This window comes from Rousettus aegyptiacus, unplaced genomic scaffold (genome assembly GCF_014176215.1).
Source record: "Rousettus aegyptiacus isolate mRouAeg1 unplaced genomic scaffold, mRouAeg1.p scaffold_m13_p_3, whole genome shotgun sequence".
NCBI classification, from domain to species: Eukaryota; Metazoa; Chordata; class Mammalia; order Chiroptera; family Pteropodidae; genus Rousettus; species Rousettus aegyptiacus.
In genome coordinates, this window is record NW_023416306.1 from 110,509,959 (window position 1) to 111,052,697 (window position 542,739).

At 34.2% G+C, this 542,739-nt stretch overlaps 1 protein-coding gene, 1 non-coding gene and 1 pseudogene across 4 annotated transcripts; 2 read left to right on the forward strand and 1 right to left on the reverse strand.

Annotated features, from left to right (window-relative positions):
• Nucleotides 1-37,055: 37,055 nt before the first annotated feature.
• On the reverse strand, nt 37,056-275,326 carry DPH6 (diphthamine biosynthesis 6). Of its 3 annotated transcripts, none has more exons than XM_016139599.2 (10): nt 275,255-275,326; nt 271,804-271,898; nt 267,187-267,380; nt 198,320-198,393; nt 194,567-194,685; nt 165,961-166,022; nt 149,322-149,416; nt 143,701-143,788; nt 125,176-125,324; nt 37,056-38,618 (listed from the first exon to the last, which is right to left on the reverse strand). In XM_016139599.2, the coding sequence occupies exons 1-10, from the start codon at nt 275,275-275,277 to the stop codon at nt 38,564-38,566; spliced, it is 954 nt and encodes a 317-aa protein (XP_015995085.2). In that variant the 5' UTR covers nt 275,278-275,326; the 3' UTR covers nt 37,056-38,563. The 3 variants fall into 3 exon arrangements, with proteins under 3 accessions (XP_015995085.2, XP_036094782.1, XP_015995087.2); XM_036238889.1 differs by lacking the exons at nt 37,056-38,618; nt 125,176-125,324 and adding exons at nt 141,279-141,396; nt 142,580-142,601; XM_016139601.2 differs by lacking the exons at nt 37,056-38,618; nt 125,176-125,324 and adding an exon at nt 141,279-142,523.
• LOC118601339 lies at nt 106,405-106,523 on the forward strand. Its single transcript, XR_004950284.1, has one exon. It is a non-coding gene; the product is annotated as a 5S ribosomal RNA (ribosomal RNA).
• LOC118600514 lies at nt 182,951-183,069 on the forward strand (annotated as a pseudogene).
• Nucleotides 275,327-542,739: the final 267,413 nt, after the last annotated feature.

Sequence of the window (542,739 nt, forward strand, 5' to 3'; positions counted from 1 at the left end):
GCTTCAAGCCCTCCCACACTCCTGTACCTGTATACTCATCTTTGCTTGAATGATTGATAGATATGTTAGTATCTGCAGTAAAGAAAAGCAGAAAATGGCCAATATATCCCTGTTTTGGACTGGATGTTTGTGTCCTTCTTCCCCCCACCATTAATGTACTCAAGGCCTAAATCTCAACGTGATGGTATTTGGCATGGAATTTTTGGAGGTATTGAGGGATAGATGAGGTCATAAGGGTGGAGCCCTGCTCTGACAGGCTTAATAAACTTGAAGAGACACAAGAGAGCTTGCTCTTCCTCTCTCTCCACTGTGTGGGGATACAGCGAGAAGGCAGTCATTTAGTCATCAGGAAAAAGGCCATCCCCAGAAGCCAAATCAGCTGGCACAGTGATCCTAGAATTCCCTGCTCCTAGAACCATGAGAAATACATTTTTGTTGTTTAAGCCCAGTCTATAGTATTTTGTTATGGCAGCTAGAGTTGACTAATACACTCCCCTTTGCCTTCCAATCTGTTTCTTCCCAGGACACCCCATTTTGATAAGTGTATGTATCCACTTGCTCAGAGAGTCAAGAGGCATCCTTGACTCCACATCTCTCATTCAAATTCACCAAAAATTCTATCATATCTTCCTTCAATATCTATCCTGAATCTGGACCTTTTCTTGCCACCTCAGCTGCTAATGTAGTCTAAGACACTTACATCTTTAGCATAACTTTTGCAAAGTTTTCTAATGAGTCTTCCTGCTTCTGCATCCCCATCCCCAATAACAATCCAATATTCTTTACTCAGAAGCCAGAGTTATCTTTAGAAAGGTAATTCAGAAAATTTTGCTTCCTCTGCCCCAAAACGTTTATGATACCCTAGGACGTTCAGAATAAAACCCAACTACCTGAGTGCGACCTCTAAGGTCTTCTATAATCCAGCTACTATTTGTATCTGCATTCTTATTTCCTTCCAATTTTTTGTTTATTTGCTTTGTTCTGATCACATTTGCTTTTTTGAAGTATGTCAATCTTGTTCATTCCTTGGACTTTTGTGGAAGCTCTGTATTCCTTCTGACATACTCTTCTCCCAGAGCCTTGCAGTGCTCACATCCTCACTTTTCGTAGGTCTCTGTTCAAATGGCATCTCTTCATAAAGCCTTCTCTTGAGCATTGTACCTAAAATAACCATTATATTGTCTTTCTTTCTCCCTTCCCCTGCTCTATTTATTTCCATCGAACTTATAATAATTTATTTCTCTATCAATTTTCTCTTTCACCAGAATGTAAGCTCCATAAGGGCACAATCTTTGAATTGTTTACCACTGAATCCCCAATGCCTAGAAGGGTCCCCACTATAGAGCAGATACTCAATAGACACATGTCAAATAAATGAATGAAGTTGTCAAGTGTTTTTCCAAAGGTATAGAAATTGCTACTTATAATCTTCAAGTTTGAAATCTGTTTTCAACATGAGTTTTCCTTTGAATGAGAAGAAAAAAGGCAAACAAACAAATGGTACATCAGCCAGGCTAATTCTTTGTAAACCAAGAAGATTTCAAAGTGACAAAGGTAGAGATATCAGCAGAGCTTGCAACCATGCCTATGACAACGGTGAGAAAGTAAAGTAACTGGAGAAACCAAAATTACATGTGCTTTTTGGATCCTTGAGTGGGCAGCAGAGAGAAAAGAGGTTGGTTCTATTTTGACAACTATAGTCTCCTCATCCCCATGTCTTTCAAACCAGCATTATCACAACTCATTTCGGCTTTACTGAAGACTGTGTTGAGGGTGCTAAGAACTCCAGCATAGAAGACCAGTTTGCTTTCTTTCCTCTTGGCTTTTAGCTTTCCATAGAGCCCCAGACTTACTGCCATTGATCTTCCTCCATCCTAAATTCCAATCTGATATTATCGCCTCTCTTTACGACCATGGCCCCATCCTCAAAATGTAACGTCATACTCATTACCTGGCTTGTGCATTCTAAAATGAATATAATACCATTCCTGAAATAAATCAGTATGATATGTTTAAAACATTAATTTGAAGAAACAATCAGGACTTTTTACTCAGGCACGAAAATGTACTAATTTAACTAGAATAAACTAAAGCACAGTTGATTTAATACGCAATGGATCTAAAAGTTTTGCTAAGTGTTTTAACCAATCGCAGTCTTAAAAAAGTCTTTGGGTACTGACTGGATAGAATTAGGAATGAGAACAAAGAGCAAACACTGAAAAATTAAATTTAAATTAGTCAGCCATTCAAATAAGCAAATCCTTTGTGGACTGTACAGGTCATGGAACTGTACATCACCATCCTCCAATGACACACTAGGACAAATGTTCAAAACAACTAATTTTTTTCCATGGTTGCTGGGTCGGCCTTGAGCAGCAAAAGGCAACTGGATTTATTTTGTTCTGGCAGCAGCTCAGTGGGAACATAAACTAGCAATGCTAGGGAACAGAAGGTCTACACAGAAAAGGAAGCTCCACTCATATACTATACTAAACCCTCAGATGCCAACTACTCTTAAACCAGAAGCAATGCAAGTGGTAAACACTAACATTTTCAAAGAACTGTCTAATATTCATGGCAGAATCTATAAAAGGTGACTTTGAATAATCCCTTCCCAGCAAACCTGTAAAAGTTTTATAAAATATGCTGCAAAAATGACTCACAGTAGATGTAATTACTGTGCAACCTTGGAAACTGATATAAAAAATTCAGCTGCCAGCATGTTAACAGCCACCTAATATATGGGTTGTTTGATTGGACTCTTTGGGCAAAACTGCAAAATTCCTAACCCATTGCTGCTATATATTTTATCAGGGCCAAATTTAGCTACTTTCATTTTTTAAAATGCCATTTTAGACATCACAGTGAATCAAGTCAGTGTTGCTTAATTGCATGCATATATTACAATCTAATCCATTTCCCCAAACACTAATTTAACTAGTTATTATTTATTTTTACTTTTTGGAACAGCAGCAGAGTTCTGATGCCTGAACTACGAAACTTGGCAAAATCATTGCTTTCTTAACAAAAAACTGTAAGAATCAGCAGTGAGATTTCCTCCTCTATGCAGTCAGCAACTGTTTCTCAGTTTTTTCTTTTAAACGTATTCATTTTAAATTAACAGTTTGGTATAAAAACGATTCATTGCCCATATTCTGTTTTCAATTATAATGTAGTATTTTTGTGGGTGGGGAGAAAAGCCAAATTTTAGAAGGGTCACATGCCATGTCACCCTGTGCCTTATATCCATCTTTTTTCCTAGACTGAGGTAATCAGGTATATTGTCAGTTTAACAGCTAATAATGGCAACCTAATATGTCAGCTTTTGAAAGATATCCTCTCATTATGAAATGTTCACTCCGTAATCATCACCATTTTAGGCTTTGGTCTTATAGGCTGTCAACTTTGGGAAACTATTGAATTTTTGCAAAATCGATTCTATGTTAATGTCACTACAAGCATTTGCAATTTAAATGACTTTAAGAATGAATATTTTAGGAAAAAACTGGGTGCCCTCTCTTTTATAATGGAGTAAGTCTACCCCTTTCCCACAAGTTTACATGTTTAGTAAGTTGACATATATAACATTTTCTCTTAGTTGATGCCTATCTCAACTGTGTTTAATATGGTGGGTAATAAAGAAATGTTCTGTAGGCCTTCTGTGAGACTAATATTTAGGACTTACCCATTAAGGTCACCCAAATATAGTAGCCACACAAACTGAATTAAGTCCTCAATCTAACACCCCTTTGTTACATACCCCTTTTTTATTCTAAGACTTTTATTGCAAGGAAGCAGGAATTTTATCTTATTAATCTCTGTATCCCAATAAATATTTGTATTGAATTCTCAGTTTTGTGCAGTTGAAACAATAATTTATCTTATTATATGGTTCACTCTGGCAGAAGCACTCTTTGATTTACTTAAAGAAAATGAAAATTAATTTTGAAAAGAGGAATTTTTTGAAAACCATATAAAAATTTTCAAGGAGGAGAGAATTGATGGAGAACTCGCATACATCAATAACAATAAAAGCTCTCTGTTTTTTCGAGTTCCAAGTTTCATAACTACAAGAATTGAAACTCAAATTGTTCTACATAATTAATTTCAGTTATATATAAATATCTTGTAAATTCTGTATGAAACTGAATTTGCCAGCACTCAACTTAATCTGTTTTGAGGATTAGAATCTTTTGCTCCTAGTATCGTGAAATAGAGCAAATGCTGAGCCCAGAAGTTATTTTAACTGCAAACATTGCTGAAACCTTTAATTAGCTTGAGTATATTTAGTTAAGTCATTGCAATCAGTAATTAGAAGACTTGGCCAGCTAATCTTAGTCTATAATTCTGAACAACCTAAATTTCAGAGCTGTGACTTCACTTGCAAAGTTTATAAAGTACACAAGATTTACAAAGTTTTGAATTATCTAGGAACTCCCAGAGATCAGTAAAATTCTATGTCTACAAAGTGTAACTATTATACATCTCATCTCAAATAATTTTGGGTCTTATAGTAACAAAAGCAATCAAATTACTATCAGAACATCATTAAGAGAACTTCTATGTACTGGATTTCTTAATATACTTGCTAAAATCGATGACAATGCAGAACATTATTTCATTTTTGAAACCAATAAATAAGAACGATTTTTCTAGCTCAAAACAATTAATCTCAGAAATATAACATACCACTTAGGCTTCCATTAACACTTCAGAGTTAAAAAGATGATAATGGTTCATTCCTGAATTTTGGCACTAAAACAACCAACCAACCAAAGACAACAGACAAAACAACACAAAACAGAACAACAACAAAAAAGATGATAATGATGCTACAGTGAAACAAAGGATACAAAAAAGACACCCTATCTATATTTTACTCAAAGTTCTTTAAAAATGAAGAATGCTTAGGTTCTGATGCTAAGACACAACAAAAAGAATATTGGAAAACATCAAATTGCAGAACTCGTTTTCCTAAGGGGACGCCATCCACTACGACCCTGCTACCTGGGTGAGGCACTGGTCAGTCTGCTCTGGTAAGAGAGGCCCAGCATGCTGGAGGTTGAAAATCCTGTCACTGTCAACCAGTGGGAAAGAGGAGCTGAAAGGAAATAAGCATTTGCAAAAGGCAATAGAAGGAAAAGTTCTGATCAAGGTAGGAAATATTTTCCGTTTTTTAGAAGTACTAAAGAGCAAAATGAGTTAAAAGTGACTATGGAAGTGAATTCTCTTCAATGACCTCTATTTCAGTATATGCCTAAATTGGGGAAATCTATTTATAAAGATCAACAATAAAACTAGACATACCTTTAAACTGTGCTGTTAAATTTGGGAGCAAACTAAAGCCTACTTGTTAAAGAATGTGATAGAGAGTGAAACTTCAGCGGTACCCTTTTTAAAGCCACTAAGAATCTGAAAAGGATAGCAGCGAACTTGCAAATGCCAACAACTTGCATTAGTACAATTAACGTTGGACAAAAACGTTAATTGATCACCACTGGCACCCTAAATGAGGATAAGGCTAGTCTTTTCCATTTTACAGAAAATAACATTGAGGCTTTGAAGAAGTTTCTAATTGTTCTCAAAAAAGATATCTGTCACTCTTGATAAAAATACTTTTGACATAAAAAAGAACCACATTAATCGAGATTAAAAACTTCTCAAACTTGATCACTAGGACTGAACTCCCCATACTTTCAGATGCCACACTAATTTCAGCCCCACATGGAATTGGGTCCTACAAATCTAGTTCTAATTCTGTTGCTGGAAATTACACAGAGATGTAAAGATTCATTGTGCATGCTGAATGACAACGGAATATTTAAAATACCTCTGAGACAGAAGGGACATAATGAGGTTTTGTTCAAAACGCTGTCACTGATTTTTTGTCACCCACTCATTGGACAGTGTTTATTTAATATATGCAAGGAACTGTAGTAGGTAGAGGGAATGCTTGAAGTAAAGTTTAGATACTGATAATTATTAAAATTTTATTTTTAAGTAAGAACCTTCTTATGACTGGTACCTTGGACTTCCAATATTTAACACGTTAGCATAGGAACTCGCCTGCATTTTTTCCTGAGCTAAATGATATTGCTTTGTAAAGAGGAAGAGAACATTTTAATCACAAACCTTAAAAAGACGACTGTCTGACTGGTGCTATATGAACTCTCAGTATATTGTGTACAGGACCATGCGTGTAGTATATTTCAAGTCCTCTTTACTGATAATTTAATGCTGCCTCTAAAAGGCCTATTGCCTTTTCACCAGAAAGCAGTTTTTACTGATGATAATGATGATGGTCATTAGGGCCTCGGAGACTTTTAAAAGGATCTAAGGATGAATGAATAAATAAAAACCATGATGACTCATTCTGCACCCAATGCCATTAGTATAACGCACAGCTCAGCACAGTTCTTCTCCCCGAAAGAACCACACTATTTAAATATATGTTAAATTTCTTTCCAAACAAAATGAGTATAATTTATTCAAAGAATATTATGAGATTGTGGAATGTCAGCAATCAAGCAGGCATGCTGCAAAATGGAAGTGGTAACATTTAACCAAGTTGATTTTTGTTCTCTCTAAAACTAGTCCTCACAGAACAACAACCAGATTCTGTCAAGCTCTGTGTTTATTCCCTGCTTCCCGAATAAGAGGAATGTGTTCTTCGCTACATTTTCATTGCTTTCTTTATTTTATGTTTTGAATATATTGAAGGATGTAAAGTTGAATTTCCCTCTCACATGGCTTCAGGATAAGTAGGAAAAACTAGGATACTGGGATCTGAGAGTACCGTCTTTTATATTATTCAATTAATATAGATCTATATTTTATATTTATATTATATTTTATATTTATATTAAATAATGTGAATGTAGAGAGTCTGCCAACTATACAGGTATAAAGCAATATATATTTTTATAAAGACATATGTACTAAGTATTTCCCCAAAACTAAAGTTGTCCCAGGGTGAATGTTAGGGCCATTACAGTACATTTTATTTTACAAAGGATTAAACTATGGAAAACCCCAAGGCTGCAAAAAAGAGTTAGTTATGCTCATTAGGCACTGAGTTTATTAGTATGGTCTCTGTTTTTCCCTTTACGAGCCAATTTCAAAGCCCTTGATAGGATTTCTAATGACATGGGGAAGTAGCCACTTCTCTATTTTTCCATAAACCTATTTTCCTTTTCTTCCTGCAGCAGACAGTGGGGCAGTGCAAAGGAAGCTGAACCAGAACTCAGATAATGAGGATTCTTTCTACACCTAACTCACCACTAAGGAGCCAAGTGACTGATCAAGGGATGGTGACCAGAACCACTTGTGATTTTCCGTCTTTCCCCTAATGTAAAGATAATAACACCACAGGGCCAGTGTGACATAACTGTTACCATTCTGTTTAGTCTGCAAAGAAACAATCGCCAAAAAGCTAAAGAAAATTTAGCTTCAGAAAGGTTCTTGCTTTTGACAGAGTCATTGCCTTGAAATCTGTATTTAAATTAAACCAAAGATAAATGAGCAGGTTGTTATTCACTTCACTTTAGAAACATCTGATATAGGAAATAATGCATTTTAAAAACTAACTTCCAGAAAATGTTCTAAGTACAATTCAATTTATAAATATTGAATTCATATATACTTATAGCAAGGCCTGGGGTACAACTACATTTTAAAACCCACGGAGGAGCTTTGCATGCAATTTAGGCTAATTTGATAAAGGAAAAGTACATCAAATTGGGACTTACTGTTCTGAATCAAATTCAATCAATCATGAAGCTGGTCCAGTGAAAACCAAAACTTTCATTGGCCTGGAGAGAGTAAGAACTTCCCATTGTATTTAAATTGGAAATTAACCAGTTGGTAGGCTAAAAGTTCTGACTCTTTGAGCATAACCATCTTGATGAAATGAAATGTGCCTTTTGGTTTAGAACTCTTGCTTTGGTAGCCAGCCACACAGTGAAATACGCCAAGTGCACATTGGCATGTTTCTGTCTCTTAGAAGGATGGGTCAAAACCTTTTCATAAAACACTTTTGGAATATGAATAATGGAGCTCCTGTTGAGTCAGAGCTGGTTTTGGGGAAGAGATTTTGGCTTTCATTTCTGTGTGTGTACCATGCATGGAATCAGATTTACGTTGGGCTAATCTAAATCCTGTAAGTTATCTCTAAAGTATAATATTCATGTGTGAATACAAATCTATTCATAAAAATGTATGAATAAAATCAGTATCAAAGACAAAAACATTAGATGGTCTCTAAAACAGAAAAATAAGTGTTTGAGCAACACTATTAAATGTACACTTTCCATGAGCCTGACATTACTCGGAGAAAAAAAGTTTTTCTTGAAAACCTAAAATAGCCACACTAGATTCTTAAGCTCTTCTTCAGAATAAGAAATAAAAATCTAAAAAACTAGGAAAGGTTTTTGTTGTTTTGAAGCCTCTGATTTTCTTTTTCTCCAGGGAAAAGAAGGACCACAACAGTATTTTGCTTTTGATACGAATACATCAAATAAACTTGAAAATTCAGCAGCTAATTACTTCTAAGATGATCTTTGGCAGAAAAAAAATTTAAGCTGACTTTTAGAGTTGGGGTGTCTAACATTCAGTATTCAGTTTCCATAATTTCTTTGGAAAAACAATAAAATTAAAAACTAATAGGTGGTTTTAAAAAATGGTCACTAAAATGTATATTTTTTACTTGCCATCTAAACATATGCACCTTTATTTAAACAGGTTTATATTTTCTACCTATGAGGTGATTTACACTTACATATCTATGCTATTCTTTTTTAAAGCACTGTTGGTTGCTTCATTTTTGTAGAGCTCGCGAGTCCTCTTGGTATTAGTGACTTATACTTTCCTCTGCTTTGTGAGTATGGGTAATAGCCTTTTTGTATACCAATTTGCTTACACTGCAGTCTATGCTGGTAATACTGTACACTCCCTGACCTCTGAATGGAAAAATAATAACAAGTTAAAACAGTCATTTTACCTGAAGTCGATAAGGCCATAACACTCACCCTGCTTTCAATTCACATGCTCAATTTTCATCCACTCACTCTCGACTTTGAGAGGAAGGAATAATGACAGGTTACAGGCACTTTATTTCAAAATTCACTCACAAAGTTATTGACAAGCATTTTTCATAGAAACAGCTCTTCTCTCTGACCCTCGTGAGCTGTTTACATGAAAAAAGGCTCTTCCTTGTAGATTAATGAGAGTGGAACCTAATTCCATAGCAAACATGTAGCAATTGCTTTAGCATCTCTGTTTTTGATACAGGAACAAAAATAGGGATAATTTGCCTCAAATTGCAGTCACTTCAGTCATAATAAAATCTCAGAGAGTACTGTTTGCTTTCAACTTTCATTAGGTAAGCTGGGGCTGTTATTAAGGTACCAACACATAAATGTTATATTAGCACTTAACAGAAGCATAGCATTCTCCTCTTGGAGATAAATTCTACCCTTGTCAATATAATTCCTCACTGACTGCAGTAAAAGAATTTGAAAAGATGAAATTCTGAAGCTTTGCACTAGAGGAGAAGAAATACTTTGTTCATTCAAGCTTAAAGGCCATTTTGCTGGCCCAAGGTGCTAGGGTACTGTTTAGAAAATAGGTCTCAGAGAAATTCTCTTAGTTTGAGACAAACTTTCAGACATGTTCTTCTTTGTCTGAGGTTGTTAAATCAGTTACTCTAAATTTCTGAATGCCTAGTGAGGCCTACCTTTGCCATTGTCCATCTTCTTCCCTAGCCTGTCAGAGTTATTATCATACTTTCATTCAATAATTTTAAGATTTTTTTAAAAAGTCTATTATCAGGTGTGGTTCCATAGTGTAATGGCATTAGCACGTCTGCTTGACACGTAGAAAGTCCTGGGTTCACATGCCGGTGGAGCCATAGTCTGTGGCCTATGATCATGCCACCCTGAACAAGCCCAATGTCTGATTTTGGAACCTAAGCAGGGTCAGGCCTGGTTAGTACTTGGATGGGAGACCACCTAGGAGAGCCAGGTGCTGTAGGTGTAAAAACAAAACAAAACAAAACAAAAAAAGTCTATTGTCATTTAGATTATTTAACATCTTAATTGCAAATTCAGACCATAACATTTTTCAGGTGACATGTGAAAATGTTGAAGTGACTACTTTTCCTCTGCATTTGTAAGACACACATATAATACACGATTCTGCCTAAAAATTTCAGCGATGGGGATTTTCTGGTTTAAAGTTCTATTCATGGAGTTAAATGTATTTGTATTTACCAATTTCCTTTACCTTCCTACTAATCTTGGAAATCACTGTCATTCAGCCTTTCGCAGGTTAACACATTCCTGCCCACTCTTCCTCATATCCCTTGCATTCTAGTAATCCCGAAAATGGCCCGTAAATGTTTACTGTGGCCAGACTTAAGGAGAAAAGAAGTGTTAAGTACATTTCTGCTGAAACTTCAAAGTCGTAGGTTTAGCAGATGTTATTTGTAACCAAGTTTTAAAATGCTAGTTTTGATATATAACATTTATAAGAACAAAACAGCAGTTTACTCTTCGAGACCAAATTAAAATAACTTTCTATCTATAAATTTCAAGTAATTACCTTTTTCTTTATAAAAAAAAACACATAATTTTGGAGGTAAAATGAAAACTCCTTTATATACCTGCAGTTTTATATGCTGGCAAATATTGTACATGAAAGTTTTTAGCTGGCTTCAAAAATTAGACAGATTTTTTTTGTGACATATGTGTATATATATATATGCAGTGTATATATATATATTTAAACAATAAATTTAGGGTCAGAGCCAGCAGTTTCTCAATCGTATCGAGTATAAATTTAAATAGACTTTTAACAGGAAGTAGCAGGGGCTTAGCAGTTCTCCAAGAACAGAGACATCATCCTACCTATTTTTGAATCCTCAGCAGCTAGTATGGTGCGTGGTACTCAACAAGTGCTCGCTAAATGTTTTATGCCAATACTTTTCTGGAGGGTAATTTATATCGAATTTCTAAATGCTCATTCAATTGGACCCTGAAATTCCAAGTTTAGAAATTTATTTTAAGAAAATAGAGATGTTCACAAAGAAAATAATTGGAGATATATAGGATGTTTATCACAGTGTTACATATAATAGCGGAAATTGCTAACAACCAAAATATTCAACAATAAAGTACTAGTCAAATATGTTAATACATATCATACCATTAGATATTATATGACTATGAAAGCCATGTTTTCAAATAACATTTAATTGTAGGAAAATAAAATGTATTATGTGGGGAAGAAAGCAGTTCGAAGACTTGCAGGTACAATTTTTAAAAATGTACATATATGTATATACGTATATACACACATATTTATGTGTACACACCTAAATGAGACAGAAAAAATGATCTATTATAAGGAAAAAAATGCATGTTTCTTGTAATCTCCTGCTGGCCTGTAAAGACCGAGGATGCTTAGATGGGTCCTTCGTTTACTGAGTAGACAGATCCATGTGAGAATGCCGAGAGAAGACAGGCTGGAGCCAAGGACAGGACCGGCTCTGTGCGGCAGGACTAATGATAGGCAAGTAATAGAGGTAGTTAGATATTAATAGGATTTAGGGGCATTGCAAAGACCCCAGATGTCTAATGGAGATTTTCCATTAAGTTTTTCTGTGCAGTATGTATTGTATCCTTTTCCTTCGCCTCCTAAAAACTTCAGCACAATTTTCATTTTTCCCTTATACTTTGTAAAGGTAGATTTGCTTTGAGTCAAGTTTCCTAACCTATTTAATAAATTGGGATTATGACTGAAATTATATTCAGTGGAGTAATATACCAATTTGTCTTACACTAACAGGAGAAGAACTTAGGTGGACTTAATACATAAGTAATGCCCTTGTGCCAAGTACAGGACAAGTGCTATCATGACATTCTGTTCATAAGAAGGTTTCACAATGGTTCACACAGAGAAAAATAATGGGAGACATGCGTCGTTACATGTCCTATTGCAGTATAACTATATAGTCAGAAAAGAAGTCACACCGTAGGAGTCAGCACTTGCTTGGTTAAGAGATATATCACCTACTTATTAAGTATTAATTTGCAGCAGCTCATTAGCAGTGTGTATAAATAAATATATAATAAGAGATTTTTGTTTTATGATTTCTTTATTAATCAGTATTAGGGTTAAAATGATTGTCCTAAATAAAGATGTATATATTTATCACTAAAATTAATTACAGCATATGTCACAATAAAGTGATGCTTTTAATTATAGTTATATTAGTTTTGTAGGTTTATTTTTATTTACCCTTTATATTTGTTTTAGTTGTATAGTTGATAAAAGTTTTAGGTAAAGAATTCATAGCTAGTTTTATAGTTTTACATGTACGAGTAATATGATAAAAATAATGCAGGCCAAAACTGAACATCTGTAAAAATTTTTTTGTACTTTCAAGAGTAAAAATTGTGAGAAATGCTATAGTAGAATAATCTGCTTTTCTTTGAAGAATGTTTCAAACCATATCATTATTAAAAGTAATGTATCATTTTGTTTGAAAATTTAATACCTTTGGCTTCTATTCAAGAAGTAGGATAGCTTTGTAGATTTAATAATAAAAAAAGACAATGATGAGAATGGTAAAGATGATTCGCAAATCTTAGAATGATCATCTTACTCCCATCAATAAGATGTGCACTGATTTATACTGGCCCATTGACAATTTTCTTCTAGTTATAATAAATGAAATGTATTTGCAAGTTTCCATTTTTACATCAATACCTATATGATTGTCTGAGAAAGTTAAGGTGAGGAACAAAGGAATGTATAAAAGCTTTTTAAATAGCAAGTCTATAGCTATACAAATGACAATACTATTATTTCGTTAAGAATAACCTTGGGGCCTATTTACTCTTTGAGGTTTTGTTGTTTCTGTTTAGGTTTTCAGGTATAGGTTATAATAGTTGGGTATAGAGTGTTCGTTAGTTCTTGCCTATAATAAAAAACTGTTGCTGAAACCTGAATGTTTTCGGAAGCTGCACATCACTAAAACTTTGGCACATTTTAGAGGAGCAAGGAAGCTTTCAAAGAAAAATCACTATTACATATATATGTGTGTAATATACATACATACATGCATGCATGCATACATATGTATGTATGTACATTAGTGCAGAGCACAATGCAAAGCAAAGATGATGCCTCCTGAAGTGGCAGCCCACATTACAGAAAGAACTGAAACTGAGAAACAACTCCAGCTTTACCACCTGAGCTGCTGCCCCTGAATTGATATTAAGTAACCATATCACTCATTATAGCCTTTAATCTCCCTTGCTGATACCTTTTAATTTTTAAACAGCTCTACTTTACAAATCATATTCTCTTTCATGTGTTCTCCCAGCAAAGAATTAATTTTGCAAGCAAAATATCTAAACAGTAAGCATAATAAGAATGAAACAGGTTAAAGCTCATTAGCAGCAGGGAGCAGATGTAGTAAAACTCTGCCAGTTCCCCGACATTTCCTTCTCAGCAGGGTCTGGGCATCAAGCTGTGAGTTAGTTCTATAGCACGATGCGTGGCTGCTGTTTCAGCAATTGCACCTCTATTGCTTCAAGTATAATACTAAGAATTCACTTTGATTTTTGATTTTTCTTTGCAATAATAATGTCTAAAAGGACCCTGCAGAGCTAAAATGTAAAGTTAAGCACCAAGTGCCAACTAATCAGGAGACTATAAAATGTATTTTATATGAAAATAATTATAAATTATAAAGTCATTTTACTTTTTAAAAATGTTAACTTCTTTATAGAGGCCTCAGAGTCTGGATGAAATCAGTACTTGCTCAAGTTAAATTTCCTTAAAATATCATGCAATATCTAACATTCGGCATAGTGATTGCTGATGCAACTGATAAAAGATAACTGTGTAAAGACCAACACAATACACTGATTATAATGTAAACTAAAAGCAAATAAATTCTGTTAGAAAAAACACAATCTAAATTATTAAGCTAGGATTTCTTTCTTCATGTGCAATATTCAAATAGAGCCATCTTTTGGGAAACATAGCAATATCAACCAAATTAAAGTGCCTATATTAATAAAGGTGAGTATTAGCAAGGGTTTATTTAAAAGAAAATCTCTCCTAGAAACTAGAACTCTTTTCTAGGCCAAAAGTAGTTCTTCGATGTGCCAAAACACTTTGGAGATATAAATCATCTATATAAGTTCACCTGCTAGATTCTAGATGTCCAGGATAGATTGTTAGGACACAATTTGTTTAGAAAAATAAAGATAGACAATTCATGCAATTTCCATTAAATCAAATTGAAACAGATGTAAATGTAACAATGAATAAAGATATGTGCATATTCCTAAGCTCTATAAATTACTCCAAAAGCTGATGATCTATGATTGTTTGCTGTGTTTATGTAGATACAGTTTTTGCAATGGATTTATTCAGCCAAGTCTGATAGGAGACTTCTTTTTTTTTTTTTTTTTTTTTTTTAAATTACATTAATGGTGTTTCAGGAAAACTACTCAAAATTTTTCAAAGAAAGAAAAAGAAACTTAGAAGTGCAATTACTGGGCGAGAGGGAACCCATACTCTGAGTCTTCTAGGTTACTAAAATAAACTCATAATCCTTCCAACAAAAAGTAATAGGATTGGCATTAAAGCCTGGAGCAGATCTAAAACTACAAGCAAAGGTTCAAGTTCCCCATTTCATAAAAATTCAAACAGCAAGTTCAAGAGGATCTTATATGTACTCTGAAGAAGTAGATCTAAAAAAAGCCACCTATATGTTAAGGTCAATTGATCGCTCTGAATTGCTTGACCCATTTTCTATTGGTAAAGAAGGAAAACTGGGTTTACTGACGTGTCTTCTTTAACACAAACATTTTTAAATTTAACAATACATTTTGTGTATCTTTAGATGCAACTAGGTCTCAGGAGTTTATATCGATTAGATCATGCCTTTGGAAACCTGGGTTAATTATTCAAACTCAATAGGTTGTAGGCAGCACTTGAACTCATCATAATGGTCACTTAGGACTGTGTGTCCTTAAAGTGTACACAGACATTGGGTCACGTTCTGATATCAGTATTTCAGTGTTCAGTTTTAATAGCTCTTAAAACAACTGAGCTCTTTTAGCTTCTCCAGCATGGATCCTAAGGGCAATTCAAGGTTCTCCACCAGAAGTGTGGAACTGAAAACTTCCAGTGAATTTTGCTTTTATGTGTTATAGAAATTGACTAAGAAAAACAGAACTGAATTAAAAGATGAGATACATATGTAGGAAAATTGACAGAAAAAGGTTTAATGTGGCAGAAAAACTTAATCCATAAAAAATGACCCAAAGAGGTGGTGCTTTCTAATATTCAGCAGGTATATAAAACGTTATATAAAACATGGACAACTGCTGACATCATTACCTTTTGGAATAATTTCTTCTGGGCTACCTGTCATCGCAACCGAAAATCAAATGCCAAGAAAAGAGCAATGACAATACAAAGTCCTTGCAAGCTGCCAGACCACCAGGACTGAAGAGATGCTTATCAAAGCACAATTCTGCTGCATGTACGGGAAAGACAGCAGCAGGACACTCCATGAATGAGAGTATAGTGTTCTGAAGTGTGATATTTCCAAACAAGGAGGCCAGAGAAATGCTTTAAATTACTACTGAAGTGGAGCCTTGAGCAGTCTGGAGTGAACTGTGGATGACTAGGACATCAGGCAGCCTACAAGGAATAGAGTTGTACTTCGGTAAAAAAAATCTTCAGGCTGATTACTGCCTAGAAGGTAGAATTGTAAATAGTGATGAACTGATCAGGTGGTAGCTGCTACCACACAAATGACATTTTTCACATGAAAATTTTTGAGTGCAGGAAGTTTTAAAAATCATAGAATTATAAAGTTGTAGGCTTGGACAAAGCCATAGTTGTCATCTGCTCCTCTCATTTTACAAAAAGAAACAGAGTTCCAGAAAGTTCTTCTTGCTCGTCTGTCAAAAGCAAACTTAGCACTTAAATCTACATCTCTGGATGCCAGATCTAGCCATAAACCCTACTCATGATGTACTTGAGAAGCGTCAGCTTTAAAATAGAGGAGCAAGCTTATAAACTAGAAAAAAAAAAAACCTGTATCAATTGCTTTATATCTTCAAAGAAAATCTGGGGAGGATGTGAAATCTGTACTTTCAATAAAAACCTTCAAGGGATTTTTAAATATATGACCCTGATGATGGCTTTGAATTTCTAATACAATTCTATGATTTTTTTTTAGTCCACTACAAAGGTTTATTTTGATCTTGAAGGGATCTCAGAGACCATCTCATCCAATCTTTTCATTTCAAGGAACAGGTGCTCTCTTAACTCATTTCCATTTCAGTAGCCCTTTCCACTCTTTATAAACTCATTCACTGATACTCATGGCAGGAGGAATAATTTAGGCTGCTAGCTCTTCTCCAGAATTCCCAAACTCTGATCCTACTAGTTGAGTTGTGCATTTACAAATTGTCAGATGCCTTTATTCTGAATGTGAATATACTAGTTCCAATTGCTATTGGTATTACGTACTGTTAAGTATTACCTATTCTTATATAATGTGAAACAAAATAGAGCTGTTTCTATAAAATTTAAGTTGAATATTTTGGATTGTCCTAACAAAAGTGAGTTGTTATTAAAAACACGCTGTCAGTGTTAGTGGAAATGTAAAATGGTGCAGCTACCATAAAGAGGCCTCAAAAATTAAAAATGGAAATACCATGTGATCCAGAAATTCCATTTCAAGGTACTTATCCAGAACTAAAATCAGGATATCTAAGAGATACTTACGTTTTCATGTTCATTGCACCATTGTTCACAATAGCTAAGAGTGGGGAACAACCTGTCCATCGGGATTAATGGATGGAGAAAATGTGGTCTATACATGTAATGGAATATTATTCGGCAATAGAAAAGAAGGAAATTCTGTCATATGCTACATGGATGAACCCTGAAGACATCATGCAAAGGAAAATAAGCCAGTCGCCGAAGGGAAAATACTGTATAATTACACTTATATGAGGTACCTAAAGTAGTCGAGCTTATCAAATCAGAAAGTGGAATGGTGGTTGCCAGCGGCTGGGGGGAGTAGGAAGTAATGAGCCGCTGCGGGTATTAAACTTCAGTATCATGCAAGATGAAAAAGTCCTAGAGATCTGATGTACAGCATTTGGCTTATATTTAACAATAGGGTACTATACACTCAAACATTTGTTATGAGAGTAGATCTCATGTTGTGTTTTTTGCCACACACACACACAAAATGCTGTCAACTGAAGTGTAAAAGATTTGAAAAACTGATAAATCTAGAAATATTCTGCATTCAGATTATTTCACAGATGTCTTTATGTTCTTGCTCTATTTTACAAAAAAAAAATAGAAATTGTAGATAATGCATTATGAGTAAGACTTATGCAAGAAAGATGATATCCTACTCAGACAGGATATGCCAAGATAAGGCTTAAGTCTTACGCCAAAAGATCAGTGAATTAATGTGCACTTATCCATTTGAATTAAAATGTTTCAGGCCATGTGTAGTTCATTTCTTAGTGATTTCCTGATTTAAACAGCTTTTTCAATCACTAGCTTAACTGTAGGTCTTGTGCCTAATTTATTAGTTGAAATATCAGAGATTTTCACTTATAATGCATAAAAGGTGTTTTTTGGCCTAAAAAGTAAAGAATGGGTTTGATGATTTTGTTACTTTCATTATAATCCAGCTATTCATTCAGTTCAGTAAGTATTTCTTCTTTTTTAAATAATTTTTTATTTTTCAATTACAGTTGACAAAATATTGTATTGGTTTCAAGTGTACAACATAGTGATTAGACATTCATATAACTTATCATCCCAATAAATCTAGACTCCATTTCACACCAAATTACAATATTATTAGCTGTATTTTATATTTTATATTCTCATCACTATTTTGTTAAGTACCAATGTGTACTTCTTAACCCCTTCCTCATTTCATGCATCCCCCCTTCATCTGGCAACCAACAGTTTGTTCTCTGTATCTGAGTTTGTTTCTGTTTTGTTTATTTTGTTTTGTTTTCAGATTCCACATATAAGTGAAATCATAGGGTATTTGTCTCTCTCTGTCTGACTTATTTCACTTAGCACAATACCCTCTAGGTCTATCCATGTTGTCGCAAATGATAAAATAGTCCTAATTTTTTTATGGTTGAGTAACAATCCATCGTATGTATGTATCACTTCTTCTCTATCCATTTATTTACTGATGGACACTTAGGTTGCTTCCATATCTTGGCTATTGTAAATAATGCTGCAATGACAATATGGATGTATATGTCTTTTCGAATTAGTGTTTTGGGTTTCTTTGGATACATTCCCAGAAGTGGAATTGCTGGGTCTTTCTTTGTCTCCTGCTATAGCCTTTGTTTTAAAGTCTCTTTTGTCTGGTATAAGTATTGTTATCCCAGCTTTCTTTTCATTTCCATTTTTATGAACTATCTTTTCCATCCCTTTGATTTCCACCTGTGTAAATCTTTCAATCTGAAGTGAGTCTCTCGTAGGCACCATATGTAAGGGTCTTGTCTTTCAGCCACCCTATGTTTCTGTGCTTTCTGGGCTTGAACGTCTGTTTCTTTTACCAGGTTAGGGAAATTTTCTGTCACTATTTCTTCAAATAGGTTTTCAATTCCTTGCTCTCTCTCTTATCCTTCTGGTACCCCTATGATGCCAACATTGGTATGCTTGACGTCTCAGAGACCCCTTAAGCTATCCCAATTTTTTGGATTCTTTTTCTTTTTGCTGTCCTGATTGAGTGTTTCCTACTACCTTGTTTTCCAAATCACTGATTCAATTCTCTGCTTCATCTAATCTACTGTTGATTCCCTCTAATGTATTCTTTTTTGCATGTCAGTAGGAGTAATCGATCCTCAGGTTGATTGGTTGTGAGGAATGGCTGTGACTATAGTGGAGGAGCTATGTGCAGAGCTGACCCTGAGAAACAGGATCACTTTAGCAGGACTCTTGTGCCTCCCCAGTCTACCCTTTGGGTGTATCATCTACAGAGGTGGACAGGTGCTACTCCAGCTCCTCTGCAGCCAACCACTGCACTTGTGGGCCCAGAGGCCTCCTGGGAGGGATACAACAGCAGGCCAGGTTCAGCCACAGCCTCTGCCCTGCCCAGGGCCACCTGGCATGAGCCATAAAGCAATTTGCAGATGGCTGCAACCCCATGCTGGGCTCAGAGGTGCTTGGGAGAGGCCAAGCCTGGAACTGAGGCCAGCTGCTGTCAATGCTGGATGTAGGGCTGCTCAGCAAGAGGTATAGGGCATACCAAGGCCAGATGCTGCATGTTTGGGGTTTGTGAACCTTTGTGAAATTTTTAGGAAAGTCCACAGCATGAGATTGGACAGACTGTTTTTATGAAAAACCACTGGAAGCAGCTTGGGTGGGCTTGCAAGTTGGGTGGGGCAGAGTCTCCTCATCAATCACTTTTTAATGAAGCAAATAATAAGCAAAAATATAAATTCAATGTAATAGGCCATATTTCATTATATGTCAAAAGCATTTTACATCAAATTGACCCATACCTTGAGGTATATCTGCTTGTCATAAAATCAAATAAGCCTTCCCTGGAGACAGTCCTTTCCTCTTTCTGTTCTGCTCTAATGACCAAGTCTTTTAAGTAGCATCCCCAGGAAAAAGGATGAAGCACCATTGTACATAACTGGTGATTTAAGCAGCCACCATTTTTGAAGGCCTTCTCTGCTCCAGACATTGTACTTATCATTTGGAAATTCTATGAACATTTGCAATATATTATATAATTAAAGATCACACGGTTAAGTAGCTTATACAAGATCTCTAAGAGGTAGAGGCATATAGATCAAAGTTTATCTCAAGTTAATGTGTGTGCTCTTCCACTATGAAGACTCTCCCTGACACTCATTCTCTCCACCGCTGAGATGGATATAACTTCTGATAAAGCTGGTTGAAATAATTTGTATAACTGATTTATGCCCTGCATTATTCTATCAAGGATTTAAGACAGAGAGAAATACAATCACAGTCTCTGGTATGATGTAAAAAAAAGGGGTTTGGGATTATACAACCCCATTGAAATCCAGGACTGCTACTTGATAGCTGTGAGAAATCTCTTTCCTCATTCATAAAAGGGAATCATACTGCTTAACTCCTGGTGCTGTTGTGAGAACTATAATAAGCAACATGTAAGGTTCCTGGCACAGTACAAAGTAGAGATCATAAATACCAGTTTGGTCTTCATTCTACCTATTCTTTGACCATGACTTGCCTCTCTTTAGATGGCAGTCCCATTTTAAAGCAGAATAGCTCTATTTTCCCCCCGCTGCAAATTACTATCAAGTTTAACCTTTTTATATTCACATGTGTGAACAACTGTAAGACCTATTCCAAGCTTTAAGGAAGGTCTTCAGCGACCACACAATTCTTGCTATGTAGGATGGAGCCCTATAACCTGTTTGGGATTAAGCTTGAGTACTGATTTTTATAGGATTCTTGGTTGCTTCTTGATGTATACTAAGATGCAGATAACTAATTGACACTATTTTCTATTAAGACTATTGCATCTGAACATTTATAGCTACTCTACACAATTCATATGCATCTGTAACATTAATATCATTCATTCTTTTATTTATAGAGCATTTATTGAGCACCCACTCTTTCTAGGCACCATGCCAAGACCCTGTGTGATGATAAAGAGTGAACATAAGATAAGCAGTGTTGTTGCTTTCCAGAAACTACCAATCTTGAAGGGGGGCAGAGAAGAAACAGAGAGATAAGTCACTGTTGCAACTCAAAATGATAGATGCTATATTGAATTGTATTAAAAGTTCTCATAGATCAAAGAGAATGCTTCACATATTTTTAACACTAAATTCTTATTTTTTATCTCAAAATTAATATAACAAGGGCAAATAGAATGTATGTATTGATACAATAAACTTATAATATCTATAATTAATATCTGAATAGTAAAATATTTAGATGAAATAGCATCACTAAAATTAAGAGTTTTACAGACCTCTCCCCTTTCTAAGAACAGAGAAATTGGGACATTCATTAAGTCAGGCTTTGCTAACTGATCCCAACTTTACAAAAAAGAACAGGGAATTTTCATTTAACAAAGAAAACAAACAGGCAAACTTAAGATGAATTAAAATATTTGGGTATAATTTAATTTCTGCAATTATTGTTTAATAATTTCTCATATATATAGGTTTAGCTTCACATTTTTCTCTCCTTTTTATTTTTGGCTTTTACTTATTAATCTAGATTGCCATGGTAGTTGTTCAGTGGCAGTAATGAAGATAAGTTGCATGGCAAGAACAGGAGAAAAGTATTTTAAATAACATCCTTTTTAAAAGAAGGACCATGATCATATACATATGTTTCAGACTATGAAATTTTAGAGTTAGAATAATGCAAACAGTTTTGGTTTAGAAATCACAACTAGAGAATTAGTTGGCGTTTTCAAAACGCATCTGAGGAATTTTTCTCAAATCGTGGTTGATGAAGAAAACATCAAGAAAGGTTAAGTAATTAGTCAATGCTAAACCAATGTGTGACTGGGACAATGACACCCACTTGTGAACAGGACTTTCAAGAAAGGAAGTCAACACAGAAAATGCATATTGTAAAAATGATGAAATACCAAGCGGGAGCAGGAAGCAAATAGGTATGGTTCAAAGAAGCTTTCAGCAATGGTGTGCCACAGTGCTTCCTTCAAACTCTTAGTTTGATGTTTTTTTTCATCAGGTAGATAGAATATAATTGACTTTTGCTCAGAGCACCTAATATGGCACAGTTCAAATGAAGACTCATGCCAGTCAAAGAGAATGACAAGAAAACCTTGTTAAAAATACTCATTTACTTGTTAACAGAGTTTTTCTATACATATTTTTTATGCTGCCCTCTAGGATTCATTTTTATTTATTTCCTCCTAAGGTTCTATATCTTTTATGACAATTTTCTCATTCATGTTGCCCTCAAATGAAAGAGCCTGGGGTTTCCTGACATAGGTGCTTTTAAGATATGCTCTATTCCCTGGTTTTGAGCAAAAGTCAAAGGAAAAGATAATATATGAGTACAGAAAGACCTGAAGCTTGACAAAGGATCTCCCTCTTTCTAGAGAGACAGAATACCTCTTCCTCATTAGGAATAAAAGCCCAGAAGCCACAAGCTGACATCTGCCCCTGCAACCCTAGACTTTTTCAAGTTGTAAGTACACAATGGCCCTATAGTATCTGAAAGCTGAAAACATCTCATACCCAATAATAACCTATTTTTCTGGTCATTTTTTGTTCCAACACAATGTACAGCATGTGTTCATGTAGTGAAATGTACCAGTTGGCTATGCACTTGCATATAAGATTATAAAATCTGTTAATTGTGGATCATGTGAAAAATAGATGTTGGCTAGCACTACCTATATTCCAGATATTGTACTAAGGGTTTCTCTTGCATTGTTTTATTTAAGCCTCACAGTAATAATATGTTAAAACACTATTAATATAACCATTTTATAAGAAAAGAAACAGACTTAGAAGGAAAAAGTCAAAAGTTTGGGTACAGATATCAAGAAGTCTTGCAGGCATTGAACCACATTCAGAGAAGAAGGTCTGATTCAACTATGAAAGATAAAGAAACATTTAGATAAAAGGCTAAAAGGCCCATTTATTCCCACTGTCTTAAATCTATAGATCCAGTTTCTTATGATGGATTGTGAGCAGGTCTGATACTAAGCCAGTATTTATAGGTAAGGCTCCACTGCTATTAAAATATTTTAAAACTCCCCTACAGGTTGGTAAAAGTGCCCTGGCCATTGTGGCTTCTCACCCTGGTTGGCCATAGTATAACAACTAAAGGGTTAATGCTCAGGTTTCCAAAAACTCCCTCTAACTCTAACTTGTTGAAGGCTAAGCCAGTCAGTTTCTGAAAACCTCCCCTCCTGACCACTGCCATTGGCTCCTACAGGGATCTCAACAGCCTTGCTATTTTTGTGCATCTGTACCTGTGGAAACTTCAGTCTCTATGAGAATTTAGGTCTGGGGGAGCTAGGGCTGAGAACAAAAGAACCTGAAAGTCTGGGCTGGCTGGTGGGTAAGGGTGGATGCTATAGTAGATGTTAACTATAATAAATGTCATCTCTGATTGCAAGTATTGAAAAATGGAGTGTTTCTCATTTAATAGAATAGAGTTCTCAATCATATTTATAATGGGATTCATGGGAAAAAGAAAAACTGGTCTCAAATCCATAAAATTTAATTCTCAAAGTATTAACAAGAATAATATGCTAAGCTAAATAGATCACAAAATAAAATTATGACAAGTGAAAATAGATTATGGTGCCAGAAACTCTGCCACTTCTACTGAAAAGATAAAAATTCGTACGGCTTTGTCAATTTGTCATTTTTTTGGATCAATATCAACCATTCCTTAAGTGATAGGGGACTCCTCAGTAGAAATTCTAAGCTTAATAAAAAGGGTAAAGTTCTTAAATCCATTAGCTGTAACAATACCTGAAACAGTTTTATACTTGCCCTGTCCGTTTTGGAGAGAGGAGATTGGTAATGAGGTACCTAACTCTGCAAGAAGAAATGACTAGTGATTGAGAGTAATATATTATCATAAACCTCCCAAATTCTGGGTAGTTGATCTATAAGATATGCTTGTAATAATTTATGCATTCTTTGACTCTGAAATTCAAGGATGGCTTTCTGCCATGTTTGAGCTTGCTTTATATGGCACTTGACAATGTGTTGAAAAGAAGTTTGCCAAGTTATTTGTGTCCTTCCCTTTTTTTCCACACCACCAGCAAGTAAATTCTCAAGGGTGGAGATCCATTGGCACTAAGTATCAATTGGATGGAATTGAATTTGTAGCATTGCTTCTAAGAAAACTGCATTTTGAGCTCAGCAATTAAATTATAAGCAAAATTCTGGGGAACTATATTCAAGTAAAGTGGTTATTAACTTGAAAGTGTTACCATTTTCAACTGAGTACCTCCTTTAAATCAAACATCTCTTTGGGATTCATGAATGAATTATCCATTGTTTTTGTACTTAAAAATTTTTTGAAATTATCCAGGGAACTCATAACCTATTCACTACTGAGGATTAAACTGCATTGGACTTTTCAAAGGCCCAAATAAAGATTCTTTAGATTCGGTAATAATAATTCTTGTGAACACAGATCTTCTAAAAGACAAGGAATGTTAATACTATAATTCACAGTAGAGCTCTGCAATCTTTAATGTAATAAAATGCAACCAAAAACTCATATGACTAGAAGAATATTGCTGTCTAGTGTTGAAATGGATCATTTAAAAAATTGGAACTAAGTGGTGAACAGGGAAATCCACAATAAAAATGACAGCAGTAAAGGGAAGAAGCAGCTTTCATAAAGAATGTCAACATTTCCTTTCATATGGATGCTTCTGCTAAAATATGTTAATCTGATCTTTTTGATTTAGTGGTTTCGCTTAATATTTACAAAAGGCCAAGCATGTAGAATTTTACATTTTATACTAGACATTCTATGGATTTTTAGTTTAATCTTTACCCCTCATAACCCCCACAAAAGAAAAAAAAAAAACTAATGGTCGTGGCCAGGGATATGAGTGCTATAAAAATGAGACAAGATGGTAACACACTCCTTTTGAAAAGTGCAACTAGAGCTTCAAAAAGTGGCAGTGAATCTCATGCCTGACATATATGAAATCGATTTACCTCTGCTTTAGAATTTCCAGGTATTTCCAAATATTTTTTGAATTAAGTCACGGTATCAGGTACTTGTGGTGTTTCAGTTTTCCTGAACTACTGTTGGTTATTGATTTGAGAAACAGCCACATGAAGTTCTCTGCTGTTTGCTATAAAAATGGTAAAGAGCCAAGGGACCTCCTAAAATTGCAAATGGGAGAAATTTTTCTCAGATTTCATCACCATTCATTCATTCTGGAAATAGTCATTAAATCCCTAGAAACAGCTGGGCTTCTCTTGAGCATACAATTTATTATCTGATTGACATTCCAGATTCTTTTCCTGATTGCATTTCCCTTTTTGCATAGACTGCTAGAAAGCTCAGAGGCAATTCTGACAAGGACATAAGATCCAATGGCACATATTTTATAAAAAACAAAACAAAACTAATTTTAACTCCCGCTGGTTTTATTTTATTGTAAGTTAACAAACATTTAGTGAGTATGCAATATGAATCAGGTACTCTACTTGGGTTTTCTTTTTCTTTTTGAAATTTCTATATTTAACTAGACTACACTTTAATATTTTATGTGCTTTTCTAAACTACTGAATATAGAATACTAGACTCCTAATTTTCAAGGGTACAGACTGTAGCCATAAGACCACACTTCTCCAAACTAGAGAATTAACTCGTCTCAATTCCTGGCAAGAAAGATGATTTTCTATAAATTCCAATCACATCATATGGTTTGGTGCAAAATGAACTATCTATATGCATGAAGCTAATTGCTTAATAGCCGTACTAACATATGCTTTCTGAAAAAAATGTACACACATAGACATACAACAAATGTAATTGGTAGAATCCTTTGCTTAAAGGTCTCTAGATCTTAGAAGAAAGTTGTAAGCAAACCAAGAAACTTGCATACAAAATTATGCATTTATTCTACACTCTGAGTCAAGTGCAAGTCAGAAAGCACTATTCATTTTGAAAAGCTATCTGACTATTCTTTCTTTTAAAAGCAATTTCCCCAGGTGAACAAATATGAAATGTGTTAAGTTTCTCTTGAGTAATATCAAGGGTGCACTTTTCTATATTTTGAAAGTAATAGAAAGCATAAAAAGATCAGAAGTATTTATCTAAAAAGCTCTCATGGAAGAAAGTTGCCTGCTCAAAAGTAATTCTTAAAAGTTGCATATAGAGGCAGTTCAAGATGGTGGCATAAGATGAACTTGAACTCAGCTCTTCCCACAGACACAACAAATCTACAGCTGCATATAGATCAATTCCATCTGAAAGAGACTTGAAAACTAGCTAAACAGCCCCCCACAAGGAAGGATAAAAGGATTATATCAAGACAGGTAGATGAGGCAGAGACCTAGTCTCATCAAAACTACACCCAATGCATGGTGACCCACAATTAGTAGAGATATCACAAATAGAGAGTTTCCGCCTGAGGAGTGAAGAGTGATATATCCCACATTGGGCACTTCACCTCTTGGAAGTGGCGCCAAAGAGATGAGTGCCCAAAACATGTGGCTTTGAAAACCAATGGGGCTTATGTCCTGGAGAAACTCAGGGTGGTAGGGAATGATGATTGCATTCTTAAAGGGCTTGTGTGCAGACTCAGTCACCCTGGGACCCGGCACAAAAGCAGCAGTATGAAAAATGCCTAGACCACAGGTGAAGGAAAACTACTTGCTAATCTTAAAGCGTCTGCTGGAGGGGCAGGAGCCTGTTGTGATTCTCGCTGGAGAAGAAGGAGCTGGTGGGGGAGCATTTTTGTTTTCTCCTTCTAAACCTGCTAGCATCAGTGAGCATGCTCCACTCCTCAATACCACTAACGTGCCCCACAGCAATGCTCCCTCTTCATGCCGCTCCCATAGTCCCTGCCAAAGCCAGGAGGTATGCAGAGGACACAGAGGGAACACAGTCCTTGAGTACCTGGCTCTGGTAAGATTGTGTTTCTGGGTCCCATGAGTTTGAAATATTTGGACAGAGAGTTCTTGGCAGGCTACTATCCCCAGGTAGCAGATTGAAACACACTCCTAGTCATCCTGTGAAAAACCCTTTTTACTCATCCTAGAACTTCAGCCTGAGGGCAGGCTGCAGATTTACCATGAGTCTAGAGGCTCCACAAGTGCTCTCAATGAATATAGATTGGGGCTGCCATCTTTGTGCTCTCCTTTGGTCTCACTACAGTTTGCTGGTGCCAACCAGAAAGAAGCTATAATCTTTGAAACTGTTGCTAAGGGGAGAGCTCCAGATTGCTTGGTCTGGAGGCCAGCAGGGTCTATGAATGTGGTCCCACAGGACTGTATATATCTGTATACCTTAAAAGATGCTGACTGAGGGTCTAGTTTCTATTCAGCTGAAACTAAGTGCTGACTGAGATCCCTCCCTCAAGAGCACTCACAGGTCTTGGCATACTCTCTACAACTGGGACCTCACAAGAAAAAAAAATCAGGATACATAGACAATCACAAAAATTTGAGAGACAACCAGAGGCTAGGGCAAGGTAACTGATAAGGTTCATCTCCTACACAAGATCATTCCTTCAAGACTAGTAGAGATAGCTATTTTACCTAATACATAGAAACAAACACAGAGAGTCAAGCAAAATGAGGAGACAAAGGAATATGTTTGAAAGAAAGAACAAGATAAAATCCCAAGAAAGAACCTGAATTTACCTGATAAAAAGTTCAAAGTAATGGTCATAAGGATGCTTACCGAACTTGGGAGAACAATGGATGAACACAGACAGTTTCAACAAAGAGACAGAAAATGTAAGAAACTATCAATCAGAAGTTATAGAGCTGAAGAGTACAATCTCTGAACTGAAAAATACAATAGACAGGTTCAACTTCAGACTAGATGAAGCAGAAGAAAAAACAGTGATCTGGAAGATAGGGCAGTGGAACTCATCCGAACAGAGCAGCAAAAAGAAAAAAACAATCAGAAAAAAATGAAAACAGTGTAAGAGATCTATAGAACAACATTAAGAAAAATATCACATTATAGAGTTCCCAGAGGAGAAGAAAGGGAAAAAGGAATAGAAAACTTATCTGAAGAAAAAATAGCTGAAAACTAAAATTTCCAATCAAAAGTGATAGAGTAACCTAATGCATAAATGCACAAGACCCATCTATATGCTGCCCATAAGAGACTCACTTCAACCATGGACCGCAAATGAAGGGATAAAAAAAAAATGTTTCATGCAAATGGAAACCAAAGAAAGCCGGGGTAGCTCTAGTTATATCAGACAATATAAACTTTAAAACAAAGAATGTAATAAAAGACAAATATGGGCATTACATAATGATAAAGGGGTCGATTCTACAAGAAGATATACCAACTGTAAAAATTTATGCATCTAAAACAAGAGCACCTAAATATATAAAACAAATATTAATACATCTAAAGAGAGAAAATGACACCAATAAAATAATAGGAGGAGACTTTAGTACCCCACTTATATGAATTAATAGATCATCTAGATAGAAAATCAATAAACATAAACCTTAAATGACACATTAGAACAGACAGACTTTATAAACACATAGAGAGTTTCCTCCCAAAAGCAGCAAAACACACATTTTTCTAAAGTCCACATGGACTATTCACCAGGAGAGAACATATGAGGCTACAAAACAAGTTTCAACAAATTTAAGGAGACCGAAATCACATCAAGCATCTTTTCTGACCACAATGGTATAAATCTAAAAACCAATTACGAGATATCTGGGAAAATCACAAATATGTGGAAACGAAACAATATGCTACTGAACAACCAATGGGTAAACAAAGAAATTAAAGGGAAAAAATCTTGATACAAAAGAATGGAAATGCAAGACACTGAAGTTTATGAGATTCAGCAAACATAGTTCTAGGAGGGAAGTTTATAGTGATATAGGCATATCTCAAGAAACAAGACAAGTCTCAAATAAACAATGTAAGTCTACACCTAACGGAAGTAGAAAAAGAACAAATGGAGCCCAAAGTTAGTATAAGGAAGGAAATAATAAAGATCAGAGCAGAAATAAATAAAATACTAAAAAGACAATAGAAAAGGTCAAAAAATTAAGAGCTTGTTCTTTGAAAAAGAAAGTAAAATTAGCAAATATTTAGCTAGACTCACTAATAAAAAGAGAGAACTCAAGTAAATAAAATCAGAAGAAATACAAATTATTTTAAGAGACTACTATGAACAATTATACACCAACAAACTGGACAATCTAGAAGAAATGAATAAATTTCCAGAAACATACAATCTCCCAAGACCGAATTATGAAGAAACAGAAAATCTGAACAGATAGATTACTAGTAAGAGATTGAATCAGTGAAAAACAAACAAACAAACAAACAAACAAACTCCCAACAAACGAATGTCCAGGACCAGATGGCGTCACTGATGAATTATACCAAACATTCGAAAAAGATTTAATACCTATCTTCCTCAAATTTTTTCAAAGAATTTAAGAGAACAGAATTCTTCTAAACTAATTTTACTAGGCCAGCATTGCCTTGATATGAAAATCAGACAAAAACAACACACAAAAAAGGCATCTGAATCAAATAATTATACATTTGAAACATATAAGATACTATTAACAATCTTCACCTATTTTAACATTAATAGATAATATTTCTCATTAATATTTTGATTGTCCTTTACTATCCTGAATCCTTACTTTTTTTAGAATAACTTCTTTATGTTCCTAAAATAATCTCACTAGAATTTTGATGAATGCGCTAAAGTACATTAATTGCCATCTCTACAATATTCCCATTCAGAAGCATAATACTCAATATTTATTTTTCTTGTATATTGCTCAAGAAAGTTTCCTAATTCCTTCCAGACAGAGGTCTTGTGCAATTCTTATTAAGGATATGATCAGCTATTTTATAATTGTAATTATTGCCATGAATTTATTTTCTCTCTTCTCCATCTCCAAATCAAGATATTATTGATAGATGAAAAATTTAAAAATATATTACTTATTTTGTATCTTGCCATTTTAATTAATTCTCTTTTTAGTTTAAGTAGTTTTCCAGTTGATTTAATTGGGTTTCTCCACATTAGAATGTACTCAACATAAACATACATTTACTTGAGGTAGGATTCTGAAAATATATTAGATAAATTCATATTATTTGTCAGCCCATTTCCATCATTCCAGTTTATTATATTCTTCTAAAATAGGATGAATAATCCGTGGGCAATATTTGGTATATTTGATCTAAAAAATATTGTATGTGATTTTACACTTCATGAAAATTAAAATTTGTTCTTTTTTCTAATAAATTTCATATCAATTCATTGTTTTACTAAACTGTCTAGAACTTCTAGAATAATCTTAAATTATAGTGCTATTGCTAGGCATCTTTAACTTGTTCCAGATATTTATGTAGACTGTCTCTGCTATCTACAATATAGTAGCTGTTTTCTAGGCACATTTGAAAGGCCTTCATCAAGCATAAACAACGAATAGTAACGGCAATAATATATTTATTACTAATGGTATTGGGGAGACCAAAGATGGTGGCCATCTCGCAGAACTTCCATGTTACTCAAGGAGTTTGTCAGTTAGAAGCCCTTCTCTCTTTAATAATTCTTGGGTGAAAAACACTTCTTTGTTTCCCGAAGTAATGGCTGGATTTATCGGAAAGTTCAAATAAGTTTCCATGATAGAATGTGCTGAACATAAATACATTTCCGTTTAGGTCAAAAGCCTATAACTCTCTAAGAAAATGTTGTATTATTTTAGCCTGTTTCATTGAACCAACTTATCATATTCTTCTGGGACAGTGTGATTTAGCCGTAAGCAAGTAGTGGGTATGTTTTAGCACTAAAACAATTTCTGAATATCACGCAGAACTCAATACATTTTTATTGACATTTGCATTTTTTTATAACGCAAATTTCTCTAAAATCATGTGATACTATCCAATCTAATATAATTTTAACATGGTTTTCAGTAGCTGGTAATTCAGTGACAGAGCAGTTTTCACTCACAGGCTGATCCAGTTTAGCCCTCGCTGACAACCAGCACAAAGAAATAGTTTATTTCCTCTTGGCTTTAACAAAGTCAGTGTCCTGAGAGGGAGAGAGGTGCTAATATATCTGAGCACTTCAGTGAGAAAGAGAGAAAATCACTTATGTTTCTCAAATAAAAAGACTGCTTCAGGGGAAAAAGGAGTCTGGAAAAATCTGTTTTGGGTACATAGCTCTCCTGAGTAATTCTTTCCCATTTCTATGGGCAAATAAATACAATTTCTTCCCATTTTCCATTATGGAAATAAAAGGAAACATTAAAAGTTTTTGAAATACACATATCCTTGATTTTCTGTAGATAAAGATTGTTAATAGTATCTTATATGTTTCAAATGTAAAATTATTTGATTCAGATGCCATTTCCTCCCCCTCCTTCCAAAAAATTCATTTGAGCAATCAGTGGTCTTCTCCGCCAAAGATTTCATTAGATTCACAAATAAAACAATACAACATCATTAAACAAAGCATGGTAATCTTTTTTAATCTCACTGTGGAACAATATATTAAAAATCAATTTTTTTCTAAGCACTTCCTGGGTGCCATGTTCTTTATTTTACCCGTGTTAAATATCCTCATTACAATTACTTCAGATTAATATCAAATCTCAATTTAATCCCAACCGTTGAGAATTAAAAAATACCGTTCTAAGATGAAAGGACAAATGCTACCTAGTTATTTGTATGCACTTTTTGTTTTTAACATGGATCATAAGTGAACTGTATTTTAATAACTTAAATCATTGCACATCAAAATAATATGTAGTTACCAAATAAACCCGCAAATGCAGAAGAAATAAACAGTAATTGCATATTTTTACTATTGATTTCATGTGAAGTCCCAAATGGTTCATGTCGATATTTTTCAGAACTCTTAGCTTTGTCTTAAAACATAACCAATTATATTAATTAATTGGTAGGAGATCATTGACAATGAAATCTAGGGCATAGCTTTTGATAATCTAACAGCACAATTTTTGTTAATGTCAGCCATCACTTTTTATCTTTTGAAGTCCTGCTTTTGCATTAATTGTCAAACTCTTGAGTAGTCTTTTGGTGGAGATTTTGCCTTACGTTTTCAAAAAGAAAGCTTGCTTTCAATTAACAGTTCCTTAACAAGGTTTGACAATGTTATATTGTACATCTAAATTTTTATTTATTTTCCTTTTCATTGTTGGCAATTTTCTAAGCTTGAAACCATTTTTCTTTTGGCAAACATCAATCTTTCCTGCACGTAAATACACCATAGTTGACAAACTGCTTTTGTTCAAGAACTTCAGCTTATATATTGCCTTAGTATGCCAAAATTTATTTCTTTATTCACTAGCATGATCCAGTTACTGTCATCCTGTCTTCAGAAATAGAGTAGGTGGCCTGGAAAAAAACTTTCTTTCTGATAAACTTGATTAAATCAAAGTCAGAATGACTCAGCACTGAATTTTAAAAATTTATTATTGAGCAGCTTCAAATTATTTCCTCTATAAGAGCATTACATCTTTAAAGAAGATTAGTTGGATAAATATTCCAGTACTCTTAAAATATAATAAATAAAATGTGATCCACACAGGCCTTGCTTAGTTAAAGCACAATTTTAATATCTTTTGTTTTTCTTTAAATAATCTGAGGCAATATGAAATTCTTGGAACTCATATTAAATTATGAAGTTTAGTCTTCATGTGTTATTTTTAGAAATGTATGACCTTTTAGGGGATGGGGTATGCGTCTTACTCTGAAATCTAGATAAAAATCTTCATGAAAAAAACCTCTAACAAAATATAGTGAAAAATGTCATTCTTCCATTAGAAATGTAATCAAACTGCTCAGTTATAGATATTTTCTTCTTGCCATCACTGGAAAGATATAACAAAATTTCTCCAAATGTAAAAAATTTAAATTAAAAAGGGAGGAATAAAATCTTCTTAAAATAGCAATTCCACAGAACAATAACCACATAACTACATTGCAGTTTTGCCTAAGAGGATGTTTTCCTGTTTGGAATCCAGAGCAATAGTTGATATGTCTGCTTTTAATTCTCAGTCTCTCAATGTATGAAAAGAGTACTGAGAAGGAAGGAGGGATGGAGAGAGATAAACACAGATAATGAGAAAATTGAAAAAAGGATTGGAGAGGGTTAAAGTCTGCAAAGGTAGATACTGTAGTCTTCCCTTTTCCACAGAAAATATGTTCCAAGACTCCCGTGGATGCTCAAAGCTGTGGATAGTACCAAACTCTATACATAATGTTTTTTCTTATAGATACACATCCATGATAAAGTTTAATATAAATTAATCACAATAAGAGGTTAACAACAATGACTAATAATAAAATAAAACAATTATAACAATGTGCAATTATAACAATGTGCTGCAATAAAGGTTATGTGAACATGGTCACTCATTTCAGGGGATCCCTTGCTGAAGACTCTGTATAGCTCAGTGCTTTCTGATGCAACATGTTGTAGTCAATCAGAACAAATATATTTGCTGTATATATCTACCATCCAGAGATTTAATGCCTTTGCCATCAATTCACTTATCACACACTGTGGCAGTAACTTTTGCAGTTTCATGTGCGACAACAGAAGTAGCGCAAATTTCTTTTTCCTTCTTCACATTTTAGGTATAGAAATTATTCTTACCATAGCTCTTTGCAACCCCAGCATATATATATATATTTTTTTCTCTATTAAGTCAATAACTTTTAACTCTTCACTTAAAGTAAGCAGTTTACAACTTCTCTTTGGCATATCTGAATTGCCAGCCTCACTGCTCTTGTGCTTTGGGGCCATTATTAAGTAAAATAAGGGTTACTTGAGCCCAAGTTCTGTGATATTGTGACAATCAATCTGATTACTGAGACGGCTACTAAGTGACTAATGTGTGGGTAGCGTATACAGTGTGGACACGTTGGACAAAGATGATTCATGTCTAGGCAGGATGGAGTGTGATTTTCATACTCAGACTGGTGTGCAACATAAAGCTTATGAATTGTTTATTTCTGAAATTTTCCATTTAATATTTTTGGACCACAGTTGGCTGCATGTAACTGAAACTGCAGAAAGCAAAACTACTGATAAGGAGGAACCACTGTACAGAATTCAGAGTAAAAGAATATTCCAAAATTTTACTGGAAAACACTCACATATATGATTCCATAAACAAAATAAAAGGCTTTAGTGACAGCAAACTATTCATGCCTCTTTATTTTAGATTTTGATTTTTAAATAGTAAACATAAATATATGTAGAATATTTCAAATTCCTATTACTTTAATTTGTGCTAGTCTAGTTCTTGGTTTATTATTGGTCCTGAGATTTCTATCAAAATACTATCTATGCCATTTTAACCCATGCTTCTGCAATTGTCCTAGAGTGTTGGAAAATCTGGACTCATCAGGGTGTATTTGGTCCACTTGCATTTGCCAGGGCAGTAGGAATGCAAATATGTTCTTTTGCTTTAAATCATACAGTAGAGAGTCTACCTGGAATGGAATGTCTCTAGATGGGTTGAAGTTATCTTGTCCTCCTGGCCCACTGAACCCTATTAGATATTTTTGACTAAATAAAGCTTGGTCAGCTTACTTTCCAATATAATTACATGGTCTATTTCTATAAGAACTTTTTTTTAAAGACTGATATTATCAAAATTCAGTACAAATTTTCTATTTGATTAGTGAGATCACATTATGGTTTTGAAAGTATATAACTAAACTCTTTCTATTTCCACTTGTTTTTGCGGATGTATACCATCTTACCCTATTTCTCAGTACTGCAATCAGCAAAAATTGAGTTCTTGATATATGCAAGGCAGTGAGTCAGATACTGGGAATTTAGTGGTGTCAGTCAGTAATGAAGGTGACTTAATATATTCATAAGTTAAATGGAGAAATGTTTAGTTTTTATACCTCTGCAATTTTTTCTCAGTAACAAAGACACAAATTAATCAAACAAAACAAAATGCTGTTGGACAATGTGTCCTGATTTTTAGTTTGAAAAAAATGTTCACTACTGGCAAAAGAATTTTAGTTTGGAAAACTAAAGATTTTTAGTTTTGAAAAAATTGTCACTACAATGGCAATAGAAGTTTAAGAATGACTCAAACTATCATTTTCTAACTGCAATTGCAAAAGAGAGGCAAGACTACACGCATTCAGTATGTATTTAAGCAATACCATAACATAAAATATAAAAGCAAAAATTGAAGTTCTCTTCCACTCTGGATTTCATTTATTTCTATTAGTGAGAAAGTGATTCTGGAATGATGTCAAACATTTGGGAAGATGGTGCAGCAATGATACTACACCAGCAATAATCCTTCCCTGAATAACTCAATTTCAAATTGAAAATAAAATATAACTAGAACCTGAAACACATCATTATATCCTTAAGTCCACAGTTATATTAGAACATAATTTTAGGAAATCTATTGAGGGTAGAAACTTATGCAAGAGCTAAATGTTAGAGTCTTCAAGACTATCCCTCCCTCTCTGCCTTCCACAGGACAAAGATGATATTAGGAGAGAACTGTTACGGAATCTCTACTTGGTTCACTTTTGGGATCCTATCTTTAACTTACTGGGAGCTCCAAATATTGTTTTCAGCTTTAAAACCTTCAAGACCAAACTGATAACTTGGTCAGAAATCAGATAAGTAAACACAAAGGTTTAGAAAGATAAATGCCTATCATATATTAACTGAAAGGTTATTAATGTTACCATTCACACATCGATATAATTAAATGCATGCATGGTAACTCAATAAATTACTTAAATTTTCCAGTTACTATAGAAATTAATGTATTAAAATTCAGAAATCAGCGTCCCCATGATATTATAATACAATAAATATTTGGAATATTTCCATCTATTAATAATGCCATCTGTCCTATCCAGTACAAATGGACTACAACCCATATGGCTCCTCTTCTCATTGATTACTCTGATGAATGAAACAGCAAAACTACTCATAAGTCCATCATATTGTATAATGCTGTCATTAAAAATACACGGAAAAGGAAAAACACGAGATATTACTTAATTTGAAACTGTCAAGTTAATTTAGCAAAGTTTTAAGAACCAATATTATGATCCTAAAAAGTACCAGCATGTTGAATAATATTGTCAGTCTGTACTCCACTAGCATCTTCAAAAAAACGTAAGAACCAAAAAATTTCTGGCAAGAGTATAATAGCTTATTATATGTTCAGATTACTAATTATTCCAATAAGAATATAGTCAAATACTTTTTCAGGAATGGGTAATTAAATTAAAATTGCTCTTCCTTCACTTTGTAGAAAATTATAAAATGATCATTTAACTTCTGATAGCGAGTCATTTTTAAAGCAAAAGTAGATACATTCTTTATACCTTTTAATACTAGCCATAAATTTCAACCCAGCAAAATGATCTTTCCCAAACTCATTTTCTTCTTAGCTATAAATGCACTCTCTTGTAACAGCAAAATAATGACATAAAATCATTCTTTAGCAAATTACTATAAACAGTACCTAAATTGACATTAACTAAGCAGAAAACTAAATACCACTAACTGCAATATTCAAGTTTTCTGTTTAATGTGGTAATTTGCATTACATTTTGTAAGACAGGTATGGTTGGAATGCAAGAAATTATCTTTATTTTTTAAGATCTGTAAAGATGACCAGTATTTATTTTGCCCCTTAGCCTCGCTGAAAATATTCTACAAGCTATCCTTGGTGAAATACTCTTTCCAAATTGGGACACACATCTGTGGATAATTGAGAAGAAATATATTAGCATAAATATGTTCCCTCTATAGCAAAACTTAAGTTTAGTTTAAATAATTAAAATTTTTATATTATCTTATTTTTAGCTTGCATTGAATACCAAATGAAGCGACTACAGGGGGCGGGGGTGGGATAGATCTGTGAATTAGCTCAAATTCAAATGTGTCGGCCACAGCAAAAGCAAATTAAAATAAAGAAAAAATTCAGGAAATATTTTTCCTATTAATTGAAGAATTCTGTAGACCCCAGAAGTCACAAGGAAAAGCTCTCAGATACGCAAGGCTTACACCTACTGGATTCAGAGAAACTGCAAATGTCATAACCAAAGTAAGAGATGGCTAGTGCTGACTCTGCCTTGTTAGCAGGTGCAGCAATAAGCAGGCTCATTGATGGAAAACCAGGCATCATGTGCCAGATCAGCAACAAACAGCATGACCCTATGTTCCTGTTGGATCTAAGGAAACACTCCCACCTTTACAAATGTGAAAACACATAATGTTAAGAGAAATTTCAAGGTCAAGCCACTGATTATTATCTGTTATTGTATCAATACCACATGATTTTAATTGTCTCTTTATATTTTAATGTCTGACAGTGGAAGCCTTTCTTATTCTTCCTCTTCTCCCCTATTCCCTTGTTTCTTCTCCAGTTTCTCCTTTTGGTAAAAGTATCCAGGCTATTTCTGCCTGCTTTATTCTTCCATATCTACTTTAGAATCATTGTGCTAAGTACCTTCCTTGTGAGACTTAATTCTAATAAAATTAAATTTATTTTTTAAATAAAATGATAAAAAACAGGTCTTTTAAAATCATTTCCATTAGAAACATGGTATATCTTTCCAATTTTTAAAAGTTTCATACTGCTATAAAAATCTATGGCTTTTTTTTTTTTTATAGAAGCCCTGAAACTTCTTATAGATTTTGATACAACTGTGCATATCGTCTTCTTCTCCCATTATCTGTTTTAATTGGTTACTGCTGATATTCAGAAAGTAAAAGATTTGGTAAACTCTTACTAAACTCTAAATTTACTAAAACTCTTAGTAGTTTTACCTGTTGTACACATGTCTCATGGGTTTACTAAGCAGATAGTAGTTATCACCTGAAATAATGATTGTATTGCCAATATAACTTGCAACATTAACAATGAAAAGATTCTTCTTAGTTCTTTCTAGAATAAATTCCATTCATCAGCTTAATCTATTATTCATTTTAAAAATCCATTACTTTCTGATGACTCAATAGTATAAATAATGATATGATCTAAATTCGATATATTTCAGAAATGGCTTTTAATGTCTGTAGAATAACTAGGAGTTACAACCCCAAACAGGGTACAGACCTCATGCTGAAAAATAGAATCCCTGTTAAATATTTTAGAAGAAAAGATAGATAAGGCCCTTTCTAAGTGTCCTTGGAGAAATAAGATAAAACTTACCCCTTGCGAACAAAATATCAGAAAGATAAACCCCCATTCCCCAAAAGTACAGTATGACATACTAGCAGAAATTTTTCTAAGCAGAGTATTTTTCAACATTTTCTGAGAGCTCTAAGGTGCTCTTAAAGAACTCTTACCTTATTGCTTTGGAGAATTAAGATAAAGTTAGTGATGACTATAACTTTCTATTAAGTAATTTTCTTCCTCAGTTTTGCACAGCCACTTACAAGGCAGAACATAACAGCTCAATCAAAACTTATTATACCAAATTTAGTTTAAACCGTTATGAAATGTACTGAAAAAGACTTGATATTGTCTGAAGAAAACCTTTTCATAAATTGTTCTTTTGTAGACTAGAAATAAAAAAAGTACTGCAGGTATCTTTTAATGTGTCCTTAAGTTCTTCTGCCAGGTATCCAGAGCAGTCATAATAAATTGTTGCTGTTATATAACAAGTTGTCATGAGAATGTGATGAAGTCCAGGAAGCCTCTATGTGTAGCCTCCAGAATTTTCAGGGTATGGTTTAAAGACATGGAAACTTGCATTTGTACTGTACCACTCACAAGTTTCATTGTGCAAAGTACCAGCGCAATTTTCCCAGCAAGGTACAGGACATCTCCAAACTAAAACAGAAAACAAAAATTAAGGTCAGAAATAAGAAAATATACTTCTGTCCTCATTCAAGCTATTTCCAAGTTCTCACTCAAATGGGAAAAAGGAGAAAATAATAATCATACCAATTTTGGTGGGTTATTCTAAGGATTAAAAGTACTGTATATAAAATATCTATTTTACAGTATTTAGGCTTAGGCTCAGAGCGGCAATCAATACATGATAGCCATTATTATCATTTCTGAATTAAGACTTTGAACCAAATTAAAGTTCAGCTTTGAATAATTAACCACTATATTTGTTTTACAGAGTAAGGTTAATATCAGGATGAACAGTTATACACATTGGGTATTAAAAGAAAAAATAAGCTCTGAGTATATGTGATTAACACTTCTATAATATCATGATATATGTCTTCATTCATTGGACACAGATATCACCAACATGTTATTTATTCTTGAGAAACATTTGACATAAGTTAGAAGAAAGACCTGTTTTAAGGCTGTGCATAACCTCAAAGGTGGCATTGTGTTTTAATGGGATGAGGGGCTGTGGTGCTTGGGTCCTGAAGAGGGCTTTCAACATGTGTCTATAAAACTGAAAATAGATCTGCACCTTACCATTTCAGACTCATCAAAAGACATAGGCTTTTTGGCTCCTAACAGTTGATGGATCACATATTTCTGCAAATCATTCTCTATAATTGGCCATGAATTATATGAGACCTTTTTACAAAGCATCTGTTTTCTTTTTCTGTCAAGACATCTACTAGATCTTGCTCCAAAAAAGCAAGGAGGATAATAAAGGCGCTCAACTCTCTGATTTTCATGAAAATTCTGGGAGTTTTTTTCACTATTGGAAAAAGTAAACATATGAACTGTTCATATATATATATATATATATATATATAGAGAGAGAGAGAGAGAGAGAGAGAGAGAGAGAGAGAGAGAGAGAGAGAGAGAGAGAGACCAAATATAGGGTGGTAGAGAGTAACAACATTTTTTTCTCCCCCATTCCTGGGGTATATAAATTCTTTAATAGAGACTTTGCTGAACTTTTATCACAACTAAAAATTCTTCAGTATTAAAGCTCAGTGAAAAGAAATCTCAGTGTCTGGAAGACAAGGCAATCAAACCATGTGACAGTCCCATATGCAACTCCAAATCTGTCCTCATAACTGTCTGTAGAGCTTACAAAAGAGTCACACATGTAGCTATTGGAAGAATATCTTACACAGTTTGGCACATAAGTTCTAAGATTAGCAGCTGAAGAGGGGGAGGAGGAAGAGATGAACATAATAGATTAACTGACGCCCATCTACTATCTTTCTAAATTGTTTGGAATGTTAAAAATATTGTTTTGATCAATCTATATATACAACCTAAAATTTGAAAGAGAAATGCAAAGCATGTTGTGGTTGAAAGAACAAATGGTTTTAAAAAAACACTATGAAATATATGTCACTGAACAAGGGAGTCCAGCCAGCTCCCAAGTGGCATGTTAACATGATGAAAAGCAAATTCGGGATGCTGTGAATCAAAGAGGCATGGGTCTATTTTTAAAGAGGTCTGTGTCTCCCCACCCTGTTTGCCAAGTATAGTTTTTCTGGAGAAGTCCAGTCTCCCAAATAGGTAAGCTTCTAAATGTTCCAGGAGGTACCTACCCAACACTTGAATACTTCCTCCTTTTATAAGGTCTGCGGCTCTACATACATCATCCGTGTTAATACTAGACAAACAGAAGAGCTGTTCAACTAGTTCACTTCTCCTATTCGTGAACAGATTGTTCGAGACATAATATGAATACTAATTAATGATAAAATATCTGTGAGTGTTTTGAAATATGGACGAAGATAGCACTTTTTGAAAGGCGCCCAGATAGGTCTTATGCAACAAGCCCCACTGGTTATATGAAGGGTCAGGGTACAACTTGGAGATATTAAGGCAAAATTGACAGAGTTTTTGGCTCCAATTTAGTGGATTACTGTGGATGACTTTTTTTTTTTTTTGAAGGGATGGAGGTTAACACTCTTTTTAAACCTTTTCTTCTGTTAAATTAAAAGAGTTTAAAATGGAAACTCTCTTCACAGACAAATAGACAGAAAAATGGTCAGAATTTTGTTAGAGGTCACCTTTTTGTTAGAGGAAGAGCGAGACTCCAACATGTTTGATTCAGAATTACAGGTCTATACTCTGCTACAAAAGGAATACAGCAGGTTGGGTCTGACCCAGTGCCGAGTGCCCAAGGCTGACTCAGGCACTCTGATTGCAAGTCTGGGGAAAGCCATTTAAAATAATACTATTCCTCTTCAATTCTCGTTTTACAAATGTTTCATTTAGTCTCAGAAAAGTGTCATAGCAATATCAGAAATATAATTTTCTGTTAAAGGGCAAAGCATAGTATTAGATTCAATTATGAAGACAATCTAAAATATTTTGTAGTAAGAGCCTAAGCCAGTATGAAATGTGTATCTCCGTTCCTTTCCTTCTAAAACTGAATATTGTACTTTCTCCTTAAAACCATTAGTACATGCCCCATCTGGTCTCAGAAACTGTATCTTATAACAGACTAGTCTCTGTTTCACCTCTAATCTTGATATCTAACATGAATGCTTAAATAGTTCTTTATAATCTTTGGACTTCGGTAATTGTAATTTGTTCTAATGCCAAAGAAAAGAGAAGAGGACTATCAAAACTTAAGCATAACAAAATAATTTACATCTGACCTTAGGGCTGTTTTTGAATTGAATGTTAACGATGGATTTATAAAGTATTAGAAAAATTCATTTGCCTCACTCAAAGAAATGAAAATGTTTCATAAAAATCATATTTGAGAAAGAATTTATGTTGGCCACAACCTGTAAACTGTATTTAACGTTCAGTATCTCCTTATCTGTCTGAGAAGTAGACCTGGGATTCCTGCACTTTTACAGAATTTGATGACTCTTTCCAAGACTGATTCAAGGTTTGTTCCAAACCTCCTTGAGGGCACAAGAAAGAATCAATTATTTGCATTTCAAAGTTTTTCTTTATATTCAACTAAATCCCCCCAAAAAAGGGACAATGTCAACAATTTTGCAATTATCAAATGAGATGTTGTTAATAGTAGTTGCTTAAAATGACAGTAAAAGTTAAATCCACACAATAAAAAAGAGAAGGAGCATATTAAAATAATTGTGGATATGAATTTTTGTGAGATCATGCATTTTTATACTTGTTTATATATATTCATATTTCTCATTATAGGATAATCTTTTCCCCACCTCTCCAGAATATCTGTTGTTAGTGTTTGAAGGCTACTGCAAGGCTTTTCTCAAATAGTCAGAAAAAAAGAGACAAAGAATGCTTTCTGACCTGGATCCAAACCCAGGCAGGGCTTGGATCTCTGCTTACCAAGATGGTAACACAGACGATGAGCTTAAAGAGGAGAAGAGCCGTGGCATCTAATACTTCTGTGTGTTTCAAATATCTTCATATTGAAGTTATGTTGTTTAGTAAATACAAGAGGTAGTGTTTTCCTCGGAAGTAACAGTACACCTAGGGCTACATAGGGCTACTCCGATTTACCAAGAGTTCTGTTAGGACTTTGGGGTTGATTGAGTTTCTACTTTCTAAGTATCAGAGGGTAAAATAGAATTTAAAATAGTTTTATAAACAGTTGACATATAGAATCATTAGCAGCAGAAGTGTGTAGGAAAGGATTTTCACCTTCTTACGTTCTTCTATTGCTCAGGCCCAAAACCTTGCAATCTTCCTTGAATCCTTTGTTTTACTCCTCACCTTTGGCCAGGAAATACACCTTCAAGATATATCCAGAATTCAACCACTCACCAAGTTTAATATTATCCTTCTGATCTAAGTCACTATCATTTTTCATCTGGAGTAGTGAGATAACTTCCTAACTGGTCCATCTGCTTCTACCCTTGGTAGAGTCTATGCTTAAGCCAGTGCCCAAATGACACTCTTAACATGTAAGTCACATCAGGTCAGTCGTCTGCTCAAAACCCTCTTGGCTTCCCACTGTACTCCCTCCCATGGCCTATAGAGCCTAGGACAGTCCCTGGTCCTCTCCTCTTACCTCTATGGCCTTGCCATCTATCATTCTCTTGTAAGGTCACTGTTTTAGCCACATTAGTCTCATGGCTCTTTCTCACAACCCTCAAACCTTGAACATTTCCATGTTATCACATTTCCACTGGTTGTTTCTTATGTCTGGATTGTCTTAAGTTAGTAATCTACTTGGCTGAATCCTTCACTTCTTGCTCAAATGACCCTTTCTCAATGAGCCAATCCATGACCACCTTATTTAATGTAACTTTCTCCTCCTCTCTCATCATTACCTCCTTTTGCAATCTCCCTTATCTGAAAATTTTTGTCTCCCTCATCAGCATATAAGTTCCATGAAGGCAGTAGCATAGAACCCAACACATAGGGCGTGTTTAATATCTGCTGAGAGAATCCATTTTGGAGGCAACAGAATGAATAATATGGGGGCGCTTTTTGTCAAGAACAAATACTGAAAATCATGGGAAACACTGAGAAAACAGAGCCAGTAAGACATGGGTTATGTGCCTTTGGATAAGGTACACTGTGAAACCAGTTTTCTTATCTGTAAAATGATAATTATAATATCTATATGACAGATAATGTATATGGGGTGCTCAGTACTTGTTAGACAATCTATAAATAGTAATGATTATTCTAATGTCGAATTACCAGAAAATCTTTTGATCCCACAAACAAAGCAAATGTTTTGTTAGTATATAGATTTGTTTTCAATTATTACTTGGTTGCTTAATTGCTCGAGAATTATGGTAGTAATTTTTTCCTTTGACTTGAACTCTCATGCTGTCTTCACATTTAATGCTGTTGGTTTAGCCACATGACTGAATTACAACTTATTGCTTCTTATAATAGTATGAGAAATGTTAATAATTTAATACTAGTGAAAATTTGATTTAACGAATTCTTAAATCATAACAAATTACTATTCTATCAAGGTTTATGTTTATATATAGCATAAAGCTAATTATGGTCATTCATTTATTTACTCAGTAAATTTTTACTGAATGCTTGTTATGTGTCAAGTACCAAATGTTTGCTGGGGATACAATATGAAAATATGTCACCCTACTCTGAAAGAGTCACAGTCTAGTGGGAAGACAGTTATGCCAACAGAGGGCCATTGAATCGTTTGGAAGACCAGCAAAAAATGTATTACAACAGTTTAATCAAGAGACAACAAGTTGCTGAACTGAGCTAGTGGCCGCGGGTTGAAGTGGAGGGTACCTCTATCTTTTGATGATATTCACCAGCTAGAAGAGACAGAATGTGATACTTGACAGAACACATATTTGGGGAAGGCAGATTGTAAAGGAAAAAATCTAGGCTGAGTTATTGATTTCTAGTTTGATCTACAGGCACAAGATGTAAAAATGATGTGCTAAGCAAAAATATTTTCTCTTTAAAATCGAACACATGGAATCATTTGTGTTATTTGAATCAATAAGAGAAAATGTAAGGGATAATGATGTTAAATTTAAGTAAAAGAGATAAAATAGAAAAAAAATAAAATGCCAACAAATGCAACTAATTACATTACCACCATATAAATAAATTAAGTGTAATGATTTATGATGATAAAATCACTGGGACATAAATTTTAAATTACTGGTTCATGAATAACCTTGAATTTTCATTTCTCTTTTGTTCTATAGCAAATATCCAATACCTTCTGTCAACAGCAATGTATTTAAAAGAGCATACCAATGTCCTCATTAAGGTGAGACTCAAATGTGGTTCTAACCTTTAACTTTGAGACAGATGCCCCAGAGGCATTTTAGCACTTGTGTGCCCACCTTTTTCCAGCTTGCTGCAATCATTTAGCAGCAGAAAAGTTTATATTGTAAAGGGATATAGTCCTTGGGTTGGTCTGCTCTTTAAAAAGCTATTCAGGATTTCAATTGCAAGTTGCTTGCTGCACAAAAATCCTCAAACACAACCACAGGATTTCAACCAGAACTCAAGCATTTCGCAAAGAAACGATACATCATTCGTTTAAAGAGAATGAAACACCTGTTTCTAACAGTGATTTTAGTCAATAAGTAATAAACTAAATCTTTGTTATGAATGCTTTCTGGTGTCTGTTGCCCTTTGGAGGGCAAAGTGCACAAAAGATTCAGTGACCTTGTGACTTGACAGTCAAATAACTACTATTATGTTCAGTCAATGTAAATGAGCATGGCTGACAATTGGCTAATTGGCTGCTTCTGGTCAGCCAAGTGTACTTTTGACCTTAATGAAAACCTAATCAATTAATACTTAAGGCAATAAAGACCTCTTGCCGATTAAGTTAGACAGAAATCATCTTTTTCTCACAAGATTATAGCTGTAAATTGGCACACTTTTAATTTAATATATGATAATCCTCTCTTATTAGGACCCTCTCATTTAGCTAACATGTAAATTGAAGTATAAAATATAAAATCTTTAATTCAAAATTATGTTTAAAAGGCTTTTTAAAAAACAAACTAATTCAAATACAAAAATGATAACGTCTGGTGTGCATTTGAATTATATGTTAATCAATTGAACATAGTCAAAGAGTTGAAAAAAATACATCTTTTCTTAAAACTGAATGAGTCCATATTAAAATTCTAGAGAAAATGTAAAATTTGATAAATTATATTTTTGATTTGAGTCTCTTTTCTGGGAGATACTAGGATGATAGTAGGTGGCATTTGAGAAGCATATTTTTCTTTTTATTAAAGAAATGCTACTCTTGGATTTCATCAAGAAACGTTCCTAAAAGAAAAAGTTCTTTATACATCAGAAATTGTTGTTTTAAGTCGTAAAGTGGAATCTTCTGTAACTTGATCAATATAAAGCAGCATTTCTTTATTGCTCTGTAGACTAGGTAAACAGTCTCTATGTTGAAATGATACCATGATTTGTAGGAGCATCCAGAATTATTCTTTGCTTACATGTATGTATCTAAACTGGCAAAAGAACAAGTTTATCATTTTAGGTTAAAATTTATCATTTGGACACAATAACTAAAACTTACAATTCTTCTCTTTTAATATTCTTCTCCTCTGGGAATAAGTTTTCCTTTTTAAAGCTTTGCAACTCCTTTGGCTCAGATGACACATTTGGAAATGTATGTAATTTATATATGAGTAGAGATACTATTCCTTTAAAAAAGAATACTTAAAAAGCAACAGCTGTGTATCTGCAATAACTGTTTCATGAGACTTTTAATAAAGATAAATACGCAAATATGTCATACTATTTTTAACACACCATTTTTACACAGTGTAGTGACTGAAAACAGAACACACATTCTGCATATTTAGATTCGTAATGAGAAATATGCACCATTCAGAACTGAAGTTATTGTCATATTGTAGCGAGTAATAAAAAATATGTTTTGGATGGTAAATAAAATGAGTGCTAAATCATAACGCCACTGACAAAGTCCAGGGTAGTTGTGTAGATGCCACTACCATGTCATCAATATTATTTAAAAAACTACAAAGCATCGCTCATATTCCTCTACTGATATCTAGTTGCATTTCTCAAATATTAACTAGTTGTATTTCTCAAACAATATTAGCTAGTTAATATCTAATAGTATTTCTCAAAAAATAAGTAAATTTAATCTAGACTCTGCGTTTTGAAGACAGGACATACTGGGTTTCAAAATTTAGATTAGCAATTCTGTTTATTAAATCAAGTTAAGTATTTTGTATAGAATCATATCAGAAATTCACAATGGAGTTAGAATTAAATCCCACAGGTTCATTTGACCTTACTATGGTAAGTGTTCTTTTACTATTACCCACAATGACTTTTTCCCCACATTTATTATGAAAAGTATAAAATAGAACAAAGTAAAAAAAGTCATATAATGAACATCTATATATACTACCACTATTAATATTTTACTACACTTGCTGTATTACATATCATTCCATCTACCACTATTTTTTTTTTCTTTTTGTATTTTGACTAATTTTTTTAAGTAGATTTTTTTTGGCAGGCAGTTTTAGATTTACAAAAAATATGTGCAGAAAGTGGAGAGAATTCTCACAAGCTCTCCTTCCTAGTTCCCTCTAATAATATTTTGGATTAATGTAGTACACTTGTTACAATTGATGAACCAATATTGATATATATTATTAACTAAAGTCTATCATTTATATTAGGGTTTACTCTTGGTGCTGTATAGTGTATGGGTTTTGACAAAAGTATAATGACATGTACTCGCCATTACAGTGTTTTATAAAACAGTTTTACAGACCTAAAAATCTGGATTCCACCTCTTCATCTCTACCTCTTTCCCTCCCCAGGAACTCCCAACAACAATTTATCTTTTTACCTTTTTTGTAGTTTTGCCTTTTTCAGAATATCATATAGTTGGAACCATACATTTTGTTGCCATGTCAGATTATCTTCATTCGCTTAGCAATATGCATTTAAGGTTCACCAATATCTTTTTCTTTCTTTTTTCTTTTTCTTTTTATACTTGACAGCTCTTTTTAAGTGTTACAAAATATTCCCTTGTCTGGATATATCAGAATTTATTTATCTATCCACCTACAGATCTTGGTAGTTTCTAATTTTTAGCAAACATAAATAAATATGCTATAAATATTCATGTGCAGGTTTTTGTATGCATGTTAGTTTTTGATTCATTTCGGTAGATACCAAGGATCACGATTGCTGAATTAAATGGTAAGAATATGTTTAGTATTACAAGAGACTACCAAGCTGCCTTCCAAAGTGGTTGTACCATTTTACACTGCTACTGTTAATAAGTGCGAGTTCCCGTTGCTCTATATCCTCAGTAGCATTTGGTGTTGTCAGTTTTTGGATTTAATTATTCTAATAGTTGTGTGGTGGATTTAATTTATTCTTAAAGACATTTTTCATTTTGGAATAATTTTAGACTTAACAGAAAGTTGCAAAGATAATACAGAGATTTCCTATATGTAACATGCCCACTCCTTTCCAATGATAACACCTTAAATTACCATGGGGCATTCATCAGAACGAAGATATCAACACTGATACCTGGCTAGTAACTAAACTCTGGACTTCACTCAGATTTTATCAGTCTTCCCACTAATACCACCCTTTTGTTTCAGGATTCCATCCAGGATAAAACATAGCATCGAATCATCATTATCTCCTTAATATAGAAGATTGAGTCTGTGGCAGTTTCTCAGTCTTTCCTAGTTTTCTGTAACCATGAAAATTTTGAGAAGCACTGGTTAGGCATTCTGTACAATGCCTTTTAATTTGGGTTTATCTTATGTTTACTCAGAATTAGGCTGAGGTTATGGTTTTTTGGAAGAATACCATAGAGGAACCATTGTACAGAATTCAGAGTAAAAAAATACAGAAATAATGTATTAAAAATGACTGAAATATCAGGAATAGTTGTAAATGCTCATGTATCTAGTCAGTTTTATGCAGTCTAGATCAGACATATTAGTGTACTGTGGTAATAGTGTTTTTTTTTGTTGTTTTTTTGTTTTTTTGGTTTTTTTTGTTTTTTTTTTTTGCTAAAATACTATGGTCTCTTGGTATATTTCTCTGTACTTCTCTTTCCCTTATACTTTGGAATAACTTTCTTCAGTCCTTATATACATAAAGTAAACAAAATGAACTCATCCAATAATTACCTGATATTTGGGAGTAGTGATGAAGGAAGGTTCCTACACACACTTTAAAAAGATAAAGAAAAAGCGTGGCACAATTGCAATTGTATGACCAGCCCTATCAGTCCCAGTTAAATGGCATATCATTAAGATGCTCTCAATGTTTAGTGGAAAGAAAACTGGCATGGGAATCAGGAATTGTGTACTATCCCATATGTATATGTATGTATTAAACATGCTTCTTAAGAAAAAAAAAATCAAACTCTGTAGAAATGAATAGTAAGAAGAGTCCAAATTCTCTGAAATCCCAATAGTCAGAGATGACCACTTTCGTTCTTTTAGAGCATTTCAATGTCTGTTTAGACCTATTTTTATTTATATACGCCCACATTGGGCAATCTACTAAGACAGCTTAAGTATAAATTTAAATGTATATGTAATTTTACATGAGTGATACCATGATATACGCTGTTCTGCTATCTTGCTTTATTCATTGATGAGAATGTAAACCAGTCCTTATCAAAAAATGTGAATATATACATATGCCAACTATTTTAATACTGTATAATATCTTAAGGTACTATCATGCTATGATTTATTTATTAACTTTCCTATTGATGGATATTTAAGTTGCATCCAAAGTATTGTTGTTATAAATTATACAGAGATCAACATCTTTGTTGTCAGATAATCACTTTAGGATAAATGCCTAAGGTAAAAGGATATGGATGTTTTAATCATGAATAAATATTGCTAAACTGTCCTTCGGAAAGGATGATCAGTGCATACTCTCATCAGCAGAATATTCTCTTATGATCTTCTTGTTACCTTTGTTTCTGAGTTTAAAACACTGCATGTGTAAGTGAAGATTTCTTATTTGTCCTATATAAGAAGTCTTTCCTCAGTTCTAGAACCTCGTCACTCATGATCTCTTTGAGTATTAATTTTACCCCATTCCTTCTATGCTCTTCTTGGAGAGCACAGTTGAACATAGAAAGAGATCCCTCTTTCTATCTTTCATGTTTTTTTTAACCTCTGTCTCATATTATCCATGACGTTTTCTTGCTGTGCTTCATTCTGAATAATTACTTCAGCTCTATATTCTAGTTTATTCATCCTCTCTTTCAGCTGTGTCCAATCTTCTACTTAATCCATTTCCCAAATTTTTAATAACTATAGTTTTTATTTTTAAATGTTTGATTTTTAAAAAATTTTTTCTACTTTTAGTAGTCTCCTATTTTTTCAGATACTTCATATTATGTATCCAATAATTCTAACATGAACAGTTCCTAGCGTTCTAATTCTGTTATTTTATTTTTTCTCTTTTGTATTTTTTTGTTTGTTCACTTATTGTCCTGATGACTCTATGACTCTTCTCTATAGTGGCTTGTTTCTTGATGTATTTTGTTACTTAAGATGAGGAGCTCTTATTTGGTATGGCTTTATCTGTGGAATTCCTGGAAGGCCTAGGTTCAGTGGGTGTTTCTTTGGAGGAATTTTTGTTTGATTCTGGCAGTAGTTCCATATTACCAATTTACTAACTTGAGATTACCTGAAATTAACATATTTGCCTAGGGTTTCCAGGACCACAGTGATCATGCAGTTTCAACTCTCAATTTGTTTGAGGAAAAACTTATGTGTTTGAATTTCCTGGGGAATGTATTTCATTTTCTACTTAGAGCCTAAGCCAAGACAGATAAGTTTCTTATTGTCTCCTTTTCGGGGTGAGCATATTTTCTTAGTCCATTCTTTCATCGAGATTATAACCCCTCATGAGTGTTGATTTATAGAAAGGCCTCGGATTCTACACTCCCCTTTATGTAACTCCAAAGTGCTGGTTTTTTCTGTCCCTAAATAGCCATTCGAACACAAACATTTTGGTCACCATAATTAGCAAGTAATTCCCATTGTTTCGACTTCTGCTTATCAATTTCCTTTCCATTTGTTCCCTAGAGATTTATTTACTTTCTAATGAGCTCAGTCACACAATATAAATGATATTTTCATTTGTCTTTTTTTTTTTTTAATTCAGCATTTGTAGTTGTATATTTTGGGATATTTTTCATACTACCTAGGGTTGTAAGAAATTCAGGATGCACAAGTAAGTGTTGATTTCAGATAAACAATACTCTTTTAGTGTAAACATATCCCAACTATTACATGGGCCATGCTTATACTAAAAGATTATTCATTGCTTATCTGAAATTTAAATTTGACTGGGCAGTCTGTATTTTTATTTGCAATATCTGGCAACCCTAGAATCTAAGTCATTATATTGAAAATGGAAGTCCGGAATATGTTTTAAGTATGGCTTTGAGAAATCAGACATGGGTAACACATTTACTGAGTCACTACGCATTTGTGAATTTTTTCTCAAATGTAGCAATTTGACTGATGTACATAATTTTAACTTGAAAATTCTATTGACAATGTGCCATTGTCTTCACAACTGTAATTTAAATAAATCTGCATCTCTAAGTCTTTCTCCCTCTTTTAAGTGTTCATCTTTCTAAATGTTTTCTTATTCCTTGCAGTGTAATTACTTAAACATATATTTTGATATTGGTCATTCTATATAATCATTTTCTAAAACAAATCGAACCGTTTTGATATATAGATTCAGGGATTTTTTTTTCATTCTTGGAGACTCTTTTTTCAACTTTTGTGGGTTTCATTTATTCTGTCTCTTGCCCCCTCAGCACAGAAATAACCATGTTAGCTTTCCATTTATCTTCACATCTACTTTGGTATTTTTAAGTGCTTGACTTCTTATGACTTCTTATTTTTGTGTGACTTTTCACAATCCTGTCCTCAATTCTGTGTGTGGATTTGTTACATTACTGAGTTTCTTCTTTGCTGTTTTTAATATATTTGTTTTTTCATGTGATGTTTCTTTCCTCTTGATTTCTTTCTTTTGTTCTACCAGCTTCTATTTCTCATCTTATCCCATATTTGAACTATTATTTCATAAAGTCCAAATTCTTTTCAATTTTCTCGAGTGTGCAAAGCAGTTGCAAACTTTTTATACTATTTTTGAAGTGCAAATTTCTTAAAAGTATCCTTTTTATCTAAATTTTATATGTTTTATTTCTTTGCTTTCTTTTTGGTGGGAGAACATATATTTAATAGCTTTCATTTCTGAATGCGGCTATTCTAACTAAGCATCACTCATTCCAAAATAGTGTGGGTATATTCCCTTTGCTTTTTCTTTCTTGAATGCCTGGCCACTCAGTAAATTCTCTGTTACAACATATGCAGTGGGCCTATGCCAATGTTCAGAATTATTTGTTTGGTGTCTCAGATATCATATCAGAAGTGATGAAAGAAAGAGTGAGGGAATCCTCACTCTTTGTTTTTGACAGCCCCTCCTTTATTCTCATGCATCAGCAGAGTTTGGAGGTGGGTAAGTACTCTGGGCTTCACTTTGTTTTCCTATGTTTGCATAACCCAGATATTTTCCTGTGTGGTCTATATGGTTGGACAACACGTTTTTCCCTGCCACCCGATTTTGTTAACTGATGCTTTTGATCAAGCCAATTACTGTATAAAGACTATTCTCCATTTCTCTCCTTCTCTCCTCCTGGACCCAGAAATGACTAAACTCAGTGGAACTTCAAGCCAGGGCTCCAAGTTATTATATTGAAATAATGAAAGACAGGTACTACTAAAGAGAACAGTCAATATATTTTTATTTGTCCTATTTTAGCCTAAGTTATATTCCTCCACATTTAGAATAAATTTGGGGGAATATCAGCAAAATTTTTAATAGCTTTATTTATATATTATCTCATTACTACTTTTTAGAAGAGGAATTCTGTGCAGATTCCCAACATTTCATTCCAGTTTTATTTAAATTGTTCTGTATTTAGATAATACATTTGACCCTTCTATAGTTATAACATTGGTCTTACTTTTTTTGCTTCTTTTGTTAATTTTGGTAAGTTCTACAGAAAGTTTTTTTGTGTGTCTATGAAACTACCCTTATGTTGCCTGCCATCTTTCCTCTAATTGCCCATTTAAAAAAAGATATATTCTTGGGAAAATGATTTTACTTCTTAGATCTCAACTTGTAAAATGAGGGGGTATCCAAATGACTTATGGTGTCCTGCCTGTTTCAATGATGACACGAATCATTAGAGTACGTTTGTTCACTATAATGTCAACATACACAAAAGATAAACAACAAATCTGGAATTCTCTACCTTGCCTAGTCCATATGTAAAGATTAATTTACTTCATAGTTAGTATTCCAATTTATGAATTCAAGTTCTCTTGCCTCAAAATTGGCTGGCCTTAGGTATGTGCACAAACAGTTCATCTACAGTAACAGGAGTAAGGCAGATGTAGATAGAATATTAAGTGTGGAGGGGGAGGATGTGGAAATTTTCCTTTGATTGCTTCCATTATCTCTGTGAATTAAGGTCATCATCTTTGAGTCAAGAGAAAGGAGGTATTGTTGGAGGTCTGGGATGAGAGGAGAAACTGCGAACTAATCATCAAGGGGTGTCAGAGAATGAATGGATTTGGGAATAGATAGTCAGATTGCCGGGTTAGCACAAAGTGCTCTGTTAGGGTAAATGCTCACAGATTTAAAGTAGACCAGTCAGAATGACCGTGGTTTTTCTCTAGCCATGTTTAGGTGCCCAGGTGCAGGTAAAGAATGGGAATTGGACTGGATTTAACCAGGGTTGGGGTTTTGTCAGGTGACTGTAATGGAGGGAGAAAGAAAATGACAAGGAAGATGAGAGCATAGAGCGATCATACTGGGCTACTACATCTACTCAGGAAACAAAGAAAGGAAGATAACAGGGCTGAGAAGGAAAGGCAAGAAGAGACTGAGAAGTAGTCAGAGATAGTAGGCTTAATGACCGTAGGTCCCAGTGGAATCAGAGTACCACAGGGAGTGAACTGGAAAGACAGATGGCAATTAAGAAGTGAGATGGTCAAATGAGAATGTAGAGGTCTCGTAGTTACTGGTAAAACGAAAGGGCTAAGTGTATGACCATGAGATTTAGTGTCTATGAATGAAAGACAGTATGTAAGTATTAGAAAGACTACCTTAGAAGAGTATTAAAAGCACCTGGAATTGACTTAGAACCTGGAGTTAAAATATCTAAGGAATGAGGGGGAATAATCTAACAGTGTGTAAATGACTAAAATGAGAACTTCTGAAACATTTTTCTTGTATCAGATTTGCAAAGATAAAAAACATCGATAGGTTCCAATATTGGCCAAGTGTGGGAAGAGTATATTTTCATAGTCCATCAGGAAATATTTATCTTAATTCTCATATATTCACTCAGCAATTTCGTTATAAGAATTTATCCTACATAAATAGTTGTACAAGAATGTAGATATTTGTAGAAGAATACAGAACTACAGAAATGTTTACAATTGCAAATAACTGTAAATAACCTAGATGGCCATCAATGGACAACTGATGAAATAAATTACCATTCGCTCATCAATAAAAAATGATGCGACTATGAAAAAGAATGAAGGGGGTTATACATGTACAGATATGAAAAAATATCCATAGTATTTCATTAAATGTGGGTAGAAGGAGATATAAAATGGTATGCACCAAAAAAGTTCTTTTTGTTGTTAAAAATAATGTTAAAATTCTTGAACTTTATAAGCATGTACAGGTCAAAAAATTTAAAAAAAGTTAAGATATTCTTATACAAAATCAATAAAAGGTAAAGACATTATTGTGCAGAATAAACCATTAAGACTTCATCAGCGTTTTACGGAACACTCCAGGGACTTGGGAACACAGTTGGACAATAAAGATGGTAGGAATTTGAAGTTCAACTCCAGCTGAAGACCATCTGCTCTTAGAGACAGACACAGAGGACTTGTGCATGAGTCTGGTCCTAGGGTCACACTATTGCATCCGTATCTCCCCTTATCACTCACCATGCTCCAGCCACTAGTTTGGACCCTCTGTTTCTAACATGCTAAATTGATACCTACTTCTTGCCTTTGTGCTTGCTATTTCCACTACCTTTAGCACTCTTAGAGATCTTTGCATGACTGGCTTCTTGTCAATCAAGTTTCAGCTCAAACATCATCTCTTCAGATAAATGCTCTGCTTACCTGACTTCAAGTTTATTCTTATTGATTTTCATAGTATTTATCGCTGTTTAAAGATATCTTGTTTGATTATTTGTTATTATCTGTAACCCTCTGCTGACAGCAGGAACCTGCTATGTTTTGTTCATGACTGTACTTTTAGTATTTGGAAGAGTACCTGATATACAGTAGGTGCTTAAAATTTATTGAGTGAGAGAATGAAGGAATGGTTAGGAGGTAGTCACAGCCTAAGTGACTAAGCCTCACTTTTCTGACTTGCCCCAGATTGGGCCTATAGGAAATTCCTGTTACATCCAATTAAAAACCTGGATTTAATGGCAACAATCTTCTGTTCCAGCTGAGGAACAGTGCTTTGTTTTTTTCTTTGCAGGATGGGGTGATGAGGTGATGATGGCGGTGGTGATAGCAGTGGTGGTACATCGCATGTCGCATGCTTCACATGCTACGGCCTAATTTGTGGAAATTCCTTGTCTCTCCTCCAACTCAGAAAAATTATGCTAATTTTCATTGAGTTCATGACTTGTCTGAAATGTTACCACATACGTAGCTTGAAATTAGGTTAAGAACACAGACAATTCAAAGTTACAGTAAGAATGGGAGATCTGTGGCTATTTACTAATTTCTTTCCTACCATGTACTTTCTTCCTTTCTAATATTATTCTGAAGGTCCAAACTATGACATTTGAATAACATTGATTCCTATGTCATAAGCCAGATATAGGAATAAGCATGTAATGGGCTTAAGTCAATGTACACACTGCATTTCTAGAACCTCATCAATTGAAATTGAATTGAGCATATGACTTACCCTGGATCAGGGCAAGTAATCCAATATTTTTACTGTGAAAATTGGGATATAAATTTCCTCACTTTTACTTGTGTATGGAGATGTAAAGTTTGGAACTCAGTGGCAATGAGGAACGAGATTAGACCTTATATGAGGTCATATCAGGATGGAGTAAACCCAGAAAAAGTAGAGCTAAGAGATGGAACATGATGATATTGTGTGACTGCCACCAGATCAGGCTGCATCTGAAGTAATCTCTAGTCAATTTCTATACCCTAAAATCAAAATATTCTAATTATGGGCCATGGAATCTGTTAAAGGAGTTTGCCTTGTTATAACTATATGTTAGAAAACCTTAAATGCTGTTGATATTCAAGTATCTACTATTTATATATATTACGCATGTATTATAATGGTAATCAATTGGGATTTTGATGTCTTTTCTGTAGACCATCACTACCTGTAAACCAGTGTAAATCGATGAGTTTAGATAAGTTATCAGTAGTAGGAATAGTTGCTTAATTAGGTAATATAATCTGGAAGTTATTTAGTTACTCAGTGTCCTCAAGATGTGAATTCTTACATACTGCTTTTTGTGACACACTTAATGTATTCTATTAATAAACAGTATTTGTAGTTCAGAGTGGACAAGTTGGTGGGTAGATAATAAGTGGTTCACCCAAATTACATCATCTGGCTAGTTGTTGAGGACATTGGACCTGAATTCTGAAACTAATAATTAAGTGATTAAGACAGTCTTACGGAGATTTAAATTAAATACTCCTTGTAAGTGGTATAAATGTTTTACTCACTATTGGATATTATTCTCACAATAACATACAATTAGAAAAGTTTTTAAGACCCATAATGTTGTAAACATAATATAAATAATAAGAAAAAACATAGGCCTTTAGAATTAGACCTGAGTTAAAATCCGGATTTTTTTTTTTCACATTCAAGCGGTGTGATCTTGGACCACTGAGTTAACATTCTTCTAAAGTCTTATAGGGTGATTGTGAGAACTTTCCGAGTTAATGTATGGAAAACACTAGATTTATAACTGGCTTTCAATAAGTGATAGCTATTATTGCTATTGTTAGTGGTAGAAAACTCATGAGATTAGAAAATTACTTATGGGTTGAACGCTACTCTTGATCCATAGTGATGCTAATCAAACTGGGGTGCTTGGTAAGGATTTATGGATCGTTCACATGGCCTTAGATTCAGTTGGCTTCTTTGTCATCATCCATAAAATTCAAATCAATAGATATTTTTCAGTGCCTCTTATATAAGTGTATGGTACTATTTTGGCATTAACAGTATTCAAGAGATTCTTGTCCCCAAATAATTCACAAGCAAATGGGGCAAGAGATGAGCCTATAGCAAACTATAATACAAGACAAAGTATGATGAGAGTTCAGGTCTTTAAAGAAATGATTTGTCTCTGTTTTAAAAGTGATAAAGGAGGAAAATGAAAGAAAGCCAGCAACTACTAGCTTCTATTATTGTGATGTTAACCCAGATGAGAAAGCTAAATCTTCGGTAATGCACCTAAGAAATGGCAGAGGCTGAATTCAAACCCTATCTATTCAAACCTCAAGCAGATGCTTTCAACTTCTATACTAAACACTGTACACTGTCTTAGGTGCTGTAGTTTTCATACTGTATATGACTGATACTGGTTTTCTTGGGTTGGAATGGATACTCTTAGCTATTGTTTGGCTGTTTGGATTTTTGTTTATAATTCCACTTTGAGAGTAATCCTTACATAGAATTTCTCTGTTTCTTAACTTGAAAAGCCAGCACTGAAATAGTGACCATAAGCAGTAAATGAAGTTACACTGTCAGAATGGTGTGACGGAGATTATTTTCTGATTACAAAATCACCTTATCGGCAATAGCTGCTTTTCTTTGCTACTGGGCAACATTTTATTAAGACATTTCATTATGTTTCTTGCTTTAATTAGCTACGCAAACGGTATACCACCTTCAGGAGCAAATACTCTACAGAGAACTGAGACACTTGGGGAGCAAATTCCTGAAACTACAACTCAGTAATGAGATTACCTTGCACAAACTTTTTCATATTTCTATGGCTCTCTTTAACTCTGTGGAAATTCTGGAATAAACAATGTTGCATATACAATTCTGTCACTCAATTACTTTCTATTTTGCATCATAATTATTTACAAACTAATTTTATTTGCCTTACCAATAAACGTATAAGATAGTTTAAGGCAGCAACTAAGTAGTATCTTGCACGTGACCAGCAATTATTGGATAAGAGATTTGTAAAACTGTGAATGTTTGTATTTTTAATGCTCAAGAAAAGCAGCAGTGTTGGATTATAATTCAGTACAGTAATGAAAGAGTAAACACTTTTTAGCGTTTAAGCTCCTTTGAAGGCAGTAGTTACATACAAATATCATTATTTGTATTTATGCTCAGATATACCAAATGTTTGATTAATGTTTTTGAATCAATATACTATGAGAATGATTCACAATGCAATCAGCATTCTTTAAAAATTCCAAACTATAGGCTTTTTACGGTATTTTGCCCCTTCCCACTTTTCTTCCCCTCTGGGAACTGGAAGAGTCCCTGGAATGACCTCTTTAAATGCTATGCTTTCTCTGTAGCACTTTAGTGTGAAATCTTTTTCTCCTTCTGAAAGCTAGAGGTAGCTTCCTGAATGATTGATTGGTGAGGTGTCCCCTGGACACTCTGGTGCAAACACCATGCAACCACTGATTGATGTGCTCGCTCTTTCACGAACACATTCATTTTCTCTTCTCTAACTCACACAATTTATTCATCCCATGATGCATTTATGCATCCATTATCGCTGTCTTTCAATTTTTAAGCAGCGAAAAGATGAAAACTCAACGCTTATAAGGTTATAAGGCTTACAAGGCAGGCTTATCTTAAGTAAAACATCTGATCTTCCCATATATCCAGAAGGCTATTTCCTCAAGGGTTGCTTTACCTCTGATTAACTACAAATTTAAAACAACTTTGGAACTGTGAAAGAAGATAGCATGGGATGAGGGAGAAAAGCTACAGACTTCTATTACATACTCGGGTTGAGTCAGCTGTTAACACCTGGGCTAACATGGGGATAAGGAAACCAAAATTCTAGTTAGAGTCCTGTTATTGCCTGCGAGCTTGAGAAGGGCAGTTAAACTTCTTGTACTTCAGCTTCCTTATCTATAAAACGTGAAGATTGAACTAGATAGCTTTGAAGGTTCCTTCTAGCTACAATGTCCTATGTTCTATAACTGCCACTGACAGGGAGAAACATCATGAAAAATCTGACACTCTTGAGAAATTTAGACCAAAGTCATTACACTTTTGGAGAGAGGTTCATCATGGTGCACATCAGTAATGTAATGTAAATATGAACGTGTTCACTCAAAAAAGCATGGACAATCTATAAAAAGAATCAATTATATAAGTCAAGATTCTATAAAATCAGAAAAAAAATTCTCCAATGCACATATAATTTAGGAGCAAACATTAATTTTACATATATTTCTAGACCATTGTTTACACTAGGGTACAGAATGGAAATTATGAGAGAAAGTAGAATTCAGTTTAAAAGTGGGTTAGCCTTTGGGTTTACAAAAGAGAAATCCTTATCTGATGGAAGGGAAGGTAGCTTTCATTTTCCAGGATGGCCAATTCTTTTTATATGGCTTATCTGGCTTCAGTGAAATGTAGAAAAGCATTTTCAAATTAACTAAGTCAATATATTTCAACTTTTCATAAAATGAAGCATTTTGAATCTAAAATCTGAATAGCCTCTCACAAAAAAATAATTTACAGTGCTATCTAAAAGAAAGTATGATCACAGAAGGTTTAAGGAATATGATCCAGGACATTCTGAAACACATACTAAAAGAGTCTGAGAGGTAAGTTTCATTAGCAGGTTAAAACATACTGGTGAACATTTATTTCTTTGTTTATTAATTCAGATAATACTTGTTGAGTGCTTAATTGTCAGGGACAATCTTTTGTTCAGACATATACCTTACTGGAGATGACCCATATTCGGATAAAAATTTGTGCATCATGATATCAGTTATCATATACCCCACTCATTTCCCTGTCAGTGTTTCCCTTTCGAATATTATTTTTCTTCAAAACTCTGCCTGCCTTTTACTGAGCAACGGGATTAGTGCCAGACTGCAGTAAGCAATTTGTTCATCCTTAGAGAGCACATTTGCAGTTCCCCATGACACAGGCATTTAAACGATTTTATTCGTTCACCTGTGTTGAACATTAAGGGGGTAAATTTTCAGTCCAGGGATTTGGCTTTAGAACTCCAATTGATGTTAATGAGAATTGGTAATGAGCCCCTTCTTCTTAATTAGCGGCACCATACCTGTGACTGTAGGAAGCAAGGCTCAGACGTGGGAACCTTAACGAGGTGATAACAAGGAGAAAATGTTTAAGCCTGGATTTTGGCCTGGTCCATACTTTACTATGCAAACATACTTTTGGAGCTGATGCTTTAAAGTAAATTTATTACCTGGCTTTTATGGCTGTGTAGACATTCCTTAAGAACAACCTGTTTTTTCTATAAAAATACTCTTGTTTCATAGAAAAAGAGTGATGTAGAAGAAGCTAAATTGAAAGAGCAAGAATATAATCAGATTTTCTCTCCTTGTTCATGTAGAGCAAATCGGATGATGAGACAAACTACCTCTTGCTGTTCTATTTGCCTCAGTTAAGGAATAACCACAGTTTATCAACCTCATTCCACACTAAGGGGCAAAGTTCCTTCCTTCAGGTAACCTGAACCTCAAACTATCATTCAGGATGTTACAGGGATGATTTAAGGAAATAAAAGTCTGACTTTTATAGCACCTTTCCTTGAATATTATATAAACATCATGGTATGTGGGTAAAAACATCACATTTGATCTTGCATATTCTGTCTACTTGAGCTACTTCTTATTCTTACAGCACGACCTAATCCAGGAAGAATAAAATGATCACAGAATGATAAAAATTTCACTGTGTCTAGCAAAGGACATAAAAGTTGGATTATTGATTTTGTTTGAACGATGTGCTACAATTTCCTACGCCAACAGAATGAAGCACAAATCCTGGCCTGCCAGCTTTCATTACTGGAACTCACTTTCTCAGTACCAAGTAACTTCTACCAAGTCACATAGTAAATCTAAATTTCTCAACTTACTGAAAATGAATCTCTTTAGCCCCAAGGAATTAATTGAAACTTCAGGATTATAGTAGATTTGCTTTGATTGGGAGAAGAGGGGAAATACCTGAATGCAGATCTGTTACTATTTCTCTAGTTTGCAATTACTCCCATGCCAAAGATAACATAACATGCATGAGACTTCTAAATTTTTACTGCATCTCTTTGCCCTGTTGTTTTTGATTCTTTCAACTGGTTTCATTGTGCAAGTTTAAAAACTAGTAATAATAAAAATTAAGAAACCCTGTACATCAAAACAGGAAATAAACACCAGGTAAAACATCAAAGTGCCCAGGTTTGATCACTGCACATACCATTTTGCTTCTGCTGTCACACATTTCATAGAGCAAAACCTGAAACCTGGATTAACTATCTAACAGTTAAATGTTACTGATTTTAAATGGGGGAATGTATGGATGATGGTATAAAATCAATGGTGAACAGTGTAAAGGGCACAACATATCAATTTGTCCATGACAGAATCCTTATGTACAAAAAAAAATCATTAGGAATCCATATGTAACTAAAGATATATGCAAGTGACAAACTTATTTGAATGGCAAGAGTTTTGTAACACAAACAATACATTCCAATAAAATTAGAATTTTATCCAATCTAGAGGAGCTGTGGATATAATTCCCGATAATGATTATATAATTAAAGGGCAAGTAATATTTAAAGTTTTATGCATTATAGTTTTTCTTCCTTGCTCTAATTATATCTCTAATGAAAACATGTCTAAAGAATCAGAATTAATCATGACAAAAAATGGAGAACTTACAGGACTGGTTAAAACTGTAGAATTATATTACAAAAGTCTGGACCTTTGGAATATTTTATAATTACTTGAGGAAGAAGTGGTCCATATGAAGACAAAAGTTAAGAGTGGCTGAACAAATTAGGAATGTGCTCCTTTCACTGAACAACAGGATGACTCATGTACTTTCAGGGATGACAGTCCCTGAACTTGTCCCTTGAGGGAGCAGCTTCTATGAAACATATTTATTCCTGTGGATGTAATTACTCCATGACCTGGAGAAAACCTGGCATATTACAGAGAATTAGGAAAGACTTGTGATTAGAGAAAAATAACCAGAGTGAAAAAGTTGGATATTTGGATTAAAACAGGTTTGGGAAGAAAAAATTTTTCATGGTTAGATTTCTTTTTCAAAATATAAATCCCCCCTTCCCTCCAAAAAAGAAATCTTAGACATACTTAAAGAGATACACGGTATAAATCTACATTCTTGGGGGTAACAGGCCATGGATAAATTATTTTACATAAAATTCCTTATGGTAGAATGAATAATTATTAAAACTTTGAAGACCTTCTATATTCTTTACCTTGGTTATTTTTCACTTCTTGTCTCTTTGTAGGACAGATTGTAACCCTGGTATTTCTTAAATTGAATAGAGAACAGAAAGTAATAAGATGTTCTAATCTAGGCATTAAGAACAACTTTAAAAATAGCATATTGGTCCTGAATTTAGAACAGATAATGTCTTTTTTGCTCTCACTTAAATTTGTGTGATGTGTTAGGTAATGGGGAGTACTGGCACATCAAATAAGTAGGTAATTATACTTATAAGCACAGCATGAGGTAATAAGAAGAGGAGTCAACCAACTTCTGAAAAATTTGTATAAGATATAATGTAATGGATTAACATTTCCAGAAGACTGGAGCTTTCTGTGTCTTCAAATGGCCATGCCAACAAGGATTCCCCAACAGGGAAGAGAGGTTTATTGTTAAAATAGATGACTTAAAATGTCCTCATTACAATGTGAGGTGCTGTATAAATCAGAGACACTGCCATTTAATAAACATCAAACTAAGGGTTTGGGCTTTTTTTTTTCCTACTAATATTCATGTAACATGGCAGCTCAAATTTATGTTATAGCCAATACAAGCTCAAGGTTTTGAAGGTACAAGAAAAACATGATGCAAATTTCTTATGATTCTTTATAACTAATATTACTGAATATTTTTTGAATTTTTATCTTTAGAATGAAATTAGAACAATGGTCTTTCAAGTGTCATATACCTAAACCATTCATTAAGTACCCATTATGTATCATTTGTGGATTAATCTGAAAGTACAAAGACAGACAAAATCCAGGATCCAGGAAACTCAGAATGAGAAAGAAGGGAATGGAAGAAAGTACTGAAATACTAAATTTAATAAAAATATTAAAAGTGCTTTAGCACAGCCATGTGTAAAACTTTGTGAGCATGCAGATTTCTCGCTATGATTTTAAACTTTGTATACGGCATTTTATATTTAAATTTTTAAATGTACATTTCCATATACTTCCAGCATGAAAATTAGTGAGTTTGTCACTTTTGATTTGTGTTTCCAGTAGTTTTCATGAATTATACCAAGCAACTTACACATATGTTCAATTAGTTCCCCTTGAGAAGGTCATTGTTATAAACTGATGGCAAGCTGTGGACAAATGGAAATTTCTCCTTGAAAAACAGTGTCTCTACTTATAAAACTAAATTGAATCATCATTTATACAACCTCCCAAACTAGATATACCAGTCTTATCCTTGATTTCTCCATTTTTCTATTCCCCCTCCTCCAAGTAATCCTTCAATGGATTTTTTGTCAATTCTACCTCAGAAATGCCTCTTTAAATTCCATATGTCCTCTCCATTCCTAATGCCACTGCCTCAGTCCATATTCCCACCATGTTTTCCTGACTCCTTTCTCTCTTGTCCTTCCAGCCCCAGCTATGAAAGTTTTCTTTCTAAGAAATGATTGATCATGCCATTTTTATGTATAATAAAAATTCCCTACCCTCTTTGTTGTCTGCAGTATAAAACTCAAACTTCTGAGCTTGGATACAAGGTCCTTTATACTTTAGCTCCAATCTACCTTGCCAGGGTGCCCCATGCCCTTGCCATATTCCAGATCCTACACTTATCTTCATCCCCCTAGGTATACCAGTCTTTTTCTCAGAAAGTAAATCTGTTCTCTCTCTCTGGAATTTCTCCACTTCCTCCTCTGGTAGTTTCCCAGATATCTAGTTGTTAGTCAGCTCCTAAGTAAAACTTTTGGGGTCTCCTAGAGTTGGCAATAAACTCTTTGCTATTAGCTCTCCCACAGTGCTTCAGATCTTACTTTTAAATGCTCTTATCATTTTGCTTAGTAATTTATCAGCTTACATGTCTGCTTCCCCTTATTTCTACCTTTTTCTATTGACTCATAAAGTCTCTAGCTTCAACCCAATGCCTCCTACATATGTACATCCAGTAATCCAAAGCAAATAAAATCATGGCACTCGTTTCACTCAATAATAACACTAACAATACTACTATTAATAAGTAATACCAATTGGAAATACTTATATAGTACAATGTAACAGATACTTTTCTAAGTACTTTACATATAGTAGCTCATTTGATCCTCAAGAGGAAACTGAACTATAGAGAAATAAAATAATTTGCCCAAGGCTACTCAAGCATCCTCCAAATTTCCATGAAAGATGTTCATTAGTTTTAAAAGAAACAAACATATTAACAAACGAACAAATAAAAGTTTTGTGTACAAATTATTTTGGAACTCCCGGGTTAAATAGAGATAAAAAAGTTCTTTATTAAAGGACTTTACAAAGTCTTTACTCTGCCAACAAGTACTGCGACAATTCGAAACTCCACTGGAGGTATATATGGCCAGATTCTCTAGACGCAGAACCTGGTGGCCAAGCATCTTGTGAAATTAGTGATCCACGAAACACACTTTGAAAAACACTGCTAGAGGGTTATTTAAGGTGACACAATAAAATCTGTTATCAGTTAATACTTGCATTTCTCTTTCTTTTTTCTCTCCTTCCCCAGTCCTGAGATAGGCCATAAGTTCTGTGGTCTGCCTGCTTAAGGGCAGAGGTAAACAAATACTGTCAAAGACAGTTAATTTCCTTTCTTCCTTCTCTCTTTCCTGAGTTATAGATACTTCAATTACCTATTAAGTAATACATACTCTTTATAATTTTTTTTACTGGTGTCGAGTATAGTCCCTAATCTTATAGTATTAAGGTTTTTATGTTATAGCTATAAAACTTCAGTAACTTTTGAAGTCTAGTTGAGATATGTGTATTTGTATTAACCTTCAGCTGAGTTTCAACGTGTTTCAAAGGGCAGCAGGCAGGAGGTGTACAAAGTTAGGAATATCGAGACCTGGGTCTGGACAAACTAGCTGTGAGGTCTTATTATGTGTCTCAGTTTCCTTATTTGAGTAGCAACCTCTCAAGTACCATCTAATTCTAAAATTCAAATACATACAAATTGCCCCTCCAAATTCACTGAAGCATAGAACAGAAAAATATTAACTAAATGTCTAAACTACATCGGTGGGAATCTTTCCCCATATTTTAAAGAAACTTCTGCCGATGAAATTAAATATAAATAGTAAATCGCAGAAAGCATGATCAAGAGAAGTAAAGAACAGGAGGTAAAAGGAATAAAATTTTTACTGCTTCCTTGGTAAAGACAATTTTTTAGGCTAGAGAAATGGCAGATTCTTATATTCTGGTGTACAGGAACTGTATGAATAAAACATGGCTGTGCAAATGAACTCGCAACCTTATTCCAAAGCACCATTCGGGAATAATACATTTAATGTCTCATCAACTTCCCCAGGAAAGTGAGAGTAAACCTGTGCATACAGACAAAACTACCATAACAAAAACCAAGGTAGAAATAAATCTGCTATGGGGAACAGATTTGATCGACATTTGAAGGTTTTCAAAACTCTAAGTAATATGCTAGTCACTTAAAAATATTCCCACATTTCTGCTTTCTCCCATCATTTCATGCCTTAAGATTCATCTGTCAACTTTGATGCATCTTTCTAAGTACCCCTCCAAGCCTAAATATCCAGACCACAGAAGAGCCCTTTTTGCTTTGAAACTATCTGATCAATCCATAGATCATTTACCTGCAAGGATTATTTGGTGAAGCTAAAGCGGCACATCAACCAGCAGCATCTGAGGGCTGAAGCGGCGGAACGTCAACAACAAATTGTCATTGGCATTCCATTTATGAACCTTCAAACGGCATCAGATCTTTTCCATGGGAAACCAGATCAGGTCAGACTAGAGCTGAATATTTCTTAACAAGCTAACCATCAAAAGAATTTACGTTTTGAATAAAAAGGCTATCATTTGTTGATTTGAATATCAAAGGGATCCACTGCAAACTCCCAGTCTAGAAAAACCTCCCTAAGCTACACTAGACAGGTGTTTAATAATCTATTATTAAGGCACTATTTTAGGTTACTCAGAATTATAAAAAATAGCTGTAACTGTGAAGCTGCAAATGGGACTGCACAAAGAAACGAATGCTATTAACATACTATTAACAATTCAAAAGAATGAGTTGACATACCAATCAAACTTGTTAATTGACTGTCAATGGCCTGTCCCTGAATATACAACATGACTGCATTATAGATTTCAAATGCTGACAGGAAGACAGTTCCATTTGCATTAACTTCATAAACTGATCAACAACCAAACTGCCACATACATTTATAATGGGAAGTTGAATCATTTCAATATTCATGGAGCTCTGTAATTGTAAATTAGGTACTGGCAAACAATACAATACTGTACATATTCGAAAATATCCTAAAATTCATTGACCTACTTTCATTTTAAAATACACAGAAAAAAGTTTCATCTTGAAGTGATCATTACTTTAATTTATGGTTTGTGCCGTAAGCAAAACGTGTTTGCAACTCAATTTGCAGCCATGGTTTACAGTTGCACTCTAGAAGTATCACTGGTCTAGAAAATATGAGGTATAAAAGGTGATGCAAAAATGTTCTTGCCTTACATGAGGTTTTTGAAAACAGAAATATGAAACAAGGAGGTATCACTTAGGTGACAGCTAAATGATCCATTAGGACAAGATATTTAATAAATGAATATTAACATAATAAAAAGGTTACATACTAGTCCTGTACTGAAGATGTCCAAATCTACTTTAATAGACCTGCTGTTCTGAAACCATACTTTAGAGTCTTCAATCATCCATCAGTTTGGGAATCAATAGAGTAAACATGAAGATAAACGAGGGCCAAAGATTATGCCTAACAGAAGGCTTCATGAGACATGATCTGAAATTTAATAGTTATCAGCATGGAAAGGTTCCTTTCAAATGCTTCTGTGACCTCTTTAAGAATTACCACAGGCTTAAAAAAAGCCTGTTTCCCCCAGAGGTAAAAGCTACTTTTGTTTCCAGTATTTTTCTATAATTACTGTCTAGGCATCACTTCTTCAGCCGCTAGAAGTTTCTAACACTTGGTGGAGCAGTCCTGGAGAATCTGAATTTGTCCTCACAGTTTTGGAGGTGCCGATTTACTCTCACTAGCGTCAGTAAAAATTGTATTAAAATATTTGTTGACTCTTCAAATCATTGCATATTGTTAAATAGTTATCCAAATTAGTTTATTAGTTGAGTGGCGGTACTCCTAGATAATTTAAGTGTTATCCTTAAAGGATTACTCATCCTGCCAGGATTTAAAAAAAATCCTTTGTCCAACTAAGCAATTATATATACACCCCACGAAAGTATTGATACACACACATGCACATGATTTATGTGTGTATTGTATACAAACTTACATATATAGGTTTTTATATATATTATATAAAATATAATGTATATGTACATTTTCTTATATTTACACATAAAATATAAATAATGTAAATATGTATGTGTTTATATACAGATTATATGTATTTAATAAATTTTTTATTTTAGAATAGTTTTAGATTTATAGAAAAGTTGAGTATAATACAGAGCGCTCTTATACAGTCTGCATCCAGTTTCCCTTATTGCTAACATCTTGCATTACCAAGGTATATTTGTCACAACTAGTGGACCAATATTAATATCTTGTTATCAAGCAAAGTCCACATTTTACTTTTATTTCCTTATTTTTTTTTACCTGATGCTCTTTTCTCGTTGCAGGATCTCATCTAGGATCCCACATATATTTAGTCATCATATCTTCTTAGGCTCCTCTGACTGTGACAGTTTCTCAGCTTTCCTTGTTTTTGATGACTGTGACAGTTTTTAGTAGTACTCGTCAGATATTTTATAAATTGTTCTTCGATTTTGGTTTGTCTGATGTTTTTTCTCATGGTTAGACTGGGGAAATGGATTTTCTGGAGGAAGATCACTTATGCCATTCTCATAAGTTACACATTTTTATTTTTGAAGTTCTCAGAATGTTTAATGTACTTAAAACATAATATTTGTTTATTTAGAAATAAAATGCAAATTATTTAAATAATCAGTTATAATATATAAAAGAGGCTGTGTGGATATAACAGGAAGGTGCTCCATTACTAATTAGCAATATAGTAGATATTAAGATTTGTGTTCACTGTAGGATTTAGCCATGTCTGGGTATGTCTTCAGGACTGGTAGTATGGGTCCAAGAGAAGGAGCCACCAGATGTCTAGAGATGGGTGTGGAGTAACACGTAATCTGACCTAAGGGAAAAAAGAGCCATTTAAAAGGTTGGTTTAGGGTCAAGGAGCAAGCTTGTCTGTATGAGTGTGTGCATGTATGTGTGCGTGTGAATGGATGGGGGGGGGCAAATAGGGGTAATAGTGATTTTAACTATATCATTTCTGAATTTTAGGGCAAATAATGTGTAGAGAGCGTAAAGAAAAATGAAAAGAATCTGTTGATAGACATTAGAGGCAGTGATGTCAGCCACTTCAGCATTGATAAAATGTCAGTGGTTTGGTAGTGATACAGGAGAGTGTTGGTGACTTGGGAAAAGATCGAGTACCATTACCATAAAATTGAGTGCCCTTTTTTAGTGTCAGTAATAACATGGGCAGGTATCAACTCCTAAAGATGACATCAGTATAGCAAACCAGGAAAGGAGGAGAAAAATGGTAGAAGCTCCATAAATAGTCAAAGTACTTGTTTTTTATGTTTATGTAAGCTATTTCTTAGGAACATATAACATCTTTGAGAAGAAAATGATAGGGCTGTATTTTTCTCAGAGGGTAAAAGATCAGTCAGAAATATACCAGATTAGATAGCTGTTTACCTATAGGCCTGAAAAACACAGGTTAAAGCCAAAAAACCCTGGATGGTTACTTACATTCTCCAAGTTTCCGTAACCATGAAATAGCGCTAAACCTACTTCAAAGGGTTGCTATGAGGCTTTATAGGCCTTGAGGCTTAGTATGAGATTTCTTAAGTAGGCTATTTGGGTTATATGTAACTCAGGCTGAAGAAATGCAGATTTATATAAAGACACAGGTAGCATTATAGGAAATAGAACTTCGGGAAATGTCTCATGAGTACTGAAACGAAATTCTTAGTCTGGATTGAAGTTGGTTATAATGCCTCAGCAACGGTTCAGGAATCTCCATTCTAGCATTCAAATAATGTAATAGTTATTTTCTTGGTCTCAGCTGTGTGTGTGTGTGTGTGTGTGTGTGTGTGTGTGTGTGTGTGTGTGTGTGCTTTCTTACTTTTCCTATAATTGCAGTGCATCTCCTGATTGCCTGGTGGTATTCCTAACAATTTAAATGTGTTACCCTTAGAACACAAATGCAAGCAATAAAGGGAACTCTATTAAATGACTACTTAATCCACCATTCCATAGAGCTCGTCTACCTATTAGGTTCTGGTTTCTCATGGACTTCAGTTATTTTACGAAACATCATGGTCCCTCCTATTTTATGACATCTTTCTATACATTTTTTTTTCACCTTAGTAGCCTGATACTAGCCTAGCCATGTTTTTTTTTTTTAAGCAGGATATTGTTTTTTAGTTTGTTCCAAGCCATTTGATAAGGCCATTGGATTACTGATGGAAGGATTGCCCTTGAGCCTCTTTTGGACAAAGAGCCACTGATGGTGTGAGAGGTGGGGGTGGGGTGAGGGTTATGCCCTGCATGAGGAACAACCTGGAACTATTTTTCTCTATAAAGCAGATGGGCAGGACAGCTTCTTTTGGAAGGGAATGAAGGACAAGACAGCTTCCAAAATAGTCAAAACTATTGTAAGAAATAAAAAAAAAAGATACTTTATGATATTTGTAGGCTGTACAAATCTATACCAATGTTCTAAAATTGCTTCTCAGAAAACTATAGAATTTTAGAATTGGAATATTAGAAATCATCTGGTCTAAATTCTTCTTTTCATAATTTTCAATGGTATCGATATATAATTAAGTATTTAATTATATAATATGTAAATTTTCATTTCATAATTTTTAGTGAGAAAACAAAAGTCTTGGTTAACTAAAAGTTAGGAGGCTCTTGAAAACAGAGTTAGATTTAGAGCTTAATATCGTTTCCTCTGCCCCGAGGTGTCTCAGGAAGCTTAGAGGTACGTTACTGTAGCAATGAATCTTTATCAAAACAGGAACTCAAGTTTTTTGAAACATCCTCATGTTTTTTATTGTTTGTTTGTTTGTTTGTTTGGCAATACTTGGATTTACCTTTTACATGGTTTTATAAAGACTCCCTTGTTTTTACTAATTGGTGATTATTACACTTATACTTCCTTTAGCTTCTAAATCATTTCTCCTTCCTTTATGTAGTTACTGCCCCTAGTACTCCATATTTTCCTTCTTCTTAAGATTCCTCCTATTTGATCATCCCTCCCTCACTTTATCCTCTTGAATTCTATTAGGTGTGTTCTAATTTCTACCATGTCTTTGTAGAGGCAAGCTTAAGCCAACATTTTTTGCTTCACTTCTCTCAAAACTTTATGGAAAATGGAAAGAAGAAAATTATTGGCTTAAATGTGGATTACTCAAAGTGAAAATTTTGCTACAAATATAACTATGACTATGCATGTATATTATACTTCCCATGAGGAGAAGCTGTCTTTGACACATAACCTATCATACAGAAAATAATATATTTTTTAATTAATGGCTATTTACAAGTAACATAAAATAGATAATAAGATTTCAGTTATGAAGCCCAGCTTCACAGAATTGGCTTCTGGAACGTGCTCTATAGATCTCTTTTATAATGGCAATTGTAAAGACACTGATAATTTCAAACAAGTTAGCTTATATACAGAAATAAATCATGTCACAATGTTTACCATCAAGCATACAGTCAAGAGCCTCGAAGTGAGTCCCTTCCCACTTTCTCTGAAATAAAGCCACTGAGCAGCCAATCTTGGTCCTAAAAGAGTCACATGCTTAAGCTCACACAACCTTAGTACAGTTTCTCAGATGTCTTCTCAAAACTCATTTTCCTTTAGTTATGGTTATACCAAGCTTCTTGTTTGGTTTTTCTGCCCACAATAAGTTAGATACAATAAATTAGAAAGAGACAGGGAGGGAGTCACTATACTAAAGGTCATGGATGATACCAAGAAGTGACAGCTGGTCAACTAGCAGCCAAGGAGAAGACATAAGTACTACATAAAGCAAGTACAGATACTCAGAAAACCAAGCGGGGATAAATAGTTCTATTAATCTCGAGCTTTTGGGAGAATTACTACTTTTGAGTAAAATAGTTAATGTTTGTAATGTGACCACAAATCTTTAAGAAGTAAAATCTTCTTCAGCATATTCTTTTAACATGCAGGGTAAAATGAAACATACTTTAGAAAGATTTTTTAATTCAAAATATTTAAATACATTAAGTAATTTGAACATTTCACTTATATAGAGTACTTTTTCCTCTGTGGAAAGTACATCATCCTTTAGGATAAATGACATAGTTTTGTACAATGGTTCCTCAACTCATTAGCTGTGATAGGAATTCAGATGCTAATTTTTATTTATTTTACCTAGTTCCTTTTTTTTTTTTTCTTCTTCTTCTTCTTCCTTATCTCAAGAGGAGAGTTCCTTTACAACAACTGTATTAACTTCTGGCTTTTATCTTTTAACCCCTGACCTCAGGCAATCCATTTCAGAAAGCCTCTCAATTCCTTCAGAGTATCCTTTTCTTTGTTTCCGGATGCAATGGGCCTAAGGACATCATTATGGTCTGTAGAGGATTCCAGCAAAATTGTTACTTAGTGATATTCATTAAATTTTCTGGAAGAACCCTAAGTCGTTTTTTTTCACTTTATTTATTTTCTATATGACACTTAACAACCACCCACCCTTATAGTTACTCATGTCTTGACTATTGATTTATGAAAAGAAATTCCCAGAAGTCAAAGCCCAAAATCTATTCATTATTTTCTCTTAAAAATCATTTCTGTATACCTCAGTCCTTCTTGTCCCATCTCCTGCTCAGATAACTTCTTTTTTTTTTCTTTAATGGGATGCCCCAAATACATTCCTCATGCAGTTTTACTTTTTTATAGAGATTTGATCCTTCTTGATGTATGGGAATGATGCCTTTGAGCACAGACCCATGGTCACACCACTCTCTTTGCTCTCATGCAGAACCAGAAACATTCAGCTAATCTGAAATCCGGTATTATCTGGAGGTCTTTACTGGCTTTAAGGGGTTTTATTTCTTCTCTTGAAGATTTTTTTTGCTCTGTCTTTTAGTTCAAGTTGAACTTAATTCTCTTCATGATGTTTATTTCTCATATTGACTATATTTTGACGATGCTACTGCATAATTTCTCTCTATTTAATAGTTCTACCCTGATCACTTACATAGTCACAAATATAGATTTAATTTCTCCAAATTATTAGACATAAACTTTACATGTATAATGGAAGTGCTTAGGTAAACTGACATTGCACTATGGAGTAGGAATATAAATCTGCAAAGTTAGTGAAAAAAAAAAAAAACCTTGTTCTTTGAATGACAGAAAAAATGAGAATTTTAAGTTAAAGTGACCCAAAACACAGATTAAAATAGTTTTAATTGAATTTAGAGTAGGGAAGAAGTGAATAGCATGTATATTTAAAAGGTGATATGAGGTGGAATCATACAAAAAAGGGTCTTAAAAACTACTATGTGGGACCTTGGCATTTTACTCTGTGTTCACTATTCTGAGAGTTCTGTGTAATACATCTAATGAATGTATTAGAAAGATTATAACTCATGATTCTATGATAGTCAATAATTTTATAGATATTTGTGCCATTTTTCCATTTTTTTTAAAAAATTTAAATTATATTTATTACTAGAGCTCCTTAAAACTTCCTGTTTGAAAAGTGATATCAAAATTTTTCATGTAATCTCCGAAGCGCTTCGAAGATAAAATGAACGCATTTCATAAAAACTTGTAATTCTAATAATGACTCAGAAAACATTTAATCCACATTTCATTTAGAAAATTAAAAAAAAAAATTTCTAAATGATTTTTTAGAACTCTTAATGCATAGCCTTTTATTCAAGATTTTTTTAAGTTCTAATGCAGAGTGATCTTTACCAAACTACCTTCTAGGAGTCTGCCAATAGATTAGTCTCATGTTTACATGTCTGAAAGTAGAAAATTAAAACGAGTGAACCATGCAAAAATTTGCCCTTACAAATAATTAGAAAATTAAAATTTTATCCTTGAATAAAGAATATGCCTTTAAAATAGCTGAGTCTAGGGGAATTTTACCCTGATGTAGATAAATAATTAAGTGCTAAAAGTAAGATTTCTATTTGACATAAGAAAAAAGACATGAAAACTTTCTAATGAAGAGAGACATCTCAATGGATTTGAACTTATTACTTTTTATAACTAAGGAAGATATTTTATTCACTAGTTTATCATACCAACTAATAATAATATTCTATCTACATATCACATTTCATCCAGAGGTTTCAGACATTTTATAAACATCACATTAATCTTCTCAAAACCCCAGTGAGACTATGATTCCTGGGAATATTACAGTATAAATTAACTCTAAAAATATCTTTCCATATTGTCTGTAAATTCATAAGAGAATAACACCAAGAAAATACTTTAAATGTAACATAACAATTTACATATTTTTTAAATTATCTTTTTTCTAGTCCATGCTGACTTTTTACTCATACGGCTCAAGTCTCATTTTTAAATTCAAGATAAAAGGAAGAACACAGATATTAAATAAGTTTTTTAAATGTCATAGGTTTTTTTTTTTTTCTTTTAGAGCAAGGAGCAAAATGTATATTAAGAATTTATGCAGTGTGTTTCTCAAATGCTTTATCAAAAGAAAGAATAAAGTTTTCTTGTTTTCTTCAGTACCATCTACTCATTAGAAATTAGATTCCATTTGGAATTTATTTCGCCCACATTTTTATTTTTTCTACTACAGGCAGTGCCATTCTTTCCACTAAATATTTCAAAGCTTTGCTTAAAATAGAATTTAAAGTTTTTTCTCTGACCTGACCCAACATTTTCATATCTCTTCTATATTATCCTGTGGCCATACATAAATCATAATAAACTTTCTTTGATTCTTAGACCTTTCTTCTGCAAGTGTTGTTTTAAAAACAAAAGGGCATACTATTTTTTTAATTTCAATTGTAGTTAATAAGAACATTCTTTAATGTGTTTCCCAATCATGTTGCTGCATAGGAACAGAGCAGCATCTATGTGGAACAGCCTTTAAATGAGGCCGATGCACAACACACATATTTGTTCTGGCATGCAATCATTCAACACATGTTTACTGAGCTAGGTACTGAGAACACAGAGATAAATACAGTATCGGCAAGACTGTACTGCAACCCCCAATACAATGTGGATACAGTGTGCAAGTTCAAGGAGCAGAAAGGGAACTACTTAACTTTGCTGGGGGTCAGGGAAGACTTCACTGGTTAAACACTTGGCCTCCATAGACTAACTATGTAATGTCAAGCAGGGTTTGGAGAATCCTCCTGGACATTCAGAAATGATTAATAAAGTATATTATATTCCAATGTTCCTACTTATTATTGAGAGAAGTAATTATGCACTTCTAGACTGGGCCATGCTATCCGTAGTCCACGCAGTGAGAAATAAACCATCATGGCTACTAGAAAAATAACCCAACATAAGCTACAGACTCTAGTGGTCAGAAAATACAAAATAACAGTATTGTTTTTTAATATAAACATCGAAAGATAACATTAAATTAAATCCAGAATGTAATGAAAATCAAGATATTTAATCCTCAAGTGCTTTGAAAAGTATAATACAAATGTAAGAAACCATTACAATGAAAAGGAGTAAACATTCAACCCAGTCATAGAAAGCCAAAAAACTTCCTTTTGATAATCCTTAAATTAAATGACATTTTTCAGAATATGTCTCTTTTTATTGAAGGCATCCACAATCTCCCACATGATGCCTAAGTGTAGCCAGACTGAAGTGACATTCTTTAGGCATTTCTTCAAAGGAAGGAATAAGATCTGACAGATTCCTTTGCACAGGGGGAAAGGCATAGAAGGGCAAGGTCTGGTGGGAATCTTAACATTACTCTCTCCATCTGCAAGATAGTCCTTTTCTGCTGCACTGTGATAATAGCTTCCGAAGGTGTTAGCACACAGCAAGACATCTTTCTGTCTTTCAAAAAAAGTTACATAGCTTTCACTTTTGGATTGAGACTAATCTATTATCTTTAACCCCATCTCCGCCCCCTGTCCTCCCCTCCCCCCGCACTTATCCCCATACTATGTTAGAGTTCAGTCTGGAAATACTAATTTTTACAACTTGACAGGTAAAATATGAAACCAATCCAAAAATAAACCAAAAAAAGAAAAAAGTAAATTGACAAATTAAAATAAAACATCTCTCTTTTCTATTCCAGTCATATGATAGTGTGGCATTATCAGTATCTTGTAGTAACATGGAAGTGTGACTAACTAGATGTAACAAAGCACCGACATTACTTTGTTAATATTGAAGAGTGTAGATGGAGACTTGTATAGTCAATTTTATTATAGCTTTAACTGGTTGACTCTGAACTCAAGTACTTCAGGACACATGTAAGGAATATTTTTAGTAAAAGTACGTGTAATATAAAAACATCTAGGCCCAAAGTAAGTTCTACATAGGAAGTGATCCAAAAGGACTTCATTAAATCATAAAGGCATAGGCTACTATTTAGTGGTGCTTTTGCTACTTCACCAAATATAGTCATGGGAGTAAGTAATGCTTATTATTATATACTGTGGATGGTGACATTTGAAATATTAAGTTATAGGTCCATAGGCGTTTGAAATAGTGTATGAAATAGGCAATCACACTATAGTATATACACATAGGAGAGCTATGAACAAATAGGGTAGCAGGAGGGGAAAAGAAAGCACAATTAGATTAAGTATTAAATTACCTTGATTGGCTTTTACAGGTAGACCTAATGAATCCAGTAAAGGTATATAAGATATAACGACAGACTGACTGTTAACCTTTGACAAAGCGAGGATTAAACTTTTCATTTATTTTAGTTCTGAAGTAGTTGGAGTTTGCACTTTTAATTGATTAATAAAAATTTGGTATTGTATCAATGAGAACCCATTCTGATTGGTCAGTGTCTGTTCAATAATGATTGCTAAATATTTTGATTATTATTCTTTGTTGGTATCAAATATCTAAAGGTGGTAGAGCAGGCTATACACTTTCGTTATAATTTTATTTAATAGTACCATATATATACATGTAATTTAAGAATCAAAAGGATATTTCATCAACTAATAATCCTGATACTTTTTCTCTATTGTCTTTTCTAGCTCTGTGTTTCTACAATGTAATAGGTACTATACTAGGAGCTTGGCTTGAAAGAAAGAAAGACAGTTCAAGCATTTGAGGAGCTCACTAAGATACATAAAATGATTAGAATACAGTTAAGTGCCAAACTTGGTAGAAACAATTATAAAAATCATAGCTATCTGGAGGAATTTATAAGCAATAGTAGATTTCAATAAGAGGCGTCATAAACTTGTCTTAAAAGAATGCAAAGATGTGAATGAGTAAAAGATGAGATAAAGTAAATGTTACAATCCAGGAAGTAGAAATGAGCATGAAAAGCATAAAGTACAGTGAAAAATAAAAAACTGAGAGCAGTGAAAAATAAAGTTGCCAGGATTTTTTGCTTCCAAAAAACCTGTAAACTGCAGTGAATGGGCAGGCAACACCAGCTAATCAGATTGGGTAAAATGTCTTAACCTGGATTGGGCCACTTTTAGTTATGTGGGCCAAAAGCTCACACACAGGGGTATCTACTTTTTCCTGCTTTTCTTCTACCCTGGAAGTGATTTGTGAAAGAATTAAGGCCTTCTTCTTGGGCCAGCTAGCTCTCTCTATCTCTGCTATTCTCTCACCAACCAGGCAGAAGGATAAGCTCTTCTCAAAGTAATACTTACTCGTACTTACTTATTGCCTGCCTCTCCGTCTGTCCGTCTCTGTCTTCCCCAATGCAAACAGCATTTAGCTTCCCAGGAGTTCTTATTATCTTAGGCATGGTGATTTGTTTATGGCAATATCTGGCCTTTGCAGGATGGAGAAGCTGTGTTTAGGGACAAATCTCCAGTTGCTCATCAGCTTTCTAGAATAATCTGAAGGTTTCAGACTCCTTGTTAATGTTACATATAATTCATATTCTCATTTTCCATTGCTCTTTGTGTGGATTTATCTCCTGTGGGAACCTCATGAGGACAGAAGGTGAATGCTAGGACAGGGTATGGGAACTCCTGGGTCTCTTAGCCCAATACTCTAATAGGATCCTAATGCTGCTAATATAATCTAATGAAAGCCAAACAAAATACCTTGAACTTGATGTAGTATATTGAAAAAAACTGAAGGAATTTGAACAGTAGAATAACAGTAATAGTGTTGTAGCCATATTTTCAGGAAGAATTAGGAAGGAGGGAGATGGAAATAGGTAGACTAGATAAAAGGCAATTGTGCTAGTCTAGATATAAGGTGTTAAGAATGGCAATTGTAGGAAAGATGATAAAAGGCAGACCTAAGTGGCTTGTCAAAGAAAAAAATGGCAGAACTTGATGACAATTTTGATACAGAGGTGATTATGAAATATTCGAAGGTGACAAGAACTCCTCTTTTGGAAGCCTGGAATATTACTGATTTTACAGAATGAAAGAGAACATTGGGGAAGGAGAGTTTTCCTTTCCTTTTCCCTCCCCTCCCCTCCCTTCCTCTCCCCTCCCCTCTCCTCCCCTCTCTCCTTTTCTTTCCTTCTTTTTTAGAGGTGATGAAAAACCGTGACAGTGGGGTAACTATAGGATATATTCAATACCATTCCTTTTTTTGAAACATAAGATTAGAAGACAGAAAATCATACATGAAGTCATCCTACAAAACTGCAAAAACAGATAGGCATGAATATCCCAAAGGCAATGAGATAACATTGGGTATAGATGTAATTTTGAACAAAGGAAAAGGGTCAAGGGAATCGTAGGGTTTCAAAGGAAGTAGGCAGTTTACAAATAGTTTCAGGAGAGCAGAACATACATGGCAGGTAAATTCTTGCTTCAGTGGGACACAGGGGTGGGGGGTGATCTAGTGACGAGGCACTTGCTTAGCACCTTCTTATCTACCATACTTAATTAAAATTAGGCTAAAATGAACATCCTAAGATTTCCTTTCTGGAGTAGGCCTTTTTATCTGAATCTCTCAGGTGAGAAAAGTTCTTTCTGAGTTTTTTGTTTCTTAATAACTAGCTTAAAATCAATATCCCAAAGGGCAAAACTTTGGTCCCCTTCAGAGTCTTACATTTGGCTGCCAGTGGTGTCATAGGCATGTTCCTACCTACCTTAGCTTTCACTCTTTCGCTCTATCTGATTAGACCAATAACTAAAGAACAAGGGATTTGTAGAAAGAAAATCTTGGCTTCAACTTCCACCCCTGCCATTTTTCTAGTGATGTGACCTTTGGCAAGTTACTGAACTTCTCTGAATTTGTTTCCTGAGCTATGAAATGGAAATGATCTTTAAAATCATAAAACCGCTATGAGAATTAAATGAAAATGTGTCAAAGCATTTTGTCTGTGTTAGAAACTCAGCAATATTGGCTCTGTTTATCAGTTTTTTAATTAAGAAAATATGACCATAACAAAAATATGTGGTGAGGTGGATCCTTCTAGGCAGTTGCCATTCCCTACATATACAAGAGCATTTTGAAGTATCATTCAGGATATCGGAGGGTATTAGAGAAATAACTTAAATCGCCTTAAAGAAATAAAATAGTTTCCACTATTATGGACTAAATGCACTAAGTCTAAAAACTGTATAGAAATAATTACTGAAAAATAGCCATAAACTATGTTATCAGGACAGTACGACTCAAGGTACAATTTGTGTAGCAGGGAATAAATCTGCAACATTCAGCCTTATATACTTCTGTTCAAGATTTGGGAACCAATACCTGGATGTTTCTGCTCACCACTGACATTATTTTACCTGAAACTTCCAATTCAAATGACAAAGATTAGCCGAACCGGATGCACTCTGTTTACAATATTGTTCCTCTAAAAATGACTTTCTACTTCAACATCACTCAGACTGAAGATTATACTAATGCTTTCATTTCCATTGTTTCTTTTTCTTTCATATTTTTTATTTTTCGAGGTGGTACCAACGAGTATCATTCTTTTGGTTGCTAACAGACGTAGTTCCAGGTCTATGGATTACAACTTTTATTGTAGTCAACATTTTTAAAAGTTTAGAAACACAGCCTTAAAAGGTGAAAAACAATACAGAAAATGAGGTCCTGAAATGACTTTATTCTTACTGACTAAAACCCCTAATCAGTCTAAACATCTCATTGTATTCAAAGATTTCAGGGGTTGCATATGTCCTCCCCACTTATGTAGATTTGGACAGACTCTATAATCAGATATTTTATAGATATCTGGGCATATCAATAGCTAATAAATTTGGGGATGTTCATAGGACAGGAGTGGAAAGATAAGAGTATAGCTCTCAAGGAATTAAAATAATATAACTTAGAAAAAAATGACTTCCAGGTCAATTAACAGTCTTCCAACATATGAAAGAATTTTATTTAGATGATCCTCACAATGTGCTTTCTGCTATTACAGGATACAGGGAATGAGTCTGAATAGCAGCAATGGACTTGGGGGCTGATATTGAGGAGTTATTTTAAATGATTCATCAATATAATTATTTGCTCAGGGGTTTATATAATGAAAAAGATTGATATCTAAATTGATATCTAAGGAGTCTTACCAACAAATGATATTGGAGTTGCAGTCAACAAAAGTCACTTGTAGCTCATGGCTAGGATGAAAGTATCATGGAAGATGTGGGATTTAAACTGGAACTTAAAATGGCTAGACTTTTAAAAGGTAGAGAGAAAGAAAATGCACTGATAACTGAGACCATAGCATAGAGTTGTGTGTGTTGTGTATGTCACAATAGTACATATCGGGCTCAGTGGCAACAACCCAAATGTGAAATTTGGGTTACTTTATATTGTTTTCATAGCTACAGGCAACTATTTACCAATGTATCTTAAACATATTAAATAAAAGTACGAATTTCCAATTAAAATCTCTAGATTTTTAATAAAACCTAAAGCATTTTTAAATAGATAAGGGAAAATTTTTTCTCTCATTTTCAGTGAGGATGCAATCTTATTAATTCTCTCAATTTTATTCATAATTCTCATAGCAAAGACTCAGTTTTTAAAAGTTCAATTTCTCTCAGACATTATAGCAATTTTTTTTAGCTCTTCTAGGTCTTCATTAGTCAGATAATAGTATGCTTTCGACTGATCTTTCTTCAAGTGTAATATCAAAATAGACAATTGCATACCTATCCTTTAGTACCATTTCATTTACAATTCTGAGTAAACCATCTTGTTAAAATCAAAAGAACATCTAAAGTCTGGATGCTTTAAGCAAACTCTTGTTTATAGGAGATCTCAAGGGTGAATTTCATCAGTACTTCCTTTTAAAACTTTGATAAAGCCATTCTAAAAGAAAATGATCAGGTGTATTCTTCTAAATAGCTCATAAAATCAAAGACCCAAGAAAGACATTGCCTGAAATCTGTTATTTAAATACTGTCATTTAAATATGTTTTGACACATTTTGACCCCAAATAATTTTTTAAATTCAGAAAAAACATGTGCTAATAATACATTTAAAAAGTGTCATTTAAAATGACCAAGAGGAGACTTGCCTTTTGACCTGAGCAGGCGGCTGGAAGGCAGGGAACTCGTATTCCTTTCTACGGCTTTTAACCAAGTCATGACCTCTCAATATCCATTCCTTTTTTCCAAAAAATTGGCCCACTGTTCAGGTGTCATCCCTTTTAGGAAGGCATTTATGAGTTCCCAGGCTGGGTAGAAAAAAATATTCATTCAGCTATTTATTTATTCCTAAAACATTTATTAACTATCTTATAAGTGTCAGGTAAAGATTCTTAGCAAAGAATCACATAGAGCCAACACAGGAAGGATCTGCCATAGAGACATCCATTGTAGATATCTCAGGTAAACTATGTCAGCCCTTTTGATGCCCTCTGGTCAAGATATTTTTACATGCAACAAATTTTTGTTTTAATTGTTTGCTTGTTTTCAATTCAATTCATTTCCTTTTATACTGTCTTTAATGAATAAAACAACAATTTTAGCATTATTCTCATGAAGATACTTCATGATTTCAACAAAACGATATTCAAGAGTATAATAATATTTAACTCATCTTATTAGTCTTTACTTCTCTAAGACAATCCTCAATTTTTCTGTTCTCTCTTCATAAAAAAACTAATATTACAGATCTTTACTTGCTTTTATAACTACTAAGGGATGATTCCGTTTCTGCATATAGATTTTAAAGAAGCTTAGTCTTTACTTTTTTAAATTGAGTTTCCTCCTTCTCAAATTTGAAAAATAATGTATGATCACAACATAGGTTTGAAGTCAGACAGAACTAAAATTCATATGCTTATTCTACCACTTACTAGCTATGTGCTTTTGGACAAGTTACAGGACCTCTCTGACACTCAATTTCCATACCTAAAAATGGAGATAATAATGTTTACCTAAAAGAATGGCTGTGAGGATTAAAAGATACATGCTTAGCTTAGCATGAGGAATATACTGAGTTGCTATGGCTTTGCCCCTGGCCCCTGGCCAGCTTCTTTATTAGGTCTGAACTCACTTGGCCATTAAGAACAGTGCTGCTGTATTCAGTAGAGGCAAGCATCTTCACTTACTGTTCTTATTTACATTCTAGGTGCTTTTTGATAGTAGTCATATGGCCTTGGAGAAAATGTCATTGTTCCCTGGCCTTTGACTCTATGGCGTTATCTCCTTTTACTGGCCAGAAGCAAGCCTTATGTGTCTGTCTTCCTGTTATCAGGTTTCCCCATTTCTCTTGGTGCTACTAAATGACTCATTACTCATATGATCCTTCCATCCCTTCCAACTACAGGGAAAGGTCCTATAGAATCCCATTATCAGCATCAAAGCATTTTCAACCTAAAAAAAACAGTGGTCACTATTTTTCACAAGAAAGGTGGTTTACTTTTATTCATTGGGCAGGTAGTGCACGTGCACATTTAGACACGGTCTTAGACAACTTCTGAATGCCTTGGAAGCTAGTTTTACAATCCTAATTTAAGATATATGCCACAGCAATATAAATTCATGATGGGAGAAGTGCTTTACTGGCGATTCTTTTGGCTCTCTGTATCTTTGCTGTAGTAATTTCAGATGTTTTATTCTTTTATCAAGCATTAACTTCAGAATCTATTAATTTTAATCGAGTTCTGAGGGGCCAACAGGACACAGGAACACCATGTCCTTTCTGGATACGATCCTGTCTGTCAACAGGGAAGTTTTCCATTTTTAGTGTGATCTGATTGACGTCCACAGTTAGAATAGTGGCTTTATTTTTTTTGTCACCTATTTTCATTCAAGAAATGTCATACATTTTCAGAAAGTTTGAGAGCCTGATATTATTCCAACCTAGTAAGTGTACAGTATGATTTTACCACATATTTACATACAATATGTTTCCCATATAATACACATAAAAAGAAATCCTCTGAATCATCTGTAAGAAATAAAATTACCATGTCTGTGGAAGACATGTAGGGATGCTTTTTTTCCCATCTAAGGTAAAATGGGTATTATTTGGTTCTATTCTTATGCTGAAATTCTCTAAGGAGCCTTTTCTACATCATGGTAAGACCCAAAGGCTTCCAGACTTTCCTGGGCAATAAAAATGGTGATTTAAAAATTAATGAAGAAAAAAAAAGTGAGAGAACTCATTTTATTTATTTATTATTTCAGAAATATTTTATAATATAAATTATAATGATAATGTATAGACTATTTTATAAAAGCCAGTGGACCCCTACTTGTTTGGGGCGGTGGGGATGGTGAAGCTGGAGAAGTAAGAATGGATGAGGGGAAGAAACACCTTATTTCCCCACAGTCCTAGAAAAGAACTTCAGGGCTTATATGGTAAGTTTGAGCCAAAAACAAGCACAATGACTTTTGTATTAAAAGAAGCAACCTCATAACAGATATAAAAGGAAAATTCATGGGTGAACTTCCAAAATTTATGTACATTGAGACATATTAGAAACATCTACCCTGGTGGGGAAAAAGAAAACTCTTTAAAACAAATATATGCTATTCCTTGCCTTGATTTCTTTTTAGTTATTTTTCATTACCAGAAACTTTTCAATTAACTTACAGTAACCAAATATTTTTCTGTAAAATAATAATTTAAATTAAAATTTCCAATAAATATTAAGTGATTACTTAATCTGCTTCCTTTATATTTACAAATAAGTATTTAGCATTAAAGTTTATGGATAGTGGTTTAGCTAACGTGCTCATTTATTCAAAGAAGTTACCTGTCTATTCTGAAATAGCTACAATAGATATCTTTATGTCATATTCTTAAGTTATACTGTTTCTATGGCATTCTTGGCTGACTCAATAATCATTTAATCTTTGATTTTCTTCCTAGAGATTACTTGCCTACAATAGAGAATCCTAAAAAACAACTCTACACTGATAGAATTTATAGAGGCAGCTATTGAAGCTAGGGCAAAATGGAAAAAGCATTCAAATACCATTAATAATCCTTGAGGCATTTAGTTTATTAAAGAAGACAGGTTAATGAAAGAGAATGAAAAACAAGTATTGTTTGCTTCTAAGACACCTGTACTAGGGAAAAATCACTTTATTCTCAAATAAATTGGGGTTGCATCCCAGAGTAGGTGGACAAAGAACCACAGATTAGATATCCTTTTATAACATGAAGAATACCAAGTACTTTGATAATGCAATGAATTTTCCAGGCAAATACCAAGAACTACATTCAGTACAGATGTGATGATAGCACGTTAATAAGCTAATTCTTTTAGCTACCTCTTCATTTTCTAAGGCTCATTCGCAGAGTGGCAATGTCATTAAGTCTGGATGAGGTGGCTTGCGCAATAAATACTTCTTGATTAAATTTGCTGATTGGGCCTTCTTTGCTCACTTCAATCTCTATCCCTATGGGAAATAAACTCTCACATAGTTTCCTTCATAGGACACAGAAATGGCACCATAAGGAGTAGGAGTATAGAATGATTGACTGAATAAATGACTAAATAAGCAGTTCATAAGACATCAAGAGCTAAGCTAGAATTGTTAGGTTAGTGGTCACTAGATAGGGTAACAGAACAATAAAGGTTAAAGACCCTGCAGAAATCGATCTATCAACTACATTACCCTGTTTATTCAATTTAGAAAACTTTGTACGAATTTATAATTTAAACTCTAATTTTATTAAAAATTTTGGGAGGTAGGTGGTGAGATGTATAATTGTTTGAAAAAGTTGTTTTTTCTTTCTAATTTATCATTCATCATAATTTTCTGCAAAGTGGTGGGTTGGTTTCTCCCCTGAAGATTATCTAATTGTACTATGGCTTTGCCATTCAGGAGAACACACCGAAAGGTTCTAACCAAGGCAAACTATCTGTCACTGCAAACACACTTCCTGTGAGGAAAGAAATTTCACAGCAGCAACAGGTGCCTGTTCCCCCCACTCCCCTACCCCCCATAGTAGTATTCATGGAAAAGAAGACAATGGAAAAAATTGTTAAAATATGGCGTAGACAATAAAAATGGAGTCTAGAGTCCCAACTCCTAATGCAACAAATATTGTACAGATTATCCACTAATAGCCACAATGCTGAAATTGGGCTGAAATGTTACAACCCAGCAAACAGAGTTCATTAAAAAAATCTTTTTACGACTCAAGAGATGATATATTAGGGAAATAATGTTTATAAAAAACCTAGTTTTGGACAATTGGCACCATAAAGCAGTTATTATCTCTGATTAGTAAAACAGTTTGTTTGAAAGCGATCAGTTTTGAAGAATACAGACAGGAGGGCAAGTTTAAAAACATATGAGGTTTATATGGAGGGCTATTATTTTACAAACAACAAATGATTTAAAATGGTCTGAACCAACAATTATTCGGAGTCACTTTCATGTTATAGAACTCAATAAATAATACTTTTTAAAAACTTCACACAGTTTTTCTTGATCTACTTGTAATTGTAGGGCATTATTAGTTTCATGTGTATCATGTTTCCAGATACTGGGTGTTGAAAGATTTATTCACATTGAGCTGTGCCCTAAGGTAATTTTAGTTTTCATAAAACCTAATTCTACAATTATAACCATCTGAGAAAATGAGTATTCTTCCTATCTAACACTGTAGTAAGAAGAAACATTTTTACTGTAAGCTTGATCCTCACAAATGATTATTTTTTTCATTTTCCTTAAACTACTTACTTAAATTTTTTTCTTATTAGACCCTCAACCCACAAATGTTCAACTGTCATAAAGGATCAGTGTTACTGAACTGCCAGCATTAATCTTTTGTTTGAAATGTATAAAGAAAGACAAATACAGGGGACATTGCATAATGTCTTTGTAAAGTAGAAGCAGATATTGAAATGATAAATAACATAACCTGCAAACATTAGTTATATGTTCTTGGGTAGAAGAAATTCCTAAATATCAAAGACAGTGGCATCACTGTCAGGTGTTCCATAAATAAACCATGGACAATTCCTGACATTGGACCTTTCATTCTTGCAATGCTATGCTAAATAAGCATGCTCTCCTTGCCTGTCTGAATTCTACATGCCCATTTCCAGAAATGCTGCTGCAGATAAGTAACACTGTCATGTTCATTTTGTCAACTATGTGCTGCTTATCTTTTCCTATCTCCAGTTTGGAAATATTATCAAGGTCACAAGCAATTTCTCAAAAAATCTTTTCTAATGTAGCTGTATTTGATAATTTCTGTAAGGGGCTCCCAGAACTAAACTTTGCAGAAACGCACACAAATTTTCCAAGATTTGAGTTTTAGACCATGGAAAAGAAAAGACTTACCAGTAAGGTTTTGAGGAATTAAAACAAAATTCGAAAGGAGAATTAAGTCTTTCATTTTACGTATTTTCATCTACTCACCGAAAATACGATACTGGAGGATGGCATATCCAATTCTTTGAGATGCTTCTGCAATGACCTTAGTTTCTCTACCTTCCTAACCTCTTCTCATTTATTTTATTTTATTTTGACAAATTGTTTATGAAGCATTTGCAACCGATTCACGTAGCACAAAATTATTTCTGCCAAGCTTCCTCTGTGACCTGCCCGTGGGACATGACATGCTCCAAGATGCGTCGCTCTATCAACCCGCATTTTTCCAGGACAATGCAAATTATGACAAATTCCATCATCCTGCATTATGTGCTTCATGCTAATCTCACTAATTCTAAAGAATCAGGAGGGCTTGCTGTTCTGCTGAGGGGCATGCTGTCTGATTGAATGATAGGAAAACAACATTTGCCATCCCCTTCTCACAATCCCAGCTGTGGCCACCACTGTCCCACTTCTGCCAAGCAACTGCTCTTGCTGTGTAACTTCTATACTAGAATTAACTTTACATCAACTGAACTATCTAACAAGAAACTACACATCACCAATCAACGTACTTCTCGAGTCCGGAAATAAACAGCACTTCGTAGGTGATGAAATGAAACAAGGAAATAGCATTGTTACTGACTGTTGGATACCCATGGTCGCTTTTAGCTATTTAAAAGGAAAAGTTAAGATCAAACTTATATTTTATGTAATCAAATCAGATAATTTCTAAACGTGAATGCTTCCAGTTATAAGTATTTTGCTGCTGGATCACTGCAAATGGCCACCTGAGAAGTCTTAAGAATAAGACAGCTAACCTTGAGGACAATCCCGCTGTGCTTCAGAAGGTGGCAGTGTTACTACGTGAAAGAAAGCTAAAGTCTACGTGATATTCCACGGCCACATTACTGAAATAAACATGTTTAATTCCCAAAGAAACATATATTTTATCTGGTGGCATAATTTACTTATAACATTAAAACTCAAACGTGGAGCAATTTGTAGCAATAATCATGATTATGCTGTTAGTGGCCCAAATGTCACTGTCTAGATTAGGCTAAATGATACCTAGCACCGAAGAGCTTCTATGATTTATTTTTTATGATCATGGGTAGAACGTGCATGCTAAAAAGGCTCACCAGAAAACTGCCTTCAATAAATAAAAAAGGATGAAAAGATTGAAAGAATCTCATAACATTGTTTGGAGACGTGATTGTAAAAACTTGTCATAGGAATGAGGTAAATTTTAACTCTCAGAGACACACCCCTCCACCCCCCAAAAAGAAGTAAATATCTTGAGCATTTCTTATGTTATGTTTCAGATTTTAAAACATTTTGCTGTAAGCTAATAACTCGCAGAATAATAAATGAAAATACATCTAAATTCTTTTATCCTTTATGAATATCTTCTGAAACTGTCAAAATACTTTTAAATACAGGTAATTCACTAAAATTGATTATTTTAACTACTTGTAGAAAATGAAGTAAATATAAATCTGTTGATAAGTGTTAGGAGTAAAAACTACTATTCAAACCTTCAATAATTTACTCTTGAGGAATTCTGGTCTAATGTGTACTTCTACCTGGAAACCACATAATATTATATAGGCCTTTTTTGTCCATTATCATACATCGAATTGAAATTGTTATGCATAATTAAGGAAAAAGGAATGTAAACCATACTATCTAAACTTGAAAAAGGATTTTACAATAAAAAGACATTTTACTAGTTACTAAAATAAGGGCAAATTTAAGTCAGCATTTATATCATCTGTGCTTTAACGGAATGTTGCATAAGTGGTTTAATGTTTCAGTGAGTCCTTACAAAAGCTTCATAAGTACACAGTACAAATAGACATTCGAGTATTTCTAAGAAGAGACAAGAAGATCTTTAGCTTTCTCCTTTTCTCCCGGTGAGACCCAAGCCCCTCAGAGGAATAGGACAATGTGAGCATGGCTTCAGCGAAGGCACTGGGCACACCCTGCGCGTGCTGTGGCTTGTTGACATGAACCAGGGCAGGCAGACACCAATAATACATGAAGTGCGGTTCAGAGGCAATTAGGATCAGTTGTCAAGGCCAGGCCATTAATGAAAGAACATGTCAGAGGAGCTGGAGACTTCAATGGTTGAGGGCGAGAAGGCGATTTAGTGTGACAGATCGAGTCCTTCCAATGTCCTCAGTGGTACATGCTAATACCAGCCTTAACAACCTTTTGTGGCAGTGCATAATGCGACTAACGTGGACTTTGATTCAGCAAAATGACTGCTGCCACCGTTAGTCTGTCTCATCCGAATAACAGTAAAAGCATTGCTACAAATAATTGTCCACTCCTGCCCCTCCTTCCTTTACTTAACGCACCCCCTTTGTGCATGCCATAGTGTTCCTTACTAGAAGGTTAGGTGTTTTTCACTTTCGGTTTATGTGATATCTTTTCTTTTTCTTTTTTTGGCGGCACATATAATCCCAGGTAATTAATTACAATGGACTTTAGAAGGCAAAATAAACAAACTCATCCCATTCTTACACAGCTAACATTAAAAGTTTCCCAAACAAGTCACATTTGTCTAAAAGAAACAATGTCCATCCACTATGTAAGTTACTCACAGGCAATTAGAGAGAGAAGTTGCTGACCTAGGCTCCAAAACCATTAGCAGGAAATTAACTTGACCCTCAAAGAAGTTGAAAGCAGGGCATTACAGAAAATCACCTCCTTGCCTTTTCTTCGTCTTTATAATCTGATAGTAATTTAAAATATAAAGCTACAATGCTATAGCCTGACAATCAACAATAAGTAGGAAAAATATGTTAAATAGTGGACAGCAATCCAGGTAAACAATTATTAGGTATTTTAACACAGTTCGACTAACAGATTTTTATGATATGATAAAAATTCCATAGTATCACACTCTTAAATTGTTTTAAAAGTATAAACCCTGCAATTCCTCAATATTTTGCTCCTATTCATATTTTTTGCTTATTTGGATAAGATAGTCTTTTGAAGGGGAAACTGACTTAATGGAGGGTAAACGGCCTAAATTTTCTTGTAATGTCTTAATGTTTGCACCCCCTCCCCATTTTCCAAAATTTATTTCTAGCTTCTCAGCTACAAAAGGTGATGCTGATACCTTGGGGCTTAAGGGAGATCATTCAGCCTTGTCTGCTTGTGAACGACCAGACGATAGGAAGAAAGGTGTTTGTGCAGAAAGTAATGGGAATCCATGTGTCAGGGTGCTAACTTCTTACAAAATACACATTTATTTTTCTAGATCTTCTTTTTCCTTCTCTTCTAAAACTATTTTTATTTCTTTATTTCCTATCTTATAAACCTCCGCTCGCTCTCTCTTTTTTTTTTTTGTATTTTGTTCAAGTCCCTTTGCTTATTTCTTTTTTTTTTCTGACATTAGCCATTGCCACTCTTTTCTCCTAATACTTGATTTATAATCCATTTTCTTGCTCCTCATATAAGCACTTTTCCCCCTTTTCTCAGGAGACTTTTCAGAACTGAGACCTAAAAGGAATACTAGTATTAAAAAAATTATCAGTATGAACATCTAAATGTTCATGCAATCCCCAAACGCGTTTTCACAAATAACTTGATAAAAAATGTATTTAGAAAAAAAGTTATGGTGCTAAAAAATGTATCCTTTATAGTTGTATCCAAAGTAAACATACTTTCCAAACACCTGACAGTGTCATTAAGGTATTATTACATTAAAATTATACTACAAATGTAAATTGTCTGCCTTGTCCTAACCTATAGTGAGCATATCCCCTTTTAGAGAGAAATTCAGTAGACCAATAGTCAACTCTTGTTCAGTCTGCAAGACATCTAGCTTAATTAAGATCGGCCCTCCAGGTCTGGGTCTCTGTTGTGAGACAAGATATTTCTGCATCTTGATATGAGAGTATTTGATAACTGTTTTTCCCCTTGAACTGTTAGGGCTAATATGATAATGGAACTGGTTCAGCTGGTGATGGGACGAGTTTTCATTAATTTTTTAAGGTTCCTACCCTCATGACACAGATATAGACCTACTGGGCTAAAAGTTAATAGCACATAGTTAGCAATGATACTACCAGTTGGTAGGACTTCAGAGTGTGCTGAAATAAAAATGATTTTATATTTATTCATTTGAATGATAAAAAAAATTTAAATCTATTCAAAAGAAAGTCTGGAGAACTTCCTGTTAAACAAAAAGTACAGTCTTTGAAGCGAGCCACTTTTTCGAGATCGCCTTTAATGCTGTTTCCAGTCTTTCTCCCTCTTCATTTGAAAACCCGGCATTTGTCATCTGTCATAATGTGTTTACTTTGAGTGTAACATTTTAAAGATATTATTTTGTCTTCTAAAAATTCCTAGAAGGTTTATTTTCCTTTACAAGCATTATTATAGCTGGTTCCTTCAATCAGTGTCTCATATTTTAATAATATGTTGCCATTTGGGTACAGCTATAACCATAATAATGAACACGGGGTTCAAAGATCACCAGATATATAGATGGCATGAACCATTAGCAAGAAATATTCTACACTACAGAGATAACACATTAAAAAAACTCTGAAATTCACTATAGAATTTGCTATTCTGACTAAGGCATATTTCTGTGTAATTAACATAAATCTCTTTACAAAACATGCTAGTTTTAATAACAAATAGGGACATATTACAGGAAAAATAGAGAATAGAATACAAATAAAATTATATTATGAATAATTTAGTTATTTCCTTCTCCTATGTCATAACAACATTGTAAAGCTATAATGGACCTAAACCAGAACTATTTCTCTTAAAAAATAGGCTTATCTCTCTTTCCTACAGCCATTGAAATTCACATCATCACTTTCACACCAAAACATTTAATTAATCCTAATTGTTCCCAACACTCCAAAGAGGAGAAATGGAATCCTGGTTTCTCTCTTTTATGTGTGTTAAGCCTTTTGGCCACAAGGGTACCATTTAGTAAATTATTTCCTCCAAAACTCTGGCCAGGGGGCCTCTTGGCCTGAAGGAGTTAATGCAGTCGCAAGAAGTGAGTCATTGAATTCCTTTGTGCCAGAAAGATGAAACTTGGTGATTGCTCAGAGGTGTCCTACTCTGCCATTGAATGATGATCCAGTAAAGAAAAAAAAAAAAAAAATCACTCCTCACATACAGGTCTCAACAAGACAAATGAGGAATATGCGCTGTAGATGCAACAGAGCGGGTGGGTGTGAAAGGAATGTAATGGTGCTCCTGACTGGTGCAAAATTAAAATGGAAACAGAATAAAATCTTCCCTAGCGGTGATTCTTCAACTTTGTTATGACTTTTGTCCAAGATGACCTAACTCTATGTTATTGTCTTGGGATATTTTTCTCGGGTGACTTTTGGTCGCATGAGGGAAGAGTACAGTTCCCATAAAATCTCGGGCATTTCAACCTCTAAACTCTAAATCCTGAGTTGGGAGAGAACACCATATCCCAGCTGGCTGTTTGCTTCAAATTTGACCAACTCTGCTTTTCCCAAATAACTGTTTTTAGCATATCCACAGTTCTCAAAGTGCCCCAGTTCCTGAATCTACTTTAAATGTGGCAAATTGCTTCCCTGCTTCAAATTGTTGCAATGCTACTTTCTATCCTCTTCTCCTCTCATCGTCCCCATCCCACCCAAAAGTATCTCTTCTCTCCTGCATCCATCCTGCTCCGTCAGACACAGAACTGTAACAGTTGTTATTATTTCCTTAGAACTAAAGTCTTGCTGGAGATGTCTTTGAAGTTGCCTCTAAGATTTTGTTGTCTCCTAAAATTTCCATCTCACACCCCTCTAGTGATTATTGTAGCAATTACTATAGTCTTTAAATAGTTTTTTGCTTTCAGATGCCAGGTTCACAGTATTGCCCCCTGAAGAACTGCTAAGCATGTCCATAAAAAGTGAGTGGTAGACTTTCAAAAGGAGCCCCACTAATCATAGAAAGCTGTCCTCCTTGCAAATTCGACTTTATCTCCTGTTGGTTCTTTTTAGTTCCCTTTGTACTGTGGTACCCCCTAACTCCTTTCTGCAGTCATCAAAGTTGTTAGCTCTAATTTCATTAATTCATTTAAGTTATCATTGCTGAGCATCTACAATATGCCATACACTGTGCTTGAGATACACGAGTGAACAAAAAAAGCAGGTATAGTTATCCCTTTTGTATGGAACTTAGTCTAGTAAAAGAGTCAAATTTGATAAAACAATCCCACAGATAGGTATAAAACTGCAACTGTGACATCTAGATAAACAGATTTAAAGGGGAAGCACAAAGTGCTGTAAGAGCCTAGTTAGATTTCCCTGAGAATGTGAGGCTCATGCAGAGATCTGAGAGAACAGTTAACTGGTTTCCAGGCATAGAGTGAGGTATGTGCCAAGGTCCTGTTGTGAGAAGGAGCATGGTGAGTTCAGCGAAACTCCCTCTTCTCATAGCCCCAATCTCCTCCTATTGCTACATCAGCTACCGCAGGATTGAAGGCAAGTCCTTTGAATTCCCATGTTCCCAGTGAGGTCACTCTTCTTCATCTGAAACACTACCATCTCACCTTTAGAAAGTAGCTAGGAAACCAACCCTGTGAAGAAAGTTCCTGTAGACTGACCACCCATCTTTTCTCTGTGTTACCATAAAGATCAATCAGATGCATGTTAATCTTAGTCTAAGCCTCCCAAGCCATTTACATTTGACCCCATCTCCCACTGATCTGTGACCTTCCAAAGTCTTTCACTGGGCCTATAGAAGGCCCAAACGTAAAACAATCCCACAGCCACAAAATTCTCCACATCCACAATCCCTTTGCTCAATGTTCTCTTTACCTTTTTGTTCACAGTGAAACCAGGCTGCATTCTAAGGCCACGCCTTCCCAAGAAACCCTCAAAATGGAGGCTCTTTTTTTTCTTCTCACCCCACATTCTAGGACCTGGAGCTGGTGTGTCTTCTCTAGTCTCTTAAAACCTACTGCCTCTTAGAAGCACAACATCCCTACCAGAATGTACCAACACTTCTATTTGACATCGTCGAGCACCTAACACCTTGGCACTACACTTATTCATGGACTAAATTAGCATCTATTTCACTGTCTTCCACCATGCTATCACTCCTGCCATCCTTGGTGGCCTCCACATCTAGATAGATAAACCACCTGACCTCGTGAACTCTCAGGTGTCTGAATTCTATATTTCCAACAACCTTTCCCCTTATCCCACCTCGGTTACCTATTCTCATAGTCATTAAAGATGTATTTTCAAAATGCAAGTTTTGGTTCTTTAGGAATCCTAAAACTCAATGAGTTTAAATTTGATTTAATGAGATATAACCAGGTTTTTTCTTTTTAGTAGATTTTAAAATAACATTTTTTATTACATTAAGTAAGGTAAACATGGTTTTATGAAAAATTCTTTTGGTTACATACCAGATGGGCGTAGTAAGTTGTGTCCAGTCTAAAAAGTGTGAGAAACACTGACTAACCTTGTCGTCACCAATAACCACACTACTTCCAAAATCTGGATTTTCACCATCTCATTTGCTAACTACCGCCTTCTAATTTTAGAGCCTAGTGTTCTAATCTTTTTCCTTTAAATTTTTTAAACCTCGTTTCGACTTCAGTTCATTGACTTCACCACTCTTTACTCTCCTCCCACCTCCCCCGACCTCTGCTTGATATCCTGGAGCCTCTATATGCTCACATCCTTCCTGACCTGGCTCAGGTTCCAGGCCCTATAACTTTAATCATACTTTTTAACTTCTTTGCCCCTTGTTACTATTTTATTTTCTTGTCAAAATCCCCAAAGCCACACCCAACTCTCCAACCACTTTGTGCCACCATCCAAGCTGCTGAGAGTTGCTGGAGAAAAACACATAATTTTGCAGACAGATATCTTAAATTTATGATCACAAATTTTAAGCAAGTCTTTAATGCTTCCCAAACCTACTACATTACCCTAGTATTTTAATTTTCTTATTCTCCTGACAGCCATTTTATACCTCATCTTCTCTAAGCCGATGACTTGGCTTCTTACGCCCATACAAAGACTTGGATTCTATTTCGATGTCCTATGTGTCCTATGTGTTCAGTTTTTTATCCTCTCATTTGGATTATATCCATTAACGTAAAAATATGCTGTAGCAACTTCCATCTTAAAAACAATAATCTCTTGATCCCAACTTGCAGCTTCTCTATCTCTGTCCCCCTATATAGCAAAACTCTTTGAAAGTGTAATCTGTACCCACTGTCTCTTCTCGCATGTGCACTTTAATCAATATCTATCGGGTTTTTATCTTCACTAGTCTGTTGAATTGTCTTGTCTCAAGTTCTCAACAACATCCATTTTGCCAAATTCAGAGGTCAGTTCTCTGTCCTTATCTTATTCTATTCAGAGCAGAGTTTGACCCACTACTTAATTCTTCTGTTTTTTCCCCTTTTATATTTTTCCCACTTGCTCATTCTTTCAGTATTTTCTCCACTTCTGAGATACTACACTTTCTTGGTTTTCTTTTTTATCTCTAACAGATAGAGTTTCACAAAACCGAAACTTGATCCTATAGGACTTGATCTTTCTCTTCTCTACCAGTTACTTTATTCAGTTCTTAGACTTTAATTCCTGTCCACGTGCTATGACTTTCAATTTTATATCTGCAGTCCTGGCCTCTCACTTGAATTCTAGTTTTACATAATCATCTACCTGCTAAACAGCCACTGGATGCCTACCACACACTGTAAATGTAACCTATGCCAGGCAAAATAAAAACTTGAATTTCCCCCAACCCAACCCCACCAAAGCTGCTCCTTCTCTACTCTTCCCCATTTCAACATATGGAACTACCATTCATTTGATGGTTGAGCCAAATAGCTAAACATCATATTTAATTTCTACTTTTATCCATCATTAGCAAATTCTGTTATTTCTACCTCCAGAATATGTGTCAAATCATCCTCTTTTCTTTATCTCCTATCACCCTCTCCTACCTCTCCAACTTTATCTCTAACTATTTTCTTTCTTACTACGCTCTTCCCACCCCAACTCCTTCCTGCCTCTTTCCCTCGATCTTCACGGGTTAATTTTTGGGGGAAAGACTTGTCTGACTCTCTGATTTAGAAGTTGATAACTCTTCTAATTATTTTCTATTTCTATGTCCTAATTTATTTTCCTCATAGCACTTAGATGAATCTTAAATTATTCTATTTTTGTTGTTGTTGTTTATTTAGTGTCTACTTTCCACTAAAATATAAATTCTAAAAGGCCAGGGTTATGTGTTCAGCTTCTAGAATGTAGGTGAATGAATGAATGGAAGCTGAAAGTATGGTAAGGTGGAAAGAGTAGTGATGAAGAAGGAATAAAGGAATCAATATGATCGAATATGGATTTTTAAGAAAATATTACTCTGGCTGGAGAGCCAACATTGATACCAAAATCAGTGAGGAAGCTGCTAGGCAGTATGGGTGAGTGATAATGGGAGCTTATAGTATGAGGACAGAAATAGTGAGAAGTGAATGGATTCCAGAGATATTTAGAAAGATCACTTGATGTCTTATCACATTTGGATATGAAAAATGAGGGCAAGGGAAAGAGAGATTTGATGTCACCAAATTTTCGTGTTTATGTCATTGACTTACTGATATTAGAAGAGGCTAAGGTTTAAGGGACAAATCATGAAATGTGATTTGGGCATGCTAAGTGTGATTTCTCTCAACACACTTATGACGCGATGACAAAATGGCAACTAGATATAAAAGTCAAGTGCTCTGAGGAATGATCTAGACTGAAGATATAAATTTGTGAGTCATTTGTGTATACCCAGCTGGCGACTGAGGTCATACGTATGGATAAGATTACCTAGGAAGGAAGGATAGCATGAAAAGAGGGCCTAGAGCTAAATTCACAGAAGGCGAAGAGGATAAGTCTGCAAAGGAGACAGGGAAGAAAGGTCCAGTGAGATGAAGGGACACTAACAAATGAGAGCTCAGTATGCCCAGCAGCCTGCATACCTGTTTCTGCTTTTATCCTCCTACCTGTACTTGATGACTCAACAGCTGACTCACCTTTGTGCTTGGCTGGTGCCAGTCCCCGCTTTTGCTCTGTCCATACTAAATAGTGGTTATTCCCCAATGCTGTTTCTAGTCTTTGTCCTCAAGTGTTTACCTGGTTTTATCTTATCTGTACCCATGTTGGCCTTCAAATCCCCAAAGGAGTCTCCCGACTACATGGCATGGTTCATGTTACTACACAGAAAACAGAGCAGCGGTAAAGAGCTAGAAAATCTACGTTCAAATTTTGGTTCTGCCACTTCTTACTATGTTATATACCCTTTCTGTGGTTTGGTTTTTATCATCTATGAAGAGAAAATAATAATAGCATCTATCTCACAGAGTTCTTGTGAGATGTAGAATTTATGTAGAACTCTGAGAATAGTCCTGGTACATACACAGTAAGTGCTCAATAAATGTTAGCTACTGTGATGATATTTACCAAGGTTACTGACAAAGCTAGCTACAGGTCATCGTCACTGGTTTAGAATTAGAGGGGTAATCCAGGAGCTGGGGTGAGGAATGAACTAAATAACATTTAAGAGGTTATTCAGGGGAGGCCTCATAAAAGATAATCTGATGATGAAGAGGAGACAGACATGCAGGGGCAACATCAAGGGAGAATGAGCCTGGCATTCCGGATGACCATAAATAAAAATAATATGGTTGGAGAAGGTAGAAAGGGAGCGAGTGGTAGGCGACGGGGGAGACAGAGGTTCTGTCAAGTAGTGCTCGTAGGCTACAATGAAGAGCTTAGATTTTATCCTAAATTTAATATAAACTACTAAATCATGTGAGTGGCTTTAAACTCTTTTTTAAAAAATTATTTATATTGTGTTGTAGTAAGACCACTTAACATGAGACCTAACCTTTCAACAGATTTTGAAGTGTACAATACAGTACTGTTATATATAGGCATAATGTTGTATAGTAGAGCTCTCAAATTTATTCCTTTTGCATAACTAAAACTGAATATATGTTGAATAGCAACACCATTTCTCCCTTTCCTCAGTCCTGGCAACCAACATTCTACTTTGTTTCCATGAGTTTGATTATTTTACACATCTCATATAAGTGGAATCATGTGATATTTGTCCTTCTGTGAGCGATTTATTTCACTTAATATGATATCCTTAAGGTTCATCCATGTTGTTGCATATTTCAGAATTCCCTTCCTTTTTAAGGTTGAATAATATTCCATCATATGTATATATCACATTTTCATTATCTATTCACCTGTTGATGGACATTTAGGTTGATTCTACATCTTGACTATTGTAAATAGTGCTGCAATGAATATGGGGGTATTCTCTTCAAGATCCTGATTTCTATTCTTTTGGCTAAATACCCAGAAGTGGGATTGCTAGATCATATGGTGGTTCTATTTCTAACTTTTTGAGAAACCTCTGTATTGTTTTCAACAGTGGCTGTACCATTTTGATTTCCACTAAACGTACAAGGCTTCCAATTTTTCCACATTCTTGCCAAGAAAAGTTGCTGTAGCTTTTCAGTTTGAGGAAGTCTTCCTTGTCTATTTTTGCAGGTTTATATTCTTGAAAGGCTACTTCGAGTACTATGTAGAGAATGAATTGTTGGGGAAGAGGCCAGAGAAGCAGGGAGATTAGATACATGGCTGTTGTAAAACTGCAGAAAAGAAGGAAGGGGGCTTGGGCTAGGATTGTAAGGGTGGGGATGAAAATAGCAGGCAGTTTCTTAGGAGAAGTGGCAGAATTTGTTGATGCATATAGTGGATGAAAGAAGTAACATGGCAAATCCCTAGGTTTAGAAGTTGAGCAACTGGGTGAATATTTATGTTTCTTGTGATGCGGAAGATTGAAGGAGAAATGAGTTTGTGAGATGGGTAGAATTTGGGTCAGGTTAGTAAACAGTTGCTTATTGTCTTTTACCCCACATGGCAAGTCTAGATATTACTCATCTCAATATAATTCTGGTGACTGTTTCCTTAGGTTAATACTGAGGACCAGGGCTCTCAAATATTTTTTGCAACTTTTGAGGACTAAAGAATCTCCTTGATCATGATCCCCTGTCATGTGCACATATAATATCATTATGCTGGGTCCTCTACATGATTCAATGACATTACCTGCTTCATAGAGTACTACTAGTTATACTTCAACAGCCTAATCTTTCACCATCCATCAGGGTATGAGAAAAATTATCCACCTTCCAAGTGTTAGAATTGAATGATCACAATGGAGTTATTCAAGATTAATTCTTGACCTGAGCAACAACAAAATGGTCTTGTTTCCAAGTAAAAAAAAAAAAAAAGTATAAGGACTTTTCTGAATTTAAAATGAAATCACACATTCTTTCAGATAGCATCACATAGGTTTAAAGAAATTTAAAATTAAATGTATTACTAAAACCTCCCTTCCACTATTCATTTGACTACATAGTTTAATAGATAACCATATACTTTATAATCGAAGCCAATACATTTTTGAGAGTGAAAAAAATTACTGATAATTACAGGTAAACCCTGGAACTGTCTAGGCATTTGGAGACCTATGGTCTCTCATTTTATAAGGCATGGTATCCAGAACAGTACCTGGTTTGCTTTAGCTAAATTAGGCGACAAATAAAATAAAAGGAAAAGTAAAAATTCTGCATTTACTTAATGTTTGTTTTTCTTTTTTGTTTTTCACTTGGTTGACTTAAATACATAATAACTAAGTTTTAAAAGTCAGTTATTTTACATATCTGTGAATAAAATTTGTGTTACAAATCCAGAGGATGATTCTCATTTCATTATATCAACCTAGATGATGTAGCAGTGCTTTGAAAATGTAAAAAGAATGCTACAGACTGATATCACCTAAACATTAAAATAAAAATTAAACTCATTTCAAAAACCAAAATAATAAAATTATAAAGATTAAAATGATAAATTCCAACGTCTATTGTAATTATTACAAAAAAACATATATTAAGAGGTTTGTTAAGTACATATATAGATAGATAATAAATAGATAGATGAAATATTGTTTGCATATAGAATGAGACTATCATGTCTGAGTTAAATCAAGCTGAATAGCAAATTTTTAGTAACCAAAGGGAAATAGTTCCCAATAATGTAAATATATACCTGGGGATGTTTATTTTCTCATTTCAGTTTAATTTAAAAAATATGCCGTATTTTCTGTGTAACCCATTTTTCATCTGCCCAATTACTTGCAATCTTTTTTCTACTATCAGAAATGATCATTTGTTTCTTTATTGTAGTAGATAAAACATCTTTTCATTGTTTCAGCTCACAAGCTGTGAGGATCCTACCCACTGTTCTTGCCTCCAGCACTTCACATTATTGGTGTATTATTTCATGCATGCCCTACTCTTTTATCAATTGCTTTTGAAGTAATGTTAATAGACTAGAAAATTGAGACATTTATGAAGTATAGGCAGTGTTTATGAAAAAATCCATAAAATATGACACAGGCAAGACAAGATAAAAGCAGCATTTTAATAGATTATGGCAAAGAGATCCTGTCAGAGTTGACAACTGACTCCTTCGAGATCACTAATTTTTATGGGATTAATTCTGTGGTCTAAAAAATGAAGTTAAATGTCCTAATTAATCTGTAAATAGCATACCCACAATTAGACCTTGTGGTCCATTCTTGGATTGGGGCTGCAATGATTTTTGAAAAGTAATTATCTCATATTCATAATGAAGAAGGTTTTTCTTTTTTCATTTTTGTTCTTTCATGGCATTTCAGCTAAAAATCTACCTGGATTCAAACTTGAATAGCAGTCTTCTGATATACAAGTCAGTTCACAGCTTGGTGTGGAGTCACATCCACCAGACTTGTGAGCTACTTACAAATGGTTTATATATTAAGAAAATAAAATTTGGAGAAATGCTACAGGAATGAGGCGTTGGAGCAAAACCTAGAGTTTCTCCACATTCGAGCAACTCTTCTTTGTTCCACAATTTACAGGACCCAGTGATATAGAGTTCCTTTCTCTTATGGTGGTGATAACACGGGGAGGCTCTCTCTTATAGGAGTCAAAAGTACATTATGTAGGAGTTAGAAAATAAGCTATTGTTTGGCTTTTTCTGATGCTGTGGCAGGGTGCTCAAGAAATGCTGGTTCCAATCCCCTTCCTACTTCTCATCTTTAATAAGACTTTCTCTAAGTTATGATGCTATCTGTATGTAGTCAGATGGAAAAATAAGATTTATGAAATATAAAATATTTAAAAATATTTTTGTAAATGTTAATAATGCTTCTAGTCTTTATGATTCACATTCATTATTTCATTTAATCCAAATAACAGTTCCAAAGATGAGTATTCCTGCTACCATCTTGTTAAAAATAAGGAAAATGAAGTTCAGGAATATTAAAGGTTTACCCTAATCATATCTATATAATAGGTGATAGAACAGATTCTTGAAGCAAGGTTACCTGATTGAAATCTTTTGCTTTTTTCATTATAACTATATTGTGAGGTTATGACCTTTCAATCAGAAATAATCTGTTGATATGGTAAAATATTCTATCAGCTTTAGTGAAAACTATTCAAATCAATGAGCTCATAAGTTAAATAAAAAAGGGTTTGATGAGTTCTTATGTTTCATTTGGATATTCTGCTTTTTTTTTGGAAGGATGAAATAATTATCTTCTTTAAAAAGGAGTCCCATGAGAAAGTAGGCTTTTTCTTCCTTGAATCCCATGAAGTAGTAAGACTATGAAAGGTAACTACCCCACCCCATCCCGCCACATTTATAGTCTATGGCCCTGGCAATAGGTAAGCTGTGGTTATACTCTGCAAGATAATACTGCAGCAAAATGGTAAACTATTACATATTTGAGAGGAAGATCTTTTAAATTGCCATTACATGGCAAATTAATATCAATATTAAGAAAGTGGATATAGACATTCTCAAAACATAAAAATGTTTTTAGATTGTTCTCAGTCATATTATAGTTTGAATGTTTTGGAAGAACTGATGGGTTGATGTGGTTAATATAATTAAATGACTTATTTATTTGATGTATTTTGCACTGGAGGAATTTTACAGGCTAGCCAAAATCGCTCACATTTCATGTAAGGAAACAGAATAGAAAGATACTAAACGATTTGCTCAAGATTATATACAAATTATGCTGCAGGTTTCTGACTAGAATTCATTACTTTTGATTCCAAGTCCAAGGTCCTCTTCCAATAAATTACCTTACCTGATTTTATCAGACTATTATTCAGTCAAAACCTTGGGTACACACAATTTAGGATTTTTGCAGATCCTCTGATGGAACATTCTTCAACAGGTAAAACATTTAAGAACAGAAAGTCCCGGTATTATAAACATGATTGCAAAGAGAAGTCCTAGGCTGACAGAAAGAGAAAATAATAAATGGCACCCTTTTCATCTCTAAACTCTCTAATACCAAGAAAACACCTTAAAGCCCTTGCCTTGGGTAAAAAATATTTGAAATGCCAAATCCAGTTATCAATTTATCTCTATGTGTGTCGGGAAGGGTTGCTACAGTTAAGTATATTCTAAGCCTGTTTATACCCAGCATTACTTCTAAAGTTCCAATAAGACTGCCTATTTTTGTTTTTTATTTTTGAAGTGAAGAAGAAAGAAAAAAAAGCATCTCCATGAAGAAAGAAAAAAAAGCATCTCCATGAAGCAATTTTGATGGTTTTTTTTAAAAAAGGAGAAGAAAGAAAAAAAAGCATCTCCATGAAGCAATTTTGATGGTTTTTTTTAAAAAAGGAAGCAAACTGCCACTAAATTAGATACTCACATTTTCTGAAAACAAATAACAAATGAACAAATGTACTAACAGAGTTTGTTAATCAAATGTGAAATTCTGCTCATTTATACAGTTACTACATCCTGGAATTGAAAATAGAGACAACTAGTCACAGAGGAGCACTTTTAATATTGTTTTCACATCTTCATATAAGAACAAACAGGGAAATCTTGTATGGCCAACCTATGTACTCAGTAGCACTGCAGAGATATGCATAAAGTTTTTTATTAAGTACTTAAAAATACTTGTTGAATAGATAAATTTGGGTTTATCTGAAGCAGATAGTATGCTGTTGATTTTACTATGTATAGTAGGTGCTTCATTTTAAATATCTTTAAAGGGTACACAGTGACTCTTTTCTTGGGTATGTAATGCCTCCAGGTAATTATCAGTAACATTCCTTATACACACCACTTAGGTTTTAAGTTTTAGATTACTCCTTTTTTACATTCAGTTACAACATTGGAAGGTTCATAATTAGCTTAAAATCTACCTTTTCTCTACTTACCACAAAACCACTGGTATTACAGTTTGAGGAATTTTAATGCAAACACAGAGGAAATTATAGATTCTTGGATTTTGTGCTTAAACCATTTCTAAAAACCTACTGAAGATCTCACATAACGGAATTCGTTACTTATTTCTAAGAAAGATCAATTGCATTTAATTTTTCAATTTTTTATAAAAAATTCTTTCTTAGAGTCATCAATCAGAAGATACAAAATAACTTTAAAATAGAAATAGAAAATTAGCATGATGAAAAAGAAGCACATATATAGTCAGACCTTAAGGGTCAACACGGTAAATCAAGCTTTGTAATTTTTTTTTAACGGTTATTCTGTTATTCTTGTGTTAGATAATTGTATTGTTGGAACAGTAAGCCTTTAACATCTGTGCACTTTGGATCACCTTAAGCCAGCTGGTTCCTCTCAAAACTGCTCATCTTTTGTTCTTACTATGTTCTGACCAGGGCCCCCAGTCTTAAGACAGTTATGTGCTTTCTGCAGCCAGGATATCCTCTTCAAGACTGTCAGACAATTTCAAATGATTGATGTACTAGTCTAGTGCTCTGGTATTTTTCCCTTTAGTAAGTCTCCTGTAAATCTATAGCTCATTCTATAAGAATGCTAATTTGATCTCCTCTTACTTAGCTTCATGTACATTTTTCTTATATCTTTGGAGGCTTGCTTGAAGTTTATAACACAGTATATTTCTAAAATAATTTTTTACAATATTACATATAAATAAAACACATTTCCTACTACGGGGAAAGACTCAAGCAGTAAACTCGGTTGACTCTTTCCTCCAGAAATGTGCCATGTATCTGTTCTGCAAAGTTGAAGCATTATTCTTAGGTCCACTAAAAATCAGACATCATCTACCCACTTACCTTTTACACCCTTTTTCCTGCTACTCTTTCCTATGCTTACTACGCTTCTTTACCCCTTTGGTCTTCATCAGAGGCAACTAGTATAGCAACTCCTGGACTCCCTTATGTCCGAAGGCTGTTTCAAGTTCTGCTCCAGAGGATCACTGATGGGAACTCTCATCTCACAGAAGCCATGCCCCTAACTGGGTCATGGTCTTCTATCAGTCACAGCCCAAGCAAGGCAGAGTCTGGCTCTTTTAGGCTGTCAAGCTTGTTCCTTGCTATAGAGATGTTTTCACATAAAGACAGACCTCCATCAACCTCAGGGCATTAATTCTAAACAATTTCTTGTCTTAACATAGATTGTACCATGTTTCCCAGCCAATCTCATGATTGATTGCCCTTTTGGAGGCTTAGAACTGAGTTTCTGGCTTCAACTTTTTGCTTTCATTCTTGACCATATTTGTACTTTTCTTCATTACTTCCTTCAATAAATTTCCGCGTCACTGTTTCCCAGAACCCTATAATTACCTCAACCCCCTGCAGGGAACATATCCAACGTGTCCAAAGGGACTCCAAAAATAAGACCTGGATATCCTATCAAGGATATTACTGGGTCAACTAATAAAACTGAAACACAAAAGCAAGATTTGAAAACTTAAACATTTACTTGTATGTAAGAGGATGTTCTTATTCTTAGAAAAAATACACACTGAAGTAGATAAGAGTAAAAGGCCATGCAACCCACTCTAAACAGGTACAGAAAAAAAAATGTGTGTACATGTGTATACACATACATTAATATATAATACATATATGTTATATATACACACGCACACACACTCACACACATATATGCAAAGAGAGAGGGAAAGAGAGAAGTAAGCACACTCATCTGATAAAGTAAATGGGGCAAAATGTTGATAACAGGTAAATCTGGATAAAAAATATATCAGTGTTCTATGTACTGTCCTTATCCTTGCAATGTTTCTGTTAAGTTTGAAATAACTGTAAAATAAAACCATATGGTTTCTACCATATCAGGAAACAGTCAGCTATGGTGAGGGGCTGGGGAAGACCTAATGCAGGCAGAAGTATTTGTGCAGTAGACATAAATCTCTTAAGTGCCTGGTGGTCAGAAAGAGAAGAAAATACTTAGATAATGCATAATGGGAAAGGCAATTCCTATAGAGATGAGAGTGCATACACAGGTCCAGAGGTTTCTTCATTCTGTATAGACAATAAACTTTTAGGAGTCGAAACATTTGTAGTTTATGGAGATGTGTAAAAAATGACTTTATATATTAATGTCTATGTTATTCATATTTCTATACACTAAATGTAATAAATGTAACTAGAATGTAACAATAAGAGGATTAACACTATGGGTAGAGTTAATATGTGTTTATCTGAAACTTAGCAGATAAAAAGATACTGCCAAAATAAACAAGCAGAAAGTGAGAATGGACATTCAAAGTACATTATTGTGTTACTGGAACATCTGGTACTAACACTGTCAAGTTTACATATGTTCTCAAATACTTATTTATGTAACAATCAAATGCTAAGCATTCCAGCTGCACTTGTAAACTTTTTATGAACTGAAGTCATATGCACAAGCTCAGCTAAATATACTTGACAGAGGGAGGAGCGTGAGGAAACTATTAACTCTCAAAACTGAAGTTTGATTGCAGTCAGCCTTCTGGCAGTCTTATAAACTGGTGTTCGGTATGAGAGCTGAGCTGCTGGCTCATGTGAGATTTATTTCATTCTACTAAGTAGAATCAGAAATATCTAATCAATGGGTCAAAAATCATGATTTGGCAGCTACCTTTTGGGGACATATACTCAGGAAAGAAAATCATATGTAGATTAGAAAAATAGAGCAAAGGACATGATGATGTAAAGTCTTTAAGAAAAGCGTATTTGCTACTAAAGTGAAAAAGTATTTTCCCCAACGTATCCTAGAGCTAGCACAGGTAGTCTGACTGTGGCAATGCTTAAATTAGAATAGAATGAATAGGATGTGCTTTAGTAAGATGATCATCTAATATGACTCCTAGTAAAAACTAGTTGCGTGAAACTTGCCTCCTTAGAGGACATTCCTGCAAGTGGTTGTGTAGTGTCATTTTTTTTAAAAAATAGAAAGCAGTTTTCTTACTCTTTTTTTCTATACAAACATATAATTCAGGATAACTACAAAATATTTTTTTTTTGTCTTCAAGATGTCAGAGGGATTTATGTAATGTAAAGATAGTCTTTTAATCATTACCAAATGGATGGCTTTCCTTGTGATTATTATCTAGGTTTAGCACTTTGTGTTCAATGCTTAGCACTCTGTGTTCATTGCTTAGCACTTTGTGTTCAATGCTTAGCACTTTGTGTTCAATGCTTCAGGACAGGAAAGCAAAAAAAAAAAAAAAAAGTTAAAATTAAAAAGATAGAAATGGCATTTAGATCTGCTTTAAGTACAGTTATCTGAAATGTTCTCTTGTTTTGACTTATTCCAGAAGGAAAACTTGAAACAATGAGTAAATGAGTATAAGTTACAAAGAGGCATATTTTAGCTCAACATAAGGATTTTTAAAATAGAGTTGTCCAACAGAATGGATTGTTTCAGGAAATGATGAGCTCCTTTGCTAAAGATATCCAAATTGAGACCGGATGAGCATATGCCAAGGATGCTGCAGGAAACATTTCTGCACTGTGTGGGAGGTTAGCCAACAGAAGATGATGTCTTAGGTTCCTTCCAACGCTAAATTTTATAATCTTATGACTATTCCAAACATGAATAACTGCTTTAATGATACAAACTTCGAGGCCTGGTTAAGAAAATAAAAAAGAAGAAAAACAAAGCAAGGCAAAACAAAACAAAACAACAAACTAACTTTACTTGGGTTCCAGGGAAAGCAGACTATAATATAAAGAAGTTGTTTTTTTTTAAATGCTGAGATAATAAAAGTTACAACATTCTAAAAGTATATGCTTTATGATGTATGCAATTATTTTATAAAATTTAGTACAAACAATACAGCATGCATTTCTAAAAGATAACTGAACTAAAGAATAAGAAATCATTTACTGAACTACTGAATTATACAAAACAGGAAGATAAGAAGCTAGGCAGAAAGCTAATGAAGGACTGAGCAAAGCTTTCATTGGTCTCACATTCCTTTGGAGATAAAAATTAGAGAGATCCTGATTAAAAGCTCCAGGATCTCAGTTAGGAACCCAGGAGTCCACATACTAGACAAGCAGACAAACAGGAGGTAGATTGAGCATTACTAAATCTGCAAGTGAGTCCCAGAATTAGAAGAAGGTAATCAGCCAACACTCTATTGGTCAACAAGATCTGTAGTTTAGCAAACATAATATTTGGCATTAATAATAATAAAAAAAACCAGACATGACAAAAAACAGGACAGAAAACAAAACCATATCAGTAGGTGATGCATTTATTGGAATTATCAGGTTGGATAAAAAGAGCTCTAATTAATAGGCTAAAAAATAAATAACATAAAAATTTTACAGCATCTATGGCCATGCCACCCTGAATGTGCCCGATCTCGTCTAATCTTGGAAGCTAAGCAGGGTCGGGCCTGGTTAGTACTTGGATGGGAGACCACCTAGGAATACCAGGTGCTGTAGGTGTTAAAAAAAAAAAAAGAATTTATAGATTCCAGAGAACTAGAATTTATATAAAAACAAGAATCAAATAGAAATTTCAAGACTAAAAAAAATTTAATAACTGATATTAAAAATATAATAGGTAGGTTAAATAGAATATTGGAAGCTGAAAAGAAGATAAACGATCTGGAAGAAATATCAGAAAGTATTTGGGCTAAAATTTGATCAATAAAATGAACGAGATACTAAAAAGTTTGTAGCTGTAACAGGAGACTGATAAAAAGTATACCTAATTAGTGACCTAGAAGATAGAGAAGAGAAAAAAAATAGGACGAAAAAAATTACAAAAATAAAGGCAAAGAATTTCCAAAGTAAAAAACATCAAGGCAGAGAATATCACACCAAGTCACATCATACATAGTAAAATAGCTGAAAACTAAAGACAAAGAAAAAAAAAACAACTCTTGAAAATAGCCAAAGGGAAAAAATATACCTTAGCCACACAGGTCCTGAAGTAAAAATGATAGCTGACTTCTTGATGAAAATAATGAAAGACAGATAACAGATAGACATTTTCAAGCTGCTGAAAGAAAATTGTCACTCCAGGATTTTATACTTACCAAAAATACCCTCCAAAAGTGAAGTTGAAATAAAAACATTGGCAGACAAACAAAAAGCAAGTGAAATTGTTGCCTGTACATCCTCCCTAAAATAAATACAAAAGTGATTTCTGCTGGCAAAATGAAAATGATTCCTAAAGAAAACAGAAACTCAACATGAAGAGTAAAAATGTGGGTAAATATAAATAAATACCCACTGTACAATAATTATATAATTATGAATATAACAGTAATTATAATATCTTCTAGTGGAATAAAACATATGTAGGACTAAAATGATAACAATAACAATAACAAATGGTAATATAGAGACTTAAAATATTCTAAGGTCCTAGCATTGTCCAAGAAATTTTAAACATATTTAATCATATCAGGTTGTATTAAGTCCAGGCTCTACAGTGTATTTTTTAGAATAGACTAACATATAGTAAAAGAATGTATTAACAAACCAATAATGGTGAGGTGTGTGTAGATTAATGAAAAAATTCTGATTAACCTTAGCTAATGTAAAAGAGGAAAAGAAGGAACATGAAATGTGAGAAAAGCAGAAAATCGATCTGTATAATCACAAATACATGAGTAATTACATTGAAAGTTATTGTTCCAATTAAAAGGCAAATATTTTCAAATTGGATTAAAAAATACAACCAGATGATACCTATTATTGATATTTTTTAAATATAAGGAGAGAAAAAGGTTAGAAGTAGAAGGATGAAAAAATATACACCGTGGAAACACTAACAAAAAAGATAGTGCAGTTATTCTAGTTTTAAAGTGGATGATGATAAAAGAAAATCCATCAGAAAGATACAGCAATTCTAACTTTGCTTTCACACACCATCAAATTTGAAAAAACTTAAGAGGACAAATCCATGCAGTGACCTCTCTCAGTTACTGGTAAAGAAAGGAAAGAAAAAAAAAATCACAAAGATACAGAAGATCTAAAGAATGATTTTAATAAAACTTCCTAAATTGGTGGATATATATATATATATATATATATATATATATATATATATATATGCAACACTGCACTCAACAATGATAGAATGGTCATTATTTAGAAGGGTACATACATCACTGACAAAATTGATCATGCCATAATACAAGTCTCAACAAATTGCAAGAAACTAAAATAACCTAAAGTACGTTCTTTGACTACCACATTGTTGCTCCCTACCCTACACTGACTACAAAAAATGTGAACCACCAGAAGTGTTCCACTGAAGAAACTGATCCAGAAATCATTTTTAAATGTTTAAAACTATACTATAAAATAAATGTATATTTATTTTTAGTGATCACTAAAAAATCTGCATAGTGCATGTTTTGATTAATGTTTTACACATGAAAAATATGTAAAATTGCCTTTCTTAAACGTTTTTGCCTATAAATCAAGTTCCTCGTTTTAGAGACATCACTATACATACCTAGGATTACTAATATAACAAAGATTATGGTTGAATTAAAAAGTTTGTTATTAAAAAAGAGCCAACTTGTCAACTTACTTAACATATTTAGTCAATTGCTACAAAACTAAGAACACCTTGAGCATGTCTCACTATACAGTCCGGTGTTAGCAGGTGCGCAATGGGAAATACTTTGAACACGCAAGATCTCTTTGGGGTGAGAGAGACCATCACTAATCTTTATGCTTCTCTGGTGGACAAGGCAATCTATCTGAGAAAAGTACTTTTTCCTGTAACATGGTTTCTACATCTATTGTGAAAAATAAGCCAAATTTAAAGGAACAAGATAAAAACTAAAACCCAAACCAAAAACCAAGGTAATCAATAGAAAAACTATCTGCTTTCATTGTTATGGTTAAAGGTAGCTGATAGGACCTAAACCCCGATTTCTTGTCCCTTGCCAAATTCTACTGGAGTGACAATAGAAATATAACTCTAAAAATACATCTGTAATCATGCTGCCAAGTTAGAGGGATGCTACCATCATACAAGAATGAGAAAGAATTTCTGAAAAGTATAAAGCAAAATTGGGAAAGAAAAACTGAGAAAGAATTGCAATAAAGTTGAGACTGGAAAACCCAAGAAGGAAAAGAAAGGACACTACGTGCAACGAATTTTTATACTTTTTAGCTCTTTGCCATTTTAAATGGGGTTATGTGAAAATCAGTCCACTCAACCTTCTAGTCCTCTAAACTTGTCTTTGGCCTGCTCTTTGTATAATTCAGTCTGAATGATTTTTTAAAAATCACTAATCATTTAATTGTCACAGCAACTTTTTAAAAAATAACCTATTAGCTGCCCAAATGTCACTAAAGATATTAAATAAATTTTAACTTTTCTATTTCCCAAAATAACTGAGTTTCCATAAAGGTTACATTGCTTTATTTGTGGGGTTTGATGCTTCTTTGGGCTTGTGTTGGGTATTCTTGAATGTTTGGTTCTTGGTTATCTATTTATATTTATAAGCAAGGATCTTGATTGCTAAGTATCGTTACCTGGAGTATATTTCCAGTGACAATGTTCACTTGTCTCTGGGAATGAAGATGATTTCATGGTGCTGGCCACAATGTCAGGCTGACTTGTGTACATGGCAGTCTTTTGGGCAGGCACAATTCCTTGTCTTTTGATGCTTATTAATCGGGGAGAACCCATCTCATCAAAATCTTTTTGGGGACTCTTCCATATCATATTTGGATTTCCAAATGCGTGGCTTTATCCTGTATATAGTAGATTCGGAACTTGGAGGGAAAGATGGAAAACAGGCTGGAAGTAATATGAAATGAAAGACAGTCAGTAGGGGAGCAAAGCAGGAATAACACTGGGTTGCAGGTCTGCATGGGATGTTGTAATCTTAGTGTTGCCTATAGAGTGGGATGGCTGGCAGATGTCGGATGCTTGAGTCCTGAAGTGTAAAGCACCAGATGAGATGAGCATTTCTGATTTCATCTGTCTAATGGGAAAAGAGCTTCTCATATCCTGAGTCACTGTCCTCCACTGGTTCTGGAGCAGATGGTGTAGACTATAGTTGGATGCTGCTCATGTGGCCATCTGGAATGCGCCTACGGCAAGGCAGAGATCCTGGAGAAATTACCATTTTCCCTTGTTAATGCTACAGTACTCTGACCATTCCATTATCTCACGCCTATCTCATTATCTCAAAGCATTCTCTTATTTTCTGCTATTTACTTGTGATGGGCCTGGGGTTGTTCTATAGAAGCATTATTTATTATCTCTAAGCTTATCAAGAAAAAAGACTTTTGCTTTATTTCTTTTTTTAAAAACTATATCTCCCTATTATATAATGTACCACATAAAAACTATATGAATATCTATTTCTAAAAAAACTTCCTGGGAAAATTAACATTTCTGTCCAAATACTAAAATGTTCTTTAAGCAAACAAAATCATTTTTCTTTTCTTCTTTCACTTTCTAATTTGAAGGTTATTTCAAAATAATTAGAAAATATAATTAAATATATAAGTAAGTTTTCTTGGTTTGTCTTGTGTAGACGAAACAACAAAACATCTCGTGTTTCGTTATTCAAGATCATGAGGGAAACCATTTATTTTAAACATAAGGAAAACAAGACCAAATTAAACCACTTGAAAATGACCCTAGCCCGGAGGTATGGAGGTGACGTGAGGGAGTAAGAGGAAAAGATGCTCAATGACACCAATCATCAGAGAAATGCAAATTAATCCCACAAGGAGATATTACTTCACATATCAGAATGACTATCATCAATAAGTCAACAAACAATGGTATTGGTGAGGATGTGAAAAAAAGGACTCCTTGTGCACTGTCAGTTAGAATGCAAATTGGTGCAGCTACTATGAAAAACAGTATGAAAATTCCTCAAAAAATTTAAACTAGAACTACTTTATGACCCAACAATTACACTTTTAGATAATTATCTGAAGAGATCTACAACACTAATTCGAAAAGATATATGCATCCTTATATTCATTGCAGGATTATTTACAATAGCCAAGATAAGTGTGCATCAATAGACAATTGAATAAAGAAGATGTGGTTTATATATACAATGGAATATCACTCAGACATAAAGAAGAATGAAATTTCACCATTTGCAATAACATAGATGGACCTAGAGGGTATTATGCTAAGTCAAATAAGTCAGACGGAGAAAGACAAATACCATATGATTTCACTCATGTAGACTCTAAAAAAGAAAATAAATGAACAGATAAAACAGAAACAGATTCATAGATACAGAGAACAAACAGCTGCTTAGAGTACTGGGTGAAAAAGGTGAAGGAATTAAGAAGTACAAATTGGTAGTTACAAAATAGTCATAGGGAATGTAAAGTACAACATAGAGAATATAGTCAATTATTTTGTAATAACCATGTGTGGTACCAGGTTGGTACTAGACTTATTGGGAAATTGTGACTTTAAACTTTACATTTTATAAAACAAAGCAACTGTAACTTATCAAGGTTTTTTTCTTAATAAACTTTATGTTAATAAGATTAAAACAATGGATACACTTTAAAATGTTACCTTATGAACAATTCATTGGTTTTATTTTAGAATTAATTCTTCTAATGAGTCATCACGATGATTTTAATACCTTACCTCATGGCAAATAATAGCCAGAGTAAGGAAAGAAACCATTATCTAATTTCAATTAAAACAAATTGATCTACTTTTTGACCTCTGATATACCTTATAATGTTTTCTACATTAGATCTGAGATTTGGACACTTCTCAGTTAGATCCACTTTAGGCAAACAATTGTAAATACTAAAAAATTAAGGTAAATATGGTTTTCTTAAAAAGTAGTGTTGTTTTCATATATCGTTATGCTTGACTCACCAAAGTTCTAGAAAATAAGGAGATAAATCTTCATGGAATCAAGAAATCAAGAGATTTAACATGATAAAGAAGTAAGAAGTCAGAACCACAGCTGAGGAGACTGAACTTTCCTAATAAAACAGAAAAGGGCAGTAAAATTCTTGGAATGAACTTCTCCTGGGATGATCACTGACTTTACAGGACTTAACTGTTAAAGAACTCAAGAGAAAGCATCTCTTTTTAAGGGTGTTCAATTTAAAACTGATTATTTCGGACAAAGAATGCTTAGAAGATAACTGAACAGCTAATAATAGATAAAGCAGATGAAATAAAGAAAATGTAATATATAGTACATATTCTGAATGAAGAAAATAGCTAGATAACAAGATAACTTAAAAGTATTCCATTTGAGGATCTTAAGTGACTTTTTAAAATTAATATTATTTTATTCTTATACACTGAAAAATTAAGTCAAATATAACAGCCATTCTTAGAATACCAGAGCCATTTCTTTTGGGGGCCACCAGATTCACTTATTCAACATTCATTGGTTATACTCTTTCCTAAAGTGCTAAGAAAATGAATTAAAATTATTCTGAAGTATTATAGCTTGACATGAAAGTCAATACCTAAAAGTAAACCAAAGATATAAGGTTAAGGGGAAATCCCTAAGCAAATATTAAAGCTTTAGTCTTAAAATTAAAAAAAAAAAAATCCATTTATAAAAAAACTTGATTCGAGAATTATGAAACATTTGACTATTGGAAAGATTTTAAATTTCATTCTTTGTGTATTTCAAAAAAAAATAGACTGCTATTTTTCTGAGTTCAAGTAAAATTCTACTAAAGAGTAGAAATCTGCCCAGATGAGCTCTTATGGTTCCTTTCTGTTTGGTGACCTTTGATAAAAATGACACCCAACAGCATTTACACAAGGGAAAAAGAGGATACCACCAAGATGCAAGAGATTTAAAGCTCCCATATAAAAATCCTTCTAACAACTTCTACCCTATTAGTAACAAAAAGAATTAGAAAATTTTCTCATTCACATCTGTGGTTTAAATAATGTCTGATAGCTGAAGAGAGATCTCGAATTGGAATTAAAGTATCATACAAAATGTGTCTACTCTTGTGACTTGGAGTTCTCAACCCAAAGGTCCCTGAAGAGAATGTGCAGGTTACAATGGTTTTCTGTCCCATTTGCTGGCAACATCTGGCTGGTCTGCTTGCCCACTAATAACACTTTGGATGGAGCTGCTTCCACTCCTGATTTTCTGGGGACACTGATGTCTTTGTACTATCGTGCTGGGAATAAGAGGTGTCTTGCTTACCTGCAGCTACCCCCAAACAGTGGTAGATAAGAGATAGGTTGAAAGGTCCACTATTATCCATAGCTTCCCAGAAATTGAAGGTAATTTCTTACTGTGACCAATTTCTTTTTTTCTGAGCAAGTCTATACTGGGTAAACATGCCAGGGATGCTGTTTGGGGAGCATCAATGTATACTCTATTGTTTTTTAATTCTTTGGAGATTTTCCTTCCCATTATTTCATTGGACTAGTTAGGTTCATGACACTTTAATGCCAAGAGTTTTAAACTAGGAGATTTCCACCTAAAAACATAATTTTCATCTAGAAATTAATAAGATAAATTGTATTTATTTATGCACATGTATATCTCTTATCCCCAAATGTTCGCAGACAACCACTTGCGAACATTTACCCTGCCAGTAACTTTGTTGTAAGCTGTTATCATGCTAACTTTGTAAACAAGGGATAATTGACCATGACTCTCAAACAGCTTGATCTCCTGAATTTAGAAGACTCTATTTCAACTAGCCTATACTTGAAGAGGAAAATCTGGGCTATAGATACTTGGGTGTGTTATTTATATATATACACATACATACATGTATATAACCATATACATGTATGTATTTATGTATAGTATTTTTGATCATTTTTGTGTGTCTTGACTATCTCATAAATTTCAATAACAATAAAAAGCTATACCTCATTTGTCATATTAAAAAAAAAGACAAGAATAGCCAGTTTGGGCAAATTTTGGCAAATATGTGAGGAAGCTGGAATGCTCATGCACATTTTAGTAGGCATAAATTAGTTCAAACTTTTTAGATAGTAATTTAACATAATGTTCATAGGCCATACTTAAAATGTGAAAGATAAAACGATACAGCTTTTGGAAGATAACATGGTCATCATGACCTTGAAACAAAAAAAAACTTTTCTTAAATGAGACACAGAAAGGATTAATCTTAAAAGACAAGAAAAGGAATAAATTGTTCATCAAAAGATACCATTAGTAGAGTAAAAAGGGAATTCATAGTATAAAAGGTTATATTGTAACACACATATTTGAAACAGGGCTCACATGTAAAATAGCAAAAGAATACTTACCAATTAATTAAAAACTATGACGGTCCTATAGGAGAATGCACAAGAGATAAACAGGCACTTTATAAAAGAGGATATCCAAATGATGAACATGATCAGAGAACTACAAATTAGAAATACAATAAGATACCACTGTATGCTTACTAGGATGGCACATATTAAAAAGACTGATAATACAAAGTGCTGGTGAGGTTTTGGAGCAAATGGAATTCTAATACACTGTTGGTGAGAGTGCAAATTGTTTTAACCACTTAAAAAAAAAAACAGCAATTGTACTCAATAAAAATGCATACATATTTGAATCAAAGTTCTGAACAAGAACATTCAGAGCATAATGAATTTGTAATAGCCATAAAACACCGAAATGCCCATTATAGAATGAAAAATAAATTGTAGGTTATCCACACAATGGAATACTATTCAGGAAAAATTAAAAAGAGAAGAAAACCCAAACTATTTATATGACAACATGAATTAATTTTATTACTTACTGTTGAGTGAAATAAAGTGAAAGAAGCCAGGCACAACACAATACATAAGAATAAGTACCACATAGTTTCATGTATAGACAGTTCAAAACCAAACATAACTAATTATTGGTGGTGTTAATTGGGAGAGTGGTGGAGTGGTGGTTACCTTTAAGAAAGGGAGAATGAATAATGACTGGGAAGGGCGCAAAGCTGAGGGAGGTCTTCTGAAGTTTTCATAATGTTTTATTTCTTGACCTGGATAGCAGTTATACAGGTGAGATCACTTTGTAAAAATTCATTAATTAGTATATTCTATTTGTGCCTTTTTCTGTGTGTTAATACGTCAATAAGAAGGTGAGAAAACTAGAAAGTATCCATGCCAGTTGTGTAGATTTCCTAAATGAGATCCTCCCAAAATCACTTCATTCGTGCAGAGGTGACTCTGAGTAGACAGACATATTTCTTCCCACTTCTCAATTTGCACTGCCACCACCTTCTAGTAAGTTTTGGTCATGTCACACCTCTACTATTTAACATTTTCTTTCACTACTATTTCCTCATTACTGCATTTCTCTTTTTCCTTGGGGTGTAGAATATATAACTCCAATAGCATCAAAGAAATGTTTTGGGTGGAAATTTCAATCTTAATAATTATATCTTTTTAAACTGAGGACAATTTTCTTCTATTTCCAAAAATTATCTCTCCTCCACCATCCATTTCTGTTCTGTTTATTTGGAAGAGGGACCTCACAGAGTTTTCTTCCACATCTCTCAATTGTTTCCTCATATTTGCCAAACTGTAATATATTCTGGGGCATAACGCTTGACTAGTAGGAAATTATCAAATTATTAACTCGCTCTCATGTTTTGAATTATATTATATGCTTCTAAACATCATGTTAATCTCAAGGTCCATATAACTGATTTCAGAAATACAAATAATTTTCTAAATGAATTTATCAATGTCTTTGGAAACATCTGGATTTTTATTGAATTTTAAAAATTTTCACTCAATATGTTACTTAAACATAGTGAAAGAATAAAGAAAAACAATGAAGGCAATGTTCCTGGATAAGTTTGAGACGAATTTTAAACTCTTCCTCTTCAGATCTTATATAGTGTAGACATAAAGGAATTAAATTGGATTTTTAAAAATTGAGGTCAAGTTCTGAATATGATATTTAAAAAATATTTTATTTAAGGATGGTGTTATTAAGGTATAGCATGCTTTAGACATGTCATCTTCCTATGAATATCTTTAAATCAGCTTTCTTACAGAGACTTTTGGTTTTATGTCTGGCTTTAAAACATTTTTTGGTTTTGTTTCAATGAACATTTTTGTGAGACAACAACAAAGACAATGTACCATTTGGGGAGGGAGGGAAAACATTTTGTTTCCTTTTATTTCTCTGGCATATTTTTGTTTACAGAATGAACATAGGTTGCCATTAAACTTCCAGATATTAACAGTAGAGGTGACTTTGTCAGCATCACTTTGTTCCTAATGTCAGAAGTTTTCCAAAACAGGTAAGTTGCCACTGACCTCTTTATTTACCTCTTTAGTGTTCATCTTAAGTAGTATCATTTCATTTTAATGTATTGTTTTCCCAAGGTGAATTTATTTATAAGTAAGGATTAATGGTGTAAAGTTATTCCACTATCAAATTGCTTAAATGACACTGAGAAGTTATTTTCACAGTCACTAATTAAAAACTAAATGCAGCACCTGAATCCACACAGTATTTGCTTTGCTGCTGCACTGCAAAACCATGCTATTAGAATTCCATTGGAAGTAATTTATTTTATAACATATGACAAATTTCTAAACTTAAATTTCTCATTTAAAATTTTAAGTAGCTTGAGAAAAGTATCTATATTTTTATATAATCATTTAATAACAGACTTATAGTACAGGTATATCACTGACCTGTGGAGAGGCCATGTAACAGACATTAAAACCAGAAGCATAACACCCATTGTGCTTATGTGTATTCCACCAATTTCCTACTTATGTCAACTTGGCCTAGTTAATTTCCAGGTACCTCAGATTCATCATCTGTGAAATGAGGATGACAACAGTATCTAACTCATAGGGATGTTGTGAGGATTAAATGAGTTAATACAGTGTCTGGCATACAGTAAATATTAAATAAAATGTAGCTAATTTCTTACTTAATAGTGAAGAGATAATAGAGATGTCTGAAGATGCTAAATGAGTAGAGATATAATTGTATCATATAAAATTATAAGTCACCTTCCGAAAGACCTATAAATAGAAATTGCTAACTATAGTAGTAAAGGGAATGAGAGAGAAAAACAGACCCCTATTTTTCCTTAAACCTAACACAAATAGAATGAAGAATACAATAAAGATAAGTGTATAAGTTACTTAAATATAGAACCACTCATTCCTCTCACTGTGCCTTCATCATTACTTGTTACTCTCAGTGCTTTCTAACAGTTCCCTTTATATGAATTCGAACATTTCCTATGTCTTATCTTCCAAAGACTGAACATATACATATAACATCATGAAGCTGAGGAAACTATAAACCACAAAAGGAGAAATAAAGGGCACCAAATGTAAACTTCTATACTTTTTCATTTTTGTAATTTTGCACTGGGTTATGCAAAAATTTCTCTGCTTAACTTTCAGCTCTCTAGGCTGATGTTTGAGCTGTTTTTTCTATTTATCCTTATACTAAGATTTTGTTTTATTTAACCTTATATTGATTCACTTTCATAGCAACCCTTCAGCTACATCTTCCCTAATTTATTGAATACTAATGATAATAATTAGTCTTCTTTTGCTTTTCATATTAACTCATATTCTCCAGAGGTTAAATTATTTTTATGTGTTTAATGTGATGCCTGCCTCCTGAGCCTGTGTTGGTTTTCCTGAAATTTTTGATGATTCTTGGTTTTCAGTTAATGTTTATGTATAAGCATCTAGATTCCTGATTATCGCTAGCTACAGTATATGTCCTCAGTGCAAGTGAGAATCTCTTCTTTCCTGGTTCTGAGTAGAGGCCCTGATTATATGATCTCTAGCCATGTTCCCAGGCCAGTTCATGTAGGTCTCTTTTGAATGAAATCACTCCTTCTCTTGTGAGGCCACCTTGGCCCATATCTCTGGTACTAAATCCCTCTCTGAGAATCTCTCCATCAGAGTTAGATTCAGATACTTGTGGCTTTGGCTTGGATTTAGATGGGAGATTTGGCTGCTTTGAGAACATGGCACTGATGGAATTTTTGTACCATTTATAATTAAATAACTGGTCAGCCAGATAGATTCCATTTTTCCCAGTTTACCAATGCCTCTAATCTTTGGTGTACAAATGTCATGCTATATGCTTTACATATTGCTGAAATCCCCAGATAAATTAAATAATCAAAAAAAAAAACCCTTAATGTGAGGTCTACACCTTGTTCATGAATTAGAAGTCTCAGTATTGCAGAAATCTCAATTCTCCAATAATTAGTTTATATATATAATTTTTTTTTTCCTGATCTAAATTCCAGGATTATTTTTGGCTGAAATTGACACACCGTTTCTAAAATTTTCATGGAAATGAAAAGGGCTAACAAGAGCTGAACCAATTTTGAAGAACAAAGCTAGAGGATTTATTCTACTGGATATCAAGAAATACTTAAAAGCTACTATAACTCAGATAATGTGGTACTAGAACAATGATAGACAAATCAACCAACAGAAAAGAACAAAGAATTTGGAAACAGGACACAGTTATATAAAACCTAATTTATGAGAAAGGTAATGCTGCAGAGCCCTGGGAAAAAATTGTCATTTCAACCAATGGGGATGGTTCAATTGTATATTATAAAAAACATAAAATCTAAACTTTACTCTGTACACAGAAATCAATTCTGGAGGGGATCATAGATCTAAATGTGAAAGGTAAACAATAAAGCTTCTAGAAGACAACATTTCTTAATGGCCTTGGGCTTGGAAATGTTCTGTTAAATAGGACATTAAAAGCATTAGTTATAAAGGAAAAAGTAATAAATCGTGCTACACTAAATTAATAAATTTTGTTCAAGAAAGATACCACTAAGAGAGTGAAAAGTCAAAGTACAGAATGGGAGAATATATTTCCAACAGACATATTTGAGAAAGATCTCGTATCTAGAATATTTAAAGAATCTTATGAATCAATAAAAAGGTTAGATAGCTTGATACAAAAATAGATAGGATCTATTTAGAGATGATCAAAATGGCCAATAAAAATATTAAAACGGGTATTTAATCTCATCCGTAATTAGAGAAATGAAAATTAAAACCACAATAAGATACTACAACATACTTGTTAGAATAGACTAATTAAAAAGACCAATAATATGAAGCGTTGGCAAGGTTGTGGAGCAAAAACAATACATTGCTGGTGAAGTGGTAACTAGCAGTACAGTTCAGACAACTGTCAGTATCTTCTAAGATTAAACATGTATAAATTTATACTCCTTCTCGTTCTTACATTTTTATTGTGTACTCTTCTGTAACAATTAATTTTTTTCATATCTATACAGAAAATATGATAAAACATTGTTTTATGCATTTAATTCAGATATTTAATAGCTTAAACATTTTATCCTTATTCTTGGAAACAGGCAAGAAAACTGATTCCTATTTGGCTGATACGAAATAGAACCACCTGTCAAAGCTAACAATAAAGCTTCTAAAATTATGTATATGGGAATACTGAACTTCATACATAATGTCTAAATAATGTTTTAACTGTTTTTTAATAAGCAAATGATCTTATAAGTGAAGAAATATCTGTTTTATGTAGTATTCGGTAAATTTTAAACACCTTCAGAGTGTCTGAATCTTAACTCCCTGCCACCACCACCAAGGACCTACATTCTAGCGGAGGAACTCAGAGAATAAAGCAAAGCAAAAGGAGTAAAATATATCTCATGTTAGATAGGGATGAGTTTTAATGAGACATTTAAGACAAGGAAGAAGCAGATGACGCATTATTAGAGTGGCTGTATGGCACTTATAGATGAGTGGCCAAGAAATGTCTCTCTGAGAAGGTGATACGCCCCCAGGGGTAGCAAGAAGTGAACAACGACAATAATTGGAAGAATGTTACAGGCAGGCTAAATTCCAAGTGCAAAGGCTCTATAAAATGTCCTAAATTTCCATATAAGGAAGCTAGTTTAATCACTCAAATCTTGTCTTTTGGTTACATGTTTGTTTTGCACTGCAATTCCAGATGTTGCAAGTTTTTGAAGCATTATACATTTTAGTTCTTGCTCAGTGCTTCTGACCTAGTTATTTTGTAAAAGCTTTTTAGAATTGACTTTCTGAAATCAGATATAATCTCACTACCCCAAAAGTCCTGATTAAAATTTCTGGAGAAGGTTCTGTAAACAATGTCGAGTGTCACTGAATTGAAAGTCAGGGGACCTAAGCTCTGGTCCCATCTATGCCGCTAACTTGCCGAGAGACCAAATGACTTTCATGTTCCCTCTCAGCTATAAGGGCATGATGCTGAAACTGTGCCTTATTTATTTAAACTCTTACAACTCAGGAAACTGCTCTCACTCTTCATCTTCACTGTAACATCAACAAAACTTCCACATACTGAGATGAAATTAGGGAATTATATATGAAAAATGATAATCAGCTCTTTATTTCCTCATTGTGAAAATACAAAGACTATCACACCAGGGCAGAAGCATATGTGTGGGACAGTTTGTAAGCAGATGCTTTTTATGCAGCTAAGGCAGGTAAGGTGGCTGGAAGAGGCTTCACGGAATAAAAGTACAATTCCTTGAGCAGTCTACAGAGCATATTTTTCTTGCAAAAAAAAAAAAAAAAAAAAAAAAAAAACCTCCATCTTAATCCTTCAGTACAAATTGAATGCACTGTTGCCAGTAACTCATATATAATCTTTTGAGGGTAGGAACTATTCCTTAGCTGTCTTCGTATCTCAGTGACATAGCAGAGTACCGCACATAATACACATGCAATATGTGCTTGCAGGTTGACTTACGTTAGTAATTTTTTTTGCCTCCCTTTTCTGCCATTATTTTCAAGTCTTCTGTAGCTTCACACTCACTGGCTCCTAGGCCTTTTATTTCTCTTTCTTTCTCCTATCTTTGCCTGGTATCCAAAGAAATCTAGGTTAGGTACATTCCTCTGTCTCTCATATCTATTTTACATAATTATGAGTATTTCCACTAGAATTTAAATCCTGTGAGTACAGAAAATAAATCTGTTTTATTCTCTGTGAGAAGAGGATAAGAGAAAATGAAGACAAAATTATTTATCAAGAAGGATAAATCAAAGTTAAGTCTTCAAAAATCATTTGAAACTAGTTACAAAGTGATTGCTTAAAAGTTAAGTAGAAGAATCATCATAGATCATACACCTTACTATTGAGATATTTTTCTATGAACTGCTGAAAATAGATAGGAGAAAAATACCATTTTTCCAAGCAAGGATATTTCTTTAGGGGTCAGTTAAGATATTAGAAAATATAAATTAATGGTTATCAAGGAGCATTTAAGCATGGCAAAGTATCAAATCAGATGATTATAATGTACAATATCTATATTTACATTCAGAGTGCATTGATTTCAAAGATTAAAACACACAAATACCATCTGGTAATATTTGTTATTCTATAAAATCTAGGGAAATAGAATTGTGAAGGATGAGAGGAGTGTCAAATTTCAAACACCTAATACAAGGCATATTCATTCTCCATAAACTATTTATATTAAGAAGCAATTCAGTATCAATTTTAATGTTATTTAAACTCAGTTCTGAAATTTTAAATTCTTAAATTAAGATTTCTAAATTCCTCTGGCAAACTTATCTTCTTTGGGGGTTATTAAATCAATTAACCTTGCGAAGGGAAGGTTAAAAGAACGTTTGTAGCCTACATTCTCACAGCATGAAAGAGAACAGGCAGAAGCCTGAGTGAACTGCTGGGAGGGTTCAAGGAAAGCCTTTGACTAGCAGATGATCAGCTCTGTTCTTGCTAAAATTTGGCAAAGAAATACACTGTGGTTTTTTCAGATGACAGCATCATAATTCATTGAGCTCTCCCCTACCTTTTCACAAAAAGGCCAAAACCCCACAGGAAATGTGAGCATTGACATTTTCTACCCAGGATCAAAAACTGACTATTTTGCCAGAAATTGAAAACAATATAGCTAAAACAGCAAATACACAGTAATGTGTTGAAAGAAATAGGCTGCTGGACTGGCCAGTGACATAATCCGTCATTTCTATTTTAACTTCTGATGGACAGAAAGGTAAAAAAGTGTGTGTGTGTGTGTGTGTATATACACATATAAATGTATGTATATATACATTTTTAAATATATTTGGATTGGGAAACTTCTATGCAAATAAAATTAAAATCAAATAATAAAGAATCCCTTTGCATTAATTTACAGATTATACCCCAAAGATTTACACTAAACACTGTGCCTTTTATGGCAAGTTTGATTAAACATTTCTAGCTGATTTCCAGGCAGTTAAAAGCTAGCTTAAGGGCCATCTAGAAGGCATGATTTCTTCTCTTTCTACAAAACGCTAAAGCGTCTTTATCATTCTGTATTCAGTCATGAACTCAGCTGCACAAGCCAAATGTAAAGATTTTATGGGGTAATCTATCATTTGAATTCGTGAACAAGAATACAAGCCTACTCATGCAGACACTAAGGGTGATTTCCATTTTTATGAATGAAAAAGAACCTTGCATAAACATTCTTTAGTTAAAGTTTTAAATGAAGAAAGATGCAAAACAAAATGGGAGCGTTTTGTTTTATATGTCAATCTCTTATAAGGGGGGCAAAGTAAGGAATCTGACTCACATGATTCCCAAGACAGCAGTATCTCCTTTGCACTAAGTACATAAATGAGATTTATGGCCACTGACCTAATCTTAGATGCCAAAATGTACAGCAGGAACAGCTTTCTGAAAAACTTAATTTAAAATTATGGTGTTAACAAAAGCACTTTAGGAAGCAGACACACACCCGGCACACATACACACATGCATCTATGAGACGTGACTATAAAAAGGAGCCATGATTATTTGCATAAAGCTCAGAATACATTTCCGAGGTAATTCCAATCTACAGGTTTTACTTTTTTCTCCCTACCACCTTGAAGTTTATGAATTTCTAAATACATATCATGAGACAGTTAATTTTCATCACTAAAAGTCATTTAAGACCAGGTATTCATACATTCAGGTTTTGGGGAGTCTTAGAATAAAGGAAAATAAATTAATTTGCTAATTCCTTTTATGAATTTTAAAGCAGTTTCCTTATTAAGTACTAACTAAGTTAGCACCTTGGAGAGAAGAAAAGCCTGGAGCAGCCTCACTTAGAATGCTTTCTTTACTCAATGAGAAAAAGGGGGCTGTCATTCTGCTGATTCACTGGTAACCTCTTAAAGATTTTCCTGAGCACACTGATTTTTGACCTTAAAAAGAAAGATATCCTCTCCTCCCCTCCAAAAAAAGGAAAGAAAAGAAAAAAAGAAAACAGTAAATGAAACCTATAATGACAGATGTCAAATCAACACTTTCCTTAAACAGTCCCATAAAACAGAATTCCTGGAAAAAATAACATCCTGCAGAATAAAATGTCAAGTTAAAGAAACATAATCTTTCTCCTGTTATTGAGTTTTAACAAGTGAACTATGTAGTTTGAAGAAGTAAATATATAGTAACAAATGTTTTTCAAATGATTTCAAAACTTTTACTTTTAAGTATAGATTTGAAGCACTAAAATGTACATTTCTGGTACATGCAAATATAACAACCTTGAAACAAATAAATCATGCTACTATATAACATGTACATAGGGCTAAAATATTGTTTTAAGTATTATTAAAATTTGAAATTAAAATGAGGGATTAAAAAGAATACTAGGTTCTGTACATTATCTAGACATTTAACTCTAAATTCCTGTCTTAGTTTAGGTTGTCCCAAAAGAGGATCTAGAATAAGAACTTGGATATAGGGAATTGATTTGGGAGGTGAGTCTGAGGATGCAGAGTGAGGCGGTGTGGGGAGTGAGACCGGGAAGAAAAAGCCAGTAATGCTGTCGAGTTGGTTAGTAATCTGGCCGACCTAGGAGCAGTTTCACTGGGGTTCTCTGAGGAGCTCTATAGAAGTTACCCCAGAATTGATCAGCTGACGGATGTCAGACTGCTGCATTTATTCACTATATCTTGTCTCCCATTAGTTGAGGATTGCTGCAGGTGGCAGTAACTCCCTCAGCCTTGCAGGCTTCCCTGGCACGAGGGCTGAATAAGCTCCTTTGGCTTCAGAGAAAACCCCGAGGCAGATGAATGGAGAAATGCACAGCGGAGTTTTTGAGAGAACACTGTCAGTGTGCCCAGAACTGTTTGTCACTGCTGTAGCTGAGATCAGAGGTGGGACAACAGAATGTGACGAGGGCACCAAATACCTGTGTCTCAGATGCCAGGTCACCTACAAAAAGTTATCACTACATTACTTTGCATGAGCTCACAGGATGGAAATTAGTAAGACTTCATAAATCTCAAGATTTTGTATTTTAAAATGTATTATTATTATCAAATTAAAGAACAATCTGATAACAACCTAGTTTATAAAAATAATTTATATGTTCCTATAACCAATCCAATGTTCTTTCCACTTAACATTATATTTGGTGAGTGTGTGTGTACACTTAGTAGAAATTAATGTTTAAATTAAGAAAAAGGATAAACTTTAAGTTTAAAGAAAAAGGGAAGGAGTCAGTGATTATAAGAGAAAGAAAGAGTATCTGTAGAATATACCTCAGAATTTAGTACAGGTATTTATGACATCTAATTCTCACATTGTGTCTGTCCTACAAAGTTATTTAAATAGAAAATAATGTAATTTGATCAGTTTTATTCCTTTTTTTAAAAAAAATTTCAATAAAGAACAATCTGTTTTAGATTAATTTCACATTTTTCAATTGGTTGTTTTGTCATGATGAAGAAACACATTGTCTTAATTGTATTTTTTAAAAGACTATATATCATAGTGGTTAAATTGCTCAGGTCTTGGGGTCACATGCCTGTGTTTGAATTTCTACTCTACAATTTACCAGCTGTGCAAAATGGTGAAAATGACAGTATTTTGTAAAATATTCAGTAATGGATACTTTAGGATTAAATTCTATAATACATATGAAACTCTTAGAAAAGTGTCCACTTCTTAATAACTTTCTAGTAATAGTAGCATTTATTATTGTTAATATTTTACAAATATTAGGAGGTAAAAAGTCATAACTGCAAGTTTATAATTATGTATGTATTTATATGCAATTATACTACAAAGCAATAAAGGAGAAAAAGAGTATGTAATTGAGTAAAGTATAAACTCACTGTTCTGTAGAAGGGGAGTCAATGATTTCCAGATGGGAGGCGGTTTCATTTCGATCTTCTTTCTCTGTTACAGCAAGAATGTTATCCTCATTACAGTTCACCTCACATGAGTCGTTACCCACAAACAGTTTGTCTGAGGATGACAAATGCTAAAAAAAAAAAAAAAAGCAGAATAAGAGATGATGAATCAGAAAGCTAAAAAAAAAAAAGCTGAATTTGGATTGTAAGGGCAATTTACATTTACTCAAGAGAAAACAAAAAGAAATGCAAGACATTTATCTGTGAGTAGAAAAATGCAATATCTGAGAATGGCAAACAAATTGATACTAGTGACTTAATGTGGGCAAAGACCAAAAATGTTATACTGCAATAACATAGAGTTAGGTTGTTAATCGCTCAAAAAAATGGGGAAAAAATATCATATAGCTATTAAAGGCAGAAGAGACAGAGTAAAAAAAGAAGTATAAATTAAAAAATTAAAAATTAAAAAATTCCAGTAGGAAAATATATTGGACATGAAGTGTCAGACCAGCATAGAAAGTCATATGTTAGCATCCTTTAATAACTTAATTAAATAAATTAATTGACTAATAAAATTGTCTCAAGCAGGACAAAATAACATAAATGAATAATCTTAAAGCACTAAATATTAAATGAATAATCTTAAAGCAGGACAAAATAATATAAATGAATAATCTTAGACAAACCTGTAAAAGACCAAATTTATGTTCAACATGGGTTAAATTTATTATTGCAAATTGGTACAATGGACCTTAATTACTGTGGGGATCTAATGGGCACCAAATAGGCAGTAAATGGCCATTTTCAATTCTTCAAACTTTTCTAATTTTGAATTTAAAAGTGGAATAGAGAAGAATATTTATTTGAGATTCTGTAATTTCAGCTCTAAAAGAAACATAATCTTTTAAAAGATAAATACTGTCCAAGATTACCTTAAGAATAACTTTCATCAATTAAGCCCAACAGACTATTATATTTCTAATAAAATTTGGTTTAAAATCAGTGGACACAAACAAAAAAATATATCTTGAGGGTAAATTTGTATACCACAATGGAAATAAAGTACATCTCTCTAACCCCAGTTTTTCACAGTGGTTTCCAAGTGTTTATTAAAACTGTTTTCTTATCAAAATATAGTGTTCTTATGACATAGGTTTTCATAATATGAACCTGAGAAAAAATGTTCCTATAAAATTAACCGATAAATTTTAGAAAAGTCAAATATGATTAATTCCTGCCCCTCGGGTCTGCTTTGTTCAATAATTTTAAATGGAGGTCCGATAACTCATGGGTTGTCTGATTTCCTTCCTTTGGGTAAGGTCAAATGAAAAGTAACTCAGTCTAGTACTCCTGTCACACACCTTCAACATTTATCACTCAAAGCTAATCTTTTCATTTATACTTTTACCCACTTCTCCTTATCCTCACCATGATTATGTTGAAGAAAATCCCAGATATAATAACATTTCATCTGTATATATCTCAGTATATATATATTATATATAATATATATAATATATATATTCTTAAAAAATATAACCACAATACAATGATCACAACTGAAAACAAATTCCTTGATATCAACTATCTTGTTAATATTCATATCAAAATTTGGTGAAATATAACAAAATGTAAGATATCTTAGCAAACAGTACAATAAACGGCCAAAGCGAAATCCACACCTAATCTATGTGCCTTAATTTTTAAAACACATTGGATAATTAATTGAATGTTGTTTTCATATGAGTCAATCATTCATTCTTTGTCAAATTAAGAGTTAGCTAATTCACTTTGACTTAATTCAACAAATATTTATTGAGTGCCCACTAAATGCTAGGCCCCATGATGCTATGGCACTGTGATGTTAACAATCAACAGGAGAGATTGATCTCTCTCTCATCAAGCTTATAATCTAGTCTAGAAGGAAAACTGTAAAAATATGCCAAAGCAACACCCATGTAATCTATTTCTAAAATTAGAAAATTTGATATTTAAAACAATCTCTAACATTTGTTTCACATGTGGAAAACATGATTTTACTAAGAAAAAAATGAGGAGATGCAGAAAGCTTTGCATGTAGAAGGTCATTCAATTTACAGCAATGGGATAAAACTGATTAACTTAAATTTTTTCCTGGATAAGATATTCATTACTTTTAATGCTTAATATGAGTTAGCTGTCTTTAAGGCAGGTTAGAGAACCTTTAATTAAACCTAAAGTAATTAGGATAAATTCAAAATATCAAGTCTATGTTTTATTATGAGATAGCTTTCTTTTTCAGATCAGCACTGATGACATAGAGAAGCAAGACTGGAAAGAAAAAGGACTGAAAGAACATACACCAAGTTCAAAGGGGAAATGTAAATTGCCAATCCTAAATCCATTTAAAAATTTTCTCTATCTTTAGAAAAATATTTGTTCCAAGCTGAAAGCCCCATTATATATGCAGCAGGACTGAACCTTAGCTTATAATTAAGGTTGGGTCAAAAGTCTAAACCAGGAATTCGAAATGTACATAAATACTTGACCTAAGTAAAGAAAGAAAGTCTCCATCCAGTTAAGTGAAAGCTATATGTTTGAAAGTTCTCAGGATACTAAATTACTATCTCATATTTTTTTAAGAAACATAATTCAGTAGGGCTTAAAGGAAATTAAAAAAAATGCTAGATTCCCAAAGGATATTATAGTCTCTCATTAGATATTGACTTATTTAGGCAAATAAATGATTAAGTGATATATATTAAATTGAATGAACAAAAGGAAGCAATTAAATTGTATATGATATAATTCACTGCTGTTTTCCTACACATGGACAATGATCTAAATTTTAAACAAAATAAAAAGTAGGTTACTGGACTCCGTAATTTTGTTCTGAACTTTATTCAGTTACAAAAAAAGATAGAAAATTCTTTATTTACATATTATGTTACAGTTAAAGAATGTACATAGCATAAGCAAATACCAGTTCCGATCTCATTACAAATTGAACTTAAACTACTTTTGGATCCAAATCAGAGGAATTACTATTAAAAGAACAAATAATCTTATTTTTAAAGTGACTTTGATTCTTTGCTTTTAGCAAAATATTAGGGAATAAAGCTGCTTTGAGAAGAAAATATTCTTTACATGTTTGCATTGGATCAACAATCCTTAAACTCACACACATATAAAATCAACAGACTGTCAAATATGTAGCTACAAAGTAGCATATTAGATAGCATTTGTTCAATAAGGATAGAGTTCTTGACGTAATACGGCCTCAAACATACTATTAATATTCATTGTGAAAATACTGTCACTCAAATGGCATAACAATTTAAACATTTTCTATGCTTATTGTAGCCATTTTCTAATTAATAGATATAAAATATTAATATTATTTAATAATATTAGTATTAAATATTAGCTAATTTCTAATATTTGAGGCTGACTTACTTTTTAGGAATTTTGCTTTAATCATTAATTCTCCTTGAGACATTTTTTTTCTAGTGTGTCCCAGAACTTCAATTCCTCATACAGCTTTTAACACATTGTGAATGCCAAATATAACAATAAAAGCATTGTACTAAAAAAAATTGTTTTCTTACAAAAATTCTATATTTTCAACAGACTGAGATGCTCCTTCCTACCTTTAAGATGTAAGTACAGATTATGTCCTTAGATTATAAACCATTAACATATTTTTAAAAAAGATTATTACCTAATATTAGCACAAGAGAAATTTAGAAGCAAAATCTAGAATTTCTTCCTAATAAATCATTTTCTATGTTTCTTCTTTTTTATATGCATAAATTTTATACATTTATAATCATACTATAGGCATGATTGTGCCATTATCATTTAAAGGTATGCAATACGCAATTATCAATGTTATATACCTTTTATAATAAGTATTTTCAACAGATTCCATTGAGTTGATGTGTTTTAAACTATTGTTATTAGAAATAAAAAGACAAGACTGTTCATATTTAAAATGCTTAGAAGAGTACCTAGCATACAGTAAGCTCTACATTAATTAGTGTTGGCTTTTATTATTATTATTATTACTGTTATCATTGCAATTATTATCATAATTTGTTCTTACAGTACTGGGAAAATGAAACTTGAAAAGAACAAAATTTGAAAGATAAATATTCAAATTGAATTTATATGTATACATTCTTGAGAAATCCAAGAGGATCCACTAAAAAGATACTAGAAATAATAACTTTTGTAAGCTACTTCTATAAATTTATTAAAAAATCATCTTTCTTTATATAAATAATAACTTGTTAAGAAACATAATGGAATAAAATCATAATTATAGTTAACATTTTTTGATGTTAAGTGTCAGGCACTGTTGTAAATATCTTAAATGTATTGTATTTCTCATTTAATCTTCAAAACTACCTTATGAAGTGCTATCATATTAATCAAACCTGAGACATCTACTGTAAGAAACATCATAATTTTAAAGATGATAAAATATGAAAAAAAGTCTCAGAATCAGCAAACCACACTATTTTCATCCCTATTTTACAGAAGAAATAGACAAGATTAGAAAATTTGCTCAAGGTTATTCAACATGAAAGTGGAAAGCAGGCTGGTATGCTATTTCTTGGTATACATAAACAATTTTTTTTCTAAATTAACCTTGCATCCAGAAACCTTACAAAACTCAGTATTAATTCTAAGAATATGTTTGTATATTTATTTTACATTTTCTATATAGTTATAATCTGTAAATAATGATAGTTTTATTTCTTCTTTTCCCTAATTTACACATTTATTTATTTTTCTTGTCTTCCCCACTGGTTGAACAAAAATAGTGATTTTAGGCATTCTTATTTGTCCTTAAGCTCAAAGGAAAAGATTACACTATTTCACATTAAGTATGATGTTTGCTGCACTTATTACAGATGATCATATATTTTTGTCTTTGTTATTCTGTTAATATGGTGAATTCACTGACTGATTTCAAATATTAAATCATCCTTGCATCCCTGGAATAACTAAACTTGGTCATAATGTAGCATTCATTTTATACATCCTAGGTTTAATCTGTTAATACTTTGTTTAGGATTTTTAAATCTATGTTTATGAATGAGATTGATTTATGATTTTCCTATTTTTTAATGTCATCAGATTTTATTATTTCCAAGTATATTTTTTAAAAATTAGAATTATGAACCTAATGCAAATATAGATTGACCATGTATCAAATATCATACAGATTTATTTAATCCATTGAGTAAAGCTGGTCCAAGAGAATATGATAGAAGGTACATATGTAATTAAACAACTCCGAAATAAGACAGGGATAGACTTCCAAAAACTGGTTAATATCTTACAGGGGAATAAAATTGTAACTGTTGGTGTTATCTTTTCTCCTTAACAGGAATAATTTACATCCCTACTGAGTAATATATATATGTAACTTTGTAGAGTCTAGGCCTTAATCAGTAACAGTAAGAGAAATAAAAATTCATCTCCTGGAGAATTAACTATATATACCTTGAGTGGGCGTGTTCAACAGCTCCAGAATAACATTAAAAGGACATGCAGTCAGCCTCTCCAAAATATTTTCTACAGAAATGTCAATTATACTTAATAGATTCTAGATTCTACTAACCTCATAAAATGCATCTTCTCTTTTGTTTCCATGTTTCTGCAAAAATTTAAGGGCAATTTTACCCTGAAATGTTTGGTAAAATTTACAAGCAAAGCCATGTAGTTTAGGAAGTGTGTTTTTTAGAAATAAATTTACCTTCTTTATATAAGACTACTCAGATTTGCCAAAGTTTTTAAGGAATTTTTCCATTTCATTGAGGTTTTCAAGTTTACTAGCATAGAGTGGGTGGCAATATCCTTTTTTATCTTTTTAATGTATGAAGGAACCATAATAATGTCTTCCTTTTTAGATTTTTGGTATTATTTTTGCCTTCCCTTTTTATCTCAGTGTTGCCAGGAATTGATCAATTTTAGTCATTTTCAAGAACCAACTGTTGGGTTCGGTGTCCTCTCTATTTTATGTTTATATTCTATTTAATTAATTTCTTTTTTAACTTTATTATTTATTTCTTTGTTATTCTTTATCTAATTTATAATGATTGCTGAATTCATTGATTTTTCAGCCATTCTCCTTATGTAATACTTATGTTTGAGGCTATAAATTTCATTAGAAATTCTGCTTTAACATTTTTTTCACAATTCAGATATATCAAAATTTCCATTAGCAACTTGTTCAAAAAATTATTAATTTCCCCTTGGAATTTTTCTTTGTGCAATGGATAACTGAGAAATTTATTGTTTAATTTCAATATATTTGAAGATTTTCTAGCTATCTTCTTTTTATTGTGGTAATAAAAACACACGTAACATAAAATTCACCATCTTAACCATTTAAAAATGTTAACCATATGAACCTTGTGTGCAACAGATCTCTAGAACGTTTTCATCTTGCAAAACTGAAACTCTCTACCCATTGAACAAAACTTTTTCCGCTACCTCCAGTCCCTGGAAACCAACACTATGTTTTGTTTCTAAGAGTTTGAGTACTATAGATACATCATATACGCAGAAAATTCAGTATTTGTGTCTTTCTGACTAGCTTATTTCACATAGCATAATGTCTTCAAATTTCATCCATATGACAGGATGCATATCCATATGCATATGACAGGATTTCCTTCTTTTGTAGGGCTAAATAATATTCCATTGCATATATATCCTACTTTTTGTTATCTATTCATCCACTGATGAACATTTAGGTTGTTCCCACTACTCAATTCTTGTGAATTATGCTACAATAAATGTAAGAATGCAAATTTCTCTTTAAGATCCTGATTTCAATTACTTTGGATAAAGTAGGATTGCTGGGTCATATGGTAGTTCCATTATTAATTTTTTGAGGAACTTCCATACTGATTTCTATCACAACTGCACCAATTTTATTTACATTCCCATCAGCAGTGCACAAGGGTTTCAATTTCTCTGCATCTTCATTAACGTTTTGCATTTTTTTTTTTGATAGAGGTCATCCTAATTCATATGAAGTGATATCTCACTGTGGTTTTAATTTCTATATCTTGAAGATTAGTGATGCTGAACATCTTTTCATATACCTATTGCATATTTGTAGATTTTCTTTGGAGAATGTCTATTCAAGATCTTCGTACATTTTTAAATTGAATTTTTTTATTGTTATTGAGTTGTAGGAGTTCTTTATATGTTCTCGATACTAATATAATTTGTGAATATTTTCTTCCTATTCCGTAGGTTGCTTTTTCATTCTGTTGATTGATTCCATTTTTATGCAGAGTTTTTTTAAAGTTTTTTTTTTTTAAGTTGTCTACTTTTGCTTTTGTTGCCTGTGCTTTAGGTGTCCTATCTAAGAAAGAAATCATTGCCAAATTCGATATCACGAAGTATTCCCCCTATGTTTTATTCTAGGAGTTTTATAGTTTCAAGTCCTATGTTTAGGTTTTTAATACATTTTGAGTTAATCTTTGTATATTGTGTAAAGTAAGGGTCCAAATTAATGTTTTTGTTTTGTTTTGTTTTTTTGTTTTGGTATGTGGATATCCAGTTTTCCTAGCACCATTTGTTGAAGATACCACGCTTTCCCCATTGTGTAGTCTGGGTACCTTTGACAAAGATCATTTGACCACGCACGTGAGGATTTATTTCTGATCTTTCTATTCTGTTACAAGTTCTATATGTCTGTCTTTATGCTAGTACCATACTGGTTTAATTACTGTAGCTTTGCAATGCATTTTAAAATCAGGACTTGTGAATCCTCCACCATTGTTTTTCTATTTCAAGACTGCTTTGGCTATTTGGAGTCTTTAGCGATTCCATATAAATTTTAGAATGGTATTTTCTATTTCTGCAAAACAAATGTCATTGAGATTTTGAAAGGAATAGCATTGAAACTGTGAATTGCTCTGGGTAGTGTAGATAATTTAACATTAAAATTTCCAACCTATGAACATGACCTGTCTTTTCACTTATATGCATCTTCAATTTTTTTCTGGCAATTTTTTTTGTAGTTCTCAGTGTATAAGTTTTTCATCTCCTTGGTTTAGTTTATTCTCAAGTATTTTATTCTTTTCGAGGTTATTATAAATGGGACTGTTTTCTTAATTTCCTTTTCAGATTGTTTGTGTTTAAGTGTTTAGAAATTCAACTGTTCTGTGTATGTTGATTTTGTATCTTGCAACTTTGCAGAATTTGTTCATTAGTTCTAACAAATTTTTGTGGAATTCTTAAATCCTTTTCTGCATATAAGATCATATCATCTGTCAATAATTTTTTTTTACTTCTTCCTTTCTGATTTAGATGTCTTATTTCTTCCTGTCTACTTGCTCTTGCTAAGACTTACAGTGCTATGTTGAGTAGAAGTGGTGAAATAGGGTATCCTTCAATTGTTCTTAATCTTAGGGAGAAAGCTTTCAGTTTTTTTGCCACTGAATTTAATGATAGCTACAGGCTTTCATCTATGGTTTTTATTATGTTGAGGTAATTTTCTCCTATTCTTAATTTGTTGAGTGTTGTCATCATGAAAACATGTTGAATTTTATCAAATGCATTTTCGACACCAATTGAGATAATCATGTGGTTTTTGTCCTTTATTCTGTTAATGTGGTATATTATAGTAATGTTCATATACTGGACCATCTTTGTATTTCATGAATTAATCTCACTTGGTCATGGCGTATAATTCTTTTAATGTTTCACTGAATTCTGTTTACCTGTATGTTGTTGAGGGTTTTTACATAAATGCTTACCAGGGATATTGAACTGTAGTTTTCTTTTCTTGTAGTATTTTTGACCGATTTGATATCAGGGTAATGTTGGCCTCGAAAAATAAGTTTCCATGTGTTCCCTCCTCCTCACTCTTATGAAAGAGTTTGAGAATTGGTATTAGTTCTTAAAATGTTTGTTAGAAATCTTCAGTGAAGCCATCTTGTCCTAGGCTCTCCTTCGTTTGGAAGTTTTTATTATTATTACTGATTCTACCTCCTTACTAATTATAGATAGGCTCGGATTTAAAATTTCTTCATAATTCAGTGTTTGCAGGTTGTATATTTCTAGATATTTATGCACTCCTTGTAAGTTATCCAATATTTTGGCATATAGATATTCATAGTAGTCTCTCACGGTCCTTTTTATTTCTGTGGTACCAGTTGCAATATTTTCTCCATTTGTTTTGATTTTTGTTATTTGAGTATTCTATTTTTTTTTTTTTTTAGTCTGGCTATCAATATTGTAGAGCTTTTCAAAAACCAACTCTTAGTTTCATGTTTTTCACCATTCTTTATTTTGCTTATTTCTGCTTTAGTTTTTATTATTTCCTTCCTTCTGTTAATTTTAGGTTTAGTGCATTCTTTTTTCTAGTTTCTTGAGATGTAAAGTTAGGTTGATTTGAGATCTTTCTTCTGTTTTTAATGTATATGTTTACTGCTATAAATTTCCCTCTTGGTACTGCTTTTGTTGCATCCCATGTTTTGGTATATTCTGTTTTCATTTTTATTTGTCTCGAGATATTTTCTAATTTCTCTTGTAATTTTTTTCTTTTACCGATTGGTTTTTCAAGAGTGTTGTTTAATTTCAACGTATTTGTGAGTTTTCCAGTTTTCTTTTTGCTACTGATTTATAGTTTCATTCCACTCCGGCGGGAAAAGATATTTGGTATGATTTCAATTTTCTTAAATTTGTTAATGTTTTGTGGATTATCAGGTGATCTATTTTGGAAAATGTTCTTTGTCTGCTTGAGAAGAATATGTGTTCTGCTGCTGTTAGGTACAGTGCGATTTTTATGTCGATTAGGACCAATTAATCTATAGTACTGTTCGAGTTCTGTTTTCTTATTAATCTTTGCTCTGGTTGATCTATACATTACTGAAATCTCAATCATTGTTGTTTTACTATCTATTTCTTACTTAAATTCTACCAGTGTTTGCTTCATGTATTTGGTTGCTCTGCTGTTAGGTGTACACATATTTATAGTTGTTTTATCTTCCCAGTGAATTGACTCTTTTATCATTATATAATGTCCTTCTATGTCTCTTGTGATAATTTTGATTTATGTAATTTGAGTCTATGTATTTGATAATTTTTGACATGTATTTTGAGTCTATGTATTTGATATAAGTATGAGCATCCCACTCTCTTTTGGTTACAATTTTCATGGGATATCTTTTTCCATCCTTTCATATTCAGCCTATGCATGTCTTTATATCTAAAGTGACTCTTGTAGACAGCATACAGTTGTATCTTATTTTTTAAATCCATTTGGTCACTTTATGTCTTTTGATTGAGGAGTTTAATCTATTTATATTTAAAGTAATTACTGGTAGAGAAGGACTTACTGTCATTTTGATAACTGTTTATGTCTTTTACCTATTTTGTCACTCCTCTCACAGCTGTCCTTTGTGTTTTGTTGATTTATTTGTAGTGACATGATTTGATTTCTTTCTCATTTTCTTTTGTGCATTTTTTATAGCCATTTCCTTTGTGGCAATGATTTTTGGATGTTCAATTCACTATTGGATCTCCATTGTATGAACAGTGCCAGGTACATAGATGTAAGTGATCAATAAATATGTTAAATGAATAAGTAGTGTGTCACTTCTCTTTTAGGAGAAATCACCAAAGTGAAACTTCATGAAAACGTACACCAGAAACTTTATTTTTTAAAACAGCAACAACAACAACAACTACAGGCTGATGGGAGAGCATAACAACTAAGTAAACTAAGAAAAGAAGAGTCAGAGTTTGAAAGCAGAAGAAATCCATTAATTGGATATTTTTATTATCATCCCCCAAACTGATGTCTACCAGAGATCCAGGGTTCAAGAACATTCTCCCACTGTCTAGTTTGATTTCTGACTTCCTGATACTGTGGTACATTGTTGCTACTACTGAAATCCCTGTATTGGGAACAGAAATTAGTCAAGCAGCTTTTTAAATTTGGGTGAATCTGATGCTTGATTTATTAATCTGCTCCAATAACCAATTGAAGCAGCAGTAACCCTTAAGTGGTACTTAAGGCCAAAAGCCATCTGAATCTCAAAATATATCAGTGAGATTTATGAAATTAGGTTTTAAAATCTGTTAAATGCTTTGCTCCCTCTTACCAAAACATTCTTTCTTCCCTCTTTATCCTGAGGGTGAAGATAAAGAGAGGGTGGAGTAGCATAGGAAAGTTGTGCTGAACCAATGTTGGTAAATAAAAGCCATCCTTTATCTTCTTTCCTTTGTCCCTTGTGTAAGAAAATATTTTTGAGCCGGCACGAAGACAGTGGCAGCATATCTCCATGGAAGAGATCTTCACATTGATACATGTTGCTATGAGCAGTGAGTGAGAACAAATTCCTGTGTACAACATACTCGAGACCTGTTATCCAAAGAATTTTAGCTATCACACACACACACACACACGCACGCACGCACGCACACACACACACACACACAATTTTCATATATTTGATCATTTTGTCTGTCTCATTCCATAAAACAAAAGTTCCATGAAGGTAATAATTTTTGGATGTTCAATTCACCATTGTATCCTCATTGTATGAACAGTATCAGGCACATAGATGTGAGAAATTATAAATATATACATATATACATAGAGAGAGAGAGAGAGAGAGAAAGAGAGAGAGAGAGAGAGAGAGAGAGAGAGAGAGAGAGAGAGAGAAAGAGAAAGAGAGAGAGAGAGAGAGAGAGAGCCCTAGTATTCTGTTTAAACTTTACTATAAGATCAACTAGATTGAAACCCACATTGTGAATACTGTTTTCACTTGAATTCTATGTAAAGTTTTAAAGAGCTCTAATATGTCTTTCAATTTAGATTACTTAAAATGTTGTAGAATAATATTTAAATATTTATTTAGCATAGGAACTCACTATACCACCCCTGTCACATTAGTTAATTTTCTTAATCAAATATTTTTAAATTTAAAAATATATGCTTATTGTAAGAAGTTATACATTATGTATAAAAAATGTAGCTTCCCTGTTTTCCCCCTTCATACTCCCTTCTTCCAAAGAAAACAATATTCAGTATGATTATTATATACCTATCTCTTACTCTCCTCTTTCAAATATAAATAAATATATAAGCTCTGTGTTTCCACCATTATTTTAGAGAAAAACAGGATCATATCTTACATATCACTCTTCACCTTGAATAAACATTGTAGCCATAACTTCAGAGTTGTCATTCTAGTGATAGCTGTCACTATAATCATAATGATGAGAATTATAATTACCTTTAATATCTTCAATTTAAAGTTATAATTAGAATTACACTATAATTTGGTTTAAGGTTATAATTTTTAAAAATTTGATATTTCTGAAATAAAACAAAATGAAAGAGCCAAGAATGTTATGAGATTATGATCTCTTTAAAAGAGGCAACTTCTAGAAATGTGAGCCTTTTATAATTATCTAAAATATATAATTGTCCCATGGGATTATTTCAACAAAAAACAAAATAAAGTGCTGTGATAATATGGTATATTAGTAAAATTGGGGCTAAATTTCTGTGAAACATGTCTCTTTATAAATGCAATGGCTTTGCCAGCAATTAATTTGAAATATTATTTCCCATAAAGCTGTTTGGAAAATCTAAAACTACTACATAAGGAAGAAAGAGTTTCTGAATAGTTAAGTAAAAGTCTTGATTCTTCTGTAAAGGTTATGCATTTTAATACGATCTTTTGGCTGATTTATGTAAAGCTTTGTATTTTTCATTTTCTCAATCCTGTCACTGTAGTGATGTATAGTACATTTTAGCATCAAGTTTGCCATAAGCAATAAAGTCAGGGCCCGAAAAGAAATTTTAATATATTTCCCCATTTTTAACCTGGAGGTTTCCAGTCTTCAGTTATTTTGTTTGGGATCCCATGTTTAGTTGATATGCTTTTTATGCTAACATAAATAATTTAAATTTTACTGTGAAGGTAAATTTTAAATAGATTAATTATTCAATAGGAAAGTTTAAGAGTCATCATATATAAAGTGAAAATCTTAGTGATAATGTAAATTTTACACTAACGACCTCTCTAAAGGTTGTATTTTACATTTTAGTGTGCTTGGGGGCATTTTTCTCTAACAACAAGATAAAAGAAATATAAAGAATAAAGTGACTTTCATTAAATGGCATGCAAGATAAAATGGAAGCACATGTCTATAAAATTATGTAAGAACAAAAAAATGAAGTAGGAAAATGACAAACAAGTTAAATTAAAAAATTCTCATGGTAGAATGAACAGTTGTTATAGAGGGTATGAAGATGAAAAAATAACAATTCCTCAAGAAATTCATAACCTAGTAGACATAATAAGATAAACCCTTAAATAACTATAACATAAAGATGATTAAGTTGTCACAAGAAGTAAGGAACAGTGTTAGGGCAGTTCAGCTGGTGTGGCTAACTGCATGAATATTTGAATGCAGTCTTACATCATGTGTAGGATGTAAACAGTTTTTAAAATATGAAAGAAACAAAGACAGATAAGCAAAGGAAAGGGAAGACAGAAGCAGAAGGTATAGTAGGAGGGTATCCAATGATTCCGTATTCCTGGAGCAAAGGATACATGTAGGGGAGTCCTGGGAGTGAGAGTGAAAAAGGATATTATAGTATCATGTCAGACTTTCCTCAATTCATGGCTAAACAACTTGTTTATTTAAAAAACAAGTCCTCATTCACTATCATGAATTTTTGTGTAGAGACACAAAAACTAGAAAGGAAAATAAATATGACACTGGAATAAAACATGGGAGAATAAAACCAAGGAGTATACTTAAAGTAGTTCCATCTTGTCTAAGGGTTTGATCAGGTACAATTTTAACTAAAACGATGGGCATAGAAATGGAATGATGCAACCATATATTAGAACTAACATATATAGGATTAGATAACCAATTGAATGTTTATGGTAAAGGAAAGATAGCTGTAAGAGATGTTGCCAGTATTCTGTGCCTGAGTTTCTAGGGGAAAAATAGTTGTGTTAAAAAAATAGTGAAAAAGTATAGTTGGAGTAGAGAAAGCGTTCAAAGTTTGTGCATAGTGAGTTTGATACATATTGGCAATCATGTCCAGTAGCTAGTCAGAAATAAGGATATACAGATAAGGAGGAAGAGTAGATATTAGTAGAAAGACCAGAAAAAGAGTGACTTGAGAATTATCTGCACAGAAGTGAAAAGTAAGCTTGTGGAAAAAGACAAAATCCCAGAAAGAGAAAACATTTTTTTTTTTTAAAAAATGGAGCCATCAAAAAAATTAAAAAAACAAATAAACTGAGGCATATATACATTTTGAAAGTAAGAAGCAGAGAAGCTATTTAAGGAGATAAAAGAAATCTTGAGAGAGAGGTAAAGTCAGAGTAGTGCAATGATATATATCATTATAGGGGAAATTTTCAAAGAGGTGGTGGCCAACAGTATTAAGGAAAAAAATTAAAGCTTATGAAGACTGAGAAGAGACCAATAGCAGTTCATCAAAGTAACTGAGATCAAGCTAGACAGCAAATGCATCATAGAGTGAATGGAAACTAAAGAAATTTAAGGAACAGATTTTCAGAGTGGTATTAAAGATCTCACTATTATTTGGGGTAGAGTGTTAAATTGTTAATATGAGTTTGAAATGACATGTGATTTTGATAAAAGATGTGGAATAGTATCTGTCCTTTTTGCCCTCTAGCATTTATCTATCTTTCTCTTGTTGATTATACTTTATTTTCCCTTTAGAAAATCTCTTTCTCTACTATCTGGGTGGGCTCAGGAATGAAGCTGGTAACTTGGCCAAAGCTTTACCCAAGCCAATATGATGTAATGGGAATTCTGGGATAAAAACTCTTACTATTTCTCTCCAGATCCACAGTAATCATGCTACCTTAAAGCCTGTATTTGCAAAAAAATATATAAGTACTAAAGGAGGAAACACTGAACATGTTAACTTGTAACAATAAAGATAAAAAAGATGTCTAAGCAAAACTCTGATGAAAGAAATCAAACACGAACCAAATAAACAGAGAGATATTCCATGATCATGGGTAGGAAGACTAAAGATGTCAGTTCTTTCCATCTTGATCTATACATTCAGTATGATCCTAATCAAAATCTCAGAAGAACAAAGTCAGAAGAATGACATTACCTGACTTTAAGACATATTACTAAGCTACAGAAATTAGGATATTGTGGTATTGGTGAAAAGATAGACAAATAGATCGATGGAACAAAATAAGAACCCTCAAATTGGTCCACACAAACATAGTCGCCCAATCTTTGATAAAGAAGGCAATATAATGAAAAAAAGAGTTTTCTTCAACAAATGATGCTAGAACAACTAGATATCCACATATGTTAAAAAAGAATCTGGATACAGACCTTATACCCCTTTACAAAAATAACTCAAAATGGATCATAGACATAAATGTAAATGCAAAACTATAATACTTAGGCGATACCATAGGAGAAAATCTAAATAATTTAGGGTTTGGCAATGATATTTTAGATACAACACCAAAGCCATGACCCATGAAAGAAATAACTGATAAACTAGACTTCATTAAAATTAAAAACTTCTCTGTGAAAGACACTGCCAAGAGAATGAGAAGATAAGCCAAAGACTGGCAGAAATATTTGCGAAAGACATAGCTAATAAAAAACTATTTTCTGAAATATACAAAGACCTGTTAAACACAATTGAAAAAGTTAAAAAAAAAACAGATTAATTAAAAAATTGGCAAGTGATCTCATCGGAGAAGATACAGAAATGGCAAATAAGCATATGAAAAGATGCTCCACATATGTCATCATAAAAATGCATATTAAAACAATAATGAGATACCATCGCATGTCTATTAGAAAGGTGAAACAAAACACTGACAATACTAAATGCTGACAAGGATGTGGAGCAACAGAAATTCTCATTCATTTCTGTGGGAATGCAAAATGGTACAGCAATTTTGGAAGATGGTGGTTTCTTGTAAACTTAAACACATTCTTACCATAAAATCCAGGAATTTTGTTCCTTGGTATTTACTCCCAAAAGTTAAAAACTTACATCCACACAAAAACTTACACATGAATGTTTTATAGCAGCTTTATTCATAATTGCAAAAACTTAGAAGCAACCAAGATGTCTTTTGGTAGGTGAATAGACAAATAAACTGTGTCCCATCCAGGAAATGTAATATTATTCAGCACCTAAAAGTTCATGAGAAGACATGGAAAAACCTTAAACTCACATTACTAAGTGAAATAAGCCAATCTAAAATGGCAACATAGGGTATTATCCCAACTATATGACATACTAGAAAAGGCAAAAGTATGGAGACAGTTAAAAAGACTCAGTGGTTGCCAGGGGTTGGGGGTGGGGGTGGGGTAAGCAATGAATAGGTGGGGCGTGGAAGATTTTTAGGGCAGTGAAAATATTCTGTGTAATACCATAATGATGGGTACATGCCATTATGCATTTGCCCGATGCACAGAAAACACCAAGAGTGAATTGTACTGTAAACTATGAACTTTGGGTGATTATGATGGGTCAGTATAGGGTCATCAATTGTAACAAATGTACCACTCTGGTGGGGGATGTTGATTATGGGGAGACTGTATGTGTAGGGGCAAAGGGTGTATGGGAATTCTCTGTACATTCTGCTCAATTTTGCTGTGAACATGAAACTGCTCTAAATAACCATCTACTTTATTGCTTTTTAAAAAATCAGTTATAAATGATATCCTTTCTGTCCAATAATGTTGAAACAATGAATATACTGAAAACAAAAGTGATACAGCACTTTGGTGACACCCAGTAGAATAAACTTGACTGGCTAAATATGAGTGCCTTTTCATCCTCAGTGTCAAATGCCTCTGCACCACGATATTTTTGGCAGAGATGAGAGCAGGGAAGAGAAAAAGATAAAAAGAAACCAGTGTAATTAAAGCAAAGAAATGTTACAAAAATTAGGGGTGCAGATAAAGCTAAGGAAAAAAAAGGCACATATCACAGAGGTCATACATAGGATGTATTAACAAAAGTCAGAGAAAGAGTGAATACTGAGTAAATCGACAATATTAATGAACAAGGCATTCACATTTCCCCAATTAATCAATAGTTCTATTAACTTTTTCTGAAAAAATGTGTGTATATATATATGTATATATATATGAATCAAAAAATGCAATGAGAAAAAGCTGGACATAATAATTAAGAAAATGGTATATAATTTTTTTAATATAAAAATGGCAGATTAGTAAACAATGTTCAAAAACACTTTTTAAGAATTATGTATGTAATTAGATGTTCTGTAGTTGTCAGGCACTGGGGACACCTGAAAAAAAAAGAAGGAAATGCACCACATTCATTTAGTGTGAGAGAATATCCTACCTTAAAGCAATAACATTCTTTTCTGCAAGAGAAAAAATGGGACTGTGAAGATCAATGACATACCAAAATGAGGTGAATAATAAGCTATTTAGGTACACCTGAACATATAATGGCCAATATATTTAAAAAGAATTCAGTGGCTTTGATTTTGTGTGTGTGCTCATGACAAAAAAGTAAAAGAAATTCAGAAGTAATGGGTTCCTTTCAGTGGATCTGAAGGTTGTTTGGATAGTATAGGTTAATTCTCTTACGGGTTACCAGCTTTTTAGTAAAAGGTCATCAATCTTCTAGCTAGCCCAATTCAATGAACTATTTTCAATCTTGTCTATCCTAATTTTTTTCTGGAGAAATGACACCTATAACTTTTCTTTTGGAAACTCATGCTGACATTTCTGGGGTTACCATTTTTTTCTTTCCTTTGCCAATCCTTATGAACACTTTTGAGTCTTCAGATTCCCTATGATATATACAACTGGGGGAGTGCCTCAAGACTCGGTAATAGAAGGCTGAAGATGCAGAATACTTTTTGAATCCTTTACATCACAAAGAGCAGAACTTCCATTCTAAGGGTCTAATCTAGATCTTTATTTAGTCTACAATATAGCTTTAAACTGACATTATGATGTATCTTGACAATCAATATATTTAAAATAAAACTATCACACTTTCACCTCACTTTCCATCTCTTATTTGGCTTCTGTTCTCTTGGATATTTTTGGAAAAGGTTTTGTTTCTCCTTCTTAAACTCTGTGTAATAAAAATCCAATTCATCATCAAACCTTCCCCCCCAATAATTATGCACAATTACCTAATTCTTCTTTTACTAGATAATTTAATGTTTGGTTACATATTGTCTGTAGTCTCCTTGATTAATACATATATGATTCCCTTTTCATCTGAACTACAAATGCTTGAGAAATATATCTTTTGATTCAAAAAGAGCTCTTGAACCTATAAATGTTTGCAAAATTCGTAGTTATTGACTGAGGATCTGAAAAAAAATCACTAACGATAAGTCATGGTTTTACCCTTTTGTCTGGTATAATAGTATTATACATACAGAGCCAACGCACATATCTCAGCTGTCTCTTGAAATTACTGTGAATCTTAGGTTTACTTGCCTTGTCCTCCAAGTGCAATTCTAAAAAGCGTAGGTAAGCCACAGGTGCAAATGCATCAGCTGAATGTATGACTACTTCTGATGAATCTCTGAAATACAAAAATTTTATAATGCATTTATTTACTACATAAGTGTGGGAAATCACTCCAGTTAGTGACTAGAAGAGACCAAAAAAATCTTTTTGTATTTATTTGCACTAGCATACAATATTTAGTGATTAACATCTGTTTTTAACAATCCAATACTCAACTGGGAAAAAGATCGAGGATACTAAACTTTCTAGAAAGTGTAAAAAAGCTTTTCATCTTTATGAGGACACACAGTTCAACTTTCAGGTTCACTCAAAGCTGTCTGAACAAATTAAGGCTTAAAACTCCTATTCAATTTCATGTTAAAAAATTTGCTTAGTATGGGCTAACCATTAAACAATAGTGCTTTATCTTCATTATTCTTTTCATTTTCAAGAGGTAATTCATTCAGTGTTTCACACAAAATCTCAATTATCCTTCACAAAAGCAGTACTGGTGATGGTTTTAAGCTCTAGATGAACTCTTCACACTGCAATATCATTGCTATTAAAATTGATTGTCTGACATAGTAATTACCACATTCAGGTAAAATGGTATGAACTGCTTGCTGGCACCATATGGATACATGTAAATTAACTCAACTTTTATCAAAGATATCCTGTAAAGCAAATATGAATAACCCAGATTATGTGTGAAGTTCTAATAACTAATTATTTTTTATTGTTGTTTATTAAGAAAGCAATAGTATTTTGCATTTCATCTGAAATTTAAAAATAGAAAGTTCACATTTCTTAAATTGTTCCGTTGTTTCTATTAACACGTTGTTAGCATTTTAACCATTGTAGTACAGCAAAACAAACTGTTACTTTATTTGACTCTTTGCCACTAATGTAAGATATCTTTTGAATCAACTTTTGTAATGAAAAGTTATTTAGTGGCAACAGAAGAAACCTCAAAATATTTGGCTCCAAAATACTAGATTTTCATGGGCAAAATCTGTTTACTTTTCTGTTGAAAGTTCAGAGATAGAGAAATAAATGTTTTATGGTAAAAAAGAAAAAAAAAAGGTCAACTACCATTCATGAATCTTTAGTGTCATATGCCTCTTGTTAGTGCTTAAGAAAATAACATTAAAAAGGGCTTCTATAACGTTAAAAGGAAATCAACTATAATAGAAATAGAATCATTAGAGAGTTAGGATCTTGATAGAAAGATATAACCTGCTTTCACAGGCTACATCAACCCAAAGTTGCCTCCAGATATGCTGAGCAGGAGGAGAAAGACAAAGTGAAGAGGAGGTCCTCTCGTTTTCTACCACCTGCCCTTCTGGCTTGACCCTTCCTGGTTTGTTAGCCTTAGTCTTGCTGCTTCTCCATTTACTCCAGGGTTACCTGTTCTGGTCCTATTTTTGGCGCATCAGTCAGATTTAAATTCCAATTCCTATGTATGATCTCACTCTTACATTAAATTTCGATCTCTCTGTTCCTGATCCCAGCCTTGGAAACTGACCCTGAGCCTTACTTATGTCTAATATAGGCAGCTTGGTTTTGATATCCTTGGAGCACACCAAAACTATAATTAACCCAAACCAATGCTATATCAGTAGAAAGGCTTTCAGGCCCTCCCTTCTCATGCCTGTTATCTCCACTAGAAACAGAAAGTTGATAGAAAATAGTTTACTTAATTGATGTAATTACTGCCTTCTGAATCAAGATTGTTATCCACAGAAAATATATAATATTCTGAGCACTAAATGAAGAGGAATATGACTTTTATGGATTCTATCAAATTCATAATCTCTAATTGACCAACATCATTCATTCACTTATACAAGCCCAGACTCAACTGGGAGAGACTAGATCTCAAATGAACAGTTTTTAGTTTCAAACAGAATGATGCCACTATTGCTCTTTTCTCTTTCATAAACGATCATCTGAAACTCAGCTTTCAAGGATCTCTGGTTTCTGTCTGCTTCATGGATTTCTCTGAAACTCAGAGCAAAATCTGCTGGAATATCTTCAGAGTAACACAGAAAGTTAATACCAATTATTCCCCAACGAAAATGTTTTTAAGCTGGCTACACTCCTCCCTTTTTCCTATTAATACACGTAACAAATGTGCTCAGTACCTCTTCTACAATGAGCTTTCTCTGCAGCCAAGAGCTGGCTAATGTTCTCTTTCACTACTGTGTTAAATGCCACAGTTCTATGGTCTGGGCTGAGTTATGACTATGGTTAGAAAAGAGGAGTAGGTGGGGAAAATGAGTACAGTGTTTTCATCATAAACTTTAGCTCTTCCTTCTTTCCTTCCTTTCTTTCTTCCTTCCTCCCTCTCTCCCTCCCTCCCTTCCTTCCCATTGTTTCATCCATCCACACCATGCATAGCAACCTTCTAGCAGTAGCAGAGCAATATTGATAATTCAAATGGAAATTATGTGGTTGTATCAAATACTGACATTAAAACAATGTGCTCATTAACAAAAAGAAGAAAATTTTTGTTTTTTATTAAAGCATTAGGATTTTAGTTCTTAAATTCTGATATGTAAGAAAGCAGGTTATTTTTTTGATGACCTACAACTGTCTAATTCTCTCAAAGGCTAGGCTGTAATTCTTTGCACTAAAGCTCCTAAGGAAAAAACTCATTTTCTGATCTAAAATTTTGTATCTATCTAGAGGTGAGTAGTCACATACTAATTGATATGAAAAGTGAATTGTAAAATGTTCTAGTTTTAATTTTTAAAAATTACTTCCAAAACCTCTTTTCTATTCTTTCCTAAAAGATTTTAAAAATCTTAATTGGAATTTAGTGCAAAACGTATCTCATAATAAACTGCTAGAACCACACTAATTTCTTTTTAATTTTTTATTATAAAAAGGTCAACCTGTGTTTTAAAAACATCTCTAATTATAATCAAATCATTTTTGCATGTAAAAGTTTGTTTTTTCTCCTCTGAGAAGTGGTCTTTTTATATAAAAAAAATTTGAATCAGACATTTGAAATGAGATTTTAAATAATTAACTAGTTATAGGTTAATTATATTATATCAAATATAACAGGAAAAACTGTTAAGTTTGTCCCAAAAATGAATTCTAAGTTACAAGATCCAATATTTTTAATGGTCAATTGTTAACAAATAGTTACAGGGACTAAACTTAAATTTTTTCACTGTAGCATATGTAGCATATTTTAAAACAATGTGCTCATTAACAAAAAGAAGAAAATTATCATTTTTATTAAAACAATAGGATTTTAGTTCTTAAGTTTTGATAGGCAATTATTTCTAATAAAAGTAACTTTCATTTACGTACAATTTTAAAATGTGCAGTGCACATTCACTCACACCATCACATTTAGTGCTCACCGGTAGGTATCATAAGGATACTTTCTATTTTAAATAGCAAACGTTTTGTAGTAACATTCTTCCCCCATAAACTAGGAGATTCCCCAACCCAAACCTGTAGCTATAACCTAAAAGAGGAACACATAAAAGTAAAATAGGATATGTAAAACCAAACAACGATAAATGACAAGTTAATTCAACAATATTTAATGTACATTTGTTGGGGCCAACTGTGTTATGCCAGTTCAGGTATGAGAACAAGCACTGAGGCAATGGCAACCAAAGCCTTTAAAAATGGAAGAATTTTGCAAAGTGGGGAGAAATGGAAAGGTGATTTAGAGAAAAGAAATCAAGTAAGAAAGTTATGAAGCTGAGGTAGGAAGAGCCTATGAAGAAAAAAAAGCAAAGAAAGTGCTTAAGCATTAGAGTTAGATAAGCGATTTACTGACGAATGAGTAAGAATGAAGACAGTGCTTCTTCTGGTGTTCTTAAAGTACACAGCCATATGCTAGAACTTATTACGTATTGTTGATTTGACTGACCGTTCTTACAGGAAGAACTCCTATCGAGTAGGGTGGCAGTTTGCAGACTCTCGCCCACATAATTTGTCTCAATAACATTTTGAACTGGAGGGTTAATGTTCAATAACATTAGAATTAGAAGGTTCTAACACATCTCCTCTGAAATCCCTATTTCTAATAGCATGACTGATACCCCTCATGACATTGTCTCAGTCAGGCTTAGGTTTCCTTTCATTATACACAAAATAATGAGATGGAAAAGATTCATTTTCAATCTAAAGTACAGTGATAAACTGACCTTCTGGTTAGCTCATATAAAAAAGTAAAAATCTTATAATTCTAGGTTATTCATAAAAACTTCTGGGTGTTCTAGGACTCAACTTGTTAAGTAAATGGGAAAAGCTTTCCTCTTGGGCATTTTTTCTCTTACAATGCTTTTAAAAAAATTTTGGTTAGTCCCATATTAATAAAATAAATATATTGCAAGTTTCCTATGATACTGTAATTTCACTCTAGCACACAAATTCTTTTCTTGAATAATGAAACAGTATTTATTTAATAGAAACAATACCTCACAAATAGTTCATTCATAAATGGTTTTGTGATCATCATAGCCAGAGAAATACCTCCCAATTATGAGCTTATTCTTATGTCTCTTATCCTTTACCATTTTGTATTGTAATACAATGTGTGCCCCCCGCCTTTGGAGGCAGAAATTATGTTTGAACATCAACGGTGTCCAGAAGAAAGCTTTGGACATAACTGGTACTTGATAAATATTTGCCAAATAAATTGATCATTAATGGAAAAGAAGTTAGGAGAACAAAAAAGAAGCAAGAATGGGTGAATATTTCACATGGTAATGAAAATGTCTTGGCCATGTTTCACAAGACCAATGGATATTTTAGAAAATTTACCTAAAGTTTCCGTAACTTTCTTAAATCGTTCCTTCCCTCATTATTAATATGTCCAAAGAAGTCATCTCTCAATGGTGAAAATATTGAAGCTCTCTATTCAATACAGAATTCTAATCTTTCATCAAATGAGGTGTATATTATTTTTGAAATCAAGAATAATTCTGATGATGTTTACCAAGAAGCAGATAAAAGTGCTTTCTTAGCATATGAGAAGAGTGACATAAGTTAGAGTATGGATAATAATGTAACAAACTGGAGAAAGTTCCTGTTTTTTGTTGCACTAATTTTAACAATTTATGGCAAAGAAATCACGCTAGTCACCATAAACTGAATTCACAAAGTTTATTTGTAAAAATAACACCAAATAATTGAAGAGAAATGTTTAGTGTTACCATCCTAAGTTGTTAAAGCCAAGAAAAAGGAAAAAGAGGATGGAGTTAATGGAACCCACAGGCTACTGATGTGGCAGTTTATCAAATGTAGCTGTAATGAAAGATAAATAATACAGGCAATTCACACTTCATGAAAGGATAAAAGTGTCAGTGTGTAGGTACCAGTTTTACTGCAGGCCATAATCAGCAAGTAAACGAAAGTGCAATGTCTAAAAAGTTTATAGCCTTCTATGAAGGCCTCGTCTTGTCAGGTATTGATTTAGGTATTCAGACGACTTCACTGGTATTAAACAAATTGAGTGTTTGTGAACTTAGAGGACATGTTCTATTTCTCCCAACAAAAGTTGCCTCGAGCTTAATGTAAAGTTGCTTCCATCACTTAAATTTAAAGAAAGGGAAGAAAATGCTGAAATGATATCTTACACAATTATTTTCTTCTTAAATAGAGGGCAATCCAAAGTGAATGTTTCATATTCTCCACCTTCTCCACAAACATGGACTCCATATTTCTTAGAAAGCTGAAAACAAAAATAAAAATAAAAAACAGTAAATTTAAAATTAACTAGCAAAAATGCTCATTTAACATATTATTTGCTCTAAAATATCCATGTATGAAGTTTCCATTCCAAAATAGATTGTAAGCCACAGGAAAATAATGTTATATTTCTGCTTAAAAGATGTATTTGAAGCCATTTGAAAAATGATATCATAAAGCATGAGATTTTTAATAATCCCAAAACCTTTACAGAAACGTGTAAACAAACAACCTTTTTGCATATAATGAAAAACTTAGAGGTTATTATAAATTTTAGGACTATATTAGTTTTAGATTGAAAGAGAGGCTAAGAAGAAAAGGTACTAAGTTATTATGTAGTAAATGAGAATACATACAGCCTAAGTGTGCTTCTCCTCTTTGACCAAATGTGGAAGGGGAAAAAATATGTTGTGTTTAGAGCGTTTCTTAGAGACACAGAGAGAGAAATCTAAGGCCCTTCCTTAGGCCTGTGAACAAAAGAAGCCACAAACACGGTTGTTAATGCTTAAGGTTACTATTATTAGTAAAGCTCCAAGGGTACTGAGAACTAGTGAAGTTCCAAAGTTGCAGACAAGCCTTAGGAAGGTCTAACTTCAAGAAAGGTTGGAATAGCTTATAATGTCATCTAATTAAACCTGAAATTAAAAAAAAAAACCCACAATAACAACTTGTGATTGGTATTAAATATAAATTATATTATTTAAATGATCCTGATATTGAGAGTAAAATAATCTCCTATTTGCCTGACACATGGCTGATACCAGTGATGCTAGTTGTGTCACTGAATCTTTTTGCTCCTGTGTTGGGGCTTTATCACTATGATTTCTTCTCCATTCTGAATTTCATAGTTTTCTCTGCCTACAGCCTCTCCTAGCCCTAAGTTCTCAGAGACCAAAGGAAGAGTGACTCCACTGATGCCTTCTGTTACTGTCAGTGCTGGGACTGTGCCCTAAGTCTTCAGTTTTACCTGCATACTTATGCATTTATTTATTTGGTTATTTTTGAAGTTGTGCTTCCATTCTGAATCCATTACATTTCAACTTTGACTATATGCCTTTAGGGATTTAAAGAATGGATCTATGAGAATTCTAAGGATCGGTAGTAACGTGGATGATACTGCAAAGCCAAACAGCAAGAAAAGTGAGGAAAGAAAACTGGGTGGCATTTTGTAAAAGAGCTCACAGGAACAAAGTAGATAAATTTTCATGAAGTAGAGAAGAAGCAAATTTATGGCAGTTGGTCCTTATGGGAACAGATAACAGAAATATTAGTTTTACCATGTAACTACTATTAAGATAAGCTTTTTAGGAAACATTTTGAAAAGATGTGAATGACTTGGGTCATTTCATGCTTATAAGAATGTCTTAGAGTCTGAGTTTTAAAAAGTGAATTCCTAGTAAATGAGAGACTATTACTTATATGATTTTATCTTTTTCTGACATACTTACTGATATTGATATTCATATTAGTAACTTCATCTGAATGATACTCATTGAACTGAAAGGTTAAGGGCATCATGAGTTCTCTGTTCAATTTTTTATCCCTTTCAAAGACTGTAATAACCATAACTATAAGAATATCTTATTAAATATTTTTTTTCTTCTTTTAAATCAGCCTCATTTATCTGTTATCTTTTATTTGAAAAAAAAAAAAAGCCAAATGAAATTGTACTTCACCTTCACTCAGCCTCTCACCACTTAGAGAAAACCATGAGGTTTATAAAACCCAGCCCAATTTCACTTAATAACATGTTTAACATACAAAATAATTTCATGCTGCATATATTCACTCATAGCACTTATTCAAACAGTATTTACTGAATATCTATGATAGATTTGCATTATTTTAAGTGCTGGAGATAACAATGGGAGCAGACATAAATTTTGCACGAAACAGCTTACTGCATAGAGGTACAGACAGAAAGTTAAACAAGCAATTACAGTAAAGGGTAGTGATAACTTTGGTGGATACATGAGATGCTGTGGAGTATAAAGCAGGAAATCTAACTAGAAGGAACTCAAAAGGCTTCTCAAAATAAGTAAAACTTAATATTAGATCTGAAGGATTGAGTAACCAGGAAAGGCTGGAGAGAGTGAGGCGGGGGGGGGGGGGGTGTGCGGAAGAGAAGACAGAAGGAAAAACTGTTCCAGAAGGAAGGGCATATGTTAAGTCCCGGAGCACATGATAGATACTAGAAATTGAAATAAGTTTGCCATAGCTGGAGCATAACTAGATGAGTAATGGTGGTAGGACAGATTTTACGGGACTTCAAGAACCATGCTAAGTCATTATCCTAAGGACAATAAAAACCCATGGATAGGTATTAAGCAGAAAACTGATATGATTGCATTTGTCTTTTAGAAACATTATGTCTGCACAATGGAGAATGGGCTGATGGGGAGTAAGTCAAAAGCAGAAAGAACTGAGAAGTCACTGGAGGAATCTAGGCAGGAGGTGAAGATTTCCTGAACTGTGGAAGTAGCAGTGAAGATGGAGAGGAGAACACAGATACTTTGAGAGAGGCTTTTAGGAGGCTGAAATAATGATTTGTTGAATAGAGGAGTAAGAAAAATTTAAAAAAAAAATAAGGAAAATTTCAAGCCTTGTGCATTGGGAAACTGGATGGATGGTGGTTCTGTCTACTGGTATCTCAGCATGAGCGGTAGTTTGCTGAGACAGCCCAATGACCTTATCCTTTTCAAATTTTATGTGGCATTTGACGTCTCAAATCTTTGAGATTATTTTCTTTAGGCTTCTATGTTATTGAATTTCCTAAGCTACTGTTATGCTTCTCTGACTCCTTTCCTTCCTGCTACTCCTAAATTATAAATATCCCTCATACTCTCTCTATAAGATGTTTTTCTCTACCAATTTATAGCCTTGGGTAGTTCCTGCACTGCATGGCTTCAAGCATCACCTTGAGCTATTCTGCTGCTGCTAATACTAACACTATCACAACTAATTAAAGACTATTTGCTTTATGCCTTAAAGTTAAGGAAATAATATAATTATTTAATCTTCGAAATGACTTTTAAGATTAAACAAGGACATAGACTCTGAAATCAGATTAATTTAAAGCATAAATTCCAGTTCTGCTACTTCTCAGCTCTGTGACTTTGGAAAAAAAGTAACTCATCCTCTAAGTAATTCCTCATCTATAAAATGTAAACATTAATTATAGCAACCACATAGGTGTGTTAGATAATAAAATAAAATAATGCATAAAAACACTTAGCATATAATATGGCACTTAATAAACACTTCATAAATACACAGCTTAACTGTAAGAGTAGGTAAGGCACATATTGTTGTGAGGCACAGAGAAATCATGGCATAACTGGTTAAAATCAGTAGCTTTGGAGACAAAGTCTTTGGTTTGAATCCTGACTCTGTCACTTCGTTATTGTGCAATCTAAGGTCATATGAGCTCTCTGAGCTTCAGACTGCTGATCTGTAAAATGGAGATGACATAGTATCTACCTTATAGGACAGCTGTTTTCAGGAATAAAACCATATGAAAGGAAAGCCTAATGTACTGTCCAGAATATAATATATACTCAATAAAATAGCTACTAATTTTATTTTTCCCTTTTCCAGAGGGGAGAACTAGATTGATTTGCAAAGGTTATGGAGCTTAAAACTAAACAAAATCAGAAGTTAAAGTAATGTCCTGACTCTTTAAAATGTGATGATAAATAACAAACTGTAGTCTGTAACAGGAACATCTCTCAATTGTACTCTCATCTTATAAAGACATATGCCTTTGGTTTATGATATCATTTGCAACTCAGTATGTTTAAGATCAAGCTTATCATGCTCTTTCTCTCCTCTGTGAAAATACATGCTTCTAATTTTTCCAATCACTGTGTAGACTAATCTTTGATTCTTTCTTTTCTAGTTTCTAGCAATTTAGTGCCAATTTATGTTTCATTCTTTCATCAAAATTTTTATTTCGTTTTGTTCTATCTCTCCGTTCCTACTGTCAGTAGATTTGTACTCCAAGCCTTCACACTGGTTTCCTATAACAGCATCTTATCTTTCATTTCCAATTTCTTCTACTTCCAAATCCATGAATACTGCTGCCAGACTAAATTTCCTGTTACCTTTTAATGATATAAATCCCTGCTGATGAACCTTCTATATCTTATTATTTCTTACCTCAAATCACTTGGTCCATCTCCAAAGGCCCTTTATGAGTGGGTCCGAAATTCCTACCTTACCAGTTTCTTATTCATCTACCCACACTAGTTCCTAATTTCATTTACAGTAAGTTTCTCATTGTCCCTGCATGTCTTTTTGTCAAAGAATCTTCATTCATATTGATTCGTGTTGTTGCCACCACCTGTGTAAATGTTACCCGATTCTTTAAATCAGTTTAAATGCTAATCCTTCCAGGTCATGTGGCCATCTTCCATCTTTTAGCTCCCAGTTACATTTATACTAAATACTAATTTGGCTTTATCTAATCCAAGTTATCAGCACCCTCTCCCAACTTTTTAGACTCTATAGTCCATGAAAAATTCCAAATTGTTGGGTTATTTTGTACTCTTTATAGCACTTAGCATAGAACTGGGCACACACATAAGAAGTCCTTACAAATACTTGTCATTCAATTCTATTGGTACCACATGACATGGCAATTAAGAGTTCATTTATGACACATACTAAGAAATGTATGGCACATGTGCTAGGTCATATTTTGGAACAGCTACTAACTATGGAGGACCTTCACCTCAGCTCTTTAAATACAATAATCAATGGACACTACTCCAGGTCAGATTCCTTAAAGTACACCTTTAAGAATTTTACTCCCTTCCTCTAAAATGTTCAGGTTCTCTTCACTGTCTGGGTAATTAAATCTTCACTTCAGTATTCAAAATCATTCACTATTTGGCTTCATCCTCTTTTTTCATCTTCCTTTGCCAGTACTTGAAATATACTATAAACAATCCATTTAGTTAAAAAATCTTATCCTTTTTTTTTAAGTGTAGTATGGCTGTCAATTTATCTCTGAAATTACTTAGAATTCTCTCAATAACATGTAATTTCTTTCTTTAAAATTCTATGGCACTTTTTTTTTGCATTTTATTTTTCTAAAATTTTTATTTATTTATCTTTAAAATTTTATTTATTTATTTTTTTATGGTGACATTGGTTAATGAAATCCAGTAAGTTTCATCTGTATACTTTAACAGTAAAATATATATATATATATATATATATTTACACTGTGTGTTCACCTCCCATAGCTAGATTTCTTATTTTTTACCTTCTTTGAGTATATTTTAATATACTTTGTAATTTATATGTCATTGGACATCTCAACCATAAATATCCTTCTGACGTGGTTATGTTTAAAATTTAAAATCTCCTGTCAAAGATGTTCTGCCTCTTCTTGACTTTTGAGGTCAGTTTAAGATGTTCTTTTCCATGAAATCAGCATTGCAGGGAACAAGGCTTAAAATTCTGTCTCCCTCACCCACAACATAAAATCAACTTTGGTAAAATTCTCTTTCTCTTTTGGTTTTTAAGTGATAGGTAGCTAGGAACTGAAACTGTGCTATTGTCAAACTCATAAAGAAGACAAGTTGACTCACATAGAACAGAGTTTGAAACAGAGCTTTAAGCTTGAAATCTGCATTAAATTTGGGTTAGCTCTTACAGCAAGACCCAGAAGAGTGGTATGCTCCTTAAATAGTCAATACACATCTGCTTACCTTTGACTCAAGCTAGAAGTCATATTTTCCAATTTATGTGAATAATCCTGGAAAAAGCAACCAAATCTACATACCCACAACTTATTTTTATATACTATGGTTTTACTCTTGCATCTAGCAGAGAACTTTTACTTAGAGGATCTTAAAAATCAAGTCTTGGTTAAAGAGTAACTGCTGCTGGTAAAGATGGTGGATTGAATCTATGCATCTACCCTCACTCCCTTTTAAAGCCTTACTGGTAGGTTTTTCATAACAAAGCATAAACTCATAAAGATGGAGGGCAGAAGAAAGAAAGTGATAGAATCAACCGATTTAGCAGGACCAAGAACATTGAGTCCTAGACCAACAGTGGAATGAGGACAAACCCAGTTGACACAGTAGAATAATGCCCTCCTCTAAAACAATAAAGAAATGGCAGTGCCAGGTATCTCTAGAGGTGAAGAGGAATAAAAAGGGAACCAAAATAAGAAGGATTGATTGGCAGATTGTTTAACAAGCAGTCAGATCCCTAGATCCCTTCCCTCTTGACTGGCAATTGACTCCCCTCTACCTGGCAGAACACTGGAGGTTTATTTGCAGAGGAACTGGCTTGAGAAAAATGAGCCACAGCTGAGGGTAGAGGTACTATAATAACAATAGAAGGATTCAGTTAATATATGCACACAAGATTCTGAGACCTCCAGAATCCGTTTTCCCTTATCAATTCCCAGGAAAAAAAAAAAAAAAAAAAAAAAGGTAGCATGCCTTCACTTTAAGATAGGGGACTGGAGAATCCTTTTCTTTGGGATCTAACCAGCTCAAATTACATGATCTAGTTTTACTTCCCTATAGCGAAACTCAAGGTTACAAAGCCCTATCCCACACATTTAGTGCTTAATATAAAAACTTTAGGCCCCTACTTTTAAATATGAACAGAGCACCAAAGATTAAAAGAAATGTCTCAAAATAAAAGTTAGAGATCAAAACAAACAATGTAGAAAACAGACTATGCAGGAGAGAAGAAACATAAAGCAAACAAAAAAAACTACAAAACAAAAAGGAGAGACAAAGAGTAAAAAGAGAAAGAATACATTATAATAAAAATAGAGTACTATAGACAAAAAAAGAACATTCAGATGATATAAAAACTCAATTGAAAGATTTAAAGGTAAAATTAAGAAATTTTCTCCCAGAAAGGGCAAAAACGAATTAGATAAAAATTAAGGGAGAAAATTTAGAAATTAAAGGACCATTTAATTAATAGAAATCCGAAAGCAAAAACAGATGGGTGGTAAATATCAGCGACTTAATTCAAGAAAATTTTCCAGAACTGAAATTTTCATACTGAAAATTCTACCTATCCCAGCACATGGATAAAAATACACACACCCAAGTCATAGCACATTGAATTTTATACTTCTAGAGGCAAAAGAAATATCTTAAATACTCTCAGAGAGGAGACAATGAGAGAAATAATTACAGTCACATATGAACAGTCAGGAATAAGAATGACTTTGAGTCCATACCAATCAGTAAGGAAATGAAGCAATACTAGACACAATCCAGAAATATATTCTAAAAATAGAATTCTATGAACCAATCAAAAGCGAGGAAAGAATAAAGATATTTATAGGTATTTGCCTTCTGTGAACCCTTATTAAATTTTTTTTCTAGAGAATGTACTTTACGAAAATGAGAATAAACAAAGAAAAAGGAAGACACTTGACTCAGGAAACAAGGGCTTCAACACAGAAGCAAAGTAAAGAGATCTCCAGAACTATGGGGAGAGGCTAGGATGACAGCCTTGTAACAGGCATAGAAGAAACCGATCCAGATTATACCAGGTCAGCAGGCCCTAGAAAAGACTTTTCCAGGGGGAAGAAACTGACAAAATACTTAATATGTCTGAACATCTAGATAAGAGATTACAAAACTGGCAATGAATATAGTGTTGAATTAGTGATAAGTACACAGAATACTAAATAAATGAAGAAAACAAGATCATTATTAGTTCAAAGGAAAAAAATAAAAAGTTGTAGAGGAAAGGTTTACTACCAGAGTTTATTAACCAACTCAGTTGTGATTGGATTTTTATAGATATTATAATGTAAGCACTGACTATTGATGCAACATAACCATACGGGTAGATGGAAGGAGGGGAAAGAGTCCACCTATGTGATGGAGACAAAGGTAGTAAAGATAGCTAAATCATATTTGAGAGTATGAACTTTGACAAACATTGTAAAATATCACAAAAATAGGAATACTCTTAATAAACACAAAGTACAGTTGTAAACCTTTAAAATTTGATGTAACTTTTGTATTAAAATTCACCTGTTTTTTTGAACAATGAGAAAATATTCTTTGGAGGCGGAAAGCCACAAAACGTAAAATAGAATCCATTGTTCACTTATCAGATTATAATTTTAGGAATTTGAGGAATCTGCAGAAGTTTAAGAAGTGATGGCTAAAATTATTTCACAGTTAATTTAGAGTAATAAATGTACAAGCTTTAAAGTTGCTTTATTTTTTGACATAGAAATTACATTCCTAGGAATTTATCTAAAGAAAATAATGTAATAAGAAATGTACATGAGGGTTTATTAGAAAGATGATAATCATATAATCACAATATTATTTATAATAATTTCAAAATAACATTATTTATGGTAACTTAGAAATAACAAATATTTCCAACAAGAGACAATTTGTCATGATACTTTCACATGTAGAATATGAATATGACGGAACCTATACAACCATAAATTAATGTATTTTCAAAGTAGATTTAGTTATGTGGGAAAATAAACATGGCATAATGTTAAGAAAAAAAGGGGACAAATTGTATGTATAGCTTAAGCCAATATGCAATTAAAATATGTACATATATTAAACTATGTGAAGTTAAAAAATTAAAAAAAAATTTTTTCAATTACAGTTGACATTCACTATTATATTAGTTTCAGGTGTACAGCATAGTAGTTAGATATTTATATAGCTTACAAAGTGATCTTCCCAGTAAGTCTTGCACCCACTTGCCACCATACATGGTCATAACAATATTATTAACTATATTTCCAAAGTGTACTTTACATCCTCGTGACTATTTTGTAATTGCTAATTTGTACTTCTTAATCCCTTCACCTTTTCATCCAGACTCCAACCACCCTCCCATCTGGTGACCATCAGTTTGTTCAATTTATCTATAAATTTGTTTCTGTTTTAACTACATGAACTTGAAGAATATGACAATCTCAGGAAATAAACCATTCTAAAACACATCAATATGTTAGCTGTGTACATGATGAGAAGTACTATGTTTTTTATTTGTTTCCCTACACTTAATTATATTTCAAATTTTCAGCAATAGACAAATAATTTTTGTTATTTTTAAAAACTGTGATTTATCACTATTTCTATTCTCAATTTTTACTTGTCAAAGGCAAGCATTTAAAAATATTTAATGTGTATCTTTTGTCTGTGCCCTTGCAAATGTATTATTATTTTGTGTGCCTATATTTTTAATTTATTTCAATGTTGGTTTTATTTATTTGGCACTTTGATGTTATGTGCACATTGAATATATTTTTCTAACTGCAGACTTGTTCTTCGTAATGTGCATCCACCACATTTTAACAATTGGCTCTCCCAGGAATGGACATCCATATTGCCTCCAACAACCCCAACACCATAAAAAAATCCTACAGACTATTCTCACTAATGTCTTCCTATGGACTGATAGGAGAATCACTACTTCAAGGAGGATAAGAATATTTAATCTACATATTGCCATATTGCCCTCCAGAATGGCAGTACCAATCTACATTCTTAGAGGGGGTTCTATAAAAATCCCCACCTGTCAACAATTGGCATTATCCAGCTTTCTCATTTGTGCCTAACTGGTACAAAGTTACATCTCGCTGTTGCTTTAATTTGTATTTCTCTGATTACTAAATCAGTTTGAGCATCTCCTCATATCAATATGAGGTTCTGAGATATTCTTTTTGTACCATGGTTTTCCATACCCTTCACCATTTTTTTGTTAGGATTACTATCTTAAATGTTGATACATGCCAGTTAACAATTCCTTTAGAGTTTTAAATATCACTACAATTATAGTGTCTACTCAGTTTTCTGTGTGTTTTTAAAGCAGGAAAATTTCAGAATTATTCTTTAGTAATGGTAAATTTTACTCATAACAGTAAACACTGCTAATATTTATTGAACACTTATAATGTGCCAGATACTGAGCTAAGCAACTTATATATTGTTTCAATGTTATTACTTCCATTTTACACATGGGAAACTAACTAGATCAATTCTCTAGGTAAGCAGTCGAGTCAGGATTCATACTTGTGCTCCTAGGTAAAGAGGTAATTTGAAGACTGCTGTCCCATACTGCCTCTTATCCCATGGGATCCGAACAAACTATGAAAAGGACCCTTGCCCAAAGGTATCATCTTCTCTCTACCACCCCTGCCACGAATCCCTCTGTAATTCTCAAAATTAAATATTCATTTCTGTAAGGGAAATCATTGTAATATGCAAAAATTTCCTTAACTAAAAATACTGACTCTTGGATACAGTAATATATTAAAGGGTTACTATATTAGCTAAATTGACTTCTTACATTAACAGGTCTCATATTACAGAAAGGGATTTGAGGCAGGTGAATAAAAAGGGTTCCTCTACCTATCCCCTTTCTCTCCCACTCTAACAAGTCCACAGGTTGTCTATTTTCTCTTCTTCTTTCAGAATCTTTGACTATTCAGAATTGTGTCAACAACTTGAAAAGTGAACATGTGGTTGATCTTTTATCTCACTTAATGAGATTAATTCCATTATTCATAAAGATAAGGAGATATGGCATTCCTTAAAATTGGATTTGTCTTAGGCAATGATGCAGAAGATAGAGTCCTAGATAATAAGTTAAAAAAAATACCATCTAATTGCAGAAAGAAGATGAGTTTGACTGATGATACATTCACTTTTATATTACGGTCACTGTTTTCTGGGTATATTGGGCAATTCATTGAGTCTCCTTTATGAGTATATGCAAAAATGAAAGGAAACAAGAAAATCTAGCAAAATTCAGACAAAAAACCTGGGTAGTATGAATTATAATCTGGGCTGTGTCAGATACCTGTTGTGAAAGAGGTAAGAAACAAATAGCTAACTGTGTAAAATTTTATGAAGTGCTCTCTTTATGGAGAGCTCACGGACACACAGATTAGACCGCAGAAATCGGAGAAAAAACATTCAGACTGCTTTGCATATTTTTCTATATGATTCGAAGTTAAATAGAAGTACTTGAGAGAACTGGACTATTTCTGGTTTTCCTTTATTCTTAAGGTATAGTTCATTCAAGAGCCCAACTGAAAACATAGGGGGTTAACCAGGTCCACTCCATTTAGGTTTGCCCTGAATTCCAGTTTTTGTCTCCACAGCCTTATTAAGCTGCTGAAAGCCCTACTCGGCTTCTCAGCTGAAGCTTTCTCTTCAACTTCTTGGCATTCCTGTATCATTTTTTAATTAGAAAATGCCTTGAGGGCAAAGGAAGCCATGCCAAGGGCTTCCATTCTCACTGGAATTCAAATCATCTCAGTTTTTGTAATTCTTTAATGCCTCATAATATTATTTTTGCTTTAATTTCAGACAACTTTTCTAGTTGTTTGCATTGTGAAAGTTGATCTGATGCAAGTTATTCATCATAGCTGAAAACGGATGTCTTCAATATCCATTAAGATTAAAATTATATATACCTTCTGACTCAGCATTTCCATTCCAGGATTTTATCCAACAGACAAATTCATACATGCTCCAAAATATATATACAATGATATTCATTCTAGCATTATTTGCAGTAGAAAAGGACATAAAAGAAATCAGTGAAGAATAAAATCCATCTATAAACAAAAGATTCAATATACTATCCATGTAATAGAAGATAATGATGCTCCAATTAAGGTAAAAATGGATAAACACATGCATATATATTTACATATGCAAAAATGTTTTTGAAGAGATACATTAGACTAGAAGAATGGTTGATCTGGGAAAGGACAGAAAAACTGGGGACTTGGAGTTAGATTTTGGAATTAGAAGATTTTTCATTATTTTATAGTGTTTGAATTCATTTTTTACATATTACATGCCTTAATTTTATAACAAACATTAAAAGAAAAATAAAACACAACATGAGAAGTGCTACATACTAGGAGACAAAGAAGAAAATGGCAGCTCAAAGGAGGCTTACTTAAACAAGAAAACCTCACAGTATTAAACTCTGAGTTTAGATTTTAAGTACAGAATAGATTTAGTTGAGTGAATGAGAGATAAAGCATGCAGAGAAGGGAAGTGGAACATGGCAGCAGGAGGAGATACTCGCTCTAGGAAAATCATCAATAGTTCTAAATTGATGAAGGATAGGGTGGATATAAGAGATTATCTATCTGTCAAGTCTCATTTTCCCCAGGGACAGACCATGCCAGGTTAAGGAGTTTAAATTTTATTTTGAGGCAACAGGGACCAACCCAAAAGTTTATAAAGAAAGTGTAATATGACCGGAATTTGTATTTGATATATATTATGATGGCAGTAATGTGGACAATGGATCGACAAGGGGTAAGTCAGGTTGGAGAAAGACTTGAGCGATAAGACTGCTGTAGTAACCTAGGGCATATTCTGACACAGTGACAGTGAGGATTAAAAGGGATGGATAATAAGATATTAAGAAAGTAGAATTAAAAGGACTCGGGGTCTTACTTATGAATAATGGAATATATAATATCATTTATTACAATTCGCTTTTTTGGCTTGGACAACTGAGTGGACAACAGAACTCTTCATTGTCAGTTAAGAAATGTTCAGTTCTGCACAGTCAAAGTTGAGGTACTTGAGGACATTTAAGAGTTGGCATCTGAATGTATATGTCTGGAGCATACAAATACAATAGAAGAATAGACTTAATTGTCATAAGAATAAAATTGGTAGCTGAAGTCATTGGAGTATTTAATATCATCATAGGAAGAAGGCTATGGATGAAACTACAACATCTAAGCGGTACAATATATATGGTAAGCCCCAAAAGGAAGCTAAGAAAGCACTCAGAAAGGTTTCATGAGTGAGCAGTATCACAGAAGCCAAGGGATGACAGTTATGAGAAGGCATACACTCTTTCAGAGAAAACCAGAAAGACAGGACCTCAAGTGTGTGGTTGGTATTGATGAACTAGAAGATGGTATTAAGGAACTAGAAGATGATATCCTTGATCACTGTGTTCGAATTGCCTGGTGCTTGTTTGAAGATTAAATTTCTGGTTCTTCTGAACTGAAATTTCTTGGGATGGGAAAAGAGCATATGCATTTTTAATGAAGTCCCCAGTAAACTACACCCTCAGGTAGATGGTAAACTCGTAAAGAACAATGATCTAGTTCGTTTAATTCATTATGTACACATAGTGCTCACCACAGCATCTGTTATATAACAGGTCCTCAAGAAATATTAAATAATTTAAAGATGAGAGCAATGAATGGATAGATGAACAAACAACTGAATGAAAGAACTAAGGAACTAAACTTTGCTAAAATCTTGGCAAGATTATCGGAGCTTTCATTTTAGTGGGGAGCGGGCAACACATAATAAATGTAAACAGATAAAACATACTTTGCAGAGACTGCATTACCTGGGGGAGTCAAGGAGAGCATTTCTAAGAAAGTGGCATTTGAGTTGTCACTTAAATTACAAAAAGCACTGACCATGAGATGGTCTGAGGAAAAAACATTTCAGGCAGAGGAAAGTCCTAAGAAGAAAAAGAATAATGAAGTATTTTTAAGTAATGAAGAAGCATATGTGGTTATGACTCAGTGAATGAGATAGAGACTGGTAGAAAGTGGTTCTGAAAAATTGATAGGATGCTCATTACATCGGGTCTCATTGGTTGTGATCTCGCAGGAGTTTAGATGTTTTTCTACTTGTAATGAAAAACCATTTAAATTTTAAACGAAGTAGTGGCGTGATTTCATTTACGCTTTAAAAAAATCATTCTGGCATCTGTATAAATAATGGCTCATAAAAGGGCAATAGTGTAAATAAGTAAGCAGAGTAATTAGGGGTTGACGAAGTATTCCCCACAAGAGATGATTATGGTCTGGTGGTAGCAGCAGAAAAAGTGAGAAGTGCATGGATTTTGAATATATTCTGGAGATAAGAGCAGAAAGATCATGTTAATGGGTTGGACACAGTAGGTAAGTGAAAGAGGAGTCTAAAGAATTTAGAATTTTAGCCTGTAGGCAGTGAAGACTCATTTAAAGTTTTGAAGTGTGTGAGTGACACAATTTCAGTGAATATATTAGAACAATTATCTTGCGGCAGCAAGCAAAAGTAATTCTTTGGGAAATAAAATAGAATGTAGAGGCAAATTTGAAGATGTCAGTAATACCTTAGGCCTGAAGTGACAGGCACCTGAATTAAGGTGATGACAAAGGGAATAGCAAAAAGTGATGGATACAAAGACCACAATCAAGTTTGTAGAGATTTAATTTATGGTGCCTCTGGGCACTGGAGCTTAGCAGAGAAATATGGATGAGAAAGATTTGGGAGCCATCAGAATAGAGACAGTAATTAAAGTGTGTGCGTGATTGAGATCACACAGAGAAAGTTTGTATAGTAAAAATGGAGCCTAGATTAGGAATTGGCAAAAGAGACTAAAAGTGACTAGATCAAAAACAGGAAAACTAGGAAAGTGTGGCATCATGAATGCCAAAAGAAGTATTTCAAAAAGGGTGTTAATAACTGTCAAATGAGGACTAAAAAGTACCTATTGGGTTTGATAAAATCCAATTAGAGGTGGAAGGAGAAGCCAGACGTCAGGAATATGAGGCATTTACAACATGAAGTACTGCCCATAAGTACAAAAAATACTTACAAAATTTTGGTTTTGAAGCAAGAAGAAGTGCCTAGAGAAGTAACTAGAATTGAGCAAGGAAATCTTTAGAATGAGAGAGGTGGTGGCATGTTTCAATACTGATGTGAAGGAGTAATAGAGAAAGTATGAAGATATTGAAGGGGGTGGGTTGATTGTAAAGTCTCTAAGAAGACAGGTGTAGATGGAGTTCAGAGCACAGGTAGGGGGTCAGCCATATACAGGAGGAGGAACACTTCTCCCCATTACAGGAAGCAAGGATATGTGTGGGCAAAGGTAAATTAGTAGAGGTAGTGCTTGGAGATGGAGGGATTTCTAGTATGATGGCTTCTGTTTTATCTGTGAAGAAATATGTCATCCATTCAAAGTGAGGGAAAAGGTAAAAAATTTTGAAATTTGAGATGAAAGAAGGCATAAAAAAGCCATTGTGAAGAATGGCTAGAGACTTTTTCTAGAGAAATGTAGGATTGCCAGACCATGTTGAGGAACTTGTTTAAGATGGGTACAATGATTTCTGCATTTTGTGTTTAAACATCCTATAATATTCACCTTAATTCATAATCAATATCTTGGCAATTCCAAAACCTTACTTGCCTTTTCTACAAAGAATCTCCACATAATTGAAATCTGAACTCATAACTTCAAATTTAAGAACTTGTTTACAGAAAGCTCCTTTGTCAAAACTGTAGTCTTTCAGTTCTGAAGTTCTCTTTCTTTTAAACCCCCAAATTTTACTTCATTATTTATGTGTGTTGTTTTGGCAGAAGCAAAATTAGTCTGACAGTAGTGAACAGATTTGAACATAGATATAATGCAGGTTTTAGAACAAACTGCCATCAGAAGATTCCTATCAGAAGGGCCTAAAAGCAAACATGTTCTTTAGATAGACTTAAATAAATGACATCAAATTATTTAGAAATCAAATATATTTATCGCAATTATATTATCATTTCATTTTTATTTTAATCTTTACTATTTGCCTGGCACTTAATAGGTACTTAACAGTGCTTAATAAGAGAAGGAATTAACTTTTTAGGGATTCCTAGGTATTTGGTACATATTGATCGAAAAATCATAAAATAATCAAATACAGATAACTGAGAGAATATGTGAAAACCATAAAGCTAGTGAACAGTGTAACTGCTGACAGTTCACTTTATAGACGGTGTTGATGAATTAAGAGCATAGGAGAGAAAAATGATAACTTATTAAAGGAGATCAGTTCTTTCATAGAAGTTGGGTTATTTTCTTTCTTCCATTATGATTATGGAATAAAAAACTCTAGTAATTACAGTATTCTAGTTCATGAAACACTACCATACTAATAACAATATTTGCCTAGAAACTCTATAAAATACAACATAGTTAACAAAAAAGAGTGAAATAACTAAATCTTTCTTTAATGTTTAGAACACATTTAGGATTTGACAATGATAAGGACTAAAAGACTATAACTTGAAATTTGGAGATAATTTCTTTACTATTTTGAAAATTAAATTTCTAATTAGTAAAAGAGGTTAGATTAGATAATCTCTAAAGATAGTTTCCGCTCACATTTTTATGAAAAAATCTAATTATGAAGACTATCAGATATTTTTGGAATGTAGGACTTTTTGTAAAGCATAGAATGTTCATTTTAAGAAAAGTAAACTTTCTAACAGAGCAATTTCTTTTATGTATAATTTGCTTACTCTTTTGTAGTTAACAAGCTAATAATGAGCTAATAATAATTTTCACAATTTTATTTTAGACATTTTCATACCCATAAGTTTTTTTATAAAAATACATCATGAATATATTGGAGTTTTTCTAGAATAAAATTGATTTTATAATTATCATAACATGGCACTTATTTTTTCCACCCTTTACATGCCTATATTCTGAGTAACATGTAGTAGAAATTCGTACCTCTAAGAGATAAGGCTCCATTTGATCCAGGGTTTTCCCAAGATGCTTATTTGGGTCTAAGCCTGCCGAGAAAGATTAAAAAAAAATGTTTAAATAAATATGTAATTGGAAATTTAAAGACACATTCCCTTCCCTTGGCCCCTCTTCACCTAGGAAACCAGTATGTGTGTGTTTTAAATTGCTTTGATCCTAAAACAAAATGTACTTTGCTATATCTACTTTCCTATTCCCCTAGGGTAACTGTTTTTCTTGCTCCTGAAAAATAAGTTTCCTTCCAATTCATTTAAATTGTACCATGTCAACTATCAGACGCATTGTTTCAATTCTTTTTTCCTGTTTGAGGAATTATAAGTAGGATAGAAAAAAAACAAGTATCATGTCAAAGATATGAAATTGAAATCCTTGGTATTTTAATTTTTTTTTTTAACTCATGGACAATAGTGAGAATTTTCTGATTTACACCTATTTTATCTAAATTTCAAACATCTTACTTAGAAAATAAGAGTAGAAAACAGAACAGTGGTAGACTGTTAGGCCTATATAGTTAATTCACTTAATAGTGGTATATACACACAGATAATTGTATTATCAAATTAAATATTTCATTTTGATGGCCAATTGTGTGACAATGTATTTTCCAAGTAAAGACAGAGACAATTCTGAAAAATCATTATGTACCAATAGCATGTGCGATAGTCTCTGATAAAGATGTTGAACCATATAATGATATATTAGAGTGTATATAGGTGATGGAGTATAGGTGAATAAGTATGGGCAATAAAAACTCTTCCCACAAATCAAAACTAACCTGCCAGGGGGAAAAAAAAAATCACATGCCACAAGTCGGCTATGAAAGAATTCATTTTAGGTATTTACATTCATAATACATGTATGTGTTGGCTTAGCTTCATTTAAATAGTTATTTTCATTTATTATTGGTTCAAGCCCTTTAGCTTATTAATTATACAAACTGATTAATAATCATTTGCTTCTAGTTAGATGTCTTTTTTATAATTATATATCAGAGAAATAAAAGGGGAGTCAGGTAAAGACTGACTCTTCTGCTGCTGAGTGATAAGTTATGGTAAAGCCAAAAAGCAAACAATTGAGGTTTGTGGCACTAGACAGATTATTTGAGTCAACTCCTTTCACATCAATCTCATTCTCATGGTGTATTCGCTAAAATTAAAATTCCGATTGGCTGAGTGAATACACAGATGAACCAATTGTTAACTTTGTCCAGTTATTCTATTCCCACTAACCATTTTGCAATTCAACATTTAAAATGAAAAAGTAAATGAAATACCTTGAAACAAACACCCATGCAACTACCACCTAGATTTAACAAGCATTATTTAACATCTTGACATCTTTCCTCCACAAAGTTTTCTTTAAGAAAAAAACACCACAAATATAGCAGAATTTCGCAGTATACCTACTCCTAATCAATCTATTTCCCCTACTCCTTTCTATATGAATAACCACTCTTCTAAAATTGGTGAATTATTTCCTAACGATGCTTTTATAATTTTACTAGGAATGTTTGTATCCAAAACAATATTTGGTATTGTTTATGCACATTAAATTGTCACATAAATTATATAATTTTTAACTTTTTTTTTCAATTCACAATGTTAATGAGATTTACTGATACTGATTACTGTGGGTCTGGTCCATCCATGTTAAGTTGTAGTATATTCCATCATATGGATATATCATTACTTATCCATTCTCCAGTGGGTGCTGGCTTGTTTCTAATTTCTATGTTGCCACTAGCACTTTCTATGCTGCAGCAAATATGCTTTTATGTGAGATAGAATGTATATAATCACCAAATCTATTAGATATTGCCAAATTGCTCTCCAAAGTAGTATTACCAGTTTGTACTTCTGCCATCATGGAAATAGAGTTCCCATTTCACATATGTAACAATTTAGTGTTGTCAGATTTTTAAATATTTTTATCTGAGATACACATATATGTGTTTGTATATACGTATATATTATGCATTATATATGTATATATAACATGTATATAATATACATATACATTATATATACACAGATATTTACACACATACATAAAATTGTTTTAGATGTTGATTTTAAATTTTCTGATTACTATTAAAAGTAAGCCCTTGTTCATATTTTATTGCCCATTCATTCAGGTTTCACTTCTGTGAAATGCTTATTAAGACCATTTAGCCATTTTTAATGTTGAGTTTTATGTTATAAATGCTCTATAAATATGAACTAACTGAATTCTCATAACAATCCAAAGGTAGGTACTATTATGGTCCTCATTTAACATATGAAAAAATCGAGATGCAGAGAAGTTCAATGACTCTCCAAGGTCACCCACTTCCAAGAGATAAAACCAGGATTCAAACCCAGACAGTCTGGCTGTGTGCGGTCCATACTGTTAACTACCATACTATGCTGTTTCTCTATGTTGGGTTAAGGATATTTCCATCTATACCTTATTTGTTACTATTGAGTTGTTGTTTTTATGATCATACTTGTTAAATCTGCTTATTAGAGAATGAATAAACACCAAATTTTATACTTTGTCCATACCTATTTAGTAGATGTTTCCCCAACATCTTCACCAATACTAGATATTATTACATTGAAAACTTTTGCCATTCTGATAGAAAAATTAGTATTTATCTCACTGGGAGTTTCATTTGCATGTCTTTATTTTTGTATGATTGAGGCTGAACATGTTTTTCAGAGATTTATGGCCAGATTTATCTTTTTTTTAACTATAAATTGATTGTTCATATTCTTTGACCATTTTTCTAATAGACCACTAATTCTTTTTTGAAATAATACTGAAACACTTGTTCTAAACCAAGGTTATTAGTCCTGTGCTTATTAAATATGTTTTTTCTAGGGTTTGCCATTTGTTTTATGAATTTGCTTAGTGTAGAGTACTTTTTTGGTGATCGGTCTTTTATTCTTGATAGATCTTGTCAGATATTTGGCAATCTGGGGAGTCTTATCAAAGTGCCGGCTTTTTGTTGTTGTTTTCAATGTTTCTTCTCCCTTTTCAATTTCATGAATTTTATTCTTACTTTTACCATTTCCTTCTCTCTGCATTTTTACATTTATTCAATGGCTTATGTATTTCTAGCTTCTGGATTTGAAAACTTGATTCACTTATATTTACACATTTTTTATTTTTTAAATAGAAGAATTGCTATTGAGCTCCTGCTCAAAAAGATTTGGAAAGTGACACTTTTATTGTCTTTCAGTTTTCAATATTTTGTCATTTTTATTGAATTATTTAGGGTTACTCATCTCAAAACATGTTTATTTTCACTATTTATTTTTGTTGTTTTCTAATTTGATTGCCTTATGGTCAAGACTGTTGTCCATATCGTTATTAATTCTTCGAAGTTCAGTAAAGTTCCTTTGTGACTCAGAACATGGTCAAATTTTATGCGTATTCCATTTGTGCTTGGAAAGCATGTTTTTTATCTGTTGAAAGCCAGATTCTGCAAACCAAACACACAAAATCATAATCACAATTGTTAATTCTGCTCTTCAAATCTTCAATGGGCTTTATTAATATTTGGTTTTCATAAACCATCAGCTTCCAATAAAGGGTGGTAAAATCTTCCATTATGATTTTGGTTTTAATAATTTCTTATAATTCTGTCAGTTTTGCTTTATATATTTGACAGCTATGTTATGATATGTATACAAATTCATAATTTCTAATATGTCTTGGTGGGATTATTCCTTTTATCAAGAAGTAGTGGCCTTTCAACTTCATATATGATTGTTATCTTATATTCTATTTATCGACATTTAACACCAACTTTCTTTTGTTAATTTCCCCCATTATTTATTCTCAAATTTTCCATGTGCATTTTAGATGCCTCTTTGTAAACTACATATAATTGAATTTTTTAAAAAATGTATACTATCTTATAAATATAATTCTAAAGACTTGAGATTAACCATTTTACATTTTTTACATTTTATATTATATATCTGGAGCTAGTTCTACAATCTTATTATGGATTGTCTGTTAAGTTTTATGTGTTTACTTTCTTTTGCTATTTTTTGCCTCACATTGGATGGAAAAGAATTTTTGTCATTTGTTTCCTCTGATGATTAGGAAGCTGTGACTGATTTTCTACTCTTTCATTAATTACTTGTATTTTTTAACATACATTCAAAACTACAGTATTTTAGTCTAAATGTATTATTTAAAAATTTATGAATCTTAGAATATAAATCTAATAATTTATGTTCAGCATCCCTTTGACTAAGAGAAATTAGCATGTTTTAACCAGACAATAAGCTCTACAATTCCTTATTACTGTGTTAAAGTTCAGTTACATCATTTTGCACAAGAAAAATTAAGCTTATCAATGTATTTTACGATGTCTATGCTTACCACTGTTTCTTATTCATTTCTCCTGAAATTCAATCTATTTCTATCTGAAGTCTAGTCTTTATTTTTTCACTGAAGAGTTGTGAGTGGTAAACTCTCTTAGTTGTCATGGTGTGACAATGTCCTATTTCACTCTCATCATTATATTAATAGTTTAGTTGTAAAATATTCTTTAGGCTTTAGTTTCTCCTAATGAGATTTATGCTGTCAATCTAATACTGCTTCCCATATAAAGAATCTTTATTTTCTCTGTGCTATATCAACTTTCAGTTTACCTGTGACATTCTGTAATTTTAATACAATATGTCTAAGTGTATATTTATTTTTACTCATACTGCAAATCATCTAATATGCGCTTTCAATGACAAAATTCCTATCTTTGAGTCTAGAAAATTTTCAACTATTATATATGTAAATACTGTTTTCCTGCAACTTCTATCCCCTTCCCTGTCTCCCCAAAAAACTAATATGCCGAAATGGCAATATTCCAATATCCTCCATATTTTTAAATTGCTCTTTAATTTTTTTCCCCCTCTATCTCTGTATGTTGACTTCTGGATGAATTAATTCTTTCTGCTTCACTCATTTTCTCTGACTTGGCTTATCCAGTGTTTAGTCTGCCCACTGAGGTTTTTTAAAGGACTGTATGCTTCATTTCCAAAATTTCTAATTGGTTATTTTTCACATTACACTGTTGTTGTTTCATTCTGGGTGATTTCTTTTTCTAACTGATTGCTTTTTCTTTAATGGGTGCTATGTTTTTCTTTATCTCTTTGAGGTTCTCCCATATATGGGGCACTTTCAGTCTCTGTTTCCCCACAGGACTGTGATCTCCCAACTACTTCTGTCTGCTTTCTAACTCTTTGTATTACAGCCCACAGCTTCAGTCATGCTTACTATTTTGTTTGTCATTTAATTTCTAGTTCACAGAGATGTTTATATTTTCCAGCACAGCTATGTCTTTTGTACTTTTCTTTCATGTATTCATCTATTACTGTCATGAATTTGGGGTGACAATTTGGAAAACCAAAAGCATGAATATACAAGGACAGCACAGCCAGATGTTAAGTTTTAGCCTCTCTTCCAATTTCTTGATTCATATATGTATATACATATATGTGTGTATGTGTGTGTGTGTGTATAAACATACATATACTTATATACATATATACCATTATATATATCATGCATAACATATATATCACACTCAGCATTCAGGCATGAGGTTACACATCATTAAAATCATTTTAAAAGTCTCTCATGACTGAATCTAAAACTTGATATTTCTCATTCTCTAGAAGAGTAAGGGAGTAAATAAATATCTGCCTAGAAAGCATGAAAGGGAATTTAAGAGCATACACTATATACAGGTGGGCACTGGGAGATCAAATTGATGATCTTTCCATTTTCCATGTAGCCTTTTGATTCATTATAGAATCATCAGACCCCAGTTCCGAACCATTAAAATATAGAAATAGCTCTTACGTCTCATTTCAGAGAAGTCTGTATTCCATGATGAAGTAATTTAGCTTGCTTTTAGATAAGAGTTAGTAAAACATGTAAACATAAGCCATATTGGGCACAGTTTTTCCACATAAATCTGTGATCATCATACAAGTACACCTTTGTAAAAATCAGTTAATTATTTCAAAGTTTTTCTGTATTCACATAAATACTTTCAATTTATTTATTCCTAAATTATGCACTGAAAATACTATGGAGCTAACACAGTGAAAATTTAAAACTTAAGGAAGATTTTCAAATATTTTCCTGGAATACATTATAGATCATTTCACTACAGTAGGGGAATATTATAAAATCATAAAATAGCTAAAATAAAAGAGCTACATTTCCTTTCTCTCAGAGTTAACGAAATAAGCTGTATATATCAGTCTTTGTAGTTTGGTAATGGTGTCTGTGCCATGTTTAGAGAGGTTGGTAGATGATGCTATGATTTATAGTCTGATGCTTAGACATTTCACACAATGCAGACCAATTGGTAACATCATTTCACATACAAAAAATAGATGATTTCAATAGATACATAAAAACAAGGGAATGGCAGAGATTGAGAAACAATTTGGACAGATTGCAAATCTATCAGAGGGTTTGTCTAGTGATTTTGGTAGGCTACTTTGCCATGAATAATGCTTTACAAGTTCTTATGATATTTTTCAAAAATTTCCAAGCTTTAAAAATAAAGCCGCTTGTCTAGATTCAATAAAATAGTTTCCATATTCTTCTAAATGAAGCTTTCTACTTTATATCAACACTGTACGAAATACATTTTTGTTTCAGGTTAACATCTTCCACTGTACTTGATAATAATGACTATTTGAGTCCTTTTATCCAGATGCCTTGCTGGTTTCTTTGTCCAAGTATAATCTAATTTTTGTTTTTCTTTTTCTGTTCATTAGAAAGTGACAAATCATTGGGGACCTCATGATCACTCCCCATATGACATGCATTTCAGATTATTTTCATAAAATATTTTCTTGAATAAGATCCTGAGATCCCTAGCAATTCAAGCTACTGTCCTTGAGAAATCAATGGCCTGAAGCAACCCTGATCTCTGAGATCTCTTTTAAATCAGTGCAGACTATTATATATGGGATGGTATTAGTAAGGGATATGGTAGGAAGATTATTCAACATACCCCAGATTATATTCAGATATGAAACTTTTCTCAAGAAATTCTTTACTTCTTAGAACACTGATGATTCCATAAATATTAAACTTCATGCAAATGAAAACTTTTTGTAACTTATTTTACAAATGAATGACTGAATATTTAATTTTCTTACACTTCCACATATTTTTTTCACAAGTTTCCTCATTTAGAAACATCTTAGCATTGTATGTACAGCCTTTATAATATTTACTTTCTCTAAATGGAACAAGACAATTATTAAAAAAATTTTAAAACATGAATCTGGAAAAAGGGATCATTTTAACATGAAATAATTGTTAGCTTATCTATAATTATGAAGCTCAAAAATGTTACTCTTTTATCATGCATTTTGGTTTTGGCATTTTCTAACTATTTGATATGCACAGAGAATTCTGACATTCAAGATTTTTCATAATTGAGAATGAAAAGTCAGATTAGCATCAATAAAATATATTTATCATTGGGATTTTTTTGATATTATGCTTTAAATGGTTTAGACAGAACCATTTTAAATAATAAAGTCAATATTTGAGTTAAAATTTAACACAAAGCTTAGACAACCTAACTTCTCAGTTTAATTTACTTGTTTTATCAACAAGAATCCACTTGTATTTCTAAGCACAACTAAAGAATGATGCTAATATACCAATATATTTGCTCTCAAATGATTCTATTACATAGAATCATCTTAAAGTATAAGAATATATAATAATACCATAGTAATTTTAAATCCATCTTATATATTCATTCAATTTTCAATTTTTAAGTAGTAGCCATTTAACTGGGAAATGTAGCTAGTCCAAAAAGTCATAATCTTCTCTTTCTTTAAATAAACCTTAGTATCTAGATCCAATAAAATTTCAGCATAATTTAAAAATATCTTTCCTAATCTTTGTAATGTCATCATTCCCATTTTATTTTATATAAAACTATATTTCTGGTAAAACCCCTTTGCAGGACTGTGAAAAACCTATGAAAAAGCCACAGTGGTTTGTGGTCTTTTTCAGTGCAATTCAACTTTATCTAAAAAGCTTCAATTTATCCTTGTCTTTGAAAAAGATGTTTCATTTTTAGAGTCATTCAAATTTAGGTGCCTCTTTTCTAGTGAAGCCTGGGTCATGAATGGACATAAACTGTGCTTCAACAAAACCCTAATAGTCTGTTTAATTTCCCTCCCAAATCAGTCAGCTGTGGAATGTGAGTCTCAATGTATCTATCTCCCCTATGAAAACCTTTATAATCATTGAGATGGTTATATTAATTAGTATTGATATAAATATCAATATCAAAAATATCAATATTAATAAATATGATTACAATCCATAAGACCTAGGATAATGTTTTATTTAGAGTATATTTTAACTCAAATACATAAATAAGTTACTTTAAGTTACTAACAAAATTTTCTACAAAGTACAGAAAAATTTTACTGTAAATCCTAATACCCAATCATTTAATCATATCTTACAGACATTCCTTGATGGAAGCTGGGTGGCTGAATAAACCCACAACAAGACCTAGGCACTGGATAACTCCATGCAGAATTAAGAAATTAATTAGGAGGAAGAACCATAATTTGTAGAGCTGACATCTATTTTACTTTACTTGCATGTATCAATGGGAAGCAATTACAATTCAATTAAAATATTCAATTTTATTACTTTACTGACTGACCTTGAAGTTAATGCCTGTTTTATTTAATTGCATCATCTATGAATAAATGTTAACCCTACAGTGTTATGCCCCATTATTTTCAATGCATTTTTCAACTTCTCAACTGAATTATATCAGTCAATTTATTATCTACTGTCATGAAAGCAAGTGGAGGTTTATTTCTTCAGGTCAGCCCAATATATGATTTGAGAGTAACATCACAAAATGTTTGATAATGCTATTTTTAATGGAGTCAAGTGAATGAATTACATTCTCATCTTGACTTTTGTAGCCCAGACTTTTACTGTAAAATCAGTAGGTGATATTAGAAAAAGTATAATCACTCTGAGAAGCAATTTCCAGGCTGCCTATAATTCCTGATAAATTCAATGCAGACAGGTATTAAACATCCCATGTATCTTCAAAAGTTAAAACACACACATACATATTTAATAATCTCTTTCTATTTCTATCATGCTCACTGGCCACCAGAACAAGTGGTTTCCATTTAAAAAGTTCTAATGGTTTTGTTGGTAAATATGACTTTTTTTTTTGTTCCCAGACTCCAGTTGAGCACACTATTATTTTATAACTGAATATTTAAGAAATAAAATGACTAAATTTCTGTTAAAAAGAACAGATGAGAAAGACTGATTATGTCATCTCTAAAGTAAAAATGAGCTCACAGTTTGAAAGCTGACTATTTGGGGAAAGATTTTATTTCAATTTCCAAATTTTCCATTTCTATAATTAGACCAATAAATGCTGACTTATCTTAGCATTTAACTGGTTTCTGAAATCTATGAACTGGCATTTTCCTTCAGTGTAATTAATAAAGGAAACAGGTACTTTATGAATTCACTTTTAAAATCCATGGCATCCATGAAATGACTGACCAATAAATCATATTAAGTATAATTATGTAGCTAATGATAATCAATACTTGCTGGTGATAGCCTTATTGGTACTTTTTTTTTTTAACTTTTAAAAATACCGTATAGTTTTAACATTTAAAAAATGAATAAAAAGTAAAAGGTATGTTTCAAAGAAATTTTTTAAAAGGGGAATTTAAAATATTTATTTTAGAAATATCTTCCTAATTTTTCATGTACGTTTTCGAGATGATGAATACTGAAAACTGAAAGAACCTTGATATCAGTAGGGAGTATCTGAAGGGGTGTAAGTTGAGCTTAAAAAAGCAGACAAAGTCAAATCCTAAAGAACTTTGTGTTTCATTTTCAAGAGTTTATACTTGAATGTAAGATCACAGAGAAGACAGAGAAATTCTAAGCAGAGGAATGACACAATCCAATTTGACTTTTAGAAAGATCACTCTAGCATCAGTCCAATTCCTTGGTAGGAAGCAAGACTGGAGGAAAGAAGGCAAATAAAGGGGCTGCTGCAAAAGTAGTAAGAGAGGGATGTACCAGACAAGGCAATAGGCATGGAAGGAAGGGAATATATTTAAGAGTGACATATAGTAGGTAGGATATATAGTACTTGCTGATGATCTGGGTATGGGGAATAGAGGAAAGAGAAAAAGCAAGGATGATTCTCAGGTTTCTGACTTTGATCAAATTAAAAGGTGGTGACACCAAACACCATTTACTTTGCATATAGATCAAGCAGAACAGAAGAAAGCTTAGGAAGAAAAATAAAGGGTAAATCCAGCTTTAGACATGTGTTTGAGCTGCTAGTGAATTACCCGAGAAGAGATATCTAATTGGCAAGTAAGTATATGAAGTTAGAGCCCAGTATAGAAGTTTGGGCTGGAAATACTAATAAAGAAATAGAAGCAACAAGATGAAATTACTCAAGAGACTATGTAACGTGAGAAGAGAAAATACAGGAAACAGCTCTGATGAATATCCAACTTTAATGGACACTGTAGTTAGAGAGCTGTCCAAAATGCAAATCTAATCTGGTCATTTTTATTTTAAAATTCTTCAATCATACTTCCAGGCAAGATGGTTATATGAGCACTGGCATCTAATTCTCTCTTTTTCTTCCTGTGATGGTTAATTTATGTGTCAACTTGAGTGGGCCATGAAGAACACTGATTCTTTGTGTGTCTGTTTAGGGTGTTTCGGGATGAGACTGGCATTTGAATTGGTGGTCTCAGTGAAGTAGATTGCCTTCTACAATGTGGGTGAGCATCATCCAATCCCATAAGGGCCTGAAGAGAACAAGGGGCAAAGGAAGAAGAAATTTGCCTCCTTCTTCCTGCTGCAGTGCTTGAACTGGGACACCTAACCTCATCTTCTCCTACCTTCAGACTGGGATTTACATCATTTGCTGTCCTCCTTTTCGAGCCTTCAAACTTGGACTGAATTATACCGCTGGCTTTCCTGGGTCTCTACGTTGCAAACAGCAGATGGTGAGACTCCTTAGCCTTCATAATAAGGCAAGCCAATTCCTCACAATACATTTCTTTTTTATATCCTATTGGCTCTCTTTCTCTAAGGAATCCTGACTAATACATTTGCCCTCTCCATTCCAAACTCCACTGAAATGATTGCTGAATAAAGGAAGAAGAAAATATCAGGACTGAAATTATCTAGAACTTGAACTAAATTCTGCTTGAGTGAAGATAAAATCAAATTCAGAAGAAAGGCTGTCTTAAGACCTTCCCAGTGAAAGACTAACTTTCTAGGAAAAGAAGGGAGATCCTGGAGAATTCTGATTAAAACCCAGATCATAAATCTTTGCACTGTGAGATGTAATACCTATCTTGGTTCTTAAGTTTATAGTGACTGTGACCTATACACACTTATATAAATTTGAGATATCAACCAATACAACAGTAACTATCCGAAAGATAATTCATTAGAGGACAAGCCCTACAAACTCTATCATACCTTTGCTCTAAGGAGTTTTAATACATAGATGTTAGCCCTCAGCTAGGATAGGATAGTCCTACCTTCTAACCACTGCAAATATGAAATTATATTGGTAGTAAGGCACTACACACAAATATTTGTTTGGACAATATAGTTATTCCGTAGTCTTACTACATAATAGACAGATAGCAAAAGGCTCATTGACTTACCTTTCTAGGAGCTTTCAGTTTTTATATGTTATTAGGAAAGTCGTTTTAGTGTAAGCTATCTGATACAGCCATACATGTTACTACAGATGGCTAACTTTTATAATATTATATGTTAAACAAGATCTTATTTATTTGTGAATTTTTATGTATTTTGCATATTTTGATTTTTAAAGAACAGAGGGAATTGGAGCTATTTAGTTGATAGGAAGGTAAAAGACAGGTTTTAGAATTATAGTACATATTTCTTGGAAGGCAATGTATATTTTATGTGCGCACATGCGCATGCACACACACACATAGAATTGTAATCTATTCAAAATTTCGAAGGCCATATTCATGCTAGCACCAAATAGTTATAGGCATAACTTATTTTTAGAACAGCCTGTCTTACCTAATAAAGGAAAAGAAATGTTAGCAATAAAATAAAAAAATAATCAGCATTTATTTCCTCTGCTGTTATAATCTGTTACTCTCCTTTATAGACTGAGTAAAAGGCACTCTACTTACAGATGGGTGGCTGTGGGACTACTAGTACTTGTATTATAACTTAAGAAAAGATTATATCACATATACTCAGAATTTTGTATTTACTCCTTGATTTCTGCCCTTTCAATTTAAGATAGATAATTTAGAACACATCCGGGAACTGTTAAAAGTACCCATATTTGATATTACAATATTTGAGCTATAAGTTTAAAAATTCTATGCTAAAGTACTTTGTATAATGGTAGAAATATATTTCTCATAGCAATTAACTATACATGAATGCATGTTAAGTAACCTTTTTTTTAAACAAAATAATTACTTGAACAAAGTTCAGGTGAAAAAAAAAATGTTAACATTAACCATAGAAGATAAAAGAATAATGCAAATTACTTTTAACCTTTAGTGTTCAGCATTCTTTTCTAGGAAGGCTATTGCAATGAAGAATTACTAATTATGTCCATTATTATCCAAATGAATGACAGAAGAGCACAGTGTGTAGAAGCAATTATTAATATTCCTTATCTTGGCTCATTTGGGCAGTTATAAAAGAGGAAACAGATTAATGCAACATATAGGAATTACTACAGGTGAGCATGTGTAGGAGTAGAATTCAGCAATTGGGGAGGCTGCATAATTAAAATTTGTGTTCTAATTAATATGGCCATCTCTTAATGTTAACCCAGAGGGTGAAACTTTTAAAAATTTATGTTAAAAATCTGAAAACAAAAATCATTAGCAGACCTCCAAGAGGCAAGTAGAGAGTTTAAAAACTATCCAGGCTACTTGGAAGGCAGATAAGGACATTGGCTATGAGAGATATATGTACTGTGCTATTATTTGAAAGGTCAAAAGAAAAATCTGTGGATAGTTTTTTTTTTTTAAACTGGAAACAATTAATATAGACATTTATGAACACACTGAAATCATTTAGAACAGTTTTAAACACAACATTTTTTTTCTGAATTAAATACTAAAAGTATATTGTCAAAAAAAGGATGAATCTGAAAAAATTTAAAGACAAATGGTAACATGAGAACTAACCAGCCAATACGAGTAGTTGGACTAACTGCTGAGTTTCTCCCCATCACTGAGGACTTGCAATGGGGACAGCAAGTTATAGCATGAGAAGCAGCAGAGAAGTTTAACTCAGTTTTAGTTGGCATTGCCCTTTGCTGTACAGGATACTGGGGAAACGACTATTCCAAGGGCACTTTCTGAGAAAATCAGTGGGGCAGCAGCAGACAGCAATCTCCTAGGAAGAAATAATAGAGCAACTTGAGAAGTTCCACAGCAATAAATCACCATGACCAGATGGTATTCAGCTGAGAGTTTCTGAAGGAAATAAAGTGTGAAATGGCTGAGTTACAGATGAGGATATGCAATGTATCCAGAAAACCATAAACTGTTTCCAAATATCGCAATTTTGCTAATGTTTTATCTTTTCTGAAGGAAAGAAAAACAATCAAATTAAGTTAACAGAATTACAGACCTGTGGCTCTCTTGGTGATAATGGAGAAACTGATAGAGTCTAATTAAGAATAGCTTCCTTCAACATCAGGATAAGGTTAACCTGCTAAGGTCAAATCACCCACTGAGTCTATAAAGAGAACACTGTTTCTCTCCATCCCATTAAACTTATCTGGAAATGTCAATAAAATACTAGATAGAAGTAAACCAGTAAATGAAGCTTTTAACAAGGTCGCATGAGACTATTGGGGAAAATAAACAGGCACAGTCTTTAGGAAGAGAAGCCACAAGAGAAACTTCTGTCATTAATTGTAAAACTTGCTAAGTAATGAAAGCGAAGTTTCAGGGACAATTTCTCGTTTCTTCCTCAACACTGGGTTACCCCTTCCAGAAGTATAGATCACTTTCAAGTTTAAAAAACAACCCCCCCCCCCGCCCCCCGCCACACACAAATTTCAACAGACAAGAAGCTGAGTAACATTAGGGAGGAAAGGTGTGCTCTCAAATCAAGAAGAAAATAAGACTGGCAGGCAATGGCGACATAAGCATGGAACAAAATTTTTACAAATCAAATTGCATCTGAAAGCCATAATTGAGTTTAAGTTTCTCATAATTGTCCTCTATGTATCTGATTTTAAAACAAAAGAAAAGTAATAAAGTAATGAGACTGATTTTTATGTGTTCAAATGAGGGCTGTTGCCTTTAAAGTGGTCACCTTTGGCCACTATGTACTCATTCCAATAGAAAGTATATATCTGCCATTTCTAAAATTCTCTCAATAGAACTGCCTGCAGAGCCAGTGGCATATTGTTCTGAAATTATTCAATAGTGGCAAAACTCCATTCTTCAAGAGTGGAGCCAGAAGCCATTAGGGGAAGATAGAATTTCCCTTCAAAAGCAACCATAGCTAACCCAGTTCTATAACCTTTGATTATCTCTTCTGTCTCCAAATGATGGAGCAGTATTATCTAGGAAAGAGCAAGGACTATGCAGAGATGCTTGAAGAAATTCACACAAGGGCCTGAAACATCCTCCTATGCCTCTATTTGAGAGCTCCAAACGTTAGAAAGTTCCACCATCAAACCAAGACCTGTTTTACTATATAATTTCTACTTGCCTTTAGAATTGTCCTCTGAAGCCAAAGAAAGTACCAGCAGACTTTCCAATGCTATGGACTGCTATAAAAATTCTTGTTCTCTTTGGCCCAGTTACCGGCTGCCTTTACTTCAGGCTAAACACATCATTCCTTTGAACAGTCCTCCTATAGCATGACTGCTTGTCCTTTCATTGTTCTGGTCACTCTGTACTCAGTGAATTATAGCTTTTTGTACCCTATTTTCATGCACTTGTTCCCTATGCTTAAAAGAGCAATTTCTATTCATTGTAGGAAATACAGAAAACATAAAAAAATTAAAATTTTTCACATTAACACTTTCTGGAGATATCGGCTGCTAATCCATTGTCATTTTTATTTTTAGGTTCTTTTTTTATGAATTCCATTTCTGTAGACTTTATCTTACGTTACATACACACACTCTTACATACACAAAATCTGTTGTTTTTACACAGGATACATGTCTTTGAAAAACTATAAGTAAATTAAATCACATTTTAAGTATCAACAGAATTCAATATGAAAAGAATATATGTAATGAACAATCTATCCCTAAAATGGACAATTGTTTGATAATATTATTTTATCTTAACTATATATTGATGTATGGTTTTTAAAGACTTAGGAGTGGTAAAATCAAAACGGTGACTGAAAGATCCCAGGAGATTGTGAACAGAAGAACTAAACTCGGTCTCTGGTGCGGGGGGAAGAGATAGATACATTTAGAGAAGATTAATTTGTTAATGTGGATCTGGGTCTAGGAATAACATCAACCTTGTTGATTTGTAAAGATTAAATGGAAAAAGGAATTATCGCAATATACTTGTTCAAATATACGTTGAACTTTTCCAGTGAAAGGAAATAGAATAAAAGTGAACAAAGGATGGAAGCAGTTTGAAGTCATGCTAATACTAATGAATTACATACACAGATATAATAATTGCATACCATCAGCTGCATTCACTTCTGACGGGAGTCTATTTGTTGAGGCATTCAGCACTGCTTGGTTTATAAAGTACATATAGCTATTTAACAAAAAGGTAAACATGTGTCCTGTACTTTAACTTTAACTTTTTGCCACTTGATATGTTAAACAATTTTTGCTTAAAAAAAAAAATGCAATTATTGAAGTGCAGCTGAATGGCCCCAGAGCACCCAGGCTCCATTAAATTTGCTTACATCTAATTACTGCTACCTGAGGCGGGTAAAAATTTATTCTTACATGATCTTTCTTTATCCAGTAGCCAAAAATAAATAAATAAATAAATAAATAAATAAATAAATAAATAAATAAATAAATAAAATGAAGTAAAATCGGTGATTTCCAATTTAATTACTATCAGAAACTATTTGTAATATTTGCTCTTTAAGCCCTTTTAAACCTGGATTTGTGCAATAACCATTATAATTATGTTTTTAACTGCTTAACATAAACGATTTCTCCTAGAAAAATTAGTGTAAGCCATTATCAATGTCAACTATGAATTAATTTCCTATATCTTTCAAATTGAACATTTTGGGGTCATTTAAAAACACTGCAATTTAGAAATTATGATACTGCTTCAGCTTCCCAAAATATAACTATATATGATCTGAAATATCTTTAAGGAAATAAAAATGTGAGATTAACAAGTACAGCACAGGGAGCCAAAAAGCTCCAAGATTTAACTACAGTTTAGACATCGACTTTTTTGAACCTGTCAAAAAAAAGAAAAATACATCTCCCAGCTCTAGTTCTATTGAAAACCACAAGCTTAATTGTCTTCCATCTGTTGCAGAGGAAACTTCCAGTGATTTTCGGAGGTGAAAACAAGAAAGAGAGGTGTATCGAATTTATGCTGCAGCACCGTTATACAACGCCAAAGTCGTTGTTGTTGTTTTGTTTTGTTTTTCTTTTTGCCAAACAGAAAAGTGAAACAGCAAATGAAATCTACGAGAAAAGCTTACCACTAAATTTACTTGTTCACATATATTACAGCATATTAAAAGTTGCTCATAATTATCCCTATACCTATCTAGCAGTAATAATAATGCATGTAATATGTTAAACTGTTCAAAAAACTTCCAGATACTGTTCCATTTTAGTAGTAATGTTTAATAGAAAACATACTAAAACATTATTTAAGAAAATCAAGGTTGTCAAGTCTGCTGCCATGCCACCCTGAACATGCCAGATCTCATCTGATCTTGGAAGCTAAGCAGGGTTGGGCCTGGTTGGTACTTGGATGAGAGACCACCTAGGAATACTAGGTTCTGTAGGCATTAGAAAAAAAAAAAAAAGAAAGAAAGAAAAAGAAAATGAAGTCTGTGAAAATGCTAGTTCCGGGGCTAGGTAAATTCTCTAGGTTATAAGACTATGAAGTGATAAAATCAGGCACTGAAATGACATCTTTTGATTTTGAGTAGTAGTCTTTCTTAAAGATCAAGTTAAACCATAATAAAATAAAAAAGTGCTCCTTAAACTAAGATGCATAAACAGCAATATGTCACAGGCTATAAAAGCCCGGATTAACATGGCACATCTTTGTAAAACAACACTTATGCTACAAGAATTATGGAAACAAATCTCCAAAAAAATGGAATAAAATAAAAATGAGCATTATGATGTGAGGCATTGTAATATAGTGGTTTATAACAAGAAATATATGATCTTTGTCCATTTCTGACAAAGAGCTTCTAAAACCCTTGGACTTTCTGACGTGATGAGAGCTATAAAGGTGTCCTTTGTTATGTTAATGAGGTGACTTTTGGACCCAGCCTAAGCATAGGGGTTGGTTTCTAAGAGAACCAACTTTGCAATGTTTATTTGTATCTTTTATCATATTCTTTTATAATAAACTGGTAAATGTAAGTAAACATTTCCCTGAATTCTGTGACTCATTCTCGGTAATTAATTGAATCCAAAGGGAAGTAGGGGGTGGGGTGGGGTCACGAGAACCTCTGATTTATAGCCAGTCAGTTAGAAGTACAGGTAACTGGCATCTGAAGTCTAAGGGGAGGGAAGAGTGAGGGAATGGTAGGAAGGGGAGAGTGTCCTTGGAATCTTGTCTATAACTGGTTGGTCAGAAGCACAACCAGGTGTTAAGCTGGGCTTATTATTGGCTTCTGAAGTAGAGGGTGGTTTTGTAGGACTGAGACCTTTACCTGAATTTAATGCTCTCTGCAGGCAGACAATGTCATAATGGAGTTGAATTATAGGACACCCAGCTTGTGTCATGAATTGTTTAGTGTTGGGAAAAACCTCTACACATCTGGTAACCAGATGTGAAATGTTTTGTATGAAGAGTAAAGAAGACACACAGGAAACAGAGTAGGAAAGTTTTCTTCCCTATTCAGAAAGACCAAACTGAGTTTTTCTAAAAGAGAAAGTATAAAGGAAGGAATAATAATGATAGCTGCAGAAATTAATGAAATAAAAAAAACCCCCAGCATATCATATAGAAAATCAGCAAAATCCAAAGATTAAAATCTATAAGACCATAGACAAAAAAAGGCAAGTAATAAAATAATCATCAACTAGAATGAAAAAGATGATGTTAGGTAGTCAGTCAGACATGAGCAACAGGGGGAACAAAGGAAGAGGGGCCCGGCCCAGAGACTGCCTAAAGAACACCCTATTGGTAGTTAGAGAATCCTTCCTGCGTCCCTAGAGACAAAGGACAGAAGGGTCATAGTCTTAGCTAGCCTAATCTGGCTATAGACACCTGCGCAGAAGGTACTACCTTAATTTGCCTATAATTTAAGCTTCATTATAATACTATGTTTATGCCTGGAACTTCATGAATCTAACTATAACGGATTATTCTGGGTAAACACATACGCACTAGGCAAAGAGTTATATAGCAGCCAGGTGTCAATCAAAATGACCTACCTCACTTGCCAATCACCTAGGAATGCCTTTGGAACCACCCATCATGGCCCAAATATAAGACAGACATTCCCACTTCTGGGTCTTCTTTTTGGGGCCTTCTTTATCTTTCTAAAATATACTTTTAATAAATCTTTTCTAAATCTCACTGACCTGTGATTCTTCACTATGTCAATGAGGAAGAACTGAGGAAAAATGCTAACTACACTTCTGCACCAAAGATATCGCTCTCCCTCCCCACCACCGTTGGGGTGACATCAAACTCCTATAGGCCTTAACAGTAACAATGACATCAGTACCAATTCTACAGATGATAAAAAGACAATAAGAAGACATTAGGAACTTCCTTATAGTATTCCAAATTTAGAAGAAATGGACAAATTCAGGACAATACATCATGGATTATCATATGGCAATAAAAAGAAATCAAATACTGACCCAAGTTATAATATAGATAGATGAACCTTAAAAACATTATTCCAAGCGAAAAATGCCAGTCACAGAAGACCACGCATTGTAGGATTCCATTCATATGAAACTTCCAGAACAGGAAAGTCCATAAAGATAAAAATATGCAAAGTAGTTTCGTGGGGCATAGGACTAGGGATGGGAGAAGACAATTGGGGGAAAATGGGGAATGACTGTTAATGGGTACAGGTTTCTTTATGGGGGTACGAAAATGTTCTAAAATTCAATTGTGATGATTGTACAACCCTGTGAATTTACAGTTTACATAGGTGAATTGCATGGTATGTTAATTATAATACAAAAAAAAATCCTTCAAAAATAGTATACAGTTCATAATAGTTACATACTCAGACAAAGCAGATATAGAGCTCTTAAAAATGGGAGGGGAAAATTTGAGAAAGCATATGTAAAAAATTATTTTTAACTGTTCTCAACAATTATATTGGTGTTAGTGGTGGTATTAACATTGTTCTTCTGAGGCTGTTTCATATATTTTTAAAATTTTAATATCTATATTTATTGATATGCTTAATGCCAACATAAGTTTCCTGGAGCAGAATACATTACTATTACTACTGGCTCTTCTCTGACCCAGCTCTTACCCCAAGAACTATAGGTAAGGAGTCCCAGAGAAATAAATCTGAATGTTTACTCAGGAAAAGAAAAGGCAGTTGTTCTCCCTCCCCTGAGTTTCTTTGGAAAAGTAAAGAACTTGTATCTTCACACTTTCAAATGTAAAAAAAATCTCTTCGAGGGGGAAAGAGAACTAGTGTCTCCAGCGTTAAAACCCAGGAGATGTCTCCGAGGTCGTGGCCTCATTGCCCCCTGGTCTCCAGAGAAGTACATTTCTCTGGAGTTCTCATTGTCTATCCAGTTATACATAAAATTCTAATGCTTGTATATTAGCCTACATCCTAAGTTTCTGTAAAATTTGCTCGGAAAGGCTTAACTGTGTAGAAGCAGACATATTTTCTCTACAATCCAACATATGTAATGTACAAAACAAATGAGAAATTGAATTAAACCAAAAGACTGGATTGTCAAAATATACTCACAAATCTGAGACCTTATCCACTATCAATCTTTACTGGTAATTTAAAGGACAGAAATAATCAAACTGCATAGCAAATCAGGGAGATATACAGGACCATCAGAACAGCTTTCTAGGTCCCTTCTTGTCACACTGGATATACTCTGGCTCAGGTTAGCATACAAGGTCAATTAGAATTATAGTACCACTCTTGATTTCTGGCCCAACAAAAACAACTTTTCTCATTGCACATTCACATTCATGGTGACTCAGGTAGTGATCAGAAATTGTTCAATAAATTCTGGATTCCATCTGGTTTGAGGACATAACTATATCTTAGATATCACAGTATAGGTTTTAACAGTCATTGCTTCCAGATGTCATTATGCAACATGTTCTCTTCAGGACAACATGGTGTTGTTCTTTTATCTGTCTAATCCCAACCAATGTACCATGAGAAAGACAAATCCCCTTTATATCTGTTACCTGGGCCATTAGGAAACAAATATAACGCTTCCCCGTCAAGTAATGTCCTACCATAATCTAGGCTAACTGTAGTATTCCCATAAATTGGCATCCTTAGCTTGGTTTCTGATACTCCTGGACATTGATCTTTAAAAGCAACAACTTTCATAGTTATTAAAATATTCAGTAGTATTTCCCGGGTAAAGATATAGGCTCTCTTCCTTCACTCATGACTGATATGATGTTCCATTAAATAAATATTCTATTAGTCCAGTCATTTAAAGCTCTGTTGTCCCTCCAGGGCCATTTCTAGATGCAGCCAGTCTACTGGAATAGAGCTCCCTCTAGTGTCTCGATTGGGACTAGACAGTCCTTTTCATCATCCTGAGCTTTTGGGAACATTTTGGTTTGATGTAGTACCCCAAAACCAGCATCTACGACTGGCACAGCAGAGGCAACAGTAATTAAGCTAGAACATGGTTATTACCATGGTACATTAGTGATATTAGTGTAATTTAGGAAAATGGTTTGCACACTAAAATAATGTAAGTCCCCTGAGAGTTTCAATTAGTATATTATACCAACTACAGCTCTGCCTATTGTCTTAAGTTTTCCATAAATGTACTTTGCATAATTCCAGACAGGAGTTATCAGTAATATCAATTTATTATATCTCTCCCATATCCATCTCTCTCAAGGGTGGTGTTACAATTTCCTTAAATCAATTCTGTTTACATTAACATTTCTGTATTTGAAGAACTAAATCAAGCTGTGGTAGGCAGTAGAAAACTGCTTTCCATTATACTTATACAGAATCGGAGCAACATACTGTTTGTTTTTAATATTTATTTATTTATATTTATTAAGGTAACATTAGTTATAACATTATATAAATTTCAGGTATACAACATTATAATTGGATATCTGTATGCTCTATTGTGTACTCTCTATCAAAATCTAGTTTCCATCTGGTAGCATATATTTGACCCTCTTCACTCGTTTTTCCCTTCCTCTCATCTCCCTTACTTTCTGGTAACCACCAGTCTGTTTTCTGTATCTATGAGTTTGTTTTTGTTTTGTTTTGCTTGTTACTTTTCTGTTTTATATTCCACATGCATAAAATCATAAAGTTTTTGTCATTTTCCTTTTGGCTTACTTCAATTAGCATAATCCCTTCTAGGTCCATCCATATTGTAACAAATGACAGTATTTCATCTTTTATATGGGACAATACTATTCTATTTTACACACACACACACACACACACACACACACTACTTTACCCAGTCATCCACTGATGAACAACACTTAGGATGTTTCCATATTTTGGCTATTGTAAATAATGTTGCTGGACATATATCTTTTTGAATTCCTTTTTTTGTATTCTTTTAAATAAATATCCAGAAGAGGAATTACTGGATCATAGGGTAGTTCTATCCTTAAATTTTTGAGAAACCTGCTTTTCACAGCAGCTGCACAAATTTACATTCCTGGCCTGGTTTTGGTATCAGGGTAATGTCTCCTCTTCAATTTTTTTTCAGAAGAGTTTGAGAAAGACAGGTATCAAATCTTCTTTTAATATTGAATAGAATTTATCAGGGAAGGCATCTGGACCTGGACATTTTTTTGGGAGGGTTGGGTGAGAGAGTGATTATTATTTCTATTTCCTTACTAGTGATTGGTCTTTTAGGTTTTCTATTTTTTCATGATTCGGTCTAGGAAGGTTGTATAATTGTAAAAGTTTGTGCATTTCTCCTAGGTTGTCCATTACATAGTATTCTTTTATGATCCTTTGTATTTCTCTGGTATTAGTCTTAACTTCTCTTGGATTTCTGATTTTGATTCTTCTTTTTTCTTTCCTTTGTGAGTTTGGTTAGGGGTTTGTCAACTTAATTGTGTATTCAAAGAATCAGCTTTGTTTTGTTAATATTCTCTATTGTCTTTTTCATCTCTATTTCACTTAAATCCACACTGATTTTTATTATTTCCTTCCTTCTACTGACACTGGAATTTGTTTATTCTTCTTCTAGTTTCTTAAGGTGTAATGTTAGATTGATTATTTGAGATTTTTCTTGCTTCTTGAGGTAGGGCTGTATTGTTATAAAATTCCCTCTCAGGACCGCTTTTGCTGCATTCCAAAATTTTGGCATGTAGTATTTTCATTTTAATTTGTCTCCATGTATCTTTTTAACTTCTTTTATTTTTTCAATGACCCAATAGCTGTTTGGTAGCATGTTGTTTAATCTCCACATAGTTGTGCTTTTTCTGGCTTTCTTCTTACAGTTAATTTCTAGTTTCATATCACTATGTTCAGAAAATATTTGACATGATTTAATCTTCCTAAATCTGAGGCTTCTTTTGTGTCCCAACATATGGTTTATCCTTGAGAATGTTCCATTTGCACTTAAGAAAAATATGTATTCTGTCACTTTGGAATGGGAACTTTTGAAAATATGTAAGTCCATGTAGTCTATTGTGTCATTTAAAGCTAATGTTTCCTTGATGAATTTCTATCTGAATGATCTATCCATTGTTCTCAGTGGGGTGAAGTCTTCTTTTGTTGTGTTGCTATTTCTTCCTTTATTGTTATTAATTCGTTACTATATTTTGGTGCTTCTAAGTTGGGTACACATATGTTAATAAATGAAATGTCTTCTTGATGGATTATCCTATTTATTATTATGTTTTTCTTTGTCTCTTGTTACCTTTTTGTCTTAAAGTCTACTTTTATGATATATATATAAGTATGGCTACACCCTTTTTATACCATCATCTTCCATCTCCTTACTTTGAATCTATGTTTGTCACTGGAGCTAAAATGGGTCTCCTGAAGGCAGCATATAGATGGATCTTGTTTTTAAATCCATCCCACTACTCTGTGCCTTTTGATTGGTGAATTCAGTCTGTTTACATTTAAGGTGATTGTTGATATATGAAGACTTACTACTGCCATTTGATCTTTCATTTTCTCATTGCTATAGATCTCCATTGTTTCTCTTCCCTTGTGTTCTGTCTGCTACTTTAGTTTGGTGGCTTCTATAATTTGATTTTTTTCTCTGTTTTCTCATTGTTGTTGTTTTTATTTGTTGTTTGTTTGTTTGTTTTATGTTCTGTATCTCAGTTCTAAATTTTTGTTTTGTGGTTACCATGAGGTTGTATAAGACGTATCATAGATAAAATAGTACTTTTTCTTGTGATAGCATCTTGTCTTCTTTTACCTATAGAAGTTCAGTTCCTTTCATCCTCTTCCTTTATGTTTTTGTTGTCACATATTATTCCTTTTTATGTTGTGTTCATTACCAAATTGAAGCTGTTAGAGTTATTTTTAAGCTTTTTACCTTTCAACCTTTATGTTATAATTAAATATTTAGCATTTCATTCTGGAACAGTTACAATTTTCTGCTTGTTTGTTTGTTACCTTATTCAAAGTTTTGTATACTTTTGTCTTTTTGTTTCAGAAGCGCACCTTTCAACATTTCTTATAATGCAGGTTTTGTGATGGTAAATTCTCTCAGCTTTTATTTGTCTGGGAAACCTATTCTTGACTGATGGTTACTATCTTTCAATATTTTGAATATGTCATTCCACTCTCCCCTGGCTTGCAGAATTTCTGCTAAATACAGTAACCTGACGGGGTTTTCTTTGTAGGTTACTGTCTTTTTCCTTGGCTGCCTTGAGAATTTTTTCATTATTATTAACTTTTGACAGCTATAATATAATGTGTCTTGTAGAAAGTCTTTTTGTGTTGAGGTAATCAGCTGTTTTGTTAGCCTCTTGTATGTCCAGTTCCTTCTCTAAGTTTGGAAAATTCTCATTAATTATTTTTTTAAATTGGTTCTGTTCCCTTCTTCTCTTCTTTTGAGATACCTATTATTCTTACGTTGCCCTTTCTAATGGAGACAGTAATTCTCACAGAGTTCTTTAATTTTTAAAAAATATTAGTTCTCTCTCCTCTTCTACCTGAATCATTTCTAGATTTCTATCTTCAGCTCAAGAAGTTTTTCTTCCATATGATCTGCTCTATTTCCAGTGATTTCCAATGCATTCTTCATCTCATTTATTCAGTTCTTTAGCGTCAGAATTTCTGTTTGGTTCTTTCTCATAGTTTCGATCTCTTTTGTAAAGTACTTCTTTTATTCATTAATTTTATTCCTGAGCTCATCAAACTACCTTTGAGTTTTCTTCTATCTCAATGAGTTCCTTCATGAGAGCTCTTTTGAATCCTCTATCATTTAGATCTGAATCTTCTATGACTTTGAGTTTGATTTCTGAAGATTTATCATTTTCTTTTTGTGGTACTATGCTACCATTGTTCATGGTGCTTAAATGGTGGTCGCTCTGCTGGCTCACTTGAAGTAGCAAATACCTTCTTATTTAGGTATCACTTGATCTTAATAATTTATCAGGTTGGTAATTAAAGACCTTTCATTTTCTAGTAGGTGACTCTGTAGTGCAAGTTTTTGGTTTCTCTGAGCTGTGCTGCTTGTGCCTCTGGGGGTGCTAATGCCTCACTGCTACCATTGTCCCTGCAGTGGTGGGTGTCACTATGGTCATGAGTGTCACCACCAGGGTCATTGAGATAATGGGTGACCCCGATGTGTCCAAGTCTTTTGAGTCTTGGGGGACCACTGCCATGGCGGGGCATGGGGTAGGTAGGGAAAGAGGTGGGTTCGTTAACCCGGCTGCTAGTGCTGCCTGTTTTTCTATAGCTGCAGGAACTGTGTGTCCAAGAAGTTGTAATCACTTGCACTATCTCTGCTGTTGCTCTGGGACTCTCTGCTGTGGGTATTGCTGCAGCCAGGGGAGGAAGCCAGAGTAGTGAGTGCTGATACCACTGTTGCTCTTCTTTTCCTTTGCTAGGGCTGTAGGGGGTCTGGAGTCACAGATACCTTCTCCTTCACTGCTACTACACTTGTTGGGGCTGTGTTCTTAGCCGTGACATTTTAGGAACCAAAGTCACAAGCACCATCCCTGTCATTCTGCTTTCCCTATACATTCCAATTTGCCTACCTTCAGATGTATGGATATGTGGATCTCTCAGGAATATTAGTGTGTTGAGCAGAGGAAACTTTGTTGGGTCATAAATGTTCCACTAGTTGTAGATTGAAAGGGAGAGACAAAGGGATCTTGTCATGTGGCATGATGTCACCCTGTCCTTAATTCTTAAGCTTAGTCCTACTTTGGTTTTCTTCACTAGAGCATCTCTATATACTACAAATATTACCTTTGAGCCTTTCAGTATACAACCCTTATTTTCAATAGGGATTGCTGTTCATTTAGCCCAATATCTAACAATTCTAAGAAGTTCTACATTCTACCTCCATGGGTGCATATGGCCTAAGATTCCTTTCTGGGAATCGGGCAAACAGATCTGACCTTTCAGTTTTCTTTTTTTTTTTTTTTTAAGACTCTATTGCTTAACTGAGAGAATAAATTCATCCCCCTGTTTAATTATTTTTCCATCTAAATGATAGTCCTCATAATTGGCCTGAACTATTCTAGATTAGGATATAGTGAATTTACCAAAGCATTTTAAAAGGTGGTGCCAGAATGCCTCTCCCATCTTCTCAAACATAATAGTGCTTTATTAAATCTTCAATGGAAATTCCAACAATTTCCTATGTTATTATCTCTTTTTAAGAAGCCGTCTAAATAAATTCACCCAGTTGAGCTAGTTATCTGTTCTATTTCCATCTTTTCATTTTTCTCCCTTGTGACACCTTACTTTTGGATGGTTTAGAATTTTTTCCACCATGCAGCTCTATGCATGGTAACTAAACCAGCAGACCCGTTACTGCCCCCTGAATATTCTTTTAGCTCCCAAAGAGCAAAAATTTTGTGACCTACTCCCATCATGTCATCATTTGTGCCCATGACATCAAATTATATGTCTTCCAGTGGTCATCATAAAGCCTATACAGAGTTACCTGCTCTCGGATCATTTCTGTTATTACTTCAAAAGAAATACTCCATTTGCAGTTTGGGAAAGGAGTGAAGCCTTTACTCCTTTTAGGGTAAGACTGTCAAATTCCAGTCTTAACCCACTCTAGCAGATTAGCGGTCATACTATTCAGAAGCACACAGAATAGACTCTTATATCATTCATCTGCTCAACCTAAATAACCCTTTACATTCAACAAAGTCTATAATAGTGATGCGGCTCCCTGATCATTAATTATAATAATCCGTGACAATAATTATTCTCTAGGCTTTTGCTGGTATTTTCTATAAAGAGCCCTAACTTGTAAACAGAATACTTAGCATTCAGTAGTCACCTGACCTTGGTCTCCCACTATCTGTCTGTATGGCGATTCCAGTAATTGATTTAGTTATTTTGTAAGCAAATATAACTTTCAAGAAGAAGAAGGGTTTCCTGAGATGGATAAATACCGTCTCCTATTTTTTTTTTCTCTAACAACCATCTCTCTCTCTCTCTCTCTCTTTCCTTCCTTCCTTCCTTCCTTCCTTCCTTCCTTCCTTCCTTCCTTCCTTCCTTCCTTCCTTCCTTTTCTCCCTCCCTCCCTCCCTCCCTCCCTCTTTCTTTCTTCCTTTCTTTCTTTCTTTCGTTATTTTATAAGGTTCTGTAATTATTACCAGGGCTGTGAACAATAGCCGAGTCGTCATGATGATTTTCTACTCTCTCTTCTTTCTTGCCTAAAAGTATCTTATACAGCTGTGGGTCTGGAAAAAAAATCCCATTGACTACTCATGTTTACAATAACGAAAGATTGGATCATCAAATCAGACTCGTACAAACTAGAGACACTTTACCTAGTATCAAACTTTACTAATAATTTTAAAGATATAGGCAATCAAAGACCCTGGTGAAGCAGGGAGGGGACCTGAACCATCTGTGTCACCCTCTAGGTGTTTTTTAGATATTAGATCAGCTCTGACCCAGGTTAACAAGTAAAGTCTCTAAGCAATGCATGTAGTTTATATCTCTTATACAGAAGATAAGATACCTCAGTTATAAAATATGTCTATTTCATATTCAGATAGTTACATATTGTACATGACAAGTTCTAGGGAGTCATGTCCCAAACCCAAAATTTCCAAGTTTGTTTACCAAATCAATCATAGCAAGCAGTTACATCCTGCTAAGGACAGTCAAAAGATAAGCACTCTTCTCAGATGGTAAATACCATTAGTAACTTCATTTGTTTGTGTATGACAAGAAGTTAATGTTTTATAAGATTATATGGGGGTTCTTCTTTCTTTCTTTTCAGAGAATTTATCCCAGTTACTGGAAAGAATGTATTGCAGATCTGCTACTTGGTCTTCTTGTTCCTAGTAATTATGAGATGTTTTAATAAATTACATACTATGTATCCTTGAGAATCAAGATTTTTCATTATGAAATAAAGCACAGATGGAATATGTAATTATTATAGTTCTTACATAGTCCTGAATCTGATTTCAAAATGTCATGAATTCATGAGGTATTAGGTACACATGCACGCACGCGCGCGCGCGCGCACACACACACACACACACACACTATTTCCCATTAAAAGAACTGTAGGCATCTTGAAGAAATGGGATCTAGGTCTGCAACAGAAAACGTACAAGATGACCCATATGTTCATATGTTCATAGCAACACTATTTATACAGTCATGTGCCACTTATTGACACAAACTTAAATTCTAAATCCCATAAAAAGAACTTAAATGACTGTAATACAATATCAATTTTAGAACCAGTTATATATTAAAAAAAAAAAAAAAGATGAAGCTCACTAATAATTACTTTCGTAAATGGTCATCAAAAGCCTATTTTAAAATTTCCCTTTACTCAATTTCTTCAGCTTGTGATTTCACATTTTTATATTCTAAGTCATTTTTCCTTTTTTGTTGTAACTGCTTATTAGTGAACTCAGATTATCTGTGTGGTAACAGACAGCTCCTTAAAGGTCTGGCTACATACCCAAAGCTGCTACTTTGATGATGATTGCTTGAATGTTAGATGATATCATCTCTCGGAGCAAGTCTTCTTGGTTTCTCTGCCAAAGGTAAGCTAAAGGCTGAAGATCAAGCCTTTTACACCTATATAATAAAAAGAAAAAAATCAGATCATATCTTAATGTTCTACACGTGGATCCATAGCAATTACTTTGATTTTAAACATAATGCTTCTCTCAAGGATTTTAGCATTTAAAATGCTTTTGAAAACTTGTTTTGCATAATGAAGTTTATATATACAACATAAACATATTTAATTTCCAGAGGCTATGCATAAACAGATAAAAATGAAATCTTCAGGCAGATTAGAAGTATTAATTTTAGTAAGACTCTTTAAGTTTAGAAATCTATGCAAAAACACCTCCAAATGCCAATGGATGATTATTCTTGTTTTTAGAACTTCTCTGGATATCAACATGGTAAAGCATATGCAAAATGGGCAAATAAATTTAGCCTAATAAAATCATATGTTGATTAAATTTATGCCTATTGTTACATGAACTATTCAAATCTATTAACCAAATTAAAAAAAAAATTGACTCAGTGAAAAGAAAGTAATAGAACAAAAAGTACAATGTATCGAGCACCTAATATGCTGCAGGCATTGTACTACGTATTTTATATTATGGTGCAATAGGAAAGAACATAATTTTTGGAGTAAAATAAATCTGGGTTTGAAACCTACTTCTTCACTCAATAGCCAGGTGACTTTGGCAAGTCAAAACTAAGCTCTTAATCTTGAGTTTCCTAGTTCATAAAGTGAGACAAATTTATTCCCTGTCAAAGTTCTAGAGAAGACTTAGAGATTAGAAAGTAAAGTCATCCTTAACTCTTCTTTTCTTCACATTCCTTATCTAATCTACCACAATGCAGAATATGATCATTCCTTACCAACGTCACTGCTAACAACCTGGTCTGAGCACCAATATCTCTCATGCCAGGAACTTCTTTCCCTATTTCCATGCTTGTCCTTTTAAAATCAGTTTTCAATACAGATGCCAGTGTGATCCTTTTAAAACACAAAACGAACCATGGGATTCCTCTGATCGAAATCCTGGCCCACCCACCCCGCTGCCCAAATCACTCCCAGCAAAAGTTCATATAATAGACGTATGTGGATCTTGCCCTGGCTGGCTCTCATACGTCATCTCCTACTACTCACGCTTCACTCAGCCACCACTCCTGTCCTGCTCACTCTTGACTAATACTAGCCATGCTCCCCACCTTCTCCACTTGCTTCATGCTTTTGTTTAAATATCACTTTCTCAAGAACTATAATTGGTTGATTAAAAGTAATATAGGTAAAGAGTGTAGTACAATTCCTATATAAAACAGGTATTCAATAACAGTCCTCAAAGCTGAGTGACTTGTTCACATCACACAGGAAGTGGCTGAGATAAGATTTCAAATAAGAAATATAGCTCTAAAACCCATCATCCCTAATGTCTGTAAGGTTACCTGGTTGACCACTCCAGCCCATACTGATCTCTCTCTCTCTCTCTCTCTCTCTCTCTCAGAAAACCCCAATACTTAGTAAATGTACCACATGTGTGGTCATTTACTCATCTATGGTTTTAAAAATATCATTATTTTTTCATGTACACATACTCTGACTTCTAAATAAATCAAAACATTCCTAACTGGGAAGACTGTTTTATATAATTTTCATTTGTAAAATGTCCCAGAGGGTCTAGAGTAATGATGAGGCAGTTAAAAGTTTTAAAATAATAAAATTGAAAGTACACATGTAACACATGCATTACAGTTCCTGTTCTCTCACCAATGTTTAATGCCTACTAATCAAACTAGTCTATCACTTTTAGCTAAGATTTTTTTTATTATTATTAAAAACAAAAACTATTTCTTTCTGTTCTTATCACAAAATTATTGGTCATTGCTTTGATATCCATGATCTCTTGACTATTTGTAGATTTCAGTCAAACTTTTTCAGTCAAACTTCTTCACCTATTCAAATTTTTTAACAGTTCAAAATATCATGCCTCAAATATGTTTCCTCTGCAAATCACTGTTGAATTTGAGATTGTGACATTTACTAAATGCTTTACATCTTGAAAATATAATGATGCAACACAAACTACAAATTGAAGGTAGGCTATTTCAAAACTGAGTTTATAGACCAATGGACTCCCATTAACACTGCTTTAAAATTTTCAAGGATAAAATTGTTATAGATATGTTTTTATGGTATAAAATCTAAGCATTTTAACCATGTGGTGAAATGTACCTGAAACTGGATTTTGAGAAACTCTTGCCTCTGTCCATTAGTATGTTATGGGCCCTTCTTCCATATAGCCTCCTAACCAAGGGCACATTTCAATTGGCTTTTCACATTTTATAAACAGATGTTAGTCCTATCTACAATTGGCTATCCATAAAATTATGTGGGTTTAAACTTTTTGAAAAACACAGATTTGTAAACTAAATATGTCGTAGAAAAGATGACCTAAAAATAATTGGGAATAATATTATTTCTAACATATGGCTTAAGGGACACGCAACCCATCTCCATCTGTAGATTAGTTGTTCTCAAAAGTAAGCAGGTAGAATGTAAGGAAAACTTTTCAAAATACATATTTGACATCTCCCATTTCCACCTCCACTTTCCAGAGACTCTAATGTACTCTCGAATATGAGATCATCAGATTCCACTTCACATAATTATGCTTTGCCTTGCAATCCCTTCATTCACTTGTAAAATTCTGTATTTTTAACTGCTTTAAATTCATTATAGAACTAGAGAAAATAAATACAAACTTAAATTTAAGTTTTCACATCCATTAACACGCATTTAATGAGATAGTCAATATGAATGTTTCTTTGTCAAGAATACAAAATCATTACATAAATATAGCCCTTGTCTCATTTGCATTTATCATTTTGAATGGCAAAATTACTTCTAGGTTAAGTTGTGCTCGACATTAATACTGGAATGCACATTTTATTTTTTGCGAATGTAACTACATATAAAATCTCCATACAATATTTTACTTATCCAAATAAATAAAAAATAAAAAATAAATTCACATGGTGTTTTGCCAAATCAATATTAAATAATCAATATTATCATTTGCCCTTATGGTTTCTTACTAGATCAATGGAATGGACTGTTTGGGTATCTGTAGATACAGACAATGTTTTACTAGTGCTACATCCCTTAGAGGGGAGGAAAGAATGGGAAGCAACAACTTAAAAATTCCTTGGAAGTTGAATGGCTCTATATAAGTCTTTTGAGCATGAAATTTTTGGCCAATAACTGAATTCTAAGGACCAAAGAAGGGGAGAATTCTTAATAAGCTTTTTTTTTTTCTTTGAAACGTTACTACATTCCTTATATTAGATCCTGATTTTTGTTACAAATGATGAGCTAAAAGAGATGAAAAGGGTGTACCAATTCGAACAAGGAAAAATTGAAAATAATACTTTTGACTGACTTTAAAAATCTTTGCCTCAACTTTTATTATAAGTAATTTAGTTTTCCTTATGTAAGTAAGCTAGGAGTTTTCTCCATGTATGGCATAAGGATAGAAAAAAAGGTTAAGTACAACTTTGGTTACTTAGGTAGATACATATAGTTAATTTCATGGAGCATGGAGAATATCATACCTACTTGTTATTTGGATACTATCATATTTTTTATTTATTCATATTCTTAAAATACATGTAATTTAAAAACATAAGAGAATTAATGTTCTCTTACACATTTTCTACTCGAACACGCTGATAATCAGAAAGTATAGCACCTACTGATATCCCCTCTACTTCTTCTTTTTCCTGAAAAACAAAGGAAAAAAAATATAACTTTAAAAATAAACATGTGACTTTGTATCACGCTCTAAAAAGTATAAATGAACTATATCTCATCTAGAAAACCACCTTGAAGTAGAATAATTTATTGAAAATGCAATCTACATTCAGGAAAAAGAATACATATATTTAAGTCATCCTCTGAGCTGTGGGGAAAATAATTATTCTTCTTACTTGAAATTCAAATAAGCAGAGACCATTTTCCACTGAAAAGGCAAAGACTTAGGCAGCATTTCCAAAATGTTTTCTCACACATATTTTTAAAGACTCACTGATGCTCAATGGAAATTTCTGAGAAATTTCTATTTAAGGACAATATTTTCCCAGGTTGAATAACCTTTTTTTTTTTTCTTTTAAATTATGCAATGACATAAGTAGGTAAGGGAACACAATGATTTTTATCTGTAGATTACGAAAAAGATAATTGATATAGGAGCACCCAGGAAGCAGAGGTGGTAGAGCTACTGCCTGGATAATAGTACAGTACAGAGGATAAAACAAATTCTGTGATGGAAAGGAAGCAATGAATTATTATCAACAGCATTACAACTGAGACCATCCAGCAGTATATCCAGCAGAGTCCCACAGGGAAGAGGACTAGTCTATCCAGCGTGCTCATTAATGACATGGAGTAGAATGTAAATTCCAATATAATCAAGTTTACAGATGACACAAACCTAGGATGGATTAAAAAGAAAAGAAAGGAAGATCAATCAAGTACATGGATAGTTATGGACAACTTGGGGATTTGGAAGGACAGGTCTAAGATGAGATTTAATGTAAAGAAGTATAAGATAATACACTCAGGGAAGAATAATACATAATACAGGTATAAACTAGGGAACTGTTATCTAGAAAACAGATATGAAGAAAGTGACTGGGGGGTAATTACTAATAACAAACTGAACAGATATTCTCTGACTAGGTGTAAAAGAAAATCCATTCTAGCATATGAAGTGCAGAAGAAACTACTTCAGAGAGATGACTTTGTTATTAATACTCTGGTCTTTCCAAACTTGGAAACCTACAAAGAAAAACAATAGTTGTTTCGTATAAAACAACTTTAATACATAGAGACACGCTGAAATAACTCAGTGTGTCCTAAAATGGTGCTATAATAAATAAACAAAAATGCACAATAGGAATCGTTCTTTTTTTTTTGGAGATAAAGCCAATTTAAAATTTCCCCTCCAAAATGATAGGGAAATATCTGCCCAACCTCTCCAAAATAAAATGACTCTTTTTATTAGATAAAGTTTCCAGGAAAAGAGCTATTTCCTTTACTTTCCTATTTAAGCAACTTTGTGAGAACGTTTTCTTATAACCTTTCTCTAACCTTTGTAACCATTTTCTTTTCATAAAAGTCATTGTATTCATTAGAAAAAGACAAGGTACAGTTTTGCTCATTAAATGCAAATACGGCATAGATCAGAGTAGTGAACAGTGTTAGTGAAAGATCAAAATTTCAGTTCTGTCGTAAGAAAATATAAAGTACTAAACATTATATATGTGTGTGTGCGTGTGTGTGCATGTGTGTATGTATTTCTCTATAGATCATGGACACAGGATAAGTGATTTTCTTTCTTAACTAAGCCATTGTTTAAATAATACATGGCATTGATTATCCATTTAAAATGTGCTAACGTTCTATGATTTTCATTTAAGGCTCAGCACAACCCTAAAGTTATTATTATTTCTTCTTATGCTATATGCATTCTCTGAAATCCTCTCCTATTGCCATCTCTTTTATTTTCTATTTGATAATACCTAACAAATCAGCTCTAGAATTATATACTCAGCTGAATTCTGATTGTTCTTCAAAACGAGGCCTATATATAAAACATTAATTATTTTAATGTGAGAATCTTTGACAAATAAGGGCAGTATAAAAAAAAAATTTGACCCGAAAAGTAAAAAAACAAAAAAGCAACTAAAAATAAATGATTACAAATTATTATAGCAATAATACAAAAGAGGGGTAAAATTCTCAATAAAGAAAAACTAAAATGTGTCTAATTGTAGAAGAAAACTCTTCCCTTGCAAGAAATGGAGATAAAGCTAAAGACCCACTTTGGTTTTGCTCCTGAAAAATGTACAAAATTACTTTGAAAAACCAGTTGAGATCAAATGTCGTAAGCCCACTACTTGTACCTACCTACTCTTGATCTGAGGAAACTTGATAACCATAGTGCAAGGCAGAGCTAATGGTAGGTAGGACAACCAAGAGTTTACTCAGAAGTCCGTAATTAGGATATAGATCTAACTAATGATTTATTCGACGATCCTGATTACTGCTACCCATCAGAAATCTATTCCTCCCACTGACTAGTTCTATGATTTGAAACAAGTTATGTAATCTCTCTGTTCCAGTTTCCTTATCCATAAAGTGAGGATAATAATAGTTCTTGTTTTATAGGGTTATTATAAAGATTAAGTAAAATAATTCAGATAAATAACAATGTGCAGCACCTAGTAAGTATTCAGTAAATATTTTCTTCTATCATTTTCATAATCTTCTTCATTGTTACTACTACTTCTATAACTACTATTGTTACTACCTCTACTATTACTACTACTGACCACCACCCCTACCACCACTGCCACCACAATTAGCACTATTACTACTATGGATTAAAGGCCTAACTTGGCAGACACAGTTCTTCATTCCTGAGTGTTAACTTCCTGCTCTTTATCACTTCTCAACACTAGCCTACTGAACCTATGATGGTTAATTTTATGTATCAACTTGATTGGGCTACAGGATCCCCACATATATGGGAAAATGTTATTTCTGTGAGGATGTTTCTGGAAAATATTAGGATTTGAATTGGTAAGCTGAGTAAGAAAGATAGTCCTAATTAACGTTGATGAGCATCGTCCAATTGGTTGAGTGATTGAACAGAGTTAAAAGGCAGAAGGGCAAATTTGCTCTCTGCTTGAGCTGGGACATCCATCTTTTCCAGCCCTCAAACACTGGCACTCCTGATTATTGGGCCTTTAGACTTGGACTAGGATTTTGGTTCCCCTGTTTCTCAGGCCTTTGGGTTTGCGTTACACCACCAGATTTCTGGGGCCTTCAGCTCAGTTTGCAAATGGCACATCATAGGACATAGTCTCCATAATTAAATGAACCAATCCCTCATAATAAATCTGTATTTTCTTTCTATATCCTGTAAGTTCTGTTTCTCTGGAGAATCTAACTTATGCAATTCAGATAGAGGAAAGAATAGGAGCCAAAGCAAAAATATAAGGGGCTTGGCGTATAAGGAATGGTCAGCGATGTGAGGGTGGCTGCCGTTGACAGCACACCAAGAAGTGGAAAAGGCAGAAATAAGCTGGGATCAGACTATTCAGAAACATGGCCTGCATCCTGAAAGCAACTGAGAACCCCTCCTTGTAGGACTTCTTTTTTTTTTTTTTTTAAATCAACTCTCCTAAGGTATAATTTACATACAATAAACTGCAGGCATTTAAAAAACACAATTCAATGAGTTTTGACAAATGTATACACCAGTGAAATTGCCAGGATAATCAAGATACAAACTATTTCAATTACACCCAAAATAAACCTTGCTCCTCTTTGCAGCCCAACCCTCCTGTCCTGGCTTCAGGCAACTATTAATCTGCTTTATGTTATTATAAGTTAGTTTGCATTTTCTAAAATGTTATATAAATAGCATCATATTATATGCATCCTTTTGTTTCTAGCTTCTTTCATTCAGTATAATGATTTTGAGATTGATACATCTTGTGGACATCCATAGTTCTTTCCTTTACATTCCGTTTTAATCCATTATATGGATATACCACATTTGTTGATCTCTTCCTTTGTTGATGGATATTTGGGGTTCCTCCAGTTTGGGGTTCTTATGAATAAAGCAGCTAAGAATTTCTTTATTTCTTTTCACTTCTTTTGGGTCACTAACAATTTTAAGAAGATATGATCATATTTAGAAGAAAGATAAGTCTGGCAACAGTGTGACAGATTGGCTAGAGAGTACAGAAAGAGAAGAAGGTGTCTAGTCCAAAAGAACTGAAGAATAGAGATAAAGGCCAAATTCTAAAAACAATTTTAGAAAAAAAAATAGGACTCAAGAACCATTTTAACAAAGACAAAAAGCAAACACAAAGGATGGGACCAATGATTCTAGCTTAAGTGACTACTATGTCTTAAAAAAATACATAGTTGACCCTTGAACAACATGGCTTTGACCTGCGTGGGTCCACTTATACGTGGACTTTTTCCAATAAATATGTACAGTACTGTAAATGTATTTTCTCTTCCTTATGATTTTAATAACATTTTCTTTTCTCTAGCTTACTTTAGTGTAAGAATACAGTATATAATATTGTTAGTTATGATCACAGAGGGAAAAGTTGCAGTCATGTCTGATGCAAACAAGAGCAAAACATTTGACATATCACTGCCATTCTTCAAAGAATGAGTTTCAGATCCTCAGTAAAATGAACATGATTACTCAACCAATGAATATCTATTGCTAAATTCAACACAATTAATAGAATTTGGAGAGTTGAACACATTAAATTACATTCTTGTGATCAAGATGGCCAAAAGCTAATCAAATAGTTAAGACCAAAAGTGGAGGGAAAAAAAAAAAAAGTAATGTTAGTAATAGAGAAGTTAGAGATGAAGATTGGACCATAAATAGTCTGGCACATTGCTAAGCCACAGGGGCTCTCAAACACAAGTGGAAACTATTCGACTTAAGCCATTACCACTATCAATGATAGATGTATAAATTCAACTCAGGAAATAATAAAGTCAGCAATAATATCACTGAGTATTAGAAACAGCAGTGCATAATGTTATTAAGTGTTTATATTTATTACTGCTCTCAATAATGCTCTAAGGTAGATTTTCATTATTTTCTTTTTGTTTGTAAATTAAGGAATCCTGAGACTTTTACAAAGTCAGGCATGACCAGATTAGCCACGTAGACAGGAGCCCATTTGTTGCTTATCACTTTCCTCCGAATCTTTGTCAATGTGAAACTCACCTGCAAGACTGCTGAGAAGCTAGTTCAGGCAGCTGTCTGACCTATAAAGGCTAATCCTAACACTAGTGAAGACACTTGCGAAACCAAACACATACTAACAAACTGCTACAATCACGGCTTCGTTATTAGCACTACTTCTACACCTAGATGTATATAATAAAATGACACTTATACCAAGGATTAGTTCAGAAAGAGCCAATATATCCACACACTGTTTAAAAATCTAAGGGCTGAATACAAATGGTCAACCATGCTTCTCAGAATACATTTTTATTTTTATTTATTTATTTTAAAATTGTTTATTGGGGTAACATTGGTTAATACGATTATATAATTTTCAGGTGTACATTATCATTTGACATCTGTATATTCCATTCTGTGTTTACCAGCCAAAGTCCGGTTTCCTTCAGCTACCATACATTTGATCCCCTTTACTTACTTCCCCTCCCCATACCCTCCTATATATCAGAATACATTTTTAATTGTTAATGTGAAAGTAATCATATTACTCAGCAATCTATAAGTTTCTCCACTGAGGTTGGGATGCACTATGTAGAAAAAAGCAGATTATTCAAAACTGGTAATGTCAATACGCATGCACATGCTATACATGTATAAATAAAGCCTAGCCTTTTGCCTTTTAAAGAAAATTTAAAAAATTTAGTTGTGATAAGCTTTTTATTTTTATTTTTTCTTTTTAATCAGGGAATAACCAAACCTTCTTTCTGGAAGAATACACGGTACACTGCTAATAGTGATAACTTACCCTAGAAAGCAGGATTGAGTGAAGAATGAGAAATAGAAGAGACTTCCACTTTTTACTTTATATATCTTTGTTTTTCTTGATTTTTTTAACCAAGAATACGTAACAGAAACTTTCTAAAAATTTACATTAAAAAGGAAAAGGATTATATTCTTAAATAAATTATTCAGTTCTACATAGAATAAAGCTATGTTTCTCCTATAAGATTCCAGCATTTGAATATCCTGGTTTTTAAAACACTTTTGAATTCTGAGATAGGTTACAACAGAAAAATAAACATAAACCATACTTTAGTTAATATATTTCTGGAGAAGAGGTGAGGGAGTGAAAGGAGCTTTCAGACCTAGAAACTTGAGACTAGCCATGAAAAGTACTCATCTTTCCTTGCACTGAGAGACACAAAAACTACCTCTAGGAAATACAGATATCTATGTCCACAATTCTTCCTTTTTGTAAACCAAGTGAATGAGGGGGAGAAAAAGAATAAATTTTCACCTACAATGCCTTAGGGAAGAGCCTATACTACAAATTATAAAGAACAGTTGCCAAAACACAATACAGTTTGCAACAAATGGAAAGAAATGTTGAGAGTCAAACCATAATCCTCTGCCTTAAGAGCCCACTGTAGATTTGTAACATATAAAATACATAAAATTCTAAGAAGTTCATTAATATCTCCCAACTTGAAAAGATAAGAAATAGACATGCACTAACAGGTATTCTGACATATTCTGAAGATACCATAATTAAAACAGCATGATGCTGACCCAGAAATAGTCAAATCAATGAAACAGAACAGAATGTACACAGAAGATCTAAGTGTGCAGATGCAGTATACGATAAAGTTGGCAGTGAAAATTGGAGGGAAAGGATTCTCTCTATAAAAAAAAAAAATGACATTGAACAATTTGCTAACTACATAGAATATTAGAAATTTATATCTTTAGCCCTCATATTTAAATACAAAATAAATAAAAGCATAACCATCAGAATACACAGGTGAATTTTCCTCCTTTTGGGAAAACCATTTTAAACATTTAGAAAAGAAAATGGAAGCCTGAAATATTTCACTAACGATCATCTACTCTATCAACCAATCAACATCTGTATTCATAGATTTTGCCTCCTCCTATGAAAATAGGTGAACTGACCCTGCTTAAGTCTCTTTGCTCATGATCCCAATCCATCCGAACAGCTTAAGGACTAAACCATTTTTCATTATATGATGTTCTTCATCATATAATACTCTGTAATAAATGCTGAAAACTCATGCCCTCTTCCAGGTACCACTATTTCTCTTTATTGATGTAAAACTTTCCAAAAGATTTTACATATTTTTCTTCATTTCCTCATCACTCACTCTCTTTTAAGCCCACTTCAAGAAACCTTGGGCTCCGGTCAGTCTACCAAAACCTCTCTTATGTCAATCAGTGACCACTAAGTTTGCCAAATTCAATGGTCAGTTCTCTGTCCTTACCTTACTTGATTTCTTCCTCCTACCTCAATGGCTATTCCTCATTCTCCCTTATTGAGTCCTTTTCCACTTCATGACTTTTGTTTTGATCAAAAGTTACAGTGCCCAGAGCTTAGTTCTCGCCTCTCTTCCTTTCTCTAGCTACAATCATTCCCCAGCAGTTTCATCTGGTTGCATGGTTAAAAATATTTTTCTCTGTAACAATAATTCCTGCTTCTCCCCAAGATATATAATCCAAATGTCTGCTCTTGTGTCCATCTGAGTGTCAACTAATATCTCAAAGTTTCAAAGCAAAACCCTTGATGTAGGCATATATACAGACCCTATCTAGGGATCCTTCCATCTGGCTCCTCACCTTAGGAATTGGCACTGCACATATATTATTGTCCAGGCCGAAAACCTTATAGTGATCCATGATTCCCTTTCCCTTATGACTAACATTTAATCAAGCAGCAGTTCTATCAGTTTCCTCTTCTAAAAATATCCAGAATCCAATCACTTCTCATCTCCTTGACCGCTACCACTCTAGTTCTTAACCACGTTTCAATTAGACTACTACAATAGTTTTTTAACTGGCCTCCTAAGTCCACTCTTCCTCACTACAGTCTATCTCCACAGAGTAACCAGTGACCTTCCAAAATATAAACCAGAACATATACCTTTCTGATTGAAACTCTTCCAGTGGCTTCTCATATACTTTAGAGTAATATCCAAGATCCTCGTTGATAATATATTAGGTTCTGTATAATCCAGACCCTGCCAACTTCTCTGACATCACCCCCTACTACTATTCTCCCAGTTCACTCCAATTATCCACACTGAACTTCTTGTTGTTCTTCAAGTATTTAAGCTTGTTTCTATCTCAGGCTTTAAGAAAAAAATGTATATACTTTATCAGCTAACAAGTCTACACAGTCCTAATCGTCTACCTCCATTTGGTATCTGACTTGACTATGTGTTTGAATCTTCCATATTAAACAACCGATAAAAGCCTAATATACCATTAGTCCTATTCGAATCACCAAAAGAAGTATGAAATAGACCTGCCCATATGAATTTATAACCTAGTCCTAAAGTCTTTTTAATGACTACTCTTAAAATCAGTACCCTAAAGTACCAGGAATATAGACACACAAGGATAGAAATGGACTTCTACTAGAAAATGTACCCAAGGTATTGTTCTCATTCTTATGCAAAGCTCTACCGTATCACAGCTAAAAGGCTTCCAATACACAGATCGGGATGATGAAGGCGGTCAGGCATATGGTTAATAGTGATAACTGCAATTTAGAAGGAGGGTTTAAAGGTAGAAATCTAGACCCAAATTAGATTTGTTCACTCAACATTCATTTGTCTCCATATTGAGAAGTTGGTTCACGAAGCCAATAAGATAAATTGAAAACAAGCTGTCCTCTTATACAAATGAAATCTAAGCCTACTTATATTCTAAAGATGAGAAGATATGTAGCTTGCATTTATCAAGGATATTATTTTCTTTGAAAAATGTCTCAGTTACCAGTATTATTCTGTTAATGAGTTCTTGCCTGTTGAGGAAAAAAAAAAAAATGGTCTGCTGAATTTAAAGTGTTTTTCATCTGAAAGGCATTCTAACATTTTTAATATGAGCCATTCATTAAAGAAGCATACTTGCATTGTAGCTCTGAGTGGCAATATTTGGACTTCTGGCAACATGACATTATTAAGTAAGAAACATTTGTGAATGCCAACCATGCTGTAGGGCCTGGATAACTAAACAAGAAATTTACATGGCCAGTAAAGTGCTAGATGCTTTTTTCTTTTTTAAAAAAGGAGGAAATCCTGCCATCTGCAACAATATTGATGAAGTTGGAAGGTATTTTTCAATTTAGAAGAGTTATACAAGTCCAGGTTAATAAAAATAAAAGAAATGAATACTGTTTTATAAGAAATATCACTGAAAGTGACAGAATTTCCAAGTGATATATTCAGGCATCTGATTAAAACTAAAAGGGACTTAGGCTTTTGTTTTTCTTAGCATGATCAATATAAAACATTTTAAAATGGAAAATGATCACCATCTGTAGTTCCTCTGTTAAATAGTGAGCTCATGATAGAGCATTGGGTCACTTATTGTAGCATTATTATCTCTCTTAGTGAGCTCTCAAAGTTAAATGGGAAAAAACTTGTTAAGGCTGAAAATTAAATGACAAAGAAATTGCAGAAAATCAAAATAATTTGTTTCTTATTTCCATTTAAAACAATGTATTATTTTACTTTTGAGTTTCCATCTAAGTTGCCACAGTAAGACACCCCAGTTTTGAATAAATCACTTGTTTCTCACATACTGTGTCCCAAACTCAATGAAGAAACTGAGATTGCTGGTCACCCTAGAACAAATTCAATCTATATGTGAAACTGAGCAGAAATCTAAAATGACCATTGCTTTTTATCCTGAGTTTCCCAAGAATGTTCTTCTTGCTAAAAAGATAAGGTGATAGTTTGAGGACTTCTATAAAACTCTTTAATTAACAACAACACAAATAAATGAAGGATTAAATTGTTAGTCCTTGTTGGGAGAATAAAGCAACAATCAAGAAGTATTTATTTCGGTGGCAAGTGTTTAATTTGTTTAGAAGCTGCTTTTTAAACTCATTTTCTAAGCTCCTATGGAAACTTATTTTGATTAGCTTGAGATAACTTTTAAAATGTAATTTATATAAAAGGAATTTTAATACATTTAAAATACATTTTAAAATTATTCCAGCTACATTGAGATATAACTGATAAAACTGTAAGATATTTAAAACATGCGATATGATTTGATACACATATACATTGTAAAAGGGTCCTCACTATCAAGTTAACACATCCATCACCTCATATATTTATCTTTTTATGAGAACATTTAAATTCTACTCTCAAAGCAAATTTCAATACTACAATACAGTATAATCAACTACAGTCACCATATCATACATTAGATCCTCAGACCTTCTTCTTATAACAAAGTTTGTACTACTTTACCAATCTTTCCCTATCTCTTACATCTCACAGCACTTAACAAACCACTTTTCTACTGTTTCTTTAAGTTCAGCTTTTGAGTTTTTTTTTTTTTTTTTAAAGATTTTACATATAAGTGATACCATGTAGTATTTGTTTTTGTCTGTCTTAATTCACTTAGCATAATGCCTTCCAAGTTCACTAATGTGGTTGCAAATCACGGATTTTCCTTTAAAGTTGAATAATATTCCATTGTATAGATATACACACCACATTTTCTTTATTCATCTGTCAATGGACACTTAGGTTTATTACCATATTTTGTGAATAATGCTGTAATGTACATGAGAGTACAGATATATTTTTGAGACGATCATTTCACTTCCTTTGGATAAATACCCAGAAATGGGATTGCTGGATCACATGGTAGTTATATTTTTAATTTCTTGAGGAACCTTCATACTGTTTTCCACAGTGGCTGTACCAGTTTACATTCTGCACACTGTTGGAATGTAAACTGGTACAGCCACTGTGGAAAACAGTATAACAGTGTGCAAGGTTTCCCTTTTCTCTACATACTCACCAACATTTATTATCTCTTGACTTTTTGATAACAGACCTCCTAACAGGTGTGAAGTGATATCTCATTGTGGTTTTTGATTTGCATTTTCCTGATAGTGATTTTGAGCACCTTTTCATATATCCATTGGCCATTTGTATGTCTTCTTTGAAAAAATGTCTAAACAGATCCTTTGGCCATTTTTTAATTGGGTTATTTTATTTTGCTATTGAATTGTATGAGTTCCTTATAAATTTTGGATACTAATCCCTTACTATATATGTGGTTTGCAAATATTTTCTCCCATTCCATAGGATCGTTTTTCATTTGATGATGGTTCCCAAGGCTGTACTGAAGCCTTTTAGTTTGATATAGTCTCACTTACTCGTTTTTGCTTTTATTGTCTTTGCTTTTGGTGTCAAATCCAAAATATCACTGCCAAGACCAATATCAAGGAGTTTACCTCCTACATTTTCTTCTAGGAATATCTTACATTAAAGTCTTTAACCCATTTTGAGTTGATTTTTCTGTATGATGTATGCTAGAAGTCCAGTTTCATTCTTTTGCATGTGGCTAGTTTTCCCGACATGATTTATTGAGGATATTATACTTTCCTCATTGTATATTCTTGATTTTTTGTCAAAAATTAATTTATCACACATGCATGGTTTCATTTCTAGGCTCTCTATTCTGTTCTATTGATCTATGTGTCTATTTTTACCATGCTGTTTTGATTACTATAGCTTTGTCATATAGTTTGAAATCAAGAAGTATGACACCTCCAGCTTTGTTCTTCTTTCTCAAGACTGCTTTAGCTCTTTGGAGTCTTTTGCATTTCCACACATATTTAAAAATTTTTATTTCTATTTCTATGAAAATTACCACTGGAATTTTGATAGGATTGTCCTGAATATGTAAATCGCTTTGGGTAGTATGAACATTTTGACATTAATTCCTCCAATCGAAAAACATGGAATGTTAAATACATTTACATTGTTGAGCAACTGGACTTAATTTTTAAAAGATTAAATAGAAGTACTGAGCAGAAAGTATAAAGTTAGAAGTAGAACAACTACTTAGGGAACCCTGAAGAAATCTAAGTAAGAAATGATGATGGCCCACACTAAGGCAGTAATTATGACAATGACAAGAATACATTTGTGATATAAGAAACAATCAACAGATTTTGGTGGCATGTGGCTGAGACAGGAATCCAGAATGCTCTCAAGTTTTTGGCTCAGTCACTTGATAGAGAGCAATGGCACTGATTTTACAAGAAATACACAAATTTGAGGAGGAATATGATGAGTACTATTTTGGATATGGAGCCTTATGTGTCGTTGGGCATTCAACAAGAGCTGTTGAATAGAGAGTTGGGTATGGAGATCAAAAAAAAGGTATAACTGGGTGATATAAATGTGTACATGAGTTATAGCTGAAGCCATCATAAGAAATGAGATCAAATAGCAAAGAAGTGTAGACTGAAAGAAAAAGTAAAGACTAAAGTTATGAGGACCCCTAACATTTATAAAGTGGGCAGAGAAAGAAAGGTCTTGAAAGAAAACTAAGGACAAAGAAACAAATAGAAAACTAGGAGGGAGAGAAAACAGTTTCTTCATAAAATATAAATGATAATATTTAGTTCATAAGGTTCTATGAGGCAACGAGTATAACATATGGTGCTCAAATAACCATAAAGGGTAATAAAATGCTACTATTCCTCACTAACTTCCTTTATTTCCTCATTTCTCTATTTTTATCACTAACATCACCCAGTCTCAAAAGTTACAAGTGACATTAGTCTTTCCACTTTCTGCAGGTGCTCACCTAGAGCCAGAATCATGCTGAAATACAAAGACTCCCCATATCTAGTATGGCAAATTAGGCATTTCACTTATAGTACTCCCACTGCAGATTCTCTTAGCTCTTCCTAGAATAATCTCAATTGGGTCACCACTGCTCTATCTACCTCTAATTTCTTCTCCCTCCTACTGATCCGACTAACAAATTTATCTTCCTAAAGTCAATCCCTTTATACTTCTCCATCTGCCAAATAAATTTATCTCTCTAATCTACATATATTTTTATAAATAATTTACATAACTATCTAGTATTTAGGATTAATATACTAATTACCATCTCCATACCTTTGTTCTTACTCTTCTTTCCATTTGCAATTTTCTACCCATCTTCTGGTCTCAATCTTCACCAAGTGCAATCCTACTTATTCTTTACAACCCATGCAGTCATACCTGATCCCTCTGATCAGAAGTGATCTTTCTCTCCTTTCAAATCCTTTATACCTCTTACTCTGTACACTTCTTTAAGTACTTTACATGTTATTTAATATAACATATAGATTATATATATAAAGTTTTATTAGATTCTGTAAGCATCCACATAGCACCCAGTATAGTATCCTATAGTCAATTATAAAAAAATGCATGAGAATTCAGTCATTTATATGGATCCTATAATAATAAATATAAAGAGAAGTCTATTTAATTATTTAGTGATATTAAAGTTATACTTTATAAAATTAGGACTCCAATGACTTTATCAGTCAAAATCCAACCAGAAAAGCAGAAACCACTCTAAGAAGAATTTAAAGTACGGAGAATTAATTATATGGTGATAGAACTGAGAAGTCAAATAGAGCACAGAGAGGTATCCTGGGGACCGACAATAGCAGAAAGCAGTTACTACCCTTAGGATGCAGGGACAAAAGAACCCGGGAACTAAGTACCCTGGCAGAAGCTGAAACCTCAGTGGACCTATCCAGTAAGAGCTGTAGCCAACAGGAGAGCCAGCCACAGCGGAGACTCCACCCAGACAGGGAAAAAGGAAAGAACCACTGTTTCTCCCTTCTTTCTGACCTTCAGTCTCCCTAGGGGCTCCCACTGACCAAATCCAAGGGAAAGCTAGCTAATGGAAGTGAGAGAATCTAAGTCTGCTAAGCCCCCATGGGATACCAACCAGTGCCTGAAAGGGACAAGAAATGGATATGAAGGCAAAGAGGCCCAAGACCAATACAATGATCTTAACAGTATGTAATAACTTAAGAATACGTAAAAAAAAAAAAAAAAAAAAAAAAAAAGGAAAACAGGAAAAAGAAAATAACAGGGAAAACAAACAACACTTACTACACCAAAAAAATATAACACCATCTGGGTGTCCTACGATTTAACTTAATTCTGACACTATCGTCCTGGACATAGCATCAGATTCCACAGGTTAATAATGGCTCAGTCCCACAAGACTGCTGATGACAAGTAGTAGGTCTGCAGAATACCCCAACTTCTGTCCAACTTTGGCTACAAATTGGAGATCCCCATGAACATTTTGAACATTTTACATTCTGAACCTGGTGAATGCATTGCCTAGTCAATAAATAAATAAAATTAACAGGAGCATTAACAGCAAAATTCTCTAAATCTTTGCCCTTGGCAAATTTGGCAAGAAACTGATTTATAAACTAAGTTAATCTTTTCCCCTCTCTAAGAGAGAATAATTCAAGGGGAAAATTGCAATTAGCCCTGATCTACATCTTATTGCCTGAAGTGCTGTTAACAACTATAGTCACTAGGTTTAAAACTCTAGCAAAATGTTGCCACAGAAACATATGGAACTCCAGAAAGGAGAAACAAATACTGAGGACCAGTTATATTCTTAGCTCTTCTTTGCTCTTGATAAACTCAACAAAACAAAATAAAACAAAACAAAAACAAACCCAGAGCTGTAACCATCAAAGTTTCAAGGCAGAGACTATACTTTTCACAATTCTTTTAAGGTTAATCTGCTGATGGCTGCACATGGTCAGGCTTATTAAGTCAAAACAGATCTATTTGCCATTTTTTCCTGCAAAGATCACCTTTTAGTTATTCGTTTTAGCATTCCTGAGGAATAAAAGAATGCTTCCCACCTAATAGTGTTCCTTTCAAATCATACTGGATACTATATAAATGCATAGAATTAAATAATTTTTTTAATGTGTATTATTCATCATCAATAAGCCTGCATTATATAATTAATAAACATCGGTTCCATAATTGTACTGAAAGCAGTAAATGCATGAAATATCTCCATTCAGAAAATCTCTGATATCAAAAGTTGTGATATAAAGGCCCAGTCCTATGAAGACGGGAGCAGTTAGAATACTGCTATTCATGCTACCTGCAAACTATGACACTTGGGAGAATTGAAAAAAAGCTTAAACGGCTACTACCATTCTTGATTTTATATTTCCTTCCAGCTTTACCCCTGTATCTGGACAATGAAGTACCACAACAGGCAGACACTAAGTGCACAGTTATCCTGGGTTCAGCTGCTGATATTAAACATTGTATAGAAGAGAGGATGAAGAGTGAGAGTTAAACAAAACATAGAGATGGTCCTTTTTAGGTCTTCTTTCCATACATTAAACTGTGCATACATCCAATGCTGGCGTGATTTCCTTTCAAGGTCTTATATCAGCTCTTGGGCAGCTCTAGAAATTAACCTGAAACCATCAGTAATGGTTTCATAAGCTACAGACATCAATGTTTAGTTTCTCTGAACTCTCTCTAAAGCTGAAGACCTTCAGAAATCATAAAACTGGAGAACCTAATCGGAGCTAGCATTCCAAACTTGCTGAGGTCTTTCCAGATCAAGCACTGACTAAGAAAAAAGCCAGTTACAGTTAAAGAGACAGCATTGCTATCAGGGACACATTGATTAAAATGAATTATTTATTGCTTAGGTTGAGTCATTGATATTCAGTGGTCAATTACAGAAAGGCAAACTTTTCTGATGCAGTTGCTAAAAAACAGAGCATTTTAATGTTGCTTTGAAGCATTTTGTATTTTGCCAGCTGTAATTTGCTTACATGTTAATATCGCTAATTACTAGATATAAAGTAACAGAGAAATCTGAAATCAATGTAAAAGAGGCTGGATAAAAAAGAGAGTCAAGAAGGGGGTAAAAGTAGCAGAGCGAAAATAATAATAATAGTAATAACAAACCAAAAGGAAAAAAATGGGAAGAACATTAAAAAAGTGATATAAGCCATAGTCTCTGCCCTCGAGAAGCTTACATGTACCTGGAAAAAAAAAAAAGAGATATGAATAGAGAATGAATGATACAAAACAGTAAATAAAAAGAACAAACTAAATTTTTATAAAATAAAAAAAGGTAGCTATAAGTGGCTATAAAGGGTACAGAAGAAATGAAAAGAAAAGATTTGGGACAAGAGAAGTCTTATTAACTTTTTAAAAAGTGTTAAAATATATAGCCATTTTAAATTATAAAAACCGTTAGATGACTTATAAAAGTAATAAATATTCCTAACTGATTGAGCTCCCTCCCATATCTATTCCTGATAATCACTATGAGTCTTTTAGCCAAGATTTCTAATTTCTCTGGATCTCAGTTTCCTTATTGGTAAATAAGAGGTTTAGACTTCTTCACATGTCTATTATTCTAATACTGAGCTGTTCAGACTAACAAATATGGTCATGTCTGAAGTAAGGATGATGCATTAACAGATGATCTGAGAAGATACACTGTGATTCGGTGTATGGGTTAAGTAAAATAAATGAAACACAGCTTCACTCTTTCTAAAGCAAGTTATCAAAGAAATTAGTATAAATGATGCTAGAAATGATCTTTAATTTTTAAATAACAAAATTAGAATACTATCATTTAAAAACAATCTAAAATTTTTAATTTTTCTAAAAGTCTGCACATAAGCACAAAGATTCCGCTTTTCTACTTGATGATTTTAGTTTATTGCTACTATACTATATTCAATGTACATAAGAAAAAAGAAATTATACTAAAACTTTGCAATTACAAAGTCTTCGAAATCTATTCTATGGTATTCTTAGAGGTGAAATTCTTTAAAACAAGGTCCTGTGATTAATCAGGTACAAGAGAGACTGACTTTAGATTGAATTACACTTACCAGTAACAATATGTATTATAGAGAAATCCCAGTGCATTTACTTAGTCTTCACAACATTCACACTACAGAAGAGTTACGGAACACTAAGTGTTAAGAAATATAATCTGTGAAATATAGGTTGTAAAAGACTATTCAGATTTCCATTAATTAAAGCTTTTCACCTTTTATAATATTTCCTTTCCATGGAAATGACTAAACTCTGTTCTAAGAATGAACACAACATGAGACTATCAAAAACCTAACCAAACCAAACAAAACAAAAACAAATACACTGTGAATTGTGATAAAAGACATTTAGAGGTGGCATAATACTTTATTATAACTACAAACATAAGACTTCTTAATTATAGGTTTTATTTTTCATATAAGCGGAAATGATTATATTATTTTAGTTTTTATTATACCCTACGCATATCATTAATGAAAGTGGGAAAAAACCCTAGGCTTACTGCTAGATTAAAATATACAATTATACAATAACTATATATCAGAGTATAACATTTATCGTCTGAATTACATAAAAGTTTAAGTAAATCTTTTTAAAGATTTTTTGTTTGTTTTGTTAAAGGATCTTTGGGGGTAGGTTTTCTCTTAAATATTATCATGGAGTTACTGTGCTTTGTTACATAGCATGAAATATTTTTCCAAAGGAAATAATGAATCATATTATGAAGTGTTAAGAGATATATAACAAACAAAGGTACTGCAAAGGCCTCCTAGCATCAGTGTACTCCATCAATCCAGCATATTCATTCATTAGAGTGGTGCCATCATAACACATGGATGGTAGTGATGCATTGGTTCCTGGTAGACATATTACTTTTACAGGTCAGAGCAGTGTAATATTTTACAAACTTATAGTACCTAGTGATTTCATTCATTTAGAAATTTCATTTCCTTGTCAAAGCCTAAAATGAGTTTTTCTGAACATGCATAGTAGTTTCATTTTCTATCTCTGAAATGCTTTAACCAGCCAACTAACCAGTTGTTTAAATTAGTGTGACTACATGGGTTTTCTTCAATTTCATATTCTCACTTCTTATCGAGCCATCTTAGGGTTCAGCAAAAAGAAAATTAGTGATAATGCTTTCAATTTAATTAGTATATTACATGCACTGTAATTATTAGCGGGAAATGTTATATTAATGAATGTAAAAGTTAGCAGTAAATTACCTTGTAGCTATTATCAATTTCCCAAGCTACTGCTCCTTAAGATAACCCTCTCCCTATGGTCCTTCCGGTAATTTTTCTTTGCCTGATAAACATGATGATTAAATAGCACACAGAGCAAACCTTTGATACTTTTTAAATTAAATCCATGCCCAGCCTAAGGGCTGTGTCTGATTTCAACTAAATGTGTCAGTTAATCAGATAAAAAATTATCAGTAACTCAAAGAAACAGCAGCCTTAGGCTTCATCAGTGCCAGGGAAAGCTGAACAAAATAAGACATTCAGACAATATCACATTATGTGTAAAGGTTACTGATAAGCCTATAACTAAACAGAACTGCTTACCACTGTAACAATGTCTGTCTGGAAAGAAATGGTATAGTAAACATTCAAATTACCTTAAAATTTTAAAGAAAAATATGTTATTTAGAAAAAAAGTCTAGGGATATTTTATTCATATACTCATAGAAACACACACATGCATGTACACATATATAAACAAACCTACATAAAGAAAGTAACAATATTCAGAGGATTAGGGAAGTGGTATCCATAAAACTAGATACTCAGATTATATTGAAAAAAAACTTATCACAATACTGCTTCTAAGATATTTCAAAAAATTATACCAAATAAACCAAATATTTAATGGTTTGTTAAGGGAAGGTGAATATGAATTCAAGATCATTTGTCCATAGTTTTACTTATTGCCTAATATGATACAATTTCAGCAATTTTTAAAAAGTCTAAAATTATAGCAAGATCCTAAATTAAGTAAGAAAGCAGATCACTTTTAAACAACAACAATGTGTACCAACAGTCATTTGTAATATTGCCAATTAAAATAATCATATTATCAGGGGCCTGATTATTTTAATAAGAGGATTTAAAAGCTCCTACCATGATTAGATAGAGAGGCTGGTAAACTCTTAAACTTTCTGAGCATATTATGATTTTCAAAGCATTCTCAGATTCCTGATTAAGATTGCTTTAACTATAGAAGGCTAGTTTATAAACTGATGTATCAGTAACAACTATAAAAAAAGAAACTAAATCTGCAAAGAACAGAAAATTATCTTTGAAAGACATAATGGGCAGTAGCTATGAAAAATCCATTTATAAAGCAGAACAGGAGTCTCAAACCCTGTGACAAAGAAAATTTCAAATTAATACCCTATCATCTTTATTCTTCTCTTCTACTATGATCAGATAATGTATTCAACTGAGACAAGATTCTCATTGCTCTCTATCAATTGCAACTTTTCAGTGAGTACAATTGTGACAGGAGACTACACAAATACAAGCTGCTAAATATCAGAGACTCACACAAATTAGTTTCCAAGAGAATTTCAAACTCACGTAAGGATTTAAGATCATTGTACCTTAAAATTTTATTCTCACTATATTGAAAAGATTAATACAGACTCTCTGAAGTCATTGCTTTATTCAAGAATTATTTGAAGCTCAGATCAAGTTTTGCTTCCCTAACTGCTACAAGCAGCAATGTAGACCTTTCACGAAATGCTTTAAAAATGGGAGTCCATCAAGGACTAACACTGGTTAAAATGCAGTGTTAACTCTGAGGTTAACACCTCTTCAAGACTTCTACATGTTTCAGAGTTCAACAAAGAGCAGCTGAAAAATTATTTTAGGGTTACAAGATAAAATTCAAACTGATCACCAAGAGGTGACTTAATTTAGCTGCTTCTAGCAATTCTGAGGGCTTTCTGGTTTCTCTTCTCTCTCTTTCCCCCTCCCTCTCTCCTTCCCTCTCTCCTCTCACCTTCTCCCCCTCCCCCACTCTCTTCTCCTCTCTCTCTGTTCCTCCCTCCCTCTGTCCCTTTCTTCTTCTCTCAGTCCCCGCCTCATACCACAGGGTTCCTTAATGCATGCTCCCTTTGACCTCTGCATGTCTCACATTAATGGTCACAACACTGTCCCTCTGAATGACGCACAACTTCAAATCTACGCAAGAGTGTTAACAGTTTAAATAAAAGGTACAATGATAATAAGTATTAAAATTCTAATTGAAAAGGAAATTATTGGTTTAGTTGAGACTTTATAATTACAATACTAGGTCCTTCCTCTAAAAGTAACTAAAAGGCAAATAAGAATAATGCTACTTATTGAAATAATGTATTTATTATTGGATTGTAAATGCAACTGACTATATTTTAAAATGTGTTTCCCTGAATAGTGAAAATGTTACTATTTTAAAAAGTTACTTTGAATAACAAAATTTATTTTGGTATGCAACAACTTTTGTAAATCATATTAAACTTTGAAGAAAACGAAAGTTAATCTTTTATTTATTTATTTAAAAACATTTTTATGGTGATATTGGTTAATGAAAAAAGTTAATCTTGAATAATTTGATGATTTCATAATAATAATCAAATTTTGCTCCTGGGGTGAGTTCCAGCCAACAAGAAGACTTCATAACAACATTAGCTAAAAAGTCTAATATCAGATAGATGGTTATTTGCAGCCAAATATGTATTTTTTTGTGGTTTCTCACTTTAAAAGCTCAACTATTTATAAAGCATTTGCCTACACGATTCTTTCAGGAAATCCTATGTAAGGATGATCATCAGAGACCTGATGATGACTTATATTTAAAACTGAATTTGGCATAAAGAAGCTTCTCAAGATTTAATAAACTAAAATTCAGCAATAATGAGGTGTCAACAAACAATCAACAAACAACAACTAAATCTAAAGGTTATACAGGTTTCTATCCAATAACAGCTACATAAATAGTAAATATATTTGTGGGATTTTACACAAGATGTATATGACTCAGCAATTCCATTCCTGGTATTTATGCATGAGAAATAAAAACACATGTAAACACAACTTACATGTGAATGTTAATAGCAACATTATATATATTAGCCCAAAACTGAAAACAAATCAATTTTCCATTAATTGTTGAATGGGAAGTAAAACGTGACCTATCTATATGATAGAATATTCAGCAATAAAAATGAATGAATTACTGATATGTGTATAAAACAGATAGCTTTAAAAAAATATTATACTAAGTGGGAAAAAAAACAGATACAGAAGACTACATATTAGATGATTTCATTTATATGAAAAGTTCAGAAGAGGCAAATCCACAGAGACAGAGAGTAGATTGATTAATGGTTGCCTAGGGATGAGGTATGGGAGCGAGGAATGACAAAATTTCAGAATTTTCTACAAGGTAGCAATATAATGAAAATGTCATTAAATGAAAAAAAAAAAAAAAAAAACCATGAAAGGATTAACATCTATTGATCACTTACCGGGTACCAAATACTCCTTTAAACATTAACATGTATTAATATAATTTAATTTTCACAATGATCCTCTGAGGTAGGTTTAATATTATCTCAATTTAAAAGATGAGAAAAACAGGCACAGAAAGGTTAAATAACTTGTTCAATTTACACAGTTAGTAAGCAGTAGGGCCAAAAATTTCCCTGGGTGGCAGGGAGGGGGAATGAGGACTGAAGGGCACATGGGGAAAACATTAAATTTTAGAATTAGAAATTCTTGGTGAAAGAGGTTGAGATTTTTTTGTGTTGTCATGTGCTATCTTGTTAATGTTTAAATCATTACTATATGATTCATGTGTTGAGATATGTTATTATGTCAAAATAACTAAATGGTCTTAATCTCTTTTATTGACCTCATTATAAGATAGGGTCATTACAAAGACAAGTTTATTCTCTGGGTTACCCTCTGATCAAAACATCAGCATGGGTTATCTTTGGATATAAGCTATCTTTAACAGCTCAAATAGTTTTTCATGTATACATATCATAAATGTGATCAGTTTTTCTTTTTAACTATATTTTGTTCTTGCACAAAATCACATGGACTTCATCAGTCTCTGATCAGTTGAGAAGGCAAGACTTCCTTTTCCCTTGCTTTATTCTCTGTGTGAAAGTCAAATGTCTAATCATAACTTGTTTAAATAAAACACATAAATTTTGAAATTATCTTACTTGATCCTTCTTACAATGAGCCAATGATAAACTCGACAGTTTACTACAGTAGTACTATCTATAGATTATAATGATATGATGAGTGGGTAGTGAATTCAAAACTTACACCCAGACTCCTGGTCTTTTAGTCCAGGACCCTGCCAAGTACCAACTGTCTTCTAAATTGTTTTAGAGTTTAGGAGACCACAAATCCCTAGCTAGTTTAAGTGATTAAATGTCAGTTCGAAAATAAAAAAAAAAAAAAGAATTACACACTATGTAAAATAAAGTTCTATAGGGCTATAAAAGAGATAAAATTACAGGAAAAGAAATTACAATCAAGAGAGTAGAATTAAGAAAACTTGTTGAGGGCCACAGACTCTGTAATAACAAAACTTTTTCAGATTTTACTAAATTTCCTAAAAGTACAAGATTGATACCATGAACTCTGTATAGCGAGCTATGTAATCACATAGAAGCTTATAATTTCAGTCAATGAATGTAGTAAATATATACTTAGTTGTCTGTCCAGTGTCTCTTTTCTGCAAAATGCCCACTCATCATCTATGTGGTAAACGCAGCTGTTTTTTATAGGATTATTCGGTCCCCATGGCAATAACCGATTGGTTCAACAGTGGGCACTGGAAGCTGGGCAAAAATTGTTTGTTTCTTAGAAATTTGAAATTGGAACTAAAAAAATCCAGTATCTCATGTTAAGATGGACTGTTAGAAAAAGAGTTATAAACTTGGAAACTATGAGCAGCCATGTTTTCTACCACATGATCTGGGGATCTGAGAAAATCATTCTACTCAGAGAAAATAGAGTAGATAAGTAAAGAGAAGCAGAAACAAAAAATAAGAGTTTCCAAAGTACTCTGATCCCTAGCACTACTTTCATGGGATTCCCTTCTGTCCTTAAAACAGTTTTTTTTTTTTCTATCTTAAACTACCTTAATTTGGTCCAGTCATCTGTAACCAGGGATCCATCTAATACATAACCTAAAAAGGATATTATGCACATCTATAAATATTAACTAGAATTACAACCAAAATTTATTCTTTAAACTCTTACAGAAAAGAATCTAAATCCTTCTCATGTTTGAATTTCTCTGAATAGTCATCAAAAATATCTACTCAAAAGTAAATATTTAGAAAGATCTCTTTAACTTATTAAGTAGGGAGGGGGGAAACCGTGAGCTATAGATCAGAGTACATAGAATATACTATTTTTTTACATAATAAAAAATTAAATATAGAAACTTTTTTTTTTCTGGTACAATATGTAAAAACTAATAAATGTTTTGCTTTCAAAGGATGGAAAAGAAATTCTACACCTTCATTTGCCTATTAAAGTACATCTTTTTGCATCTCAACAAGAACATATGGAATTTGGGTTATGGGATTATGAGGACTATAAAATGTTTCAAAATATTTTTTCTGAATAAAAAACCTAATAACAATTACTTTTAAAAAGTAGCAAAAGGAAACAGACTACTTTTGGCATATAAATAATAAGACAAAGCTGGTGAAAATGAATAAGCTCAGAAGGAATAGCTTAAGCAGAAAGAGCACCCAAACTTAGAGAAAGATTCAAAGCTAAAAGAAGACTGCATTTATCTCCCAACATGACTAAATCTATTATTGGCTCACTAGTCCTTTTTCAACTACACTTCAGTTATTGGGTAAATTTGGATTTTGCTTAACAGCAAAGCCTGAAATTTGTGTGGTTCCACCTTTGCTCTCTTAAAGAAAAATAAAAATGAAGACGTGAACTGCCAGTTATAAAGAGATTTGTAGTAGATCAAATGAGTGTGGAATATAGCTAATAAATGAAATATGTTTCATCACCATGACAACAAAATATCTTCAGTCTATTTGACCAAAAAAGAAAAAAAATTAAGAATTACTATGTATGTGTGAGGCTACATAGAGCCACATAATGATAGCAATCTGTTGTGCTAACATTTCATTTTCTTAGGTCCAGTATTGTATAAAAGAATATTTTCTCATAATAAATTATTGTGTACCTCTTCATTCATGCTATTTTATTTAGAATTTCTCTTTTCTCAGATAGCCTCCTGGGACATTTGTCTCATGTTCATGAGGGTCCCTGAGAGATTTGAGCATATAGTTTTTACTTCAGTACACTGTTAACAACATATTGCAGAACATTTCATCTAAAATAATAATAAAAAATATTGAACCATCTTTCCATTTGGAAAAATATATCCAGAAGAATGTGATACTAATGAAATCCACATTGCTTGAACACATTGTGCCATTTCGGTTTGTTTTGGAAATTTAAAGATATATATATATATATATATTTTTTTTTTTTAAAGAATGGAAGAACGAAGACAGATAAAAGGCTGCACAAGATTAAAGAAGAGAACATTAATGGGTATCTACCTATAGGGTCTGGCACAGAGTGAACAAGAACACTATAAAGTTAGCGGTCTACTTGGTTTGGCCAAAAGTGAAATGACTGAATTTGCAGACAAAGAAAAATTTTCTGCAAAGTAGACTGCTACTGAAATTAGTGTTCTAAACCAAATTTTTTCAAATTCTTCCTTGAACTGTGTACCTATCTACCAGAAAAGTGACGTATAGAGGAATTAAGTAACTTGCTCAAGAATATACAACTACTAGGGCCATATGGCACCAGGATCTGAACCACGGCAGGTTGGCTCCAGAGTCTTATAGCTAGTAGACTAAAACAGCAGAGCAAAGGTATAGAAAGAAAATGAACAATAAATTCCATTATTTTGTTTATGAGACAAAAGACAGAACTTTACAAATAGAGATTCAAATGCGCAAGCTACTTTAATCTGATTTTTAGTACTATCTTTAACATTAAAAAAAAAAAAAAAGCTCTATTTCCTATTGTAATAAGGCCACTAACTTTAAGTTCTTTATCTAAGAGTAGTGGATTCATGCAGACTCACCAATATTCTCTCATCTCTAATAAAAATAAAACATACCTGAGATGGTTCTCCTTGGTTAGAAATTGAATCTATCTATATTCACAGATAAAACAAAGCTAATTGACTCATTTATTATTTCTAAATAAATGAATTAAACTTCCACAAATATAAAATGTGTGTATGTTGTGTGAAGCGTGTATGCAAATTTCAACCCATAAAGGAATTATGCTTCACAAATTTTAAGTGATGGTTAGAATTCCAGGCTAACTTACTGAATTAATAATACATCCATAGATATGCTTGTAATAAAAAAAAGAGTAGAAAGCAGTAGTAAAAATTTTAGTGATGAAACAACAACAAAAAGGATTTAAAACAACAAAAAAGCTTTTACCTCATTATATAATGCTTGAAAAAAAAAACAGGTTTAATGGGAGAAAGAATAGGAAGTAGGATGAGACATTTTGGGGATACCTGAAGAGCCATTACAGGCATTTTTAAGAGGCTTAAAGGTTAGATGCAGCCATTCCAGAATTTTAAAGATTAAAAAATTCAACTCTGTTTTATTCATATGGAAACTGAGGACCATGACTCTTCATTGTATCCAATTTCACTTTAGGACAGCTTTGTCACTATCAAGAGCATGTTAAGTGGTTTGGTGTAGGAAGGGAAGTGTTGGGGCCAGGATTAGACTAAGTAGTTTAAGAATGATAGGAGGGAGAGGAACTATGTGCCTAGCACATGTACAAGGGCGAACAATAAAGTCATAATGTAGACAATTCCTATATTTCATGTGGGAGTACTTCAATAACAATTTAATTTCTCCTGCTGTATTTTTTGAGTCTGCCATTAAAATGTACTGTTATGCAACAATTTTTAGATTCTATTAAAATTAAAGATTTCTAACCCAGCATAACATAACATAGTCTTCTAGAGAAAGTCCTGGAACCAACTGCTTGGGTTTAAATCATGATTCTACCATTTATTTACTGTATGAGACATGGATCAAATTACTTATTTTTCTGTTCCTGAGTATCCTTATCTGCAAAAAGGAAGAATAAAATAGTATTATGAGAGTTACTGTAACAACTGTGTTAATACATGTATATCACTTAGAGCAGTTTCTCAAAAGCAGGCAATTTTTAATTGCTTAAAAAATATTACCTTTAGTTATTACTTACTGCTATTATTAGTACTACCATTATGACTATTGTTTGTCATATGAATGACCCAAAGTAAAGTGTGTGATAGACTTTTTAATGATTTTTGGATAGCTCCAAATGATAACAGTTGGTACAATGCAGTTTAATCTTTTCACATACTCATTATTTTGGAGTACCAAACTCCAAAACACCAATGCAAAGAAATCAGAGTAGTTATTTCTATTATCAATTGACAATAAATTCAGTAACAATATTGAATACTTATTTAGCAAAAGCTAAAGAAATAAAAATTGTGTTAAAATGCTCAAGTGCAGATGATTATAAATATCTGGAGTTTTATAAATATTAGGTAGCCGAATTTTTAACTTTTTCAATGAAACTCACACTTCAAACTAATTGTTCCATTTTCCTCCAAATCATTCCTTTCACATATCACAGAAACTAGAAGACATCACAAAGCTTCAATTTCCAGTGAACAAAAAAATTCCATTTTTCCACTATTCTTCAGACGTAAATTATCCATCAGTAAATCCTATCAAGTTTTCTCCATTAGAGCAACAATTAACATTTAAATAGTGTTTGAACTTCAAAGTTAGTTCATGATTAAAAAAAAAAACTTTCAACAAATGAGCAATAGGAAGAGAGAGACCTTAATATGATAAAAAGTATCTACAAAAAGCCTGCAGCAGGTATTTTACTTAACAGTGAAATATTGAACGCTTTTATTCTGAGATCAGTCATTATTCATAGGTGATATGATTGTGCATGTAGATAATCCTACACAATCAACAGAAGCATTATTGGAAATAATAAGTAAATCTAGCAAGGTCACTATATATAAGGTCAATATTCAAATTTAAAATTGTATTTCTATATGTCATCAACAAATGATTTGACATCACTGTGCTATGGGCTGAATTGTGGCTCTTCAGAATTCTTATGATGAAGTCTTAACCCCAATACCTCAGAATGTGACTGTATTCGGAGATAGGGTCTTTAAAGAGGTAATTAAAGTAAAATGAGGTCTAATCCAATATGGGTGAGCCTGAAACCAATATGACTGGTATCCTTATAAGAAAAGGAGATTAGGATACAGACATACTTGCAAACACAGAAGGAAGACCATATAAAGACACAGGTTGAATAGGGTCATCTATAATATGTCAAGGAGAAAGGCCTCAGACTGAAACCAACTCTACTGACAACTTGATCTTGAACTTCTAGCCTCCAGGCTGTGAGAAAATATATTTCTGTTGTTTAAGCGACTCACTCTGTGGTATTTTGATATGGTAGCTCTAGTAAACTCATATATATTGGTACTAGCATCAAAAAACACCCAGACAAAAATCTAAGTAAATATGTGCATGATTTCTACACAGAGAACTTGAAAACATCACTGAGAGAAATTAAAGAAGACCCAAACAAATAGGGGGATGTACTACATTCATGGATTAAAAACTCAATATTGTAATGATGTCAATTCTCCTCAAGTTAGTCTATAGTTTCAGGGTAATCTCAATTGAAATCTCAGTAGATTTTTTTTTTGTAGAAACTGGCAACTTGATTCTAAAATAGCTGAACATAGCCATGGTGCTCTTAAAGAATGAAGTTGGAGAAATTACACTACAAGATAGCAAGGCTCCTTATAAAGCTACAATAATTTAAAAAGTGTTCTAATGAACTAATAGAAGAAACTAGAGAATTCAGATACAGATCCACATATATATGGCCACTTAATCTATGACAAAGATGACCATGTAGTACAGTGAGACACTTTCAATATATGGTATTGAAACAAATGGACAATCCCTTGGAAAAAAATGAATTTTCACCCCTAGTTCACACCATACACAAATCAATTTAAAGCGTATATCTAAATGTATAAGTAAACAATAGCTTCTAAAGAATACTGCAAGAGGATATCTTCATGACTTTGGATAGGGTAAGATTGTATAAATGTATTATCTAACTAATCATAAAGAAAAATTATCCAAATCATTTTTAATCAAGAGTAGAAGGTATTTTCTACCACAGAAGATATTTGCAATATATCTGACAAAGGACTTGTATCAAAAATATAAAGAACTTCTAAATCAGTATGAGAGACAGAGAATCAAATAGAAACATGGACAACAGGCTTGACTAGGTACCAGCCCCCCCAAAATAATGTCAAAATGGCCCCCAAAATATGAAAAACTTTCAATCTCAGACAAATGCAAATTAAAACCATAGTGCAAAACATTATACCCTACCAGAATGACTTACATTAATTAAAAAAAAAAAACTGTCAATACTCAGTACTGGCAAGGATATGGAGCAACTGGAACTCTCATACATTGTTGGTGGGAGTCTAAACCAGTATAACCATTTAGGAAAACAATATGGTGGTACCTATTAACGCTGAACATATATGTACATCCTATAACCTAGCAATTTGACTCCTATATACATTCCTAACAGAAATGGGTACATATGTACTAAAATATTCACAGCAGCACTTTCTGTAATAGCCCCAAACTAGAAATAACCCAAATAGTAAATGAGGAAATAAAACATGGTATTGTCATACACTGGAATACTATGCTTCAATAAAAATATACAAATTATTGCTACATGCAAGTACAGAAGTATCTCATGGACATAAAATGGATCAAAAAAAAGCCAGACATAAACTCATAAACATTATAATTCCAATTATATTAAAGAACAGATAAAAATAACCCATGGCGATTCAAGCCAGGATAGTGGTTGCCTTTGATAATGGGAGAGTTGTGACTGAGAGTGGATATAAGAGAACTCCTAAAGTGCTCTTCTGCAAAAAAAATTTTCAGTCTTAAACTATTCATTGAAATGCACTAAAAAATTTTTAAGTAAACTTTTTTATTGAAGTATAATATTTAGAAAGTATATCAAAGGGGATAGCTTGATGAACATATAAAAATAAAACCTATGTAACTGCTATCCAAATCTACCTAGTTCTCCAGCCTCCTCACATATCACTCTTGACTCTCGTTCTGGGCACTGCAGCCACACTGGCTTTCTCTCAGCCTAATACTCACCAGGCTGCTCTCTTGCCTGCTAGGGGCCTTTTCCCATGCCCATCTACAGGGTTAAAACATTCTTCCTTTCCAGCACTTATTCAGATAGTGTCCGATGGAAGAAACCTCTTACACTGAAGCCTCACTTCAAGAAGCATTTCCTAATCTTTAACCAGTTCCAATTCCTTCTCATGGTCTCCTGTACTTTTCTTTGTAGCATCTGTCATAGCTGCAATTTTATGTTTTAGATGGTTTATTTGATTAATGTCTATAGACACTAATAACTAATTATGTAATTAATTAGTAATTAACATAGACATTAATTACTAGACTCTAAGCAGATGCTAACCATTATATACTCCTGGCTGAGAGCATAGAGCCTGTCACAAAATAAGTTCTCAACTGATTTTTGTTAACTAAATGAAATTAAAAAAATATAATGAAATCAAACTATAAATTATATCATGGCAACAAGAAATGGATATTAGTGAGTTTTCCTTTACACTGAATTTTAATTTTTGCTGCTGTTCATGAGTGAATTTCCAACTAGTTACACATTTTGGAAACCATCTTTGACATCAAGATACAAAGTTATCTAGCAGAGTTGGAAATGATGAATCTCGAAAATGTTTTCCTTTTTCATACAGCAAGTTTCCTTGTCCTATAGAAAGTACTCTAAGTTTTTTATAACTATATCCATAGTCAGAAGTTGCGAAAGCAGAGCTCTATAACAAGGTTAACTAGTTAAACAAAAACAGAAACAATCAACCAAGAAAACCTCTTTTGATCAATCTCTATGTTCTAGAGAAGGAAAGGAAAAGAAAAAGACTAGTAATCCTGTCAATATATCAAAATTTTAACCGATCCTCCTTGGAGAGAAAAGGAAGATTTGAAATCATAGTTAAAAGTAATAAAATCAAAGGACAAAACTGATCTAATTAAACTTACTTAGTTATTTAACATTACCAATGTCATTCCAAAACCATTTAATGAAAGTACTAGATATTTAAAAAACAAATGCTATTCTACTACCATTGCTCAGGAGTATAAAAATGAGCACAAAGTTTAGAAACACCAAATACCACATAATTTGAAGACAATAGACCAAAAGCATTCCATCTGTTAAAATGGTTTACTGACTGTTAGGGAGCTTGCTATTTTTTTGTTGTTGTTGTTCAATACTAGAAGAAAGTCTATGCAATATTATATTATCTCTCTGCAAACCATCTCTTCACTTTCTATAGGTTGAGCAGACACAAGACTATTAAGCCCAATGTTACACAAGATTACATTTTAATAGCACCTCTGTCTTTTGGGCTTAGAAACATCCCTCTGTTCAGAAGTTAAAAAACTCATGCCCTAAATACTATCTCAAATGTCTAACCATGTTCCTGAATGTTCGTAAACAACAAGAGGGAGGTGTCCCATATAAATCTAGAAGGATAACATGTTTAAAAACAAACAAAAAAACCTCTCGGTCTTCGGTCCCTCATTTTTAAGTCATGGGCATACATAGGTAACAGCTTCTCTCTTCCCTGTCATTCACCCTTTCCTTCCCACTACTTTAAGAAACAGATTTTTGCACAGGTTATCAAAGCCTAAGGTTAAAGTTATCAAGAAATCTTCAACCCATTCCCCTGATCCTACCCTACAGGTCCACATATCTCAGGAAGTCAAGAAATGGTCACCAGTGGGAAATATAGGCTTCTTTGTGGATGGCAATGGGCCATTCTACAATGGGATTAGTCACAATATGACCCTTATTGATTCCTATATAATTCCAAACAACAGACACTTCCTAATGTGTTGTAATTTTTTTTTACAACACCAAATGTAGCATTACAATTTAACATTCCAAGTAATGCAGCCTGAATTCATTTATGTTATAGTCTTTTTTGGGCTCTATTCATACCATTCATCTATTTTTTTACATAGATGTTGTCAAAATATATGTGTAATTTTGTATCTTGTTATATGCTTTTATGTGTTAATATATGGGCTTGAGCACTTACTTTAAAGCTGCACAAAATATCTTACATGTTACACCTCTTAAAGTAGTGAGTTCCAGTAGTTTGCTGTTCCTTGAAAAAGTCACTTTATATAATTCTATTTTCCTAAGTTTGTCTCTTGCCAGTTCTAGAATATCAAATATAGAATGAACTTTTTCATCTTTCTCATATTCTTTCCAATTTCCTTTGCTTTTCACAAAGTTTCACTTGAGATGCTATGGCTATAATTAAATAAAAGTCTTCCCTCCCTCCCTCCCTTCCCTTTCTCTCCTCAAGTTCTTTTTCTAATGGTTACAGGACTTAATTTACCTTTTTGGTTACAAATGCATATTAGGCTGATGTTTGTACCTCCTCTGTTTCAACCTACCAAATTTGGGCCAAGTGCAAATTTTATTAATGGCACAGAATACAGAAATATCTCTGTCCTCTACCCATCCGCTGTGGAAACCTGGTAAAAGGTTTAGGTATAAAATGAGAATATTTCTACTGTGTGTTTGAGAATAAGAGGGAAGAATAAAGAGAGACAGTCTCCTGCTTGTTGCTATAGAGATAAAGGTTCTAGGTCCCTGATGTCAACAGCATGGTTGTCAAGGTCAAAATCATTGGCATACGAATAAAAACTTGTTTGAATATTAAGGGAAATAATAGTCACAGCAGTGGAATCACAGGTTCATGGGTGTAGCAGATGCTTGCTTTATCACTTTCTAGCCACTGTGCTTGACAGGTGTGCCTGGTAGACATAGGTGTAGAGGTGTCATGTTGGAGTGCTTCCCTTTAACTCAGGAAGTTCCTTGCTAATAGCTGGCAGCAGCAGTGTCAACAGAAGCAGGAATGAGATTCCTGGCAATAACATGCCCATATGAAACAGCTTGCTAAAGGAACCATTTAGTCTTCTGGGTATCAACAAGGTCACAGACTGTAATGATGCAGCTTGCTTTCCACAGTGCAAAAAGGTCGAGAAGTTGATAAGAGGTGAAAATAATAATTTTAAGGAAGTTGTCATATTTTTCTGGGTTCAGTTCTATCATAAGTATGAGGAACATTTTGGTCCTATCCTTTAAGTAAACTTATTTTTTCAGGATAATAAATGTATCAGTGTACATCACAACATAATCAGCGCCATAACCACTCCATAGGATGACAATGTATCTTACCCTGGAGGACGGTGATGGGTTTTCCTTTTTCAGAAGCTTCCTATTCTCAGCCAAACTTTATACTTTCCATAAGTCAAATTATGTCGTTATGGTCAATGAACAGTTTACTGATGCTTATGTTCTCCATCTTGCAAATGTTTTGAGCGTCCTAACAAGGAGCTCAATATGATCCAAATCAATTTTATTAGATATTCACTACCTTTTCTCAAACTGCACCTGCTGGCAATGACATCTAGTGATCAAGGAGAGTGAGAGTGCTAGGGTTATTTTTATGAATAAGTATATATTCACTTGGGGATCCCGCTCATGATTTAAATGATAGCCTATTGTTCTACAAGCAGCATTGGTTATTTTACCACATACTTGTTTACATGAAGGCTAAACGCCCACTGCTTGTTCACTGGCATGCATCTATCTATCTATCTATCTATCTATCTATCTATCTATCTATCTATCTATCATCTATCTACCTACCTATTACCTACCTACCTACCTACCTACCTATCAACAGATAACTGAGGGACCCAATATGAGCAAGGCACCATGCCCACTCAAATCTGATATCTATCTTTTAGCATTTTGTTTCTATTAGAACTAAACTGCAAGCCAGCATGTACTCTTTTCGTGATAACTGATTTTTAACTTTAAATAAAATGGGGCTTAATTTGATTTACATTATATAAATTTCTCCATTCAGAACACTGTCTACTTATTTCTTCTTTTTTAATCCCTGTCTCATTGCCCATTCTCTTTCCAAAAGATATTTCCTTTAATTCCATAATGACAGTCAATAATGATAATAACCTAAGACATGGCAAAACATAGAAGCTTCCTTTCACATTTGTCACATTCTGTTGAAAACCATGCCTCTTATTAATATATTATTAATTTTTTAGCATAGTCATGCTCATGAATGCCAGAACAACCTTCCTGTTAGCTTAGTCAAAAACTCAATTAGTACTGTAAACCAGTGGTCCCCAAACTTTTCAGCACCAGAGACCAGTGCTCCTATGAGAATCAAATGCCTTATGATCTGACGTGGAGCTGAGGTGGTGATGCTAGAGTGGGGAGGACTGCAAATACAGATGACACTTTGCTCGCTTGCCTGCTGCTCACCTCCTACTGTGTGGCCCAGTTCCTGAAAGGCCACAGACCAGTACTGGTCCATGGCCCTGGGGGTTGGGGACCCTTGTTCTCAATTGCTGACATGAGTCAATTTCTGACAAGTGTAACTCTTCATGTTTCATATAAAGGATGAAAAGTTAGTTGCATATTATAACTTTTCTTCAGCTTCCTAGTGAAAAACAAAAGCATAGTCTCTGTTACACAGAGAAAAAATTTTAGGAACTAATGAGTTGATTTGAGTACTGGAAAGTTGATGCACTTGTTTGTTTCTTCATACATTTTTTTAAAATAAATAAATATGTTCCTGAAAGGTTAACCACAAAATAGAATTCTGATCATTTTTTTTTTCCTTTATAAAGAAACTTCAGAAACTCAAGGTACTATATTTCTCTTCTGAAGAAAAAGCAGAAAGTAATTCTTCTCTTAATTTTATTCATATACTTTTAAGGGTGGTTGTGTTTTAAAACAGTTCTCAGAGTTTCCCTAGCCAGGATAAGAAGGACTATTCAATGGGCCAAAGACACTCTCAAGCCAGACCCTAACTCACCCAATTTAAGTTAGTATTCCCAATATAAGTTATGTCCTTATAAGTAAATATCCTTATCACCTACGTGGTAGCTATTCTTCACTTGACTTTAATCTATCATTTGATAAATAGCCTAGAATTATGACGCTTTAATTTTCTAACTGGAAAAAATAAAAACAACGGCTTTAAAATGCTCATTTATATTGTTTTCATTGTACTAAAGTTGTAGATAATGAAGTATTTGAGTAGCAAAGCTAAGAGAGAAAGATGCTTTATAGAATACTGCTTACAAAATTCTTCTTGTAAAAGGGCAGCTGCTCAACACTGCTGATGCCTATTAAAAAGCCAAATTAGCCTATTAAAAAAAATGTTCATTTAGAGTATGGGGGGAAAAACTTCTTCAAAGTCTGTTTATGTAAACTGATACTTAATTTTAAATGCTATTCTGGACTTTTCTATATTTATAATTAAGATATAGCTAATTACAATAAAACATCACAAGAATCTATATACTTTAGATGAAATATTCCATGAGCTAAAATTATTAAAGTTGAGGAATAGCTAGCTATAGGGGATTTATAATGTTATTCTCTGTACTTTTATACATGTTTGAAACTTCCGTAAATCAGGTTAAAAAAGACAAATTAAGCATTAAATTAGACTCTAGGTAGTTATCAGAGAGGAAGTAAGACATTACATTACTATTTCTAACCACTGTTCCCTTGACAAATAATCTCCCATTTAGTTTTGTTTTCTATTGATGAATCCAAACTTATAAACACTGTATTTCTCAACAGTTGAAGAACACTAAGCAGTTGACATTGAGGTATTTATTAATCATGTATAGTATAAATTAATGTAAATTTAGTGATAGTAGTTTAAAGGTTATTCTCAATTCTAAAAATAAAAAAAAACTACTTTATAAAATATAAGATATATATTTAAAACGGAATATCTGAAAAATAAAAAAGCTAATTGGAATAACTCGAAATAATTTTCAAAATAAAGAAAAATTGCAACACTATGTTGTGTAGACGCTTATGTATGGATATCTCATTTTGTTCATTCGTTTAAGTAGGCAGTGTAGGTACCTATTTCTACTTGGTGTCATCACTAATACTAGAGGGGGAGGACTATTTGATTCTCTGAATTGTTTTCTGGCATGTGATTCTTTCCTCACTGATACAGTAAGTGACCATCATGAAGTGCCTGCATAATCTGTTATTTGTTGCCTAGAAAATGTAGGCTTTGAGCAGCTATATTCATGTAAATTCATATAAATGTTGTACTCTCTCCTCTGAAGTTCAGAAGGTTATTCTCATAGAAATCTTATTTAGCAATTATTATCTGCATTTTCTAGAATGCTTTATTCGTATATTCCATAATAAAATATATTTATTACTTATCTTTGATATAAGTAGGTAAATTCCTAAAAAGTGATCTGACTACTACACATTCCTAATTTTCTTTTCAGTTTAACTAAAGTTAAATTTAAAAGACTATTTCCTTTTCAATTTTATGATTTCCAACCACACATGGGCTTTGGGTAGTTTGGCAATTGTCAATCCCCTTTTGCTTTCTTCTAAGAGATCATTCCAAATATTTAAAATTGTCCTCAAATCCTTTAATTACTTCCATCATCTCCACCCATTTGAGCTAGATGGTCTTGCCTCTAAGACCACAAAGAAAAATAGCAGCTGTTGGGTGGACAGTCCTTTATCCTTGTTTCTCCTTTGTAAACATATCTATATTCTTCTGTCCAGAGCTAACCCAGCAGCCTGTGCTCTTTGCACCATCACTTCCTTAATTTCTTGGATATTATTCAATTACTTGTACATTCAATAACTTCTTTTCTATTGGCTACTTTTTCTTAATTTATAAACACATCCCAATCTCTCTCATTTACACAACTCTTTCCTTCTATTAATTAGCTATTTCTTCCTCCTAATCAAAACACTTCATGGGAAAAAACTCTACTCTTAAATAATAGCATATTACTACTCATACTACAAATAATAAACACTATATTAACTCATTCAGTCCTTAGAGCACATCTATAAGGTAGGCAGTTTTTATCTCCACGTTATGAAAGAGGGAACTAAGGCAACAGAGAGTTAAAGTAACTTGCCCAAAGTCACACAGCTAGTAAGTGGCAGTTGGAAAGGTAGGTACCAGGGCCCGCGTTCTTTCCCACTGTGCACTACTTCATCCCTTGGGTGAGCATATTTACAGACGATACTTTGATTATTAATTATATGCTGATAATTATCCAGTCTTGATTTTCCCTAACTTAGTTTCTCTATTTCCTATTTTGAGATACCTTAATCTTAATATATTAGAAAGACCTAACTTCCATTTTTTCTCTCCCTATGTTTCCTCTAGACTACAAAATACAAATCTATCCATTTTACTTCTTAACTTATAAACCTTCAATGACTCTCCATTACCTACAGAATGGAGTCTCCAAATGCTTCAGCGAGGCACACAAGGCTCTTCACATCCTGCTTCCAAATTACGTTCTCACTCTTACTCCTGGCATTACATACTTTGACATATTCTTTAATCAACAAACTTTGAGAAGTATGTACTATAGTTCGTCACATTCCATGTTCCACATAGAACATTCTTTCAGTTTGTGAAGTCATTCTTTATCTTTTCCTCTTGATGAATCATTACTAATTTGTATTTTCTCAACTGCCCATCCTGCCCCTTCCCCAGATAAACACAAAATCTATCTCTCCTACTCCTATATCCCCACAATATGTTTTTAAAAATAAAATAACTATCATCACAATATAATACTGTACAGTCATTAGTAATCTAGGTTATGACCTCTTAGAGAGCTGGGACATTCTTTATTGATGTTTGTATCCAGTATCCAGAAAAGAGCAGGTACTCAGAACACAGCTGATGAATGAATACAAGTAGTTCTTTTTTAATATTCAAAATCAATGTAACCTGGACATGGGAAGATAAATTAATAATGATAGGAGACATCATAATCTTAATCATTATTTGCCTATGAAATGCTGAAAAACTTAGCAACATATACAGAGGATATAGACTCTCTTTCTTAAGCGCCAGTGAACAAAGAACTATACCATCCATACAAGCAATCTTAGAGAAAAAAAAAAATATATGAAGACAAAAAGAAGTCATAAATGTTAGGCCTGTACCCAAGCCACAAGACTTGATCATGAATAGTTATCAAATTATAACTATTATAAACTATCCCCATGAAATAAATACTTAAGTATTAGTTTCAATAGTTTTCTCCACCACACTAATTCCTAGAAGTATAAAATATTTTGGCATTAGCATGACACAGCCATAGAATTTACTAAATGGTTTATTAAATTACAATTATAAATCACAAAGGCATCAATTTAAATGTGCAACTGAATACAAACATAAGGTATACTGAAGCTGTCTCACTGAGCCACAAGTGTGGGAAATGCATTGCTCAGTTGCTTATAATAGAAAAGGTAAACTGCATTAAGTAGATCTTCAAAGAAAAATTCAACCATAAAGCAATGTGATTTCCGGTATGTTTTTAATGGTTGTTTCCTCTGCAGTCATTTCCTCTAAATTCGACTGAGAAAATAAAAATGTAAAGGTTATAAAATAAGGTGATGAGAGGAATGCAAGTAGCACAAGCAGAACAATGACAGAATACTCAAGAGGCTTGGTTACAAGCTACAATGAAGTCAATTAAATGTGTTTTATGTCTTTAAAAACTGTTGAGAGTTTTTTTTTTTCTAATTTATGTAAATTCTAATATCCACTTTCTTTGACTGCATTTAATAATGTGAGTGGTCTTGAGTAATTCTGATACTGAAGTTACTGTCTTGCTTATACGCTAAGGTTCACACATGGGCTGGTCTAAAGTTCAGAGTTCAAAATAATTCAACTTTTAATACATGTAATGAAAAATTACACCTAAGTCACTCACCAGAACACAAAAGCAACATTAATTATCGCTGTTGTAGACTAAACAAAAGCAGGAGTCATCAGTCTTTAAAACTTTCACTGTTTTTCTGGCCTCAAACAGGAAAAGCATTTTGGAAATATAGGTCTCATTAAAGAAGCCCTTTAAACTACTGTTCGAATTTAGGATTTTGCCTCAAAGGTGGAACTCTATGCAGAGATTTAATGACCATTCTTATTTACATTTGTCAGTCTTTTAAAATTTTATACTCTATAGAAAACAGCTGGTGTTTGACATCACAAAGTTCATCATTAAAACTACATGTAAAGTCCGAAACACAAAAAGAGAAATAAAACTTTCATTTGTTAAGGAAAACTTTATCATGAATAATTTACTTCCTGTATCACCATTTACATTTTTAGCTTACTTAGGACCTATGGCTTAAAAAATAAATCAATTAATAATAATTAAAATAATCCAATGCAAGTATTAAATCACCAAAATACTAGAATAAAAACAAATCTCTAGGAATGCTTAAACAAAAATTCTGCAGCATGAAAAAGAGCTATGTACATGCTTTCCTGCATTATCAAAAAGGCAGATAATAATAATGGCTTGTATGACAATATTGTCTTTGTTAGTTTAGCCCCAACAGAACTAAAGATTTCCTGATTACAACTTTGTAATCTAAGTCAACTGAAAAGATTTCTGGGGAAGGGAAACAAAGGAGAGTCTGAGTGCTAGCATTTAAGTGGAATATATTACCTAAGTTTACTCTTCAGTATGGGACACTGTAAATAAGAGGGGTTCCTACTTTGACGGCTCATGCTAGGTCGTGACCTGAACTCACTGTACTAATGTAAAAGAGAAAGCTGTGCTGGAGTCTCAGATTTACATGCTTCTCAGCTTCACCTTCAGGATCCTGTAATCACATAGGGTCTTACAATGAAGTGTTCACTCTGTACTGTATCTCATTGTCAAGATTTTTAAACAGTTGCTTTTTTATTGTAATGAGCCAATTATGAGCCAGTCACTCAAGCAGTCATTAACAATAGATTTTTTAATTGCATTTTTAATGAATTTTATTTTGGATAAAAGCCCTTAAAAGTACCTATGGCAAAGGGTATTCAGACATTGAATTAACAGCAAAATCTGTTTAATAATGACTTGTCTTTTATTTACTACAACAAAATAAATTCCAGTGAGAACGCTAAAAAATTGACAGTGTCAGGGAAAAAAGGTTTGGCGGTGGGGGAGGAAGTTGTATTCTATACTGCTAAAAAAATTAAAATGAAAACAAGCTTCCTTTTGCATTTAGCTATCTCCTTGTTCTTTCCTAATTTTAAAGCACAAATAAAACATTATCAACATAGACTTTGTTCTATATTTGGAAATTATCATTTATTAATAGCTTATAAACAATATAATTATAAAATAAGCTAAAAAGAAAAAACAAACTTCATGTACTCATTTATAAAGATGCTATTTTTTTAAAACTGTTGTTAAAAAAAACACTATAGTGTAAAAATCTTTATTCATCTCAAAATACTTTCTATATATGTATGAAAAGAAATGGCCTTGCTGAAGATAAAAAATGATCTTAATGAAAATTTGAATGCGCATAGTTTGTGATCAATCAGATACATAAATGTGTTTTTTAAATTTGATTCTGTTGAAACCTCAGAAGTCTTAATCATAATTAAGAGCTTGGTACCAATGTGATTTAATAAATCATTAATTAAGAAGTTTTAAGGATGTACATAGACATTTAAAAAATCCTCTTTGGGGGCTATACATGTCATACTCATTGAATTTTAAAGATTTAATCCATTAAAATCACTTCCTCATGCAAAGATAAATATATATATATGTGTGTGTGTGTATATATATTTCTACATGTACACAAAACTTCCCAGAAAAAGTGTCACTATACACTTTGATTTCGTTAAGGAAAAGAAAAAAACTTTTCTTGAATGTTCAAGGTTTTAAAAACCTTGTATTTTCTGCCTCAAGAATGGGCTGACTGAAAGCACGAGGCTCTGCAGCCTCTGGCTAATTAATCTGTCGGCTGAATGACAGCGCGCCTAGGGGCATGGCGCTGGCATCCCACACAGGGTCTCAACATGCTTTAAGCCTTGGATAGCTACATTCTGCACGCCAAGACTTTGCCCAACAAATAGCAGAGAGGGCTTCAGAGTCTTTTTTCTTCTCTCTCAGACATTCCATTTAATTAATGTAATCCCTCTTTATCTTAAAGTTTTAATAAATTTAGAATGTGAGGCAAAATCAACACATCTATGCCACTGAATGCAGTGGCTAGTTGTTCTAACACTTTTCTTATATACCCAAAAAGCTTCTTTACAAGGCATAAAGAAAATGAATGCAAAAAATGTTATTATAACACATTCAGAAAATTTCCAACATGCTACTTAATCTATTAAAATATTTGTGTTTATGTTATAAAAATATAAATCGTAAACCCACCCTCGAACACTTTGAAAATTACTAATAACTAATCTTGAGCAAGGTAAGGCTATTTTTTTTAGAAACAGGATACAAAGGACATTCTCCTAATCCCTTTTACTGCCAGAACAAAACATCTTTCAAATCAAGATAAAATCGCTACATCATGAATGTTAATATCATTCTGAGAAAAATAATACCTTATGACTAGAAAAGACCATCCCTTTAGGGAGAAATGTTGTGTTAAAGTGGATTATTCTTTTAGTAATGTAATAGAATGGCTTCCACCTAGTCCCAGATGGAAAATCAAAATCTGCATTTAAATGGAAATATTTTAAAACACATAGGACAAAAGGCTAAAACCATGAGGAATATCTACCTTCTTCCTTACATTTTAAAAATCCAAAACACTTCATGACAACTTTTCTGGAAGGTATAGCTTTAACATTTTGTTTGTATGTTTGTATCATTTTTATGAAGAGCTTGCATCACAACATAATTTCACAGCTTTATGATTAACACATATTATTTGTTCCTATTATACCAAATTCGCAAATTGAATCGAAAAGTTGGGCTGCAAAATTTTCACTACTACAAGAAACAGATTTATGATTTAGGCTTATGCAAAGTTAAAATGAGTCCTCTGTTTTCTTCCTATTTTTTAACCATACTTTTCGATATGTAATTCTTACAAGGCAATAGCAGTTTATTGAAATCAAATAAAATTTGAGTTTCTTCAGCATTGATTCAAATCACCGACATGGTTAGAGTAAAAAGAAAGCAAAATGCTAGGCAATGTTATAACAACTGCTCTTTGCAACCTGAAAGATTATTTTCAGTTCTTCAATAGTTGGGGCAATTTTCTTAAATCCTGAAGGAGTCTGACAGCACTGCACATTTCTTAATGCTTGCATTTACTTTTACATTATAAAACAATAAAACAGCAGGATAATGTTCATGCAGTTTAGAGACTTGTAACATTACCACAAATAATTCTACTATATTATGGCAAAACATAAGCTATTTAAATGTACACTTACTAAAGAAAGGGCAATCTATATTCATTGAAAGTACATAGATAATAAGATTGAAAATATAACTTAAATGTGGTACCTAGTTATAAAATAATATTTGAAAAGGTTTAAAAAAGGAAAATCCATGCTGGATGAAATTTTCTTTGTCATAAATTAAAACACAATTAATGTTCAAGCACAGTGCTTATCGGCAAGGGAAAGGCTTCCCACCTTTCTTTCTTCGTGTTTAGTTAGTATAAAGTAGCTTCATAGTAAGTGGCTTCTGCCATCTTGGCAAGTGATCATAATAGGTAATTTTATCATTTCCCCAACAATATTGTAAACTAAGATACTTTACAATTGTCAGCTTTAAAGATGCAGGTGGTTTTGATGGTAGACATGTTTGACTACTAGAATGCAAATAACGGGCCAACCTGGATAACTTGGCCATGTCATCTCCTTTCTAAAACTGGCTCATCTTCTAACCACTCTGCTGTAGGTTCTGATACATCCTTATTGAAGAGATAGCTGTCTATTTGTGTACAGGAAACTGTGTGGATCTCTTTACTTAAAGTACATAAAAGACATTTTTTTTAAAAGCATAAACAGAAACAGCAACTCCTGCATATGTATTGGCTGATTTTCTCACTTTCAATCCAGTTGTCCATGATTTTCCTAGTGATAACCATAGGGGTAAGAAAGAGTAAAAACGTTTTTCTTATAACTTAATTCTCATTTACACTAACTTAATTCTCATTTACACTAGAGTTTCCACCCCCTGCTTTCAATCCTCAACCCTTGCCCTTACTCCCAAAACTCCCAGCAGAAAAGTTTCCCAACTATCAACTGGAGATGGCATATAATAAAATCTAATTATCAAAAATAAACCCTGATACATGTCATCATTAGTCTACACTAAGCAGCAAACTAGATTAGGGAAGCTATATATGGGATCATCACAGATCTAAGACTCATGGATCTTTTGAATCATAGTGCTTTACTTCTGCCTAAAATGGAGAACTGTAAAAACATGACAAATTGTTTTTTTTTAAAAAAAATGTAACCCCCGCCCATCCTTGTAGTTATTAGACTCATAGTTTAGCTAATACATGAAGAAAGTGATTTTTAAACTCACATATTCCTGTTCTAAACAACAAAAAAAATGATACTCTCAGCTAGCCTGCAACCTCACTGCTCAAAATATGGCTTCAGACCAGCAGCACTGGCATCCCCCTGGGGATATATTAAAAAAATTTCAGGCTCCACCCAGACCAACTGCATCAGTACTTGAATTTCTAATGAGATGCCCTGAAGCTTGAGAAGCTCTGGTCTAAGAGTTTTTCTAGTTCTACCATTTCTTCTTCATGGAGAGACATAAAACAGTGAAGGACAGAAAAGCTTGTGCTGACAAAAATACAAATATTACAGATGACCTCAATTTAAATAATAAAAGAAAAATGAAGAATATATGAGTAAAATCCAGTAATTAAATCTGGACCCTGCAATCATTGTTTGTAACACTTAAAAATTCATGTATATGTAATGTGCATGCACAGATGCATTTGAAAGATGAAAGAGGAAGAGTGAAAGTCAAAATGAGAATGAGAAAAAAGATTAAGCAGAGAATGGAATGATGACAGTGTAGAATAGTGTGTATTTATAGAGATGTCTTGGGAAGAGCAGCAATATACTCTCTCACGAGCACTCCCAACATTTTCTCTTACACACATGTGCCACAGCCAGTATGGTAGGAATGATTTTTGTATCACTAAGGAGAAACTACCAAAAACTAAGGATTAAAAAACAAAAAACAAAATATGTCATAGAAGCCAATATTCCCTAATTAGTTTTAAGAAAGTAAGGAAACCAACAGCAAAAGGTAGTTATAATACTAAAAAGGTGGTCTATTATTCTTTTAGTATAAATTTAGTAAAAATTACCATAAACATTATTTGTTTTATTCTTACAAATGTACTATTATTATAGTACTATTGTTGAAATTATTATACAAAGTCTACTAACTAAATTCAAAATAGCAACACTACAGTTTGTTTTTAATGACATAATACAAATAATCAACATTAATAATACAAGTTCATAAAAAAAAGATACACAAGATATTTTTTATGGGACATTTAGTGGACATAAAGTAATGGCTTAAACCTGCAGTAATTTATAGAGTGTAAAATATACCAAAAATATTACATTTGATATTAAAAATATATACCCCAAATGATCGATCTACTATAATCTTCATTTATTTGATGAGAGAAAATTAGAAATTATTTCCAAATACTGCGAAACTAATGACACCAATAGAAAATAACCTAGTTGATATCCAAGAGGAAAACAGTGTGGCTGGTCAGAAAATATAACCCACAGGAAAAAATGAGTTATATTTAATATATTTATATGTAATTAATATTACACATGTAACTGTTTAAAAATAACATATATGTATCTATAACTGTATCTGTGTTCATGCTCATGGCATATTATTAGTATACAGCATATTGAAATTCAGCACTCCTTGCAGCTGGTCATATATTGAATGTAGCCCCATTAAATCATTGGTAACTGACTTCTCACAATAATGGGGGGGAAAAATCACCCTGTGCCTTACATCACATGACTGAGCTGCCCTAACACATATTTCTTTGTTTTTTTGTTTTTTTGTTTTTTCCCCAAGCAGAAAATGCCGTCAAAGATGGGCAGAATGCTACTCCCAGCTTCGATTCACCAAATGCCAGGAACTGTAAAAATAGACTTTTAAGTTGTATGTTAAACAAAGACCTAGAATTTCAAAATATAAATAATACATGCATAAACAGGTATAGTGTTTATGGAAATCAACTAGGCAATATGTACCAATGGCCAGAGAAATATTCATATCCTTTGATCCACAAATTCTAAATCTGGAAATCTATCTTAAGGAATTAATTTTTTTTTAAATGTAGACAATAATTGATGCACTCACATCAAAGTGCTATTATTTATAGGAAAAATTAGATTCAAACTAATTTACAAAATTAAGGCATCATTAAGGAAATTATACAGCCACATGATGGAATATTAAGCAGCCATTAAATTATGTTCAAAAAGAGGTTTTAATGGCATGGAAAAATACTCCTGATATTTTAAGTTAAAAAGGCAATGTACAAAGTTATATACAAAAATGTTTACACACACATGCAAACATGTGAGTGTATGTCTATGTATGTGTTAAATATATGTGTATGGAAATATGTCAAAATGTTAATTCTGAATGATTGAATTTTAAGTTAAGATATTCATGTTTTTTATACTTTTATGTATTTTGTTTAATTAAAGAAACCATAATTATTATAAGTATCAAAGAAAATTAAGTAATGATTTAGATAAAAACAAGACGTGAAAAACAATGAAAATACTGTAAGGGTATGATGAAGCTATTCCATTAAATAAAGAAATTGTGTATGTCAGCAAGAGGAGTATAAAGAACCTAGTCTCAGAAGAAAGAAGGGCTACTTGAGAAGTAAGAGACAGATGAAAAAACAGATAGTTAAGCATAAAACAACAAAAAATGAGATAAAATAATGCAGAAAAGTCAGACCTATTAGAACCTAATAAATAGATAAAGTATCGAATAATTGCAGTAAATAAGTTAAGAAAATAAATTATAACAACACTTAGTTTTAGGAGTCTTACTCTAAGTGCTAGGTTGAATATAAAGAAAGAAACTAGTTACTATTAAATCATATCAAATCATAACAAAACAAAATTTATAGATCCTTATTTTGTTTTTGCCAAAGTCAATAGCTATAAACACTGATTTTTTTCTTTGCTTTTGCCAAACCCAGTTAAAGCACATCTTTAAACTGTCCAGATAATGAAAATTATTTACTCAAATACTCATATAATTCACAAGCTATGTCTCTTCTAAAACAATATTTTAGCTACCATGTTAATTAGTAACAGTAAGTTGTTTCTTACCATGTTTTCCCTTAACTTTGGTTGTAAATGCTTCATAAGCATTTCCATTTCAATTGATTCCAAGTAAATAAAAACATGGGGCAAAGAGCAGTCACATTAAATCTGTTCTATAAAATAGGGAATTCAGTGAATGTGGTGATTTTCCACACAGTAAGGAATTGGTAATTATCAATTAACCACGAAGCAGAAAGCATCACATTAAGTTTGGTATCTTATAAAGTATGTAAATTCTTCACAAATTAATTTAGTTTTACCTAGTATATAGCATTCTTTTGTCTAATATAAACACAAGTACAGTCTGAGAAGAAACTATATGTGTAATAGCATGAAAGAAATCAAGCTTCACTTTTTTCAAACACCTTATAGTAGTATTATGGTAGAAAAATTGAAAACTAAATTAATATGAAATTATCTGCTCTTTATTGGGGATGACCAGGGCAGGGAAGAAACCTAGAAACTCTAAGACTAAATTGGTTAAGAATAAACTGATAAATTATTTAAGGATATTAACCAAAATTATAAGCTAAAGCAACAATCATCAGTATAATTCCCAAGCAGGCAGATAGGACAATACTGAGCCTTAAAGACCACCAGATTCTTAGAAGAAACAGCGATAATGGCCAGACAAGGAAGAATGAACATTAAGTCATAGAACAAAGAGGTACACTAAAAGAAATATGAAATTTTAAAAGAGTGAAGAAATCATCACAATTTTGGTAAATATATAGCACTAACTTTCTTCCTTAAAACTCAAAATACTAAGTCCTTGAGACAGGCATTGTGCCTTAATTATTTACATCTCTAGCAACTTGAAAAAAAGCCTGAAACAAACCACAAGACAAACAAAACAAAACAAAACAAAACAAAACAAAACATGTTATTCTACAACTCATACAGCATGTGTAAGCATTATGAATAATGGTTATGTAGTGAGTTCTTATCTTTATACCTCTTGTTATTTATCATTTTATTGGAGTTCTGAAAAAAAGCATACAGAATAAAATTATATGAAGAAATTTCTCCTGCTATTGCTTTCTCATAAAAACTTTTCAAATCTTAATAATGTGTCTGTCCATTTTCTCACTACAAAGCTTTCCTAGTTAAGAAGTTTTTAGTAAGTGGGCACCTGAAAGACCCTTTAGAAAAACTGAACCCTGGAAAATATTCAACTCTGGTATCAAGCTAAAGCAAAGTCTAAAATAGACATTGAAATTCACAAACTTTGATATCATATTCACCAATGACAAAGAAAATGATATGTGAAGTACTATGAGAAAATATACTTGAAGACAAAATAAGGAGCAGTAGGATATCTACCATACTATATCTGAAGACACAGAGGACATGGTTAACTCCTCTACGAACAAGATCAACAGATAAACCATGACAGATATCAATGATCTTATAAAGTTAGTTAAATTTGAATAATGTTCTATGGCTCCAATGCAAGAGAAATGTGTCAAGTGACTAATTAATAACAATAATGTAATAGCTAACATTTATTGTGGCTTCTTTTATGATATTTTACACGGATTATCCCATTAAGATCTCATGACAATCCTATGATGTAGGTAGCCTCACTTTACAAATGTGAAAACCAAGGTTTAGAGAAGTTAACTAAAACAAGGTTATACAGTCAGCATGTGGTAGAGCCTAAAACATAGACAGGTCTGTCTTCAGAGTCTCCACTTATCTTTTGGAGGTAAAACAAAAAAACTAAATGAAAACATCCACCAACATTTCTTATTATATATAATATTGGTTTTCTTAAATATATGTAATTATAAAGATATCATTAGTCATAATTAAATGGAAAAGATGAAAGTATACAGTGAAACAGGTGTTCCTCAACCTCTTTTTGGTCTCTAGATCCTGACACCAGCAACTTATCCCTCATCACAGCTCAGTGATGGAGTTGAGGAGGCAATATCACCTAGCTAACCCTGATATACCCAAAGCTGTCCGCCCCACCTTGAGAATTCCACAGTATACATACTTACACTTTTATTTGCAAGCAATACTTTGAGTTTCACCCAAATCTTGCTTGCGACTCCAAAGGATTTTTAAATAAAATGTATATTCAAAAATTTTGCCACATTTCTTTCATGCAAAACTCATGTAAAAAATACATTGTTACATATTTCAATACTAACTGATAATAAGAAAACTGAATTAATAAAAAGAATAAAATGCTATTTTTTCTCAGGTTTAATCTGCTTCATTCAGCAGAAGTAATGATCTCGTTTCATATTCTACTACCTTGTAGAAATTTAAAGAAGAATTTTTTTGAGAACTGCTATAAAATTATCATTGACATTTTAATTAAAAAAAGAAATGTATGTAGAATAAACAGGACATTTCCTCTAATAGTCTGCAGTGGCTGTTCCATTGCTTCTTTGTACTGTCTTGGTAAATTATGCAGGCTTTCAGTAGACAGAGCAGCTGTATTTCACTGTCCTCAGTAATGTAATCTACATTTATCATTATTTTAATTAAGCAGATTCTTAATTTGGTACTTTCATTACAAAGAAAAAATATATTATTCATTTTTTTTTTTTTTGGTAGACAGCATCTTGTCAGTCTTGTAAACCAAAGTTTAATTTTAAACATGTTTCTTACTGCAACTGGTCATTATTTTAAAAATAACCACCACATTTGGTTTATTAAGGACTTGCTCATTTTCATTCTATCAGCTTAAAACATTAGTTCCTTCTTTATAATGATAAAAAAAGGTACTTTCACAGCTCTCAATTTTAATCCAAGTGATATACCAAAAATATGTGGTTTCTTATTAACATTAAATTCAAGGTTATTCAAAGTCAGTATGAAGCACAAATAAGAAAGAACTTTGCAATAAAAACATTATTTCACTGAATGTAGAGAAAATTCAATTCAGAAGTTATTTGTGCAAGATTATTTTTATCATTAGGTCATTTGAAATGTCTGAATCTGTAGCTAAATCTATTATTGTATATTATAACAGCTTTTAATCATCTCGAAGATAAGTTCTGAATTTTTCTATTCATTTCTCATTATCTGTAGTTACAACAATCTGGTTGACTTTAAAGACTAAATTGATGAATTACACTGGACATGTGCTTGTTTTAAATTATTCACAGAGAAACAATTACTGTAATATTACATTGTCATATTAAACTACATTTTAATATATATGGTATCTCAAATCATATACATATATATATATATCAATAAGAGAAAGCCACATATATAAAAACCCATGATTTCAGCATATATTAATTGAGCATCTTTTATATGTCAGGTACAGAATTAGGTTTTTTGAATTAAACCAAAGAACAAAGCTGTTGCACAAAAGGAGAGAGAGAGAGAGAGAGAGAGAGAGAGAGAGAGAGAGAGAACACACACACACACACACACACACACATACATATATAGTGCATTATCAAGTGGTTTTTAAACTTTGTTCCTTCAAAGGGGAGGAACTTAAGGCCCCGATTTCCACTTCTGCAAGAAAAACTTCACTTTGATCTATTATTACACATCGCCCATTTTTTTTAGCTGGAGAAAACAAATGCACTTACCTAAAAAATATGCATAAGGGCTCTAGTCTACTACTAAGAACACAGCTAGGTGAAAAGTATCCTAAGTGTTCCCAGATACACTAAGGGAAAAAAATAAGAGACTCCTTTTTTTTTTTTTAGTTCCATTTTTATTATCATTTTTCACATGTTGCCAAATATTGGTTTGTGAATAAATGTCTACTCAAGTAAAGTTTATAAATATGGCCTATTTATGGAGTTTGGGGATGAGGTCTATAGGGAATCGAAAGTTAATGCGTATCTCACTTTGTCAGTCTACATTTCCAAGGAATGCCATACCAGCTTTCAGATTCACATAAATCATCAGAAGTTATGACAGAGAATTTTTTTAAAAATCCAAAGTGTATTAAATGTACTCTAGATTTATATTAAAACTTTCCCATAGAAAATTGCGCCATTTACCTTCTCATTGTGATTTTTGGAATAAAGTTACCATTTCAGCATCTATAATGACTTTGCCAATTAACTTAAGTTATCTCTAATCCCTTAAAAAAAAAAAAACACCTCACAAGATAAACCTTTTCGTTCCCATTTTGCAGATGAGAAAGCAAGCTTAGAGGTTAAGTGTGTTCAATATTATATAGTGAATACATGGAGAAGCTAGGATCCGGGCCCATGCTTTTCTGCTAAACACTTTTAGAAGAAAAATAAACTTACCTCATATAACTTTACTCTTCCAATCACAGTTAAATATAATGCCTGTTTTTATTATCATCTAATAACGTCACATAAAATTGTGTTTTACAATAAAAAATTTAGCTATCAACATATACAATCAAATAGGTAGCCAAAAAAGGGAGAAAGGGAAATCTGAAATTTAAATCAATGCTAATGAATGACAAATACGCTAGTCATTGTGTAACTCCCTTGGTTTGAATTTAAATGTCATGTAATAAAGACCGGGTTACACAATTCAGAAACAAGTAAAAGTTAGGTTCTAGGCAGTCCACTCAGGCTCTAATTAAATAGAAGAAACGAGTACAAAAGAACTAAATTATTTCTAAAAAATACTCCTATTGGAACTTGACTTCAAAAAGATATTTCATGAAGAGACAGTATAGCTAGTAAGATTCCTTCTATCTCAAATTACTCTGATGAATGTCTGATAAAACTTGAGATTTACCACCGGGTAACAAGAAGTAGCTAATAATTCTAAATGAAAACTCAGAATGGTCTTTTGTTCCCTTTGTTTAAAGTAAAGCCGCTAGTGAGAAACAAGAATGTCTGCTTAGGAAAAAGGAGTCTCTTGTCCAAGTAAAAATTAAATTTAAATATCCTGCTTCTTACCTGACTTTCGAATCATCTACTGCTCACTAAAAGACTATAGAGGGCACTGTTGCATCAGCTTTGAAGCTTTACAATAGAAGCCTAGAAAACCTGTCTATAATATGTAATTTCTTTAAAGGGTCAAATGCATGGAAATCTACTAAGCCTAATATAAGGATAAAAAACAAAATGTATGTTTTTCTAAAATAGGCTAGACTTCAATAGGGAAAAAAAAACTTAACAAAAACAACTGTCAAATTGAGAACACTGCACTGCACACATTTTGCATTTCCCTTTGTAGTGCTTTCATGAGAAAGGTAACTAATCATAGCACCTCCTTATCCAATGGAAACAGTACCCCATTGCAGAATCCTCTTCACAATCAATAACAAAATGAATGTGGCACCTCATGCAATCCTTCCATAATTCCATCAACAGAAAGAATGCAGCTGTTTGCATACTTTTGTCTAAAAGGCCAATTCCATTTGTCCCCAATTTGGGTAAAATGACAGCTACAGATCAATCACTCTCATATGAAAGTAAACATACTGCAAAACAAAACAAAACAAAACAAAACAAAAACAAGGATCAAAACTGAAATCCTCACGTTTTTCAAATGTAACTTTATTATACATAAAAACTCAAACTCAATGCAAAATAGAAAAAAAGCAAGTTTCCCTCATACTCATGCATTTTGTGTAATTCTGCAATAGCACTGGGATATAAAATTTTATACAACAATATTCACGAATCTCATAATTACATATGGAGAGCATTCAATTAAGCTTCCATATATTTTCCGTTCTCTCACATCGTTCCTGTTAAAAATTCTATGAACTAAATTCAATTAAGTACAGTGCCAAAGATTTTAGTACATTTGCAATGTATTATAAGACTAGCGTATGAAATATAAAGCTTACTATTAAACTACCACTTAATTTTTTATACTTATTCATTCAGCAAAATTCAAAATTTCTGACAAAATAATACAAAAAGTAAAAGTGAAATTAAATTATTTTATTTTGGTAATTTAAAAATAATGTCCTTAATTGCTGAACCTCTGTAGAAACACTAATAGCGATATGAGTTACATCATGACCCAGCAACTAGAGATAACATGTAAAATGAGAAAGAAGAATATTCCATCAATGCATCACAAATCACATGTTAGCTAAATCAACATAAAACTAACACATCTAATAAGGAATCCCAAATTCCCTAGGAAAACAGTATACAACTCATTTTGTCACTCTCAAACTTCCAGAGAGATTAGCACCTTCTCTGAAGTCAAAGTGCAGAACTGTGAAAGTGTTAAAAAATTCTTCAATAATACGTCAACCTACTCATAAATCAAAAAGAGAGGAAGGGGCTTCATACGTTATGTAGATTTCATTTTATTAAAAAAGCCCCAGTTTAACAAGTTATTTTCAGCCAATAAAAGTCAAAAAAGTAAAACATTGTTAAAGTGGCCAGCACTGACTCTGAGGCTTTAACTTATTAACTTAACCAAAATGCTACTTGAGTATCACTCCCTTAAATTATTAATTTATGAGTTTTGCTTAGCCTCCTCCTGAGGCAAGGCAGTCGTAGGTATGTTGAATGCATGTAAATAAACAGAAAGCTTTTAAAATAGTCTGATAATACCCTAAACATAATAAAACAACCCTTTTTAATGAACATCATATGCACAATCCTATGAACCAAATTTGTATACACGGGCTATATAATTTAAAGAAGCTGTAAGATCTTCTGGGAAGTAAATGCACAAATTCAGAAAAATTAAACATAAGCCTATTCCTTTTCACTGATCTGATAAAATGCATACAACAAAATCAAAGTGCTGCTGTTGCTACGAAGAGAACAACCCATGCAATTTCAAAGAAATCTAAGAGAAAATTTGAACTGAGAAAATTTATTCGCAGTATTGCCTTTCATCTACCATAATGATGATTGTCCAAAAAAAAAAATTCAGGTAATGTCTTTTTAATATTCAGGCTATTTAACTAGATATTTTAGCTTACTATCATAGAAAGAAACATAGCATATCAAAATCAATTTTAGTTAACTCTAATTTATGCAAAGCTTGATTGTGAGCAATAGCTGCTAAAAGGATGCAGCATTGTTGATTCATATACAAGCATTTTACTTAACTACATTGGATAATAGCAGTGCTCCTAAAGGAATATAAAAAGCAAAGTGATTACCAGTCATTACTGTTAATTAGTGCTCACATTACATTCCTTAGGATGAATCTCCTTTAAGTTGAATACATGGAAAGTTTATTTTTGAAAGACTGCCAAACCTTGCTTAGGTAGGTATTGGAATAAGCCGTCAACTACCAGTAAGCAGAATAAAAAACAGGGACAGATCAGCATCCAATTAGTATGTCGAAGTTTTTAAACAGGAAAAGGGTTGAGGGGAATGAGTAAAACTGGAAACTCATACTTCACATTCTGCAATCTCACTGATAAAAGGAGGAAATGTGTGTTTATCAAACTTGCTGTGAGTGCACAGTTCATTTGGAGTCCTGTAAACAATCGCCTGACTGCCCATTTCCAAATGTATGTGAAAATCTTGGGAGATTCAGAGCATCATATTCAGCAAGCGAGGTCACTCTAGCGATGCCCTGGAAATGGGAAATTAGGAAAACGTGGCAATCAGAGGTTTAGGGCTTACTAGAAAAAGCCCTGAGGCTGGCCTACCATCTTTCACCACCAGTCAGGCTGTCTCTGCTTATTCGGTATTAACACAACTGGGTTGCAAGTGAATGAAAAGAACTCCACACACCAAACTGGGACACTGGCTTTCTTGTTCAGAAAATGATAGGCATTTGTCACAGGAAAAAAAGAAAAAGAAGATGAAAATGAAGAAAAACTCAAAAATAGCTTTCAAGAACCAGCTCTGAAACAAAAACGAGCTCCTGGTGAACCTTCAGAAAAGGACCTGGGGAATGGTGACATTCTGTTGATTATAAGGTATCCTTTCCCTGTATGCCATTCTGTGCATTTTTAAAAGGAGGCCAAATCTCCAACAAAGAAGTTTCAAAAGCAATGCATGCTTTGTTGCATAAAAAAGGTAAATAAATAAAAATTCCAAAATGTGTAAAAATTAAACAAAAAATACTGTCCACATACAGACTTTATATCCTTCAGACCTTCTCATATGCATACAAATACATTTACAAAAATGTAATCATAGCATATAGCATTTCTGGTAATCTATTTCCTTCTCTTAGTAATTTATACACTTGTATTTCTGCACTTCGTTTTTGATGCTATATATACAATATGCCTTTGTATGGATACACCGTAATTCAGTTTGCCAGTCATTTCTAAATCTTCAAGTACATCTTTAGTTTTTTCCTTAGAATAGATTCCCCAAAGTGGAACGGCTTGGTAAAGAGATAGTGTATTTTTGTGTCTGACAGGTTCTGCCAAATCACTCTCAGAAAGGCTGAACCAATTTATAGAGCTGCTGGCAGCACATAAGGGTACCCATTTCTCCAAAACCAATATCATCACTAAATCCTGCCAAAGTGATAACTGCAATTTTGAGTTAGTGAAGTTGAACATTATTTGGCCATTTGAATTTCTTTCTCTTTGAAATGCCTGTTCATATCCTTATCCCATTTCTTTATTTGGAAGCCAGCTTTTAAATATATTTAAAAAAAAAAAAAAGAGCTAGGGATTACGTATCAAATGCTACCTTAGAGGCTCACCAAAAAGAGATTATTTTAAAGAGGAGTTAGTGATTGTATGGACACCGAAAGACCCTATTAAGGTTGGTGACTTTCCATGAGACTATTTTATAACATGTTATATTGTTGTAGGGGACTTTCCAACCCACTCAAAAAGAAAAATTAAAAACTAAACCAGTGTTACAAATATTATCTCACTGAAGCTACCTTTGCTTTTCATTGTCATCTTTTTACTTGTCTATTGTTGCAGGAAACAATTTGAATATACAAAAAAATCAAATTGCCTTATTAGCTATTTTGATAAGCCAAGGAAGGATATCGTAACTGTGGATGATGGACAAATTCCTCATGCTATTATCTGGAATCAAGGACTTAATTAAAATGTGTCATTCTTGAGAAAAGTTCCAAGTATAAGAAAAAAATGAAAAATGTTCCCCTACCCCAAAAAGTTCATTCAATTTAGGACCTCTTCTCACAGAACCAAGAACCTGGCATACTAGCCAAATATACTAATTCCTAATTCATCTTCAGAAACAGGTTTAAGTTAGAATGTAATTTCAAGCTGCAGGCCATATTTTTTCCTTTTTAGACAAACAATAGCTTAAACACTTGAAAAGCTGTTACCTAAAACAGTGCTTCTCAAACTGTGTTAAGAACCATTTTTTAAAATATCTCTAAACCTTTGAAGATCAAACTTCTGTAAAATACAATTAAAATAAATTACAAAAAAAATTAAATTTAAAAAAAGATACATAATACGGGCTAAATTTTTATTGTTAGATTCGACACATAAAATTACGCTCAAATGACTATAAAAGTTTCTCAGTGCTTATTTTCAATTTCTATAAATAGCTGACCTTGGACCAATAACAAACACTTCACGGACTAGCAGCAGCCCCTACACCCCACTTTGAGTAGCAACGATCTAAAATTATTCTGAGAGCTCTGAAATGACATGAGATCAAACACTGATAGATCACTTTGATCTTAATAACCTTAACCTCCCCTTAACAAACTACATGCCTGCCCCTCTGTCTCAATGTTAAGTCACACATGCCATACTGGTTTATATACATACTATATATGCACTGTTATACGGTAATAGCTGCATGAATTAATATAAATGCAATGTTCATAGGTAGCAGAATGCAGTCATTAAAAGTACATGTTCTACCACTCTGTAGCTGTGTAACCTTGGATAAGTTACTTAAACTTCTCTAGATCTCAGTTTACTTATCCGTAAAATAGGAATAATAAACCTGGTTTGATGTAAGGGTTAAGTAGAATATAATGCATAGAGCTTATAACAGTGCCTGGAAAGTAGTGCTACATAAACAATAGCAATTATTATTACAATAGACAAAAGTAATTGAAAAAAATCACATGGCTCTGGGCTTTCTAGCAATCAAAATAAAGAGGAAACTAAATGAGCTGCATAATTTACAGTGTTCATACAATAAAAACTGTCCAATACTTATAAAAAGGCAAACTATTATAAAGACTAAGTCCTGAGAGAAATTCTACCTTTGGATCATCATAAAGTTGAATGTATGATATGATAAAAATTCTCAACAGCTTGCTTAGAATAACATACAACTAAAAATTTTGAGTGCCTCATGTGGACAAGGCACCAGGACAGGTACCACTGAGTATCCATAGCTGAAAAACACATAGTTCCTGCTTTCAAGAGGTTATAAACTAACAAGGAAGCTATATTACACATGCAAATAATTAGGTAAAACAAGACATAATGTTATAACTACCCAAAAGAGTAACTAAACATAAGTGAAATTTTTAAAAAAAGAAAGCTATACTTGCAGAAATCAGGAACAATGCCTTTATATCCCTATCCTTCGCCTCTTCAACATGAACTCCAAAGGCCTATTAAGAACCAGCCAGAATACATATAGGATCCAACCCTATTGCCCCGTCTCTGGTCCCTGTCATTTCTTTCCTGAAATTTTAAGATGCCACTTTGTACTCTATTATCTTTGAGATTTTAATAACATTTTTGAGAGATGCATGGCCTCCTTGTCCACTCTCAGGTTCTACCTTCATGACACTCTCCTTTTCACTCACTAAAAACCGCAAAAGGCCCTCTGACCTCACAGTACATAGCACTGTATGTGTTATAGGCTCAGAAGACAAATTGATTCCTTACTTGAGTTATCATGAATATCCTCAGGTTACAAGGCTTCCTGCAATTGATGATTAAAACAGTAGTTCTTAAACTTTTGCAGAGAACAGACTACTGTGAGATTATGATAAAAATTTGGACCTCTCCCCAGAAAAATTTACATACACAAAAAATTTGAATAAAATTTCAGAGTTCAAAAACACCTCTCCCCTCTCGATTAAGAAATACTGTCTTAAAGTATCACATTATCCTGCATTGTCGTCCACTAGACTGACTCTTATCAGCCTTCTTTAATCAGGCCTGGGTTACATGGCAGCTCGAAATCAGTAGAACTTGGGTGAGAGTTAAGGAAATTACAAAAATGACTAAGAGACCAATAAATATTATTAAAGAAGCTAAATTGTGAAAAGCTCAAAAGAGAAGATCATGAATTATTTATCAAATGATGGCATTTCTTCTTCCCCTCTTTATCTTCCTGCAAAATTACTATGTAGAAAAGAATGCAAAAGAGAAGCAGTCTTAAAATAGATCATGGGCCATTTCAGTGACTCTAGAACCAATTCTACAGTAGGTAGCAAAGAATTCAGCATAAAAGAAATGAGTATCTAATAAATAGTTGCTGCCTCTTCTGATTTGTCAATTTATTTTTACATCTACAAGGATCTATATTATCAATAGAAATCTACAAGGATCAATATTAGCAGAATTTTGTCAAGGTTAGATCGGCTTAACTTTGTTCAGTAAGCTTAATTTAACAACAGCTCAGTGAATACCCGCTGTGTGCAAGTACACAAAGTACCCACAAGGCCCAGTACTGTAGATTCTATGAATAAGTGTGGTATAATTCTGATAGTGTTGAGAGGTTATTGTTCTTACATACAGGAGTGCACATAATAGCCCCATTCTACTACACCTGGACATTCAAAGAGCCATTTTTAAAACCTCGTAATTTTTCACATACTCTTTCAAAATCTAAATTCTCTATACTCGGTTCATGTAACTTTCAATGAAAGTCCCTGCTTGAGGCTTTTTACAACTGAGTTAAAACAAAATATACTGCTTTGATTTTAAAGATAAGCATAGAGTAAAATCCTAAAAGAACATGCCTAAATATTTTCTTATTGGAAAGAAAGCATCTATTAATAAGAATCTTTATTACCATTGGGTTCACCTCTTTATGTTCTTTTGAAACAACCAATGCCTCAGTTTACCCATGTAGGAAATTAGGTAGAAAACATTAATTTCATATCTCTTGGAAAGCTGAATTATCTGACTGAAAGGGTCTAAAAAACATGTCAGAGGGCCGAAAATTATAGGCAACAAATGCTGAAAGATAAATTCAATCCAATATAAATGTAAATCTGTCCCCATTAAAATCTCTTTCACAATTCGAACAATGACCTTTTTTTCTTTTCTTCTCTACCATAACATATTAAAAAAGTCAAGAGGACTTAGTCATCTCAGTGCCAACTGGCAGCTACTATTTAATAATACACTAATGTGATTTTGTATGCAATAAAAAAATTGACTTTATTCAGCTTTACTCAATTATTTTGGAAGCAAGGGACTAAAGGAAAAAGAAAACTGAGATTGATATGAAGTGGACAGACTAAGGGGAAAAAAAACCTAATTTATATAGCATCTTTCCTTGTAGAAATCTAAAGAGGCTCTCATATATTTTTCAAATTATTCTCAAAACGTACAGATAAGACAACAAGGAAGATACATCCACATTTTACAGATGTAATAAGTGAATTCCAGAGGAGAATATTTGAACATAATGCCTGTATAGAGTCCCATAAGAAATAAAAAAGAATGGAATACAATCCCTGCCCCTCAAGGTACTTATAATCTTTAAAGAAAAACCCACAATATAAAATAAAACAAAAACAAAAAGCCAGTAATTCTGTTTATCAAGATAGATAAGTACTATAAGAAAGATATAGTGTTTTATGAAGGTTCCAGAAGGAAAGTACTACATTCAGTGGGGGGATATCAAGGAAGAAATAAAAAAAGATGCCATAGGAATTGGAGAGGAAGGTTATTTCTGACTAAAATATAGCACTATGCAGGAAAGACATGGACTATGTGGGGAACAATAGTCTAGTTTAGAGTAGAACATACGTTCCATGTAACGAAATACTGGTTAGAAAAAGACAAAAGATAAGCTGAAGTCATATTATAGAACACCTAACAGATTCATAGTACACAACAAAAATTTATGATAGAGACAAATGTGATTGACTCTACACTTGAGAAAGATTTCCCTGTTAGGAGCATGCAGGATAAATTACAGAGAGTGAAAGACTAGAAAAAAACCCTAAGAAAAGTATGAGGGGTCAATTAATTTACAGTTCTGAAGCATGTTCACTCTGAAACGATACCCAAAAGCCTACAAAACCTATTAAGACATTATATATTATAAATAAGTGGGACTACATCAAACTAAACATTCCTACACATCAAAGGGTATCATTGGCAAAATGAAAAGGCAACCAACCAAATAAGAGAAAATATTTGCAAATCATATATCTTATAATAGGTTAATATCCAAAATATGTAAAGAACTAATACAACTCAATAGCAAAAAATCAAAAAAACAAAGTTAAAAATGGACAGAGAAACTGAACAGAAATTTTTCCAAAGAAAATATGCAAATAGTCAACAAGTATATGAAAAGGTGCTCAACATCCCTAATTATCAGGTAAATGCCAATCAAAACCACAATGAGATATCACCTCACACCTGTAAGAATGGTTATCATCAAAGACAACAGATAACAAGTGTTGAAGGTGTGGATAAAAGGAAGCACTCGTGCACTGTTGATGGGGATGTAAATTGGTACAGCTACTATGGAAAACAGCACAGAGGTTTGTCAAAAAACTAAAAATAGAACAAGCATACGAATCAGCAATCCCACTTCTAGGTATGTACCTAAGGGAAATGAAAACAGGATTTCAAAGAGTTATCTGCACCCCATGTTCATTGCAGCATTATTCACAATAGCCGAGATATGGAAATAACCTAATTCATAAATGAGTGAATAAATACAGATTACACACACACACACACACACACACACACACACACACACACACTGAAATATTAGCATTAAGCCATGAGAAAGAAGGAAATCCTAGTGTTTGTGACAACTTAAATGAAACTTGAGGGCATTATGCTAAGGAAACTAAGTCAAACAGAGAAAGACAAATACTGTATGATATCGCTTATATGTAGAATCTAAAAAAGTCGAACACACAGAAAAAGAGAGTAGACTGGTGGGGTGGAGGGCCTTAGGTGGGGGAAATGGGGAGATGTTAGTCAAAAGGTACAAACTTTCAGTTTTAAGATTAACAAGTTCTGGGGTTCTAATATATAGCATAGTGATCATGGTTAATAATACTGTATTACCATATACTTGAAAGTTGCTAAGAAAGAATATCTTAAATGTTTTCACCATAAAAAAGAAATGTTAAGTAAGTAGTGGGATGGAAGTGCTAATTAATACTATGGTGGTAATCATTTTTGTGATAGATAAGTATATCAAGTCTAACATTCCATGCCTTAAACTTACACAATGCTATATGTCAATTATATATCAATAAAGCTAAAAAAAAATCTTTATAATTTGTTTGATTACCAGTAATTTTCAATATAATTACTATGATAATTAGAATCCTACCTGCATGCATTATTATTATGTTAAATGTACTAATATACATTTTGTTTCCTTCTGTGAATCCACATAAGGTGTTTTATTTAGTCAAGAAATTGAATGACATATGTTAGTTGATGGGAACTACATATAACTATAAAGAAAATGTTAAATGTTCAATTAAAAAGACCAACAAAACTAACATTTATTGAGTTAATCTTGATTAAATGATAAGAAGCATCTTCTTTACTATCCTATACCAGATTAAAGAGATGATAAAACTAGGGTGCTATAAAACTTAGGATACAATACTTGTAATATATAGCTATTATAATTCACTCTGAATACTGCCCAGTGAAAACTAAATATATTACAAGGTACCTTACATAGACCGCCTGTCACTTTTTATTTAAATACCACCATCAAGCCCTATCAAGCTACCTCTTCAATGTCTTCTCTCAAGGACCTTTCTCACAGCTACTCCCCCAGTTCTGGTCCTCAGAATCTTTCAGTTAGCCTAGTCTCTCAGTTTTCAATTAGAATTCCTCAGGTCCCCTAATCCATTTCTTGCATTATAGTGGTCCAACCTAATAATCTTGAACTTTCCCCCAACTGTACAATTCTATGTCATTCCTTTTGAAAAATCCTTCAAGATAGTGACTTTCAAATTTGTTTGACCATCAAGAAATGTGTGTGTGTGTGTATATATATGTATGTATGTGTGTGTGTGTATATATATATATATATATATTCCAACAGCCTAGCATACTTATATACATATATAGCAACAGCCTAGCATACAAATAACATGTATATACATACATGTTTCACAAAATAATAATTAACCTTATTGTATTTTGATATTTTCTATTTTATTCAAATCTCTTTTATTTAAAAAAAAAAGTTGGTCATGACTCATTAAACTGAGTTTGGAAAATACTTCCTTTGAAATAATCCTTGGCCAAAAATTTAAGATACTTTCTTTTTTGGCTTCAATCAACCTTTCCAGACTTATTTCCCACTACTCTTTAAACTGTGAGCTCTAGCCAGACTGAACCACTCACTATTTCCTAATACATCTCATGATTTCCTGCTTCCATGATATTGGCTAAGCCGTGTTCTTAATTTGCAACATTCTCTTAGCTATTATCCCATACTTGTCTCCCTCAAAATCGAAATAACCTTCAAGGATATCGAATGTAATTTCTCCCATAATTCCTCTCCTGCTCTCCCAGTCCCCCGACATGGGAAACGTTTTTCTTCTCTGAATCCTACTTGCCCCTTAACTGTACACACTAATGGCAACTCAGCCTTGAGTCAGTTTCTTTGCTTATGTGTCTACCACCTCAGGGTCTGTGAAGGCAGAGACTGTCTCATATTTATCTTTTTACTCCATTGTATTGGTACATTAGAAGCATCCAGTTAATATTTGCAGAATGAAAGGCATAAGAAAAGTCTCTAAATGTTAGTAGTATTTATTAAAGTTAACAGTAAAAGTCTCAAGATTAACTAAACATCTTTTTGATTCACTCATTTTTTTCTCACTTCAGCATGTCACAGAACAAGTCCTTATTGAATCATCTCTTAATAATAATAATAATAATAATAATAATAATAAACTATAAATATTGATGGTATTTTTTATGTCTATTTTATGATTTAGGCACTATAAATTTATGTAATAAAGATATTCCAAATTTAAAAGGGAAAATCAGTATAAAAAGATCAAGATCTATCATATTGTTATGTGGCACCAAAAATGTTTTGTGCAACAATAAAATGTAAAGACAACAATAATGAAAAAGTAATTCATACTTATCAATCTTGGCAATGTGTTCTTGACAATTAATGTTATTTAAAAGAGAATATAACAAAGACAAAGTAAGCTACAGATCTAAAAATGAAGGAAAAGACTACAGGACAAAAATGTACATCTAGCATCTTAAGCAACACAAATCCAGAAGTAGACATCTATTAAAAGGTTTCTGAAAAATACTGGTAGCATAGCCAGGAAAAAAGAAAATAAAGTCAATAGGACACAGATGCCAAAGACTGAAAAAGCATAAAGAAAGAAATTTGAAACACAAGTCAAACATATCCAATACACTTTAAAATATATAGAGCAGATGACAAGATAGAAAGAAAACTATAGTTTGTAGAAGGACTACAAGGACATAAAAGTCAATTGGTGAATTTACAGAGGCACTGAATGAGACAAAAGATAAAGCAAAAGAGTATATATGTGCATATGTAATATACATGCAGAGTCATTGATGTCAAATGGAGAAAGTTCAAGGTTGAAAAGACAGAATGATAATTTTGCTAGAATGAGGGATTTTCTAGGCTTTAGGGGTAATCTACAGATGGACTCTAGACCTGTGATAAGTTTACAAACTGTAATAATTGACAAATGTGATCCAATATTTTATCTTCCATCATGTGCTTTCTCATGCATGCTTGACTTTATTATCTGCAAGGGCCAGAGATGGCAGAGCCTCAATACAGCCACACCTGAGAGTCGAAATGACACTGGTCTGTGTTAATTCCCACCCTTCCTGTTTGGAGCCCAGAATCAATACTAGAAAAGCATTTCTTATGCCAAGGGACCAGGTTTAATGTCCAAAATCTTTGGAAGTGACAGGGCTTGAAGCAAGCTGTGCAATGCTGAAGAGCCAGGAGCAATCTGTACAGGGCAATGTGCCTGTTTAATTAGCACTATGTCTGGGTCCTCTGAAAATCTTAAGGCCATCTTATATGTTCCTCCCTCTCCAAACCATTTGGATTTGTGTCAAGCCACCCAATGATCTAGGATTTGTTTCCCCTAGATCCAAAGTGAAAAGAGATCTACAAAGTAATTTTCCACCACCATAAGCAGGTTTTCTAACGTGCAGATACCAAAAATGATTTGAAAAAGTATCTGTTCGGCACTTTTTTATAAAATTTTCTGCAGCTAGAAATTATTCTTGGTATACTTAGTGGTTATAGTGCCAGATCTGATTGGATACTTTATTTTGAAAAGTTTCAGTATGATGTCCATTCCACTTAAGCTTCTAAACGGAAACACAAAAATAAAATGAATTTACCAATAGTTTTACATCATATTTTGTAATAGTGTTGTGACTCCTCTGCAATAGATGAATTATTATATGAAAAATAATTTGTTAAATTTTGGACTAATTTATTCAACAATCTTTTAAAAGCTAGCCATCTGCCAGTAACACTGCTGGACATCAGAGATACAAAAATAAAGAGTACTGACCATGTCTATGAGTACCTCGCAATCTAGCAAGAGACAGTCACATAAACAATCCTGCTAGAGTCCTTTGAAGGACAGTAGAGGTATAAACAAGATGCCACAGAAGAGACAAGAAGGTAAATTAGATCTGGTTTCATAGAAGGATACAAAGTAAGAAAGGGTTCTTCAAGAAAATGAAAGATAAGGATAGAGAAAAGCTTAGGCAAGGACTCAAATATGAAAGAGCAATACCCTAGAAATATTAGTTCATTATAACTTGAACCCAGAAGCTTGTGTAGGAATGTCAGGATCAGAGTGGTACAATAGCAAGGGCCTCTTCTTAAAGTGTCTTTTGTGTCAGGTTAATGTGTTTGGACTTTATCTTGATAGTGGGTTATTTAAGCATGTATACAGATTAACTGACAACAATATGGCAGAAGGAATGGATGGAGCATAGGGCAATATTGAGGGCAAACTAAATAGTTAGGAGACCCCTGCTCAGTAAAGATGAAAAACAAGTAACCATGAGAATGAAGTCAAAGGATCAGATTTCAGCAGTCACAGAAATATCAACATGGCCTAGAGATCTGATGGTGGTGGTTGGGGTGGGAGGGAACTGATGAAAAGTGTAAGTCTGGTAGCGAGACCCAAGATGGACTTAGGTGGTGAGATAAATGATGATGTTATTAACTAAGAGGGAAAAACAGGAAATGAAGCAAGTTTGTGCAGAAAAAATAATGAATACATTTTGAACTTGTTGACTTTACCATGCCTATATGATATTAGGGTGGAGAAATCATAAGCAACTGAATATAAAGGTCCTGGAGTATAAGCTTACTGTTGTGGCCCCAATGGTCAACTATTTTTGAAAGTAGGTAAGGAAGAAGAAGAGGGAGGGAAGAGGAAGATATTAGAAAATGAACCATTTAGGATGGTTCTCTAGTTTATAAACAGTTTAAAACCATTTATTTTCAGGAAACATATTGCTCTTTGCCCCTGTCTCACAGTTCACCCTTACACCAGCAACAGCCTGCTTTATAGTTGGAAATTTACCCTCCCCATAGTGAGTTCTTCTGTTGTTTCCACAAAACCAAGATACTCCATCTCCTGCTCCAGGAATGGTATATAACCTAGGTCTGCTCAATCAAATAAAATCATCTTCTCCCAAGAATGACTGGCTCATGGATGATACAAGCCAGGACACTGAGTAACAACAGACACTGAGTAACTAGATTTTCCTTTGACCTACTTAAGAAGATGGGAACTTTTCCTACTAGATTGAACTACAAGAATGTAACCAGCGGCCACCTTCTAACTACAATGTTCCTGATTGAGAATAGAATGAACAGAAAGTAGAAGCAAGAGACAGAAATAAGGAAATGCGGGTAGGCAGCTTTGATTATATAATTTGTGTCCTGTTTCTAGTCTACTTGAAGCCAAACTTATCTTTAGGTTATTGTCAAGAAATCCTCTTTTTATTTAAACCAGCTTGAATATGACTTTCTGCTCTTGGTAACCAAAAGATTTAATTCTAACCAATACAAAGAGTAAAGTGGCAATTGATGTTTACTAAAAATATTAAGTTAAAATCTGGTTTAAAAAGTCAGTCATTTATTTATAAGGAATTCATAGTTATCAACACCAAGATACCTAACGAAAAAAAGAATATGAGGGAAGAAAAGTACCAAATATTAGAAAAGGAAGACCGAAACTGAATATTCAACTTAAGGAAGAATATTAAATTAATTACATTAGAATAAAATTAACACAGATTTCTAGACTGAGTCCATTAAAATTAAAACAAATGTATATCCCCCCAAAAACAGAGAACAGAGTGGTGACAAAAATGGAAAGAGGATTTTAATTTCTTGAGTAAGAATGCAGATGAAGAGAGAATACAGCTGATAAACAACAGAGGAAGTTATAACCTACTATTTGCATGGAAAAGAAGAAAGCCAAGAAAGGATCCAAACTAGGTGATATTATCCTGAACTCTAGGAATAACAAGTTTAAGATATGAGGTTGGAAAATTTCTAAAGTCAAAAGTATTCACAGTCAACAATATATTCAAGAAAAGCCTACAACATGAAAGAGAATATAAACATTAGAAAAAAAGACCACAAAGAAAACATTAACATTTCAGAGAATGAAAGACAATGTTTAAAATCTCTAATCTTTATTTTAAGAAGGGCGTAGTGATGCTATACCACAGAAGGAGAAACAAGTTGTTATGATAAAGGACCAATCCATTAACAAGTAAGTTCTTGGCTATTAAAAATATGATTGCTAAATAAAATATGTGAGAAAAGAGAAGTGCCGTTTCATTCTAGGAGGTTTAACATCTGAACAGTAAGAGTTCCAGAAAAAGGGACTAGAGAAAGTTGAAGGGAGGAAATTATCAAACAAATAATGGGAGAGCATTTGCCAGAGCATCTTCCCACTGCAGTTCTATTGGCTCTGCCATTTTTTGGTCAGATTTGACATCAGATTTTCTTCCCACAAAAAAAAAAAAAGGTCATAGCAATTCTAGTCTTCCCATCTACACAATCCTCTTTAGAGGAGAAAGAGCTTATCTTCTGCCAATCAGCCAACCATCCATCATCTGCAGCTTCAGCTTCATTCTATTTGGTACAACATAGGTTAACAAAACCACCCCTGATCCAATCACAATGATCAAGAGAATGGCAAGTTGTGAGTGGTTTTCACTTGGATTAATGTCATCCCTGAACCAACACTAAGGGAAAGAGGACAGGAATATGCTGCAACTTAATTGGAAGATGCAGAAGGGATGCTAGGGTAGCAACTTCAACGTCCAATATATTGTTATGATATTTTAGTATACCAAGCATAATACAATCATACAAGTTAACAGAAAGGAAAAACAAATCAGCTAAAAAGGAACAAAGGTCACATCGACATCAAACTTTCTCATCAGAAAAATTCTAGAAGGCCATGAAGTAATATCGTCAATAATTTTGGGAAGAATGACTTTCGATCTAAAATTTTAAATTCAACCAATGTACCGATGTGAGGTACCAATGTACAAATGTGAGGGCGGAATAGGAACATTTTCAAAATGTAAGGATTTGAAAGTTCCTTCTCTAAAGAAGTTCTTAAAGATAGACTCCACTGAAATAAGAGAATAAATCAAGAAAGAGGAAAATATCATACCTAGTAAAAAGTGGCTCCAAGCCAGTGGAGAAAGAAAAAATATACTAATCCTTAAATATATTCTCTATAGAGATATGGTATTTATAGGTATTTACTACATTGTTTATGTGACTTAAAAACACACACAGAATTTGAAAATTACTATATTTTCAAGAATACAGGTTATCTATATGCTAAATTACTCCTGATGAGAACTGAAGTGACATTTTAATATTAAAAAAAAATTCTAATGAATAAAAAACTAGCTATATGGAAACCAAGTATTTTATAAACAGCTTGGGATATATGTATGTCATAATCACCTGATCTATGAAACATAAAGGCTTATTACAGTTTTATTAGTTTTCATAACTTCTATAAAAGTTAGTAAACTTTTAACTGTAAATTCTTCCAAATCTTTCTACTTCTTTTTTGTAATTAGCCAATTAAATTCTTTACGAAAAGGAACATCTTCTACTAAAAAATTAGCTCTAATATTTGGGGGAAAATAGAGCCTCAAAAACATAAGACTGACTTACATGTGAAAGCCACAAAATTGAAACATGTTATAAATAAATGTTTAAAACAAAAATGAATCTAAATGCTTTCAATGCTCTATTAATATTCAAAGGATGAAAAAAAGCAGTTCCATATTTTTCTTAGAACAAGTGACTAACCTGAAGAATTATAGCTTTACTAGACTCGTTTTTTTCCATAATTACTCAATTACTCATTAGAATTTGTAAGATCTCTATTGGAATCTTTTCACCACTGTATCACAAATGGATTTGACTATAAAAGCTTGGTTATACAATCTTTTCCATAAAAACAATATATTTCAGATATTTATGTCCTTAAAATATCCCAAAGTAAAATTAGTATTTCTACACAGGAAAAGAAGGAACTATTTACTCCTAGACAACTTGATAACATTTCTTTCAACTATAGTTATAATTATCATGTACAAACTTTCAAAGCAGAAGTTGTCAAGATTTAACATTAGCATTAGTTTATGTCATAACTGACGGTTATATAAAGATAATGGCAAGGCATCCATTTCTCCAAATACAGCATGATCGAAAGGGAAATTTCTTCTTAATTATTACTAATCTGATCATTTTTAATTAAACCGATTAGTAATTTATTATCTTTCCCTTTGTTGGAAGGCTGTTATCATATAGCTTCTCCAAAGTTATCAGTTACCAGCGATTTTTTAAAAATCCAATTACTACTAGTGTGAGTCCCATCATTTTGTAAAGCCGATTTATGCTAAAACTTAATAGTCTATTTCTTTATAATATGAAAAAGAAATTTTGAAAATCCAGAATTTGCACTTAGTACTTCCTATCTCAGACTGAATATAGTCAAGATCTTAATTGCCTATATGGAGAGAAGACTATTAAAAGTGGAACTCTTTTATGCCTTTCCCTTTGTTTGATAATCAAACAAGTTTTTCTTAGCATATTATCTTCCCAAGCGGGGGGCGGGGGGGAGGAAGAAAAAATAGGTCCTTGTGATTTCCTTTGAGAAGTACCTACTTCTTATGCTATCCAGAACTAACCAGTAAATTAAATTATGGAACTATTCTAAGTATTTCTTCTTTTAGTTTCTTTTTAAAAAGATAAATAAAAATGAAAATGTTCAGACATATAAAATAAGAAATATTTTAATCAAGCACACTTCAAAGGAATTTAAATGCTTCATATACTTTTTGAATCAAAATCCTTACTTGATATGAAGCTTTGATCAGCATCAAATTTAAATTATAGCATCGAAGTAGCTATTTGGGACTAGAAAATTTTTATGACACAGCTTCAAGATTAACTTCTGAAAAGCTGAACTTCTCTGAAGAATGAGAAAATGAAATGCAATGTCCCTTGGTAGAAGAAGGGACAGAAATCTTACTTTCTTTTGTGAAAAAAATGTTAAGACTTCCAGGAAATATTGGCTTAAATTCTTTATTTCATTCAATATCTCTTATATGAATTGACTATAGCGGACTAGATAAAATTCATACTTAAGAAGACTACTGAATTGTATTCAAACAGTTTGTTATCAGTGAGAATATAACTGCTTAATATAAAATAATCTCCATTAATTAACATGTACTGAGTACAGTACCTACTAGATAAAGGAGCCCCACATTTTTCTAAGTTTTCTGTCTGGAGAAATTAACAATGAATGTACAATGGCTGCCTCACTCTAATATATAGAGACTTAAGTATTTTATTCATACCGTTTCTACTAGATTTAAACAAGGTCCAGTTTCCCACTTTCTTTAGATCTATTTAAACTTCATCATATCAAAAAAGTCTTGCTTTACCATTTCTCATCATTACTCTAATAACCTTGACTCTGCTTCATTCTTCTTCATAGTACTCTTCACCAGAATAAATGTATCTATTTGTTTGTTTGTTTGTTTGTTTGTTTTTATTGTCTCTCTTTCCACTGTAAAGTGAGCTCCAGTGGAACAGGAACTTGCCGGACCCATTCATTGTCCTATTCCCTAGTTCCTGTAACTATATACCAATGTATTCAAAAAGTATTTGTTAAAAAAATGATTGAAAGGTTATCAGCTCCAAAATCCTAAGGAAAAAAACTTAGTTAAATATCATTTGACACACCTGGGTACCAAAGTATATCAAAAGTTATATACTCTTTAAAAAGTTAAATATTCCTTAATTAAAAGGCATAGTAACAATTTCTTTTCTATCTAAAATGATAAAATATCCTTACAAAAAAATAGTTGAGCTACTAACCATTGTAAATTATTTATTATTAAATAATTCAGTAAATATAATTTTCTAAATTACACATTAAATTCAGTGAATGTAATTGGTTACTCTGCATACCTTAACAAGTTTCAAAAGCTCATAGAGATCTTCAACTTCATCCCCTTCGCATTTGGTGTACACTCGTCCTGTATCCACACTCCTTCCTCTTATGGTGTGGCGATAGAGGGGAAGGGCCATGGCTTCTGCATACAAATCAATGGCATGATGACCCACTGTCTGATACATGTAGCTATCCAGTTCATCTGACCCCACTGCAACAATTAAAGTGGGAATAATCAGTAAAACAGAGTGGAAAAGAATGGATTTAAAAGTTTATCTAGGTTTTACTGCTTGGAGAGTAGTTAACACATAACTTAAAAACTATATTATCTTTCTCGGTATTTATGAAGTAAAATAAAATATTTATCCTTAGTTGCATCCAGTTAACATCAGCTCTAGTCATTTCTACTGTTAATTACAAATACAATTATATATAAAATTTTAAAACTATATACACTAGATATTTAAAGAGAATTCTCTCCAATGAATTTTAATTATTCTATTAGAGATTTTATGACGTAAATGTTTTTTCAAATAAATCAAGGTTATTCACGAAGTCATCTAGAGTTGTAGCAGAAAACCTTTCTTAATTAAATATTTACTTAGTTAATAAGTAACAAATGTTTTTTAGAAAAAAATTTAGATGCTATATTTTATTCAGTACTTCAACAAAACACATACACACATAAATTCAATAGTATTAAAGCACTTACACAAGTGTATAGAAATCTAACTTAAGCTAGTTAGCAACACAATCACTGGTGTCACAAGATTCCACAAATATCAATATGGGTAAAATATTCAAAACAGATGAATCGCATCAGACTTTTTGGTGATGCAAATGAACTTAGAAATATATTGGAATGGCCTTTGTGATATCGTAATTTTATTTTTTAGAAAAAATAATGAATATACATAAAGATTATTTGCAAAAATATCACAGCATTACTTGTAATAGATTAGAACTTATGGCATATTCTGAAATACTGTGCAACCATTAATATAATTTGAAGAGCATTTTTTTAAAGTATATTCTGCAGAATAGAAATCCCATGAGATATTCAAAGGTGGATGAAAAAAAGGATTCCGTGGTCAAATCAGTTTATAAAACGTTGAGGAATAAACCATGTTAAACATGTGTCTTTGCTGTAATTCTTCCTAGGCTAATGTGTTTAAGGTGCTCCAATAAGGAGGACAGTATGAACTCTCTCTCAAATTTATCTATCCACAGAACACTTACATTTTATGTGTTATTTTCATTCCAAAGAAGATATCTAGGAAATGCTATCGCAGAATAACATGACATGGAAGATGTTCATAACATATTAAGTTTAAAAAAAAGGTTACAAAACAATTTGTTTGACATATATGCAAATGTGTGTATATGTATGCACATGCGCCAAGCAGGTCCAGGCTTTCCTCTGAATGTCAAAGTATCTGTCAAAAGGCACAAAAAATGATATTGTAAGGAAAGCTCCTTAAATAATCAAAACCATCAACCACATGCCATCGCGTTTTGGCGCTCCAGTTTTCTGGACCTACACACTGGATTGGCTTCCATGTACTGACATTATTTCTAAAGCTCTATCTACTTCTGGTCCCAGTAGGAAGTAGAGATATAGTCAAAGTTATCTAAAAATGTTTCAGCTTACCTTCATCTCAAACTTAAACTGAACCTTTAAATGTATTAATTAAAAAAAAATACTGATACAATCAAATTACTGTATCTAAAGAACTTTGAGCTTCTTAGCAAGAAACATCCTGATGTTTGCATAATAATTAAAACATTTTACTGACTTTAGAAACCTAGAAGACAATTTTCTTTTAAGGTTCCATTTAGTCCTAACCACAATGTAACTTTTATTAAGGGAAGCTACATAGTAATAATGGTATGAGATCAAATAAAACCAAAAGGCTCCATGGTTGCCTGAAGCACCTCAATTAACATGCCACAAAATTTCCTACTACAAATTTAAAGAGATGGTTTTATAAATTTTATGACAACTTCACATTATCCCCATTGATGGGGATAAATTCCTTTCCAGACTACCTATTGAAAATGCAGTGCCATGAATTCACTCTAACCAACTTTACTCTGTACTGGAGTCATCTCTACCAGTCATTCCTCATTAAGGTTTCTTTTACAACGGAAAAGAAGTTAATCAACGAATCATTCAATAATCACCAATTTCCTGCAGACTTTATATCAACATTAGCTAAACCATCTCCATTTCCCAACCTACAGCCATCTATTCTCTTTTTCTACAATTACTATCATTTCAGGTGATTGTTTCCAGCTTTTATTTCAAAATATTCCAATTCTATTTACTATTAAAATTTTTTCTCACTAACAATACTCTAAATAAATGTCTCCATTTCATTGTGAGGTATAAAGATATACTTTATTTATCATAAACACCCTGTCATTATCACATGGAAGATTATACTGTAATGATTCGGTACAAGGTAAATATAATAATTCACATAGAAAAACTGAAGACAAGATAGAAACTCCATGGAGGGAAATTTTGATTATATTATATCAAGTATGTATTATATATTACATAAACATCTGCTTCTTAAATACCAAACCTCTCAAGATAGAAAGTTTAAAAAACCCACTTGCTTGACTGACCACAAGGGATAAAGGAATTTCTTTACTTTGGCCATAGAAAATAAGCCTGCAAAAAAATTCTGCTGCTTCTTCTACAATATAGAAGTTACAATATAGTTCCCACTCGCTCTTAGTCAGAGTTTTCTGGTTATTATTTAAAGTCCAGAAATAGGAGATTATTTTCAAAACAACTAAATTCTAAAAAGCTATTGTTATTCATCATCTGAACCCCAGTGCAAAATCCTAGAGTGTTTGTTTACCTGACCCTCTATTGAGCCTGTTCTTTTTCTTCCTATAAAATATTTCTAATCTCCATCTTCCCACTTTATTTTCAGCATTATTTGGATCTTAATTATAGAAGGAAAAAATTCAAATACTTGACTGAAATAACTGATGGCTATTCCAGGGCTAATTCTAGTTAGTTTATTATTCATCTGCCACCAATAAACTGAGTGAACGCCTATAAAATGCAGAGCTATCCCAAGTGCTGAAGAGCAATTAAAGGAAGATAGAAGATATGATCTCTTTTCTCAAGAAGTTTACGAGTAGTCTATTTGGAGATTAAAAGAAAAGACAAAATAAATAGAAAACGACTGTAAAATGATATAAAAATAACAAAGACTGGCAGCCTTGAGGGAGGGAGAAAAGAGGGAAGGAAAGGAGGAAAGTAGGGAGGGAGAAAGGAAGGGCAAGAAGGGAGTAATTGATTGATTGATTGATTGATTGATTGATTTAGAGCTAGCTTCAGATTCAACTACATTTACTGAATGCCTACTTCATGCCAGGAACTATGATTAGTGTTTTTACATACACTACTCTTTTCAATTTACCCCCAAATAACAGTAGAGCAAAAGCATGGAGTCTTGAAAGACTTTGAGTAAAAGGGATCCTAAAAAGATTTTACTAGAAGAGCCATGTGGTAACAAATTAACTTCCACAAGTGTTCTTCTCTCCTTACTACATTTTAACAGTTAGTATCTATAGTTACACGTGCGCACGCACACACACACACACACAACATATATAGTTATGTAAGAGTCTAAAAAGCAAATGGGTATATCTTTTTCTTTTTTTAAAATTTCTACTTGTAACTATGTGTGGTGATGATGGATATTGACTAGACTTGTGGTGATCATTTTACAATATATACATATACCAAATCAATACATTGTATACCTAAAACTAATATAATGGTATATTTCAATTACATCCCAATTTAAAAAAAAAGATACTGTTGAAGGTTTAAGGTATCCCTCCCAAATTCTTATTCTGAAGTTCTACTATCCAGTACCTCAAAATGTGACTTTATTTGGATATAGGGTCACTGCAGATGTAATTAGCTAAGATGAGGTCATCAAGGTGGACCCTTATTTAAGGAGGAAAATTAGACACAGATATGGAAAAAATTCAAATTGGGAAAATTTCACTAAGGAGAAATCTGAAAAAATTAGCTAAAATGAGGTCTGTGGATTATTTATGGATGTTGTTACTACCAAAGACAAATAAAAAGTGGAAATTACTTTATGCCTTTCTCAAGTCTCAAATTTAGCTTACATATAAGATGGCTTACCTGGTCCTTTTAATAATAAAATTCATATATTACCATTTACCAATGATAAATATATTATCAAATATCCATATACATCTTACCTCCTAAGCTCCTAGAGGCTATATCTTAATTACCTGTATATTGCCTCCAACACTTGGAAATGTGTTGGAGTGGAATGACAGTACACTCTGAAGTACAAGGGTTCAAGCCTCAGCTCTGCAAGTTTGTTGTAGCTATTTTAACTTAGACAAATTTATAAAACTCTGAGCTTCAGTATCCCTGTCTAATAAAATTCTATAGATGTTCTTATGAGGATATGTCATGGAAAATACTTACCATAGAACTTAGAATCTAACAGGTGCTAAAGATATAGTTCCTTTTTTTTGTTTTTGCATACTGTATATAATAGAATGTAATTATAAAGTTGGAGTTTCAGTCATTTACAGAACTTCCAGTAAAGGTATACACTTACCTTGGTTTTCAGCTGGTCTCAGATTTGCTAGAGCCACAATCTGATGCCCAGCAGCAATGCACTGCATCATATTATAACAGCTGTCCTTCCCACCACTAAAAAATAGTAGAGAAATAAATATCAGGTTACTTACTGACCATTAGTCAACATTGAATCACTAGATATCAAAATATAACACATTATGTATTCGCCTTTACAGAATATTTGAGGGACTACCTTACAATTAGAATGCAAATACGCCACAGGTAATTTTCACAGTATAAGCAAACTGAGCAAACTGATCTGAATGTCTAAGGTTGTTATTCATAAGAGCTTATGAAATTATGTTATTATAACAAAGACTGTTCTAAACAAAATATAACACTTTGATTTGTGATAGTAGCTTTACTTAATATATAAAGTGCTTTGTAGACTAAATGATTTGTTTATATTCCAGCCAGAAACTTATATATATTCCTTAAATGAAATTCTCCATGAAAAAAAAAAAAAAAGAACTATTTTGTTCCACTGTAAAAAATCTAACAACTGGCCTCCATCACCAATTAAAGGATCAAATTAAAGATCTGAGATCCAATCTAATAACAAAGTATGACATATTTGGTGGGTTCAAATTCTGTAGAGACAGAAAGCAACATGCTGAATTACACTGATAAAGTTAAACATCAGTGTTATCAGTACTTCATCTTTTAGTCACCACTGTATGATGGCAGGATAAGGCTTGAGCACAAATCTAATTAACAGATTGAAAAGAACTAAATTCTGATAGCAAATCTACCTAAGGTAGAGGCAAGTCCCTTAGTCAAGACAAGTGGTACTGCACCTATAACAATGTTGAATGGCGACCTCCATGCTATTTTGGTTTCATACTGTTTTTCACTACACGTTTCTTCCTTTCTTTCATTATTGCCTCTATTTACTTTCTTTCCCACCTGGTTTCATTTCCTTCCAATCTTTGCTTAAGATCTGCACATGTACACCCAGGCAATGCTTAGAACTATTCTTAGCCCAAGAAAATATGAGACTTTTTATCCTAGTGGCAGGCCTTTTTGCCTTCTTAGTTCCCAGCATTTGCCTGTCTCTACTACATTCTGATCAGTAACGACTATCATTCCAGAACTTCTCAAGGGGAGAGAGAAAGTGGGGAGCAAGGAGAAGTTATTCATCACAGTCTCTTTCCTCAGATTCTGATATTCTCATAAATATGATTCCACAACTTCCCCTATTGACCCTCACTGTTCTGTTTCCATAGGAGAAAGGGACAAAAAGATCTAAGTCTCTAGAATATTTAGAATTTTAAAAATCAAAGGGTATACCTGCACAATTCTAATTCTGTACAGTATTAAAGATTAAGGGGTCCATCCTCAATCAGAACTTACCTTTATAACTTAAAATATACTTTCAAATATGGCTTTAAAATAGTAGTTCCCAAATTGTGTCCTGTGAAACACTACTGTCTGGCAAATACTCTAAGAACAAAGGTTTTCGGGAAGAAATAAATTTGGGAAATACCAAGTGTCTTACCTCCAGGAATGTCACAAAGCACATTAGAATATGTTATGTGAGAAGTCCATAAGATCAGAATTTGTTTCCAATTCTGGATACTAAGCTAAATTACTCAATGTGCTTGTGTTTACAGCTTCATTATAAAATTAGAGCACGGCCTAGCTAATCCTCGAGGTGTGATTCAACTGTAAAATTCAATAAGTCAATCTTTTGTATATTAGAAAAATAATCTTTATGGTCTGAAGATATGTCAGAATCTTGGTTTTACTTATTCCCTAAAACACACACATATCCCATCTCCTATTTCAGTCTACACACACACCACTATACACACACACAGATTGCAAGTACAGTAGATTCACTGTATTTACTCCATACATATTCAAGTGTATACATACATAAATGCATGAGTAGTGTATGCATTCATATTCATATATATGTATTGTTATGTATTCATATCTACAGCATGTCCCCTAACATTTATAAAAATCTTAGTTTAGCAAGAATTTTCCAACAGTGCCTTAGATTATACAGTTTAGCAAAAAATTTCTGACATTGCTTTTTTGTAGTTTGCTTTATTATAAAAGTAATGTATGTACATTACAGAATATTTAAAGTAAAGGATTATAACAATCTTCTCTTCTTCCTTCCAACATTTCTGAGTCTTCAGTCGATGTATCTTTAATGGTTAAACTTTTGGCAAAATGCACATGGATCTGAATTACTCATTCCCTGGACTACTTTTTGTTATCTAGCTAGATCAAAGGAAGACCACGATGGTCAAAGGTTAATCATTCACTCTACAAAAGAAATTTACTGAGTAATGATACTTTTTGACATTACAGTCACCTAAGAATGGCACTGAACTAAAAGATACTAGAATATTCCAGTTGCTCCAGAAGTGGATTCAAATGTTATATCAAGAGTCCTTCATAGGTCACTACTGTCGGCCAGTGGCAATTACTTAGGGCACCCAACAATAACATGAAATCAATGGATTTACAAAAAAAAAAGTGCATGGCAGTGGTGTACCACAGATACTTTATAGAGATCTAAATCTCATCAAATATTCGACTAGTCTAAATTCCTTTTTTAATCTTGTTATTGTGTTCTCTTTTGCTTCAGTTTATAAAGACTGAGTAAAGAAGCGTTTAAAGTGGCCTGTCCTTGCTGTCATAGGGCTTTAGACACCTAAATATGATGGATTACTATAGATTTCAAACCCCTTTTGGAATATGGAATGTTACCATAAGGTCTAAAAAGCAATTAGTGAGTGTCTGAAGAAGCAGCAACTGGATCTAAGATAAAACTGGTACAATCCCATGTCTGTCCTTGAGCATCAAGGTAAAACATATCCATGTCATAAGCAACCCAGACACACGTGGGAGGCAGGGGAGGGACTGGTGGATCTTTGTGGGAAGGGGTGGGGCTGTAAAAAACCTAGTGTGGAAGGCAGGACCCGGAGGGCAGTCGGTAAGGCTGAGGGCAACTATAGGTGAGGATGAAGAAAGCCAGAAGGAAAGGGATAGGGTGGCTCAGTAGAGCCAAGCAGTGGTTCTCAAACTTCATTGCCCTTTACAGTTTTTAAGAATCCGATCCCCGGCAGCGTCATACTACTTAAAGCAACGCTCTTGGCTGTGAGACCCAGACACTAGTAGCTTTTGAAGTTCCCTATGTGAATCCAACATGAATCCAAATTTGAGGGCCCGAGGAGCGGAGGGGCGGCGACGAGCAGAGGAGGAGCGCGAACCCAAGACGACTAGACCGGCCAGGCAATAACCCCAAGGCCCCGCCTCTTCCTTTAGGCGGGAGCCGCCAAGGCCCGGAGACGCGCTCCAGCACATACACCCTCTTTTCGCCGCCAGCGGCAGCAGCACTTCCCGCTCATGAGCAGAAAGGGACTGGAGGCTGGCAGAGGAGAAGGAAGGTGGCACCAGCGCCGCGTTACCTGATCAGAGCTGCGACCCTCATGCTGGGCGCAGTGCGCGTGCGTGCGGCGGGCGCGGACAGGAGCCGTGACGTCACGCCGCCGCGCCCAGCCCGACGTGCCGCCGGGCCTCGCCCGGGTGTTCGCTCCGCCGCCTGTCCGCCCACCGACAGTGTGGTTTCTGCGGCTGCGTGTGGGACACCTGGCCGCGGAAGATACGCCACACTGGAGCCTTGTCCCTGTGGCAGGGACATCCCGGACCAGAAAAGAATGGTGTTTAGGCATGGCCTAACCACCTAAGTAAGGGCACTGAAGCTGCCAGGGAAAGGACAAGGTCTGCGTCGCTAAGCCCAAGCACCGTGGCACTGGATTTGTGTAGGTACCAGAATATTCAGTCACTTATGATGCGAGTTGAAACACCTGTGGACGTGCAAAGGGAGAGGAAATTGCCCTTACTTCCTTAGCCACCCCCAAGAAACTAAGTGTATCTTTTAGATTTTTTAGTTTACATCTAATTTGTCCTCCAAATCTAAATCTGGAGCTAGCTATCCCTGAGACTTCAAGGCTCCCTGTGGTTTTGGCCCTTTGTGTAATGTGGACGCTGAGAAGCCAGTTAAGGCTCATCACCAAAGAGCAGTGACCTCACACAAAGAAAATCTAGCTTACAGATTAAGTCACCAAGTATTTATTCAGTGCCTTAATGTATCAGACACTATTTTAGGCTCTTAGGTTACATCCATGAATAAAACAAGGATAACTCTCATGGAGTTTTTTTTTTGGGGGGGGGGCGGGGGCAGGGAGAGCACACATACAGCTAAAAATATATATAGTATTTTAAAAAGTTATAAGTGCTATGGAAAAATATTGAGATTGAGAGGGATCAGGAAGGAGGTGGAAGAGCAAGTTGCAGAATTAAACAGCATCAAGGTAGGACTTACTAAGAAGGGAGCCAGCGTAAAGAGGAGAGTTAGCTGTGTAAAGCTGCTCTACACAGAAGAAAATTAGAGCCAAGGCCCTAGGTGCTGTGGATGTGGGGAATAAACTTCCCTCCACCCTCCTCCATTTTTTTTCGAGGTCTAATATTAAATCTATGTGAGACATTAACAAGGGACAATAAATTTAATTACACACCTAAGTATGGAAACCCCACATACATGAATGGTTCAGAGACAGAAAGGAAAATAAGGTATATTTGACATTCTGAGCTAAGAATGAGAGGTAAGTCACTTTGGAGCTTCAGAAGGTCATTGTAGGGTATTAAGAACAGGAGTTCAGTAACTAGTAGTTTGCCCTTCCATACAGATAAGTCAAAAAAGGTTGTCTCTGATATTATTGATATTTAGGTTCTTCCATTTTGTGGGGGAGCACGGCGGGTCCTTCAATTTCTTCTAGGTAGTTAGGGGTGGGAGGTGAGCAGGGGTTTCTCTTGAGTTTCCTTTAGCTCGAAACAATCTGCATCCCACAGAGACACATCTACAGAAGACTCATTCTGAAACCCTACAGTGTATAATGTTTTTGTGGAAGAACAAGGCCCATCAATGTGACTAGAGCACAATGTGCAAGGCCAAAAGTAGTGGAAAATGAGGTTCCAGTGATGGAGGAAGAAGATCATATAGGGTTTTAAAAGTCATAAATTACTTTGTCTTTTTACTTTAAGTGAAGTAGGTGGCCATCACAGGCTTTGAATGGAAGTGTATGACTTAAAGGATTATACTGTGCTGTCTTGAGAATACAACTATTAGGAAGTTATTGGCAGTAATCCAGGAGAGAAATGATGGGTCCTGGAACAATAGTGGCTACTAGTGAAGTTGGTGAAAAGTGGGAGGATTCCAGCTCTATCTTGAAGGTAGAGCCAATAGAATTAGATGGATTAGATAGGGAACTTGAGAAAAAGAAAGCTATGAAGGGTGGTGCCAATGTCATGCCTTTTTATTAAGGATGTTAGAATCAAGTATAGCCTGTAGTAAGCATTCAATTTTCATTAGACTATAACATTCTCATTAACTACAGTACTCTTGGTATTGGGTGACTAGAGCAGTGACTTGACAGCTGGCATACCAATTTCAGCATCTAGGTGATGCAGTTTTAAAAATTTGTGATTGTGGATATGTACCAAATGCGTTAAGTATTTAAGGAGTTTGCAGTCTAGTTGGGAGGTAAGAAAAACATTTAACAAACATTTACAATACAAAAGGGCATATTTTAAAGGTAACAAGTTACCTCTGCATATGGCAAGAGCCCCATGAGGTGACTCCACAGGGTACTAGAATAAGGACAGCACTTAGAGTGGCAGAAGTGAATAGGAACAGGTGGACCCTACAATAAAGGCAACAGACAGGTGAAGGAATTCAGAGCATGTCATTTCAAAATATGCCGCTTTGGCATATTGTTTTAACTCAAAGTCACTTGAGAAACAGCAGATGCAAGAAGGACACTCTGACTCTCCTTTTTATTCCTGAATGCAGGAGATAAAATTCCCATGTAAAGGGTACCCTCCCTGTCTCTGGAGGAAAGAAGACATTCTTATCACCAGAGACAGGGAATCAGGAAATTGAGGTGGAAAGAAATCTGTACAAACAGAACTTGTTAAAATAATTCTAATCTTCCTTTAGCCTCTCCACATAGTTTAGTTACTTTTTCACAATTCTCTTTGTTCAACCTACTATAAAAGCATTTAGGTTCTTCCATTTTGTGGGGGGGGGGGCACGGCGGGTCCTTCATTTTCTTGTGAAGGCTCCCATGTACATGTAAGAAATTTTAATAAAATCTGCATTAACAGGCATTTTACCTGTTAATCTGTCTTATGTAAATTGAAGTTGGATATTCTAAGAGGGTAGAAGAGATTCACAATTCCACCTACACACACACACACAGTGAGAGAGAGAGAGAGGGAGGGAGAGAGAGAGAGAGAGAAAGAGAACGAAAGAGAGAAAGAAGCGTGGTGTGTTCAGCAGCAGGGGGGAGACCAGTCTGATGAATGGAGAGGGCATATTGGTGAGAGGAAAATAAATTGGATGGTAGGATGATGCCAGATCACCCATGGTCATAGCCAAAGTGAGGCATTGCAACATCAGGAAGTTACTTTGGCTATATTTACTATAATTTTTTTTTTCAGGAGATTGTATGATTTAGTGATAATTAACATAGTAAATTATTTTGATGAAACAGATCAAGAACATCCCCAAAGCCTCCTCTGCATTTTCCACCAGGGGATACCTTTTCCTTGCCACTTGCCAAAAGGGGGTAGGGAGAGGAAATATTAAGATTCTCTTCCTAAAACCACATCCTTAAGCTTTATTTTAAGACATTCTCAATAAATATATTACCGTGGGTATATACTGGAGTTAAACTGAATGTTAAGTATCTTGAGACCATTCTCCAAAGGCAACCAGACTTTGGCTTGATGGTGTTGCTCTCCTCTAGATTCATCCTAGTTCTTTTGTATTAAGCAAGTGCCTTTTTATTAAGCTTTTCTTCTCTAACTCCCTCCTTAAGAGAAAGTTTCTCTTGCCATCTGTTTCCTCCTTTTAAAAGCTTTCTACCTGAAATCTGTCACTTCATGAATTTTTCTGGTTGCCTAATGCAACACTATCATATAAGTTGTATCTTCTTAAACATTTTTATATTTCCTACATTAGTTCCTTCCTCTTAGAGTTACCAAGCAAAGGCTCTGTGTTAAATGTACAGTCAGGACTGAAATATGAGTGGTAGATTCAATCCATTCCAGCTCAATAGACATATGTATGGTTCTGAAATCAACATATATTAGATTGGTCTCAACTTAGACAAGAGTTGTTCTCAGGTTTACACATATTTTTTGGAGGAGTTTTAAAAATAGCTGACTGAACAAAATCAGAACAATTCTTGACCCCCAAAAGAGTTCTATTAGAAACTGAAGATTAAGTTATATTCTAACTTCTCATTGAGGATCTTTCTTAAGCCATTGTAATCACTTTATGTGGTTGTAGGTGTCATTTTCTTTTGCTAAAATACAGAACTCTGTGTCAGTTACAGAAGGGAACAACAAGATAGGGTTAGATGTACGAGAAATTGATTAGAGAAAATGCCATTAAAAAATAAAAAGAAAGGAAAAAAATAAAAGGAAAGGAAGGAAGGGAAGGTAGGGAGACTCAGATCAGAATACAAATTGGAACCTGGGAGGCAGACAGGGAAGGAAGAATGAGCAGGAAGGCTTCCAGGCTGCAGTGTACTTCTGAGAATCTCAACCAGAGCAACAGGGTGTCCTGAGCTACAGTTGTCCGTTAGAGCAGGGGTCTTCTACCCACAGGCCGCAGACTGCAGACTAGAACCAGTCCCTGGCCTGTTAGGAACCAGGCTGCACAGTAGAAGGTGAGTGGCAGAGAGCAAGTGAAGCTTGTATTTGAAGCCGCTCACCATCACTAGCATAAACTGCTTCAGCTCCATCTCAGATCATCAGGCATTAGTTTCTCATTGGAGCACTGGTCCCTGGTGCCAAAAAGTTTGAGGACCAGTGCATTAGAGGAATCGAAAATGAGTCAGAAACAGCCCAGTTTGCGTACTTCCACTGTGCTCAGCCATTGTCTGAGAGCAGTGTGGGAAAAGCTTGGCCCAGTGGTACACACTCAGGGCTGAATCCCAAACTGCTTCAGTTGGAAACAATCATTCAGTTCATAATAATGCTCCTCCATGATTCCTAAGAACCTCTCTTGCTAGGGGTAAATTGAGAAAGGAGATGAATGGGATAAACTGTAGTCCCTATCATTGGAGCTTGTTTTGGTCTATTCTGGTACTTCTTTTGTCCTCCACTATCTACTCATATACCCTTCTCTTTCAGCTATGGCCTCCACAGATCTTGTTGACTTACCTGGTCATGCCACCTAAACATTCATTCCTAATAGGTCATCATCTTTGTTCATCATACTCTTCTTAAACTGGGGTTTCTGTTCATTCAGTTACCATTAGGTAAGGAATTACCAGCAAGCACCCACGTGGATTATCTGGGTTCCACAATTATTCCTCCTTGTCTCTACTGTGTAAATGCAGCCCCACTATTCCTGCTAGTCAAAGTCAATTATACCTGCTTGCTGGCCCCTGGGAGCAAAGAGTTAAAAGTGCCCATACTACTGGTAGATAACTTATAGTTTAATGAATCACTGCCGTGCCCCTTGGCAAGAGAGAAAACCTTCAAAAGTAGGACCTTTAACCCTGCTCAGCCCAGAGTTAGGGGAGGCAGAGCACAAAGTTCCTGAATAGGTCATTGAGAGTGACTATAAATGAGGCCATTCTTTTTTTCACCCTATTAGTTCTCGAATCCATGTATCCTTCTTATTGGAGACACAGTGCCATATAGAGATCTCTGATTTAGTGCCTATACTGTATCCTGGGGGATGGTGTTCCATTCTCACAAATTATTGTCTGAACTGCTGATTTAGCTGTAACTTCATTAAACCTTTCCAGCTTATAAGGCCAGCTTTATGTAAATAGTACAGTGTATGATATGACAGATCCAATGGATATGGGCCCACTCCTCTACCTCTTCTGTGAAGTGGTTTTATTTATTGGATGTTCTGCTGGATGGGATTCTGTACCACTAGAGTTAGTGGTGCTAGCTGAAGCTATGCTGACAGGAAAGTCGAGGTTAGTACCCCGACCGCACTCAAAGACTGGGAATGGCCTAAGGGAGGCATGGCCTGCCAGGAACTCTATAGTGGGTGCGAAAGTGTGGCAGTTGAAAGCTATTAGACATCTCTGTTTCCTATAGCAGTTATGTTTGAAAGGAGATCTGAGTGGATCACTTCCACGGCTGCCACCCCAAAACAGAATGATTCACAAAATAACATAACAAAGAGAAGACACATTTACACTATTTGTTTAACATTGTGCACTACTGGAGTCAGAAATGTAGAATGAAGAGTTCATTCAAACTAATAGTATTTGAACAAGAGTCAATCTATATTCATGAAAGTCTGTTATAAACCATAGTATTTTATTAATTTACATCCAAACAAATATACTAATCCTAAACATAGTAACATACTAGTATTTAACCCTGGCAAAGTGTTTTTAACTCGTAAGTAAATAGGGAAAACTTACTTTTAACTAGTAATGTCCATTTGCCTATGAATAATTTGCCTAAATTTCAAGAAAACTTGGCTTAGCAAGACTGCTATATGCATAATATTCTGTATAGATTATGTAAAGGTGACTGTAGCCCAGTCAATGTCAGTAAGTTAATAGATTTCATATCAGTATAATCTAAAATAATTCCTTTTATACTATTTTGAAATGATTGCCCAGGGTTCACCTTTCAAAGACCTTTGTGAGCTCACTTCCTGAAGTTTCAAAATTTTAGATGTAAATGACTATGGATTAGTTTGTAGAGCCAACAAAATGGGTGAATAGAAAATCAGCCTCAAAAAAACAAAAACAAAAACACAAATCTCAATCCTTTGCCAGTTTACTTAAGGGAAACTCTCTGTAGCCAAACACTGTTGCTGGTAATAAAAAGTTGCAAACTATCACTGAATTCTGCCTCCTTAGCAGCACATCTCAATGATGTACTGATAAAGACTCAGATAATCAAATAAAAAATGCCACAGGTAGTTACTCCTCACAGACTCAAGTTAGTGAATCTCCCTGAAGGCATGGTGTATAGGAAGCCATCAGAAGATTGCCTGGTGAGGATTTAAGAAAAAAGGAATTAATTAATTATTTGGAGCATAAATTGAAGGGTATCATGATATGAGTGTCTAATACGTCTATGATAATAATAATGGCAGGTTATATGGGCCAAGCACCTATTGAATTATTTTATAGTGACTCATTTAAATATTGCTGCAAACCTGTAAAGTAGGATACATTGTTATTCCTAATTATAGATGAGGACACTGAGCACAAGGAAGTTAAATAACCTTACTGTCTTAGTCAGTTTGAGCTACTTTAACAAAGTGCAATAGTCTGGGTGGCCTAAACAACAGACAGTTATTTCTTACAATTTTGGAAGCTGAGAAATCTAAGAGCAGAATGCCAGCATGGTCAGGTTCTGATGAGAATTCTCTTCCTGGTTTGCAGGTAGATACCTTCTTGCTATATCCTCACATGGCGGAGAGAGTCTCTTATAAGTGCACTAATCTCATCCATGTGGGCACAACCTCCTGGACTAATTACTTCTTAAATGTCCCACCTTCAAATAGTGTCACACTGGAGATTAGAGCTTCAACATAAATTTTGAGGTAACACAAACCTTCACTCCGTAGCAAAGTCCTAGAGCTAAAAAGTGGCACAACCAGGATTCATATCCAAGCAGTCTAGCTCTAAAGTCTGTGATGCTCTTCACCACTACACTGTATCAACCACTGAAATGGCCAGATGGTTATTTTGGCTAAAATATCCTATTCCCAAGATATATCTGGAAGGACATTCCCATCATTTACTTCCTGAATCTCCCTTTTCTTTGCTTCCATGCAAACCAATCCTTTTTCTAAAAGACACAAATTATTCTATTATATTAATATATTGTATAAGGTCATTGTTAAACATTGTATGCTTGAGATTCATTCCATCTCTTTTAGGTATCTTTTTCTTTACTCTGTGGAGACCAGCAAATCAAAAGCTGTAGGAGCCAGGCAGGTAACGTAAATGAGTGAAGTGGTTTAGTATAAGACAGTTTGGAATGGCATACCACTACTCACTTATCACTTGGCTCCAGCTGCCCTGTGCACATGTGGACCCAGTGTTACTAAATCTGATCTTCCAAGAGATGATGTTTTAATTAACCCCTTTTTATGATGTTGAAAACTAATTTTTAAACTTGTAATCGTGGTGAACACCAAATAAAAGACACCTGCTTATTATTAATTTTATAATTTAACTTTAGAGAGCTATTTTTATTCCTTTCCTTAACTAATATTTTTTGATGGCCTGTTATATATGGTCATCAAAATTTTAAATACTTATACCCTTTCCTAGGGAAATATTTTCCATTCACATATGTGCAACAATGTACAAGAATGTCCACTGCGGCATTATTGGAAAAATAGAAATTTCATTAGGACATTAACTTTGTGTTATTCATTTCTAGAAGAGTCCTAGCACATAGTAGGTAATATATATTTATTGAGAAAAAAATATATATCTAATTAACCGAAATTTTATCAACAGAAACTGCTTAAATTTATTATGGTGCCTCTGCACAATGAAACTGTGTAACAGCTAAAGAAAAATAAAAAATTCTCTAAGATACATTTTTAAGTGTAAAAAGCAAGTTGTAGATGTTTCCATTTGTATCAAAGGGAGATTAAATACATTTTCATAAATATGTAAGTAGGTCTTAAAAGCTCTACAAAGTTATATACTAAACTGTTACAATGATACTTCTGATAAGAGGAATAGGATGTGGGACTTCTGCTTTTCACTGATTTACATCTATTGTTTGACTATTTTAGATGAATATATGTGCATAACTTATATGTTTAAAGAGACTAAATCTTTAGCCCAATTAATAAGTGAATTAAAATAACAATATGATATTATTGCTTAATTTTCAGGTTAACAAAGATTAAAAAACTAAAACCTGGTGAAGATAGAGACTAATATTGGCAAGAATATGGGGAAAGAAAATCTCATGTTGCCGGAGAAGTAGGTACAACTTTTCTGAATTGTAATTTGGGTCTACACATTAAATCTTTAATGTGCATATACTCTAAGCATTTCCATCCCTAGGAATTTATCTTAAGATAATTGAACATTAATACAGAGATATATATACTATAATGTTCCTTATGATGTGTTTTGTAATATTAAAACATAGAAAACGAGCTAACCATCAATAATTAGGAGACTGATTAAATAAATGGTATATCACATGGTATATTCAGACAGTAAATATACCACAGTAATCCATACAGTAAAAGATTTTACAGTCATTATAATGGGTGATATTTGTTAGCATGTAACTATAACTGTGAAATATGATTTAGTTGGATTAAGATACAAAGAACACACATACACACACACACACACACACACACTCATATACATAGGCATATATATGAGAGACAATACCAGTCATAGTTAAGTACTGGCTCTCTGGAGTCAGCATCCCTCAATTTGAATATCAGCACTGCCATTTACTAAACTTTGTAATCTGAGAGAATTTACTGAAACTTTTTTTAGTTTTGTTATCTATAAAATGGGATTAAAATATGCATAGAGGCTATAAGAATTAAATGGGCCACTAGAATAACATAGTTTATTGTTATTTTACATAAAGAATGGTTCAGAAGAAATTCATCAATGTGTCAGTGGTGGTTGTCTTTGGGTGGTAATTTGAATGGATTTTTTTTTTTTTGGCTTTTGTATTAATACCTTCTTATATTGTTTTAAATTTTAAAAATGAGCATATATATTTTAAACAGAGGTGGTGATAGTTGGATGAATGGATGATTGGTAGAATGGAAGGAAGGAAGCAAGAGAGGCAGGATACCTGACTGCTTTTGGCTAGATCTCACAGGTAGGCAATACTCTGATGAAGTTATAGAAATATATAGGATCTAGTCTTCAGCTCTATAGATTCAAAACATCAAGTTTACCATTCACCCAGTGTATATATGACTGAAGGAATTTATATGGAATCACAAAAGACCCCAACTAGCCAAAGAAATCCTGAGAAAAAAATAACAAGGCCAGAGGTATCACACTCTCTGACCTCAAATCATACTGCAAAGTGACAATAATCAAAATAGCATGATATTGGCAGAAAAACAGACACACAGACCAAATGGAACAGAATTGAAAACCCAAAAATAAGCTCACATATATATGAGCAAATAATTTTTGACGAAAGGGCCAAAAACATACAATGGAGACAAGATAGCCTCTTCAATAAATGGTGCTGGGAAAATTGGAAAGCCATGTGCAAAAGGATGAAATTAGACTGCTCTTTGTCACCATATACCAAAATTATCAAAAGGGATCAAAGACCTAAATATAAGGCCTGAAACTAAAATGCATAGAAGAAAACATTGGTACTAAACTTATAGACCTTACCCTTAGAGAAGATTTTATGAATTTGACCTCATAGGCAAGGAAAGTAAAAGCAAAAATAAATAAATGGGACTATGTCAAACTAAAAAGCTTCTGCACAGCAAAAGAAACCATCAACAAAACAAAGAGGCAATCAACCAAATGGAAGATATTTGCAAACGACACCTCTGATAAGAGCTAATATCCAAAATTAATAAAGAACTGATATAACTCAATCACAACAATCAAACGGTTCAATTAAAAAATGGGCAGAGAACCTGAACAGACAACTCCCAAGAAGGCATACAAATGGCAAACAGACATGTGAAAAGATGTTCAACTTCACCAGCTATTAAAGAAATGTAAATCAAAACCATAATGAGATACCACCTCATACCTGTTAGAATGGCTGTTGTCAGCAAAACAGATCATAAGAGTTGGAGAGGTTGTGGGGGAAAATGAACCCTCATACACTGCTGATGAGAAATGTAAATTGTACAGCCACTGTGGAAAACAGTAGTGAGGTTTCTCAAAAAATTAAGAATAAAATTACCATGTGGTCTAGCAATCCCTCTTCTGGGTATCTACCTGAAAAATTTGAAAACATTTATTCGTAAAGATCTATGTACACCTGTGATCATTGTAGCACTATTCACAGTGGCTAACATATAGAAACAACTGAAGTATCCTTTGATAGAGGATTGGATAAAGAAGATGTGGTATATATATATACAATGGAGTGTTACTCAGCTATAAGAAATGACGAAATATTGCCATTTGTGACAACGTGGATTGATCTTGAGAATATGATGCCAAGCAAAATAAGTCAGATGGACAAAGTAGAGAATCATATGATTTCACTTATATGTGGGATATAAAACTAAAAGCAACAAATGAACAAGAAAGGCAAATAAACAAAAACTCATAGATACAAACAACAGTATAGTGATTACCAGAGAGAAAGGGGAGAGGTAGAATAGCTTAAAGGGGGTCAAATATGTGGTGATGGAAGGAGATTTGATTTTAGGTGGTTAACACACAATGCATTATACAGATGATGTCTGATAGAATTATACACTTGAAACCTACATAATTAACAAACATCTCCTTAATAAATTTAATTTAAAAAGTAATTACTTAGTTTTACCTTAAATATTTTCTTTATAGACTTCTGACTATATTAAAGGTTGAAAATTTATTCCAATATTTTCCTAATATTACAAAGTAGGTTTTGGAGTGATGCAAACCTGAGACATTAATTTGTAATTTTAGCAAGGTAAAATAGATACCTCTGTAAAAAAAAGGGGTATCTATATTTGTGAAGTGAGGATTAAATTTATAGAAATGCACTAGCCATAGTGTTTTTCACAAATAAATCCTGAAGCAAACACTAAAAAAATTTCAGAACAAAGACAGCTAATAAGCCAAAAAGGTGTTAAAATGAAATCATATAAAAATGCTCAATTAGTTCAAAAGAAGGTGGAAAAAAAGGTAAAGGAGTAGAGAAAAATGAGACAGAATACAAATATCAAGATGGTAGATTTTAAATATCAATGTCTAACCTCCTAAAATATACGTTGAAAGACTGGACAAGAATGAGAGGCCAAACTATTTCCTATCTATAAGAAACTTACTTTAAATATGAAGATACAGACAGGTTAAAAGTAAAAGGATGGAAAAAATATACTATGCAAACACTATTCAAAAGAAAGCTGGAGTGGCTATTTATATATCAGACAATGTAAATTTCAGAGCAAGGAATAAAATTAGTCTCTCCCTCCTCAGACTTTAGTCCCCCAGATCCTTTCCTGTGAGACAATGCATTACCAATTTTTCTGTATCTTTCTCAAATGAGTTTATGACTATATAAGCATATATCATTTTTATTTTTCACCAAGGGGAGCATGCTATATTCACTATTGTATACTTTGTTTTTTCAAATATATCTAGGATATTATTACATATCACTACATATAGATTTATACTATTCTTTTTAACTACTGTATAATGGAAAGTTAAGTTTTTTAAGGTCTCCAATTATGAACACCAGGGGTTCTGAATTCTAGCTAGGTGAAGCCCCTCTAAAATATGATTGGAGTGTAATTAAAGAACACTGGACCTTTGGATTCTCCAGCATATTAAAAATAAAGGTTAACATCTTGACATGTCACACTACTAACATTACCTCAACTCTACTGCCAATTTATTGTTTTTAAGGACATTACCTCCACCTATTTAGTCTCCAGTGTAAGTCTTAACTTATCCTTTTTTCTTTTCCTTCCCCAATGAGTATCCAAGTCTTTTAGATTCTACTCTGAAGCTGTCTCAATAAGTTGGAGATGGATGGCAAAATTCTATTTGAAGTTCATTGTTACCTAGTTAATGATTTGGAAGTAAAACTAGTATTTTCACCCACTTCCAATCTCCATTGCCAGATGTTTGGTCTATAAAATTGCATCACAGAACTATAGAAGTTTTTAGAGTGATAAATTGATATTCCACTTCAAAAAGTTTATTTCCAGACCTTTTTCTTAACAATTTTTTTTTTTTACTGTTCTTATTTAGGAAGATGTTTCTGGTCTGGTGGAATATACAGTGTGGCATAGTTACAAAATGGATTTATGGATCATCTTTCTTTTGACAAGTACCTTAACAAGTTCTGATTCATATATCCTAATAATATTTCTGTGAAATAGATTGAAGAAAATATTTTCTTTTAATTTACAAACGAAAACAGAAACAGATATAGCAGGTAATTAGAGTTGGCTGCATAGTGTGTTAGTGACAGAACTGGGACGAGAACCCAGGTTTCATGACTTTCAAACTAGATTATAAGTTTCAGAATCATAAAACTGTTTATTCTGCAGTTTTGAAAAGTAAAGGCATATACTCTCACACATTCTGAGTTTCTACAGCTATAATAATAATAATCCATTAAAAAAAAGAAAAAGTTTTTTCAAGAATCTCCTTGGAAAAGAACATTTCTCAGGAAATGTAGAAAATGCGTATTCACTGATTCTCTTTATTGAAAATTTCTCCGTAAAATGAGCTTAGAATCTGATGACATCAGGTAGAATGTTATACCTATTTTTTTACTCTAAAATATTTTCCAAATGTATAAATGCCTCCAGATTCTAAATCAATCATTTGAAACTGGTCAGTTACAGCTTTGAAAATATTGGGAGCATCATAAACATCATGCCCATCTGTCATTTCTTTTTCATCATGGAGCATATATAGCCTGCAATTACTCATAGCATATCTCATGGCTCTGGTAAAAGCATGTGAAAAACCTCTGTCCAGCTATGTATTTCTCAGTAATTAGATGAATTAAAAAGTAGATTCTAAATAGTGACTCAATGGCAATAAGAATAGATGAGTAAACTAGTTTATTTAAATGGAAAATCTGTATTTCTATGAAGTAGAACAATTTGCAATAACTAAAAAAAAACAGGCTATGAAAAAAGAATTTAAACTTAAAAAGTTTTCATTGCGATTATATTAGAATTTGATTGAACAGCATTTTAATTATGGTCATTTTTCTTTGAGCTCTCATTTTATCAATAAAATTTCTGTATATTGATGCTCCTTTTGTAGAACCCAATAGACTAAAATTTAATTGTGTATAGCAGTATGTAGTCTGGACTATGTGCATATATAATTCTAATATTGTTTTCATTTCTTATCTATGTATCTGAACATGTGCACATGTACAGAGAGTTAGTGATATTTGAGAACTATTCAGCTTTGAGGAATGACAGAAATTAAAGGGGTAGGATTTTTAAGAAAGCAAAATTTACTATATAAGCATCGATGAAATCAAATAATGATGATAAATGATAGATAATGCTTAAAATTATTCACAGAGTTTTAATTTCAAAAATTAAACAAAAGTACATTCTTCTGTATTCCTTACAAATATCAATTTTAATTTTTCCACATTTAATTTTTATTAATACACACATAATTTTAACATAATTATTATTTTTAGTGAGTGCAATTTTGTATTCTGACTTGAAAAAATCAACACTTCTTACAGATATGTAATTATTTAGAAAATAGTAATGAATATTAATTTGATTTGATGTTTCAAAATATTGATAATAAAAATAATTAGGAATAATCATTCTCTAAAATCCTCTCAAAATATTTTTAAGATAAAAGGCAGAGATATAAATTAATAAATAACAGATAAATTAACCTACCAGATTTGTTTATAGGATTTTGTTTTTTTTGATCACTGGAAAAAGGACAAGTGAAATTTTTTCCTCTCAGGCAAAAGGAAATTTTTATGTCTTTAATTCTCCACTTTTGTGTAATGCACAATAATTATTGTCAATCAGCTGAAATACTCTAATATTATTAGTGTAGAAGACTAAAGTGCGGGTGATTGGGAACATTTGCCCATATCTGTTAGACCTAGTTAAAAACTCAATGTTAATTTTGTATCTCATAGAAAAGGCTTTTGATTTCTAAGAGTTATCAAGACTAAATGATTTTCCTCCATTGGCAGATGTAGTAGGAGTCCTTTATTGAGAGACCATCCATCTCTGCTGGGCGATCATATTATTTGTTTTGGCCAGTGAAATGAGCAAAGATGGCAGAGGTCACTTTCAGGAAGAAACTTGAAGAGCCAGCTCGGTTCTCTTTCCCTTCTGCCAAGAGACTGGCGATAATTTAACCATTGCTGTACCAGTGTAGGTCCTGAAATGGAGCCCCCAACTGCTATAACTTTGTTATTGCAAACCACTGAGATTTTAGAGGTCACTGAAGTTTGGAGGCCACTAAGTTATCTCAGGGAGAACCTAATCCTGTCAATTTGCATGGACAATGACCTGATAAGCATGTATAGGAATGACATCTAAGGATGTTAGGTAAAAGAGAATTAACTGAAATTAAGTTAGGCAAAATTTACCTTTATCTAACAGATACAGAAACAGTAAAATATTTTTCTTAAAGTCACCTTCCAAGATTCTTGAATAGTTTTAGTTCACAGACCTCTTTGATACAGAAACACAAAGGACTCTATTTGCTAAAGCATAAATACACATAATTGCCTCTACTCTTGGCTATATGATCTCACGAAACAAACCTTCCTGGATTTCACAAGCTAGGTAAGATATTCCTCTATGTGTTCCTATAACATCTGTGCTTTCTGCTCATAATATATCAAATGTTTATATTATCAGTCTCATGAAGGTAAAGAATGTCCTGTTCTATTGTACCAGTCAAGTTAATGGCAAGAAGCTGGGATTTGAAAGAAATAGAATGAAGAGACCTTTTAAGAGTTGTGGACAGATTAAGGAATCACCCAGGTATGTGAGACACCCAGGAACTAGCAACACCAGGAAGATACGGTGTCATTGGACCTTTGTAGAAGCTGAAGTGATTGAAGAGGGGTCACTCAATAGGAGCTATAGCAATAGAAGCATGCATTTGCTATTACAGTTGTACACCTAGAAAGGGAAATCAACAGGGGAAGAAATACCCTGATCTTGTCCAACCACCCTGCCATCATCTCCTGCCAGTGATTCCCACTTGCTGAATCTCACAGAAAGTCAGAGAGTAAGTAAGCCTATTGATACAGTTCACAGACATCAGTTTCTTGGGGCACAGAGAAAGTCAGAGAAGAATGAAGAATGGGTCTTGTGGGGGCCAGAAGAAACTACACCTCTCCTTATTGCTATATTTCCAGTTCTGGTTAGTTCATTTGCCTGGTGCATAGGAAGTTAAGATATTTGACAGGTGAAAGAAAGAATAACAGACTTTAAAAGCAAAGTTTTAATCTCGATGCTAAATTCAGGCTGTAATTCTTATGAGGAAATTATTTTATTTCCACAAGTTGTCTTGTCACTGAATATTGTCATGGGGGCCTTTTAGCTATTTATATTAAATACTTCTAAACCACATTTTGGACTCTTATGAAAAACACCAAGATAACAAAGTTAACGGGGGAAACACTTGTGAGAGAGATCATATTGATATGCAAAAAGTGAGGTGACTCAATTTGAAGAAGTTCATTGAGAAGATAATTAAGTGAAGAAGATGAATAATAAATTATAATTCATGGCACGCAGTCACAACACAATTACTCAGATTATCACTGATATTGATATTGGGTGGAGTGTCAGCTTGGGCAAGGCATTCGATTATACTGGCTGTGCATTTGATCACTATGGCAATAACGATGATTAAAAGATTATGCACTGGACTGTGTGTTGTAAAACGTATAAAAAGAAAAAGGTAGGCTAAGTGCTCGAACTCTTACATCAAAGTATGAAAGGAATATCAGAAAGTTTCTATGGATGTTTCTATAGCAAGATTTCCTAACTTAGGCTTCATATTTTGAACTCATGTTTCTTATATTAAGGTAGGGGCACTTGGGAAGAAGTGAAACACTAAGATTTGGGATGGGAACATTTGTGCAGGCATAGATGAAGCTGAGAACTTAGAACCACCAAATCCTCTTGAACTTACCTTGAAAGAGGAAGCAGCTCTCTCCCACTGTCCAAGGAAACCAGTCTTTCCTGGCAGAGAAACTTTTCAGTAACTTCACTTAGGATAGTTGCCTCTCAAGGCAACTATCTGCTTTCCTCGAGATACCCTATGCCATTCTTCACCACCACCCTTTATTGCTTCCAGAGCTATAATGAGAATTAAATCTCAACATAACCCTGAGAGAAAATTGCAAGTTCTGCTCCAGAAAGAAATCATCTTGCCAATTTGTATAAGTAAAAATTTGGCAGACATGAATTAGATTGAATTCTAAAAGATTAGGGCAAAGCAAATGAACTGTAGGATTGAATTAAACCAGTGGTTCTCAAAGTATGATTATTGGAGCAGCCAACATCAGTATGAGAACTTGTTATAAAGGCAAATTCCCAAGCCCCATCCTAAACCTAATGAATCAGAAACTCGAGGATGTGGGACCTAGAAGTTTGTTTTAACAAATCCTCCAGGTGATTCCAGTGCATGTTGAAGTTTGAGAACCACTGGTATATGCCTCTCCTAGGAATTGAGATTTAGTATTTTAGCTAAAATATTTGGGAGTGAGTCTAACAGCTGATTGGTTAATAGAAACCTAGACTCGACAGTTGCCCATGGTCAATGAGGTTGAGATCACAGAACTTTCCCAACATAATTTAGAAAAAGAAGCTGATGATTTAGAGAAATGGGAATGTTGGAGCATGTTTAAAATGTGCAGTTTGACCACCATCCCCTCACCTTTCTTACCTCAGAACATCCTGGAAGACAGTTTCTTCACAAAAGTATGTTAAAATGCATTGGTGAGGGGAGCAGCAGCATCCTTGAAAACCTCTGAAGGACATGGGAGATGTTGCCATGAAAATGGACTCCCTGATTTGAATAGAAAAAAATGAGATTCCAGAGTATTAGGGCCAAGTGCCAGAGAATAGGTGGACACAGTTATCCAGAGTGATAATCAGAGTATTTTTACCAGGATAGATAAGTGCCAATGACTAATTGATCATAGGAATATCAGGAGGGAGGGATCATTGAGAGCCACCTTAGAGGTTGTTTCTCATACCTACTATTTATTGTCTGCTCTATTCTGCCCTGATTTGGATCCCAGTTGGACCACATCATTCAGAATCTTGCTTTCTGGCTTTCGGTTGGGTTTTACCAGTGAGAGGCCAAGAGAATATAAAAGACAATTCAAAATATTTCTCTGCTTTCTTTCTGTCTTTATGCTGTGTTTCTGGCATTGGCTGAATTCTACCTCATAGTCCTGTTTCTCTAGCTCCAGTGCTACTAACACCATTTCTTCCTCTTCCCCCTTCAGCCTAGGAATGGTTAAGGCTTTCCACAATTACTAGTCCCTGGATACCTCAACATCACTTGCTAATACTTCAATTCCACACATACCTCTATAAATGGTCTTTTTATTACATTATTTTGTTTGTCTACTAGAATCTTGAATGATACCCTTCTCTTAAGAGAATATATATTATTATTATGTTTTCGTCCTAGTTCTTAATGTGGTAGGCACTTAATTGGTATTGGATGATCCAGTGGATGGGTGGATGGGTGAATGAATGAACCTAGTTTGAGTAACATGAAAGAAAGAAAAAAAATAAATTATATGAAAATTCTTCACTGACACAGAGACATTAGGCCTCTTATATTTTGTGTGAGACCTTAAGGAAGAAAAGAATTAAATCATTCTAAAGAAAAATGGCACTTTTAAAAAAGTATTTTTTTTTTTTCCTGATAGAGAAGGAAAAAAAGAAACTTAGTTACATAAAGCCACCAAGTCTCAGTAGTATAGGGGGAGTTTTCTAGAGTGTTACCAAGGTAAGGGAGGCAAAATAATACTGAATTGGCTTTATATGAAATAACCAAAACCAAAGGGCATGGTGGTTTTTATACCATTCCCAAACAATGAAAATGATTCCCACTATATGTATCATGAAAAAATTTTTACCAATGACTTTAAAATTTATGTTAATAGTCAAGGGCAATTAAATGGATATTTGAAAGTAAGAGTTCTAGATACAAAATGCTTTACAACAAACCATACTATGTTCTAAATATTAATATACATTAAGTAAGGATCTTTGACCTACTAAAGAAAGACAGCCTAAAGAATCTACTGTGCTAGGTGACTTCATTCTGTAAGATGTAATGTTGTGGAAGTCTGGCATTCTCACAATTTACTTTGTCAGGGCAAAATACCATATTCTTTGAGATGTTGGCTTATCCCTTTGCCACCATAGTGAAAAATACCCTTAGTGCTCTGGGTTATAACTATATCTATATCTATATCTATATCTATATCTATATCTATATCTATATCTATATCTATCTATATCTATCTATAGATCTATAGATCTATAGATCTATATCTATGTCATCTATATGACTATATATATAAAACCATATATAAATATATATAACTATATCTATATAACAATACAATGCAAATGCAAAAGACATTCTATTTTCATTATGTAAAGTGTATTGTATCAGGTTTGCAAATAATTTTCAAAAATTGACTTCTGTATTTTATCTACGTGCTCTCCCCTCAGGAGACATATACTTGAAGAGTAAATTCATAGTCTTTTTTACTCCTGAGGCCCACGTGCTTACTCGCAATGGGCAAGTGAGTAAGACAATATTTGCAAGATTGGTATAGAGACTATGAGGAAGAGAAAGATTTATAGGTAGAATCCAGTCGACTCAAAAGAATTTTATTAATAGAGAAATTGTTTTTTAAATGTATTTTATATAGCTTAGTTACCTAGTTAACTCATGTTTTAAAAATCTCCAGGAGTTCCTTTTCTTGTCTTAATTGGCAGTTTTATTGGCATTGTGTTGACAACAGCCCTCATTAATACAACATTCATTGCACTTAAAGAAACCTAAGATGGTGTGCTGCAGGGTGTGAAAATATCTCAAACAACTCTATACCTTTCCAACAATTGACATCAGTAAAATCAAAAAGTTGAGATAAATTAATAAAGTGACAGAAACTAATAATGTTCAAAAAGAAACTCTAACACTAAAAGCCTCAGCTTCTTAATTAGGTCCTTTCTTTCATTGCAAACACACACATGCACAGGCCTACATATATCTTGATATCAGCATATTAGAAGATATACTCATTTTTGCATACTTGAACTACCTTACAGATTCCAAAAGAGGCAAAGGTCTAGGAAATTGTTCAGTTAATAGAGAACCAAGGATTCTTTTGATTAAAAATATTTGTAATCAACCTTCCAAGTGGGTAATAAAATATGTGACCGAATGTGGAGCAAGCAAAAGAAAAAAAACACAAATCTATGTATTTCTCCAAAATCAAAACATTATATCGAGAAATCTGTTACTCATTCACCTGCCAAGTTCTAAGATTAGAATTCTTTGTTTTCACTACAACAGTTGATACTACTGAAAACTGCTAAGTCACGTGAAGAACCTGCTCCCTATTCTATTTCAGATATTTCTTCTTCAATAACTTTTTAATTAAAAAGCTTTACAGGTCACCTTACACTTAGAGAACAATGCTTTCAGGTGTTTTTCTCTCTCTTGTATGTGTATATGTGTCTGTATTCTCCAGATCTATCCTGCAGGCTGAAATAAAGCTACAGGTACAATGTCTGTCTCAGTTCTTTAATTAGCTCATGGATTTCTTCTAAACCTCATGACTCTGTTGACCCATATCTTAGTATCATCTGCTCTCAGTATTGTTCATGGTTAAAAAAAATTAAATCAACCTTTTCCTATAGGTTTCATTTTGAACATAACTTGACCAGTCACTAAGCCAATTAGTCACCATTTCATTAAGACACACTTTTTAAATGCATAATATTACCATGGTGTATTTATTTCTTTGTTCAGGATAGAGAAAAATGTAATAAACCACTAATAATACCATGGGTAATGAAGTGCTAAAAAGCCAGAATCTGCTGAATATCATTCTTCCTCCTACATGGTGGTGTATGCAGCTCTCACCATCAGGGCCATTCTATTTAAGTTGAAGGAGCTGGAACAATTATATAATCTGATATTGTTACAAGGGAAAAAATCTAATAACACAACAAATCGCACATGCTTAGAATAACTCAAAACCTATCTAAACAAAATAACCCATAATCCTTGCCAATGGGTTTAAGAACCAACAGCTTTTCATGAAGTCTTCAAAGTCTACAGCTTTTCTGTTATTTAAGGTATGTTCTTCAAAACTCCAGAAAGAAATTAAATTTTTTAAAAAAGAACCTTCTTTTTCTCCAAACACCATCATGTAGCTGAGGTTTAGAGAAGGCTCCAAAGATTAAAGAATGTGTATAAAATACTTTAAATGACAGAGCCGTTTTTGTTCAACCTCCCCTCACCTACTTCAAAGAAAAATAAGAACGTGGGTGACCTATAAGGATAAAGGAAGCAGATCTCCATCTGTAAACCTATAAGAGTCCATCGAAAGCAAAAGTATGAAAAAAAAATTGCAAAAGTTATAAGCAACACATTCAGAGAAGACTTTCAAAAGAAAACAAGCTATTAACAAGTTGGATAACAACAAAAATTGAGCATATGCCAAGACCTGCTATCTATCTCATGTTGCTTCGGTGAGAGAAATTGCTTTGTTTTACTATGTAACACTATTCTAAACTTGGTGACCTTTGGGAAAAGAAAGGTGCTCAGGAAATAGAGAATCCTAATTTTATTTATACATAGTAAAAATGGTCTCACTTATATTTATAACAAGATTGCAGTGCTCTTAAGTTCACATTGCCTTCAGTAGCAGGAATTCCAGTCCTTTTTCTAGAGGTTCTCCTTATCAAATATTTCTGAGAATATAAGTCTCCACTTACTGCCCAAGAATGGAGCAGCAGATCAGATAATGCCTCTGGCTGGACTTCAAAACTGCTGGCCCCTTAAAGATCTTGGCATCTACTGCTCTGAGAGGCCCTTGTGCTACCTCTGCTGCCTGCTCTACCTCTGAGAGAGGCTACAATCTGCTTTGGTGCCCTCTGAGCAGATCTATACTGAGTTTCCATTTAAAAAAAAAAAAAGACAAGAATGGGTTCTTGAGGTGAGTAGCCAGGCAAAGGATGAAAGATGTCTTTACTTCTGTTACACTTAGGTGTGTTCCCTAGCAGATAGCTGGGCCACAGATCAGCTTCATGAAGATACTATATTTCAGCTCTTCGGATTCTCCCACACATGATTGTTTTCCCCTGGGCATAATTTCTAGTACTGATTTTCAGGAATCCAGAAGGATAGTGGCGAGAAGAATTTAGAAAAACCTACAGTCAACAAATTCAAGGATTAGTTGAGAGATGTCAGCTCTGTTTAGGAGAGCTTTTCAGTTTCTTGTAGATGATATTAAGAAAGAACTGTGACCTTCTAAGAACTATCCCACAGTGTCACTGACTAAGACACAACGATTTGCCCAGGTTAAAAATTTAATCTCAGGCCCTGTGTTGCATAGAATAGATTTCATCAAATTTGTAGATGTTTTCCTTGGAACCTACCATATTGCAATTTCTTCAAAATTTGTGTGATCTTTATGACCTTGGAAGCTACAAGTCAGTAAATTACCTTAGAAAACATTTGGTTATCAGAAAAGCATGATTTATTTGGTCCTCCAAGAAAATTTTAAGTCTCACGATTTTCTCACTGAGTCTAAAATCTCACTGTAGACTAGACAGCTCATCATTTGACGATATATCATCATTTTTCTAAACCTATTATTTAAAATATATAATATTAGATTATATTTCTGTTAGGGATCAATCTGTGTTGCTTACTGATCAAATAGAAACCATACCTCAAGATTTAGGCAGTTCTTAACTTTTGGGATAACCTACTTCTCATTACAATGAATATATGCAAAATCCACAAAATGTGATATGTAATAAATAACAAAAGGCTTTTGTGGTCTATGGGTTCCAGGTTAAAACCTCCTGAGAAATGGACTTTCAGATATGAAGTAAAATTTTAGGACTACATATTTGTGACATCACAGAAATTAAGTGGTCGGGTTGGATTTTTGTCCTGTCATGAGATTGAGTTGCTAATAGTCATTTTTATTGTGTGTGAAACATTTGGGTCATAGAGTTGGTAAAATATTTTTTGTTTGATGTGTTTGATTTGGTGTCACAAATAGATTTTTAAAAATTCCTACTTATAATGATGGTATATTAGTGTGCTAGGGCTACCATAAGATAGTACTACAGACTGAATGTCTTAAGCAACCGAAGTTTATTTCCTTACAGTTCTAGAGGCTAGAAGTCCAAGATCAAGGTGTCGGCAGAGCTGGTTTCCTTGAGGTCTTTTTATTGGGTTTGCAGATGGTTGCCCTCATGTTGTCTCTTCATGTAGTTGTCCCTTTGTGGGTGTGCAACCTGGTTTGTGATGTCCAAGTTTTCTCTTCTTAGGACACCAAAGTGGATTATGATCCACCCATATGACCTAATTGAACCTTAATAACTTCTTTAACAGCCCCATTTCCACATGCGGTCACATTCTTAGGTACTAGGGGCCTAGGGCTTCAATGCTTGAATTTCAGGGGCACACAATCCAGGCCACAACACACAGTGTCTGTATTTAATTGCCTTTGTTTGCCTCTAAGGTATTATTTCATATGTCCAAATTTTCATAGTCGAATTATCCCTCATGTTAATTACATGGTATAGAAATTGCACCTCATTTTCTTAGGCTAACCTGATGTCAGTAAAACCAGCAATGGTTAATTTTTGGCTCAAAGCAAACGACCATAGACAAAAGGCTTTGTGAGGTAAACAGTAATAACTAGAGTTCAAAGAGCTTTTCTTGACTTTAAATGTCATCATGGAACAAGTAATGTAAATACTTAATATGTAGTTTTGAAAAGATTTATAATATTTGCTTAATTGTAGTGTTTGTTTTTTATGTAGGAGAACTACGTAGATTGTTCCAATATAAGGACCATACAAATGATGTTTTAATCCTCACCATGTTACTTATTTTGCTGTGTCATAAGCATATCAATAATATATTTGCAAATTTGCCATTTAAGGATGAAAATTGCAAGGGAAACAGAATTGGTGGGTTTGTATTACAATAGGCCAAAAGATCAAACATTAGACATTTATTTAGAAATAGTACGTTTATTGTTAACTTCCATTGTTAAACTAACCTTCTCAAATAAAACATTTTATATTGGTGTGCACACAGAAATGACAAAAGGTGAATACAAAGAGGGGAAACATTATACAGTTGAAGCATGGACACAAATCCAAAGCAAATAAAATTAATATTGGATATTAAAATGGTAAATATTTAGGTAGTAAATCTTAGAATATCAAGGTTATCAGGAGGTCGCCTTCCACATTTATAAAAAAGGTATCAAAAAGAGACTAGTGTAGTTAGTCCTTTTCCATCACCAAAAATCTTTTTACAAAGAGAAAATTAGTATTATTTTGTGAGAATTAGACATTTTTTTTTTTTATTTTTCAGTGTACAACCAGTTTTGAGCAATATTAAAGGAATTTAAACCCTGAAAATATGTAAAAATAACAAAATTTTAACCCTATTGCACAGTGTGTCAGATGAACAACAGAAATAATTGCTGTCAGTTTGTACTTTTTTGACCAATAATTCTCTGTATTTCCTGCAAGTAACTTGAGTGATGCAAATGACCTTATTTTTACAGCATGCTTTTATTAAATAGTTTATTATTTTGGCAGACTAATAAAGATTTTGGTATTTGCTTTTATTTGCAATAATATTACCACCACATAAAAAAGGATTTTATGTTCTTTTTGAGGAACAAGGAGGATAAAAGTGGTGATGGATAGCGCAACTGAGGCATCAGCAATGAGCTGGAAATGAGACACATAAATATGAAAGCAGAGCTAAGAAAATAGAACTGCACCCTTGGCCTTTCTTAAAAGAACATGCACACTTCATGGTTCATTCACACTGTTACAGAAACTCCTTTTGTTTCCAATGAACGAGGGAATGCATGTAAAGTCTGAAACACTATTCTTACTCTTAGCTAACTTCTTCTATTTAATTAGACTCATTTAAGGTAAATATTTCCAAGCTTTCTGAAGATGTTTTGATTTGAGGGGGGGGAAAAATCAATTGGCTGAAAAGTTGGTGGATGGAGAAGCTGAAGGGGAATCAAAACAGATTTAGTATTTTCACCATTATTTAGCACAGAGCACAGAAATAAAAGCATTCCATATTGTAGCATCTTTAGAGTCGATTGAGCAATTGTGTAGTATTTAAAGACATTCGATGTAGGTGGCTAGGCAATTGAATATGTCTTTAAAGACAAATAATATTATATATATATATAATATTGAACAGACCACATTAGATGGAAACTTTGTGGACTATAGCATTATTATCTTGCTAGAGATGGCATGTGTTTATTAAAAAATTATAATTGTGTGTTTTCTGATTTACTGTCAGTATGTAAATTTTGCATGTTGAATATTATATATTTCTTGTCAGTAGAGCTTGTTTAGCATTAATTTTATTTTCTTTTATTAATAACTTATGTCTGTACAGCAGTATTTAATTGTTACCACAAATGAAAGCAGACTGTGACGAGGAAACCAGAGGGAAGGTAAATCTCTTATTCAGGGCCAGAACCTGAATTGGCACACAGTAGCTCTTAGCTCAGTACTATTCAAATGTGGAACTATTTTTCTTTGCACATGAAAGTGCAGCCAGTAGATGAAAGTAGGAAGAAGTAGTATGTTGTGAACTGAGAAATCCACTACTTCATTATCGACACAATTCGGATCTTACAGAGAAAGAAATCTCTACCATTTGGACTCTTGTCGCAAAGGCTTACAATAGACATGATTCTGACAAGAGGTTCGTGGTAGCAGAACAGACTTAACAATTAATGGTATGCCAAGGCTGAGTTCAGAGAATTGCTTTACCCAATGCCAATCATTCATTCCTGGCAGTAGCACTTCACATCTTTCCTGGGATGCCATCCAACCACAGTGGCATCTAAAATATATCAAGCAGTGTTGTTACAGTTGGAGGTGAAATTGAAATTTGCGCCAAACAGAAGTGACAAATTCACATGGCTGAGTGTTGCCTAGCAATCAGGTCCAAGGGGGATGTGGTAATTCTGCCTTTTCCCGTGGGGGTGTAAGGGGGGAGAGAAACATTTACATTAGAGCTTGAGTGGCCTCATAAGTAGAGCCAGGTATGTGAGAAACTTTATTTCACTTCCAGGTGTAAAGAGATAGGTATTAGAGTGCATAGGGAAAGGAGGGCCGCAGCTGAAATTGGTAGAATAAGCAGCTTTCAAGGCAGAGGTTCTCAGCAATTAACCTGGGGGAGGGGGAGAGCAGTAAGATGCCAAGATGCCAGACTTGCTGCAGAAATCCATGGCAATTGGCCATCCTGCTGCCTTTTGACTGCAGGCCTCTGATGCACCTCTGTTCAGCTGACACTTGGCAGCTGGGTGGCCCCAGGGTAAAGTGAGCAAATGGTGGCTTTCTCTTCCCAGAAATCCACTTAGGAGCAAAGCTCCCAATGGGTAACCAGACTCAAGAGATTAGTGGAAAGAATGGAATGCTCAAGCGAAATTCTTGTCTTATGCCCTCATTTACTGTTCCTTTTTCAGGTTCCCTATTCCACTTAGTTTTGTCTTTTCTTTATCTTAGAGAATACTACCCAAAATCCCCTTACCATATCCTTTAAGGTGTGAAGTGACTATAAAATTAATGATTAACGTATGAAGCAGTAAGTGGATATATTAAAAAACAAAACAAACAAACAAAAACACACAGCTCTGGGAAAAGAGGCAGAGTGCTTGACCTATAAAATTTTCTCATTTACAACCTGAGAAATTTTGTACAAATAATTTTGTTTTCTACCACTCCTTATTTGGAAGAGCATAAAACTGGAAATTTGTAGAATGGATTTAACTGTTTGATGGAGAAACTCATGGAGGTATTATAGCCATGCCATAGATTGTTTATTCCTTTGCCTACAGTTTTTGTTGTTTTTCTTTTTCTTTTAAAACTGTTGGGGCCTCGTTAACTTGCTGAGTCTAGTCTTCACAGCTCTGTATGAGAGAAGAACCCAACCTAGACTGACATGGTGAATTATTCCCTGGTGTGGGGCTCCCTACTCTGCAGGTCCACTCTTAATGCCTCTCAGGCCTGAGTGTCCATTCTCAATGTTGCAAAACTTCAGTACCATGTCTATGGTGTTGGGCTGGATTTGCATGTAAGCTGGTGCTTTCTCAAGGGGACTATAAGTAAGTTCCAAGGGGCAGAAACCATTTCTTCTAAGTAGGATCAGATACGATAAATAAGAAAATGCAGAGTGCTATACAATCATAAGGTATTTTACTTATTCCTAGGTGTTTAATATGCTATTTATTTTCAAATACATGTTCAGTAAATGATGACGTATCAGTAGATGGACTGAATAAATGGATGGATTCATAATGACTAAAACACATAAAATTTAAGAGATTATATAGATGATAAAGCTGACTAATCATAATAATAACTAAATTTATGCACTGCTCATTTTGTGTCATCCTAAATTCTTTACATGTTCTTTACAATTCTCACAACCACTGTATGAGGTATGATGATTCTCATTAAAAATGAGCGGCTTGTTGTACAGAAAGGTTAATCAGTTTCCCAAATTGTTAGCGACTACTGACAAGTGAGAAATGCTTTCTAACTGGACTTCAGAAGTAATCTCTTAATGGTATTAATTAATAACCCATATGTATGAAAATGTAAAATATGAATTTTTCTATTTGAGTTCAGTAAGCATAAAGAGCTGAAAATGAATGAAGTCAGCACACTCTTGTGGTAGGCATAATATCGGCCCTCCAAAAATTACCATATCCCAATCCCTGGAATCCCTGAATATGTTAGGTTGCGTGGCAAAGGAGAATTAAGTTTGCAGATGGAATTATGGTTGTAATCCCTTGACCTTGATCTGGGGAGAGAGGATCATGATTATCCAGGTATGCCCCACGTAATCACAGGGATCCTTAATTGCGGAAGAGGGAGGCAGAAGAGTTGGTGTTAGAGAGATGCAATGTAAGAAAGACTTGACTGTCCATTACTGGCTTTGAAGATGAAAAGAGAACATGAGCCAAGAAATACATACAGTCTTTGGAAACTGGAAAAATTGTGTAAATGGATTTTCCTCTAGACCATGCTGACATCTTCATTTTATATTCTATGTGAGTTAATATAAAATATATATATATGGGTCTCTGCTCCAGTTCCTGGCACAAAGCTTTCAAAAACTCTTGTAATTTTCTAAGTTATAGGTACTGTAAAAGTATCTTCAGTTCTAATGAGGTGACTCTGAGTGGGCTCCTGGATGGGGATTGATCATCAGAAAGAAAGACCCAGAATTAGAAGCTTGAAATGTTCAGCTTCACCTCTCATCTTCTAGAGAGAGTAGAGGGGCTAGAAATGGAGTTAATAATTGATTGTACCTCTAAAGAATTCTCCATAAAATCCCCAGCATTTGGGGTTCAGAGGCCTAGTTGGCAAACACACTCACACCGAGGGGAGTAACATACCTCAGCTCCACAGAAACAAAAGCTCCTGTGCTCAGGACCCTCCCAGACTTCATCCTATGTATTTCTTCATCTGGCTGTTCATCTTTATCCGTTATCATATCTTTTAATAAGCTAGTAAATGTAAATAAGTGCTTCCCTGAGTTTTGCAATCCCTTCTAGCAGATTAATTGAACTCAAGGAGGGGATGTTGGAACCTCTCATCTATGGCTGGTTGGTCAGAAGCACAGGGTGATAACCTGGGCTTCTGACTGGCTTCAGAAGTAGGTGTGTATGTGGTGAGGGCAGTCTTGTGAGACTGAGCCCTTAACCTCTGGGATCTGACCCTATCTTCAGGCAGTGTCAGATTGAGTTGAATTGTATGACACCCAGTTGGTATTGCAGAGAATTGCTTGGAGTGGGGAAAAACCTCTACACATTTGGTGACCAGAAGTGTCAGAAGTGATGTGTTCTATGTAAATAGTAAAGGAGACACTCAGGTGAAAGAAAGACAGGAAGGAAAAATAGGGCGCTTCTTCCTTTACATCCAATGCGATCGGTGTCGGACTTTTGACCTTCAAAACTAGAATAATACATTTGTGTTGTTGAAGTCATTAAGTCTGTGGTAACTTGTTACAGCAGAAATCAGAAACTAATAAGCTTTCTTTCCAAAGTTATAGAATAAATTTTATTTCCAGCTAATCCACTACTGAGTTTAGTAATATAACTTCGAAGAGTTTAAAGTTGGAAGTCTTGGTCTGAATTTGTTCAAATAAAGATAAAAATAATGAATCAATGTAAGAAGAAAATCTCTCTGCATAACATTTGCTAATTCCTAAATGCTTTCTTTTCTCCAAAACAAGCAACGTCTATTTTTATTCTACTTTAAACATATTAAGATATTTAAAATCATAAACATAGTCACTAAAAATTACTCAGAAAAGTGAAGACACTGAGTCTGATGGTCATAGTTTGAACTTTTCGGCCCCGTTGCCTCACTTTGTCATTGCTTCTCCTTCCCCTTCATCTCCACTCGTTCTTTGTTTAACTCTCAAAACTTCTCAGGCCTGATACTTCTCTGGCTATGGATCCAGAAGAAATGTACCTTTAAAAAAAGTTTCAATATCCTAATATTTCTATTTTTTCTTTTCTCCTTTAATAATAATAGGTGACATTTATTAAGTACTTAATATTGTGCCAATATTATGATAACTGCTTTCCGTACAGTATATCATTCAATCCTCATAAAACTCCAGGAGGCAAGTACCATTATTATTGCTGTTTTTTAGGTAAGAAAAGTGAGACATGAAGAAGGTTAAGAACTTGCCCTAAGTCCCTTAGCTCAAAAGTGGAAAAGCTGGGATTCGAATCCAGAGACCAGTTCAGCTTTAGATTAGTGATCTTTTTATTATTATTATTATTAGTTTCTGGTATACAATACATTGGTCAGATATTTATATAGTTTATGAAATCCCTGCCCCCCCCTCCAATACTCTATCACCCGTTTGGCTCTGCACATAGCCATTACAATACTCTAGGTTAGTGATCCTAACCCTACACTCTGCTGCCTTCTTGTTTTTCCCTTGGGAGCAGCTGCTAGACCCCCTGCTAGGCAGAAAGTACCTGAATTGCGCACAGTGCTTTGGAAAAGAAAGCTAACAGTCTTTTAGGCTCTCTCTTGAGGAGAGACCTAGGTGGGTTTTTTTTGGAGTTTAATTGATCTGCTGACTGTATTAACAAGATACTGATTAGTTACATGTTGGGAAAAACCATATACAAAATACAGAAAAGTTAGTTTCATCCTCTCCCACTTTCCCCTTTACTCCCCCACCCCCACCCCTGCCATGCAAATAATCGTGATTTGGTCAGAACACAAGCTCAGAGCCAGTTTTCAGGGTGACCAAGGAGGGTGTGTGTGTGTGTGTGTGTGGAGAGGAGAGGAGAGGAGAGGAGAGGAGAGGAGAGGAGAGGAGAGGAGAGGAGAGGAGAGGAGAGGAGAGGAGAGGAGAGGAGAGGAGAGGAGAGGAGAGGAGAGGAGAGGAGAGGAGAGGAGAGGAGAGGAGAGGGCGCGTGCGCATTGGGCTCCTGGTTGTCACAATAATGTTGTGGTAGTGCTGTGGTTTCTTTCCGAGTTGCGAGCTTGATGACAATCAGCTGAGGGGAAAACTGCCTCTTCCTTCCTTCCCTTGTAGCCCCTACTGTCTTCCCTTGCTCTCAGATCCAAGCCCACTCCAAACTGGGCAAGGATGGGGATACTCTTGCTGAGTCTACTAATTGGCAAGAGGAAGACTGCACCAATTTCCCCCTCTCTAAAGGTAGTGGCAGGGAACAGAGACATATGACTACTGCCAGCAGAAGAAGAGTGGGAGAGCAGTAGAAAAGGCAATAGAAAAACAAGCAAACCTGAGGGAGGTGAGAAATCTAGGCGGGTGTTGTGTACTCAAAATCTAGGGTTATCCATATTAGAAAGATGACAAACACGAGCATATCTAGGAAGGGCCCCTGGTTTATGTACTCTTGTATTTCAAGCACTGAGTACCAAGCTCAGTGTATAGTGAGTGTTCAACCCATGATTCCAAATATGGACTTGTTTCCAAGAATGTGATAATATTGAGGCATCTGTGCAGTTTAGAGTCAGTATTCCAAAATGTCGAAAGAAATTACCTATCTACAATGATAAGGCTGCACAGACTGTTTAAAAAGATGCATTTTGTTTTTTAACTGTTGGCTAGAATTCTACCAGTTTAGGAAGATTATACACTGGTTACTTCATGATAACTGGAAGCTTTGATTACAGATGTGTATGTGTAATAAAATGGGAATCCAAATGTTGCTTAAAATGAATTTGTTAAATATTTTGTACATAGGGGTCATGGAGCATAATGGATTATAGAAGCTTTACTTAATGGAGAAAAAGTTGAGAACCACAATGTGTACTCAAGAGTTTGTTAAAGTTAAATGAATATGTACAAGTCTTGTTTCTCCAAATATCCCCAGAACCTAATGCTTCTGTTAACAGATTAATGAATTACCTCTTCCAGTCACCTTACTTTAGTGCTAATTAGTTTATCAAATCAACTTCTGTGACAGGTGATATGTAGCTGAGGTCAGGCCAAAGAAGGAATGTGAGTTTTAATCTGAGGGAAGTCTTATTTTCTAGAAACGGCTATAAAAGTTTATCTAGAAGGAAGTATTAAGGGGCTAGTTTCTTTTGGGCTGGGTGCGTAGGCATAGAAGAGGGGTAACGTAAAAAGAAATGAAAAGAGAGAGAAGACAGTAGAGCTAGAGATAAATGTTATCTATTGCACAATTTGCCTACTCCTGGCACTTTCAACCAAAACAAGAGCAGCTAATGATTTTTGAGCCTCCACTTTAAAGGAATGTGCTACACAAAATGTGGTTCTTGATCCTCATCTTTAAGGGAAGTAAGACTTAAGCACAGGACTGGCACTGTGGTGAGGAGAGTGAGGCACTTCATCTAAACATATAAAAAATGTAGATAGCGATAGAAAATCATAATTTCTTTTAATAATACAGTAGATATGATGAGGTATATCAAAAGAATTAACCACAAACAGGAAATGATGCAAAATTTGGGTGAGGGAGCCATAATTTTAAGTCCATCTTCTCCTAATAAATGGAAGAGAGTGACTGAAACTCAAGGGACCCCTTTTTCTTATGACTTCACCGAGATCTTCAACCTAGCTGGCTAGTGCTATAGCATTAATCAGAGTACTGGGCCCATGGATCTGCTCCATAAGTACCTGCTGTTTGTATGGTAAAGCATAACAAACACTTAACTTGAATAAGATTTCACCAAGTGGCCACTCCACCACTTCCTAGCAGTATGAGCTTGGGTTAGTTACATATTAATTTTGTCTTCTCTCTCTGTATAGTGGGACTGCTATCTTGCTAACAATAAAAAACTAACAACCACAAGCACAACTGAAGTAACATGTAAATATACCTGATACCCATTAGATACTCGAATGTTGACTGTAAATTTGAAAGGTACCATATAGCTATAGATGGATGGAAGCTGATACCTGTAGTTGAGATAAGTTATGTGGTCCCCACTGAGCCTTGATTTTCTTATTTACAAAACGAAGGCCTTGAACAAGTAGATTTGGAAAGTCATTGGATTTCTAATGGTTTGAGAAGCAAGATGTTGATGAACAATTCTAATCAGTCTTTCTAGGTCCGAACACACTGATATAATATTGAATATAGAAATAATAATGGAAAACTCACCACTAACTAAAAAGACAGCATCTTTCCCCTACTTGTGCATATTCTTATATCTTGGATATGTCCCAATTGGTACCAATCAGTGATGATATTTTGGGGCTGGCAAACACAAAAAGCACTAGCATTTTATTAAGACAAGTTTACTCAATTTAATAAGAAACTACATCTTACTCAGGGATTCTTTCTACTACTTCAGTAGCAATTTTTCTTTTCATGATACAAAGGTGATACAATATAGTAATTGTTTATTCAAATTACCTTGTGTGAGAAAATGAAAAGTGACAAAATGAAGTTAGAAACTTTATGTCAATTTCCCATTTTTTTAATTATTGATTAATTTTTAGGTTCATTTAACATGAAAATCTAGAAATCACTGACCTATAGCACCAATCGATAGTTTTTATTTTTATCATTAACATTGACATTATCACCAAGTATATTGAGAATAAATTTCTGAAAGGAATATCTTATTGTTTGTTGAAAAGTACCAAGTTTTTAAAGCATCACTTGCCTTTCTCAGCATCAAAGCCTGAAAAAAATCCTTTGCCTGCCACTGAAGAAGAAAAACTGTGTGAAGAAAGGAGGGACAAAAGTAAGGATTTTTTTTTTCTGTCCCCATGGGATCCTTCTGACTGAAATATTTACAAGTGTAGAAATGACACAGAGGAAGGCCACTTATTGCTGGAAAAGGAAGGTCAGAATCTGGCTTACAGCATCCTCAGTGAGCTGGCTCAAAAGGCATCTCTGCCCTGACCTAGCTCCAGGCAAGTAGCTTGCAGGCCAGTTTGGGGTAAGTGATACAAAGAGGATGAAACAACAACAGTTTTAATGTCAGAGCTGCTGCTTGACTTGCCACAGTGCCAGCAGAATAATATAGCCACATTTTGGAAGTTTTTCACGAGATGAAATTTTAATAGGTATATTAGAAAAACTGAAGGACGTAATTGTATAAAAACTTAAAGTTCATGCTTAGTGGTAGTCTTAAAATCCATAGTAAAGGCTTGATTTTGACCATCTCTTGAGGAACTTTTGAAGACAATTCTATTGCATATTAATAAACTTTTATAATGTGATATTTTCTGACAAATTAATCACGAAATTTTTAATCTATAAATAATTTGTCAAATGTAAGAAATTGGTATTGTTGCTACTATTTATTGAAATTACTACTAAATTATTACTAAAATTATTACTTTTGTTTAATTCTTATTCTCTTTAGGGAATTTGACTTGGAAAATATTTATTTCTACATGTCAGCCTTGAGTATTACAGTGAGTTATATCAGACCTGTTCAGGCATTTTAACATAAAAGAACTAAAGGGAACCTAGGAACTGACTCTGAGAGATCATCATATTAATCTGTTATCGGAACACATATTTAGGAATTTGGTTTGCTCGATAGTCCTAGCTACTTATCTAGTCTAAACATAGACTCATATATACAGGAACTTGCCAAACAAATTCATTTCAGTCAATGACAGGAACAGATGTAATAATATAAACAGAATCAACAACAACAATGGTAATATCATAGAAATGTACATTCCTTAGAGAAAGAACATGCTCTCCAACATGGTGGCATTATTTGTTCCTCAGTTAGGATTTGCTATTTTACCACTAAAGAGAGGATCCCATCCTTTGACCTCTTCTCTGAGTTGAGAATTGTTCATTGCTTATGTTGTGATTCTATTTATCTGTCAGAGAAGTTAGGAAGGAGTTTCACTTCTTTCCCATTCTTATGCATTATTTATGGACATCTTATATTAAAATGATTAATTTGCATCAGAATACCATGAATGCATGCTCCTGTCTTCTTCAGATTTATTCTGACAGGGTATGTGTTTGGTAGTGACAGAAGAGAAGGTAATAAGTACAGCCAGATATATTTTGACAAAGCACTTTAATGTCATAAAGTAAAACTTAGTGTTTTCTTTTTTAAGACAATAAAAATCCATACATTTAATCTATAACAAGCTGAACTAACTTGAGAAACATTTATTTTCTTTAACTGTTTTATTTTGTATTTTGAATTTGAAAATTATTCTTAAATTCTTCCCCCATGCTCATGTGCCTGTAATTTTTAAAGATACTTTTGCCAGTAGGAGTGGATTTCCAGGTACATGAGTGTGAAGGAAAAGGTGGCACAGGTAACCTTAATATCTGTTCCACTTTTAAACTCTGCAAAATCCCATAAAGGACATCATATTATTTTTTAATCACATCAACAAAATTTAGAAGTAGAATTCTTTCATAATTGTTTTAAAACTAGAATATTATGTTCTAAAGAGTATTTAGGACCTTGTGCTACCTTAAGAACAACAGGACAGGATCGTTATTCAAGTGTGGCTCCTTAACCAAGTCATGCATGATAGGGTTTTTACTTCTAGACTTTCAGGCAATAAGTTTTAGAGAATGAACATGTAGTTAACCTCTAAATTAATTTCCTTTGGAATCAATATCTGTTTCTCTGTGAAAGTAGAGGCACATGTAGACTTTACTAATATGCAGGATTTGAAAGGACCACTCTAAGAATAAGCTATATATTTATATGTAGGGATATGTGTGTACACATTTAATAATCTAATGTAAAAGAACCCATAGGCCTATATTCAAATGTAACTGTACATATTCATATTTTATGAATATGGTAAGTGCAATCCTGATATCACTGACACTTTGCATTGGAAAAAGACAAGCCGATGTCACCAAACAGGAAAATTAATTAAGTCAACCCTTAATATGCTCATGGAAGCCATACAATTCATTATAAGCATATTGCCAATACAAAGACAAACAGCATGTGTAGCCTGTTAGATCTGACTCATAGCAGGGAGTCAAGCTGGTGGAAAATACAGTGCATCCAGCCTTGAGCATTCTGAGTCATACTCATGAATGACTTACTATATGCCTGGGTTCCACTCTAGTTCCTTATAGTTTACACAGCGTTATTGTACGTATGCCTCTTCCCAAATTAGCTGTCTCTGTAAGAGGCTCATGCATTACAGAGCCAAGGGAGTACTTGGGACTAGTTCAATAATTCTGTGTCCGTGGGGGAAAAGACAAAGTAAAAATCATTCCTACCTAAATGCACAAAATATGCTGGTCCCTAAATATCAGACGCTCCTGAAATCCCACATATGAAAAGTCTAATGGGTGGGATTAGGAGTGTCTGATCAGCATTTTGGAATAGATAGTTTAAGCTGTCATATAGTTGGGGAGGCTGGCTGGTTCAGTCTTTTACAAGCTTGCTGCTTCTCCAAACACCCTTTATAATATCTAACAGAAACATGCTTTATTGCACACCAGGAAGAGCTGTCTTCCACCCATCCCACAACATTATTTAGTCAAATATAAGAGTTACGGCCAATAAAAGGGAGAAAAGTCTAAAAGTTTTTTGTTGGATGAGGTTTTGTTTTGTTTTGTTTTGTTTTGTTTTTTTTTAATATTGTAGCCCTCAATTATGGATTCCATGATTTTAAATTTAAATTTCAGCATGAGTTTAGTGATACTGTTCACTTTAGGAACTATATTTTTAAACCTATATAAAGTGATGATTTGAGTTTTATGTGATACCAGGCTAACCAGTTAAAAACAAATAATTTAGTTAATATCACTCCAATCAATAAGCATGTTTCAGAAAAAAAGATTTTTAAAAATGGAAACTAGATATAAGCTCTAATATAGACAGATTTTATATATTTTGTTCACTATTGTATTGCAAGTGACTAGACTGTGGTATGCATTCAATACATATTTGTTGAAAGCAGGAAAGAAATCAATGCTTTGTGACATATCAGAGAGAAAACACAGCTCTGAAGAGGTGATGTGTATCTTAGTGGAGTTTATTCCTCTATGTGTGCATGCTCAGAAATCCAGAGGAGAAAACTCAAAGCAAGTTTTAATAAAGGATATACTTATATCTGTTGTGATCTGATATTTGTGTATGGTTAGAACAGGTCAAAGGGGACCTATATTAGGCTGCACATAACAGAAAAGTGACAGAGTTGTTCTTACTGATAGTGCTTTGTCTCCTGCAGCAAGAAGTTTGAGAATAGGTAGTAATGGCTAGGTGTTGCAGCTCAAAATGCCTCCAGGAACCTAAATTCTTTCTGCCTTTTTGTTTTGCCAGGCATAGTTTGCAGGCATTTGGCATCGAGGGTAATATCTTATGATTGCAAGAAAGATACTTGCTGGCATGTCTTATGCTAATATTTCATTACACAAAACGGAAAGATAAAGGAGTGAAGAAGTAGTCAAGAATGGATGGTGACCACATCAGGAAAGCAACAGCTTTCCCATCAATTCCAGCAGATTTCAGTTTACATTTCATAGATCAGGGCTATGTCACATGGTTAAGATGCCACAAAGTCTGGAAAACAGATGTTTTTAGCTGGACAGTTTGCTGCACTTCCAAAATTTAGTCCTTTTGACAAAGTGGAAGTGAAGAAGGATACTGGGTAGGCAACTAACTAGCCATGTCTACCCCAGGGCTAAAATGAAGAAATTCGTTTAATTGTCAGAAAATAAAATCTGAGCAGGTCTCCTCTGATTTCACGCATAGAACTACTCTATTTCAGACTAGAGAAGTCCTTTGGGGCAACAAATTAAGTGAATTATTTTTATGATTGAGTTAATTCAGACATTGTAGTTTTCATTAATAGCTTAACTAATAGGTGAAGATTTCCTGATGGATTTTCATCCTGCATTTGTGACGTAGGGAAAAAAAAGTTGTTGCTTTTGTACTGCCCTGAATTTAGGATCTTCTTTTTTTCTGGATCAGCTTCTTTCTTATTTCTCCTTTCAAAACATTTTTTTTTTTCCTAAATAGCTCTCTGAGGAGTATTCTAAAGAAATTCACACCAAAATGTGAATGGTTGACAGCATCTTTCTATGTTGTCCTATTTGGGAGCTATTTAATGGGATAATTGCCTGAAGGTCAATCTCTAATTTCAGAAACCACTGAAAAAGTGTTCAAGAGAGATAGTTTTGAATAGGAGAATCTTGAGCTTAGTTATATAGTAACCCAAGATGAAAGTTATCTTTCTTATGTAAATATAGGACCTTGTTTTTATTTACCAAGAGTGGTACAAAAGTAGTAATAATCATCTTCTCTTTAATACTTAACAGTGTACCAACGGAATTCCTTTAGTAGATGACCTATGTGAATTATGTCATTCTATGGTTCTTTGTTCATAGAATTGTAAGCAATTAAATAGTAGTCAGGAGGTGGAGATGCCCTAATCCTTACTAAGATTCTGGTCCTTTCCTTGATTCATTATTTTTTCATTAGGACAAAACTTTTATTATTAATATAGGGAGATGTTTGGCAGATAAGTGTAAACTGATCCTTTGCAAATTTAGGAAAACCAGAAAGAGAAGATTTTTTTATTTATTTATGAATGATTTATTTATGAATAAATCATTCATAAATAAAACAATGGAGACTGTTATTTCCGGTGTTCATGGATGTTTTCTGTGCATCCAGAAAGTCTTTATAGTCTTAAAAACAATTTGCCTTCACCTACAAACCATACAGCTTTATCATGTATCTACTGCTCACCACCTCCCTTGCTCCTGAGTTTTTCCTTCTCTGCCTGCAGGCCTAACATTCTTGGCAAAGAAAAGGCTTATAGGAAATAATCGTTGACTTCTCATTGAAGCAGTGTTGTTTCTGCAGGGGAGCTAGGCTCAAGGAATGTAGCTATAGATTCCAGAACAACTTCCTTGATTTTATAAGGGTTCTAAGGGACGCTTATATCTCAATAATATGAGGAGAAACTCTCATTTGGTTTTACAGAAATGCACACAATCTTCCTTTTACTCATATTGCTGGAAGGCCTTGCCCTTAGAGAATAGGAACTTGGACTCTAGGTATATCTGCACAAGAGACATCTGAAGGGTCATCAGTCTCTACTGTTAGCTGCTCTAGGACACTGACCCATCCCTATCCTATTATCTCTCATGCAGACCTCCTTCTAAGGCTTCATAGGGTCTTTCTTTTTTCTGGACTATATAACATCCCCAGACTTTCTGCCTTAGGATAGGAGTAGGGGATGGAGATATTTTGAATAAATGTAAATAGATCTTTTTCAGTAGTGTTCAAGGGACGAGGAATGTTAAAGCAAGATATCTTTGCCCACACATAGAGCACATTGTTCCTGACTATCCAAAATAAGCCTTTCAGTCTCAGAGAATCCTGTCCCTCAGGAATGCCATAACAATAGCCCCAGTTAGCAGAATGTAATTACTTGAGTGGGAATCATATACTTAATGATGAACCTCTACTCCCAAATGGCATGAGCTCTTGAATAATTTAGAAGGCATGGACAATTACATATAAGCGGACCCTCCTTAGAGTTAGGGGATATTTGTGTCTGTGCTCATGCACATGCATACTATAAGGGAGTGTTAGAACTAGACAGGTTTAACTAGCTTTTAAGTGGAACACAGTTGATATTTTTAACCTATAAAAAGCTCATTTAAACACATAGAGTGACATCAAGATCCCAGATAGAATAATGGACAAAAGTTATGAAGAAGCTACTTGTCCAGGAAGAAGTAAAACCAGTAAAGGAAAATGTTCACCTTTAGGAAGAATCCAAGACATACAGAGTAAAACAGAAATAAAGGCCCATTTTATATCTATTAAAGTAAGTGAAACTTAAAATATGCTATTATGTAATTCTAGTGAGATTGTGGGGGAGCCAATATCTATATTTATTGCTGGCTACATTGTAAAACTCTTGGAAACAAATTTGATAATTTTATTATATTAAAAGCCTTGAGGAATGTTTATGACTAGTGATTCTAAGAAAATAACTCAATAAATTTGTAAAAACTACATGAACCAAGAGTGATTGCTGTATTTTCTAGAATAGCAAATATTAGAAACAGATATTTTAAAAACCATAATAGTTATGAATTATGTAAAATAACAATTCAATGGAATATAATGTATCTTTTATAATGAATGATTAAAATATGCTAGACTATTATACAAGAAACAAAATATACAAAATTTAGATTACAGTATGGATATATATGTATATATATATATCGCTATATAAAATATGTAACTGTATATATGGGCAAACACTAAAATGAAATTTATGAAATAGTACCAATGTGTGAGTGTAGAATGATTTCGGAGGACTTATCTTTATTCTAAAATTTATTTTAACATGATAAAAATATTTTAAAATTCGTAATGAGTTTATTAAAGAATGTTAACTTGTTAGGGATAAACACAAATTAGATTTATTTCTGATAATCCCATAGTATGCTAACCTCTCCAATTTTTGCTGAGGTACTACTTCCAGTTCCAGGACCTAGTCATCTTGGCTTTCAGTATAGTCTCTAGTCTTTTAGAATTCAGTGCTGTATGTTTTGCAACTTTAAAATCACTTTTAATTCAAAACTCTTTCATTCTCCCTCCAGTTCTAGTTAGATTTTTGATATGCTATAGACTTCATGTTTATGCTCTGCCAAAATGTATATGTTGAAACCCAAACCACCACTGTGATATCATTTGGAGATGAGGACTTTGAGAAGTAATTAGGTTTATATGAGATCACGAGGGTGGAATCTTCATGATGGGATTAGTGCCCTTATGAGAAGAGGTCAGAGAACTAGGTTTTTCTTTCTCTGTGGGAAGATACAGTGAAAAGGTGGCAATCTGTAAACCAGGAAAAGGGTACTCAGTAGAGCTCAACTATGCTTGTACTCTGAACTCAGATTTCTCAGCCTCCAGAACCATGATAAATAAATTTTTGTTGTCTAAGCCACCCAGTCTATTGTATTCTGTTATAGCAACCCAAACTAAGAGATGACTCATTTCCCTTCCTTCTATCCTGTACTTCTTCTCTGATGGACATGGCTCTCTCTCTCTCTCTCTCTCTCTCTCTCTCTCTCTCTCTCTCTCTCTCTCTCTCTCTCTCTCTCTATATATATATATATATATATATATATATGTTTCCCTTCAACATGGCTATTCTCCATCTAAGGTGAACTGGCCATCACCCTCCTTTTGTTTCTTGGAGAGCCCCAGGAATGCCCTCCACCTCCACAGTCACCTAGAATAGGAAATCCAGGTTAGCTTTAAGCTGTTCTCTCTAGCTTTCACCCTTTTCATAAGCCATCTACCTTACAGCTCCTTGCTCCTGGGGTCTTTGTAATTAGTAGATCACTTTCTTGGGGATAGGTTGATATCAGCAAGACTACTCAAACCCAGCTATCCTACTTAGGGTATACATAGGAAATCATGGATCATGGTCCACAACTAACAGTGGAATGCAGTTTATTTCATTGGGTTCTCTAGCATAACATCTATACTCAACATCAGGCATTCTACTGGCCTAGTAGCCTGTAAACTTTAAAATAATTTATCATCAGTTGCCAACTTAGTGAAGGACAGGATTATTTAGATAGTCATTATAGTAATTCTGGAGCCTTCCTTTATTTTGGCAAGAAGTTGTACATTATCTCTCTTTTTAGGGAAAATAATAGCCTTAATTTTCAACTTTATTACCTTTTCACTCTCCAAAAAAGTCCCCCATTTGCCATATCATGTGATGGTGGTGGTGGTAATGATGGTGGTCTTTATGGTTATGTCAAAAGCGTATCTTTCTGTAAGCCCGAGAAGGAAGACACTGGTTCTAGTTATAGTCATGTGTCACTTGACGATGGGGATACATCCTGCGAAATGCATCATTAGGTGATTTTGTCATGCAAACATCTTAGAGTGCACAAATCTAGGAAGTATACACCTAGGCTATATGGAATAGCTAATTTCTCCTAGGCTATAAACCTGTACATGTTACTGTAATAAATACTGTAAGCAATTGTAACACAGTTGTATATCTTTGTCATTTTAAACATATCTAAACATAGAAAAGGGACAGTAAAAATATGGTATAAAAGACAAAAAATAGTACACCTGTATAGGGAACTTTAACATGGTAAGGGTGTAGAACTGAGGACTCAATATTTGATTTTGGAAATTTATTTTTGGTTCTAATAACCCTATGTGGCAGAAAGAGCTCTTTCTGGCATTGAGCTAATGGAATAAATAAAACTTATTTATGCTTTGCCTCATTATAACTTGAAAATATTTTTAAAGTACAGGGACAGGCTGGCTCCATACTACCACAGAGAGCTTTTGCTAAAGTGAGTGCCACTTAACACTTGTGTCCTTAGATAAAGTCATCAATGAAGAATTTACAGCAATGTACTCTGAAGATCAAGATAGATTCGGGAAGGTTATAGCACTCTAAGTATGTAGCACTGGGCGGGGGGGTGGTGGGCAAGTTCCTTTCTGCTGAAAGAGGTCAGTAACTAACAGATTGGGATGTAATCTGTGCACTCAAAGTTGAGATATTGTGAGTGAGAGAGAATCTGTCACCAAGAACAACATATATTGTTCCTGTCTGAGAAAAATTTTTCTGAACCACCTTTTCCCATTTCTAATAAGAAATTCAACTCCATTTTAATTTTATGGGATGACCATTGCGTATGTACACCATCACTGACTGAAATGTCATTACACATAGCACGACTGTACAGGCATTTCTTCGAACTTAGATTATGGAGTATTTAGATGCCAATTCTGGCACTCAGCATCTAACATCATTTAAAAATAGAGAAGTATCATTAAATAAAATTTTGAATATAGTTAATTTATAGAATCAGAGGAATAAACAAGATTCTCTCAATAGTAAATATACTTGGTGCCATCAGTATTTGTTGTCTGAATGATCAATTGCTTTTTGAAGAAGATCAGGGAAATAATTCAAAATGTTTTAGAAAGTATCCCCCAAACATCCTAACCCAGTTACACAGATTTTTTACTATCAGAGCCACTACCACTAAATGCTATGTGATGAAAATCCTCTCTCTCTCGTCAAAGTTCTTGCCTTGTATACATCTTCTTCTACCTGGGTTAAAATTGTCACTGTTATGGGTAGAGAAGAGAGGTTGAGGTGAAGAGAATTGGAGTCATAGAGCCAATGGGGAGCTGGTACTTCCAAAGCTGACTTTACTCACTTTACATTTTGCCAGTTTACACCATCACTCACATGATAATTAGCAGGAATTTTCTGTTTTCTTTTCAAATCTATTCACCAGTCCTTATTAACTCAAAGGCAGTTAAAGGGCCTGAGGTCACGAAACCTCTGTCTCATCAGTAAAATGTCCAAATATTACCTAACACCAAATAATGTGAGTACTACTATTTTGAATCATTCCTTGTATTAGAAGACAGAGGTATACCTTCAAATCAATCAGTTTTTCACAGCTAAAAATGGAAATAGTAGTTAGAGTCTACATGTGGTGGGGGGAGAGAAGGGAGGGGCATGAGAGAGAGATTCTCTTTTATTGTTACTGTTTAGGAACTTTTAAAAGTTATAAAAATTTCATTTAAACCTAAGTCTTTGGGATGCTTTTCAATTTAACTCAAACATTATTCTAGTGAGATTATTTATCTAGATCCCAACAAACAATGTGCTTTTTTTTTTTTATGGATTTTGCTTGAGATGTGTTCTGTGGATATATTTTTAAATTGATCAATTTGACATAGTTTTCTAAAATACAACATATCCCCTAAGACCCAATGACTTTGAAAATGGGAAGCTTGAAGTCGAAATAGCTTAAGGCCGAGTTAGAAAAATGGCCTATATTAATATCAGTAAGCTTGTTTTGCTTTTGATCACATACAGACAGAAAATCGTGTCTCAGAGGTGAAATTGTTGTGTATTATCAACATGCCTCTCTATAGTTCTTACATTCTGTCATGAAAGCTGCTAATGATGATTCTTTATTTAGAACTGTTTGCTCAGTTTTACTAGACTATCTTTAAAATAATTTATAATTGGGTATATATAATAGTATAAAATAGACGCAGTAAAATGTAAGAGATTATATACTAGAAGAATCTATAATAGCTGCTATGGTAAATTGACTCTGGAAAGACAAGAGCTAAATGGTCTATTGACCATAATTTTGGTCTATACTATATGATGCCCACCTGCCAAGAAACAATAGCTAAACAGCATAAATAAACATAAGCTTCAACTGGGCCTAGTGAACAAACATTTGACCTTTCTGAAAATTAAGTATGCTTAGTCTCGTTTTATGTTTAACTTTGTATGTTTTATATTTAAAATTTTATCTATATTTATATTTATGTTTAAAATTAAAAATATAAATTTTTTCTATTTCTACCATGTAATCGGTTTGTATCATAGTAGGAAGATAAAGAATATGAAGACAAACCCCTAAACTATAATATCAATTTATCGTTGTGTTGTTCTGTTCATTTGTGTTGTACTTTGAATTTGGTACAGCCCTTGGATCCCTGACTTTTTCTTCCTACAAACTTGCAATATCTTGTTACAACTTTACTGAACTTCTGGTATTCAGACATGGCTTTTCTCCTAGTTTCAGTCTCACTGTGTTCTTTTGCTCACTCCATACCTTGGGGCAACGAGTAACAAATAGGTTATTGATTAGAGATAAATACTGACAGTCTTATTTACGCTTATTTTACTGGGAGTCAGTAGGCAGAAGGCTAGAAGTAGCTTGATTTTGTCAAAATGATTTGAGTTGATTCATGCTAAATGAAATTTGGTATTTTCCACTTCCTCCTTGGTTAGGAATTTTGATTTTCAGAAAGTATTGAATGTAAGTAGTAAGAACTAATGGAAGCCACATATATGACTCTGAGAACAATGATTAATTTTATAGTTTCTAAAAAAAATCCAGTTCCAATCTATGTTACTAAAGAAATCTGCTGAAATTAGATTTTGTTTTTCTACTTTGAGAAATCAGTCCAGAAATTCCAAACTTTTGTAAGTCATGGTCTTTGAAACCACATTTCCCATATGTTTTACATTGTCACTGCATGAATTCTCTGTTCCTTTGATGTTCTCAATAATTTATTACTTTTTGCATTTTTTTTTTTTGTGATACAGATGAGAGCTATAAGAAACTGACCATTTCATATGATTTGGGTTTAAAATATGATAAAAAAAAGTAAAAATAGTCATTGTATCCTAGTACATTACAAAAGGTGTTCTGTATAACAAAGCTTATTCCATTCAATGAGCCTCTCTATGAAACAATGATCTTATTATAACAAATTTTATGTGATGAACGCTTTTTCTGCGATAGAATTTTTCTGCTTGTCTCATAATCACTATCACTAAGCAACAAGACTTATTTGCTCTTTACAATAATGAGCTATAGATGAATTCATTACAATCGTTTCATCTCACCATTAAACACCAATTACACGTTAACTTTCCCAAAGTTTTCATTCTTTTATTACCAAAACCAGTTCAGCCAGAGAAAAGGACCCAAGTATCTACAGTTTGCTTTCATTATCACTGACTCCAAACAATTATAATTAAAGTCCAGTGCGGTGGATATTGCATAGCATCCTCCACTTTTCCTGACCATGGAACATTTTTTTTTTTTTCACAAGCTAATTCAGACTAGAAAAGTTATCAGATTTTTTTCATTTTTACCACCTGCAGATGGCAAATTTAATTTCAAGTCAGACACCATTATGAAACAATTGGAATGCCTCATATAGTTATAATGCTTTGCAGCTATAGCAACCTACTAATGTAGGTAAAAACCTATTATAATTGTGTGTGTGTGTGTGTGTGTGTGTGTGTGTGTGTGTGTGTGTAATTTTGCTGTCCATGGGGAGAACTGGGCAAAGACGCTGTGTTCTCTCCATGAGAAGTCAGAAATATAATGTCTCTGAAATCTCAAAAAAAATTCATACTTTCTGTGGATAGTTAAAATACAATCACTCCCCCGGACTAATAGAAAACATTTAAAAAGAATCTAATTTTTGAAACCAGATCAGACCTTATTAACTTCCAACACTTAGATAGGATGGAGGAAATATACCAGGGGACAAAAACATTGTATTTTATCAAAGCCAACTACAGCCACCTGCTAGGAGACAGGCAGAAATCTATCACACCTGAGCCTTTTCTCTCCCGATGTTTTCTAATACTGAAAGCCCAAGCAATGGAAGGCAACCTTGATAAGAGTCTTAGCATCTTACAACTACTCTTAAATATTCTCTCTCATTTGTTATGACATTTAAAATTTTTATTCTTGCCCTTTAACATAAATTATTAGTTACTGTTACTTCTCTGTGGCCTATGGTTATTTTTCATTACTAAAATTTTGTTGGTTTTGTTTTCACACATTTTATAGCATGTTTATTTGGGGTTCACTTTCCTTTCTGATGAAGTACAGCCCTTCCTAGTGTTTATGGTGAGGGTATGTGTGTGGCAAACTCTATATCTTTGTTGGTCTGATTATGTGTTTACTTTGCCCTGATTCTGAAATAATAGTTTAAGCAGATAAAAAAAAAATCTAAGCAGACATTTTTTTCTCAACGTTTTAAAGATTGTTCCATTGTTCTCTAGTTTCTATTGCTTTAGATATCTTTGTCAGTCAATTTTCATTCCTTTGTATGTAAAAGCTTTTCTATAGAAGATTTAAGATGACTTTTATTTTTGATATTTTACAGTATAATGTGGTTGGTGTGGGCTTATTTTTCTTTTCTTGTTACCTGAGATACACTCTCTATTTCATATTTGTTTGATTCTGGAAAATTCCTAATAAGTATTTCTTTAAATATTGCTTCCATATTTTATTCTTCTGGAATTTTTATTAGATGAATATGAGTCTCTCAATTGGTCTTACATTCTGAAAATTGCTGTGATCATTTAAAAAATCTCATTGTCTCTGGCATACTAGGTGGCTTTTTTACTCCTTTTCCTACTGTTACTAATTCTCTCTTTTTATCAAGTTTAGTTTAATCTCATTACATTTTTAATTTTGATGGCTATATTTCTAATGGGTTATTTTTATATAAATTATTATTTTTTGTAATTGATTTCTAAATAGAAGTTATTAACTCACTCATCTCTATGAGCATACAAGATCGCTCATTTTGAAGACTGTCAATCTTTTCTATAAAAATAATTTCCTATAAAGCAAATTTATGGATTTGATTGTTTTACAGTTTCTTATTATATATTTTTGTATGTTTGGAAACATTGGTGTTTAAGTTTATTTTTAATGAGAAGTTGTTTATTTTCTCTCTCACTCTCAGCTTATTTCCTTCTTCTCTAGAAAATGTGATGGCTCATTCACCTGGATCTTGCTAGCAAATATTCATGTACTCTCATACGTCTTCTAGCTTTCCTCAGAGTTATGTGACTAGTTCTGGCAAATGGGCTGTGAGTGCAAGTAAAATATATCACTTCTAGTCAAAAGACAGTTAAAGGCATATGGGGGTTAGCCACATTTTTTATCTTATAGATAGAAAGAACACTGAATTGGCAGAGATGCTAGATGGAATCATCCCAGATTCCCAAGTCACTATTAGAAGACAGCTGCTAGAGAGAATCACCTGACCCACATTGGACTGTGATATGAATATGGAATAAAACTTTGTTGTCTAAAGCTACTGGTATTTTGGGTTCACTTGTTACTTCAACGTAACTTATCCCTAACTGATATACCACATGCCACCCTACCTCCTGCTCCAGCCTCTAATCCAGAACCAGGTTGTAAAACAATAGTTCAAAGTTTCTACCCTATTATGATATTTGAGATATTGAAGATAAATTAATCAAGCCAGGAGGCAGATTTCAGTTCTTATTATCCCAATTTCCTAGGCCTAAGGCCATTTTTAATCCCAGGCAGCAATTAGCAGAAATTCTCGTAATCTGTGGCTACAGTCGTGATGCTGACTCTGGTTCTTCATCTGAATCACCTTATGTTTCTGATGCTGAACTACCTGCTGCCAGTCTGCTTCTGGACCCGATGCCCAGAAAGCCAAGAGCTTCAGCCTCACTTAACTACTGAGAATTCTGGTCCACAGAGATGCTTATCCTTTTTTTTTTTTTTTTTTTTTTTTTTTTTTTTAATATAGCTATATATACTTGCTATATGTTTGGAGTAGAGGAGTACGTCAAATCATAAATTTACCTTGCTAGCTCAACTAAGAAGACTTTTGAAGTGCAATTCTCAAATTTAGAGTTTAAAGATTGGCATTCATAAAAAGCCACAATGGTTCATGTAGGCCTTCCAGAGCCCTGTGGGGGTGGAGGAGGGGTTTGGGGTGGAGGGGTGGGAGAATATACATTTGTTTTCAGCCATGGTTTCTAGTGTCATTATGAACTTTATGAAGTTCTTAGCTTTTCATATGTATTCACTATCAATTGTCCATTTTACCCTCTGACAATTTTTATGATGCTTTTTAGAGATGTTTTGGAAGCTGTGCTGGAAGCAATAAGCTAGGTTAGTGATTCTCAAATTTGAATGATATATGGCTTCTTTTGAAGGAGAAGGAAGTTCAAGAACCACCTTAATGTTGATTGACATGAAAATTGTTTTTATTAATTTACTTATTTATTAATTTACTTATTTACTTACTTATTACTTATTTATTAATTTATCAAACATTGAGCTAGGTATGATTGGAGCTCAGATACAACTGTAAACAAAAACAAATTAATAAATTAAATACATAAAATTATAAAACTTATAAGATTCAGAGTAACACACTTATTTTAATGAGACAGATGATATTGCTTTCCTGAAACCAAATTGATGCTTGTAATATGAACATAGTAATGGCCATTGAGATTCATTGTATCAGATGGATCATGGCAGAAAATGAAACATATTTATTTCAGGAGTATTTGAAGAGGGCTTAATAAAGGAAATATATACAAAGGTGTAGACAGGCTTAGAAGAAACTAAAGAGGGGTGGGTATAGCAATAGTGAAGAGATGTAATTACCCATGAGACTGTAGAGGCAGATGAAGGACTTAATAGTCAGAGCCTGGAGAGTATGGCTGCAGTAATTGAAGAACAAAGAACGATTTAGAGGAGCTGTGCTCTTTGTTAGCGGGATACAATCAAGTTGTAGGAACCCAGCAGGGATGAAGCCATCACAATAAATATCCTGACCTTACTCTTCTCACTCTTCAACCTCCTGCTACCAACTCCCATTTGCTGAACCCAAACAGAAGCCAGAGGGCAAGGAAGCCTCTTGATGAAGGTTATGAGCACAGAGCAGAGTGGAGAAGAGTAGAAAGAGTAGTCGAGAGGCAAAGAAAAATATTCACTCAAATTCCTTAGAGTTCAATATGTACCACTAGGTACTTTGTGGTGACACAGTTTTCCCATAACTTTTTTTTTTTAATTCAACAAGTAAAAAACATTTGCCTTTCTCTTGATATAAATAAGAATTTACATTTAAAGTCCCTTTATTTTTTTTCTTATTAGTTCATGCATATTTAAATGGTAATTAGTGCCAACACAATTATACACAAAAGGAAAACACAAACACTGAAATTTATGGCAATATTCAGTTATAGTATGGTCATCTAGCTCATCCTGAATTGCATTTAAAATTATCATCAAAATGAATATACACTTTTTTAATTGAAAAAGAAAACAAGAAATAACAGCAACAATAACAAAATCCTCAAAGAGAACTTCAGATTATGCCAGGAGAACCACCTGACTTCATGAACCTCATTTGAGAATCATTGAGCTAAACCATTTCATGCTTTAATCTGGGTAATTTCTTTTTTCTCCAAAGCAATCTGCACATAGCTGCTGGAAAACTCTACCTGAAGCTCTTCTGTGATTCTATAATTTTCTTTATAAAGAACCTTCAGTGGGTCCTCATGTCTTACAGAATTAAATATAAGGTACTCATCTTGGAATTCAAAGCCCTCAACTTATTTTTCAAGCTTTATTATCCATGACAATTCCCTTTTGTATACGGTATACTCTATCAAAACTAGGATGTGTATTATGACCGGAACATTCTACTTTCTACTTTTTAATTATAATTTGCTACTTTTTTTCTTTTACTTTTTAACTTTTAACTTTCTAATTTTTATACTTTTTAAAAATCTCTGTACCTGTTTTTTCTCTGCAAGGAATGTGAGGTGCCTCACTTCTGCCTTGTAACAGCCTAAACACCTCTTAAAGCTCATTTCAAATTCTACCTCCACCATGAAGATTGAGCTAACACCTAGGATCAGAGCATCAAATCAGACTTACACTAATCAGAGATCTTAGCCAGTATCAAATTCTCCAAATAATTTCAAGAATACACACATGGAAAAGACACAGGTAGTGCAGAGAGAAGACTGGAAAATCCCACAAGACTTCCTGTCCTTGTTTTTGTGGACATGTGCCCTCCAGCTCAGAATAATAGATGAGATCTCTAATGAGGATTTCAGGTCACCTCACAGAGTGGGAAGCATTTAAGTTGGAAAACATCACTTCATGCTCCAGACAGTTGTATAGCTTATATCACATTATATCCATGGAACCATGCATTGCAAATACATAGATTGTAGGCTTGTTTACCTTAAGCAATTCTAAACCAGAGACATCCTGCATAATCAGTCTATTTGTCCAGAATTCCAGTTATCATATTTGTAAGAATATTATACAGAATCAATTCGTTCTTTCTTTTTCTGGAAGCATTTCCATGATAATTGAGAAAGAAATGGGTCACAGGCCAATTGCTTTAACTCTTCCCCTAACATTTTCCTGATTACACCAATCGTATAGACTATTTCCCTTCTGTCGCCTTGTACCTCTGTTGTAGCGTTATTTTTCTGCCTTGCATCATGCTTATTCAAATTATGTTCTCCTCTCTGCAACAAAGAGGAAGGGACATGATTTACTCATTTTGGGGTCACTAAAAGTACTTTGCAAAATACCTTGTATATAACAGTTATTTAATAAATATTGAAAGAAATTAGGAGAAAGAGAGAACTTTCTATTCTCATTATTTCCTTCAGATATCACTTTTGAATCTTGGACAGTAGAGCAGAATCAGACCAATTCAAGTGAGTCTAAATGTCTGATTGTGTATATAACTTAATGTCAACCCCACAGAATTTTGCAGCATTCTGCATTAGATAGAGTTGTTTTCATGGTCTTTCCTTCTCATTCCTGACCACTGTTTCCCTCTATCCTTAGGTGACTATATCTGGATTTCATTTGTAGGGACTAATGAGATGCTGGCTAAGAGTACCTCACTGTTTCCAGGACAAATCCTAGGGAATATTATCTAGAAATTTATCCTTGGAATATTAAAATCAATGGTAGGAAAGATAAGAGCAACAATGGAGCCATCCTTGGAGGTGGGGGAGTTGGAAAGTAGTCAATCAATGTGTCAACTAGAAGAATAAGGCAGAAACTTTAACCAGTGAAACACAGTGAGGGAAAAAGAGGACAGGAAATGCTCTGGCTGTTTAAGTGAGTGGTATGATATCCAGGTCTGAAAACCTGGAGCATTCTTGGGAGTGTTGCTTTTATGTAGGTCTTAGAAAGCTTGCTGGGTTAAAGGCAGAGGCTTAAGAAAATTGAGCTGGCCTGACCAAGAGGGTTCTCATGCTACTCTCCACTCATATAAAATTTTGTTCTCAATATGTAAAAATGAATGATAATAGTTTAAAATGTCTTCATTCTGAAGAACATATACATATACCTAAAACCCAAAGTCTTAGGCTAAAATGATGAAGGCCATATTTCTGTTATTGGATTGAGAAGAACAGGGGCCATCAGAATGGGTTCAATACTGCTTAAATTGCCTGGTCAGATGTTATGACATGACACTCTTCTTATTTAGCTCCCTAACATTGGGAACTTAGAGACATTTGTAAGCCTAGCCTCTCTAATTGGTAATAAAATAACAAGTTTCATGCTATTTCTTTTTCCTTGCAGAGAGAGGAAAAAAAGCCCACAGTTATACATACTTAATTTCATGGGTTTTTTTTTTTGTTTGTTTCTCTGTTTATCTAACTGCATGTTTTTCCTTATCAATTTAAAACTGTACTTCTTGAGGGTTGTATTATTTTTCTATTACTACATAACAAATTACCACAAACTTAATGGTTTAAAACAATATGTGTTTATTATCTCCTACAGTCTCTGTGGGGGGAAAGTCTGAACATAGTTTACCTGGGTCCTCCATTCAGGTTCTCAAGAGACTAAAATCTGGGTGTCGAATAGGGCTGGGTTTTTACCGAAGGCTCAACAGGGGAAGGGTCTATTTCCATGCTCCCTAGGTTGTTGGTGGATTAATTTCCTAGCAGCTTTAGGATTCGTGACAGCATATTTATTTAAAGGTAGCAAGAGACTCCAGCAAGTTGGGTTATACACTAGTATATAATCACATGTAAACTCACATATCAAGCACCTTTGCCATATTCCATTGGTTAAAAGGAAGTCACAGGGCCTGTTTAGACTCTAGGGGACATTACACAAAGATATAAATACCAAGAGGCAATGATCATTAGGGGACACCTTAGGGTCTATCGGCTATAGAGGTATAATGCCATTTATATAAATTCAAAGTGTAAATCAGTTTATACTCATGTAGATTTTCCTATGACTATAGTGACAATGACTGCAATGATGATGAGGATCATGGAGATGCAGGGCCAGACATCAAAGATTGTGTAAAGGCACTAAGGGAGAAAAATGCAGCTTGCGGTTTAAGACCTCCAGCAGCATTCAACTTGATGTGTGTGCCATGTATGCTGATGAAATATTTTCTACCTAGGAGCTCAGTTTCCATCCTATGCATTTCATAAGCTTGCAGATATTAAATTTTATATGCCTTTCACAATGTTTTGGGGGACTTAAGATGTCTATGTCCTCAGCTATGATTTAGATATATGAAGTAGATGGTTAAAATATCATGGCCTGTTTATATTCTGAAATAATCAAAAGGAAAATAACTACTCCGGTAACTTGTGGCTATTTTGGGTTTTGTAAGTAACAAAGCTACCATAGGGTGGGTCATGCTGTTTGTCAATGTTTAAGAATTTTGTACTCAACAAAGGACCTGTGTGGGAAGACAAACCCTTGTTTCTTCACTGCATTAAGAACTTTTCATGATTGTCTTATTTATCCTAAATCTACTCAAGATAAAAAAGCAATATGAGAGGAAGGGCATGGAAAGAACTTTCAGTTTAGCCCATTACTGTGGGAATTAATTCAATGATCTACATTTTCAGACCTGCCTCAAAGAATGCTGTCACTGTTTACTGCCAAGAGGAAATGTGCCCTGTTGGAAAAAAGAATAGCACCTGATTTTCTCAACTACATAGGACCCAATTTCTTTTCACTAACTTTCACCTATCCTATAACTACAAGCAGGGTTGTCAACTGCTACCTGAACATGATCTGTACTTCACTGCCCTTTGACCCTACGGAAAGTGTTCTCCCTGCTTCTACTGCTATTCTTCTCGTATCTATCTCTGCATTTCATATCAACTAGTCCTTAAGGTCCAGCTCAAATACCATCACCTTTGTTGGTGTTCTGATGACTCTGTTATTTGTGTCCTCATGGTGTTTGGCCACTTTCTTATGGCTCATGTAGCTTATCCTATTGTATTCCATAGGCTTTTGGTTCTTTTTAGGCAAAATTCACATAATATAAAATTGACCATTTTAACCATTTTCAGTACATAATTTAGTGACTTTTAGTACATTTACAATGTTGTGTAATCATCACCACTGTCAAATTCTAGACTATGATTTTCCCCCTTACAGAAAATAACCCTGTACTCATTAAGATTTCATTCCCCATCCTCCTATCCTCTGTTTCCCTAGCAACCACTAATATGCTTTCTGTCTCTTTGGATTTGCCTAGTGCAGATATTTCATATATACACAGAGTCATCATATGATATGTGGCCTTTTGTCTGGATTTTTTCACTTACCATAGTGTTTTTAAGGTTCATCCATGTTGTAGCATATATCAACACATTTTATGGCTGAATAATATTTTGTTATATGGATATACCACATTTTGTTTATCTCTTTATAAGTTGACGGATATTTGAGTTGTTTCCACTTTTGGGCTGTTATGAATAATGTTGCTATGAAAATTAACATACAAGTTTTCTTTAAATACCTGTTTTTAGTTCTCTTGGTTATATACTTAGAAGTGTATTTGCTAGGTCATACGGTAAGTCTATGTTTAGCATTTTGAGAGACTGTCAAATTGTTTCCCACAGCTGCTGTACCATTTATATTTCCACCAACAGTGTTTGAAGGCTCCAATTTCTCTACATTCTCACCAACACTTTTCTTTTTCTCTCTTTCTCTCTCTCTCTATTTTAATTTTAGTCTTCCTAATGAATGTGAAGTACTATCTCATTGTGGTTTTGATTGTATTTCCTGATTGACAAATGATGTTAAATATTTTTTCATGTACTTGTTGGCCATTCATATATCTTTTTTGGAGAAACTCTATAGATTTTTATGTTCATTTCTCTCCTCTGAAAGTACAAGTTTCTTGAGGACAGGAAGCATGTTATTAATCTTTTAATCTCTCAGGGGATCTACTAAATTGATTTGGCACACTAAGTGTTCAACACATGCTTATTGACCTGAATTTAAGAGTCATAATAAAATGTATTATCTGAGTCAGCCCTGAGGTGAAGTCCTCATATCATGTGTTTTTAGTGTGAAACTATTTTTATTCAGGACATCAGTAACTTCTTTGTTAATAAGTCCATTGAGTCTTTCAGTGGCACTTGAATTGTTGACTATATATTCCTTCCTTAAATATTTTGTTACCTTGACTTCTAGGACACCGCACTTCTCTGGTTTTATTTCCTGCTTCTCCATGAGAAGCAGTCTCCTTTGTGGACTCCTCTGATGAACACTTAAAGATGAGCATTGTCTGGGCATCTGACCTTGGTCTTCTCTTTTCCCTGATACGAGTGATTCCTAAATGCTGATCTCCAAATGATGTCATTTCATGATAAAGTTATTTTGTGATGAAGGACTTTAATATATTTCAATTGCTTAATTGGAAGGATTATTCTTCATTTTAAGATTATATCATCATACTTTTTAAAGTTGAAATATCTTTTGTATCTCCTATGAAATAATAGTGATAGTACATGGCTACTTATATATACTTTTAATGTCCTTTAAAAAATAAAGATTTAGCAACCACGTATGGACTCCCGTCCCCCATATATAAATATACAGGACACAGATATACTGTTCTTTGCTTATTCCCAGGGTGACTGCATTTATGAATATAACTTTAGTTGTCACTTATATAATGATGACCTCCAAGTTAAAAATGTCTCTATTAAGTTCAAATCTGTATTTCTAGCTTCTTACCAAATCAGTCTCCCTTGTTCACAAGATCTTCTGATTTAGCATATGTATTCTAGAACTCATTGACCACCCACTCACCTACTTCCCTTTTCCCCATGTTTCCTGTCTTATTGAATGAAATCATCTGGTCACCTAAATCAGAAACCAGAAAATCCCTCTAAGTTCCCCCTTCTTCAACACATTTTCGACGCAGTTACCAAATTCTTTCAGTTTTATCTTCATAATATTTCTATAGACCATCCGCTTACTCAATTCTCCATCTTCTTGCTGCCGTCTTATTTAAGACTACCACCAACTATCCATCTTCTTCTGTTCAATGTACGTTTGAGTCTATACTATGTACCAAGTACTAGGGGTTCAACATGAAAACAATATGAGAGCCTGTTTTGAGGGAGTAGTTTTTTAGGCATTACAGCCTAGTCTAGGTTGTAATGTAATATAAGTTGTGGGTGCCATTTATATTTTACAAATTTACATTGGAAAGTTTTTGGTTTGGGGAGATTTAAAATGAATTACTTATATTGAGCCAAGAAATTATTCTCTGAATCTAGATCATAGCTTAAGAAAATATCCTTACTCCCTATTTCAGTTCCCCATTTGAAAAATCAGATGGTTGTGTTTGAGGCTAAGGGAAGTTAGTTGTTTGCTATTACCCAAGAGCTCTATGGATAAAAATTTAATGTACAGATTTCTTATTTATTTATTTATTAAAGAAAGTTTTAGCTATGAGTTCCACGTCCTGAGTATAATGGATTATATTCATTAATGTATATTTAAGTGCATTCGAATGTTGCCAGTTATTCTCTTATCAATCAGAGGAAAATGGAAGCATAAGAGTAGGAGGGGTTGGTTAAAGGGGTTTGGCCCAGGTAGCATATCAGGAACATGAAACAAAGGGCAACAGAATCTCAATCTTTTACACTATGGTTCAGAACAAGGGCTATTAAATATGCTGCTTATATTAAGTAGGGTTTTCTAAAAATAAAAATAAAAAATAAGAAATAAAAGTCCTAGACTAGGGGAACGGTCAATGTCCTGAAGAAAAAGAAAAGGTTCTGGCTGGGTTCCAAGGAAGCAAGCAGAAAAGATGCAGGAGAACTGGCTACCTGACATGGATGATTATACCATTTGCTTTTGCATTCTTAACCTTGGGCAGTGTCCAATACTTGATGTTTCAGAAGAAAAATATCTTATCACCTTTTATATTTTTCATTTGGTAAATCATTACATTCTAGAAACTATCCTTTTACTACTTTTATTTTGGCATTTTTTCCCCTTTTATTCTTTGTTCTTTCAGATTTCTTAACTAGAGTAGAGCTTGAAACATATTAATAATAACATTTCTTTTAAAAGGCTAGGATGTATGAGTATTAAAAGCTTGCAGGTAATATAGCCGCTTTGCCAAATGCAGTATTATAGAGTGCTTAGAGTCTTTAGAAGAGTTCGCAGAAAGAGAGCGAACATGTCACATATTCTGATGGTCCTGAGATACACCACTAGGACTTATATGTTATTAGTGCCTTGATTTATGTTAGCTGTTTCAGTTATATTCTGAGTAAAGAAGTGGACAGGAGAAATCAAAAAGTATGATAAAATAAATACATGGAACAACTTCCTTTATAATCCTTAACTATAGGGGTGGGCTCAAGGGAGATTGCCATCATGATAAGTAGGATACTACAGATTCAGAAAGTTACTCTTAGTTTCAGTGTTTGTTTAGGGTCCCCAAGGGAATGTTTTACTTCTGAATTGATGGTCCGGGACAGTGAGTTGATGGTCCGAGACAATGTTCTCTAACCAGGAGCAAAAGAGCAGAATTCATCATCAATTTTTGTTAGAACATTTTCAGGTATCCTCCTCCATGACTTTTGGGTCATTTATAGAGACATGGAATTTTTGTACTGAAAGGAATTAAGACATCATAAAACCAACCTTCAATTTTGAGTCCAGCCTTTGGCTTCAGAAGTTTCAGTTCCATAACTCGTTCATGGCTGCTAAGTTGTTAATGGCACAGCTGTCTCTAGAACCAAGTCCCCACGCCTTCCTTGTTCAGTGTTTTTTCTTTTACATGATACCCAATGTTCTTCTTTCTTTACTGATAATTTTCTTCAAGACATCCTATGAGAAAACTGAACAAAACCAGTTTAGAATGGCTGTGTTCCAAGTATTTCCTCACGTGAACTTCATTTTTATTTTTTCACAACAGTAAGTTTCTCTGATGAAGAATCATAGAATGTTAGAACTGGAAAGGGTGTTTGTGAATTTTGGTCTCCTTATTTTACAAATATAGAAATGAAAGTTTAGAGAGTCAGCTTGTATAAGGCCACACTGGGATATGAACTCAGGATTCCAGGGAGTTTAGAGATTTTTAGAAAGTTTCACTACTTCGAAGAGTCATCTCTTTCTAAGTCATGTACATACTGTTTGAACACATTATAGGCATTAATTAAAATTAAAAAACAGGAAGATTTAGGGCTTTGGATTCCATGAGTCTTAGAGAATTAATGAAGAAAGAAAATAGAAAAAAATTAAAGAAACAAATTTTAAATAAAATCAATATTTAAAAGGGAACTTAAAATGAAATTCCAGAGATAATAAAGAACTGTTTGTGCTTTTAACAATTGTGGGTTAATTAATTAGCAGCTTTCCTGATGTTAAAGACTAGTGTCTAATATTTTTTTCTCCAGAAAATTTAAAGATACCAGCTTGTTCTAAGGCTCTAAGCCATTCCCTGTGGACTGTTCTCGGCCTCTGCTGTCACAGACTATAACTAGAAAAAGAAAACTGAAAGACAGAAAGGAAAACCCTTAACAGCTGGAGCTTTCATTTACCTACATGGGAAAAAAAATTCAGTTTCTGAGATTTCTCCTGGGTTGCTTGATTTGGAAGTAGAAAGAGAAGCCAGAGGAAAAATCACCAAAAAAAAAAAAAAAAAAAAAAAGCTTTTAAAAGAAACACTATGAAAAGAGCAAATACTGAGAATTGTATTTAATAACAGCAATGATGAATTTCCTGGCAGTCTGTACCGAGCAGTTTAAGACCAACCAGCATGTGAGGGAGGCTGAATTAGTTAGAATGGTCTAGAGCAGCCTATTAAAGAGTGCCAGAAGATTTATTCTCTCATATGTATGATTTTGAGATATGAATGATTCTATATTTATGAAATGTGTTATAACCATCAGATTAATTTTTACTTAGAGTTTCCAGTTTGACTCAAAGCAGGGTCTGAAAAATGGAAGAACAATGCTTTGAGCCACCAACTTAGTGCCCCACAGAATATTTTAAAATTATTTAACACACATCATCTCAGTGTCAACAACTCATCAAAGATAAACTATCTAATTAACAGAACCCTTCATAGTATTTGATAACTGAGTCTTGGCTCAGTTTTTATACCAGAAGGGCAATTCTTGATAAGCAGAAATTATAAAAGCAGATTTTAAAAGCATTAATTCAGAAATAAAATCAAATCAGTCTTAAATTAACCCCCTATTGGTATTTAAACTTATTCAAAACCACTTGGCTTAAAGATAACACTTGGAGAGGCTGCCTTTGACCAACGTCAGGCTTTGTCTGGACTGTCAGCCTCTGTATTATGATTCTCTTTGTTGTGCATCCGCCTCTCCATGCCCGCGGTAATTGATATGGGTCCTGTGCTAGAGACAGATGAGTTTATCCTGTCATTGAAGCCCTTCACAAGATGCCTTAATTATTAGAGCTAATTCGAGGATTTGTGCTCTGTCTTCTACTTAGGAAGCTTGATTGTTTTCTCTTTCCAATTCCATGTTGGCAACATTTCCAATGACAAATTCAATAATTAGTAATTTGGCTCCCTGTGGTCATAGAAAAAGGACAGCAAGAATGAGCAACAATAATAGTTCCTGTTTGTACAGTACTTTTTAAATACAAGAGTGTGGTTATTGCTACAGTTTAGGGACAAAGACTCATGAAAAAGTAGAGATATTAACTGAATAATTTCTGTAAGGATTGACAACTTTCTTTCATCTCTGCTGATAATATCAATTTTGCAACTAAATGGGAAATTATAGTTTCCAATGAAAAGAACTGAGGATAAAGCAAAAGTAAGATGCTTCCATTAAAAATGGTGTCTTCCTGTGTAGAATACAAGGTGACAAGCAAAAGGAGACACAGTTAAATTGTGGTTGTTGCAATTAGGTAAATCATGTTACCAAATGCTCAAAATAAAGATTTGGTAGAAGTGAATTCTTTTTGGCTAGGAATCTATTCTTATATTTCTTTGGGACCACGTGTTTAATTAAGGCTTGCTGAATCTCACCCTGCATAATAGCTGGAACAGCAGAAGCATCTGTAGATTAACAGGGGATATACTTCTCAGGACCCCAAACAATATGTACTGCTTGCTTCCATTTTGTTGCTATGGATTTGTCAGTGCATGGATGATTGATACCTAAATATTAATTGTATTTACCTGTGGGTGATAGAACTATCAATCATTTTTATTTTCTTTTTTGTGTTTAGCTCTATTTTCTGAAATGAGCATGCATTTTTTTTGTAATAATAAAATATTTTTAAGTGTCTGCTTTGTGGTATTCCTTCGGATACATACATCCTAATTTTTAACATTCAGTTGTGGGGAATCCGGATATACAATATAAAGAAACCCTCAGCTATTTTATTCTTGCCATTACACTGGTTTCTGCAATTGATTATTGCTTAGATTTTAGCCCATGTCTGAAACCTACTATTCAGACAGAGAAGACAGACATGGAATATACTCTTGGGAATTGGAGGGATCTTGTTTCTGATACACATAAATCCAAACAGTTTAAAAACTTTTCGTCATTCCTCTTCTTAGTCGCTGATCTTTACTTATAAGTAGACCAAGAGAGCGGAAACAATAGCCTTGTAGTTTTTCAATACTATAGTAACATAGCATAGCTTAGCAAGAGGACAGAAATATATAGATTGTATTTGGATAGGAATTTTTTTGACACCCAACTTGTGAATGGGCACTTTTTAGCAAAGGGACTTTGATGTCTCTTTTGTCAGCTTTACACAGTGATTCCCTTGAGTCTAATCCCCTAGGAGAATAATTTACCTTTCCTAGAGTTTCTCTTTGTGGTTTAGATCATTTTACCTACCGAATGATAACTTATCTTAATGAACAGTGAGAAGATTCCAGGACCTCGTTTGGAAGCTGACTATCAAGAATTAGTTTTTATTTTTAGTCTAAATTTCTCATATTTTACCCTTTCACTTTTTAAATTTCCAGCATCTGTGCTCTGTGTCTAGATCATTGCACACATGATCATCAATGCACTTGTAGGCCGATATTAATCAATCCCTTAACCTTCTTTTCTCGAGATCTAATTTCCTGATTATATATTCATAATTCAAAATGATATGTGGAACCCCATCCTTAGCAATACTGATTTTGTGGGTTTAGAGTAAGATGTAAGCTTGCTGTTAGATTTTTTAACACTATCCTTTGAAGAAAAAGGTTACATTTTAATAAAGTATGATTTATCAGTTTTTTAATATTCTGTAATTTGAATCTTATTTAGGAAATCTTGCCTGGCTTAGGGTGACTAAAATTGTTTTCTATGTTTTCTTCTAGAAGTATTATAGTTTTAGTTTTTAAATTTGGGTCTATGACCCATTAAAAGTTATTTTTTGCATATAGAGATAAAGGTCCAGAGTTGTAGGGTTTTTCTTTTTTCTTTTTGCATGTGAATATTTAATTTCCAATTGTCCTAGCACTTTTGAAATCAATATTCTATATTGAATTGCTTTGGTGCCTTTATCAAATATCAACAAATTGTACATATGTGAATATGTTTCTGGACTTCTGTTCCATAGATCTATATATTTTATAGCAATATCTTGATTATTGTAGTATTTATTTAAAGCATCTTTAATATTTTTAATAATGTTTTATAGTTTTTAGCATAAATGTCTCACATATTTTAAATTTATCTCTTTCATATTTCATATTTTAAATTCTATTGAAATTAAATTATTTTTCTATTTTTTTTCCAGTTATTTATTTTCGCACATTTCTTGGGGTATAATTGATGTATAACAAACTGCATATCAGTTTTGACTTACTTATACACTCATAAAACCATCGTTGTAGTCAAGACAAAGAACATTTTCATCACCCATCAAAATTTTCTCATGCCCTTTGCAGTAGATCCTCCACTCCTAGCCCATACAATCACACTGGCATTACAGATTAGTTTGTATGCTCTAGAATTTTATGTAAATTGAAACATCTACTGTAACTCTTTTGGCTTCTTCCACAAAACCTAATGACTTTAAGATTCATCCATGTTTTTGCATGTTCGAACAATTTATTTCATTTTATTGCTGAGTAGTAATCTATTGTATAGATACATGGGAATTCATTTCTCTCTTCACCCATTGATGGACATTGGGTTGTTTCTAGTTTACTGCAGTAACAAGTAAAACTGTGATGAACATTTGTGTATGAGTCACTGTGCAGACATGAGCCTTTGTTTCTTTTGGGTAAATACCTAGGAGTGGAATAGCTTAGTTGTATGGCATGTGAATGTTTAATTTTAAAAGAACTTCCTAATTGTAATTTTATTATTTCAGATTCTGATTGTTTAATGCTAATATATACAAATGCAATTGATCATTACAATGTGCTGGTATACAGAGATTTTGCTTTTGCTTTGTATACTATATAGCATTGCTACACTCACTTATTAGATCCAAAGCTATTTTGTAGATTTTGTAGGGTTTTCAATAAAGATAATCATGCTGTCTATAAATATAGAAAATTTTACTTTTTTTTCAATTTGTATGCCTTTTATTTATTTTTCTTTCCTGGTTGCCCTGGCTAGGATTTCCACTATAATACTGAATAAAAACGGTAAGCGTGGCCATCCTTATAATTTATTTTTTTGGTTTTTGTATCAAGGTAATAATGGTCTCATTGTTTGAATTGCAAGGAATTCTTTTTCTTCTACTTTTGGGAAGAGTTTCTATACAATTGGTTTTATTTCCTTATTAAATGTTAGAATTTACCATGAATCCGCTTGGGCCTGAAGTTTTCTTTGTAGGATATTTGAAAATTATAAATTCATTTTGTCAAATAGATATAGGACCATTCAGCTTATTTATTTGTACTTGAGTGGATTTTGGTAGTTCATGTCTCTTAAGGAAAATTGCTCATTTTATCTTAGTTATCAAATGTTTGGCCCGTGATTGTTTATATAATTACCTTATATTAGTCTTTTAATGTTTGTGGAATCAGTAGCAATTTCTACTTCTTACTCATGATTAGCAATTTGTGTCTTATCCTTTTTTACTGATCAGTATAACTAAAGGTTTATCAATTTTATTATTCTTGTCAAAGAAACAGCTTTTGATTTCCTTGATTTTCTCCAGAGTTTTCCTGTTTTAATTTTATTGTCTTCTGCTCTGATCTCTATTATATCCTTTCTTTTGCTTGTTTCAGTTTAATTTTCTCTTCTTTCTCTAATTTCTTAAGGTGGAAGCTCAGATCATAATTGGATATCTTCCCCTTTTATCCTCTGATATAAGAATTTAATGCTATAAACTTTTCTTTAAGCACTGCTTTATCTAAATTTCATAAATCATTTTAAATTTTATTTCTATTTTTATACAGTTAAAAATATTTTCGAATTAACTTTGTGATTTCTTCTGTGACCCTAAGAGTTACTTAGCTGTGTGTCATTTAACTTAAAATATTTGAGGATTTTCCAGATGTCATTTTTAAAATTATTTCTAATTTAAATTAGTATGATCAGAGGATATACTGTGTATGTTTTTAAATTTTTACATTTTTTTAAGTTGTGTTAAGGCACAAAATAGCCCATCTTCCTAAATGATTCAATTACACTTGAAAATAATATGCATTTTATTATTGCATGAAAGTATTCTATAAATATATACTTGGTTAAATTGGTTGATAGTGTTGTTCAAGTCGTATAGTTGTATTGTTATTTTCTTTAATTTGTTTATCAGTCGTTGAGAGTGAGTTATCGAAATCTCTACTATAATTATAGATGTCTAATTCTGCCTTTAGTTTTAACAGGTTTTGCTTCATGTACTTTGAATCTCTGAAATTAACTACAAACACATTTACAATAATTAATGCTTCTTGTAAAACTGACCCCATTATCTTTAGACATTTATCCACTCTATCCTGGTTATTATTTATTGTCCTTGAGGTCTACTTTATCTAATATTAGTATAGCCATTTCTACTTTCTTTTGACTACTGTTTCTATGCTATATCTTTTTTGTATCCTTTTACTTTTGACATATCTATACCTTTATGTGTCAAAGGGGTTTCTTTCATAGAGTATAGAGTTTGGCATTATTTATTTTCCATGTAATTTAACAGTGTATGTCTTTTACTTGGAATATTTGGAAATTTATAAGTACTTCATGTATTTAAGCCTGTTTTTAAACTGCATTATGCTTTTATCCTCTTCACTTATTTATTTTACAAATTTATTGAGATACAATTGGAGCACAATAAACTTTACATATTTAAATTATACAATTTGATCATTTTTTGACTTTTACATGTACCCATGAAACCATCACCATAGTCAAATAATGAACATTTCCATCACTGGACCTGTGTATTGTGTGAGTATTGATATGGTCAGATTTAAATATTCTGTCTTGCTACTTAGGCTTCATTTGTCTGTTCTTTGTTCATTTTTTTCTTTGTTACTTTTTCTTGTCAAATCAGTTCCTTTCAAAAATGAATTCTGTTTTATGTACATTAGTAGCATGTTAGCTATATTTATTTCATTTTCTATATAACTGGTGTAGAATTTACATTATATACTTTTAATTTATCATAGCCTTTCTTTAAATAACATAATATTTTGCATATGATGTAGGAAACTTAAAACCATGTATTTTCATTTTGCCCCCCCCATCCTTTGTGCTATTTTTGTAAACAAACAATAAAAAAGAGTGCCTTTTGTATTTTGTCATATACTCACCTTTCCTGTGATCTTCATTTCTTTGAGTAGATACACATTTCCATCAGGTTTATTTTCCTTCTGCCTGAAGAACTTCCTTTAGTCTTTTCTGTAGTTCTAGTCTGCAGGGAATGAATTATCTTTTATAAACCTGAATAAGACTTTATTTCATCCTCATTTTAAAAATATTTTTTGCTAGGTATAGAATTCTAGGTTGATGGCTCTTGTTTTATTGTACTTTCAAGCTGTTCTACTGTTTTCTGCCTTGCATGGTTTCTTATGACAAGTCTACTACATTCTTTGTTTTCCCTATGTACATGTGTCTTCCCCTACCCCCTAACTGCTTACATTAATTTTAGTATGAGATGCCTTTGCACATTTTTCATTTTGTTTTTGTCTGATTTCAGGATGTTTTGGTGAGCTTTTTGGATTTGTTGATTTTAATTTGCATCAAATTTAAAATATCTTCAGCTATTATTATTTCAAATGATTTTTTTTTGTTGCCCTCACTCCCACCCTATCCCCCTGCTTTCTGGGACTTCAATTATCCTTATATTAGGCTTGTTATTTTTCTCAAAATTCATTGGTGCTCTTTTTATTTTTATGTTATTCTTGTTTCCTCTACATGTTTTATTTTATATAGTTTATATGATTATGTTTTAAGTTCACTGACTTTTTCTTCTGCAAAGCTTATTCTGTTCTTAATGCCAGTTGTTATAACTTTTTATTTCATATACTTTAATTTTTATCCTTAGAAAGAGTTTTTTTCAACTTCTCAAAATGTTCACATTTTTCTATACTTCCTTTAACATATGGAGTATAGCTAACATCACTTTTTTAAAAATTAATTCTATTCTCTGCGAAATTTTCTCTTAATTGATATTTCTTCTGGTTTGGGGTCATATTTTCCTGCATCTTTGCATGTTTGGTAATTTTTTATTGTATACTAGCAATTTGAATTTTAGGTGCCTGTTTTTGATTTTTTCGGGGGAAGATAATGCTTTGAATATTTGTGAGCTTGGTTCTGGGATAAAGTTAAGCTACTTGGCTCCAATTTTACCCTTTGGGGTTTTCTTTCAAATTTGTTAGCAAGGGTCTAGATACCCTTTAGTCTAAGCTAATTTGCTGTCATTACAGAGATAATACACTGCTAAGGACTCCCATGTTTTGGAAGTCTTTATATTCTGCCTGGTGAGAATAGAACCTATTTCTGGACCAATTTCATCTTCAAGGATTGACCTGATTCTTTCTTTCTGGTGGTTCCTTTCTTGGCCTTACACTCATGTAAGATTAGTAAACAGACAAGAACTCAAGGAGACTCTTTCTGCAGCTCTCTTGAATTTTTTTCTCTTAATAGCAACCTCCTTTCCTCTTTGGTACTTTACTCTCAAAATTATAGACACTCTGGCCACCCAAAACTCTGAATTCTGTCTCTTAAACTTAGCAAGACTGAAGTCTCTTTTTGTGCTATGGCCTAGAAAATCTCTTCAAGCAATGAGATCAGGCATTTATAGGGATGAAATAATTTGTTTCTACTTTTTCAGAGATCACTGTCCAGTGTTTCCTATTGTACAGTGTCCATTTCACTCTGGTTTTTTTTTTTTTTTTTTTGGTCTGGTTTTACAGTAGTTTAAGAATTTAGAATAAATCTATTACCCACTTCTTCATCATGACTGGACATAATATGTTTAAAATGGCAAAAAAAAAAAAAAAAAGAATTTATTGTAAAGTTGAAAGGTCAAGAATGCAAACAATTTAGGAATAAAGAATTTATAAGCTTTAGCAATCCAAGCAATACTTTCTTTTCCTATCTGTCATTTCTCTTTCGATCTCTGTGGACTGGACTGGTTTTCTGTTTCTCTGGCCTATATGGTTAAATATGCCCACTTAACAGTTGTCAGATTTATATATTATTATTTCAGTCACTTGCAGAAACTTATTTTTGGAATATTTTCCTTTACAAAATGAAGTATTTGAAAAACAGTTGAGATTACTAGACAATATATTATTAAATTATCTATTTTAATTACATTATTTTACCTATTTTCAATAATATGTTTAATGTTATTAAATCTTGATGAACTTAGGTAGTGCTTGGTAGGAAAGAATACTAATTTGAATTCAATATTTAATATGGAAGTATAGTTAATGTCAACATATTATCCACATTATTTTTTAGCTTTGCACAATCTAAAGTCTTACTCACTTTAAAAATATATAGTTTTATCAATATACTCACAATGATGGCTCTATATGTTCTTGAGTTATACAGTTGATTTAGAGCCCATATGTGTCCACGAATAATTTAAAATTTCCTGCTGATATGCTTTATGATATGATTTGTACTCAATTTTATGTTTCATTCCATTGTCTGATTAACATTATTAAGCCCTTTCTGGAAGCTATTGTATCTTCTCAACTTTGCCTCAACTAAGTTGTTTGGTGCTGTCAATAATTTTTACATTTGGACTGTTCATTAAATATGTAGTCTATGAATTATCTTTCTAGTAAATCATTCTAATATTTGACACCTACTGCTAAACTTTTTCCACTGTAAAACAGATATCACGCCTTTATTTTTAATAAATTAAGAACTAATTTGAAACAAAACTTAAAGTTTATAACTTTATATTGTCTGTGGACTTGCGGTACAATGCAGAAGAAATACCACTGGTTTAAGAATCTGTGTAAACTCCATCTTTAAGGGTTTTTGAATGAAAGTGAATGAAAGGTATGGCAGGCATGTAGTATTTGTTCAATTTATTGGTTGAATAAGTAAATAAATAAATTAATTAAATGCAACATGAGTTATCTTCTTTCATAAGTTAACCATGAATCTTACTGGATTGGGAAGAAATAGATCATGTACAAATATTCTCTAGTAAAATACTTGATTATAGTCACTATTATAAAACTGGTTTGTCTTTTCTAAGTTCCCCTATTTTGTAAAGCTTACTGCTGTTTGATTTTAAAAATAATTTGTAGATGCTCTCTGAAAACACCTTCCTAGACTTCTCGAATTTTATTTTTACCATGTGCACATATTTTTTTCTAAGAAATAAAATTCTTATTAAAAATTCAAAATACAGAAGTCATAATAAAAATGGTCACTCAGACTTGACACCAAAGGTACAATCCATAAAAGGAAAAATTGATAAATTGGATCTTATAATTTAAAACTTCTACTCTCCACAAGATTCTGTTTAGAGGATGAAAAGACAAGCTATAGACTAGGAGAAAATATTTGCAAACCACATATTTGACCAAGAACTTGTATCTAGAATTTATAAAGAACTTTCAAAACTCAACTGTCATAAAGCAAATAATCCCATTAGAAAATAAGCAAAAGACATAAACAGACATATCACTGAGGAGGATAAACAGATGGGCAAATAACCATGTGAAGAAATGTTCAACATCATTAGCTATTACGGTAAGGGAAAATTAAAACTACTATGTGATATCATGCACTCCTATCAGAATGGCTAAATTAAAAATAATAATAATAATGCAAAATTCTAGGAGTGGTGTAGAGAAACTGGTTCACTCATACATTACTGGTACAAATTTAAAATGGAACAGCCACTCTGGTAAAGAGTGCGGCATTTTCTTACAAAGCTAAACATGTTCTTACCATATGACTCAGCAAAAGTACTTTTGGGCATTTATCGCAGAGATATGAAAATGTACATATAATAACCTATATGTAAATATTCAAAGCAGCTTTATCTTAATAACCAAAAAACTAGAACTAACCCAAATGTCCTACAATGGATGAGTGATTAAACACACTGTGTGGTACATGCTTCCTATGGAACACTACTCAGTAATAAAAAAGGGAGAACTATTAATACATCTCTTGGATGGACTTCAAGGGAATTATACTCAGTGAAAAAAAGCCACTCTCAAAAAGGTTATATGCTATATGACTTCATTTATTTAACAGTCTTGAAATGACAGAATTATAGAAGCGAAGAACAAATTAGTGGTTTCTGGAGCTAGGGAGGGGCATTAGAAGGGATGTTGCTATGGTTATAAAAAGAGTAGCACTAGAAATCTTTGTGATGGAACTGTTCTGTATCTTGTGGTCACACCTATCTACATGTGTGATAAACTTGTGTAGAATTACAAACACAGATATAAATGAGTGCGTGTAAAACTAGAGAAATCTTAATAAAATCAGTGGATTGTATCAATGTTAATTTCCTGGCTGTGATATTGTATTATAGTTGTGCATGATTTTAGTATTGGATGAAACTAGCTGAAGGGTGTTTGGTATATCTCTGTATTAATTTTGCAACTGCATGAGAATCTACCATTATCCTAAGTATCAAATGACTGATTGGACCAGGTCAGAAAGCACTGGGGACTCTCCGTAAAGGAGTGATTAGCTGTGAATTCTGAATCGGGATGCCAAGGAAAAAGGCTGGAGTGTCTGATTCAATTGGGGGATGTGATTGAGTGCTAGCATTTGTGCCATAGATCCAGGTTGGGCAGAAGGACACTGATAGAAGCTTGACTGTAGACTGGGTTTTCTGGAAGCAGATGATGAGATGAAATTTAGGGTGTTTATTGGGGATTAACACCTATGAAGGAAAGATGAAGGACTGAGCAAAATAGAGCTCTGGAGGGAGAACTGATTTTCAGAGTTGTTTGAGCAGTCCCCATGGCCTTGCTCAGTTATCAGATATAGACTACCCTCAGTGGGCATGACCTCAGGTGAAGTGGCTCTCTACAGCAGAGGCAGATCCTAAAACATGGAAACCTGTAGGCTATCTTCTGATTGCACTCCCCACAGCTGGGCAGCAAGTCCTTCCTGTAAGGGGATCTCAGCAGTATATCTTTGTGTCTATCACAGTTGGCATACATAGACTCAGGTCAGATGAAAAGTTAACACTGCACTCAAGCAATTAGTCAAAAAATGGAATTTGGAAAAAGAGACTGGGAACAAATATGGAAGTGTCCTTTACAACACAATTGCATTTAACTTCATCTGAGAAATGGAGTGAAGCTTGAAGGTTCTGGCTTCTCCCTGCCAAGTCGATAAGCATATAAGGATGTACAGTGAATGTGGCATAAGCTTTGGTCTTTTAGGCCTCGCCTCATTTTTTTTTTTTTAATATCTCATTCTAGATAGTGTTTGCCATTGTTGGATTATTAAGTAATACCAGTTGAAATAATGCAATAGCTTTTATTAAAATTGATGTTTTGGCTTTGCAGAAAAAAGTTTCAATCCACCCACCTCCTTATCTAAGGGGCAGACTGCTACCTATTAGTCAGTTGCCAAAAATGTTGACAACTCACTGAACTGATGATTTCACCCTCCATTTGAGCAATGTGATATTTTACAGATATGAGAAGCTGCTGTTTATATTCCACTTAGAACTCTCCCAATGCATTTATAAGGAGATGGTTAGAACTGGCATATAACACAGGAAAGCTCTTCAAAGGAGCCTTTTGGCATTTCCTTATTCCTGCTGAATGGAACCTGAAGAAAGCTATTGTTACATTTCTTATGGAGTTCCCCAGCGCCTCTTATAAATGAGCCATATTTAGTTTTAAACAAATTTCCTGAAGTAAACAGTATATTTCCCTGATTTTCATCTTTTTTGGTTAGTTTCCAAAAAACTTGGAAGTGAATTAGTGTGCAATTTGCATCCACATCTTAGCCAAGGGGATGTGGTTTATTATAATACATGGTCCTCCTAATTATTGAACAGCTCAAGAAAACTCGGCCCAGTGTGCATCTGTTCTTGCTTGACCACACTGCCAAACATAATTTGGCAAGCACAGAAATGTACGTTTAGCAGAAGTACAGTCTAATTTGCATTAGAGTTTGTGGTAATTATATGAAAGCTATAACTGAATGAGCTTGTCTTCTCTTTTTAGATCACTTCATTTCTAAAAAATAAACAAAAAGCAATCCCCCCCACCAAAATTTCTCTTTTTATGTGTCTTTGAGTTTTTTCAGTGTGATTTAATCATCGTCCAAGTGTTAGTTCTGCTTATATGTGAAGAGAAAATCTCTTTCCCACATAGTTTTTGCAGACTTTCTTCTATTTTCCTTGATGTCTGTGGATTGACTGTGCATGCTTCAATATATATTTAATATCATTGCTCAAGTGAATTAGGTAACTCCTCACCAGATGTCTGCATTCTTGTCAATTGGCATCCAAATATCAATAAATAGGTTCATCTTCTAATTGTCTTAAGAAGTAATAAGGCATCATAGAAAGAACTGTAAACTAGAACCCCAAAGTTCCTTTTGAATTATTATCTTTGTTGGGAAAATGTAAATAAATCACTAAGCTGCTCTGAGTCTCCATTTCCTAATCTATAAAATGGGGATATTGAGGCTTGCTTTATCTACTTTACATAGTTAATATGGGTACAAACTGGAAGAACAAAAGATTCAAAAGTGTTTTTGTATAAAAAGTATGAATGGCAGTATATGATTGCTTTCAGTATATTGCGTTAAATACAATCTATTATGAAATTGATTGTTTCTATTACTTTTTACTTTTTAAATGCAGCCAACAGAAAATTGGAAATTACATATGTGGCTCACTTTATATTTCGCTTAGACATTGCTACTCTAGGGCATGGAGCTATGGGATATCTGAATTATATCCAGGGCTAAAGCCAGAGTTGAGAACTAAATGGGCAATTGAAACACAAACGAGGTACAAAGCAATAGAGTAGTGACTGGGGACACCAAGCCACAACTAGTGGATTTGGAAGGGTGGGTACGAAATGGAGCTTAGAGATATTTTTTGGAATGTGTTTCAGAATTGCACTTACAGAAAGCCCTCAGCTTTGTTTGTGGGTCGAGAGGGAGCCGTTAAAGGCACCAGCCTTTTAAGACATACAGTATTATTCTTCAAAAACAATTATATTTAATAAAACCACAACAGTATAGAGCCTTCAGGGAATGCATAATTTCTGTGTATGTTTGAGTACTCTGGTTGTGTTTTGGTGTTTATCCTTTAAATAACTAAGCCAACTTAAAATTTGAAGCATTTCATATGGAAATGTTTCTTAAAATATACTAGAAACTTTTTGCCTCCTTATACTGAATATACTGAACATAATTTTTGAGACATACCACTTATATAAGGTAATTATCATGTGTGAAAATTTTAGTTTTCTGTAATATATTAATGATTCACACAATATTGTGGGATTTGAGTCTTGAGAGGCTGCTCGCTTCAAGATTAAATGGCCCCAGGTGAGAATATGGTTCAATTTAAGTCTGTTTTTATATTTCTCTACATTTCCTCTTTCTATCAGACTGCCAACTAGTACATTCTTATACTCTCAGTGTATTTGTAAATAGCAATCTTTACCCATTAATTTGTTGCATCTAATCTGCCATGGGATGTGGGACTGGAAATTGAAAAAAAAAATACAAACAGGCTCTTTTGAACTATAGAAAAAAACAAGTTTAATATGTTCTGAGGGAGGACCTGAGGATTCTGACCCTATGCATAAATTATGATGATGGATTTTATTTAATCACAAATATTTTTTGTTGCTTCAAAGTATGAGCTGTGTGAGATCTAAGTTTTGTTTGCCTATGCACTAAAGTTTCAAGTACTTGAGATTTAAATATTATAAATTTCACTGTGACACAGTCAGAAATAATAGACCTGTTCCGGCTTGCCAAACAGGATGAATCTCTTCCCACTGGGAAGGAGCATAATGCTTTCAGCTTGTTGAGAACCAGCACTAAACTATCTCTTTTAAAGCACCAAACTCATGGATCAATTTAGAACTCAGATGTCTTCTATTATTTCACTTGCTCTTTCTTAACATAGCATTCTGTGCAAAGTTATTCAGAAGGAGATGGGGGAAGGAATAATGGCAAATTAGCTTTGCCAAATGCTAAGTATTGTTACTTATAAACTTATTTAGCTGATAACACTGTTAAACATAATCATGTGACCTGCATGTAATACCCATATTAAACATGCATGAATGAATTTTAAAATAGTCAAATTTCTAGTTTGATCATTGGTCTTCAGTGAATATTTTTATCTATTTTATCATATTTTTGTCATTAATTGTATGTTTAAGGAGCATAAAGGCATTTCATCTAAATTTTATGATAACCAAAAACATGGGTTTGACTACTGTCAATCAGCTGAAACTTGTAAAAGAAAATGTTTCAGTGCCCTACTTTCTTATGTTTGTGAAGCTTGAACTTGTTGGAGCTGTACATGCCACAAATTATAATCATTAATTTTTGAATCTGAAAAAGCAAGCGGTTTGTTATTGCTAGGAGATGCCCATTTATAGTTTAGGCACTTAGAGCTGTGATCCCTGTGTAGTGAGGCAGTACAATACAGTCCCAGGATTCTTTTGCAATCAAGATTATGGGCATGAAAAACTGGAGTTAATCTTGTCTTGGCCATATAACAGCTGTATGATCCTTCCTCTCTGTTCTACACTCCTCCCTACTCATCTGTAACAGAGAGATGGAAATATCTATTCCTTGGCACCTAGTTAGTTATTATTGTTGTTGTATTTAGGCCCAGTGACAGTTTTTAAACAAAGTTGAGAAAAGAAACATGAATTTTTCTCTATAGTTTTTGCTTCTGAAACAGTCAGAGCAGCACACATGTTTGTTTGACATTGGGTTTTAGAATAATTCAACCTAGGATAAGGTGGCCAATTTTACAGAAAGACATCTATGGCCTGTGAGGAAAAACAGTGACAGCTTACATAATGAGAAACCCTACAAAGAGTTGATAAAATTTCACACCAGAAAGCAGAGTATTGATTTGGCCAGTATGGATAGCTGCATATTCTTGTGCCAACAAAAACACATGTAGGTAAAGAATATGATATATGTACAAGCAATCCAGCACTTTTAAAAGAAATATTATTGAATAAGTAGAAATGATTAGTAAACTTTCTGCCACTATTCTTTATCTTTCCTTAACTAATATTACCATCAACCCTAAAGAAATAGATGTTTCAAAATTGAAAACAAATATTTCACCACAAATCTAGTAAAACAATTATAAAATCATTTTAAATATGTTGTTGGAAGTATTCTTTAAATAAAAACTTACTGTTATTGTTAGCATTGTTAGCTTAATGTGCTGCGTGCCTTCTACAAGGGTTTATTCTTGTTTAATTTTCAGAGCACCTCCTTTGTTATTCCTACTTTACAGATGAAGAAATTGAGGCAGAAAAGGGCTAATTAAATTGCATTAGATTATCTAGCTAGTAGGAGGCACAGCCAATATTTGAACCCCGGCAGTTTGCTCTTAATTATCAAGAGAAGACAGAATGATTCTGGGACCTGTTTTAGCTTGAATAATCATCAGGGGTCAGTTTATATGAAAGAGACTCAGAAGTGATAATGTGTTAATTCTTCAGCTTTAGAGAACACATAGACTGATCAGTTTGACCCAAATTATCCTTAAAATGTTTCTCAAAGCCATCAAATACCTACATATAGAAGAATCCAAATCATTTTTGAATTGTTATTTGTATAAATTACATCCTAAATGTAAATTGGCACAAATCCTACCCAAAGAGCCAGGTTACTTCCTGAAGATCTTCATCTTTTGGATGCGCTCCATCATGATAAATCATGACGAATATTTTCTTAGGTCGATATCTTAGTCTGTTCAGGCTGCTGCAATAAACTGCCATAGACTGAGTGGCTTATAAAACAACGGACATTGATTTCTCACAGTTCTGGAGGCGGGAAGTCTGAGGTCAGGTGCCAGTATAGTTGAGTTCTGGTGAGGACCCTCTTCCAGGTTGCAGACTGCCAGCTTCTCATTTTATTTTGACATGGTGGGGAATGGAAAGGAGAAGCAAGCTCTCTGGTGACTCTTATGAGGACACTAATCTCATCATGACCTCATCTAAACTTAATTATATCCCAAAATGTACCACATCCTAATACTATCATATTGGGGAGTATGTAGGTTTCAACATAAAAATTTTGAGGGAATACAATGTTTAGTCCATGATAGTTGAGTGCAACTATAATTCATCCATCAGATCCAAACTCTAACATTCTATTGAATAACCAAATTCTTTGACATTTTCAGAGTAAATCACTTATGTGAAAGCATTTTGAAAACAACTACTATACAATTAGTTATAACATTATTTTGAACCCCTATTTTCCTTGGACACATAATCTATAGGCAAAAGTGGCTGAGTGTTGAGTGTTGAGTTGTCCATATCTGCTCCCTTAGACTCTCTTATATTATGAGTCCATCAAATCTCTAATAAAAAATGTTTATTTTTCTGTTCAGTGGAGCATACAGTATGCCACCAGACAGCATAAGCTCTGATGGTGGTATGAGGGCCTGAGGTCTGGACAGAGTAAGAGTACTTCTCCTTGCCTGCTACTCTGTAGATTATGGTAAACTTCTTCAGAGTAAGGACTAGGGTCTTATTTAATTATGTATCCTCAGCATCAAGTCATAGAAGGCACAATAAATGTTTGTAGAAGTTAATCTCTTGTGGTAAACCCATTGGTGTGGTGGTAACAGAGAGGAAGAGGAACTATCAAACACTGTGTCCCAGCCTGGCACTTTTCTAGCTTAAATTATTATATTCTGCATAGGGTAGAGATAAGGTAATCTGTTTTGGTTCAGAGTATGGTGTTTATGAGCCATAAATGTTCTATGAAAAGCCTTTAACCCACTATTTGAATGCAGGTAACTCAGGGGCAGGGAGCTTGGTAAACAATTTCAGTTGTTGTTCTTCATAAGTAATTCCTTAGGCCCCTCCTCCCCTGCCTCTACCATCTGCAATATGGGGCAAAGAAACATCAAGGCCCATCAAGTCCCAAGGGGTATCAAGTAAAGATCTGATAGCTGTACAAGATAAACATGAATAGTAAAATTCCATTTTGTGCTATAATTATTTCTATCAATAACAATACTTTCCATTTTTCTTTTTGGATTTATATTAAAGGTGTATATGTTTATTTTAATAGATGTTCTAGTTATTCATGATGTATTAATATGCTCCCTGTGACAACATTTTGATATTTACTACTTGTCTTGTGTACACGGTATTTTACAGTGTTATGAAACCTAGATTACTTAAGGTCAAATTTTATTCTTAGCCCTGTAAGTGTTTAGAAAATTGAGATGAAAGATGCTGAAATTTTCGATTTACTATCACTTGGGAATGCCCTGCAATGAAATCAGCTTTCCTTTGTGAAATCCAAAAGTAAACACTAATATCTGAACCTTATACTGAATCTAGTATCAAAGTAATGCTTAGACTAGGCTTGAGGCTGGAGGGGAGGGAAGAAGAGAAACTCTTTTTGTTACACAGATTGTAACACTCCAGCATGGCATACATTTCTAGGAACATTTATTTAATCCACCTTGTCATCTGCTGACGTTTAATAAACACCTCATTCCTCTGCAGCTATTTTTAACAGTGAGCTACAGAATAGTAAATCCCTGGCTGGTTAACAATATTGAAATGACCAAACAGCTTCTCTCTTGAAAAATAAGGTTAATGAAAGAATTTCTGTTTTAATATGATTTTCCTCATTCTGTCAACTGTATACATGTGCACACCTGCAATGTACATTGCTCGCTATGAGGGAACCTTTTTTATGATGGTCATGATGATTCTATAATATTATGCATATGGTTCCCTTTGAGTGACACATAATTCATTACTCTCTTTTATTGGTTAATATTTTTATGAGGATTTCTTTTCCCCAGACCAATGCAATATGCGCTTCGTGGTGTGTAGCACACATCCTCAAAGAACGCTAACACTTTACAAATTTTCTGGCTAATATGCAATCTGCAGAGACTATCCACCTCATCTGACAAACACCATCTCAGCTCAGGAAGCCCTGTTCAATCCGTCTATCAGATCTGACATTGGCGGTATCCACGCAGCCCTTCCCAGCACACACCCTGCCTTTAAAGGCCTTCCTATCCCTGTTATTGGTCTCACAGATGATAGAGTATGACACTCCATAAACAATGAGCTGGGCCTTTTGTAGGCTGCTTTGCTTTTCTTGGCTTCAAACTGCCACTGAATGTCAAATCAATTTGGCTTTCATTAGAACAGCTTTATATGTGCAAATGTATTTGGGTCTGGTTGCCACTTTTTTTCCATATTTTTTTTTCCCTTCCTTTCCATTCCTCTTCTTCTCTTTGAGATGATGTAATTTTTCTTTAATCCATGCCAACACCTGTTTCTTTAAAAGAGAGAGGAGAGAAAAAAAAATGAGAGAAGAGAAAGAAGAGTGAGAGAAAATGCTCAGTGTGCTGCTCTTTATCACAATCAGCATGAACACCAGGCTGGCACATTATGGCTCAAGTTTTCCCAGAACAAAGAGAAAAGGCCTTGTTGCCGTGATAGTGTACATCACAGGGCCGAGATAAAGTCAGGAGGCTATGCAAACCTTGGTTCCTGATGTCTGGAGAGACGGCTGTCGAGATAGAGCAAGGTGTGTAAGCCGGTTTTATTGATAAGTGATGAAGTCAGCAATAAATCTGATGCAGTGCTTAAGGAAGTCTGGCGAGAGCACGATGTCTGATGGAAGACTGTTTTCTTCTGGAGTTGGGAGAAATAGAGGGCTAACCTTAGAGAAGAGCATAGACTTAAAGAGGCAGCAGGAAGCTGAATGATGAATAGACTGCTGGAGAGAGACAGATGAAAACACAAACTAAATTCTGGCCAGTCTTTTTATGTTGACCCATATACACTTTTTAGTTTGTGTGAGAGTATTTTACCCCTGAAACATGGACTTTGATATCCCTGATTTAAATATGTAATTTTACTACTAAAAAGAAAATATACAATGTATCTGATTGCCTTTTAGAGAAATGTGTGCAACTGGATTTTTCACTTCATTGATGCATACTTTTGTTGGATGTATTGATGTGAAAAAATATGAACTAGGATGGACTGAATCTAAATTTATAAACTAGGTAATTGTTATAATTCTTAATATTGTGTGATACTCTTGAGACATTCAGGTGTTCAAGAGTTCACAAATGTGTATTCACATCCATACTTATTTACTGAGCACCTATTATATATTTCGTTTTTAGGTGCTTAGGATACATCCATGTACAAAATGGGGATTAAATGGAGAGTTTTGAGCAAAGGAATTATATGATGTATATGCCATACATTTCTTTCTACAAAAACATGTTTACTCAGATTATAAACAATTTGCAGTTTGTAGAATGTCTCAGGAAGCCTGATATATGAAGAGTTAGATCAGGACACTTTAGACCCTTTGCGGACTTCTAGGAAGGACTGCTGATAAGGATGAAAACCAAACCCTTATCAAAGAGCTCTCTTAGGATGCCAGAGCACAAATCTTGCTGGATAAGTTACTGGAGAAATAATTGAGGAATTAGAAATAATGACCTATTATGATCCTAAAAGTAGAAGCACAGGATTTGGGTAGACTCAAAACATAATTAGACTGACTTTATACCTCTGCTGTCACAATCTGTGTGGTATTACACTAGTTAATTCGTATATTTGAACCTTTGTTTCCTCATTATAAAATGGGAATAATAATAAAGCTCACTTGCACAATGGTTTTGAGTGTTAAGTATAGAATCTATGTGTGCTTAGCATAAAGCATATGCTGAACATATTCTAGTTTTCTTCCTCTGTGTCCTTCATGGAATTTGTACTCAACAAATATTTTCAAATTATTTGAGAGATATTAGTGACCGATTTGAGCAGTAAGGGTGAAAAGCATGATGAAATAGAGGGTATCTGATTAAATCGGGCTCCCACAACTGCCTGGGCAGGTGATACATGAAGATGCACTCATCTATACATTTCTAGGCACCCCAAATTATAAAAGTGAAAATGCAGATCAAACATATTAAAGATACATAAACAAATAGGGCTCACTTGGCGAACATCTATCTGGCCAGTTTAGAAACTGCTTCAAATTCAGCTTAGTAAATATTCATTTAAAAAGGCTCTATGGCACAGAGGTAGACTAGGCATTGTCTTCACTCTTCAGAAGCTTTAGTCTGGGGGAGGAGTTCCCAGTTGGACATGATTATCTGATTCTTTTTCCTGTAGAGTTTCAACTCATTAATTTTTTTTGTATTCTGAATAAAGCTGTTATCATCAACCTTCTAGAAATATTCCTTCTGTTCACTCCTTTGGCAAATAGTCACTGTTATGTAAATGAACAGGTATGAAGGGAAGGGGAGAAACATTTCTCTTGTTATATCAGTGCACAATTGCAGAATTCATTATTCTCCAGAAGGGTATTTTTTCAAGGTTAGGGTGGCTTTACTCAAGGTGTTGTTTGGGTGATGGGGGGCAAGGGTTAAGACGCTAGTTCCGTCACTGAGAATAAAGAGCAAAATAGTTTAATCCACCATTTTTCTGGCAGATATAAGCCAAAATCCTCCTCATATTACTTTAATACAACTGAAGAGGAAAAATGAAGTGAAACTTTCAAGCCCTGAAGATTCTTAAAAATAGTCTTTAAAGGAAAGAAAAAAAGAACAGAAAAATTCTTTAAGTTCCTGGGTCCCACAAATGAGATTTTAGTAGTGGCAAGTAAAACATATTGATTGGCACCAAAGTATAAGATCTTTGTCACCATCTGTTTCCTGATTGTGTCAGCAAGTATTTTTTCCCCACGAGAGTGTGAGAATACACCATAGCCTAAAAGTATCAAAGTGTCAATTATGCACCACATTTAAAATTTGGAAGCCCAGTTCATGAAAGTCAGTGACAAAAGTCCTGATTCCTGTTTCTTTTTGAAATGAAATCCTTACATTTTATTCATTTTGCAACCTACAAAAAGACCGATGGCTCCAGGGCTTGGCGGGGTGGGGAGCTATGGTAAAAGGAGAGGGGGAAAAGTCATGTTAAATGAATATTTATTGAAAGCCTCCCCCATGCAAGTCACTTTGCTAAGATATGAAGTTATTATGAATGCTATATGCAAATAATTTTTAACAAGTATAGGTTGACTGAGAGGAATAAAGAAATAAAAAGAAGAGGAGGAGAATGGATAAACATGCTAACATTTGGGAATTTGGACTAGAAAAATGAAGAAAAAAAAAGAGAGATGCTGATGGTACTAGTTTAAAAATGTGGCCACAAACAAGAAAGTTTGAAAAATGGAACCTTTCAGCATGATTCAAAGTCCAGCATTTTCAGGCTGAAATCCAGATTATTCTTACTTCTCTTTTATTTAGTAATTTTCCTGTTGTTTAAATTTGGCTTGTGATATCTTTTTTCTATTTTCCTCTCTATTATAATCACTGCTATTGTCAGTCACAGATAGTGGTTAACTGTGCTGATTTTCTTTGAGTTCCTGCACAAGTCGCTCTGTGTTCTAGGTTGAGAGAGAACCCCCGCCCCTTCCTCTATCTGCTGATTATTTTTTTGATGTATCTACAGCCGACAGTTGTTGGGGCTATCAGTTTCTACACATTCTCTTACGTACAAATTTTGCAGTAATGTGTTGAGACCATTCCTGCATGACTGAGAGAATGACCTATGCTTTGCTCAGGTTTTTACAGATACCATCTATCTACTCAAGAGTTTCTTTTGTAATAAATCCCGGGAAGTTGTTTCTCTGGGTTGGCACAAATCCTATATTTAGTATGGAGATGGGAGACTTTGGTTCCCATAACACACTCTATGCTGTTAAAAGATAAACTGAGGCATATAATTTTTTAAAGAGTTTATTTAAACAAAAATCGATTTGAATTGGGCCATGCCAAACCAGAGTAGTTAAGAGCACACTGCTGACAGGAGCAATGGGAAAGATTTATATATAGAAGGTGTAGAAGCAAAGAAAGGAAATTATTTGATTGGCTATAACTCAAAGCGTACTTGACTGATTGTGATTGGTTGTTCTTAAGGTTTTTCATTCATTTGGTTGTTTTTATAACCTCGAGACATTTCAGGCATAGAGTTTGATTTGCCTTTAAAGGCTGCAGTGGCATTAGAGTTACCTCAGTCTAATGGCCTTTTTGTGTAATTAGTTTAACAGTGCCTCATGTCAAAACTCAACAATAAAACACAAGGATTTGTTTTCTAAGGAGTGTGTAGACTTATGGAGACAGAGGCCTGGCTGGCACAACCAAAAGCTTGTTCCCAACAGAACTGAATCATGCCACTCTGCTTTCTTGTACTTACCCAGGTTAGCCTGTGGTGTGGCATGAACACCTTACCTGGTGGAAGGACCAGCTCTTCATTGTAACCAGCCATGCCCTAAACGAAAGTCTGAGGCATTAGCTGTACTAGGAGAGTAAACGGCCATATTCTCTGTTCAGGTTTGCTTAAACAGAGTATTAGAGCTTGCCAGATGGTTTTCTCGGCACATTCTCAAATCATATACGACCATAATTTAAGTCAAATTTGTTTGTGTGAATCTGGAAACCATGGGATATCTTAGGTGTTATGAGTCTGATGTGTTCATATGCACTGAGTGTGTGAGGAGAGGAGGAAGTGAAGAGCCCTTTTGTCAAAGAAATAGCAGATCGAATATCAGAGCCATCAGAAAACATGATCACTCATTTATTCATTTATTCAATAAAACTTAAACTGAGTACTTACTATCTGCAAGAGCCATAAAAAGTTGTTCAACCGGGAACTTACATTTCACTGAGAGAGAGAAAAAAATAAATACAGAAATTAATAAAAACAACATCATATTATAATAATGCTATGAAAGAAAAAAAATCAAAGAGCCTAGATAGTGTGAGGGATATAGACACTGGTATAAGGGGTAAAGGTAAGTGTAACCTGAAATGATTAACTGAGATATGGAAGATTAGATATAGGTATGTTAAAAAATATTTTCAGTGTCATTCCATTGCTATCTTAATAAACTAGTTAGGCTGAGAATCAAGGTAGTATCAAAGGTAATATCGTACCTTTCTATCTAATGATTACTTGTCCCTATTATGTATTACATTTGGAACAAATGGAACTACTTTAATATGTACCCTGCGCTTTCCCAACTCAGTGTCTTTATTCATCATTCCTTCTGCCTACCATGTACCTTTTCAGGACTTTGGATGCCCAAATCCTGTTTCATTTCAAGGTCCAGTTCCAATGTCACCTCCTTCAGTCCTTCTCTCCTGTACCTCTGAGCTCCTTCTTTCTGCCTTTTACATTCATAACTTTTCTATTACTCCTATTTTATACATTCTAATACAATTTTTTGAAACATTTGCAGCTCTTATTTCTTTTTCTAACCTAAGAATTCCATGGATGTAGTGTCCTCCATGATAATATGATTGCCTGTTGTCTTGTAGACATCCAATAAATATTCTTTCAATAAAAGTAAATCAAGTCTAATTGGCAGAAAACATGGAAGATTGAAATCACAGAAAAATTGTATCTGAGTCACAGATACTGTGTTAAATTGGGTTCTCCCCAAAGCAAATCCTGTGACAAGGATTGGGTATAAGTGGTTTTATTGGAAGGTTACATTAGGAAATGTCATGAGAGAGAGCTGGAAGAGAGGGACTCCAATAAAGAATATTATTAATGAGTTTTCCCTATGGACAGCTAGGGCTCAGTCTTACTGGAGATTCAGAGAGACTGTTTGAAATATGATTCTGGATTTTTCCAATAAAGATTGAAGAAGGGTGATGAACCATCCGTCATTGGGTATAGTTGCTTCTAGGATGTTCAGCATTAACTTTATCCTATTTTTTAAATCTATTTAACATCCTTTCTCTTCCATGACTGTTGTGCTCATTCTCCGACATCTGAGCTAGAGAAAGTGCTACCTGACAGTTTAGGAGTCTGTTTTACTATGAGTGAAACACTAGCAGAATTCCAAAGCAGTGCAAAAGCCCTTGTGCTCTTTGACTTAGTTTTTTTTGCTTTATGTTTCCAAAACAATTCTTTAAAAGAATTACATAGCCTGCGGCTGGTAACAGAGCCTGTTAAATTCCCTAAAGGGTGTGCCTGAAGGCAGTTAAGGAAACTTTCTTGAACTGACACCAAATTCTTTAAGAAAATGTTTTCAAGATAGTGCCCAGATGAATGTGACAGCAGCGCTTGAAGTAGAGGGAGAGAGGTAGTATTGGCAAGCTCGGCCTCCTCGGGCTCCTTGACATCCTGAGAGTCCAGCCCATAGCCCTGAGACAAGGCATTCTACAAGTGTTAGAGAGCTCTTCTGTATTGAACTCACTGTCTATAAAAGAGATTGTTCAAGTTCTGTTTTTCTTCCTGAAAAGGAAGCATTTGAACTTTGAATAGCATGTTCGAATAACATGCTTCAGGGGGGCAAGTGTCCATCACATAGTATCTGAGATGTCCCACAGAGAGCCTAGGGCTATCACAGTAGATATTATACAAACTCTTATGCTTGATCTAATCTTCCTGAAGAAGGAATGCTTCAAGGCCTCTGAAGAAATCATTGGGAGCATTGAGAAAACCAAGGCTATTATGGTGGTAGTTACATATCAATAAGAAAGTCTCCAGCTGTGAATGGCAATAAAAGAAATTGTTGTAGATAACCTTAGCAAAGGGGACTGCCTCTAGCTTTAAGATATATTGATTATACCTTGAATTCAAAGAGTTCTGCTTAACAAGAAGTTGTAGAAGTTCTAGCTGCCTGCAAAGAATCCCTGAGATGTAACTTTTGATTGATGATGATTGTAAGAGACAAGGAAAAGCCTTCCAAAGAGCGAGAGTTTCTGGTGAGGTTCACCCAGAGTCAGGCACTTGTCCATGAATGTAGCCTCAGACAGGAGTCATAGATGAAATATTTTCCTATACTCTCCACTGGATCCCTAATTTCAGGAGCAGAAAATTTATAACTCAAAAACTTGATAATGTTGTCAGAAGTATATGAAGTGGGCTGCATGTATTGTGAAGCACAGTCATTGCTGTATTCGATCTTTGGCTATGTGAAAATATGTTAATTGTTTCCATTAAGATAGGAAATAAAAACAGAGAAGCTATGGAATCTGGATGAAATTGTACTCTTCACTAGTTATAAATGACCTAGGGTTAAGAGAAAGAATTATGAAGCAGATGCCTCCTAAATTCTGTCACCCTCAGAGTTGATACTTTGTGCCTGTGTCTTAGCTCTTAGCTTTTCATTGTCACATTCACTTATTTTTTGGGATATTTTGGGAGGCCTAGTTTTGCCTTTTTGATACTTTGGATGAGTGGCATTTACTGTAAAACTCTAATTTACTTTATGCTTCTTCATATTTATGGTCAACACACATGTATCTGTGTCTTCATCATCGAGGCATGCAGAAGACAAATACGATTTTTAAAAGCTTTATCTTTTAAAAGCTCTACTTTTTTTTCATAGCCTCTATTCTAAAGCTCTCAAAATGAAAAAGAGATGAAACATTACACATATCCCTAAGTCTTTAAAATTTTTATCAAATGATCATATAGGAAAATTTACTTTTGTGGTTTAAAGTTCTATAAATTTTAACACGTGGATAGATTTATGTAACAACCCCTACGATCGGGATACAGAAGGGTTCCATCACTCCTAACAGCCCCTGTGCTATACCTTTATAGTCACATTTTCCCCCTACCTCTGCCACCATTATTCTGTTCTCTATAACTATAGCTTTGCCTTTTCAAAAGTTTCATATAAATGGAATCATATAGTATGTTATCTTTTGAGACTGATGATCTAGACAGACTACATAATAAAAGGCAGTGGAAGGTAATTTATAGATTATGTGATGTAGAAAAGTGGTAGAAAAACTTAAATAAATATTATTGTTAGACTAGGATTGGTTGGGACATGTTTCATAGAAGAGTTCAAATGCGAAGGCTGGGCCTTAGAGAAGTACAGAATTTTTATTAATGGCAAAACGGGATTGCATTTCAAAGAGCAGAGAGATAATAATGTGTGGTTAAGGAAATGAGACTGTGTGATTAGAAAGGAAGAATCCAGGCATCTTTGTTGGCTCTTAAAATGGAAAGCAACATGAACAAAGAGCCATGGTATTTGAAGATTAATTAGGCAGAGATGTACAAAATGTGTTACTTGGCGTATAATATTTGGTAGATAAAGATGGTGGTTGAAGCCTCAAGAGCTTTGTGAAGGAAAGCAGAAGGCAGTTAAGCATGGGGTCAAAGATTAAAATGAGAGACAGCTGGGGGCTGGAGGGAAGGAGGCATTGAGGAGATTTAAGCAAGGAACAGTGAAAGAGCAATTGTACAAGTTAGATGAGAACCAGTTCTGAAAAAGGAGGCAGGTGACCAAAACATTAAACGTCATACAGAATTTGAAAGAGTACAGTATAGAAGAAACCACTGGCGAGGCTGGATAAATTTGATTTCAGTGGAATTATGGGGGGAAAGGATAGCGATGGGGTTAATTGGTTACACTGAAAATGAAGATGAAAAATCAAGGCAGATTTGATTTTTGAATTGACTCCATACTTAGAAGGAATAGTTGGATCAGGTGAACGGTTTACAAATTGAGTAATAAGCATAGGCATTGAAAACAGAGAGGAGATACAGGGAATAAAAACAGCAGAGCTGAGAAATTTCCCCCAGGATCCAGAGCTTATGAGGAGCTACTTAAGTCAAATTACCTGTATGTATATTTTATCTGAGCAGATTCACGAGTCATGCTGACTTCTGTCTGCATCTCTCATCACCATCAAAAACATTGCTGTTACAATTATCTGTTACTTGTTTTTCAGTTGTCACAGAATTAACTCTCAGCTACCACAAACTCTAATTGATTTAAAAAGAGTACTCTTAATTCTGAGGTAATGAATTAATATTGACATACACTGATGGCAACTCTTTACAAATGTAAGTGCTTTAATTTATAAAGACTTTCATAAAGATTTTTATTTCACCTACTAGTTGTATGTAGGCTGATAAAAACTATGTCTACAGCATAGCACTGTGTGAAGTTTTTCCCAACCTCATTATAAAGACACCACAGTTCTCTCCTGGAACTCAACCACATCAATCACCCAGTAGTATCTAAAAGTGTTTGCCTCCAATTTTCTCGAATCAAAGAGTTTTTCATAGTTGCTAGTATCTAGCAAGCTGAAATTTTAAACAAGGTTTCACTTGCAACCAAAATTGATTTCTGTAATTCTCTCCAGCACGGATTTTCTGACAAGGCTATTTCTAGATTATCCAGTATTTGGGTTTAGCTCATGTTGCTTATGCAACTTTAATTCTTGCCTCTAAGCTGCAGCCAGGTCCCTCTGCCAATCACAGCTGGAAGCATTCTCCCATGTTATGGACCTTTTCATCAACTAGGCTCTTCCAATCACTATTATCGACCCTCTACTCCTCATAAAATAAAAACAGAGATTTTGAGGGCTCCTTGACATTTTGTTCTGGTTCCCTGAAGACCCATCCAGGACACCTCCATGGATCCTCTTTACTCTGTAAGGATGATCTATTTCGCAAAGACCTTACCGTAACTCAAAGTAATCTTTAAAATAAACCTTGCAGGACAGGCTAGGGCATATTGATTACTTCTCCTGTATACTCTTGTCTTGGATAGAAGCCAACCAGACTCCTGTAAATTCTGGAAACTTGTAACTTTCTATTAAAAAAGGATAGCAGTATGGTACAGCTAGCACCTGGGGTCCAACCAGAATTTAAAAGTTTTAATCCTAGACACCCTTCAGATGCCATTCTCTCTTAGGCAAATGGGCATGTAAATATGTATTAATGTTTGTAAGGAGCAAGGATTTCACAAAAACCCTATAAATCTTTTTTGTATTTTACCTGGAATTCACATCCTTGGTACTGTAGTATATCTTTTTAAATTCATTAAACAATGAAAATGTGGCAGAGTTATAAATAGAGGACTGTATTATTTAATTATAGTTGATTATTGTCCACATTCTAAAAAGCCAAGGTATATATGGTCAGTGTTATCAATGGGCTGTCTTTGCCTGACAGGAGATGTGAACTCCCTAGAAGATGAATATCTCTATACAGACAAAATGAAACGAATCCTTTTCCAAATTGGGCTGTGGTTCAAACCTATATGAAGATGCAAACATCAGTCACCTCTAAGATACAATTTTCTTGTCACCTATACTTCCAATTTCCATACTGAAACACATGTCAGAGAACCTGAATTTCACAATGGAAGTACTGTATTTGAATTAAATATTACCTTCTTCCAGCAGGTTCTTTTGTGAGAGGTAACACAGTAAGCCATTAACACATTCGCGCAAATTAGGCTATCATGTTTATTTTTTGCCATGTCAAGAGGGACCTTAGGTACACGAGAGTATTGGGTTTGAGGAAAAGGCACACAGGCAAAGGGGAAGTAGGATTAATTCAGAAAAAGGAGGAAAGTGGAAGTCAACGTCAACAGTTTGGTAAAATCTGCTTTGGGTTGCCTTTGCTATGCTGGTGGTAGTTCTGTGCTGAAATGTCATTGACTCTTCCTTTGCAGACAGGGCCATGGTAGTGCTATGTGGCATGTCCTAGTGAGGAATGGAAAAGATGGCAATACTTCAGTACATGAGGACAGGGAAGGCAAAACAGAATTTCAAAATCATTAGCATTGTTTGTCTTAAGTAAAGGAGAAAATAAGAATTTAAAAATTTATCAGAGTATTTTACAATTTATTGTAGTGAGAGAACATATTTTTATTAAATAGTGGCTTCCTTGCTCATAACTTTGTAAAAAGTGAAATAATGGCAGAGAAACTAATATTTCAGGAAATGATGAAAGCTATCTTCACAGAAGACCTACTTAAACTAGGTCACCATTTTTGGGAAGAGAATAACGTCAAGAGAAAAACTATATAGGGCATACTGAGATCTGAAGAATTTATTATGCAGGAAATAGATACAAGGCTTTAGAGGTCAAATTGAATTGAAGAATGAAGAATCATACATAGATGCCAAGGAGAAAGGTCACATAAGGCAGGAGAAAATGAAGAATCTACCAAAAAGCCAAAAGTATCTTTGAAAACTAAGGAGTAGACATTTAAAAAAATGAATTCCACCAGATGTCAGTGGATAATAAAATGGTAGTAGTGTAGTAAGAGAGTTGTTCTAATAACATGGGAAAGATATAGACAAGGGAGGGTGAAATATTGGGAAAGCTAAGTTCAAGATTGCTCACCAAAGGGCCCCAAAGGAGATGATTATCAATAGGCAAAATCATCTGTGGTATGAAATTGCAAATGACAGAGGAGAAAGAGACACAGCTAAATAATTTCCTGTTGCTGCATAGGAGATTGTAAATGAATTAATCTTTCCAACAGTCATTAGCCAAAAATGAAAGAAAGGTTACATGACCCAGGATCAATATAGAGATTGGCACAAATCAATTAGAATGGGATCAGGAAACTAAAGTCAGAGGGAGTGGAGTCAGGTGAGAATGTGGGTAAACAAAAAGAGCCCGATTTCAATTGTTCTCAGAACAGAAAAAAATAAAGGCATCGGTCTGCTAAATGGAGTAAGGATAACAGATAAAACAGAACCACTTAATCCCAGTTTTGTTTTTTCTCTGTCAGGAAGGACTAGACCAAGTATAATTAAGATAGAAATTTGTGAAAATGAATAGAAAATACTCAGGTGCTCTTAAGATCTACCTAGCATCCTTAAGAAATAATGTGTTTTTGTAGATGCAATTCTGTGGTATAATCACAACAAATACTAGTAACATTTTTCTTTTTGACATGATTATTTAAAATTATGTATGTTCTTTACAATACCTATAGGTCAGTGATTTTTAAATATTTTGACCCTGATCTACAGTAAGAAAGTTTTATATTGCATCCCTATATACACATGCCTGTACATAATGAAAACATTTTTTAAATATCTACCTTTACCACTTGAGTTATGTTTGGTTATATGCTATGCTATGCTATGCTATGCTATGCTATGCTATGCTATGCTATGCTATGCTATGCTATGCTATGCTATGCTATGCTATGCTATGCTATGCTATTCCTTTTCTCAACAGTGCAGCATCATGGCTCACCAATTGTGTGGTACTCCAAGGTTTGACTAAATGGATCCAGTCCTGTCATTTGTTCCTTTGTTACTCAAATACATTTTGCATATTCTTTAATTGAAAATACTTGTTAGTTGTTCCTTTTCTCTTGCATAAAATAAGTAGCTTCATGAGACTAAATGTCATGTGGATTGATTGCAAATGTCTGAGCTAACCTCTAACCCTCAACAAAGTAATGACCTACTTTGGTGTTAATTACAGATAAAATTGAGCGATGTTGCCAAGGAAAAGCTTTCTAACCAAATATTTTGCAAACCACTTTTAGTTTTGATGTGAAATATTTAAATGTAGAACCATATTTAAATACGTCAGAAAAAAACATTTTAAATAAATAGTTACTGGATATGCTTGTGCATTGAACAACTACTGCCATGGTTAGACTTTTTTTTTTTTTTTTTTTGTAAATTTGATTTTGAAACAAGCTTTCTAAAGAGGACCACAAAAACAACTATGTTACCTATATCCATTTATCTGTACCCACTCCCTCTCCAAAATAAATATTTTCAGTATAATCATTAATAAATTATAAATATGTGGAAATTGTCTTTCTGTAATTAGACAACATATCTGGTTTGACTAATGCACCCAAGCTAGCTCTAATTTCATATCTTTGAATTATTTGTCCTTCAAAGATGCCCAGGGAGTTCAAGACTGTCCAAAGTTTGTTATATTAATTTCATAGTCTATACCTCTTAGTTCATATTGTTTTACATTGCCATAATGTTGGGCAGTTATTTTACATTGACTAAGAGCAGGACTTTTTTTTTTTTTTTTTTTTTTTTTACTTACACTTCTGTTTTATTTTGAGGAAGGACTTAGGTCTGAGAATTAACTATATCTAGAATGGGCTTGAGGACAGCAACAGGAGCCAAAAGTACCTTCTGTGATCTCTAGGTTGCTACCCTTCTGTTCAAAACTTTTATCTTATGTGCAGCAGATAATCATTTAAGCTTCAATTTTTAAGCCTACTCCAAACTTCTTTCACAGTAACTTCCCTGTATCGATTTTCTTATCCTACCAGGTTGTTTGACCTACTGATTCTCAAATATACTTTGCATTTGCCTACTTATATATCTTTGATATAAATGTCTCTATCACGTATGACCTTTTATCTTGTCCAAATCTTCACCGTTTTGCCAATCAAACCCCACCACCTTAAAACAGAACGAAACAAAATAACATTTTTGCCTATGCCAGTTCAAGATGGTTGCTCCCATCTTTTAAGTACCTATTTTATATACAACTTACTGGCCAGTTAAGGCAAATATAAAATGGTATAGTGTTTGTTTTTCTTTCATTTTTAAGTAACATTTTAGTTATGCATATCTGACATTTTTATAAATTATTAGTGCCACTGACATTTATTCTTTGCTATATTTATCAAAAATTTACTATATATCAGACATTGTGCTTATATAGACATTAATATGAGAATTAGCTTATATAGACATTAATATTTTCTATGCATTTCAAAATATGAAGTAATATGACAGTCTAGGGCTTGTTCATATTTCTCTTAGAAGACTATCAATGAATGTTAGTATTCACCAAAAATTCATGTGCTTCTCAATATCTCATAGCTTCTGTGCATTTGGGTGTGGTTGTGTGATTCTCACTAACTGAATATGAGCAGAAGGAATATGTCATTCTGGATTGGAAACAAGAGAGAATAAGAGGTATGTTAAATATCTATAGCTGGAAATGAAAGACTGAGATCGCAGAGTTTTAAGTGGAAGCAGCCTGGTTCTCTGAGTCTCTACTTAGAGAGATCTGCACAGAATAGCCATGCAGCCTGCATCAGATTGTGACACGAATGAGAAAAACACCTTCATTGTGTTAAGCCACTGATATTTGAGGGCCTATTTGTTATTGAAGCATAGCCTATACACACCTTTGTGTATGTTGATGATCAGATCATTAAAGATTTTGAATGATGTCAACACTGACTCAATTATGGGAACCTTGAAAGTAAGAGATTTTGTGTTCAAGTATATTCTTTTCAGTGTCCAGACCAGTGCTAGGTACATTGCTAGCTCTCAGTAAATATTCGTTAGGTGGATAAATAAACAAACTCAGGGTAGTTATGAGGTAAAATCATTAGGGGAAATAACTGGTGATAAATTCCAGAAGTATCTTACGTTATACATCTGGAGTTAGAAACAGAATTTAGCAAATAGTAGATTAAGGATTAGCAAATGAAAATTGCTGTTGAATTTAGAGAATTTCTACATTTCGAATTCCTTTAGTAGTGCCCAGTGCTAAGCTGATTTCTGTGGTTTATTGGGGACAGGAAATGGGTATTAGCTAATGAGAAAATTCTGTCAGTCCTTTTAACACTTCATTTAGCTTTAAGCTACCATCGGAGAATGGTATAGGAGTTTCAGCTTCTCAGTTACTTCTTGAGGAGTCTCCTGTCTAGCTGATACTTCCTGATTCAAAGTGCATCTTCTCCATAGAGTCGATTGGATCATAATAGACAAAAGTACAAGAAAGGGGAACATTCTTCCTAATGAAAAAGTAGCAATTATTCCTCTAATTATTATTGCACTTTGTTCTCTGTCATGTGACATGGGCCAATTCTTCCCACTTGCCCTAGGACAAGCTAGCATTCCAGATCCTTGATGGAGGTGGAAATTGTGGCTAGTGGGTATTTAGCTTATAGCACCAGATTGGGGAAAACATGAATACATTAATTAATTGGTTTTCTTTTAAGAAGAAAAATGACAGGAGAGATCTATCTACCCATAGATAGATATGTCTATATAGATCTGTAGAGATAGACCGCTCCTGGAATTTTATGTCAGTACTCTTAATTAATCCTGAAATTATCAAATAGAATGCATTAAAAATAGTATACTAAAATAATGAAACAGGCATATATGTGCCTGGTATATAGATTATCCCAAAATGATATTAATAAAAGAAAGACAATACTTGAGTAAATATTTACTACAAGAAGAAACTGTTATTGAGTGATGTACCTTTTGTAAAATTATGGATAACCCAGGCACAAAAATGTAACAGAGTTGTGAAAGTAAATCCAGCCTCCAAACAATTTTATCTTCAGCTTTTTGCATAGTCTGTTTATTTATTAAAGAATGTTATCTTTTCTTAGCAATTCCAGAAAGATAGAGGAATAGGTTTTCTTCATCTGCAGATTGGAGATGAGGAAACTTTAACCCAAAAACGTGATACTGCTTGCTCAGGACCACTCAGCTCCTCTAGGGTCGGGCTGGCTCAAGCTCAGTTCTGCTGACTCTTCTTCTGGGGCTCTTTCTAATCCATCACATTTTAAGATGTATGAGGATCTTTACTGTAAGGCCAGGCATACAAATAACAGCTCGGTGTGGGGGAGGGGGACAAACCAGCAGACTTTGCCACTGAAATTCACTGACGGCCCAAAATGCCCTAATATCTCATTCAAGGCTGCACACACTTGAGCACAATTCAACTCCATCTTTTTGATGTCTTTGGGCCTGGCCCTCCCAGACAATCAGGTACAGCACCCTCACTCGCATAGTCGATGGCCTTTCCTGAAGGCTATCAAACATATCTGCTGAGATTGCACTAGATAAAATGGCTGTCACCAAGCCATCTGGTGCATTTGAGCTTTTTTTTCTCCTTTAGATGCAAGTTTTCAGTTTGCACAGCACTTCAAATTCTTAATACACTTGACTAAGTCATTAATATTTCACTTTCATTACCATGTATTAATAACACAGGAGTTTAGAATGATCTTGTTCATCTAACTCCTAGAAAACAAATAATTACATTCGTGCATATTGATTGTCAGATAACTAAAGATGTTTAGCCTGGAGCTATGAGAAATTCACCAGCAGGCCCAGTTTTGGTTCTTAGCCACGTTCAGAGTATAGCAAGCTGATATCTCTGAAACACCAGATACAGCAGGAGAGAAATTCTGGAAGTTAGAAGGGGAGCCCTTAAATGGACCCCATATTGGTCCTTACAATTCTTGAGGAGTCAGTTTCTTCAGCAGTTGGTTGGAAGTCAAGGGAAGGGCTAAGAACTTCATCCTGTGAAGCTTGTTTGGTCTTGTTTTATTTTTTGGTGCGTGAGGTGAGGCTCATTAGTTTCCTTTTTCACTTCTTTGTCTGGATTAATGGCAATAGGTTCTAATGGTGGACAAGTGCCTGAGACATTGTTCAATGATTCAACCTTCATTCAAATAAAGAATTAGCATGTGTCTACTAAGAAGTGGGTCCTGGGCTGGATTACTAGCAGTTTAATATGGACAAAACAGTACTACTTCTTTCTTATTAGTGGGAGAGTCTGATAATATGCAATGAGCTAACTTAAAAATCTTTTTTTTCCTTAAGACAGATTTCCCCCTCCCAAGCTTTATTGTAAATATAATTGACATATAACATTGCGTAAGATTGACATGTACAATGTGACGATTTTTGGTATATTTATATTGTGACATGATTACCATGTTAAGGTTTGTTAACATATCCATTACCTCACATAGTTACCTTTGAGTGTGTGTATGTGGTGAGAGCATCTAAGATCTACTCTCCTAATAACTTTCTAGTGTACAATATAGTACTGTTGACTGTAGTCATCACCCTGTACACTAGGTCCCCAGAATTTATTAATCATATAACTGGAAGTTTGCATCTTTTGACCACCATCTCCCCTTTCTCTCACTCTCCCATGAGTTTGTTATTTTAATTCTGCGTAAAAGGATATCATGCAGTATTTGTCTTTCTCTGTCTGATTTATTTACCTAAGTAAGCATAACACCCTCACAATCCATTCTTGTCACAAATGGCAAGATTTGCTTCTTCTAATAGCTGAATAATATTACATTGCATATATATATGCATATATGTATATATATGCAATGTACTATTATATAAAATATCTTCTTTATCCATTCATCTATCCATAGATTCTTAGATTGTTTTCATGTCTTTGCAATCGAAAATAATGCTGCATTGAATATAGGGTGCAGTTATCTCTTTGAGTTTGTAATTACATTTCCTTTGGTTATATACCCAGAAGAAGGATTGCTGAACCACATGGTAGTTCTATTTATAATTTTTTGAAAAACAACAATTTTGTGTTCCACAGTGGTTTTTACCAGTCCACATTCCTACCAACAGTGCACAGAGATTCCCTTTTCTCCACATCCTTATGAACACTTGTTATCATTTGTCTTTTTGATAATAGCTATTCTAAGGTATAAGGTGATATTCCATTGTGGTTTTGATTTGTATTTCACTGATGATAAGTGAAGCTGAGCTCCTTTTCATAGATCTGTTGGCCATTTGTATGTTGTCTTTGGAAAAATGTCTGTTCAGGTCTTTTGTCCATTTTTAATCAGATTATTTGTTTTGTATTTTGCTATGGAGTTGGTATGAGTACCTTGTATACTTTGGATTCTAACTTCTTATCATATATAATAATATTTGCAAATATTTTTTCCCATTCTATAATTTTCATTTTATTGATTGTTTCTTTTGCTGTACAGAAGCTTTTTAGTTTTAAGTAGTCTCATTTTTCATTTTTGTTTTTGTTGCTTGTGTTCACATGTAATGTCCAAAAGATCGTTGCCAATGTTATGGAGCTTTTCCTCTGTTTTCTTCTAGGAGTTTTATAGTTTCAGGTCTTACATTTAAGCCTTTAATCCATTTCAAGTTAATTCTTGTGAGTGGTATAAGATAGGAGTCCACTTTGATGCTTTTGTATGTGGCTCTCCAGTTTTCCTAGCACCATTTATTGAAATGACTATCTTTTTCTTGCTTTGTCAAATATTAGTTGACCATACATACATGGGTTTATTTCTGGGATCTTGATTCTAATACTTTGGTCTATGTGTCTGTTTTTATGCATGTGAGCTAACTTGATAAACAAGATAATTCCAGACTATGAAAAATGCTATGAAGAAAATAAAACAGGCCACCCTGTGGTGTGGGTGGGTGGGTGGGTGAGTGTGTGTGTGTGTGTGTGTGTGTGTGTGTGTGTGTGTGAAGGGAAAGAGGCCCTCTTTAGACAGCAGTCAATGTAGACCTCTTCTAGAAGAAGATGCTTGAGAAGCCAGCTGTAAGAAGAACTGGAAGTACATAATGGGCATAAGGAATAGTTGTGCAAAGGCCACAAGGCAGAAAATTCTTAGCTTATTCTCGAAACCAAAAGAAGGGCAGAGGGATAGAAAAAAAGGGAAAATGAGATTGGAGGAGTTTCAAGAGCTAGGCAAGGTGTCAAATCATGTAAGTCCTTGTAAGCCGTGATAAGGTCTTTTAAGTGCACTGAACATGCGGCTGTTAAAGCAAGAGAGTAACATCAAGGGAATAAAAATGTAGAAATCAAATTTTTAGCTTTGGTCAGCTTGTGAATGGTGATACTAAACATTAAATTAGGGAACGCTAGGGGAGAAGTGAGGGAAGCAGAGAGGTTAATGAAAAGAGATCAGTTAGGAGACTGATTTTTAAATCTAGGTGTCTTTTTAGCAGCATGATCATTTGTTCTGCTGTACTCTGGACTGTTTGATTTATGGATTTTGTACCATGATTATTAATTATGCCTCTTTTTACTAAAAAATATATCAGTTTTGGCAATAAAGCATCTGGGCATGGTAACTACCAACGCTTCTCCAGTTCATTTCCTGGCTTTATACCGTCCTCAAAGCAGAGAGGAGAGCTCCTGCATCCCAGCAGCTTTCTTTTCTTGCTAGTTGGTTTTTTTTTTGTTTTGTTTTTGTTTTTTATTTCTTTCCTTCCAGAGTTGAGAGTTAGTAGTTCAGTCCAGAGGAGATGTGTTTCACTTCCTTACCCTCTGGTGATGTTTACCACTGCCCACTTCTCATTAGTAACTCCCAATTAAGTTATAAAGTTGCTTTCAAATACCAATGAGTACCACTTCACTGGGGCAAAGTTCACCACACCACACTGAAACTTTGTTTCTCAACCCATCTTCTTCCAGGCAGTACAGAGTGAGGTTGTTGACAGTAGCTGTGGTTTAGGTGGAGAAGATGCTGCAAGAATGATGGCAGCTGAAGTTTTCAGGACTCCCGCGCTCTTGGATGCACAACTCCAAATGAGTTTGCACCAAGGTTGTCTCCTCTTTGAGTCTCCAAATTAAGGCAACTGCAGCACCTATTCTTGTCCTTTCTTATTCTTTGACTTGAGGTCAACCCCCTCAAACCAGAGTCATCAAAATTCAGTTTCAGGACTTACAAGACAAATCAGCCTTAAATAACTTTGAGGTATTTTGTCTTCAATAGTTTTCTCACTCCAGTTCTCTTTCATGTGTTTCTTGCTTCTCCTTTATATATACCCTAAGCTTTGAAAATACGGTGCAGTTTATTACACTGTGCCTCTACAGTTGGAGTTTTTTTTCTGCCTGTAACTGTCATCTGCCTGACCAATTCCTACCTGACTTTCAAAGCTAAGTGTATTGTTTTCAGGGCAGCCTCCATCTTATTACTATAATATTTTTATTTCTGAGATCGGGCACAGGAGCAAAGATAGAAAATGAAGTACCTGCATCCATAGGGTTAGGCGGTGGTGATATAGGAGAGACAGGACCCTCAAGCTTTAACTACTGGCTAAATGGGCAGAAAAGCACAGCTTCAGTCCCTCAGGTGACACCTCTCTCTCCAAATACACACAAATACCTTTCATTTCTTCTACAAAGGCCACCCAAGTCCCGAAACCCTCTCATTTGGAACTGGAGACTATAGCCTTTTCTCCTTCCCCTGGATCTGTGGAATTGGCAGAGAGGATTCACCATGCAAAAAAGCTGGCATAGAAGGGAGGAGAACACTTTTTTTTAATAAGCAGATGGTCTCTATAGATGAAGGAGTGTTAACATTAAAAACATATGCTCAGTACCAGGGAGGGAGAAACACAAAAGAGGATCATGAGGCACATGGTCTCTGTAAACAAGGAGTCTTTGTGAAAGTTTCCCATGTGAGGGAAACAGCTTTACAGGATGGTATGGAGAAACTTGCTTGAATAATTCTGACTTCATCTGCAAGAGTGTTTACCTGACATGAATTATAATAGCACATTACCAAGAAATGACATCTGCAGAGATGATAGCTAGATGAGCTTGTGTTTATTTGTTTGGCTTTGTTTTCCAACCCATTTGATGAAATAAAAGCATTAGGAAATAGTCACAGTGATCTTCAACTCAGTCTCTGTGTCTGTAGCAGAGAAACACAACTGACTTTGTATTAGCATTTGATATTTGCTGTGTAGCTATAAAACATGTATAGGAGAAAAACAAATAGGTATAAAGGCAGTCCATACTTGTTATTACTCGAGTGATATAATTTTTAATTAATGTGTTACTTTAATTTTAGGTCAGGGATCTGTATCAAAGATGGAGAGAACCGAGTAGATCAAAATAACCCCATGTCAAAAGTATTTGATTGCTAAATTTAGCCTGGTTCATCTTATTTCAGTAAATGGACATTGATGTAGAGGCATAACTAGTACTAAGATCAGGTTAATGTATTTTTTTCTCTTTGAACTAGGAGTAAACACATAGAAGTGATGAGAAAGACGATGAGCTAAAACTATAGTATAATGAAATGAGCACTGGCTCAGGAGTTGAAAGATCTTGAATCTGCCGTTAACTAGCTGGTGACATTGATTAGATCAGGTTATTACTATTGACTTCATCTCATTGACTATAAAACAAAGAGGTTAATCTAAGTCAGGGAACACAAACTCCAATTTCTACATGGTCTAGGCTGATATCATTCAGGAGTAAATCTGCCCAAGTGTAACAAACACCGTAGGGAATTGTGGGGGTTGTAATGAACTGGAGAGAGCATGTTACCTTTAAATGGCCAGCTGCTACTAAGCTCCAGTTAAATTTTACTATTTAGGAATGGAGGTACAAGTGTTTTAAAAGCTCTGAATTTTTCAGTTTTTCAAGCTAGAAATCCAGATTTTGTGTAAAATAGCTATTTGTTCAAGGAGGGTAATTCATTTAAATTAAAAGAAAAGATTAAAAAAAATGTATGGGTCAAATAATCATGTCAACAGGTTACATCATGCTCCATGAGCTAAAAGTGAGAGCTCTAGGCTAAGTGATCTCCAGGGTATCTTTTGGTTTTAAAATTCAGGGATTCTAGGGTAAAAATTGACGTAAGAAGACATTCTCTTCTGCTCAAAACAAATCATGTTTTTAGTGATCTGAAAAGAAAAAGGGCTGCCAGAGATGTGCTTTTTAAAAATTAAATAATGGAGGTGCTAAAGGAGAGCCTAGATGGCCATTGTTGGGGAGGGAGGGTGGTCGAAGAGACTTACATATTTGGGATATGGTAGAAATGATTTCCATATTTGGTGTGTGTGCGTGTGTGTGTGTGTGTGTGTTGCATATATGTACATTGGTGAAAAGAATGGGGGCTGCATTAAATTATTCCATCAGTTTTTTTCTCACTCCATTGAGTTTATGTTTCTAGCTCTTTACACATTCTTTTCTTTCTTTTTCTCTTATTGTCCTTATTCTTAGTTATTCCATCATGATTTTTCAAGTAAGTGGTGTGGATATTTTAAAGTCTGGGTAGGAACAGAAGAGGGGCAATGAGTTTGAAGGAAGGTGTAAAGAAGAAGGAGAGGGAAGTAAAGAGAGTTGAATTACCTACACATATTGTAGTTGAGTAAGTCTGTTATTTCAAGCTTGACTTATCTTTACTGTGGACATAAAATATGATCAGGGAGTACGATGTCAGTGCATCCACTCTCAATAATTGATATGATGAATAATCTCAACCTTCTAACACCTTCTGTATCTCCCCACATCTCAAGAAACTTCATTCATCAGCCACGTTTGAAATGTTTAAGTAATCTCAGTGATGTATGGAACCCTGACACTCCCTTGTTAGAAATTCGTGCTACTAACATTCTATCAAATTAAAAAGCCACTGAGCTCTTGTGCATAAAATTATCATAAATTACTTTCTGAAGGTTCATTGCTGTTTAGAATGTTTAATTGCTCACTCAGCTGAACTTTAACAGCTCAGTATTATTAATCAACTTGTCAAAAGGTTTTTCATTATGTGGTCTTTAGATAGAATTGGGCAAGGAACAAACTTGTGCCTAAGTTAGGCTGATTATAGCAAATTGCCAACAAATCTTGATAGAGTTTGGCATCTTTTGTTCACTAATTATTATAATTTTTTACAGAGCGTTCTTAGGGAAGCTGTGTTTTATAGTTTTCAATAAAGAAAATAAATTCCTTTTTAAGATTGTACTGACCATTTAATAGCTAAAGAAGTTCCTTCAGGTGAAAGAACTCTACTATCAGTGATTTTACATGTTCCTATTAAATTATGATAAGCGTGATGGATAAACTTTAATATGTTATCTACATTTCTATGATGGCCTCTAGTATGATTTTATAGTAATGTCTTGTTTAAAAACAGTGTTTAGAGGAACAGAATATTTTAGGTAATCTAATTGTGTCAGTACACCTCCATAATGAGGCCAGGGCTATCTTATTTTCCAAAGGGTGGAGTTTTTTCTTTGCGTTAGCAAAGCCCCATCAAAAGTTAAGAATTCTTACCAAGTTCTAGCTTCTTAAACTGTCAATCCCTAAATTTTTTTTTTAAAGCTCACTGGAGATGGTCTATAATTTCATAAGCTTAGAAATAAGAAAATGTTCCAATAAAAATTAAATAATCCAGCATTTTACACTGTGCATAATTATTCCCTATTCTGTTTTCTTTTCTTTTCTTTTCTTTTCTTTTTGTACAAATATCTGAAAAAATTAGCATGCAAAGTCATGTTTCTCAATTAGTTATGTATATTCACATTTATAAAGTAAGTTTGTTTAGAAACCAGGAAATAAATAACATACACCAAAGGAAGGTGCCATAGTGATCAATTATGGTTATAGTCATGGTAGTGGTGGTGTTAAGAAAGATACTATGCTAAGGCTACTGATAACATTGCTATCACAAGGTTTTTGTAAGCCTGGCTCCTATGGCCACACAAGTAAGATCTAGAATCTCATTATGATGCTATCACTGGAATTGAAGCTGTAGGACCACCCAGATCTTTAGTTTTTAATACTAATCATTCTTGGGTGGGAAAGAAACTGCATTTGCCAGAAATTAAAAGAAATTTAAAGAAAAAAATAATTTTGAGTGCAGTTTCAGTATATTTGCCTAATTACTTTTCATGTGGCAAAAATGGAAATGACACACACAGAAAAAGAACAATTCAGACACAACTGGACCCTGAGAGGACTAAAGATTCTTCTCACTGCCCACATTCCTCACTTCACCCACCCACCCAAAGCCAGCATGGCAGAATTTCATTCAAAATCCCCATGTGTAGCATATGGTAATATTGAAACCAAAGATTCTGTAATTTACCTTATGCCTTTTCTCTTAGCATCACTGCTCTCATCATTTTCTGTCCCCTCCTGGACTAAGAGTGGTGCTGTTAGGGAGGGAAAACAGCTTATATATAATAATATATATATTTGAGAAATACTTTGCATTATATAAACAGGTAGTAGTGGACCACTGACTGAACATTTGTGCCAAGAAGGAAAGACTGGTGCTGGGATGTACATTATTTGTAGATGTGACACAATAGCCATCTCATTATCATGATCATGATATTAATTAGACTTGTGCTGGGACCCAAGTAATAGAATATCTGATGAATAGTGATGGCAACAAGGTTTTATTATTCTCATATGACAAGAAATTAGGAGATAGGCTATTTATTGGTGCTCTTGATTCAGTTGCTCAAAGATGCCATTGAGAACCCAAGCTCTTTTCCTGTGATTTTGGTCCACTGTCCTTACTATGTTCATTTTTTTTTTTGTTCACTTGCTTGTTATCTCATGGTTGAGAATGGAGATTTTAGTGAGTCAGTCAACTGGGTCAGCTATAAATTAATCAACTTTGATTAGTGTTCATAAGATTAAATGTCAGGGGTGAGACCCTAATAATTTTTATTCAGTCAGATTTTTACTCTACCCCCTCTATATTTAACAGGAAGATTTAAAACTTAGATGAAAGCTTAGAAAACAAGACCTAATGACAGGTTAAAACAAGCTTATTAAAGAAAAGTCAAAACAGTATTTTTTCTTCTCTAAGTATAGGAAAGATGATTGGAAGATGTTGACCAAATTCATTACTTATGCGATATAGGGAAATGAAAAGAAAAAATCTATTTCATGTAGGTGGATTTACTATCAATGAGGATTTGGCATTCCTGGAATGGATAATTTTTTTTTGAAAATTGTAAAAACACCTTATAAAATAATGTATTTGAAATAATTCAAGCAAACCTTGCTTTAAGTCAGGCTGCATGAAATGATCTCTTGAGGTCCCATTCAATTTGATATCTCTCTGATTCTATGATGCTAAATTTTGATATGATTGACTAGAATGCCTTAGGACTAAATTCCACTCTGTATTTCCAGTATCACATAAGAAAAAAAACCTAGAAATTACCTCTTTATGCACCAGTTGCAGCAGCTGGCTTTTTCCCCTCAAGCTTTGTAGTGATGCATATTGGAGAGTAGAGTGGAACTCATAGTGTAAATTTTCTTTAGTGCATGGATTATTGATTTAATAGATCATGACTATCTATTTTGTCAGACTTGCTACCACACGGGTTCTGAGTCAGCAGGCAGATGAGCCTTACATTTTTTTGTGGGAAAAAAAGGCTACATAAGATCAAATTAAAGCTCAAGAGTTTTATAGTCAATTTTCTGATAAGTAAGGTGATCCTAACCTAAGAGCCAGAATCATTAGAGAACAAAAATAGTAATTTTGCCTTTTTGTTTTTGCTTTTGTCAACTGAATGACAAATTTTAACCCAGAGGAAGAGAAAAAAATTTAGATCATTTAGGATTTACGATCTAAAGGATGTAGTGATATTCAGTTAGATTCTTGGTTATCAAAGTTGGGGTACCCTGGGAAACAGACTAATTTAGCTATTTGGTTACAGGTCATTTATTGAATAGCAAAGGGAAACAGGACTGGGTTGTGGGAGGAATCAAACCGTGATGCAGTTACAACAGAGAGCTCTGAAGCTAGGATATCCCTTCAGAGATGTCCTAAATGGAGGCAAGGGGATTGAGCCTTTGTACTCTTGCAATGATCGATCAATAGATGTGGTTTATCCCTGAGGAAGGGTCAATCAGTGCCCTTTTGGCCAAGGGCAATTCTCAGCAGAGAATCACAGTTGAGGAAATAAATGGCTTTGTCCTCAGAGAGGTCTCGAAGGCACATCCTAGAATCCAGTACAGTCTACTCCCTCTGTCACTTAAATCTGCTTGCCTTATATAGTAAATTCACCCCATTTGGGAAGAGCTACTCCATCCTGGTTGGTTTCTTTTCCTGGGGAAACTTTCAAGAGAAAGTTTGAAGGAACTCTATCCCCAGTCAGGACAGCTGGTCTCAAAGCTGTAGCTGATGCTCATTATCTCCCTATTTAACTTTGCAGTCTATATTTTCCCCCACTTTTGATTTACAGCTCAGCTGGTCCAGGTGGCTCACTTGCAAGATCATATCACCCTATGGTCACCATACGCTTCCTAGGCTGTGGCTGAGGTACTTGTCTATTTACCGTTAAAACTGGTCACTGGATTGTCAAGAGATAGCTCAGTAGATCATGTGGCCACCCAACATATTCTTCCTTGTACTTTTGCTGCATAAATAGACCTGATTATCAGGGTGAATTATCTCTGTTAGGATAGTGACTGCCTTCTTTACCTGCTCATCTCCTGATTGTAGGAGCTCAAAGTGACCAAGAGACACCTGAAACAAAATTGAATGGACTCTGGATGTCTATAGAAATGAAAATCCCATTCTACCCAATAGGATTCTGGTACCAACCATAATAGTTTAGGATCCTGGGGAAACAGACTAAAGATTTGAAGATTTGGATGCAGGAGGCTTATAAAGGAGTCAGTCTCCTCAGGAGCAACACCTGTGCGGGATTCAGGGCAGCAGGATTGGGGAGCTGAAGAAGGTGAGCTACAATGTAGTTGAAGTAACAGCCTCATATCATCTCACTGGGCGTGTGGAAGCTGGAATGATCCTTCGGAGATTTCCTAAATTGAGGCAAAGAGCCCAGACTTTGTAAACTTTCATTGACCAGTCATTAAATGTAATCTGCCCCTGGAGGAAACAAAAACCTGGGCAATTTTTTTTTTTTTTTTTTTTTTTTTGACTTAGGGCAATGTTTGTAGGGAGACACAGCTGTGATCTCAGTTGGGAGAAAGAATTCCTCAGAACTGAAGGGAAATCTGGCCATTGCACCACAGCTTTCTACATCTTGATTCTGGATGTACTGTCTGTACATTTAAGATAAAACTCTGGTCTTACAGTCGGATGACTTTTATTCCTTCTTTCATTATGAATGCTGAGTAAATCACTTTCAAATAAATGAATGATTGAAATGATTGTTTATGATAGCTTAGCACTCTGCTACATATATTCTGATGAAATGTATCTAAGAGGCAGGCAGTCTGCCTTAAAATTTGTTGAATGTCATTTCTCTCTCTGCCCCTTACTGAAAGGATGTACTTGGGAAAGTTATTTAAAATCTCATACCTCCATATTTTTATCTGTAAACTGGGGAGTATAATGTTTGCCCCATTCACCTAAGATTATGATAAAGCAGTATATGACAGTTCTTAGAAGATGTAAAAAGTGTTTTATGGCTCTGTATGTAAAATCATTGTTATAAAAGTTGTTAATATTTAACATATAATTGACAAATAAGTGTTTCACTTTATGTCAACTGGACTTGCCCTGATACAGACCTTGAATGTTACTTGAATATTTTGGGAAGGAAGCTGTTAGAGGTACCTATGTGAGAATGAAGTTGTAATTCAATGCCTTTACTTATAGTTTACCGAATTTCATTTCAATGTCATTATTGGGTTAAAACAATGCATACAACAGGCATTTGCATTATCTAACCATATATAAAATATGTAATTCACTAAATTTAACTAGATTAATTTTGTGGTTTTAACAGTTAAATGCATTCAGTTTTTTACTATTATAATATTATTTTCTTCATTTGCTTCCATTTTTATTTTTAAATAATAGGTTGATATTTTTTCAAATTTTGTGAAAGGCAAATATGTCTTTACATCAATATGATAAATGTTATTTGAGAATTTTATCTGAAAACTGAAGTTTCAATAGTTAGCGATCTTCAGAGAGAACTTGTAATTAGAGGGATTTGGTAGAGCCATTTCAGACCACACCTGCCTCCGCACCACAAGGCTGACCAACTTCAAAATCAGTAACAATTACTGAACACTTAAAACACATAAAGCTCTGGGCTAGGTGATGAAGACAAATGAAAATGAATAAGATGTCATCAGTGGTCTTAAATTGTAATGAAATATGTTCACATTTGATCAGGCATAATGAAGAAAAATGCATTTACCCCATGTCAGTATAGTGGAAGGGGAATGGAGGTAAATGGCTTATAATTCTGACTAGAAAAATTATTTTCAAAAAAACATAAAAGACTTTGGATGTTAAACATAAAGACTTTAGATTTATTGTGGTGATCACTCTCAATATATACAAATATCAAATCAATATGTTGTACACCTGAAACTATTAACTGCATCTAAATTTTAAAAAAAGAAAAAGCATCAAAAACATTCAGACTTTTTCTTCCCTAATTTTAGTCTTCTCAGGAAAAATTGGCTTCTTAGGGCTTTGTTTTCTACCTTTCTATCTATCCGTCCATCTATCTATTTCTATCTATCTCTCAGAGTATTAATTGACACTAATTATAGGTTAAAACAGAAGAATAAATTTAGAGCACATTTCCTTCATTCTTTGTAGCACAAAATGGCCTTCAACCCTAAGATCCATGGTCATGAAGGTGTAACCATTTGGGAGAAAGGGATAGGCCATAACTTTATGATCTGGGTGCACAAAACCATCCTGGTACAGATGATCCACAAATATCTACTTTAGGAAAAATATACTTTGCCCAGATTTTTTTTTTCTTTTACTAGCTGTATATGACAGAGATAATTTCTCTATAGCTTGGAAGGTAGTTTGTTTTCTAAATCACCTTGCTTGCTGAACATTTGTCTGTGTTCTGTTATTGAGGCTGTTATACATATCTCCAGGCCAAAAATGGCAGCAGCAAGCAGAACTGCTAAGCCTGCCGTCACCATGTACAGTAACATGGGGATTCACAGGTTCCTTTCAGTTTCATAGACCTTACAGAGTTTGGAAAAAAAAAAAACTGTCTCAGAGGTAGTGAGAAATGAATTAGTACATGGGCAAAGGAAATGCCTGTCATGAATGCATGGCCCTTAGAGGACTAAGCAATATTCAATCCTTGTCCTTAAGTAAGTCTTGTAAAAGTCAAAAGGCAATAAAGTAAAAATCTAGAATCAAAGTCTTGGCCACCCATGCCATTCATATTTCCCAGTGTTTCTATGAAGTAGTTTAGTGGCATCTATTAAGCTGACAAGGAGCAGGTTTTATTTTACCAGGCAGAAAAATTTTCTAAGGATATCAGCAATGAAACATGCATTGCAGAATTAAATAGCTTAAAATGAGCAGTTGGAGGGCAATGTAAAACACCTGGTGGACAGGTAAATCAATATGTAAAGATGTATAAGGAATCTCAAGCATCTATTCTACCAAGCAAATCCAAAACCTGGCCTGGAATAAGAGTCTAAGGACAAAATTCAGGTATTTCATGGGCTACGATAATAAGTATATTCAATTTTCTAAGAAATTATAATATTTACAGGACTAAGTATTAGTTACAGTTTATTAATACTATGTATTATTTAGCATTTATAAATGAGAACCTGTCAACTCTGAATTGTCCACATAAATAAAAGAGAAACCTAGGTATTAATGATTTTAGAGAACTGAGTTATAAAATTGTATTTAATTTTAACAAATATTTATTGAGTGCTTGCTTTGTTGAAGGTACTATGCTTGGCTTATTAGGGTCTTTCTTCAAGGAGTAGGTTAAGACAAAGTCAATCAACTAGTAGTATATTTACCAGGTACAATGTAATGAATAGTATGAAATAGCTGTAGAGGAGGAAGGGAGTTTATCCAGGAGGGCAAATTATAAAAGACTTCATGGAGAAGACATTAGTAGCATTTTGACCATTGAATGGGGTGGGGGTGTGGGATGAGAAAATATCCCTGAATGAGAGAATGATAGTAAAAGCAGACTTGGTAAAGTGGAAAGTGAAAGATGTTTGGGACATCAGGAATAGCTTGTTTTTCCTTGGTCTATAATAGGACGGCTACCGTTGATAGGAATTTAGCCCGGAAAGGAGGTTGTGCAATATTTTGAAGATCCTTACATTTTAGGGAAAGAGATCCACTTCGTGCTGTATGTATCACAGGGTTTTTCAACATTGGCACTATGGATATTTTGAACTAAATGATTCTTTGTTGTGAGAGACTCTCCTGTGCCCTGGCAGAGTGGCGTTCTCTCTCTCTTTATTTCCCCTCTTCTGACAACCAGAAATGTCTCCTGACTTTCCCACATTCCCTGGAGGGAAAAATGATCCCTCATTGAAAACCATTACTGTAGACAGTGGGAATCAAGGAAGGTTTCACCAACCCTTCATATAATTAAAGACATGCTTTTCCTTTACCTTCCACATACAATCTATCACCAAGTAATCTAAGCTTTCCTTATATCTGTATTGCTACTAACTTAGAAAAGGCCTTCATCATTCCCACAGAGAAACCTGTGATAGCTTCTCACTATCTCCCTGCCCCAGGCCTTGTTACTTGCAAACCATTTTTCACATCCTTTTATACCTTTTGTCGAAATGCAAATATGATCCTGTCATCACACCACATGAAATACTTCAAAGACTCTCCACTGCTTTCATGGGTGTGGCCCTTCCTACCTATAGGCCTCATCCCTGCTTTCTTAGAATCACATGCCCCAGCCATACTGGACTACCTAAATTTCTTGAAAGTGTAACATTTGTTTTGTTGCCAAGTGTTTGTACACGGTATTCGTTCTGCCTGGAACTCCATTCTCCCTGTTTAATGGCTAATGCTGATCCAGTTTAAAACTCAGTTCACGTGTTATCTCATGTAAGCATCAGAAAACTTTTTCTACCACCACCCTTTACACCCCTAACATATTTCTATAACTACTGTATTTTGTGCTATTCTCAATCATAGGGCTGACTGCATTCTTCTGTAACTCTCTGTGTGTATTTTTGCCTCCTCCACTGGAATGTACTTTTTTTTAAAGGTAAAAATTAGTCTTATAGTTTTTGTATATTAGTTTTATTGTTTCGTATATGGTAGACATTCAATAAATAATTAAATAGGAAGGAAAGATTAATATGAGCATGATGTAGATGCACTACCATGGCAAAAGACTAGAAGTAGAGAGATGAATTTGAGGCTAATGCAATAATGCTGGAAAGAGGTAATGAGAATATAAACTAGAGTCAAGGGAAAGGGAAATGAAAGGAGGTAGTTTGTGGGAGAATATCATAGATATTTATAGATAGATACAGTTAACTAATTCTAAGAATGTAAAATAAGGGAAAAAAAGAAATAAGAGGACAAATGATGCTTTGCTATTTGGTGGTAGGTTGAGCTATTAAAACATTTGAATGAGTCCATTTTGGCTAAGGCTCAGCTAGTAAATGGAAAAAGCAGTCTGGAGGTAGAATGAACAGCCATGTGGATTGGACAGTCATTGAGTGGGGTAAATGAAAATGCAAAGAAATTTGGAAAGTATAAAGAATAGACAAGGTCTAGAGCTAGGATTGTCAAATATCCAAATTTAAGGGTTAGAGGGGAAAAAAAGAACTGAATTAATGAACTAGAGTCATTTACTTAGAGGAAAAAAACAGAATGGTAAATATCAGTCTCATCTGGCTTGCCTTACATGCTGGTAACGTAAGAGTTCACTGAGATGGCATTGTGAAATCTAGTGGCAACTCTCATAATTATTATTTAGAAAATATTAGAAACTAGATCCCACTGTCAGAAGTAGCCAGTGATGTGATTGTGGATTATTGGATCAAATTATTGTGCCCAGTTAAAATACAAGGTACCCAGTTAAATTCAAGTTCAGATAAACAACAAATAATTTTTTGGGCAATGCTTGAGACATACTTATACAAAAAGTTATTTATAATTTATCTAAAATTCAAATTTAATAGGTGTCCTATGTTTTATTTGTTAAATTTGGCAACCATAGTTATTTTCATTTTTAGAGACTGTATTTCCTGAAAGGAAAGCAATGTAGTTTTGACTAATGATCATTAGAAACCAATATACTCTCTAAGGAGTTGACTTTTCATAGGAGACTTACACATAAGGGCTCATTAGCCTTTTGGATAACCTTTGCTTTTTCCTACTTTGCAAAATGAGAAGACTCTACCAACTTCTGACAACTGCTTAAATTACATGGGCTCATCAGTATTTACATTTTGTGAAAAGATTCTATTTCTATCTGTCATTAAAAATTCAATCTGTCAGCCATATGATTATATCCGGCTTCGCTTTAAACAGTGGTCCTTGGAACTCTAAAGTGTTCTACATAGGTTTGTGATCCTGCACAATTGTTTTCTGAGAAAGAATGCATGGTTTTGATATATGTTAAAAGGGCTTAGAATTCTGAAAAGGTTAAGACTCATTTTCTTATAGGGAGCATATTTTATAGACAGCACCAGATCTCAAGTAAAATTTGACATCTTTGCCTCTTGTCGGTTATCAAAAATTTCTTTGACCACACATACAAAAGAAATTCCTGACTACGGTACAAAGGAAAATCAGACATGATTAAAGTTCTAGCTTGAAAATAAGCACAAAGTGCCCAGTTTTTTTTTTTTTTTTTTTTTTTTTTTTGTATCTTAAAAAGAAAAAAAAAGAAAGAAACAAAAGCAGGAAGAAAGGAGGGAGGGAGAGTGGATAGGAGAGAGGGAGGGAGGGAGGGATGGAGGGAGGAAAGAAGGAAAGAAGGAAGGAAGGAAAGAAGGAAGGAAGGAAGGAAGGAAGGAAGGAAGGAAGGAAGGAAGGAAGGAAGGAAGGAAGGAAGGAAAGGCAGACTAAAATAAAAGAAAAAGATAAATTAAGATGCTGAATTTTCTAGAAACAATTTCAGCATCTGTAAAAAGTCTGCACTGTTTTTGAGTGCTGGCTACTCCCAGGTGTGACATGTGCCACCTTAATCAACACTTTAGTGTGAGTGTAATGGAAAACATGTTTTCTCTGCCACAATTCCAGCATAAATTTCTAACATCAGCAAAATGGAACAGACAGTTTGAGGCCTTAGATAGACAGGCCTTCTGACAGCTAAATAGGGGACACCCTGCTCATGAAAGATAGCCTTTATAAGATACCACAGCCTCCAAGTGGAAACCTTTGCTTGGAATGGAGAAATTTGGCACAACTTTTCCCAGAAACCATGCCAAAGATCTTTAATACTAGAGGAAGTGCTCATAATCACGAACTCTATTGGTTGGTCTACTGACACAAGTGCTTGGTGCTTTTCCATCTAATCAGAATCGAGCATGGAAATAGCCCAAGGTTTCCTCGGTGTTTATATTATTTCAATGGCACTTCCTTTGATTTACCTAAGGGATGTTTTGTTTTAATTAAAGTTTATGACCAAAGACAGGCTGAAAAAGTATTGAAGTGGATGTACATTGTTTATGGGTTTTGAATACAATTATATCAACCATAAAAATAGACCAAATGGTTTTGCTTATCTGCCAGAAATCAATTCTTCATCACGAGATTTCAGATCTTCATTTTGTTTTCATTTAAAGTAATAAAAGGTGTTTGCTGATCATTAACTGGAGAAAACTATAAAGTCAGTAAATCTGGAAACTAACATTTATTAAGTTTCAATGGGGAATGTAGTAAGGAGATCTGATGTTGGTTAAATTATGGACTCTTTCCAGTTAGTTGGCTCTCCCTCCAAAGCAAATGTACTAAAAATAAAATGACTTCCTTTTTGATGTCAATTATAAAGTGTGTATTTTTCTTCTCTTTTTGTCTTTTAGGTTTTGATAAGATTTGGCAAGATAGTTGCTTATGAACCTATCTGACACCTGCCTCAGAAATCATGCCAACTGTCATAAGGTCACGATCCATTTCCTTCACACTCTCTATGCTTTTATGTACCAGATTCTTAAATTAGAAGCAAGAGAAATAATGTGCTGGGTCATCCATCCTTATTGAGGATTTTTATTAAAACCAAACAAGCTCTCTTGAGGCAAAATATTAAATTAAAATGACTTCCAAAATATAACCATCAATTTATTGGCAGGGTATACTAGTCCCTTGATATAGAACCTTGACTCTCAGAACAAGATTTCCAACTACTGGAGCTTTCCCCTGTGTTTGCAAAGATATTGAGGGACACAAGAGCTAGGGGCCCCATTTCAAGATTACTAAATATATGTGGACTCAGGTCTACAGCTGCTCTGTGTGCTCCACACATTCAGCAAATAGAGCAGTACAAATTAGAGTGTGGTCCTCAGTCTCAAGTCTCTCCTTGGGCACTAATGTGTTTTGAAGAAGACATTAGCATTGTGACACTATCGCTGTTTATTTAATATATGCCTTGCTTCAGGCATTTCTACTCCCCAAAATGAGTTTTTAAGATGGGACTTAGGAAACAAAGGTATTATTTGTGAATATACAAATTGTATTATGAAGATGTAATAAAACATTAAAGTTCTCATTGTAACTAAGAGCGGGGAATTGGAAGTAGAAAATCTGGATTTCATTTCTAGTTTCATTTTTCATTATTGTTTGCTCTTAGTCAAGCCATTGACAACTAACTATAAAACAGGGATACTGAAACTTCTTTGCAGAAGAAAGAAGCTGAGGATTTCTCCTTTGGAGAAATGCTGCTGTCAGTTGTTTGGATTCATTTTGTTAACACAGTGCTAAGGGCTGTGCCAGGTTAAAGACTGGCTCAGACATGAATGTGGCTGGTTTAGATCCCCTCACCCACATCCCATGAAACTGGATAAGTTCCCCTAGTGGGGACAGGCCATTTCTCATCCACATGGCTGGTAAAGTGAGAGTGACTTGGAAGAGGCTCCCAGCATTTATCTGAGATCTAGGGCAGCCACTCTCTTACTTTTGTGATTTCTACTACTTCCTATGGGCACATGCATTCTAGATTGGCCTTTCCTTTCATGGGAATGGTAAGATCTGATAGTTAGGCTTTGGATTGAGGTGGCTGGAGGCAGTACAGATCTTTAAATTTGTTTTGTCGTCACTTGAGTCTACTTTGCTAGGGCAAAAGAATTCTTCCACATGACCTATACCAGAAGGCTAGAGTCCATGTCACTGTCGAGGGCAAAGCTCCAGAGAATAATAAATTGCTCTTTGCCTCCTTGGAAATTTTTTTTTTTTTTTTTTTAAATCAGAGAACTCGTGAAGGGATTGCTGGCTTAGGACAGGATTTAGGTATTTAGAATCTTATTTCTTGGCCATTTATCTCTCAATAGATAAGCATCTACTAGCATTCTGTTTTGACATGATTTACACTTATCTCATAAGGTGGTTTACAAGATTAGTTGAAATAATATTTGTCAAAATACATGTTTCAGGCACTGTAAATAATCTACAATCATTTGTTATTTGTTTTTATTTATTGCAAGCATATCGTGCAAGTATATTTCTGACTGTTATTATTTATTAGAATATATAGTATGAGGAAGTTGACAATTTTTTATTAGTCACAGGTTAGTTCTCCAGCTTCTTTCTTCTCTTCACTATGTTCATGTTTTTCATCTTACTTTTTTCTGCTTCTGTGCAGTTCATTTGTATATTTCATGGGCTTTTAGATTCTCTTTACACTTACTCAATGACTAGTTATTATGTTTTAGGGGCTTTGTGGTCCCTGCAACAAAAAGGTCTCTGGACTACATTTTTTGCTCTTGTTCTCTAAAGTATGATAATGTCTTTTCTCACCATCTTTTTAACCTCTTTATTCTTTTCACATTGCTGCATAGGGTGCAGATGTCTGACCCAGTCTTGTTTTTGCCTTTTAAACTCATCCTGCCCGCTCAACACCACATGTGTCTGGGGAGGTAAGAACCAATTGACAACAATGCCAGGAATTTACTTAGCATAACCTTCCTACTTTGTCTCCTGTTGCTGTCTCTGTTATTGTCTCCATGCTTCAACTTTCATTAGCTACCTCACCTTTCATTAGACCCCTCAATTTGGGGTTTCAGTATATTTTATGGGGATGGAGGTTGCAGAGCCTTCACCTGCTGGGCTAACCCCTACTCTCTCATTTGTTCCCCATTTAACAGTAGAGACTTCATCACTTTTTGAAAATTATACCCATCTTTTAAGGACCAGTTAAAAACTCTCCTCCATGTCAATATTAATTTCTTTCTTTGCTCTCCTTTGGCATCTTGTTTGTGTCTACTTATGCCACCTACCATTGTTTTATGTATGGTACCGTCTGTCCTACTGGATTGTTGGTTTCTGGAGGGATGGCTTCACCTCGCCCATCTTTGCATAATACAGGACACTCATATCATCCCTGTATATGAATAGTATGTAGGTAGTGGTAGTGGTAGAGTTAGTTTGTACTGCAATGTGCCTTCCTGTCTTCACACACACACCACTGCCTCTCTCTGGAAGGCTCTTCATCCTCCTTTTATCTACTTACTACTTACTCCTCCTTCCTCTTTTAATCTCAACACTGCTTCCTCAGGTATCCCCTGGATTAGGTCCTTGAGAAATGCTCTGTTAGCACATGTACTTAACTCTAAATAAGATTCAATGCACTTAAAATTATTTATTCAACATCTATTTTCTCTGGTAGATAGTAAACTCCATGTCGACAGAGGCAAGACATGCCTGTCTTGCTTACTACTTTATGGCATAACTATCTGTTGATTTATTGATTGAAATAAACTCTCTCCCCACCCCCCATCCCTAAAAGCTACCTTTTAATAAATGATGCATGAGGGGTGAAATCAAGTTAGAAAGATTTGTATCACGGCTCTGTCATTTACAAATTTTATACTCTTAACCTCTCTGTTCTTCAGGTTTCTCATGCTTCAGATGGGAATTAAAACACTATACACTGAGGATTATGGTCAGGATTAAGAGAGATAACCTGGATTCCTTGGCACAGTCTGTCACATATGGAGGGATTCAATAAACATTTATTATTACCATCTAGCCATCCTTATAGAAGGGGGAACAGAGGTAGATAATACATACAATTATGAAAAACTCTCTCCTCTCTAGCTCTGGAATCTTATCTTTCAAACCAAGCTGAGGGGCCACTCAGAAGTGTATATGTTCATGCATACATGCCAACCTTCACTCCTGGTAGGGTTGGTATTCCCATGTCTTGCCTTTGTGAGACTGGAGCCTTGTGTGGGTGTGGGGGTGTGAGCAGGGGACTCCTTAAGACTGGTGTCCTGTGATGGAGACACAGAGTGTCCCTTCTACTTTGTCCTCTCTCTGAGATTAGGTCTCCTTCAGAAAGCACTGAACTAAAATGGGCCAATTGGTGCCTATTTGATTTCAGGGATAAATATTATAGCTGATGTTGCAACATCTTTGAGCATAAGATTCTCTCCTACAGTACTTTCCAAGAACTTTTATTCAAGTTATGATGATTTTTTTTTATAGCTGCAACCAACACTAATACTCTTCTGTTTCTTCGTTTTCTTGACATTTCACCCAGTCAATTATGAAGTAAATTGATCTTTGCTCTCAAAATGGCATGGCTCGCTTTCTTTGAACAAGCTTATGAAAATGTCACAAATTGTTAAAGGAAGTGAAGAAACAAAAAGCCACAGAGGAGAAATGTGGCTTTTATGTTTAATTGACACACAGCCTGTCATTTAGCCCTAGTGACTTGAAATTGTATGCTTTAAGGATAAGGGAAATTCCAAGTTAATTATTTACACGCCTTTTCTCATTTGGACCATATAATGGTGCTGTGAGGGAGAGGGGCAGTTATTTTTAGATCCATGTTAGAGATGAGGAGCCTTTGACTCAGTGACTCATTCAAGGTCCTAGGCTCTAAAATTTCAGGTTCCCTGATTCCTAGACCCAGTCGTCCCCCTCCCCCTCCAACTCCCACTTACTAGTTCTGTGACTATGGGGAATATACTTTGCCTTTTTGTGCCATTATTTCTTCATCTGTATAAGTCAGGATAACCTTTCTATCTCAAGGTTCTTGTTAGGATTAATTCTCTAAAAACTGTGCCTAGTACATAGTAAGTAGTAAGTATCAGCTATTAATATAATACTGTAAAATAATAATATCTGCCTTTTAGATTTGTGGTGAGGTTTAAATGAGATAATCCATGTAAAACTCTTAGAAGATCTCCTGGCAAAAAAAGAAGCACCAAAGTGTTTGGAATACTTTTCATATTATTTGTGCGTGTGTGTGTGTGTGTGTGTGTGTGTGTGTGTGTGTTTCTTTTTAATCATACTGATGCAATATATAGTCAAATGAGTTATTGGTTGGGCATTGGATGACTGAGTTTCTCCTTCACTAGAATGCTGATGACAACACTCGAAGTACTTTTTAATGTTCTTCACTATCATATATATTTTTAAATTGTTATATATAAAGACATAAAAACTCATCAGTTAGACAAACTGATAAAAGGTAATCATTTGGCCATAAATGCTATTTACTAATTCAACAACTGCCATAAAGAAATAGCAGTGTTTATTCTTGTCCATCATTGTTAGGTATTATTTAATATGTTAAGGTCTTAGAGAGCACTTGAGGATGTGTGAGGCAAGAGGCAGCTGGTGACAAAAGACTTCATGCGCAGTAGCATTGCTTTCAACTTATATCCTTTTTCTCCTCCCTGTTACACACTCCTGAGCTTTAGTTGCATAGGCATATCCTGACACTCGGTTTGCCCAGGAAGTATGATGTTTTAAGTCAAATGAAATTGTTGACAACAGAATGAGCCTTTTAACGTTGCCCATTTAAACCACAGAATTATAAGAAACTGATTTCACAGAAGGATGCAAAGGCTGCCTAGCAACATTTTTTTTTTTTTTTTTTTCAGATTTGGGTTACATTTTTTTTTTTTTTCAGATTTGATTGAGCTCTTTGTCTTTTGAATATCGAGAAGTTATTCTTCTATACACACAAGGTTTTTTACTATCAGGCTTTACTTTTAGTATTTCAGAAAGAAAATTGAAAAGCCTCATTGCCCTTGCTTAAGATATGAGGTGTGAGTAACCAGCCAAATACCTTACCAGATCTTACTACCTAGTTCAGAGATGAGTAGTAATTTTGAACCTGTCTAGTAAGCTTAAGCTGTTTGGGTGAACAAAATGGATTCAGTGGCTAATTTGGATGTGCAGCTACAATATACTATGCTTCTCTAGGTCTAAACATCTATGTCTTAAATTCCCAGGTTTGGAGAACATAAAATAATTTCAGGTGCAGTTCTGTAGTATACCTAGAGAAGAGAACTTTCTGGCCTATGATATGATTTTAAATATTTTAGATTTGGGTCTGAAACATCTAATGCGGTTGTCCATACAGGCCAAATTCTTCAGGCAATCATCAAAGCACAGGCTCTCTTTGTGGTGTTTGGACACTGTTTCCAATATAATATCACCATATTTAGAGGGCATCTTCAGTACCTTCAGTGATGTTCAATGTCAACCTAATTGTCTGAGGATCCAGCTGTTGAGTGGAAGTTTACATTGGTTCTCTCCCCAAGGGCTTTCAGAGTAGTCAGTATAAAGTCCGGAAAAAAATGAAGGGTAGATTGTTCTTAGCATGCAGGAAGGAAGTTGTCAGGCGGAAAGAGGATATGGGTCTGTTTGCATGCAAGGGTCAGTATTTGCTGGCTAGATATTTCCGCTGTGTCCACACGACAAGAAAATCCTCAGTTTCCTGTGCTGGACAAATAGCAGGAAAGGGTGTGAGGGTTATTGAATGACATTATCATGTTATAGCTTCATGGGTGAGGAAAGCCTGGTTATCAAAACTGATAGCAGCATAGGGCTTGTTTGGAGAGGAGACCCGAGGTGGTGGAGTCATTTCAGACGTTTTTCCTCTTGGGTGCTTTGGATCATTTGCCTTTTGAAGGCCTGACATTATTCCTCTCAGATAGAAGGTTCTGTTCTTACTCACTGAAAAGTTACTATCAATTTCATTATTTGCCATCTTTTATCCCACAAACAGTTCAGGTGGCAAGAAAATAAAAAATACTAAGCCTGATTGGCAAAGTAGAAAATACCAAGACCTGAATCTTGTACCCAGTCCCATACCAACATTCCCTTACATTGAGCCGTAGATGCTCCTGCATATTCGACTTTATTCAAGTGTCGATGTGTATTTGACTTTATTTAAGTTTGATTTCCAGTAATTGCTGGTGCAATAGTTTAAATAAGTGTGAGTGAGGTTCAAAAATACAAGTCACTCTGTTACTTTAAAGGTTTCAGTTCTAAAAGTTATGTTTTTAATTTCTAACTCTTTTAGTTGGAAAAAATACACAAGCAATGTCTACACTTTTGACTTGTTAATCTATTTAGACCATGATTTAGAAGTATAATTGGGTATTTATTAATTTGTCTTAGAATAATTAGTGTTTACTACTGTTAACAATTACTACACCTCAAAATCAAGAAATTGGACAAATAATAGGTAATTGTGTTTTCTCATCAGCAACCTACTTTTTATAATAAGCTGTTTTAAAATTATCATTCTCAAAATCTTCAAAATTGGAAAATAACCATGAACAAAACAAATTGGTTAGACTGACAATATTAAAGTTTAATGAAAGTTATATTTTAAACTCAAATTCAACTGCAAACCCTGATTTCTGAGCAGAAATATTTAAGTTCAATAAAATAATCAAGAATCAGAGCTTGTTTTCAAGGAGAAATATTGTACTAAAAATAAATAATGGGAACAATTAATTTTTTGAGAAGCACATCAAAGAGGATTGAATTAAATCTTTAAAGGAAATAATAAAGTTACTAACAGAAAACTTTACAAAATATTAAAACACTGGTAGAAGACTTTCAAAAATATTCTTTGGAGAATATCTCAAGTCTTGAATGACACCTTGGGTTTAAGGGTTGTAGTTTATCTTGAAGTCAGGAAATCGTTTATTCTCTTAAGTTAATTAGGAGTTACCCTTTTCTCATATAGATTTATCAAGTAAAACATCCTACCTGGTCCATAAGTACTTCCAATACATTCACAGCTTAATTATACAGTTTTTAAAATTTATAGGATAAATAACAAATCGTGGGTTTAAATAGTTTTTAAGATAAAATTACCCTTATTTAGTAGGAAATTTCTCTATTTTACAACTGAAAACAAGGTTATGTTTTCACCAGATACTACTGATTTGGAAAATAATCACAATGTTATGTATGGTTATTTGTATGTACTCTAAACTAATCAGTTTAAGCAACCCAAAGACAAATAAATATCTTAAGATTGCTTATCCTAATTTTATTGATTTTTCTATTTGGGGAAAAAATCCAGTTCAAGTGTTTAGTAAATCAATGAGATATTTCTCATCACTATATCACATTATATGATTTTTCTGGGGCTCATGTCTTCTCAGTGGCATAAGTGGTTATAGATAACTCTGTATACTTACCGATATGTGATGTATTGTAGATATATATGTAGGTGGCACCTTTTTATTTCTAGGTCTGTGGGAATTCTGGGAAGGTGGTAAAGAAGAGATATAAGATGCTAGAGGAGAAAAGGGCCTCCGCTGTTTAAGTTGTGGGTGAGCATTCAGTAACTGGTTCCAGAGGTTATTTAGGATTTCTTACTCTCAGAGTCACGGTCATCATTTTTTTGTGTGTCTGTGGCTTGATATCCAACGTTCCAGGTTTTTTTTCACTTTAAGTATTTATACACACTTATTTTGCTTTCTGAGAGCTCTGACCATGTCACTCTGCTTCCCAGAGGCTTTTCTTCACTCTTTAGCTTGGACGCGGACTGCTGCCTTCAAAACTCTAACACTATACCCACATTACCTATCTGTTTTTCTTTCCTCAAAGTCACAGCAATATGTTGTGTGAAATGGCTAAAAGAACTCAAAGGAAGAAGGCTATGGCCATGCACTTTTTTATTAACCTAGCCACATTGTCCCTGCTTGTTCTCACCTATTTCCCAGATAGCTGCAAGCTAAACAAGAAGTTCTGAGTCAGAGCTTGCTTGGGCTATCAGCCTTCATGTGGCGTGAGCCTTTGTATACAAGTAGTAGGAATATATACGTTCGATAGACATTTTCATAAGCAATTTTTCTCTTTTTTAACTTTAATGTCTTCCCATATTGCATTCATCTGCATAACAGTAAACACATGCCCTGACAGAAAGTTGCAGGCAGGGATATTTATTTATACCAGATGGCACAAAGCAGGAGCATGATGAATTGGTGTGTGGCTCCTGAACTAGCAGACCCATAAATAAAGTATCCTCAAAGCTACTTTGGGAATCTTGCTTGCTCAGAAGGAAGAAAGGAAAGATGATGCTCACAGTTTTGTTGCCTTATATAATATAATCCCAAACATTTGCAATTTAACCACATGCAACCATAATTTTATAACTAAATTTTTTCATCAAGAAATCTATTCATCGGTAGCTTTTCAGGCCCATGACATAATTATAGCAATAACAATTTTCCTTCCTTAGTTCCTTTTATGTTTATTGATCTAATGACTCAATGCATTTTAAAAAGCATATAATTGCAAACCGATAATGGTCTAAACAAGATATAGACCAATAATAACATTTACATAAGTTTTTGCTTAAAACCTTATGTATTGATATCTAAAATGATTTTATTTCCAAGAATACAGCTATCAAAGACCTGTATGTTATTCCTTAAATTTTGAATAATTATGTTGGCTTCTCAATATACAAGGTATACTAGGATAATAAATATAAAGGATAAATTCAGCAAACCTTGTGAATGTAAGTTATTTATTTAAAGAATTTAGAGTCTAAAATTTGAATTTTTTCATCAACTTTGGGGTTTCATTGACTTTGTCATTATTTTGTGTTTTAAGGTTGAAATTTAATAGTTTTATCAATTCCAGTACACATTTTGTGAGCCAAATATTTTCATAGAATGTATGTGTATATGTGTGTGTATGTGTGTGTGTATGTGTGTGTGTGTGTGTGTATCTGTATATACATTTTACACTGAATAAACTTCTTTTTTGATGATGGAAAAAACAACTGATATAGGGAAGTCTTAGGCAGGGAGGAAATATTTTTCATTTTTTAGACATAATCTGGACTTAAACTGTGCTTCATGAACAGATAATATTTACTATTTTGTTTGAATTGGCTATTCCTTAAGTGAAACAAATATTTTAATTCAACATAAAGTTGAATATTTGGCTTCTTTTTCTTTAGTGAGGGGAAGGGACATTAGAGGTTCACCATCTTTATAAATTAAACAAAATATACTAGTATCTTAGAGGCGCATCAGTCTCTACAATCATCAAGTCAAATTGCTAGAAATTGTTTTCAGATTTTCCAAAAATTTTTCTAGAGGCAGAAATAAAGGATAATATAACCCAATGAGATAATTGAAGGGAAAGAGCAGGGTTATTACAGAACAAAAGATTGAAGACTTTTTTAAAAAGATTTGTTTATTTGTTTACTGGACAAATATTTATTGAATACTTACAATGTTATATGAACTATGTTAGGTGCAAAGAGGCATAAAAATATCTTGTTGGGGACATAGACAGATGGATAACTCTCTAACAGAATGTGGCAAAAAGGTGTGATGGAGCTGTTGAAATAGTATTACAGGAACAGAGGAGAAACACAATCCAGCTCAGTAGGCAGGGTGGAAGAAAGAATGTCCTCTCTTTCAAATGAACTAGAATGTGGCTAAATGCCTCTTATTGATGTTTCGTGAAAAAAAATTTTCAAAATGACTGAGAATTATTTACACTTTGAATTGAATTTGATTGTATATAAGAACGACTTGTGGTGTGGTTTTGAAACTAATAGTTTAAAAATATCTTGAGGGTACTTTAATAAGACTAGGGCTTTTATGAGATAATACCTTCTAAAACACTTATCATACTGGCAGCACATAATAAGTGCTATAAATCTAGGCTGCTACTATTATTATTACTACTATTATTACTGTCATTATTATCACTGTTTTTGTGACTAATAAATACTATTGAGCCTACTGAGCAGGTTTGTGGTTAGAACAATGAGATAATAGTAAAGGGGAATATGCCTTTTCTAAACTTTGTAAAAATAGAAGATATTTTCATAATTAGGGGTGTGGTCAGCTGAAAGGACTAAAATAAACAATAGCTCAAAAAAAAGTGTTTGTTGAGGTTTTATTGGTCTTGCATATAATGACAGCTAGGAAGGATTGCTTTTGGCAATGACATAGCAGTTTTACAGTACCAAAGCCCATGTCTCTAGGGTTCTCTTTACCTTTTCCTTACTGTGTTGACTCATTGATATAAGGATAACTATCAAACCTTTAAGCATCCTGGTTTCCAATCAGGAAAAAGGAGGAAAAGCACTTTGTGATGATTTGCCTTTTTATTCTGGAAGGGAAGTCTTTTCAGCAGAATTCTGCCTATCTCTCATTGTGGAGAACTATGTCATATGGCCATCTTAGTTGTACAAGAGGCTGGAGAAATGGAATATTCAACTTTCCAAATTTTAGAGTAAAGGAAGGCAAGCAAGAAATTTTGGGGTAATAAATTTTGAGTAGACTAACATACACTGTCCAACATGATGTTCTAATTAAAATTTTGATGTATCAAAAGTCTCAGTTTACATTTTCATATTACTGACTCAAGTCCAATGTCTTGAGTTAATTGCATTAACTCAAGCAGGCCTCTATGAATGCTTCATTTATATTTGTAAATTCTTTGTTAAATCAATTAATTGGGATCTTGAGCAAACTAATATTTTTGATATATTTTATTTTTAAAGAAAAATATATTAATAAAATGAACATATTTTTTACAGAATGTGTTCATGGATTATATGCATATGTGGTGATCTGTTATAACTTCTTAATCTGTAGCTCTATATAAGATTGTTATATAGAGCTTGAGAGCCTCAGGTCTTTATAAAATTCTGAAGGAGAGATTAATGGAAACAGGGAGCCCAAGTATTTGAAATGGAAGCTGTCCTAGAAAATTCAAACTCCATGATTACTGTAATTATATTTTACATGCTAGAACAGCAAAGATTCAAAAGCACATTTTGAAAAGTTTTAAACAACAAAAATGTGTTTGTGGTGCTTTTCCATTCTTCCCATCCCCAAGCTAAACACATATCAATGAAAAAACGAAATTAATTACAGCCCATGTTAATTGCCAATGGGGATGGTTAATGGAAATTTAATGCATATCAGTTGACATTTATCAATAATCTATCACACCTGATAAGTCAAGTTTGTGTGTGTAGGTGTTCTCTTTATAACTAGGTTATAAACTGTGATTTCTCTCCTGTTTTTCCCCCATATCCCAGACTGATGAGCCTATTCCTCCTAACTATTCCTCATGCTTCTTGCTCTTTTGTTTTTTCCATTGTCTCACAGTACTTTAGCTCAAGGTTAGCTTAATATAGAAATAGAAAGAGAAAAGTGCCAAAGGTTCCAGGATATACTTTCCTGGGAAAAGCAAGTTGGGGATTTTATTTATTTTTTAATCTCATTTTATTTATTTATCTAATTATTCTAATTTTATTTATATATTAATCTAATTTGTATTCCATCCTACCAGAAAATAGTATAGTTTGCATAGACAATTGCCATTTGTAAAAACTTAGCAGAGTCTCATGGTCCCTAGACGATAAAAGGGAGCATTGAGGTGATTAGATATTCATGGCTAACTAACTGGCCTAAAGAACATGATTTATTGCCAAAGACTCATGTCAATGCATTGAAACTTATTCTCTCTTATCCCTTCAGCATTTTTCTATATCAGGAACTAGAAAAAATAGTTTTCAAAAGAATAGCATCATTGTAACATCTTTTAATCAGGCAGTATGTTAGTCTCTAGCCACATGTGCCTCCGTTACTAAGAAACTAAAATCAATAATTTTCAGGGAATGTACAAACATCCAATATAGAGAACCAGTTTTCTCTGTTTGCCTCAGACTTTGGGAATCTATTCAAGAAAAAGAGACCTTAGCCTCAAGTTGATCTTCTAATCTGGAAACTCGTCAATCAAACAGGTAACTTGGGGAAACTCCTAAGGGATGAAATTAAATTCGAAATATGGTCATCTGGACAAATAGGGTCAGAAAGAACAGGTTTGCTGTTTTGTTTTTGCTAATAACAGAGGAATTAAATCTAATGTGTGACCCTGGTTAAGTCACTTTACTCTTTTGGGTCTGTATTTTCCTATCTAACATGGGGTATTTGTATTTTCTTTGTTTTCTAAAAGTCTATTGAAAAAATAAAAGTGGAAATCCTTTTTAAATATAAAATACTCTAGAAAGCACATCTGTTAAAGTGTCAAATTTCACCTCCTAAAAATATTTCAAATGTTTGCTATTTGTAGTCTTTCAGATTATTTCCTCAGTACCCTTACATGCCCAGGTTGCACAAGTTTTTAGAAATATAATAAGAATGACAACATTCTTTTTGTATGTGGTCCACATGTTATTTTTCTGTACCTCAGTGAGTTAAGTATTTAGGATTTCAATCTAATTTGACATGCTCAGCTGTTTTTGACCTTTCTCTCAGAAACCATTTAGTTAATACAATGCTCTGATGGTCTGTAAGAGTGTTACTTTTATGGAACTCCCAGGCATAATTACTTAGAGAATTTGCCTGCCTGCTCTGTAATTGTCAGTTAACTTGGGAAGATTAAATTCAAAAGTAGCAAGAAAGTATGATAATAACAAGTTCAAAATAAACTGAGATGCTTCTGATTTTGAAAACCGTTTCGTTGGAGGGAAATCCACTATACCTTTTGGAACACACGTGCTGTGGCTATTTCTTGAGATATCAGCAAGGATAAGGCAAATATTACAAAAAAGTGGTTGCGATTGGTAGCAATGGAAAAAAGATATGTTCATAATCCAAAAATCAATTTATACAGTGATTTCGGTTGGGGGGGGAGCAAAATAAAACAAAACATGTTTTTGACCATCCCACCCCCAGTGTTTACTGTTTTTATCTGCAAATTTTACTTTAGAACTTTGGCTACCAACTGATTTTTTTTTTTCATATTTAAATTAGTCCTGAATTCTCTTTCTCCAGAAATCCTATGTATTAGCCACTGACATCCTGCCCTCTACAGATTGAATATAGAGTACAGAGACCCATCACGTTCCACTAAACTCTACGTTTCTTTAGGGAAATTCCTGTGATCTTATTCATTGTTATATCCCAAATCTGGAGTCATAAAACTTACTCCAAAGGACTTTATAAGTAGTACTCATATATACACCTAGCACTGTTTCTCCTGATTTCTCCTTTTAACAATTAATCTGCCCTTACATGGATATACATGGATTCTTGTGCATTTAGATTTTGAAGTTTTCCCATTAGAATTGTTTTCCAACATCACATTGTAAAAATATTAAAACAGTGAGTATGTAGTCTAAAACCCGAACATCTCTTTTCATCCTGTGTTCTCCTCACTTCCAGTCTCCATGTTTAACAGACACAATATTTGTTAACATAAATCCATGTTTACATACACATACATAGTCTTGGAATTTGATATTACATAAATGGACTTATAGATAGAAATTATTAGAAATCTTATTGTTTTACTTAAAAATGTGTCTTAGGATCTTTCTGCGGCAGTACATATATAGTCATGTATCAGCTAAGTGAATAGCTCTGATGTAAGAGGGCCTAGGTTTGAAACCTATCTCTGTTGCTTACTCTATAAACTTGGGAAAATTAATGAAGTTCTGAGATTCGATTTCCTTATCTATAAAATAAAGATAACGGTAGTAGTTAACTCAATGAGTTAATTGTTTGCTCTGAGATTAAATGAAATTATACAGAGCACTAACATTGAATTAACATTAGCTATTATATTTATCTCATTTTATTGCTAGATGGTATTCTATAGACAATACAGTTTCATCTAAGTACTGCTTTAGCTACACCCTTAAATCTTGATGTGCAATGTAGTCATTGTTGAGGTCTAAATATTTTGCTGATTTACATTATTTGATTTTTTTTTACATTATTTGATCTATACTATTTGATTTACATGATTTACATTATAAATATTTGCTGATTTGATCAGTTACATCTGTGTGTTTTTATATTTCCAAACTTAAGAGAGTTTTTTTCTTTTTGGTAGAGGGACTATCTTTTTAAATGAGGGACTTGCTATCCTTTAGATATAAATTTCTGATTTTTCTCCTTTAGTGCTTTTTGATCAGAGATATAACGTAGTAGGTATGCTATAAATTCTTTGGCATTCATTGGTACTTTTTTTTGGGCCAACTACATGGTCAATTTTGTAAATGTTCTGATATAAGCTTAAAAGGAAAGTCTATATATTAATTTTATATGCAGAACTTGTTGTTGAGAGAAGTTTGCCGTGCTTGTAATATTATTTAGTTTGTGTGATTACATTGCTATTTATATCTTCTATATCTTTTTTGTTAGTCTTGATTAACTTATGTAGTTCCTTAAAATCACTCATCATAATTGTGAATTTATAAATTTTCCATGTAATTCAGCCACTTTTTAAGCTTGTTTTTTGTTAGGTAGGTACAGGTTTCCTATTTTTATAGCTCTCTATGACATGTTCATTTTTCATAATATATATTGACTGTCATTATTCTTATTATTCTTAATCTTAAAATATATTTTCTCTGATATTGTAACAACATTGGCTATATTTTTGTTAGTGCTTGCTGAGTAAGGTAGTTTGATTGTATTGACCATTTCAATTAATGGCTACTATAGATATTCATGCTCTTTGCCATGACTTTGTAGTTCCTCCCATGAAAAGTCTATTTTACTATATTAGTCTATGACTTGGCCAATAGAAGGAAACAGAAATGACACTTTCACTTTTAAGCCTAGTCCTTGAGAGGCTTTTTGTGCTTTTTTTTCTTTCATTGAATCATGTAACTGCTCAAGCTAGTCTGCTGTATGATGAGAGATATGACCCATTTACCCTTTCCTCAGCCAAGAGCTAGCATGCAATTGAAGCCATACTAGACCAATACCCCCTGGCCAACCTGCTAGCTGACTATAGATGCATGACTGAGCCCAGTCAAGGTCAGCTGATCCTGATCCATATAAGCACAAGTTCCTAGCTGACCTGAGACTCATGAGCAACTATAAATACTTAGGTTTTTAAGTGTCCAAATTTGGGGATACTTTGTGATAGATAGGTTGATAGCCAACTGATACAAAAATGTTTTCTTCAAATTTTCCATTCTCTCTTTAGTTTTTTTAATTACCGATAATCTTTTAATATGCCATTTTACTATTAGTTTTCACTTGTCTTACCTCCGCTATATTTTGAGTCTCTTAAAATATCACATAATTAGATTTTTTAAAAATCCAATCTGAGTATCTTTCCTCCATTTACTATCATTGTGATTATTTGTGTGTGTGTATGTTATACAGTGTCTTTTGTGATTTCTGTTGACCTTTAAGTTGTTGTTTATTGTCTCTCCTTCCTTGCTTTATAGTGAGTTGACAAAATATTATCTTCCTATTTTTCCTTCAACTAGTTTGTTTGACATAGTTTACATTTCTCTTAGTAGCTTTCCTGACATTTTTAATGTGCATGTTTGACTTAAGAAACTCTAAAGATGATTAATATATCTATCTTCCTTTTAAGCAATACAAGATCATTAGAAAATTTTAACCTTTTACAATCTCTATCTAACATGTTCTCATCACCTAGTATTTTAGTACAACCTTGGTTTTAGCTCCTTTCTCTAAATAAGTGATCATTTCTTCTGATAGTCTATGCTTATTCAGGCTGTCCTACATACTTATCTATTACTTTGATAACCATTGCTTTCTGTATTCCATTTTTTTCTCTTCCATAATTTCCTTCTTTCTGCAGTCTAATTTTTGATAGTTCTTTTAGAAGGATCAGTGAAGGACAGACTTTCTCAGTTTCTGTTTATCTGAGGAATATTTTTATTTTGTCCTTACTCTTGAGTAATAGTTTGGTCAGGCATAGAATTTGTAGTTGATAATTATTTTCTTCTAAGACTATGAAGATATTATTTAATGTCTGTTGTTGTTATTAAGAGAAATTTGCTATGCTTGTAATGGAGAGTTCCACATATGTACTCTGCTCTTTGGTTGCTTTTCAGATTTTCACTTTTTAGTGATTTTGCAATTTCACTAGGAATGCGATGAAGTGTAAATTTATTTTTACATATCCTGTATAAAACTTGTGTTTCTTGAATCTGAATATTCTGATATTTCTTCAATTTTAGAAAAATCTGAGTTATTCTATCTTCAAATATGGTCTATGCTCTATTTATTTTATGTTGACCTTTAGAGACATATTGATCCTTCTTGGTCTATTCCCAAGCTTTTATATATTTTTCATGTTTTTCCTCTATTTTTCTTTTACTCCCTGTGCTGTATTTTTGTTCACTAATTGATTTGAGTTTCTGTCTAAACTTCTATTTCTCAGTTTCTGAAGTTGCAATTATTGTAGTTTTTATTCTATACATTTCTTTTACAAATTTACTTCTTTTTTTGCCTATATTTTAGTTTTTGACTACAGTTTCTATTTCTTCTTTCAAATCTTCAATGCTTTTAAATATATTGATTTTATATTCTCATTCAAATTGTTCTGTTATTTTATTAGTTCTGGTTTCTCTAAACTTAACCCTGAGAAAATTCAAGTACAAGTGGTTTATTTGGGAGGTGAAGGAAATGTGTGAGAAACAGCTAGAACAAGTCTCAGAGTTATCACACCTCTCTCTCCTGCCCAGGAGCAAGGGAGCTGGGATATTTACATATTAGTCATTGATTGAGGGCTGCTCTGGAGATGTTAACTCCTTGGAACATGTAGCCTGCTATGTATAAGGACAGAGCGACTTGTGCTGCTGCTTTAGAGGTAGCCCTCAGGCAGACATGTAGATACCTACAAGTGGGAGTTGACAATGAACATGATATAGCAAAGTCTAAGGCCAAAAGCATACTGGCAGGGCAATCAGCAATATTTGCTACAGAAAGTTAATCCTCTCCTTGGTTTTGTTGCTGACTCTTGCTTATGTATGTTTTGTAAATTTTAACTATGCATTCATCTTTAGATGTGGTGGTAGTGGTGGTGGTGGTTGTGGTGGTGGTGGTGGTATGTTTGTGTGTGTGTAATTTCTCTGTTTTTTGGACAGTAGTTTTCCACAGTAGTTTTATTTTTACTTCTGCCTTGTATCCCTAGGGAGAAATTAATTTTCAAATTAATTTCTCACTTTAGAGGAATCCTGAACTATGAAGTGATATAATTCAGTCTCTAAATCTATGCACATAGGCTTTGGATTTTGTCATTTCTTTTCTCCAGAGCTTGAAGACAAGCTTTCTTGTTATCTTCCTTAGGTGGTAGTCTACTTTCTTTCTGTTATCCTTTTCTCTGAGCATGTAGCTTTGAAAGCCCTGAGTTTATGCTCAGTTCCAGTTCTAATATTTTGCATCACATAGGCCCAAGGTTTTGTTTCCTGTGCTTTGCAACTCTAAGTCTCTGGCTGTTGCCAAACTAGAGGACCCTACCCCAGTGCACCTGCAGAGTCAACTCACGCATTACAACTATGGGCTTTCAGTCTCCTGGTTTTTGCCAACCCTCCCCCCTTTTTTATCTTTCAAACCTAAATATGCATCAAAATTTCTTGTGTTTTTCCATTATTTCTAGATTTTGGTAGCAAGATGGTTTCAGATTTATCCAAGTCGGCTTTTTTTTTTTTTTTTTTTTTTTTTTTTTTTGCTGGATTTGACTATTTAGATTTTAAATATTTAAAACATATTTAAAATAATAAAAATATGAATTCTTTTAGCGAGGTGTGTGCTATCCAGGTAAAAACATTCCTGGCAGCCTGGACACTCTGCTCTGATTGGGAGTTTTCTATTAATGAGCCTTAGACAAGCTCTTTAAACTTTTTATGACTGTTTTATCATGTGAAAAAAAAAAAAGAATAGATATTTGCTGAGGCCCTTTGTAGGAATAAAATTCTAACAACTAGTTCACAATCTTGTACACAGTGCTGATGCAGCCAATTTAAGATAGTTAAGTAATTAATAAATTAAGTAAATTTATTTTCCTGACCTTATCACTAGACCAAGTATCTCATGGGACAGGAATGGATAGAGTTTACATCTCTATATACTCAGTACCTAGCACAGTGCATGTCCCTACTTCCATTAGAGCTTACTGGGAAATTTTTGGATGTGCTCTAACAGGGATCCTAATGGTGTAAAAAATGACTATTTCTTTTACTTTCTCCTGCCATGTTGCTTCCACGCTGCAACCAAAAACACCAAGTATGTTTCTTTCTAACAAAACACACTGTTGAGCATTTGTATTCTTTTTCTGCTATTGCCCTATCTCTCTCCTTTCTTCATGGATAAGCTCAATGAAATAGTAATTTTGCATCTCCTTTTATAAACTGTTGTCCATTTTCATTTAATCTTGATCTCGCCTGGCCTACTTCCATCTTTATGATTTTTATTTCTGTCTGTTTCATGGCTTCTCTTTCAGTGCTGTACCTAAAATTTTGATATGATTAAGGATTCTGTGTTTTCTAACTCTACGTGCTTTTCCCAAGTTATATCATCTATTTCCAGAGCTTCAATTACCACCTGCATGCTGATAAATTTTAAAACTGAAATAATACATTGTGTGTGTGTATCTCTCTCTCTCTCTCTCTCTCTCTTTCTCTCTCTCTCTCTCTCTCGCTCGCTCTCTCTCTTAGACTATTCAGGTTATAAAAAAAGTACCATAAACAGGATGGCTTAGAAACAACAAACATTTATTTCTCATAGTTCTAGAGGCTGGAAAGTCTAAGATCTAGGTGCTGGCAGATTTGGTGGCTGCTGAGAGCCTATTCCCTGGTTCACAGACAGTAATTCCTTGCTGTGTACTCACATGGTGGAAAGGTAGGGGGAGGCCTCTGAGGCCTCTTTAACAAGAGCACTAAGTCCAATCATTATCTTGGTGATTAGGAGTTTAGCACATGAATTTTGGGGAGACACAAACATTCAGACCATATCAGTGTGTTTTATTTATTTTATATGTTAATCCGTCTCCTCCTTTGAATTTAAGTTCTACGTGAGCAAGAACTTTATCAACCTTGTTCACCACGGCATCCCCAAAGCCTAGAATAGTACTTGATAGGTAGTAGGCACTCGATAAATATTACTTGACTAAATGACCAATTTCAATATGTGATGCCTTACCAAAACATGTCTGACTTTTGTCTGCAGAGCAATATACGTATTCCCGAAAAAGAATCTCAATACTCAGTGTCAACAGAGATTCTAAGTAAATGGAGACAGCTGCAGTAGTATAGTTTTTAAATTTCCCCTCAAAAAGAAAAAAGACAAAAAAATTGATAGCAAAATCAAAAACCCATATATAACCTTTAAGATAAAACTGGGTGATAAGGCAGCCCCACAAAGCCCAAAAGACAAGTGAATAGGGACAAACCCTGTGCAGCTACAAGAGCTGCATGCTATTGATGTCAGTGAAAGAGAAAGTGAATTGCAGCAATGGAGTGAGAAGAGAGCCTCAAATAGACAAAAAGCACTTCTTTTTGGCAGTGGTGGGCCAGTACAAGAGCAGCAGCTGAAACTGGAAGAAGTTTCCTTACTCAAAAAGCTGACAAGTTCAAAGGTTCTATGATTCTTGCTTAGCTCCCACACACTCTCAAAACTGATGCCTTTTAGGACAGAGTCCCATAGTGAGGAGAAATTGCTCAAAAGCAGAATCAAAAGTTAATAGAAAAAGGAAAGGGAAGGTCAGTGAAATATAGAGGGTGGGAAACAGAAAAAATACTGAGAAGACAAAAATTCATTTTTATTGAGGTGTAGTTGACATACAATCAATAGCATGTATTTAAAGTGTACAAGGTGATAAGTTTTGACGTGTGAAACTATCACCACACTCAAGATAGTGAACATATTCATCACTTTCACAAATCTTCTTGTGCTGGTTTATGATCTCTCTCTCCTGCCCAACTCTGCTTCCCTCTGGGCAATCAACAATCTGCTTTCTGTTACTGTAGATTAGATTACATTTTCCTAGCGTTTTATATGAATTGAATCATCAAGTTTGTACTCTTTTTTTTCTGGATTTTTTTACTAGGTATATTTATTTTGAAATTTATCCTTTTTGTTGCATGCATGTAATATTAGTTCATTCTTTTTTAATGCTAAGGCGTATTCTGTTGTATAGATATGTCACAATTTGTTTATCCACTTGCCTGTTGATGGATATTTCTGTCATTTCCAGTTTGGGGCTACTATAGATAAAGCTGCTATGAGCTTCTGCATAAATGTATTTGCATGGACATATGCTTTCACGTCTCTTCATGAGTAAATATTAAGGGGTAGAATGTCTAGATCATAGGGTAGCTATATGTTTAAATTTTTCAGAGACTACTAAACTGATTTCCAAAGAGGTACCATTATATATTCTTACCTACAAGGTGTGAAGAGTTCCAGCTCTTTCAAATGTTCAGCAACATTTGGCATGGTCAGTGTTTTTAATTTTGTCCATTCTAATAGTGTGTGGTCTCAGTTTTGTATTTTCCTAATAATTAATTATATAAGCATCTTTGTATCTTATCTCTGTATACATGGAATTTGCTATTTGTATATTTTCATGGTGAAGTAAAATGGGTGTTTAATCTTTTGCCATTTTTTAAATTGGGTTGCTTGTTTTCATAGTTTTGAGTTTTAAGAATTCTTTATATATTCTGGATGCAAGTCCTTTATCAGCTATATAAAGTACTTGCATCTAGAATATATACACATACATTGTATAATCATCTACCCTACAGGTGGAAAAATAAGTTGGATAAATAGGGTAAAACCATATTTAAAAATAATAACATAAGAGAATGAATATTCTGGTAAGGTAAAAAAGCTATATAAGCTAAGACTCTTTCTAAAAGTTCAGGAAAACCGAAAACATAAAAATGAGCAACAGAAAAGTATTGAGTTAAAATTTCATACAAATTTACTATAAGAAAAAGGGTATTAAGGAACTTCTAGGACCCTGCCTGATACATATGACCCTCTGTCCTAAAAAGTATAGATGGTTGCATTATAAAATCAGAAAATAACTCAGAAAGTCTGTTGCTGAAGTCTGAATTTCCATCATCATGCTTAATTCTTTGCCTTAATAATATTAAAAAGAATACACCATCAAAAGGATAATATATTAAATTACCAACACTTCAATGAACATAATTTTATATGTGCATGTGTTTTTTTTTGTTTGCTTTGTTTTTTGTTTTTTTTGCAATATGATAGAGATCTGAAACTTCTCAGGCAAATGACCCACCTAAAAATAGATGTTTAAATAGAGGGAAACTAGAGTGGGCCATCTACCCTGTGAAAAAATGTTAGTGAAGAGTATCTTAGGCTGGGAGTGTTGTACCCTGCATAGTGATAGTATTGAGGGCAGCATAAAATCTAGTTGCCTGTAGGAGAATGGAAGAAAGGTCTTAAAAGGAAGGAGGCAGAGCAGTTGCTTACAGTTTCACTTGATGCAATCATCTACCCTACAGGTGTAAAAATAAATAGGATAAAACCAATGCTTGGCTCTGAGGAAAGTCGGAAAAAGGAAGACTTCTTGATAAAATGTTTATGACTCAGGGAAAAAATACAAGAAAGCAGATGGGGAAATGGAAGCCAAAAAGCGGTGTGGGGTGGGGGGGAAGGGATGACTAGAAAGAGAAGGGGAAAGGAAAAAGAACACAGAAGATTAAAACAATCTTTTAAAGGTTTGCTCTCCCTTTTCGAAAAATTTAAAAATATTTTCAGCAAACAACATTGCTTCTCTCTTGGTTTTGTTTTGTTCAGTCTTCTTTTCTACACTGCTGTCTGTTCTTTGTTTTGCATCCTGGTTTTGCAAGGGGAATTCTGCCTAACCAGACACCAAGGGAACTGCCAGCTATGTCAATCAGCTGTCATAACTAGGGCCAGAGACCAAAAAAGAACAGCATAAGCCAAAGAGGAAGAAAAAAAATTAAAAAGAGACAGAGATGGTGTGTGTGGGAATATGTCGTGGGTGTGGGGAGCAGAGGGAGCTTGTTGGGCTGGGAAAATACATTTTACCCATTTCTCCCAAGTCACTGTGGGTATACGTTTTTTTTCAGTTCTGTGGGAAATCAAGAGCAAAGGCACAGCTTATCAGTGATTTCACTGAGCCAGGATTCAGAAAACTGAAGGGACATCCTGTACTAAGCTCCGAAACACTGACCTCAATAGAATCTCCACCCTGAAGATCTAACGGAAAAATATTTGCCTTCTATGTGGTGACTCTGTAAGATATGCAGGCTAGGAAAGACAATAGGAAAATTTTAGAGTTAAATAGTGACGTCAAATAAGAGATTGGACTAAGCAGTGGACCCATTTCTTATATGAAATATGGTATGCTGAAAGCTTTACCAAATCCAGCCATTCGCCTGTGTTTGAATTAGTCTTGGAAGGATCATTAGACCTGCATTTCTGCCAAACATAGTTAGAATTTGCCCATGCCAATGCCCAAATATAGACCTTGAGTTCAGTGTTGTGTCTACCATGTGCCTTGTCTAATCCAGAATGGGCTTGTTCGTCATGTTCTTTCCAGACAGAACATAAACCACCAGGACAACTGTAATTAACACTGTGAATACTGAATAACCTTTGGCTAGAACTATTTTGGTCCAACAGTTGAATTCAGCAGTCTGGGTTTATAACCCTAGCTAAGGTCTGATGCCCTTGGTGACATTATTTTTAAAGCCAAATGAGTTCTATGTCCAAAAGTCCTGAGTTGCTTAGAATGAGTGCATTCAGGTTTGTTCTTTTTATGCGCAATTTGTTCCAGTTGCTGGCTCCACTTTTCATTCATCAAGTATGCCAAGGTTTGATGGAGAATAAGAATATATGAATTCCTGATATATAATTTTTAACATTTGATATCTTATATTAAAAGATAATCCAACCCAGCTAAATAAGAAATTGAATTACATATCCTGTTATTATTGCTAGTAGATATTGGAACTATAAAATATATTCTTTGGATAATCAATATATTAGAAGCCATGATACATGAACATTTGTGGGGTTAGAGATTCTAATGCTCTAACAAATACAAATGGTATTTCTGATGCCAAATTTCTCTTTAAAGACTTCGACTTAACTGAAATATAGATAATAAATTTAAATAGCCATATGCCTATCTCTACATCATTATTGAAGAGCACTCATTTCAGGAGAGGTTGGCAGTAACACTCATTAATGTGTCTCCAGAGCCACATCCTTTACATACTTTGTCTGAAATACTTTTATCAATTTCTGGCCAAAACCACTTTTGATCCAAGTAAAATCCATTTTTTAATTTGTGGCATCTCATGGGGGAAATTCATGTCTCTTTGTGATTATTAGGTTCAGGGCAAGGTTTTTTAAATAGCTACTTCCAGAGAATCCAAAATCTAGCTAGAATAGATCAGAAGGCAAGATTTCTCTTGGTATGCAGTTCATTTTGAATAAAGTTGCATTCAATCTATGCACTGTAGCAGGAAATTGTGTGCATGCAATAATATTTTTACAGTGAGTAACATCTTGTCATTTGTCAACACATTTGTCTTTTATATTCCCCTGCAGCTAAATTTGGTTAGAAAAGCCTATATAAAAAGACATCTATGTATTTATGTATTTCTAGTGCTCATCTCTGAAGGGCCAAAGCATTTGATAAGCTGGCTATTTTAACTCAGAATGATACAAAGGAATAAAGAGCAAACACATGGGGAAAATATTAACCTTTTTGTTAAACTCTAGGCTTCTCTGAAACTGTAAGTTTGTCACCAGATCAGGTCAAAACCAGTATGAAAAGGGTAGCCTGCAGAGATACAGTGATGGCCAGGTCCACTGTTCTGCCCCAACTTCTTAGTTTTTTTTTTTTTTAAGTGAATTTATGTTTAAATAAATCATATTCATTTTCTTTGCAATGATTTCTTAGAAATCATTTTCTTTGTAACAAAGCTCATTTGATATTTAGAATCCAATACTGTGACTTGGTGTACTGAATTAACAAAAAGGATTATTGTAGAAAATGTATGAAAGATAGAGAAAATTCTTTTTTTTTCTTTTCTTTCTTTTTTTTTTTTTTTTGGTGTGGCTCCTACCTTTCATAGTAGAGTCATACTCAAATAAGAGACAAAGTTAACTAGACCCATAATTTATATAGTTGGACATTTTGGGGTAAGAAAGAAAATTTGTGATTTTCCAAGACTTGAATTACTTTTAGCACTTCCCAATTAAAACACACACACACACACACACACACACACACACACACATGCACACATGCACACACATGCGCGCACACACACACACACGGTATTAACTTCCCTCATCCTATGGTTGGAAAATTTTGTGCCTTAATAGTCTACCATATATTTCTATTGGTAGAGTTTTTACTTAAATTCCAAACAACTGACTCCTCTTGTTATTCCATAAAATATTTGGAAAATTTTTTCATAAGCCTTCTCAAAAACCAGATAAAAATGCCCTTTCACTGTTCCCTGTCTGTCACTCTCACATTTCCTGCACATACCTACTTCTTGGACAGCTGCATTAAATGCTAGGTCCTGAGGCAAAAACTATTACTTTCAAAGAGAGGAAAAGTTTTGAAATGATAGATGTTTTTATTTGTACTCTTAGAAAAAAACTTATTTTTCCTTGTAGTGTTGGGTAACAAGCTGGCAGATCAACCTCTAAGTCCAGAATGGAAGAATATGATTCACTCTTAAATTTCCTTGCTTGTTTTTGGAGTGAACGTTCAGAGACAATTCTTTTCAGAAAGCATTCTCTCATATTAACAGGAATTATAAAGAAAAATTATGACAGTCCTAGAGACAGCAGCATTTTTGTTAAATGCTCAGAACATCCCTAGGCATATTTGACATAATTTCTGAGATTTTCCATAAAGTAATATTGATAGAAGGAGCCTGACAATTAAAATTTCAGCATTTCTCTGTAGCACAGCATCATTTTAGATGAAATCTGCTCTTAAGAGGTAGTTCCTGAAATACTGTAAAATTGCCCCAGCAACCAAGCTATAAAACAGAATCAATGTGCAGTAGAACATCTGACACGATGTGCCTTCTGCTGGGTGTGTGTGTGTGTGTGTGTGTGTGTGTGTGTGTGTGTGTAACTCTAGAGCTACTCAAAATTTTCTAGCTTTCCTTGGCTTGACTGTTATCTTCATTTCTCTTTAGCTGTCTTGTGACATTTGAGGTTCTTTGTTGTTGCCCCTTGAGTACATCCAGCAGTACCTACAGTTTGTTGTTAACATTAACAAGGTGAACACTGTTAGTAAGGCACTATACAGTAAATTCATAGAGTCCATGGAGACAAATGGCATTCCAAGGACAGTTCTGAAGATACAAAGTCAATAGAAAATTATCCAGGTACTTGCCAATCTTTTTTGGGCCATACCTTTTCAGCAAGTTGTGAAGTTTATCACTTTTTTCTCATTCACTTAAGAGAAAAATTCTACCAAGTTACTAAAAAGTATACTTGTCTCTTTTGCACAACAGTTAAAGAAATGTTACTCATGTGATTTTATCATTTGCAAAATAACCTATATTACAAAGTTCCATATTAGACTGTAGGCTTTTTAAAGACATAAAATATTAGCTATACTTGTGTCTTCCAAAACAGCTGATATAGTGCTTTGTGCACAATAGGTATTCAATACATTACAAAAATTAATAGTCCATATTAAGTTTTATCTGAAAGTTTTCCTGGAAGCCTCCCAAAGTGTTTTACTAAAATAGAATGTTACCAAAAGCTCTAGAAGTAATAGATCAATAATAACCCCATTTCATCGAAGAGGAAATTGATATAATGTATGTCCAAATGACTTCAGTGGGGCCCTAATATAGAAACAAGCTAATAAATTCTAGATTTATTTTGTGGGTTTTACCTAGAGCCACATATAGTTTGACTAATATAACCTCTCCTGGAATGAACATATGAATATGTGGGGAAGGGAGGGGAGATGGATGGAAAGACATTGGAAAAAATCTAGAATGACTCATATAGTTTAATTCTTTTCAGGAATTCAATCCAAGTTTATATTTGGCATTTATTCTAAGATCTGTACCATATTACATTTTATAGGATATTTAGAAGAGGGTTAAGACATATCCCTGACCTTCTGAAATATAAATATTGTCTCCAGAAGCCTTCTTAAAATGCAAACCTAATTAGCTGAATGAGGTAATGAATTAAGTTATCAGTACCACTAAGTGCTTATCATTTTACCCACAGTTTTACCCACAAAGATCAGGCCCCAAAGCTAAGAGGACTTGGAATGGTAAATGATGATGGTGGAGAGTGATGTGGGAAAGTGCATTGGACATTGACCAGGAAAAAGTGCTTGGGGTGCAAGTTGGGGCAACCTCAGGGAGGATCCCTGGTCAGCAGATGTAGTGTAAGGACTCTGGGAGCCTGTCAGGGGAGAGGATACTGAAACAGAGATCTACTTCATAATCTAGCTTAGACCTGGCCCTGAGTGCTTCCATGGTGATGATGGAGAGTTGGTCGGGGGTTGTTAATAAGATGTGGGACAGAGGATGTGATGCTTCAGGGTATTCATGACTTTCTTGAAGAAATGAAATTAGTGGTTCTTTGGAAACCATCAGTCTGGTTACAAGAAGTAAAACCTCTAAAGTATTATTCCTGACCTGTTTATCTGACTATAGGCAATGTATGTTGATAGTCCCATGAAAATCTTCAGTCTTCTTTGGTATTTTCTTCTCTTTAGACCTGTACATGAAACAAGTAAAATCAGTTCTAACCATGGTTGGTCCTTTCTCTGCTTAGATTTACTTAGAAATCCTTATTATAAAATCAAACTTCTTTTGTAAATGTTTTATTTTAAATCATTATGCTATGTTATTGTATAAGCATATGCTTGCTTGCTTGCTCTTTCTCTCCTCCCTCCCTCCCTCCCTCCCTCCCTCCCTCCCTCCCTCCCTTCCTTCCTTCCTTCCTTCCTTCCTTCCTTCCTTCCTTCCTTCCTTCCTTCCTTCCTTTTTCTTTCTTTTCTGTCTTAGCAAACTGCCATAGAATATCATAGGCTGCATTGGAGACCCCAGTGGGAAGTTCAGTAACTGTTTTAAAAGCTGCAAGGAGGAATTCGATCTTAGCTAACTGGTCCTAAATCCTCTTGGAAATTTACCATGCCATTTCTTGGACAGATCTGGAGGGCAAAATAAAAAATGGACAAGTTTGGAATCACTCTTAAGGCTTGGGGTTGGGTTGGTTCTAGAAATAGATAGATGTTCAAGAAAAGGAGACCATATTTTTAGATGAAACTACTGAGAAAATATTCAGGTCCAGAATTTGAGTTTTAGTTAAGTCTCTCAGTTGCCAGCAACAGAAAACAACTCAAACTACTTGACGTTTTACGTTTTATTATAGAAATACAGGGACGTGGCAGGGTACCTAAAGGCAAGAGTGCAACCAGTGCTTGGAAAGGACTGAAGTAGTTCTTATGAGCCAGAAACTACTCTTTCTCCAGCTCTCTGCTACACATGGCCAGTACACAGTTCTCAAAGATATTTATTATGCTTCCAGTTGCATGTTGAAACTAACTGAGCTCTCTAATGACCTAACTGCAAATTCCTGGGGGAAGTGGATTGCCCCAACTTGGATCCAGTATTCATCATTGTTCTAATTATCTCTTTCTGATTGAGTTGGGTGAGCAGACAATCAAAGTAATGATGACCAGCCAACTGGGGACCTACTCCTGTGAGCAATTTACAAGGAAGGGTAAGGCAGCTGAGCTGGGCAAATACCTAAGAGTGGTTGTTTGAAATGAGAGTTTGAAATGAGGTTCAGTAAGTTGATGCAGCAGGGTAAGGGAAAAGAGAAAAAAAAATGGCAGAGATAAAAGTAACTTTTTATCAATCAGGATTAGAGTCAGCCATTCTTAAACTTCTGAGTGAGTATATTTCCTCTCCTTTGCCAGTGTGGAAATGGGGAGTGCTGTGAGAATTTTACCTCCTATCTAAAGCATTTCCTGACAAGTCATTTCTCACCAATACTTTTAACCTCTAAACTTCTACGGTGCTTGTAATTTGTCCCTCAGAGAGCTCTTGCTAATATATCTTATGTTTTTCTTAGCATTGCATCATGTAGAGAAAAGGTGAGAATATACATATATAACATCTTAAGAGTAAGGTTCTTGTTTTTATGTTTCTTTATGACTCACCTGCTTCCAAGAGCACCAAAGACAGTGATTCACTGAGTGATCAGGCTATTAAAAAGGTGTACCCTTTCTTCATTTCTCAGCATCTATTGTGACCTGCAAAATCAGAAAATTGTACTGGGTGAGCTCTAAAAATGCCTTCGAGACCTAACATTTTGTGATTCCAGGGTCTAAGATATATACTCTCCCCAGTGAGTGGAAAACTTTGTAAATCGCAACCATGGGGCGTCTGTGACCATTTTAGCCTGCAGGTGTTGCTGTGGTTTAAGAAGAATTAAGGGGTGGGGAGGAACACACCAAACAATAGTGAGAAAAAGATATTTTTAAGGATTCTGTTTACATCCCACATGCAGAAGTAGGTTTCCCTGCCTCGGCATCTCTCTGTGAAAGCATTGGAGTTGGTTTCCTAACAGGGCAAGAACCAGAGGGTGTGTGTTCTCTCCAGCTGGACCTGGATATCTGAAAGGATGTCCTGTTTACATTTGGCACCACAGCCTAGTGATTGCACTGCCTGAGTGCCCCAGAGATGAGATGAAACTCAAAATGGATTTTTAACACAAGTTTAAAGAATAACACTCAGCTGACCCTGTCATACCACCTGGGATTGGTTTACCGAAGGCCTATATTTAAAAAGAATGCTTACTAAGAAGGGGGAGGCTGTAGTATGAAGGATTTTCTCTTCAGCTTTTCTGTTTCTCTCTTCCCGTTCTTTCTTTCACCCTCGATACTTTTATTTTTTGAACAATAGAGAGAGAGAGAGCAAAAAACTTGGCTGATAGCCAGACTCATTTTATAAAATGACCTGTGTAGGTAACTGAACATACATTGTAATAATATCATAGCTAAACATTCAGTAAAGAGAAAATTAACAGAACAAGTTTATTTTAAGGCCACAAAAGCCTGCTTCCCTCTCTCCCTTTCTCCCTCTCTCCCTCCACCCTCATCCCTCCCTCCCTTCCTTCTTCCCTCCCTCCCTCCCTCCCTTCCTCCTTTCTTCCTCCCTCCTTCCTTCCTTCCTTCCTTCCTTCCTTCCTTCCTTCCTTCCTTCCTTCCTTCCTTCCTTCCTTCCTTCTTTCCTTTCTTTCCTCTCTTCCTTTCTTTCCCTTTCTCTCTTTCTCTTTCCCTCCCTTCCTCCCGCTTTCTCTTTTTAAGAAACAATTTATCTTTAAGAAAAGGCATGGAATGTGACTATGGAGAGCCAGAACTAAGAAGAAAGTAATGAACTAGAAAAAGATGTTACTGGTGAAAAATTATTGTAGAGACAGAAATTCTTAAATACCTGAGTTTGTCAGTACCAGCAGCTGAAATGCTGACACTATGAGAGTTATTGTCTATTGTTTGTTCCAAATGTTTCTTAAGAGAAGACACTGTCTTATGACATCTTCTCAAAGGGTTCCTGTCCTTTTTGACAGCTTGCCTTTTTGACCCTCTGGTTTATTGTTAATAGTACATACTTTCAGCTTTTATTGTTGGCAACTACTCTGCCTTAAAATCTTTCTGGTATGAAATGAGTGGAGAAAGATGGATGATAGGTAGACAGACAGACAAACAGATATAGATCTATAGATATGGTTTCAGGAGTATGAATTCTGTCTCCCCAATGAGATTGTATGATTCCTCAAGGTAAGTCACCCCAAAATTTCATTTTTGGACACTACCTACACAGAAACTAATCAGGAAAGAACAGAACCACCTAGAAGTCTCCAACTTTTGTTTTTTCCTGAAGAATTTGTGACACAATTCATGATTTTTTTTTGTCTATTCTGTATCAAGTGAGCATAATGAGCCCCAAATGCCAATTTGTGTGTATTTAATGATGCCACTGCTGCTTTTGCAATAAACAGAACTAGAATTAGCAGTTGAATAGCCAAGCAAATGGAGACCAGGTACTCATAACTTACCATTTATCATGAGTTTGCAAGACAACTGTGAGAAAACGTGTCTAACAATCAGGTCAGCACTATGAACATTGCACTGTATTTATCTTTAGTCCCTAAACATTGTGTGTAATCAGGAAGTGAGATGGAGTAATAAAAAACCATTATAGAGTTCTGAAAGCCCTCAATTTCATATTTACATCTTGGAACCAGCTCATTCTGACTTCATAACTCCTTAATTAGAGGCACAGTCGTTTTCTTTTCTGTAGGGCATTCTTTTTCACCCTCACAATACAAGCATACATTTGGTAACTAATACCAGCAATTAGCCTCATCTGCTATGTAAATGAGTGTAATTGCAATTAAATACTTTAGTAGGCCCAAAGGGAAAACATGCAATCATTACAAAGTAAGTAGGAGAGCATGGTTAAGGGACATTTAGAAGTGTTAGCAGAAGTGCCTTTTCCCTGCAGTGTCAGGAGCTTTTTCTATGGTGAATTATTTCACTGGAAGCCTTGGAACTTGACTTGCATTTCTTGTTTTATTTTCCTAGAGAGAACAGGAGAAAACTGTCCTTTTCAGCATTCTAATGGTTGGTTTTTATTGGTAAAAATCAATTTGGAAAATGCAGTTGTCCCTCCTTAACCATAGTTTGGCTTTCCATGGTTTTAGTTACCTGCAGTCAACTGTAGTTCAAAATATTAAATGATAAATTTCAGAAATAAACAATTTATAAGTTTTGTTCACTATTCTGAGTAGCATGTTAAAATCTCAAGCTGTGTGCTCTGCCTTGTCTGGGATAGTAATTGTTCCTTTGCTCTATGTTTCCACACTGTATATGCTCCCCACGTGTTAGTCACTCAGCAGCCCTCTGGTTCTCAGGTGGACAGTTATGGTACCACAGTGCTTGTGTTCATGTAACTCTTATTTTACTTAATAATGCCTCCAAACTGCAAGAATAGTGATGCTGACAATTGTGATATGCCAAAGAGAACTCTTCAAGTGCTTCCTTTAGTGAAAAGGAGAAAGTTCCCAACTTAATAAGAAAAAGAAAAAAAAAAAGTCATATATTAAGGTTGCTAAGATCTGTAGTAAAAATGGATTTTTATCTGTGAAATTGTGAAGGAAAAAGAAATTTGTACCTCAAACTGCAAAAGTTATGGCCAGAGTGTGCCTAATAAGTACTTAGTTAAGATGGAAAAGGCATTAAATTTGTGGGTGGAAGGCGCGCACAGAAAATGTGTTCCATTTGATGGCAAAGTGTTGTACAGAAAGTATTGAGCCTATACAAAGACTTCAATAAGAGATCCCCTAAAACAAGTGATGTCAAGCAGTGAGGGCCGGTTACATAGATTCAGCAACAGATTTGGGTTAAAAGATACAAAAATCATCTGCCGATTAAGAAGCTGTTGCCACATTTCCAGCAGAGTAATCGGGTTTGGTGCTTTTCATGGTTTTAGGCATCCAATGGGGGGTCTTGGAACTTATCCCGGGCGAATAAGGGAGAACTACTGTAGTTTCTCTTCAGCAGGGATCCAGGGTTTAAAAACAACTTTTAGCTACTTTTATTGTACAGATTGGAAATACAGCACTATATTCATCAAAAAGATCATTTTTAGTATGAATATTTACACATTAGTAGATCTTAAGATTGAGAACCATTGAAAGAACATTACACCCACAGGGCAGAGAGATGAACTTTGAGGAGCAAAGCAGTTCTAGTACTAACTAGTAGCACAGAGTGGCACTAGGCAGAGAGTGGGCCTCCAGCCCTCATTAGCTGCATGTACTTGGTTAAGTCACACATCTATTTTCCCCATTTGTAAAATGGAAGACATAATATATATCCCACAGGGTTGCTGAGGATGAAATTGGCTCATATACATAAAGCACTCAGAATACAGCCTTGTAAAGAATAAGTGTTCAATCAATAAATGTATATTGAAAAGATCTGTAGTCCTTCCATTCCTCCATGCAAATTTTCTCTCCAGATAGAGCCAGACTTTGAGGCAATGCACTTAAATGGAATGATTTTGGCCTCTAATTAGAAGTGAGTTTATTGTATTTTCAGCTTAATGCCATAAGACAGCTCTGAGGGTTGGGATCCCTGTGAAACTTACTACTATAGGCATGCATTTACTCTAGGAGTGATTCACACTGTAATGTAGGGACTTAATGAGAATTCGGATAAAAACTTTTGTTTTTCCCTATGGATAGTGAATATGAACAGATCATTTTTCTTTCTTTGCACTGGTTACTAGGAGTCTTAGAGGCAAATTTGTCGTCAATACATCTTTAATTATCTATACAGGACTTTCCTGCATCACAGATTTTCCCCCCTCCTTTTACTTTTATAAACATCCATGTCCTTATTTAGAAATTTTTTTTTTGTTTTCTGTATGCATCTTGAATACCACTTCAATTCTTATATAATTGTGTATCATTGAACAAGTCATTTTGCCTCTTTGAAACAGTTTCTACATCTTTAAAATGTAAAGTTAGTCTGGGTGACTTTTATAATTTTTTTCCATCCTCAAAAAACTGATTCTTAATTTTAAGAAAGTTTTTTGTCGTTGTTGAAACTGATAACCTGGACAAATGAAGGAGAGACTCTCCAGAAAATAAATGATATATAATTTCATTATTAGAACCAAAGGATGTAGAAGAATTGTTCAGATCTTCTTACTTTGGATATTTCTGCTTTCTCTTTCACTACAAATTACCCAAAGCCTTTAAAGACATGGTCATTAATATTTCAGTGAGTTTCGGTTCTTTTCCAGCAATGAAGAAAAAGGCAGAAGGCTTTGTTTCTGGCAGTAGAGGTGGGTGAAGCATTTTAGTGATTTTCCCCATAGTTTCTCTTATATCTTATTCAAAGGAAAGGGGAACAAGGGACCTCAAAGAATAAAGAAACAAGAGAAGACTGTGAACCTCCTTTGCCACTTTCGATAGAAGGGGGAAATCTAGAATTCTTATCTCCTCTTGTTCATCTACCGCTTAAGAGTTAGTGGGAGAGCTTCAAAGGCTTAGCATTGTCCACTCGATTGAACTGTGTTATCAGAGAAAAGACTGCCAGATGTTTAGCAATCAAACTTGGTGCAGAACATAACTTTAATGGAAAACAGAAGGGCGTTTTGTTTCCCTCCCACTGTGCTATCTATCCAAGAGACTTTTAGGAGCCCACTTTCCTTACCCTCTTTGAAAAGTACACACACACTTCTCAATGGCTATAATATGACCCAATTTGACATAATAATGTGAATCTTTGCAAATGCTTGTGAAATAAGTAACTTTGCATCCTTAGGGAAGTTGTTTATAAAGCCTACATTTTCTAGTGTTAAGACTACCTTAGAGAGCAATTAATCAAACACAAATAGGAACGTTTTATATTAAAACAATGCAAAGAAGTCAAATTCTATTTTCCCTGTTTATATCTGGTCAGCTCCCTTAGGACCTCAGATTTTTTTTATATATATATATATATATATATATATATATATATATATATTCATTATATATTAAATATATACATAATCAATATATATATATATATTTATATAGTCTCTCTCTATATATATATTCTATATATATTTTAAGACCTGGTAATTTTTTAATAGGCTAAGGGGATGGGATTATAGGGAATGTGTTTCTTAGAAAGAAAGAAAAATTAAATTATTTCCTTTCAATCAGATGCCTTTAAAAAAAGAAAAAGAAATATCTATTATTTTTAGATTGAATTGAAAAATAGATGCTTTCAGTGGAAGAGCATTTGGATCACTTAGACAGTAAAGGAGATACTGCCTGAAACACTAAGATATCTGAAATGACTAAGGTGTAAATCTTCCTCATAGCTGTAGAAAACAAAAGGTGTTTAACTTATTTAAAACATATATTTGCTTAAGGTTGTACTGGCTTGTTTTTAAAGGGTTTGTCCCATACCCCAAAGTTTATTCTTTACAAATTTATCTCCCTGTAAAGTGCCTGTCTGTGGGTTGTAAAACAATTCTAAAGCGTCTGGCTGTAGTGGAACCATGGATAAGTGTAATGAAAATTCAGTATTAGTGGCTACTTCCCCTATATGTTAAGCATTTTGATCCTCAATCTAAAAAAATATATATACATATATATATAAATATATATGTATACATATATAAAATTTAAAAAATGGAAATTCAAAATCGAAATATAGTAATTTATAGATTTTCTTTTGCTGTTTATTTATTAGATTTTAACTTTCAGATATAGTGAACCCAGGAAGAAAAAAGTCTTGGTATAATTGCAGTTTGGTTGAGCAAATGGTTACTCTATAATTTAAGACACGGTTTATAGCCTTATCTTAGGTCTCTTGACACTCTCCTTTATCATCCCACCTGTCTTATTTTCCATTGAATTTCCAGTGTTTAGTAAGAAGAAGAGCCTAAAAAAATAAGTAATGGATATTAGATTGGATGCTGATCATGGCTACATAGGGAAGTTTTTTGTTTTTTTTTTTTCCCACAAAACTTTGAGTATGCTCTGTATGCCCAACTTGATTGACAAATGGTGTTTGGAAAGGGAAATTGTTCAGAAGGTAATAAAAAGATCTTTGTTTATAGTCTGACTGCAAAACAAAGTGAGAAAGTTCTCAGGCCCAATTTCAAGTTCTCTGGTTCAGACAGACCACTCATACCGTGTTGGGGCTCACTCTGTTTCCAGTTTGCCTCTTGAAAAGCAAGCTTACGCTTTCGAGGTCACTCTCCAGACAATTCCATCCTCCTTTCCTCTGCATTCCCTTTAATAGCAATAGTTTTCCCTTGTTCAGTTGCTTGTGAGGGACCTTAGAGTAGAGCACCCTCTGTGTAAATGTGTCTTTTATTTTCATCCTTAAAAAGTTGCTTCAAAAAGAAGTCGGCTTTTGTCCCGATCTCTTTTTCCAAGTTCATGACCATGCTTCCAATTAAACAAAATTTCCTAGATCGGATTCTAGTGGGTATTACTGATTTTAGGCATTCAAAGGACTTGGCTTCGAGAGAATATTTCATATCAAAACACACATATATGTATTTGTTATTACATATATATGTTACTTTTGTATTATTACTGTCAAATATTATATGTATTTATTTTTTATACTCATTTAAAAACAATTCATAGCAATTTCCTGAAATCAGATATATTTGAAAAGGGAAGTAACTTATAGAAGGAAAAACAGGATTGGAATTGTACTTCATTTTAAGAAAGGATTTAGTAGATATATATTTTTTAAATCATTATTTTAAGAAAAATAATGAATCTGAGATTGGATGAAAATGAGTTGACAGTAGCAAGCTGGTCACTAAAGAAATGATATTTATCTGATAAACTAAGAATATATTTTAAGTCATGTCAATAACATATTCTGGGATATATTAGTTTATAAATATAATTTTTTCTTTAGATCAACAGTTTATATGTCTGAAATTTTGAATTAATTCATGATTGCTACTAAGACATTTTCTATCTACCAGGCATAGAAATATAGACAAAACAAATTTCATGAAATTTTGTAGAAAAAAAAATCTCACTTTTTTGTTTGCTTTTTTGGTTATAACAGAAATGGAATTTCAGAACTTAAGGACATAGTCAATCTGAAGTACCAGTTTTCAGTGGATTTCAGTGCTCTCCCAAAAGGATGAATTGAGAATATAGACCCAATAGTACTAGAAAAGAAAATTAAAAGCGTCTTCCCCATTGATGAGCAGATAACATTATGTTTTTTCCCTAAATCACATGGAAGTAGAGGCTTAGTATATAAAAGAAAGGAGGTTGGGGCGATGGTACTGGGAGAGTATTGATGCAGAATACGTGGTCTTTTCCTGTAGTAGTTAACCAAGAGGGTGATTCCTAGAGATCATATCTGCCCCAAATCACAGTTAAAAAGTTAAAACAAAAGAAGACATATAAATACTTTAAAAATTCCATAATTGCTTCTTGAATGCCCACTATGGCACTGTTTTGTTATAGAGGATCAAAGAGCTGTTCTTTAAACTCTATGAGCCCAGAGATCTTGTCTGATGTTTACGAAAGGCCTTTGCAGTTTCTGAAACATAGTAGGCATGTAGTAGACATTTTTTCAATGAATGAGTGGAAAAAAGATAAAGTCAGATGAAGTCTCTGCCTACAAGGAGCCTATTGATTATAAAAACGTTCATAGAGTGCTTTATGGTTCGCAAAATCTATTGATCTACGTTATTATCTATAGTAGTGAGTGGTTCCAACTCTGGTTTGTATCAGAATCACCTGAGTAGGCTTTTTTTTATGTACAGATGTTTGCAATCCAATATTACTTAGAAAATGGAATATTGTTGGGAAGTGGTAGAGATGGTGGAGGAAGCAGGTATCAGCATTTGTCAGGTGATTCTGGCACACAGCTGTGTGCTGACAGAGGGTGTCATAGTGAAGAGGACAGGCTGCTGGCTTTGGGAGCAGACTGGGTTTCCAACCTGGATCTAACCTTTTCTAGCTTTTTAACTTTAAGATTAACTTTGCTGAGCTTCAGTTTTCTCATTCCTAAAATGCAGAGATAAACAGTAACTTCCCTCACAGGACTATTGGGTGGATTCACAGAGGAAGTGCATATTCATGGATTACCTTTGCACAGAGTAGGCACTCAATAAACTATTTTTGTGATTGCTAGCCATCAGGACCCATGGCTTATTTCATTTTTGGTACTAGACCTAGGCTGAAAAATCTTACTTTCTGGTATCTTGGGTAAAGATGTTTGCCATTTTTTCTCATCTGTTTAACCTCAAGATGGTCTGAGAGGTTTACTTCTCCTGAATCAAATGCAGGACCAAGTAGACATTTGGTAAGGTCAGGACTGAAGAGGCTGTGGCATTTCCGATCCTTACTGACTTCCCTCAAGGATGAACGTACTCATGTTGTTTCAGGATTTCCAGCTAGGCCTGGCCTGGAAACCAAAAGCTAAAGTTATCTCAAAGTGATAAGCTCAGGAACTACATGAAATGTTGATTTGGATCTAGTTTCAAAGGTTATCAAAGGTTCAGAAGCTGAGAAATGGATGGCAGTTTTAAGGATTGCAGGGGAAGAGGGTACATGTAGCATTTCACCCATGGGAAAATTTTGCTACAGAGAGAAAAATACTTTTTAACTGAAGTAAGTCATTAAAAAAGCAGGTAACTTTAAATTAATGATAAACTATGATCTGAGTCTTTAAGATAAACAAAATAAACAGCTGTAATAGAATTAAGTTTATCAGAGTGTGATAGGAAGGTCAGGCATGACAAATTGGGAGACTGGGATGTAGAGCTGGCTCATGACTATTATATAACTAACATCTCTGCTAAATTTAAACTCAGGCAGCCTTCTCTGGAGGTATGTGGGTGGAGAGGTGAAGGGGCCGATTGAAAACAATGGCCTTTATTTCCATAATGTACTTTAATTTTAGGCCAGGATTAGATGAGAACTTTCAGCTAACAGTATACTTTCTGACAGTTCTGTATTTTTCTGAACTGAGGCCACCCTGAGCCCGTGGAACACCCCTATTTTTCTGTCAAACTACTATATCCAGCGCATTTTTCTCTGGCCTCCCTGGAAGGGGAATTGTCTCAGTCTTTCCCTTGCAGAACGCAAAACATAAACATAAGGGCATTAAAATGGAAACAGGATCTTGGTTCTCACTGTTTCACCAGGCTCCTTAGCACTGACCTCTGACCCTCATTAAGATCCCATGGAAAGTCTGGGCATCTGGGGTGTGTAGCTCACTGTGGGAATTTTTTTGTTGTTATGATTGTTGTTTTCCTCCTCCTGGATTATTTTGGCTTAACCTGGGGCTATGATGTAAAATAAACCACTTTCAAGAGCTTTTCCTGACCTCCTTTGGTGACCGGGTTAGAAGATGGGATTTGACTACTGCCACTGTCCACTCAAAGACTTAATTTTTGAGTCTCATCTAAAATTCATGTGAGAAAATAAACACATAGCATTCTTCATTCTCTTCCATTAATGATAGGTGACTTCTTATTTTTGAACACTCAGGTAGAATTGTTGAATATATTGAGGCTTCATGTTTTTTGTTTGTTTGTTTGTTTATTTGTCTTACTTATGTGTTACTTTTTGAAAGATAAGATTTTCCACATTTTCTCGATTTATATTGTACTAACACATACTTCCATTAAAGAAGTCACGTTTCCTGATTATTCTGTGGGAAAGATCTCAGAGAACTTAATGTTTCTTTAATGGAATTCTTTGCTTTCTTTGAGCAGTTTGTTTGAGAGGCTAAAGTCTAGAAACATAATTGGAAGGCAATTTTAAATATTCTGGTTGAGTGGCTAATTTATGTACACATTTAGAAATAATTAGAGGAGTTAGAAAATTTTCAATAAAAGCAGAAGAGCAGTCATTCACGATGAGGTAGAAAAATCCTTTCCTCTTTGGTTGGATACCTCTTTGCATGTCTTAGGGTCATAAACTTTCGTTTAACAAGGGCCAAGTTTCATCTTAAGCTTTTCTCATCTATAGTATACTTTTTCATGTCTTAGTTCCAGTTGATATAAGTAACTATTATGAAAATGTTGTGCTCAGAGAAGGCTAATAAATTTTCTTACAGGTATTTTGGATTTTCTTTTTAAGAGAATATTAACAGAAAGAAACAATTAATCTTTCTAGTGTTTTTCCTCCCTTATGAAGAAGTCAATATACTTAGTTATAAAAATTCTGGAGAGGGTAGCTCCATAGTGTAGAGGTTAGCACATTTACTCTACATGCAGAAAGTCCTGGGTTCACGCCCCAGGTGGAGCTGGGGACCATACCCAGGGCGCCACTCCCCCCCCACCCCGCTCCCAGGCTGCCATGTGCCAGGCTCCAGGTGCTCCCCATGAGCATGTGGGAGGAGATGCCCCGCCTTCAGAGATTCAGTTCTTAAGGGGAGATGGCAACGCCCATAGGTCAGGGGTGGAAGTTGGGGTGGGGGGCAATTAAAGAGAGGGGAAAAAATTATGAGAACACACTGAATTCTTATTGAAGTGGCAAAACAGGCACAGAATGGTAAGTGACTTTCTCAAGGTCACCAAGTCTTATTGTACGCAAAGCTCAAGTTCTCAGCCTCTAATGCTATATTGTATCTATAAGTAAAAAGAAAAAAATGCTTTATCTAAAAAAAAGAAAAAGAAAGAAAAGAAAAGACTAGATACTTATATGTGTATCCTTTCAAGCTCTCTATAACAAAAATATCTTTTCCAGGAAGCCTTCTTTTACTGAATGGGCGAATATGGAATATTAAAAATTTCCCGATAGAATCCATTTTATTTTAATTTTATTTTTGGAGTTACACTTCTAGAAGGCAGATTGTGTGTGTGTGTGTGTGTATGGGTATGTGTGTGTATAATATCTCTAAAGCACTCAGTCTACAGTTATTTAATGGACAAATGTCAGAAGCAAAGGGAGAATATGATTATTAGATTAAACAGGCAACCGAAGGTGTCCCTGGGATAGCTCCTTGCTGTACCACACCATTCTTTGTACCTGAAAAAACCATCCCCCACCCCTTGCACTCCACTATTTCTGGCCCAGACCCTTTTTAAAAAGTCACCTCTTTAACAGAACCTCCTTTATTGACACCATTTAATGATCTACAAACACCTAGATAGCTTCATTTGACTTCAGTTATTTTGTTAAACATTTTTCAGCTGTTTGATTCGGTCCTTTTAATTTACATTATACACTCCTTTTTAAAAAATTACTTTAAAAAAAAAACTCCACAGAAACTAACATACTACTTCAAACAGAGCAGGCAGTCAATAAAAGTTTGTTGACTGATTATAATATGATATGAATCATGGGCACAATAATTTATTTGCCCACATATAGGATTAGTACAAGCCTCTCTTCTCTGTGGAGATGAGACGGAACCAAAAGAGGAGTGTGTCTGTTTATCCCATGTATACTGTCAGGGAGATCCAAATAAGGAGCATGGTCTGACATGGCAAGGTCGAGTTACCTTTATTAATAACTGCAACTTAAATATGTACAGCTCCTTGGAAATTCAGATATTTTTAATATATATTATCCTATTTGATTCTCACAAGAAAACTGCCAGTCAATATGTATTGACTTCGTTTTATGGCTGAGGAAACTGTAGCTCATAGAGATTTAGTGATTTGTCCATATTTACACCTTGCAAGTAGTTAAACCTTGAACCCAGTGTTTTGTTTTGTTTTGTTTTCTTTTACCTCTGGGGTTCATATTCTTTCCAACCCACCATGCTGCTTCTCTCATTCCATAAAGCTATCACTACAACACACACAGTTTGTGACTCATCCTGGAATAACAACCCTGCCTCAAGTGATACTTGCAAATTCTATTAACCAAGAGAATCCCATGACTACTATATGCTCTGTAGCTTCTAGCATAATAAAGTTGTAATACAGAAACAAGAAGTCTTAAAGGACTGAAAGTTGTGTGAAAAAGATCCACATGTAGCCTCAGATATTGCACTCCAAGTATATTGAGTTCTCATGCTTCGTTTGACCAGCATGATTCTGGCTTTTAACTCAGGAAAAAGTTGAGTGTAAGCTTCAGAGCCAACTGACCCACCAGAGGGAAGATCAGAACATTCTTTTCCTTATTCTCAGAACCGCAAATGTACATTTAGTAGCAGCTTCTGAAGGAACAGAAAATCCAATGTGCATAAAACTGTCAAAGAAAGATAATCTACTAATACAAAATAAAGTCATTTCCATGATATGCTTTCCACACAATGTGCAATCACAAAATAATAAAGCTCCAACTAAGCAACATGGAGTTAGATTGGTAGATTGACTCTTTCCTACCTACCTCTAAGCAGCAATAAAACTGTACTGTCAGGCTTCCTGTTTTGTTTTGTTTTTCAGCCTTTGTTTGGTTTTGAATAGTTTAGACTTTATAGTCTCACATCTCACATGAAGCATAGCTTTTCTGGCTCAGATCCTTCCCTGAAACCCCACTGCATTGCCCACCTCCAGCTGCACAGACCCAGTCTTCCAGATTTAGTAGAGATCATTATCATCCATAAATTTTATGTGCATTAAAGGTAGTTTTCCCCTCTTTGTAATCATTATTAATATATAATGGCCAAGGTATGATTCTTTATTGATAATTTTATAGATCATAGTTAATTTAGAAAAAAATCACAACTGTAATACAAAGTAGTACAGTTCCACTTTAGAAAGTGACCTTGTCAAAGAGATGCATTTTTACCTCAATTAAATTCAAAGTCAGTCAGTCCCATAGGTAATGTTAGCAATTATAAGAATACTTTGCAAAAGTAGTTAAAAACACCCAGAGAACTTTTATGTGATGCTAGTTTTTAAAGCAAGAATGACTTTCTTCTAAAACTTCAATTCTTTATGAGATCATTTTGGAGTGTACTGTTACATAAAACATGAGGTCAGTAACTAAGGCTAATTAAATTTTAGTAGGAGCAAAAGTCACCCAAAGGTTTTTGCATTCATCCTACCAATTCTAAAACAGTGATACAATACACCATTAATAGCCTTAGAATTGCTAATTATTTCAACATGAATAGCGATATCAATGCTGTCAGTTTAATTTAATACACTCAAGAGAATTCCTGCAGAATGCATGATTTCTCTATTATTTCCTAGTTTTCACAACTACTAAAAGCTATAAATTTTTTTTCTTTTCTTCAAAGAGAGAGAGATTAGTAGTCTGGGCCCTTCTCACATTTTTTTGAGGAATATTGCAGTTGTTATTATTTAAAGAAATGGGAAGTAAAAACAAAATAGAAATTCAGGTTTAATTTTGTGATCTAGTACAAGGCAAATTGTTTCTAACTCCAAAAGAATTAATATGCTCATGCCTTCTATTGGTTTCAGTGGAATTTCTCCTTAGGGAATGATTTTAAACTTGAGATTGAAGTGTCTTCTTTTTGGAGAGAAGCTAAAATGAAAGTCTGAAAGAGTACAAGTGAAAAGAAATTGGTCGAACAAATAAGTAGGTTTTATACATTAGAAACTTACACTAAGGATACCCTATGCTAAGGTTTCAATGCATAGGTTCCATCTATAACATCTCTTAAAAGTGATTGACCAGTCTTGGCTTGTGTATCTCTAGTGAAAAAAACTTTTAAACTAGTTTTCAAAGCAATCTAATTGTTTGAAAAAAATTTTTTAACTAAACACTATCATCCTTGAAATTTCACTCATTTGCTGGTTTAGTGTCTCCCAAAATGTGGTACTTTACATGGTTTTAGGTGATATACAGGAAAGTCTTTTAATTTTATTGGTAATATATTTTGGAGTTTTGAATACCTTTACTTACATAAGGATTATTGTGAATGTATGGAAATATGAGGAATGGGCAAAGAATCAAAAATGGCAGTGAGATTTGAAGAATAGGTGACTAATGCTGTTTACAGAAATAAGAAAGGCAAGAGAGGAGGAGAATTTGGAATCAATGGGCAAGGAAAGGTTGGTTTGAATCTGTTTCAGTAGAGATGTTCAGTAGAGATGTCATGACATCTCTTTGTGATGTTTGACAGGTAGGTCCTTAGACAATAGTAAAGAGAGAGACTCCATTTTGTCATTTGTAAATTAGAGTGGTAATGAATAGGACTATCAATAAAGAGAAGGAAGAGAAGACATTGCAGAGGTCAGGGAGTTAATGTTTATTGAGAGGCTACTATGTGCTACATGTGTTATTTACATTGTCTCATTTAAACCTCAAAAAAATCTTGTGAAGTCTGTGTAATTCTATCCAGTTTACAGAATAGAAAAATGATGCTCAGCAAGGTTCAGAATTTCACAGACTGAACTCGTAGCTCAGATTTGGACCTGTTTGTTTGATTTCCAAAAATGTATGATGCTGGTCCCATGAGGACAGAAATATGTGAAACAGACAATGAAGGGAAGGAATGAGGACAAATTCATAGGTGTCCTCTGAGAGGCGGAGAGAGAATCCTTAATCCTGTAAGATAAGTGCATCTAAAGCTCAAGAGGGAAAAGGAAAGAACAATTATATTAAATATGGCAGAGATATCAAAGGGGTGAGAACTGAAAAAAATTTTTTTTGAATGGGTGGCAAGGAGGTCAATGACATCACCTCAGAGAGTTTTCCAATATATCGATTGGAATGGACCTCAGATTGAAAGATGTGGATTATGAAAATGATAATTATAGTAAATATGTACTGGATACTTTCTATATTTCAGGCACTTTTTAAAGTGATTTACAAGTATTATCTCATTTCATCCTAACAAAAGGCTCATTAAATGATTTGGGCTCAGTAGGGCTCAAGGCAGGAAACGCTTTTATTTTTTCTACTACATCATTTCAATCCCATTCCCTCAGTTCTTCATGACTGCCCCTGGACAACACATTGGAAAGATACCCTAACTTTTCTTGATCAGTTTTCAGGTACTGTATTAGAAACTATAATCCATTTATTAATATAATGAATACTATGTGGTGGCAAAAAGAGTGAAGATGCTCTTTATGTATGAAACAAAATGTTAAGTGAAAAAAATCAAGAGTGAATATAACCTACCGATATGTAATAAAGGGAAAACATACATATATTTAATTATGTATACATAAAGAACACTTGGAATATCACCAAGGAACTCATAAAAGTACTTGCCAATAGGAAGGGGAAGTTGTTGGCTGGAGAAAGACTTTTACTGAATGAATATCTTTTTATTCTCTTTGACTTTTAATCTGTGTGAATGTATTACTATTGAACTCAGTCAACTATTGCCACAATAATGATGCATAATAACAATCATCCCCAAACTCAGGGCCATAAATATTGACTTTCATACTCATGGGCAAGTTGTTTGGCTAAATAACTGCTTTAGGCTACAGTTGTGAAGATTTCCTACATTTGTCTGTTTCTGGGGGCCTGCTTGGAGGCAAAGAGACTTTCTGAGGCATGTTTTCCTCATAGCGAGGTCAGAAGCTTTCAGAGAGGTGACAGAAAACTTGCTCATGCTTCGATCTAAAGATCTAGGCTTGGAACATTTATGTAGTCATTTCCAACCCACATTCTTAAATAAGCAGGGAAGCATGCTTCTCCAAGTAAAGAGAAGTGGATCTTTGCTGAACAATAATTTACCCCACTATGTAAAAAAAATTAAATCCAGTTGAATAGGATAGCAAAATTTTAATTTGTCATTCAATTTCAAATCTCTTTTCCCACTGCCATTCAGGCTTGGCCCACATTTAAAAGTCTGTAGTGGAGGAAAAGACCATGGCCAGTTTCTTCTTTTGTTTTTTCTTTCATTTCCTTCCTTCCTTCCTTCCTTCCTTCCTTCCTTCCTTCCTTCCTTCCTTCCTTCCTTCCTTCCTTCCTTTTTTCCCTTTCTTATCATTCTTCTCCGTCCTTCTTCACTTTGCCTACTTTCTAAATTTTAGTTTCTATTTATGGCTTCTCCAAAGTTGGGCCAAGAAAGAAAGATGGATTAGAAGGAAAAAGCGGGTTATCATGTGCTGCTCTTCTTCTAATATAAATTCGGGTCCTATGTAAAGCCCAAGGCAATATCATGGTTGTTTGTTTCATGAAAAATTTTCTGGATTCTTTTGAGATTCCTGTTAGGGATCTTCTGTTCAGCCATTACTTGGTACAGGTAATTTATCTTCCGAATGACCACTTCTGACTCCTGCTTCTGGTGGTACACCATTTACAGAGGTTATCAGTCTGTCAAATCTATTGGATGGGATTCTTTTAAATACTTAAGGCCTGCTACTGTATGCCACCTGTAAGAAATAAGCACCCTTACCTACTGTTGATTAAAGTATAGCTTGCATCCATTGTAGCCCTTTCTTTTACTCTGTTCATAGAGGTAGCTCAAGCCAGCCACTCATCATTAAACCTTTCCAGGTGAAAGTCAAGTACCAGTTTTATCAACCTCAAAGTTTTCTCCACTTGGTTTGATTACAAGGAAGCATAGCTCTAATCAACTCTTCCCAATTATCTTCTCTCTTCTCTCCAGTCTATAATAAACATTTTATTACATAGGGTGGAGATGGATGGTGAGTTAAGGAAGTGGATGGCATCCAGAAGAATGGATTCTAGACACAACTCTGTCACTAACTGCAGAAATGACATGAATGACAATCAAGCTTAACACCATTTTTCTAAAAAAGAGGAAACTGTGTCTCATACACTTTACATAACTTGCCCTCTTCAATCTAATAGTGACAATGATCTGTCTAAATCTGTGTTTTTGAAACATAGTGCAATGTTTTTTTCCCACTAAATCAAGGCAGGACGTCTTTCCTTATGTTTAAACAATGCTCTTTTTGTGATTTAGACCCTTTCTTCTGGTCTTGGCAAGGACCAGACCAGGAGAACACCTGGTCACCATTTTTTATATCTGAATGTTATAAATAAATAATCTTCCAACCTTGTCCCAAAAGTTAAAATTTCTTTTAGAGTCTTAAGCCTCAGGGACTCATTTTTAGTCCATTTAAACTACAAAACACTTCGGTTCTTAAGATATTCTTCTGAAAGATTCCAATAAAGATCTCTCCTCATAGTCCATTCTTTAGTTAGTCCCTCTCTAGGGCTAGGGGGAGATATGCAAAACCAGGTGAACTTGGAATTCATTATTTAGAAGAAGGCATATTTCAAACCTAATACTTAGATTCTAACTTCTTTTCTCTGTAGTTGCATTACATAAGTAAAATAACATTCTTAACTCAAGTATGGAGTTCTTCAACGGGAACATATATCTTCTCTTTTTCTATTTTTGGATATTTAAATTTTATTAAGTTATTAACCTTTGAAAACTTCCATCCTCCCACTTCATTGTCTGTCAGTGTGAGGTTTCCCCTCCACCTTGTCACAGCCTCTCTCCCTATAAGGATATATTCTGTTCCTTCAGTGCTTCATTTCTCACACTTCTTAACATTATTGCTCTTTGTATACCTGTCTTTGAAGGCTTGTGACTGTGCACATGCATGCCCCACATTTACACGCATAATGTAGATAAAAGAACAAAATCTACTTTCTGAGAAAAATTCTAACTCTTCTCAGGTACTGTAGGTGTCTCATTTCATATTCCTCCTCAAAAATATAAGAGGAGCCCTGAATCATGATCTTAGATTATACCTCAGAACAGGCTTTCTTAAAAGTACAATTCCTTCCCTGAAGGAAATGAGAGAGCTATTTAAAACAAGCAATCAATCCATTTCGAGCTCACCACAATCTGAAGAACATTTCTTACGATGATGAATCGAAGGAAGAGAGGCAAAGAATTAAAAAAAAATGGATTTAAAAGGAAATTTTGGACTCACCAGCATTCACTTAGCCTAAACATAAAAATTCAATTCAATTTATCATCTAGAGAGAAGATTAATCACTTTCAGAAATCTTGAAATCCGTGTGCTTCAAAGTTGTTAAATGAGGATCATTTTTAATTACCACTATCTGCTCAGTATTAAACTTTTTTACATGACTTGACTGTCTTGCTGCAGCATGAGTTGTCTTTCATTCCCCTCTCTTTCATTCTTAAGTTAGTTATATAGCGGTCCCCTTACAATTTTTCACTGGGTTCAAATTCATCTCTTCTTTTGAAACTCAGCTCCTCACAGCAATTGACTACTTCACAAGACTGTGTACTATTCCAGTAATGTTACCTGACTATTGTTTTGTCTCTTTACTTTTTTTGTGTGTCCTATAAGCAGAAGTAAGGATCATCTTCTATAAGTATCTAGGTCTTGCATTTGATTTAACTGAGCTATTACTTGATCTCCACAATGTGCAATCTTTCTACTGCAGCTTATAGTTATTGCTCAAAGCAAATCTAAACTCAGGCTTATGCCTCCAGAACTACATTTCGTTTGTTGGTTTTGGTGAATATATCTATATATAGATATATATTTATATCTATATCTATCTATCTATCTATCTATCTATCATCTATCTATCTATATGTATATAGCCACTCAACATTAATTTCTCTACTATCATCATCTCATTTCACTTTGTTGCATAGAATTTACTATCAACCTGCCCTGCCCTCCTTTGACCTAGGCAAAAGTCCATTACCAAATCTTTTTCTGAAATTTGACATAAGCAGAGCGACAAAAAAAAAAACAAAAACAAACAAAAAACCTGAAAATAGCAGGAGCTGTTTATCCTAAGGAGACTGTCCATCTGTCCCTGCTCCCTGATTCACCAGTGTTGCTTTGGCGCTTATCCTTACTGAGTCTGTTTCTTTAGCTTTCTTTACAATGCCGTTAACTAATCAAAATTCTTCCAATGAATTTTGTTTTCTGTTTGTAGAGTTTTTGTTGTTGTTGTTGTTGAGTAAATTATAGTTATTTTTTTATTACGACCAGAGACTTCAGATTGAGATAATGGCAATGGCCTCGAATGTCCTTCAGTCCAATTGATTTTCCCACCTCCGGCCAAGAACAGGTCAGGCTCTTTTGGGGCTATAAATTTGCTCTTTGTTCTTCCTAAAATTTCCTTATTTATGCTACTTAACTTTACCTTTTCATTCTTTATAACATTTCTTTAAACTTTCTTTTCCATGAAAACACACTGTGTTCAGCTCTCCTCATGAAGGTCCCTCCAGAATTTGCTTAGCACTCATTTGGTATTTGCCAGATCCCAGAGGTGTCTCTCTAGGCACACAGAAGATCTCTCAACATTTACATCAGGATCATCTGCCAAATGCTGAACAAAAAGCAAAACAAAACAAAAAACAAAACAAAACAAAACAAAACAAAACTGAGCCGTGGTGCATCCACTCCTGCACTTTTTAATAAAGTAAATCAAAGACAACTTACTTATTAGACCAATCTTGAATCACTATTATCAAATGTAAATTATCCATGGGAAGCTTATTACTAGAGTTTCCTCCCCCTTAAAGAGCAGGGGATGTGGTATAGCATAGATAAGCTCAGATCTAGGCAGTCAGTTAGTGCACAAAATTTATTTTCGATCTATATCGGCAGAATAGGTTAGCAAATAATCCCAAAATCTCAGTGACTTAACACAACAAAAGTTTATTTCCTATTCATCTTCCATGTCTAACATGGGTTATCAGGGATTTTTACAGATCATAGCCTCTCAAGGACCAAGTTGGTAGAAGCATCTTATTGATGAACATATTTCTTTCTTTTGGAAAGCGAATAACATGGCTACACTATCTTTAGCAGGGAAATAAATTCTCTCTGTATGCCTAGGAAGGGCATAAATATTTGATAAATTATCCTTATGATTACTCTAGATGCTCACTCCTTAGCAGTACTTCTCTTCCCTTCACTAGATCTAGCATTCATCAGCTTGGAACTACTCACCTCAGTCCAGGCACTATTTCTAGGTCTTGCATTTGATTTAACTGAGCTATTACTCGATCTCCACAAAGATATTTATCCATGATGATAGCATTTTGAATTGATAGTGCCTTTATTGTTTACATAGCATTTCTATATAAAATATCTCTTTTGACCCTCACAACCACCCAGGGATATATGTGGGGCAGAGAGCATTAATTCCATTTTATACAGATGACTACACTGGAATGTAAGGAGAAAAGCCCCTGACTCAAATTTATAGTGATAGTGCTGGGACTCAGACATCACATCTTTCCACACTAAACTCATTGCATGTTTTTTTTTTTTCCATGCCACATTTACCCAATGAACAAAGAAGGCATGCAGCTCCTACCAGTTTTATTACCATATAGAAGAGGATCTCAAGAAGATAAAAATTCCTTCTAGAACTAAAGAAATAAAGCTGTAATGATCGGGCAGTCCCTCTAGCATATTATGACCATCACAAGAAGGCCTTGTAACACATCACGGAGGTAGCTGACTGGTTCTCTACCTACTTCAGTGAATAGTTTGAGGGAGAAAGCAGTGGTTTATGAGTGTGTCTTTCATTGTCAACTGATTAAGAATATGGGAGAGGACCATGTAGGTGAGACTCCTTTCGATGAAAGCAAAGAATCTTGATATTGCTAGTAAAAGTGAGTAGCTAAACTAACCCTGTGCTTGGTAACAGTTCCTACCTTCATCTCAAAAGAATAGCAATACATGCATTTTTAACATTCATTTTCATATTGGGAAATTGGCCTAATATATGTTAGTTTAACCACTGAGTCACTATGAAGTAGTTTGTTGCAAAAAGTTATGGTCATTCTCTGTTCTGGAATTTCATGTCTCAGACCAATGTGAGTATATTCAAGTTTTGGATTTGAAAATATAGTCATTTTCACCAGGGGAAATGGAAATACTGTGGCCATGGACTAGTACTTGGGTGTCTTGTACCATTCCTCTTGTCAGCCTCTCAAAGACATGAATTGTATTATAGGAGCACGTTGTGGACAGTACAGGAACTTCAAAGTGAAAGGAAAAGAACAGTTGACATATACTTGAGAACCATTAAAAAAGCTTATAAGACAGATGAAAATGTGAAATTGTCTCACAACACTCACCCTTGAATATCAATCACTGCCAATCACTGGTAAGCTTTTTTCAGTAACTCGGCCTCCTGTTCAACATTTCCTTGGGAGGGGTTGTGTCTCAAGCGCATGCCACACATCTGTAGGCAGGCCTCTTCTAGTGTTTACCTACAGGAAGGTCATTGAAAGGCAGAACAAATTAGGGCAGCTCCCCCAGCAGCAGCTATTAACCTTCAGGAATCTGGCAGGCATAGGTATAATTTAGGACTGCGGAAAGCATTAACCTTTTTGTTATTTAAAGAAGTAAACAGTAGGAAGAAAATCTGAGATCTCCTTCTCCATCTTTCTCTTCACTTCCCCTTCTTTATCCCCATCTTTCCATTGTGACATTCCTCTCTGTTTCCTTCATCCCGTGGCTGTATTTGAGATGTGTGGAGTCCCCTGCTCTTGTGGGGATAGTGGCAGTTGCAACTTGGTGCCCGTCTGTAAAGCCTCAACCTGGGCATCCCTCAAAGAGGAGACTTGCACATAATTGAGATCTTTTCTGATCTGGTCCACCCTCAAAACCAGTTTGGGGTACTTGATGCGGGTCTTGAAGCCTCTTGACCTGGTTCCATGTGGTGACAGGTGCCACTGATGCTTGTCACACATACAATGCTCCTGCTGATGCCTCTTGGATACCCATCCATCTCCTTCCCATCCTTCTCCCTCTGGCTCTCTGTTAAAGAAGGAAACCTGCCTTCTCTGCAGGGCAGAGCAAACAGCAAGTTGGCTCATCCGTCATTGCTTATGTCAGATGCAAGCTGTGGATAAATGTTCAGAGACTAACAAAGCACTGGTCAGAACTTACCTAAAATGCCCCTTTTTCCTGTAAGCTAGGGATTTGTAATTGGGAAGAAAATAATATTACATCATTTTAAAAATTTAACATTCAAGATATAGCTTCTCAGTTTGAATATCTGCCAATCCAATGTCTATTAGCTAAGATAGCTTACATTTGGATCTTAATGTACAAATAAAAAATCTTTTGGGCTTCATTTAAGTTTCAATTAATAATGCATCATTCTAGAAAAGCAACAATGAAGATGAAATGAAAAGCATGGGACAATAGTCTCAAGTCTCATATCAAGTATCATTGATATACATCCATTTAAGAGAGATAAAGGGAAAAATAAATTGTTTAACTTTATTAAAGAACTAAGTGCTATAATTTAATTCTAAAATAATTCTTAGTTTATTAGGCCAGAATGTGAAATTTCAGTCTGGCAACATGTTATTGATTGTCACAAGAAGACACCTAGGAAAAAATTTTAAGAAGACAACTGATTCAGGATTTGATGTGGCTCCTGGCAAAGAGAAGAGATGCCAGGATTGCCCCAGCCTCTGAGGAAGCCTCTTTAATTTAAATGTGCATGCTGAGATGCAGCTGTGCTGATGAATGCATATTTATTGGACCTGGATAGGAGGCAAATGCGTAACTAATTAAACTATCTTGGTGTCAGCTACTCTGGCCAACATTCCCTTTAAAAAAAAAAAAAAAGCATCACTGTTTAAATATATTTTGGAAGCAAAAAGTTACCACTCAACTGGTTGACAAATAATATCTGTAAAGGAATGCTAAGGCTATTTTACTAAGATTAGAAATGTGGGGTTTGGGAATGTAGGTGGCTTTATTGACAGTTTACTTACGGAAGACTGCTGATTGACTATCTTTGTCCTCTTCCTGAGACTGCTTTTTTCTATTTTATGAGTTAAAAATAATTAGTTGTTTAGAAAAGACATAGAATGATGTGTTAAAGAGTATTTAATCCACCCGTCCCCTCTACAACTGAGGCAGTAGAGTACAGATAAGTGACTGAGAAATGAACTAAGCAAACTTCTTTTTCCCAGCTGAAAATCCTTCCATTGCATTACTATTAGCCAATGAATATTTTTATACTAATCTTTAAAAAAAAAAAATGGAACTGGCTAACAAAGAAAGTACTTGAAATTTATGTATTTATTTATTTGTTTGTTTGTTTGTGTGTGTTTTTAAGCAAATCTGGACAAGATAAGGGGCCCTGGCTAAGATGAAAACAAAGAAATGAAATTGGTTAGCAGCAGAAAGCTAGAATTCTGTTCTCTCCTACACTCTGAAACACGTTAAATGATTCAACCTAAGCATTTATTTCATCCATACTATGCACACTTTGGATTTTTTATTATCTAATGAGTAAATATCTATTGATAGATCTAGGCTGAGGAGAATATTCCAATTTGGGAGGTTTTTGAGGCAGCATAGTAAATAATACTTCTATTCCTTGCCCAGATTCTGAACTAATCAAGAAATAAATCAGCAGTGAGCTAATGGAGTACTGAAAGACTACCTTTATTGCTGATAAAATTCGAACAATATATCTTAGAGTACATTCAGAAGAGTAGGCTGAGCTGACTCCCAGAATCCAGTGGGCCTTACTCACAAGTGACAGGTGACACTGATCTATGACAGGTAGAAAAGCCTGCTCCCTTAAGGCAAGGGAAGGGGCAGGGTCATATCAAATTTACTAATCTGATAAGTAACTCCATTCACCTCTCGTGTCCTCATCTTCATGGTGAAATAAAAGGGGAGCAAAGAGATCAGAGTTACTCTCCTTGAACTCCTCCAAAGGAAGAAATAGATGGAGGAGAAACCTTGCCTCCTAACAAAGGTATTTGAATTTTGGTGGATTTTACTTTCTATGATGCTTTTCTTTTAGTTGGCTATAAAAGACATGGAACCCAACATTTTTAAGGAAGCACCTTTCTTCTTTATCAAATTAGAGACTGCTAAATGTGTGTGTGTGTGTGTGTGTGTGCGCGCGCGCGCGCGTGTGTGTTTAATGGTCTCCCTGTGAGCTGAAGGAATTATCTCCCTCTGTATAAGAATGGGAAGAGAGGAAGGAGGAAGCATCCAGATTTCTTAGAGAAGTGATAATAAAGTGGATTAAAAAATGTTAATGTTCAATTTCTGATATTTAGATTAAGACTTTGAGAAACACACTTGAGACTAGGTAAGAAGAAAGAGAGTAAGAAAAAGGATTTTCTTTTGCAGGAGCCAAACCTAGAAAATTCATGTATCCCAAATATTTATTGAGTTCTGACTATTGATTAGAGACTGTTTTAAGCACTGGGAATACAGCAGTGAATAAAATCTATTGATAAAACTCTGCCTTTGATGAGCTGATATTCCAATTGGGACACAGTTGAGATCTGGTGGGTCTTCTATGGTATCTCCTCTAGATGCCTATGATAATTTAACAGTAAGAGTCAAGGAGTCACTAATAAGCCCCAATCAAGTTGAAATGCATACCAGCTACTAACTTCAGACTTAAATGCCAGCAGAGGGAGTAACAAGCAGGTAAAAAACATGATTGGAAGGATATCATCAGATTTGAAGACTCCTTTGACCCACTGCCACAAAGATCTGCACTTCCCCCCATCATACACCTGGATACTATGTTCAGTAGAGAAGGGAGAAGGTGGCAAAATCTGCAAAGGGCTGGATCACCAAAGGAAATAACTCAAGTGGATCTTGATTAAAAGTTGTTAAAATTAATAAACAAAGTCTTCATTTAAAATGGAGTCAGGAGGCTGGAAGAGAGAACTCTCATGCATATACACTAATAACACACTACTGACCCCAATAAGAAGAGATATTACCTTGCATCTCTAACAGAAAGTGATACTACTTTACAACCTCAGCAGGAAGAAGAAAAGATTCCTCCTCGCCCAGAAACAGCTCAGCCAATGGGAGACTTTCATAGCTCAGCTAATGGGAGACTTTCATAACTCAGCCAATGAAAATTCACTACACTGTGAACTTTCAGTTTTCTCCAAGGAAATCTTCATTTACTATAGCCCCTCTAAAGTCTGTAAAATCATATTCCTCCCTTTGTTTCTCTGGATTTGAGTGTGGTTCACCATGAGACCACGTGTCCTGAATTCTAATTCATTTGTCTTCCCAAATAAGCCATTCTGCTGAATAAATATCTGGTCTTCTATTTGCTTAACATAAAAAGTGAATTATCAGTGAACTGAATGTTTAAAATAAAAGGAAGTTTTATACTAGAATCACTGAAATATTTTAATTTGGGTTAAATTTACTTTCTTTTCCTGATATTTGCCATTAGGGAGATCTGGCTGAGCAGTGCAGGAAATTTCCTGACCTTGCTATATGATGCTATGGAGATGATGTCACATAAATGACAAAGGTAGTTGGATGCCTCACTGCTGACCCTTTGTCCCAGATTAATTTTCAGACAAAAGAGAACCTTTTTCTTCCTTTTCTTTGAAGCCGATGGTCTTTGGTAAAGTCCATGGGCTGAAGGGGAATAATTTGTTAGTGATTACCTCTGTTCACTTTACCCTAAAGGTACCAGCATATTAAGAGGATAGTATGGTCCCAGCACTTATGGCCACCCATAGTTTAAGGTACAGAGAATTGGGCTCCTTCTGGGGAAGTGAAGAAGTGCCTCAACGGTAGGAAAAGGAAGTTGCCAAGTTATAGCAGGGTGGGACCAAAGAATGCCCAAGAATTTATATTTGTTTTATTTGTTCCAATGGATCTCTTTAATCTTTTTTGTAATGTCTTCCCTTCTTCCTGTTTCTATTCTGACTGAGTTTGACCCTCGATTTCATCATTCAAACTGCTTTTCCATAAATTACAAATTAATCAACTGATCCACCATCCTCCCATTGCATTCTTATTTCCGAAGTTTATTGTTGAAATTCTGCTTCTTTAAGACTCTGAGAATGCAGTGCTGATTCTTCCTATCTTTTCAAAAATTCTTTGTCAGTTCCTGTTATGGGCTGAACTGTGCTCTCCCAAATTCACGTGTGGAAGCCTTAACCACTCAGAATGTGACTGAATTTGGAGATAAAGTCTTTAAAGAGGTAAATAAGTTAAAATGAGGTTATTAGGATTAACTCTAATGCAATATGAGTGACAGCTTTGTATAAAAAAGAAAGTAGGACACAGACATATACAGAGAGAGGACATGAAGACAGAGGGAAAAGATGGCCATCTAAAGCTAATAAGAGGGACTTCCAAGGAAACCATCTTTGCTGACATCTTGATCACAGAATTCTAGCTTTCAGAACTGTGAGAAAATAAATCTCTGTTGTAAACCACTCAGTTTGGTACACTTTGTTTCAGCAGCCCTTGCAAACAAGTACTGTCTCCTTCATTATTTCTCTTTCTCTGCTCAATCCATAAATGTAGACATTTTCTAAAGTTTGATCAGTTTATACCTCAGTTTTCATGCATAACTTTGCTAATATTATATACCTTTACACATTCAAATATTACCTTCATGAAAACAGTTCTCAAATTTATTAGCTTGAACCATATTACATAGTTATTTTTGTAGGTTAAAAGTAGTTGGCTATTGGCAGTTTCATTTAGCTCAGCCTAAAATGACTCTACTACAAATTTTTCCAAAGCTCCAAACTTACATGTCCCCCTGCCTTTCACACATACTCGATACATGATTACACCATAGGAACCTCCCAAATAACACATCTGAAACAGAACTACCATCTTCTTAGAAAACCTCTAAACTTAAAGCATTGGGTTTTCTATTGGATTTTTCTCTCTTTCAATGTCCCACACTATGGTTATTACAGGTGCAGTATTGCTTGCCTCCTACACCTACTTTTTTAGTATAGCTTTTTTGGGGAACAATTGAGGAACCTAAGACTTTGCAGTTTAAAGTAATATCCCCATTTCTTTGAATCTTGTCAGAAATAAAGAATCTCAGTCTTCATGCAGACTTAATCAGAATCTGGGTTTTGTTTGTTTGTTTGTTTTAAAAAGATCCCCAAGTGACTCTTAGACAAATTAGAGTTTGAGAAGGACTGACTTAGGATATAGTTGTGACCATGAGAATGCTAGCCTTCTAGAAGGATTATAAAAATTTATTTTTCCACTGACAGCAGTAGAGAAAGTATAAGAGAACCCAACACACTATATAGTCTCACTAGGAAAGAGTACTGCCCTTAACTAAAAACAAATAAATGAAAACACTGCATTTTTGATAGATGAAATATCCTATTTTAATAATGTTAATATTTATCCCTTTTTGATTACTGGTGAGATTTTTATTAATATTTGTCCATGAATTTTCTGTGCATAGCATTTGGTAGTTATTTTCTAATCTAATTATATGTATATTTTCCTAAATTCCATAGTTATTCTTACTTTTGTTATTGAAATATGAGCAACTCCTATGATCGTTTGTTAACCTGCAGGATTTGAACTGAAGGATTCTTGATGTTCCTGACAGCCATGCTTTCAAACTATGTAGAATTTAAGGAATAAATTGTTTTCTTCCCAAATGGTTATAGTCATCTACATATCACCAGTCTTTGCTTAATTTGTGAGGACAGTTTGAAGAAATTAATGGATAATGATGATTTTATAATGAATGCTATGATGCTTGACACACAGTAGGAACTGGGAATGATTCTGAACTGAGTCACAGAGGGAAAATATAATAAAGTGATGTTGTATTCAGTGGCCTCTCTAACACACGTGCACGCGCGCACACACACATGGATGAGTGCTTCTACAGAGCTAAGATGGATACTGAGACACTGATCACCAGGAATCGTGCCCTTCATTATCATTGAGAGTGATTAGTCTGCTGGTTGTGGAGATCTGGGCAACCTGGGAGGTGACTTGACAAGGTTACTTAGGTCAGAGCAGGATAACAAGCAGCAGAAGAAAGAGCCCTATACTATTTAAGAAAATAAATAAACAGCCGTGATCATGCTCCTATAGCTGGCAGCTTCACTTTGCAGTTGAGTAAGCTGTACTTGTCTTCTTTGTTTCTCTTTGTTTATGAAGATTTCTAAGTTCTTGCCTGTTGATGGTGTAATTTGCTTAGCCAGACAAGCAGGTACTGTACACAATAAGTTATTCTAAATAAAAGAGGTGATTAATCAGGGAAAATCAAACTGTGAGCCCTAGTACCACTCCTTCCTGCTGGTCCCAGACTCCCAGCTTGTTTATTTAGTGTCACCCATAGTCTGTCATGGCTGACCTAAAACTATCAGGAACAGCCACAATGGCAGCCAAGCATAAACAAAAATCTGAACTGAAGGTGCAGAGGGACTGCCATTCCACAGATAAGATCTATTGCTGTAATAGCCCTTGATTATGAAGACCAAAGGAAAAAAAACACCAAATATACAGACACTTTTCTGTTTATTTATACATGAAGAAGGAGGGGGAAGCAAATCATTTACAAAGAGGAGGGAAGAAAGGGAATAAGGTTTCATTACATGTCAGTGTTTCTCAGTTTATACAACAAGATTCTGTGATAGCAGGGGTTTGCTTCTGGTCTCCTTTGTTTGCATATTGACATTTTGCAATGCTTAAAAAAATTGCACACTGGGGCCGGAGATAGCAGAAAGAAAGAGGAATCAAGATGGGAAAACCTGCTAGACTGTTTACCTAGAGAAAAATGGTTTTTTTACTTCCATGTAATTATTCCAACTGAGTTATAGATTTAGGCCAAGATGAGTAGGTTGTTAGACCATCTTTCACATGAAATAATGTGTTAGATGTGACTTTTAGATAAAAAGGATCTTTTAATTATTGTAGATGTACATGATGCATTTTAACATGCAAGAAGCAGTCTGGTGAAATCCTCAATTCTCTGTTTGCCATGGTGATATATATATATATATTTTTTTTTTTTTGTGGTGGAACCCTTTCACTTTTCCATTAAATTATTTAATTTTATAAAGTTTGGAAACCAGTTAGAAAGAAAGTTAGCTGGAGATGCTTCTTATCAGAATGTGATGGATGTAGGTGCCAACTTCAGAGCCAATGTGGTCACTACCTCAAGATGGACTTTCAACCTTAAAGAGGCCCACAAGTTCTGGGAAGCAGTGGAAATGGATCCATTTATTGTTGTTTGTAGGTGCTATGCTGCTGTTGCTCATGTTCCAGGGGCCAGATTTATCCATTTAATGGAGAAGTGTGCTTGTCCTACTAGTCTTCCAATTTATAAAATGTGTAAGAGGAAGGGCAAGATGCTTCCAATAGGATACTAGTATTGAGGAATACTGTTTTATTGTTCTCTATTGGTCAATTACTGGGACAAATGGCTGCAAGAAGTTCTCCCCAATCTATTTTCTTGCAGCCCATGCAGTATTACATTTCACTCCAAAGAGTACAACTCTAATGCTTTATCACATTCCAATGCTCAAAAGGGAAATTGCTGGCAAGGTACTTAACACTAAATGCATCCATTTTAGTATACTGACATTGCCTGGGACTACAGATAAATTTCAACAAATCACACTCATACACTAAGGAATTGAGATCTCATTCTCTGAGGCACTGGAAGAAATAGAAGGCTCTGCCCAGAGAGGGCACAAAACGAGTGCTGGCATTATCAAGACACTGCACTGAAAAGGTGAAATGTTCTATCAGCTACTGTGAAAACACCAGCTGCGTTCACATGCACGATAACTGAAAATTCATTTTTCTTTTCACTCTTGGATGTTTTGTCGTTTAAAAAAAAAACATATTTGGGAAAGGCTGTCCTGAGGACTAACACAGGGTACACACGGAATCAGAGATCATGTGTTTAGTACTAAACTAACATCCAGATTTAGATGGGTACTTCAGTCCATTTTCTCCAAGCTGTTCTAAATTCATTTTTCAACCTTAGCAGTCTTCTAATGATTTCAGTTCCAAAGTTTTGAAAATGCTTCTGAAATACAGCACTATTTTTTTCTTTTCCTACTTAAAGCCCAACATACCATTCTCTGGATCCCTCCTAGTCCTTTCCAGTATGGCTCCACTTTCTCCCTTGGAGGAGTTGTTTAGGCATGGAGGTTATTTGTGAGGGGATACTTCTGTACAAACAGATTATCAGTGTCGTAGAGGTCAGTTTGAGGATGAAATATGGTGACCACACTCGAGTGATTTATTATCATGTGCATTTGTTATATTCTATTTAATTATCCTTATCTGTAAAAAAAGTTTTTTCTCATACAATTTTTTTAGTTCAAGTATAATTCACATACCATGAAATTTATTCTTTAAAAACATACAGTTCAGTGGTTTTCAGTATATTCACAAAGTTATGTGACCATCACCATTACCTAATTTCAGAATATGTTCATCATTCCACAAAGAAACCTCATTCCCATTAGAAGCCAATCTCCATTCTTTCTTCTTCCCAACTCTTGGCAACCACTAATTTACTCTGTCTCTGTGAATTTGCCTATTCTGGAATTTCATGTATGTGGAATAATACTATATGTGGCCTTTTGTGTCCAGCTTTTCTCATTTAGCATAATATATTCAAGGGACATCCATGTTGTACCATGTCAGTATTTCATTCTTTTATTTTAACCTTATTTTTTTTAGATCAGTTTTAGGTTTACAACAACATTGAGAGGGTGGTGTAGAGATTTCTCATATAACACTTGCACCACTTCCTGCCTAGCTAGTCCCATTATCAACATTACTCACCAAAATGGGATATTTTTGCCAAGAATGAACTTATATTGACAATTTTATAATCCTCCAAAGTCCATAGTTTACATTGCTATTCACTCTTGGTGTTGTACATTCTACAGGTTTGGACAAATACTTAATGACATATTCATCATTATAATATCATACAGAGTATTTTCACTGCCCTAAAATTCCTCTGTGTAGTCTATCTCCCTGTTCCCACCACCCCTGGCAACCACTAATCTTTTTATTCCCTTCATAGTATTGCCTTTGTCAGAATGTCATGTAATTGGAACCAGGTGGTATGTAGCCTTTTGAGATGGGCTTCTTTTACTTAGTGATATGCATTAAGGCTTTCTCCATGTTTTTCTGTGGCTTTGTAATTAATTTCTTTATAGTGCCAAATAATATTCCATTTTCTGGATGTACCACAGTTTATCTGTTTACTTACTAAAGGACATCTTTGTTGCTTCCAAATTTTGGCAGTGATGAATAAAGCTGCTATAAACATCCTTGTGCAGGTTTTTGTGTAGGCATAAGTTTCTAACTTGTTGGGTAAATACTAAGGAGTTTGACTGCTGGATCATATGGTAAAAAATATGTTTAGTTTTGTAAGAAACTGCCAAGCTGTATTCCAAAGTATTGGTGCCATTTTGCATTTCCAGCAACAATGAAAGAGAGTTTCTGTGGCTCCACATTCTCACCAGCATTTAATGTTTATGTTCTGGATTTTGACCACTTTAATAGGTATGTCACTGTTTTTTGAATCTGCATTTCTTTAATGACATATGATGTGGAGTATCTTTTCATATGTCTATTTGCCAGCTGTATATTTTCTTTCGTAAGGTGTCCGTTAAAGGTTTTGGCCCATTTTTAAATTTAGTTTGTTTTCTTATTGGTGAGTTTTAAGAGTTCTTTGTATATTTTAGATAATAGTCCTTTATCAGATATGTCTTTTTAAAAATATTTTCTCACAGTTTAAGAATATTATTTTATAATATTCTTAAGATTGTCTTTCACAGAGAAGTTTTATACTTTCATAAAGCCCAATTTATTAATTGTTTCTTTCATGAATCATATCTTTGGTGTTGCATCAAAAAGATGACTTAAGGTTTTCCATTATTTTATCTTCTATGAGTTGTATAGTTTTGCATTTTACAAGCGGGTCTGTGACTCATTTTGAATTAATTTTTGTGAAAGGTATAAGTTTTGTACCTAGATTCAGTATTTTGCATGTGGATGTCCAGCACTGTTAGTTGAAAAGTCTATCTTTGTTCCGTTGTGTTGCCTTTGCTCCCTTGTCAAAGATCACTTGACTATATTCATGGGGGTCTATTTCTGGACTCTTTACTTTGTTTTATTGATTTATTTGTTTTGTTCTTTCACCAATATCACATTTTCTTGATGACTATGGCTTTATAGTAAGTCTTAAACTTGGGCAGCATTAGTCTTTCAACTTTGTTCTTCTCCTTCAATACTGTATTGGCTATTCTGGGCCTTTTGCCTCTCTATATAAAATTTTGAATCAATTGTTGGTTATTTTATTCTTTTTAGGGTTGACTAATATTCCAATGTATGGATATACCACTTTTTTTGGTCCACTCATCAGTTGATGGACATTTGGATTATTTCAACTTTTTGTCTACTATGAATAATGTTGCTATGAACATTTATGTACGAGGTTTTGTTTGCACTCCTGTCCTCATTTCTCTTGAGAGTATACTTAGAAGTGTAATTGCTGAGTCTATGGTAACTCTGTTGGACTTTCAGAGGAATTTCCAAAATGTGTTAAAAAACTAAAATATAAGTATTTATAACTTTATAATTTATAATTCACATTCAACAACTTACTTCCTATTGCCTTATCTACATTTTCTTATAAATTTAACTCTTAACATACAAGGAATATTTGATTTGGGCTCCATTTTATATATGGAATGATTAAGTTGAATTTAGTTTAACTTAAATATCCATTCATTACACTTTTTCTGATTTGAACTTTTTACTAGCCATTGCAGTCAATATTAGACAAACCCAAAATACAATTACCTTAATAATTAATCAATATTACATAGTTGATTGGATATATATCGATAGCTATTAGATGGAAAATACATTGAGAATATTAATTCTGCTTTTTTAAACTCTTTTCTTGTTTTTTTTTTTTTTAAATAATACCCCATTTTACTAAAAAAGATTACCTGAGCCCAGATCCCAGCTGTGAAATGTTCTGTTTCATTTAAGCATATTTATAAAAATAAAAATACAATTTAATTTACAGTGAGAACAAAAACCTTTTAAAAAAGAGAATGCATAATTAATAGAAAGCATCTATTAACCTTGACAGTAGAATAATAAACTGACCACTTTGCCAATTGTTCTCTAGGCACTCAACAAATAATTAGCTAATTGACTGACTGTTTAAAGTATTAGCCCACACTATGTTGTTGAGGCCAGTAAACATTTGGAAGCTAAATACTTTTTAATACATCTGATGATATTCAAGAATTTTTTTCAGAAATAAGTACACATATTGGAAATAAATCCTACTGTTTGTGTTTCCAGTAAAGGAGAAACAACCCTGTATTCTGGGTTTGATGGGGTAATCATGTTGTTTTTAATAAGTTAAGAATGGGCTGTGTTCTCTGGTAAATTTAGAAAATTGTCTATCTGCTAACTTTATACTTAGACTCTGTTTATACAACTCATCAAATTTATAGCAGAGTTAGAAGTTCTGTTCCTGTATACTACTTAGTGATGAGAATGGGATTAAAGACCCAAGAGAAATTGCATGAGAGAGAAAAAAAAAACTTTAAGAGGATAATATCAAGTGCATTTTAGAAAATATTAAGTTTTAAAAGAATCAATAACTAAACATTTCTAAAGGTAATAATATTAGACAGGAAGCAAACAAGCACCATTTTGGTCAGTGGTCAGATTTGAGACATGTTCCCAAGTAAGGACCTCATGGCACCAGGGAAACCAACACAGACCGTTAAGATGTTGAAATTGTTATTCATTTGGAAGAGTGTCTCATATAAAAGATCTACTAGCGTATTTGAAACCACATACCTCACTCAGGTGGAGAATTACTTGCAGCTCTAAAAGGCTTGGTTGTTATATGAAAGGCTGATGTGCTTTTGTGGGGTAACAGATCAATCTGAGTGTAGCAAATTAGCAAGGTAGACTTAACAAAGCAAGCTTAGGACAGGTAACAAAGCCTTCCTGTGGAAAGCTTGCAGTTTTTTTTTTTAAATGTAAAAATACAATTGATTCCAACTTTAAAAGGACATGTATTGTTCTGCTTATCTACTGTTGAGTTTTATAATACTAATAAGTCAACAATATCCCTGTTTCAGAGATGAAATCTCTACACAGTGCTCCACTGGAATATTCTTTGTTTTTATTATGAGTTAGACATTAAGTAACAATTCTAGTAAGCTAAAGTTGGCAAGGAGAATTCATTATAAGGATATAGGGATGACTCATGAAACTCAGTGGGAAGGCATTTGGGCTTAGAAAGGAGTTGGAAACAAGGACTAGAAAGTTTCTCTCTCTCTCTCTTTCTCTCTCTCTCTCTCTCTGAAAACTGATTTCTTTTGCATGACAAGTGATAATTTCCTTTCCACATTTCTAAGCCTATATCTTACAAGTCTAGACACTCCCCAAAAGACTGCCTTTAAATTCTAAATCTGCTTTCTGAGAGAAGGGCCTCTGTTTGCCTAGGATCGAGGCAGGTGCACAATCCTGATCCAATCAACCATGGCCAAGACAATGGGGTTATAAATAAAAAGGCTGCTGATGTATCTACCATCACAGATGGGGTAGCAGTGGAAGTAGGGTGTCTGGCAGTGTAGCGTAGTGTGTTTTGTATGATGCGGGCAGAAATCGATCCAAATACGTATCAGCTAGAACTAATTTCAAGTAAGTCACATAGAATGAAAGTGTAAACAGACAACCATTTGTCCCACTACCCAATAACAGTAGCTATATTATACTACTATCTCAGAAAACTCTGTATGTGGTTATTATACAAAGAAAATAAATATTGACTTATGTGTATTTTTTGTCAAAGTACAAATCAAAGGATGCATTCCTAAGGGAGAACATGGTACATATTGTTTAACAGTCTTTTGAATACACACTCCAATGGGATGTGGGGAAAATCAATCGCTTTTTAGTTGTCTTTATTAAAAGTCTTGTGAGATCTTCAACAAAGAGCTATCAGTTCAAGAAATTTCAGAGCCAAGTAGCTATTTATTCAAGGCAATGTATAAAAGTAAAGTTGAACACAGAACTGGGAGGTTGTTGGAGTGACTGCTGAAATACTTAGAGTGCACAATGTTGTCTTTTCCCTACACCCTTGAAGAATGAAACTTTCATACACTATTCTTAAATAGACATTTTAGAAGTATTCAGTATTCTATAAATACTCAGACAAAAAGACACAGTAGTATTTTAACTGTTTTCCAGGAAAGTCAGCTTTAGGATTTTTATATTTATTAAAAATAAAAGAAAAACTCTAATTTTTCCTTCCTTTGTCCATTTTTCCTTTATTTTTCTATGCATATGTTCAGCTATGTCTCATTTTAATCATGAAATTCCTTATTATCAAAGAAAAAAAAGACAAAAAAAACCCCAGAAAACTGAAAACCAGACACATATGTCTTCATAGCAAAGATACGTTAGAAGGTGATTATTACTAATTCAAAAGGAGTATTTTTTATTGTAGTAAGCAAAGGCTTCAAAAGAGAAAGGAAAGGACCACCTTACTTTGGAGCGCAGGAAATTAGAAAATGTCTTTATGAAGGAAGATGAATTTAAAATTTTAAGGAGAAGGAATTATAGCGTAAGGAAATATGATCAGGGTCATGGGTGAATAGGCAGTGGTGGAAATAAATATTTCTTCAGCCGATATTAGAGACAGAGATACTGCTAGAAAGTATACAAATATTTTAAATTGGTAGTAATAGTATTCGATAGGAAGATGGAGCATAAAGAATAGAGTACAGGCTGTTGTAGCTTTGCATAGTAGTGTGGGAGCATAAAAATGGCTGTGCAAGCTGAAACCATGCAAAGCGATCTTAATTATAATTGATAATAATTGTTTGGTGACTTTTAAAAATTATTGTTTAAAGAGTAAAAACTACCTTATTGTCAGTTATAAATATATAGGGAAATGAAAACAAGAAAACTATGCACTAATCAAAAACATGAGAAACATTGAGAATTAAAGTACATTATCACTTTTGTAAAAATCCTATTAGTAGTCGTTTCAACTTATACTTGTCTTCTTTTTGCCTATAATTTATGATAGGCAGTGAACATTTTTCTACACATTGGCACATTGTCATATTCCTTTCTAAATTTCGATTAGCTTCCAACATTTTATTCTTCATGCTTTCAATGTTGCAAAATATCTCAGAGAGCTTTAATGTTGAAATTGTTTGCCAGCATCACTTCCTCTGGGACATCTTCATCCTTTTTGTCAGAAGCACTTTCCTCATGTATGTTGATACGTTCACCTTCACTAAGTCCTCTGGCTGCATATCCTAAGTCTCTCGAATGGTAGCCTTGTCAACAATCCTACGGTCAGCTATTTCTTCTATAACTCTATTTACATTGGATTGGAATTTCACTTTTGACATTATCACTCTCCATTTCTTGGCTGCATTTAAATCTTTTTTGGCCAATTCTCTCTTTCAGTTATTCATTTTTGTAAAATGTCATGTGGGCTTATCACTGGGAGACCAGGAGGCAACACAACAGTATGCTTTGATGTCTGTGCTTGAACTAAATAACAGTCGCAGTGATCAATAAATAACAAATAACGATTACAGTGGCCAATCGCTGGCAGTCTTCTAAAGAAATGATGTGATTAGTCACTGATTATGATCCATATCTGTTATTTCCATAGTATTTTATGGACTGAAGAGCTAGTTGTCAAGTTGTACTTCATGCAATTACTCAGAGTTAATATACTGTGGTCACTGAAATTTGAACCATTTTATTGGGGACTGGCGTAATTTAACTTAACTGCAGTAACTGAAATTCATGCTGATACCCGGCAAAGTGAGAACTGCATGCATAGATTAGGGATATCATTTCTGGAGAATATGAAAGTCAGGACAGAAAAGGGCCGCATTTTTATGTCTTAAAAAATTAAGATGAACTTCACATAAATACAATTTACCATTTTAAAGTATACAATCCAGTGGCATTTAGTGTATTTGCAATGTTGCGCAACATCCACTTCTCCCTGCTTTCAGAACTTTTACGTCACATCAGAAAAACACCCTGTACCCATTAAGTAATCACTCCCTATATCCTCTCTCCTACTCCCTGGTAACTCCCACACTATATTCTGTCTTTATGGATTTGCCTATCTCGATATATTGTATAAAATGAATCATACAATATGTGGCCTTTGTGTCTGGCTTCTTTCACTAAGTAAGCATAATGTGTTCAAGGTTCATGAAAGTTATGTCAGTACTTAATTTCTTTTTGTAGCTGAATAGTATACCATTGTATGGATATACCTCTATTTGTTCTTCCATTTATCCATGGGCATTTGGCTTGTTTCCATTTTTTGGATAATGCCGTTATAAACATCTGTGAAACTTTTTGAGAAACTGACTGTACATGTCTTGTGATCCACAATTATGTGCATTTCTTTTGGATGAAATTGCTGAGTCTTAGAGTCTGTATATGCTCAGCTTTAGTAGATGATGCTAAATAGTTTCCCAAATCAATTCTACTGATTTACACTCTTACAAGCAGTGTATGAGAGTTCTAGTTGTTCCATATCCTTGTCAACTTTTGGTAATGTCAGGTGTTCTAACTGCAGCAATTTGGGGTTGATATTTGTAGTATATTGTGACTTTACTTTGCATTTCTCTAATTACAGATGAGGATGAACACTTTTTCATAAGATAATTTTCTATTTGGATACCCTCTTGAGAAGCACCTATTCGAGTCTTTTTCTTTTCTTTTTCTTTTTTGTATGGTTATCTGTCTTTTGATTTACAAGAGTTGTTTATTTGTTCCGGATATGAGTACTTTATTAGTTATACGTATTGTGAATATTTTATGCCACTCTATGGCTTGCCTTTTCTCTTAAAGGTATCTCTGATGAAAAGAAGTTTCTGATTATAATGTCTTTCATATTATCAATAATATTCTTTATGGTAGTGTTTTTGTGTCTCGAGACATTTTTGACTTACTCTAAGCTAATGAAAATATTTCCTATATAATGTCCTAGAAGCTTAAATGACTTCCCTTTCATATTTAGATCTACAGTCCACCTGGGATTAATATTAGTGTATGATGTGAGATGTAGAGGTCAAGATTAGTTTTTTTTCCATATAGCTCTCCACTTGACTCCAAAGACCACTTTTTTCCTCACCACACTGCAATGCCACCTTTTTCATAAAACAGGTGTCCATATATGCATGGATCTGTTTCTGCTCTCCTTGGTTGCATTGGTCATTTCGGTTATTGTTGTGGCAGTTCTGCACTATCTTAAGTATCATAGCTTTACAATAAATTTACCTATCCAGTTGTATAAATTCTTTAGATTAGTTTTTCAAGATTGTCATTTTTATCACCTTGTCATGAGCAAAATAACATTTTTCTTAAATGTCCAGCTTAAGGAATTCTTAAAATACCTGGTTAACCAGTACACAGATCAAGAAGCAGAACATTATCAGCACCCCATAAGGCCTCCTCATATTCTATCTCAGTCACTACCACCCACCACCCAACAAGGATAACTACAATCCTCACTACTAACACACACTGATCCTTCACAAAACCTTTTTTCTATGCACTGCAATGGAGACAATTACATACTTTTAAATGAATACTTCAAATTTCCATGAACCTTTAAATATAATGTTATAATTTTTCTCTTTCCAAGAACATGTAATTTCTTAAGTAAAATTATTAGCTAATTTGTCATGCTCTGTTCTGGAATTGTCTGTAGCTATGCTGACCTATACAGTAGCTAATAGCCATAAAAGGCTCTCAAGCTCCTGAAATGTGGTGGAAATGTAAAATACACAATAGACTTTGAAGACTAAGTACAAAATAATGTATACTATCTTAGTAATAATTTTAAAATAGACATCACAGTTCTTAATAATAGTCTTTTGGATATATTGGGTCAAATAAAATGTTATTAAAATTTAAAAAATAAAACAAAACAAAACAAAACAAAAAGCAACTACCTCTCCTGATGGGATTTTAAATGCTCTATAGACCAATTTGAAGAGAATTAAGGTCTTTAGAACATTGAGTCCTTCAATAATCACTGTTAATTATATTCCTCCATTGTTGAGGTATTAGTAATGTCGTATAGTTTTCTATGCAGAGGACTTTCACAGCCTTTTGTTAGGTTCACTCCTAGGTATTTAATGGTTTTGATGTTATTGTAATTGGTATTTTCTAAATTTTACTTTTAATTTTTTTTGCCAATATATAATTAATTTTTGTGTATTACTCTGGTATCCAGTGACCTTGCTAATTTTGTTAATTCTAAGAGTATGTATGGAGATTACTCAACCACAGTCTTGACATCTGTGAATTATGAGCTCTCAATTTTTATAAGTTCTTCGTTTCTTTGTTTTGGCCTTTTTGCACTATTTAGGACTGCTAATACAGTTTTGAATAGAAACAGAGATTGCAAACATAATCGTCTTATTCCTATTTTGAGGGAGGTGTTGGTGATTTTTCCATACAGATCATTTGTACACTCAGTCTCCACCCCTGTTGCTCAGATTCATACCTCTTAGGAGTTCAGCGTTTCATTTTCCTATACATTCAAGATGCACAAACATACAGAATGCTAGTCAGAGTAGGGTAACAATATTTAGAGTAATAGGTGTCTTTTATGTAATACAGAGCTGTTATTTTAAAAAGGGAGAGAAAGAGATGAATACTCTTCAAATCAGGGAGGAGAAAGTGATGGCTTGCATAGTCAGTCCTCAGGCTGGTGGAAGGGAAAAAGTGAAGGAAAGTTGGGCATGACTGCCATGATCACCACGTCCTCATAAATGGACAACAGGGATCACTAGCCTTGCACGGGCTTAGCTCTGTTCTTTGGAGAATGGTTTCCAGTCATTAATGTGTACGAAGCAGGTAACATCACCACTGTATGCAGGTTGGAAAGCCCTTCCTCTCTTCATTATAAATCTATTCCTGCACAGTTTCTTGGCTATTGCCAACTTTCTTCCAGTAAGGATACTCTTGTCCCCCTCAGTCCCTAATCTTAGAGGAAAGTTCCAGAACGCATTGACACCCTGACTCTTTCATACTTTCTTACCTTAAAAATTCTAGATAATTGCTGACTTTGTGAGATTTTCCCAGAAGGCAGGTGGAATTGAGCAGTGGGAAAAGGTAAGCAGAAAAAAGGGCAAAGGTAAGCAGAAAAAGGACCATTTTGTAAAGGGTCTTAAATGTTAAGCTGAGACCTTTGGACTTAATTAGGTATACAGTGGAGAGCCACTGAAGGCTTTTGATAAGATGAGTGAAGTGATCAAAGCTATATTTTAGAAAAATCAGTCCCATGGTGGTATTAGAGCTGGTTTGGAAGGGGAGAGATTGAGTAGAAAATGATTTTAAGAGTCAACTGAGAATTAATGAGGGCCTGTTCCATGGTTTGGGACATGGGTAGAAAAGAGGGCAAATAGAAGAAACATGGTAACAGCTCTAGCCCAACCATCTGCCCATAGTGGGTATTCATCAACTGCTGAAGTGTCAGGTACATCCAGAACAACAGTGTAATTTATGGCTCTGTTTCTAATAGTAAAAGAATGCCTATTAGATTATCCTATCAATGTTCTCCATCCTACTATGAGGCCATATGTAGCTGGTGCATTCTTGGCAACTTTACAGAACAGAGTAGCTGCCTTGTGTGCATCTGTATTCAATATAGACTGCACAAGGTCTTTTTATTTTCATTTCCTGTTATAGGGTTCTTGACACCTTCTCCCCAGCTATCCCTACACCAGCGCCTCCCATTCATATTTAGTTTTCCTGAGGCATCAAGACTGGAGTGAGGAATCCTAGGAACAGTTAACATGAGAGTACCAAATTATAAAACTAAAAGGTGGTTGATTGTGTCTGCATTATCCTTTATAGAATGTACTTCATTGCACTTTGGGGCAAAAAATGCAATGCAGAGCTGCTCTTTTAGAAACTCAGTATTTGCTCATTGTTCTATACTCTCAGCCAAATTCTAATGTCTCTGTAAAAAAACAAAAAAGGTGCAAATAAAAGTACCCAGGAATTCAATACTTAGATTCTCCTGGAAATCTTAATGTCAAAGGAAAATCCTGAAGAAATGGGTCATATGGTAAGGTAAGGGGGCTCATTGTCCTTGCTCGCACCTCAGTGCAAAAAGAGTGAAGGGAAACTGTCTATTGAGAACAGGCTTGTGTGGAGCTGATGTCAAGCATTTGGAGGACTCATAGAGTCTACAGTGTATGAAGTGACATTATCTGGTTGGGAAGCTTCAGTAATGAACTTGTAAATGTTGCTACTGCAGAAACCTGAGAGACTCTACAGAACCAGCTAATGTGAGTCCTTATACAAGCCAGGCCTCCAGACCTCAGGTTGTTGTGAAGCATTGCAATCAGTTAAATTGGAAGAATATAAGGAAAAAAGAAACACAAAAACATGTGACTGTTAAGTGCGAAATCTTTAGAGCACTTGGTAATATCACAGCATTGGGAAAGCATACAGATATAGATGTTCAAGAAACATTGTTGATTGTTGCAGTACATGATAGGCTGTCAAGCCTTTCCTTAAAACTACTTGTACAGATAAAGTCTCTTGTTACTGTGAGTTATTGAGAGTTGGAATGGACTCTTGGTGAAAATACTTCTATACATTTGGAAGTATTTTAGTAGTCTGGCTATGTGACTAATTGGCTTATGCTTTAATCTCAATTTCATAAATTATTTTTCAGTTACTCAAATCCATTTTAAGGTTTCTTGAGATCTCTCTATCTAGTCACTCTTTGAAATTCCTTGGCTCTCTGGTGATAGGATGTAGAAATGAAAAAGTCTTTAAGATAAACTGTTAGAATTTAGACTTGATATCTTAGTTACAAGTTGTCATGGTGAGGTTTCCACTTGACCTCATTTTAATTATAATAACTAACTTAACGCACATAACAAACATTTGTGGTTAATAATGCTAGATTGTTCTCATCTGTCTGCAAAGAAAGTGAGAGTCAGTGAATTTAAGAACTTGTCTGAAGTCATTTGGCCACTGGGTGATGATGAAGCCCTGGTCCTCTGACTCCAAATCCTTACTCTTTCAATTTTGCTTCCACATTATGAGAATTAACTATTTACCCTTTTTTTCATTCTTCATTATTTCCTTGGAATATTTTGTGTCTATTTTGCCTTTGACAGTGTCTACTTTTCTTCCCAGTGGGATTTTATACTTCTTAAGAACAAGAGGAATCATTTATATGTCTTTAAGTCTCTTAAAACAAATAGTATCATGCCTTTAAAACTTTAGCAAAGGTTTTTAGTAGAATAATGTCTCTTCTAGTTCTTTCATGACCCTTTCCCTGCTTTTCTGTTCTTGGTTGGTCAATTAGCACTCGCTTGGTGATCATCTCATTCTTTTTTTTATCAGGAATCTATTGACTTCTGGTGTATGAGACTGTTATTTTGAAAGTGGCCCAAGAACACAAAGGATTGTCGTTATAGGCTTATGCAAATTACATATATCTTTTCTCTAAACGTCTATGTAACCTTGCCAACCATTTCCTACATGTGGGCATGGTCCTTCAACACGTGTAATGAAACTATAGTGAAAGGTAAAGGGAGGGACACCACATGAACTTATTGATGGATTAAAAAAAACCCTGAGGTTGCTAAAATCGTATTTTGTCTATGTTAATGTTTTCTCTTCAATTCAGAAGCCAATCTTTTAGGCAGCCTGATGGCTTTTGGCTACATTGAGACTCCGAATCCCATGGTTCGCTGACTCCTACTGTGCAGAACAGTGAAACAGAGAGTATGGAATCTCTCTTCTACTTTGATTAGCTATGTGGCTTTCCTTTCTCTCAGTGTCTCATTTATAAAATAGGGATAGTCCCCAACACAGTTGACAGTACTGTTTCATCAGCATATTAAAATGAAGTATCAAACATTGGCAAAACTCAATGGCACATATGAATGAAATTATGGGAAGCAGAGAAATAGCACTTGATATGCTCACCATACCTGCGTATTTCAAGCTACAGCTTCTGATGCTCATTTCCTACTGGTTTTATTTCTCCATTTTGTTTACACATGGTATGAATTTATATGCTTACATTTTTCATGTGTAGTTTGGTCAAACTAAAAAGAAAAGATTTACTGAATGTATTATCATTTTGGGGGGTGGAGCTTGTACTTTTCATCACTACTCTCCATATTTAGGGTTTATAACTAGCCTATAAAATATTTGCCTCAGACTGAAGCTCAGCAGATGAGGTCTCAGTCAGTCTTGAAGTACAAATATAAAACAAATTTTTAAAATTAATAGCGTGCTATGTTTAATATGAATGGGGTCTAGATTATAGTAAAATCTACTTCAAAATAGTCTGCTTTAACACTAACAGGTATGGAAATATCTTTACAAATATATTTTAATTGGTAGATGGCATTATTTCTATGGGAAGGTCTGGTAGGCTCTTCAACCATGGTGGTTTTTATTCACTTATGCAGATATATCAGCATGTTTAGGTTTATCATATGCTTAAGTGGCTTGCTGTCTCTTTCTCTCTCACCCTCTCTCACACCCTCTCACCCCTTCCTCCCTCTTTTTCTCTCGCCCTCTCTTTCTCTCTCTCTTACCTGAAGTGGAGGAACAAGAACCACTTCATTTTTTTTGTTGTTCGTTTTGAGAAAATGAATTTTTTGAAATTGTAATACTTTCACTGAGGAATTTAAGGACACGAACTATGTATCCCAGAATACTCTATTTACTAAGTTTGCCATATAAAAACTGAGTCAGGTTAGTATTGGTAGAGCCTATTTTTAATTTTCTTTGGTTTTGGATTAAAATAGTGCTTTGCTCTGAGCTGGCAAGATACCTTTTTGAAGATCTCCTGATGCTTCAAAGCATTATTGTCATTGAAGGAGTCGTTTTCAGTCCATTCTACAGGCAAGAAAGGAAGTAGGATCTAAAGATTTCAGAAGTCCCTTGATGGATAGGAATTGTTTAAATGTGAGTGTTCATAATCAGGTATGAAAACACATCTCCTTTTATGAGTATGTTTATTATTTAATGTTTTCTATTTATAAGCCATCTTGTCCATTCTAAAAATGTCTAAGACACCAAACGGAGTAAAAATACTTCCTCTTTCCTTTGTGAAAGGAAGTTGTATATTCAAGATTTGGCTCATTCTTTTTCAAAGAAGGTAAATAAATTACATATTGCTGGAAGCCATACCATATAGTGTAGGTGTGTGGTAGGCTGGACCATCTAGGTTTCTGCTATGATGTTCACACAATGATAAAATCGCCTAATGATGCATTTCTCAGAATGTATCCTCATCCTTCAATGGCTCATGACTGTATTTGGGGGCTGAATCTATGCTTGCCTGATCTTTGGATTCTTGAGGGAATATGCTCATTTGTGCACCATGAGATTTAGAGTCCCTTACAGGACAATGGACCCAGTAAACTAGAGTACTTTATGCCTGGCCTCAGGCAGTTCAAATTATCCCCATCTGAGATGAGTAGGGAGTGAACATCCCTGGCACACATTTCTTAATTAACCATACAGGAATGTTGTAAATGAAGTTTTTAATTTTTGTTGGGCTTACATTAATGCGTGTTTTTTTTTTTTTTTTTTTTGTCTATGGTTTATTTGGTAATATATTTAGGTTATCATTGAAATTAAGTTGTATTCATAGCAATCATATTAATGTTGGTATTCTGTCCCTTTTGCAACACTAAAATTATAATTGGAAATATTAATCATTCAGTCTCATAATCATCTATGTCAAAATATTGACTGTAGTTTTCTTTTTTCCTTTAGAAGTTATCAACCAATGGATATGTGTGTGTGTGTGTGTGTGTGTGTGTGTGTGTGTATTTTTTCTGCAAGGATGTTAAGAACAATTTATATCCAAAGTAATATTATCTTTGTTGTCATTTATCTACCTTTGATTGCATTCTAATCTTTGCCATGAATTCTAAATCTTTACTAGACGTTAACAAATTTAGAATTACATTAGAGACCAATATGAATATTCTTATTTCATAAACTGTGAATAGTAGGATGAAGATGAATATAATGACTACCTTTATCTTAAAGATAAACTATCACTGAAAAGTGATTTTTAATTTCTTAATGATTTGATATCTACTAGAATATCAATCTCCAAATCAACTAGGAGATCTTCTGAAAAGCAACTTTTTATTTTGTCTTAGAACCAAGAGATACCCAGGAACTTTATATTTTCCTGCTATGCATCTTTATTCAATTTTCATTATCCTTTAACCACTGTTCCTTCTGTAATCACTGTCATTCTTTGGACTCCTACATAGACTTCCTCTTCCAGCTGTACTGCCATGGTTTATATCTTCAGGCCTCCCTTAGTTACAGTGACTAACACACTGCTAATGGCATCAAGCCATATCTTCTCCTCCTCTCCATCCCACAAACCCCTGTTGCTACAGATTTCATGTAGGGATCGTGAAAAGGGAATAAAGAGTAAAAGCCTACAACATCATAATCTTTCAATTAAATGCAGTGAAAAGCCTTACTAATCCATGACTTCTCCCAAATAGTTTATTCAGGGCTGGAAATTCTTTGACAAGATTGTTTTTGTCTTTTTTGGAAAACTGGTTTAAAAAATGAAGAGCTAAATGTTCATCATCCTGTGTGGGATGTTACTTGCTATAATGGCACTATCATCTTATCAAGGCAGGATATCTGCTAAAGAGATATTTGTTTCTGTTAATAGATTGACCTTTCTTTAAATTACCCTTCTGAGGAGAATTATCAGACCTGAAACTACTCCAAATGTGTTGCCAGAAAAATAGGTCTGGCTCAGGGTGATTAAATGTATCCAATTCAAGTGAATTGTCCTACCTCCAGCCCCCTTAGGCAGATAAATAAATTAATTAATAATTCTTAGTTTCTGACTTTTTCCATCCATCAGCAAGTTGAAATTATATCACAAATTCATTTCTCCTCTATCTCTGATCCTGCCATCTTAGTCCAAGCTAAAACCATCTCTCTCTCATGGATTTCTGATTTGGCCTCATAACCCATCTTCTTGCTTCTATTTTTGCTCTTCTTTAGTCTATTCTCCACATTGCAATTACCAGCATGACTTTTGTCACCCTGCTTAGCATTCTCCAAAAGCTTTCTATTATATCCTAACTTTTTACTGTGGATAAGAGGTCGATGGATGTTTTGACCTCTTTATACTTCTTCAACCCTTTCAATTTAATTGAGTGTCTGCCATTTGCTAGGTGCACAGTGAAATGATGGAGATATAGTGTCTAAGATAGACAAGATTCTTCCTCAAAAATTGTATGTTCTAGGAGATTGAGATATACCATAAACAGGAAGTTAAATAGAATAAATATGATGTGCCAGAGTGGATTTCATATTAGATTGAACCATAAGAGAAGGCCTCATTTGGAACGTGGAATTTAAGTGAAAATCTGAAAGATAAGATGAAATACATTATATGGGTATTGAAAGGAAGAGCCAAGGAAAGCTGTTGAATGGTTTTATGGAAGGTAGTTATGTGAACTATTATTTTACATTTTTAAAAGATGACTCGGCTGCTGCAAGGAGAATGGAATTGAAGGAGGCCGAGTGGAAGCACACAGCTCAGTTAGGAGGCTATAGCAGTGGTCTAGGCAAGAGAAGATTATAAATTGAACTAGGATGATGTGTGGAAAAGAGTAGATAGATTAAAGATAATGTGTCCAAGCCAAAAGGATTGCTGATTGATTGGATGTGGGGTGTGAGGGCCAAGAGACAATGAGTACAGCGCCCATATTTGTAGCTTGGACAGTTAGGTGGAGGTGGTGTGAATGAGTGAGATGGAAACAATTTGGATGTGAAACAAAGAGCCTTCATTTTGTACCCTTGGACTTACCACACACCAATTTCTGGGGCACATACATGTAGGTTTTTTCAGCTTTAGGCCCTTTGCACATATATTTCCTTTTACGTAGGATAGTTTTTCCATGTCTTGGCATGATAATTCCTCATTTTTCAGGTCTCAGCTTAAATGTCACCTATTTAGAGAGATCTTCTGACCACTTGCCCAAAATTCATTATTCTCTATTCAATTGGATTTTAAATTTTATTCGCAGATTTTTTTAAAAATTGATTTTCCTTGAGGGCAGAGATACCTCCATTTTGCTCACCATGGAATTCACACCACCTAGTAGAGAGTGAATTAGGCATTTAATAATAAACACACTCGACATTTAATAAATACTTTTTGAATGATTGCATTATGTAGATCATTATGCCAGCTTATTAGTTTTGTATGAGTACCCATAAACAGTTTGATTTCAACTGAATAGATTTAAAATAAATTAAATTTATGTGTCCCCCTTGGTTTATACACTGATAGAAAGTTTTAATGAATAGATTATTTGTTTCTTCAGGAAATAGATTGCCCTTCAGTTTATCTTTGAATGACCAGTGCCTAGCTCAAGGTGACATGGAGAAGGATCTTTACTTTTGTCTCTAAGCCTCAATTTCATAATCTGTAAGACAGATATAAACATCATCCCTGTTTTAAAGAATTATTGTAAAAATTAAATGGGATAATCTATATAAAGTACATAGCACAGTTCCGAGTATATTGTAAGCACTTAATCAATGTGACTGTTGTTATTGTTATTATTATTGATATTCATTGCTGAAAGAATAAGAAGTTTGTGAGTTTGTGACATCTAAGGACATTACATACAAACAAGCATGCTACATTCTTACCGTTCATTAATAGAAATCGATATGTTGATATTCAAAATCTGCATCCCAAACAATATATTGTTCCAAGGTAATTCTGAGAACTGGTGTTAAAAATCATTTAACTCTATGATTCTTTCTATAATTGGAATAGATTTTAAAGGCCAGCCTTCTTAAGCTTCATGATTAAAAAGGTTTTAGTGGTATTAGGTTTTTAGAAATTCTAAAATATAAAAAAGACAAAAAAATTTGACTCTCAGTTATGTTCAAATAGCAAACAATTATATCTACTAAGTAGATTAAAAATACCATTGAATATTAGTTAGCTAAATATGGTTTTATTTTCAATATGAAAAACATATCAGAATTCTACATAGCAGGTTACTATTGCGAATCGCTTCTTTTTCCTCAGTAAATATCTATAGTTTGATGATATGATGTCATCACACAGTAGAACATTGAGACTCTAAGGACACAGTGTTGTGAAAACAGATTTTTAATATTTAAAAGGCTTATGCGATTGTAAATAAGGCAGTGCATCTAATATCAAAGCATGCTTCACGTGAAAAAGATGCTAAATTTCTTTGACCTACTTTCATCTTCATGTTTAGGAAACAGTGTCTAAGAAGTAAACAAAGTAGTTGTGCCTCATGTAGGAGATGATTATTGTTTGAATTTATGATTCATGCCTTGAGCAAAATTTTGTTTGTGGCCTCATTTGCAACCATAATTTACAACTTTACCAGGGATATGCTGTGTATTTGGGAGGTAATATATCAGACTTGCTTTGTACAGGAACAGTTTTCTAGCTCTGGGTATAGTATTTTCTGTGTTTCTGTTAGCTATAAAATTTCTAGGCATAACATTTATTGTAGCAAATATGGAAATTTAAAAAAATTGTATTCCCCTTAGGAATGTCTTATTGTATTTATATTCTTATTATAGCTAAATCCAACTAGTGTTTAAAGGCGTTGTTAATCTTGCAAATATCTGGTTGCTAAAGTAGGAAGAGTTAACCTTTTCAGATTTTTTTAAAAATAAAGATTGCCTCAGTTTCGCATTTTGGGTGCCTCTCTAAGAAACTAATAAACACTACTCAGATATACCTTGTATGCCCCTAAAATCCAGAAATATTTTTTTACTGTAAATAATAAGCAGGCTGTAATGCTGAAAAATGAGGTTTTCCTATTCTTTTTGATCTATGAGTTAGTGAAGAATTTCCCGCAGTACTCACTGGAAGTTTCTTTGTCTATTCCAGTTTCAGTTATCTTAAGATATACACCTGAAAATTCTGGGGATTTTTAACAACAAACAAACAAACAAACAAGACTACTCCAAGTTGCCAAGATCCTCAACTGAATATAAGGTTTTTCCTAGCATTGACCTATTAATTTCTTTACATCTTATTTTGTCATTTTTATCAGGATGAGCTTTTATTAAGAGTAATACTCCTCCAAGTAAACATTTTAAAATTATTAACTTTAAACTTCCATTAGTTTGGATAATTTAAAGTATTCTGATTTGTAAGTAGTCATTTTCATCAGTATAAATAATAAACATGATCCCAAGTTGTAATTTTAAATTACTAAAATTATAATTTTGTATCTGATTATATAAGTTTAAAACAGTTAAAACTAGAAAATACTGCTATCTTTCCTGTCTGCTTATACAATCAGTGAGAAAAGAAGTTTAAAGCCTGAAGGAAATTTAAGACTTTAGAAAAAAGTTTGATAATAAACATAAGCCTAATATGCTTCATGCTGTATATGCTTACATCATAAAATATAGAGCAGGCTAGAATCAGACTCCTCTAGAATTTTTTTTTCCCTCATCAAGTTCTTAACAGTTATTCATAACATCAGGGTAGGTAAACTGGGTAGTCTACTGAGAAAGGATGTGGTCACTTTTATTGATAGGCACAGTAGGGAAGGGAGAAGTAGGATAATGCTTTTAGTCATGATGCTGGGACTTCAAAACAGAATTAAAACTCTGTTTAGAAGTATGTAGGCTTAAGAGTCATTTCAGCACTATTACACATTTCTTTTCTTCCCCCAGTAATTATTCATTCAGCTATTATAACTAACCACAGTAATTTTCTTAGAACAAAAGAGAGCATGGTAACAATAGCTTTAAAATGACGAAATTTAAATGCCCAAGGTCAGAGTGTAACATTTTGATTTCCCATAAGCATTTCAAATGCTACAGGCTTTATGTAATAATTTTAATGTGAAAAATATGCAGGCCATGCTTCACTGCTCTTTGCATATACTGCAAAGAGGAAAAAAACTTTAAAAATTGCTTAGCTTTAATTGAGCAAAAGGATTCACATGTGATCTGAACTTGTGGCTCTTAATTCCTCTAGACAGCTTCAGTTGCCGTGTGATGATCCTAATTAAATTATGTAACGGCATTGAACTAGCTAAGCTAAAGGGCCTGTTCTTTCAACTCACCTGGTGACTTAACTATTTGCAGGATTCTGAGTTTTGGGCTCTGGTCTTCTATCACGATCTTGTGTGTGTGTGTTTTTTCATTGTTAAGAGTAGGAAAACACAATATGGATGGAATCCGCCTTGAAAGTTTTGGCCTGTAGGTGGCAGCATTGTAAGGGGTTGAAACTCTCGCGCTCCCAAGTCTTTACCAATTCTAGCTGCCTTTCCCCAGCGCCTCAACATCCATCCACCCCCCACCTCCACCTCGTCAGACCCAGCTAACATCATTACACACTTATGTCAGGTGAAACTAAAATGGAGAGAAATGTCATAGCCAAAAAATTAGGCTTTGTTCACTTCGGTCTGTGTTTCATTAGATCTCTGATAATATGGTACATTTGTAATTCTGACCTGATGAGATTCAGCTAAAGGAGGCACCTCGGTAGTTGGGCATTAACCCATTGCAAACCATACATCTTCAAGACAGGCATTTTACCCGGTTCAGGAAGATAATTACACTTTGGGTGAATAATTAATTTACTTTAAGCATACCTATTTTAATCACTTGGAAACAAGTCAGAAGGCTTTGAAAATGCTTATCAAAACTGCCTCATGAGGTTCCCACAGCAACCTTAGCATCCTGACAAAGGTTGCTCTTTGTTATTTCTTTCTCTCTTTTCTCTGCATAGTCACCTGTTTTTGTCTAGTTGAGTTACATGATTACATTTCTGATCTGGCTAGAGTAGAGAGAAACAAAGGTTTACGAAATTTGATATACCTGATTTAAAAGTCATGATTCGTGTGGCGTTTAATAATGTATTACTTTATGCAAAAGCAATATTATTTAAAATTATAAAAATCAAAGTATAATAATAAATGGGTCTATACAGATACTAGCATGGATTTCATAGACTGTGATGTTTGTCATAAGATTCACAAAGGTCTTGCAATTTCATCTTATGTCCTCCTCTATGAAAGTTATACTTGAAAAACTTCCCTACGTGATAATGGAAAGAGCGTAGTGTATGGATACTGGGATCAGGCCTTGTGTGAAGACTTTCGTTAACTGAATCCTTGGGGAAATCATTTCTGAGGTCAAGATTGACAAAATTGTTTAAGTATTATTGAAAATATAAAACAAAATTGTTTCCTCAATAAATATAATTAGCTGTATATACTGCAGTTTTAAGAGCAAGCAGTGATATTGGGACCAGCTCTTTAAATAAAATAGGACCTCTGTGGTCTCTGGAGGGAACATGCATAAAGCAAAGTAAATGATTTTTTGTCAACACTAAGTAGACAGGTGCTTACATTGAACAGCATTCTAATATGTCTCTGAATATTTATGTCTTCTTTTTCAAATGCATTGCCCATGAATGTCACAGCTGTCAAGCGTCTGTACACAAGAAGATAAAAAATGAAATTAATAAAAGGCATATCAACATTTCGTTTGTTTGGAACACTTTTCCTCCCTGCTTCTTTCCATTTCCTTTCTTTCTTTTTTAAAATTCAGCTATTTTTTAGAATTTGGGCACATCTGCATTTTCTAAAAGGCCAAGGGAAATGTGAGTTGACTTGTATTTTGGGCTGGCACCAGGGCCTGTCTCAATATTTAAACACCAAAATAATCAATGGAATTAATGACCAAGAGAACCAGGGTCTCAGGATTTTTCTAGCCATTTCCGCTGTCCATGTGCTTGGTTTGCTTGGGTGACACAAACAAGATTCTGACAGGTTGTCACTGCCCTGACCTGGAACCCAAGTTTGTGAGGTGAGAGGCTCTTAAATCTTTCTGCTTCTGTAGCCCAGTTTTAGCTCTACAGAGTTAGTGCCAAAACAAGCCATCGTGTGCCCTCAGAGTTATAGAGGAACTCAGTTTTCAGAGCAGAGATGACTAAATAGAATTGGTAGTGAATAAAAGCAATGGAAAAAGGGCCATTTAGTCATCAACTCCCTGCCTTATTGCTTCTCATGGTTACCGAAAGGGCCATGTGTTGAGATGAACTCAGCAGAACCTTGACAAGCACTTATATATTAAGAAGGAGTAAATTTTGAGGTGTCTGTTTATTATTACTAACTAGTCCTCAGCAGAAATATCCCCCAGCTACTTCTACATTCACCCTGAATTGTCTGAACAAACCATTTGGCCACAAGGAAAATGTAGAATTTAGTTGCTGAATCAGAATTTAAGCTTTGGGACTCTGCCCTTGTTTTGTCCTTGATGACAATTATCTTAAACAAAACCTCTTCAAATCATCGAATAGCTGTTGTAAAAGCCTTAGATTTTTAAGAAAAAATTTGGTGTCCAAATTTTGGTGACTTAATAGGTATTTTATTGATAAGATATGAACCAGATGTAATAAATATCGGTTTAGCTCAGATCTGATTTGGAGAACATGCTGATTGCCCTGATTTTGTTATACTTTAAAAGTAAAAAAAAAAAAAAAAAAAAAAAGGGCAACCATAATGTAAACTAGGAATTTGATGTGATTACGATGTGTCAGTATAGGTTCATCATTGTAACAGATGTACCCTGTGGTGGGGGATGTTGACAATGGGGGCAGCTATACAAGTGTCTGGGCAGGGGGTGTGTAAGAAATCCCTTTACTCTCCCCTTAGTTTTGCTATGAACCTTAAACTACTCTAAAAATAAACTCTTAATAATAAAAATCCCAGATAAATTCAATTCTAATTTGAAGAAGTTCACTGGAACCTTTTTTTTTTTTAAAAAAAAAAAAAATTCAGTTCAATTCGCAGTCTAATTATACAAATATTTGAGTATATTTATTTTGGATTAAGTATATTTATATCCTACAAACATAGTGGCTCAGTTCAAGTCACTTTGGTTGGCACTGTGCTATTGATATGGATTATTTCAACGTAATATCAACCTATTTCAAATCAGTAATTTAACCTCTTATCAGTAAAATTGAGGGGTGGGGGTGGTGGCAATCCTACTAGTATGATCTTTAAGGATCTTTTTGGAGGTTGCTGCTGATAGTGTGGTTCAAGCCTACACTTTCGTTCCACCTCTGTCCATGAAAACCCTACTCCTTTTTCAGGATTCAACACAAATGCTATATCTTCCATTAAGCCCGCCCTTATTCTCCTTACACAGTATTTTTTTTTCTCTCTTCTCTCTTTTAACATAATGCTTTATATACTTTAATTAAAGTAATTATCATATTATGCTTCGGGTTATAGTTGCTTATGTGTTTACTTTTTCCAATATATCATAAGCTCTTTGAGAGCAGGAGATTTGTCTGTTTTAAAATTTGTGTTCTCACAGTTCTAATATTTTTGTTTGCAGATTATTTATAAATGTTGTGGCTTTTAATGTTGGTTGAATCTTTGTTGTTCCTTGTTTTGTCTGTCAGTTTGTATTGTTTGGAATGGGTCATTTGTTAGGATAAAGCTTGTAGCTATAAAACATAATCTAAATGCTTACTATTGAAAAACTTTTAGGGCATTTCACAATGCAGACATAAAATATCTAAAAAGTATGCAACTATTATGAACAGTTCACTCTTAAGTTCACATTTCAAATAGGTTGCATCTGTTTCTAATCAGGTAACTGAATGATTAGCAAGAGAAAACATATGATTAGAAAGCATGCAACCCTTGCTGATATGTATTATTTTTAAAGCTCTCCAAAGCTAAGGTCAATAAAGAAATAGTACATGTAGCAAGAAGAGCTAGATTAGAGGAAGAGTTTCAGCTGTAAACCCTTTTGTGAGCTGTTGTAAAAACAGAACTAATTTAACTGATGCGTTGAGGCATTTGGGACTGACATGAAAACTAAGGAATGTGAAAATAGATGAGAAGAATGGTGACTAGAAAAATTATGAGGGTTGTAGTTGAAGAAAATAAAAAAGTTTACTGAGTAAAAAGTTAATGAACAGATGATTTCATTTCTTTTTATAGACGCATACTTTAACTCAAAGAAAGCTGGTAAGAATAATGGAGAAAAGCCCCAAGTTTGATAAAAAAAAAAAAAAAAAATTAACAGGGACTATTACAAACAAGAAATGTTGGACAGTCCTTTGTTTACTTTCATAATTAATGGGGAAAAATGACTTTCTTGAGGTAGTATATTATTTTAAGATCATACTTATCTCTTAGCTTAACCCATTTCACTGAACTGCCTCCCCTTTTTAAATAGTTTTTACACCATTGAGCTTGACATTCACAGAAGGAAAGAACAAAAAGCTCTGTTTTCTACTCCTGATTTGAACCAGACACAACTTACTTCAAAACTGCATGCTGTCCTTCAGTTAATTATCTTCCTGAATTCTATCAGATGTCCCTTTCTCTGCAAGCTGCAGTCTGAAATAGTAGGAAGGCATGGTGAAACTTATTCTTGCTAACTTGCTTTTTGAATTGGCTTGGTATATTTTTCAGAAAGTGATTACAGAAACTGGTTGCACTTTTCTGCAGACCATTCCTACTACATTTAGTTGAGGCTTATTGGGTTAACAGAACTTGATGACTTATTCTCCGCCCTTATTCTCCTCACACAGTATTTTTTTTTTCTCTTCTGATAACACTAGGGTACCTACAATGTTATTCTATAAAAAAGGAAATTTGGTTTGATATGTAAGACCATTATGCTCACAGTGCCTTATAACGCTAGGCTTTTTTTTTATTATAATTTTTTAAAATTGATATTTGAGACCCAAGTGAGACTTAAGAGTTCCAAGTTCAAAGGAACTTGAAGCCATGAGGCCCTTAGGAAATTCTCAGAAATCTTGGAGGGCATGGAGCTTCCAAAGGACCTGGGGTAGGAACCTTGAGCCAATTTTAACTAATTCTAAATGACCTCATTTGACACTGGATTCACTCTTTCCCATTGTTTCTTCTCTGCCATTATTTCTTCTCTTCTGTGGGTATTTATATGCCTACAACTTAACTATGTGCTGTAGTTAATTAACATGATTTAAACAATTACAAATTATAGTGATAGTTTTCTTGAAGCCTACAATTCTGGTTAAATTCAAACTTTGATAACCAAAGTTTATAGGAATTTTTAATATGAAATTTGAAATATGGCTCTGTTTGCTATATGAAATGCTACTATGTCATTTATAGAACCTCAGTGTCTAATTAGAAAAAAAAACTTTAAGAACAGACACTTACTGATTTTTATTATTTCCATCCTAAATTATTTCTATTGCCACTTTAGTCAGTTAAACTCAGTGTTCATGTTCAAGCAGAACAAATAGAATAGCTGGTTGTCTGTTTCCTATATGATTTTCATAGGCTTGAAGACTATTTATATGATTAGTCCTTAAACTTCTTTGCTCCATCCTAAATAATTCCATGTTCCTTGATCTTTTCCCAGAGATCTTATTTTCCGTAAGTAGTCACAAAGCCTCCGAACCCATAAAATTTTATAATCCAGAATCTGTTTTATTTCTTTTCTTTTTTACTTTGCTTTCCTTTTCTTGCTGCTAGGAATAAAGAGGCTAAGAAATGCTTCTTCAAAAGTTGTGTGAGACAGAGCGTGTAATATTTTTAGTTTTACCATTAAAGTTGTGGATTTTCCTCATAGTTTATCTTTTGCTCAAGACATTCAATAAAATCTCTTCTAAAATCCAGACACAAATTTATGTCAATCAATTTACACCCTGCAAAACAGACCAGCTTACCTCTCAGATCAGTTTCTAAGCACATAGGAATCTAGGCAAGCACTTGTCTTCATAGAACAACTTACTTTAAGCAATTAACAATCAAGCCCTATACATATAAACACACTATAATTAACTGTTTAATAGTGGAAGCTTGCTTTTCAAATTTTTCTCGTTGAGTGTAGTCAAGGTGAATTACTTCATTTTTCCATCACTAAATGCTATAGCAGCTCGGCTTTTTGCAAGTCTCCAGTCTCCACATATTTTCCTATACCCACTATATTTGACAGTAAAACTGCCAAGCTCCATTATTTCCAACTGGCAGCAATTTAATACATAGTTGAGTCAGTTATTTAACTAAATAAATTGCTTAAAGTTAACTCTATTTGTAAGACCACAAGGTGTTTCTAAAATGTGCTGCCCTTTTATATCATAAACCTGGATTAGGTTTACAACCCCATTTCCCCTCAGCAGTTTATAAATCAAACAAAGAACATAGAACAATGCATAAAAATCCCTGTGAAACCACCCTCAGAGTTTTTGTTAATGACAAAAGCATACTGGGAGCTGGATTTACTCTGTAGATGGAGAATAAAAGTTTGGTTTAAAGTAACCAGTGTTTGTAAGGGTAATGCAAGCTCCTTTAAGAGTGATTGACTTTGAAACTGGAACTTTGTGAAGCCACAAGCCATCTGTTCAATGCTTTATCCACAGAAATGGCAGACCATGCTAAAAAGTTTTGAGCATGCTCTTCCATCTCCTTTGCCCTTAACTCATTATCAAATAACCAGCCGAATTTTCTTAAAAGTGTGTTGGAGAATAAATATTGACTGACTGATGATGTTTATTTATAGGTGTTCACTAAGTATAAATGAACAAATGCATATACACACAAACACACAAAAATTCACATTGCCTCCAGTGAGTACCATGTAATCTGGCCCAGCTGTAATGCTTTCCTTTTCCAGTTAATTGGGAAAGTTTCTGACCCAGATTAAATGTGTAGCTATTGCTTCCATGAAGTTATATTGTAAAGAGTAGAAGGAAGCTGAAGATTGGGGCGTTTTCCCTAAAAGTACAATGTAAGATGTGTGATAGAAAAAAGTAAGATATGTGATAGAAAAAAAAAAAAAAACTATAGTGGTTTAGTGGTTTGATCTGCAAAGTCTGCAAACCATAAGTTAGAAACCCTTGTCATATTTAAATGTATATTGGTTTGTTTAGATTTAGAAATCTAGCCATAGCAGTATTTTTAGGAAATGGTTTTATTTGGCAAGTGACATCTTTGGTGTTTTATAGAGCACAGCCTGGCATTTCTTGACTAGCAATTTTGTGAAAGCGCATAAGGACTGTAGAATAGATAGCACTAGCTAGAGAGGTACTGTTAACTAAGAGAAATACTTGTATTTGTCTCTAGAGAGATATTTTTATATTTACATTTGAATTCATGTGCATTGCACTATTGAGAGAGATAGAGGTGCTTTCATCCTGTCTGTGCTCACCAGGCCCTGGAAAGTTTACCACCTATTCAACTTGCCTACCTCTTACCTCAGTTCTCCACTAGGAAGTCCCATGCCACTTCCTGCAGGGGCAGACTAATGTTGGGCAGACTAATGTGTTGTAGACTGAGCTCCAGTTTTTAAAAATCTGCATAATATATTTCTTTAGTTCAAATTCAGAAGCACAGACTTTTGAAAAATGAAGCTCGATTGAGCAAAAAATGGTAATGTGGAAGCATGACAGATTCCTCAGCAGAAAGAAGCCTGAAAGAACAGTCTCAGCTTTGTTTCCCAGGCTGTGGTGAACCCCTGCCTTCTGTTGCAGGCCAACGCTGACTGTAATCTGGTTCTCAAGTGGGTCAAAAAAGATGATAAAAATGAACTAGAGGGGCGAAGACTATGTAGGCTGTTTGAATTTTGGCTTCCATTGGTGAGAACTGAAACATTTGTAGAAGACATCGGCAAAGCAGAGAAACATCCACAGCTAATTAAGAGTATACAGACAGGAACTAAGGCTATTATTTACTGAGCCAATTTTTACTTATAGGAAAGAAAGACAATAAATACAATATTAACAATGAAAATACACAAAATCCTAAAAACCTAGATTAATTAAAAATAGTAATTTTTCAGTATGATTACCAAATTGCCAATAAGCAAGCCAAATACAGCACTCTGTCATTTATCTCCACCCCTGCTTTTTTTCTCTTTTTTTGCCTACCTTGATTCTTCAAAAAGTATTAAAGAAATGCAAAATTGCCAGGAATTAAGCAAATAGGAAGCAGTGAGTGATCTGCAGAATCCATGAGTTTATTTTATCAAAGAAAGCTTGAGAGCGATACTTGGCAAAAATAAAATGAAACTAACTGCCCCCCCCCCCAAAAAAAAACCCCACGCCTGCCCCATTGTATAAAAACTTTGCTATAATATGAGTTGTCTCTGTGAATTACCTCACTGGTTAGAGAGGATGAAATTTGCAAAAGAGAGAAATGCCACATAAATTAGTGCATATTAAGGAGACAGATTTGACTGAAATAACCAGACATGTAATACAAAGAATTAGTGAAATACTTCGAATCTCAGAATAGTTGGATCACAGTTATATTTGTTAAAGTTCATTCAATCTTAATTCCATAATATTATATACAGTAGACTGATCCCCTAAGAAGATATATGTGAAAATTCTAGTAAGAAGCTATAACAAGGGGTGACTATGGCTTGCTTCTGATCTGAGTTCTGCTTCTCCATGGTCTCCTACATATGGATCACTTATTGATTCTCACTTGTTAAGTCACTTTCTATCATTACTTATGTTGTTCCATGTCGCACTCATGATTTTTATTTTTTTGTATTCGCAATGATGTATCATTTACATAGAATTCCCATCTTTGTAGTTGTTCAAAATTCATAATTATAGCATGATAACTTCTATATTTGCATTTATTTCTATAGATTAGTTCTTTAATTTCTAATTTGCTATTACGTAAATTCTTGCACAGAATGGAGCTTTAAGAGGTGTTTAAATCCTCTAATTTCTGCAAATATATCTACCACCTTTGCCCCTAATGTTTTACCCTCTCTCTGTGCTGCTCTAGTATGAAGGCATTTATATATATTGTTGCTTCCTGCACAAAGCAGAAACTCTCTTGAAGGGACTCCCTACTTAGAAGCTCTTTACATCATATTTACCATAAAATATGCTTTCTTTTTTATTCTCTGTGTCATCGTTTTGGTTAAAATTCCTTGGCACTTTTATGGACTCCTAAGTGTATCACAATAATTTAATAAATTTAATAAATGTTTATTAAAAACCAACTACTAGTGATCGAGCCAAACCATAAACCCTGAAGCCATCCACTAGACCACAAGTCTTGCTTACCATAGATCTACACTCTAGAGTAAAGGATACACACTTCAAATAGAAGATACTATTTTATGGAACCAGTTTACCATATTGTTTCAACAGATTCTGGGCATTTTAATTTCATAGCCAAGATCCATCAATTTGTTGGAGCATATGCTCCAGGGAACTCGTTGCTGAGACAGGGAAGTTTGTTTTAAAAGGTGATGTTAGTTTTGAGAATGGGTTGATATTTGTTTTATTGTTTGTTTGTCTTGCTGATAACTTGCATGGCATGTTTTGATTTAATTGTGTTAAGAGTTTCTTTCTTTCTTTCTTTCTTTTTTTATGTCTGCCTAAGGGCAATAGGGATGGGTTCATTGAGAGATACAAATTGAAAAATAATAAATTCAGAGCATATCTGGTTTGTTATTGCCCTTTGGAAAATAGCTGAAAGAATATTTTACTTTTTTAATCATTTACACACTAGAAATGACATTAATCTTTAGAAACAAATACTCCATATCTTGGAGTTTTAATTCATGGGAGAGAGAAGTACCCATAGACACAAAGTTTCTACAATACTGAAAATACTGAAGCCCTAAGACCTTAATGACTTTGCAAATAGTTTTTTAATATTCATTGTTCAGTTACATATTCACAATCCTAAAGTTTGATGCCAACCTAGGGTTACTTCTCCCTTATCTAGAATCATCTTGAATCTTTCTACACAATTTGCAAATCCTTGCTGTAATAAATATATATTTCTTGAAAATTTGCACTCAAGAACTTTTATAGCATTGAGTCAGTGTTTAAATTCTTACCTGGAAAGTTTAGTAAATTATGTGTTACTTATTAGTTTGAAGAAAGACATTCCAGGAGTGGGAGGAATTAGCACCCACTGTGTGCCTGTCACTGTGCTAGACTGTTCACATGTGTTATTTCATGTAGTCCTCATAATAGTGTTTTCCTTTTTTAATGAATGGAAACTAAACATACATTTGCTAGCATGCAAAATATTTGCAAATATTTTTGATCTTAAAAATATATGTTTTTGGACTTAAAAACTTTGGGAAATTATAATCTTACTCATGTTCATTTATCATATGAACTTACAAAATTGTTAGCCAATTAGTAGTATTTGTACAAGTCCCACTCCGTAGGAGAAATTATGTTTTTAACCTCTAACCTTATTTTGAATAGTGCTAGGATTTAGTTTGCTAAACCCAAGAATTCAAGCTACTTCACTGTTCAAAATTTATAACTCATAAGCAAATGATAAAATAATTCTACCTACAAGAATCTATATGCAGTGTTTCTCAAAGTGTGGCTCAGAGACCCCTAAGGTTCCTTGAGAGCCTTTCAGATGTCTTCAAATACGAAGCTATTTTCATAATAATGCTAAAATGTCATTTGTCTTTTCACTCTCATTCTCTCATGAGTGTACAGTAAAGCTTTCCAGATGCCACATGACTGTTGTTCTTGAGCTGCTGTTATTGATCTGACAACTAGTAGTTTTTTGTTTTTTTGTTTTGTTTTGTTTGTGAATTCTTATGTTTAATAGAATTTTCTAAGGTGGTAGTTTAGGAATATACACATATATGTGGTTTTAGGAATTAACATAGTTTGTTTTCAATTACTTCTATCTTGTTTTTGCCATTTATTTTTGGTTATGCCTTCCATAATGTCTGTAACTTATTATTATTCAATGAATTATTATTTTTTAATGGGGAAATTTTCTTTGCACCTACATAGAAACACAAGAAGCACAGCTTGTATACTGTCTTCCAATAATACTAAGAAAAAAAATTTTGAATATTGTATAAATGTTTAAATTTTAATTTAAACTATATTTAATATTTAGTAATATTTATTCTAAAATTTTAAAATTAATATATTTGAAGTTGAATTATTTACTCAAAAAAAATAAATTAGGAGACTCACCTTCTCAGTGTAGTTGGATGCTTTGTCTAAAGTTGCCAAAAAATATGAAACCTAATGGAAGGAAGATTTACTCTAAAGAAATTTGAAAAAACATAAATAATAAGAATGTAATGAAACTTATCTTTGGTTTTATAGATGTTAGAAATTTACCTTATGGCATCTTATGTATTAGAATATTTTTGAATAGTATTAAGGTACCAGTTATGTTGTAGTATTACTTTGAATATTATTATTAAACACAGATGTGATGAGCTCTTTAAAAGGCACAAAATATTTATTATAATTTATTCAAACTAGAAATAAAAAATGAATTATCTTATAGGATAAGTTAATACACTGTCTTGACTAGAGAGATGCACAGAATAGCTTGTACAGTTAATATAGCTGAATTCCTGCTGGAATAAATATCAATTTAAAAAAATAAAATGGCAGTGCCAATCAACTCATTGAATTAAAGCCTTAGCTATAAAACTGAAGGCTGAGTTAACATCTTGTGGTCAGAATGTACAAAAGGGTCAATCTGTAGTCATGGCTGGACTTGTTATTTTGCTTATGTTTTTCCTGGTCTCAGCACCAGCTAATCAGCATAGAAGATATTTGTGTGTGTGTGTGTGTGTGTGTGTGTGTGTGTGTGTGTGTGTGTACTTGGCAATCAAAAACATGTTGCTGAAATATTCAAAGAACTTTGAAGTTGAATAACCATTTCGAATCTCATAGTTTGTTCTGAACCATTTGCACTCATAGTGCAAAAATATTGCTGGGTAAAACTGCTTGTGCCTTAGTAGGAATATAAACAGTTATTGTATAACACTATCAGCATGCACTCACAGTAAAATAAATACAAGTTTTGTTTAAGAGTGTCCTTTGTGAAGCAATAGCCATTATTAATTTTATTAAATCTCATTCCTCGAGTACATTTTCTTCAGTGATCTATGGGAAATATGCATAAAGCACTTCTGCTGAATGCCAAAGTACAGTGGTTATCTGAGAAAAAGCACTTGTGTAATTGTGTGGTTTGGGGAAACTTATACGCTCTACAATGAGCTTAATAGTTTTCTAATACTTACACAATTTCTCATAAGATTGAGGGTGAACTTTGGTGGAGTAATGAAGTCTCTGCCAGTCTACAATCCAGCAAGAGGAAGCCTGGACAATTAATAGCTGGATCCCTCTCTTTCCACTTCTGATCAACTACTGGTGCCTCCCACAGTCTGAGCGCACCAGGGAGTCAAGTTAGTACAGTCCATAGAGATCAAGACATAGAGAAGGTAGAAAGGATTGAAAGTGGACCTAGAGAAAGATAAAGAATATTCAAAATAATCATTTAGCAGAAATGACAGCAAGAAATATTGAGTATCTGTTATGGCATTATGACACATAAAACACATTGTTTGTCCTCAAAATGCTTATATACATTCATATTTTGCTTGTATTAATTTTTTAAAACTAAACTCACCCTTGTTCACATTTCACTAATTTTTCCATTAATGTTCAGTTATTACTTTCAATGAGTTTTTGAATACATGAATGAATGGGAGATGAGAGGGTATAACAAAATAACATTGAATACAGTGAGATTGAACTACATGAATGAATATGGAAAGTGAGTAATTATGTAGACTCTTCATATTTTTATTTTATACATTGTTCTCTCGCTATAACTGTAGTCTTTACTCTTTAAATTTTTTTTGACATACAAAAAGTTATAGATAATGCAAATAATTTGATGAGTTTAAAGATAAATTATATTAGTTTCTAATTAGTGTAAATTCGCTAAGAGCCATTAATGCTGGGAAGGCAGTTAGGAGTGAGAAGAGATGAAAAATTGGGATGAGTTTGTATTGTTAGGAAAGATGCCATGGTAGGTATAGACATGGATAAGAATGGAATCCAAGGAGAAGAGAGAGATCTTTCCAGGTGGTAGCTCTTCTATGGGGTGGGAATCATGTGAGTAATAGACATAGAGCTGACTATGCTGAGGGTTGTGAGGGATGGGGAGAGAAAAGACATGTTTGTATATTAAGGCAGGCCCAAATTATTATGTGATTTGAATAACAGAAGATTGTACATATCTTAACTGGCAAGAAACAGAGCCATAGCCATGACCAACTTGTCATGGGCCTGCCAACACAGAATATAATAGAATCAGAAGGATGTAATTATGGCAGAATGTCCTCACATGGTAGTAAAGAGGACTGTGGCCACTTCTTGTGCATGGACATGGCCACTCGTAGAAAGGGCAGTGAGAGTCCCTGGTCATGGGTTCCACTTTTCTGGCAGGTTTTTTGCTGTGTATGGTTCACACTTGATCACCGAACCTCAGGGGTATCTCTGTGAGGAAGGAGCCAGAGGGATGTCAGTGGGCTGAGTGCATTCACTCATCTCTTTTATTTATATATCTTTCACAGTACTTACTTGCTGGTTTGGTTGCAATCGAGAGTAAAAGCAAAGTTAATCTTAGTTTGAGTTGTCCTTCCAGTCGATTGTCAAGCTTGTGACAGATTTCAGGTCTGCTTTAGATCAATCAGTCACCCAGGATGTTTGGTAGAGACTTGGCTTAGAAGTATTTTCGAGCCCGGTCTCTGGGAGAGGAAATTCTTAAAAGTAAAAATCATTGACAATCTCATAAATTAGAACATAAAATTCTTTAATAGATTTGGCAAAAACTAGTCTTGTAACTCAGGAGTAGTTTGCTTATTCATCTTTGACAAACAATGGAAACATGACATTATTTACATGAGGTTCAAATAAAAGTCCATTACAAGTAAGTTTAGAGTTTCTTTGAGGAAAGAACAAGTGAAAAGCACACGAGAACAGTAGAAATACCACCTTCGACTTCATCTTCATTAATGAAAACTTAAAAAATATATTCTTGCAACAAAGCATAATTTATTATAGACTTAAAAAATTGACAGCTTATTATAAAGGGTTAATGATACTACAATTTTATAGAAATCATGCTTTTAACCTGATAATGAAAAATGTTTATTGGTAAAGAATCTACCACTCTTTGGCCCATGAAAATTAATAAAATGACCAATATTTGGCAAATACTTTTATTACTCAGTACATTGTAAATAAATGGAAGTTGCATTTTCAATCACATTTTTTCTTTTACCTTAGAGAAGAAAGACATGCTGAAGCGAAAACGATGCCATTGCTTTTATATTTGTAATATTGTGGTTTTCAATATTGTTACTGATCCTTTAAAATTCCTTTCCTTTTTTCCCACTGAGGTAAAAAAAAAATTCTTTATTAATAAGATTATTTTCTTATGTTTTGGAAACCACATGTTCTGTGTTCTCTGAGAATTTTAAGTAAAAAGTTAGCATTAATGGGGAGAGGTATATCTCCTCTGCAGAGTCCTCTTCTATTTCAGGCAACACAACAGACCTCTAGGGAGAGACAGGGCATGCCATTTTGTAGTGATGACTACAAATAATAGAAATTAATTGCACAAACTAAAAAAGTGAATGTAAGAGGAATGAATAGAAGTTAATTAATAGACTATGAAAATTAATATAATCTAGATGCCTTCCTACATATGAAAGCTGTCAGTAAAGTGGCATACCAATGAAAGTCACAGACCCTAACTAGTGTGTCCACCCAAGCTGTGAGAAAGACTCTGAGGCCCATGAATGACTCTCTCATGCAAAGATTTGTGAGAGACCTAATCTGTGCCAGGCTGAAAGATAAGACACATAAAATTTCGTCTCCTGTTACCAAAGAAACTGCATTTGATGATACTTTACAAACCATTTGAGGATCATATGAAATTCTTACTGGTGTTTGAATGACACTCAGTGGGAGCTTTCTCAACAAGAATGCAGATGGTATTCCTATGTTATGCAGATTTCATAAGTCTCACAGAAGTTAGACTTTACCCAAGTGTCTAGTTTGTTAGCTCCAAACATTGCAATTCAGACCTCATAAAGATACTTCAAATCTTTTTTTATGGTCACAAAGACTTTTTAAAACTAGATAAACTAACAAAACTTGCTTTGAGAGCCCTCATAGGTAATTTAAAATTTCTATTTCCATGATGCATTTCTAAAGGTGGAAGCAATTGAAGAAATGACTAGGGTAACATTTTAGATTGTAAATATTTCTCTTTCATTTGTGGCTTACTTTTCCCTAATTAGGATAGCTAAAGGTATTTCTGCTGCTAATAGTTAATTATGTAGAACAAAGGGTAAGTTATAAGCATATAATTTTCCTTCTTACCAAATTTAAGAATCATGCATTTGATACACTAAATAAACCCTAAGAAACAGTTTCAATCAGTTAAATTAAACATAATGGGAAAAAGTGTCAATGTGGAATTAGTCCACTGATATGTTGATGTTGTTGGATATTCACTAGTCGAAAAATACTAGTCATAGTAAATGTCATACACTTTTAAGACTATATTTTAAGTAGACATGTTTTATAGAACTTAGAGCCATTAAGTTGGGAAAAAAGAGAGGGGTCACTAATTAAGGTCATAAAACCATTCATGCTATGCCTGAAGAATATCTTTAAAAAAGTAGAACCTGCTATAATTGCAAACATTCATTCACTGATTCTTATGTGGCAGGCACTAAGCAGATAGATTAACTCCTTTAATCCTCCTAAAAACCTTTTGGGATAGGGGTTATTATAATTCTCACTTGCAGCATAAAAATTCTCAAAATAATGTGTGAAGTCTCTTGTTCAAGGATAAACAGCTAGTTAGTGGCAGAGCAGAGATTAGCACTCAGGCAATATGGCCTCGAAGCCCACTTTCTTAGACCTTAGACATTATGCTGTGAGTATTAGAAAACAGAGATGAAAAAAAAAAGCCTAACATTCCAATTCTGCTTATTTGTAGAAACTCAGACTAAAAGAGGATCAAGAGAGCTAAATTCTGGACATTTTAGATGTGTGTTAGGGTATTATTATTAGTTATAGACATTCTAATGGCCTGGAAAAGATCAAGATGAAGAAGAAAAGGAAAAGCAAGTAAATGGTAAAGGATGAATACCGTAGTTTAAAAATACTGGTAAATATGAAAACGTTGCTCTTCAACTCAATTTTTTGATTTAATTACGCATGAGTTTTTTTTTTTTTTTCTTGTAGGAAAGTCATGTAAGGCAATGGAAGAATGAGTTACAGAAGTCTGCTAAAGCAATGTTTACTTAATAGCCCTCTTCTCTTCCATAATAAACTAAGGGTTAATATTACATACATCAGTGTACATATCTGAATAGTAAGAATATATTTGTAACTGGACAGAACAATTTGAATATTTAATGTTTATAAATAAGAATAGACAAGATTGCTACTGAAAAAATGCTTTATTATCAAAGACAACTCTGAAGTTCAACTTTAAATAGTTTTTGCCAGTGATGCAATCCTTTAGTTTCTCACAAGGCCTATAAATAAATATAATAATTACATAAATTATTGTTAACTATAATGATAATATCTACTATTTATGGAGTGTTTGCCAGTCCTAAGCACTATGCTAGATGATTTGCATAAATGTTCATGTACAGCTTACAATAACCTCATGTATTAGGGATCTTCAAATCATTTTACAGATAGGGAAACTGAGGGTCAGTGAGAGAAACTAACTTGCATAATAGCTGTATGCATCAAACCTGTGTCATTTACTTTCCATGTATTCTACTTGGACAACACCATTGAACTTATTGCCCTCAGATATTTTAAAAGCCTATAAAGAAGTTATTATAGTGATAGGTAGTCTTTAAATTTAAAAGCAGGATTTACTGTAATAAAGTAAAATGAATTATAGTTGTTATACAAGAATGACTTAGGATAACCAGTGATGATCTGTTAAAGTTACATTCTCCACCAAAGAGCTATATGAGACCAACTTTACCCTCATAATGGTCCAACGACTGATGCATACACATTATGTTCTTCTTTTTTTTCTCTAGATTCTAGCTATAGATGGAAAAGGAGGCACTTCATCTTCTGTTTTAGCAACTTCAGCTCAAAAATTAAATTCATGGACAAAAATATTAATCCCTCAGAGAAGAAATGAGCAATAATAGGATTTTTGAAAGAAATTAGTTGTCTTTTATTAATAAAACTGCTGTCCAAAAATGAGTGTTCCTCTCAATACCTAGAAACAAAGGAAACCTCTTTTAATAAGGCAGCACCGAGGCACAAACACACATACTATTTGTCTTATTTTTTTCACTTTGTCAGCAGGTGATGTGACATGCTGCATAAAAGGGCTGATTTTTTTTTTTTTTTTTTTTTTGGTGGGTGGAGACCTAGCCAGCTTTGATTGGAGTGATAGGTGGGGAGAATCATGCTTGGCCTTCTGTGAATGTTGATAACTTAACACTGACAAATGATCACATTATCATTAACCAGGGTGCCTGATATGAGGACCTGAATATTCATCATGTAGACACTAGCTTTAAAGTTGAAACATTTCTAAATAGTAATATATATCAACTTTAGAGGAGGGGTAGAAATGACATGGATATATGGATAATAAATTTAAATTGCCCTTCTAACTTGAAAACCATTTCATTGATTTGGAAAGAAGACCACGAACTCCATCTAGTTATTCATGAGCTGAAGCAGAATAATGTGAATGGAAATGAAGAAGTTTTTCTGCCCTTCAGTGCCCCATGCTTGGTTCTGTGGTATCTATCATTACTATTTATACTTTTTTAAAAAGAAAATTGTCCTCGTTCTGGTGCCTTTTACTACTTATTGGAAATATAGGAGATATCCACAACTTCTTATATATATGGATTATGGATTATGTAGAATGACCAAATCAAATAATTAGATGTGGCTTTTTTAGTCTTGCCCAAATATAGTTGATGGCTTCAGTGTATTTGCATAGAATAAATATATGGTGCAGGGTGATGTTAAAAGCATGAAGTAGACAGCCTGTATTTGTGTCCTGGAACTACCACTTACTGGACCTGAGACCTTGGGCAAGATTCCTCCTCTTCAAATAATAGTAGCTACCTCTACATTCAAACAAGTTAACATATATTAACACCTGTGCCTGTCATGTTGTAAAGCATTAGTAAAGATGACTTCTTTTATTTCACATACATCTTTCATAATGTCAATTATTCTTCATTGAGAAATTCTTTGGAGTGAGTAAGATGATGTCTTGTTCATGTTTGCATCCCTAATACTTAATGTCCAATCAGTTAAGGTCTGTAGTTATATTTATATCTGTATCTATTCATATAGCTATATAAAATCATTCTGGGTCATCTACTTGTTGAAATTCTACATATAGAGAGTCCTGTATACTATGTCTTTAAAGTGAGGTGTTTTTATTAAAGGTATTTTAATAACATGAAAAGTTCCAAAACTTGTGTTAGTTATGAGGAACTATTCTGCTTCTCATTTGAGGCTTGTTGGTTGGCTGATTTTTGGGGTGGCAAGGCGAGTTACAAACTTACTCAGTCAGGACATATTTCTTGAGCACTGACTATGTGCTAGGCCTAGTTCTAGGCCATTGGAGATATGCAGGTGAACGAGACACATGGGGTTTCTGCTTCTTGTGGAGACTGGAGGTGGGAAGGGGAAGACAATACATTTAAAAATATATATGAAAATGTCATATAGTGATAGTTCTCTGCTACTGAGAATGAAAGAATGTACTAAGATACAAAGTGATTGAGTGGCCATTTATATCAGGTGGTCAGGGGCAGCCTTTCTGAGGAAGTGATACTTGAGTTTTGAATGACAGGAAAGGCCTAGGCAGGTGAAGATGGAAGGAAAGGACATTTTCAGAAAAGGAGATGTCACCTTGGCTGCTGTGTGGAAGAATGTATCTTGGAAGTCAAGAGTGTCAGACTCTTTTGGTTAAATCTTAAACTGTCTTGGGCAAAAGGGCATCTTAAGAGAAATCCAGGAAGGATTTAAGAACCAACCTATGGAAGGCCAGAGATGCAACTGAGTCCAGGCAGGCACAACTGAAAACCAGAGTTTTAGGTGCTACCAGGACTCTCTCTACCTTTTTTTTCCTACATCTCTTGCATAAACCTTATTTTCTCTTAATCTAGATGGAACTATATCTTTCTTGTGCGGTAACATAGCTCCAGACAATTCCTCTAAGTTTTATGTTTTTATCGCTTCCATCAAAAGAATAAATTAAATCTACCTCCCAGGAACAGATTGAAATAATTTAGGGAAGGACTCTAATTGGTAACTCCTGAACTAAACTACTGTCAGGGAACAGGCTCATGAGTTTCACCATACAGATAATAAAGGACAGAAAAGGTGGGGCACCACCCTTGGCAGATCTAAGGGGAAGAAGAAGGGAGGGGACTGGGCAGGAAATTCCATATGGTCATTACCACCCCCAGCCCCCCCCCCCAAAAAAAAAAAAAAAAACCTTTAGGAAGGGAGAGAGGAAAAGGTAAGTACCATGTACTGGGGTATTGACTCTTCTAGATGCTGGAAATGTAGAAGCAAACAAAACAGATGAAAATTCCTGTCTTCATGGAGGTTCAAGTCTAGATCTAGTATTTAAAGAGTGCTCTTTATGGCACCACTAAACAGTGCTCAGCACTGTTCTAGCACCTGGGAACACACCAAAAAGCAAAACAGACAAAGCCTCTCTGCCTTGATGGCTGTATAATAATACCTTGATGAGCTTAGAGTTCACTGTGAAGCATAAAAGGAGATGGGACAGGTCCAGGGCACTCCTGCTATTTCCAGCTCTCTGGGATGAAAGTGAGGAGGAAGAAGATTACAGAAGTTGTTTCATCTCCATGCCTTTCCTATGCTCTTTTTGCCATTGTAAATAATGCAGCAGAAGGAAGATTCCTTGAGTAGAAACTGCTGTCATTATGGCCCCTTTCCTGTGCCTTGGTAACATATGCCAGGCTGAGGTCTGAGCAGGGCCCCTTAGCATTTACTGCCAGACTCGACTCTACAGGCTCTACATTCCAAGTGGCATGATGGAGGGAGCCACTATGCCACAGTCAGCCTGTTGTGAATCTCCTCTCTCAGTCTAAGCATTGCATTTGTAAAACCACACATTCTGGGTTTAATGCACTGGGGTGTTCACTGCCACATCTTTCAATCAGTTTCAATCACTTGCCAATCAGGTAACAGAGCCAAAAGCCAAGAATCTTCCCAGGGCAGGAAAAGACCTAATGCATTTGTCTGTCAAATGTATCTTAATCCTCTGTTTTAGTGAAATGTTTTGAATCAACTAACAACCACAGAATGAATGACTTAACTTTTTTCTCTTTTGAGAAAAAAAAGAAAAGGGAGACAGTTAGAGATAGAAATACACTCTGATAGAATACATGGTAGGGTATTAGACTGATAGACCTTCATAGTCCAGGTATATTTATTAGCCTAATCGAAGGATTAGACAATTGGGCCTAAGGCTGTGTTTGTTCTGGGCAAGAAAATTGTGTGTTAGTTTCAGTAGTATGCTGACTATACCTGGATAGAAATCAGAATGATCAACTAATGTTTTCAAATATTTTTTCTCATCAAAAAGCAAATAGAGAAATAAAGGATAATGAGGTCAAATTTTTGGATTTGAGTTCTCTATGGGCCTTCTTCCCTTTTTTCCTTCCTTCCTTCCTTCCTTCCTTCCTTCCTTCCTTCCTTCCTTCCTTCCTTCCTTTGCTCTCGCCCTCCCTTCCTCCTTCTTCATTCTGTTCCTCTTTTTATCCCTCCCTTTATTCCTCCTTCTTCCCCTATGCTCTTCTCTGATTTACTTGTCTTAATCGTTGTCTCTACTTTATTTCCTAAACTCTCTAGTTCAAATCTAAGTCTAAAACCAACAATTCATGGCTGAAACCCCACAGCGCCATTCAATATTTCCTAGATTTGGTCACCAAGCCAAATTTATAAGTTGGACCAGATCTAGGCTACAAGACTCTGTCAGTTTTCTCTTATTCCCTTTAAGATATAACCCGTGGCTGCAGTCAATAGTAGTATGATTCAGACTGGTTTTTTGAATGGAAGTTTGGTAACGTGGGGAGGGAAGGGAAGGAGAGAATCCTACTAGATACTTGTTCTTAAGCAGTGAACCTTGTTTTGGTCTCCTGCTTGCTTGGGGTGCAATTTTAGTTCCTGTTTCTCTGTAAAAGTTCAACTAAACTCTGTGTTTGGAGGATACTTTAAAGCATAAATTTGAAATGATAGTCTTGACCAGAAGTCTCGAGGTCTTATGTAATATTTTTCTAGCATATATGTGTATGTATGTGTGTGAAAGTATGTGTATTTTTCCTCCAAGATTGGGGCTATATAGTATATTATGTTAATGGCTCCAAAATAGAATTTTATTCACAATAGTATAACCACCTAAAGACCACTTAGTCAGCACATACTGACTAAGTAGAATACTAGTTCCTGTGGGTACAGAGAGGAATAAGGTAGAGGCCCCTCCTGACTGCTCTCTTAGGCCAGTGGGAAAGGAAGAATAGAAAACCTCTTGTCCCTGAGTCTGACTTATGCTACTTCTAGATAATTTTGAGATTTTAGGAGTTACTATGGTTCAGGTGGTTTAACAAATACGTGCATTGCATTAGACATTTATAAATATTCTTACCAGGTCTGTGATGTCAGTTAACTAAGAATATGAAAAAGTAAAGCCACATATGTACATCCAAGGTATCTGTGGATTTGTTCAGTACAAGTGAAAGAATACAGCTTTTTTTTTCATCTGGTCCAAAAAAATCAACACTGCTTTTAATATACTTATGAAAATAACAGAAACTTTGAAAACTTAGTTTTTATTTAAAGAAACCAGACCTAACTAGGATTAGTAAGCAGTGCCCAGATTAGCTTTATTAGTAATAAATAGTGACTCAGAAAGGAGAAACACCATCAGGAAGACCAGCAGCTGTGTCCAACATGTGCTGTTTTTTACTCATTTTTATCTGTTACTTATATTGTTTTTGTAAAGTAAAGAGGCAAGCAAGACAGATAAATTAAAGCAAAAGACTTGAAGAAGGAGGATAGATGAAGAGGGAGGGAGGAATTATTCCACAAAATGACTAGCAAAGATGTTTATGTAGTACAAGAAAGGATATGAGACAGGAGATCAGGAAGAAAATCAGAATAGAAACAAATGAATTGTCCTTACTTTCATATTAACGGGGTATTTTATATATAATACCCTCCTTTAACTCACTAATTACCATCATGTATATTCAAGAGAAAACATAACACAAAAGGATGCACCCACTTTTCAATACAAGCAGGAGGACAGTTCCCAATAAACTCATCTCTCATTCTCCCTGTCCTCCACAAGTCTTAAACAGATTCATTCTCCTAGGAATAGAAATTATGGAATCTAAGAGTAAGACAATAATCTGGAAAAAGAGAAAGGAGAGAAAGGGCAAAATTTTCTTTTGTTTGCAAATCTAGTGTATTAATTGCATTCCTGGGAGACTTTCTGGACAGAGCCTCTGGTAAACAAATTAGATATAAACCGAAGGCGAGGGCACCAAGGTCACTGTGGTGAGGGAACATCAAGTGACAGGCGCTGGGACCTCCGATGCATGGCTTGCAGAGCAGATGTTCACAAGGATGCAGTGATTATTGAACTGGTAATAAAAAAGCATCAGCTTACAGGCAGCCACGATGGATGCTGGTAATTATAAAGCATCCCCTGGGAGGAAAATGACACAAGTCAGCCACAACTCCGCAATCACCGGGGCATAATTAAAGCTCCAGTAACAGTTGTTAATAGGGTGCAAATAAAACAGGGGGAAAATTTGAACACAACCTTTTTTTTTCTCTCTCTCTCTTTTTTTTCAGACATGGCAAAGGGCAATGTAATTACAAGGATAGCAGATTTTATAATTTTGCTCCTCATCATAAAACAAAGGATTAGGGCTATTAGGTGGTCATAGATATTTAAAGTATGGAAACTCAGATACACCTACATATATATGTGTATATATACCAAAGAGAAAAAAGTGTGTTTGCTCTTTGAATATGTAGTATGTGGGGGAGAACAGATTTTTAAACAGAATGTTTATATTCTAATTTTCAAAATGGTAGAAATACAAATATGTAAAGAAAACGGAATACATGTAAATATTTGGCCATTTCATCCTTTCCGGAAGATCTGTAGTGGTATAATGTGCCAAGCTATATGATACTGTTGGTTAAAATGGTTTAGATATTGTTAAATAAAGTCAGCAAATCATTTACAGTGTTGAAAGTGTCACTTTTTCACAGAATGCTGCCAGCCACTCCCTAACCTAAAACACTAAGCAAAACAGGGCTCATTTTCCATGGGCTAAATCACTGAAGCTATTTGCCAGTAGAGCTCCTAAGAAAAATACATCTACACCCATTGCGACCCAGTTGCTTGGGTGATTGGGCAACTAACTACGCATCTGGGTGTGCATTGCCAATTAGGCCTATGTATAGATCTATTTTAAGAGGCACGTGAGTAGCGTGATGAGAAGAAAAGGAATCCTTTTAAGTTCCTATCTAGCCAGTTTTTCATTCACGGATATTTGAAAGATTGGGTTTAAAGGGCTGACAACTGTAGAAATTACACTCTACATCCTTGCAGTAAATGTAATGTGAGAAGTATATGAATACTCATATGTGTCATGTTTTAGTAAATTGTAGGAAATAAGAGGAAAGGCAATAGCAAATTTTGTAGGACTTCCACTTTTAGTTTTTAACATGATCACAATTAGCTACTAGAAAGCTTTCTCCTACTTTCTTTCGGTATTTGGAGATTTGGCCAATTAAAATGTAACTAAACTGATATATTTGGTATGAAATACACGAAAAATAAATTGCATTGCAAATATGAACCGGATTCCTAGCACTGGAAAGGACCTGAAAGTTTACGGCTCTTATCACCCTTATGTACCTACTGTGTGCAGTGCATTGGTAAACTAAAAATTTCTAAAAGACAGTATCTGCCTTCTTAAAAGACTTGACATAGACACAGGGAAAGTGAAGAAATGATAAAAGTTGAAGTTTTGGCTTATTTTGGGTCCTAAGGTTGTGGAAAAGTAAAAAAAACTTCACAAGAAACTTCTGTTATTCCAAACGAGATTCGGAGGCACAAGACATACTATCCCAGGACTGTGATATTAAGAAATGTAGATATTTTGGCTCTGGGGGGCTCAGGGCTTCCTTTAATTGAGAATTAGTTCCTAAAGGAGTATAAAATGTACAACTGTAGGGCCCAGCCTGAAAGGAATAGAACAAAGAGGAATGGGGGAGGAAGAAAAAGTGAAATTCTATCCTCACCCAAGGGGGAGAACAAGAAAGAATGTTGTGCAGGTGGCTCAGGATTCTGTAAGAAAAAAGGGACTTATAATTAAATAAGTGGGAAATGCTGTTTATTGCACCGCCCTCTTGGAGATTCACAATCACATTAGCCTATTAAATGCTTTGATAAAATCCTGCAGGGAGACTATATATCAAACTGGTTAAATGTACAGCATAGCTTTGGAGCTTAAATGGTCTTAGTTTGAACCTCAGCCCTGCCAAAAACTAGCAAGTTACTTAACCTATCAAAAGTAATAATTAAGACAGCTCAGCCCTAGGTTTCCTCAAGTACAAAATAGGGAGGATTGTAGTATCTACCTCTGGGTTGTTGTGAAGATTAAATAATACATTCCATATAAAATATTTATCACAGTTTCTGGTACATGAGAAATGATTGAAATATATTAGTTATTATTAGAATTGATACTATATTACATAATAAATAAGCCAACTTGTTTAACTTTGTTTATGAGACGGGAAGTGTAGTAGCCTTGGGATGTCAGAAGGATGACTAAAAGAAGGCAAGTAAAGGAAGGAGTTTAATAAGTGGTCAGTAGAGCTTTTAATCAATTTTCTTTTGTAATTGTTTGCAAAAATTGAACAATTATCCTAATAGATTAAATTTTTATTTGTAAAGTTTCCAGTGTCTGACTATATCTGTCTCTCAAAACTTAATCACTACATTGTCTAAAGACACCCTATTTTTATCTCTATATTTTTAATAATTTTCCAAAGACTTCAAATAAAACTTTCAAACCCATTCCTTAAGCAACAGACTATTCCATTTTCCTTCAGTCTGGTCTTATACTTCAGGAACCTCCATTTCTACTCTTATTTTTCTGTTTTCTTGTTTATTTCTTGTCCTCTGTTTTGTCCAAAGTGTGAAAATATAGAAGGATGAAGAATGTGAACAGGGCAAGTCGATTGGGGTAAAGGCACAATGAGAAGTGAGGTTTACCAGGAAATGCAATCATGGTCTTTCTCTGATCCCAAACCAAATTAAAATAAAAACAATCTAATATAATTTGTTCCAAAACTTTCTAAGAGGATGATAGAATCTAGGAACAAATTGGAATGAATGTGCTAATGTGTAAAAGAGAATGTCCTAGTAAGAATATTGTATAAATGTAAATCATTTTTAGCAAATCAAATATATATTTAGGGATTTTTGTCCCTTTTTTATAAGTAAGTTTTCCACAGACATCCTAAAGTGTTTGTTAATAGCAGCTTTCAACTATCATATAAACCAGTACTTAACAATATCTGTTTTAGATTTAAAATAGTCCTAAGATCACGTATATTTATTTTAGTGATTAGATTGGATGGATTATAACATTTATACTTTCTTCTAAATAATAATAGATAATTCTATAAATTTATTTTGTTTCCACAATGATTCGACATAGAGCAGACTATTTGTCATTAGAGAAACAAGAGCTAGATACAAAAGAAAAGAAAATATAGATCAGATTATTTTCACTTTTTAAAAGTGTTTCAAGAAGTGGTCTTAAAGACTTTTTATTTTTGCTTTCATTGCTTAAAATTTAAGCCACTCAATGTACTTAGGATTCTTGCCAAGAAATTTAGCCAAATTTGTTTTAGATTTCTGATAGGACATCCTTTTAGCAGATTTATTTTTAATTCTTCCTCTAGAGTATTCGTACTCCATTAAAAATTATATATACATATATTTATATAAAATTATATATATATATTTCTCCCTGAAATGTTAGTCATCTCCAGGTTCATAATATAAAAACTCTTTGCTCGTCTTATACAAAGCTAAAAGAAAACTGATAACAGATTCTACCTTATGCTAATGAATCTTTAAATAGCATATATTTTTTAACTAACGGGGTGATAAATGTTCATTCATTCATTTTGATCAACAAAACTAATAATCATGTTTTATATTTTAGTGGCCACAGAAGGTATTGAGAATATAAGAATAAGACTGTTCCAACTTCAAGAAGTTTCCAATCTACTAGCCTGTTAAGCAAACCTAATATTGTGCCATTTTGTGCTATTGCAAAGTTATGTGCAGGATGGTATGGAAGCAGGAAGAGTAGGGAAGATTTGATAGAAAAGATATTGTTTACTGTTTTATTTGCTACTATATCACTGGCATGCAGAAGAGGGTCTAGCATATAGTGAGTGCTCAATAAATATTTATTGAAAAAGTTTTGAGTCTTCCTTTCTTGATAGAAATGGTCAGTTGTATACATGAGTATGAAATTAGAGAGAAAGATCTGGTTTGGACTAAGTTATTTAATTCAGTGAAAGGGTAGATACCAGCTGTGTAGGTGAATTCCTGAAAGATGAGAAGGGAAGAAGTCCATAGAAGCCCACCTTCCTCATTTAATGGATGGTCTGCCTAAAAGGAAATGTTGCACTCACAAAGCTGTAAAATTCCTTCCCACCTCTATGACTGGTGAGGCTGCACCTTCCCTCCCTCCCTGCTTTCTCTAGCTTTTCCTTCCTTAGACGTAGCTTGGAATCTGCTTCATTTCAGTGTGTCTCATTCATCTAGCCTAGCAAGGGTACTCCACTTATGTTCAAGGATGAAAGATTATATATATGTATATATAAACATATATATGTGTGTATACACATTAATAGAAGTTAAAAAATACTACATGTTTTCATAGTAATGGTCAAGTACTATGACAATTTGAATGATAACTCTAAGCTGGAGGTGCAAGGAAGGGAGAAGGCTTTCAAGTTGGGTCCTAAGTTGATAAGCAGGATTTACTGGGGTAGAGAAGGGGACTGCATGTACAGACGCATGGAGGAAAGTGTGAACAGGGAAAATTCGGGAAAACATATTCTCAGCTGGCCCAATTATAACCTAAAGTTTTTATTTTTATTTTTTTAACAATTGAAGTTATATAGCATTCTTTGCTCTTATTTGCTTTTTTCTTGAATGTCAAAGAAAATCAAATATGAGATTATCATTGTATCTTATGATATCATTATATGGCAAATATGTGTTTGAAAATGAGCGTTGCAGACCAATAAGCTGTGTGGCTAAGACAAGTGTAAATCTTCATGTCTGTTCTTCCCTGACTTCAAAGGTCATTCACATCTAATGTTGGAGTTAAATCAACAGTAGTTTATTAATAGCACTGCCACTCTTACCCAGACCCAAGGCCACACCCAAGAGAGTGACTTCTGGTATGATCTGAAAAGTCCTCTTTCTGAAAAGATCTTACTTTCAGGAAACATCTACCCCTATTACTTTTTTTTGCAATTCTGGTGGCCAGTCTTTTGAGTTATCAATGTTCTCTTTAACAGTGATTCCCTACATCGTCGCCATTAATGGTGCTTAATACGTAGCACTTCTGATTCCATAATGAATCCAGAAATGTACATTTTTAGCACGATGCAGGAATCCAGGAATCATCTTTGAGAAACGCTGCCTGGGAGGGCAAACAATTTATGATGCTAGTGATTTATACTTTAGTATGAATTCATTTAATTAAATCATTTTCTTCCTAATAGCAGTTTAAAATCAACTAGCATTTAATAGATAAGGATAAGGAGTGAGGAATAGTAGATGTGCCTTGGGGAGGTGAAAGTCTAAGTGAGAGTACTGGGCAAGTGCAAACAAGAGTACGTATGGACTATTTTTGTTAGTAAGTGGAAGAAGGATAGACAAGGTGAAAGAAAGCACTAAAGATACTCCATTACTTCGTGGCTTTGTTTTTTGCTATTTTTGCTAACATTTCTGTTCAAACTATTTCATTTGACTTCCATCTTTTTTCCACTGAGCATTTCTTACCTATTGTTTAAACCATTTGAGAATGTGCGAAGAAAGGTTTGAAAATTGAATGACAGTATTTTGTTATGTGAAAACTAAAGTGTGGAAATATTTCTGTTCAGTCTACCAAGAGCCAAGTGGATTTGAAAAAGAAAACTGTTTCTGCGCAATATTTTTTTCTGGTCAGTTCTCTAAGATTGTTGAAAATTTCTTTAAAAACCAATCATATTCTATTTTTTAAAATATTTTTATGATGTTGCTATTTTTCTCTGCTTGAGGCTTATCAACTACATGAACACATGCATGCCTCTTAATACCTAGCTGCTACTCTTTGACATCCCTGCTTGTCAAAAAGACTTATTCACTATCCTCCATCAGTTTAAGCATTAAGAATAATGTCTTTGGCTTGACCAGCAAGCTATTTTATTGTCTAACTAAATGTTTAATCTCAGCAGAAGCCCTTCATAACTCCTACTACATAGCAGTGCCAGTGACACTTCTTATTTTAACAGTGTCAAATTATGCCCAATTTATTTTGTTTGATTTCCTTGTTGTGAACTGTTATGTGTTCTCCAAACCTTCTTTCTGGAAGTTAACCCACAGCGGGGAGACACTTGTCACAAGGTGACTTTACTAGCAGTACTTTCTCCTCAGTGATAGAATTGGCTCACCTGCCAGCTTCAAATGGCTTCCCCCAAACACATAATGGCTGCCTCCCACTGAGATCTGAACCAACCTCCTACATCTTGGAATCTAGCCAAAATGATACTGCTGAGATACGCAACCAGGAACTTGGTTATGTTTTCCGATGTGGAAATAGGACAACAGAACTGTGAACAAATCTCGCTAATCTGAAATTGTCCTTCTTGGTGGATACATGTTATGATCTTCAATTTTAAATAGAAAAAAAATTCTACATTTACTTTAAGGTTTAAAATGGGAATATGATCTTGTAAAGGGAGAATTGAACAAATGAGCAGCCAATTTCTAGAAATCTAAATAAAAGTGCTTAAATATGTTTTATATGTAGTGTTACTTAGTAGCATTGAGATTTTTGTTCTGTTGTATTACAAAATGTTTAGTTATTTCTGTATTACAGTTGAAAAGAGGTAATTTAGTATCTTCTAGAAGATACCATGCCCTAAAAACAATATCTATAAGTATCATATTTTGACTTATAGTTGATTGTCTTGAAATCACTACAGATTAATTCCCCTTGACTGGAATTTCTTGTGACAAGAAATTCAAATCCAAGTTTTAGGGCGTCAGTTTTTCTCTTTGTTTGCTTGCTTTGCATCTCATCTCAACAGTGATGATTTTCAGTTTGTTTGAGGCCAAATTATAGTGATATGCATGCATAGTTCCCATTAGTGTCAATAGGAATTACGCACAGTGACGGAAGAATAGACCCCATATGTTTATGAGAAATGAATGATTTGAAGCATCTGTGAAACATTCTTAAAGGCATCTCTATCACTACATGCAACCACAGCAAGGTTTTTTTTTTTAAAAAAAAGCACAAGAATTTTTTCATTATGTAGACTTTAAGGAGCATATCACTATATCTAAACTAAGCATTTAAAAAAAATAGCTTTAAACTACACACTATCAGGGACACTTCTATAGGTGTAAAAATAATTTTAAAATATGGGCATCTTGTTCCAAAAATTAATTTTTTGTGTTACCTTGTGTGTGTATGTGTTTTAATGTTATATTAGCATTAAACAAGACTTTACTCAGAGATTATAAGATCAGGCTTGGAAGATAATTTTAGATTTACAGAAAAGTTGTAAAGATATACAGACAACTCCTTCCAGGTTCCCCTAATGGTGCATTGTCAAAATTAAGAAATTTATAAAGATTTCATATAATTAATAGACTTTATTCAGAATTCCTTTTTATGAAAGGAATTGTCCTTTTTCTAGTCTAGCATCAAAACCAGGGTATGGTGGTATATTTTATCCTTATGTCTCTTTATTTAATCCTCATGACAGTTTCTCAAGTCTTTTCTTATTTTTCATGACATTGATGGTTTGGAGGCAAAGTGCTCTTTTCCTTACATCAGGGAGTACATGATATCATTATGACTTACCAGTGGTGATATTAACCTTGATCACTTGGTTCAAGTGGGGTCTCCTAGGTTTCACTACTGTTAAACTACTATTTTTCTGTTTCTATACTCAAACTGTTGGCAATGAGTCACTAAGTCCAACTTACTCTTCTGAGGAGGGGAATTAAGCTCCATCTCCTGGAGGAAGGACTATCTACATGTATTATTCAGATTTCTTCTGAAAAGATATCACTTTTTATTGACATATGTCTAATTATTTATTCAATTAATCACGTATGTGATCAATGTTGACTCAAGGATATGTATTTTATTTTTTTTTATCATAATATTATAACTTAATACTATGGTTGTTAATTTTGATGCTCAAACAACACCTTTGACCACTGGGAACTCTTCTTTTGACATGCGTTTTTTTTTTATCTTTTCTTATTTCTAAGTTTTTAAGCATTTTCTTATTTATCACTATAAAATCCTACAAGTTCATCTTGTATCTTCTTTGCCCTGTTTCTAGAATCAGCATTTTCTCAAAAGAGCAATGGATCCTCTTATTGGAAAGTGATATTTAGAAAACAAGATTGCAGTGATGCTTGTGCTTATTGCTGTTGGGATATCACTGCATCAAAACCCTCTTTGTAGATGGTATTAGAATATATATTATGTATATTAACATATATTCACACATCTAAATTTCTCTGTTCATCAATCTGTTTATTGATATGTTAAAATAAACACAAATTTGTACTAATATCTATGCCTCTAATCTAGCACAATGAGGTTCGTTTAAATTTGCCCCCCCTCCACTTATTTATTTATAGTCTCTTTCTCTTACAATGAGAAACCTGTCTCCCATTATCTACAATTTATTTACTTATTTGTTCAAATCTGGGATATGTATAAGTAGTTTAAAAAATGACTAGCTCATTGTCCCATGGGAAAACAAAGTACCAATTAAAATACAGTAATTATGTGCTTTTTTAAAATCTTAACAGTGTGAAGTAAAATTATCATTTTTCAAAGTTACTTAGGTCATTCCATCACTCCCTTCAGTGTGTTTGTACCGTAGATATTAGTATTACAGTTAGATACATTTGTTATAGTCTGCATTCCATCTGAATCTTTCAACATCCTAATTTTTTTTTATGGTGACATTGGTTAATGAAATCCAGTGAGTTTCATGTATACAATTTAACAGTAAAGCATATATATATTGCATTGTGTGTTCACCTCTCGGCATTAGATTTCTTTCTGTCACCACATATTTGACCCCTTTAATCCCCTCTACCTCCCTCCTCCCCTCTCCTCCCACCTACTGGTACCCACTAGTCTATTGTCCATGTCTGTGAGTCTCTGTCCTGTTTGTTTGTCACTTTTAGGTTTGTATCCCACATAAAAGTGATATCCTGTGGTTTTCAACTTTTTCTGTCTGGCTTATTTCGCTTAGTATGATTATCTCAAGGTCCATCCATGTTGTCGCAAATGGAAGTATTTTATCTCTTCTTTTGGCCGAATAATGTTTCATTGTATATATGTACCACAGCTTCTTTATCCGGTCACCTATTGTAAGACATTTCAGTTGCTTCCATGTCCTGGCCACCATGAATAATGCTGCTGTGAACATCAGAAGATTGATTATTCTTTTCTAGTATGGATTTTAATGCTACAAATTTCCATCAATATACCATGTTAGCCACATCCCAGTATCAATATGTGGTAGTTTCATTTTCCTTTAGTTCATTATATTTTTAATTTTCCTTTGTGTGTTCCTTTGTGTCTCATAAACTATTTAGACATGTGCTGTTTAATTTTTAAATATTTGGGCATTTCCAAATATCTCAATTATTGATTTTCAGTTTAATTTTTTTATCGTCTGAGACTGTATCTTGTACAGTTTTTTTTTTTTTTTTTAATCTATTAAGCTTTGTTTTATGGCTCCAAAAATGTCTCTCTTGATGACTGTTCTACACACAGTTGAGGAGAATGTGTGTTCTGTTCTTGTTGGGTAGACTATTCTATAAATATCTATTAGATTAAGTTGGCTGATCACATTGGTCAAGTCATCAATACTGTTTTCTGCCTACTTATTCTGTCGATTTCTGAGAGAAAAGCCTTTAACTCTAAACATGACCTTGTCTATTTCTTTTTCTTTCTTTTTTAAATTTATCAATGCTTGCTTTATGTATTTCGAAGTTCTGTTGTTATATTAATACATATTTAGGTTATTTATATCTTCTTAGAGAATTTACCTTATTACCATCATGTCATGTTTCTCTTTATTTATAATAGTATCTTTATTCTGAAGTCTCTTTTATCTGTAATTAATATTATTATTCCAGCTATCTTTTGGTTACTGTTTGCATGCTATAACTTTTTCTATTTTTTTACATTAATTGATCTGTGTTATGATATTTAAAGTGGGTTCCTTTGAAACAGCATATAATTGGGAGTTACCTTTTTATACAATCTGTCAATCTCTGGTATTTAATGGATAGGTTTACATAATTCCTATGTAAAATGATTATTGATATGGTTGGACTAAAATTTACTATCTTGCTAGTCTTTTACTACTTTGTTTTATTGGTCTTTTATTTCTTCTCTTTTTCAGTATTGTAGGATTTAATTTAACATTTTTGTATTTCATTTTATCTTTATTACTATTTATACCTCTTTCAAAAACATTTTAGTGGTTTTCATAGAATTTGTAATACAAATTTTAAATTACATAAGTATTTTCAAATACTATTATACTGCTTCATGTTTATTTCTAGAGCCTTATAACAGTATTTTTCTAATTTCTCATTCTTATCCTTTGTGCCATTGTTGTTATACATTTTACTTTTATATATGATATAAACACATGAAAATGTTGTCACTATTATTGATTTAAGTAGTCAAAATAGCAGTTAAAAATAAGAAATAAGAAAAACATTTTGTTTTATCATCATTTATTTCATTTCTACATTCTTTGTTTCTTTGTCTGATCTAAATTTCTGTCCTATATCATATTTCTTCTGCCTGAATAACTTATTTTAACATTTCCTCTGGAGAAGGTCTGATGATAATGATTTTTTTAATTGTTTTGTTTTCTGAGAAATTCTTTAGTCTTAATTTTTAAAGGATATTGTACTGAGTATAGAAACTTGGGTTGATAGTTCCTTTGTCTTTAAGTACTTTAAATGTAAAACTACATTGACCCCTTTTTTGTCTTTTTTTCCTAAATGAGGAGTTTGCTATAAATCCTATCCTAGTTACTCTGTAAGTAATGTTTCTCTCACTCATCACCTTTGAGGTTATCTATTTATCTTTGGTTTCCAGCAATTTGAATATGATATATCTAGGTGTGTTTTAATTTTAAATATTTTAACTTGTTTGGCATTCTTTGAACTTCTTAGATCTGTGGTTTAATACTTACTAATTTTGGAATATTCTTAGCAATTATATTTTTATATTTTTCTTGCATCTCATTTACTGTCTTGCTTCTTCTTCCCTCTGAGATTCCAATTATGCACATGTTAGACCATTTAAATTATCCCATAGGCCTTAGATTCTCAGCTCAGTTCCCTCCCCACCCTCCCACATACTCTTTTTTCCTCTTTGAGTTTCTGTTGGTGTAATTTCTAGTGACATATCTTTAAGTTCACGGATTCTTTCCTTGGCTGTATTAAGTTTACTTTTGAGACCAACAAAGAAATAATTTTATTTCTATTATTGTGAATTTTATTTCTAGCATTTTTTATTTGGTTTATTATAGTTTCCACCTCTCTGCCGAGATTATTTATCTAATCCTGCATGTTGTCTACCTTTTTCATTAAAACTAAATATATTAACCATAGATTTTATATTTCCTCTTCAACATCTGGTCATATTTGAGTCTGGTTCTGATGACTGTATTTTCTCTTTTGTTTTTTCTTGCCTTTTCTAATATTTTATAATTTCCCATTGGAAGCTGAGCATGTTGAATAGAATAGTCAATACTGAGGTTTATTTTTTTATAAATACTTAGGGATGAGCATGCTTTTCCTTTTGCTAGGCCTTTTTGGGGCATTTGTGTTAATCTAATTAGGATTTGAACTAGGTATATTCATTATTGCTATGGTTACCCTTAGTGCACTAATTTCTCTATGTGAGCCTTTGTGCTTGTTTCTGCCCTTGGCTTTGGGTATTCCCTTTAGGCTGCTTCCCAGGGCTGGTTAGTCTCCTGCTGCTCCTTCAGCTATAATCCACTGCTACTTTTCCTCCATGCTTAGCATGGTGGTGGTTGGTGCAGAAAGGAGATGTTCTCTGATGTTTTGATTTAACCTCAATATTAGGGAGGCCCAGATGTAATTTCAGGTAGGGCTAGCAAATATTCCTACACATTCCCCAAGAAGAGAGCTTCTTCTACCTCAGTTGCAGTGGGTTTTCTAACAGTGTCTTCAGATTATAGTTTTGATGCCCTTCCCATTACATATCAAGGCTTTTATTCCTTAGAGGAGATGATTTTGGGAAGAGTGTCATGGTGGTTTCTGTTCTTTCCCCCAGATAGCACTGTGGGACAAAATTATTTAGGATTCTTTTTGGCTTTCCTTTTGAGCTTATTAGACTGAAAACCTGTAAAAAGTTACAAACTCTCCTAGATCTGTAGCCTCCTGGAGTTTTTTTTTTTTTTTTTTTTTTTTTTTTTTTTTTTTTTTTTTTACTTTTACACTAGTCTACACTATGCCTTTAGCATTTTCTAGCTTATTAGAAAGAAAATCTTCTACCAGCTTATAGGATGTTTGGGGGTATGTTTCTCAGGTAATCAAAAGTGCTATTCCCATTTCTTCCTGCAAGCACCTGTCTTTCTCTAGGTTTGATGTTAGTTGTCTGTTCTACCTCAGTGCTCTGATGGGTTCAAGAAAAGTCATAAATGAAGTTTGTCAGTTTTTTTTGTTATAAAAGCGAAAACAACTCTCTTTCTAGTTTTCCACATTCCTGATTCAAAACTGAGAGCCTTATATGTTTTTTAAAGCTCTATTCAGATGTGATTTTGAATGATCAAAACAATCCAAGTCAACCTGTTTTTTTGATGCATTGTACTGTTTCTTTGACTGATTTGATCATTCGTGCCCAATTAGTCAAGCAATAAAATGCATATAGTCAGAATTGGAGTGTAGGACCAAGATGTAATATATGGATATAGCCTTTTTTTTTTGTCCCTAGAGTCAATGAGTTCAGTGCTGTGTGACTTCTTTTTAATTACCTGTATCTTTTAACTTTATGCTCATCTTTTAAAGAGAGAAAAATATCTCTCTCATTCTCTCTCTCTCTTTCTCTTTCTCCATTTTATATAAATAATATTGAGAATAGAAAATATAAAAAAGAATGTCATGAGGATTTTGGCAGAATTAGGCTGGCCGACCATAGATTCCAAGAGAAAGTGGCCTGACATAGGCTGGTGAAGAGGACAAGGACCATGTGGTCTCCTGGCCTGGCTTATCAGGTGAAAATAGAGGCCTGTCAGCATTATAGAGAACTGTTTAGGCTTTTAGGAAGGGGTTGGAAAGAGTAGAACCAGTGAAAGGAGCAGACAGCATCCTATCTAGAATATGAGTACAAACCTAGGTATTTTGTCTATCCTTTTTTGGTATCTCCTAAAAATTTTTTATCTCCTTTTTACCTAGAAATGTCAGCAAAACCCCATGTTTCTAATCAAGTTCTGGACTTCCCTGAGAGGCCTCCAGTATCTCTTGGCTAAAATAAACTGTTATGGGATGGAAGGTCATGCTGAATCAATTCTGCAGCTCCTTGGCTTGCTTCTTTTCTGTCAGGAAGATAACTTATTTATTCTTGATATCTGATAGCCACACTGATGCCCAGTGAGCATGATTCCAAGTTCCTTTATCCTTAGGTCCTGGACCAGGTACTTTGATCCAAACTCTCTCCAAATTTTAGATGTCTCATCAGAAACTTTTTGGAAGGTGGAAATTCTTCAGATCTTTAGGAAGATTGAACAGCAGATGGTGTCTGTTTTAATGATCCTTTACCTCTTTTACATCAGCTTGTGCTATGGCAATATATCTAACATTGATGTATTTATTTGAATGTGGACACAAGACTAAAGGCATTAAATATTTTTCTTTGTATGTGTATCCTTTTTTATTTTTTTAGTTCTTGTCTTTACTGATTCTATAGATGGTAGGCAGGGTCTTGTGCTAAATTTAATACTTGGACCTCAGTGCACTCACATTAAAGGCAGTTCTTTTTTGTACTTTAGTTGTGCTTATGGGGCTGACTGGCACCTCCTTTGGATGTGTTGGTGGTAACTGTTCTCACCTGTGCTGCTGAATCTGGTCTACTTATTCTTTGTGGTAGAATTACTCTTACTGGCTTATTTGGTCATGGAAAGTATGCTGGTCACTTCTCTTTTTATTCCCCAGTTGATCATGGCACTATTTTGCACTATTTCAAGTTTGCAGATTACCATGTTGAACCTTAATGTCTTCCTTGATATGAGATTCATGTCTTCTGCAGCAGAGACTGCTAACTGCTTGCCAAAATCTGTTTTTTTTTCTTCTTTCCAATTACCCAACTATAGTACACTTTCTATTCTCCTTTGCACTAAGGTGAAGCCATTTGATTGAGTTCTAGTGAGTGAAGTGAGAAGTAATCTATGCCATTTCTGAGCCAAGGCTTTTAAGAAGCGGGCGTACATCCTCCATGCTCTCTTGCCCTTTTCTGTTGTCTGGATGCAAATCAACCAAGAGGATTTAGAGGACTGTGGATGTAACAAAGTAGAAGAAGACTTAGACTCTGAATCATCACATGGCAGAGAGTCAGTCACTCACTTTAAACTGTCCTGCAATTAAGAAATATACATTATTATTTTATATTGGACATTTCCTTTACTTATTTGTTCTTTGCCCTCTATTTTAGCCTACCCTAACATATATTCTTACAGTCCTTGCTGTTTGGTTGCTCATGCTCTTCTACTCCTGCAAGCCAGAGTTCTTAGAAATGCTGCTTAGAGAAGATAACTCTTCATTATCCAAAGCACTGAAGAAAAAAAAAATTAGTTGGTGGCGTGTATCATGGGATTTTGCTTTCTTCATCTTTGGTATATAACTGCTCTTGATTTTATTAATAGATATGTACATATCAATTTTTAAATTGTGTTTTAGCTATTGTCCATTCCTATATTTCCCTTTAACATCATTCTAGTTAAGTTTTCAGTGGCAAAAAATTAAATGTAGAGTACTTAAACAAGTTTCATACCTTTTCCAGTTATTTTCACCAAGCTCAAAAGAGGGAAACAAAATTTAAAAGTCAAGAATAGTCTCGTGGTAAATTCCTTACCAAGGTCCAAGAGACTGATGAAAAGAAAATAACCTGACCACACACTGACATTGTAGTTTTACACCTAGGAGTTTGCATGGTCAGTCCTTTCCACACCACCCAGCAGGGAATTGCATAGAACACGGACATTCTCTATAAAAGTAATCAGATAAGTTTGAGAAATGCTGAATATTATACCTCCTCTTGGAATGTCACCAGGTACTTTAATATATTCTAGTTTCTGAGACAGTCTACAGCTAAAAACTACTGAACTTCGTATAGCCCATTCCCATATTAATATGAATAAAACTTAAGCATGTTACTACTACTGAAGTTATTAAATTCTAGCATCTCTCTTAATAATATTGCTGTTACCATTTTTACCTTTTTTTGTTTGCATTTGCTTTAATCTCTTTTCAATTTTTCTTTTTCAATTTATTTCTCACAAATAGCATAGAACTAGATTTTCTTTTGTAGAATCAATTTGGCAATTTTTATCTTAATGAAAGATTTAGTCTATCTAGTGTAATGACCAATTTGTTGATTTTATACCTCTCAAATTACTTTCTGTGTTCATTTATATAATCTATTTCCCTCTCTTTTTTCTTTTTCTTATTTTTATTAGTTTAAGCTGCATTTTTTTCTGTTTTTTCCCCATGGTTAATTTGGAAAATCTACTGTGATTTTTCCATTTAATTTATGGTTACATCTCCTTCCCAGATTTCAAATTGACACATATTTTTCTACAGATACTTTGAAAAGAAATACCATGTTATTCAACAAAAAGCTCTATTTTCTTGGTTCTTATAAAAATGAAACTGTTTGGATAATTTTACTTCTCCCATCTTTCTGTGCCCTACCCCACCCAAGTTTTACAACATTATTTCCTCCTCTCCTTATCCCTACCCAGATTTATAAGTTTTAAGTAGATAGTTTAGTGTTTTTTGTTGTTGTTGTTGTTGTTGTTCCGGACTATAATTAGAACTTTCTTTGCTACATATTTCTTCAGATTCAAAAGACATTAAAAAAACCCTCATATAACATATTCTTGTTATCCTACAGTATCTATCTATCTATCTATCTATCTATCTATCTATCTATCTATCATCTATCTATCTATCTATCATCTATCTATCATCTATCTTCTATCTATCTATCTATCTATCTATCTATCTATCTATCTAGCATCTATCTATCTCTATGTCTTTTGAAGTTACAATTCACCTTGATTTCTTCTTCTCTTTATCTTTACTCATTATGAAGTCTGATTTTTGGCTCATTTGTTATTTGGTTAGAGTCCTTATTTATTATTGATATGGATTTAATGATTACTTGCTGATTTATTGTATGTCTAAAATTATCTTCCATCTTGACATGTGACTAATTTCTCTCCATCAGTAATCTCTAGTCGACATTCCACCATGTTGCAAATGAGAAGTCTGATGATTTTCTGATTAATTTTGTTTATCAGTCATCTCTTTTCTGTCATAATATATGATTTCTGTATTTATACTTAAATTTCAGTAATTTTTTCTGAATGTGTGATATTTTATTTAAAAAGGCAAAAAATGCTAACATATTTACCAATAAACAAAATAGTAAATCATAATATCTATATAAAAGAAAGAACATGCTAACAGAAATACTAAAATGTTATAACTGGAAAGGAACTTTTCAGTATTATATAAGAAGACTCAATATGTTACAAGTATTAATTATTTATAAAATAATCTACACACTTAATGGTAGCCAAATAATTTTTTTGGCAATGAGATAAACTGATTTAAAAGATATTTTAGGAGAATAAATATGCATGAATAGGGAAATTCATAAGTAGAAAACTCATAAGGAGATTTGAACCCTATTCCATATCAGAGCATATAATACTGCAATAATTAATACTATCAGGCATTGAAATGAATATACACATAGATCAGTGGAACAGAACAAATATTTAGGAATGTATCAAAATATAATAGATACATAATAAATGTGACATTGCATAGCAGTAGGGAGAAGGTGGTTTATTTAATGAGAGGGGTTGTGATGAGATAAACATCTTTAAAAATTGTTTACTCATTACCCTCTTTCTTTCAACAAAATACATTTAAGATAAATCAAAGATTTAAATTAAAAGTTGAAACCATTAAGTTGTGAGAAGAAAATGGAGATTAAAAAGGTCTCAAAGGAAGGAAGGCCTTTTTAAATGTGACATATAATTTAACCTAAATAAATTAATAAATTTACATTAAAATGTTCATGGGAAAAGCATCATAAACACATTCAAAAGATAATGATAAATTATAAAAAAAATGGTAAACACATTAAAGAGCAAAGATAATTTTCCTAATGTATAAGGAATTCATCAAATTAATGATAAAATCACCAACAATCCAATAGAACAATGGAAAAAGAACATGAGCAGTTCATTAAAAAGATAATACAAATAGCTCTTAAAAGTTTTGCTAAAAGCTTAATCTCATTTATAATTTTAAAACTACTATTAAACCTATAATGGGAAACCACATATAAAATTTTATACATGCAATACTGGTGAGAGTGTGAGGAAATAAACACTTTTATACATCATTTTGTATGATTCTAAATTGGTATAATTTCTGTGGTGAACATTTGACAAATTTATTATAAATTTAAAATACATACATCTTTGACCCTGTAGTCCCACTTCTAGAAATGTAGTTTACAAATATATTCACACCAATATAACTACATGTAAAAGAATATTCACTGTAGTTTTTATTACAGTAAGAAAATATTAGAATTAACCGAAATACCCACTAATGGAGAAGTGGTTAACTAAATTATTATATATTTATAAAACAAAGTATTATGCAGCCATAAAATAATATATTTTGATACGAAGCGATCTACATGATATAGTAAATAGGTGGAAAAAGAATATACAGAATAGAGTGTATAGGAATATACGGGCATGCATATATCATGTATTTGCCTGTATAGTGCATAAAATCTCCTTGGCACTATATGTAAAGAACTGTTAAAGTTGTTGCCTTCAGGGAGGGGCACTAGGTGGCTGAACAAGAGAGATGAAAGGGTATGTTAGTTTGCTAAGGCTGCCATGACAAACTACTGTAGAATGGGTGGCTTAAACAACAGAAGTCTATTTTCTCACAGTTCTGGAGGCTTAAAAATCCAAGATCAAAGTGTCGGTGGGTTTGATTTCTTCCGAGGCCTCACTCCTTGGCTTATAGATGGCCACCTTCTCATTGTGTCCTCACGTAGTATTTCCTTTGTGAACACACATCCCAATTAAGGCCTACCTGTACGGCCTCTTTTTAACTTAATCACTCCTTTAAGGCCCCCATCTCCAAATATATTCACATTCTGAGTTATTAGGAGTTAAAGCTTCAAGATGTGAATTTTGTGGGGGACTACAATTCAGCCCATAACAAAGGGCAACTTCTTTTCACTCCAGTCCCATTTATCCTTTTTGAATTTTGTATGTTATACCTTGTGAAAAATAACTTCAAAACAGCTGCTATAGACCTAAAGGTTATGTCCCCTAAAGTCCTTAGGTGGAAACACTAATATACAATGTGATGATGTTTGGAGATGAAGCTTTTGGGAGGTAATTAGGTCACGAATGTGGCACCCTCATGTTGGGAAGAATGCTTTTATATGAAGAGATATGAGAGAGCTTGATTCCATTCTTTCTACCATGTGAGGATGCGGGGAGAAGGCAGTTGTCTATAAATCAGGAAGCAGATTCTCACCAGACACCTTATCTGGGTGCCTTGATCTTGAACTTTCCAGCCTCTAGAACCATGAGAAATAAATGTTGGTTGTTTAGCCACCCAGTCTATGGTATTTCTGTTACACTACCCCTAACTGATTAACTGACCAAGATAACAACCCTGTAATAAAGATGTCAAGCTGCAAATCCGACGTCCTGTTGGCCCAATAGAAAAGGGCTTCATACAAATGAGTGATAGTTAATTTGAACATTAAAATTAACTTGAATGCAAGTGACTTTCAGTTTAGGCAAATAGATGCTTGAACTCTTGAGAAAGATTTACTTTATATTTACCATATGATTCCTTTAAATAGAAAGCTTCCAATATGGTTTACTTTGCACACATTTTCAGAAGTATTTTATTGCATAAAGAGAATTACACCTGAACATTTTTATTAATTTAATCATTTGATACTGCCAAAGTAATATAACAAGATTTTCATGTAGAACGATTTTCATTTTTTGACATTCTATTCTCCTTTGAGTTACATAGGTTATGTATCTCTTTAACAGTGAATTCACACTTACATTTGAATAGAATTTAAAATAGGATGAACAGAAATACTCTTAATGCAGTAGCCATAAAAAGGCAGTTGTATATATTACTCACAGATATTGCATAGTTACCATGATAATCTAATGACTGTATGTTTCCTCTGAGATTTTAAAGAACAGCGTGAACAGTCATCTTTCTGGTTTAACAATAGTCATGTCTAGAGGCATAGGGATATATGGGTAGTCCTTAACATCTCATTCTGCCTTGTGATTACTGTAGCAACAGTTGAAAAAAGAACACAAAAGCTATACCTTCTGTAAAATTTAATAAACAATTTAGAATTTTTAGAAAGATGAAAACTAAACATGTTTTATCTGTTAAAATGATTTGTTTTTAAGGTAAATATAGTACACTGAATGTTAATGAAAATGTATCATCTGAACATGATCCATTCTTTGCTGATTTTTCATGATAGTTTTTTAAAATTTAGTTTATAGCTCTACTGTCTCAAAAATTAGAGAGATGTTATACTCTTTAGAGCTGGCATAATATCAAGCCATGAACTAACTAGCATTTTTCACTGAGAATCCATACACTAAGAATGCAGTTCATGAAAAATTTGGTTGGTCTACAAATGTTTTTCTTAATTAGGTGATATTTAGTTACCTGTAGAAACAATCAGTTGTAAAGAGCATTTTTATTAAGGATGAGGTAGCTCTTATCCTCAAAAAGACTATAGTTTTTGAGTGATGACAATTTTATAGAGATCCTTTACAAAAACATAAATACATGGCTCATTTCTCTCTCATCTCCATGGCCTCCATCTCTCACTTGACAAGAATGTTTTTTTTTATAGTAGAAAGCTAGATTAAGCGTTTTGACATTAGACATAAATTTGTCTTTAACTCTATAAATTAGAAAAGACAACATGAATGCTAGATTTAAGAAGAAAATATTAAGTACAAATAAGATCACAAATTACTGATGCTTTTAGTATATGTTTACTCTAATTTGGACTAACAAGTGAGAGATGTCTTGCTTTTGGGAGAATTAGCCATTCTTCCCCAAAGAATTGGAATCATACTAAATGTCAAGAACACAGCTAGAAAGACAAATTTAAGTTCCATTAACTGATGTCACCATCAGAACATTATTTTGTTATAGCCATTTTACTACATTACTGCCACACTTAAACCATGCATTAACTATGTCTGTTTTGGAACATAGTCTGCCATGTTAGAATAGATCACATTTCTGGCATTCTACAAATGAAAACAATTTATAAGGTTAAGCACTTTAAAATGGTGTGGCTGACCATTGGTACAGCGTAGATGAAGCCCAGACTAACATGTTCAGGTACAATGAATACTCTTGTTGCTATACTATAATTTGTGATGTGTCCCCACTGCCACAAGAAATAGAGGAGTGACATTTTTGAGACAATATGTGCCATAAATTGGGTGGTGACCATTTGTTCCTACAAAAGTAATATTTTTCCATCTGATGGCTAACAGCTTATGAATACAAACAGCGGATTCCCCAAATGCCTGTTCGAAAGTGTCATTGCAATGTTTGTTGTGTCATTTTACTTCATCTGTAGAGATTGCTGTCTGAAGCTACCTGTTGTAGCAAAAAAGGCAAACCTGGAACTATTCACCCTATCAGCTTGAAGTGTGAGTATGTGTGTGTGGTTTTCATTGTTTTCTATTTTTTCCTATTTTTCTTCTGGCTTGGCTCTTGACTTCCTGGAAGCCATGACTATGTCCCTCTTTTGCCTTCCTGCTTTTGGGTCAGCTTAGACACCTGTCTTCTAGACATGTACACATGCTCTGCTGGCTGTTGGTCCTATATTGGGGTTTGTGTATATTCCTTTCTCTCCTACCAGCATGCAATATGAACCTCCTCGATTGCCCAAAAACACACAGTTATGGCTCTAGGCTAAATCATATACCCATAGAGGCAACCATAACTCAGTCCTGCAAAGATGACACTTATATAACCCTATATAGACTTTTGGAGGCTGAAAACAATTTAAATCTGGAATGGTCATTAGCATACTCTCTGCAAAAGCAAGAAATAATTTGTCTTTCCAGGAGTCTCCATAACTAAGGGAGTGGTGTTGAGAGGAGACTTAAGTCTTACTTTCTTGCTGGGTTTGTGGTCTTTCTTACGACAACTGCAATAATGCAACCATCAGAGAGGTGGACAGGCATATGATTGGTGCAAATTGACTGAGTTTCTATTTTTATGGGCATTATCTTATTTCACCCTTATAATGATCCATATTTGACCTCATTTTTTTCTAATAAGGTAACTGAGACTCATAGAAGTTTATGTAGCATATCTAAAGTCACAGTTATTAAGTGACAGCTCAGGAATTCAAGCCAGGTCTGGATTTGCATTCACATAGCCTTTCTCTTACGTTGAAGCTGGCTCTGAATATACAAAATAAAAGCATAAACAAAACAAATAATAATAACAAACAAAATTTATTTAAAGATAATAAAAGAACCTAGTATATGAAAAACAGCAAAATTAGGAATAAATTTGCTTTTTGAGAAAGACTATATTAAGGGTGCACCTGTCCAAAGGATTCTTTAATATTATATTTAATCTGTTGTCTGAGAAAGCATGGTTTAAGTTTTCCTTAAAACTTAACAAGTTTTAAATAAGATTTTAGGATAGAAAACTATTCTTCAAATAATTGTTTCTTGAGTCATGTTCTTGGCAAGGAGCTACATTCAGCTGCCACACTAAGTGTCAAAGGACTAGCAGTTGCAGCAGAGTTTCTGAACTTTGCATTTTATTAAACCTGGTCTCACTCCTTCTGTCTGGTAAAGTTAGTCTGGCAAATCCTTATAGTAGCAATATTCCATTAGACATGCTCAGAGCTCAGCATGCAAATAAACACTTTGGGGCTGAATTGTCTGATTTGGGTCTACATGAGACTCAGTGAACTTGATTTTTCCTAGTCAAAACAAGATTTTTTTTTTAAGAAAAAAAAATGCTTTGAGCTGGGCTAATTTAGCATATTTATTCCTAAAATATTTTTATTGAGGAAGATAGTAAAGCTTTGCTTTTTATTCTCCCCTTTGTACCATCAGCAGTATCCGAAGTAGATTGTAATATTGTTTTTACCAAGGGTTGACCTTCGGACAGCATCTTTCATCACCAGGCTGGAGTCCTCGTTCAGCATTTTTAGAGCAGTCAGGGGTGAGGCCTTCCCACTCCCACAGCCCCATTAATAAACGAAGAGCAGGCTCTGCCGCCACTGGCCACAGCTCCCAGCGCAGCCAACCCATCACTGAGTGGTAGTAAATCAGCCCTGCGTGTTTTCCTAATTTTGGTTTGGTCTGACTTAATCCATCTAATAGGAAAAACATCTGGTCTAGTTTTACTTTTAATCTGTTCTTTACATCAGGAACCTTATCGCCCTGGGACCAGGTAGTAACAAGAGGTCGGTTCTTATACCTGGGGATGGCTATGCATGGTCCATGTATAATAAGGGCCTGCTTTCCATTTATACTTTCCAGTTCTTTATAGGCCTTCATTAACAATAAAGCATTGACATCACAATCAGTTTGGGGTTGTAAATTCCCTGATTAGTGAAAAGCCTGTGCTGTGACACATTTTGGGTCAAGGGGGGCTGGGTATATAATCTAGGGGTGGGGGAAGGTGGTTCAAGTTTTTTTTCAGTAATATATTTGCAAGGACCTGAGTATTTAACAGCCTTACTATTAAGGGTAAATATTCTAAAACAGTGTGTCTGAGTTGAGTTTTACTTTCATGCAGTTGTATTAAGGTATACAAAATATTTTTTTAAACATGAAAATATCTTAGAGGAAGCAATAAAATACTGTCATATGGAGTCAGTTTAGTTTCTGTTTGGCATACAAGATAGCAAAGCCTATGTAACCCTTTTGAAAGGGCCATGAAATGATTCCATATTAACATTTTTGACTACAGTTAGAAACTGTTTGGGTTTGAGAAATCATTTAAATGAAAAGAGACCAGGGGTCATTTGGTTTTCCAAGTAGCATTTACTGCTTACTTTGTTTACTCTTGACAGTCATTTCTGATTATTTTTCTACTTTAGCTCTCCTCCTTTCTGATACCCTACCTTCCAGAGCTCATTTTTTCTCTCTTTTCTTTTTGAGAAAACTTTTGATATAATGTGAAGATGGATTTTCTGATTGAGCTGAGGTCAATGGTTACAAAGACACCTAGCTCTCCACTTGGCTTTCTACTCCTCTGAATTGGTTAGAAAATCACGGACAATGTGAGGTAACAGGGGATTCTATAGGAATTAACTTCAGATAGCCCCGGGCCTAAAAGCTCTTCCCAAATCTGCAGTATGTTAGGGGACTTTCACTCCCCAAAGTAATGTAGCTGTTTATGCACTCCTGCCTCTGAGTTCCTTTTAACTGGGGCCCGAGGAGGAGTGCATAAGCAACATTACTTCAGCAAGCAGGAATTAATTATTGAAATCAATTATTGCTTCTTTCCGATGACTGCAGTCAGTCCTCAGCGAGTTGACATAAAAAATACTTGTCTCAATGGCTGTCTCTGTGAAAAGAGATTGAAATAAATCAAAAAGAAAAGGGACCAACTTTCGACGCGGTCCCATTTCTCAAAAACTTTACTAGTTTGGAGTTTAAGAAAAAGGAAAAAAACTTAACCCTTTCTTCCATGGATGAAGTTATTTTTTCTACATAGTAAATAGACTTTTTCTCAAAATATAGAGAGTTATTTTGAATTTCTAACATGGATACCTATTAAAACTGATTTGAAATGGACTCTAACCTTGCCAGTGTTGGTGTTGTCTGAAGGCTAAACCAGTATCTCTTGAATTTGCTACCTATATTCCTTGCCTCCTAATCTTTGCCAGGTATGTCCTCTTCTATTTTTATTTGTTCATTTTGGAAACATTGAGAATTTACTCAGCAGGCATTCTCTAATGGGTAAAGTAATTTACCATTAGTAGACTTTTTAATACATAAGAATGAAATGGATGAATATTCAAAAGTAGTATTTTAGAGGGCTCTCTGGGAACAGAGGGTTTCCTCATGAGAAAGAGAAGTTAAATGTGAACACATTTCCAAGAATTTCAAGTAAAGACATCAACTTTTTTTAATCATGAAACAAACTCACCATCTAGAATAAATAGATTGATTTGCAGTAGCTTTTCTAATTAGAGATAGTATGATTCTTAGAAAAGAAATAAAGATAGACCTCAAGACTGAGATATATGCTCATTCATCTAGCAAATCTGCCACTCGATGGTAGACAAAATTTGAGGTACCCCAACAACCTTGAGGCCTTACTAACATCTGAAACTGCAAGATAAAGGTTATGCTTTTAGGAGAACATTGAGAGAAAAGAAGGACTTTTTCTCTGAAAATAGATAGGAGTCCCCTGGATCACGGAGGAGGAGGAGAAGCATCTCAGAATAGTAATGTGAGTAGAGAGGTCAACGAGCTCTTGGGAAATGGGGTCCAGCAGTCTGGACAGTTGGTATGACCCCAAAGAGGGAATGGCTGCAGTATGCATCTAGGCAGCCTCACAAAGATGCCCAGGCAAGTCTTCACAGGAAGATGTACTGGTCCAGGGAGCCTTGTGGACAGTAATGAGGGAGGAGTGAACCACAAATCATGAGACAGCGAGACAGCCAGTCATTGCTCTTTCCCTCCGTTCCTAATTATAATGTCTTTTAAAAATACCCTCACTCTATGTAAATCTCCTGGGGCATAACCAACTTTGAGGAAGAGAAGTGGGGATCTCCCAAAACATTGTGATTAAATTTTCTGTTATCTGAGCAGAATCAAGGGATACAGCTTGAAAGAGAAAGGAATTTGGCTTATAGAAAAATGAGATACTGTGTATTTCTTGCACCCCAAGTTTCCAGATTATGATTTCTACCTGCTGCAAATTCCATCATTCTTTCATATCCATTCAAATTGTCCCCAGATTTCTACAGCTCTGGACTGGCCTATGGCTTGTCTCCTTTCTGCTGTCCTTCTTTTAGAGCTCACTATTAGCAGAGGCTTGTAACACCTGAAAATTATTGCTATGTAATCTGGATTCTTAAAAGAAATTCCAGGAAGCTCAGTCTGGGCAGCATATGTAAGTTGAAGGGAAATAAATATTCCTTTTTGGGGGTCAGGAGGAGTCATGAGTAATTTAATGTTGGCATTCTCCTTGTCCTTGGTCCTCTCTGGAGTCAATGACAATGATTAGGTATGAGTCTTTGTCTCTTGAGTTAGAACATATATGGGAATATGTGGTTTCTCATTCTTTTCTCTCTAGCTGTACAGTTATTGCATGGCCATCTGTTTTCCTGCTTTCTCTCTTAGATCTCAATTATTAATTTGCATAGCCAAATGAATAAATTTAATAAATATTAAAGACCATATAAAGTACTCTTCACAGCCTTGCCCTAGAAGTGATAGATATAATAATAGAAAACATTAAATCAAGTGGAAGAGAGGCCAAATAAAGAAGGAAGATGTTTAATTTGTATGTGCTGAGTTCAGAAATAACCCTCAGCAAAGCAACCACTGGAACATTGGTGTTAGGAAATGGCAAGAGGCTAGGTATTAAGGTTAGAAACCTCAGCATGTGAAATTTCTAAATCTGGAAATTTGAATTCTGGCATATAAAATTATTTAATAACTTACCATGGTTTCATTTTATTGCACCAACATTTTCCCCAAATTGCCTATTAAAAACAAAACAAAATAAAACTGTTGCTAAGATTTTCTTTATTAAGGAAGGGCCTCAGAAGTATGATTCCACACTGTGAGTGTTAATGCTCCCTTATTGGTTAACTAGGAACCATTTGAAGAGTTTGAAGCTTGTTATTTTCACATTGGTACTGTACATATGTCTCCGGAGTGTGGGAGCTTCATAAACAACACATTTTGATCTGAGCAGATGTACTGCATCTCTAGAGGTTAGGAAGTTCATTATTACAGACAGCCCACCTAACATCCATTTGCTCAGACTCCATTAGGTATATTAAAATACAATGCAAAATGTCTGAATTAAAAGTTTATTTGGTGACCATTGGAATATTCACCTCTCCTTCAGATGAAGAAAAGTTTACTCTCAATAGCATGCACACACTCAAGTAATATATATTATTTGTAATATTGACTACTGTGTAGGTACTACTGATGGTTTTTACTGATCCTTAAAATAAATGTCCTCTAGAAGTACTTGATAGACATGATCTTAGCCAATGTTTATATTCCAGGGGGGGACTAATGTTATTGTCCTTATAGTATAGAAAGGAAATATAGAAGCAGACAAAGGAGATACATGCTATTCTTAATATGCTTTTGATTCATATTTCACCAACATGGTTACTCTGCTATAGCAAAAATGATTCTGTTCTTCCAGGAAAAAAAAAAAGTCTACTTTAGTATTAGCTGGGCAGTAAATGGCATCTCTGAAAGCAAAGGGCTTAAAGAGGAAATTATAAAATATATTAAATTTCTCTCAAGTGAAATATGACTCTCAGGATGGCGATCAATTTTTGGTTGAGAGGTAGTGAATGGAAGTTAAATCATGAATTCACACTTTCCCTTGTGATCATCAAATCAGCACTCTTAAATTATCTTCTTTAAAGGCTCAAAGTCACTTGTTGTTTTATGCTTCTCCCATGTCCCTGGTGCTAGCATATTAATGGTTTTTGCCATTTGTAGAGTAGCAAGCTGCCAGATCAATAAGCATGCTTAGCTGCTTGCCATTAAAATTGATCTGTACTATCCTTCCGATTGACGTCATATCCAGCTGTAAATATCATCAAGTAAGCTGTCAACTCATTTTCATTATGAGTGTTTTTCATTTCAAAAGATGGACTTCAGTTGGACAGCACATTAGGATTTTTCTTCATTATTTCTGACATTTCCCCAATAGCATCAATTGCATCTTTCAAGGAAAATCAGGATTGGCTAGTGACTTTTAAAAAGGAGGGCAAAGCAACAAAAGCAATAACAATAACAAACAAACAGAAAAGACAACAACTAAAACCATCTTTGCAAGTTATGATGTCAGAAATTTTTATGAAAGCGAAGTTGTAAGACGGATGTTCTTTTATATGTGAACCAGGCCCAGGAGGCCTTTATGAGTGTCTGAGTTTATGTAAAGAAAATTATAGTGTTTCTTTCCTTAGAAAGATACTTTTTCAACAGAGTTTACTGTTGGACTTCAAAGGTGTATCTGTCGATGTGATAGCTGACCAAAAATTTTCCCTGAGAAAAATTCTGGTATTATCCGTAAACTATCTTGAGAATTAGTGTCACGTGGTGCTGAAGGTACTTACCTAGATGTCCACTAGGGTGAGATCCTGGAAAGGACACAATTTTCCTAGGAGAATTTCAAATTTACCACATTAGTTTGGTTTCTAAAGAATATTCCTCTGTCCTCATCTAATAATACATAACATAGAGTCCATAGGTCTTTGTCTGCCATCCAGATTCCATTGAAACTATGAGAAGATGAGCAATAGTCATTGTAACTGATTTAAAACTCATTTATTCCTCTAAAGATTCTAAATTTATACATATAAATTCTAAATTTGTAGAATATATACATGTATATGTGACTTATATATGAAAAACAAACATACAAAATATTAGATGATAAGATGCACATAAAAATTGGAGAGCATTTTTGAATTATCAGTCTGATACTATATATTTGGTTTTCACAGAATTATCAGTACTCAATTGTTTTATTACATTAAGACTCAATGTTTTAATTAAAAGGCATTATAAGAAATATAAAATTCATAATTAAATTTGTTACAAAAATAATTAAGATTATAATCTGTATTACTCTATATAGTCTATATGAAGTCTCTACTAAGAAATAGCTTTTAGAGTTTAATGCTAAGCAAACTTTGTTGTTGTTTTTTTTTATGTGAATCTAGATCTTTTTCTGTTGATAATATAAATTGTTTAACTGATATTTCTCTTTAGGTTTGCTTTCCAGAAAACTCAGAATTAAATTTGAAATGCACAATGGAAAATTAAATAATTATGATAGCATAAATATATATTCTGCATATATGCAGTCTTAATTTTATTTCTTTACTGTTATTGCCACTTTACATAATCTCCTTTTAAACTATCTCAAGTCTTTTGTTAAAAGAATCAGGGTATAAGTAATTATAAACAAATATAATATTATTTATTAGGATATCATTTTACGTTGCCTTAAAAACTCATTGACTTCCAGTAATAATGAAAACCATGAATTATTCACTTCAACAAAGTCTGTATTCTCTTTGACAGAATGTACAGAATTTATTGTACTAATAAGACATACACTGTGAATGCCTACTTAGTAATAGATGTTAGAATATTTACCGTATCTTTATTAATTGTTCCAAGTACCTTGCAAATACAAACAACATGTTCCCATTTTTCAGAAGGTAAGGGAGTTTGAGTGACTTTTTTTAAGGCCATCTACCTGTTAGGTGATAGAGCCATGTCTCAAATTTCTCACATGAAGTCGGGAAATAAACTCTGCAGAGTGCTGGTTGCAGAGTCTGGTGTACTTTAAAATTATAGAAATAAGTTCCGTGTCTTGTCTTTTTTTCTTGGGTGCTAGTGCCTAGCAAAGAGAAAATAATAAAGAATATTACATAATTGAAAGAACAAATGAGGGAATGAATTATGAGTAATTTGACAAATAGAAGTCATATGATATAAAATATGATGAGTAATATATTTATATAATGAATATAATAACATAACAATTATTTAATGAAATATTTGGGTTCATGTTAGTATTTGTATTATTTGTATTACATGTTATATTTAAAATGATTAGTATCTATTACTTCCCAAGGATTTCATAGGTTATTTTTCACAAATTATTTCACTGAATTTCACAAGTCTCTGAGGTAGACACTTAGATAAACTGCATCAGAAATCATGAAGTAACTAGCTGAAGGGGATGAATGATGGTGATAGAATTTGAATCCCTGTCTAAATCTAGATCTCATGATCATCTGAAACTTTACTAATAAATGATTTTTATTTAATTGATCTTTAATTCTAATGAGCGGGTTCTACATTTTATAAATTTAATCCATTCATTCACAACTAGATCTTAACTTAGTCGATCACACCTTGTGGAGATACTTTCTTTACTTAGCTTCCAGGATCCCACACTCTCTCAAGTTTCTCCCTACCTCACTGGTCAATCCATCTGTCTCTCTGTTGTTGTTGTTGACTCCAGCTCTTTTCTTCAAGGCAAATGCTGGTGCGATCCTACTTTGTCCGCAGTCACCCTCAATTCTCTGTCAATCCTCATTCCTTTAGTGATATTCAGCATAATGACATTAAATACTATTTTTTATGTCTATACTCCCAAATTTATATATCTAGCCCAGACCCCTTTCCTCCATATTCATAAATCCAACTTCTTACTTTATGCTTCTTTTTGGATTCTACTAGGCATCTCAAACTCAACCTGTACAAATCTGAATATCATATCTATCCTCCTAAACTTGCTCTGTCTCAGTTTTTCCCATCTCAGTTAAAGGCAACACCATCCTCCAGTGCTCAGGCCAAATAACTTGGTGTCATCCTTGAACTCTTTCTCTCTCTTTTTCATATCCCACATTCACTACACTTGCAAATCCTGGAACATATTTAGAAGTGGATTATTAAATTAGTTTTTATTGTCTCTATAACTACTAGTCTGATTTGTACCTTTATCATTTCTCATTCGAATTATCTCAATCTCCTCCTAACTGGTTTCTCTGCTTTGACCCCTTTTCTCTACCATCAGTAGAGCAGCCATAGTGATCCTTTTGAAACATAAGTAACATCACACCAATTCTCTGCCTAAAAAAACACGTTATGCCTCTCTGTTTCATTCAAGGAAAAAGTCAAAGTGTTGATAATGATCTGCAGGCTCTACATGTCCTGGCCATCCACTTCTTCTTTAACATCCTCTTTTACTACTCTCATGAACCTCCTGTGTCTCGAATGTGACAGATAGATATTCACTTTAAAACTGTCTCTTCTATCTGGATTAAGAACATTCCAATTGGGACCTTCTCAATAAGGCCTATGCTGATCATTCTACTTAAAACTGAACCATTTCTTCTAATTCCCCATATACTGATCTATTTTTTCACCAACTTATTCCTAATGTAATATATTACTTACTTATTATGCTTATTTTGTTGTTTGTTGTTGTTGTTTTCTGTATCAATCTGCTAGAATAGCGTTCCCCAACCTTTTTGGCACCAGGGACTGATGCTCCTATGATAATCTAATGCCTAACGATCTGAGGCAGAGCTGAGGTTGTGATGCTAGCACTGGGGAGTGGCTGCAAATACGTATGACGCTTTGCTTGCTCACCTGCCACTCACCTGCTGTACAGCCCAGTTCCTAACAGGCCACTGACGGTAATGGTCCGTGGCCTGGGGTTGGGGACCCCTGTGCTAGAATATAAACTCCTCAAAGGAAGAGGTATTTGTTTTATATATCGATACATCCTAGTCTTTTAGAGCAGTGCATGAATCATAGTATATGCATAGTAAATAGTTGTTAAATTAACAAGTTAATTCGCATGGCAAAAATTTCAGTATCTTTTTGCATTTACTTCTGATTTGTTGACAACTATTCTAGGAGAAATTGCAACTGATTTTTTGTGCTGATGACAGTTACCATAGGCAGGTCCATATCATACCCTGCCTTTCGGGTTAAGTCAGAGATGTCTGTGCTATAATGCAGTGTGTTCATTTGACCACAACATCCCTAAATTTGTTAGGCGCATATAAAAGTATACCTTTTCCTTGCCACTTGACATTTTACCACTCTGTTCATTGGTTGTCTAATAAAGTGTAGCACTGCTTATTACAGGTAATTTCTGCTTATGTTTCAGCAAAGGTAACATCCCGTTCGCAGGCAGATGTAGCAAGGGCAAACAGGATTTCTCTTCCTAGCATTCGTTTTCAATGCCTTGCCTCTGGGAAGGTATTGTCTAAAAGTGAAAACTAAGTAGAACATGTAATTTTTTTTTTTTTTAGAAATCAGAGTCTCATACACATCTGACTTTAATATTCACTCTGAAATATTTTATCTCATTTTTAACTAGGTTATAATGGACATTTGATCCTTTATTGGTAATTAGAAAACCTCCTGATTATTTTCCTATTTGTTGGACAGGCACAGAAATATTAAACACATTTTGAATAAAACATTACCCTATAACATAAACATTTTCATTTAAATATTTATTATCAGCTTTTGTCTACCTATGTGTATATTTTCATAGTCTACCTATATGTATATTTTTCATACCTATATGTATATTTTGAAAAGTTTAAGTCTAATGTTTTTTCTCTGAAAATAACCTTCACTTCTTAGCCAATGATCTACATTGCTCAATACTAAAGCACTGAGTTTCATAAACACTGGAATCCATAACTAGAGAGAATTCCATAAACAAAAGGGCGCAACTCTTTATAATAGACTTTTCTTTCAATTTAGTGTATTCATTTCCTTTTAAGCATCTGAGTAAATGTCCTCGATAACCATGAGCAGAAAATGAAGTGATTAAATTTGTGATGAGTTAAGTACTCCATACTATAAATCATTTTCTAGGTCCGAAACATAAAGTCACAAAATCTTAGTGTTTTCCATAATTTTATCTATTAGTTTAAGGAAAATGTTTGAATTTAATTTATTGCTTTTATTGTTATTCCTTTTCTCTCTCAAAAACAACAGGCACTCTCTTTTAATGAGTTGCTTAATTTTCTCCGGTCTTGATTAACAATTTAGATTGTCTTGTGTTTTCAATCTGTTTTGTGAGTTTAACCCTCCTCCCCAAGTTCTGTATTCATTTCGCTAGGTTGATTTGATTCACTCTCAATTAATTAATTTACAATTAATTAATTAATTCCCCCTTGACAACTGCCTTAGTGGCATCACAACTCATATTAATGGTGGCATGCCTGTTCTAATTAAAATCAATATGTAGTTCCTAATGACACAATCTTATCTACTAGAAATAATGAAACATAGATGGAATGCATTCTGTTTTTAGACCAGGATCCATATGACCTAATTCCATTCGATAATATAATTGCAATAAAAATACTTATTTTGTATCTTAAAATATAATATAACTAAAAATATTTATATGCCAGTCACTGTATACCCTAGTAATCAACACGTTGTCTAGAAATTACAATGACATTGCCCTTTCCAACCAGATAAATCCTTCCCCTCGATATACACTTTAGATTTAAGGATACATAATGCATTCGTTCAAATGCCATCTAATTTGCTAGACTTCACTATTATGCAAGTTTTAAATTTGTTGCAAATATTGCTAAGTTTGTAGAGCAAGGACTTCATTTTAAAAGACTTTTTTGGTTTCATTTGTGAATCTGACACTGACCTAAAGTAACATATTATGAGATGACATTTTTTCTGTATCCATCTCTACCAGAGCAGCACTGATAAAATTTTATATTGGGCTGGGATAAGGATTAAGTTATAGTCTCCTCGCAATTAAAGAACTACCAGTTTATTATACTATGTATGGCAGAGAAAGCAGAGAGAGCTCGTTTGATATTAGTTGAAATTTGGCATTGAATTTTATGTAGTGTGGGCTTTGTCTAGCTAATGGTCATGAGGATGATGTTAAAAAGATATTTTGGATCACATGCCTCAAGCTCAAGAGAAACTCTGCCTTCCTGCGAACACCAAAAGGTCTCAGATGTGCTCTCAATAACCCAATTTTCTATAAACATGTTGCTCTATGCTTGTTTCTCTGACCTACTTTCCTTGGCCTTATGATTTCTCCTTTTTCTCTTTTACTATTTATGTGTCATGTAAAAAATCAGCATCTTCAGACACCATCACAGTCTATATAAAGCCAAGCAATCAATATTAAAACAGTGCTTAATCTATATGCAAAGCTCTGTGGAGAAAGCTATGTAAAATCCAAGAAGTTTCTGCTCTCAGGGAGCTAATATGTCCATATTCTCCTCAATGTCTATTTCTCCCTTCTCACCAGTCAGAAATTTTCATCTTTTTTTAACTATCCCATGTTTTTTTTTTTTTTTTCATTTTTATCATTCAGACCCTTTTATTTAAGCTTCTTTTTGGTGATTTTCATTTTGTCTGTATTAACTCTTGTCACAATAATTTGCTCCCCAATTTAGATGAGTTTCTTTTTATTTTAATCCATTAGTTTACTCTCTTTAATGAAACACTGAGCACCATAACCTTTGTCTCATAAATAGAGCAGTCAAATCACATCTTATGTAGAACAGTGAAATCTTACTCTAGTATAAACACAAAAAAAACAGACACTAGTTCTGTAATGCATCTGTGAGACACAATTCAAATTATTTATCCCTTGAGAATCACTGATTATTCAATATAGAAAAAAAGCACCTTTCAAGTGAATAAATTAACATGGGCATTTCTTCTTATCAATGACAATATTAATCTTTGACACTTATATAAGGAATAATCCTAGTAAATCTGGTGACCAAGGTAGTTTCTTCATTCAATGACACATACTAAGAAAGCAAAGCAAATCAACTTTTTAGGTTTAGAAGGCTCTTGGGCTTTCTGTATTTAATCAAGCTACTGATTCTCTTGCCTAATTGCTACTGCCACCAAATACAGGTACACAGCTCTGGTATACACTATTCATTATCAAAATCAGCCACTGACATTGACTTTTCACTTGTATACATTGGAACGCTCTGGGATCTATCTGTAAGTGCTAAGCATGATTAGTGAGATCACTGATCTGGCCCTATTCTTGATTATGAAAACAATATCCATAAAACAATATGACCATTCCCTCTCTTTATTGTTTTTATCTAGTCCCATACTGGTTACATTTGAAAGGCTTAAAAAATAGGACAGAAAAAAATAGCACAGAGTAAATAATTTCAGAAATAGAAATTGCATATTATATTCAGTTGTAAATAAGTTGTCTTCTCACCCTGTTTCAGCTCTTCCTCCCAAAGGCAAACTGTTCTTGATTTCCTATGTGTTCTTTCATATTCATTGCATAGTCTTTTCATATCTTTATCTCTATTTATCAATCTATCATTAGTCCTTTTAAAACTAAAAATAGTGATGGATTGCATTCGTTATTACTAAGTGAATTTTGTACACTGAAAAGTGTCTTTTGAACAATTCCAACTAATTTATGTAGGCACCTCCTTTCAGTAGATGGAACATAATTCTCTAATCTTAAAGTGTGAGATGCTCTTAAGGATTTTGTTTTTTAAAAAAGAACAGTATTAAAGAGAAGGAAGGAAAAGAGTAACTTAAAGTGGAGAAATCTGACAAACATTATTTTAGCCAGGTGATCAAGGATAAGTGATGTCATGTTGATAACTTATCAATAATCGGTGATCATGTTGATAGCATATACTCTTGATAGCATGTGATGAGAATGGCAATTTATCTCTACGGTCTGCCTTCCCAATTTTAAACCCCGTCTATCCATGAGAAACACATCAGACAAACCCAAATTAAAGGACCTTGTGTAAAATACTTGACCAGTATGCATTACAACTTTGAAGGTCATAAAAAATGAGAAGTTTGACAAACTTCCTAGGGGAGCCTAAGGAAACTTTATAACAATGTAAAGTGGTATTCTGGATGTGATGCTAGAACCAGAAAAGGACATTAGGAAGAAACTAAGGAGACCTAAAAGTATTGACCATAGTATTAGCTGTGACAAATGTATTGTGGTAATTGGATGTTGGGTATATGGGAACTCTCCATAACATTCTTGAAATTTTTCTATACTTTTCAATTATTCTAAACTACAAAATTTTTTAAATGTTTAAAAAATATCCTCAGCATATGGATGTATTTATATTGTTGCTTACTGTCGCAACTTACCAACTATAAACATTTACATCTTTCAGATGTTGACTTAACTTTTGTAAGTGAAATATAATTTTAAATAAAATATATGAATATTGAGGATTATGCTATAGACTTAGTTATTCTAGTAATCATCTTCAATATATATAGTACGCGACTGAAGAAATGTGAGAAAGACTACTTCATTTATACCAAAAGTGTTAGAAAATGAAATTGAATAATTTCCATAGCCAAGAGTATTCTACATTTATATTACTCTTGGACTATGTAGTATTTAGCATTTTCATCAATGGTGAAGTTGATTTTATTTAGTACTCCGATGGTGACTGTAACTCACTTTAGATTCTAAGTCTGGATAATATGTTAAAGTTACATACACACACACAAACAAAATAATGTACATATTTGGAAAAGGTTGTCTGGATTTAAGTGTAGCTATAGAACTAACTCTCTATTACTTGGTGTACTAATTTGACCCCAAATCAATAATAAATACATAATACGATTAAGCTGTAAGTGTGGGATGAGTAACTTTTGGACTAACACCACCTATCATATGTCTAAGGTAAGGATAAGGGGGGGGGGGTTCTGAACAAGAACAAAGAACTTATCAAGCTGGTCAGAAAAGGAGATGGCCCTGAAAATCAGACCTTCCCAGAAAACCAGCTGTAGAAGTAGGAGGATGTATAGTGAGGCCGGCAAAAAATGGTATTCAGAGATAGGAAAAGGAACAGGGTTGAGAAGGGTCAGCAAGAAATAACTTGGAAATTTCATTGAATGATTTGAAGAGACCATAGGACTAACGGAGATGTCAACATCAGGACAATTTGCCAAAAGCACCTATTTTCATATCTTTGTGACTTTATAAATATTGTTCTCTTTGCCTAGAACATCCTTTTCCCCCTTATTCATTAACTTTCTTTCCTTGTTTACAATTCAGTTCCAGTATTACCTTTAGGGTGTGTGTGGTGGGGGAAGGTCCCAAACCTCCTTGTTGAGCTAGGTGCCCCTCTTTTGTGCTTCCATTGTCCCCTAAGCATTCTATCTATTAGAAACAGATCTGCTGACCTGAACTATGTCTCTTTATCTATGTATCTCCTGCAATTGTTTGTAAATTCCTTCCTGGCATGGACTCTGCCTTTTTTTTTTTTTTTTTGCTGTTTGAATCTCTGTGTATTCCACACCTACTGCAATGTTCAATCACAGTAAATATTCTTTCTACTTGCAGAATAGAATCTACTGGCGAAAATGAGTCAGGCATCCATAATGAGGCCACTCAAGTGTTTGACAGGTTATCAACAGGGAAGGACCTAGACTCTAATATTTTTTGATTCAGTGCAGACATCCTGAGCCATGAAGCAATCTTCAATTAATACTTTGCATTATTCAGATCTTAACACTTGACCTACACACAGTCTGAAAACACACAACCCAAAGTAGATCTAAGGGAATCGAAAGGAACTAATAACAAAAAAATGACAAATTTCAGGAAAATAAGACTTCAGAAGAAATAATAAAGGAATTGGTACTTTGTTGTTTTAGGGGCCTAGAAGAGAAGGCAATTTGATAAAAAATCTTGAAGGCTAGGCAAGGACTTCCCATCTGAACTGAAGATAGAAGAGAAAATGAACTCAAACTTGAGTACAAAGAAAAATTACCCATCAGTTACAACTTTATCATTAAGGTACATTCAGGAAAGTGGTTATACAACTATATTCTGGTTAGATTTTTATCGACTGGAGTTAGTTTATGCTTAACCCTGTATCAGGTTGAGTCAGGTAGCTAAACAATTGCAAAATTCTTTGTCCAGTCCTAAGACGCAAGGATTCCATCGATGAAAGTACATTTCTACTTATAACATTCATCTTGGAGATGTGTGATTCTCAAAGCAAACTTTAAAATAAAGCATTACAGTTTGGATCTTTTCAAATGATCTCCTCTAAGTTGTTCCCCACACTTGGGTCTCCCATGGTCATGCATCACTGCTAATCTCTTAGAAACATATTTCTTCAGATAACATCAGTTTCTCTCAGAATACGGAGAGGAAAGAAGGACTACATTTCTTTTATGCTTCTGTTGAGAATAAATATAGACTTTTCCTTGAGACAGATGAAGTTAAGATTATTTGGGGTTGGTATCTGGTTCATAAACATGTGGTTCCTTGTATGTAAACCCAGGTGATCCGAAGTGGCATCTGTCTTGTCGCTTGTAGTAACTATGCACCCAGACAACCCCCCCACCCCCGATGTTTTTCCTTTAGTTGCATTTTCCAGTCACTCTAAACCAATCAAAATTTACCTCCTTTATCAGCTTGGTAACTTGTTCTTTGATGATAGCTTATAGCTAAATCTAAAAATATGCTATATAATAATATTAATATTGTGAGAATGTTTATTTCAAGTATTATCCAACTAGTTATGATAGCACTTGGAGTTTTATAACAGAAGAATAAATTCTGTTATTATGCCATTTCAAGGACAGTGAAGTCTGTTCTAAGCAACTGCAGAAGGGACGCTTCCCTTTTTCCTGCCAGTTTATTTCTGCATTTAGATCTCTGGAAGAAAAAACAATCCAGATGACCTGAAAACAAAAGGCAAGATGAGCACATTCAAGTTTCCTCTTGACCTTGTGGCTCTGATATGCAACTAGCAAATTTTCACTTGAAAAATAAACCTTCACAGCTACCACCCCCACCCTTTTGTAAAGGGTGGGGGGGAAAGCCTGAGGCAAACATAATCAACTATTCTAGGAAAAATTTAAAATATGTATGCAGCCATAGGGAATTCCAGTATTTGAGTTGAAATACACAGTTCCAACTGCAAGCGGCTGTTAGGGTTACAATGCTCTGACCACTTAGGCTGAAAGTGAAAGAGGCATTAATTAAGTAATAACGATCAAGGTATGGGGCATTTCCTGGGGATTAATGACCAGCTGGGGGAGTTGATAGCCCACAGTGCAGCCAAGGGCCATTAACCCCAGCTGGTCATCAATTCCTGGGCCCCATGTTACAGTCATTATTGCTATCATAAGCCAAAAATGAAAAGCAAATGGGTCTATGGATTACTTTTATGGATGATGCAGTTTCAATTGGTATCTACAGGGCATTCCTGGAGAATGAATGCTCTGTTCACGAGCCAATCAGGTGCTTCGACATTCCATTCTACTTAGGATGCTGCCTGGGAGGAATGGAGGGCGAATGAGGTAGGCAGCCAACGGTTGAAAAGTTTCAGGTCTCTGTTGACACTTGAGAGCTATTGAAACCATAAAGACCAAATGAAGGAAGATCCAGAGAAAGCAAAAAAAAAAAAAAAAAAAAAAAAAGTGCTATATAGGTAGGTGTGTGTGTTTTCTCGTGGGTGCCCCCGTTTAGTGCCTTTATTGTGAAGTGGAGAAAAATCATTGGATGGTAATGAGACTCCTAGAAGACAGAAAGTGCCAATTTGCAGAAGGAAAAGAGAGAGACAAAGGGACAATGTTCTCCATTAAAAAAGCCACATACAATAAAAATAAAGAATACAAGGGATTGTCAGCCTACAGTGGTCAGATTGGACAGATAGAAATTAATTATATTTGGTTTAAGAAGCTGCTTCTGCGGCTTTGGTCAGTTTTAAAAAGCACATTAGAAGATATCTCAAACTGACTTGCCAATTACCGTGGATGGCAGCAAAGTACGTTGAAACAGAACTTATTTTAAATGGGTAAATGCATTCGATGCTGATTGACAATATTTTTAAGATTCATAAATTTAGTCATTGGTCAAGCTCTTTTGAAGGTGACTCTGAGGAGAGCTGACCTCTGCTAAATGAGAACAATAGTAAAGGGAGTCCTTCACCACTAAATTAATAGTCACAAATAAGAGGATGCAGTGGGACTGTATGTCCATGTATATGTGTGTGCCTTTTAGAGGATGCCGGGAATAAAAAAAAATGTTGAATTGAAAATGATTTTATACAAGAATTTTAATTTTCACTCTGAAAGAATTTTACAAAAACCGACACCCAAATCCACCTTTTCTTATTACTTTATAGTGATTTGAGAGATGATTTTTATTGTTAATATCGATATATAAGAAATGAAGAAATTGAGTTTCGGACAGTTATTTTTTACTATGAAGAAACCTTTAAAAAACATACTATTTTCGGTGGAGAGGAACTGCTTGCAAAACTAAATAAAGTACTTTGTGTGTCCATGTACACACATACCCTCCTCCCACTTCATCAGAAGCGCAAGTTAAAGCTAGATTGGAGGAAGATTAACAAAAAGTTCAGTGACGAAATAATAATCAGTGTTTCATGGCTGAGAGGTAAATAATAAAAGCATACCTTATTAAGTACAAATGAAATACAAATGGCATCACTTTGTTTTCAGGTTGTGTTTATCAGCATCATTTTTTTCCCTATCTGCAATGGCAAAACATTTCAAAGGAGGAGATTTATCTTTCTGATGGACACCATTTTAAGCACAGAGCATAGAGTATAGCCTGGATTCAGAAACATTTCTGACTCCCCAGTATGTTGAGAAAAATTAATAATAATTTTTGAGTGTTTGAAATTTACTTCAACTCATCTAATATTGTTCTTCACATGTCCCTGGTTCATTAAAGATGGATAAAAGAAATTCACAAACCTGTTTGTATCAACTATTTACTCATTCAGTAATACAACAGATGTGAGAAAAATAAATTATGTTGAGTTAATTATTTTTAACTTTCTAACTTTGCTGCCCTCCAACATGTTGTCCATCCTCAGGGTTTCAGATATTCATTCAAGTGGATGAATTTCAAATCTCCATTTTGAACACTGATCTCTCACCCAAACTTTAATCTTGAATTTATAGCAGGCTTTGAGAGAGACCTTTCTAACTATGGTCATTCTGACTCCTGAAATTCAAGTTGCTTCCCAAATAGAATTGGTCCATTTTCCATAACCTCTTTCTGTCATAAAAATCTCATTCTCTGTTTCTAGAACTACAATTTCCCATTCACCCAAGCATCCCTCCTCATTTTTGTTCCCATAGCACTTTTCGTATGCATTCTATCATAGTGTTTATAATTTTTGATTCTTTTTATTTACTTCTCAGTGTCCTGGCAGTCTGTGATCTATTTGGTGGCAAGGAATTTTATTTTATTTATCTCTAAATTCTTAACACCTAAAGAAATGAGAAGCAAAGTACAATGGGTACTCAAATGTTTGTTGCATTTTATTCATTAGAGTAAGGGGCCAGCCATAATTGGCTGAAATGGAACATGAAAAATATTGTTATACTGTTCAAGTATGGAATGGGCTGCATGGCTTACCAACAGCATGAATAAAGGCAATCTGAAAGTTTAGCCAACAGTAACCTTATTTTGAAGTAATATGATTTTAGGTGGCATCATTAAGAATAAATAAGGTATATAGAACACTGGAAGTTATAATTCCATATCCTCGTGTACTTGTGTGAAAATACCCATAATAACCTAAAATACCTATAATAGTGTATCCTATAAATTGTTGGGGACCACATTTTAAAAAGAACCCACAGTTTATGAAACATTGTTTTCAAAGGTGAATAGCAAAGATAGCAAAGGAAATAAAATATGTGTACTAAGAAGACACTTAGGAGATGAGAACACTTATTTGTAATGGTCCAGTGACTGTCTAAGGTTTGAGTGGAATTAGACTAGTTCTGTATGGCTAGTATTATGAGATTTGCAAGGGGGGAGTATGAACTTCTGTGTGAGAGTAGTTTCTAATCAGAACAGCACCTAGTAGCATGGCTCACCTCTGGAGGTCACTTGGCATAGGTCGATCATCTACTTTTCAGGAACTACTAGAAGAGATCAATGAGATATTCTCATAGATATCTTTTTGTTTGAATGGCCCATTAATTACCATAAAAAATTAAAGAATTTGTATACATTTAGATTGAGCACGAACTCATTAGTTCATTGGTTGCCATAGAGCCCACCATATTTTATTTTCATCATTATTTGCTGCACACATTTGTTTTTACCTGCCTGGTTCTTGAAGACTTTTGAATTTTCAACCTCTGATTTGGAAAATTTCTTCCAATTAAGAGATTTTAGGCTTCTCTTCCTCAACATAAATTCTCCATCTTCACAGTCCAGTGCCTTCATTGGTCTTTTGTAGTTTTCCTCTTCTGCAATGACCTCTTCTCCTCTCCATTTATGCTTTTAAAGGGATATCACGAAGACCGCATTCTATAAGAATTCATTCTTTTGTCTGAGACAGTACGACTTAGGGCATGTAGGTGAAGATGTGAACTTGAGATCTCTTCAGTGAGCACTGCTTACAAGAGGAAGGACAGAGCACAGAGCAGAGCTATGCATACTCAGTGCTCCTTTCCAAACACTCTAGTTCCCCTATGGGCAGGGTGAAAACCAGATTTACACTTTTTGAATTCCCTTTATAGGAAGGAAACATCAAGAATGGGAAAAAAGTATTTACCAGTAACATCAGCATTTTTTTCTAATTATTTTACATGTGTAGGTCTAATCTACCCCAAACATAAGGTGTTTAGGAGCAAGCATTTACCATATTCTTTCTTTGTTTAATTCAAAGTGCGCAGAACTAAGTAAAGATATTATGAATACTAAATACCATTATACAATATAAAAATCAATAAATGAGTAGTCTGGAAACTATTTATAGTCATAACTCTGCCACTGTGAGATTTTAATGCCTCCAGGCCTCAGTTTCCTATCTGTGAATGGGGGATTAGAAGAGAGTATGATCCAGGAGGGTGTCATAAGCCTAAGACCCATAAATGTGATTGAAATAGATATAAAAAAATTGGTTACAGGAGTCTATTCAGATGTCAAAGTGAAATAAAATATAGTTTTTCACCGATCTTACAGAACTGAATTCCCATACTTGAATTTAATGTAAGTGAAAGAGCTTGAATGTTTACATAAGCATCTGATAATGATGTAAATGTCTTTTTGGTACAGTTAGTTTTCATTTGTAGGTGCTCAGAGCTTCCTCCCTCACATCTTCTTCCTGGACAGGGTTGTATACTCCCTAATTATCTTTTTCCATTTTATTTTATCTTTAAAACATTAATGTTCTGATCTTGGCAACGTGTTCTAGAGGAGAAGGATCTGGTAACCTAATTCATACAAAGGTGAGAGGTTCATATTGTGTATTCGTTCATAGCAGAATTTTAGGAAAGTGTTACATGCTAGGTGAGGAGATATTTTTGGACATGGAGTCTCTCCTACCATATTACATTGGCATCTGTTCAGTCCATGCACACTCATAAAGCCGATTCGGCCTGGTTTGAGAGCAGTGATGATCATGCATGTGCTTGGAGTTGTGTGTCATGCACCATAAAGGCAGGCTGACTGGGAGGTCTATGGCTAGTTGTTCCACATCAAGTGGATTATCCTGTGAAATATCTTGGAGTATATAAATCTGCTTGGATTCTCAAGAGATAGACTAGATAACTTAGTAGGGTTTTTCCCCCCCGGTTTCTATTTCCTGAGATCTTTTTCTACAAAAAAAAAAAAAAACTGAAAACATTTTTGGGTCTCACATGTTGGAACAATTATCCAAGAATATTTCATCCCTGAGAAAAATATAACCCCTGAGTTGCTGCCAAAGTCAGTGAGATCTATGGCAGCTTGCCTTCTGCACACAGACCTTGCACATTAACACTTTAAGGACTTGAGCAGAGAGCACGTTTCACTGTTTCCTGCAGCTCACTTGTGAATGAAAGAGACTGACTAAGACCTCAAGGAAGGTGCCCTATGGCACCTGAAGAAATTTTTATTATAAAGTATGTGCTAAATGGGCTCAATTCTATTTTTAGAGTTGCCAGTTATATGCTGTAAACATCATTTCTTTTCATATAACTGACAACTTAAATCAAATATTTAAAAGGCATTTCTCAAAATTGAGGGATATTGTGACACAGATCACTAACCCATTTCCTCTACTTCCTGAACGGAAAGCTAAACTTCATTTCTTAGCCTTCCTTTACAGGTAAGTGAGGCCATGAAACTAGTTTCAGCCAATAGAATATAATCAGAAATGATGTACCCCACTTCTGGGTCTGGCCCATTAAAGCTTCCCCACTTATGACCCTTCATCTTATTTTCCTTTCCAGTTAGCTGGAATGGAGTCAGCCCTCAGAGTGACAGTGGGAGCCACACATTGAAGATGGTAGATCCTGAGTCTCTGATTTATCACTTCAAGGAGCTCTCCCCAAAGAGGAACTCCTGTATGGACCTATTATGAGAGAATTAAGCTTCTAATGTGGTAAGCAATTATATTCGGAGGTTTATCTGTTACAGTGGTTAGTATTGCCTTGACCAATACAATTATAATTACATTAATTTTCCTGAAGGTCATTGTTTATATAGAATTTTTTTTAAAGTAGGGATAATGTGTGTGTGTTTTTTTAGGTACCCCAAAATTATGTCTAACAGGAAATTACACCCTTTAACTTTGAGGTTTTTCCTTCTTCTACACCTTCTTCCACACATAATATCCCAACATTTTCTGATTCTGCCTAATTTTATTTAAGCTCATGTTGATACCCATTTGCCTTCTCATTTTCTTCTTTCTCCTTTGCTTCTTCTTTTCCTTTTTTCACACTTTTTGCTCCTTTTTCTCCTTTGGCATATCTGTTCATTCAGCTAGTGTTTACTGTGTACCTATAATGTGTCAGATATTTGCTGGGTACTGTATAGATAGTGGTAAGTGAAATAGACTTGGCTCTGCTCTCCTCTCATGGAGTATTTGGTAGGATGTGGGAGATTGATAATAAACAATAAAAGAAACAGATACATGTATAGTAATAAATATGAAAGAACTGAATATGGTCCAGGGATAGACAATAATGATGGAGTGCAGAGAGCTCTGCTTAGAGAAGATTATCATAGAAGGTTCTGAGGTGGCTATATTTCAGCTATGAGCCAAGGAAACAGGAAAAATGAACTGTGGAAGGGGTAGGGAAGGGGCATTTCAACTCAAATAATGGCACTGAGGCAGGAAATTATTTTGTAGGTTTAAATAATAGGAAGGAGGCCATTAGGACTGCAGCTGTGTGGGTGATGGAGAGAACTGTACAGAAAAGATGAAATGAGAGAGTACATGAAGTCCTGGGTTTCGATGCTATGGGAAGGAGTTTGGCTTTTAACGGAAGTGCAGTGAGAAGTCGTCGAAACATTTTACGTAGGAAAGTAAAGTCATGTAATTAATGTTTTGAAAATACTTCAGCTTTTGTTTGTAAAATAGATGGTAGTGAGCCCAGGGTTGGAAGAATAGATAATACAGGAAGGAGAGTCTCACAGTTGTCCGGGTAAAACATGATGTCATTTGAACTGGAGAGGATGTAGCAGGATTAAAAGATATGAATGTATTTGTGGCACAATTTTAAATGTCTGTGTGACATTCAAGTTGAGATGCTGAACATGCAGTTAGATATATGCGTCTGGAGATCAGAGGGGGTCTGTGCTTTAAACATAAATTTGGAAGTTGTGTTAGCGTGCAGTATTTTAGCCGCAGAGAAAAGTAAAAGACCCAGGGCCTCTACTTATACTCACGGTGTGCTTTTTGGATCAAAAAGCCCTTATGGAGAGAAACAGAATATTCGAGTGCCAATTAAATATGGCTGTAAGGAGAGCAATTTACTAATCGACTCACAGCAGTAGGAAATATATTTCAAGGTGGTTCCCAATAAAGGTGATAGGCTACGTCAAGCCATAGATATTCCTCTTTCAATCACCATTATGACTACAAATGCAAAATTTCCCCCCAAAAAAACAAAAAACAAAACATTGACCTTGAGGTTTGTTTTGAGGTTTGTAACCTTTACTAATTTCCTGAAGGAGAAAAGGATTGGATTCAGAAGGAAATAGGTAGGAACCAGGAAGTTGCTTGATGGGCAGTGACTTATCCCTCAACCTGAGCTGAACTCTGCAGGCCTTGTTCTGTGCTGTGGTTGAATCAGCTCCACCCCAGTGACAGTCAAGAATGGTTTCTGGCATGAGAGCCCTTGTAGGGTGATGTTCTGCTTTACTGTAGGGTCTCAGGTGTTAGATCCACAGATGGTAGCCACCTCAGACTCACCACGGTAAGTGCTCTGAAATAAAGGCCCCAGTGGAAGGAGTACTTGGCTAAAATGTGAACCAAACCCTTTCTCCTTTCTCAGGCAATTAAAGAGCCTCGTTGCACTTGGAGACAGTGTTCGTGCAGGCGAGTCTTCTGCTATTAGAGAAGCAGATTGACTCCATTTTGATCATCCTGCCCTCGTCTGCTTGGCAAGCACAGTGTGATGTCCATATGCTCTATTGTTCCCGTCAGCAGGGCGCTAACGTTTCTTTTGCTGCTGCTCTCACTTCTGTGGGGGATGTTTTTTTAGCCCCCTTTTCAATGTTGCCAACACATACATATATATTTTTAAAACATAGCACTTATTCTGGAGCTGCAGAAGGTGTGAGAGCTGTGTCCTCTAGCCATGGTACTGCATTTTCATTCAAACTCTGCTTCCTGCCTTTAAATGCAGCGTAGATTAGTTTTCCAAAGAGGTACAGATCACCAGTAAGTGGCAGTAGCCTGGCTTAAAGACAGGCTGCACTTACACTTCAGAGGCGACTGCCTGGAACTGGGAAAGGGTTGCAGCCAAACGGAATTTATTAGCGGGATCTATAGAATGTGTTTGAAGAGCTACAGTGGTGTGAGCCGGCAGGCACACAGGTTGGCCCACCATCACACAAAGTCAAACAGGCCAACTGCTCAGGGGATTCAGACTGGCATGCCTTGTCAGCATTTCTTTATTTCTTCCTGCAGAGAGACACAAATGGAACAAATTTTCAGTCCCAGTGACTTATGCTCCTTGTGCATTTTTCCTTCTTCCTTAGAGCTTCCTTCCATGTTCTCAGCCTCCACTTGAGCTTCTCTTCCCCAGATGGTGTTAAGGAAGCAATTCTTTCTTTAGTGGTTCCAGCTGATTCCCTCCCTGCCAGTACCTGGATTTCCTGTTGGGCTGGATTTTTAGCTGGGGAGAATTTTCTCAGTTCCTCAAGTAAAGATTTTAAATTCCATATTCAATGAGAGGGCTGTGGAATTTGGCTTCTTTACAAGAACTAATCAATGTAAAGTGTGGGCTCTGCTGCACCTGATCCTGAGAGATCCCCACAGGAGCGGGAGAGATCATTTATTCTTCTCAGGGGTATGGAGCGTTCAAAACCCATTTCAGAATGTTGATTTAGTTCTTCCAGATGACTTCTTTGCAGAGTGCTTGCCCTGATAGGGATCACCGCTGGAGACAGCAAGGTATGGTGGGAAGAGGATGGCCTTTGCAGCCACTCATGTGTCAGCTCTATCTTTACTGACTGGGTGACCTTGGAAAAGCCAACCTGAGTTTCTCTCTCAGCCAACTGGGGTGAGGATCTAAAGGTGTGACTACGAGTTTGGGGAATGGAGTAGGAGAACAATCTGACATTGTAGTCATGGTTCTTCCTATAGATGACATTCATAGTTTTTCAACATTTTAAATTTCTGTCATGAAGGAATTCTTGCAATTTTAACAATTTTGGAATAGACATAACTTTTTTTTTTTTTTACACAGTAGCTAATTTTATGCAAATGTATTTGACAATCTACTCTATTTTTGACAGAAGTTTGAATTCTCTATCATGAGACCTTGGACTGGGCTGCGGGTGGGGCATGGTCAAATCTGTGTGTGTTTAGTCGGCAGAGGAGGATTTTTCCTCCAAGTCCCTACTTTCCTCCCCACCAGCATTAAGTGAGGTAATGTTTGTGAAACACCTGGGAATCAGTTTAAACTATCTGACGTTTAAGTGACTGAACTGACCTATTATTTCAGTTTCCCTCTACATTCGGTTTTATTTTTCAATACTACACCCTCATAAGCAGCCTAAACCTCCTCATTTCTACAACAGGGAGGTTGTAATTATCTGTAGTTATCCTGCAGTTGCTACTGCTCTTGTTAGAACATCTCCATAATAGTGATGGGAAATTTTTTCCTCTCTTTCATATTTCGAGTATATTTCATCAGAGTGTGAAGAAGCTCCTAGCAGTATTTAAAAGAGAAACACGCTGATGTCTCCTCATTCCCACCAGATTCTCTGGTCCATTCCCACCAGACAGCTCCTACCACATGAATATTCAGGGAGCCCCAAAGAGTCCATTAAAAACAAAGTTGAACTCTACCTGTTTATAGATCACTTCTCTTTGTAATTATACCATGTTTCAGGAACTAATGGGAATGAAACTTCTTAATAAAAACAACTGACTTTCCATAACATGAATTAAAGGAGAAATTAAGGTCAATCCTGTTTTAAATAACTGTCTCAAAAGAAAAAAAAAATCTCTTCATTAATCAAAAGCATCCAGATCTACTTCCCCTTATTAATCCAGGTATATAGAAGCTCCTAACACTTGTAACCAATCTCTGTCTGCTCTAATGGATATTTGGAACCTTTATTGATTTGGGTAAATTTGCTTCTTCTAAGGTCAATAATGATAAATGAGTCATGTTCTGCATGAAGTGACTTGGTACTTTGAATTAAATGATTGTAATTATCTGTAGTTATTCTGTAACTGCTACTGTTACTACTATTGACAGAACATCCATGTAATTGTGATGGGAATTTTTTTCTTTGCTCTTTAATAATTTGGGTGAATTTCACCTGTGTGGAAAAGCTCGTGGCAGTGGTTTAAAAGGGAGTTGTGAGTGGGCAGAGAACCCTCCTTTGTGCTGACCGCCACATTCCCACTGTTGCTCTGGAGTGGTGGTGATCACAGACTGCCACTCAAACTTCATACCTGAGGGCTTTAAGTTAGGGGCCAAGCCACGTGCTGCCACCCAGAGCCTTTCCAGTGGCGAACCAAATCAGGCTCAGAACCCAGTGATGAAAGGTTAACCACCCACTGTGTTTCCTAGGCCATCCTAATAAGGTATCTGTTTGGAAGTGATCATCCACCCTGTGGTGTTAAATACGCACTGGCAAAGAGAAAACCCTGCCTGCCCATAGGCCTTGCTGTGCTTCTGCAACTGCTGTTTGAAGGGGGTTATCTATGTACAAAGCCCTACGTGCTGTCTCTACAAGGACTCCTGAAATTAGAGCAGGCGGAAATGTACAGAGTGCTCTCTGCTCACCTCTGGCTCAAAGGCTTTGCCCTTCTGCTTTTCAGCCTCCAGGTGAGGACAGTCTAGAGGCAATTTACGATGGAATTAAAAGGAAGAGAGATCCATTTCATATACCCCAGCTATATGCTTCTCTTCTAAACCAAAGGCCTGGAAATCTATGTTTTAACATTCATACAATAAATTTTAAGTTTTTGAAATGTTTTAACAGAAAAACACTAAGTTGGGGAACATAGTCCATTTTTCTGGGCCTTGGTTTGAATACCAGCATAATGAAGTTGCAAGAAATGACTGCTTTTGAGCATCTCTGGTTGACCTAACCTAAAATTGTGGGACAATGGGGCTTCTAGAGAAAGGGCAGAGATATTACTTTTGAATGCAAACATGGATTAGAAATGTCTTCATTATTAGATTCTCCCAGTCAGCATCAAGTGGTCTGATAAAGGTCCCTTTTTTAGTTGTTTGTGTGCTTCAAAACTCAGAGAGATGGAGTCAAATCTAGCAGGGATGAGGAAGCAATTTGCTGGAAGTGAAATAGAAGAGAAAGAGAAGAATGCCGTGCGTGAGGCCCCACAGGGTCCAGCAGATCTGGAAGGAAAAATGTCTTTATAAACAGCAATTTAGAGCCAAATACTAACTAGGAGAGCAGGATATAACTTGTGCTTCAGGAAAATGGAAGGACATAGATAAGAGCTTACTGGAGTTGAAATGGTAGGGTGAGAAGGAAAAGATGGGTGAAAGCAGAAGCAGTTTAGAGCCCAAGGGAGAGGCTGCGCAGTGTTGGAAATGTTTGTGAGGAGAGTTGCGTAACTGAATGCAAATTGCACAACTAGATGTGAGCAGAAAAGGGAAGCAGATGTTGCTGTCTCATGTGCTCTCTCCCAGCCGTGCTGACACTGGGGCTCGTCACTCCTTCGTTGGAGCAGCTGTGAGTGGGGCATGACATTTTGGATTAGGCACCTCCTTGCCTTGATAGTCCTTTGTGGTGAAGAAGTGGGGATTAGTTTGTGTAATTCCAGGACCTCTTATTCCCGCCTTCGTTCTCCCTTTCTTCTTCTGACCTCTCTCGACCTCTTAAGACTAGAGATTTCCAGATGAGATCCATTTCTACTTGTTTGTGCTCTGTTTTGGGAGTGGCCCTTAAGACAGTTTCATCTGTTTTCCATTTCTCATATAAGTCTGAGACCTCCCCCAAATGTGTGTGTGTGTGTGTGTGTGTGTGTGTGTGTGTGTTTTATTGCCATGAGACTAGGGTGATCTCCCTCACCACCCCAGCCTACATGTACTGATGAAAAAAAGATCTATAAATAACTCAAAGTCACCTTCACGTGTTTCTGGCTCCCACAGATGAGGAAGGCATTGTGGCCACTTCCATTGTCTTACTCCTGCGGGTGTTGGCAATGAAGTGGAAGCCAGAGGACAGCTGTGCATGGTCACAGTATGGCCATGAAGGCAAGCACAATGAAAAAAAAAACAGTGAGAAAAAATGGTACACTGTGACAGGGCGACTGCTCCCTTATCCATCTTTTACTGCACAAACTGTTGAAACACCTAACACTGCTATAAAGCCAGCAAAACTGATGAACTTTTAGCAGGTGTTAGTGCTTGTAGCCATATAATTTCAACTTAAACTCCCCAATCTCCAGAGAATGTAGTTATGGAGACATGGTTGTGGGGATTGAGAGCATTCCTATTTAAAATTTGGAATCAGGGGTTTCAGCTGAAGGCCAAAACATTTCACCTGATTAACTTCTCTCTGAAACAGGAGAACATCAAAAAGAGACTGAATCCACGATGTTTTACAGATAAACCAAGTGGAGGGTCTGGTTCAAATAGTGAATCTGTTAAGAAAGAAGAGAATTAGCATTATGGACTATTCTTTTTCTTCCTGCACATGAACTGCAGCAAATCCTGCCCCAATCCAACATCTGTCTGCCAGATAATGTGCACAGCTGTATGTGGGTCATTATTTGTCTACAAATGGAGTATCGCATGGTAGTTACTGTGCACGTCAGATGAATTGAAAGGAAACCATTAGAGGCAGCAAACAGAGGCAGCATTGCATTACAGCTTGGCCTTTATAGTTATTTTTCTCGGAGTGTCCATTTCTCACTGCAAAGTCTGAAATTTAGAAAACAAAACAGTGTAGTGGACGTTAGGGAAGCCAGCTCACTCACTCTCCAGGGTATGTGTTCTTTATTAGATCTTGTTGCAATAAAATACTACAACCATTGTATATCTGTGCCCGACTACCCTACTACCCTCAAGAATTCCAGCTTGAGGAATACAGGCGGAACTGAGTCTGCTGTGTCCTTGGTAGACATCACATTTAATGTCAAACAAGGAAGTGATGCTGAACAGAAAACAGCAACTGTTCAATGTCATTGTCTCCCTGCCTTATTATTAAAGAGGTGCTTGGTAGAAAACTTGGACATGCTGGTTTGTTGGCTGTTACCTTACTTTTTTTTTCCCCTCCCACCAACTCAGGGTCTCATCAGCACCTTCCTTGTTTTTCCATCCCTGATTCAGGCCTCTGATCTACATAGACACTTCTAAGAAAAAGAATATAGTATTTATTAAAATTTACATGAAGTAAAAAATGGAAAATATGTTACAGGTCAGATATTGGCAAATGGTGAGAGTTATAAATGTATGGTCCTGGGTACCCTCCCCCCAAGTAAAATGAAGTGTATTGTCCGGTATCAACCTGCAGTAGACAGCCACATATATCCCAAGAAACTTAACTGAGCCCATTTGGTCATCCCTGCTCAGTGAGAGTCTTATAAAGAAATGATGCATAGTAGCACACCTTCCTTCTTGGAAGACTTCCCTCTAGATTTGTGCATGTCAGAGATGGGGACATAAGGAAGACCAATATGGTGGCTCATATTATAGCTGCTTCTCATACATGGGTCAAGATGAGGCAGGGCTACGAGACAGGGGCAAGGCTGTTTCACAGCCGGTTCAGTGCTCAGACTATGAGAAACTCTGTAGGTGAGAAAGGAGCCAGCAAACAATCTCAACAAAATGAAGAAGCAATTATAAACACTGGGGTCCCTGAAACTTCCATAGAAACACTCAACTTTTGTACCTTTGTATGACCTGTAACCTTTCATTTCAAGAAAAAACGTTATGGGATCAGTGCACAGCTACAATAAGCTGTGATACAACAGCTTTACGTATCATTCCATAGTCATAGACTACTCTGTGGAGCGTTTTTGATGAAGTTGTCAAAAAACTCTAGTTACAACCATCAAGCAGAAGAAAATATAAATTGCAATGGATCTTCCCTAAAGCAAATATTCAAGAACACTACCTTTAGAAAGTATAAGATCCTACCTTTTCCATCTTCCATAAACTGAAAGTTACCTTTAAGGACTTGGGGCATAAACTACAATTATCATTGGCAAAAATGGCCAATGGGAATGAAAGGATTCATTTTCCTCAAAAATAAAACACTGGTTTGTTCGAGGAAAAAAATGCTAGAAACTGCAGCCTCTATCCCTTCTCTCCTGAGCACTGAAGAGAAAGAGATTGTTAAGAAAAGTTATCCTCAGCAAATTATGAGTTGCTATGAATTATGAAATGAGAGAAATTGGATGCAACTCTGGCTTTAAGTCTATTTCCCTTTCCCACACCAAAATGGAATCTTAAGTGAAAAATTGCAGCATCTCCACTCTGTAATGAAATGTGCAGGAGAAATGAAAAACGCTTAACTTTACCCCATGTGTATGTACTACATCATTACACCACTGAGAGTGTTTCACTAATGATATAGAACATATGGGGGTCTTACATAATGAACTACAATGAGGTACATTAAAAATATAGATGAGTTTAATTTGATATATTTATTTAATTGCTTTTTTAAAAAAAATTATAAGGCAGTTTCATAAGACTTCTAAAGATGGCAATTATTCCGATTGGTGGAGTTCAGGCTCTGTGTTGTGATGAAGTTTATACCAGAATAAAAAGAAAGTGATCTAGTTAGCCAAAATGAAGGATATCCTAAGGTCTAAACTTTTGCTTGTTTTAGTAGTTTGAAGTGTGAACTTATTCTATTCATATCTTCTTTTGAGTGTTAGCTCTAACTCTGGGCAAAGTTTTTTGGTTCAATTTAATATGTTTACATTTGTGATAACTATTTCATTCTTTCCATAGGCTGCTTCCCTCTCCCTTCCTTCCCTTTAACAAAAAAGATATGTGGGGCATTATTCAAAAATTGCTATCCTTGTGCCACAGGGATATAAAAATTAAAATTTGATAATGTTAATACTTTCTAATGTAGCATATAGGTAAATTGTACACCCTTTAGGAAGTAGAAAGTAGTTTGGCTTGGTACTGGATAGTCAATGTATGGGATTTAGATGTCTCAGTTTGTCATTGGCTCTACATCGGAATTGTTTATTCGGCTTCACTTGTGTAGTGTAAGCTCAGTCTTTAGTATTTTCAAATACTAAAGAGAGCAAAACTTTACCTTAATGTTTCAAAGAAAAGGGAAATGGCTTTTGTTTATTTTAATTTATACAGTTCTGAATTTCAAATAATGGTATCCACATCCAGCAACAGGTTGCAACAGCTCAGAATCTCAGCTTAAAACTCAGACTAAAACTCAATTTTCTGTTACAATAATTTTATATATCCCATGTTACATCTCAATTTATGGAAATAATTAGGGCAAATTAGGTCACAGGAAAGTTTAATTAGCCAGGCATAGTTTTGAATTAAAGTTCATTTTCTGTGAAAATTAGAAAAGCCTGAGTACTTAGTTCTTTATTATATAATGACTTGGTATCATACATCAATAGCATCCTGGGCAAGTAAGGGTGGAGCTGTGGCCTGGAGGGTGATATATTCGCAGGCCCAGAATTGGAGACTTTGCCTTGAAAGCTGAATGGTCAAGAGAGAAGATCACTATAAATTGAGACTCATCTACTTCCAGTACATTTAGCTCCAGGTTACAACTTTCTCTTCTTGATTATGCATCTGTGATTTCCACATTATTTGAGAAGCTTCTATTTGATATATTTTTTAAAAAATCAGCCTATTCTTACCATATCATATCTGCTGGAAGCCACATGATAATGTCTCTGTCTGAATATTTGTACCTGGATATTTAGGGATGAGAATTACATTTTATACACAACAGGGTAATTTTTCTGATTTTACATTTATTACTAAGCTTTGATTTCTCTAATATACATATTATAGAGTTTTTCACAAATACAATATACACAACATGTGGCTTAATATTTACTTTGTATACACACAAAAGATTTGGCAAATTTTTTAATTGATGATTAAGGCCTTTAATTAAAATTTATTTAGTCATGGTGACTTGATTTGGGTTAAGGTAGGTAATGAAGATCTAGCTTTAAAGCCTAGTTCAAATCTCCACTCTCCCAAGAAGCATCCCTGAACCCTCAGTCAATTTATTTTCCCTGCTTACAGTACCCCTCTTAGTCTGCCCTGGGTTAAGGCTACTTGTGTGTACTTCCCACCCTTCTGTAAGTCAGGGACTTACTATCATTTATTTTTGCATATGGCACAGGGTTTTGCCTATAGTAGCTGCTTAATCAATGTTTATTTTACAGATTATTAATGTGAGAAGTTATTATTCAGATCACATAGTTTTGAAATGCATTTATGTACAGTAAACATCTTGGAATTTCTTCTTTTGGTGTAGCAGCATGGAATGTAGTAACCAACTTGGAAACTAAGGTTGAAGTAGCCACCAGCTCAGGATCCACATGTTCATCAACATACATTTCCTCTGACATCTCTATCCATCTCAACTCAGACTAATGATTTCAATGTGGAAAACAGGAGTCACACTAGTCAAAAATCATGTTAAAGCAATATTTTGTATCATCAGTGGAAAGCCATCAAACATGGAATTTAGCAGATCATATAGATCAGCCATGAAATGAAATGTGACATCCCCTGAATATGGCGGACCATATCAGAACCTTCTTGTACAAAGGGAGTTCAAATAAATACTGTAAAGAATTACTCACCACAAAAATAATTAGAGGGATTTGTTTATAAATTACTCTCAAATTAAGAATATGAATCTTTTACTTTGATTGTAATTTAACCAAGTACTTTTTTTCTATCCCTTTTTTATAATCACAGTAGCATAAAATTCTAGTCATGGCCACTGGTCGCCATCAAAACACACACATTTTATATTATCTGAATACCATGATTTAATTTTGGAGAATAGTTAATATTAATGTCATATGATATTTAATTAATAAAAATGTCACAATAAAAGAGAGGTTATATTATAATTGATTATATTTTATTAAACACGAAGAAACAAAGGCATAGAGAATTTTCCAAGGATCACACAACAAAGCGAGAGTAGTGTAATGTCAGATCCACGTCTTTGTCTTTTGTCATTAGGATGTTGAGCTACCCTGTCATATGTGGTCTGACTGTTGTCAGAAACTGGTTTACCTATTGTAACATCTTAAGCAGGGCCCTGAATCTCTCAAAGACATTTCATTTGCTTCTGAAATATTTTAGACTTATTTAAGTATTATGTTTGGTATCACAGGAATTTGAGATGCTTCAAATAAAACAATGAAAACACACTGAGAAGATATAACTTGATGAATCTTGTCATTCTATTAACAGGTTTACTGAAATTGACTTGTCATCCATTTAATAAGAGTAATTTATGGTTTAAGCGACCCCTCTTACTTGGCCCAAATTGAGGACATGATTAAGAATTTTGACTAAAAGTACCATTGAATTGTACATTTTAAATGGGGAATATGAATTTATGATATATACATCATATTTCAATAAAAGTACTAAAAAAGTATAGTTTCTAGATTGTTACAAGTGACTAAACCTAAGTGAGTAAGCCTAAATGGTTCGGAAAGTCACCTAGATTTAGCAACTCAGACTAAGTGTAGACCAAAGATTTAAGAACTGGAAGAAAATTTATAATTCTAGTTGCAAAATCTAGAGTCCTATAGAGGCTGAGTAACTTGGCCAATATCTTAAAGTGAGTTAAAGGCAAATGCAGGTTTTGAAGTCCATTTTCCTAAACAGATGAGAGCAGAACTTGTCACTCAATGTTCTCCTGAGTTCACTGCATTTCTCTCTGCTTTTCAGTGTCCATACTTCTAAAGTTAATGATCTCTCAGGTGTAGTGCAGTCTTATGCTTGAAACAGTCAGATCACTTGGTACTGGCCTCAGAACCTAAAAGTACCTAAATGAAATAAGGCTAGGTCTAAAATACTTCTATGGGAAAGAAAACAAATGCTCCTTCTCCTTTTCTTGATTATTATTTAATTAACCTTATCATTAACCTGAATCCCCCAAATATTCTTTGTTTCAAGCTATTTCAAGTCATTTTTGGAAAGGGTATAAACAAATATGAAATTTCAAAACTCATATCAGTCATACCATTGATATTACATTCTCTATCTCATGGATTGTCTCTGAACTCGAAGGTTCTAGATCTTTAATATTATTAAGACTACGTCGAAGATATAAAAGCTGCTTGTTTTCTAAAAGCCTTTTTTGAATTAAATCTTTTTGAACTTTTATCTGTAAACTAAAATAGGTCGCTACACTTGGAGCAAGTATCCATTTCATTTCACCATATTGTGATTGAATTCACTATAAAAAAGAAACAACCTTTTTTTAACCTTTATTTATTTTTAGCTCTAGGTCTAATTTCACTTTAAGAAATATGTGCTTCATTTTTGCAGCCAAATGAACTTCATATTTGCAATAAGAAAAATGTGCTTTATTATTTGAAACTATAACCCACGTTTTACTGAGAGACATAAAAGAGGACTGAAATTAATGGAGAAACACACCATGTTCCAATGTGGAAAGAGAATTTTTCAAAGACTAACTTCTTCCTAATTTCTAGTTTTAATTCAATTTTATTGCAGATCCTAGTAGGATTTTTTTTTCTTAAGTTTTACAAGTATTTTTAAGTTGACCTGAAAAATAAAAGAGTGAGACTAGACAAGAAAATAAAAGGGGGGTGGCAGAAATCAGAAGTAAAATTATATACAATTTTTAAACACATGATAAAACTGTAATAATGAAAATACAGTACTGACATATGGATCAATGGAAATAAAAATGGAAAGGGGTGGAGAGGGGGAGATCCTGGCATATATATACTAGAATTTAAGTGAAATAGAAAGATAAAAAGAGCTGCATCCTCTGGAATTTGCTTTGTATTGCAGGAGAATAAATATTATCTTTCAGACCCTGCACAATCTTTTCTTCGATTCTGCTTATAGAGATAGTGATGGAATATTAATTTAAACAAGGGATTTAATCTCCAAACACTGAAGCCACTTGAAAGACAAACTTTTGTTCCAATGCTCTGCCTGTTCTTTGTAAAGCTATAGTCTTAGAGCCAGGTTAGACTGCCCTTTTGGCTATGGATGCTGTCTTAGGATAAGGAGCCTGAGATAGGTATTTGAATACAAGTAGTTGATTTGGGAAGTAATTCCAGGAAATACTGGCAGAGTTGTAGAGAAATAAGGAGAAAGGACATCCAAAGAAGTTTCTGTTCTTAAGTGTCTTACCATGTGGGCAAGCGAAGAAATCTTGCTGGGGAAATCTGGGAGTGGTGTAAAACACGCACCTAGATTCATCCAGTCCAACCCACAAAGGGCGAGGGAACCTGAGTGTTTACATAACAAATTCTTTCAGTTATTGGTCTAGAGATGCTGGGTTGGGAGAGGGAGAGGCATTAATGGCTAGGAATCTTGCTGCTCCCATGGACCAAACTAACTTTGGTGGCCAGATAACACCTCAGGCAATAAATGCAGGTGTTCACAGTTGGAAGTCAGCCCAGTAACCTCTGAAGTGCTAGAGACAAGGGGATAGATGAAGGAAGAATTGGCAGTAGCTGATATAAAAGCCCACGTTCTGGCTGTTTACATAGCAAAGAAATAAGGCTTTTTAGTTTTCCCGTGAAAACTTGAAATGAAAAAAGGTGGGGAAGGAAGATTGATAATTGCTGAGCTCAGAAAAGACATAGGACAGGTGAGAGAATGCAGTATAGAGAAAACAACTTGGCATTTGGCCATTCTAAAGAGAAATCCTTGCGACAGTGATTGGAGGGTGCTGCTGTGGAATTTTAGACACGATGATGTTTTATAATGAATCTTAGGGTATTTCCCCGTCCATGTTATACTCTCCCTCAATTATCTCCAAACCTTCAGTAGAAATCTGTTATGTATAACAACCTTGTAGGAGCAGTGCCTTGGGAAATAAAGATGAAGGTACTGTGTCTACGTTAAGAATGAAGCTGTGCCGAGTGGTGAGAGAGGTGAACGTGCAGAGAATGTAAGTCCCCACAGGAATCCCGGAAAATATTGGGGAGACTGCTAGAAATCATGTTACTTTAGTTAGATTTTGTTTTAAAGAATAGTCCCAGAAAGCTATAGGACTTGATTCTGTCTTTACAAAATTTTGATATAGTGTTCATTATGAATTTTTGCATTAGTTTTGATTTTTAGAAATATTTCATCGAAATATTCTTTATCTTGATTCTTAAGCTTTTCTTGGTGCACCCTCAAATTTTTCTCCTAGAGGCGAGTCCCTCACTTATCTCACCTAACTCCTGATTCTGACAGGGGCTATTGGGGTCATGTGTAAGAGAGAGTATCATAAGTTACTGGGGACAGGAAATGGTGATGAGAAAATTGATTTAGCTATTTTGGAGAAAAAAATCTTAGGTTCATTTTTTGCAGCAAATAAATTTTAGTTTGATTAAAGCATTAAATAAATAAAATAGAAGGGAATAATATTATTTCTCAGGATACAGAAGGAATTCCCAAGCATAAAACAAAGCAAAGAAGAAAAAAAACAGCAAAGAAAAATATGTGTATATTTAACTACATGAAAACTTTAAATTTTCATACATTTTAAAAAACTTGAAAGGTAGACAATTAAAGAAACTTGCAACAAATATTTTGAAAGGA

Excerpts from the sequence above, each read along its gene's own strand:
- DPH6 (XM_016139599.2), bottom strand. The coding sequence starts at position 275,277 with ATGAGGGTCGCAGCTCTGATCAG. Across the intron at positions 267,381-271,803 it reads GAGACCAGCTGAAAACCAAG|TGGGGTCAGATGAACTGGAT; the intron begins GTAAGTGTATAC and ends TAATTGTTGCAG. Across the intron at positions 194,686-198,319 it reads CGTGTTCGAGTAGAAAATGT|GTGTAAAAGGCTTGATCTTC; the intron begins GTAAGAGAACAT and ends TTTATTATATAG.